Source organism: Hemicordylus capensis, chromosome 1 (assembly GCF_027244095.1).
Source record: "Hemicordylus capensis ecotype Gifberg chromosome 1, rHemCap1.1.pri, whole genome shotgun sequence".
NCBI lineage: Eukaryota > Metazoa > Chordata > Lepidosauria > Squamata > Cordylidae > Hemicordylus > Hemicordylus capensis.
The window spans coordinates 74,454,798-74,871,564 of NC_069657.1; the positions used below are offsets into that span (position 1 = coordinate 74,454,798).

At 42.9% G+C, this 416,767-nt stretch overlaps 4 protein-coding genes and 1 long non-coding RNA gene across 12 annotated transcripts; 2 read left to right on the top strand and 3 right to left on the bottom strand.

Annotated features, from left to right (window-relative positions):
- Positions 1 to 6,931: 6,931 nt before the first annotated feature.
- STARD9 (StAR related lipid transfer domain containing 9) lies at positions 6,932 to 191,788 on the top strand. Of its 3 annotated transcripts, XM_053285880.1 has the most exons (33): positions 6,933 to 7,174; positions 19,786 to 19,855; positions 32,190 to 32,306; positions 69,361 to 69,477; positions 70,539 to 70,571; positions 70,682 to 70,743; positions 73,751 to 73,863; positions 94,604 to 94,673; positions 95,402 to 95,474; positions 96,722 to 96,789; positions 98,080 to 98,177; positions 99,163 to 99,363; positions 100,093 to 100,190; positions 100,755 to 100,832; positions 102,127 to 102,201; positions 103,223 to 103,402; positions 115,277 to 115,328; positions 117,547 to 117,684; positions 119,416 to 119,498; positions 120,804 to 120,913; positions 134,444 to 134,619; positions 147,797 to 148,277; positions 149,938 to 160,143; positions 161,583 to 161,780; positions 164,071 to 164,255; positions 173,467 to 173,609; positions 179,023 to 179,131; positions 180,888 to 181,060; positions 185,175 to 185,239; positions 185,452 to 185,660; positions 186,112 to 186,191; positions 186,577 to 186,735; positions 189,089 to 191,788. In XM_053285880.1, the coding sequence occupies exons 1-33, from the start codon at positions 7,128 to 7,130 to the stop codon at positions 189,188 to 189,190; spliced, it is 14,169 nt and encodes a 4,722-aa protein (XP_053141855.1). In that variant the 5' UTR covers positions 6,933 to 7,127; the 3' UTR covers positions 189,191 to 191,788. The 3 variants fall into 3 exon arrangements, 2 of the variants coding, with proteins under 2 accessions (XP_053141855.1, XP_053141856.1); XR_008313825.1 differs by lacking the exon at positions 186,112 to 186,191 and having other exon boundaries at positions 6,932 to 7,174; XM_053285881.1 differs by lacking the exons at positions 6,933 to 7,174; positions 19,786 to 19,855 and adding an exon at positions 22,803 to 22,913.
- LOC128340605 (uncharacterized) lies at positions 120,716 to 138,683 on the bottom strand. Of its 2 annotated transcripts, none has more exons than XR_008313827.1 (3): positions 138,485 to 138,683; positions 126,934 to 127,049; positions 120,716 to 120,941 (listed from the first exon to the last, which is right to left on the bottom strand). It is a non-coding gene; the product is annotated as an uncharacterized LOC128340605 (long non-coding RNA). The 2 variants fall into 2 exon arrangements; XR_008313826.1 differs by lacking the exon at positions 138,485 to 138,683 and adding an exon at positions 127,436 to 127,488.
- On the bottom strand, positions 186,840 to 256,380 carry CDAN1 (codanin 1). 2 transcript variants are annotated; one of them, XM_053285882.1, is made up of 28 exons: positions 255,992 to 256,380; positions 242,749 to 243,446; positions 241,820 to 242,041; positions 240,704 to 240,894; positions 239,675 to 239,794; positions 237,832 to 237,910; positions 237,336 to 237,456; positions 236,779 to 236,888; positions 234,217 to 234,306; positions 233,104 to 233,179; positions 231,647 to 231,855; positions 230,652 to 230,763; positions 230,248 to 230,391; positions 227,504 to 227,670; positions 226,966 to 227,047; positions 226,004 to 226,093; positions 225,784 to 225,838; positions 222,080 to 222,213; positions 220,080 to 220,183; positions 215,418 to 215,567; positions 213,890 to 213,953; positions 213,324 to 213,402; positions 209,836 to 209,996; positions 209,201 to 209,308; positions 208,229 to 208,292; positions 205,276 to 205,478; positions 195,161 to 195,268; positions 186,840 to 193,251 (listed from the first exon to the last, which is right to left on the bottom strand). In XM_053285882.1, exons 1-28 carry the CDS (start codon positions 256,085 to 256,087, stop codon positions 193,126 to 193,128), a joined length of 3,963 nt encoding a protein of 1,320 aa, XP_053141857.1. In that variant the 5' UTR covers positions 256,088 to 256,380; the 3' UTR covers positions 186,840 to 193,125. The 2 variants fall into 2 exon arrangements, with proteins under 2 accessions (XP_053141857.1, XP_053141858.1); XM_053285883.1 differs by lacking the exon at positions 242,749 to 243,446 and having other exon boundaries at positions 255,992 to 256,096.
- On the top strand, positions 256,229 to 261,019 carry LOC128340603 (uncharacterized). Its single transcript, XM_053285884.1, has 2 exons — positions 256,229 to 257,216; positions 259,530 to 261,019. The coding sequence occupies exons 1-2, from the start codon at positions 256,769 to 256,771 to the stop codon at positions 260,183 to 260,185; spliced, it is 1,104 nt and encodes a 367-aa protein (XP_053141859.1). The 5' UTR covers positions 256,229 to 256,768; the 3' UTR covers positions 260,186 to 261,019.
- A 4,638-nt stretch (positions 261,020 to 265,657) lies between these two features.
- TTBK2 (tau tubulin kinase 2) lies at positions 265,658 to 416,032 on the bottom strand. Of its 4 annotated transcripts, none has more exons than XM_053261392.1 (17): positions 415,496 to 416,032; positions 412,450 to 412,496; positions 399,192 to 399,351; positions 383,951 to 384,098; positions 364,886 to 364,959; positions 363,494 to 363,634; positions 355,021 to 355,125; positions 352,521 to 352,586; positions 333,682 to 333,774; positions 333,331 to 333,456; positions 330,668 to 330,825; positions 328,682 to 328,898; positions 306,572 to 306,783; positions 305,631 to 306,198; positions 302,027 to 302,275; positions 278,250 to 279,526; positions 265,658 to 274,716 (listed from the first exon to the last, which is right to left on the bottom strand). In XM_053261392.1, the coding sequence occupies exons 3-17, from the start codon at positions 399,258 to 399,260 to the stop codon at positions 274,254 to 274,256; spliced, it is 3,966 nt and encodes a 1,321-aa protein (XP_053117367.1). In that variant the 5' UTR covers positions 399,261 to 399,351; positions 412,450 to 412,496; positions 415,496 to 416,032; the 3' UTR covers positions 265,658 to 274,253. The 4 variants fall into 4 exon arrangements, with proteins under 4 accessions (XP_053117367.1, XP_053117377.1, XP_053117361.1 ...); XM_053261402.1 differs by lacking the exon at positions 415,496 to 416,032 and adding an exon at positions 414,893 to 414,968; XM_053261386.1 differs by lacking the exon at positions 412,450 to 412,496.
- Between the last annotated feature and the right edge of the window lie 735 nt (positions 416,033 to 416,767).

The window sequence follows — 416,767 nt, forward strand, 5'->3', positions numbered from 1 at the left end:
TGAAAAAGATGCAACAGAAGAAAAGGCTGCTGTGCCTTTAAGAGCCAGTGTAGATTATCAGCAGGTGCAGCTGAAATTAACAAGTTGCACCTGCCAAAATTCCCACTTCTACACAGTTGTAATGGGGCAGGAGCCATATGTTCCTTATTAGCTCTTGTCACACCATAGAAAAGGAAAGGGGAAACAAGGTATAGAACACTTAAAGTAGATCTCACATTGTACATTGGGATTGAAGCTGGATCATGGGTCCGAAAAGCTTGAAGACTACTGTTCTATCTGTTCTGATCTCTGCCAAAGCCTCTTAGAGCCTGTCAACTATTTAAATGTATTATGTTACTTCAAAACCCATCTCTTGTCTTTAGAAGTTCTTTGGACATCATGTATCTGCTTAATTAAATAACAAATTTAATAACTGATCTAACAGGTTGATCCTATCAACATGTTTACTTGCAAGTTAAGTCCAGTCTGGTGGGTTTTTAACATTCAGCTTTTAAATCTGGATTTAACTGAGTCCTATATTTAGTTTACTTAATCTTTTTGTTGGGTTTTTAAAATCATGTTGTCATGTTGTCTGTGGGCCACCGCAAAGGCAGGATGCCTCTGAGTACCAGTTGCAGGGGAGTAACAGCAGGAGAGAGGGCATGCCCTCAACTCCTGCCTGTAGGCTTCCAGCGGCATCTGGTGGGCCACTGTGCGAAACAGGATGCTGGACTAGATGGGCCTTGGGCCTGATCCAGCAGGGCTGTTCTTATGTTCTACCATTGTTGTTAGCTGCCCTGAGCAGTATTGCACTGGGGGACAGGATGTAGTCTCTTAAGTCCAATTTATATTTTTATTATTTGCAGTACAGGTTGCTTTTTATACCATAAGGTACATAAAGTGGCTTACAATATTAAAGAAAACATACACAATTTCAAAACATCACAGCAAAGCAAGATACATGAAGCAGAGTCTGTTTTCTTCCAGAGACAAGGAATGTATCCTAGAAATAGGATATAGTCTTTTTTTTTTCCCCAAAGAAGGTATATTTCTACATTCTAGAATGGGATACATACCCTATCCTAGAAATAGGTTACATGCCTATGCTTGGAGTTTAGTGTGGGAAGTATATTTACATGTGTTTATCAGATTTGTATACTACCCCAAACCTATATTTATGGGTGGTTTACAACATAAAACAAGTTAAAACACAAAAATAAAAACTAAAACAATTTAAATCACAGTTATATTAAAAAGCTTGGTTGGGATAAGTCTTTAGGGACTTTTTAAAAGTTATCTCAACAGAGAGTGCTTTCCAGAGTCTTGGGGCAGCAACAGAGAAGGCCTGACTCTGAATGACCACCAGACGAACTGGTGGCAACTGCAGACAGGCCTCTCTAGATGATCTCAATGGACAATGGGGACCATGTGGAAGAAGACTGTTTATTTATTTATTTGAAACATTTTATATACCGCCCACTCAGAAGACTCTGGGTGGTGTACAAAAACATGTAAAACAAGACAGCATTAAAATTACATTCTAAATAAAACTAAAGTAACTAACGGGGGAGGGGTGGGGAATAGGTAAACTATAGGGTAAAAGCCTGGCAAAAAAGAAAAGTCTTCAATAAATGTTCTCTTAAACACCTAGGCTCTAAGCTGTTTAGGGCTTTATAGGTTATAACCAGCACCTTGTATTTTGCTGGGAAACTAGCTCTTTCAATATAGGAGTAATATGGTCTCTTTGAGATGACCTGGAGACCAACTTGGAAGTTGGGTTACATTCAAGGCAGCTCCACATAGCACGCATTGCAGTAGTCAAGTCTGGAGGTTACCAGCATATGTACCACTGTTCTACAATTGTTCATCTCAAGAAATGGACGCAGCTGGTGTATCAGCCGAAGCTGCTAGAAAGCACCTATGGCGGCTACCCCAAACTGGGACATCAGGGAAAGGTTTGGATCCAGAAGCACTCCCAGACTGCATGCCTGTTCCTTCTGGGGAAGTGTGACCTTGTCCATAACAGACATATCAAAATCTTCCAAGTTCTGCCCCACACAATAAGTACCTCAGTCTTATCTGGCTTCAGTTTCAGTTTGTTATCCCTCATCCAGCCCAATACTGTCTCCAGGCAGGCATTTAGGGAGGTTATGCCTTCTCCCAATGATGTTGACATGGAGAAATTAGATTTGGGTGTCTTCAACATACTGATAACACCCTGCACTGCATCTCCTGATGATCTCCCCCAGAGGTTTCATGAGGATGTTAAAAAGCATTGGAGACAGTATGGAGCCCTGAGGGATGCCATACAAAAGTTCGCATTTTGAAGAGCAACAGTCTCCAAGTTACACTATCTGGAATCTGCCCACAAAGCAGGAGTGGAACCACCACAAAGCAATGCTTCCCACCCCTAACCCTCTCAGATGCTCCAGAAAGATACTATGGTTGATAGTATTGAAAGCTGCTAATAGATCCAAAATAACCCACAATCACACTCCCTCTGTCAATTCCCAATTGGAGATCATCCATCAGGCTGACCAAGGCAGTCTCCACCCCATAGCCTGCCTGAAATCCAGTTTGAAATTAGTCTAGAGATAATCAGTTTCCTCCAAACTGCCTGGAGCTGGGAGACCACCACCCTCTCAATTACCTTACCCAACTATCAAAGGTTGGAGACAGGCCTATAGTTGCTTAGCTATGAGAGATCCAAGGCAGGCTTCTTTAGAAAAGGTATAATGATTGCCTCCTTAAGACAAGGAGCAATCTTTTTCTCCTCCAGACCTACAACAATCTCCCTGCCAGAAAATATAAGCCATGTTGGACATGGGTCAAGAGAACAGGTGGTAGGCTGCAACACTCAGAGTCATTTGTCCACATCCTCAGGAGTCACAAACTAGAAATGATACAGCCTATCCAGGGATGTTCACAAACCTGTTCGGAGGCCCTTTTATGGGCCTCTGAATGGGTGTGCAAACACTGGCCAGTTTGAACGTTCGGCAGGGGTGGTGGGTAGAATTTTAAGGGCGGGGGAGGGTGCACTTACCCCTCCCTTCACTTTTCCCCTGCCATCGCTGGCGTTTTGTGAAATCCCGTGGGATGGCAGCGTACCTCTCTGCCACCCCTTCTTCGTCCAGAAGTACTGGATGCACGAGTGCACATGTGATTGCCTACAAGCCCATCTGACGTGCACACGTTAACCCGGTACTTCCAGCCAAAGAAGAAGAATAGCCTTGTGGTATCCCAAAGGCTACAGGGTAGAGCAGCAACTCTTTAGGTAGGACCAGAATAATGTAATACAGTGTCCCCAAGTCCCAGCCCAGACTGAGAACCCAAAAATATACCATGGTAAATAGAAGCAAAAACTGCTGCAAGATCCAGCACAATCAATAGAGTCACATATCTGTTTTCTGGAAAGGATGACCAAGGTTGTTTCCATCCCAAACCCAGGTTGGAATCTAGATTGGAAGGAATCTAAATAATCTGTTTGATCCAAGACCACTTGGAGCTGAGACACCACCATGAACTCCAACATCTTGTTCCAAAACTGAAGATTAAACACCAGCCAGTAGTTGTCTAGTGTGGCTGGGTGCAAGGTGCAGTTTTTTAAAAATAGGGGCTTTACTACAGTCTTCAACAAGGGAGGGACTGGTCCCTGTTTCAGGGATGCATTCAGCACTCTAATATAACAGGAAAATAGTCTCAAATCCTAAGTATTGCAATTCACTTTACAAGAAATGTGTAATTTTTTTAGAAACTGTAGATTGCTATAAAAACTAAACGGAACTGGCACATGCACATTTCTGAGAAGATGGAAAAATTACTGCTTCAAACTAAAAATAAGAATAAAAACTAAATAAATCTTATTTATTACTATAATGGGAACTGCAAAACAAACATTCTGGTGGTATTATCTCATAATGTTGCTAGGAGATGTTTAAATACAATTTGTTTGTTGCATATTTTGTATAATTTAATCCAATCATTTGTTATGTGTGTAGCAAAAGGAAACTTAGTCATGTTTTATAGCAAAGATAACAAAGATCAAAGCAGACAACTTTTGACAGGTGGTGACAATCTAGAACAAATAACTGTCAGCTTAATAAAGAATACTAATCAAGAGTTTTGTTTATACAGGATGGATAATACTTTTGGAATGTTGATATGTTTGCCACTAGGGGGCATAACTACTCTGATATCAGCAAGTAACTGCTAAAATGTGTAGCCTGCAGGCATGTGAAACTTTACTTTGTCAAACTGAAAATAATAAAGGAGTGGAACTATTTAACTAATAAAGGAGTGGATCAACTATTTGAGTGGCCCTGAGCAAGTCTATATCTCTCAGCATTAATTCAATAGTGCAAAATGGAAACAGAAGCAAATTAATTAATGAGGCTGTTGTGATGATAAACAATGTAATAACTAATGTTCTTTGCAAGTGAACAAGCACTATGTAACTGATAAAGAGTAGCAGCAATACAATTGTAAAGATAATTGGGCATGATCTGGTCAGAATGAACTAAACTGATTAGGTGTCCAACTACTAGAAAAATTGGAGGAAGGAATCTTTTAAATTTAGCTGGCTAACAATGCAGGGTCTTGGCCTGGCTTTTAAGATGAGCTAGCTTAACGTTTGCTAATTAGCAAATATTCTGACTCTGTACAGTTTGAATGGCTAATATTTAAACACATGGCCAGCTATTTGTAAGTTTCCAACATTCCATCACATTCTAGCATTACCAGGAAACTAAACCTCATATGGGGATATATGAATTGGAGCTGGCGTCACCAGTAGCAGGTTTAGCTTCCGCTTCAATTGCGTGTCTGAGTGTACCCCTTTACTTTCTTTCATGTACTGTAAGTGAATGGTTGCTTTTCACTCCTATATAGAACTACCGGTAGTGCTGTTGCAGCTGGTAACATTATTGGGCTGAAGAGAGCAAAAACTGCCCTCCAGTCTAGATACTGGGCAGCACAGCCATACATTATACAGGAATCTCATAGGGATGCCATGTCTCTTTGTGCACAAAGCACACTTCATCCCCTATGAGGTCATTGCAAATACAAGCCTTCCACCTATATGTATATAAACACAGTCTGAGCAAAACTTAGATGATTTAATTCCATACCAAAGAAATATGCTATGGCTCAAAGAAACCTATTTGAAAGTGTTACTTCTATTCTTTAGCAGTGCAGGAGCAACTTTTCCCTATTCAACCCAGCACAGCTGTTGCTGAACTTGTATTTATTTTTAGATGTTGAGCCCTTTGGGAATATGGAATCATTTCTTCCTTATTATTTTTAATGCAAACCATTTTGAGAACGTTTATCTTGAAGATGGTTGCCTGTCCCCAAAGGGCTCACAATCTAAAAAGAAATGTAAGATAGATACCAGCAACAGCCACTGGAGGGATGCTGTGCTAGAGTTGGATTAGACCAGTTGCTCTGCCCCTGCTAAATATAAGAGAATAACTACTTTAAAAGGTGTAGTTTTACTGTTAGCAGGGGCTGTTAACTCCTCCCCAGTGCCTTTTTAAAGCTTTTAAGTTGTTTATTTTCAAGTTTATGTTATGTCATTGGCTGCTATGGTGTCTTAGATATATGTGATTACAGTGCTCATACCAGGTTAGTTTGCAACAACAGGGGGTGGGAAGTAGCAAACTGTCCCTTTCCCCACACAGCCCTGCCAGTTTCAGAAATGTGTATCTGTGTTTTCTTGCTGTCTGTGCAATCTCTTGAGTTCTGGATTCTCTCCTCCAGTCAGTACGCTCGTCTTATTTGGATTCAATTCAGTTTGTTATCCTTCATCCAGCCCATTACCACCTCCAGGCGGGCATTTAGGGAAGTTATGACATTATCTGATGAAACTGGTATGGAAGGAGAAATAGATTTGGATGTCATCAGCATATTGATAACACCCTGCACCAAATCTCCTGATCTCTCCCAGTGGTTTTATCTAGGTGTTAAAAAGCATTGGAGGCAGTATGGAGCTTCCCATATAGTTGCTGGGAAGTCTAAAAAGTCTGATCAAGCAAGGCATCTGCTAAAATTTTAAGCAGGGAGGTAGCTAGGGACGAGGGGCCGTGTTTACCCCTATCTCAGCAGCCCCTCGGAGTGAGGGAGTAGATAATGATGAAAATAGGAAGGGTGGAGTTGGGGGCTCCTCTGGAGCTGGGGGCCAGGTTCTTTGAACCCATCTGCTCAATTATAGCTACACCCCTGATTTTAAGTAAGACTGCATGATATGGTTAACTTAATACAAATTAGTTCTGTCTTAGCTCATATCAGTTTCTTGGTAAATGTTAACATACAGCACTGGACAAAGACAATTTGTGGACACCACTTCGGAAGACTGACGTCGGCTCACTCCAAGAGTGCAGACAGAGCCAGACGTAAAGACTGAGGAGCAAGGCCTTATACTATCTTTCTTTCTTTCCTTTTGGTGGCGTGGGGAAAGGAAAGACACTTTTTGAGGGGAGATAACAGGTTATTAGGTTTGGCGGGGGGATGAAATGTGTGTGTGTGGCGGGGGGGGAACTCCTCAAAAGCGTACATACTACTATTATAGCAAAGCTAGTCGTAAACCCAAAAGCGTTCCGGAGAGAAGACAAGTTCTGATTGTACCGTTTGCCATGCACGTGTCTGGTGTCCTCCCCAGGAGGAGATTTTTCTGAGCGTGCTTTACTCTCTGTGGACTTTCTACGGAGGTCTTACGAAGCCAACAGTGCTGAAGCAGAAAGCTGCAGGTAGGCGACCGACACGAGGCTTCCTGCTCTTCCCGTAGGTTTTGTCCTCCTCGCACTTCAACGGTAGTGGGAGTGAACGGAGGCCACATAGCCAGGCAAACGAGGACCCTTCGACAAGAGGCAGGCAGCCACCCACCTCGGAGCAAGCACAGCGAGCAGCAGCCCCTCCTTATTTCCTCTTCTCTTTCCCGGCGGACAGCCCCTCCTCTAGCCGCCGCGTTGGGCGGGGCTGGGCCGTGTGTGTCGCGGCTTCCCCTGCCCCAGCCAGGGCTCTGTGCGGAGCCTGAGCGAAGCGCTTGGGCGGCAGCGGCCAGGAAAGAGCGATGTGATGTGGAGGCAGAGCTTCGGAGACCGCGGTAGTGGGGGCGTCCTCCTGGTGTTGTCCTGGGGCGGCTCAGGCGGGATATGGCGAATGTCAAAGTGGCTGTCCGGGTCCGGCCTCTCAGCAAAAGGTGGGCTGGGGGCTGTGGGGAATTGTGGGCGCGCGGGGGGGAGCTGGGTGCCTGTGCCTGTGTCTGTGTCTGTGCCTGCTCGCGAGCGCATTTCTGTACAACGCATCTGTGCACAAAAGGCGAAAGTACATTTCCTACACGCACGCTCTGGTTTGGAGGACTGTGTCGGGGTGGAGTGAGCGCTTGCTAGACTCGTGTGGAGCGTGACTCGTGTCTTACCTCCAGAGGAGCTTCTCTGTCCTTGGGTCTGCCAGACGTACACATGCTGGCTGCCTTGCCAGCGGAACCAACGGGAAGGGAAGCCAAATTCCTCAAGTGCTGGGCAGGCTGTGGGGTGAATGGCGCCATGCCATTGGGTGGGAGTGATGGCAAAGAGCGACTTTGGTCACAGTGGAGTGCTTATCGGGTCTCTTCAGCAGCCCGATGTTAGGGGACTATTAGCCATAAAGTATATAATATAGGGGAGGGGGGTGAGGTAGACTGGGCATTGGGTAACATGGTGCAAAATGGGACAGATTTTCATTAATGGGTTGTAATAAGACTCTCTTGACAAAGATGCACTTTTTAATGTGGTGATGAAGAAATCTTCTATTTAACAGGAAGAGAGCAACTGTCTCTGTTCGTCCCAGCATAGCATCTCTTCCCCTTGCTGTTGCTCGTGTGTCCCTTGCCTCCCTTAGAATGTGGAGGCCTTTGGGACAGGGAACCATTTTCTCTTTTCTTTTGCTATGTACACTGCTTTGAGACTGGTTTTCAGCAGTGTAATAATAGTACTAGTAGTTTAAAAAGACTTGTAATAGTGCGGCATACTTCACGGGCAGTCAATTCAGGTATACTCATCGGTTAATTCAATGGGACTTATTTCCAAGAGGCATGCAGTGAATTGCTGTAGAAGCTGTGCTTTGTCTGTATGCGATAGTTATTATATGTTAATGAGCACCATATACTGAGTTCTTAAGAATCCCGGCTAAACTATATGAAGGCCTTTCCAATCGATTAACTTATAGCACAATGATGTGTGGTTGTTTCTCACTTGTAGTTTAATATCAAAGTATATTACCTCAAGTAAGCACATTTGTTGTGAAAATATTGCAGTATTTGGTCCCTGGGAAAACATGTTGTCTCCCCAGCCACATGTTCATTACTTTTGTTAGTGCTGTGTGGAATGGGATTGCAGAAGTGTAATACTGAGCAGGACCTGTAACCTCTAGAGATGAGTAGCACAATCCCCCCAATGATTTTAAAGAACATTTAAAGTTTTTTTCTTAAAATTTTTATATTATGTTAGGGATATGTGTTTACAGTGCTCATGCCTGGTTAGTTTGCAACAACCAGGGGTGGGGGATGGGGTGGAAAGCAGGCAGCAAACTATCTTTTTCCTCACACAGCCTTGCCAGTTTCAGAAATGTGTACCTGTGTTTTCTTACTGTCTGTGCAATCTCTTGCTGTGCAAATTTTAGCTCTTAGGGTTCTTAAGCATAAAAATCAGAAATGAATTTGTAAGAATATAGTAATTAGAATGTAATTTTCCCCTTTATTTTGCAAAGGAAATAACATTTGTTATAGCATATTCAGAAACACATGTTTTCATCACTTCAAAATACTTATATGGATGGTTTCCATTTAACTCTCAGAAGAGCAGTTGAATAGGGGTGTGCTGATTTGTGATTCAGCTTCCCTAACTATTGGTGCGCCGGCAGTGCTCTCCCCCAGCAGTTGCATATGACGTAAGCGTGCACATGGCTGCATGCATGTGTGGTGGCCATTTGCATGGTCAGCAATAGGGATGTGCACGGAACTGGCGGGGGCCGGTTCAAAGGTGGAGGTGGGACAACTTTAAGGGTGGGGGAGGGGCACTTACTACTCCCCCCCCGCTCCCCCCCACCGGCATTCCATTTGTAAAGACTCTGTTGGGGCGGTAGCATATCTCTCTGCTGCTCCATTCCCTCCATGGGTGGAAGTGCCAGGTGCACATGCAGGGAGGTATTCTGCCGCCCTGAGAGACTCTTTACAAATGGAACACTGGTGGGGGGGGGAGCGGAGGGAGGGGTAAGTGCACCCTCCCCCACGCTTAAAGTCCCCCCCCCACCTTTGAGCCTCCAAACTGCCTGGAGTTCGAACCTGTTTGGAGGCTCATAAAAGGGCCTCTGAACAGATTCATGCACATCCCTAATCAGTAACAATGGTCAGCATGCACGGAGCCATGTGCATGCCAGTGTCACATGTAGGCTGCTGGGGGAGAGCACTGCTGGCAACCATGCTGATTATGCAAATGGCCACCACACATTCACGGAGGCCAGGTGCATGCCAGCATCACACGCAGGCTGCTGGGGGAGAGTGCCGCTGGTGTGCAGGGATAGCTGGGGGGAGCGCTGCCAGTACGGAAGTGGGGGTGAGCAGATGAGGAGCAGGGATGGACCTGTTCTCTGTGTTAAAGGGGCTGGGGAAGCCCATGATTTTAAAGGGATTGTGCCACAATTTGTAAGCCAAATCATGTTTCAAGCACATCCCTACAATTAAACTCCTTGCTTGAAGAAGAATGTGCTTCAAGTGGCAAATCTTTCTTTTTGCACTGCAGAGATTACTTGCTCTCTTCTGTTCTTCCATGCAGTGGCGTATATATGCGCGTGTGTGATATATGTATGTATATATGTGCGTTTGTGGTTGAGTTTAAATTACTGACTTCAGTGATAAAAGCGAATACACGGACAATGATGCAATTTTCAGATCTCTCTATTTCTTGTATCCATAAGATCTTTTGTCTGTTTTAAGTGTTTATGAGACTTACAATAGACAGAACCATGTCAGTTCTAATCCTCTGTAATATTCCCACCTGCACTCCAGAGTTATTTTGATACGTCTTCCTCCCCCGCCCCACTTTGCAAGTGGGATCTAAGTATTCATTACTACCACACACCCTGGAACTGATATCTATCTCTATTGCTGAACATTAATCTTGATTTACAAAATTACAGGAGTGCAATTCAGCTCACACAAATACTGGAGAGACCATTATGTGATCATATGCGTGACTGTGTATAATGGGGGATAATTAAAACCATGTGTACTTTGGAAACTTGGGGAGGATGGGAACGAAAGTGAACTTTTGAAGCTGTGCAAAATCTTTGCGTAGCAACAACTCCTCCTCTGGAGGAAAGAGAGAATAGCAAGAAAATGTTTGAGGTAGACTGAGAAGTTCAATCTGACCTTGTCAAGATCTTTGTTGATATAACTTTTTTACTATGTTGAATCTTCCTTTGTAAACCTTACTAGTAGTGTCTTCTGATCACTGACCCTTATATAATCAGTTTATGATTGAGACAAGCTGTTTCTAGAACACTGTCTCGGCCTTTGAAGGAATTAAAATACATTTCTTACATACTTGAGTTCAGGTATGAAAGTGACTTGTTACAGGATGGCCATGACTCAGGTGACAAACCCAGAAACAAATCTTAAAGCAACTCTGATGTTGCTGTGAGGGAACTAAGCAATTCAGGGCCCAACCAGCTTCCAAGAATCAGGTGATGGTGGTGGCCTTTCAGTTCCCCTTTCAGTTAGACAGAGTGATGCGTCTGACTTCAGTAAGAAGTGAACAAACAAACAAACAAACAAAAAAAGGGGAGACCCCTGAAGTTTCTTTTCTGAAGAAGTTCTGAGACAGATTTTCTCTCTGGGCAGGCCTAATTTCAGGGGGCTGTTTTGTACCAACATTCCTTCTCTGCTTAGGCTTGTAACCTCTTGAGAGGGTTACATTTCCTTGCTCAGAAAGAGAAGGGACGTGTTAGTCATTTTAAAGGTAGAAGCCCTGCCCTTTCTTGTTATGAGCTGTGACCTCTGCATATTCCTCAGATTTCCTCTGTTGGCTCTGGCCCTATTGTTCTAAGTGAGTGTGAGGTGCTCTGATGCAGCTGGGACAAGCCAGCAGGAATTGAGTGTGGCTACTCACTACCCTGGGTTTTAAGGCTAGAGTTAGGAGTAAGTCTGGTAGCATCCTGCCTCAAGAGTGTATAAATGCCCCACAAAGAGAGAATAAAGAGTTGGTTGGGAGCTGGAAATAAATTCTGATATTTATTTTCTTCAAAACACAATTAGTAGTCTTTTAAAAAAATATTTTAATAAACATTGCACATTGTTCAGCTTAATTTATCTGTGACATCAGGAGTACTGGGTGGAAATGTTGAGCACCAACAGGATCAGAAGGCCTGTCAGGCTCTGCACACAGAGAGGTCTCCTTAAGAATTAATCCATTACAACTCCCTAGCTGACATATATCTTAGTAACACTGGGAGGGCTGTAGGTATTTATTTATTTTTATCCTGTATATCCTATCATTCTCTTCCTGTGCCCAAACAGGCCAGCTGCAGTATGAATGCTACATCCTGCAAGGGAGATTCATGTCACATGGCAGCTTCCCTTTCACTTCGAGCTGGAGGGAAGAGACTGAGTTGTAGGGAGCATACTGCATCTTTTTGTGTGCAAAGGGGAGAGTCTGGCCTTGGCTATGTGGGTATCCACATAAGTACATGTGTGTAACTGCTTCTGAGAGTAAATACATGTGTCAGAAATGTAAAGGTCCATGCCATTTATGAAGGGTTACATGTGTATTAGTTTTGCTGCAAATACTTGCTTTCAGCTTCTTAGATTCTGGTGCCAAACATATGCCAACTATTGGCTTGTCAATGGTTCCAAAGGTAGGAACATAGGAAACTGCCATATACTGAGTCAGACCATTGGTCTATCTAGCTCAGTATTGTCTTCACAGACTGGCAGCGGATTCTCCAAGGTTGCAGGCAGGAATCTCTCTCAGCCATGTACCAGACAGCGGTTTACATCTGGACTTACCTGATACCCCCAGTGCATAACCTGGAGGTAGTCTGCCCTCCTCTGCTCAATCTCCTTCAGAGAGTTGAAAGCCAGATCTTCCATCTAGTATGGCACACAGCGTCCTTCCCTTTGGCCCATGCAGTAGCATTTAAGGAGGTTGAGCAGGGAGGCCTAGCCCTACCTGCCCTGCAACCCTATTTTGTAACTGAATTCATGTCCTACAATTTTGGAAACTGGATTTTCGTGAATGTCCATAATATGTCCAACCTCCTGCAAAAAATCTGGGTTTCGCTTTTCGCTCTGCGTTGGCGAAAGTCAGCATGGGGCATAGCATGGTGGGGGAAAGGATCTTTCAACGGTAATATCACGCAAGTATTAAAAAGAGAACATCCGGACTACTTGAGAGATTTGTTATTCACACTTTAAAAATGGAAGGTTGAACCGGATCTATTTAAAGGATCCTCCTCAGTTAAGCAGCTAAGGAAAACAATTCATGGAGAGATTCTAGAAGTGGGTTTTTAAAAACCTGATGTAGAACGTAAATGCTGAAAACACTGCACTTCACAGTACTTGTTGCAACCCGATCACCCTATCGCTCTCTTTAAGGAGAAAAAGGTCCCTTTCCATTTATGGGAAACGAGGTGGCGTTTATACCACCAAATACTACCACTTGTACTTAACGCGGCTAAGCCATGGCTCCCAGAGGACCAACAAGAGTGTCCTAAAATCACCTGCAAACAGAAAGCTAGTGAGCTAGGCAAAACATTCAGGGAAACCCATTCACATTTCTTAAAAGAGTGTGTGGTAGCCAAAAGAATGTGGCAAGGAGTAAGCAAGTTGTTAGAGTGGCCTGATTTGGAAAAACAGACTTGGGAAGAACTAACCTCGGGTTTGAGCGATAGAACCTCTTTTCGAGGTCCCAGAAAGAAACCTTCAAGGAAACGAGATGGAACAGGTACCCTCATACTAGGGAATTGGAACGTTCCCCTTCTCGTAATCAGGTTAGTAAAACTATATGTCATTTATGCAATGCTCCTGCATAGGAATAGAGAGGGAAGACGCGACCAAGAGGTTCACGTGGATGCAATAGTAAATCTCTTCTGGAAAAGTTTGTATGGTTATGTGCAAAAAGACAAGTGTATCTCTTCTAAACAGCAATGAGACAAATTATGGAAATGGATGTTGGACGTAACCCCCCACCCCCCGATTACCTGATGTGCCTTGTAATCCCCCATCCATTGAGTTACAGTACTGCCTGCATATACTTTATAACCCTGTGGGTCTCCAAATCCTCGTGTGTAAAACTTTGTAGATATATGATGTACAAACAACTATATTGTATATAATTGTGCTTTGGCAATGTACTGTATGCTTTGGTAGTTTGTTGATTGAATAAAAAAATCTTGTCCTATTTAAATAATAATAATCTTGTCCTATCTTGGAGAAGCCAGGGAGGGAACTCGAAACCTTCTGCTCTTCCCAGAGTGGCTTCACTTCAGACCCTGCTTAGCTATGGGGACAAGTCATGCTTGCTACCACAAGACCAGCTCTCCTCTCCATAGACCAGCTCTCCTCTCCTCTGTAGTTAACAGCTTCTCATGGTGTGTGGTTATCTCACTGCCATTTTAGAAAAGGGCAGATTATATAAAATGAATGCAATGCAATGGATACAAATGGGATAATTTTTAAAAAATATGTTTAATCTCCAAGCTGGTATGGGTGCTGCTGTAGGACCACAACTAAGAGTTCACAGGATTTGCTCTCTGCCTGCCAGTACAGTTAATCCCTGCTAACTGAGCATAGAGGCACCATTTAAAGTGGTGTTTCTCTTGTATTTATCAGGGGGACAGCAACTCTTCCTATCCAATCTCAGGACAGCATCCCTCCAGTGGTTGTTGCTGGTGTCTACTTTGTTTCTTTTTAGACTGTGAGCCCCCTTGGGACAGAGAGCCATCTTACTTATTTGTTACATCTTACTTATTTGTAAACTGCTTTGAGAACTGTTGTTGAAAGTGTTATATACATATTCAAGAGTAGCAGCAGGAAATTCTTAAGTGAATGGTGGACGGAGGCTGGCTCAGAGCGCCTCATCTGGAAAGCGCCAAGCACTGCATTGTTGGTCAGACTAGACCAAAGGAGAAGGAGATGCAAAAATCTGTCTCTGGTCTTGTTAATTTTGTTTCAAATAGCTGGATTGGAACAGCAGTGTGTGGTTAGTCCTTTCCCCGTACTGCTTTCCTGATGAAAATTTTGCCATGGCCAACATTTTTATTTGCCCCATTAAGAAAAGGCATACAGTACATGTGCACTTAGGTTTTTCCTAATGAGGCAAGTAACTTGATGGAGACTTTAATCGGGAAAACTGTGTGGTGGAAGGGGTTAAAACAGCCTTCCTCCATGCTGCTGTGTCTGTTGAGACCAAATCCTCCCACAGACTTCAGCTGCTTTTTGCAAAAACAAAGAGACTTTAAACTTGAATTCATGCATCTCTTTCATTGTATCTAGTTTGGTCCTGAGTGAGAAAAATAGGGATCTGACTGTGTAGGTTAAAGAAAGCTGAAAGAAATTAAAAATGAGTGCATGAGGTGTTGAACTGATTTAATGAAATTAGACTGTGGTAGGTGCTATACAGATTTTAGGTTGTACCAAGAGCTTTAGGGACAATCAACAGTGACTGTTCCCCCATTATTTTGAAATATAAAAAGCCAGTAGCTGCTTGAATCTGTCTCTGGCACCATGTAGGACAGACACCTGGATCTTCCTTTAGGTGAAGAGCAATAGTAAAGAGAAATGTGGTGGTCCATGTGGTAGCACCGAATTCCCTGCAAGTTCCACGTAAAATGGGCTAGGAGATGATTAGGTAAAGGTAAAGTGTGCTGTTGAGTCGGTGTCGACTCCTGGTGACCACAGAGCCCTGTGGTTGTCTTTGGTAGAATACAGGAGGGGTTTACCATTGCCATCTCCTGTGCAGTATGAGATGATGCCTTTCAGCATCTTCCTATATCACTGCTGCCCGATATAGGTGTTTCTCATAGTATGGGAAGCATATCAGTGGGGATTCGAACCAGCAACCTTTGGCTTGCTAGTCAAGTATTTCCCCACTGTGCCATTAGGTAGCTAGGAAGGGATTGGGGATCCATAAATGAAGCGAGACAGGTACATGCTGACTGAATAGCTTTATTGGCTTTGGCTAAGAAGATATAGGAGGTTCTCTCTCTCTCTCTCTCTCACTCACACACACACACACACACACACACACACCAGGCTCCTCGTCTTGTGGAAGGGACTTGATCCATCATTGCCCCTTCCTTAGTTCATATCTCTTACTTCAGACCAACTGTCTTTTCTCTTCCTTGGGGTGCAGGGCAGGTTTCATCCAGCCCCTGCAAAAGCATCATGCCACTTCTTGTAGCAAGTGCCCAGCCTTACTTCTTCCACCCTTTGCTGTGGCCTCCATAGATTAGGGTGTGTGGTGAATGGAGTCCTAGCCAGGTGAGCTAGCTCACACATGATCTGCCAGACAACCTGCACTGCCAGCCCACACCATGTATTAGCAAAGCTGGATGATGATATTATTATTATGCTGTTTACACACAGTCTGCCAGATGTTATTGCTTGGATTTGGTACTTTAATTATCGGGCTCTTTCCAAGGGTCTAGGATAACTAAAGAAAAATTAAAGATAGTGTCATAGTATTCATGCTGTCCCAAGTAGTGTGGCCTTCTGTAGCTGATGTGTTGTAATTTTATCAATGCCCAAGGTGTCAAGATGGTATTCAAGTTCTTTTGGTATTGCACCAAGGGCAACAACAACTGTTGGCACCTCTACTGTTTTCTTTTTCCAGAGTTGCTCAGTTTTGATCTGAAGGTCCTTGTATTTAGTTATTTTCTCCAATTGTTTTTCATCGACTCGTCTATCCCCTGGGGTTGCAATATCAAGTATCAGAACTCGAGTCTTCTCGATGTCTGTCAGATCTGGCATGTTGTGTACCAAATGCCTATCAGTTTGTATTCAAAAATCCCAAAGGATTTTTGCCTCCTCATTTTCTGTGACTTTCTCAATTGGATGATTCCACCAGTTCTTGTTTGCTGGCAATTTGTAATTCTTGCAGAAGTTCCAGTGGATCATTGCAGCAACTTTATTGTGTCTTTCCTTATAATCAGTCTGTGAGATTTTCTTACAACAACATACAAGGTGCTCAACCGTCTCATCTGCTTCCTTGCATAACCAACACTTACTGTCTTTCTGGGTCTTATCAATATTTTTATTATTATTTCTTGTTTACACAGTCAGACAGGTGTTATTGATTGGTTTGTTTTATCCAGACATCGAGTCCTTCCCAAGGACCTGGGATGCCAGAATTTTATTGTCAATTGTTATAGATATCGTCGCAGAATATAGGCTGTTCCCAGTAAAGCTGCTTTTTGTAATTGGCTTATGGTGATTTCTGTGGCCCCTATGGTGTTGAGATGCTCTTCAAGGTCTTTTGGAACTGCACCCAGGGCGCCAATTATCACTGGGATTATTTTGGTCTTTTTCTGCCACAGCCTTTCTATTATTATTACTTTGGGATTTTAATAAAGAGTGGCAAAAAAGACCAGTGATACAGATTACCTCCTGAGAAACCTAGCCTAGTGGAAGGTGATTCTAAGTTATCGGGAACAGAGCTTAAATATTGCTCCAATTGAACACTGAGCCATATCAGGGCAGGCAGAGAGGCCAGCCATGGCTCTGTCCCCAACTACTGGTAGAAGGGCAGTGACCCTGCATGTAGGCGTGAAATTCTTTGGTGCTGAACAGCTCTGGTATGGATTCTGGTGTGTGTGTTTTGATCCAGGGGCGTAGCTATCATTGAACGAAAGGGTTCAAAGAACACGGGCCCCCAGCTCCAGAGGGCCGTCCAGCTGCATCCCTCCCTATTTTCTTCATTGTCTCCCTCAGTCTGGGGGGCCGCCAGAAAGAAGGATGAACACGGGCCCCCTCTCCCCTAGCTACGCCCCTGTTTTGATCTGTCAGGTAACGAATACGACAAGTATTTATATACCACTTTTCAACAAAAGTTTCCAAAGTGGTTTACATAGATATAAATAAATAAAATGGTGCCCTGTCCCCAAAGGGCTCACAATCTAAAAAGAAACACAAGATAGACACCAGCAACAGCCACTGAAGGGATGCTGTGCTGGGGATGGATAGGGGCAGTTGCTCTCCCCCTGCTAAATAAAGAGCATTACCACTTTAAAAGAGTGTCTCTTTGCTCAGTTAGCATCTCCCAGCGATGATTGGGAGAGGTATACGAGATGTTTGCAAAGGCTAGGTTCCTTCAATTATGGGCAAGGGGATGGACATCTTGGGTTGCTTAATCAGTGCAAAACAAAGCTTCTTCCAAACCTGAATGTGCTATGTCTTGGGAAATCACCGGATTTAGAATTCTGTTCTATCTTGATACACTTCTTAAGCAGCTGAACCAATGAATGATCTCTTTTTCCAATGTGGCTTGGAACTGTGGCATCCTAAAAAATATAGGAATGGGCTCTTTTTTAAGCAAAGGATGCAGTTTGTGGGGCAAATGCAGTAAAACAGGAAAGGGAGGCCATTACTGACTATTACTGACTATATCTTCCTCTGTACTTTAAGATACACTGAACAATTGTTTGGGTCATGAATATGACTATTAGCAATAATCATATTTATAACCCAAGCTATTGTTTTAGTTTATTGCATAACCTTTTTGGAGCTAGTCAAAAACATTTCTGGTGTTTCTAAATGTTTCAAAAATTTAATCAATTACTTTTTACTAGCCAACCCCGCACAGAGCATCTGTGCGGCGCTTGGGGGCCGGCTGTTTCCCCCTCCCTCTTCCTCCTGCCCCATCTCTCCTCTCTTCCCCTTCCCTCCGGTCCTGCACTCTCCAGCCCTCCTCCACTCCCGTTCCTCCCCCCACACAGAGCCACAGCGGGTGGCCAAGAAGGGCCCCACCGCCACCTTTCTCTCCCCCCTCCTCCACCGGCTGGCCACCGCCAGCACTTTCTTCCCCCACTCCTCCTCAGTCCTCACTTCAGAACTCTCGCAGCGTGTCGTAAGAGTTCTGCCGCCAAATCCTGGGCACGCATGTCCCAAGAGAATTAAATCTATAGATATGGGACATTCACTTGTATAAAAACCTGCTGTGCAATCTTTATTTAACTGTTATAGTACCATAATAACATGACTGTTGTAGCATTGTGAAAATAACAGTAGGTAATATACCAGCAGAGATATCAAGGTCTGAATGGGGCAGTGACTTCCCTCGCTGCCTCATGCAGATTCCTTGGAGTTAGTGATCATCATTGCCTTTGTTTATGGTGTGTTTATAAGTATTGTATTTTCCTGCAACAAATGCTGCACTGAAGAAAAAAGGCTGGAAATAGTTTTAAAATGATCACAAATGCTGTAGTGACAAACACCACATCTAAACCAAGCCATTTGAACCAGGGTGCAGCTTCTAAAAGAGCCGCACCGTGGGCCCAACCTGGCCACCCCCACCTGAGCAAACCCCTCTGGGGGAAGAGAGCAAGGGGCCAAAATGCCCCCCCACAGAGCCCAAAGGATCATGAAAAATTTAAAAAAAGGAAGCGGGAGAAAGCAAACCCAGGGTCAGGAAGACCCAGCTGCCCTGTCACTGATCCTGCTTACTACTCCGCATCCAGCAGCGGCTCCTTCTTGGCCAATTGGAGGGGGCCTCTTTTCTTAACCACGTGGAGCCTCTTGCCCTGCTGTGCTGTCGCAGCCAGCGCCTCCTTCTGGCCCTTTTTTTGTACGTAAGCGCTGCTTTGGCATAAATGCCACAGATGCCTTTAAACAACTTTTAAAAACGTATGTGCCACATCGTTTCTACCCCAAAATACAGTAAAGCAAAACGTTCAGCATCTTTCACAGTGCAACCATTTTTAAAAGTAGTGTTCTAATGGAACCTGTGTAGCTTATTTTGAATGTGTTGCTTAATACCAGCAGCTTATCTGTTAGAATTTGATAAGAACAATATTCTTCATTAGGAAGTTTGTCAATGTATGTACTACCTTTTTTTGCCAAGTTTTTAACAGGAAGGTGAGGGAAGCCAACAAGTAACCCTAATATGTTCTTGAGCTAAGAAACTTTGTTGATGACTAACTTTGATGGGGGGAAATAAAATGTAGAGTCATCTTAAACCCTTAGTGGATCTGGGTACACTCCACTGGCAGTAGTCAATCACCTCCTTCTGCTTGGCATAAAGGGGCCGGAATAGCACAGTGGAGGGAAAAAAGGGGTTGCCACATCTCAGTTAAGCTTTCCTGGAGATGTCTTTCCCCAATATTTTTAAAAACAATATCAAGCTATTAAAATCTCCAGGGTTGCTTTCAATAGTCACCTGGAAACTGAAGCAGATTCCTTGAGTCTTCAGGCCATTTTTGGATGTTTGGCAACCCTAAGTGGGGAAAATGTTGGGTTGGTATGAGAGAATGGTGATAAAATCTCCATTAACATTAAAACCTAAAAGAAAAGAAGAGTATTATTACTTGAAAGTTCCTGATTCTAAAGAATGTAATAGAAACATTTTATTTCTGGAAATAAAATTTTAGGTAGCAAAATGCTGCTTCCCGTTTCCCCCCTCCCCCTCAGTTGGATAGTAAAACAGTGGTCTGATATGTCTACTAAATACTATATATGTTTTGCATACAGGGCATGGCTGTTCTGCTCAAATAACTTTTGAATGTTATAAATATTTCTGCTAATTTCAGTATCACTTATGTGTGTGTTTAAAATATTTTTAGAGAGCATGCAGAAGGAGGAAGGATAATTGTAGAAGTTGAAGATAAAACGGCTAAAGTTAGACACACAAAGGTATGTGTTATTTTTATCTTTGGTTTCTGAAAGCTTGACATCTCTGATATAATTGAGTGATTCCTATATAATGGCACTTAGTGTAGTGACAGCATGGTGTCGTAGATAGTAGCTGAACTTGATGCAAAGACTTGGGTTCAGATCCTAACACAGTACCTGGCCCAAGCTCGCCCAGTGACCTTCATGGCTATCTCTCAGCCTAACCTACCTCAAAGGGGAGAGATTCTGTTCTACTTTCAGAGAGAAAAATCAAGTACATTTGTGTTCCTCTAGATTTTGGCTAGGCATGTACATGGAACTGGTGGTGGCTGGTTCTACAGTGGTGGGGGATGCCTTGAAGGGCAGGGGGAGGATGCACTTACCTCCGCCATGTTTCCCCCACCGACGCACGATTTCCAAAAAGCCCACTGGGGTGGCAGTGCACCTCCCGCCTCCCCGTTTCCAGGATATACCCAGAAGCACTAGATGTGCTTGCGCGCGTCGGCCGTGCATGCACCCAATGTGCATGCATGTGTGAGAGCATGACGTGTGTGCATGCCCAGTGCGTACAGGCGCAACTAGTACATCCGGGTATATCCAGTAAATAGGGAAATGGGGCAGCAAGGAGGTATGCTGCCATCCTGACGGGCTTTTTGGAAATCGTGCTCTGCCAGGGGAAATGCAGCGGGGGGTGGGGAGTGCTTCCTCCCCCGCCATCAAATCATCAAGCTGGCCAAGGTTCGAACCTTTTCGGAGGTCTGTAAAAGGGCCTCTGAACAGGATCGTGCACATCCCTAATCTTGACACCAGAATAAGATCTGAAGACACTATAATATAGAATAGTTGTTAGTTCCATGTTCTGCATTAAAATGTATAGATTAAAAAAACAAGGGGAAAACATCTATTCCTAGGTTTACTTTATTTAAAAACAAGTTGTTCTAGTAAAGTCTACTCTGCCTATTTTCCTTTCACTGCTCTTACAACTGGACTAAATTTGGTCCAGATTGGTTAGGCAGTTCACAAGCTAGCCCACGTGTGCCTCAGACACATGTGTCTGCCATCTTGAATTGGGGTGCATGACATCACAAACTATGTGTTTGAAGTGTCCCTACAACTTTACCAAATTTGGTCCAAATAGGTTTCCACTTGCACCTCAAACGTTCCTGTGTCCGCTATCTTGAATCAGGATGGATGATACCATCACAAACCACACTGTTGAGGTGTCCCTATGTGTCACTCACTACAGCTGTACCAAATTTGGTTCAAATTGGTTAGGCAGTCCACGTGTTAGCCCACTTGTGCCTCAAGCTTTGTTTCCTGCTAACTGAGCAAAGAGGCACCTTTTTAAAGTGGTAATTCTCTTTATTTAGCAGGGGGAGAGCAACTGGCCCTATTCATCCCTAGCACAGCATCTTTCCAGTAGCTGTTGCTGGTGTCTGTCTTATGCTTCTTTTTTAGACTGTGAGTTCTTTGGGGACAGGAAGCCTATTAATTATATTTATTTACTAGCTTAACATGTACAGAGGGGGTACTTGATTGCTCCCCTCACCCACTGCCACAGCCCCCTCACCTCAGATATCTCTCCACCCTCACCTGAGCTGCACTCCTGCTCCTCCTCCTCTGTCCCATTGCTTCCATCCTCTTCACCCTCTTGGTCACTCCTCCATCCTTTTACTGCATCCTCCTTTGCTAGCACCTCTTGGCCAAGCTGCAGCCCCCTATCCCCAGAGACCTCTTCACCCTCATCCTGCTCATGCTCCTCCTTGTAGCAGCAGCATTGGTTGACCGGGCCCTTCCTTGCTGCTGCCACCGCTATGGCCGCTCGTTCCACTCAGGCTGTTTCTTGCCTGCCTTTCTCCCTCCGCCAAAGGCCTCGGTAGCCCCAAACAGCAGCAGTGGTTGATCAGGCCCTTCTAGGGATGTGCACAGAACTGGTGGTTCCACTGGTTCAACAGTGGGGGGTTTCTCGCTTTAAGAGCGGAGGAGGGTGCACTTACCCCTTCCACTGCTTTCCCCATGCCGGTGTCTGTTTTCGTAAAAGCTCATCGGGCCAGCAGCATACCTACCTGCCGCCCCGTTGTCCCCGTTGCCCGGATATAACCAGAAGTCCCCTATGCACCTCCTCCCTCACAACCCCTCTCTTCACAGACCCCTGCCCACTATCCTTTTATCTTCCAACCAGTAACAGTTGCATTCCAACTGACCTTAACCATCACAGGCTCCTCCTTCCTATCTGCATATGAAATCCTCACTGCCCAATCACCACAGATCCACAGGCTCCTCCTCCCTATCTGCATAGGGAATCCCCCTTCCCCACTGCCCAATCACCATGGTGCTTCTGCTCACGAACTCTCAAGAGAGCTGCCACACATGGGATTAGCCACAGGTATGCCTTAGAGAATTATATATATGTTTGTGTGTGTGTAAACTGCTTTGGACACTTTTGTTGAAAAGAGGTATATAAATATTCGTCATTGTCACGTCTGCCATCTTGAATTGGGGTGGATGACATCACAAACTATGCCATTGAGGCATCCCTATGTGTTCCTGCAGCTGTAGCAAATTTGGTTCAAATCTGTTAGGCGGTTCACAAGTTAGCCCAATTCCACCTCAAATGATGTCTGCCATTTTGGATCAGGGTCAGACGCGTAACCACGGGGGGGGCAGGCAGGGCATGTGCCCTAGGTGCCACTCAAGGAGGGCGCAAAAATGCCCCTCCCCCTCCCCCACAAAATCCTAGCTTCAGGAGACCTCGGGCGGCGCCTCGCCTCTGCGCCTACCCGGCCGCCAGCATGCTGCCTGCACCCTGCTCTGCTGCCATTGGCCAAATGGATCTCCCCACCACCACCACACTCGCGCTTGCGCAAGATTTCGCAGCCGGAGCAATGTCACGTCATGTGACGTACACTGCATGCTTCACACTGTCTCAACTCCTGCTTTGCTCTGCTTTGAGCTGCGGAGGTCAGGAGGATCATCGAGCCTGGAGGATCGAGGGAGCGGTGGCGCGAGCCCGGCCTTGCTTGTCCTGCTGTCGCTTCTCACTCACAAGAGAAGACAAGCCTAAAGAAGCAATTCCAAGGTGTGCGTGCGTGTGCAGCATGAGTGTCTTCTCTTTTTAAATTTCCTTTTTACCCACCACGTGCTCGCTCCAAGCTGTGGGAGCGCGGGCACGCAACCGCTCTCAAAATGGATGTTTTCCATGATTCCTGAGAGTGAGACGGGCTGGTCAGGGGCCAGGGTGGGTAGGCAGCTGAGTAAAGAGTAATCACTGTTGGTGTGGAGGGAGTCTTCTGTGGACTGGCTTAATACTGTATGACAGTGTTTGGCGTTTGTTTTTCCCCTTTTAAAACTGGTTGGTGTTTTGCATATTTGCCCGTCCTCAGCAGTACACAAATTGCTCTCCTAACATTGCATATCCTTCCTTGGTCACTCGCAAATCCCACAGATGGCCACGATTCCCTCCTTCCCCCCCCCCATCCACCCGGCACGCACCCTTTGCACTTCTCTTCACTTAACTCTGTATTGTTGTAAAGTTGCAAAGAGGCGTGGCGGCGGCAGAGAGCCTGCCTTTCTTTTCTTCCCTCTAGCCTGAGCGTGGGTTGGCGGGCGGGCGCGCTGCCCTGGCGCGAGAGAGAGGTTCTTTTTCTCTTGGCTCGCCATGCCAGAAGAGCCAAAGCCTGCCCCCTGGCTAGGCTGAGAGGACGCACTCATAGGGAGACCTTGCTCTCTGAGTGGGAGGGGCAGCAGATTTCTGGGCTGGGGCGTGCAGCTGCGAGGAGGAAGCTCCCTTCCCCATTGTTAAGTTAGTCGCCCAACAAGTCTGTGCTGCTGCTGTGCTGTCACCGAGCTGACTGCCGAGGGAGGGGGCACAAATGCTTGCCTGCTGCTGGGCTCAGGGAGGAAGTTCGCAGCCCAGGCAAGTATATTTGCGCCCCCTCCCTCGACAAAGGGACGGGGAGCCTTTGGGTCATGTGGTGGGGAGAAGCTGGCAGGAGGTGAGGAGGGTGTGTGTTACTGTGTGTTGTCGACTTGAGAAAAAGGTTGGGGCTTCTTGGTCTCTTCTTGGGCGCTCAAGCCAAGGTGTTTCTCGGCTAGGGGGAGGGGGTGGCATCGTGGTGGGGGTGGGTGACCGCCCCCATTCCTGACGGCCGGAAGATGCAGGGCGGTGGTGCGGCAGCAGAGTCAGAGCTTTCCCTAGAGCTGGTGAGCCAGTTTTCCTAGAGCCAGTTACACAAACACAATGTTTTAAGCTGGATCTGCAGAATATGTGCTCCCATTTCCTTGCATCAAAATCTGCCCACAATGAGCAAACTTTGTGGGTGTTTCAGGTTGTCTTCACATTTAAGCCTAGCGAGGGCATGGTGGCTCTCTGCTTTAATAGCTTCAAACAAATAGATTAAACTGCAGGGATTCAATGCCAAGTGAATGTCAGTTTCATCAAGTAATGAATGCTACATTTTCTGTTGATATTCTGACGCCCTCTAAATATCATAAAGAAATCCTTGCAGCTGATTAAAAGTGTGTGTGTGTAGCAGAGAGGGAGTGATAAATAATTGGATGTCTAGTCTTTGAGGAATCAAGTTTTGATTAAAGCAAACAAAAATCAGGCAGCTGATGTAGTCCACATTAGGAACAATGGTGACCATGATTATACCATTCCCTTTGTGACTTCCTACAAAATGGTGACTTTTATTGTTTGTTGTTTTATTGTTAAATTTATATACCGCCTTTCATTAAAAACAATACCAAAGTGGTTTGTTTTTAGTCATGGATTTTAGTTTTAATTGTTCTCTTTGTCAGTGTGATTTTATTGTGATGAAGATTAGTTAAATCTGAGTGGTCTTAGGCAACCAATGTTGCATCTGAAATGCCATTTCATTTTTTATTGACATAAATAATCTCCAACCAATTTAAATAGCAAAGGTGTATATTATAGTTTTATTCAATTGCAGGGAATCTCAAAAAAGCAGGATTTGCAACTTAGGCAGTGCATATCTTCTCAAAAATGGCCCTTTTATAGTTTTTCTAACTTTGAAATCATAACATAAAACAAAGCATAAATACATGAACAAAACAAAAAATAAGTATCATGACTCAATATATATGTATGCTTGTAATCAGAAGTTAAACAATGATGTACCAGAACAAATGGGGGGACAATATTGGAGGTTTCAGTTGTTAAAATCAGACCTAGCCAACTAAGAATCCATGCTGCAGACCTTCCACTATTTCACAAAGAGCCAGCGTGGTATAGTGGTTAGAGTGCTGGACTAGGACCGGGAGACCCGAGTTCAAATCCCCATTCAGCCATGATACTAGCTGGGTGACTCTGGGCCAGTCACTTCTCTCCCAGCCTAACCTACTTCACAGGGTTGTTGTGAGGAGAAACTTAAGTATGTAGTACACCGCTCTGGGCTTCTTGGAGGAAGAGCGGGATATAAAATGTAAAAATAAATAAAAATGCTTGTAGTGAGACGTGCTTGTAACATTCTATTCTGCAAAAGCCCAGCCTTCCACTGATTTAAAAGCGAAGAGGGTGTTTACTCTTTTGGTTAAACATATATTCAACTAACATAATTGTACGATGATCTGCTATACCAGAAAAATGTAACTCTGGCTGCATCTCCACAACTGTAAGGATCCTGGTTAAATAGTCAGTCAGGATTAGTGAGCTCTATGGAGCTGATTGTGAGATCATCCTAGTCCCACATATTTATTTCCCCACTCCTCCCTCTGTCTTTAAATCGCCCAGCGCAGTTCACAATTGCACTTGGCCACCCGGCACATCATGGGCCAGTGCCATGGTGTGGCAATCACACCACTCAGGACACACTAAAGTAAATTTGGGCATCCCCAGGAGGTGTGAAAGTCCTGGACTTTGGCCCTGAAGTCCAGGGGTAAGAGTGTCTCTGCTCTGCCCCCAGTCTTGGTAGGCCCACATAGGAACATAGGACGCTGCCATATACTGGATCAGACCATAGGTACATCTAGCTCAGTATTAAAGCTCAGTATCTAGCTCAGATGACAACATTAGCATGCGGGGGGGGGGTGCAATTTCAGTGCTTGCCCTAGGCACCATTTCCCCTAGTTACGCCTCTGATCAGGGCGGATGACATCATCACACACTATGCCCTTGAGGTGACCCTATGTATCCCTACAACTGTACCTGATTTGATTCATATTGGACCAGGTATTGTGAAGTTGATGAGGACACACATGGACACGGACAAATGGACGGAGACATACATGGAATGATCTCATAAGCCTACTGGAAAGTAGGCTAAAAATAAAGAAAAAAGGTAGTTCTATGGAAAATCTGTTGAAATTGCTTGCTCTTTTCATACTCCAGAAACAAGCTTAAAAATAAAACAGGAAGGAAATGCAAAAGTGTGGAGGGGTGAGCTTAAATTGGCACAGTTTCTGAGTTCCATATAGAGCTGGAGTAAACATCTGTGTGGATCTTTAAAAATAATGTTGTTGCTATATCTATCTCTGTGTATATCAGCTGCATGTTTTCTTTCAAGGCTGTCAGTAAATTGTTAGTAACAGTAAGATAAGCATAAAATCCCAAACATCTGGAAAATTTTCTCTTATTTCCCTCTCCCCTGCCATCCTCCTAATTACAGTCTAACATGACTACAGCTAATTTCTGGGAAATAACAAATATGTGTAGAGTTACACTTAACATCCTGATGTGTGACTGGCTACACTTAGAATTGACTTTAGTTAGAGTACATCCTTTTTTGAGATTCTTGGAGGCTTACTTTATAGGGCATGGGAAACAGAACTTTTTTCCAGACATTGGGACTCCTGAATGCTACTGTACTCCTTTAGTCCAATAGTAAAGTGGGGCCAAAATCAGTTTCTGTTGGCAATGTATCTTACTACCCAGAAGGCAGATGTGAATTATAGAGTTACCATGATTACTGTGGGAATTCTGCAGGACAGATGCTTTCTATTTCTTGCTTAGTCTTTGTTTGTATCTGCATATCCGCCTGATTATTTAGGTGACTTGCTTAACATAATTAGTATTTTAAATGTCTTAGGAAGCAGTTTGGCAGAGATCAAATAACTAGATAAGTGTTTTTCTCCTTCTTTTATTTTCCTTCCGGGGGTGGTGGTGGTGTTCTTGGACCTATTCTAGGAGGACGCCTGTAGATAGTGCTCTGTGTCTTTTAGGAAATTTAGGAGATCAGTTTATTACTGCTTTATAAACTTTGTGATCTGGAAGGCATATTGCTTAAGTATAATTTTTCTTGTAATGTGTAAGACATTGCAAGTTGTTCTCCAAGAGATGCTTAACATTCATTCTGTTAATGGCATCTATGTAGAGACAGATAAATACAAATTGGACTATTTATAGATCTAGAACATATGCTTTTACAATTATTTGTAATTCGGTATGTGAATTATTTTTACCCAGCAGAACTGAAGCTAGGATAACCTCCGTTTGCTCCTCTTTTCATAGGTTAGTTTGAGGGAGACAGGGAGAAATCATGCCAATAACATACACAACTGCTTGAAGTCTTATAAAGGTAGTTTGCATTTTCCATAGATGCCAGAAAGAGATGTGCTTGCATGGGATGCACGTGTGGAATTTTCCTTTTCCATAGGGCAACTCTGAAATGTATTTACTCACAAATAGTCGCTGGAATTGCAATTTTGTTTTTGATCAGGAGAATATAATTTTGTAAATAACAAAATTCCTCACAGTTCTTTTTGATTTGAAAACATTGCTCTCCTCACCCCCAAACCACTGAAGTTTATTAGTAGACAAAGCAGGTTTACGGGCATAATATTACCAAATCTATAATTTGTTGGTAGTTTAAGGATCATTACAAGTTAAAACGTGTTTTTCCTGTTTTTTCTGGTGTTACTGAACATCTGCTAGTGTAGTATTTTCCTTATAGTTCAATATTTAAAACAGATACTTCATATGATTTGAACTGCAGGTCATCAGTAAAATAATTTATTTTGCTCAGAATACTGCTTGACATCCAGATTGATTAAGTGCTGTGCAGTGGCATTGCACACCCACTACTGGGAAGGGGTGATTTTATTTGCTCTCTGCTTCCCTGTGAAGCTGAAAGTCATGCAGCCATCAGGGGCATATTTTTGAGAGTCAAGTGGACTTTAGAGGGAAGGGGAGATTGATAAAAATCATCCCTCCTCCCTCATAGACCAGTGCAGCTTTGGCAGCCCAAGTGCTGAGTTAGTCTGTATGTTGGTCTCTGATAGTAGCTATGTGTAGTTGTATATTTTCCTGTAGACGCAATGACTGACATCTAGACTAGTGTTGCACTAGAGCAATGAGAGAAGGTTGCCCACACTTAAGTTTGTGGAACTGAATGAAGTTGTGGTGCTCTGTGATGTTGTGCAACCGTGGGACACATACAAGGTTGTGGAACATGTTAACGCCTTCCACTAGTGTAAGAACTAGTCTGGAACAGATGTTTCTTTGCATAATGTCATCTTTGTGCTAGCACAACATCATTATGTTAGCACAACCCGGTCTGGATGCAAGCCAAAAGTTTGGGGTAATATTTTAAGACTGATAAATATAACCAGTTAGAATGCTCATCTGGGATTTAGTATACATAACAATGGATTTATTTAATGTTTGGTACAGAGGATTATTGCCAGACTTAGAAAATTCACTAGTCTACTTGTCTGTGACGAGTGAAAAACAATGCCTGATGAGTAAAATAAATGGTGACGAGTAATGTACCAACATAGCTCGACAAGTAATTTATTTTTTAAGTAGTGAACAGAACCAACATTTCTTGATCCCTGATTATTGCTATGCTTGTTAGTTCCTAGAGAATGAGATGCTTGCATAGGAGGTCTGAGTATCTTTTCCTTTTGGCTCGCTCAGAGCTTGCAGAAGATTGTCTAGGTGCACAGGGCTGATGCAGGTCCTACTAAACGGGTACAAAATGGTCTGCATAACCAGAAGTTTGTGGTTGGAAGTCAGCTGGACAAGCTTAGCAGCGATCTGAAACTGTCATTGTGAGCTGTATAGGACACATGGGGTGGGGAATAAGAGGCTCCCTTCGAGTTTATATGCCAAGAAGATTGCTTTTGAGCTTGCCACTGATTTGGGTTCCTCTTGTGCAGAGGTGTGGCTATAATTGAATTGGGTCGGTGGGGATATAAATGCCCCTGGACCCATGAGAGAGGAAGGCCTGTTGGCTAGGAAACAGCCCACTCTTTACTTTTCACTCTCCTGTCCCACTTTCCTGGCTCATTGTCAAGCAGCTGATCAGAGTGTGTGATACTACTAGCAAATCAGAGTTCTCAATTACCCTTAATCTGTCATTGTAGTACATAATAATGATTGCTTCTGAATGATTGTGCAAAATACACTACTTTTAAAAAGATAATCCCCTTGAATTAACTGATCAAAAGACCAGCAAAACAAACATCAGTTCAAGTTAGTTTAACATGGCTAATTTATTCTCATGACTCTATTTCCCCGTAGATAAAGCCTTTTGTGAGGGATCAAAGCTGTGGAAGGCAGTTAAGTGGCAGTTCTCAGCCTTCTTTTTCTGGGGCAGTCACACAGACAGTGAGATTACTCTTGAACTATGTGTTTTCATTTGCTTCTTTAGGATTTAGGGTATTCCTTATCTACATGTCTTGCTGCTGACAACTAACTCTAGGTGGAATTTTAATAATACTGTATCTTGAATAGTTTACATTGCTTTTTTCACAGTTGGTCTTAAATGTGAGTCAGCATTATTAGCAACGTTTTCAAGATGAATTATTTATTTTAGTTGTTTTTAAAATTAGCATCATAGATTTGGGTATATTGTTGCATCCAGGCTATTGAATGGAATATGTAAACTTCCCAGAGACACAAGTTTTGGGCGGTATAGAAATATTTTAAATAAATAAATAAATATCTTGTCTTCAGAAACAATCACTTGTAGGACCAGTGTAGTGGATTAAAGCCTTTGTCTCAGAGCCAGCTCATGTGAGGGAAAGAAATGCTGAATCATCCCCGCTGAGCAGCCTGGCTAGGCTTCTCCTAAAACTATGCTGTATTATTGGTAGGTTCAAAATGCTGCCGCCACCCCTCTTATTGACAGAGCTTGAACCTCCCTGGACTTGGTGTGGAATCCTAGGGAAAACACTCTTTATTTTGCTATTGTATAAGTACAAAAGTCTTCCACGTGCAAGCTTACTCATGGTGAGAAAACTGATAGCTTTTGGACATTTGAGGTTGTGTTTGCACCAGAGAAATCCCCCTTCTCCCTCTCCTTTCCTGAATTAAAAACCAACTCGGAGAGGCTTGTAAAAAGAAAATAACTAAAAAACAGTTGTATTCAATTACTGCAGACTGCTTCCATCTGAGGCTTCTAGCTTTCTTAGATACACTCAAAATTACTTAGGTTACAAAAATAGTCTATCTTAGGCACGCTTAAATGTTTCTAGAGTCTTTTGCAATGCCCTAGGTAGGGTGGGCATAGGCTAGTGTTTCTTATTTCTAATTACATTGCAGGTATTTATTTATTTATTTATTTATTTATTTATTTATTTATTTATTTATTTAAAATATGTATACTCTGCCCAGTGCACTACTGCTTGGAGCGCCTCACAGCAATAAGATAGACACAAGATACAATAAAAGTAATAAAAATAACTAAATTAAACCTTAAAAAGTTGTCAGTTTAAAAACGACAATCATTATTAGGTTCAAATTAAAACTGAAAATTATAAAAAGCTAAAGAACCTACCAGATATAATAATTACTTTTTTTAAAAATGGAGCATTAAAAAGCCTCCTTAGAAAGGTGCATTTTAAGGTGTTTTTTAAAAACACTGAGGGAGGGAGCATGGTGAAGCTCTTCAGGGAGGGCTTTCCAAAGCCGAGGGGCCACAACCAAAAAGACCCTGTCTCTAGTCTCTGCCAACCGGGTCTTTGTTAGTGGTGGGGTCATGAGCAGGGCCTGAGATGATGAGTGGAGGGCCCTGTCAGATACATATGGGCAAATGCAGTCCGACAGGTACCCCAGCCCCAAGCCATGTAGGGCTTTTAAAGGTCAACACCAGCACCTTGAATCTAGCCCAGAAGCGGACCAGTAGCCAATGAAGTTGATGCAGGATGGGTGTAATACTCGTGAAGCAACTTGAACCTAGGAGCATCCTTGCGGCAGCATTCTGAACCAGTTGAAGCTTCCGAACAGTCTTCAAGGGTAGCCCCATGTAGAGCACATTGCTGTAGTTCAATCTGGATGTTACCAATGCATGAGTGATTGCAGTCAGGTCCGACTTTTCCAAGTAGGGTCGCAGCTGGCGTACCATCTGTAGTTGGTAAAAGGCGCTTCTGCACACCACCACCACCTGTACCTCCAAGAACAGTGTTGGGTCTAGAAGCACCCCCAAGCAGCAGACTTTGTCTTTCAGAGGGAGTGTGACCCCGTCCAAGACCAGATTTACCTCATTACTTAAATGATCAGTTCTACCAACCCAGAGCATGTGCGTCTTATCTGGATTGAGTTTCAGCTTGTTTGCCCCCATCCAGTCCAGAACAGCCTCCAAGCCCCGGTTCAGAGCATCCACTGCCTCCCTGTTGTCTGCTGACTTAAAAGATAGGTAGAGCTGGGTGTCATCAGCATATGGATGCCACCGCAGCATATGGATGGCACCGCCAGAGATTGTACAAGTTGCTGTGGTATCTGATACCCATAAGGTCTGTACTTGGATGTTAAGCTACTTATGTTTGTAGACCAATCTTGAGGGTGGGAGAAGTGGGTCAAAATAATGTGTGAACTGAATGGTGGAGGAGAAAATAAATATGTTAAAATAAATGTGCAATTCTCAGTACATGGTAATTTGGCATCTTTTTGAGGAATCCTGTGTTCCTTAACTTCTTTTAAATAGCACATTTCTTTCCCTTATGATTGCAGACAACCTCCTCCTTGCTCAAAACACACATCAATAGTTTCTACTGGGCTTTCAATCGGGAGCTTTGAGTAATCAGAGTTGGGACTACTACCTGGTACAGCTCTCAGTCCTTGTCTCCCAGCATTACCTTTCTATTTTCTCATAGATCTTAAGCCTCCTTTCAGGTCCTTATTTCAGTATTCACTTGATTTACAGCTGCTGGATGCATGAAGTGATCTCATTGGGAAAAAAATGTATTTCAGATGATATGAAACAATATAAAAGTTCTATCTGGGTGGTGCTTCTGGTCTTTCTATATGTTTTCTTTCCCTTATTTTAACACAGGAAAAGGAAGAAACAAACTGTATTTGGGTCTTTAAATATTTTTCTGAGGAAATACATCTACTCTGCATAAACATCCTGTTGTTGAATTCAATTAATCCCTTTCCCATTTCCTTTCCCCTCAGGTAGATAACAGGTATGAAGGTCTTTGGGACACCAGGGAGAAAGTTATGGCATTTGGCTTTGATTATTGTTATTGGTCAGTTGATCCTGAGGACACAAAATATGCATCACAGGAAGTGGTAAGTGATGACCGCTTCAATTCTTTTATATGTTTTCTTTTATAATTTATTCTTTTTTGTTTTTTTTACCTGGATATTTGTATGGAGAAATTAAGAATACATTTTGTAAAATAATAATTAGCCCTTTCTGCTCCTTCACTGTGATTTGTTATGAGTAGATCAGGACAGTGTCTACTTACCCACCCACCATAGATGTTCCTGACAATGCAAAACTTCCAGATAGTTTAGAGCAGCCTTGCAGATAAACATCCATCTGCATAGAGTTATATGACACGAGACAGTTTGAGTAGCAGATATGGCCTGCTGCTGACTCAGGATGAGAAGTGATTCTAACTGCTACAGTTACCATAGTGTGTGATTGGCCTTTATACAACTGGTTGTCTGGGGAAATGCGCACTTCTGTTCTTCCCACCAGCCCAATGTTGGTATATTTTAAAACTTAAGACAATTAAATATATAGTTTTGCCTACATTCCCCAGTCTCATTGTTCAAAAGAATATAGTCAGTGATCTGGGTTTTCTGGAAAATTATGAATCAAAATGTTTTCCAGAGTTTGCCTTATAATGTCAGCAAGAAAAACAGTAAAGTGTCCTGGGATCTATATAGACACACTGGGAAGATATATTCGACTAGGTTGTGTTTGTTTCTTATTGGTCAGTCTGGTGGGAGATCTTTTTGGTTTCTCATTGGTAATACTGAGTCAGACCATTGGTCTACTGTGGTCACTATTGTCTACAGGAGTCTTTCCCAATCGTATCTGGAGAAGCTCAGGATTGAACCTGGGACCTTCTGCATGTGAAGCATGTGCTCTGTTACTAAGCTACGGTCTCTTCCCTTATTTTTGTATGTGAGAAATGAAGGGTCAAGGTAGTACTTAAGTTGTCATGTAGTTCCTGAGTCTTTTGTTGAAACCACTAGGCCATTAGTTATTTTGCTGTTCCATTCGTACACAACTGAGTATGTAACAAATATATACACATATGTTTTATTTAAAATATTTCTACCCCACCCCTCCAGCACACTGCTGCTTGAAGTGGCTTACAGTAAAAACAAGAAAATACAATAAAAGTCAACAAAACAAAAAATGACAAATTAAAGCAACCATGCAAAGACTGAAAACGATTAAAACTGAAAACCAGATTAAAACCAGATTGAAACTGTCTCTCAAAAGAGGAGGACGTTTTCAAGCTCTTTTTAAAATTTAACATAGAGGGAGATTGGTGAAGCTCTTTTGGGAGGGTATTTCAAAGATGGGATTCTGAAAAGGCCCTGACCCTGGTGGTCCCTGCCAACCAGATCTGTGTCAGTGGTGGAACTGAGAGCAAAACATGCCCTGAATGTTCTCCAAGAACACTTGCAATTCCCCTGAATCCAATGTGAGGAAGATCAAAGGACCTTGACTCTTCCTCACATTCATATGGACAAATACAGTTCAACTGATAGCCCAGTCTTGCAATGTGTAGGACTTTGAAAGTCCAAACCAAAACTTTGAATCTAGCTCAGAAGCAAGCTAGCAGCCAATAAAACTGGTGCAGGATGGGTGTAATGTTTTTGTCATGACCAGCGCCCACAAGCACCTTTGAAGCAGTGAGCTACTTAGAGTTTTTATTTTTGTTTAAAGCTCTTTATTAATCCAGACCTATGACAAATATTTAAACAAGTTTGTTACGCCACGTGTCTTGTACTAGTCGTGCAACAAATTTAGACTTGTCGCCATTCTGTTGTTGACAGTAGAAATATGTGAAACTAAAGAGTATTCTACAAACAGTCAGTTGTACTTAAACCATTACTTATGTTCATACCAACTGATATAATAAAATATAAAGTTATCTGTCTTGTGTGTGCCTTAATAGCTCCAAGTAATGAAGACTAATGTTTGCTCAACTGCCTCTTTGTTAGCTAAGAGAGCCAAACACCTTCTTTTGCTAAAGAGCCTAGCACTTGAAATTATCACACAATGGAATTAAGCTTGATCATAAACCTGGATCACAGGTTATAATGCTAGCAAGGATAATTATAAACATTGTAAGATTGCATGCTTTCCAACAGGCACTAAAAGCTACCAATTCTAAGTTTTCTTGTGCATTTGAGGTGTTAAGATAATTTTCCTTTAAAACAACAACAACAGACTACTCTGGAAAAGATTCCAGATGGCCTTTCTTAAAGTAAGGTCATCAGCACTGGCTCTCAGACAAGAAACCCTCCATAATAGTAGCAGCAGCAGCAGCAGTGGTTTTTGAAACTTTCTATCTTCATTAGCCACCTAATGGCGCAGAGGGGAAATGACTTGAATAGCAAGTATGAGGTTGCCGGTTTGAATCGCTGCCGGTATTTTGCCCAGACTATGGAAACACCTACATCAGGCAGCAGTGATTTAGGAAGATGTTGAAAGGCATCATCTCATATTGTGTGGGAGGAGGCAATGGTAAACCCCTTCTGTATTCTCCCAAAGACAACCACAGGGCTCTGTGGTCACCAGGAGTCAACACCAACTTGACGACACATTTTACCTTCAGGGAAACCTTTCCATATCGGCTCACCCACCAAAGAACACTTGCTGGGGTTCCGTTCCTCACCTACTGCCGCAAGTAACGGAACAACTAATAATGAGGCATTAGGGCTGCAGGGAAAGGGGGGTTAGGTTCTAGGGTGGAGGGGAAAAAGTTTGAAGTGGCAAAATGGCTTCCAAATGACTCACTGTGGTGTGCTCCGCCGGTCCCCAATGTGCCCAGGAATGCCCTCCAAAGAGCAAAATGCCCCCCAACCATGAAAAATCATGGGGGAAAGTCCTTTTTTAAAAAAAAGCCACAAAATGGCTCCTCCTGGGCTCTGTGAAACAAAATGGAGGCCAGAAGTGACCTTCGTGGTCACTTCCAGTTATCTAGGAACTGCAGTTATGTGGGTTTTAATCCCTTATGTTACTATATATTTAATAATGAAATGTATTATGGCGAGTATTTTTGTAAATACAATAATAAAAACCTAGACAGAAAATAGCCAAATGTTCAGACTGATAGTATGCAATGCACTGATAGTGTGTAATGCACTCTCTGAGTGCAGCTTGTTCCGGCCATAGGGAACAATGGGAAAACTTGAGACACTCCATTGTTGCCCGTGGGTAGCTCCTAGGGACACCAAAGTGGTTTGGATGGTAGGGCATGATGGGTGCTACCTACCACCTAACCCACAAAAGAAATGGGCAAGCAGGCAATTTTCAACAAATTTTTAACTTTTCCCCCAAACCACTATAGGATCCTATGGGGGTTTGGGGAAAAGGTTTGAAATTGGTTAAAAGCTGCCCACTGCCCATTTCTTTTGTGGCTTAGGTGGTAGGTAGCGCCCATAATTCCCCACCACCCACTTTGGTGTCATTAGGAGCTATTCATGGGAACAATGGGGTGTTTCAAGTTTCCCCATTGTTCCATATGGCCAAAACACTCAAAATGATTTGAGTTTGTTCCATTGAAACAGCTGGCTTGACTGCTGTTTTTGATGAAATACTTTGGCTGTTTGCGTTTCGAGCTTGAAACAGAATGCAAACTCTGTTTCATACACATCCCTGTATAGTATTGTTCCAGGGCTACTGCTAGGGAAGGAGAAATAGGAGAACTCCCCCTTGCATGAGCAGAAGTTCTTTTCATTTCCATTAATGGCTCTTTGGATCCAAACTCTTGGTGGTAATGGGTTTCTCCACAAAATGTACTACCTAGATAAAGCATTTCAGCTGTGACATTTTGTATTTCCAAATATCACCAGTTTGCTGTAGTATGCATATAAAGTGTATTATGGCAAGTATTTTTGTAAATACAATAATAAAAACCTAGACAGAAAATAGCCAAATGTTCAGACTGATAGTGTGAATTTCCAAAAAAGATTTATTATTCTTTCTTCCTGTATAACTATATAATAGGCAACGCCCCTACATCAAGCCATCTGTTTAATAGATTACATTATTTGCATGTACTTGTGATATTTTCCATTATGAGACTTTGTTAAAACCTTTTGCTCCCTAGGGACGGAAATGGATATTGTTGAAGCCAGGCATATAGTGAGTCAATGCACATGAGATTTTAAAAACAAAGAGATTTTATAAACATTAATGAAGGCTTGCAATTAAAGTGATTTTGTTCTTTTAAAACCGCTTTGACTAAAATATCTAGATTCTGGTATTTGAAAGAAGTACAGCTGAACAAATAATTGGAGAAAGAGAGAGCATCTGTTTGAAAAGATAGTAAAAGAAAGAGAATTAAACTGAGACAGTTTGAATAAATATTAAGTTGGTTGACACGGGCACTGAAAGGTTTATGACAGCAGAATACAAGAGGTAGGAACATGTGAAAAAGTGAGAGAAGGAGAGACATAAGAAAAACTTAAATACATATAGAAAACTGTGGAAAAGTATCAATTAATATGTTAAGGATGAGGGAGCTGGGACCACCAGACTACAATTCTATACCCAATTACCAAGGTATAAGTCTTGTTGAACATGGTAGAAGTTACTACTTCTGTGTAAACATGCACAAGTTTGGGCTGTCAACAGCAAAGATTATGTCAATGATGTGACATTAAGGGCTTCTGGAAAAAGTAGAAAGACAACTTAATTATTATTTATTAACTATTCATTACATTTATATACCACCCCATCCAAATGGCTCTGGGTGGTGCACAACAATAACTTGGGAGGATGTTTAAAAAAAAAAAAACAGGCTTAAAATTTCAGCATTTAGACCCAATATATTGCTAACACTGATAGAGTGTTGCCTCTATAATAGCATGCAACCATATAGAGTATTGCCTCTATAATAGCATGCAACCACTTGATAGATATTCTTGTGCAGTTCATAAGAGGATAAAATAAGCTTTATTGAGGGAAAGTATGGAACGGAAGAATACAGAAGTTTAGCACAATGAGATAAGCTGGTTGCCTCAAATGGCAGCTTGGCAGAAATGGCAAACTGGCTGTCCCCACAGATTGACCACTGCCTGTGCCCACACCCAGACCCACCACTCCTCCTATCCCCTCAAAACATGTCTTTCTTGTGGTGCTCCTACCACTGCCCTTGTCCTTCTTCCTCTTCCCACCTTGCCCTGTGCCTTCTCAGAGGGCTAAGGCAGGGAAGTTGGAACAACAGGACGTGATTATACACACTGTCTGCTGCTCCAGCTTCTCAGTCCTCTGATTTTTGATCAGGAAGAGGGTGGGAGGATGCAGGGAGGAAGAAGGAAAGCAACAGCTATGATTGCCATTGCAGCCATTAGTAGGGGGAAGGGGAAATCCCACCACCCTGCTAAGTCTTTGGAAAGGTGCTGTCCAGGGAGGGGGCTGCTGCAAATTTTCCCTTGCTCAGTGCCCCTCCCTTTTTGTGCAAAACCCTCCTAGAGCTTGCAGAGGTTGGGTGGGGATGTTCCAATCTGATGCTTCCAAAGCATGTGGGGAGGTGCTGTACAGAGAGAAAAGGCTGCTGGCAGCTTTTCCTCTTGGTGTGACATCTTTCCCGAGTCATGTAAAGGTCAGTATGGGAATGCTCTGATCCCATCTTTGCAAAGCATTTGGAAAGGCACATCATTTCCAAAGCATTTGGAAAGGCATGTCCATCTTATTTATCTATTATTTCCCTGTGTAAACCACCCTGAGCCATTTTTGGAAGGATGGTATAGAAATCAGATGAATGAATGAATGGGGAGGGATGATCACTGACAGCTTTCCTTGCTCAGTCTCCCTCCAGGGCTTCCCATCTAAGCTTTTGGAAGGATGCCATGTGAGGGAAGGGGCACTGGTAGTCCTCCCTCCTTGTGGGGTGCCCTTTGCAGACCCTTGCAAAGGTTGGGTGGGGAATCTGATATTATTTGTTAACCAATTATGGTTGTTTTTTTAAAAAAAAATACATAATTGTAACAAGATTATAATTTAGTCCAATATACCTCCTTTAGTTCCTTATTTATACATTCCAGTTGGATTTGCAAGGTTTTATTGGATGACCAAAGAGACCAACATTTTCCTATTTGTGGATAGGAGCAATGGGGCTACATATCTTTTTGTTCTGGGTGGAATTCTAATTGCCTTGTAGCCCTCTGTAGATATTGTAACCATAATGGAAAGATTGGTGTATTTAAGTGTAGAAACTGTGACTGACCTACAGAGCAAGGATGCGCAGGGAGAGCGCAACCTAATAGAACTTCCCAACTAATTGCATTGGTGTAGCAAGGAAGCAGCAATTTTTATGTCCTCCCCTTCCCCAGAAAGCCCTCTGTGTCACTTGATGATATATTCCCAAGGGTTGTGTATCCCTCAGGGGCATATTTTCAGATGGCACAGAGGACTTCCTGGGGAAGGCATAAAAATTGCTGCTTCCCTGCTATATCTACCCAATTAGTTGGGAAATTTCAGTTAGGCTGCTCTCTCCCTGCAGCAGTGCATCCTTGCTCTGAATGTCAGCTCATATTAGCAAGCATAGTCTGAAAATGAGTTTTTAGATACATTTCTTGAGAGGAGATAACTGTGGGTGTAAATGGCATTTTGCTCATGAAACACTTGCACAGCTGTGAACATTCGACTGTTGTAATTGTTTCCCCGATCTTGAAAAGAGAGTGTGGTGTGCTATAAGAAAAAGGGGTTTTGTGTAATAATTGGATCAGTATATAATGGACTGCAGTGGGGGAGGGAAATCTTCATGAGCGTTTTAGTTATGTTACATTTCTTCTGCCAGCAACACAGCTGCTGCATTCAACAGGCATATAAATGGCTTGGATTTTACAGGAATAAGGTCACTGTTTGGCATTAAGCAAGTTTATCCCCCCTCCAGAAATCCTAACTGAGAATTGGTGAGTGTACAGAATGAATCCTGTATTAAGAGACGATATCTTGGAGTGTAGGGGGGAAATCTTCCCATTCAATATTCAGTTAATTTTTTAAACTGCATCTTGCTACTTGTTACAAATAAAAGTGAAAGATGAATTTATATGGAGGTGTCCCTGTTTTCTGCATGTGATCCAGAAACTACTTTTCCAAAACTGTTCTGATTTCAGTTACATTTTGAGGAGTAACAGTTCTTGGAAGATCTGGCAGCCTGTGAAGGAGAGGAATACTTACATAAGAAACTGGTGGTTGCTGTTCACCAACCTGCTCCTTGGACATTGGCTTAGCTGCTATAACTGTGATGGCAGTCATATTCTTGACAAACAGCCTCAGTGCGTGAATAACAGCTGAGATGAGACAAATCTCATACAAGGCTTAGAAATAGGAAGAATTCTGTCCTTGTCACCAGCAAGGAATTTGAGGACTGAAAAAGATGACTCAGTAATTAGGGAAGTGAAGACCAAAGGAAGTTCAAATGAAAGATGGCTGGAGAAAAGATTCAGAATCACTGGGCTCAGAACAGTAATCCATCTAATTTTTTTTTCTATCTTTGTGTGGAATGAGTTTTGTTCTGGGGGTGCAATATCAAGGCACTGTGTGTGCACATGCATTCAGAGTTGGGTCTTTCTAATTCAACCTGAGCAGGATCTAAAATTAACTGAGTGGACATCAGAAAACTTGTGAGCGCATGCACGTGTGCACGCCTTAGAGTGAACAGTGCTCAGAAATAGGAGCTGACCTGACCTTGAAAATGCAGCAAATTAAGGGGGAGGGGAAGTTGAGGAAAACCAATTTTGGGGGGTGGGGAAAGCAGGGGGAACCTCACATGAGATTTAGGTATAAGCAAAGCTGGATGCTGACACCAGGAAGTTAAGGGGGGAGCAGGGGATCCTATAGAGTAGAGAATCTGAAGGCTGGGAAGCCCAGAAGTGGAATGGGTTGAAGGGAAAGGAGCAGAGAAAGGATCAGAGTTAGACGAATGGTAATATGCCTAATCTGCTTGAATATTTATTTATTTATTTATTTATTTATTTATTTATTTATTTATTTTTGCATTTATATACCGCCTTTCGTTAAAAAGATAACCCCAAGGTGGTTGAATAGATGGCTTTGACTTTTTCTTCTGCAGTAAAATTCCTGCTTTCTTCCCTCTGTCCGGACATGGATATTTTTTTATGTTCACAATCTCTTTTGCTATTTTAACCTTCTTGTATAGTGTTATTACTAAATTAATGTTAAATAGTAGTAGTGTTGTATTCTGAAATGGTTTTTATTTTTATTTTATTTTGTAGAGGGAGTTTATATTTAAAACATTTGGCTTGACAGGGCTTCCATAATCATCATCTTAGGTACTCATGAACTAAAACATTTTTTTCACTTGCTCTTTGTTTCATAGTAGTCTATGACCCTTTCAGCCAAACCATTGGATTGGCCTCTTGAGTCTCTGACTTGTTGAAATAAATTAGATGGAACTTACTTGTGGTCAACCACTGTGTACCCTTACATTTGTATAAGTAGTAATAAATGTTTATGGTTAAAAGGAAAAAGTATGGGTTTCATTTTGAACTTCATTTCACAATCCCTTAAGCTTTCTTGCAGTAGAGGCAGAATGCTGTTCTGAAATAATTTTATAAATGGACAGTGCAAATTTGTAGCAATTGAAAAGAGATTGTTGGATGAGTCTGTGTAAACCTTGAGTAGTGGAACAGCAGCTGTGATCTGGCTTCCAGCTCTAAAATATGTTGTGTATTGGCATGTTCTAGATACGAGAGGCATAGACTTTTTTATTTCTGGAGTGGGGAGGGGACACTGGACCAAACTTGGAAAAAGTGAGTCTCTATTACCATGCTGTCTGTACCAACCCCAGTCAACTCCTGTACTATATACTCTGCAGACTGAAGCCCAAGAGCTACCCCTTCCCCCACCAAATCAACAAATGCTTTATTATGGAGCTTTTAAAGGGAAAGTTTGGAACTGCAAAGTGGTATGTGATTGCAATTCTCACGTGTTGCGCACACTCTGTTTATTAGAAATGAGCTCTGCTGGTATTCAAAGATCCTTTCATCCAGCAAATATCATAAGGTTAGGACACACTGACAGATATATAGATAAGGAAAATAAGTTTGCATAAGCGTCTTTAGGCATGATCTACTAACATTTAAGGTAGCCCCTCGTGAAAATACATTTGCTTGCAATATCGGTCTGAGGTTCCGCAGAGCCTGGGTTAACTGTGCTTTTCACATTGTTGTTAATCACTTTTTACCTCAGCTAACTTAATATAGCTTTTGCATGACTTAATTTATGGAACTTTACAGTCTTCTTTTGGAACAGTACATTTTGTCTGGCTGCATGTTTAAAAAGCCCTGCTTTATTACATGAATTAAAACAAACTTATTACAGCTAACCAGAGAGAGAACTGAGATAGCGCTAAAGAAAAGAATACATTTAGCATTGTGGAAGAATTATTTCAATGTGTACGTTGAATGTATTCTATGTGTACACTGAATGTCTTCTGACTGTCTAGATCAGGGATTCTCAAACTTGGGTCCTCAGGTGTTATTGGACTTCAACTCCCATAATCCCCAGCCTCAGTGGCCTTTGGTTGGGGATTATGGGAGTTGAAGTCCAATAACACCTGAGGACCCAAGTTTGAGAATCACTGATGAACTCAAATTCATAAGCCCAGTTTGCCCAAGCAGAAGAGTGCTGCTCCTCTTGCATGCAGGCCAGGTCTTCTGAGGCCCTGCTGGTGGATGGATTCCTTAGCAGTGCATGGACCAGTCCTGTCAATCTTTTCTTCCCTCACCTCAACTCCTCCTGCTGTTCTAGTGTTACTTCGTAGTCAAAGATTGGCATCTAAACAGCTTCCTTCCGTTCTTAACTTAAAACAACTACATATGAGAGCAGTATGCCTACTAGGGACTTGCTTGCTGAGTCCCTGCAAAGACAAGATAGGGACTGACTGGTGAAGCTGACAGCCTCTGAACTTGCTGATGCTAGGGATGTGCATGGAACCACGGTGGGGCGGTTCAAAGGTGGCAGGGTTTTTTTTTTCCCCTTTTAAGAGTGGGGGGAGGGTGCACTTACCTCTCCTGCTGCTTTCCCCTGCCGGTGTAAGTTTTTTTTAAAAGTCCATCAGGGCGGCAGAGTACCTCCGTGCCGCCCCATTGCCCTTGTCTTCTGGATGTGACCGGAAGTCGCTGGCGCACCTGCATGCACGCGCACTGGCAACTTCCGATCATATCCAGAAGACAAGGGCAATGGGGCGGCAGGGAGATATGCTGCCGCCCCAATGTGCTTTTTAAAAAACTGACATCAGTGGGGGGGGGGAGTGGTAGGAGAGGTAAGGGCACCCTCCCCCTGCTCTTAAAGAGAGACCCCTGCTGCTTCGAACCGGCGGAACTGCCGGTTCTTTGAACCATTTCAGAGACCCATAAAGGGTCTCCGTACTGATTCTGTGCAAATCCCTAGCTGATGCTACCTGGTAGCCTGGGTGGTATTCGAAATCTTGGAGAGGACTTCAGCCTTGCCACCAACATCACTGCTCTCCAAATAACCTCACAAGCAAGACTGGGGTGAAATCACAGTGCTTTAATTATCAGTGCATTTAAAAGTGCTTTAACTATCACCTGTAAATGTCTCCCATTTCAGTTAATTTGCACTACCATCACTCACTATGCTTTTCCTGCTCTGAAGGCTACTGCATCACTTTCAGCTAAAGCAGAAGACTTTCCCTCTCCTGACTCCCCAGCTGGTTGCCCATTTTGCCAAGCAATAGACTTGGATGTAACCCCATCGCTATCTTTTCAGTCAGCCCCAGTGCTCTCTTCAACAACCTCTCTGCTTCAGTGGAACTGACAAAGTTGGGGGAGAGCATGTCAGTTAGAATCTTATATAGCTACAATGATGGAAGGAGAAAAGTGGAAGAAGAAAGAAGTGAACAGGTACCATTTTCTCAGCATTGGTGACACTTGCTATAAATAGGACTTGCATCTTGGTAGCATGTTTAGGGTAGGGTATAAATCTGTTAACATCATGCATACACCCCTTTTCTTAACGGGCTTTTGAGATGCCTGTCAATCCAAACATTTGGAGGGAAGCCCCACATTTCTTCGGAATTTGGCAAAAAGAATTGCAGCGTACAGCAGATGTCTTTTCTTGTATCTCCTTGCTTCTGCTACCTTTGATATGATCAAGCTAGCACCCAATGTTCATGAACAATTTCAGAAAGGAGGGGAATCAAAACTGCCAAATTTTATTGATTGATTGATTGATTGAATTTCTATGCCGCCTAATATAGAAATCTCTAGGCGGTGTACAAATTAAAACACAATATAAAATATAAAATATTTAAAATTCATAAAACAGATACAAAATAACAATAGATTAAAAACACATTAAAATTAAAAAATTCAATTTTAAATACTTTTTAAAAGTGAAAAATTGGACTAGTCCTTACCACATAATATAACCTTGTCATTTTCTCTTTCCTTTCTAAAGCTCCTCCAAAAATAGGACCTGCTCTTTGTTTTTACCTCCAAAAGCCATCTGCTGTCAGATTAAACATTACACCATCATGCATTTTCCTGCTGAATACAAACAGAGCTTTAAATATATATTCTCTTGTAGTGATTCCTTTCAGTTCTGAAGTTTTGAAATGTGCTTTTAATGGCTTCCTGAGTTCTATTTATGCTTCACTTTGCTATACTTGAAAGTAATGCTACTGTGATAAGCATGTCCAAAATTGCTTTCTGATGTCACTCTGTTTTCATTTCCTGTTTTGTTCACTTAAATTAATCTTGATTATTGGAAAACTATTCCATGTGACCAGGATGCAGTTGACTTACCTGAATCAGCATGGAGTTTCCCATGATCAGTTCTCCAGTAGTGTGCTTGGAGTTCTTTGTCTTTCATAACTGTGGGACCTAACTGTAGCCATTTTGGCTCAAAGCCCAAATATTTCTATCCTGTAATAATTCAGCATTGTCTTACTAGAGCTGTGTTGTTTACTTGTGTTTAAGCTATGAATGCAAGCTGCCTTGTTTAAACTGGACTCTGCTTATTTAATATTTAAAATTAAGAAAAATAATATTAGAACCTTCAGATAATTGATTAATGACCCTTTTAAAATGTATTTTAGCTCCTTAGTCTGTCATCTCCTGGATTAAGAATGTAGTAATAGAACATAGGATTAAAGGGTTCTCTAACTCGCCTAAGGCTTTGAATTTAATTAGATTCTATCAGTCTAAAAACTCTGGATTTGTGAACAGCATGTATTTTAGGGACTCTAAATGTTCTCATATATTCTCATGTATTTCCCATTTTCATAGCCTTGGCATTTTTGTCTGTAGACTTACAAGCTCTGTCTGTACTAAGTTTTGTATAGTACAATGTACTTATTGTTTCACATCCTACTGTGTATAATAATTTGCATACATGTATTGCCTGATTACAGTAGGTGGAATTCACTGAGTGAGTGAGTGCATTTATATACCGCCCTATACAAAACGTCCCTGCGCAATTCACAATATAAAAACCATTAAAACATTAACATAATTAAAACAATTTGAAATACAATAAAAACTCTAAAAATGGAAACTTTAAAACTATAAACTAAAAGTCTGACTAAACAGGTATGTTTTTAGTTTCCTCTTAAAAACATTCAGAGAAGGGGTAACTCTAATTTCATTAGGAAGCAAGTTCCAGAGTCCCGGGGCAACTCTAGAAAAGGCCCGGTTTTGAGTCGCCACTAATTGCCCTGGTGGCAACCTCAACTGGACCTCCCCAGATGATCTTGAGAGGCGGTGGGGTTGACGAAGAAGAAGACATTTTCTTAAATACCTCGGACCCAGCCATTAAGGGCTTTATAGGTAGTGATCATCACTTTGTATTTCTTCTGGAAGCATATTGGCAGCCAATGTAGTTCTTTCAAAATTGGTGTAATATGATATCTTTGGGCAGCCCTGGAGACCACCTAGCTGCTGCATTCTGTACTAACTGCAGTCTGTGAACTATGAACAAAGGCATTCCAACATTGAACACATGGCAGTAGTTGTCTGGATGTTACCAGCATATGCACCACTGTTTTAAGGCCATTTATCTCCAGAAATGGATGTAGTTGGCGAATCAGCCGAAGCTGATAGAAAGCACTCCTCGGCACTGTCTCAACCTGAGAAATTGGGGAGAGGTTTGGGTCTAGAAGTACTCACAGACTATGTACCTGCTCTTTCTGGGGGAGTGCAACCTCATAAGAACATAAGAACAGCCCTGCTGGATCAGGCCCAAGGCCCATCTAGTCCAGCATCCTGTTTTGCACAGTGGCCCACCCAATGCCGCTGGAAGCCACAGGCAGGAGTTGAGGGCATGCCCGCTCTCCTGCCATTACTCCCCTGCAACTGGTACTCAGAGGCATCCTGCCTTTGAGGCTGGAGGTGGCCCACAGCCCTCCGACTAGTAGCCATTGATAGACCTCCATGAAGTCATCCAAACCCCTCTTAACACCATCCAGGTTGTTGGCTGTCACCACATCCTGTGGCAGAGAGTTTCACAAGTGGATCACGCATTGTGTGAAAAAGTACTTCTGTTTGTTGGTCCTAGACCTCCTGGCAATCAATTTCATGGAGTGACCCCTGGTTCTAGTGTTGTGTGAGAGGGAAAAGAATTTCTCTCTCTCTCCACTTTCTCCACCCCATGCATGATTTTTTAGACCTCTATCATGTCACTCCGTCCAGATCATGCAGACCTAATCTACTTCTTAAATCTCAATCTTCCACAATGGGTATTTTCATGTTGCTTGGATTCAGCTTCAGATTGTTCTCCCTCATCCAGCCCATTACCGCCTCCAGGAAGGCATTTAGGGAAGTTAGACCATTTCCTGATGAAGCTGACATGGAGAAATAGATTTGGGCATTCTGATAACACTGTGCATCAAATCCCCTGATGATCTCTCCCAGCAGTTACATGTAGATGTTAAAAAAGCATTGGAGACAGTATGGAGCCTTGCTCTTATTTTGAAGAGCAGCAGTCTTCAAGTGGCACCATCTGGAACCTACCCGAGAGGTAGGAGCAGAACCTCTGTAGAGCTGTGCTTCCCACTCCCAACCCATTCAGGAATCCCAGAAGGGTACCATGGTTGATGGTATCAAAAACTGTCGAAACATCCAAAAGGATCAACAGTGTCACACACTCCCTGTCAATTCCTAACTGGAGATCATCCAGCAGGCCAACCAAGGCCATCTCAACCCCACAACCTGCCAAAAGTCCGTTTGAAATGGGTCCAGATAATCTGCTTTCTCCAAGACAGCCTAGAGCTGAGACGCCACCACCCTCTCAATCACCTTGCCCAATCATGAGAGGATGGAGACAGACCTATAATTGCCTAATTCTGAGGGATCCAATGCAGGCCTCTTCAAGATTAGTCTAATAATTGTCTCCTTAAGACAAGGAGGCATCCTGCCCTTCCTCAGAGAAGCATTAATGATCTTAACAAGACCCTCTCCACTAACCTCACGACTAGATCATATAAGCCTTGTTGGGCAAGGGTCAAGAGGACAGGTGGTAAGGCTCAGTGTCCCAACTTCCAACTTGTAGTAAAGCCTTGCAGTAAACTCACGTGAAGCCTGCTGTATGAAAAACGCCTTGGTATTTGACTCCAGTTAGGCTAAAACATTTTGATAATTTGAATCAGTCAGTGCTGGAAGTGTAAGTTAGAAGGAGCTCCATTGTCCCCACTCCCTGATATAGTTCAAGCTGAAATCAGGAGTGCAGACAGAGGGAAAGTTTGAGAAGTGTCTCCTCAATTGTTTTTTGTTTGTTTGTTTGTTTTTTGAGGGAAAGAGGAAAGAATCCACTTGTTGGGGTTGAAGATGGGTTATTAGGTTTGGTGGGAGACAATTCAATAAAATGGAGGGGGAAACTCCTAAAATGCTTTGGGGGGATCCGTGTCTGTAATAGTATAAATTATTTTATATTACTGTTTGTATCTAAATTCCTTGTATCTTTTTGTAACTTTCTCATAAAAGCAGTTTTTTAAAAAATACCTATGCTTTGTGTGTCTATCTTCAATGGCTGGTTTGTGCTGCTTTCTTTAATGTTTGCTGAATGTCTTCAAAATGGAACATGAGGGCATTAACATGAAGATGAATTAGACTGTATCAGAAAGGTTAGGTAGGCATATTATAAGTTGGATTTCATATTATTAGGCATATTATGAGTAGGATTTATGAAACTTTTCTGTGAGCACCCTCCCCATCTCAAGAAAAAAATCGTTTGAGTCTACTTAAGCAGATCTCAGAGAACACAAAGAACAGCTAGCTTAGCAGCTCTTACTATGGTCTTTCCCAAAGGAAAAAGTTACATGGGCTTTCTGTATATTCAAGGGTTCTACTGCAAATACCCATGAAAATAAAACCTAGCAAAAATATATAGGGCATACTCATTGAAAGGGATTCAGAAGTACCACCTGGAAAGGGGGATAGGGATGGTCCCGGACCGGTCCGGACCTTGGTGGTCCGGATTGGGGCTGGGGGGTCGCTTTAAGAGCGGCGGGAGGGTTTACTTACTCCTCCCGCCGCTTTCCTGATCTGGCGCCGTAATTAGTAGTGTAATTGGGGCGGCAGGATATCTCCCTGCCATCCCTTCCCCACTGCGGCTCACTCGGCAAAGCTCCCAGTAATGCTTTGCGCATGCGCGCGCAAGTCAGTGACGTGAAGCACACGCACAATGTGCGCGCGCGCAAAGCATTACTGGGAGCTTTGCCAAGCGAGCCGCAGCGGGGAAGGGGCGGCAGGGAGATATCCTGCCGCCCCAATTACACTACTAATTACGGCGCCAGATCGGGAAAGCGGCGGGAGGGGTAAGTAAACCCTCCCGCCACTCTTAAAGCGACCCCCCACCCCAGTGCCGGACCGCAATGTGGCGGTTCCATGCACACCTCTAAAGGGGGACGGGAGGACACAATTCCTTTCTCTTCCTGGGAAGAAGAAGATAATTTCAGGGGTGGGGTATGTGATTTGAGAATTGTCTTTTTGTCCCAGGAAAGCCTACTTTACATATTGAGAGTGACTAGCAATAAGCAATAGCACTTACATTTATATACCGCTCTATAGCCGGGGCTCTCTAAGCCGGGGCTCTCTTACAATGATTTAGCATATTGCCCCCAACATTTTGGGTACTCATTTTACCGACCTTGGAAGGATGGAAGGCTGAGTCAACCTTGAGCCCCTGGTCAGGATCGAACTTGCAACCTTCTGGTTACAGGGCGGCAGTTTTACCACTGCGCCACCAGGGGCTAGTATATAGTTACTTATTTTGTGCTGCATGTCAATACCAGTTCTGGTTATTTTCTGCTTGGATGAAATAACTTCTTATTACATCCTTCTGCTATCCTGGTCGTACCATTGGAAGTAAGCTTTAATACAATAGACTTATGTAGCTTAAGATTTGCTAGTGAATTCATCTATGAACTATTGCTATTTTTATTTTCTCCACTGCTGCTGCCGCCACCACCTGCCTCTTGGTAGGGATGTGTATGAAGCGGGCCAGAGGCCATTGTAGAGGCCTCTGAACCAGTTCGAATGTGGTACAGTTTGGCAGTTTGGTCCCAGGGGGTGGTTCTTTAAGGGCGGGGGGTGCATTTACCCCTCCCACCGCTTTCCCTCTATTGGCACTCCTTTTAAAAAGTAATTCTTGGGGCGGCATCGTACCTCCCTGCTGCCCTGCCCCCATTTTCGGCTAGAAGTACCATGCACACATTCATGCATGTCGGCCGAAGGGGGGCATTTTGAAGGCTGGCAGGGGGAAGGGGAACCTCCACGCACCACCCCTGCCTTCTCAATGATCACTTTTAAAGTTAATTTCGCAAAAAAAAACAACCAACCATCGGGGTGGTTTGGTTGTAGGCGAAACCGAACCGAGTGTTTGGTCCAGGGGTTGAACCGCAAACCCCTGAACCTGTTTGCACATCCCTAACTGCAATACCTTTGTAGTTCAGCATGTAAGACCTGTTGCAACGTCTATGGAATCTGGACCCAGTTATGGTGTAGCAAGCTTGGTGCTACGGGCTACTCCTCCCTTCAGAGGAGGAATTAGGGCAGTTTTCTTTGGTGTTCCACACTACATGAGAAATTTTGTTGGGTTTTTTTGTTTTAAAGGCTGTTGTCTCTCTCATTAGCAGTTTGATCACACTGTTTTACAGGAGACCATTACCCAAAGCACATCAGGTTTTCATTTCACTGAGCTAAGTCAAAATGTGTTTTGCAAAATCCTGAATGGACATATCCACACTCTGTATCCAATGAACAGCTGAAATAACTTACTATATCCTTAATCTAGAAGCTTTTATTATGAAGAATTAATAAGACAAGGAGACCTTCACAAAGTGTATTTCAGGCAGTTCTTGAACACTTTCCTGATAGAATATACCTTACTAGCTGACCCGTGCGGCCGCTGCCGCCCTGCGGGGGCCGAGTGCGGCTGCCGCCGCCTCGCCTCCGCGGCAGGGCCCAGCCAGTCCTGCCGCCTCGCCTCCGCGGCCCGGCCAGTCCCGCCGCCTCGCTTCCACGGCCGGGCCCGGCCAGGCCACCTCTCTCTCTCCTCCCGCCCCCCATCTCCGGCGGGGCAGAGTGCGGCCGCCGCCACCAGCGGGCCTGGCCGGCCCCAGAGTGCCGCCGCCGATGCCGCGGCCGGCCCCAGAGTGCCGCCATCAGGCCCGCCGCCTTGCCTCCGCGGCCCGGCCAGTCCCGCCGCCTCGCTGGGCCCCGCCGCCTTGCCCCGCCTCGCTGGGCCTGCCGCTTGCTGGGCCCCGCCACCACGGCCTGGTCCACCGCCATCGCTCTGGGCCCGCCGCCTCGTCCCGTCTCACGGCCGGGGCCGCCGCCACCTTGCTGGGCCCACCGCCTCGCTGGGCTCCGCCGCCGCGGCCCTGGGCCCGCCGCCTTGCCTCCGCAGCCGCCCAGCAAGCGAATTCTCCTGGGTGTGCTGCCAGCCAATCAGGCGCTCCCTGCAGCCCAGCCAATCAGCTGGGCTGCCGGGACGCATTTCTCCTGGGCACACCCAGGAGAATTATATATATAGATTGTTAGGTATTTAAGATGTGTGTGTTTGTTTCCAAATATGAAATACTGTCACTCCTCCATCCTACTCATTTACTACTATGATTATTTATAAACTAGCCGACCCCGCACAGATGCTCTGTGCGCTCTTTGGGGTTGGCGGGTACCTCTTCCCCCCACCTTCTGCCCCAGTCTCCACTTCCAGGCCCAGCCACCTCTCCTCCCCACCGCCACTTCTGCCCTCCGTCTTTCTCCCCCTGCCCCTGGGCCTTGCCTCCGCAGCTGGGCTGGGCCCGCCGCTGCCTCTGGCCTCTGTGGCCAGGTCTGCCGCTGCCACAGCAACCAATCCTCCTGGGTGTGCCTCAGCCAATCAGGCCCGTCCGCCACCCAGCCAATCAGCTGGGTGCTGGGATGCACATTCCAAGACACATCCAAGAGAATTATATATAGAGATTGCCCTTCAGCCAAAGATCTCAAAGTGGTTTACAAAGAAAAATAGTAATAAGGAAAGATGGTTCCCTGTCCTCGAAGGGCTCACAATCTTAAAAAAGAAGAAGATGGACACCAGCAACAGCCACTGGAGGGATGCTGTGCTTGGGTTGGAGAGGTCCACTTGCTCTCCCCCTGCTAAATACAAGAGAATTACCACTTTAAAAGGTGACTCTTTTACTCAATTAGCAAGGGTAGATTATTTAATTATTTATTGTGTTATTTAATACAAGAGTCCACGTCCAGTAAAAGATGATCCTTGTAAAGTTTTCTGCATGCAAATTTCCCCCATTGCTGTTCCAAATGGCTGCGGTGCAGAATCTCCCACATTTAGTTGCTAACTTGAGCAGGCCGTTCTGGCACCGATTCAAAAATCTGCCCATGCATTCTCCACAAGCTCATAGGGTGCTCCCCCTCCTCCTTTTGATAATAGAGAATTCAGTACAAGTACTATTTCATATTTTTCTCCAGTCATATGTTGTAAGAAATTGGGGGGAGATAGATTTGTAAGCACTACAGCATCACTTATACATCTGTGGATTGAGGCATGCAGTGTCTTTGAGCATTCTTATTAGCTACATCAATTAAATGCCCTAAAAGCTGGAAGACATTGTTGGAGATGGAGTTCCAGTGCATTGATCTTTTGCACCAACTATCCTAATGACCACTAGGGGCATTGGAAGTAGAGCTGGCTAGTGAGAGTTTCCTTTACCTGTCCTTGCTTTCCTCTACTCTATGACCCCTGTTTTGTCTCCTCAAGTACTTCCTGTAGCGAAGTCAGTCCTCTTCTTATCCTCCTAAAGAAATGAAAATCTCTCTCTCTCTCTCATTATGTAGCTGATATATGGGCAGAGGTGTAACTAGGGAAAATAGCGTCTAGGGCAAGCACTGAAATTGCACCCCTGTCGAAACAGGAATGATGGGACTTGTAGTCAACAATATCTGGAAATCCCTGTTAAAAGGAACACTGTACCATCTATACATGGTTGTTGATCAAAACCTGAAAACATGAGCCATCTCTGTAAAAGACAGAACAACAGTCAGGAGTTATGCGAGGATTCCAAGTGTCATTTTCTCTGTCTCATCTCATTCTTTTTAAAAAACATGACTTTGTCCTAGAGGATCACCTGCCCAAATAGCCACTAGCAAAATAGGGGAAGAAGAAGGTGGTGGTGGGGGTCTATAAACCAGTGAATGATTCCTGCCAGCCTTTGTCTTATGATGACTGTTGGCTCATGATGGGGTATATGTGCATTCACCACACCAGTGCTTACTTTGACACCAAGAGGGAGAAGGATACATTAGTTTGCCACACTAGACAGAGGCATTTGCAACAGGAGCAGACAGCCAAGTTCTGACAGGACCAAAACCAGCCCCTGCCAGACTAAGAAATCATTGTAATTTGCCCCTTCCTGTCACAAGCAGCGTGCTGTTCTTTTATTATTGACTCTTAATTCTCAAATATCCCAGTCATGGATGGAAAATTCAGGGTCAATTTACAAGAGACACATTTTCTACATGGAAGCTTATTCTGTGCAGGTGTTGTGCAGAAACCCATGTGCAGTGACCGCCAGGGGCATAGCAAGGTTGGAATGGGCCAAGATGAGATTTTAAAATGGGCCCCCAGCCCCTCAAAGTCCAGGGCCTCCACACATCCCAGGCCCCCAAGGATTTAAGTCTGATATTTCAAAATAAGTATGCTGCCTGGAAATACATTTCACTGAATACACACACACACACACACACACACTTCACAGTATATAGTGATATACATTGAGTACTATATATTTGTGCTACTTTTAATGCCTAGAACACACTAGCAACGCTAATTATTAAAATGGCCCCCTCGCTGCAGATTAGTAAAGGAGACTTTCAACCATGCAGGGTGAGCCTATGTTTGTTTTCTCAGAATTCTGAACAAATTCAGTAAAGTTTGATTCCAGGAGGTTTTTCACAAGAGGCTTTTAAAGCGCTTTAACACACATCTCCTCTGGAATGGACCTTCACTTGTTGACATTCATCTTCACATGACCTTCACATGTTGGCCAGATTGACCCTGAAGTCCCTGCAAGTTATTGGAGAGCAGTTCACACACAAGAAAAATAAAATAAAATAAAATAAAAGCACAACACATGCTTCACAGTTCTCACTCAGACCTTCTGGGTTGCAAAACAACTTGAACATAAGTGCATTTATAAATGAATGAAAGAAAGAAAGAATAAATAATTAAATATTTGTTCCAGAAGTTTTTGTAATTTTCTGACATGAAACAAGCCACTTATAGGCCTTAAATAGTTTTTGTTTTTAAAGCCAGCACATTTTTCAGTCTGTTTTAAATTAAATATTCAGAGACTTCTCAGTCTCGCCCCACCACCCATATCAAAGCCCTATGGCAAGCAGATCCCTATATATGGGGGTAACCACAAAAAGGAATTCACAGCCTACTTTGAGATTTAAATGAGATTTTCAATGAGACACCATGAATCCACTCCAATTTGCTATCATGGAATCCACACTCAGAATACCTCAGAAACAACAGAACCCTGAACCCCATGGGTTAGAAACCCATGGGGGTCGTTGGCACCCTATGTGCACTACATCACCACTCGCTCTGGGCCACCCCATCACCCCCCAAATGCACTTATGGGGCTGCTGAAAGCTCAATTATACCTTATGAGGAAAAACCTTAAAGACATGTAAACTTCAACAATTCACCAAAAATCAGCCCTCTGCCCAAATCCTTTGAAAAAATTCAGGTAGCTTCCTTGCCCCTACCTGGCACTACCACCAACCCCACACTGCTCTAGGACACCCCTTTGCCCCTGACGTGAAGCTATACATTTGCTGACACCTCCATGCTTCTTTATGGAGAAAAACCTTAAAGATGCGTAAACTTCAAAAATCACTTAAAAATCATCCCTTTGCCCAATTCCTTTCAAATAATTCTGATAGCTTCCTTGACCACCCTAGGAACTACCACCCACCACACTCCACTCTACGACACCCTTTTCTCCCGACGTGAAGCAATACATTTGCTGCAATCCTAATTATTCTCTGAGGAATTCAAAAATACTTTAACAATTCACCAATAATCAGAGGAGTGTCCAATTGCCTTGGGGTTTTGTGGGTGGTAGGCACCCCTGTCTGTCTACCACCCACCCTGCTTTTGTGCCCCTAGGTGCTCCACAATAGGGGATATGGACTGGTTCGTGTCCCATTATACTCTATGAGAAAAATAATTAAAAATATTTCAAATATTCATTAAAAATCATAGGGGTGTCTTATTGCTTTGCGGTTTGCATGGTTGTTGGCACCCATGGGTGCTCCACAATAAGGAATAATGGGCTGGTTGGAGTCCCATTATATCCTATGAGAAAAAAATAAAAATAACTTTCAAAAATTCATAGAAAAGTACGAGTGTCCGATTGCTTTGGGGTTTGGGTGACAGGTACCTCTGGGTGCCAGCTACCATCCTACCAATTTGTGGGTGTCCGAACCAGTCCAAACCAGTTCAAATTCGAACCGAACCAGGGGGTGGTTCGAACAAAACCAAAACCGAACCACTCCCTCCTGGTTCAAGCCCGGTTCGAATTCGAACCAAACCGGGTGAACCAGTTTTGTGCACATCCCTAATCTCAAATGTATTTCACCAACAAATCAATTTAGATTAGATTCTACAGTGATCTCCATGAGTGTTACTTAAATAGATGCAACAACTAAACTCTGCACTCTGTAACTGGAGTAGTAGCTTCCTTGGTGCTTTGCTAAATAATGTCAAACCCCAACAGACATTTCAGTGTTGTGGAAATGAGGAACAGAGAATATCTTTTCTCAGTAAGCTTCTTAAGATAGCCCAAGTTACTTACTTTAGAAGCCTGAGAACCAAGGTTATTTTTCTCTGTATCTGTCCTTTGTTTCATGAGAGTAGAAAACAAAAATTGTATAGGGATGGCCTTTTATCAGCAAAGTATGAGGAAAGGAATCTGTTGTGACCTATAACCCATTTTATAGCTTGACGGTTGTCAACTTGAAAGTATGTGCAGCGAATTTGCTCTCCTAAATTACTGTGTATGATGATCTTCCTGGGAGTTATCCAGACATGGCTTCATGCTTCAGGATATCCAAAGAGCGAATCTGCTTCAGAGTAGATTTACAGTTGTTTCACCCTTCATTCTGGAAGGGATGTGAGCTAAAAGGCATGTGTGTAAAAGTCCCTGGTGTGTTGTGAATAGTATTTACAGTGTAAAATTAAAGTTTAAGTGTACTGGGTGACTAAAGAAGTGTGCAGGGGTGCAACAGGAGCCCTCACACAACTCCCCCATTCTCCTTGTACATGTGCTGATGTGCAAGAACTGTTAGAATTCCAAGTGTTCCCCGTGCTAGGGGTGGGGATAGGGGGCTCCAAAAGATTGGAAACACGTTGTTGAGTCTTCAGTCTCAACGTGTTTTTGATTTTGATGTGCAAGAATTGGTATTTGGGCTGGTTCAGCGACAAGAGGGTTTACCTTTAAGGACCCCCCCCCAGCCGTGTTTCCCCTGCCGGCATTCTCCAAAATCACTGGTGTGGGGCAACAGCATACCTCCTTGCCACCCTGGTCAGCATCGTACCAGACGTTTGCACACTCACCGGACACTTCCATTATGACGCCCCGTATGCTTCCGCCCCACACCAGTGATTTTGGAGACAGTGCTGGCAAGGGAAACGTGGTACAGGAGTAAGAGCACCCTCCCTTCTCCTTAAAAGTAATCCCCCCACCGCTGAACCATCTTATGTGCAATGTATCTGTGTCAGGCTTTGGGGCACCCCTAGAGAATGGACTTTTGCATAGGATGGCTGGATGTCTGTCTCTACCTGGAACACACACAAAGACATATCTCCTCACCTAGTTTCTCTCTGAGGGTTGCTCCTCTTTCTTACTTCCTTGCTTGTCCAGGGGTAAATTACATACAAAAGTTGGTGTCTCTGTTACTATTAGCATACATCATTTGTAGTGCCACTACTTCAAGAGAGAAATGAGGTGGGGGAATAGCTACTAGTGGCTCACTTATGGTAACTAATTCATTTAAAAAGAAATCTAAAATGTGCCATTGAGACAGGTTCCAAACAAAAAAACAAAATTATCAGGCCAGTTTATACTGGTTATTGTCGGCTATTAGACAAAACAGTAATTAGCTATAATCCACCATAGTGTTGCGTGTGTGTTAGCTCCAAGTAGGGGAACGTAATTGTAGCAATTGTCTTTTTATAAAGAATGAACCATATCAATTTTCTTATTCTCTGGAATTGATGCTCACTATTGCATTTGTTACTAGTCTTGTTTGTGTATACTGGAAACTACACTTTCATTCTGCTTCACAAAAAAGGCAGCATAGAAATAGAATAAATACAAAGGGAGGTTTTTTAAAAGATTCTTTCCCCACCCCCGTTTCTTCATTTCTCAGACCAGTACAGCAACAGCTGCCTAGTTCTTGTCATTAGAAACTATCAAGTTCTTTTCATGAGAAAGTTCACGAGAAAGCCTAGTTCTTGTCATGAGAAAATGATCAAGAGAGATGTGGTTGACAAAATGTTTCCTTGTCTACAGTTGGATGGCATAGTTACAGATATATTAATTGATTTCCCTTAGATCGACCTAAAATTCTGTAATAGGAAAGCCAAGACATTTCAAATTTTCAGAGCCCTGCTCTAGCCACACAGCCTGTGGGATGTTGTCTATAGATTTATCTGTTGGAGAGCAGCCTTCTATTCTATTTCATGACTTCCTGTTTAATTGAGCAAAAGAACTGAGGAGCTGAGGATTGGCTAGGATTCCTAGTAATGTAGCCAGTCATCTATTTACAGGAGAGAGAAAATGCTCCAAAACGTCCACAGCCACTCTTTCTTCTTCGTCATGAATAGTGTAATGTTGCTTAAATAAACCTAGTGTCATAGCAGAAGTTTCTTGCTCAATTAATGAATATAATGGAGTTCCCTGTGTTCTGGTGGCTGCTTTCTTTGAACACAGAAAGACTTCAGCTGGGATTAATTTGGTATTCCTCATGAGAGTTCACATGCAGAAAAGACCCTGTGTCAGTGCAACAAAGCTATTACATTAGTTCTTCCTTCCTGCATTAGTCTTTTACCTTTTTAATAAGAATGAACCTCATTCTTTACACCCTTTTCTATGCAGGTTACTAAGACATTTTGCCACTGGCTTTTTACTGTTTGATACAGGGGATGGATTTTTTACTGTCTGCCTTGGCAGTATGAGTTGTTTCAGAGGATGTGGTCTGATGCTAGATGGCAGATTATGTGGGTTTAGGACAGAACTACTTGTTACACATTGTTGCAGGGTTATTTTCCCCAGGGTCTGTATTTTATCAGGTACAGCAGCTGTGAGCAGCTTCACAGTGAGCAGAAAACCAGAGGTCAGAGGCTGTTTTACTAAACATTGCCCCAAGCTGCTTTTTTCTTTAAGAGAAAAAATGTACTGGGATATGTATCTTCAGTCCCTCAAAGAGAAACGCAATCGAGCAGACAAACCTCTGGGAAGGAAAGAATTACTGATCTGCCCTACTCATCCACCACTCAGCTTCAAGCCATCGGTGGCTGCTTTACCAGACAAAAGAAAACCATCCATGAAAAATAATTGTGGGATTACATGCTCTTAAGCATGAATGCTTTTTACAAGTTATATACCCTTCAAACTTCCATTAGTTATGGAAGTGGTTATGGGGAAAACTTCTAAGAGTAGGCATAATATTGTTGGATGTTTCAGTGCACAGGTCCCAAGTTGTTCGACTACAATTCCCAACCACAATGGCTGTAGAACTTTCTGTACTAAGTATGTTGCTTGTAAAGGGGATAAAAAGAAGCCCATTTACTCTCCAACTCCATAATATCCATACTAAACCTGGTAATTTTGTCAAGTGTCCATTGTCTGGTTTCTAAATTTTGGGGCTGATTCCTAAATCCAAAGAAAATTTGTCAAGACCTGATTTAGAAGCATATGTAACAAAGAGACAAGAAGTCACAGACCACAAATGGAAAGGGGGCAGTACAGGAAACATACTGAGCAAAGGCCCCTGGCAGCAAAGGAGAGGCCATCACAGACTGGAAATGAGCAAGTAGAAATAGAATGCTGACTTAAAGTCAGTTGAAGTGTCCTGAAATTGAGACACTAGGTGCAAAATGGCACATTTGGAAGCTTCCCCTTTGTAAAAGAAAATTTCCACATACATAGGAACGTAGTAGTATTGCAGAAAGAAGGCACTGCCTGGAAGAACATTTCAGCAGACAATCTTCTTCCAGTAGTTTGAAGCAGTACTAACCTTGGAGGAGTTTTGTTTGAATTAGTTCTGATTTGGGCTAGTGTAAGTGCTGATATGGCAGCATCTTGACTGATGGGATAGGAGAAAGGAGGTGACAATAGAGTGATTCTCTTGGTTGTGAGTTACTACACACACATATACACACACACGTTGAGAGAGAGGAGAGGTGGTTTTGTAGTAGCAAACATTAATTGTCCCCTTTGCTAAGCAGGCTCCACCCTGATTTTCATTTTGAATGGGGGACTACATGTGTGAACACTGTAATTTATTCCCCTTGGGGATGGGGCTGCTCTGGGAAGAGCACCTACATGCTTCTACATAGAAAGTTCCAAGTTCCCTTCCTGGAATCTCCAGGAGCTTTCCCAGACAGCAGGCTTTACCGCGGATTTACTGTGAGTTTTGAATTTGTCAAAAAAAAAAAAAAAAGATTAAAAGGTGGATTCCCCCCGCACTTTAATCCCCTGCCATAAATCGGGCTAGGCTCGAATGCGCAATGAAAAACCCAAATCATGTGTGACGTTCTCCCCGTCATCTCTCATGGACTTTGGCATGAATCCAGCCAATGTGTGAACACACACCCTCCATTCCAAGCTAAAAGCTCCATCTGGAAATGCTCCAGAATATGGCTGAGATAAACTCCTGCCTGTAACCTTGGAGAAGCTGTTGTCAGTCTCTGTAGACAATACTGAGCTAGATAGACCCATGGTCTGTCTCATTATAAAGCAGCTTCCTATGTAAGGTTATGGGCACATTGATGATCTTGAGGATTGGCAACAGACCATTCTAATAACTGCCCAGTGATGGTGACCCCTGACATTGGCCCTGTTTACTTAAGGCAGAAAGGGATATAAACATGTGACTGCAATTGTACCATTGTACCAATCTACATTTGGTACTATGAAATGGGCAGTTCCCAAGTTTCTTTACTTTCCCCCACTTCAACATGAAAGTAAACTTGGACAAAGAGCCAGTTCAAAATGATTCTTCTTTCTACATTTCTTCTGTAATTTGTGGAGACATCCTAGATGTCACTTGTGGTGAAATCTATAAATGCCAAGTTACTTTTCCTTAAGGGCCAAACTACACAGTACTTTAAGTACTTGGTGGTTTGTTTGTTTTTTAATGTTTTAATCGTGGTTGGATTGGGAGGGCACAGCTGGGGATCACAGCAGGAAACTTTAACCCTCCCCCCTGCTGTGGTCATGCTTGGAATCCCCTCCCCTGCCACCTTTTATTTCACACAATGTTTTTCTTCAACACTCATCTCTTAGACCATTTCTTAGAAACAGTTCATAAGCATTAGTATAGACCATTTCTTAGATACAGTTCATAAGCATTAGTATACAAATATTGAAAGTGTTGCTTAACTTTGCACACAGAACATTGTATATTTTAAAATGAGTGGTTATATCTGTAAGTATAGGAATACTCTTGTCAATATTATTGGTCAACAATGTTGCTATGAATAATTCTCTGTAATGACACTCAATAAACCAGCATTTCTGAATTGTAGCACAATAATACATGGTTCTCCTTTCTATAGCAGGAGCTAATAGAATTCTTTTCTACCTTTCAGCTGGAAGGAGGGGAAATGACAAGGTCCTCTCAGCTCCAGGCGGTCTTGGAGGAAACTGATTATCTTGACCCATTTCAAACTGGTTTTCGGGTGGGCTATGGGGTGGAGACTGCCTTGGTCGGCTTGATGGATGATCTCCAATTGGCAATTGACAGAGGAAGTGTGACTCTGTTGGTCCTTTTGGATCTCTCAGTGGCTTTCAATACTATTGACCATAGTATCCTTCTGGAGCGTCTGAGGGGGTTGGGAATGAGAGGCAATGCTTTGCAGTGGTTCTGCTCCTACCTCTCAGGCAGGTTCCAGATGATGTTCCTTGGAGACTGCTCTTCTTCAAAATCTGAACTTTTGTATGGCTTGCCTCAGGGCTCCATATTGTCTCCGATGTTGTTTAACGTCTACATGAAACCACTGGGAAAGATCATCAGGGGATTTGGAGCTGGGTGTTACCAGTATGCTGATGACACCCAGATCTACTTCTCCATGTCAGCTTCTTCAGGAGATGGCATATCCTCCCTAAATGCCTGCCTGGAAGCAATAATGGGCTGGATGAGGAAGAAAAAACTGAAGCTGAATCCAGATAAGGTGGAGGTACTTATTGTGCAGGGTCAGAACTCTAGAGACAATTTTGATCTGCCTGTTCTAGACAGGGTCACACTTCCCCAAAAGGAACAGGTTCGCAGTTTGGGTGTACTTCTGGATTCACACCTCTCCCTGGTTTCTCAGGTTGAGGTGATGGCCAGGGGTGCTTTCTATCAGCTCCGGCTGATACGCCAGCTGTGCCCATATCTCGAGATCAATGACCTCAAAACTGTGGTACATCTGCTGGTAACCTCCAGACTTGACTTTTGTAATGCGTTCTACGTGGGGCTGCCTTTGTATGTAGTCCAGAAACTTCAGTTGGTTCAGAACGCAGCAGCCAGGTTGGTCTCTGGATCATCTCGGAGAGACCATGTTACTCCTTTACTGATGGAGTTACACTGGCTGCCAATAGGTTTCTGGACAAAATACAAAGTGCTAGTTATAACTTACAAATCCCTAAATGGCTTAGGCCCTGGGTACCTAAGAGAGCGTTGTCTTCGTTATGAGCCCCACTGCCCATTGAGGTCTTCTGAGGAGGTCCGTCTCCAGTTACCGCCAACTTGTTTGGTGGCTACACAGAGACGGGCCTTCTCGGTCGCTCCCTCGAGATTGTGGAATGTGCTCCCTGCTGAGATACGACCCTCCCCATCTCTGGCAATTTTCAAAAAACACCTGAAAACCCTTCTTTTCACTCAAGCTTTCTCAGCTTCCTAAATTGTGTGGGGTTTAATTTCTGGTTTATTTTAAAATTCAAAACCGGATTTCGGGGTTTTTAATCACTCTAATTGTTTAATTGTTGTTTTAAAATGTTTTTAAATTGTTAATTGTTATATTGTTTTTAAATTAGTTTTAGCTCTTTACTGTTTTAGTGGTGTGTTTTAATTGTAAACTGCCCTGAGCCATTTTGGAAGGGCGGTATACAAATCAAATCAAATCAATCAATCAATCAATCAATAATAAAGGTTATTCCTTCGTTCCCTATTATCTAATTGTTTCCTGAACCACTGGGATGTGTACTCACTGTGTATAAAACACACACACACACACACCCTGTCAACTGTTGAAGGATAAATAATGTATCTGCATCAACTCCACTCAAATCCCTCAGTAGGACTCCACACTTGCTTGACAGTGTATATGGTTTTTGGAATGATCTGTAACCTAAGCATTAAATGGAATAGATGATGATTTTTTATTGATTGATTGTTAAATTTATATACCGCCTTTCATTAAAACAATTCCAGGGCGGTTTACACAGAATTTAAAAACAAGATTATTAAAAAGCCACAAGTAAAATATTAAGCTAAAATATAAAAACAAATCTGATTAAAAAGATTTAAAATACAAGCATAAAAACAGAACAAAATACAAAGAAGAAGAAACAGAGACAATAATATAAAAGCCTGGGTAAAAAGCCAAGATTTAACACGCTTTCTAAAAACTCTGATGGAGACCGAGGAGCAAATAGCCACCGGGAGAGCATTCCAGAGTCAGGGCAGCAACAGAGAAGGCCCTGTCCTGCATGCACGACAACCAAGCCTCCCTTAGTGTCGGCACCCTGAGCAGAGCCTCATCAGATGACCTCGTCAAGTGGGCAGCAACCCTTGGGAGCAGGCGGTCCCTCAGGTATCCCGGGCCCAAACCGTTAAGGGCTTTAAAGGTCAAAACCAGCACCTTGAATTGGACCCAGAAACAAACAGGTAGCCAGTGCAGCTCTTTCAAAATGGGTGTGATGTTCTCCCACCTAGCTGCCACATTTTGCACTACCTGCAGTTTCCAGATATTGTTCAAGGGCAGCTTGAAGATGATGATGATGATGATGATGATGATGATGTGTAGCATCCAGACTAGTATTGCACTAGCATAAATGCAGTTGCACTAGCGTAAGGACATAGCATGCTGTTATTGCACAAAGAAATTCATCTCCATTCCAGATGAGTCCTTGCACTAGGACAATCTCTTGCGCGAGCCTATATAGATGCAAATGGAGAGCTCTTCGCATCATGCATTCGGGTGGGTTCCTCTTCTGCTAGTAATTCATGTCTGGGTATGTAAAATGAGGAGTGCATATCCGTATGAATGCTATCTAGTTATCTATCTTGTTATCTAGGCAGAGTACAATATTTAAAACACAATATAAAACAGTAGAAACAGTTAAAATTTCACAAAAAAAGTAAAAACAATCTCATTAGATAAAAAACAAAGTTTAAAATTTATTTCAGTTGAAAGCCTGAGAAAACAGGTGCATCTTGAGGAACTTCCTAAAAGCAAACAGAGAAGGAGATACTCTTATTTCAACAGGGAGCATATTCCAAAGCCCTGGGGCAGCCACAGAGAAGACCTGGTCCTGCATTGCCACCCAACAAGCTGAATTGATGTATCAACCAAAGCTGATAAAAAGCACTTCTGACCACTGCCTCAACCTGAGAAACCAGAGAGAATTTGGGATCCAGGAGCATGTCAAAGCTAGGTACCTAATCTTTCAGGGGGAGTGTAACCCCATCCAGAACAGGCAGATGTAAATCATATCTTGGGTCCCAACCACTCACAGTCAGTGCCACCATCTTATTTGGATTCAACTTCAGTTTATCCCTCATCATCCAGCCCATTACCACTTCCAGGCAGGTGTTTAGGGAAGACATGCCATTTCCTGATGAGGTCAACATGGAGAAGTAGAACTGGGTGTATTCAGCATATTGATGGCACCCTACACTAAACCTCCTGATGATCTCTCTCAGTTGTTTCATGTAACTGTTAAAGAGCATTGGAGATAGTATGGAGCCCTGTGGAACTCCACACTTTAGTTCTCACTTTGTAGAACAGCAGTCTCCAAGCGTCAGCATCTGGAATCTACCAGAGAGGTAGGAATGGAACCACTGTAAAACAGTGCCACCCAATCCCACCTCTTTCAAGTGATCCAGAAGGATACCATGGTCAATGGTAACGAAAGCTGCTGAGAGTTCCAAAATGTAGTCTTAAAGAGAAACATAGTGAAAGCTACTCACTCTTCCAAATAAATAGGGATGTGCAGGGCCGGCTCATCCCAGCAAGCAGACCATGCACCGCATCGGGGCGTTGTCTGCTGCGGGGGTGGGGGTCGAGCTGATGATGCTCTTGACAACATGTTGTTTTGCTCACATACATATTGCAAACATATTTTGCTCACAGTCACCAGATTCAAAGATGTCCTGCCCTAATCTGCCATGAGCTACAACAAGCAGAGGGGCTGGGCAGCGGGGAGCAATGTGCAACTGCACCAGCACGCTCCAAGTTCCAATGGCAGCAGCACTGCATGGAGTCACACACACGTGGAAAGAAAACAACGCCTTCCCGCAGTGCCTAGGTGCCAGAAGTGGACCCGAGTCCCGCCCAAGTACCGGCTGCCCTCCGTTTCTCTGGTGGGCAAGAGCAAGAGAGCAGCTGCTCTTGCGCCCAGGAGTCCTCGCTGCACTGCTCCATGAACTAGAATTCACCATTGATGGGCCTGGGTGAAGCCCGAGGGTGGCCAGAGCAGCAACCTAGCCATTGTAGCCTGCGAATCGTCGCAGGTAAAGATGTAGTGAGAGAGAGGTGGGCTGGGTTGGAAGGAATGCTGGGCTGACCCCTCCTCCCTCCACAGCTGAAAACCAGGAGGAAGGAAAGATAGTTCCTTTTGCCTGCTACTTTTTCAGCAGTTTCAAAAAAATCATATTTTAGAGGGATATAGGGCTTCTTGATGCAGCAGAGAAAGCTTTAGAAAGAAACTAGCTTGGGCACTGAGCCTGTGGCATCCCCCTCCCCAACTCTCTCTCTCTCTCTCTCCCCTACACACACGACTCTCTTGCTTGCTCGCTCTCCCCCCATACACAGCTCTCTTGCTCGCACTCTCCCCTACACAGACAACTCTCTTGCTCTCTCCCCCACTACACACACAATTCTCTCGCTCTCTCTCCCCCCTACACAAACACCTCTCTCGCTCTCCCCCCACAACTCTCTCTCTCTCACCCTACACACACACAACTCTCTTCCCCCCCACAACTCTCGCTCCCCCCCACAACTCTCTCTCTCTCCCCCTCACAACTCTCTCGCTCTCTCCCCCCACACACAACTCTCTCACTCTCTCCCCCCCCCACACACAACTCTCTCGCTCACTCTCCCCTCCCCCCCACAACTCTTTTTGATCTTCTCATTTTGTGCTTGAGGGAAAAGGGAAAGCTCCCCTCCTCCACTCCCTGCTCTATTATATACAATGTTATGTACATAATTAAGTAAAATCTTTGTGTATTAAATTTTGAATACACACTAATTGTATTTATTTCAAATTTTTACTTTTTACTATAACTAAGGGGGGGGCTCAACAGAATGTTGCATTGGGGCACCAGATCCCCTAGAGCCGGCCCTGGGGATGTGCACAGAACCAATTCGATCGACCAGTGGTTCCTCTGGTTCAGAGGCAGGGGGGTTGACTTTAAGGGTGAGTTAAGGTGCACTTACCCCTCTCTCTGCTTTTCCCCCCGCTGACGTCCAACGTGACCAAGCACTCTGGGTACTTCTGGTCCGAAGAGTGGATGGGGCAGCAGGGAGGTATTCTGCCGCCTTGCTGGACTGGTTTGCAATGGAGTGATGGCGGGGGGAAAGTGGAGGGAGTGGTAAGTGTACCCTTCTCCACCCTTAAAGTCAACTCTTTTGCCTTCAAACTTCCCACACCCTGTTCCGTGCACATCCCTACAAATAAGACAGTCTGGATAAGATCTAGCACAACCAGAGATTTATTTAAATGATGGATCAAAGATCTCATTGCAAACATAACTCTTCCTCCAAGATCACTAGGTGCAAACGAAACAGAATATCCTTCCCTGTGTCAGCGATGTCATAGTTTGCTTTGTCTCTTTGGTGAATTCTGAAAAATTGAAACACTTATATTGGGAACCATGGGTTGCCATTTTAATCATATGGGTTAGTGGAGGCAGATAGTGATCTTGGTTTCCCTTTACTGCATTTTTCACCCCTGCAGAATGTGTTTGCGGATGCAGAATAGCAAGCCCGAAGCTAGTACAGCTCTAGAAGAAGAATCCAGTACTGTAAATCCATATTTACCGCCCTGAGACCTTGGGTTAGGGAGGTATAAAAATGTGCTAAATAAATAAATAAATAAATATTGTTTCTAGACTGGAACCAGTGGGATTTGCCCATCCCTCAGTGATATGTTTGCATTGCAAATATTGTGTTAATTGAAAGCTAAGAAATGAAACACTCTCATTTGTTTTGCCCCGCCAAACAGGCATCTGATCCTCTAGGATGTGGTGTGTGTCATCCAATAGCACAAAAAATGCTGACCCAGACATTATTACAATGGCATCCCATATTTAGTAACTTGTAGTTTGCCCCCATTTTTCAGGCAAATATTGTCTCCCTAAGTGACACACATTAATAAAAACATGAGAAGTGGGCTCCGTTCTCAGGCTTGCAAACTAAAAAAACATGGATTTTTTAAACCCAGACATAAATCAGGCTGCGTTCAAACATGCAATTAAAAACCTGAATTGTGTCTGGAGTGCTGCCCATTAGCTTGCAGGGACTTTGCAGTAAATCTGGCTGATACGTGAACGCACACACCCTCCATTCCAGAGGAGAAGTGAACTAAATGTTCGGTGCAGGAGAGGAGGTGAAAATGTTTTGTGCATGGCACAGTAGTTATTAATTCGTGTGTGTGAGAGAGTGAGTGAGTTATGTGCGCACACTGCCTCGATGCTGCCACCCAGGGCAAAACTTTCCACTTACTGATTATAACAGTTAGAGGGAACATTGCTACAGATCCTCAAGTACGACCCTTGGACCCCGATCCCATTTATAATTTTATAAATTATAATTTTAGAATTAAAATTCAAGAAAAAATGATATCCTTTGTTTGATCATAAACATCATTTTTTGTAAGCTACCATGTATATTTAAACATTTAAACATATAAATTTTCCATAAATCTCAGGTTTAAAACCCTTGCTCTAAAGGAAACATAGTTTAGAGGGGGGAAATGAACAAGCTGTTGACTTATATCAGAGTAGGTGAAGTTGTTGCAACTGGGAAAACAGAGTAAAAGCTACTTCCCCAAACAGTGATGCCCTCCTTCCAGTTAAGTTTGCACACTTGTTAAGCTGCCAGTGCTAGATCAGAAGTCTCTTCCACTGCAAGTCATCATTTACACGATAAATTGTAACAATTTATCTTCTCTAAATGAGAGGTAGCTGTGGAAACAAGTACTTCAAACACCATGCTTTTTCCATATGGGCCTTCAGAGACCTTAAGAAGGTTAGTTGGCAGTTATTGAGTACTTGAAGTGAGAGACTAGGTAACAGTTGAGAACTAGTCTGGTGTTTCCTAGGATTCTATATACTGAGTGAAAGAGCTGAGATTGCATTAACCATGGACCAGCAACACACATTTATTCTTCTACAGGGCATTTTCCAGATTAGCCACTCAACCCACAAAATGCTACCATTCAGGCAAATCGCATTCAAAATATAAATAGCAAAGTGCCCAGCAGTTGGAGCTGTCTCACGAAAACTAATAACCTGAAAAAACAGCAACTTTTTAACGTCGGATATACAACGTTATAGCACTATATCGCAGCAATTAAATTTGAAACAAGGCATTGGAAATATGAATGGCACCTTGCTGTCAGCATAGGGACTGCGGTGTCCCAACACAGGAAGTGTGGAAGCACACTTCAGAGATTCGTCATGATTCTTTTGCAGGGTCGAATCTGGAAAGTGCCCAGGTTGATTGCCTGAATGCTGTGCAGTCAATCAAGAATGGTGATAAGTGCATTAAGTGTATAACTTACTGTAGCTTCAAGACAACAGGGTTCTTAATAGCTAAAATAAATGCAACATTCCAGTGCAGTGAAGATGTAGTCCTTATTGTCAAAGTAACATTAAGTGCTGGCTTATGTAAAATTAAGCATAGTTTTGGGCTTTGCATGACATTAAAATTTCAAATTAATTTTGCTCTAATTTAGTACCCTGGAATTATAGTTCAGGAATCAAAAATATATTAGTCTCTCTCAAGGTAGTGACAGCACTGAGGCATGAAAACCATTCGGAAAGATGAACTCTCTGCTTGCATCAGGATTACAAACGATACTTGAATAAGGGCAGGATCCCAAGAGCTTTAGGGGGAGCATCTATGCATGTTTTAATGCTATTGAAAGCCCATTCTACTGAAACCTCTCCCCTCCCCTCCAATTTCTCATTTATTTTATTTTTCAGTGGATGTTACAAAGCCAACTCTTAGAGCCCATTTTAAAAGTTTAACTCTCTGTCACCTTGACATGGTTGGCATTTTGTTGTTGTTGTTGTTTAGGGACAGCATTGTCTCTTCGTAGAAACCAACAGTGTAAGTAAAAACAGATGTTAAAAACAGTAAGATCCAAGATTATTTCAAGCCCAAGCCATTTCCCCACTGCTGTGTTTTTCCACAGCTGAAAGAGAGCCTCAGTGGCAAAAGGTTGCCTGTGATTTCATTTTATGAGATCATATATCTCATACATGATTGCAAGGAGAGGGAAATCACTTGAAAGCTTTGCTGTTTAAGAGTATTTGGGTCTGAAATGGGAGACTGGAGGGATTTCTTCAAGATGTCCCTAAAAGCAACAAGTTTTAACCACATTCAGCTTCACAGCTTGTAAAAGGAAGGAAAAGTAGAATGCTTTTCTCCACACCCAATCCACAAAATTTTTCATATCCTCAACCTATATATTCATTCAAAAATATTACATGAAAAATATAGAATATATTTTCAGAATTCCCTGCTAAACTTTCAGAAAAGCTTAAACCTTACCAAACTAATGTAATAATATCTAAGATTAGTTGAAAATGGAGATGAAGTATGTTCAGATATTCTCAGGCTGTTCATCTTTTTTTAAAAAATAATCATTTTATGTGGATAGCAAGATCTTCATCTGAGCTTACCATGACTGAATAGCCAGTGGTGTATTCTTTGTGCAATAATTACACTAATATTTGTTTCGTAAATGTTTTCATGATTATTTTTTTGTAAACAGATGGTGCCCATGGTGCCCTCTTGCCCACAAGGCTGAAGTTTTGCTGTCCATAACAATTATGCATTTTTGAGGGCACTCTTATTCAGGTCTGTCATCTTACTTAGAGCTTAACTGTATTTAAGTATATCTTTTGACCATCTGCAGGAGAGCTGTGTAAATGCAAAATCTGATGATTGATGCAAAATCTGATGACTGAAGCAAAATTTAGACCAGATGTTAGGAAACATCTGCATTCTATTTTGTGGCACCAGCCTCCATAACCCCCTTATTCTCATTCTTTTCTCCCTTCCCTCTTTTCATATTCCTAGTGTTTGTTGAAATCCTACATATTCTTTGAATAGTTGGATCTTGGAAATAGGATTCGTTTTATAAAATAAAGCAAAACTATAGGAAAAGAATTGAAATTTGCAAATAATCTCTGTGCTTGCAAAAGGAGGACTGAAAAAACACTTCTAGTCAGCAGACCATTGCAGGGCCTTGTTAGAGCCACTGGAAAGCCCTTCTAATAGTTGTTTATAAAGCTAAGAATCAAGGGAAGCAAAACTTCAAAAAGGTGCAAAAAAGTGGTAACTTATTGGAATAAATTATCTGCTATTGAAGGAAATCCATTAAAAAGGGAAACTGTATCTTTCTGAACTACCACAATGAGCGGAGTGTGTTGTCAACATTAAAATGTTTTTGTGTGTGCCCCTGAAGAAAGCATATTGATGAAATATATTGGGCATAAGATTTCCCTCAATAACATCCCATTTTCCCCACTCTTTTGAAACTTTGCTTGTTTCCCACATTCCTTCATGGGGTTCTCCACACAGCAGGCTTTACCGCGAGGCTTTACTGCGAACTCAAAGTTATCCCAAAAACCTGATCAAAAAGTGGATTTTCCTATCCTGGATATAAATCGGGCTGCACTCTAATGTGCAGTGAAAAACCCAAATTGTGTGTGAAGTGCTCCCCAAGAGCTCACAGGGAATTCGGGGTAAATCTGGCCAAAATATGAACGCACCGAGTTAAAGGGCTTTAAAAGCCCTGTGTGAAAAACTTCCTGGTGCTGCCTTTTGTCTCCTTGCTGCTTATTTATAAAGCACCTAATGTTCCTCTAGGTGCCCTGAAAAATACCAATCAGATAATGCTTTTGTTATTATTGTTCATTACAGGTTTTCCAGGACCTTGGTACTTCAGTATTATCTGGTGCTTTTAAAGGATACAACATTTGTCTTTTTGCATATGGGCAGACAGGTTCTGGAAAAACATACACTATGATGGGAACTCCAGTAAGTTACACGATTCATTACATTCCTTGCTTTGATGTAAAAGTTTCATTTACAGTTGTATTGATAGCTAAAGCCTCAGGTACAAGAAAATGCAGAAGTGTTTGTTGAATTTTTACCACTGGTGACAGTAATGAACAATAAGCCAAAGTCCACCATAGCAATACTTTATTAGGGCCAACTGGAATATCACAAAGAGGTCAGTGGGCTTTTGAGTTCTCCAGAATTCTCCAGTCTGTAATTTGTAACTGTTTAAGATGGAATATAGGAGGTTTTATGGGGCTTTTACACATAGCAAGAAGAAGTGCTTATTTAACAACTCTGAAATATTTGAAATAGTTCTTGGAATCTATTCTATCTTGTATCCTATATTTAACAGTAGGCATTATCAAATGTTCCAGAAAAAGGCAGAAGAATTTCACATCAATATGGAGGATGAACAAATCACATGTAACTTGCATAGACATTATTATAGTCAAAGCATATCATTCCTCCAAGGCATCCTTGGATTTTGACATCTGGATTTATTTTTACTAAACATGCCTGGCACGCCTTGCTTGTTCTTCTGGTATAGTGGTAGCAGATTTCAGTCTGTATGGTGTAAATTACTCATTAAATAAATAAATAAATAAATAATTTATCAGTACAGTATTTGAATATTGAAGAGCTTTCTCCAAGGGAAAGGCATGGGCTACATGATTTTCAGTTCTCTTCAGCCTTTGTTCTTAATTTTCTAAATTGCTAATAGAAACACTTTTTGATGATATACAACAACAAACATTCCACCTCTTTTCCCTCCCCAACTCAGTCACAAACTGACCCTCCAGTTTTATGATGGGTACTAAATGATGTGTATGGAGCAACTGTTATTTGTTGAATTGCTAGTTCTACCAGTACCCAAAACAGTTTGGGTATTGTTCCCATAACCTTTTTTAGTTTTCTGTGTTATAGTCATATGTTATCATGGAGATCTTACTAGTGTGTTTCACTGCAATTACTATAGTTACTGTGTATATGCACATATGGATAGCAATCTTAAAACTTGCTTTTCTTCACTTTTCAAGGCATCAATTGGATTAACACCTCGTATATGTAAGGTATTTATTTAATTTTATACACACACACAGACACACACACACTTACTTATTTCAATTTTCTTGATTTTTTTCTCCAGAAAACAAAACTTATATATGTTTGATTTGCATAGGGTCTGTTTTCAAGGGATGATGATTATTCAAAACAGCCAGCATCATGCAGAGTGGAAGTCAGGTATGTGTGTTTCCCTCTCTTTTGTCATGTAGTTCTATAGCTCTTTAAAAATTCTGCCTCTTCCTCTAATTAAACTTCTCTTCTTTTTTTCTCTTTCTAAGGCTCTAATTTTATTGTGATTGATACACTTGTATGTAAGTGTGTTCAACTGTTTCATACTGCCTTATGGCTATGCCTTCAAAATTTGGACCATGTCCAGTTGGAATTAGATATGTTCTGCTTTCTTGTAGGCTATAGGACAGTACTCCCACTTTGGAACAAACCTTCAAATAGCGGAGCCAGTTTCCACCATGTTGACCTCTGTGCAGTGCTGTGCTTTCCCCAGTATTTGTGGGGGGGGGGGGAGGGGGAGAGTCCCTTTAAGAGAAACAGCTCTGTTGAGCCCCAGCACCAAATTGAAAGATGTGCACAGAGCTCTGGGAAGTGTAGTCCTGCTTTGAATGACTACACTTCCCAGCACTCTGTGTGCACCATCCAAGATGGTCCTGGGGCTCAAGAGGGCTTATCTTCCTTAAAGGAGCCCAACTGGTGTTTGGCAAAGCTGAGCAAAGCACAGTGCAGTGGGAATGATTGCCTCCGTGCAGTGCCAGGGGGGCTTCAGCCAGACACATAGACCTAATAAACAATTAGTCAGGGAGCCACTCTTAGGGTCGATGGGAGCCTCCACTGGCTCCTGGGCCTCACAGTGAAGGACAGTGCTATAAGTCTTCTGTTGTGGCTGCATAATACACACACAACCCTTATTTGTTTGGTTTTTTAAATACATGGTCCTATTATTCGTAAGAAATAGCACTAGTAATAGAATATGTATTGATAATACAGCTTTAGTCATGTATTAAAACTGTAATGGATTTGAGGATATGAGGTGGCAAATCACTGGCTAATAGGTCAGGAGGCCAGAGGATGTTTCTGAATGTGGCATTAATGGCTCTGAAGCAGAAGCTGTGCAAGATGGCAAGTAGTCATGTCCTCCACCTGATGGAAGGAGCAGGGGCGGATTCAGCTTTTTGCCTCCCATAGGCAAAATGGCTTTTCCCGTCCTTTTACTTTAAACCAAAAAGGTTTGCCTTTTTTTAATAAGGTAAAGCGGGGGGGCGGCGGCTTCTTCACTCCCACTCCACCCTTGCTGCAGCCGCCGTTGCCCTCAGAGAGGGGTGGCAAAATTTGAGGAGGGGCAAAATTTGCTGCTGTGCCTCTCCGTTAATCCACCACTGGGAAAGAGTTGATGTGAAAATGTGAGCTGACCCCTCACCCCACCCAGATGTGTTAGTGGTCAGTGAAAAGAAGCGGCAGTTTCATGCTAGGTGTAACATATAAACAGGATAAGCTTAGGAGACGGTGGAATGGAGAAGCTGGTCAGAGAGCAGAAGCATCTATGGGTATGAAGTTTGCTCTCCAGGGAACCTATTGTAACCTGTTGCTGGCGTGTAGAACTGTTCTATTTTTTTCAGCTTCATTTTTCAGCTGCCCCTGATGGCGCAGTGGTAAAACTGCCGCCCTGTAACCAGAAGGTTACAAGTTCAATCCTGACCAGGGGCTCAAGGTTGACTCAGCCTTCCATCCTTCCGAGGTCAGTAAAATGAGTACCCAGAATGTTGGGGGCAATATGCTAAAATCATTGTAAACCGCTTAGAGAGCTCCAGCTATAAAGCGGTATATAAATGTAAGTGCTATTGCTATTGCTATCTAATGCTCAACTTGTATATTTGTAAATAAATTAAATGTTACAAAGACACTAGAAGCCTCCAGTGACCTCCAGTCTGGTTTCTTCAAGGGAAACCAGAAGCTAAGTAGCATTGCACCCCTTGGACTTCTTCCTGCTTACAGAAGTAGGAAGTGCACATATAATAAAGCCTTTGGCTTCTCTGGTATAAGCAAAATGTGCAGAAAATATAATATCACCACTAGAAGCAGAGGTAGATCCATTTGCATGCTACTTAATAGTTGCCTTCTGTGTGTGTGTGTGTGTGTGTGTGTGTGTGTGTGTGTGTGTGTGTGTGTGTGTGAAAACACGCAGCCCCAAACAAAGAAAACATGTAGTAAAAGGGAATACTGGGATCCAAGCAAATGTTATCACCATATATGGATGTCCAGCAGGCCTGGAGGCAGGACAGGCATATCCTGGTGCACAGGTAGGCATGTGTCAGCAAGCTCAATTTGAACCGGGCTCAACATCCAACTGGCCCGTACAGGTGATTGAAGTTCGAACTGGACTGGCCCCCCCAAAAGGGGGTTTTGGTCCAAGTTTGAACTGGCCCAACCCTGGATTCTAAGAACCAGTTCATGGAACAGTTCCGGTATACTTGTAAAGGAGAATCTGGTGAGGATTTCCTTTTACAAGTAAAGGGAGATTCCCTAACATAACAGTGGGGGAGCAAAAGTACCTTTATTTTAATGCCCGCGGCAACCAAGGGTCTCTGGAGGTGGCGGTGGATGGCAGCGGGGGCTCCTCCAAGCCCCCCACTGGCCTCCTGAATGACAGCCTGAGCTGACTCTCAGCTCAGTTTGGGCCTCTGTGACCTCTGCACCACAAATGGCCTCTGCACATGCATGAAGGTTACAAAAATGGCCTCCGCATGTGTGCAGAGGCCCAGGCTATCATTTGGGAGGTCATCAGGGTGGAGGTTGGAGGAGCCCCTACCCCACTGTTGCCTCTGGAGACTCTCCACCACCGTGGGCTTTAAATTAAAGGTACTTTTGCTCAACCCCCCACCTTATGTTAGGGAATTACCCTTATCTTGTAAAGGGGAAACCTCGCTGGCTTCCTCTTTACAAATATACTTCCGAACCAGCTCACAAACTGGTTCATCCAAGCTTGAAGCAGGACCAGGCCGGGTCAGTTTGAAACTGTTCTGGATTCAAACTGGGCAAACTGGTTCCATGCACATTTCTATTAACAGGGTAGAAGGCAGAATCTTGCTTCTTTACTGTGCATAGCCTCTACTTGTGGAGAAATACATCCAAATTGGCACAGAATCCTTATCATTACGTCTTATTCTTTTTTCAGTTTCCTAGAAATCTATAATGAGCGAGTCCGGGATTTGTTAAGGCTGTCCAATAATAAAAAGCCATATACGCTTCGTGTCCGTGAGCACCCTGAAACAGGGCCATATGTACAAGGTTAGTTATTTTTAATAGCACTATGGGTTAATATTCTGTGCATGTTAATAGTTATAATTTTCTCTCTTCAGTTCACACAATCTCACTTCTCCTGAATATCTTTGCTAATTTTTAAATTTTCCTTGTAAATCTGAGAGCCTCAAATCAGTGTTAAGATATATAGTTTTAACAGGCATGATTAGCCCTCATTGAGTGTTATTCTTTGGGGTGAATACATAGATTAACATAATTGCTGCTAGGTTTAAAAGGTGTACCTGGTGTGTGTGAAAAAGCTGGAGTAATCAATTTCTGTTATAATTCACTAGTCATCATCCTCACAATGTTGAGTAAAATAACTTCAGAAATCATTGTTTCTGTGGTGGGACAGTCTTCAGTACTGGAAAGTATCATCTCTTTGTTGACAGGTGGGGTTTTAATACAAGAATTGATACCAAGATATAGGAACGTCCCTATAGCTCAGTTTTGGCAGTGCTCATATTTGCAACACAGTTACATTTTCTCTCTTCAGAGCCTTCTCCTTTCTTCCTTCTCTTCATGGGTGACCAAGGCTATTTGAGTTTCAAAAGTGAGTTGGAAACTAGGCTGAAATAAAGGAGCTGGGTCATGACCAAACGTTTGAGCCCAGGCACTCAAGCAGTACTGCCCTGTTGGGTTGAGGGAGTTCTGAATGCTTCACCAATGTAGGGGGGAGCTCTGCCATCAGGCCTAGAACCAGCAGTGATTCAGCCCCTGCTTATCCATCCTTTGACCCTGTAAATTGTGACAGCTATCAGTGATTCTTGGACAAGGTGCTCAAGTGTGTGGGGCTGACCCAGCTCTGGGGTTCCTGGATGAACCAACTATCTTGACACTTTTCAGTCTGGCTTTTATCCTGGTTTTGGGACTGAACTGCATTGCTCACTCTTGTGGGTGACTTATGCCAAGAGCTAGACATGGGGAATGTTGTTGGTCCTGTGGAACCTCTCAGCAGCTTTTGATACCATCAACTGTGATATCCTTATGGGACCGTCTTGTGAGGATGGGGTTAGGAGGCACTGTTTTGCGGAGGTTCTGCTGCTTCCTCCAGGGCAGGTTCCACAAAGTAGTCCCTGGAGACTCCTACTCACTGCCATGGCCATTGGCTATGGCATTGTGTAATGTTCCATTCTGTCCCCCATGCTATTTAACATCTGACCAGGGTGGTTATCTCTGGGCCTATAAAGGGACGCTGCTTGTGGCGGCAGGCCTACCACTGGTGGGGTTGCCACTGAAGGGGTGACACCAAATGGGGTCACCCTTTGGGGGAGCCACTTCGGGGGACAGTGAGGGCGTGGGCCAGGTTTCCTGACCCAAGAATTCACACATGGGTGGGTATATAATGTGGCTTCTGTTTTAATTAGTTCTGGGTGATTTTGTTTTAATTGTGTTTATAAATGTGTCTGAGCTTATCTGGAGATGGGGAGACATGGAGCGTATCCATTGATCATGGGGCGGCAATTCCGGTTGTGGTGGGGAACAGAAGAAGTAATGTTGGCAGGTCAGCGGGCCATTACAGGGGAAGGGGACTTTGAAACCAATAGCTGTTTCCCCTTCTGCCTGTCCTGCCAGCTCTTTGACCTTGGGGAGCAATGCCAACCAACCTTGGAACCTCACATTGTTCCTTTGTAATGCCAGGTCGGTCTAGAACAAATCAGAAACTATCCATGATTTGATTCTGGATGAAGGCGCCGACCTGGTATGTATTACAGAGACCTGGCTGGGGGAGATTGGGGGCCCAGTGTGGTCCCAGCATCTCCCTCCAGGGTACTCTGTTGAGGCGTGGGTAATCACCATGGGCGGGGGAGGTGGAGTGGCTGTGTTCTATAAGAATAACCTTTCCCTTACCAGGATCCCTGTTAAAGTGTCAGACCATATTGAATGTGTGTACCTAAGTTTGGGAACCAGGTATAGACTGGCACCCTGCTACTCAACAGAGTCCCTAACTGAGCTCACTGACTTGGTCTCGGGCTTGGTGTTGGAGTCCCCCAGGCTTGTGGTGCTGGGGGACTTCAGTGTTCATTTTGGGACCAATTTGTCTGGGGCAGCTCAGGAGTTAAGAACATAAGAACAGCCCTGCTGGATCAGGCACAAGGCCCATCTAGTCCAGCATCCTGTTTCACACAGTGGCCCACCAGATACCGCTGGAAGCCAAAGACAGGAGTTGAGGGCGTGCCCTCTCTCCTGCCATTACTCCCCTGCAACTGGTACTCAGAGGCACCCTGCCCTTGAGCCTGGAGGTGGTCCACAGCCCTCCAACTAGTAGCCATTGATAGACCTCTCCTCCATGAAGTCATCCAAACCCCTCTTAAAGCCATCCAGGTTGTTGGCTGTCACCACATCCTGTGGCAGAGAGTTCCACAAGTGGATCACGCGCTGTGTGAAAAAGTACTTCCGTTTGTTGGTCCTAGACCTCCTGGCAATCAATTTCATGGAGTGACCCCTGGTTCTAGTGTTGTGTGAGAGGGAAAAGAATCTCTCTCTCTCCACTTTCTCCACGCCATGCATGATTTTATAGACCTCTATCATGTCTCCCCGCAGTTGTCTTTTTTCTAAACTAAAAAGCCCCAGGTGTTGTAGTCTTGCCTCATAAGAAAGGTGCTCTAGGCCCCTGATCATCTTTGTTGCCCTCTTCTGTACCTTCTCCAGTTCAACAATGTCCTTTTTAAGATGTGGTGACCAGAATTGTACGCAGTACCCCAAGTGTGGTCACACCATAGTTTTGTATAAGGGCATTATAATGTTAACCGTTTTATTTTCAATCCCCTTTCTAATGATCCCTAGCATGGAATTTGCCTTTTTCACAGCTGCCTTACTTTCAACGAGCTGTCAACCACAACCCCAAGATCCCTCTCCTGGTCCAGCACCGACAGCTCGGATCCCATCAGCATATACTTGAATTTGGGGGTTTTCGTCCCAATGTGCATCACTTTACACTTGCTAACATTGAACTGCATTTGCCATTTTGTCGCCCACTCCCCCAGTTTGGAGAGATCCTTTTGGAGCTCCTCACAATCCATTTCGGATTTCACTACCCGGAAGAGTTTGGTATCATCTGCAAATTTGGCCACATCGCTGCTTACCCCTGCTTCTAGATCATTTATGAATAAATTAAAAAGCACCGGTCCCAGTACAGATCCCTGCAAGACCCCACTTCTTACTTCCCTCCATTGTGAAAACTCTCCATTGATACCTACCCTCTGTTTCCTGTCTTTCAACCAGTTAGCAATCCACACATGTACTTGTCCCTTTATCCCATGACAGCTAAGTTTCCTCAGGAGTCTTTGATGAGGAACTTTGTCAAAAGCTTTTTGGAAGTCCAGGTAGACTATGTCAACTGGATAACTTTGATCCACACACTTGTTGACACTCTCAAAGAAGTCCAAAAGGTTGGTGAGGCAAGATTTACTTTTGCGGAAGCCATGCTGGCTCACTCCCAGCAGGGACTGTTCTTCTAGGTGCTTCACAATTTTATCCTTGAGGATGCTTTCCATCAATTTGCCTGGAACGGACGTTAGGCTAACTGGCCTGTAATTTCCCGGATTGCCCCTGGATCCCTTTTTGAAAATCGGTATTACATTTGCTACTCTCCAGTCCTCTGGTACAGAGCCCTATTTCAGGGATAAGTTAAATATTTTAGCAAGGAGGTCGGCAATTTCACATTTGAGATCTTTGAGGACTCTTGGATGGATGCCATCCGGCCCTGGTGATTTGTTAGCTTTCAGTTTTTCCAGACAGTTTAGAACATTATCCCTTGTCACTTCTATCTGACTCAGCTCGCTAGCCTCCATCCCTAAAAAGCCTGGTTCAGGAACAGGTATATGCTCAGTTTCCTCTGCCGTGAAGACAGACGCAAAGAACTCATTCAGTTTCTCTGCAACCTCCTTATCCTCCTTAATAATCCCTTTCACTCCCTCATTGTCTAATGGCCCAACTGCCTCCCTGGCAGGTTTCCTGCTTCTGGTGTACTTAAAGAAGTTTTTGTTATTCCCCTTGATACTTTTGGCTAAATGTTCCTCAAACTCTCTTTTTGCCTCCCTTATTGTCACCTTGCATTTCTTTTGCCAGAGTTTGTGTTCCTTTCTGTTCTCTTTGTTTGGACAGGCCTTCCAATTTCGGAAGGAAGTCTTCTTCCCTTTTATGGCTTCCTTGACGGTACCCGTTAGCCATGCTGGCATCCTCCTGGACTTAGTGGTACCTTTCCTCCTTTTGGGTATACAATCTAACTGGGCTTCTAGTATTGTGGTTTTGAGTAAACTCCATGCACTCTGGAGCGAAGTGACTCTCTTGAGTTTCCCCCTCAGCTTTCTTTTCACCATACTCCTCATTTTGAAGAAGTTTCCTCTTCTGAAATTCAAAATGTCTGTGTTAGACATCCTTGGTGATTCTCTCCCCACATGTATGCTGAATGATGGCACTGTGGTCACTGTTCCCTAAAGGGTCGATGACACTGACATCATGCACCAGGTCCTGGGTGTCACTCAGAATTAGATCCAAGGTCGCCTTCTCTCTGGTCGGTTCCATGACCAACTGTTCTAGGGCACAGTCATTTAGCATATGTAGGAATTTGACCTCTTTGTCCTGACTTGAATGTGAATTTACCCAGTCTATGTGTGGGTAGTTGAAATCACCCATAATTACAGCCCTGCCTCTCCTTGACGCCTCCCTGATTTCCTCCTGCAACTCCCAGTCACTGTCGGCATTTTGATCTGGAGGGCGATAGCACGTCCCCAGTAGCACGATTCCTTTCCGGCCTTGTATAGTCACCCACAGGGTTTCTGTGGAGGACTCCAGTCCACTTAGGTTTTCTAGCTTGTTAGATTCTATCCCTTCTTTAACATACAGTGCTACCCCTCCTCCAAGGAGCCCCTCCCTGTCCTTTCTATAGAGTTTATACCCAGGCATAACAGTGTCCCACTGGTTTTCACTGTTCCACCATGTTTCTGTTATGTCCACTATGTCTATTTCTGCGTTAGCAACCAGCTCACCCATCTTGGCTCGGAGGCTTCTGGCATTGGCATACAAGCACCTATACACTGAATCTCTCCCCTGATGTATGCTATTCTTTTGACTCTTTGACCTGCTGGCACAGGCTCCCGTCTGCTCTTTATGTGGTTCTGCTCCGTCCCCTTATGTTTTATATGAATTCTTTGCAGCCTCACACTTTAAAGGATGGCTTTTGCCAAACGGGATACTGCCCAGCTCCCATCGGCTGTTCCCCAGGTGTCATTTTAAAAGCTGCTCTGCAACCTTTTTGATTTTAAGCGCCAGCAGTCTGGTTCCATCTTGGTTCAAGTGCAGCCCGTCCCTTTTGTACAGGCCTTGCTTGCCCCAAAATGTGTCCCAGTGCCTAACAAATCTAAACCTCTCCTCCCGGCACCAACGTCTCATCCACGCATTGAAACCCCTCAGCTCTGCCTATCTACTGTACTTGCCGTGGAACAGGTAGCATTTCTGAGAATGCTACCTTGGGGGTCCTGGACTTCAAAATGCTACCTATCAGCCTAAATTTGGCTTCCAGGACCTCCTGACTGCATTTCCCCACATCGTTGGTGCCGACGTGCACCACGACAGCTGTCTCCTCCCCAGCACTGCCTAGGAGCCTGTCTAGATGCTGCGTAATGTCCGCAACCTTTGCACCAGGCAGGCAAGTCACCGTGCGGTCAACATGCGGGTCACAAACCCATCTCTCTATCCCACTAATGATCAAATCACCAATGAGGCCCCCACCCCCCAGAGGAGTATCCCCTGTGCGAGAAGATATGGGCTCATCATCCACGGAAGGGGTCCCTTCTAAAGGAGCATTTCCCTCTTCCTCAGACCGATGTCCTCCTCGCCCATAGCAGCCACGACAATTATGGGCCTATCTCAAGTGGTCTTGGGACCAACGCACATCGCTGATCACATGCTTGATTTGGTCTTTCACTCTGATCAGGGTGGTGCTCCGTGGATGGGGAATTGTGTGATATCCCCATAGTCATGGACGGACCACCATCTGGTTAAGGTTGGACTCTCAATCACTTTCCACCTTGGCAGGGGCGAGGGACCTATTAGGATGGTCCTCCCGAGAAGGTTATTGGATCCGATAGGATTTCAAGAAGCCTTGGAAGTATTTAGTGTTGGCTCTGCCAGTGATCCTGTTGATGCCCTAGTAGAGAATTGAAACAGCAAAATCACTGTAGACATGATTGCTCCTAAGCATCCTCTCCGAACTGCTTCAAAACTGGCCCCTTGGTATACGGAAGAATTACAGGGGCTGAAGTGGCAAGGTAGATTATTAGAGTGCAAGTGGAGAAAGACTCGGCTCGAATCCAACAGATTGCAACACAGAGCTCATTTGAAGACCTATGCTCAGGCAATACGTGCGGCAAAGAAGCAATTCTTTTCTGCCCGTATTGCATCCGCAAGTTCACATCCGGCGGAGTTGTCCAGGGTTGTGAGAGGGCTAGTATGTGCCCCTCCTCCCTTCAATCAGAATCTTGAACCATTGATTACCCACTGTGATGTGTTTAATAAATTCTTTGTGAGGGAAATCTCTCGTATTCGGGCCGACTTACACTCCATCTCCACAATTACTTCAGTGTCTGATGTGGAGGTGTCCAGCGACTCCTCTTGTGTGATTAGGTTGGATCAGTTCCCGTTTGTGACTCCTGAGGATGTGGACAAGCTGATTGGAATGGTGTAGCTTATCACCTGTTCTCTTGACCCTTGTCCGACTTGAGTAATACTATCTGGCAGGTGGGTTGTTTTAGAAGGCCTGGTAGAGATTATAAATGTGTCTCTAAGGGAAGGTAGGATGCCTCCGTGTCTTAAGGAGGCAATTATTAGACCACTTCTGAAGAAGCCTACCTTGGATCCCTCAGAGTTGAGCAACTACAGGCCTGTCTCCAACCTTCCCCGGTTGGGCAAGGTAATTGAGAGGGTGATGGCTTCCCAGCTCCAAACAGTCTTGGAGGAAACTGATTATCTTGACCCATTTCAAACTGGCTTTTGGGCAGGCTATGGTGTGGAGACTGCCTTGGTTGGCCTGGTGGATGATCTCCAATTGGGAATTGACAGGGGAAGTGTGACTCTGTTGTTCCTTTTGGACTTCTTGGTGGCTTTTGATACTATTGACCATAGTATCCTTCTGGAACATCTGAGGGGGTTGGGAATGGGAGGCACTGCTTTGCAGTGGTTCTGCTCCTACCTCTCAGGCAGATTCCAGATGATGTCCCTTGGAGACTATTGTTCTTCAAAATCTGAACTTTTGTATGGCTTGCCTCAGGGCTCCATATTGTCTCTGATGTTGTTTAACGTCTACATGAAACTACTGGGAGAGATCGTCAGGAGATTTGGTGCAGGGTGCTATCAGTATGCTGATGACACCCAAATCTATTTCTCCATGTCAGCATCATAAAGAGAGGGCATAACCTCCCTTAATGCCTGCCTGGAGTTGGTGATGGGCTGGATGAGGGATAACAAACTGAGACCGAATACAGATAAGATGGAGGTACTCATTGTGTGGGGTCAAAACTCAAGAGAGAATTTTGATCTGCCTGTTCTGGATGGGGTCACACTTCTCCAGAAGGAACAGGTACGCAGTCTAGGGGCGCTGCTGGATCCAGGCCTCTCCCTGGTGTCCCACGTTGAGGCAGTGGCCAGAAGTGCCTTCTGTCAGCTTCGGCTGACTTTCCAGCTGCGTGCGTTTCTTAAGATGAACAACCTCAAAACAGTGGTCCATCTGCTGGTAACTTCCAGACTGGATTACTGCAATGTGCTGTATGTGGGGCTGCCCTTTTATGTAGTTCAGAAACTACAGTTGGTCCAGAATGCAGCAGCCAGGTTGGTCTCTGGGTCATCTTGGAGAGACCATATTACTCCTGTATTGAAGGAGCAACACTGGCTGCCGATATGTTTCCAGGCAAAATACAAGTTGTTGGTTATAACCTATAAGGCCCTAAATGGCTTGGGCCCTGGGTATTTAAGAGAACGTCTTCTTCGTCATGAACCCCACCGCCCATTGAGATCATCAGGAGAGGTCCGTCTGCAGTTGCCACCAGCTAGTCTGGTGGCTACTTAGGGACTGGCCTTCTCCACTGCTGCCCCAACGCTTTGGAATGCGCTCCTTAGTGAAATAAGAGCCTCCCTGTCTCTGACAGCTTTAAAAAAGTCTTTAAAGACACATCTGTTCACCCAGGCTTTTAACTAATATTGTTTTAATGGTTTTAATGCTGTTTTAAAATACTATTTTAAACATTTTAAATTGTTGTAATGTTTTACACTTTTTGTTTTAACTAATGTTTTACTTTTTCTGTTTTATTTTGTTGTAAACTACGCTGAGACGTACGTTTTGGGCGGTATAAAAATATGTTAAACTAGTTTTTTTTAGGCCCGTTAAATTAACGGGCGCTAGGAGAGTTGTGCGCTCCGGGACCCCCGCCGCCATTCCCCCTCCAGTCTCCATGCCGCGGCCGGTCTCCCAGGCCGGGCAAGGGCCCCCCGCCACCGCCAGCCTTGCCTTTCTGGGCCGGCCGCCGCCTGTGGCCTCCGCGGCCGGGCCGGGCCCGTCCCCGCCTCTGTCCCCCCCCCCCCGCGACCCAGTCTCTGGCCGGGCCGTCTCCAGCCGGGCCGCCACCGGCCTCCGCGGCCGGGCCGGGCCCTTTGCCATCGGCCTCCATGCCGCCGCCGGCCTCCGCTCCGCCCCCGGTCTGTCCCCCTGGTCTCCCCGCTCCGCCCCCGGTCTCCCCAACATGGCCGCCTGCTCCCAGCGGCCGTGTCTCCCTTGGCGTGTTCTGGGCATGCGCTCTGCGCATGCCCAGAACTGCCGAGGGAGACACGGACACACGCCTGGGTGACACGGACGGACAGCAAGGCTTTTATTATAGAGGATAAATAAATAAATAAATAAAAAATAAAAAAAATGACTGGGGAAGGTGATCTGAATACCTAACTTTATGTGCCATTTCCAACTGGAGATTTAGTGGATGTGATAAACCAGTATTTGGAGGCAGTGATGGGTTGAATTTAGGCTAACAAACTGAAAATTTTGTTAGGTATTTTGTTAAGAATTAAGGAAAGACAGAGACTTTTCTGACTAGGAGATTTGCTTTTTCAGGGATGGTATGTCAACCTGTTCTTGATGGGGTGACACTTCTTTTGAAGGAGCAGATTCACAGTTTGGAAATTCTCATTGACCCAGGATATTCCTGGATGCCTTGGTATCTGCTGTGACTTGGAGGACATTTGCCCTACTTCAGTTGGTGTGCCAGTTTTGCCCATTACTTGTAATGCTCTCTATATAGAGTTTCCTTTGAAGACCCTCCGGAAGGTTCAGCTGGTCCAAAATGCAACAGTGAGAATCTTGGCAGGAATTGATTGATTGATTGATTGATTAAGTGCCGTCAAGTCAGTGTCGACTCTTAGCAACCACATAGATAGATATGGTCCAAGACTCATGGGTGGGAGCTGCATTGGTTATCATTTTGTTTCTCAGCCCAATTCAGTGCTAGAAATTACCTGTAAAACCCTTCATAATTTGGAACGTGAATCTGTCTGTCCTATAAAGTATGACAGAGGACCTCCTGCATTTACCACCACCAGCTGAGGTTTGTTTGGCCACCATGAAAAGTAGGGCCTTCTCTATAGTGGCCCCCTTCTGTTGGAATGTTCTCTCAATGGAGGGGCTCCCTGTTTTACATGGTTGGTGAAGACAGTTTCATCGCCTGTTTTATTTAGGCAGGCTTTTAGATAGAATTTTTTTAAATTGTTAGTGGTTCTATTGTTTTGTTTGTTTAAACTTTTGTAAGCTGTCCTGGGACTTTTTGCGAAGGCTTGGGATATAAATGGGATATAAATATTTTAAATAAATATTATTTAATAATAAATACATAAATAAAATAGTGGGAGGTTAAGGTGATCACCTTAATTTGCAATTTCCACGCTTTTTGATAGCATGAGTAAAATTTGAAAGCACCTTAACTATCATCTTAAACCAAAGATTTCTTTATATTTTAATTAATAAGCAAAACCTGTTTTTTATTTTGGAATCATTCCATAAGAGTAGATTGTGGATGGACAGTCTGCTGAATACATAAAATCTTCCATGCAGGTGGAATTAACACAATCTGTTTGTTTAAAAATGAAAACAATTGTTGTATTCCATGCAAGTTGTATCTTGGAAGTGTGCAGACATTATTTCAGTGGCCGAGCTAACATACATAGAAATAACTAATGTCTGTCCTTAAGACATAGTGTCTGAAATGGTGTTTCTTGATTGATGGTAGTCAAATGAAAACAATTGTTGTATTCCATGCAAGTTGTATCTTGGAAGTGTGCAGACATTATTTCATTGGCCGAGCTAACATACATAGACATAACTAATGTCTGTCCTTAAGACATAGTGTCTGAAATGGTGTTTCTTGATTGATGGTAGTCGGTTGCTTTCCCTCTTTCTAACTGGAATTAGAGCAATAACATAAAAGGAATTTGGGAGGGAAAATGGCATCTGTCCTGTTTTAGGGAATCTTGATTGGGTAATCCATATAAGGTTGCTGTTGCTTAGCATCTGGATTTTATGATAGGCCTATACATAAAGCAAAGCTGTGATGAACTTTGGATCCCAACAATAAAGTATTACAGTTAAAAAGTTTAAAAGGCTTGGCTGGATGAATAAAAAATGAAATAGTGTCTTTGTTTAACAGTTGTGATAGATTCAAAATGCTGTCGCAAGAGGTCATAAACTGAATCGATCTTATACTAGTCATTTATTTTGATTAAGTTACTAGTTAGATAAAAATTGTGTGTGTGTCTCTTTCTGTCTATCTGTCTATCTATCTATCTATCTATCTATCTCTCTATCTCTCTCTCTCTCTCTCTCCCAGGTGCATATTTAAAAGCTTTAAAATACTGTTGTTGGAATATTCTCATCCCCCCCCCACTTTTCTTGTTTTAGTTATGCATTCAGAGGAACAAACAGTCAAGAAGAGCATGACCCATATACGACTGATGTCCCAAATGTCTGTGCCCTGACTATGAAGGACTGCTGCCAGAGTCATAATTTTTTTAATCACAGGATATACATGTTCTCATATGTTTACACACCCAGTTTCAGCTTCAGACATTAATTATTTTGTTTTGCTGTAGGTCCTGAAAGTTGACCATGTCCAATGAAAGCCAAAAAACTGAAAATGTGGAAATCAGGATTGTCATTAAGTACCTCCAAAAAGGGGGGGGGGGGTTACAGCCAAATGTGTTTCTGAATGCACACACATTTACTAGTTAAGCTTCTTGGAAAGTAATGAAATAGGATTGCATAAGGCAAGATGACATTAGGAATTTAAAATTCAGGCAACTTTACCTTCTTAAGTGATTGCTTAATATATTGAGGGAGCCTAGTTGCAAATAACAAGATCTGTAAGTTATCCTTATCAAGGGATGGTTCTAGACAAGGGATTGTGCCCATGGAGCCCATGTGCCCACTTCCACTGAAGTGAATAAAGAAGCCTGTTTATGTAGCAGATTCTTGTACACGTTGTAGCATACAGTGAGCTTGGGAGTGTGGAACTGTTATCTGTCTTAGGTGCAGTATGCTAGCCACAGCATTTTCAAGCATAGAAATGTTGCATAATAAGCAGAACTTTTATCAAGAGAGTCTTGAGGTAATCTCTCTTTTTTCAAGGCAATCAAGGCCAATGTTGTTTGAATAAAAAAACTAGTCAAAATGAATTTGAACTGCATTTGATACACATTCCTCTGCTGTACAATTAGTAATAAGGGTAAAATAAGCATGACTTAATGATGCAACACATGACAAAACTTGTTTTTCCATTTGTCTGTGCACTGCGCTTGTTAAATTTCAGCCAGTAATTTCTAGATAGCAGAGGAGAGAGAGAAATCACTGTTTGCAGAAGCCTTGTGAACTGTTCCAGTTTGCTTTAATTGCCAATTGTGTCCTAATGCAGGTTGCCTTTGCCACATAACACCTGTCAGTAAAAACGTAAATCAAAAAATATCCTATTTTTAGCACATCAGACACAGTATTTGTTTGAGAAATTGTTTAATCTTGAATTATAGCATGTAGTCTGATGAATTTTCAAATATAAAAAAATAGTGCACTACTGCAGGTGGTCACCATTATATACAGTTGTTATTTGTGAATATGGTCTAGGAGTCACAGAGCTGTGAAGGGACCCTGATGCCAAAGTAGGCAGGGAACACTCGTAGCTGTTAACTCTTTTAAAAAAATTGAGTTAACTGCTTATCATATTCAGAACTCCATAAGTGCAAAATGTCCAGCAATGGTTTAGGGACACAATATTCATGAATACTTGTAATGCCAGTTACACCAGACTTAGATGTTATGTACAGTGTGTGGTTGGTGGCTGCCATTGGCTGCCATCCTGACTAATACACTTGCACAATGAACAGTTCTGCTTGTGCAAGAAGATTGCACATCTGCATGGAGTCATAAGGATGCTTGAAATGCTGCTTTTGCGGAAAGGTTTCCTACGAAATTTATGAGGCATGCCACAGGTTGTACACCTTACTGTGCAAGGCAAACATGTATGTGTTAGTGCAGCAGTCATGCAAGCTTCACACTTAGTGCTAGCCAGCATTGGCCACTGCAAAAAAGCAGCCTTGCATCTCCTCCTCTTCTGTTTCCCATACCACCAAGAGAAATTAAACGTGTGAAGTGTGACATGTGAGTTCTCCCTCCCCCCCACCTGCACCCCCGCAATGCTTTGGCTGCTACCTGCAAAGGTAGATAAATTGTCAACATGATGACATCTGTCACACGTTTTGTTTTAGTAATGAGTGAGATTTTCATTATGAGTGAGAGAAGGAGAAATCAGATTTGTGGGGGACAGAGGATAAGATGTGCAGCTGCTTCATTTGGCAGCAGCTACTTATCCCTTTGGGGACTTTTGTTGAAAAAGCGATATATAAATATTCTCCGTAGTCGTAGTTTCAGCCTTAGATATAATTTAAAAACATGAATGAAGTTTGGTACTACATATGAGGCATTCATAAAGATTCAATACACCTTTAGTACTGAACAAAGTGCCCATTCCTGCTTCAGCAGCATTCTGATGCTTCGTTTGAGAAGTAGTGTATCTTCCAGTTGCAAATCTCATTATACAAAATGCTTTTGATCATTTCCAGACAACCATTATTCACTGCATTTTTAAATATATATTTTTAGATTTTAGCCTTTTAAATGCTGAAAGCCATTCCATGATCCTTATTGGAATGGTTTCAAAATTTTCTTGTACAGATGGTTCAACAGTTAAGGAATTAGTCTTTTAAAATCAGGAAATGATGCAATCAATTACAGATTTTTAACCCAGAAAGAGTGAAATCTTTCTGTGATATTTAAAAATAACCTTTCATTTTCTAAATGTAGAAAATGCAATTTCTTCTTCAACAGCAATAACACATTGAATTTTCACAATAAAATGTGCATAATGGATTCAATAAATAAGAACTATCTACTGGATCAGATACAATATCCATTTAATCTACCATCCTGTTTCCAATGGTGGCCAGTCCAGTGTTTTCAGGAAGCCCTCAAAAAAGGTGTGAAGGCAACAGCTTCCCCCCACTCTTTGTCTCCCAGCAAACTGTTGGAAGTGAAGGACTTTACGCTGTCTCTTGTCTCAATGACAGTGGAGGACAGACTAATGAGTCAGAGGGCTAGAGGGTCAAGACATTGGTCATCCCTTCTCTACTGCTCTGATGCTATCCCTTTGGAATATAGATTGCTACTCTTAGGGACACTTCCTTCCAGCCACTTCCTTCCTCTCTCCCTTCTCTTCCTGTTCCTTCTACCTTGCAACATGCAAGCTCCTCTCCCTACACCATGTGTGCAGAGATGCAGAATCTATCTGCATCCAGCTAGATAGATAGATTAGAGATCCTAACTCCTTACTTTCCTATCTAGAATGGAGTTCTCTAATAAATACAATTTATATTGATTTGAAACTATGAACTGGCTCCAAGTTACTTTACTCTCAGCATACACGCATGCCTAACCAAATTCCACTGTGTTGTGCCTCTGTGTACTCTGCTATAATGAAAAAGGGTTTCTCCTACCAGAGAGAATTCCCAACACAAACAATATTCAGAAGCATATTACCTGTGAACATGGTGATTCCATTCAGCTATTGCAGATCTGTCAGTAGCTCTCAGTTATCCCCATGAAGTCTAAATTCCTTAAAAGCGAATTAAGCCAGTGACCATCGCCACATCTTGCAGCCGTTTATTCTGCAAGTTAATTATGTGTTGTTTTACGATATACTTTACTTATCCTGAATCTTCTGTCAATTTCATTGGGTGACTCCATATTCTAGTATTATGAGAGAGAGGGAGAAATATCTCTTTCATGGTCTCCACACGACCCCACCATTCGTAATTATGTAAACGTCTATCATGTTTCCTCTAAGGAATATTTTGTGCTCCAAATTAAAAAGTCCGAAATGCTTTCCTCACTTTACAGGGAAGGCAGTTCGTACATGTTCATTTTGGTTGCCCTTTTCAGCTATACGTAAGCCCTATTCAAACATTATTAGGCAAAGCCCCGCTTATGCTTACAGCTCAGAAAGCAGGGAGGAAACAGAGGGTAGGTATAAATGGAGAGTTATCACAATGGAGGGAAGTAAGAATTGGGGGCCCCCAGGGATCTGTACTGGGACCGTTGCTTTTTCATTTATTCATAAATGATCTAGAAGTAAGGGTAAGCAGCGAGGTGGCCAAATTTGCAGATGATACCAAACTCTTTTGGGTAGTGAAATCCAAAACAGATTGTGAGGAGCTCCAAAAGGATCTCTCCAAATTGGGTGAGTGGGCAACAAAATGGCAAATGTGGTTCAATGTTGGCAAGTGCAAAGTGATGTACATTAGGATGAAAAACCCCAGCTCCAAGTATACGTTGATGGGATCTGAGCTGTCGGTGAATGACCAGGAGATGGATCTTGGGATCGTGGTGGACAGCTGAAACAGGCTGAAATTTAGGAGCTGGATCAAACCATATGTTTGAGTGGTCCAATTCCATGCTAAAAATAATTAGAAAGGGGATTGAAAATAAAACTGTTAATACTATATTGTCATACAAAACTATGGTGCGGCCACACCTGGAGTACTGCATACAGTTCTGGTCACAACATCTAAAAAAGGACATTGTAGAACTGGAAAAGGTGCAGAAGAGGCCAACCAAGATGATCAAGGGCCTAGAGCACCTTCCTTATGAGGCAAGGCTACAACACCTGGGGCTTTTTAGTTTAGAAAAAAGACAACTGTGGGGAGACATGATAGAGGTCTATAAAATCATGCATGATGTGGAGAAAGTAGATAGAGAGAAATTCTTCTCCCTCTCACATAACACTAGAACTAGGGGTCATCCCATGAAATTGATTGCCAGGAAATTTAGGACCAACAAATGGAAGTACTTTTTCACACAATGCATAATCAACTTGTGGAATTCTCTGCTACAAGATGTGGTGACAGTCAACAACCTGGATTGCTTTAAGAGGTGTTTGAATAACTTCATGGAGGAGAGGTCTATCAATGGAGGGCTATAGGCCATCTCTAGCCTCAGAGGCAGGATGCCTCTGAGTACCTGTTGCAGGGGAGTAACAGCAGGAGATAGAGCATGCCCTCAACTCCTGCCTGTAGGCTTCCAGCGGCATCTGGTGGGCCACTGTGTGAAATAGGATGCTGGACTAGATGTGCCTTGGGCCCGATCCAGCAGTGCTGTTCTTATGACTGAACCATCCACCAAGATTTCTTTCCTAGAGTCAGGTTCTGTCAGTGTATAATAGTCCCAGTAACAAACAGTGTCTGAGTCCAGACCAGTTCAAGTGACTGATCTACTTATGCAGGTGACGTTTACAATCCCTCTTCATGTCGCAGAATCCTGTGAATTGAAAAGCCCTTCCCAATATTGGGGGCCCTCTAGAGCAGCGCAAGGTATGTTGGGCTGCCATCAGAAGGAATTTTCCACATAATTTTTTCTATCTCACATCTCTGACAGACACTGTGTATATGTACATATATAAGTATGTATATGGGTTGCTGAGCTGAGATGGCAAATTGCTCCTTGGCTCAGGCAGGGTCTTTCCTTGAGCCACCTCCTGAGAAGCACTGAGACATTTCTATGCAAAGCCCCATTTTGCTAGTAAAATGCTACCTGTGACTTTTTGAATACAAGCCATAGTTTCCATACAATTTGAATTTAATTCAAAAGTTATGTGGCCACTTGTGGTTATATAAATTGATGTTAATACATCTGAAGAAATAGTTGCTGGTAGTTTGTTCTTAAGCAGAATAACTACTTTGGGTAGAGATGTGCAAACTGATTCGAGCTTGAATTGGGCCGATTTGAGTGATTCGAACTCAAATCGAATCACCCTTAGAATAAAAGGCCTGATTCAAGTTTGAATCAAACTGACCCTGATTCGAGCTCGAATTGACTTAAGTGATTTGAGTGCCATTCTGGTGGGCTCCCCCCCCCCCCACTTGCTGATTGGTTTTCTGGTTTTGGCTTCTGATTGGCTTGAGGTTTCCTTGCTTCTTGGTTGGCTTGTTATACAAATCAAGTGTTGTTGTGGGCAACTGTGCCCTCATTGGCTGGGTGGCAGGAGGGGGAACTAAAAAGGAGGGAATTTCAAAATGTGTGCATCTGAAGAGGACAAATCAGGAAAGGAGAAAGGAATGAATCAAGGAAGGTGTTAATTTGTGTTTTTCTTTTCTCAGCACTGAGTATAATATGCTGTGCATTTGCTGCTGTATTATTAACTCTCTGGTTTTGCTGGATCTCAGATTGACAGAGGCAGAACTTGGGTGCTTGCTTGCCTTCCTTGAGTTGTGGTTTGGTCTGTTTGAGAGATGGTGTTGTGGCGAGAAATGGACAGTGGCAGCTGTGTGTGTGTGTGTGTGTGTGTGTGTGTGTGTGTAATATTTCTTGATGACTGCTATGATGAGCTCCAGGTCTGGCCTTGAGACTAACTTGTGCTTCACTTACTGCTTTGGACTGCTTTTTAATCTGCATTCTGCATTGGAAGGTATACTCGGTCAGAATGTGGCTGAAGACATTGCCCTAGCTGAGCTTATGGTTATGCTTGCTGTCCACTAAGGGTGCTGCCAGTGTTCCCAGCCAGTGTTCCCTCTTACAGGGATTCCCAGATGTTGTTGATTACAACTCCCATAATCCCCAAGCCAAAGCCATTGCAGCTGGGGCCTTTCGGAGTTGTAGTCAACAACATCTGGGAATCCCTGTTAGAGGGAACACTGGTGGCAGCTGTTGCAATGCTGAAGTAAGTAGTCATAATTGTGTATGAGAGCACAACTCCTGTCAGCTCAGGCACTGTGGCTGGCAATTGATTCTGGGTCAGTGATTCTTTTTTGGCCATCTGTGGCCTGTGTGCTTGACAAAATCTTGTGTTGGGAGGGACTATGTGTTTCTGTTCTGCAGTTTTTTTCAAGGCGAAATTTCAAAATCTGTGCTCTTTGCCTGTTTCAGCCATAGGGAACAATGGAGAACACAAAACACCCCACTGTTCCCCATGGCTAGGTCCTAGAGAAACAAAAGTGTGTTGGGTGGTACAGCATGATGCTACCCACCACCCAACCCACAAGATAAATGGGCAAGTGGATGATTTTTTTAACCTTTCCGCAAAACCCCCATAGGATCCTATGGAGGTTTTTTGGAGGGGGAGGGAAGGTTAAGAATTTTTTAAAATTGCCTGATTGCCCATTTCTTTTGTGGTTTGGGTAGTAGGTAGCACCCATCGTGCCCTACCACTCAGCCCGCTTTGGTGTCCCTAGGACCTACCCATGAGGAACAATGGGGTTATTCGAGTTCCTCATTGCTTCCTATGTCCAAATCACTTGAACAACAAGAAGTATTTATACAGTCATCCCTTGCCAACTGTGGTTTTACCAACTGTGGTTCTGAACATATGTGAATGGGAAATTGTGACAGGTCTTGCCAACTGCGACCTGAGTATCCACATTTGGCAAGGGTTTTTTGTTATTTTGGAGGTGTTTCCATGATTTTGGTGGGGTTCAGAGGTTCGATCTGCTCATTCCTCTTGGTGACTCTTGCTAACCCTTGCTGAACTTGCTGTCCCTTGCTAATTTAAATTGCCTTTGAGCGATTTGGGAGGGTTCAAAAATGTCCAATCTGCTCATTCTTCTTGGTAACTCTTTTTGTTGTTCTTAATTTTTTGTTATTCTTAGCTTTAAAAAAAAAATTCCCCCTTTATTTTTAGGTCTTTTTGCAGACATGGTTCCCCTAACCCCCTGTTCCCCATAGACTTTAATGCCTCACCAGCCGTGAATTTGCCAATGGCGAGGTTTCGCCAGAATGAAATCCTAGTGCAGGCACCCCCAAACTGCAGCCCTCCAGATGTTGCTGAACTACAATTCCCATCACCCCCAGCTACAATGTATTGTGGCTGGGATGATGGGAATTGTAGTTCAGCAACATCTGGAAGGCCGCAGTTTGGGGATGCCTGTCCTAGTGGTTGGCGAGGGATGACTGTATACTGCTTTTCAACAAACGTTTCCAAAGTGGTTTACATAGAGAAATAATAAATAAATGAATAAGATGGGTCCCTGTCCCCAAAGGGCTCATAATCTAAAAAGAAACAAAAGATAGACACCAGCAACAGTCACTGGAGGTACTGTGCTGGGGGTGGATAGGGCCAGTTACTCTGCCCCTGCTAAGTAAAGTTTACCGAGCATCACAGCCACATTAAAAGGTACCTCTTTGGCCAGTTAGCAGGGGTTGAATAGTTTGTCAAAACAGCTGGCAGTGGGCGCTGTTTTGACAAATCGATTTGAGTATTTTGCTATTTGATTCGAGCTAGAATCAAATTGCAAAATCCTATATTATTATTATTATTATTATTATTAATAATAATATTAATAATAATATTATTATTATCCCGCTCTTCCTCCAAGGAGTCCAGAGCGGTGTACTACATACTTGAGTTTCTCTTTCACAACAACCCTGTGAAGTAGGTTAGGCTGAGAGAGAAGTGGCTGGCCCAGAGTCACCCAGCTAGTTTCATGGCTGAATGGGGATTTGAACCCGGGTCTCCTCAGTCCTAGTCCAGCACTCTAACCACTACACCACACTGGCTCCACCACTACACCACGCTGGCTTCGTACACATCTCTAGCTTTGGGTATCAGGGTATCCCAGAAATGTGAATTAGTTTGTATTACTATGTCAAGAACTATGTCAAAAGAAAAGAATTATTTGGCAGAACAAAGAAATAGGGCCAAAGTAATCACAGGTCCAACATTTCTCTCAATTTTCCTGCATTCCTGTGATGAGATCCATAAGCCCTCCAGAGCCCTGTGGATGGAATTCAAGACACCCTAGCAAGTGTAATCCCTGAATCTCACTTTTGATCCTTCAACAGAAGGAGACTGTAGATACTTGAATTGCTTGTACTTCTGCACATGTCATTTCTTCTGCAACATACGAATGTACTCTTAGCAGTAGTGTGCTTGTAAAGGTAAAATGTGCCGTCGAGTCAGTGTCAACTCCTGGTGACCACAGAGCCCTGAGGTTGTCTTTGGAAACGTACCAGCGGGGATTCAAACTGGCAACCTGCCAGCGTGGTGCAGTGGTTAGAGCCAGCGTGGTGCTGTGGTTAGAGTGCTGGACTAGGACTGGGGAGACCCGCGTTCAAATCTCCATTCAGCCATGATACTTGCTGGGTGACTCTGGGCCAGTCACTTCTCTCTCAGCCTAACCTACTTCACAGGGTTGTTGTCAGGAGAAACTTAAGTATGTGGTACACCGCTCAGGGCTCCTTGGAGGAACAATGGGATATAAAAAGTAAACAAAAAACAAAACCTCTGGCTTGCTAGTCAAGTCAATTGTACAGAGTAGTAAACTCAGACCCAGTGAGTCAGTATCAGGGTATCCTGTAATGAGCATTTCACATTAATGATACTGAAGAAGTTGCATTTCTGCATTATGCTGCTCTCTAGTGGAGCTGCAGAGGCTGATTTGCTATTCTGCAATGCAACATCCTATATGTTTCATTGTGTAGTTTCTTTTCCCCAGCTTCAGAATGTTCTTTATTTAAAAGGGAGTTGTAATTATTTCTTTCTCTCTCTTTTTTAGTAATAACTATTCCTATACTGCTTGTATTCAGTGGAATAGTGAAATCTCAGAAATATTGTTTGCATTGCATGATTGTCACATTGTTGTGCATTTTGTTTTCTGCAAAATGGTTAGATTGATATAGGTCAGAATCCAAAGGGCATCATGTGCGCACTGAGGCTTTCCCATCCATTTTCCCAGTGCAGTTGCTCATGCACCCCCCACCTCACACACACCAAAAGCTGTTTTTGAAGGTCAGACGGGACCCTCCAGAGCAGGATTTGATGCAGGGGAATGAGTCCAGAATGGAAAATCACCATCACCACATTCAGAGGTGTCCCTAGGTAATTCCTTTGAGCCCCTGCTCCCTCTGCAAATTAAGCATCATCATGCTTGGCTGGATGACCACACCACCCAGGACAGACTAAAGAGAGTTTGAGGGCCCCCAGGGGCCGTGGAGGTCCTGGATTTCGACCCTGAAGTCCAGGGGTAAGAACGCCTCTGGCTGCATCATATGCACACAAAAGTGGTTTTCATAGGGTTTTTTGGATTCTGACGTATTAGGCCCAAGCAATAGGAAGAATGTTGTTAACTATTGGTTCTTAATTTTTAAAATCTCTGCTAGGCCTGTCTCAGCATGTGGTTACAGACTACAAACAAGTAGTTGGACTTTTGGAAGAAGGAATTGCAAACAGGTATTTTATTTTAAAATTCTCCAAACCATGTTAGTTCCTTGTACTGGTACTCATTTTTCTGGGTTTGCTAGAATCCAATTTTCATTAAATGAGCAGAATGATTAGTACTTGCAAATACATTAATATCCTATTTGTTCTCTAGAAAAACATGTAGGTGGTGTTTTTTTTTAATAATACTGCAAAAATGAATAGACTTTATTTAAAATATTTATATACCACTTTTCAATTAAAAGTTCACAAAGGGATTTACATAGCACTGAAAAGGGGGGAAATGGTTATTTGCCCTAAAGGGGTTTGTAAAGAGGGGGAGAGAGGGAGGGGTGGTGGTGACACAAGGGAGATATCAGCAATAGTCACTGGAAAAGATGGGAAAGTTTAGAAACCCAAATGAACCAATGAAATATATCCAAACATTCAGCCACCTTTTTGAAAAGCATAAGTAACCTAAACATTAAGTACTCTTGGAAAAATTATTCAACTTTGTGTCTGTAACAAGTTAAGTGGTTGCGGAAAGCAACAGAAATGTCTTTTCACATTTGGTTCCAATGTATAGATATAGAGCCATTCAGAACTGGTAGAAGAACTGAATGGTTTCCCCATTCCAAATATTTGGATTGTGGTGTTTTAACTTAATTCTGTAGTTTTTGCATATTAGTTTTCAATCTCCTCTTATCCTTTGCCCTTCAGAAAAATGAAGTATTACCCCTTCTTTTTCATTTTGCATGTAGAATTACAGCAGCTACACATGTTCATGATGCCAGCAGCAGATCTCATGCTATCTTCACCATCCAGTATACTCAAGTTAGTCCTATTTTCTATTCAAACATGTGCTTGTTGGCTTTGATTTGAACAGTAAGGCCACAATATCAAAACTGCTTTGCACTCTAGTAAAAGCAACAGCATTGGTAAAACAGTCAGTGGCAGAAGAGGAATCAGCCCTACTTGGAGCAAATGGAAAGAATTCTGGCAGTCTTCAGCTTCTATCAAAGACTGTCCTAAAAAGTCAGATTTAAATAACATAAAACTTGAAAAATAAAATAAGTTTAAATGGTGGGGCAGTAGTCATTCCGTAATGTTGGCACCACAGCTGTGAAAAGGCCCTGCCCCATGTACTCACTTACCTTACCTTAGCTGGTGGGGAACCCAGATCAGAACCTCAGATACTGATTGAAACAAAGGGTGGGGTGGATCATATGGGAGAAATCTAGTTTATTTCAGCGAGACTTCATATGCTCTTACCAGTATAAATCCACTAGGGTTCTCTGATCTTCATCACAAAATCTCTCAGCCTCATCACTGACACAGAGTTGGTTTGTAGTGCTCAGGGACAGGATCTTCTCAATAATGCCCCCTATCTTTAGAATGCCCTCCAAGAGTTGCTGTATCAGCTTCCCTTCTTGATGAATTTTAAAAAGATCCTGAGAATTCTCCTTTTTAGAGAAGCATTTTACAATTTGTTTTGATCAGGTTCCCAGTTGCTGCTGGTTTGTTTTTATATTTGTTTTGTTATTGATCGTAAACTACCCTGAGCAACAGTGTGCTGGAGGGGCAGGATAGAAATATTTTAAATAAATACTTATTATTTTATTTAGTATATTTGTATACTCTCCAAACTCATGTATCTGGGCAATTTAGAACAAACATAAGACAAATTAAAACTGAAATTAAAAAAAATTAAAACAATTTAAAACCACTATTCAAGTTAAAAAGCTTGGATGAACAAATGCATCCTGAGAGTCTTTTTAAAAGCTGTCAGAGATGGGGAGCCTCTTATTTCATCAGGGAGCGCATTCCAAAGTCTTGGGGCAGCAACAGAGAAAGCCCATACCTAATAATGTCTGTGCAGATGCCATTCTTTGCCTAAAAATATATATATCTGATGGAAGTCTGTAATCTTTCTGCCATTTTGAAGTGCTTGTTAGTTTAGCACATTGGGGTTCAGTGTACAGTTCTTTGATAGTCCTTGAAATATCTTACATATTTAAGAATAATGTAATTTGTTTGAATTAGTATGAATTATACCAATACTTGAATGCATTTCCTTTCAGGCTATACTAGAGAACAACCTGCCCTCTGAAATTGCAAGCAAGATCAACTTAGTGGACCTTGCAGGCAGGTAATATTTTGCATTCCATAAGTCAGTTTATTTTAACTTTTAATGTTCAAGGGAAAAACTTCCACATCAACTTTTTTTGCCATGGGACTCCTGTGTAGTGCATAGGGGTGCACTACATAAAATGAACATTTTTTCTTTTTTCTTGGAGGCGATGCCAGGAGCCACCCCCAAGGAATCAGAAACTGGAACAGCTTGAATTATTTACTATTATTATTATTATTTACATTTTATATCCCGCTCTTCCTCCAAAGAGCCCAGAGCGGTGTACTACATGCTTAAGTTTCTCCTCACAACAACCCTGTGAAGTAGCTTAGGCTGAGAGAGAAGTGACTGGCCCAGAGTCACCAAGCTAGCATCATGGCTGAATGGGGATTCAAACTCGGGTCTCCCCGGTCCTAGTCCAGAACTCTAACCACTACACCATGCTGGCTCCCATGAATAGCAGCTGTTCCAGCCAGTTAACACAAAAGAGGAAGTTACAGGTATGGAAGAAGGGGGGCTGGAGGAAGCTCCCTGCCTTGAAGAATTAGCTGGGGCTACCTGTATGTTTGATCTTCTACTAGGTTGTTTGTTTCCTTTATTTGGGAGCCAAGATGCAACCTCTGCTTTCTCTCAGTTGCTTTCACCTTTCTGCCCTTCTTTCTACCTTTTGCCCCTGCTTTCTGCTTTCCCTCATTTTAATGCTTTATGCTTTACCCTGCTTTCTGTCTCCCCCATTTTTATGCTTCCCTCACATTATGCTTTCTGCTTTTCTATCTCTTCTCCTGCTTTTCTGCCTTTTGACCCTGCCTCCTGCCCTTTCTGCTCCCCTCCTGGTTTATTACTTACTGCTTTCTTGCCGCAGTTTTTCTGCTTTCACTTCTGCCTTTTGTCCAACTAAATACCAGTTGGGAGCAACAGCAGGAGAGAAGGCATGCCCTCATCTCTTGCTTGTGGTCTTCTCAGATGTATCTGGTGGGCTTTTGGGAGCTCTTTTTCAATGGTGGTGAGTGCCAACAGATATTTTAATCTTTTAAGAGTTGATTTGGTTTATATTTGGATTTGTCCAAGGATGTTTCAATCCCCCAATGAGCAGCAATTTTCACCAATCCTCCCTTCCTTCTGTTGCCCCCTGCTTGATGGAAATCACCGCCTTTATGCAAGCAGAATATTTTTTCATGAGCAGCAGTAATGGGTTAGACGCTTTCCCGTGTTTTAAATTTTGATATTTTAAAATACCTCTGGCTTTTAATTTGTGTTATCTTCTTTGGGGCTTATTAGTTATTTCCCCCTTCTATTGTGTATTTTCAGTGAAAGAGCTGATCCCAGTTACTGCAAAGATCGGATTACAGAAGGTGCCAACATTAACAAATCATTGGTCACTCTTGGAATTGTCATCTCTGCATTAGGTATTAATATCGTTACTTTTCATTTTAGCAATACCAGTACACGATGCTGGAAGATAAATTAACATACTGTATTTTAATATAAAATGTGTCAGGCAAACAATTATAATGCGTCTTTGGCATAGTAAATGGATACAGTGCTTAGAAAAATATTATATTGTACTTCAGGTGAAAACAATTTTGGCTTAGCAGATTATGACAAACAAAACATTTTGGGTGAAAAAATGTCGATGATGATAATATAAGGCTTACACACACACACACACACACACACACACACACACCCCTCTTTGTTAGATTAATTATTGAACTCAATAAAAGGACAACATTGCAGAGGATAAGACATTCCCATCTGGGCTGGCAAGAGCTAGGATTTCTCTAGATACCATGTGCCAACCACATTGTGTTGTTGTTTTTTACAGTGCAGTATTCCTGCTAGCATGCAATAGTTTGATTTCCACTTCACTTAAGTTTGGTGGAGTTAGCACTTACATGGTGATTACATCTGTGCTGTGTTTATACTCTTTTAAAGAAAAGAGTCTGCAGGGCAGGGAGCAAACAGGTGTGAGGTTAAGCTAACTGCAGATTCCAAATAACTCAATGACTGCATTGGACAACTGAGAGCTGCCTATAAGTGCTCCTTCATAGGAGCTGTAGAACACTTTTCTAGCAAATAAGTTTCTAAGTAATAGAAAGTTATCAAATATTGAAGGAGAGTTGGGTGGGTGAAGTTGTTTGTGGTGTTTGTCATCAGTCATATTCCTGGCATTGTCCAATAGATGCCTGTGCTGTGCCATTAACACAAATGTTACTAGCATGTGGAATAGGAGTTGCAGTAATAAAACTATTTGGAGGAAGCATCTTATTTGCCCAGTCACAAAATATGATTTGAGTGCAATAGAAGATATCTGGAACACCTGCAACAAATGAGTGACAATAATGTATTTAGTTTACAAGTTAGAAATTGCTGTTGTTTCCTCCCTCTTAGCACAAAACTCCCAGATGTTCAGTAGCTGCCAGAGCATAAACAGCATAGCTAGTGAAGTGGACAGCAACCACACAGACACTCACTGTGGAGCCAGTGTCGGCAACCACAGACGCCAAGCTTACATTCCATACCGTGACTCCATCCTCACTTGGCTTCTGAAAGATAGTCTGGGTGGCAATTCCAAGACCATTATGATTGCAAGTAAGTTCAAGGTGGTATTTTCCTTACATTTTCATTGAAGAACATCTCACTAGGTTTGCAAGTGGTATATTTTAAGCCTTTGAAGATTCAGTGCTTAACTTTAAAATAAAAGGTGTGTGGTTGCAGTGAGGATAGAATAATCCTTTGGATAACAGTGAGCTTTCCCTTTTCTTTTAGAAGTCTGGGAATTGATACAAATCAACGGTGCCATCTAGATATATGCACATTAGCTAGCTTTTAATATGCATAGGCTGCATTTTAGTGGTATGGCCCCATATAGACATCTAGGGACATTAGAGATTGAGCACCAAGTGGGTGGGAGGAGGTCAGACATTCCCTCACTCTCCTTCCTTATGTGGGCCAGAGATATTGTCTAATTCAACTCTCTCAGACTTTGTTCAGTGCTGGCAGCTGGTGCCTAGGTAGTACTTGCTGAATAATCAAACCCTTTTTAGCTGCGTGGGGAACATAGAGGGTTTGGGGGGGCAATAGGGGCATTCGTATAAATCTCAGTTTTTCTGAAATTCAAGATTTCTGCACTGTTCTCTGCTTTTGGTTGTCTCGTGCCCTGTTCAACGCCCCAGTTTCTGCCCTTAGTTGTCTTCATGTAGATTGCCTGAGCTTGAATATAAGATATAGATTGTCCCATATGGATCTTAACATGAACGAAAAGGAATTGTAACAGACTTTTAAAACACCTTAAATAAATTTCTTCTTTCTCCTTTGTAGCTATCTCTCCTGCAAGTTCTTGTTACAATGAGACCATTAGTACTTTGCGATATGCTTCAAATGCCAAAAACATTATTAACAAACCCCGGGTGAATGAGGTGAGTTACTTTTCTGTGGTTTTATGCTTTTTAGTAGGATGTTTGTTCACATATCAGGTAAAGTGGAGTGCCACAAAAGTGCATGAAAAAGCACAATAAATCAATTAACCTCTAAAGAACCACAGCTTATTATTTTGTTTTATTTACAGGCATCTGACATTTGATAATTATTTTATTGTGGCATTTGTTTTTCTGCCTGTTTTTAATTCTAATCCTCTGTACCTATAACTAAGTCTTCCATGATACATTTACTAGCTATGCATGCTCTCATTAGGTGTCATCATGTTTAGGATTGCAGCAGCGAGAAAAGTAAGAGATGCACTATAGATACTTTGAAGGTGAAGTATGAACTGACACGAGAGCCTTAATCTTGTTTTCCCACAGTTGATAGCATGATAAATATATGGAATAATAATGTTTGAGACATTCTAATAATTTGTTTTTATATCAGATAGCACCCATTAGATTTATTTTAGAACAGCCTTATGAAATTGGTTCTTTTCATACTGCACTGTCATATCACCATATATTTTTTAAAAGAGTGTTTGCCCCGTATTCCTTCAGGATGCAAATGTGAAACTGATTAGAGAACTGCGAGAAGAAATCGATAGATTGAAGACCATGCTGATGAGCTTTGAGCTGGTGTGTACAAATATTTATATAGATACTTTGAAGGTGAAGTATGAAGGTGAAGTATTTGTTTGTTATTTCTCTGTGTAAACCGCCCTGAGCCATTTTTGGAAGGGCGGTATAGAAATTGAATTATTATTGTTGTTGTTGTTGTTGTTGTTGTTGTTATTTTAACTGAATCAAAATGAGCCATTCATTAGTTCTGTGTATAAATATCACCTTTTTAAAAGAAGCGTTTGATCTTGTTAAGATAGGGAACAAATAATATAAGTTCTATAAGCATTATAAGTACAGTACCTCAGCATACACATTCATTTGTGTAAATGGGAAGGGGCAGTTTTTGCCAGTACCCTGGTCCCTTTGCTCTTCTCTGTTATTCCTCTGTTCCTGAAAATCTGCTTCTGAGGATTCCCCTCCTCTTAGAGATACATTTTCAGGATACATAGAAGGAGTGCAGAAGGAATGAGGAATTGACAAAAATCACCTCTCCTCGCTTGCACAAGTGGAGCATCTTCCATTTGTGGAGGTTCTAGTTTGGGATGCTGCCCATTGACTAGAAGGTGCAATTGATTTAAAACTCTCTCCCTCTCCCCTCTTCCCCCTCACTCTCCCTCCCCCGCTCTTTCTGTTGTGTGCTAAAATTCTCAAAGGATCCTACTAATTCTAGAGACTACTAATTTTCTGAGACTGCAGAATGCATATATTATGTATCCATACCTGGGTTCACATTAGCTGCATACAGAGACAGGAATCTTGAATCTTCCCTCTGATGCCTGGACAGGGATGCAGAGACATTGACAAAGGGGTCAAACTGTCCCAGGGTCCCATGAGGCTGATCCTAACCCTAACGCTATCACTGTTGTTGTCTACTGACAGCATTTGGTGGGGATGGGGGTGAGGCTAGAAGGTTATGTTTTCCCCTGGGTTACCTCTCTGTAGCTTTCTGCCTGGCACCTCCATAGCTTTGTAGTAAACATGGCAAAACAGTGCTGAGCCATCACAGATTTCATGGAATTGGCAGAACTTCTGATGTTCAAGCCCAAGGGGAGTGGGTGCAATCCAATTTGGGCCCATTTGCCTGTGGAAATAAAGGATAGCTTTATCTGTAAGTTTCAGATTTTTCCTTTTTTAAAGCCCTATCATAATATGGTTAAAAACACTTCATAAATAGATTTGGGTGCTCAAACATAGCTTCCAGTAGGATGATTTACTTTCTCCTTGTTTCACTTTCCTGAACTCATATCATTAGTCTATGTTCCACATATAGACACAGTGCAGAGATCTCTCTAATATTTTGTTTGCACAGAGAAATTCTAGTCCTTCTTGGAGTGATGATAAAGATGGGAATCTGACAGAATTAGTTCTTCAGAATGAACTTAAGGTATGTACCCTTATTGATTTTCTCAACACTTGTGTGATGGGACATTGTGACGCTCATTTTATAAATCTTTATTTTCTGTTGGAACAGTTATATAACTTTAGAAATCTTAACATCACTCTAAAATTTATCTGTAAGAAATGTTTTCATAGATGCAGCTGCATGGAGAAAGTTGTGTCTTACCACCAGGGGTCTCAAATGGGGGACTAGTGGTAGGGATCAGGCACCTTACTCTTGCACTACTTTAGAAGTGGAGGAAACTGCCAACCTGATTTCAGTTGCATTACAGTGCTACTACTACAGGTGGCCAGGAGTAGTGCTGCAGCTTCCACCTTAGCAGGGTTCAGGTAACACAGCGAATCAGCAGGGTCTTCAGCTGCCCCTATAAAGGTGTTGAATTTAGCTTGGGTCCTCAATCTGAGCAACTTGTTGCTCAGGTTCAGACCAGAATGCCTGATCACCCATTTGTCTGCCTATTTAGCTTCTGTGGAACTAGCTTGCCTCCAAGCCACAATCCTGATGGCAGCCATGCTCAGGCACTACTTGCCAGCAACATTTGGAGTAATGTGTACGAAATAGATTTAGTGTTCCTTTCTGACCTTGGAACCAAACACTAAATCTGCAGAGTGTTCTGTTGGAACAACTGGTTGTGCTGGTGGTTCCGACAGAATGACCCCGTTCTGACTCTGAACATTCTGAGCACCATTTTGGATTCCAGAATGGCACTCTTCTGGCCTCTGCGCACGCGTGGCAGGCATTTGCATGGTGGTGCTGTGCAGAGGCCAGAAGTGTGCTGCTTGGAATCCAGAATGGCACTCGGAACATTCCAACTTGAAATGGGCCATTCCATTCTGAGTTTGGAACAGGCCTTTCATATGAAAGTCATTTTGTTCTGAGCTCAGAACACTCGAAACAGCTTGTTTTGAATGTTTATCTTTGTGATATTGCACTTGCTTGTATTAAAAATTGTTTCACATTACAGTGTTGTAATCAACATGACCCCCCCCCTTTACTGTCCCCAAAGATTGAGCAACTGACCAAAGACTGGACCAATAAGTGGACTAACAGGAAAGCTATCATGGAAGAATACAGTGTGGATATCAACAAGAAAAAGTCTGGAGTGATGATAGACTCCAATTTACCTCATCTAATGGCCATGGATGATGACATCCTTAGTACTGGAGTCGTGCTCTATCATCTCAGGGTGAGATGGGATTCAAGTGTTGGTCTTTACTATCAAACATTAATGTATATACCTTTAAACTGTATTTGCTTGATAGGAATAATAGGAACCAAAATAATTTGATATGATGTAAAGATTTCCCATTGTAAAGTGGGAAAAACTGTTTTAAACTATTCTGTAAGTAGAATTTAAATAATCTGAAATCTCTGCTATTCTATCAGTATTAAATAAGATGGTACTGCTGTATTTTGCACCCCAGTTTTAATTTTTACACATATATCTGATAAACAAAAAGAAAGGCTATATTATTTGGGCTTAATGTAGATGCATGTAGACTGCATCAATATCATGCAGAAACAGAAAATAACTTTTTTAAAGGAAAAGCTCAGGAAAAGGAACATCCCTACAATATTGTTAACAAATAACAGTGATAGTAGTGAATTTGGATATTTAGCCAGACTTTTCAGTAACACTGGACTCTAATCATTTATTGTTGTACAGAACTGTAACGCACAGTGGAATTACAGTTTTATAGATCTAGTATACATGAGTTACAATTGCCTGTCATCTTTTTCTTAACCAATGCATACATTTTATTAATTATTAGAAAGTATTTTTAAGGGCTAAAAGTCAGCTGTGATTATATTATTTTAAAACATAATTTATAAAATAATTTCATTGCTGAAACACTTCAGATATTTTTCCGCATCAGTCCTTTATTTATCTGTCATATTTATATACTGCATGATATATCACTCTCTTGGTGGTATACATAATCCAAGTTACAATATAAACATAAAATAAAAAACTAAAACAGTTTCACAGAGTAATACAAAACAATTTCACAGAATAAAACTATTAAACAGTTAACATGTTTAATGTTTTAATTTTCAATATTTTGAAATATTTTGAAATTTAATTTTCAATATTTTGAAAATTAATGTTTAATCCTCCCCCACCCCCACAATATTTCAGCTGTTTAGTTAGGACTCAACTTCTCTACGTGCAACATATATTACTTTTTACCTACAGGTATGTTGTAGCCTTCTCTTCTATACAGCCTTTTGTGGCAATACACATCAGCAGGAAGGATGGTCCAGGGGCGGGGAAAGTCATAATTCTATTAGGAATTTACACAAAAAGGGGAGAAAAAGCACACCCTCCCAAAATACTTCTCACATACAATTCTCATCATTTTGATGAGATTTGTGGAGTTTATATTAATAGCATGACTACAGTACTAGGAGTTCTCTTTTTAAAAAATACCTAATAGATAGGTAAGTTAGATCACACTTACTGGGTGTAGCCCCACTGAACTTCGTAGGACTTTCTTGTAAATAAACACATCTAGGATTCAGCTGCAGGTTTATTAAGGATCTGCATGTAGCTGCCTGGAGAGAGAGGAGCTCTTGTGTATTTTCATCTTAGATAACTGAATAACTATTTAAGGTGGAGTAAGGAATGTTGATTGCCTAAGGAAGAGAAAGCAGCAATGCAAACAGTAACTTTCATGCCTTCTTAATTGTACGTCTAGTTTAAAATGTTTATTCTGTAATACACAAGTTTCATTTCCTTTTGTTTTACTTATACATCTAAAGCTAGAGTTCAACTTTTTAGACTTTCTGAAAGAAAAATTATAAGAGAGTTAGCTTACATTTTGTAATATGTTCTTTTTGTATTGAAATTATGAAGTCAATGCTAGTGGCTATCTTTGAAATTCCTGTTGGGAAATCTAGCTTAGAAGCGTGCGCAATGTATACATTAACACATAATATTCTCCTTCTTTCCTTTTTCTAAACTAACTTCCATTTTTTAAACTAGCCTGTGTATCATTTCATTTCAGCTGGCAAGTAATAGTTGTAATAACAGATAACTTTCCTGCACATATTCAGTTTACTTATCCTTGTACCTCTTAAGCTGCATTGAAGTTCCAGGAAGATTGGTTGCTTTCTCTGTTTCACATTCTTTAATCTGGATCGTGTTTCATTGCACTCATAAGAGTGGGTTCTGTGCCTGCATGGGCTCATTCAGGCAGAACTGACTAGCTCCTCGAAGCGCTTAGCCCTACCCCTTGTGTGTGGTGCATTTTCTCAGTTTGGGTGGGCTAGCGTTTTCTCCTCAGTTGTGTCGGCATCTCGGACAGTGAGCGCCTCAGACCGGAACAGTTTTCTGTGTAAAAAGTACAAAAATAGATTAGTTTTTCACGTGTTACGACTCAGACTGTATCAGAACTTTGTCACACCCAGTCACCCCAGAACTTGTAGTCCTGGAACATCCATCACCCACAGTTCAATACTGAGCTTCAACATTCACCTTGACGTCTAGAATGGTACCGATCACGGCATCATCTACTCGGTGTCAGGAGCGTTCTCTCTCACCTTCTACAACACCAATACAATCACATTCTCTGGCGGCTCCGTAGCTTTGCGTCCTTCACCAGTTTCCTTTAATATTGACATTTAAGACGATGATATGGAAGCCAGTTTGAGGCTGGGCGATGCCCAATGACTATTAAACTTGCTAGACTCTAACAAAAGTACACCTTTGAGGTCAACTTTCTGTGGCTTTTTGAGCCACAGTCTCAATACCTAGGAGGATAGCATGACCTCTATACCAGGCACTCCAACGTCTTAAGCTTTTCAGCCCTTCCATTCTGTGGATAGTCGGCTTTCGATACCGCAGCCTTCTAGTCCACACGTCTGGAGGGCTGCCAGAGTTTATGTTACCACACGAATTTTGATTCGTGAGGGGGGTTGTGGAAATGCAGCGCAAATGCACCTACATTCCCCTTCCGACTTCTCATTCTGACTTCCATTGGATTACCAAGATTACAAGCTTTGGAAAGCTTGACATCAACGGTTCCCATGGGTATTCAAGTCACTCCTCCTCCGGATCTGCCTGGCTCGACCGCATTGTTAGTTTTGACATTGACTCAGGTAACCCCGTTGCCACCACCGGCTTCTTCTGTGACTTCAGTAGCGACGCAGGTTACCCCTCCAATTATAGAGACTGTCGCAAGACCAGAGTGTCCTGTCTTACTTTCTTGCATCTCCACTCAGACCATGGAGGTTCCTTGACTTTGACCCCAAAAGAGCCAACCAACTCAAACTGTAGTTCTTAACACAACTTCCTCCACCTCGAATTGTGATACTGATGGAAGACTCTGATTCTGATTTGTCTACAACTTTGACTTTGAGTTCATCCAAACATCCTGATGAACCACCTCTCAAAGTGGTACCCTCTGATAACATTTCTCCAAATGAAGAGAAGCGTTTGTACCATTGCCAAATCTCTGAAATGGCATCGAAACTTGGACTAGAACCAAAAAAACCCAAACTCTACATGTGGAAGATCCTGTCTACAAATTTTTAAGTTCCACTGCTTCAACCCATCTTGTTCACCTTCCCATGCTGCCAGTTATATCGAAGGCGGCTAAATCTGCCTGGCAAACTCTACAAACTTCTGCTCCGACTTCCAAGCATCTGGAGAATTTATATAGAATTCAAGAAGAGAAGGATGATTTCCTTTTAAAGCAACCCCCCCCCACACACCAATTAAGTGGTTGTGGATTGCACATCCTCCTCCAAATCTGGGAGATCACACAACTCCAGGAGACAAATTGGGGTGCAAGTTGGATGTCTTAGGACTTAAAATTTATTCCACTTGGCACCTGGCAGTGAAAATTGCTAATTATACTGCCTGCTTTGCTAAATATACTTGTTCCCTCTGGTATGATCTCTTCCAGGAGCAAGCTGACCTCTCGCCGGAAGAGTTCCTAGCAAAATTTAATGATATCCACACCAAAGTGACGCTCCTCACTCGACAACAGTTATCCATTGCCAAACACTTAGCAGAGACTGAATCTTGAACCCTAGCTGGTGCTTTTGAATTGAGGAAGCACACCTGGCTATGCTCCACTGCACTGCAGCCCGACATGAGATACAGAGTAGAAAATTTTCCCTTCAATGGGAAGGGTCATTTCTGTGAGACGATGGAATCCACTATCGAGTCCATCAAGAAATCCAAATCCATGGCAAAAACATTTCCTAAGTACCGCCAATATGGCAGACGGCAGTACTCTTATAAGCAGATGGACAAGAGAGACTTCCACAAGCCTTACCAATGTTTTGGAAGGAGGCCTTTCAACCAGAAGTCTAGGGCCTTGCAAAGCCAGCGCCCTAAACCTGTGAATTCTAACAAATAGCATCTTTTGGGGGGTCAGTCCACCGATTCACCTCACCCAAGAGTTTCTACCATTGACTTCTCTCGAAACTGCCATCTTAGCCACCTCCAGCATCAGGTTGGTAAGTCGTGCCTTCACATGGCACAACATAACATCAGACCATTGGATCCTTTGCATAGTCCAAACAGGCTATGCCATAGAGTTCAAGACCCTACTGGCATTCAGTGGGATCAAGCACATGCCTGCATCCCCATTACTAATGGAGGAAGTTCAGACTTTCTTGGACAAGGGGCGATATCACCTGTTCGGTGGACAGATCAGTAGTGGGGTTTTTACTCCTGCTACTTCCAAGATGGGGAGCTAAGGCCAATCATGGACCTGCAGTGGCTAAACCATCATGTGGATGTGCACAAGTTTTGCATGGTAACATTACAGAGCATCCTTCCTCTTCTCCATGGGGAGGAATGGTTCATAATATTGGATCTCCAGGACGCATACTTCTACATCGGAATCCAACCCAACCACAGACAGTAGCACCTGGTTTACGGTGGGTCACCATGTCTACCAGTACAATGTTCTGCCATTTGGACTGGCGACGGCACCCAGTGTATTTACAGAATGCATGGCCATCATAGTGGTTCACCTTTAGGCACAGAGCCTAACTGTTTTTCCATACCTCGACTGGCTGCTGGCAGGAATTAAAAAAAGAGTTAGCTTTGCAATTCTCAATAGTCCTGAGTTTACTCAATGATCTAGGCATTCAGGTCAACTAGTCAAAGTCCAGATTAGAGCCTGTCAAGCGCATATACAACATAGGAGCAGTCCTCGATGCACAGATGTAACGTGCATTTCTACCCAAGGAATGTTTCCTCCGCATCAAGACACTAGTGGCTTCTTTTGTGATGCAACCCAGACAAAAAGCCTGCGAAGTTCAGAAACCATTGGGCCTGATGACATCGTGCAATTCCTCTGTGCACTTTGCCAAGCTATGTCTCTGGGGTCTTCAACTTTGGTTCCTGTCTATATTTTGTCTGAATGTGGATAATGCACAGATGCTCTTAACAATTCTGCCGCCAATCCTTGTGTCCCTGCAGTGGTGGATGAAACAGACCAACCTGCTGTCCGGAGTCCCCTTCCGGGTCCCCCAGCCTTCTGCCTGGTTGACGACAGAAGCATCCTTTCGAGGCTGGGGAGCCCATTGAGGGGATCTTTGAGCTCAAGACCTGTGGTCACTGAGCCAACATCAGATGCACATAAACATTTTGGAGCTCCTGGTGGTATTTCAGGTTCTCAAATTCTTCCAGCTGTCTCTAACAGGCAAGTAGGTCCAAATCAGCCTGGACAATACTATGGTGATCACTTACTTAAATCATCAAGGAGGAATGGTCTCCCACTCCCTTTGCATGCTCAGTCTACAAATTTGGAACTGCGTCATAGCACAACAGATGGGCCTGGTCATGATTCATATCAGAGGAGTGTAGAACACCTTGGTGGACCATCTCAGCAGGTCCTCACTTTATCTACAGCAATACGAATGGGAAGTCAATCTCCAGTACTGCTATCCATTGTTCCAGGCCTAGGGTACACTAGAAATCGACCTATTTGCAATGATTGCGAACAAAAAGTGCCCCCTATACTACTTGAGAGCTGGCATTGGCTGCAGCTCCAGAGGGGATGCTTTCCAATTCAATTGGGGTCGAAGGTTTCTGTACAGTTTTCTACCTTACCCTCTGTTGAACAGTTCTAACAAAAATCTTTTAGGAATCTGCAAACTGCATCTTGATTGCTCCATGTTGGCCCTGGCAGCTATGGTTTCAGCAAGCACTCAAACTGTGTCGAAAGGTTGCCACAGGTGCCTGCCTCAACACAAAGTTCTTCTCCTGCAAGAAAATGGAAGGCTTCGACATCCCAACTTAAGGACTCTGAATTTGACCGCGTGGAGGATAGGCTCCTGAGGGACATCCTCCTCAATGAAAGGAAGAAATCTACTTGTGTCAACTACAACAGCAAGTGGAAACAGTTCAGACTTTATGCTCAGGAACATGGCTTCTTGCCTCATAAGGCTACCTCCTGGGAGGTCTTGCTTTACACATTTCTGAAGCACTGTAACCTGGCCAAAGTTTCCTTCAAAGTTAACCTGGCCGCTATTTCTGCTCGCCATCCCGGATGGGATGGGAAAACTGTCTTCTCTCATCTGGACTCAAAGAGATTCCTTAAGGGGTTAAATAAGCTTTACCTGCCTATCCGGTGGCCCACTGATCAATGGACCCTATCCCTCGTCCTATCAGCTTTGACAGAGCCTCCATTTGAGCTCATGGCTATGGCACTGCCTAAGTTGGTAATGCTGAAAATAGCCTTTTTATTAGTCAAAATGTCGGGCCACTGTGTCAGCAAGCTAAATGCTCTTAGAATAGATGTTCCCTATGTTAGGTTTCATGAGGACAAAGTGGTGCTATGCTTGGACTCCGAATTCAGGCCTAAAGTAGTACCTGACTTCTATATTAATAGTGACATTGTTTTACCTACCTTCTTCCAGAACCCCACGACACTTCTCGAGCGCTTGTTGCATTCTCTGGATGTGAGACGAGCTCTCCTCTTCTACTTGAAAATGACCAAGCCCTATAGGAAAAGAAAAAGGCTTTTTGTAAGTAACAAAGGTAACGTGAAAGGTTACCAAACACCAAGACAGAGACTTCCCCACTGGATCGTGGAGTTGATATTTCTTGCTTACAAGCATGAAAAAGTGGACCCTCCTAAAACCATACAGCCCCATTTCACTAGGGCTTATGCTACTTCTGCTGCCCATATGGCAGGAATCAAGCTCAGAGACATCTGCACTGCAGCAACCTGGTCCTCTGAGCATACCTTTGTCAAGCATTACACATTGCACCTTCGCACTGCAGCTCAGGCCAATTTCGTGTGCTGAAAAGGGTCTTACCTTAGCATACTACACCCACCTCCAGACTGACAGCTTGTTAGTCACCCACTCTTATGAGTGCAACGGATCATGATCCAGATAAACAGGTTGCTCACCTGTAACTATTGATCTGGTAGTGATCCATTACAGTCATAAGACCCTCCCAATGGCCTCCACAGCAGTATGCAAAGTGACAATATGTATATTTGCAAGAATAAAAAAGACATCACTTACTTTGTGGAAATGTACACTGCTTTCATACGACGTTTGGATTCCAATGTTGGTCCTCCAGGAACTGAGGAGAAAATGCTAGCCCACCCAAACTGAGGAAACGCACCATGTGCAAGGGATGTGGCTAAGTGCTTCAAGGAGCTAGTCAATTCTGCCTGAATGGTTCCACACAGGTGCAGAACCCATTCTTATGATTGCAACTGATCACTACAGATCAATAGTTATAGGTGAGCAACCTGTTTTTATTAGAGGTTCTATTCATCTGGAATAGTGTTACCATGCCCCCCAGAATTCCAGGTATCACCCAGATTTTAAGCATCTCACCAAAATTGCTTAGCCCACCTGGATTCACCCAGATTTCAGCTTTCATTTAAAAAGAAAAAAGCTAAGCTCTAGCCCTTGTAGAAGCGGAGTTATGGAGCAAAACATGCAATCACTCTTCTGCGCAACCTCTGGACTTGGATTAAGAGCGGTAGCACAGAAGGCTAACTGGGAGGGTTTCACTTTCACAAGTATAGTAACCCCCTGAGGAATGTTGCCTTGTTTGTTATCAACAGGGGATCTCTGTCAGGCAGTTGAGAGGATAGCTTGCTTGTGATGTGAATCACTACCTGCCTACTAGGCTGTGTATTAATGCATGCCTACTTAGAAGTAAGCACCATTGTTTTCAATCAGATCTTCTCTCAAATAAGTGTGTACAGAATTGGAGCCTTAATTAAAAAGCTGTGCATTTATCTATCTATCTATCTATCTTGTTCTATTGCTGCTATTAATATGTCAAGGAAAATGGTCAGGCAGACATCTTCCTCAACTATTGTTGGTAGATATCCAGAGCAAATACAAGTCAACTGGAAAGTGCAGCTGCTAATTTGCGTATGCAAATTATTTGCAAACCAATTTACATAATATGCAAAATATGCACCTGGATTTGGAGAGCTGGAATATGGCAACCCTAATCTGGAAGGAGTGGCTTATACAAGCCCTCGTAATTGAATATAGTTTAAGTTGTTTGGAACAGATACAAGATAGTCAGGACTACCAAATGCCCATCATGGCAGGATAAGAGCTTTTGACACAGCAGAAAGAAGGAATGGCATAGCAGCACAGTAATTTTTCTGCTTGTTACTCATTCTTATCATTTCTGAGATAGATATCTTTTTTTTTTTTTTGAAGGAAGGCTTGTTTGCATGCTCACTAACAGGACTTTCATAAGGCCCTCTTAAAGTCTCTTTCATTTACACTGCCCTAACAACCTTGTCCCCTCTTTCTTTGCTTCTAGATGCTGCCTTTTCTTTTCTTTATGCTTTGCCTTTTTTAGATTCAGGTGTCTGTTACTTTCATCTGAAGACCAAGAAGGTAAAGTGCTAAAAACTTCCTTTACATATTCACAATATTGTTTTGCCAGTGCAATCTTGCATGAATGGCAAACAAGACAGCTTTAGATTATGTTGTATGAGTGATGCATTGATCTTTATATACTTCTTGTTATCTAGGATTATAGTATCTGCTGTAACCAACATTTGTGTTTATCAGCTCTTCAAGGGAGAAAGATGCAATTTAAAAAAATTGTGATAGCATCACAATTCATGGATTTATAATAGCAGAATCAAGAGAGAGGTGGTGTTTTTTTTAAACCTATGTAACCTATAGTTTATAATGTCTCACATGCCATTATGTTATGCTGTGTTTTTTATTGGTGCATGCTGCTGTGGATGTCTAAGGAAGTATCAGTGTTCTTGTGCAAGCACCTAAATACTTCAATATTACATATGTTAAAACAATGTCAGCTGCCATAGATGATGAAATGATTTTAAAAACAGCTAAAACAATATTTATTATTTAGGTTTTGTGACATCCAAGAAGGTGCTAATAGCTAAAGTTTTAAAATACTGTAGTTCTAGTAAATTGTAATGTGGGGTTGGGTGGGTGAGCAGGCTATGAAGTATTGCAGGGATAAAAGATGGGGAAAGTTTTGCTCTCCCTCCATAGCGCTGAATTCTTTAGGTTTTGTCACTCAGCCACAAACCTAACAACACAGTGGGTCAGTTATGCACAGCCACGGTTAAATCTTGGTTCTGTGTGATGTCTCCAAGCCTCAGAAGCTTGTGCTCCCTTACCTGCATGCAAGTAGAAAGAATTCAACCAACTGCAATTAGAAACAAACTAAGATTGGTTGTGATGGCAGAACCAATCAAACTTGGTTTATTCTAACCAGATTAATTAAAATAAACTAAGATCTGAACCCGAGGTTTGAAGTGGGTTCAGATCTCTGTTTATATCAAGCAATTTGGTTAGAATAAACCAAGACCAATTGATTCAGACATCATGGTTGATGAAGAAGAATGTTTCCAACTTGGACATGAGCAAGGGAGAGAGGACTGTGTGTTCTTGAGGCTTGGAGAAGCCCTATGGAACCAAGACTTAACCATGGTCAATGTGATGTCTAGCTGGTCCAGAGTAAGGAAGGGGATAGTTTCCTTCCCTCTGCTGTATATAAGAGTTGTTGTAATAGCAATAATGGTTATTAATTTAGAATATTTATATATCATTGTTCAACAAAACAAAAAAAAGTTCTCAAAGCAGTCTTTATAGCAACATCAATAAGAAGATGGCTTGCTGTTCCAAAGGCACTCACAGTCTACACAAAATAGAAGGAAAACAGCAACAGCAGCATCTGAGAGGACTATTGTGCTGTGCTGAATAGGGACAGTTGCCCTCTCCCTGCTGATTATGAGAGCCATCACAAAAAGTGCCTTTTTGCCCAACTGGAAAGGGTTAGTTAGAGGGTCAGTTAGATTGTCAGTACTCAGAAAGCAGTTCATATTGAAATTAGGGTTGGGGATGTGCATCTGGTGTATATCCCCTGGCCTCAATCTCCCTCCCCTGGGATCTTTAAGCTATTTAGGGGATCTGCCCCATGCTGGGAGCAGACCCCTAAATGCTTGGGAGAGGCTTTAGACAAATGGAGACAAGCACTCATATTACTGGTTGACAGGCCACACAGACTTACAAGGGTAGAATAAGCGCTCTGTCCTTGCAAACAGATATGAAACTAACCACATGAGACTGGCTGCGCAGCACTGGATTGGTGGAGGTGGAAGCAGTTTTTGCTCCTCTCCCCTCCCTGCAAAAGCCCCTTTTGCATCCAAAAATGTCTGTGTCTGCTGCACAGCCCCATTGGTGCCAATAGGAGCTTCCTTCTCAGAACAAGTAGCGTTTGGGGAATGGGGAATCCAGATCAGGGCCATGGTGGGGACAAAGTGTGAAAATGACCTGCATTACAGTCCTGATTCAAACCAGGGTCCACCACAGCTACTATTTAGGGAGGGGGGAAACCAAGCATATAAGGGCCTATGCATTACTGCATATTTTGATGCATGCTTGTCATAACATGCAGTAATGTGCCCACAGATATTGGTTAGTGTGGAAGATTATGATCATGCAGAAACTTACATATGAAACTGCCACTGGTCCATCTAGACCGATAGCAACTTCTCTGACTGGCAGTGGTTTTCTAGGGCTTCAGGCAGTGGTCTTCCTCAGTCCTTCCTAGAGATGCCAGGAGTTGAACCTGGTACCTTTTACATGCAAAGCAGGTGTTCTACTACTGAATTTATATCCCCATTCCCAGCTTAACTGCCAAGTATGGTTCAACCCAAAAATAATGAAGTTCTCATACATTTCTTAATATCTTCTTAGGTTTCCCCCCCTTCTTTATGTAGTCCCTTGAAGAAAGCTACATGGCACCATCACAATATGTGTTGTCTTTATAACTAAATTTTATAAACAGCAGTGTAACTTCTTTATTTTACCAGATCTTCTTCTTTTCTTCAGTATTGTTTCCTTGGTATTTTATTCAATAAAAACTATTTGCTTTTTTAAAAAACAAAGTCATAAAGGGAGATAGTGAAAGTCTCTTCCTAGAAATGGGGATCATGAGGTATACCCCCAAATAGCTGGTACTTCTGGCCCATCCAGAAAACTGAAATTTGGTAGATATATAGCCCAAGATTGGTGGATTACAAGAAAAATCTGAAGATGGGGCATTTCTGCACTTCATAAACCAAACTTGGTATAATAGAGGCCTGCATTCCAGCACAGAACAAGGCAGGATATGCTTGGGATGAAACGTTGGGCTATGGGAATTCTGTTGTCTCTTTAAACTTTGGTTTGCCCAATAGGACACACACATCCATGCTTGTATTAGAATGCAAACTTCATTTCCTAGTATCCAGTATTATTTTTGTTTTATTAATGAATAGATGCATTTGGAGAGTTTACACTGTAAATTACATTTAGATTTCCCAATGCAGTGTTCAGCTCCTACTGCTGAGAGAGTTAAACCACTCATGGGAAATTATTCAAGCAAAATCTCTGGACTCTAGCAAATAATTGCAGTGTGCTGAAATAACTGTGAGGGGATAGTGTGAAACCTTTTTCCTGTTAAGGAAAAAACTTAAGGAACTAGGTATAAACTTAATTGCATATATGTATGAGAGTATATACATGTATGAGTCTTTCAAAAAATTACTTCATATACTGTGATTATCTCAATTTTTTTTAGGAAGGATCAACCAAAATTGGAAGAAGTGATTCAAAACAAGAGCAGGATATTGGTAAGAATTATGTCAGAAACTGCCAGCCTTTTCAGAAAGATAATGAGGATTAGAATCCCTTGTATGTATCCTCCCAAAATGTGCCCCAGTAAAAGGTGTACATTCACACTTTACTCATGCCATTGGTGAATATGTAGCAGCAGAGGTGTTTATTAAAAGATGTGGGATTGTGGGTAGTGGAATATTCTCCTTTCCTGACTCAGGCCAGGTTAATGATTAACCTCTCTGACCAGTCTAAACCAGTTTACAGCACGAGGGAGACTTTAGTGCTGAGTCATCCCTTTCCTGTGCTCTGAGAAGCAGACTGACCCATTTAAAAATCTTTAGCTTTCAAGACCTGAAAGTTAAGAAAAAGATTCTGGTAAAAAGATTCTGATAAACGCAGAAGTTCTGGTAGGTTACTGCTCCTGCCAGATCTCTCCTACAGGCTACTCTGAATGGGAATTGGAGTGATCAAAGATCCCCGTTCCCCTTTTTCTCCTTGCTAACAAGCAAGTGTATAAATCCAGTTGTCCTCCCAGGCGTCTGCCTGCACATGGAGTTAATTGTTAATTTATCCAAACTCTAACTGAGACACGTTTTGCACCAGAGAAATCCCCCTTCTTCCCCCACTTTCTCCTGCTGGATTAATAACCAACTCTTGGAGGCTTGTAAAAAGTAAAGAACAAAGAAAAAAGACTTTTTATTAAAATTACTACAGACTAGTTCCGTCTGAGGCTTTTAGCTTTTTAGATACACTAAAAAAAAAAAAAAGCTTCATTGGTTACAAGAATACTTCAAAAGTGCCCAGATGGTTCTGAGGCAGCACACTTTGAAATCTTAGTTACAAAGAACAGGTACTTGGGAAAAATGCAAAGCACACACACCAAAGCAAAATAAATTCCTGACACACATTCTGTCTAAACACTCTTTTCCTAGGCTAAATTCCCAAAGCCAAAACCCTGGCTTCTTGCCCTTGAACTCACCAAGCTTCTGATGAGAATCAAGCCTCCTGCAATCCTGTCTTACAAGGATCTACAGTCATCCTGCTGCAGCAAACCCCATTGCTGCATGTCCTCCATGCTCCCTAGCACAGACATTTTCTTCTTCTTCTTCTTCCCAGAATTCCCCCTGCAGTTCTCATGTCTTACGCACCTGGTCGACTGATTGCTTGAGCCCTGGAGTTCACCAGCCTATCAGTCAAGACAAGGGTTCACTTCCTGTTAACTCTTTAGAGGGTGGGGAGACTGGTCACTACAGATAGGTATACTGCCCTTCTCCCCATATGGCTTCTCTCAACAAAAATAAAGCATTGTCCTGCCAGTTGATCACAGTATGAGTCTGACTGCCCCTATATTCTGTTGGCATACGCAGGGTATTGGTCTTCTAACTGAAGAGGATCAAATTGATCAGATTGTCCACCAGACTGCAAGTCAGTTATACATTCTTAATAAAGAGCTAGCCTATCTTCTCACAGATAATGTCAAGACTAATACTCCAGAGTATTATCTGTAACCAGATAGGCTTTTACTGCACACTTTACTGCACACTTCACAGACACCTCTTCCATGGTATATAATTCAGTGACTTGTCCAAAGCCCTCATTTAGTCTTCCAATGTAATCTGTGTCATGAACTATGCTTTAGATCAGTGATTCTCAAACTTGGGTCCTCAGGTGTTATTGGACTTCAACTCCCATAATCCCCAACCAAAGGCCACTGAGGCTGGGGATTATGGGAGTTGAAGTCCAATAACACCTGAGGACCCAAGTTTGAGAATCCCTGCTTTAGATTCACTTTCTATGAAAACATTACTGAAACATTTATTAAAATGGCATCACAAACTCCTGAATGTCAAGCAAGATTGCTATATAAAAGCTTACTGTAGCTGCTGGAAATCAGTATGAATGCCTTTAAAATGAGCATACTTTTTCAAATGCTTGCCAATATGCTTATCTGTGAAAAAGAAAATTCAAATCCTGTATGGGCTATATCTTATTCTTTAAGTGCATCACTGTGTTACTTAGATTGTGAACCTTCTTGCAAGGACTTTTCTCCTAACATTTTCTGTTAATTGTTTGGTTTATTTTGAAGATTACACAAATTAATAGTGATAACCACACACATCCTCACTGGTAGTTCTTGATATTTACACAAGCAGTTTATACCAAGAAAATGACATGTATAGGGTTTAGAATAAACCTCAACAATTAAGTGGGGGGAAATCTGTACATTTGCAGTTTTGCAGGGTCAATGGATTGAAAGGGACCATTGCGTTATAGACAACCAGCATGGAATTGTGACTCTGCGGCCTCTTCAGGGAGCACGTTGCATTGTGAATGGTTATGAAGTCACAGATACTTTCCGCTTATCACAGGGTAGGTCCTCTACTTTTGCTTTTTCATAAGTGCTTCCATCAAGAAAAACCAGCAGGTGTGATAAAACACTGTCACAATAAATATTCATTGTCTAATTTATGCAATATTATTTTAAGTGCTTTAAAACATTGAGCAGCTTCACTTTAACTATGTGTAATCAGGAGCAAATCCTGTTGATTTCAGTGGGACTTGTTTTTGCATCAGCTTGCATGACTAGGCTTCAAATCAATTATTGTTACAGTAACCTATAACTGTTTTGCAGTTTATTGTAATAATAAATGTTTTACTAAAGTGGAAAAGGGCACTAAGAAATACTGGCTGACATTCAGACTAGTGCAGCGCTGGCGCTCTTAAAACTGCACTAGTAGTTGGTGCGGTTAATTATGTTCATCTATCTCCCCTTCGTTCTGAAGCCCTCTGTGCTGTCTGAAAATATGTCCCTTAGGGCAGCACATCCCCCAGGGACATATTTTCAGTAGGAACAGTGGGTTTCAGAACAAAGGGGAGATTGATTAAAACCTCCTCTCCTCCTTGGGACCAGCACAGTGTTAGCAGCACCCAACATTGCTTTAGTCCAGATTTCTGCCACAGTCTTGCTTAAGGTCACTTTGCAAGTTAGTAACTGAACTAGGACTTAAATCCAAATTTCACTAGAACAAATAAGAACTGTGGCTAACATCCCAACCAGCACTGCGGGTGTGCTCCAAATACCAGTGAGTAAGCAGCACTGGCCGCCATGCTAATCTCCACATGTGTGAGTGCTCTTGAGCAAGCGTGTAGATACTTCAGAGTTATCCTGGAACTCTGGAAGTGCTCTGCTGGACCAGAAACACATCCCTGAGAGCCCAAGATGTGCAGTTCTATTTTCTAGACCTACCCTTTTGGTAGGTCTGAAAATAGGTCTATTTTCTAGACCTACCCTTTCCTAACCCTGTATGAAATCATGAAGGAACGTGGGCAGAGAAGCAGCCAACATTCTGCTTCCAACACAACCCACTTCACCTTGCTGCCTGTTAGAACTGACTTTGTCCCTTTAGAGACAGGGTGACCAGAACTGAACACATAATTCCAAATGTAACCATGCCATAGATTTATATGCCATAGATTTACTGTGTCGTTGGCAGTGTGCCTCTTCCTTCTGGTAACAGCCCATCTTCCTTCATAGCACTTCATGATTTCATATGCTTTAGGAAAGGGATTAAAAATAAAATTGCCAGTGACATAAAGCCTTTATATAAATATACAGCATAGCTAGATTTGGAATTATAAGTTCAGTTCTGATCACCCTATCTCCAAAAGGGTAGGTCTAGTCCTAACATGAAGCAGGGTAAAGTGGATCATTTCAGGGTCATTCCAGGGTGGGCTGCTTCTCAGATGCAGCACAACAGCCTTCCTATGTATGGCAAAAGGAAGCCAAAATGGTACCCACTCTGTGTTTCCTTTTCTCTCCCCAATAGATACTTGAAAGGAAGGAAGGAATTTGGGGTGTGATTTCAATAGAGAAAGAAAGAAAAGGGAAGGGAGAGGGCACCATTTGGTGCTTTATGACAAAATGTCATGGGCCTGCTCTGTAAAATGATATTGTAGAAAAGGACAACCTAGAAAGCTAGAAATTATGGAGCCAATGTTACTACAATTGTAGTAAAGTGTACTATTAAATACATGTGAATGGCAGAATATTTACAGAACAGTTTAAATAACTGCAGTTTTCTCATTTTGCCTGTTTGATAGGAGCCCTTGTTGTTCTTGGCAAAGCTCACAAGTTCAGGTTCAACCACCCAGCTGAGGCTGCTGTTTTAAGACAGAGACGATCAGTAAGTTTTAAGTGTGAGTGAGACTATTTGGGGGGCAGGGCATTGGGAATTAAAACAGCACCTGTAGCCATGCTGGTGCTGAGAGAAACACTGCTGTTGCTTTTGTGGCAGCTGCAGCCATCACCATCTGCTGCCCAATAAGCTCACCAGGGCTCATCCACATATGGGAGAGTGGGTACTGATATAGGAGGAGGTCCTCTTGAAGGCACTTTGCCTAGAAGCTGCTCAAACCTGGAGCCAGCCCTTTATTGTGATATCTTATGTTTTGGTTTCATATAGTGTATTCTGACCATTAGCACCATTTTGAACAATTGGACTGAAGATACAAACATCAAATAATAATATTATAATAAATTAATTGCTTGCCCTGACCAAAAGATGGATTGTAGAGAAAATGCTGTCATGCACTGTATACACATGTGTGTGTGCACTCACGCGCATGCATGCACACACAGGCATATCTAGTGCAAACCATGAACAAAATCTGAACATGGTGTGTCTGCTATATGTTAGTGGTATTGGGAAGAATTTACAGAATCTTCTCCTGCACGAGTCCTGGTGAAATGAAATACATGTTTTTGGAAAGTGATATTTTAGTATATTTTAGTACAACTCTTTGCATTCAAACTTAATTCTTTGGAATGTGTGTTGAGATTGCTTCCAGGAAATGAAGCACATTATCTTTCAAATATACTAAAAAGCCCTGACAGTAACACCCATAAGTCTTTCCTGCCTACTTATATATATAGAAATCACCAATGAAATCATTAAAGATCTTTGATTTATGACAGCCATGGAAATAAGGCTGAACCTTGGACATAAAGGTGAGATTTAAATTTGTGTTTCTACTATTCAGGCACTCGGCCCCTTAGAACAGGGACTACATGTAATGATTCACATGGATTGGCTGCTTGTGCCCAAGCCTATCTCCCTCCTCCTCTTCTCACTTGCTCCAGTTCTTCCCTTATTCATGTATGTTGTAGCTTGCCATTTGAATTGGCAAACCATAGTTTGTGCTGGTCTTGCAAACTTAAGTGGGAAACCCATTTCAAACCATGGTTTCACATTCCAGTTTGTAGGGAAGTCTAACCCATAGTTTGCCAGCTTGGATATGAGAGGGAATTGAAATGCTCAGGAGGAGGAGGAGCACATGAGCCCAGGGTTTGGGCATGAATGGACAAACCATATGTGTGAGTCAACCATATATCTTTATTTTACAGCAAATAACCAGAAGCAATATGGTTGAAAATTGGCTGAATACTCCTCTGTTGTTTTTCCTCCTTCCTCACCTCTTCCTTTTTCTAGATCAGTGAGACTTCTTCTCTTATGAGCTGCAGATCTCTCGAATGGCTAGATTTGGATGGAGACTTTACCCCCTTCTTTTCTCATAGCATTTATCCAGCTGAAGCAGAAAGGTAAGCTCAAAATAATCAGTCTGGAATCCTGTTTTATAAAAGATAGAATGTTCATTCTTCTTGTACTTTTTAACAGTATCATATCCTTCAAATAAATTCATTCTTACAATAGCATGACCATAACCTATCACAGCACTGAGTGTCTTCTTCATTATTCCTGAAGTCTTCCCACTCCTCTCAATGGTAGGAGATGAGACCTAGTCTTTAGCAATAAAGTAATAGAACAACCACTCTATGCATGTATAAACAATTTGAGAAAAGGGAAAGTAGCAAGGATGCAGGGATATGTGATTCATCTGGGAAGTGTTTTGCAGCCCAACTTCAGTGGGTAATGAATTAATGATAAAGATATTATGAAACTAAAGTATATTACATTGATTACTTTTAGGGATGTGCATGAATTGATTTTTTTCTATTTGATTTGTACCCAAACCAAATCACCCCCGATTTGTTTTGGGTCTGAGTCTCCCCCTGCCCCCCCGAATCACCTCAGATTCGATTTGTACCTGAATTATCCAAATCCGAATCGATTTGGGGCAAAAAGGGGTTCTGGGGACAAAAGAGTGGGGTGGGTGGTAGTGTCCAATGGGTGGAAGCTACCACCCAAATTTCAAAGAAATTGGCCAAAGGGGTGATTCAGTCCCCCCCCCCCCCCCCACCACCAATGTCACGTGTTTTTAAGCTTTTTCTCATAGGGAATAATGGGGATTTCATCAGCCTTAGTTATAACTCCCAGGGGGTCAGCAGGGTGGCCCAGAGTGGGTTGTGGTGTGTGGTAGTGCCCATATGGGTGCAAGGAAGCTACCACCCAGATTTAAAAGAAACTGGGCAAAAGGTTATTTATTTATTTATTTATTTATTTATTTATTTATTTATTTATTTATTTATTTAAATTGAAGTTGGCATGTCTTTGTGGCAGATTCGGGGCAGAAAAGAGGTTCTTGGGGCAGAAGAGTGGGTCAGGTGGTAGTGCCCTAATGAGTGCCTCCTACCACCCAGATTTCAAAGAAATTGGTGAAAGGGGTAGCTTAATTTTTATTTTTTTTTAGGTTGGTGCGTCTTTAAGCTTTCCCCCCATAGAGAATAATGGGGAATTTCAGCAGCCCTATGACTCAACTTGGGGGGCATCAGGGTGGCCCAGAGCAGGTTGTGGTGTAGAGCACATAGGGTGCCAATCACTCTCAAAACGATAAGCCCATGGGTCACTGGGTTTTGTTGTTTTCAATGTCTGAGGTGTTCTGAGAGTAAATTATCTGGTAGGAAATGAGAGTGGATTCTTTCTAAGTTCATTCATCATTTTGCACCAAAGAAGGTTATGAATGAACGAAGATGAGCAGTGATATCCACTATCACTACTCATCTTTGTCCCAGTGGTGGGTGGGTGTCCGACCTCAATAGCAGCCCCAGCAACAGCCAATGGACCTGGGCCAACCAATTCTGCTTGCGCGGGCCCACTGTATCTGGCGGTCACACCTACACCCCTTTCCTCCAGAATGGGCCTTGTGCACGGGAGAGGAGCAGGCCCTGCAGGCCCCAACCAGCACAGCAGGCACGACTAAGGGAAACTGTGGAGAGCCCTCGCTGCAGCACCAGGAGGGAGTGGCAACCAACAAAAAGTAGTGGCAGGGAGGTGACTGTAGCCAAAGCAGTTCACAATCCTCCAGCAGCACCACAGGGTGCAGAGATGGGCATGCCATGGATCCAACCCAAGGAAGTACAACTTGCCTTACATAGGCTTATATTGTGAACCGTCCAGGGACTTTTTTGTATGGGGCAATATGTAAATGTAGTTAAATAAATAAATAAATAAATGGTCTCAGCGTACCAGGTGGTCACCGCACTGGTGAACAATGCTACTCCTGAGGCAAAAGAACTGGTGAGACGTATGTCTTCTGGTGCTCCTCTTACTGACTTAACTGCCCTGCTGCCTTTCTCTCCCTCAGAGGGTTCTTCTCCCACTCCCATGGGGGCTGTTTCACCCAACCAATCTCCAGTCAGACTCCAGTCTGCCTATAGACTCCAATCTGCACCACACTCCAATCTGCCTTCAGCCCCAACTGCAAACCTCCTTATTGCTCTCTTAGGCCCTGATTCTAACCCTCCCCCACCTGGCATATTGTCTGGCAGACATGGTTTCAGAACATGCTGGCCAAGTCTTTGAATTAGAAGAGCACTCCAAAAGGGGGCAAACATAAATGTAGGAAGAGGGACATTTCCTTTTCATCTTCTTCCTCATCTTCTTCTGCTTCTAGCCCAGTCTCCAAAATTCCAGAGATCTGAGAAGTATAGGGATAAGTCATAGCATTCTTCTGAATTATTGGACTGTGATTCTCCAGACCTCCATCCAAACATCCCTGGGGGTCCAGAAAACCCGGAGCAGGCCTCCCCAGGTCGGGATAACCCAGAGCCTAACAACCTGGTTACCCCCCTGGAGCCCCATCCCACCCACACCACTCTCCTCTGGAAGACCCAGAGGTGGAACATGACTCCAAAGAAGATGGGGAATAGTCTGATGACCAGATGGGTGAGTCCTTTGCTTGTTCCCAGAAATTATTCATGTCAGAAGACTTCTCCCATCTGATAAATAATGCTATTTCCACCTTGGACCTAGCTCCTCCCATCTGTGGAACAACAGTCAACCCTTAAGGGAGCTCAGGTATTCCCAAAACTAAAGCCCAAGGACAGTAATATTCCTTTCCCTGAGCTTTTTGTGAACACATTGAAACAGAAATGGCTAACCCTGGCTTCTAGCAAGAAAACTAGCCCTATCACAAATACATTATATTCCATTTCTCTCGAAGCCACAAAACATCTGAAAGTTACTCCCACAGATGTATCCGTGGTAGCACTCTTGTCAGGCGCAGTTCTCCCTAAAGATGGAGATAATTCCTTTAGAGATTCATCCAACAAAAAAACTGAGGCATCGCTCTGCAGGGCACATGAGTAATCTTCTCTGTCTATTTGATCTTCTGTGGCAGCTTCCATTACAGCCAGGGCATCGTTACTATGGGTGGATGAATTCCTACAAAGTCCGCCACTGACCCAACCAGCCTCAGGCAAACTTGGTTAGAGATTCAGAAGGCCCAAGCCTCCATGGCTGATGTAATGCTAGATTCCATCCATTTTTCTGCCCCATCTACCACAGCTTCAGTGGTCACTAGAAGGAGTTTGTGGCTCAGACACTGGCATGTATATAGATGCCATATCTAGATCCAACCTTACTTCAGTCCCCGGGCTCCAAACTATTTATTTGTTGCTTTATTTATTACATTTCTATACCAACCCATCCAAAGGCTCTGGGCGGTATACAACAAATAAAATTCAAGAACAAACACCTTTTAAAACAAACAGATTAAAGCAATATAAAAATAAATTTAAAATAATTCAGAGCCATTTAAAACCAATTAAAAATACTTAAGAACAATTTAAAAACCTTGGAAGGCCAGGCCAAACAAGTCAGTCTTTAGGGCTCTCTTGCAGGCCAACAGTGAACCCAAGCGACTGATACCTGCCAGGAGTACATTCCACAGGCCAGGAGCAGCTACAGAGAAGGCCCGGTTCTGAGTCGCCACCAGACATGCTGGTGGTAACTGGAGATGGACCTATCTAGATGACTTCACTGTGCGATGGGGATTATACAGAAGAAGGTGCTCTCTGATGTAACCCGGCTTTAAAGGTGATAACCAGCACTTTTTATTTTGCCCAGAAACATATTGGCAGCCAATGCTACTGTCTGAGAACAGGCATAATATGGTCTCTACGGGTTACCCCAGAGACCAGTCTGGCTGAAGCATTTTGAACTAACTGAAGTTTCCAAATGATGTACAATGCAGCCTCACATAGAGTGCATTGCAGTAGTAAACCCTGGAAGTTACCAGCCGATGCACCACTGTTTTGAGATCGTTCTCTTCAAGGAATGGACACGGCTGTCGAATCAGTCAAAGTCTGGGCCTAATGGTGATATCTCTAGATGCAGTAAACTGGACTCGCTCCCACCTAAAGCCCCTTCAGTGGTTTCTCCTTCTGTATCAAGCAGCAGTTACTCAAAAGAGAATGCTGAAAGTACAGTTATCCCATCAGGTTCACAGGTTTCTCTTGTGGTGGACCTCCCCAGTGCGCCTCAAACAGGGCAAGCTATTCCTAGACCCACCCAGATTGATAGTCACCACGGAAGTGTCTCTCATGGGATGGGGAGCACATTGTCTCCACCTCTCAGTACAGGGCAAATGGTCACATCATGAATGCAGACACTGTATCAACTGGCTAGAGTTGCGGGCAATCCACATGGCCTTGTTAGCCTTCCAACAAATAGTCAGACACAAAGACATACTAATTCAGACTGACAATGTTACAGCTAAGGCACATGTGAACAGACAAGGGGGAACCAGGTCTCGATCTCTACATCAGGAAGCCTCCCTTCTCCTTCACTAGGCAGATTCAGACCTGTTCTCACTATGGGCCCATCATGTTAAGGGAACCCTCAACTTCACAGCGGACTGGCTCAGCCATCAGGAAGTTAACCCAGCAGAGTGGAGCCTCAACAGCCACACCTTCTCCATAATCTCAGGACAGTTTGGTCATCCACAAGTGGACCTCTTTGATTCATCGAGCAATGCCAAGACAGAAAGGTTTTACAGCAGCTAGGGAGTGGAAGCGGTGGATGCCCTCTCATCCCCATGGCCTCAGACCCTACTCTATGCCTTCGCTCCAGCACCTATGATCAGTTACCTAGGCAAGGTACACCTAGGCAAAGCAGAAGTGATCCTGGTAGCACTATACTGGCTCAGGAGGCCATGGTTTTCAGTGATTCTGCACTTAACAATAGAGGGGCCATTGTTTCTCCAGTAACTCCAGATCTGTTCCAACAAGTCCTTTCTGGTAGGGATGTACACGAACGGGTTCGGCACTCCTTTTCTGGAGTGCTGAAACTGTTGGAATGCCAGAGTTTGAGGCGGCTTGACAGGTGGGGGGTACCTTTTAAAAAACAGGCAAGGGGCTCGTTACCTGTTTGCCCCCTCCCTGCTGCTTTCCCTCCACCGGCACTCATTTTAGAAACATCTGTGCAGGGCTGCAGTGTTCCTTCCTGCAACCCCAGTCGGAGTTAGCATGCACATGGTTGGGGCGCACACGTGCCAGCTGTTTGTGTGCTTCTAAAATGAGCCCTGGTGGGAGGAAAGCGGCGGGGAGGGACAAGCAGGTAACGAGCTCCATATCTGTTTTTAAAAGGCATCCCTCCCTGCCCTGCAAGAGAGTGCACAAACAGCTCGTGCGCATCCCTACTGTCTGGCACCCCGACCCGACTTGGTTAAGTTTAGCAGCCTGGAGACTGAGCGGAGCCTCCTGAGCCTTAATGGATACCCCTCTAAGGTGCTTAACACCGTCTTGGCCTCGAGGAGGCAATCAACAAACTTCATATATCAGTACACCCAGAGAGCCTTCTTGCGATGGTGTTCTAGGCATCAGATTCAACAACATACATGTGGGATCAGAGAACTAGCTTTTCTCCAAGAGGGACTGGACAAAGGTTTAAAAGCAAATACCTTAAAAAAAAACAAGCAGCATTCACTGCCAGCATCCTGGCCATGCAGATCAAAAAGACTCTTGACACACCATCTGCATCTCAAGAGATTCCTCAGAGGGGCTATCCTCCTGTCTCTACCAAACATTCATTGTTTCCCAACTTAGAATCTGCCTATGGTACGCAAAGCGCTACAGGCACCTCCCTTTGAAGCTCTGTCTACACATCCCCTTAGGCCTGCTGTCCTTTAAATTGGCCTTTCTAATAGCCATCACATCAGCTAGGAGAGTATCTGAGCTACAGGTCCTGTCTGCTAGCAAGCATCTTTGTGTTCTAGCAGGACTCAGTCAGGCTTATTCCAGATCCATCCTTTGTTCCTAAGGTCTTGTCTGTGTTCCACCATTGTCAGGACATTGTATTGCCATCTTTCTCCCCTAACCCAGTCCACCCCTTGGAAAAGGCCTGGCACTAACTGGACATCAAACGCTGCTTAAAGACCTACCTCATGCACACTGACTCCTTCAGATCCATGGACTCATTTGTGTTGTACCTCCGCATGGGTCAGAAGATTTCCTCAGCCACCACTGCTAAATGTATTAAAACATGCATCTCCTTGGCCTATGAAACACAAGGAACAAGGTCACCACCCACCATCACTGCACATTTAATAAGAGCAGTAGCAACCTCGGCAGCGTTTTCCACTAACACTTCCATATCCAAAATCTGTAAGGTAGCCACATGGACATCTCCCTCCACGTTAACTAAACATTAGACACTGGATTTCTTCAGATCTGCTGCTGCCTCCTTTGACAGGTGGGTTTTGCAGCAGGTTCTTTCTTCCCAGTAAGCTGGGATGATTCACCTGGGTCTGTTTGGCTGTGGCATCCTCCAGCAGTAGAGAAAGGAGCATTGGCTACTTATCGTGAAGGCTTCTTCTTACTGCTGGAATGGAGGACATCATGACCCACCCTCTTGGCTTTCCTGGCCTACTGATTGGAACAAACCTTTTTTCTTTTCTGTGCAGTACTTTTACTTTCATCTCCAGCTGTTCTCTGTTCTCTCATTGCCTTGGACATTGGAAACTGGGTTGAGCTACCCTTCCCAGGCTCATGAAAGCTTTTACCTAATTTGCATAGTCCTGCCTCTGGAGCACGTGGGAATGATAACCCACATGAGATGTCCTCCATTCCAGCAGCACGAAGAAGGCTTCATGGTAAATAACCAGTACTCCTATTTGGACTCATAGGAATTATGCATTTTTCTAGCTGCTATTTTATCTATGCTTGCAGAATGCAAGCTGCATCAAGAGTGTGTGTGGGTGGTGGTGGTTGGGAGTGGAAAGGAATAACCATCAGCAATTTATTTATATAAGCTTGTTTTTATTAGCCTTCACACAAGGCTTCTCTTTTTCTTTTTATGAATTCTGGGAGATAGCAATTTCAAGTCTGTGCTGTGTTGTAGAGCTATTGGGTTGAATTTCATTTCTGGTGCTGCGCAGCTGCCGTAAGTCCTCGGCTGCTGTGTGTAATGCTGAGGTCGTGTGTGTTACTGAGAGAGAGCTTTTTGATTGGTAGATATACCAAGGAGGGGATGTATTAGAGAAAAATGCAAATTAGAGGATGGGTTTGTGTACTGTAGCTCAGACTTGTAAGTGCTTTTAAGTGGCAGCTTTCTGTGATTTGCAGGAGTGCTTACAGCTTTGTGAAATCTGTTTTCCATTCTTTATTCTATTGCCTAAATCTAAAAACTATATTAATAAAATGTACCTAAAATTTAGGGAATCAGCAAAAAAGGAAGACATTTTCTGATTTGGCTAAGCTTTTTGCTTTTTAATATAAGAAAACTGTTTTTAAGGCTTTTCATTTTCTTTTTTGCTTGAGTTTTGTGATCTGAGCCTTAATACATGTTTGCAGCAAAGCCCTCGGCTTCATTACCAGGATGTTGCTGCCATAGCTACTGAAAACTGCATTATGCTGTACAAGCCGCCAGATTCTGCATCAGCCTTAGAGGTGCTTTGGGAAGAGGGGAGGGAGTTGCACGATAGGATCCCAGGATGCTGATGACAAAACAGCCAAGAGAAATTGTGGTTCTAGAGAAGGTTGATTTAGTATGCTTACTGCAAACTTCATGCATAGCAAGGGAAGATGCAAAATAAACCAACTGATTTCATAATCCTGGAGATGTTCTTAGTCATTCTTTATTACGATTTCTTTAAGGTTAGTGGTATTTTAAAATTTGTTTTCTTATTTCTTAATGTGAATGTTAATGTTATAGTAATGCTAATAATATTAAATCTAGTGAAAATGAGTGACTCTGTTTTCCCTGTGCCTTAGTTTAAAGTGCTGTTTTTTGCCTATCTTGTTCTAAGGGGGAGTTGGAGCTGCAGAAATAAAACTGTTACCTATGTATTCCAGAGTAAAGTCATTTTATTGCATTAATTGTTTCTGGATGTGAATGGAGCAGCATTAAAGCAGCATTAATTGTTTCTGGATGTGAATGGAGAAACTGAACAGTAGAGAATAGTTTTTCATTCTTACAATATAGAGATTTAAGAAAGCCTGAAACAAGCTGAAGTTGTGCCATTAACTGGATGAGGATATTTCTGTGGACCTATAAAACAACCACCTGTGTGAATTTTTGTGTGTGCTTTTAGAATGTGAAATTGTTTTTTATTTATTTTGGACATCCTGTTTGCCTGGAATGTTTGGCAGACAGCCATCAGATATAGTAGAACATTTGACTTTGGCTTCTGTCATTCTAATGGCAAGTTCATATTATACCATCGGTGGTTATCCACAAAACCAGCAAGTATATGTCAGGGCAACTGGATATGATATATTATGTCTAAACATTGGTATTCAAATTTTTTTTCTTGCAGCACTGATTGTGGACTGAGAGATCTGAACCCAAGGTTCTGCCATGTTCAGCTTCTCTAGAGTGTTTGTGCCAGTAGAGGATCTTATGCATTCTAACCCTACCTACATGCTGTAAATGTCAGACTGGATGGATTTTCGTTACCTACCTGCTTATTGCAGGAGACTCTGTACTCTGAATATATAAAGGATGCTTTCCAATTGTTTTTATCCTGTGTGCTTTAATCCCTGTTACATTAATAAGAATAGGAAAGGCAGAAACGGAAACTTCTTATAGTATTTGCATTTTTATGTAGACCTCTCCCCCGTTTTTTCCTTATTACATGGCATTAATCATTGAGGTATCAAAAGTTGCAGGTCTGTGCCTTATTGTAATCACAAAATAGAATGGAATATATCATACTGTAAGCACTATTTTTCAAGGCCTGTCCGATTAATGGTCTACAAAACTCCGTATCCTATGTCTTGTAGTGGCCATTACAGCTGCTTTGCAGAAAAGATTGGGGTCTTCTTGAGGGTTAATCACCTCTCATTTCACAAGTATTAGAGAACCTGTTCTCCTAGAATTCGTCTCATTACTTTTGAACCTTACTGCACTTATGTAAAGGAGATGTTTAGCTTAAATGGTTGATATGTGTGTTTTGGAAAAGAGTAAAAGGAGTTTCTTGGCTAATTTAAAACAGTTTTAAGAGCAACAAAATAAGAGGATAAACTTCTTTAGATTAGGATAAAACAACTGAATGTAGATAGTATTGAGGTAAGATGACTGCAGGGTTTGTGATATGCTGGGCATAGGACCACGTATTCATCTCCCTAGTCAAAGGTTTATACTCTTGAGATCATTACAGAACTAATACTGCTGCACTTTATATTACAGTGATAACTGAAACATTTTTCACCAAATCCATCAGGACTGCTCTCTTATGACTGTTTGTAAACTTTATGTAACGTAGGAAATGCAAAGCCTGCTTCCTAACCAGATATCTCAGTCTCTTTAATAGCTTACCTATACAATTAAGAATAAGATTTTGATGTCAAACACACTTAAGTGGCAATCTCTGTCTGGCAAATTCAAACACTAGAGGCAAATGAAAGTTGCTGTAATATACTTTCCTGCAAATGTAGAACTCCTTTTTCTCTGCAGATCTTTAAAATTCCTGATATCAGTGACTGAAATACAAAGCAAGTATGTACCAATGCACTGAGCGAGCTGCCTAACAGAACTTCCCAGCTAACTGCACCATTGTGGTGGGAAAGTGGCAGTTGTTGATGGCTTCCCCTTCCCCAGGAAGCCCTCTGTGCTACCTGAAAATATGTTACTAAGGATTGTGCAGCCCTCAGGGACATATTTTTTGGTGTCATGGATAGTTTCCTGGGAAAGGGAGGGTGTCAAAAATTCACTGTCACTGGTGCAGTTGGGAAGTTCTGGTAGGCTGCTCTTTCACTGCACCAATGCATGCTTGCTCTGTATGTCAGTCAGTATCTTTTTGAGAAGAATTCTAAGATCTGTTTAGTTGTGCTGGTAGCTGAAGTGACTGTAAAACATTCTTCCTTTGTTTTTGTTTTACATTGTTTCCCATTCAAAGCTTTCAGTGGAATGGAGTGGCATAAAAGTCAATAAATTTAATATAATAATTCTAAACAAATAATTATGTGGAGAAAAACTATTATAAAAATTTCAATATCTCCCCCATCTTGGACTGCTTTTTTGTGTCTCTAGAGAACCCTAACTCATCTGTGCATTCAGCAGTGTGACCTGACAAGTACAAATGAGATCTTGCAGCTGTCAGACTCCATAGACTTGCTTCTCTGAAGGTCACTGTTTGCTTCACTTGTACAGAACCTAAGCTTAATGAGTGATGCAATCCTTTGGTCATTGGGCCTTACTGTTTTTTGCTGGATCTTTAGAAACCTGTTTGAAGCTGATTTTTCTAGAAGGTCCATAAAACTACTGATTGAATTAGCCCTGAGAATACCATAGAGAGAAAGTGAGGATTTGGGCAACAAAGACAGCTTGATAGTCTGTTGAGAGGGAGGAGTCAAGATACTTTTTCATTTAGGACAAGGGTGGGGAACCTTGGCCCTCCAGCTGTTTTTGAACTACAACTCCCACCATTGTGGCTGGGGATGGTGGGAGTTGTAGTTCAAAAACAGCTGGAGGGCCAAGGTTCCCCACCCCTGATTTAGGAGATCACTTTCCCTCATTTTAAAATTTTGGCCTACATGACAGACAGCCCTCTATCGACATTAGGGACCCACCAGGGCTTCCGTGCAACTTGAAAGGCAGTCCCAAAGGGGTAGCATGATGGACTACAACAAAATGACTTAAAACCACTTCTGGGAAGTCATGGAACATTCCTTCATTGATTCCAATTGAAGATTCACTGTGCAGAAGCAGTTTTTGATCATTCTTCTACACCTTAGGTCTGCCTTTCAAATTGTGCACCTGCCTCATTGGGTCCCTAATGTCGATGGAGGGCTGCCCGCCATGTTGGCCCTTATATTGGTACTTGTATTGAAGCTTTTCATTCATGTTTAGCTCTGTCTGATGTGGTGACCAGAACTGCACACAGTAATTAGCACATCGTATTCTTAAACCAGTTGCAGTGCTTCATCCTTATAAGAGTGGCATTATAACAGATGAATATCAAATTTTGTCCTCAGTTATCAAGAGGGCTTCATGTGTGACATAATGGAATTTAGATATCTATTTTAGTGCTGGTGTTGTGAAAATTTACATCTGCAACTGTTACGAGGGATTTACTCTCGCAGGGTTTCTTCTTCCCCATCCCTCTTGGGATTTAAAAGGACAGGCAGTTTTGTTTGAGACGATAAGATGCAGCAGAATTCCAATATAGAAATGTTATTAAAGGTGATTGGAAATGTGTGACAAGTGGGGTATGCACACATGACACAGAACATTTAAGATGAAATACATGTCTGGGTACTGTTAGTTAACCTTCAATTTTTATTTATTTTTATTTATTTTATTTTTATTTATTTATTTAATTACCTGGCTGATCAAATTAATCTGGCTAATCAAATGAACATATATAAGGTTGAATCTATATACTAGCCTCATGGGCTTATACTGTGTACCCTCTAGAGGAGGTGGAGGAGAGAAAGAGATAGGGGTTGTAACAAGGAGAAGACATGGCAAGCAATATTAAAAAAATAGAACACAGAACTAGGGATGTGCAGAACGTTCTGCAGTTGGAACATTCCGCCTCAAAAAAAGCCGTTTTGAGTGCTCTGAGCTTGAAACAGAATGCCCTTCAAATGAAGGGCCTGTTCTGCGCTCAGAATGGAATGACATCTTCTGAGTCACAATGTTCTGACTATTCTGAGGCCACTCTACTGGCCTCTGCACATGTGTTGTGGCCATTTATATGGTCAACACCACCATGCAATGGCCACCATACATGTGCAGAGGCCAGTAAAGCACCATCTTGGATTTGGAAATCCCAAATGGTGCTCTGTTTTGGCACTTGGAACATTCTGAGTGTTCCGAAATCTTTTTTTCCCTTTTTCTTTTTTTTTGACAACCAGCTTGGCCAGATCTGATGGAATGTTCCATTCATTTTGTGTTCCATTCTGAGATTAGAACAGAATGCAAAATGTGTTTTGTGCACACCCCTACACAGAACAACTAAAGAGTCCAGAGAGGATTGGGGTAGGTCAGGGGATTGGAGAGAAAAACCAAGCATGTGCAGATCGACATGAGGTAGAAGGAGACCATGGGAGGGGGCTGTTAGACTAGGGTCACATGAAGAACTGGATCAACTGGCCACACATTCCTGAATAGTCCAGGGAGCAAGAGCAAGCTGAGTCCATTTAGACTTCCAGGGGGCCAGAAAGGAGGAGGAGGAGACCGAACTAGCTTTGTGTCCCTGGTCCAGGAAGGTCCGGAGAGTGAGAGCAGGAAAGGAGGCAAAAGGAAAGACAGGGCAAACATAAGAGAAGCAGAAAGTGGCAGACTTTGAACCCGAACAAGTTACGATAGAGAAGGAGTTGGGATTGGTTTAGGGACTGGAGAGAGGGAGTAAGATAAACATGGAAACAGCATTGGGGAGTCCACAGTCCTCTGATCCGGGGGCCCATGTGGTGATTTTTACAGACCACCAAGGGAATGGAAAGCCACACCTGAGCTTTCCTCTCTGCCTCACTCCCTAAGCTACTCCTTTGCTTTAATGTAAACATGATTTTTCCCTGGACCAGAGTACATGTGGGGGCACCAACCACTCATGCCAGACAGGGGTGTATAGAAACGAACCCCCGTAGCACAACAAAAACCATCGGTTTTGTGTAAAATGTGTTTTCTTTGGTTAGAGCTTCCAATAGGTTTGGATAATACTGTGCTGCCAAGTTTGCAGTCTTGTAATCAGTAACATTATCTGGAATGCAAGACATTTTCAGGCAAAGTTATCAAAACAAATTATCTTATAAGTGAATGTACTAAATGTAGATGCAGTAAAGGAAAAGGCCAGCAAGTAAATGAATGTTTAAATTGTTATGCTTCATGCAAGTGCCTTATTGCTACTAAACATTGTTGTTGTTGTTGTTGTTAAATTTACACCCCGCCTTTCATTAAGAAAATCCCAAGGCGGCTCACAATAAAATTTAAAAACAAGATTATAAAAAAGACACATGTATATTTAAAAGAACTCATAAGGTTCTCTTTGTTCAAACAGAATTATCCATACCTATCTAAAACAAGCTACTTTATTGGATTAAAAGTGTGGCAGAGGGGAAAGCAAAATTATTAGTTCATAACTAATTGTTCTTAAACATATTTATATACTGCTTTTGAACAAACATGCTCTCAAAGTGGCTTACAGTAGTTTAATTGATCTTAAGTGACTAGTGGCAAAAATAGGTTCTGCTCCTATGTGGAGGCTATTATTAAGCTTCTTTTTAAAATAATGGTACCAAGTGAAGATTCTAATCATACTGTGACATCACACATACATATATATACACATCATATCCCTCCTTTTAGCCTCCGTGTCTTTGACATTCTATACTAACATCTGAATCTTTCTTTATACAAATAAATAAGACACTTCCTTTTTGTCTGTTATCTGTTTAATAGAAGATTATGCTTCTTTCCTGGCTTAACATCTTTGTTAAATTTTCTAGCAGAGAACAGGAAAATGCAGTGAATGAAGAATGCCAGCCAGTTTTCCACAGTAGGAAAATTCAACAGCAACAACTCTATGTTGAAGAATTACAGCAGCAGATCCTGGATGGGCAGATTCAAGCTGAACAAGAACTAGAACATGATGAGGCAGCAATCAATCAGCAGATCAGAGAAAGTGAGTTATTTTCCTTTCCATTCTTGTTTTTATTATTTGGCTTGCACCACTGGTACACACTTCGTTCAATAATTATTCTTCAATAATTATTCTTCAATAATTATTGAATTAATTTCAATAATTATTCTTCCTTGTACTGATTATTTTCACATTTTTCGTGGTGTAGTGGTTAGAGTGCTGGACTAGGACCGGGGAGACCCGAGTTCAAATCTCCATTCAGCCATAATACTAGCTGGGTGATTCTGGGCCAGTCACTTCTCTCTCAGCCTAGCCTACTTCACAGGGTTGTTGTGAAAGAGAAACTTAAGTATGTAGTACACCGCTCTGGGCTCCTTGGAGGAAGAGCGGGATATAAATGTAATAATAATGATAATGATAATGATAATGATGATGATGATGATTATTTTTAAAATGAGGTTGATGCCCATGTAGCAGATTGCATTTCATTCACATTCCTTCATTATTTTGTATTGGTCTTTTAAAAATAAGCTTTAGTTATACTCTTAACCTTCTCAAACTACTGGTTTGTTGTGCTCCTTGCTTTTAAGCTGGAAAACAGCTATAGAAAAAGTAATTAAGATATGTGAAACATCCTCTAGCTATATTTTGCTGATTAAAAAAATAGCTGTATTAGTCGGGTAATATTTTCTCTCTCTTTAAAATTGTGTTAATTGGTTTTATGTTTGTGTGTGTTAGAGTTGCCCTTGAGGAAGACCTTTTTGGCCAAAATGTGTTGCACTTTCAATAAAAAATCTATAAATCAGCATCAGCATCTTGAGACGTGGTCTCTTGTTGGCACGAGAGCAACTGTGGGCAATAAAAATAAAAAGATGAACATTATATGAGTAATGCTGTTCTTGAGAAGTTGTGACTCAGGCCAACTAGTAATGCTGCTCCTCTGTTCAATAGAAATATTCAGTTTCACCTTCTACATTTTTATTGTAATGACTTTGAGTCACATTATATAGCTAAGGATCAGTTCATATGTTTTTAACATCCTGTATTGATGACATTTCTCAGTAGGAATTGATATGCAACCTGCTTGCTGGTTGTCACTTATGATGGTCCTTGTCACTGAGGCCTAATCCCCTATTGAATTAATGGTTATTAAACAAGATGAGGAAAGTTAGAATGGCAAATCATTGATTCCAGCTCTCCAGTTGTTCTAGGTGTCCTCACCCTTACAAATTCAGGAAGCTTACTGATACCTGGTAGCCCTCAATCTAGGAATACTTTTAACCAAGCTGCTAATCTAAGCTTTATTTACTGGGCTCAGTTCTCAACTTTCCATTCCCTCAGGTTAATTCATAATTTTTAGCTTAATATTTTTATTGTATGTTTTTAACTTTTGTAAACCGCCTTGAGGTTGTTTTCAATGAAAGGCGGTATATAAATTTAACAATCAATCAACCAACCAATCAATCAATCAATAAAATAATTATTTTAGTTGCTTCAACAGGCAGTTGATACAAAGAACCGACTTAATTAATTAATTAACTGAATTAACTAATTAAGTGCTTAATTAAGCACTTTATTGTAATGGAATAGTGAGCATATACTTAAACTTCTGTTGAAATCAGTAGAATCAGGGGTCCACAAATGCATTGACTACCATCACCTTTGCCAAGCATCCCTCTTGTCTCTGGTGAACTCCAGTCCTGTTCATCAGAGATGCCTCAGAAGCACAGTGCAACTGGGGTCAATCTGCCTCCCCACCCCAAGCTTTCCCCTCAGAATCAGGGCTGGTGATTCAGTCATCTTGGGAAAATAGCACACATGGAAGAGTTCCAACTACTTCTGGGATTGGTCCCAGGGAGGGCAGTAATGGATTATCTCCAATTCCATGCTATGGTTCAGAAATTCATCCCCTGTTGGGATTCCCTGTCAGCCATAAATTTTATCTGGCTTCCAGGGCTGCTTTCAAGAGGGATACAAAAATGCTTGACTTTGCTGAATCATGCCCAGTGAAGGGTATGATTGATTGATTGATTGATTGATTTAAAATAATTCCAGATAAGAGATTTAGTTGTTCTTTAAAAATGAAACATTTATTCCAAAAACACACAGAATAGTAGGAATGTGCATGGAACTGTCTGGCTCGGTTCGGTTCGAGGCTGGAGTGGCCTCGAACGGAACTGGGCCAGTTCAGTCCGGCACCCCTCAAACCCTCCCCTGGTCTGCTCCAGTCCGGGGGGTGGATAGTTCGTGAATTTCAAACACTTAAAATTAAATTACCTTTAAAATTATTGTTGAGGTGGCGGGGGGTGGTGCCCAGAGGCTCCCCCTCCCCCCGCCAGCCTTCAAAACGCACCCCTAGGGCCTTTTAGGCCCGTTTTTCGGCCTGTTCAGGCCTTGCTAAAAACAGCTCAGTGGCCAAAATGGCTGCCACTGTGCATGTGCAAAAGGCGTCTGTGAGGCCTGGCATGACCCACGGCCTCGCAGAGGCCATTTGTTCATGTGTGGTGGTCATTTTTGTTTTGGAGGCCATTTTTTAAAAAAACCAAAAAATGGCTGCTGTGCATGTGCAAATGGCCTCTGCGAGGCCGTCGGTTATGCCAGGCCTCACAAAGGCCTTTTGCACATGCATGGCAGCCACCATTTTGGCTGCCACACCATACGGGTGGGTTTGGTTCTGGGGGCTATCGAGCCGGATGGTGTTTGGTCTGGGGGTTGAACCATCAACCCCCCGAACCAAAACCATGAACCTTGAACCCCCAAATTTGTCTGCACATTCCTACAGGATAGCATAAGGAACACAAGGAATTTAGTTACTGGAAGAAAAGAATACAAATGGCATTTCTATAACTTTACTTAGCGTAAAAGTGCAGTTTGCCTTAGTTTTAGATATCAGGTTAGTGTCCCATTTCCTCTTCTTTCTGCTTTGTTGTCTTGCAGTTTACTTGGGCTCTTTCTTTATTAACTATTCAAAGGAGTTTAAATCCATAGTGAACAGGAGGTACTGATTTTGTTAAACAGGATGGTAATTAAAATTGTAAACATTCAAGCTACAGTTTTACAAAGGAAATTGCTATTCCTTGAGCAAATATTGCTTAAGCCTTCAGAAGCATTCATCTTAACCTATTTAACACTCACTTCGTCAGTGCCTCTCATTTTGTTACTCTTACTAGTATAACAGAACTGTTGCAGTGTACTGAATTGACCTGAATTAAGTGAAATGTCAGGATCCTATTAGGTTATGATGTTCCAGATATGTTTCACACACACATTCTGCAAGAGATTCATGGTTCAGTGCCGGTATGTAGGGGTGCACACAAAACTGGCTGGCCCGGTTCAGGTTGGGTACAAATAGGGCCTGGAATGGACTGGTTCAGTTTGGTCTAGCACCCCTTCAACCCCCTCCCCCTGGTTCGATCTGGGTGGTTCGTAATCTTTAAAATTGTTTGTTTGTTTGTTTGTTTATAGCTTGCTTACCCCCTCCGGGGGACATCTCCAAGGCCAGGGGGGTCCTCTAGAGGTTCCCCCTCCCCCACCAGCCTCCATTATGTGACAAATCACCCACTTTGTGCAATCTTTGGTCCATTCCGGGCCTGACCCCCGTTGCAGTGGCCATTTTGGAGGTCACCGCGCATGCCCAATGGGTCTCTGCATGGCCAGGCTATTCCATTACCCAGGCATGCAGAGGCCAATTGGGCATGTGCGGTGGCCTCCAAAATGGCTGCCATGACAGGGGTGAGGTCTGGAATGGGCCAAAGACTGCCCAAACAGGACAATTTGACACATAATGGAGGACAGCCGGGGGGAAGAGGAACATCCTGAGAACCTTCCCGTGATCTTGGAGAGCCCCCCCGGAGGGGGTAAGTATGAAAAAAATAAAATATATTTTTTTAAAGTTCATCCCACCCACCCTGAACACTTTGCTTAGTCCTGATTCAGTGTGGCCTCTGCTTCTGGGGTCTTGTGGGTGATGGAGAGGATCCTGGAGAAGAAACTGGAGTTCCTCTGGAGTATGGTGAACTCCAGTATCCTTGGAGTTCCTGGATTCTTCCAAAGGAGCAACTGTGGGCAGGGTTAGCTCTGGCTGTTCAAATTCACTGCATCTGAGGGGTTCCTCTTCCTCCTCATGGTCTGGGTTTGGGTGGGTCTTTGGGGCAGTCATTCTCACAGCCTCACCTACTTCATAGTGTTGTTTGAAGACAGAAAAGAGAGAGGAACCCTAAGCTTCTTGAGGAAGGGATACAAACATAATAAATACACCATCATCAAGCAGCAATAGATTATAGGTGTGATGCCTCATCATGAGGTTTTAAGACATTTGTAGTTGGATAATCAGTCTGCTGCCACTACTTGAGGAAACCTTCAGAAACTGATTTCTCAAGAATATCAAGGTAGTTATGTTTTCTTGGCATGACAATCCTTATGTCTTCACATGGGAACTGACAGTAAAAGATGCCACCTAGGATAAACCACCACCAAGGACTGATTCTTATTTGAAATCAATATAGCACTTCTCTTCTTTTCTCAGAGCTACATAAAGGACATCTTCCAGCCAGTAACAATTTCATTCCAATTAACCTTAACTGTCACAGACTCCTTCTCCCAATTTGCCTCTACTACATTCAGTACAAAATCTCCAGGATAACTTTCTTACCACAAACATCAATACTCTTCTATGGTTTTTTCCATCTGAATCTCCCTGGCCTGAGCTGGGAGATTTGCTGAGCCAGCCCTGCTTCTTCCCTTGACCAGCAGAGTAGCTGACAAGAGCTTGGCAGTATCCATTTCAGCAAATGCCATCCCCTTAAGGTGCAAGATTGTAAATGCTTCAGATAAACTAGAAGGGGACAGCATAGAACCAGATAAAAAGCTGACAGAAAGATGTGCTAGCTTGTCAAAGAGATCAAATGACCACAAGAAAGACAGCACACACTAGGTAAGAGATTCAGCATATAGGTATTTATATGCCAATGCAATACATCAGTGACCTGGGCTACGCTGATGACACCACTCTGATAGCTGAGAATGTGGATGATCTGCAAGCTTTAGCACTGAAAGTCAAGGAGCACAGTGGAAAAATGGGACTACGACTAAATGTAAGGGAAACTAAACTAATGACAACGGGTACAGCAACCAGCCTCAGAATTGACAATGAAGACATTGAAGAGGTGGATAGCTTCTGCCTTTTAGGATCAACCATGAACAGTAAAGGATCCAACAGACAAGAAATACGCTGCAGTCTAGCACTTGGTAGGGTTGCAGTGAAGGCCTTGGAAAAGATATTTAGATGCCGTGATGTGTTATACCTACAAAGATTAGAATCATTCGGACAGTGGTTTTTCCCATGACACTCTATGGATGCGAAAGCTGGACTTTGAAGAAGCAAGATAGAAAAAGCATTGACGCTTTTGAACTTTTGTGCTGGAGAAGACATTTGAGGATACCATGGACAGCCAGGAAAACAGAATTTTCACTCGAGGCACAAATGACCAGGCTCAAACTATCATACTTCGGACACATTATGTGAAGATCCAGCTCCCTTGAAAAGTTAAAAATGCTGGGAAAAGTTGAAGGAAAGAGAAGAAGATGAGCAGCAGACTTGATTACGACAGCAATGAATGCACGACTGAGAGACCTTAAAGGCCAAGCTGAAGACAGATCATCCTGGAGATAATCTATCTATGTGGTCGCTAAGAGTCGACACCGACTTGACTGCACTTAATCAATCAATGCCAATGCCAGAAGCCTCCGAGCCAAGATGGGTGAGCTGGAGTGCTTGTTTGCTGATGAAAACATAGATACAGAGGGCATAACGGAAACATGGTGGAACAGTGAGAACTAATAGGACACTGTTATTCCTGGATATAAACTCTATAGAAAGGACAGGGAGGGGTGAATTGGGGGTGGAGTAGCACTTTATATTAAAGAAGGGATAGAATCTCACAAGCTAGAAAACCTGCACAGAAACTCTGTGGGTGACTAGGGATGTGCAGAACCGGTCTGGCGGTCCACGGTCCAACGGTTTGGTCTGGGGCTTCGTGGGTTCGTGATCGAACACACACACACCCCGCCTAGTTCCTACCAGAGCCGGACGACCAGGTCCAGTCCGGCAGGTCTGCAAACTTTTTTTAAAAATTAAAAATGTAAAAAGTAACTACCTGCAGCCCCTTCAGGGGGCTTGCTGTAGCCGCGGAGGGGGGGTGTCCATGTGGGTTCCCTCTCCCCCCGCTGGCCTCCCTCATCACTGCCGCGGCCAGGTAAACTTAGTCTTGGCCAGGCATGGCCTATGGCCTCACAGAGGGCATTTGCGCATGCGTGGCAGTGGCCAAAATGGCGGCCGCTCACTTTTACGGAGGGGGTTGCCAGACCGAACTGGCGCAGTTGGGTTCCAGGCCAGTTGGGCCTCGAACCAAACTGGGCCAGCTGGTTCCATGCACATCCCTAATGTGGGGCCATCGAGCTCAGTATTGTCCACACAGACTGGCAGCAGCTTCTCCAAGGTTACAGGCAGGAATATCTCCCAGGCAGCGTTACCTGTGCGCTTTCCAGATTACACCCTACAACAGCATCACTACTATCTGCTAAATGTCCTTCCGTACTTCCTATGTTTTGACACCACAATCCCTGCACTGGCAGCAAGATGCTGTTCACATTTCGGATTTTATCTTTGCATTATAGTGCTACAACATTACATGTGTATCGCAAAAATGCAGCTGTATTTTCCTGTTGTAGAAGTTTGAGATTCTGGGGATTGTTTTCAATACGATCCTGCCAAGCCAAAGCATTTTACCGCTGTTGTAGTGTGTAATCTAGAAAGCACCTTGGAGATGCCAGGGAGGGAATCTGGAACCTTCCACATGCCAAGCAGGGGCTAAGACCCTGCTTAGCAAAGGGGACAATTCCTGCTTGCTTTTTACCACAAGACCAGCACTCCTGGTAGACCAGAGAAACACTACCGATTGAGGGTGTCTTAAACATCCTAAGGAAACACTTAAAACTATGACAAAATATAAAAGAAGAAAAACTTTTTTTATCCAAACCCTAGTCTGAAAATATAAAGAAAATAATAAAATAAATCTCCACAAGTTTACAAAGTTATATTATAATTATATTGTATTGTATTATATTACCCAATATACTGTCTATATTACCCAATATATTACCCAATGTACAATCTGAACAGGAGACCTGAAGGTACAAACGCATGCACATGCACACACACAGATACTTCCCCCCTTCTTCCCCCCTTTGATCTATTAAAACTGCGATTATAGCACCCAATGCAAGATGGGATAGATCTGCCTGTTCTGGATGAGGTCACACTCTCCCAGAAACAAGAAGTTCATAGCTTGGGCGTGCTCTTGCACCCGGGTCTCACCCTGGTGCATCAGGTATATGCTCAGTATGCTCTGCCATGAAAACAGATGCAAAGAACCAGTTCAGCTTCTCTGCAATCTCCATATCCTCCTTAATAATTGCTGGTCAATGACCGAATAAACTTATAACTTTCTTTCCTCCTTAATAATCCCTTTCACTCCCTCATCATCTAACAGTCCAACTGCCACCCTGGCAGGTTTTCTTCTTCTGATATATTTAAAGAAAAATTTGTTATTCCCATTCATGCTTTTAGTGAAATGTTTCTCAAACTCTCTTTCTGCCTCCTTTATTGTCTCCTTGCATTTATTTTGCCAGAGTTTGTGTTCCTTTCTGTTATCTTCATTTGGAGAGGCCTTCCAATGTCTGAAGGAAGTCTTCTTCCCCTTTATAACTTCCTTGACTTTACTTATTAGCCATGCTGGCATCCTCCAGGACTTAGTGGTTCCTTTCCTCTTGTGCACGTTTTAACTGGGCTTATATTATTGTGGTTTTAAATAAACTCCATGTGTTCTGGAGTGAAGTGACTCTCCTGATTTTCCCTTTCAGTTTTCTTTTTACCAAACTCCTCATTTTAGAGAAGTTGCCTTTTCTTAAATTCAAAGTGTCTGTTAGACTTCTTTGGTAATTCTCTCCTTGCTGTATGCTGAATTTGATCATACTATGGTCACTGTTACCTAAAGGTTCCATGACACTGATATCTTGTACCAGGTCCTGTACACCACTTAGAATTAAGTCTAAGGTAGCCTTTTCTCTGGTTGGTTCCATGACCAACTGTTCTAGGGCACAGCCATTCAGTGTGTTTAGAAATTTGGCCTCTTTTGTCATTACCTGAATGTGAATTTGCCCAGTCTGTGTGTGGGTAACTGAAGTCACCCATTATTACAACTTTGTCTCTTTTTGATGCCTCCCTGATTTCCTTCTGCAATTCCCAGTTACTGTCAGTGTTTCGATCAGGAGGAGGAGAACACATCCCTAGTAGCACATTTCCTTTCAGGACTTGTATTGTCACCCATAGGGGTGTGCACGGAACCGTCTGGCCTGGTTGGGTTTGGTCCGGGGGGGTTCGTGAGCTTCATATTGATAAAAAAATTTAACCTTTACTCCTCTCGTGGGAGTTCCTGGAGGTGGGGGGGGCACAGAGGTTCCCCCTCCCCCTGCCGGCCTCCCTCATGCCACCGTTGGCCAGTTCTGCAGAGGCCATGTGCACAGGCACATGGGCTGCATAATGGCTGCTGGGCGAAGGCTGAAAACCAGCTGAAGAGCGACCGAACCAGCCGAGGACAGCATGAGGGAGGCCAGCGGGGGGAGGAGGAACCTCCGCAGACACACACACCCCGCCGCCTCCAGGAACTCCCCTGAGGGGAGTAAAGGGTTTTTTTGTTTTGTTTTTTGTTTTAATTAACAATATGAAGCTTGCAAACCCCCCAAACATCGGGCGGTGTTCGGTCTGGAGTTGGACCGAACGGGGTGGTTCGGTTCTACCCCGAATGGTCAAACTGAACCTGTTCGATGTCTAAGACATTCAGCGTCGAACCTGTTTGCACACCCCTACACCACATGCATATGTGTGCACACTTCCTTGATACTGCTGCCCACAACAAAACTCATTCTGCTCACTGATGAAAAAAGTTAGAGGGAACACTGCTGAGGACATACCCTCTCTCCTACTTTTACTCCCTTGCAATTGGTATTTAGAGGCATCTTGCCTCTGAAGCTGGAGGTGGCCTATAGACCCCTCACTAGTACCTATTGATAGACCTATCCTCTGTGAATTAGTCTAAGCCCCTCTTAAAGCCATCCAGGCTGTTGGCTGTCACCACATCTTGTGGCAGAGGATTCCACAAGTTGATTATGTGTTGTGTGAAAAAGAACTTCCTTTTGTTGATCCTAAATTTATTGGCAATCAATTTCATGGGATGACCCCTGGTTCTAGTGTTATGAGAAGTGAGAAAAATCTCTCTATCAATTTTCTCCACACCATGTGTGATTTTATAGACCTTTATCATGTCTCATCTCAGTCATCTTTTTTCTAAACTAAAAAGCCCCAGGTGTTGTAGCCTTGCCTCATAAGGAAGGTACTCTAGGACCCTGAAGATCTTGGTTGCCCTCTTCTGTAACTTTACCAATTCTACAATGTCCTTCTTAAGATATGGTGACCAGAACTGCATGCAGTCCTCCAAATGTGGCCACATCATACTTTTGTATAATGGCATTAAAATATTGGCAGTTTTATTTTCAAACCCTTTCTTAATGATCCCTATGATGGAATTGGCCTTTTTCACAGCTGCCACACATTGAATTGACTCTTTCAGCAAGCTCCACCATTACCCCAAGATCCCTCTCCTGGTCAATCACTGATAGCTCAGACCCCCATCAGCATATATATGAAGTTGGGGCTTTTTTACCCCAATATGCACTACTTTACACTTGTTAACACTGAACTGTATTTTCCATTTTGTTGCCCACTCCCCCAGTTTGGAGAGATCCTTTTGGAGCTCCTTGCAAAATCTTTTGGATTTCACTACCCTAAATAGTGTGGTGTCATCTGCAAATTTTGCTACCTTGCTGCTTACCCCAACTTCTAGATGCACAAGTTAAAGAGCACTAGTCCCAGTACAGATACCTGAGGGACCTCACATCTTACTTCCCTTCATTTAGAGAACTGTCCTCCTACCCTCTGTTTCCTCTCCTTCAACCAGTTACTGATTGACACATGAACCTGTCCCCTTACCCTATATGACTGCTGAGTTTTCTCAAGAGTCTTTGATGGGGAACTTTGTCAAAAGCTTTTTGTAAGTCTGGGTATACTATGTCAGCTGGATCACCTTTATCCACACACCTGTTGACATTCTCAAAGAACTCTAAAAGGTTAGTGAGGCAAGATTTACCTTTGCAGAAGCTATGCTGGTTTTCTTTTAGCAGGGCTTGTTTTTCTACAAGGTTTAACAATTTTATCCTTGAGAATACTTCCATTAATTTGCCCCCAACAGATGCCCCCAAATGCATCTCCAATACAGCATTAAGATTGGAATTGGGAGTCACGCAAGTGGAAACCCAAGTGTGGATTACTACCCTTAACTACTGGTTGAAGGTGGTATTCTTACCAATGGGCCTGGCCCTACTGAATCTTCAAGACAGTTTTCAGGTGCAGTGGAAGTCAGCTGTTAAAGAAAAGCTTGCCTCTTGTGGCTATTCTTCTGAAGTGCTGCAATCCATGGGCAATGAGCAAGCAAAAAAGGCTATTAAACAAAGAATATTGGACATGGATGGCAACAGGAGTTAAGCAAGGCCCCAAAATGACTTAAATTATGGAGACCATTCATTCATTCATTCGATTTCTATACCGCCCTTCCAAAAATGGCTCAGGGCGGTTTACGCGGAGAAACAACAAACAAATAAGATGCAACCCTGTCCCCGAAGGGCTCACAATCTAAAAAGAAACATGATAGACACCAGCAACAGTTACTGGAGGTACTGTGCTGGGGGTGGATAGTGCCTTTAGCACCAAGCCAGCTGATTACTGAAGCCCTAATGGTTTCCAAATATCGCAGAGCATTTGTGTTGGCCCGCTTTGATGTGTTGCCCTCAGCAGTGCTATATGACAGATATGGTGGGACTCACTACTCTGAATGCTACTGGCCCTGTAGTACACAGGCCATAGAGGATATGGGTCATGTTTTATTATATTGTAACTTTTACAGGGATTCGCGCGAATCATTAATTTCACCCTTGATTAAGGATCTACTAGGCAGAGGAGATGAAGCATATGTTTTATTTCTTTTATCAGATCATCAAGCCCACGTTACCCATAACATGGCTAAATTTTGTTTAATAGAAATGAATATACGACAACAACTAATGACCTCTGTAGTGGAACAATTTATCATGCCACTGTATATTCATAAAGCTATGCTGTTGTTATACTGTATGTGTATGACACTGTGTTTTTTCCTCATGCTTCTGTACTGATTAAAGACCACAATAAAGTTTTTCTATCTATCCCCAACAGATGTTAAGATAACCGGCCTGTAATTTCCCAGATCCCTATTTGAAAATTGGTGTTACATTGGCCACTTTCCTGTCCTCCAGTACAGAGCCTGCTTGTAGGGATAAGTAATATATTTTTGCAAGGACCACAGCAATCTCATATTTGAGTACGTTAAAGATTCTTGGGTAGATGCCATCTGGCCCTAGCAATTTGTTAATTTTTTATTTTTCCAGACAGTTTAGAACATCATATCTCATCACCTTTATCTGACTCAGTTATTTGGCCTCTGTCCCTGAGAAACTCAGTTCTCGGGAACCTCACTGATCCAAGGCACAGATATATGCTCAGTATGATCTGCCATGAAAACAGATGCAAAGAACTTGTTCAGCTTCTCTACAATATCCTCCTTTGCTCTCCATATCCTCCTTACCCTTTCACTCCCTCATCATTTAACAGTCCAACTGCCACCCTGGCCAGTTTCCTTCTTTTGAAATATTTAAAGAAAATTTTGTTATTTCCCTCCATACTTTTAGCAAAATGTTTCTGAAACTCTCTTTCTGCCTCCTTTATTGTCTCCTTGCGTTTCTTTTGCCAGAGTTTGTGGCAGCCGCATTTTGAAAACAGTGGTACACCAGCTGGTAATTTCCAGGTTTGAAGTAACCGAAGTTTCCAAACTATGTACAAAGGCAGCCCTTTTTACCAGCTGGTACAATGATCACCTCCATCTTGCTTGGATTCAGCTTCAGTTTATCCCTCATCCAACCCATTACTGCGTGTAGGCATGCGTTTAAGGGGCTAATGCCATTTCTTGATATTGATGACAAGGACAGGTTGGACTACAGCAATGCACTCTATGTATGGCTGCCTTTGTACGTAGTTTGGAAACTTATGTTAGTTCAAAATGCAGCAGCCAGATTGGTATCTGGGGCATCCCAGAGAGACCACATTATGCCTGTTCTTAAACAGTTGCACTGGTTACTGATATGTTTTTGGGCAAAGTACAAAGTGCTGATTATTACCTTTTAAAGCCCTGAATGGCTTAGGTCCAGGTTAACTGAGAGAGCGCCTTTCTCTACATGATCCCCACTGCTTATTATGATCATCAGGAAGGGCCCGTCTTCAGGTGCTACTTGGTGGCAACCTGGGATCAGGCCTTCTCAGTTGTCACCCCTAGGTTATGGAAAGTGCTCCTTGTGGATTATCTTCCTTGGAGGACTTCAGGAGAGCCTTAAAGACCCAACGTTTTAGCTTGGCTTTAATGATATCCAGTTCTAATTTTAAAGTTTTAATTCTGGTTTAAATGTGGTTTTTTAAAATTTAACTGTTTTATTATGTATTTTTTATTTTAATGTAAACAGTCCTGAGCCACTTTGGGAAGGGTAGAATATAAATCAAATGAATGAATGAATGAATACAAATATTTTCTAATTGAAATTCTAGAATAAGCGAAACCACCCATTTTGTCACAATAGGCAAACCTGGCCTTTCCTCTTCTCACCTTCATCCAGCTCTTGGTAATGGTAGCTGGGGAATGTAGTGTATTAGTTGTGATTAAAACCCACCCTCGCTAACTTGAAATTTGTTCCCTTCCATGAAACTTGTGTTTCATGCCATGCAAAGATTTTTAAGTCAGGAAGAGCAGTAGCTAAAGTGTCAGAATTTGTGGTTCTAGAAAGGTTAAATTTAGAATGACAAACATGAACCTGATTCTGATTAACTGATTTTTCAACACAGGTTGACAAAATAACATGCAATTTATTGTCTCTTTCAAATAGACCTTCTGTGTTGTTTCTAATTTACTAACATGCTAAAAATAAGACTTCCTGATCTTACTTCAGTTTTTCTGTTCATTCTTAGACCAGCAGTGGCTGATTAATGAAGAGAAACAATTGGCTGTCCAGCAGCAGCGGGAAACTGCTGTACAGACGGATGTCAAATCCTATGCAGAAGCTGGAGTTCAACATATACTGGAATCTAAGACTGGCCCATCTCTCACAGAGCAGAACAAGAAGAAACTGGTACAGCTAGAACTTTTACGAAAATATTCCTTGAAGAAAGCGGAAAAAAATTTAAGGAAGAAGAAGGTCAAACTGCATTTGGAGAGGATTGTGAAGAAGCAGAAATTGCTTGAGGCCAAGAAAAATCTGGAACAATTAGAAGCTAGTTGCTGGATCAGTGAGGATAATGGGAAATGTTCCCAGTCTCTGAACCAAGATACTATAGTAACATCCTGGGACTGCAAGTATCCAAGGATCAGATCAGGATCAGGTTTGGACTCCTTACAACGCAGAAGAAACTCCTTTTTAAATCTTTGCCTGCCACATGTCCCCAGTTGCAGGTGAATACCTTTTACAGTAGCTTCTTGAACTAATAATTTGGTTTGACCAAGTATGTTTTTTAATGTTCTTCATTAATTCAGGAATACACTTTTAATCATTATGGCTGCAAACTTTAATAGCTTGAACCAACAGATTTATCAACTGCAGGTTTATCACTCACAGGGCAAGTCTTAATTGGCAAGGCTGAGCATTAGACACACTGGCTTATTTTTTCAGGCTGTTTGGTTCTGATGTTCTAGTCTAGAAATCAAAATATTAAAAGTCACAATTTCTTCTAACCATGAGGTGCAGCTTTTGTTTATTAAATGCAAAGTTCAAATTCCCTCAGTATCTCAAAAATTGTACCTGTATTAAGGTTTTGGTAAAATATAGTTGTAGTTATATTTATTTATTTGATTGATTCAATCATTCATTCATTAAAGATAGATTCTTAATTTATTAAATTTACTTTGATGACAATTCTAGTAAACAGACGTGCATGGGACAGTTTTATTGTGAAATTTATACGGGGAAAATCTTCAAATCAAATTTCCTTTGCATCTGTCCATTCAGAACTTGTTGAAAAACTGCTAGGGGTGTGTGTGTGTGTGTGTGTGTGTGTGTGTGTGTGTGTGTGTGTGTGTGATGGTTTCCTGGAGTGAATGATCAAACCTGAAAGTTTTCTACAAGGAATACAAAATGCTCACAGGTTTCTTAACAGTCCTATCAACTGGCAGGAACATGAGCCTGCAGGAAATCCACATAAGACTACTAAGTAGTATTATAATAGGGAAATTTAGGGGATATTTTTTCAAGGGTAAGAACCTCAGTCCATCATGCACTGAGATCCTCTTAGCTCCAGTGTGATCTTAAATTAAACCAGGCCATCATAATATTGGCTGGTCAGCCAGTTCTCTCAATGGGGACTGACAATTTGCTGAGGGCTCCGATTTGTCTCATAGATCACGATGGACCTACCCAACTTTTTGCTAGGCATTAAATTCCCTCAGGGAGTGATTCTTAGGGCTCAGGGTGGGGGCTGCACCACACTGTTGACCTCCACTCTGGCATAGCTTGCATATTATTTTGGTCCAAGAGCAGTAGCCATATTGTAGACACCTAGCACTGATTCTCCTTGTCTCTGTCAGACCACCGACAGTGTAGCCTCTTGTCATCTAAGCAAATGTAGATGATAGGAATTCCATTTTGTACATATGATTTTTGAAAGCAGTACACGCCCCCATTATCTGTGGTCCTAGCACCTACAGTTTCACGTATCTGTGAATGGGCTATATTTCCGGCCACCATTTTGCAGCATGGAGCCATTTTGTGGCTCTTTTTAAAAAATCCCCGTGATCATTTGCCAAAAATCTGAGGACTGGGCGGGGGGGTGATTGCTGGATTGGTGGAGACCTGGAGAGCATGGTACAGTACTTTATTGCTCTTATTTCTGCCTCCTCCCTACCTTTTTAGCCCTTTTTTAGCCTCAAGGAACCTAACTCCCATTTCCCTTAGTCGCAAGGTGTTGTTCTCTGCAGTTTTGTTATCCATGGTTTTAGGTCAGAACGGAACCCCCACAGATAATGAGGGCCACCTATATTGTAAATTTCCTTTTAAAATGATTTCCCACACTAAATGTATGAGGCTGATTATTTTTGTATGACTCATTTGTTTTTACAGTCTTTTTGTGAAGAAGGATCCCTCCTCTGAATTATCTACCTCAGCACACAGCTGCTCGAACGTCAATCCACCAAGGAAATCACTGTCTGTAGAGTATCTTCCCAGAACAGTTAAAGAACAGTCTAGAAGAGATAATGTCCATAATGAAAGAGATGCCTCCTTCCTTACTCAAAGGCAGCTAACTGAAAAACAACCGTCATATTTGGGAAATAAAGGAGAAGGAGACAATAATAATACAGGGGTCATTTCTCATATCTGTAAAGATAACAACAAAATGGAAAAATTAGATAGAACAAGGCAAACTAGATCTAAAACCCAAAATTCTAAGAGTTGCTCTCCTGACCACTTTAAGAAAAAGAATGGAACTGAAATAGGGAAACAAGTGACCAAAGGAAAAATATTAGGAGATTCAAGTCAGCATACAGGAAAGCACTTAGAAAAGAATGAATCTCAGGAAGTTAGTAGAAAGGTTAGAACAGATTTTAAACCCCCTCGCCAAGGTTCACTTCCAGGAAGTTCTATTAAGAAACTAAAAAAACCAGCAGTATGTGGTAAAGCGTCAACACAACATCTAAGCCAAACTGCAAAGAACGTGAAAAGAAATTCAAAGGACAAGCAATCTGAAGAACAGCACGAACTCATAAAGACAGCAACCTTAGTAGGAAGTCTTAACAATATAAATACCCACAAACCACTCTGTCATGGTGAAAAAAGATGGCACAGTGCTGAAGTGTTGAGTACTGGAATTGCAAAAGCAGCCCCTGATCCACTGAGGGGCTGGCAAGAAGATGAAGATATAGAATTTTCTGATACAGATAGTACCTATTCAGTGGATTCTCTTTCCTGTGTTTATGCAAATGTCCCCAAAGAGCAACTGAAGGATGAGGAGTCAGCTGGAATTGAGGACACTGTTGATCCAGAAGGTTCTGAAAGTGATGACAGCCAGATGTCCCAAGATTCTCTTACAGAAAAAGTAAACAATATTGAAAGCCAAGATGAAAAGCATTTTTCTGAGGTCCATCAGGAGCTTGTTAAGTTTTGCAAAGATGACAGCTATCAGCCTCTCTCACTGTTGGGAACCATGTGTGCATCAGGCAATAATCTGACTGAGAGAAGCTTTTCTCTCGATAGTCTAGGTGATGTTGATGAAGTGTCAGGAGAAGACTTGGCAGAGGAATCTAAATTAGAATCTCTTGATGAAGTGCCTGCAGAGGTCTTTTGGAGGCTGCAAAATTCAAAGACAGAATTCATAAAGAGCAACAAACAGCATAATCCTGAAGAAACTATAAGAAGATCTGATGACTTTAATCTAAATGCTAGTTGTTTTTATCTAGATGACAGTACACAGTCTAGTTGCAGTAGCATTTATGGTCAATCAGTAAAGGAAATGAAAATTAGTTTTGTAGAACAAGGAGAGTCTCTAAATCAAAGACCACACATTTCAGATGAAAATCTTCCAATTTTGTCAGATGCTTGGTTATCCTATGACTTGAAAAATGGAAAGAGCAACCCCATCATAGCAATGCCTTCTTCCCAAGATCAATTAGAATTTCGGGTTGCTGAGCTACATCCTGTTAACAAATCAAATTTTTGGATAAAGAAAGATGACCTAAGGCAATCAGCTGCTGAATTATCTTTTGTCTCTTATTCTAAGCAGCCTCATCGGACTTCTTGTGAGCCTAATAAGATTGAAATGCTATTTGCATCTGCAGCACCATCAGTACCGTTACCAGAAACAAGGAAGCATCTTGATACAGATGTTCCAGGAACCACGTTGTCATTTTCTGATTCAACTACAAGCATTTCGTTTGGTCATGTTTCTACATTTTCTGTAAAACAGGATTACTGTGAGGTTGCCACACCACCTAAGCCTCCTGCCCAGGAACCTGATAAATTTTCTGAGGGGAGATCTACTAATGAGTGGAGGCAAAGTTCTAGCTGTTTGGAAGAAGCCTCAGGGACAGATAATTTCTCCCAAGAAAAACAAGACCTGTCTGTTTCTTCAGTTTATCCTGAGATATCCAAGGATCAGAGTTTTAAAATAACCTCAGTAATGTCTGCACCACGTACTCACCCTTTCCAGAAAGGAGAAACATATGTAAATACTAATTTTGAAGACTGTCTCTTTAGAACAATTGAAAAGGGAGACATTGACAATGACTCTGATAGCAGCATAAAGGATTCAAACTTTGAAGATAAACATACCTCCATGTTATCCAATGAATCATCTGGCCTGCCTTCAGTGTGTACAACACAAGAAAAATATGAAGACCATGAACATTTGTTTTCAAAAGAGGGAACATCATTATTAAGTGATGAAAGCTTCCATCTCTGTGACGTATCAAGCAAGACTAAAAATCTTGTTTATGTTAAGGAAGAAAAGTGTTTGGGTGATAAAATACATTTACTGAAACATAGCAGACTTAATGTTGACATTGGGCAGAAAATAAAATACCAACATTTGTCTGCAGAAGAAATTGCCATAGACAGAGATGATTCTTCTGAAAGTAAATCACATCCAACTAAGATGATTGCTTTTTGCCACAGTGGTCAATTTGCTCTACCAATACAAACCTCTGAGGAGACAGAGACAGTCAGTATGCAAGAAAATAGAGATGTCTTAACAGAATCTACTTTAGAGGTTCCTTCATTAAGAGAGGAGGAAGAAAATAAACCTCAAGATGAAGAATGGTGTTCAGAAAATCATTTTGAATTTCAGACTAAAGCCTTAATGAGTGATTCCCATTCAGGTTTAAAATTGGACTATCCTGAAAATTACTTAAGCCAAGAAATTTTGTTGACTTTGGATGCTGAAAATGTGATGGGGCAGAGCAGTGAAGGGAAATATTATAACATGATTTCTTTCTCCAGCCAGGAAACACCTTTGCTCGCTTGTATGAATTTGGTGATGGACAAATCAATATGTCCTAATGTGAACATAAATGAGGAAAACACTGAACCGTCCATTGGTTCTTGTGACCTTGACAATAAATCAGTTTCACAGACTGACCCAAATATGTATTATCAAGACACGACCAGAGTGGAAAAACACACTGAAAAACTTCAGGATTGCATGATAGTTAAGGATGTTTGTGAGACCAGATCTTGTTACATGGACAATAATTTAAAAGAGAGCTGTTCTTCTGTAACTAATTCTGGCTGTGTTAGTACTACTGATCAGAAACACACAACACACAAGGAGGTTAATGATTCTCTTATTTTTGACTCCACTGTTCACTCTGGCAGAACCAGAGCTCAACATATATCTTTACCTGCCTCCAGAGAAGAGAAAGAAGCTCCAAATTTGTGTATGGTCCTTAATAAAAATGATTGCTCAGGAGTGGAATTGAATTCTGGTTGTATCAGAAATCACACTGAAAAGGTCACGGCAAGTGGGGTTGTATCAGCCATAGCTTCCCAAGAGCAGAGCCCCTGTGTAAATAAAGAATCTGAATATTTAGAAGAAAGAATTGTCACTGGAGCTGTAACTACTTCTGAAGATAATAAAGATGAATATAACAGTAAGACAATAAACTCTGAAGAATTAACTAAATTAATAAATAGTGTCAACAAGTTAGAAAATGACATTTTAGAAATGAAATCTAGTCCGAGTAAAAGTTCACAAAATTATCTTCGAGATGAAGCTCAGAATAAAACTGCATTGAGTAAGAGCAACTCTGAAAGTTATAGTGTGATTCAGAGGCCCAGCAATGATGATGAGGAATGTTTTAAGAAGCTGCTTATTACAGTAACACACCAAGAAAGAGATAAAGAGAAGATCCAGTTGAAAGATGTGAGGAAAGAAGGACTGCATTCATCAAAATCAGCAATGAGCCATGATAGTATTATTCAGACAAATAATGTTAATGAAAATAACGTTCAAGGAAATACAAAAGAAAGCAATTATCCCACAGATATAGAAGAAAGCAAAGTACAAAATGATGCAAGAGAAAAGGAAGAATTTGTAAATACCAAGTCAGATGGACGACACACTGATGAAAACATTATATTGCTACAAGATAATCCAGCTCATGATATCATGCATTATGACAGCAACAATCATGGTACAAATATAGATAGTGAGATAACAGAAACATATTTCATTGCTTCTGAATTGGAAAAACAAGAAAATGTGCTTCAGTTATCAGAAACATGTCTTGATACAGATGAGACACATGAAGAGAGACATTCAGTAGATATTTGTAGTTGCACAAGAGTCATTAATAGAGCACTAAAAGACAACAGTACTGATGTTTCTTCAGGTGACAATGAACTTATAACTGACCAATGTGGGGTTAGTGAAGAGTTAAGACAAGACAACAATGTTGAACATATTAATGCATCAAAATGTCTTCCTTCAAGTTTTTCTGATAACAGCATCTCAGAACATTGTGATGTAAATCTTGTTGGAAACAGGCCTGATGTTTATAAATGTGTCTCAATTCACAGCCTATCTGAGGAAAAAGAGGAAGTAAATCAGATAACTCCAATCCCACTGGCTACAACTGAAGTACTGACCAAAAGTACTAATACACAAAACATGTATGTTTTAAAAACTGAAAATGAAGGAAGGAATTTTGAAGAGAACAGTGAATGCCCAGAACTGGGTGGTTCACAAAATCAAGCTGAATCTCTACCAGAGGAAAAATGTAGTTACTGGGTCTCAAATAATGACACCCTTCTAAGTGAAGTATCAGAAGAAAGTGAATGGCTACCTCACATTTTTTCAAGGACTATCGCTAATATTGTTAATGATTCAATAACTGTTAACCAAAAAGATCTACAAGAGAGTAGAAAACCAAACCAAAACTATGGAATAACTTCTGTTGCTGTTAAGGACTTTCCCCATCAGCCTGCATATAGTCCTTTGTTGTCTGGAATAAACAGAAGTGGAGAAAGTATGAAGAGTGACCCTACAGTAGCAAGCAATGCCATTAAGTATGCAGTGCCATTAAGTAAAAGTATTAGTGATGGAGTAGTTCTTCAGTACTATGAAACGCAAATGGACAGTGATTTGAAGGCTGAAATACTGTATACCTTTAACGAAGGGAGCAAAAATGAGTTGATTTCTGATGTCATGCAAAATAAATATATTACCTTTGCGCCTGATGTACAACAGCAGGATGGAGAGGTGAAAGGTGACTTCATATTCCAAAAAACATCTGATTATATGTCATCTGAGAAGATTCCTAGCGAGGATAACTCACATTCAAAATCATGTATTGCAGAATGCTACGGATTGCCGGCTTTTCTTTCTGTTAATGACACACAAAACAAAGTAATTCCTCTCCAAAAGTTGTTTTCTTCTGAAAATACAAGTCAAAGTATGGGTGGTTCTCATGGTGAATACTGTCCAAGTGAAGACATACAGTCAGAAAAAGAATTAAAACCATTAAACCTATCTCAAAAAGAGAGTGCTACATCAGGTTCTTTTGCCTCAGAAAATACAAATATGTTCCCATCTTCAATATTCAGAGGAAATGTAGAAGAAATAATGCAGTCCTTACCAGAGCTTTCTTCTCAAGAGTGTTTTAACAGTATTATCAGTCCAAAAGAATTGAATTCATTAGTGCAATATGACCAGATGAAAAAATGCCCAGAAGCCATTTGTACTGAGAGAGAATACAAAAGAAGCAGCAAAATATTTACTGGAGAATTAGAATGCCAAATAGAAACCACTGATGTTCTGGTGTACAAAACGTCTTCTGATCTTTGTGCGGGACACTCGGATAACTCTGTGGCGATAATTGAGGATGGTGTAAATCTTTTAGGGCATTCTAACCAACCCCTATGGGAGAATCCTCATTATGGGGAAGATAGTTCCACACGATACAATATTAATTCTTACATTTCTGAATACTCTGCTAGTCTCTTGAACAGTTCAGCTACACTGTCAAATGTGGTATTAGAATGTCCTATAGACAAATGCAACGCTGACCTTTTTTATTTAGAGGAAAGAAAAGTTTTTGATCTCCCTGTGTTACCTGTAGGTGATTATGCTGTACACCAACAAGATGGCAAAAGTACAAAAAATACTCAAGGAGTAGTAGAAGTGTATCAAACGGAAATACAAGGCCAAGATTCTTCCTGCAAATGTCTGTATAACCAAGATGATAATGTGTTTTTACAACCTGAGAACTTTGTGGAAAGGACAGAAATATGTTTGCAAGACAGAAGCTTGCTCGCTCATCAAAGTTCAGAAGAAATAAGCAATGATGAAGCAATACCACCTCCTTTATGCTCTATTGAAGATTTTCCCACTTGTACAGTGTTTAAAAAAGCAAGTACTCTTGACTCCCCAAGATTACCAAAAGGCTCCCTATCTTCTATATGTAGTCAGTTTGCTGATACTCAGCAAGATGCTTTTTTAACTCCTCATTTGTCTTCTGTTTTTCGAGTACAAGAAAGTCAAGGGTTTTGTCATCAAGCTGTTCTAAATGTCCCTTGCTCATCTTCAGAAACTTCTCTTAGTCTCAACGTGAGTAACAGTGAAATTGAAAGACATGGTATTCTACATGACGCAGTTACATCAAGTTGTCCCACACTTACTACCAGTCAGATAGAAGAAAGTCAGTGTGATGATACTGTGATATTTGACCAGCAGCCATGTGCTTCAGAAACCATTTCTCTTTCTTTTGCAAAAGAAAATGGATACCTTCCAATATCTGATTCTGAATCTGACTCTCAGAGAATCTCGATTGTTGATGGCAATGGATTGCATACATATACATCTGAAAAATCTCACCATGAAATGTATCAAGAGCCCAGGGATGCAGTTCCACTGAAAAAAAGATACTTAGAAGACATTGGCAAAAATTTGCATCACATTTTAAATTCAAGTATTGACCTCCAAGATCAAAATACATCATATTTAAATAGCAAGGTTGATATAACAACTGTCCCTACCACGAATACAAATAATTATAGTATAACGGAATATAAGGACATGACGAGTGAGAAAGAATTTTTGACATCAGAACAGCCAAACCTTTCCGTAATAAATGACAGCATGTCTTCTAAGTATTTATCAGGAAACAGCTCTTTATCTTTGCAAGAAGAACCTGAACTAGAGATACTGAGGAATGAAAAATTAGTTTTCACTTCACATAATACAAAGAGCAACAAAGTCGGGCAACGGCCAAGTCTGCAAAGTCATAGTTTATCAGCACCAGCTATTATTGTAATGTCTAATTTTGAATGTCCTTCAGAAACTTCTTCTAAGGTAGACATTTCTGTAAATCCTGCCTCCAAGTCATTGCAAGAGCTAAATATGAGTGTTGAGCCTCCATCTCCAACTGAAGATGACCTGCACAGAACTGGAAGCTTTTCAAAATTAAAGGCAGACAGTGTTGTGCCAGTGAAACACAAACCCAGATTTCAAAAAAAATCAGTCCAAGCCCAGAGATCTAGTACATATGATAAAAGAAACTATATGGAGAGAACTCAGGGCAGTCGCTCCTCAGAAGACTCCCCTGTTCACTATCCCATAGCTGTTGCCCACACAATGAACAATCTTGTGAATTCAGAAACAGGCAAGCACTCACAGAACATTTCTTCAATAAATGGATGCAACATGGACACAAGGTATCAAATGGAGACAACAGGTGGACTACCAAAGGACAATAAAGATGCAATCCACTTTAGTTCAAGTGATATCAACCCATATATTCGCCCATGGCAACAAGATGAACACTGCAACATTGGTTGGAAACAGTATGTTTTTGGAAGTGCAAGTGATGTCTCTAGTAACCCCCCTCCACTGAGCTTGGATCATCAAACAGTTATGAGATGCTCCAGTGTGGATAATGGTTTGAATTCTCAGAACTCCCCTTTCCATTCTCATCTCAGTTCTTATGCTAATACAAGAATTTTGTCCAGCACTATAAGTAGCACAGATGATCTCCAAGGATGGGATGTTGCAAGAGAAGGTTTTGAATCTACACATTCAGATGAAAGTGGCAAGCATTATACAAATGTTTCTCACAACGACCTTGAGACTACACCAGAAAACTGTATTTCCAGAAGCGAGAATCACTCTAAGCAATATGGGAATGCTTCCATGCAAGTTGATGAAATTGTTCTACTCTACCCATCTGAATCAGAAGTATCCTCCAGTAAATCACAGGGGCTACTCACGTGTGAACGTGAAACACAAACAGAGGCTCCAGCAAGGCATAAAAGACAGAAGCGGCATCGCCGAAGCTACACAGATATGTCTACAAGAAAACCTGAGGCTAGTAGGTCATTACAACAGCCATCGTCTTGGTCAAGTGTGCAGAATCTGTCCTTGCATCTTTCCCAGCTCCTTCACAACACTTCTGAGCTGCTAGGAAACCTGTCCCTACAGACCGTTAAAGATAATGAACCAAGTGAGCAGAAAATAATTGATGAAGAAAGAACAAGAGCTATGATGTCTGACAGCTGTACACAAACAACAGAAGACATAGGCATTCAGACAGATACTTTAGGGTCCCTGAAAAGCAAGAACAACGAAAGCCAACTCAAAACTGAGGAAAGGCATGAATTAATGAAGTCTCAGGAGGTAAATGTTATTGTAAAGGTAGTGCATTCAGATTCTGTAGCTCTGATGAAGGAGAAAATGTCAGAGAGCAAGGGAAAGAAACTGCAGAGCATGCCTAACATAAAAAACCATATTGGTGATTCTCCAGAAGATTTTTCTATATCTCAGCCTAACTTCAGTGAAGCTGCCAGTCCTTCATTAAAAGGGCACAAAACACAATTAAATGCTCCTTCAGCCCTTGCACTTGGCGCTCCCAAAGTTTCACCTGTTACATCACCTTCGTTGGGTTCTAAAGATGAGGAGTCTTCATGTACTGTAGTTAGTAGCCCTGTCTCTAGCATCTTTCTGCCTCCAGCGTGCTACTCTCAGGATAAGAAACCTGTTGGTAAAATTGGTATTCCAGAAACAAGGGAATTATATTGTAAAAACAATTTGTTAGTAGACCGAGCCTCTTCTCCAATTTTAACACTTAGTGCCAGTTCAGCCTGCCAGCAGCATGAGTTAAGCAAGTCCATTTGTTCTTTCAAAGGAACTGTTAGGCATCAGAAAGATACAACAAATTCAGTAAACAGAAAGAAAGAAGAAAAGAAGGCATCGGATCCATGGTACAACTTGGATTCTCGGGAGCTGCAAATAGACACTTCTTCACAAACTGAGATGGACAGTGAGTCTACCACATCTGGAGAATGCAAGGAAATGTGCAAAGTGGCTGGAAATGTCTCTGATCAACACACAACCAAAGAGCTTTCAGGAAAAGGTGCTTCAAAACAAGAACACAAATTTACCATTGATACACACACTGCAATTCACACCAAAAGACTCTATCACTCAAGTAGTACTTTAGAACTTTCTAGCCATGGGGAATACTTGCTTGATAATCACAGAGAGACTGTTCCACTGGAACGTTCATTTCGTCAGATGCGTGCCACCCGAAGGGCAAGAAATCTTTCAGGAGGAATCAAATATGAGAGCCCCACTGGCAATTCTGACTCCTCACCAACTAAAAAGCCCTTTCGGGCACCTTTAAATGAGCATTATAGAGCTTCGTCATTGAATTCCAATGAATCTCCAGAATGTTTGCATGGTTCTTTTTCTCCACAGTGCCACCAGGCTTGGAGAAACAAAAAGGGCTGCCCTTTTCCAGTGTCTGAAACGAGTGATGTTCAAGATGATGATGATGATGATGATGATGATGATGATGCAGTATCTGATACTGAAAGTGAGTGTAATACTGAAATTCTACTAAATGAGAATACCTCCTTAGTAAAGACTCACAGGCTTAGAAGCTATAGTCTGCGTGACCTTCCTCTGCACAATAAATTCAGCAACTGGTGTGGTGTGAAGGGTGGTCCGCACTCTTCTTTAACTAGCCTGACTCGAAGTACTGGTGATATCCATAGCCAGGCAGAAAAGAGAACTGTCAATGCAACAAGAGCATCTGAAATAGAAGAAAGATTCTTGCTTAGTGAAAGGAGAGCCAGAGAAATAGAGAGACTGCGAAGAGAGCGTGCTCAGGTTATGTCTGGCATCCATTTAGAGATGAATCAGCATCCTCTTACTGTGGAACTCACTGAGGCAAAGCTAAATTATGGCATTGGGGAAACAGATGCACAACTGAAGATTCTTCAGAGTGGAGTTGCCGAGGATTTGACAGCAGTGCCGATAAAACAACAACTCTATGAAAGGTGAATTACTTAATATTTTCTTATACTGGAGTATTTTCTAAAAGTAGAAAAGCTTTTGAAGGAAAGTCATAGATATTTGTTGTTAAACAACTGTGGAACTCTTTATGTTTCAGGACAGAACTAGACATTATGAAAGCACAAGGTCACTGGCAAAAATAGCATGTATGTGCCAGGTTCACTCTCGCTGTACGCAATGCAGTTTGCTCTGAATATTAACACTGTGATACTGGCTGACATCCTGATTATATTACTTAAAGGAAGTCCTTTTGAAATTAATAGACCTTTAGACTAACTCCCGAGTAGTAATACTGAGTAACTTAGACTGAATGTCAGTCATCTTGTTTCCCAGCTCACACCAGCTGACAGTGGCTGACATACTGTGCTGCTTTATGTTCACATTTTAGTGTTGTATTTGCATAGTTGCGCAAGAGTGCAATTTGTACAACTGCAAAAAATTGTGCTGCTGGAGTCACACAGTGATACAGGCGTTATTTCCAATGGCTGTATCTTCACACAATTCCGGTTGCACAATTTTTGCTCTTGTGCAAATTGTGCTTTTGTGCAACTGCACAAATGCAGCATTAGAAGGTGAATGTAAAGATGTGCTGTATGTCAGCCATCAGCATGAAGCAGGGGTGGGAAAACGTACAGCACAATGACATTAGGACCTGGGGGTAAGTTATGATACCTGTGACAGAGGGCTAGGGGAGAGTTTGACACACAATTGCCATTCTTGGTGACAGCCCTGTTTCTTATGTAATGTTTCATTCCAGCCTCTGAGTAACAAGAACTTCCTTGAATAGTGACAGACAATATAAACAAGCCTGCTGACCTGCAAGGGAGTAACTATTACTCAGCAGTGCAGACACCTGTTCAATACTTTGTCCCTAATAGCGGCTAAATTCATCTCTGACACAGAGTAAGGCAGCGGCAGCAGATGTTATTCTAGCTTCTTACAAAGCAGCCTGAATACACTGTAATAACAATGAGAATATACAATGTTTATACAAATGTTTCACAGATAAAGCCATAGTTCTGTGCACATTTACCTGGGACTGTATATCATTGAACACAGTGGGACTTACTTCTAAGTAAACATTCATAGGATTAACCTGCAGATCTGCAAACAAGATTTTATCACGATTACCTAAAAATTCCTGTTCCCTAAATCTAAAAAAAAGCTTTAGAAGTTGACCTGTTTCATAAATGTTTATAGAGCCTACTGTTCTTCTCAGTTACTGGATGTAGGTATATTTTATGTATCCAATTTATCCTGCAGTCCAAGTTCTTAATGAGTAAATGTACAATTTAATGGCTTACATGTGTAAAATGTAAGACATTAAATTGTAATTTTACCAAAGTTCTATGAATTACCAGCTTTGTAATTTTACCAGAGTGTTATGAATTATCAGCTTCTTTTTTCCCCATCCCCACAATAGGCACAGGAAATCAATTGAGATATTGAGAAAACAAAGGGAGGAGAGACTACAGTGTTTCAGAAGGAGCCGTAGTCTTAGTCCACAAAAGCATCTTAGTCTTTTGCAGACAGTGGACACAAATCAGAGAGAGCTGGATCTCCCCAGCAGACGACGTGAATACCTACAACGACTGAGAAGAGATGTGGTGGAAACTACCAGGTACTTTATTGATGTTCAAACTTTCATTTTGGATGACACAACTGAGGATATGCTTGGGCAGCCAGTTTTTGTTCTAAAGCAGTCAAAAGGGTTTAAGACCTGTGTTGAGCCATTTGATCTCTCTTCTTAACCATCAAAATGTAATCAGGTCTCAAGAAAGCAAGTCTTGGGTGCAGAGAGAAGTATTTAGTATTACATAGCTATCTCTCCTGCTCACTTCCTAAGGAATACCCAAACTAGGAATTGTTCACACCACTTTACATACCATGCAGTCCCACCATCATCCTAAGCAAGATGCACACATGCTGTTGCATTCCACTCAAAAACACACAGGCTCTGGATGTGGAGGTGGGGTGCCTCCATGACTACTAAGCTTAGCATCATAGCTATTCCATAGCTAAATAAAAAATCCAATGCTGTGCTCTCTTGGGGAATAATGAGAGCCGTGTTGGAACAGTGATGATACTGTGCTTAGTAGGCATGGAGGCACCCTATTGCCACAACCAGTGACTGCATGCTTTTGAGTGGAATGAATCAATGTGGATGCAACTTACTTAGAATGATGGTGTATGTAGGCCACCATCGTCAGATTTTACACACAGAGTCACGGTCCATATCACATGCCATGATCTGCCACACCAAATTCCTCTCCTCATACCCTCTCCTTACCCACTGACAATATCACTGTCTACCCTGTTGAACAGGCTCAAAGGCTTGATTTTATCTTTGAGTCCTCTCTTTTATTCCCCATATCCAGTCTGTCTCCAAATCATTTCACTTCTTCCTCTGCAATATTTCAAAAATTCAGCCTTTGCTCTCTGCCACTGAACAGAAACTTTAGTTCATGCTCCAGTCCAAGGGCTCCCAATATTGAATCCCCAGATATTGTTGGACAACAGTTCCCATTATCCCCAGTCACAGTGGCTTTCAGACCTTCCTCTGTTGTTCCTCTTTTGTCAGTTTCTTGATTGTGAGCCCTTCAGGATAGGGACCTCTTTGTTGTAAAATGTCATGTATATGGATGGTGCTACATATAAATAATAATGTGTCTGTATAGGCCTTTCCATAGTTGATCTTTGAGTCCTCTCTACAGACATACCATAGTCTCATGTTGTCCTCCTTCCCAGCCCTTGTGGCCGCCTCCTCCCTTGTTGTGGGAGGATTTTAAGAATGTTTCCTCTCTAGATTTACATTATTGCTCTCATGTACTCTAGCCATCTTTTTTTGGGGGGCGGGGGGCTAATGTATTTTATGGATAAGGTTGATATAGTAATCTCTTGATCCCTTTTCATGGTTCACACTGCACACTTTAATGCATAGGGGGTGTATTTGAACACAGAATATTACTTAAGAAATATGTTCTCCCCCCCCCCAAAGCTAAGCATACAGTTTTGGGAAGAGGATGAACAGGAACAGAGGGGGTTGGGGGGGACAAAAACACAAGAACTATGGGGCACAGCAATGCAAGGGCACTTTGCAATGAACATTCAATGAACTATGGGGCACAGCAATGAAAGAAATGCAGTGAATACTGGACTGGACATAGCTCTGGTTTAACAATAACAAATAGCTATATTAAGCATATTTAACATGCTCACACTTAGACTTTACAGCATACATGTTTCACCAAGGCGCTTTCCAGATTGCATGCTACATCCATGGTAGTTTACTTTGGATTGGCTAGATCATATTGAAACCGTAAATAAAGGGTGTTGCGCATAGCTACCAGCAGGGGGTGCAGTCTTTTCTAGCTTGCGTAAAACTCCTACAATGGGGAAATACAGCTTTGCTTTGCTTTTTTTTTTTGCAATGTTGTAGCACTGTAACACAAAGATAAAACCTGAAAGAAGGCATCAGAAATGTGAATGGCACTTGGCTGACAGCTCAGGGACTGCAATGTTGAAGCACAGGCAGTATGGAAGCACATTTAACGGACACATAGTGACACTGTTGTAATGTGTAATCTGGAAAGCACCCAAATGAAGACTTTTGAAAAAATTCAAAGGAACAAAAAAGAGAATTACAGATGAGAGCAAGGAGAAAGACATTTTAGAGTTAGTTGGCAGCATCCAGACTAAATTAGACATGACTAAGTTCCATTGAAATTAATGGGACAAGTTCCTCATGGCTAACAATGAGTTCAGTGGTGCTTACCCACTCTGGATGTTGACAAGTATCCCCATTCTTGTTTCTTCATAATTGCCAGAAAGCAGTTCTCATTGTAACTTTTACTGTCCTTAAAAGACAAGATGTCATAAACTTGCTGAGTTAGTTTCCCCATTTTCTTTAGAGTTCAAGAACCAAAAATGAGGATCCAGCATCCTTCAGAGATTGAGCTGCTGCTTCGAGATTATCAGAGGGCACGAGAGGAGACCAAAACTGAAATTGCACGAGCCAGGGACAAGCTTCGGGAAAGAGCTGAACAAGAAAAAAGACGTATTCGAGAACAAATACTCTGTCAGCTACAAAAGGCAAGTTTTGTTTTTAATTATTGAAGATGGTTTGCAGATTTGTATTTAATTTAGAGCTGCATCTTATGACCGGGACATGGTCTTCCAGTCCCCAATACATCATTGCTGAAATTGTCAGTCTTGGTGCAGACAGCATTTTATGTGGTGATACTTATCTAGGCGATGACATTAGAATAAATTTGGTGCCTATCTGTTGTACCCCAGAATTCAAATCTTGTTGTTTGCTTCTGTTATGTTGAGTTTTTAAGAAGGAATTAACTTGCCTGTGAGCTTCTCAAAGGCATCTAGTGGGTTACAGTGGGAAACAAGATGCTGGTCTAGATGGGCCTTGGGCCTGATCTAGCAGGACTGTTCTTATATACTTCAAGTGGTTTCTCCCTTTCTGTGTTGGTCACAACTGAAAATTGGATATCAAGCATAGTGAATGTGCTAACAAGGTCATGTACATATATATATTCTTTACACAGTGAGCCCGCGATGGAGCCTCATTAATTCCTTTTTGGCCAGATGTGCGACCTTACTCAGCAGAACAACCAGTTCTTCTTATTTTCAGCAGAAGCTGATCATGCAGAGTGCTGATTGGCTGATCTTTGTGACAATCACAGATCCACCTCCCTCCCTTTTTTCCAACTGACTGTGCGGAATACCGATGAGCTATTCCTCATGTTAAAGCCACTTCCCGCTACCCCTGCCCTGAGCAATGTTTCAATTTAAAAAACCCCCCACAGAGACTGGCTTTGAAAAAGGCACTAAATAAATGTTTAACTGAATAAAAATGCCAAGCACTTGATTTTTTTTTTTTTTAAATCTAAGAGTCTTCCCAAAGCATTTCAGAGGAAAGGTAGAAATCAGTGTTTGGAGCCTGGTACTTATGTCATTTTTTTTCTAAATGCAAGGGAATGAAAAAATGCACTGGCTTCTATAAGTAGACACGTTTCTATCGTAAAATATCTTAACCAATTATCAGTAGATTATGCTTTTATGCAGGTCATGATTCTTTAAGCAGACTAAGGGAGTAAGGTTGCCATCTCTCCCGGATTTCTGGGTATTTACCAGATTTTAAACATGTTCCCCGGTGCCCGGTTAGCCAACTAGTTTGCCTGCATTCCCAGCTTTTTTTGTTTTGTTTTTTAAAGCTAAGCTCTAGCCCTTGTAGAAGAAGAGTTAAGGAGTGAGACAAGGGGTCACTATTCTGTTCAACCACTAGACTTAGAGAAAGGCAGGTGACCCACAAGAGGCTGGCTAGGAGGAGTTTAACTCCCCTGCTAACTGGGCAGAGAGGAACCTTTTTAACATGGTGATTTGCCTTATTTAGCAGGGGGAGAGTAACTGGCCCTATCCACGCCCAGCACAGGACCTCCCGTGACTGTTGCTGGTGTCTAGCTTACATTTCTTTTTAGACTGTGAACCCTTTGGGGACAGGGATCCATCTGATTGATTGATTGATTGATTGTTTCTCTATGTAAACTGCTTTGGAAACCTTTGGTGAAAAGCTGTATAGAAATATTTGTCGTTGTTGTTGGTTCACTAGTAATTCCCGTGAGGAATGTTGCCTTTGTTATTTGTCAGCAGGTGTTTTTTTTTTGGTCAGTAGGGGATCTCTATAGGGCAGTTGAAAGGCAGTGATTTTGATGTAAATCATTGCCTACCTGTGTATTGTAATGTTTAAGGTTTTTAGCTTTATAGTGCAATCAATCCTGTGCATTCCTACTTAGAAGTAAGTACCATTGGTTTCATTTCTCCCAAGTAAGTATGTAAAGGATTGCAGCCTTAACTGAAAAGCTCAGTGTATTTTTTGTTCTATTGCTGCTATTAATATCTCAAACTTAGTTAAGAGTGCGTGTGTGCATGTGTGTGCGTGTGTGTGTGTGTGAGAAGAGAGAGAGAGAGAGAGAGAGCCTATTGTTGGTAGATATGCAGGGCAAATACAAGTCAACTAGACAGTGTATTAGTTAATTTGCGTAATATACAAATTATTTGCAAGCCAGTTTGCATAACATGAGAGTCTGAATACGGCAACCCTAGAAGGGCGTTCCACACACCCATAGATAAGGGGTGTGAGTGATAGATAAGTACCATCCCCTCCCCTACCATTGTGAGAACAAAGGTCTGTGGTGGATGGTGGGAGGGCTCAGCATTTACCCACTCCTCTGTGGATTCTGGATACATACAAGTAACTGTTCCACAAGCCAAATATAGATTTTGAAGTTTTGTTTATGCTTGCCAAGTGATAAGACACATAAATAACAGTTTCTCATGAGTACATTCCCATTAGTTTCCTATTTTCAACAAATGTGTGAGATTTTAGGTGGCTAGCCTGGTTTGGACTCTTATCCAAGCCCTGTTCACACAGCCAGCGTGGTGTAGTGGTTAGAGTGCTGGACTAGGACCAGGGAGACTTGAGTTCAAATCCCCACTCAGCCATGATACTAGCTGGGTGACTCTGGGCCAGTCACTTCTCTCTCAGCCTAACCTACTTCACAGAGTTGTTGTGAGGAGAAACTTCAGTATGTAGTACACTGCTCTGGGCTCCTTGGAGGAAGAGCAGGATATAAAAGTTAAAATAAAATAAAATAAAATAAAATAAATATTTTCAGCACTTGTAAAATGAGTGCACACAGTACAGAGCTATAGTAATTCACTGGTTATGCACAGGGACAGCTCCTGTCTGTGCCATGCATATGAGGGGCCTATACCCAGGTTCATTTTAAAACAGAAAGCAGGTACCATCATTCACACACAAACATGTATGAGTGTCCTGACATCTGTACACTCCTACAATAGAATCTCTGAATAGGGCTTCAGACTTTCCCAATCTTGTCCACCAATGGGTGGACAGGTCAGCATGCAGTGGAGAGGAGCCTGAGCTGTTGTGGGTCCATGCCTTTTATGTGCTCCTTTTTTGTTCTTAATTTTCTGGGACTTCCTATTCAACATAGCCCTCTCTTCCTCTTTTCCCAAAAGAAGTATTTTGAGCAGGGTGGATAAAAAAGATGATTTAAAAAAATAAAACAAATCACATTTTTATATAAAATGATTTTTAATTTTAAAAATGTAAACAATACACAAAATTTTCCATTTCAGTAATATAATGGTTAAAATTAAATCTCATCACAAACATACTATGCCTGTATTTACAGTCTTTTAACAACGAATTATTCTCACAACATTGCCTACCAATCAAACATGGACAATTTAACCTCTTGAAAATGATTCTCGTCTGCCTGGTACTGCCCAATAACTTCTAGCTCTTGCTTCTAGAAATGTTTGGGCTTTTAGTTTCTGCAGACTAAAGTCGTAGGTGCAAAGAAACAGACTGGATAGTAGGATTGTGGTGGAGCTGAGCAAAGGATGAGGAGCAGAGAGACAGTACAGGAAAGGCGGAGGAATTGAAAGAATCATTAAAACAACTTAAGAGCTTTAAGGACAGTCTAGGCAACTCAGGGCTCAGGAGACTTCTGCAATTGCAAATGTAAAATGTTTAAGATTAATTCGTTTAATTAAATATGTGATTTTTGTTTGTGTGTGAGAGTTACTTCTATTATTCCTAACGTGCTTCTGCTGCAACCTCTGTAGCATGGTAGAGGTGTCCATTATATTAAAAAAACAGGTAATAGACACTATTTCCTAAATTCGTAAAAATCCAGTTATCTAAAAAATTACACCAAGTATAACCTCCTAGATGTTGTCTTTATATTGACTGCCCCTAGATGTTGTGCATGTTCTACTGAGTTGTAAATTAAATTAACATGCTTTTAATGTTAGTCTTGCTGGTCTTGGAAAAAAAGTTTGTATTTCTCTCCTAAAGAAGACATCAAGCAAGGGAACACAGCAAGGGAATTAATTAATTAATCAATCAATCAATCAAACAAACAAACAAGCCAAGAAAACAAGAGGGGAAGGAGAAGCTAAGTCTGTTAGGACTGGCAATTTTATAGTGTTTGATTTCTGACTGGCTGGAAGTGTTTGTGTCTCTGACAGAGGAGTAGCCTGAATGAGGGATTCATTCCAGATGAGTGCCTCATCTGATGAGAGGGGTGGCATTCCTGAGGAGAGACAGTTTGACTGCTGGTCTTGAATACATGGCTCAGACAAGAGGAACTTTGCTAACAGGAGTTTGCAAACAGATCACAAAGGAGTTTTGTAGTTTGTTTGTTTGTTTAACATATTTCTGTACCACCCAAAACTCACATCTCTGGGCAGTTTACAACAAGAAAACAAACAAAAAGTTAAAACATTAGTAAAAGTTAAAACATTACAACAATTTAAATTTTAAAACAACATTTTAAAACAATGTTAAAACTGTTAAAACAATATTTAATTAAAAGCCTGGGTGGATAGGTGCATCTTTAAAGACCTTTTAACAGTTGTCAGAGATGGGGAGGCTCTTATTTCAGCAGGGTGTGCATTCCAAAGCATTGGGGCAGCAACGGAGAAGGCCCATCCCTAAGTAGCTACCAGACGAGCCAGTGGCAACTGCAGACGGACCTCTACTGATGATCTCATTGGGCGGTGGGGTTCATAACGAAGCAGACATTCTCTTAAATACCCAGGGCCCAAGCTGTTTAGGGCTTTATAGGTTATAATGAGTACCTTGTATTTTGAAATACAAGAAACTTATTGGCAACCAGTGTAGATCTTTCAATACAGGAGTAATATGGTCTCTCATGGACCCAGAGACCAACCTGGCTGCCGCATTCTGAACCAGCTGTAGTTTCCGGACTACACACAAGGGCAGCCCCACATACAGTGCATTGCAGTAATCTAGTTTAGAGGTTACCAGCATAGGTACCAATAATCTGAGGTCGTTTATCTCAAGAAACGGACGCAGCTGGCGTATCAGCCAAAGCTGATAGAAGGCACTTCTGCCTCAACCTGGGATACCAGGGAGAGGCTTGGATCCAGAAACACCCCCAGACTGCATACCTGTTCCTTCTGGGGAAGCGTGACCCCATCCAGAACAGGAAGATCAAACTCATCTCCTGAGTTTCGACCCCACACAATGAGTACCTCTGTCTTATCTGGATTCAGTCTCAGTTTGTTTTCCCTCATCCAGCCCATTACCACCTCCAGGCAGGCATTTACGAAGGTTATGCCCTTTCCCGATGATGTTGACATGGATAAGTAGATTTAGTATCATCAGCATACTGAGAACACCCTGCACCAAATCCCCTGATGATCTTTCCCAGGGTTTCATGTAGATGATAAACAACATCGGAGACAATACGGAGCCCTGAGGGACATTATACTGAAGTTCAGTTTTTGAAGAACAGTCCCCGAGGGACACCATCTGGAATCTGCCGGAGAGGTAAGAGTGGAACCAATGCATAGCAGTGCCTCCCACCCCCAATCCCCTCAGATGGTTTAGAAAGATATTATGGTCAATAGTATCAAAAGCTGCCGAGAGGTCCAAAAGGACCAACGTTGATAGAATTCACCTGCTCCACCACGGAGTAACCCACTGGGAGAATAATAGCAGCCTCCTTAAGACGATCCTTTTGGCTCTCTCAGTGGCTTCCGATACCATCGGCCATGCTATCCTTCTGGATTGCTTGAGGGAAATAGAATTGGGTGGCACTGTTTTACAGAGGTTCTGTTTCTATCTCTCTGATAGATTCCACATGGTGTCATTTGGAGACTGCTGCTCTGCAAAGCTAGAATTAAAGTATGGAGTTCCACAAGGCTCCATACTGTCTCCAATGCTCTTTAACACCTACATGAAAGCAGTGGGAGAAATAATCAGGAGATTTGGTACAGAGTGTTGTTATCAATAGGCTGATGACACCCAGATATATTTCTCCTTATCAACTTCATCAGGAAATGGCGTAACATCCCTCAATGCCTGCCTTCCAGGGGGCAATAACAGGCTGGATGAGGGATAGATGAGGCTGGATGAGGGAGAACAGAATGATGGGGAATGGACTGGGGCAGAAGGGAGTGGAGAAGCAGCGGAGAGAGGAAGTGGCGGAGCTCGGCTGGGCAAAGACAAACTAGTGGCGCAGACAAACTAACTGGGGCAGAAGGTGGAGGAGAGCAGGGAAGACTGAGGCAGAAGGAGGGGAGGGCAGGGGAGACTGGGACAGAAGGTGAGGGGAGGGCAGGGGAGACTGGGACAGAAAGTTGAGAACTAACTGGGCCTGAAGTGTGGGGGGGAAACTAACTGGGGCAGAAGGTTGGGGAGAGAACAAACTGGGACTGAAGGTGGGGGGAGTGTACTGCCACACAGATGCTCTGTGTGGGATCAGCTAGTATACTCTAAATAGCCAATACAACTAATTATGAAGGTAGAATGCCAGCAGGGGAATGCCAGCAGGGAATGCCTCCCAGTGTATTGCACAGAGTGTCACATGTATGCTTATATACCTGAGGGGAAGATGTTGTGGGTGTGCGCTCAGTGCAAAGAGCTCTTGGCTCTCAGGGAACAAGTTAGTTCCCTTGAAGCCAAGGTAGCTTCACAATGCCTCTCAATACCAGTTGCAGGGAGCAACATCAGGAGAGAGGACATGCACATACCTTTTGCCCGTGGGCTCCCCAGAGGCATCTGGTGGGCCACTGTGTGAAACAGGATGCTGGACTAGATGAGCCTTGTGCCTGATCTAGCAGAACTGCTGTTATGTTCTTATGGCTGACCAGAGGCATATCTAGGGAAAATAGTGCCTAGGACAAACACTGAAATTGCGCCCCCTGTCTGACACCTATCTTTTAGATTACTTTACCATAATATCAGCTGAAAAATACAAGTCAAGCTCGTTAATCTTTTAATATTTCAAAAACTATTTAGCAGTGGACGTAGCCAGACCAAAAAATGCTGGAAAACTACAAATTTCAGTATGCTGGGGCTCATGAAATACCCAAATACTATGTGGAAGTGTACTTGGAAAACTAAACAGAAGTGCCTGTCTAATTCTCTACTATGCATTGTAGCATCACAATTACATAAGTTTTAAAAATCAATGGAGAATTTGACTTTTCCCAGATACTCTGGAAAATAATTAAAGGATATGCAGAGTAAACTGTGTCACTGCTTGGAATATATTCTAGTCTTTCAGAAAGACAGTTAAAATGAGAGAAAGAGAGCAAGAAACTCCCGGTGGGCATTAATACCAAGGATTTCACACTGATTCAAAGACAAACTCACCATTAATAGCCATATTATTAAGACATCACATTTAACTCACTTATCACAAGAAGCAAAGTAAGAGCAAATGAATACAATCCTAGCTCATAAGCTTCAGCTCAGTATTCACAAGCCCTGATTCCCTGTACATAGTGCCAATCTGAATATGTGTACAGTGTCTTATATTATATATATATTTTAAAAAATTACCTGTAGCCCCTTCAGGGGGCTTCCTAAAAGCTGTGGGGGTGTGTGTCTGCAAAGGTCCCCCCCCCACTGGCCTCTAGGGCCTCACAGGGACCATGTGAGCATGTGCAGTGGCCATTTTTAAAAATAATCTTTTTTTAAAAAATGGCTGCTGAAAACAAAATGGCCACTGTGCATGCTCAGATGGCCTCTGCAAGGCCTGGCATGGCTGAGGGCCTCACAGAGGCCATTTGACCATGTGTGGTGGCCATTTTGTTTTCAGCAGCCATTTAAAAGGGCTTAAGACAAATTCATGATGGACAGGGCTACCAATGGCTACTAGTCTGGTGGCTGTGGGCCATCTCCAGCCTCAGAGACATGATGCCTTTCAATGCCAGTTGCAGGGGAGCAACAGCAGGAGAGAGGGCATGCTCATACCTCTTACCTGTGGGCTCCCCAGAGGCATCTGCTGGGTCACTGTGTAGAATTGAATGCTGGACTTGATGGGCCTTGTGCCTGATCCAGCAAGGCTGTTATGTTCTTATGTAGTGATCAAATCTGCACCATTTCAGAACTATGTGAAGAATTACCACATGGGAAATTGATTTAAATCAATTATTTAAATCATCTTTTTCTCTTGGTGATTTAAATCAGGTGATTTAAATGAATCTCCCCTGCATTTGAGCTTATGCAAAATTCAAGCGATGTCTCTCAAGGGATAATGGCTGACCTCACTAATGACTCTACAACCCTCAAGGACATATTCAGGGTTGTTCAAGGGCACTTCTGCGGGAAGGAAAGATCAGAACAAGTTGTCCTTCCTTGACCGTGCCGCAAGTCTCTGGAATACTAAATGTTGCAGAGGCACTTTGTGCACAGCACTGCCACACTGTAAGGGCAGCAGCCGCTGTACCTTCCCTTTTCTTCTTTTTCAGTCTCACTCAAGTCAGCCTGATGGTATCTCTTTGTGTCTGTCTCTCAATGTGTGGATTTTTGCTAAAGACATCTCTGTCAGCATCACTGTTTCTTTGTCCTTGTGGGTTTTTTGATACTGTCTGCTCTTTCTCTTTTGACCTTCCCCTTTGAAGTTTTATGCCTGCTTATTTACTGTATTTATTTACTTTATTTACTATTATTTATTTATGGAGGATATAAATGCAATAATAAATTTACTTACTTATTTTTATTTATCTTTAAATTTATATATTGCCTTTCATTAAAACAATCCCAAGGTGGTTCACATAGAAAAATTAAAACAAGGCTATAAAAATACACAATTAAAATATTGAGCTAAAATATAAAAACATGAATCTGACTAAAATGATTTAAAATACAAGCATAAAATAACCATACAAAATACAATATACAAAGAAGCAGCAGTAGAGACAATTGTATAAAAGCCTGGGTGAAAAGCCAAGATTTATCATGCTTTCTAAAACCTGTGATGGAGACTGAGGAGCAAATAGCCACTGGGAGAGCATTCCAGAGTCTGGGGGCAGCAACAGAGAAGGCCCTGTCCTGAGTGCATGACAGCCGAGCCTCCCTCATTGTCGGCACCTGGAGCAGAGCCCCCTCCGATGACCTCATCAGGCGGGAAGCAACCCTTGGGAGCAGGCGGTCCCTCAGGTATCCAGGGCCCAAACAATTAAATGAGACCAAACACTGCCATTGTATTAGCCACTGGCTTACCAGAGCCACTCGTGGCATATGTCAAAATGTTTTAACTCCATCATAATACATTACAAATGCCTGTTAAGAGACATCGTCTCCCATTACCCCATATTAATTCCAGGCTGATGAAACAAAGTGACCACAGATTGAAAATAAAGCACCTTACATGATTGTGTGAATCTACTCTAAAATGTCATGTTTTTCTAGCAATTTCTTAATACTGACCATTCATTACAGGAAGAAACTAAGCTGAAGACCCTTGTAAGCACAAGCACTTTGTGTACAGAATCCACCCTCAGTCTATCTTCAGGACCGACATCTGGATACAACAGCAGTAATACAGCTACTTACACTCCGAGTGTCCTTGGCAAACAAGGAAGTCAGGTAAAAAAACCTTCCTCTCATGTCAGAAAAACACAATAATTAGGGAAAACTTCATGCGGCAATAATATGATGCTTAGCAGTAGCTTCTCAAGATCAAAATGCAAGGGTGGATTTGTTTCCAGAGAACCTGTTTTCAGGGAGTCAAACCAAACCTAAAAATCAGACTCCCCCCCCCCCCACTGAACCAGAAGTGAACCTTAACCCAAGGGCACCCGTTAGGATAAATAACACCCCCCTACTCCTCATGTTTTTTTGCTCTCTGGCTCACTTGTATGCTCAACAAAAAGCAAGTCACCAAGCACAGGTAGGTGACCTGGGCAACCTCTCAGCTTGCCCATCCCTAATGTCAGCCCTGCCAGAACTCAAAATCTTGTTGGTTGCCTTGAACGTAAGCCGGCACCAAACCCCCAGCACAAAATTTTTCAAATTTTTCCATTTTTCAAAAAAGCTAAGCTCTAGCCCTTGTAGAATTGGAGTTATGGAGGAAAATGTGTGGTCATTATTTTTCAAGTGTTTGGATTCTTTGATGTATAATAACTTTCCCTCAATGAATCCCTATGAGGATTCATTCAGGACACCTTCATTTCTTCTATTCATTTTGACTGTCTTTTTGACAGTGCCAGCTGTCAACTGCCATGTGCCAACTACACCCCACTCCCACCCGCAAGGCAGTGGGGTACTACTCAGTTTATGTTCTAGGATTTTTTTCAAGTGTTTAGACTCTTTGATGTCTAATAACCTTTCCTCATAATGAATCCCTATGAGGATTCATTACATTACATTCATTACATTAGAGTCTAAACCCCTCAAAAATTCCTAAAATATAGTGGCTTGTGGCTTGCGGGGTAGTTGGAACATGGAATGCCACTAATTCCCCACCCCACCCCCACCTGCAAAGCAGTGGAGTAAAAATGAACAGAAAAAATGAAGGTGTGTAATGAAGACAATAAAGAATCTAAACACTTCAAAAATACCTCAAAAATAAACTGAGTACCCCAGTGTATGTGTATGTGTTTGTGTGTGTGTGTGTGTGTGTGTTGGGGGGCGGGGTGTAGTTGACACATAGCAGTTGACAGTTGGCACTGTCCAATGATAGTCAAAATAAACAGAAGAAACGAAGATGTATAATGAATCCTTATAGGGATTCATTATGAGGAAAAGTTAGATTCCAAAGAATCTAAACATTTCAATATTCCTAAGCCAATAGGGATGGAGCAGCTCTAATCTCAACAGGGACTTTTACACACAGCAGAATTTGTAAGTAAAAGTTTACTTACAGGCAGGGGCGTAGCTAGCCCACCGGCGGCCCGTGTGCGGCTGCGGCGGGCGCCCCAATAGCCCCACCCCCTGTGTCTGATGTCAGACGCAGGGGGTAGCCACGCCCCCACATCTGCCGTCAGACGTGGGGGCGTGGTCTGGCTCCCGAACGGAGCCTCAAGGCTCCGTTCGGGATCGCTGCAGCAATTCGGGATCGCATGGCCCCTTCGGCAGTTAGACGAAGCCTGGTGCTGCATTTGCAGCGCAGCCCAGGAACAGCTCTTCCCTGCAATGAAGAGCCGCTCCGCAAATGCAGCACCAGTCTTAGCTCCTGAAGGGGCTGCGTGGCCCCTGCTCGGGAGCTAAACTACCGCCCCCGTGTCTGCCGTCAGACGCGGGGGGGGTGTCGGGGCCGCTCTCGTGGCTCCTGATTGGCCACCGGCCTGGGTTCTTTGAACCCGTTGGCTCAGTGGTGGCTCCGCCCCAGGCTTTACTGTGAACTCGAAGTTGTCCCAAAAAACTGATGCAAATAGTGGATTTTTTTACCCCGGATATAAATTGGGCTGCGCTCTAACGTGCAGTAAAAAACCTGAATTGTGTGTGAAGTGCTTCCTGATAACTTGCAGGGACTTTGAGGTGGATCTGGCCAGTATGTGAACGCACCCTCTCCATTCCAGAGGAGATGCAAGTTAAAGGGCTTCAAAAACCCCATGTGAAAAACTTCCAGGAAGTGCATTCCACAGCCTTGGGGCAACTACAGAGAAGGCTCGCCTTTGAGTCATCACCAGATGAGCCCTGAAGATCTTAAGGCAGCGGGGTTCATAACCAAGGAGGTTTATTCTCTTCAATGTGCTGAAAAAGGACGGGTCACTCAGAGCAGTCCTGGATCACAAGTTTCTCAACAAATTAGTCAGGCACAAAAAATTCAAGATGGAGACTCTCAGATCAATTGTGGAATCCCTCCATCACCTCACCTCCATAGATCTGACAGAGGCCTACCGCCACATTCTAATTCACCTGAACAGTCAGACATTCCTCTGCTTCAAATATGCAGGCAGGCACTACCAATACAAAGCCTTACCTTTCAGTCTATCCTCATGACTCCAAGTCACCAGAATCTTTGCCTATCTAGACAATCTGCTCCTCAGGGCACTGGATCTACCTGCAGCCCAGTCAAACCTGAGCCTTTTGCTCCAACATTTGTCCACCCACGGGTTCCTAGTCAATTAAAGAGCCAACTTTCTCCCTCTCAGAGACTACAACATCTGGGGGTAATAATAGACACCACCCTGGATGGGTTAATCCTGCCCCAGGAACACATTCAAAAGATCCTAGCCACAATTCATTTGATCTTGCAAAGCAACAGGGTACCGTTTCTAACTATAGCTCGCCTATTGGAGTCTATGGTTACAACCCTGGAGGTTGGGCCAGGTTCCTCCTGCGCCCAACTCCAGTGGTTTTTACTCCTTTATCACAAAGCAACAGCACTAAATAATCAAATGAGAGTCTTAGTAACCCTCAATCTCTGTCAATCCCTGAATTGGTGCACAACTCTGAACTGTCTTGCCCAAAGAAAACTACCCAGAATCATCATAATAACCAATGCCATTATGCCTCTGGGGATGGGGCGCCCATAACTCCAGCATTTGACCCAGGGGAAATGGTCCCCCCAGGAAAGGGACCACAGCATCAGTTGATTAGTGCTGAGAGCCATCCGCCTGGCATTGATAGCTTTTTAATACCTGTTGAGAGGCAAACATGTCCTGGTCCACATGGACAACATCACAGCAAAAGCCTGTATCACACTCCAAGGAGGAACCAGGTCATTCTCCCTACACAAAGAAACAACACTTATCCTCCAGTGGGTGGAAACACTGTAAGCACACCACATGAGTTGAATCCTAAACACCAAAGTAGATTGGCTCAGCCAGACAGAAATTCACCTAATAGAATGGAGCTCAACCATGAGTTATTCAGTCTACTCACTTCAGATGCCCACAAGTCTACCTTTTCCTGTCACCCAACAACACCAGATTCTCAAGATCCTTTGCCCACTTCCCATGCAAGGGAACGGAAGTGGTAGATGCCCTGTTGACACCATGGCCACAGGAATTGCTGTATGCCTTTCCTCCTGTGCCTCTTATCAGGAGATTCCTTCGCAAAGTCCAACTGTCAGAGATCATCCTAGTGGTTCCATACTGGCTGAGGAGACGCTGGTTTCCAGAGATCCTCCATCTCACCATAACACGCCCATGGTTCCTGCTGGTCTCAACAGACCTCCTACAACAAGGACCCATCCTTCACCACGATCCAGTCTGATTAAAATTAGCCACCTGGAAACTAAAAGGAACTTCTTGAAACAGCATGGATATTCTAACAAGGCTTGGAACACAATATTAGCTTCCACAAAAGCTTCCAGAAATAGAACATATCAGTACACCTGCCAGGCATTTCTGCATTGGTAAATTAGGCACCACAAACATAGGGAAGTGTGTGACCTCAAGGACCTCCTTTGATTTCCTACAGGAGGGTTTGGACAAGGATTTGAAAGTGAACACATTAAAACAACAAGCATCGGCCCTTTCAGAATTTTTGGCCTCTAATACCTGTCAGCAACACAATAAACAATCTCATCTCAAATATTGCCTCATAGAAGCTTTGCTGCTTTCACCCCCTACTGTTCACCGTTTCCCAACATGGAATCGTCACACAATACTCCGGGTCCTACAAGGTCCCCCATTCAAGCCCATCCCCCATCTGCCTTCACAAGACATTACAAAATGGACACTCAAAGCTCTGCTGGAGCTGCATTTGGGAGAAGAGTGCTTCAGCAGATACTCTCAGGCTAGTGCTGCAGCAGTAATCCCGGATGCTCCCACCCAGGCTCATCAGCTGTGGCATGTCCTATGGGATGTCTTCTTTCAGCTGCAGGGAAAGGAGCTTTGGTTACTTACCATTAAGGTATCTTCCTGATGCTGGATATGAGGGCATCTCGGCCCACCTACTTGGGCTGTCAGGGTCTACTGTGGGGACTGTCTTCCTCCCCGCCCTCTACTTCCTGTTCTTTAAAATTGTTCTCCAAGTTGCTATTCTCTGTTATCTCGACTTCATTGTTCAGAAGTGGGTGGGGTTATCTTTCCCAGGCCTATTTTAGCTTTCTAAGTTAAGTTGCATAGTCCTACCTCTGGAGCAGCAGAGGAAGTATAACCTAAGAGATGTTCTCATGTCCAGCAGCAGGAAGAAGCCTCCATGGTAAGTAACCAGTGCTCCTTTTTGCTGACCATCTCAGGCATAAACAGGCCTGGGGTCTGTGCTGGGAAAGGATTTTAGACCCGCTCACAGGTTGTTGTCTAGCAACAAGGTCTCAGTGAAGAGGATTCTTAAATTAGGCTGGACGCTTGTGTTTCCATTTAAGAAGGAAACATTTTCTCTCTCAAGTGAAATGGTTATCATATTCTTTTTATATAATGGTATTGCAAGGAGAAGAGTTCTACATCACTTTGTCTGAAATGTATCTAAATTGGTCCAGAACTGGCTCAGAATATCTGAATGTGTCACCAAACCACTTTTTACAGTTGCAGTCCAACTTAGAACGGAATTGGAGAATTAACAGACGCTAATTAGCTTGAACTGGAATAGAACTCAAAATTGTAGTGGTTCAACTCCCTGTTAGTTTTTGTGTAATCTTAGTTTTGTGCACATAGCTTCCCCAAAAAATCCAACTAGGGGATGTGGCAGTAGTTGAGTGGTGGGGCATCTGCCTTGCATGCAGAAGGTCCTTATTTCAGTTCTTGACCTCTCCAGGTAGGTCTGGAAGAAACTCATGTCTGGAATCTTGGGGAAGCACTGCTAGCCAGTACTGAGCTAGATGAACCCTTGAGTCTGACTCAGTATAGAGGAGCTTCCTATTTTCCTATATGACATTCAGGTAGTAGCATGACCCATGGGTCTTATAATTTTAAATGTGCTGAAAGTAATATGTTCAATTGAGATATAATGAATGTGAGGTACTTGTAGAAAAAGAAAGCATGTGTGGTTTGAAACTTCAGTATATTTAGGCCACAAAGGGAAACATACAAAACGGTATAATGCTGTCTTGATAATGAAGGAAATTGCCTACTTCCACATAATATACACATTTATTTATTTCTACCAGACTTTTCCTGAAGATGCAGAACGTTCAAGAGGAGATGCAAGAGGCCGTACAGCTATCAGAAATAATCACCTTTATATACTTGAGCAACTGCAAAAGGGTTCTATTAGTGGTGAGGGTTGAATAAATCTGTTTATGATGAGTTCTACATGAAACATGTGCAGGATGGGTCATCTGTTTAAAAAAGGAGAACAGCAAAAATATCCATGGAGTTAAAAAAAAGTCTTTCATGGGACAGCCAGCAGTTTGATTAAGGGCAGAGGTAGGCATAAATGGCTATTGTGCTGAAGCAGAATGAGTGCCATTTCACATGTTCCACAAAGATACAGATCCCTGTTTTCACAGCATGTTGACCATGCCTTTCCTGTAACCCTTCAGTGGAAGACACATCTTTCCTGCATGCTTGAACGCACTCATCTCTCCTTCCAACATTACAGAAAAGATGTCTGTGACACATTGTGGAAATCCATCAAGGACTAGAACCAACTGAGAGGGTGAAATGATATATTGTGTCTGTACAAAGCACCGAAATAGAAGCGCACAGTTAGTGGCCTCCACTATTGCAGGTTTCCCCTGTAAATACCAGGTACTAATGATGGTGACTTCCCCTCAGCTCAATCAGACTGAGTAAGCAATTATGACCAACATTGGAGAGGAAAGAGAACTGTCTGCTGAGAGGATTTCTTGGCTTGTAAATCTTTGCACATGCATTTATTTCCAGGATATCTGTATGCTCACAATGATATTTGTGATGTATGTAGGAACCAGGGAAGGCAGTATATTGCCAATTGTGGATAATTCATTCAGCACCAAAGCTTCAAACTCTGAGGTTTACTTTTCCTATTTTCCCTCTGCACAAGGAAGCAATTAAAACACCATAAAACAAATATATATAAATCGTTCCTCCAGCAGAGCAAGAGAGGCTTTGAAATCCTACCTGGTTACAGGACTCTTCCTTAGCTAGAGCATGATCTGATTAGCCACCCATGCAACTGACCACCCTCTGCCATAATTTGGCTGCACATGGGCAATATATGCCCTTGGAGCATACTTGACTTTTTCAAACTTAGAACTTAAAACAGGCGTGCTCAACTTTGGCCCTCCTGCAAGAAAGGCCTACAACTCCCATAATCCCTGTCTATTGGCTGCTGGGGATTATGGGGAGTTGTAGTCCAAAAACAGCTGGGGTGTGTGTGCTTAAATAGAGCAGGTCTGACTTACAAGGACAGTTTATGGCTCTGGACCAAAGGGTTGGATGCCGAGTGGCTATTCTGCACACAGAAGGCACTTCCATTTGTTCAAGAGGAGGGTTTTTCCTTCCTTCCCCCTAGCCCTCTGTGCCCCCACCCCCACACCATCCTATTCCAGAAGGTCCTCCACAGGGAGGTTCTCTGTGCTTGTGCAAGCATCCTGCCACTCTTGCTGCTTACGATCCAACGCAATTTTTCAGTAAATTAGAGCCCCATCTTTAAAAGCTCTTGTCAATCAACCATCGTTTCATCAAGCGGAAGAGGCTAATCAGTTTCTCAGAATGCAGTAATGATGGCTTCTGAGTGCCTAATATAGTGATTGTAGATGACATGGGTGCAAATCAGCACATTAATTTGTAATATTCTCAAATTTTAAATTAAGAGCAGAGGAAGTAGTTTAGGACAAAAGGACCCTCCTCCTCAGACTACATCTGGGCAGTACAAGCTGGGAAAATATGTTGGTTTCAAGTGTTGGTGGCATCACTACCAGCTACAGGCTATTCTTGGTGGTAGGACACTGTACTAATTGGAGTACTGATCTAAAAGACCTACTCAGATCAAATCCAGCATCCAAGACTTGGCGTGGTATAAACTCTTTATTTGTCTCATCTGTTTCAGAGGCCTTTCCTATGACCTCTTCGTCTATGGAGAGGAGCAACATCCAGCCAACACTTCCTTCCAGCCATAATTATTGTCATAGTCTAATTGTTTCACCCAGCACCTTTTCAGTCTCTCAAGTGAAAGGCTATGAGGATTTGTCCAAACATGTCTTGGCTAGCGCTACTGCAGAGGTGAGTAGGTGAGCTTGGTGATGGTTCTGCTGAATATTTGCTAGAGGAGATGACAGATGAAATAATTCTAAAAAATAAATATGGTAGGTCAGCAGGTCACTACAAGGGAAGGGAATTAAGAAATTTAATCACTGTTTCCCCTTCCAGCAGGCCTACCACCTCTTTGACATTGAAGAGCAGTGGCAACAACCCACAGAACCTCATCTTATTATTATGTATTTTTAAAATTATTTAACATATTTGTATACTGCCCACAATGCAAGTCTCTGGGTAGTTTAAAATAAAACAATAAGAACAACAAATAAAAAGGTTAAAACATTACAACAATTTAAAATTTAAAACATCAAAACTATTAAAAATCAAACAATTAAAACAGTATCTAATTAAAAGCCTGGGTGAACAAATGTGTCTTGACTGCCTTTTAAAAAGTTATAAGAGATGGGGAGGCTCTTATTTCAGCAGGAAGTGTGTTCCAAAGCCTCGGGGCAGCAATGGAGAAGGCCCATCCCTGAGTAGCCGCCAGATGAGACTGTGGCAACTGCAGACAAACTTCTCATGATCTCAATGGGCGGTGGGGTTCATAGTGAAGAAGACATTCTCTTAAATACCCAGGGCCCAAGCTGTTTAGGACTTTATAGGTTATAACCCAAACTTTGTATTTTGCCCAGAAACTTATCAACAACCAGTGTAGATCTTTTAAGATAGGAGTGATATGGTCTCTCTGAGATGACCCAGAGACCAACCTGGCTGCCGCATTCTGGACTAACTGCAGTTTCAGGACTATGTACATAGAGTGCATTGCAGTAGTCAAGTCTGGAGGTGACCAGTGGATGTACTGCAGTTCTGAGGTAATGTATCTCAAGAAATTGATGCAGCTGGCGCATATCAGCTGAAGCTGATAAAAGGCAACTCTGGCCATTGCCTCAACCTGGGACACCAGGGAGAGGTTTGTGTCCAGAAGCACCCACAGATTGCGTACCTATTCCTTCTGTGTGACCCCATCCAGAACTGGCAGATCAAAATAATCTCCTGAGCATACTGATAACACCCTGCACCAAATCTCCTGGTGATCTCTCCGAGCAGTTTCATGTAGTTGTTAAACAACATCGGAGACAATACGGAGCCCTGAGGGACATTATACTGAAGTTCAGTTTTTGAAGAACAGTCCCCGAGGGACACCATCTGGAATCTGCCGGAGAGGTAAGAGTGGAACCAATGCATAGCAGTGCCTCCCACCCCCAATCCCCTCAGATGGTTTAGAAAGATATTATGGTCAATAGTATCAAAAGCTGCCGAGAGGTCCAAAAGGACCAACGTTGATAGAATTCACCTGCTCCACCACGGAGTAACCCACTGGGAGAATAATAGCAGCCTCCTTAAGACGATCCTTTTGGCTCTCTCAGTGGCTTCCGATACCATCGGCCATGCTATCCTTCTGGATTGCTTGAGGGAAATAGAATTGGGTGGCACTGTTTTACAGAGGTTCTGTTTCTATCTCTCTGATAGATTCCACATGGTGTCATTTGGAGACTGCTGCTCTGCAAAGCTAGAATTAAAGTATGGAGTTCCACAAGGCTCCATACTGTCTCCAATGCTCTTTAACACCTACATGAAAGCAGTGGGAGAAATAATCAGGAGATTTGGTACAGAGTGTTGTTATCAATAGGCTGATGACACCCAGATATATTTCTCCTTATCAACTTCATCAGGAAATGGCGTAACATCCCTCAATGCCTGCCTTCCAGAGGGCAATAACGGGCTGGATGAGGGATAAGAAGCTGAAGTTGAATCCAAATATGGTGGAGGTACTGATGGGGGTCAGGAGGGGGGCAGAGAGATGATTCAGATCCAACTATTATAGATGGGGTTACACTCCCCCTGAAAGATCAGGTATGTAGCTTGGGAGTGCTCCTGAATGTAAAAACTCACTCTGGCTTCTCAGACTGAGGCAGTGACCAGGAGTGCTTTTTGTCAGCTTCAGATGATATGTCAGCTATGTCCATTTCTGGAGGTAAGCGAGCCTAAAACAGTGGTGTATATGCAGTAGGGAAATGCTTGACTAACAAGCAGAAGGTTGCCAGTTCAAATTCGCACTGGTATGTTTCTTAGACTATGGGAAACATCTATATTGGGCAGCAGCGATATAGGAAGATGCTGAAAGGCATCATCTCATACTGCACGGGAAGAGGCAATGGAGAGACGTAAGTTTTGGGTGGTATAAAAATGTTTTAATAAATAAATAATAAATAAAATAAATAAAATGGTAAACCCCTCCTGTATTCTACCAAAGAAAACCACAGGACTCTGTAGGCACAGGGAGTTGAAATCGACTTGACGGCTCACTTTACCTTATGCAAGTAACCTCTAGGCTTGACTACTGTAATGCGCGCTCTGCATGGGGCTACTTTTGTACATAGTCCAGAAACTACAATTGGTACAGAATGCAGCAGCCAGTCTGGTCTCTGGGATAACACAAAGGGTCCACATAACACCGATTTTGAAAGAATTGGACTGGCTGCCAATATGTTTCGGAATGAAATACAGTGTTGTTTATTACCTATAAAGCCCTTTAACAGCTTGAGCCCAGGATACTTAAGACAGCGTCTTCTTTGTCATGAATCCTGCTGCCTATTAAGATCATCTAGAGAGGTTCTGTTACGGTTGTCTCTAGCTCATCTGGTGGTGGCTGGGCCTTCTTTGTGCCTGCCCCGAGACTTTGGAATATGCGCCCTGTTGAAAGAAGAGCATTTCCTTCTCAGTTTGCTTTTAGGAACACTCTCAAGATGCAGCTTTTCCCCCAGGCTTTTAAGTGAAAACTGTAAACTGTTCAATGTGTTTTTATCTTGTGAGAGTTTTTATTTGTTATATCATATTTAACTGTGTTTATACTGGCTTTACATTTGTTGTGTTTTTAACTTTGTACACTGCCTAGAGATCCACATACTAGGCAGTACAGAAATGCGATACATAAATAAAATGGCTGTTCCTTCTCTGTGCAGCTGTACATTGTTCTTCTCAAATGAGGGAACTAAGACCCAAAATTTGATAGTACAACTGGCCACATAATCCATACTAATCTCACTGATGGTTTTTAATCTGAAGTGGAAAATGTTTTCCTATACAACAAAAGCAGTGTATACTTCTGCAAAGGAGCTGCACTTTGCTTTGTTCAAACCTTAACATCATGTGTATGTTGCAGGACAGGGTCTGTTATACTGAAACTGCTCCTTCTGCATGATTTATGACCAATATTGCATCCAGTCTTTTGACCCGCTACTGCATTTTTGATCTAGAGGGTGGTAAACAACAACATTCTTATGATGTCATTAAAGGTGTGTCAGTTTTGCTCCAAAAGAACCACAGTTTATGATGCCCTATTAACTTGATAAGTAACACTTGTTTACTATACAAGACTTTCAAAAATAGCAAAAGTGAGACCAAGCCAAATATTATATTATTATTTCTTGTTTACACGGTCAGACAGGTGTTATTGACTGGTTTGTTTTATCCAGACATCGAGTCCTTCCCAAGAACCTGGGATGACTGAATTTTATTATCAATGTTATTGCTGTTGTTATGGATATCGTCGCAGAATATAGGCTGTTCCCAGTAAAGTTGCTTTTTTTAATTGGCCGATGGTGATTGCTGTAGCCCCTATGGTGTTGAGGTGCTCTTTATTATTATTATTTTTATTATTATTATTATTAATTAGTATTATTTATTCAATTTCTATAGTGCCCTTCAAAAATGGCTCAGGGCAGTTTACACAGAGAAATAATAAATAATTAAGATGGCTCCCTGTCCCCAAAGGGCTCACAATCTAAAAAGAAACTAAGGTAGACACCAGCAACAGTCACTGGAGGTACTGTGCTGGGGGTGGATAGGGCCAGTTACTCTCCCCTTGCTAAACAAAGAGCATCACCACATTAAAAGGTGCCTCTTTGCCAAATTAGCAGGGGTTAAGCCAGTAGAGACTTGTGGAACATCCAGAAGAGAACATTAAACAGTCCCTTATCAGACTAAAATGTCAAATCATTCAATTTAGACAAATCTGAATTAAATCTAAGGGCTTTAATAACTTTCTTAACTACAACTTTCTTTAATTACTTTAAAGGTTATGGCAGTGTGTTCAAATGATTTGAGGAATCTTTACAACGGCCAGGCAACAGCTGGTTGGAAGTAAGTTTGCCAGATGTTTATTCAGGAATATTTACTGTATAGTTCCTTTTATTTTATTCTTAGTGCAAATCTATTTGGCAGGATCCAGATTAATTTGGTTATGATTAAGCACCATTGAAATCATTACTAATTTAAGCCATGTTAAGGTAGAGTTTTGACTACCTTAGACTAGATCCCTGTTCATTCTCTTTTGTTTTGTCTTTCTCATTCAGATACCAATGTGTGGAAAGGGATGTATTAGTTTATTATAAAGCCTTCTCATCATCTGCAACTAAGCATGGGTTCCTGGGAGCAGGAGTGATCAACAAGCCACTTCCCACTGTATTGTGTATGCTGAAGGACCCTAGTAAAAGGCATCTGTATGACAAAACCATTACGCTAGCTCAAGTGCATAAGAAAATAACCAGCAGTATAGAGTTGGGTGAGTATGTTTGGGCGCAGAATGATAGAAGTAAGTTCATAGCTGACACTAAGGTGAGCAGCTTTCTTAATGTTGCTTAGTTTTTTCTAGACTGGTTGGAAAACCAAACAGGGAACCTATGTTAGTAAAACATTCCCCATCATAATCAGTAAGATGATTTGAATCCACAAAATGAACTACAAATTTATATGAACTTCCCTGAGTATGTACCTGATAGCCATCTAGGATTGTTACATGAATGGCACTACAGGCTGAAAGTCTTCCTACTGGGCTAAATTGCAAAGAAAAGAGGAAGCAAACCGAAGCACAAGGATGCTCCACAGGCCGTTCCCTCCTTCCCACTCTGTTATGCAGCTTTATTTATCCTTTTTTAAAAGAAACCAACAAATCTATAGCGTTTTGTGAATCGAGGCAAAATGGCCTTAATAATTTCTATTTGATTTAATTACAGTATATGTGGTGAGTGATGTTTCTCTGTGTTACCAAAAACAACCAAGGGATTTCTGCTGCATCTGTGTAGAAGCTAAAGAGGTAAATATCTGTGCTCTCAAAACAGCTTCAGTTAGTATACAGAAATAAAACCAAACTACTTCAGTGATTGGGCAGTTCCTCGGCATCTATTAAAATTGCTATAGTCATAAGATGTTTACACCATGCTACTCCTTGGATGTGCAGTTGTGAATCCATTCATTTCTAGTGACTTTATCCATCATGGCAAATCCTTCTTCCCAATAAGGCACAAGCCAGCTTTTTGTAATCTGCTGCTAGAGGAAAGAAAGCTACACTGCCTGCTGTGATTCCTAAATGCATAGGGGAAGAAAAGCTGGAAAAACAATCAAGGGGAGAAAAGCATCACCTTTGTTACTACTGGACTTTCCTCGAGTGACTCTTTTTGGTAATTTTTTTTTGTACACAGGAGAATGTATCCATCCTGGCTCTTCAATCTGTGTATGAAGAATCAATGCCTCGTCCATGTAAAGAAATAGTACGAGGAGAGATTTTGCCCAGTGCTTGGATATTAGAACCAGATACAGTGAATGGAAGAGACATCACTAAAGTCATCTATATGGTACAGGTAAATGTCCATGTGAACCTAGAAACAAAGATGATAAAATATATTTGCATACTGGGGAATGCACCAAAGAAAGACTGCTGTATTGTACTTTAGAAACCAACAAATTGGCATCTGTGGTAATTTTTATTGATTGATTGCTCGATCGTTCAATTTTTATACTGCCCTTCATGAGACATTCCAGGGTGGTTTACAAATGTTAAAATACAATAAAACTCCATAAAAACCACATTTTAAAACTTTAAAATCAGTTTAACAGACCATAAAATTTTAAAAAGCTGAGAAAGCTTGGGCGAAAAGATGGGTTTTCAGGTGTTTTTTAATTAGGATGCATTTATGCAGGTTAGTAAAACTGTACAAGGAATTAAGAGTATAAGCATGCTTTAGCTTGGGAGTTTTCAACCCCTTTTTAAACAACTCTCTCCCTCCCTCCACCCACCCTCTCTCATAAAGATATAACTGGGCAAAGAGTGCAACTGGCCCCATTCAACCCTTCAGGGACTTGGTGTGTGTTTCTTTTTAGACTATAAGCCCTTAAGGGACAGAGAACCATATTCTCATTCTTTTCTATTCAGCTTTCCAAAATTTGTTGGAAAGCAGTATACACACACACACACTCTTTAAGTGTTAGTTCAAAGACAGGCTACTAAAGTCAATGACTCACAGAGTAAGTTATCTGGGCGTACCCCCAAAGTAGGAGAAATAAACCTGTCCCATAAATTTCAATAGGACTACTCACGAATAACTAAAGTTTGAGTCTGTGGTTGGAAGAAGGGAAGGTACAATTAAGATCACCTCAGCTTTGCTATAAAAACCAAAACATTAATGAGATACGTCTGCTACCCTATTCTAGAAGGATTAGTTTTAGTTGTTGAATTTACTCACTCTTCTCAAGACTAAACACACTCAAATTGTTCCACCCTGCCCCCAGTAGTCCCCCATCTTGCCAAAGTTGGTGAGAAATAAAATGGAATAAGTGAGTAGGAGTGACAGAGACAGACAACTCTTGGTTGCTTACATATAATCAAAGTAAATATTGCCAAACCTGGTATGAAACTACTATGTGAAAGCAACCAAGAACTGACAAACCCACAAGTTACTTAAGCAAAAGGAAATCTGTACCTTTTTCTGTCCTCCCATGCTCTGAAGTCCTAAGACTGTAAGAACCCCCTGCTGGATCAGACCCAAGGCTTACCTAGTCCAGCAACCTGTTTCCTACCATAGCTCACCAGATGCCTCTAAACCTGGAGATAGGCTGTAGCAATCCAGACTAGTAGCTATTGATAGATCTAACCTCCATGAATTGCTCTAAGCCCCTTTTAAAGCTGACCATGCAGGTGGCTATCACCACATCCCATGGCAGGGAAATCCATAGTCCTAATCAGGAGGCACCAGTGGTGGCTTTCTAGTGAGTTGGGAGGGGTTTGTGAATCCCCAGTTGACAACCCTTTCCTTAACCAAACAATGTCAAAGATGTACAGTTGCACTGTCTGGTTTGAGCATGGATGCACATAGTAAACATACTTTTAAATAGATCTATAAAGTTTCTTACTAGCATACTCCTTGTTTGAAAGCTAAAGATGAACGAAAAACAGATTGCACATTTCTTTAGGTGAATGTACACACATTTGTAAGAAACTGAGCCACAAATGCATTTGTGGAACCAATATGTATGCTGCTTCATCAAACAACTGTGTAGAAACCTCAGAACATTATCTCTAGATAAGGTTTTGATGTTTCTGTAAGAGGAAATAATCCCTCTTTTGAGTAAGGTGTTATTTGGCTCTTGACTAGTCCCTCACCTGTAATCAGCAGTGTTTGCTTCATGAACAGCAACTCTTAAGAAATACATGTGCATCCACATACTGATAGCTACCCACCCACAGCCTTCACTCTGCCCATCTGATTAGAGCAGAGTCTAACAGTAGATACCTTGCCAGGTGGGGAAGAGTAACTTTGTATAGGACAAAGTTACCTGAGGTACAGTTTAGATTCTCCACCCCGTGGAATAGCTGTCAGCTTTCTACGTTTTTGTGATATCTAAAACTTTACAATTCTAGCAATATACAAAGTTAATTTATTTTTCCAGTGTTGATACAGAACGTGTCAGTACCACAAATGAGTATAGCAAGTTAGGCTTAAAAACCAGCAGAGATTTTTTTTTTAAAAAAAATCTCTACCTTTGTGCTATGCCTGCTATATCGTCATCTTCATTTGGAGCACCCCTTCAGAAACATTTGAATCCTGCTCTCCTCCCCCCTCCAATATTTTATAGATACAGTTATAAAAAAATAGCAGAGGCAAATGATAAACTCTGCTTGCATACTATTGATCAAGTTTTCTTGTATTGCTCCAGGTGGACCTTGGTGCCCCAGCCATCCCTACAAGGCTTCTGAGTTCTGTTGCCAAGCGACAACCTCTGGTGATTGCTAGGCTTGCTCACTTTCTCACAGGTTAAGCACTCACAGCACCTTGTTTCTGAAACAGCTTCGTTTGTGGGGAAAGTGTGAGTACCAGCAAGGTTGGTTTTCTAGCCAGCTTCAGAACTGAAGGCAAGACGTCCAAGAAACGTTAACTGGACCATCACTAAGGAACATTTGCTTTGGATCTGTCCCTTGACTAAGGTGCTTTTCTGTTCAATGTACAGAAACAGTGGTCCAGCAAGACTCCATTTTGGAAACAAACATTGATAGAAGTCTGTGTTTTAAACCATGTTTCATGCAGTCAGACAATTGGAAGACTGCTAGTGCAGTCAGATGCATAATTAGGAGTAGCTGGTTTCTGGTGGAGTTTTTTAAGAAGCCTTTAATCATTGAAGCAAAACTACTGTAATGTCCTTTCCAGAGTACCTGCTCAGAAGGGTTTTTGTAAATAAAGTAATCATTGTAATAATTGTACATAATCGACTGGCTGATTGGAGAAGCTTCCGATGCCTCTCAAGGCATTTAAAGGAGCTGCTGGAGCAATAGCTCTTGCTAATATGCATCAGCTAGTCACTACTTGACCTGAGCCAGAAACACAAACACAACTCAGGTAGAGACACAATGTTCTACTACAGAATCACTGCACCGCAGGCCTGATTGCTTGAAACGGGAAAATATGAGCAGGCAGGGACAGTAGTTTACTGCACATATTATACCACAACTGCCCTATGAATCATGGAATGGGGCTTCTAATGCTGCACGAGGTGCATCCAGTTGATTCCCCCCCCCCACCTCTCTCATTTGTTAGATAGTTGGTTTTGAAGTCTTGAATGATCAAAGTTTAAGCTTAGTAGGCACTAATGGCTTTGACCATTCCAGGCTAACGCTGGTCTACGAAGAAGAATCCCTTCTCTCACACACTCACTTAGGAGGTCCCACTCCTAACTCTTCCCCATCATGTTTAGCAGTATTCCACCTGACCCATTCCTCCTACTACACAACTGCACTTTTTGCAGTTCTATTCCTCCTTAAGGTCTGGTTTGTTGTAACCATCACATTTGATTATATCAAATACATTGCATTTTATAAATTGTAACATGTATAATATTCTGATCTTACTGAACTTGTAGAATTAGCCCTCCCACCTGCTATAAACTAGTGTCCAAAAGCATGTTTGTCATGTGGCAGGGTAGACATTTGATGAAGGTTGTTTCTAACAATAGACATACAAATACAGTAGTATAACTATAGCATTACTTATAGCTGTTGCATCATTTTCTGCCACCCTGCTCTCATTAATTACAAGCCTGCTGCTTGAACTTAGTGCCTCACCGGCAATGCTTTATTGGAGCTGTTCACTGCTTCCAGCGTATTTGCGGATTTCCATCTGAGTAATGAGAAATACCTGATCATGAGCTCCGTTTCTTCCCCTTGTTGCACTAAAGGTAATTGAGTGAGGATTACTGTGAGCTAAGGCTGTTGGAGGGCAGGGTAAAGAGTACACAACTGTTTGCAGACATTGGTGTGTGATATAAGCAAGCTTAAATAATTGCTATACCGTTAAATGGCAGCCAGAGACTGGATCAGAGGCTGTGCACTGGTATCAAGACTTTTTCATGGGTTGGATCCCAGTCCAGGTTGAGAGTCCTACACTGCTGACTTTAGTACTTCATAAATAATTTGTTTTAGCTGGAGCCTGTTCAGCACAACTAGAGCTACAATCCTATACACATTTACTTGACAGCATATTCCACTGAACTGATTAACTTGCATTAAATATGGATAGGAATTAATTGTTAAATATAATGAAGGTAGTAGCTACCAGGAAATCAAAGCACAGAAATTCCCATTGGTGATTGATAAAAGTTCAATAAAGTATGCCAATAGTTTATTGTACTACAAAAATCCTGTGAAGTGGTTAAAAAGATATTTGCAGCACCCAGAACGCAGCCTTGTATTCCTTCAAACGTATTATTAAGGAATGGGGTGGGATGTTGTAAACTACCAAATTTTATGCAATGGCATAATTTAATAGGGGTACAAGGGACCGATTTTAGGAGATATTTCCAGTGAGCATTGGCTAAATATTTGCTGAACATTAGCTTGTTTTCCCCCTTTATTTTTTGGACATGGCACTGTTAATGAACCAAATGGTTTCAGCAGGAACAACATCTAAGATGGACTTTAGTCTTAACACAGATGGTGCCTATTGAAGGATAATGTCTTATTGTACAGTGCATCAGATGTTTATTTTTATAAATGCATATAGTTGTTTTTCTATGTTTACAGATTAAGTTATTTATATATACTTGTTTTGAGGTGGTTTTATATGCTGAAGCTTATTATTTTTACAGGTATCAATTAATGTATGCTTTTTAGAAATAATTGATACTTTAAAAGTACTATTTATATAATAAACATTTTCTTTTGCACCTATAACACTATGGTACCTGTGAATGCCTAGAGCAAGAAGAATAATCTTAAAATGGGGCAAAACTATTTTCTGTGAAATGTTTTATTGAATGTGGGAAGAATACACCATTTACTGTACCATATCTTTAGCCCATATCTGCTTTTAACCAAGATTGCTATTTTCATAACTTCACAATAAATAATTTTTTACATTAAGGAAATGGCTGAAAGCTAAATTATTTTCTGGTCCATTATGAATACTTGCATGACCTCAGACTAGTTTTTTCATTAACCTTACTTACTGTATTTCTCAGTGTCACAGATACAATATGTTAACATACAAGGTACTGTAGAAAGACAAATACTTGAAACCATGTCTCTCCACCACTGCTAATAATGAACAATTAAATTCACATCGAATAGTAGTTACAGCAGGATGTATATAGATCTTACTGCATGTTGCCTTAATTTATCAATTTTTCTCAACATCTCCAGGACAATGATTCTTTAGATCAAAATTACTAACATTCAAGCAAAAACTAAACTGAGGATTCAATATATAGAAAACTAAGGTTCACCTCATCTAGAGATCTTTAATGAAGTTTTAAAGCCACTGTAAGGAAGATAAAAGACAAAACAGACCATTATGTGGCATTCATAAATTTCTCTATTTTTCAGTAAAAAAGAAAGCAGGTAACTTGAGGAAAATACTCCAAGGTGTTCAAGGAAAAAGCAGTTGAGCATGGGGAAAGGGACAGACAGAGCATGCTAATAGGAAACTCAGTGCCAAGCAAGAAACACCACTTTGGGAATCCATATTTATACTTTTTAAAAAGAAAGTCTACAAAGTTATAGACCAAATCCAGGAAACGATTGTCTGATTAAAACACGTTGGAGATAACAAGAAAAACCATCAAGTAGTTGTAACTTTAGAGCATTCTTCAGTATTTAAGGTAAATATTTTTAAAATGGCAAATACTAAACAATTAATAATTAAATGTCATTAATGACTGCCACAATACTGTCTTCTCAATAAAAGTAGGATTTCCTTCGTTAAAAAACCACAAATACAAAAAGCTATTTTTTGTAAAGGGCAAGCACCCTTTGTTTAAAAAAAAATCCAAGCCAATGCTTAATATCTGAACAATGGTGGTTTTAAAACATGATTTGAACTTTGGGAGGATGAAATAACTTTTCAAACATGAGTTCCTAATAAAAATTAAATACCAGTCTCACATGAGGGTTCTTTCCTCAAGGCCATACTTGGACATTACTAACATATTATCTGAGAGTCTTAAGAATCTACCCGCACATCTGCACAGATTCCAGTCTGTCTTCCATCGATTGAGACCCACAGGCATTCCAACAGAAGCAGACTTGTTTCTGCAGTTCCTATTAAGGTGCTTAAAAGGGCTCCCCTTGAAACAGTGTATGTTTGGCCCTTGTAACAGATGACATCATTTGTAGAGGGATGGAGCGCCCACATTTAATGCCTGAGTGCAACCACAGCCAGGGCATTAATGAACAAGTCCAGCAGCATTTGAGCTTTATGTTTGTGCTAACTCTGTGCTGCCACCGCCCCTCTAGATTGTCCCATCAATTCACAAGGCATAGTCTTTGGTTCTGCAATATAATTCTCAGAAATGAATATTTTTGATAGTGCTTCTAGTTCCTTAGAAAAGTCCTGAAACAAGCAAACAGAGCGAAATTAAATTTCTTGGTTAATGCAACTGAAATTGACAAACTTTAACAGAGGTAGTCACAATGCAAACCTTGCTTTGATAAGAGAACTGGCCAAATGCCAGAATTTTCTATAGATATTCTGTTTTGAACACCACAGAAACCAAAGCAGTCTATATCTGTTTAGGTTTCCACTAGAGACTAAAGTAACCACTTTTTGATTAATTATGGGCCACTTTTCCATCATAACTCATAAGGCTCTCAAAGTGGCTTACAAAACCAAACCAAAAACAGAAATACAGCTATGATTAGCTAACATTTGGTAACAAAAACCATTTACATAAAAACTCAGGTCTATTACAAATTGTGGCACCACTGGCAAAAGTCATATGACTTCTGCTGTCATAATGAGCACCAGAAGTCAAGCTGCCAAAACGGATTTGTCACCAGTGGAAAAGCAACAATGTGTTCTTAAACCCATGAACAACCTCACCCAAGGGTCTTCTATAAATGTCAAAAAGCCCAGGAGACAAGATGAAACCCCCACAGAGTAATTTGATAAGAGCAGTAGTTTCCCAGCACTACAGTCAAACTGTCTTGCAAGATGGGAGCAAAATTACTGCAGAGCAAAATCTCCTTGGCTGTCTCTGGAGCAGGCAGTACAGGAGAATGGATGGAATCTCTTCCACCTGGCTCTTAAAGGCTTTTGCCTCTGCAGAACATGGGCAGAAATCACCCACTCTAGATACCCTTCTCCAACAACAGAGAGTTTACCACCTTCTGAGCAAACTGAAGCAAATTATATGGAATATGCATGCTTTTTCATTCTTAATACTGGTAGTTCAAACTATCATGCCAAACAAGTGCCTCCATGCCAGGTCAGTTTCCATTTTGACTTGTACAATTATTGGGCAGGGGGTGTTCAAGTAGCAAACGGTCCTACAATGCACCTAGAACTGATATTTATTATTATTTATTACATTTTTATACCTCCCATCCAAAGGCTCTGGGCAGTACACAGCAAGTCACACACAAAAACAAACACCATGGAAAACAAACTGCTTAAAACAATATAAGCTTCAATTTGTTGTCTCTTATCCAGCCCATTACTGCCTGTAGGCAAGCATTTAGGGAATGAATGCCATTTCCTGATGATGACAAGGAGAAATAGATTTGGGTGTCATCAGTATACTGGGAACACCCTGCACTGATATGTGTGCTTACTGAGCCTACAGGATTTTAGAGCCGAAGGGAATCCTGCACACTTAGTGAACATTGCCTTCCATGATCTGGAAATGTAACATATGCCATTATTTTTTCTATCCGTTTGTTTCTGCTACTTTCAGCTCATAGGGGTAACTGGCAGGGTACAGCTGCTCTAGTGTGCTAATAAGATAATTCAAACATGATTACCTTAAGATGCTTAGACAAAGTACACGATGGAACAATAGCAGGGAATTTTGCATTTTACTGTTTCTAATATCTGTCACTGATGAAACTTTAAATTATAAATGTAATGCAAGCAGCCTTCCCATGTAGCCTTCCCTCAACCCACACAATTTTGTAGCAGCTGCTAAAAACTAAAATAAAACCTCTTGTCCAGAATAACACCTTGACTTTATTTGAAGCAGGTACCACCTTAAATGGCGCAGCAGGGAAATGCTTGGCTAACAAGCAGAAGGTTGCCGGTTTGAATCCCCGCTGGTACTATATTGGGCAGCAGCTGAAAGGCATCTTCTCATACTGCATGGGAGGAGGCAATGGTAAACCCTTCCTGTAGTCTATCAAAGACTGTGGGCGCCAGCAGTCAGAATTGACTTGACGGCACACATTCCCATTCCCACAAGAGCAGGAAATATTGTGCTAAAAATCAACATTTGTATTAGTGCCTGAACAGCAAGCCAACTACTTACTGAAGGCCATGGGTACTTCTGGAGGCCATGCAAACACTGCTGTATCTCCATATCTGTCATTAAGCCATGCTCCACAAGGCCATGAAGCATGAACAGGTACAAGTCCCACTGCAAAAGAGAAGAGGAGCATCAGGGTCCTTAAGGACAGCTCTGTCTAGCTGCCTTGTAACTGAAATCCTGCTTCAGTGGCAGGAACTGTTAACACCAGAAAATGTGCACCATTTAAAACCACCACTTTAATGCACAAGCCCCAAGTAGAAATCACAAGTAGAACTATGATATGTATCTTGTCTTTGTGCTTTGACACAGGTTCACAGGAGAAAAATCAGGAAAGCAACTGTATAAGGACCAATACCACGTCAAACACAGGGCTGAAAATAACAAAAGCCTCCTTCTGTCGCTCTGAATTAGGAGAAGAATCTCAAACCAGTTATGTTCTAGAGAAGGGAGAGATGCTGTTTGATCACAGCCACCAAGTGTTGGTGGAGTGGGGGGAAAAGAGAGAAATTAGCAAGGTGAAAACACTGTGAAAAAGTCCTGTATACTGGCCTAGAGTCGTAAACTACTTCCTTCTCTGATGCTGGGCTCCGAGGACATCTCACTAATAGGTTAACCTTCCCATGTGCTCCATAGGCAGGACTCTGCACATTTATTGTAGAGTCTTTAAGAGCCTGAGAAGGGAAATCCTACCTAGTTTTTAGTCCTACAAACTGCTCTAGGCAGAACTAATTTTCTCCCTTAATTCCTCAGCATTTCTACCTCCCAGGCTGCGTTTGTTCCTGACTTATCCTACTTTTTGAACTTATATTTCTGCCTCCTCTCCTTGCCTTCCTTACAAAACAAAACAGTCCCATTTCATTTCCCCCTTATTCTCCGGTCCCTGTTTGTGCTCTCCTGTGTCTCTGTGATCTCTCTAACCTCCTCTATGGAGCCTATGCATCTAGCAGACCGCCTTCGGACTCTCCTGATGCCAAGGGGCCAAAATCAGATTGGCTTCCCCTCAACTGGGACACTGGGGGGATCCCCGCTGACTGCACTTTTGGCCGTTTCGGCAAGGAAGGAAGAAACACTGCCAGAGCCTGCCCATAGTCTCACACACGGGCCGCGAGACTAGAAGCCAGGCAGAGCTCAGGGAAAACAGCTGAGGAGGAAGACGTGGGCCAGGATGCAACCTCGCTCCCACAACCACCAGGGGCGAAGAAAAAGGTGGCAATGGCCACAAAAGCATCCACTGCTGCTGCCGCGCCATGGGCAGGAAAGGATGCCTCAGCACCACAGAAAACTAGTTCCACTGCCACACGGAGCACCCAACAAAGGGCAGGAATTTCAGGGGTAACCCACACGACTGGCTGTGCTTCCCCCAAACCCTATCACGCAGCCACCACAAATAGCATCTGCCATGGAAGAAAATGCCAGCACCTCCCTGACCTCCACACCCACTGGAGTCATGGTGAGCTCAATGCATGCCAGGTCCCCCTCTCAGCAGGGATCCCTCCCTCCACAGCTGCCCCTAGCCCAACTGCCCAGTCAAAAACTCATTTACCAATACAGTTGGAGAGGATTCCTTCGCTGGTTGGTTAGACACTCGGTTCCACAGGGGAAAGCCACCATGAAACACCCTTCAATTTCTACAGGATGGCCTAGACAAGGGTCTAAAACCAGACACCCTAGAACAAGCAGCGTCATTGGTGGGACTGACTCATCGCAGACACTTCCACCAAGTCCGTGAGTGCGCATCTGTACCTACAACATTTCCTGAAAGGAGCAAGCCTCCCATCCCCACCTATGGTCCATTGTTTCCCATTGTGTACATACTGTCTAATGAGCCCTTCAGTCACCTCCATTTGAACCACTGGTATCTATTCCACTAAAGACACTAACGTTTGAGTTGACCTTTCTGATCACTGTCACATCAGCCAGAAGGGAAACCAAACTACGAGCACTATCAGTCCATAAAGATCTTTGTATATTGTCTGAGGACTCAGTCCGCCCAATTCCAGTTCCTTTCTTCTGTCCTAAAGTCTCTCCAGTTTTCACAAGTCTCAGAACATATTGCCATTGTTCTGTCCCAACCCAGCGTATCCGAAAGAAAAAGCCTGGCACAAGCTAGATGTACGGTGCTGCCTGGAAACATATATAAAAATATACTAAAGGTTTCCGTTCCACCGAATCCCTCTTTGTCTAATTTCTGCCTACATCCATGGGACAACTGATCATGGCTGCAACCATCGCCGGATGGATCAGGGCATGCATAGCAATGGCCTATGAGTCACTACACCTTCGACTGCCAACGAGCATACTAGCGCACTCTACTAGAGCAGCAGCAACCTCGGCAGCTTTTTCAACCAATGCCCCAGTCTACGAAATCTGCAGAGCAGCTTCTTGGAAGACACCATCCACCTTCACAAAGCACTACAAGTTGGATGCTTACACCTCTGCCCAGGGGGCGTTCGGCAGTCAGGTGTTTCAACAGGTCCTTCCACCAGAGTAGGCCCAGACTCTCCCTCCCCTTGAGAGGTGGACAAGCCTCTGGTATGTCCTGTTAGCGAGATGTCTTGGAACCCAGCATCAGAGAATGGAGCAATGGTCACTTACTGTGAAGGCTCCCTCTTGATGCTGGGTCTGAGGATATCTTGACCCACGCTTGCACCTGGGCCTGCTCCGCAGGAAGGTAACTCCTATCCTTCTTTGTTCTCACATGAGGAGGTAGTGTTCTCCTGCTTTTTATCTTAGTCTAAAAGAACTGGGCAGGGTTTCCCTTCCCAGGCTCTTAAAGACTCTACAACAAATTTGCATAGTCCTGCCTATGGAGCACGTGGGAAGGTTAACTCATTAGTGAGATGGCCTTGGACCCAGCATGAAGATGGAGGCTTCACGGTAAGTGACCAATGCTCCATTCTACTGTACCAGTCAAAAGCTCTCAACCAGATCACATCTGATCAGTTATTTTCTTACGTAGCAACAAAACTTATTTGCTGACATTTTTATCCATTCCAGCTTTCTCTGCATGTTGGCAGAGCTCTTATGTAACATACAGCCAGGTTCTTTGATGGGAGAAAGAAACTTTGGTGCTTACTGTGAAGCCAGATTCTTATTCTTAAGTGGACGCAGGTCATCAGCTTCTTAGTCTGGGTTATCAGTCTTCACATGGCTCCTGACAAGATCGGGTTAATTTTTTTAATCAAGGCATGCTCACTTCTTGTTAGTCTGCAGGAGGAGCCAGAAACCCAGTTCCGGGACTGTAGCATGAAAAACATGAGAGAAGAACAACAGGCAGATTTAAGAGGCAAAAAAAAAGGGGGCGGGGGGAGATCTCAGTGTACATAGAAAGAGTGGACAGGTGAACTACATTTCCCTGAAAGTCATCCCTTTCCACCCACAATTGGGGCCCAATTCCCTGTACACATCAGCGGGAGGTTCTGATGACCTCCGTCCACCTAAGAAAAAGAACCCTTCATGGTAAGTGCCAAGGTTTCTTTTTCGTTATGGTGGATAGAGGCCATCAGCTTCTTAGTCTGGGATGTGCCCAAGCCAGCTGAATTGAAAAATGGGGTGGGCAATGGATGACCTAAATGACCTGTTGCAGAACTGTGGATCCCATTGCTGCCTAGGCCGCACAGAAGGACAGAATCTTATAGTGTTTGATAAATGGTGTAACAGAAGCCCAAGTGATGGCTCTACAAATTTCTTGAATAGGCAATCTAGCTGAAAAAGCACCTGAAGTGGCCGCACTGTGAGTGGAAAGAGCTGAGATCCCCTTGGGAGCCACCAGATCAAGAGATTCGTAAGCCAGCCTGATGGTAGCCCTTATCCAGTGAGAGATTGTGACCTTGAACACCTTTGTTCCCAAGGAGGATGAAAGGAATGACACAGAGAGTCCATCTGCTGAAAAGTGGCAGTACACCTCAGGTAAATTTTTAAGAGCCCTGCTCTTAAATATCCAGGGTATGTCACATTTTTCCTTAGGATGTACCGGGGAGGGACAGAATGATGGTGAAATGTGGAGTTTATCTTCGGAAGGAAGACCTTGTTGAGGTCCCACGAGGGAAACCTATGAACCAGTGGTGATGTTATATTGTTGGCACCTTTCAGAAATTTCTGGAGATGGTGAATCTGGGGCTGTAAGCTTTAGTATAGATGCCAGAGCTGACATTTGGCCTTGCAATGTGCTAGGGCAGAGCTTCAAATCCAGGCCCGATTAGTAGAAAAGTCAGCACTTTCACGACACCAGCTGATGGTGGGCGAAACGTTTCCAGTGTACCCATAGCAAGAAAGCTGCCCATTTTGATAGGTATGTTCTACTAGTCAATTGTCTTCTGGATGCCAAGATGGTATCCAGCATTGCCATTGAGTATCCCACCTGTGCTAATTCGCAGCGCTCAATCTCCATGCAGAGTTGGAGCCACTGCGGATCCAGGTGTAATATGGGTCCCTGTGAAAAAAGATCCTGTCTTCAGGAAAGAGACCAAGGCAGGCAAGTAGAGAGGTTCATCAGGTTGGAGCATTATGGATGCCTTGGCCAATGAGGCTCTATTAGGATCAACGCTGCCTTTTCCATGAGAGCTTTCTGGATGACTTTCCCGATGATGGACAAGGTGGCGTACAGGTGGCCCAGTGGCCATGGTGCTGTCAGAGCATCCATGGCTTCCGCCAGATGACATCGGAACCTCTTAAAAAACCTCTGAAAATGATGATTGCTTGGCGATGCAAACAAGTCTACTACTGATTTTCCACGAATTTTGGTCAACTGGAGGGACACTTCCAGGAGGAGAGCCCATTCTGTGGGGTCTATTGTCTGCTGGCTCAGCCAATCTGCATGACTGTTTGCTGCCATGATGAGGTGTTCCACCATTATTGAGTGCAGATGTTCTTCCGCCCAAGTGAACAATATGTCTGTTTCCTTCATGAGTGCAACTGACCTTCCCCCCACCCACCCCCAGTGGCTGATGTGGGACTTTGTTGTGGTATTGTCCATCCTGATGAGGACATGTGTGTTCCTACTGTGTGACTGGAAGTGGAGCAACACTAGGTGGACCGCACAGAGCTCTAGCTAGTTGATGTGTTGAAGCTCGTGTTGGCTCCACTTGCCTGATGAGCAGATCGTCCAAAAAGGGGTGTATATGAATGGTTTGCAGGCACAGGTTTGCCACCAGCACTGCCATTAACTTCAAGAATACCCTCAGGGCTGAGGAGAGGCTGAAAAGCACTGCTCTGTATTGAAATTATAAGTTGTTGTAAGAAACCTGAAGTATCTGCAGTACTGCTTGTCTATAGGTACATGTAGGTATGTCTTCGAGAGGTCTATGGAGGTGAAGAATTCCTGAGGTCTGATTGCATCCTTGATTGACCTCAGGGGTTCCATATGGAATGGTTTCTTTTTTATATTGCAGTTGAGGCACTTGAGGTCTAGTACTGCCCTCTAGGTACCGTCCTTTTTGGGAACCAGAAACAGAATGTAGAAAACACCTTGCCATGATCCTGTTGAAGGCACTGGTTATATGGCCTTTATGTCCAGAAGAGGCAGAACTGCCATATTCATTAGAGAATGTTTGGATGGGTTCCTGGAAATAGGAAGGGGAGTGAAATGGTTGGTGGGGGGCGGGTAGCCTTGAACTCCAGGGCATATCCATTTATGATGGTGTCTAGCACCCAACAGTCTTGAGGTGGAGGCTTACCAGACTCAAGAGTGTTGCATGAGCCTGTCCCCTAACAGGGCCATGTAATTGCATGCAGGCCTGGGAGTTGGAGGAGTTTGGAAATTGCCTAGATTGTTGTGGTCTCGCTTATCTCCTGGCTCGGTGTTGCCAGTGGCAGCGCCAACCGGGTTTGTTGGACGCGGGCCTGTGATCCCTGAATCCCGAGTTGGAACTTCTGGGAAAAGATCTATGGGGCGAAAGGAAGTGGTGTTAACCTGAAAGGGCCGCTGGAAGTCCCTGCGTCCTAGGGGCATGGCTTTTTTCTTATCTCTGGTCTCAATCAAGATGGGTTCCAGAGACTTCTGGAATAGTTTGGTCCCCGTGAAGGGGATGGCTGCCAGGTTGGTTTTTGATTCTGAGTCCACTTTCCATGCTCTCAGCCACAGACTCCTACATACAGCCACGCTAGATGCCATAGTTCTGGAAGCATACTGTATGCAGTTCAGGCTGGAATCAGCCCTTAGTGCAGCAGCCTTCACGGGCTTATTCACTCCTTGGCGTAGTTTTTTGTTTTCTGGAAGAATGTATTGCACCAGCTCCTTCACCCAAAGAACAGATGCGCGTGCAAAGATACTAGTGGCTGCTTTGATTACTGTGGCTGAAGCCTCGTGAGTCCTTTTAAAGAGGGCCTCACATCTCTTGTCCTCAGTGGACTTTACTTTTTCTTCACCCTCCTTATGCATAATTGCGCCGAGACAAATTGGGCCACAGGTGCGTCCACCTTTGGTATGGCCAGCAATTCCATAATGTCAGAATGGAGATTGTACATTTTTTTAAAAGGAAAAAATGTAGAATATCTGGCTGAGACAGGACTGTTCCATTCTGCCAGCACAGCATTCTTAAAAAGTGGAGGAAAAGGTACTGTGGCCAATGATATCAGTTTGGATGGAAAAACCTGCAGGCCTAACCCAGAAGTGGCCAGTGGAATCTCCAGATATGAGACTTCTGTGATAACCCTCTTAGCTTTGGATAAAAGAATTTCAAAATCTGAGGGAATAAAGAGCTGGGTGGGGGTAGGCAGTTGCAGTGTAGAGCCTTCCTCTGATAGTTCTACCACCTCCTTCTCTGAATCAGATGATTCCTGAGAGGACTCTCCTCCTCCTCCCATCAATAGGAGCTACAGGCCCAGGAATCATTGGTGCCTGGTTGATGAGGCCGTTGTGGAGGGGGAGGGGCCGGAGGCATGGTGGGGGCAGCAAGAGTGTTGTGGGGGCATAAGGGTACGGTCACAGGTTTCTTGGGATGTGTGGGGGGATTCCTCCGAGGAAGATGATAGGTCCCAGTGCCCCCTCCGTCTTCCCCATGGGGCCCTGGGTTTGGGCCTGAATCATCCCCTTTATGCAGGTGGAATAGCTCCCCTAGCCTGACAGGTGAGGAAGAGAATGCCCCTTAGTCTTTACTCAACCTGGGTCTAGCCCTGGGTGGAGGGACTGGTTGTGGAGGCACGGGCTACACTAGAGGGGAAATTATTGCTTTGCATTCAGTAGCAATGAACCAATTTGAAATATCAGCAGTAAATGGATTTTTCGTGCCTCCAGGACATGTGCTCACAGTTGAGGAGGGCAGATTCTGTGCACTGTTGACCTCCACAGGGTAAACCCCTGGAGGTTCTAGAGCTGCGGCTGTGCCAGGGACTAGCAAGCTAGAACCCTGATCTAGCACCAAGACTGCCTGGGAGGTTGCTATCATTATTGGGGGAAGGTTGTAATCACAGCCCCTCTCCCCACTGTGCCAACAAAGCTGCGTTTGCAGTCTCCAAGATGGCACTGTTGTTTCCCACCCTGAAGAGGAAGCTGCCTTGGGGAGAGGGAGGTGGTAAATGACAAGGCTGCCGTTGCTGGCCCACAGCCTGCACTAAAACCCTTTCACTCAGCCTTACAGCAGCCGCAAGAGGTGGTTTTTTGCAGCTCCTGACTTTTTCCTTTGCCAAATGCTTGCTCTTTCTGGCTGCCTTTTTGTGCTGCCAGGGCTTCCCATTGCAGCAATCAGCTGTTAGGTGGTAGCCTGCACTGTGGCGGAAATGCTCGGGGAGATGGAGGCAGATGGGGAGCGTTTTAAGCCCTTCATGACTTGTGTCTTTGATTTTTGCTCCTTGAGATCAGTGGGGACCCTCGGAGGAAACCCACGAGCATATCCCCAACATGTGCTGCCTCCATAGCTCTGAGCTGTGAAGAGGCAGGCAGGGGAAAACTAACAACCCGGCAAAGGTGGGTGGGGGCATAGAAAGTAAATCTAAAGTCTCAATGAGCTGAATTGGAAATCAAGAAAAAAGAGCATTTAGCATTTGGTAGAAGCAACAAAATGACTCTCTTCCCACCCTTGCACAATTAAGAGAAGCAAGCAGAAAAAGGAATAGAAAAGCTACAGACTAGCCTGACATAAGATAATTGGAGAAGCAGAGCACGATCTAATCACTGCTGTTTGGAGCTAGACAGGACTGGAACTAGGTTTCTGGTTCCTCCTACAGACTAACAGTGTTAAAAAATTAACCCAATCCTGTCTGGAGCCATGTGAGGACTGATAACCCAGACTAAGAAGTTGATGATCTCCGTCCTCTGTAAGGAAAATGTGATAGTGGCGAATCCTTCATCTTCCAAAGATAGACAGCAAACATAGTGGCTGGTATGATGTACAATGGTATGGGGCTGCTGCGGACTCGTAAGGTAATCCCAATGCTGCAGAGAATCCATGGTTGCACAATTAGCACTATCCCATTGCAACCAGTCTGCAGCAGCCCCTGACATGGTGCGTAGCAGCACCATACTGGGGTGTATCAGACCAACATGCACAGAAAACTGCAGTGGATCAAAATTATACAGAGAGGAAGGTGCAGCTGCTGGCTGCCTGCCTTTCTCTGTTGGTTGGCATCTCACTGTTTCTCCTCCTCTCTCTATTTTTAGTGACTTTTCTCCCCAAACAGAAAAAGGCAACCCAAAGGCCCTTCCCCGTCCATCAATTCCTATCTCCTCCAGCATTCTATGCCTGTTGAAGGGAGAACCCTTTAGAAACATTTCAATATCACATCTTTGTTCTTAGATCTCTTCAAAAATTAGGGTATTTAAATGTAATACTGAAGTCTTCTACACTCACCTTCAACCTATGATTTTTTTAAAAAAATTCCCTTCTTCACTACTTATTTTGATTTTTGTTTGTATTTTTTCTCTGGTTTTTGTCCATATCTGTAATTCGTATCATAACAAGGCTTTGCTCTGTCAGGTTAGTAGGTATGGTGGGTGGAACCACTAACTGTGGGGAGGGAGTAGGATCAAGATTAATAGTATACATATTTTTAAATTGTTCTTAAAACTACATACATTTTAAATTTCATAAAAGGATTCTCAACAGGGATTTTAAAAAGTATTCTCAACAAGCAGAGCTTTCAAGGGACAAGTATAACATGGGGCAGTTCAGAGGGAGTCATTCAGTAAATCAGAAATCGACAAGCTTGCTTCACTTCTCAGCTGTGGCTCAGTTGTCTGGAAATGTAGCTTGACTGACTCAGGTACAACGGGTTCATAAGTATTCTCACATGTTACTTTTAAAAAGGAGGCAGTTCAGTTTCAAGACAAATGACAACTGACTAATGCTTGTGACTATGTCAATCAGCTCATTGAACTTTAAGGTTGCTTGGAACATTACAAGGAAGTAGGGCGAGGAAAGAAAACAGCCAACAAAACATGGGAGAGTGAGTGAACAAACCATGGCTGCATCTGGAATCCACACATCGCACCATGGGATGTTGTACATACTCTCCCCTGCTTTCATGAAGAGTTTTAAGTTACCCTTAAGTGCCAATCTTTACATATTCCACCTGTTTCCTATTATCTCTACTCTGACCCTCAAACAGTAACTTCTAAAGGATGCATTTGGTAGAAATGCATGTTTCTGTGAAGCAGGTCAGAGACTGATTTTAAGCAAAATCTCTACAGCACTTTTATTCCTCTGTACTATTCCCCTCCATCAAACCAGTGTGTTTTCCAGACTGAACAAGGACAACACTCACTTGTCTACAAAACCAGAAGTGAGTCTTTTACCCTTGGCAAGTGGGGGTGGGCATGAAATGCCCAATGAAGAGACCAAGAATTACTTATGCAGATACATATGTATATTGGATAGTTTAGCTTTCACACAGCTGAATTTAAGGGGCAGAAAGATGCCACTGGGTCACATATCCCCACATGCTTGTGCTCCTAGTCCTAAAATTTCTCAGTATTTGCCATGTCCTTAAACTGTATGCTTGTTTTCATACACTTCTACACACATGCCACACTGGCAGCTTTGCAGAAATACTATATAGCACCTCTGGATCTCCCCATCTTGGTGAGCAAAATGGTCCCCTCTGTGTCTGTAGTTAAGAGTAACAACTCGAGGGAGCAACTGAATTTGGCAAGTGGCTTTGAAGGAATTGAAAAGGCCCACCTTGTGCTGTTTGTTTTCTGCAAGGTAGGCAGTGTTTTTCCTACTGAAGATCAGTTGCAATGGTACAGGTGCCTCAAAGTCTTCCTTCCAAATGGAAAGCAGGGATTTCAGAAGCCTAGAAACAAGGTGGCTCTTTGCTTGCTGCTGTTCCTGCTTCTTTGGGGCTTGAAAGCTCAACCCCTGGATAGGAACGCGATCTGAAACTACAAGCAACCACGGCAAATAAGACAGAAGCGTTTGACTTAATCAGGCAAGTTCTTTCTAGTCACGAAAGCAGATCTTGTGAAGATGGGCAATTCTCCCAATTCACTTCATGGAAACAGAACTTCTAAAACAGTCACTGGGGTGAGAAGAAGCCCTCTTGCTTTTGGTGGTTCCCACAACTAAGAAACAAATTCAACACCGAATAACCTGAACACTTCAATTTTCTTCAAAAGAGAAATGGGAAGGGTGGGACAAAAGTCATCCCACATTTTAACTATGGGCAGAAAACCCCAGCCTTCCTCTGTGTGAAAAGTGTAGTCCTATTCCAGGTTAAGCCAGAATGTTATCCTGTCCATGACCAGAAATAACCCTTGCTAGCAAGTCTAACTTTTCTTCCTCAGTTCTTTCGGGAGGGTGGAATGTCAAGGGATGCTCAGAAACAGTGCCCATGTTTCACTGGTAGGGGCAACCACACTTTGCACATTACAACACTTGCTTTAGATCTCTTCACAAAAAGAATGCTTCTCAGAAGTAAAAGGTATCAATCCAGGCATGCCAGATAAAAAGCAGGTGACGTGCTCCATGTCAGTCAGTGGTCCACTCAACTAGTGCTGTGGATGTGGCCACTTCCCTGGCTGTGTGACCTACAATCACTTCTGAAGGACTAGTACCCTAAGACTAATAGACCAGTACTATACATTTTGTAACCCATCTACTCAAAAATTGTCCTGGAAATCTTTTTACCAAAGCAAGTGTCAGTAAATGAAATAAAAAGGTGAATATGAATGTCTGATAACTTTGTGTTCTCTGCAAGTATGCTGAGCTCTATGCACACCCAACGTGTGCCATTCTCTCTGGAGTGGAATGGACTGCAGCAAGAGCAGGGTCATTCCTGCAATCTGTGAAAAATAAATTTAATTTTAGGAATAAATGACAAATCAGTCTGTAACACAACAGTGCCTGGGTTGAAAGTACAAAAGTTACTTCCTGTAGGGAGTCTATGGCCTTTAAGACCAAGCCACCTGTGAAGGAGAGTCTGCAACTTGGAAGTTAGATAGGGCAGGTGGCGGGGGTGAGCCTCTGTCACTCATGGCCTGCTGGAGAGCTGGAAAAGTCTGTACCACTTAAGGCATCTCAACGTCACCTGCCTAGTCAGGTGAAACAAGGTTTGCCCACTGTTTTCCTGCTGCCTGAGGCAGCCAGAGGACACTGGTCTACTTTGAACTAAAATTGTAAACCCTTAGCTTGGATCTGTTTTGCTGGGAAGGGATGTGAGGCACTGTCATTCACACAAAGCTAGAAGTAGCTGGTGAAAAAAAATGCAGAATTCTCTCGTCTCATTTAGAACTTAGCTTTGCAAACTTCATTTTGTTGATGTGAGTGAGCGAGCACGAGAGCAAGAAACTACCCTTCCCCTATGTCTGGAGGAAAGCTCTAATTCAATTCGTGGGGGGTGGGGAGCATCTGAGAAGATCTAGAGAACATCAGGAACTCTTTGACCACAGTGGGAAAAGGGCAAAAATGGAGGGAGGGTCTGACTTTCTTGTGGATGATCCAGAAGACTCCCAAGTCCTGCCTCATTCACATGGATCAGAGGAATTTCACTTCTCATGCCTCTGCCTTATACAGAGTCAAACCATTAGTCCCATCTAGCCCAATACCAAGGTGGCCCTCTCATGAGGCAAAGTAAGGCATTCACCTCAGGCAGCAGATTACTAGGGTACCAGCAGGGCAGGGAGCTGCCATCTGATCTGACCCTTGCAAGCTTTGCAAGGAGAGTCTCCTCACAAAGCCTGCAAGAAGCATGAAGACAGAAGAGGAGGCTGCTGGCAACCCTTCCTCTGCCCCACTCCTTGCACCACTTTCAAAGCTGGCTTTTAACGGGGGCTGGCCCTGACAAGGGTTGTCTGGCAAGGTAGCATTTTATGCTTTGCCTCAGATGCCAAAATAGCTTGGGCCACCCCTGCCCAGGACTGTCGACTCTGAACGACAGGAACTTCCCAGAATCTCAGTCAGGTCTTTCCAATCACCTGACAATTAACCAGAGATGGCAGAGACTGAACCTACTGCACACAAAGCATAAGCTCTACCACTGAGCTATGGGCCCTGCCCCTCAATGTTATCTTTTCCATCACTAAGAATATGTTATTTCTTAAATGAATGCCAGTGAAATGGAAATAAATTCATACTACATATTAAATTAGTTGTGGCTAGCACAATAAGCCCCCACCAATCTAAAACAGCAAAGGATAAATTGCAGCTATCTTAAGCAATGGAAAAATCTAAGAGTATGCCTCTGAATTTAAGGCCAAAGATGAAAGGAAACATGTTCTTGAAAGAGTAGGCAATAAGCAGTCTTCAGGCGTGAAGCCACTAAAGTCTGAAGAGGGAAGACCGATTTTATTATATTCTGAACTGCATATGCATGCTTTCTTATTCTGAATACAGATGGTTTGAACAGCTCATAAATATACATACAGAGAGAAATTGTTTCTGTAACTAAGGACCTCCATTTGGTTAATCTCAAGAGCCCTTTGTTTCCCCTTACATTGAGATTACGTTCTGTGTCAATAGATTTGATCAATTAAAAAGACGAGAACTGCCACTAAACTTGTTACCACAGATTTGCACTGTGACCCTGCCCAAAGGGGTCACCGATTCAGGACAGCCATTCCTCAAGAACGAGACATCCAAACAAGGGGAAAGAAAAAAATGAACACAGGTAATAGAAAAGAATTACAGTACTTACCTAAGAGGGAGGCCAGCTCTGTAGTGCACTTGGCCAGCTGTTGCTCTGATGCTGGGCATATGAACTAGAAGACACAACATTGAAAGACAGATCACAGTGAACAACTCTTAATTAAGACTGTGCTAGTGCTGATTATTATGAAAACATTTTGTATTTTGAATAGCCACGTATGGCATCAGTTAAGAAGGGTGCACAGAACTATAAATAGTAGGTCTGGACTTTAAAAATAACTCCTTTTATCTATTTTATCATTTTTATACCACCCTATATATAAATCTCAAGGGAGTTTACAATTTAAACCAACAGCAACTAAAGCCTAACAATACAAAACAGATTAAAGTTACCATAAATAAAACTTTAACACATCATAAACTAAAAGCCTGATGAAGGTGTGTTTTCAAATATTGTTATTTTTGAAGAAAAAATATTTATATATATTTTTCTGGAAGTGGATTGAAGATATTCTGAAAGAAAAAACCACAATTAATACTAGTATTAGTTAATAATGCTAGTTAATTAACTAGTATTAGTTAATATTAATAACTAATATTAAGGGATGTGCTCCTTAATAACCAACATGGTATGCAAATATTCTGTACTTCTGATTAGAAAAAATATCCTAAGAAGTTGACCTAAAGGGGCTTTGAATTTAGAAAATGAGAAAAACAAACACAAACTCAAGCAAAAAACCAACTACCCAGGCAAGCAGCAACCACACACTAACTTTAGATGAGTGAAGAACTGATGAGCCTAATATACCTGTGTTTTGAATAGAAGGGGACTTTGAATTTAAAACTCTCCCCTTTAAAAATACAGTTTATATGTAGGTTATACCTGTATTTACCCTGTATATTCATTCTCTCTCTCTCTCTCTCTCTCTCACACACACACACACACACACAATCCTGCTGCATTCTACTACTAACAACACTGCTTCAGAAATCATTTTCCATGTTTTGCACCTATTTCTACCTTTCTGCACTGAAGTGTCTGGCTCAGCCTGTTCAACAAACTTTCCAAATGGACAAACTGGATTTCTTCATCTTCATCCCTTGGGCCCACAGCAATGCAGAGTACATCCTGGATAGAATGGAATTGGTGAGTCAGAACACACTTACACCCTGGGTTCCTAGAGTGCTCTCTTAATTGTATAGAGAAAGTAAAACTCAGAGCCCATGCCAGGGCAAGAAAGCTGGCCAGGGCCTTTAGTTCCTATCCCTCAAACAAGCCTTTTTTCAGCAAGAATGCTAAGGAGAATATGCCACAGAAAAGCTTGGGTAGCTTTAAAAGGGGCTTAGACAAATTCATGGAGGACAGGTCTATCAATGGCTACTAATCTGGTGGCTATAGGCCACCTCCAGCCTCAGAGGCACGATGCCTCTCAATACCAGCTGCAGGGAACAAGAGGGCATGCCTCACCTCTTGCCTGTGGGCTCCCCAGAGGCATCTGGTGGGTCACTGTGAAACAGGATGCTGAACCAGACAGGCCTTGGGCCTGATCCAGCAGGGCTGTTTTGTTAGTAAAGCTTGGGGTGAGACAGACAGTGGCTTTATCTAGAAACTGCTGATGGGAACAGATATTAAAGGGAAGAGTAGCAGATCTATACCTTGATTTCATGGATGATCTGGGAAGGGAACACAGTCTGATGAGAGCAGCCTTGGGGACAATCCTTCTTCCTCGGCATCTCTTCACTGGTACTGGACAGGGAAGGCACCTGAACTTTCAGCATGCGACTGAAGGTGGCTTTTACTTCTCTCTTAATCAAGGCTGTAAGGAACCATCAATAGCACTTGCTCTTTTTCACACCATGAAGCCAAGGAATAGACAACACTGAATGCAAGTGATCCATTCGTGCGTTATCTCTCCCTCCAAGGCTGCTACTATGGCCGAGGACTGCGTGGTTTTAGGCCACCACCTGGTTACCCAATAGACACCAAGATCCCAATCCTCACTAGGCATGCTCAAGAACCCTTTAAATCCCCTTTTCACTGCTGCTACCACCCACTTTCAGGCTTGCTGGACACACTGCTCAAGCTCAACACCCCTAAAATTGGGGTGGGGTGTTCATTACTTGACTGGGAGTCTCCTGGAGCTTTCAGAAAGATCCAAAACCAGCAACAGTTTATGCAGCATGTAAACAAGTAAACACAAGTATGGCTAGCAATTAAAATAAAAACTAATATACAGCAAGAGATAAGCCAAAATTTATTAACCAAGTTGTTTTTGTTTAAACATCAAATTCTCTTTTCTTATAATTAAATAAGAAAAGGGGAAAAACTGTTTGGTTCCACACCTGAGATTATATGGATGAGATTATATGGCAAGCCAGCCAATCAGCTGGTAAATCATTGAGTTTCACTCTCTATTATTGTCTCCTCTCCTGTGGGCTGACTGGGCTGGGGGACCTGGGGTCGGTCTTTGAAATGTTGGATATTAAGTTGGAGTGTTTCTGCTAGTGTGTGTGTCTGCTTAAGGAGCCTTGTATATTACATCTTTACATCCATGCCTGCAAATTCAGTTGCTTAAATATTGGATCCTGGCCTTTGGAGACAGAGGGGAAGTGTGGGGAAAGAAACTTGTGAGTGGATGCATGGGAATAGGTTAAGTTGCATGTTGTAATGCTTTTCTAATGCACATTTGCAATTGCAAAAATATATATTTTATATTCTTAACACTCTTGTGAGTTCAGTCGCTATATGTGCCATCAAGACTCTTCCTTCACAATGGGTTTTTAAACAACTTGCAAAGGGAGGGGGACTAGCACAAGCACAATCTGTAGCTGTTTGTGTTTTTTAGTCTCTTTGGGTGCTCAACCTTCTTCCCCTCTTTAGCATTCTGCTGAAACATTTGAAAAGCCCAAATGGTTTTTGAGGGGCATGCTGAGGGAGTTCAAATATAATATCACGTTGGAAGAAAAGCTGAATTTCCATGCTGCTCTGCACTACAAATGTTAAATATTTTATTGAATAATGACCAATCTGAGGGGGGGGGGACTTCCATTTCTTTTGGGCATGATGTGGTTTTGGTGTCGGTGATCTGATTGATTGGTAAACTTCTGTTGAGAACAACAACAGTTAAAATCTGATAGTTTTATTTGTGACTTTATTTTGAACAAATTATTTAAAATATGTAATAGATTAGGAACAAAGGAAGCTGCCATATGCCGAGTCAGACCATTGGTCTATCTAGCTCAGTGTTGTCTTCAGACAGTGGCTTCTCCAAGGCTGCAGGCAGGAATCTCTCTCAGCCCTATCTTGGAGAAGCCAAGGAGGGAACTTGAAACCGTCTGCTCTTCCCAGAGCAGCTCCATCCCCTAAGGGGAATATTTTACAGTGCTCACACAGCAAGTATATATTTAACTATAACCATGCACTCAGTGGCCACTCCACTCAGTGTGGAATGCTTTGTTCAAAATGATACCTGCCCTTGCAATAAATATAGTCATGTTGGGAATCCAAGTATCTTCCTTCAAAGTAAGATTTTTATTGCAAGAGAATTCAGTTTTGGAATTAAAATTATGTATGTGTTCAAAAATCTGTATGTTTGTGTGCACGTTGTACATATGATATATATTAGATCAAAATGTTAAGGGGGCCCTGCACATGCTGATTCTCCCCTAGCCCTGCAACCCCCGTGGGATGGCCCTGCCCGGGTTAAGCTCTCCTTCAGTCTATTACCGACAAGAATATATGAAGAGTGCTAGCCATCTGCATTAGATGGGCCAGGAAGGGAAGAAAAGCAAGCTCACATGGTAAAAGCCTATTGTGAACAATATAAGGTCTATATAACTCCTATATAACCCCTGCTAACTTGGCAAAGAAGCACCTATTAACGTGGTGATTCTCTATTTAGCAGGGGGAGAGTAACTGGCCCTCTCCACCCCCAGCACAGTACCTCCAGTGACTGTTGCTGGTGCCTATCTTATTTTATTTATTTATTGTTAAATTTATACCCCGCCTTTCATTAAGAAAATCCCAAGAAATCTTATGTTTCTTTTTAGAGTGTGAGCCTTTTGGGGACAGGGATCCATCTTATTTATTTATTATTTCTCTGTGTACACCGCCCTGAGCCATTTTTGGAAGGGCAGTATGGAAATTGAATGAATGAATGAATGAATGAATGAATGAATGAAAATAATAAATATATAGCAAAGACAGAGGCACTCTTACCCCTGGACTTCAAGGCCAAAGCCCAGGGTCTCCATAGCCCCTAGGGGCCCCCAAATCCTCTTTGGTCTGCCCTAGGTGGTGTGGTTGTTGCAGCCCGCCACCAGCCCACACTGTGCCAGGTGGCCAAGTGCGATTGTGACTGGTGCCAGGTGCTTTAGAGACAGGGGTGTGTGGTTGTGGGGGGAAGAAATATGTGGGATGGGAATATGTTAAATTGTGTGTTGAAATGGTTCTGCTAATGCCTATTTGCAGAAATATACCTGTTTTATATTCTTACATTCTTGTGAGATCAGTTGCTGTTTGTGCCCTCAAGAACCAGTGTTAAAAATACTGCATGTCTCACTGTGTGTGGGGGGTGGGCGGGGGGTGGTGATACTTAACTTGTGGGACAGGGGCTGCAAAGGTCTATAGGTCCAGGCTCCAAAATTACCTAGGTGCACCTCTGAGCAAAATGGTCAAAGATCTTGAGATATGCACACCAAAACCTTTGAATAAACTGAACTGCAGGACACAAAGCAGCCATGTATTTCTCTGTCCAGCTGTCATTCTTGCAGCCTTTGCTACTGCTTCTTCCCCTGGAACAGCCTTTGCTTCTCCATTCCTTTTCCCCTGAAGTGAGACGGACTGAGGCAGCTGCCTCAGGAGGCAGACTGGCAGGGATGCTGGTCACTTAGCTCGGCCCCCACTGCGGCTTAATTTTTAAAAGGTAGAGGAAGTGTGAGGATAGGACTGGTGGCCTGGAGCACCTCCTGGAAACGAGGGAACTCCCCTCTAAATAACCCCACCAGCCCAGATCTACTAGTTGCTTAGGGTTTAACTCTGCTGCCAGTCTGCCACCTGAGTATGAGCCTTAGACAGACTAGCCCTGCTTTCAGGGGAAAATCAAGCCTAGGCAAGTCTTCTGTCCAGGAGTAGGCCAGCTTACCTGTGATGTTGGTGGACAGCCATGTGCAGGCCTTCTCGGTAGCTAGTCCCACAGCAATATTGGATGCACAACTCAAAACCTTGGTGGGGGGTGCAGGGCAGAAGAGAACAGGAGAGATGTACAGTTGGTTGCATTGTCATGCTTAAGGCAGCTAACACAAGTCAATCCAGAACTGTAGCAAATGCAATCAAGTTATGGAAAAATGATTGATAGAAAACTGAAGGGACAAATAGGAGCTAGTTTCCCCCTACAATTGTTAATAGTGTTTGTTTATAGGTCTACAAATAAGGACTCTACCCAATATGTCAACTGGACAATTGTATTTTCTAGTTGTAAGAATACTGTAGAGCATTACTGGCTCCTTAATAGGGCTAGATGTTGCATTAAACAGGCTGTTGACATCAACAGCTCAGTATTCCAGCTCCTTGTTAATTTCAGAAAAATTGTGTGATTACAGAAGAACTTTTTTTTGGCTTGCAGCGAGTAAGTGACCATGTAATAAAACACACTTTTGTAGAGAAAATATAAAGACTGGAATAAAGGAAAATGCCCCAGAATATACATACAGCTGCTGATGTCTCTTCTGGCAGTAGGATTTTCACAGCCTCAGGACCCTTCCTCCTGCAAAATCTATAAATATACACAGAAGACTGGCATTAAACACTACCTAAAATGTGGTAGACACAGAATTAGGAAAGCCTCCTTGGATTCCCTGGGATCCATCCCAAAAGATGAGCTCAAACAGACTTAAGGAGCTGTGCAGAGCTGTTCCCCATGCATATTAGGAAGCCCACTTCAGAATGTCTGAGGGGAAACAGAGATCTGAGCCACAGAGAAATTGAAAAATAGTCAGCCTGATTGATGATAATGTTAGAACTGAAGTAGCCAGGTTTAGAGGAAGGAGTTTAAGAACAAGAATTTGAACAGATGTTATGTCCAAATAGGAGTGTGTCATCTAGACTCTATTGCAGGGGTAGGCAACATGCAACTCTCCAGATGTTGCTGAACTACCTCCCTCGTCACCCCCCAAACACAACTTTATAGCTGGGGATGCTGGGAGATGTAGTCCAGCAACATCTGGAGAGCCGGACATTGCCTACCCCTGCCACATGGGATGCTGACTGAATTGTCTGCTAATTAAGAAAAAGCAACTATAAAATTGAACCATGGTTTGAACAGACAAATGCTGAAGCATAGAAATTTGAGGGGCAGGGGAGAAACACCAGCCACAGCCACTGAGGTAGGTTATGCTCTCCCCCTACTAAACACAAGACACAGCACTTTAAAGGTGCCTCTTTATCCAGTTAGCTGGCACTGACTAGCCGTTATCTCGAGGTATTTGAAATATGTGAACTCTAAGCAAGTAACGGAAGTAGTGTACCCTCAGTTAACTGACACCAGGATTTTAATAGTACAGTACTGGACGAGGGCAGAAACCCCAACTACGACATTAAATGAAATCAAGTGTTAGTCTCTGCTGAACTGTATTTACATCGTGTGCATTAGATAATGAAGAAAATATGGAATGGATTTACATTCTCCCCCCCCCCCAATACTGGAATATATAAAGTGAGAAACAGTTGGTGTGTGTTTTGGGATAACTAAGGATATTTGGGAGATATTGGTTACATTTGGGAGCATGTGAGATTTCAATGGCCACCATCTTGTAAGTCATCTGATTATCTTAGCTACTGGGCCAAAAATGTTCTGTAAGGTATCAGTGGAAAGCTATCTTCAGAAGCTACAAGACAGGTCCTTCTGAAGAATATTTTCCCTTCTTTCTGCACACAGAAAAATCTGGATTATTAATATCATTTTTTAATCTACTGCGAAATGGTAACAGCACTACTCAAGTAACAATACAACATTTGCTGTACTTGGTTTCCTTTCTTTCTGCACAAGTAATTGCATGAGTAAATAGTATTCGATGCTTCAGAATCTATGAATTGACATATATACTATGAATACTTTATACTTCCTTGTTTTGATTTTTAGAAGAACAGAAACAGCCATGTGGTGGGTACAGTCCAAGTCAACAGCAAGACAACTAGGAAAGTGAAGGAAGGACTGTATCAATCCATTGTTCCTACTTACTCTTTGCCTTGGATAAGAGCCTGTGCCCCTTCTTCATACAGCTGAGAGCACACTTCATCCAGTAGCTTGTCATAGCTGGAATCTTCTGCCTTCACTTTACCCTGTAATATGACCCCAGCCTTTTTCACCAACTCTGCTACAAGGGTTGCCCTGCAAAAATCAATACGAGAAGAAATAAAAGTGGGGGGAAATGCACTCTAATTAACTCCTTAGAATATCTATTCTGCCTTTCCCCCAAAATAAAATACACATTTTTAAAAGTCACGGATTTTATATTTTACTAACATAATTGGCTCCCATTTAGGCTTCTAGTAAGATCATGGTGTTGCTGACTACGCAAATTGGGCCCGTGCATGCACAGATGCCATGTGCATTGAGCTTTTTGGGATGCGCGCTGCCCCTGCAGGAAGCTGGAAGAGCAAGTGGTGAGCAGGTAAACACCTGCTCTCCTTTTCCTTAAAGTCCCCTTTTGAATTTCCCTGCAAGTGCTTGAACCACACTTTGAACTGCCATTCAAGCATATCCCTACTCCAGGCACTCACCAATAATCTACTCCAGCACTTAGTGCTCAGTATCCTTGGCAGCAGAACACTTCCCAGCTCAGTTCCTGAATGGCTGCAGTTGGAAGAAGAATCTGGAGGAGTCATCAAAGCACAGAACATCCAAAGAACAGGGAAGCCAAGTGATTATTGTGAATGATACCAGATCACCAAAAGATTAAACGTTACAGGTGAACAATCCATTTATCTTAAAGCTGATCTGGTTTCCTTCACAATGTGGGTGATTAGCAAGCTCTCCTCAAGAGGAGGAGTCCAAAGATGTGAGTTAGAAGACTTTATAAAGTACAGCCCACCCAAAGGTCATCTCAGCTGCAGATCGAATAACCTAAGCACGGTGTTTGACAAAAGGGAAGTTCGATGAATTTCATTTCAGAAAACTCCAAACACCAGAAGTAAATGGTAGATATGGCCATGGCTCTAGTTGAGTGGGCTTTAACACTGTCTGGAGACTTCATGCTTTGTTTCTAGCAGCAGGTATGGATGAGTTGGACCAGCCATTCAGAAAGCCTGCTGGGAAATAGGCTGACTTTTTCAAAGCCCTCAAAAAGGCAAAGATCAGTCTATTAGTTAACTGAAAGGTTTTGGTCCTTTTAGGTAGAAAAGGAGTGCCCTATGTACATCCACGGAGTGGAGGGAACGTTCCAAGCATCCATGAAATATGGAGCAAGTATGATGTTCTGATTTACATGGAAGTCCGTAACCACCTTTGGGTGAATACAGAGTCGGGCCATATGGGTAAAAGATAGTAAAGGGGGCCTCAACTCTTAGAGCAGTCAGTTCAGTAACCCTGTGAGCTGTGGTAATTGTTATCAGGAAGGCTGTTCTTAGAGAGACGTTTAAGCAAGAACAATCATAATGGTTCGAAGGGGTCTTCAGTAAGGATGGTGAGCACAAGAGACACTCCAGGGCTTCCATACTGGTGGGAGAAGATAGTTAAATACCTTTTAGAAATCTTTTGCAGTCAAGATGAGAAAACAATGTTTTAGAGTTCAAATCTGAGTGCATCACAGAGAGGGATGACATCTAGACCCTTACAGACGAACTGAAAAGGCCCAAGTCTTAGAGGTTAGGTATAACAGGACCTGGAGTATGGAGGCCATGGTGGATTTGAAGCCTTTAGTCTCTGCATAGGTGACAAATCTTTTCCATTTGCAGGAATAGTTTCGCTGGTGGAAAGCTCTCTTTCGTGCAGCAAAATCTGATCTAGACGTTTACCCTCTAGGCTGTCATGACCAATGTGTGGAGATTGTTGTGAAGGACCTTGCCAGTGTTCCACGAGAGGACTGAAGGCACTGAGGTAGGCCTCCAGACAGGAAGAAGAACAGGGGGAGCCAAGGCTGTCTTGGCCACCATGGCACAGGTATTATGCATCTTTTTATTGAATCCTTATTGAAGGATTTTGCTTACAACATGGGATAGGAGAGGGAAAGGTGGGAAGAGATAATATACAGGTGCACATCCCAGGGGATCTGGAAGGCATCCCCTAGGGACCCCTTCCCCACAGCCGCCCTTGAGCAGAAGAGGACATTTTTTGTTGAGGTGAATAGTGAAGAGGTCTACTTAGGGAGCCCACCACCAACTGAAAAGAACAGAAAGTACGTTGTCTTTGACTTCTCACATGTGTTCACAGGAAAGATCCCTCTGTAGGCTGAGGTCAGAGAGTTATCAGTCCCCTTGATGTGAAGAGACAGTGGATAAATATGATATTTTATGTACCAGTCCCAGAGTTGTATTGACAGGTTTCAAAAGGACCTGGACACTGTGCCGCCCAGGCAACTGATACAAGTGTTGGTGGCAGTGTTGTCTGGCTGGACCTGGACCGTCTGGCCTCTCAGTAGTGCTAGGAAGGACTCCATGGCTAGAAGGACTGTCAGAAGCTCTAGAAAGTTTATATGGAGAAGAGAATGATGACTGTTCTAGAGTCCGATGTCCCACACAATGAGCACCCCATCCCATCAAAGAGGCATCTGCTGAGAGAGACAATGTGGCAACAGGAGAATGGAATGATATGCCCACTGTGAGGTTCTCCACCAGGGTCCACTACAGCAGGGAGTCCAGTACTGACTGTGACATCAGGAGCTGTCCACATCTGGCCTGAAATTGGAGAGCAGCCACATTTGAAGACTGTGCATGAGAATCCTGGCATGTTGGATAGTGGTTGTGCAAGAAGCCATCAGGCCTAAAAAGCACTGGATGGCCTGAACTTCATGAACTTGACTGGAATGGAAACAATGAATCATGTTTAGAAGAGAGTCTCACCTTTCCTATGGAAGGATTGCCTGTTTCAATGAAGTGTCCAACACCGAGCTGATGTAGGTATGGGTCTTTTGAGGTGTCATGACAGACTTCTTGAGATTCACTTGGATCCCGAGATCCTTCAACAGTACAAAAGGTGGTCGAAGTCGAGGCCGGCGATCAAGTACAAGGTCAAGTCGAAGACAAAGCATGGCCCAACATCGTGCTGGGTGTCAAAGTTGAAGATCGTGTCAGTGTCAGAATAGGCATCAGTGAGCCGGACTTCAATGTCATTTTGCAGTGTTTCGAAAGAGAGGAGATTCCTCTTCTTGATGTTTCCACGTCTTTCAGCATTTATGGCCACCCTTTGACAAATCACTGGCCTGTGAGGTCAGGGAAGCAGATGTGGATGGAGACAAAGTCAGCTTTGACATGGTCTATGTCGACGAATGCAGCATCTGCGTCAAGAGTCAAAGGGCCTGTTCGTAAAGGGTGGCTCGAAGACAATACTCTACAGGTCTGTTTTGAAAAAGATAGGTAAATCTTGCATGCACGGATGTTATAGTCTTCCCCAAGGCATTGGTCATAGAGCAACGTTTAAAGTTTTTTTCTAAAGAGTCAATTATCAGCCAAGTTAAAGGGGCAAGGCAGAGGATGTCAAAAAAACAGTCCAAAGTCAGATAAACAAGCCATATTTTTCACTTTCAGAACTGAGCAAGTATTCGACAGGGAACTGTCCACAATGGCAGCCGGAAGGGAACTGAGCTGGGAACCACTCTGCCACCAAGGATGACAAGTGCGCTCCATGCGTAAAAGGCAGGTAAAAGAGTGATTTAAGGAGCTTGAAATCCTTCTGTGGGGATTACTGTGCAGGTGCAGAGCCCACGCTGTGAAGGATACCAGATCACCTTTAAGATTATTTGTTCAGGATACTTTGCAAGGTAACAGAGTCTATCAATACTGCAAAATTTGCCAGCTTCCTTACTTTAAAAGGGATCAGAAGGCTCAACATCTAGGGCACTATAAATAAAGTACCTTGGGAGAAATGAGTTCCCAAAAGATGTGCAATATATTAAGGATTTTGAGCATTATCTTATGTCACATTTAGTAAAAGGAGATGCATTTTTAACATATTCTAGCATAAGTTTGTGTCAGATGCACAAGCTGTTCATATTCTGTTGTCAGATGTGGGTGTGACATAAAGTATCCACATCTGCTTTAACAGCAAGGGCGGCGGGGGGAGCACTAGATACAACATTGTATGTTTACTTTTTGTTTTTGAAATTGTATTCCTGTTTACATAGGCCTTTAGCTTATACAAAAAAAGTCTGAGTATAGCTAAGAAATCAGTACAATTCTTCTGGGAATATAGATGGTCAACCCATATGAAATCAGTTCCTTATCTTACTCAGTATTCTATTGAACTGAAATCCATTTACAGAAGTCACTATTACAACTTTCCTATTTGTTGACAGCTTTTCCATCTACAAAGGATGTACTGGTGTAAAAAACACAGGGTCAGTTTGGATGATGCACCCATCTGTAAGCCAACCACATTCGATGACGATGTGCTCTCGTGAGTGCACACATTCTTCCCCCCTCCCAACACACTGGGTTGAGGAAAAGGATGTGCATGCTCATGACACACGCACATCCTCACTTCATTTGGTGGATGAGGCAAACAAGAGTATAATCCAAATGGCCCATACTGGTTAATGCCTCAGACACATCCTCCACCAGAGGCTGCCTTCTTATCACAGTGACGTAAGGGGTGTAGGCCTGTCCTTCCATCAAGGGTGACATAATTCTCCCTGCTAGACAATTTATGCAGCCCACCAGGAACGTTGAGATGTTTTCCAGCCCTTACTTGATGTGCTTGACACAGTTGGATCCTATTCTTTCTGCCACAAATTCTACTGTTCTCCGCAGAGATGGGGGCTGATTGTGGAAGAAGGCTTGCTCCAGCTCTGCCTATTAAAAGAGGAGGAGGAAGAAGGCAGAGGAGGTGGAGAACCAGAATCCTAAAGGGACCACAATGTTCCATACAATCCAATCACAGGCTAAAGTCATTTCTATAGTATTCCTTGAACAACTTCCTTTGGTAAATGCCTTGTGTACACCTGAGCACTTTGAATTTTATTCAAGGGGGGCAATATCTAACAATTCTCAAGTCCTCCCCATCCCCAACAACAATGACAAAACTTAATACACTAGCATGCCAACCAAACAGCTGCATAATAGCTAGTGTATTGTGAAGTGGATGAACTGGGGAGTCATGGTTCAAATCCTCACTCCACAAAACCAACTGGATGAGCTTGGACCAAGTCAGCATTTCTGAACCTAACCTCTCTCACAGAGCTGCTAGACAGATAACGGGGGGTGGGGAGCATGTATGCCAGTTTGAGCAACTTGGAGGAAGGATTGAAGATAAATCAATCCATCAATGTTTGTGTTGTATTTCCTAGGCTTGGCAACAGCTTCCGTTTTTCTTAACATTGTTGACAGTTTGAACTTCTTCACCTCCATAAAGATTAATGACTGAATTAATGTTGGCAACTGATAATTAGATTTGTCCTTGGCTTTGTCTCTTCCCCACTGTTTGTTAAATGATCCTTTTTTTCTTTTTTTTTTACAGAACAAAATACATTCAGTGATATACCAAGGTCAGCCAAGGCTCCTTTAGGAGTACTTTGATACATGGGTGCCGCGTACAAGATTACATCTTTGTATTCAGCACTCATTCGTCCAGAATTGCTGTCATTCTTGGTTCTGTTCCTAGAATCATTAATATAGATTAAAGTGTTCATTTCATTTAAAAATATGGAATGAAAGCTAGAAAAGAGCGAATGCATCACCCTGCAGCCATCCTAAATGTAAGTACTAGGGATGTGCGAACAGGTTCGACCTTGAACCTGTTCTAGGTCGAACTGGTTCGGTTCCACCATTTGGGGTTGAACCGAAACACACACACCCTGCCGTTCTGTCTGACCTCGCCCCCCCCCCCATGGTTGGCGGGGGTTGCAATTTATTTATTTATTTAAACCTTGAGCCCCTTTGGGGGGCTTCCTCTAGGCCACAGAGGGTGTCCGCGAAGGTTCCGCCTCCACCCACTGGCCTCAGTCATCACTGCCACGGCCCATTTGGGCCTCCATATTTTTGTGCGGCAGCCATTTTTTTAAATGGCCACCGCGCATGTGCAAATGGCCTCTGCGAGGCCCTGGGCCATGCCAGGCCTCGCAGGGGCCGAAAAAAAGCCATAACGGGCCACAGTGTTGATGACCGAGGCCGGCAGGGGGAGGGGAAACCTTTGAAGACCACCCCTCCACAGCCTAGAGGAAGCCCACCAAAGGGGCTAAAGGTAAAACCCTTAAACCCTTAATTTTTTTTAAACCCTTAATTTTTTTAAAAAAGAAATTCATGAACCTCCCCCCGGACCGGGGGGCTTCTAAGGGGTGCCGGAACAAACTGGTCCAGTCAGGTTCGAGTCCAGTCCAGAACTGAACCGGGCCAGCCGGTTCCGTGCACATCCCTAGTAAGTACAGCCATTTCTTTCAACTTCACCTCTTTTATTAGATGAGATTTTGGAGGTCCATCATAACAGCTAAAGACTCTTGAATGCCCAAATAATCTGCTTTAATTGATCCTTTGGTATATGACCTTTTTCAAAAAGGCTTCAAGAAGATGCTTCCTGCCACACATGCATCAGTTTTTCCATTTCTTTATGATTTTCATAATCATACAAAATCATGCAAATAATACAAAACCTATTTACATTACAAGCTTTTCTGTAAAAAAACTGCATTACTTTTGCCACACATGATTATTGCTTATAAAAGATTAATAGTTCTTATGCAGGGAAGTTCTTACCTGAAGTTTTTGCTGAGTGATGGAAGGCTTCGGGGCTAACGTCTCTGCCGCTGTTGGGGTTATTTTTCTTATGTATCCACCGTTCTTTCCTCCACTACCCAACGCAAAAGATGAGAGCAGTTTTTTCAATTCACCTGGAACAAAATGGATATTTGGGCTACAAGTTGGCCTGCACAGAGAGGATATTAGACAGAACACTGCAAGAGTACATTTCACCAGGCCCCACATTTGGAGGCCTTAATCAACACTTAAAAAGGCCTTAGCCACACTTAACATTGCTGTAGGCTTCCAGTGGCATCTGGTGGGCCACTGTGTGAAACAGGAAGCTGGACTAGATGGGCCTTGGGCCCGATCCAGCAGGGCTGTTCTTATGTTCTAACATTAAAAAGCTATGTTTCAGTATTTGAAATGATCAAATCCTTTTCCTTCAAGGCAAAAATACTCATCAGTGAAAACTTAACCCTAGGATCAAGAGTTGTTTCAGCACATTGTGTCTGCCCTGTGTTCCATTTACAGAGCCATTAACTCCAAAGGAGTGGTCTGCTCTTACAGTACCAAGTTGCATGATGTGTAATCATCATGTAGACCATTTCCTCCTTTATCCCACACCATCAGCCAGACCAACAACTTGGCTAATAGCCAGATTGAGGGTGCTTTGATGGAGCCATCACCTTAGCCAGCAGCAGCAAGGAATTCTTATTGACTGTTCAAATTCCTAATAGGTAGTACAATATAGTGAATTTTCTCTCTTCAAAATCTCACTAACTTGAATTTCAAAATGCATTAAAAAAATTACTACCACTCCAGTAGTAATGTCCTTATGCCATGTAATAATTAAAATAAAACTTTATAAACACAGTTTGTGGTTCAGGGCTGCTTGCATCACCAACTAGACTAAGTTTTAGAAGTGGAAGATTCAGCTACTCCAACACCTTAGCAACAGAAATAGCAAATAGCTGCCTCTTCCTCCCCACCTCTCACCCTTGCTGCAAGATCTGGGGTAAAGCAGCTAGTTCAAAGAATCAGATATTATAATTCCACAGTCAGCTCCAATTACATCTTACTAACTTAGTTCCCAGTGATGTGGGTTATAGTCCATTAAAGCTTCTGCCTCAAATTTCTCAGTCTTCAAGAGATGCCAGAAGACATATGTTGCTGTTTTTACTGCAACAGATATATCCCTCTGGAACATCATTATAGGTCAACAGTTGCCTCTTCCTGTGAATTTAGCCCCTGAATACCCATGGTGCTTCCGTGTTGTGTTGGGTAGGAGAACCAAATGAACATCCTGTCTCTGGGCCTCTCCATCTTAAAAAGGATTTGCATTTCACTCATAAAATTGTACAGAGGTCAAGAGAAAAAGAAAAACCACCCAAACACACCTCATATTTAAGAATGCGAGGAGAGGAGGAAGACACCATCTATCCTTGTAGAGTTGGTAGCAACATTTACAGGTTTTACTGAAAGCCCTGCAAACCCTGATTTGAGCAGAGGACTTACAACAACCATGAAGACTCTCAGTTGTAAGTCAGGGTCAGTGTTGTACTACCGAAACAGTATTTCCACAAGTTGAAAAACAATCTCAAGTTAGCTTCTCTCCTCTAATTTCCAGGTGCAATTCAGTCAATCAGTTCTCAATAACTACAGAGAGCAGCTACTCATTTTCTGGGCAGGCAGGTCAAGTTTTTTCTAGAGTTTTGGTCAAATAAAGGAACTATTCAGGATTTTGCAAGACAGGTGCATTGGTTACTCACCGTGAAGGCTTCTTCTTGCTACTCGATTTGAGGACATCTAAAATGGGTTGTCCTTCCCACGCAAGGGACTATGCAAATTAAAAGCTTTAAGAGCCTGGGAAGGAGAATCTTCCCCAGTTTGTAGTAGCCAAGTCCAAGATACAGAGAGAAGTGTGAGAATAAGAAACAGATGAACACAACAGAAGGAAACACACCAGTAGATGCCGACACCCAGATGGGTGGGTCAAGATATTCTCAAATACAGCAGCAAGAAGCCTTCATGGTGAGTAACCAATGCTCTTCCCTCTGCTGCTGGATGAGGACATCTCATGTGGGTCATGACACAGCTAAGGAACCCAAGTGGGAATATCAGCATCTACTGGGGAGGAAGAACCCGTTGAACACCACATCTGCCAGAGGCTGCCTATGGAGAGTGATGGAAGTCGAGCTTGTAGTGTTGTGTGAAGGTGGAGGGTGATGCCCAGGTGGCTGCTTAGCAGATTTCCAAAAGTGGTGCATTAGTAGAGAATGCAGCTGACGTTGCTGCTGATCTCATAGAGTGCACTGTGATGTGCAGAGGTGGTTGTAGGTTCCGTATCTCATAGTCTAACATGATACAGGTCTTAATCCATCTGGCTATGGTGGTACTGGAAATCTCCTGACCCATAGAGAAAGGCAGAAATGAAACAAATAAGGTGTCCATGACAGGAAGAAGGGCAGAAAGAAAGGAAGCCATGCAGGAGAACTACTCCTTTAGTACCCACTGATCAGAAATGCTGAGTATCCACTGATTGGAAATGTTGGCTTCCCATGTGTGGAAAAAGTCTGAGAGGTGACCTCCCACACCAGGGAGTGGTGAGTCAGGATAGCTGCTTGGTTTTGGATTGGGTACTGAAGGTTTGGCACAGTTGGGTGGCTGGCCTATAGTTGTGTTTGTTCCAGAAGAGACATTGTGTCCTGGGGTCTCTATCCCAGGGACTGAAGGTGGGACAAAAAGCATGAAAGGGCTGAAATTGTGGTTGCCTTCTGTCCTCCCTGTGAGGAGTGAGGGAAATGCCTCTCTTTTGCCTTTAGTTTCTACAAGTATTTCTTCAAGGGCTTCATCGCCGAAGAGTTTGGCTGCAGTATATGGGACTGTTGCCAAGTTGGTGTGTGAAGCTGAATCTACCTACCAATAGGTTTCTCCTTGTTGGAAGCTGTGAAAACGAGGAAACTGTGAAAACGAGGAAACTGTGAAAACGAGGAAACTGTGAAAACGAGGAAACTGTGAAAACGAGGAAACTGTGAAAACGAGGAAACTGTGAAAACGAGGAAACTGTGAAAACGAGGAAACTGTGAAAACGAGGAAACTGTGAAAACGAGGAAACTGTGAAAACAAGGAAACTGTGAAAACAAGGAAACTGTGAAAACAAGGAAACTGTGAAAACAAGGAAACTGTCCCCATCTCTGAGGGAACTGTGCCCATCTCGGGGGTAAGGTAAAGTGTGCCATCAAGTCAATTTCGACTCCCGGCATGCACAAAGCCCTATGGTTTCCTTTGGTAGAATACGGGAGCGTTTACCATTGCCTCCTCCCATGCAGTATGAGATGGGTGGATGGTGCCAAAAAGTAGGGCTGCCATGCGAGTGTTGGTTGGGAGGAACCTGAAACATGTTTGAAGTCTCCTGAGTAAAGCTGTGGAATTTGTTAACAAGCGGAGTGGGCTTTCTATTTGCTGCACGGTCTGCTGGGACCAGCGGGGAGGACCAGGTTGAACCTGGGCCCAGAATGAGATTGGCTGGCCCAAGGGCCTTCCAAAGAGTCTGGGTTGCTTCCTTCAAATCAAAAGGAGAGCAAAAGGGAGGGTTCTTTTCCATGCTCTTAAAGCTTTGTCTAATTTGCATAGTCCTGCTTCTAGACCACATGGGATGTCCTGATCCAGCAGCAGAGAAGCATGCTTAAAAAAAAAAAGTATTTTAATCAATGACTCACCAAGATATGGACAACAGGTATAAAGCAGTTGTTGATCCACCAAGGGCACCGAATCCTGAGGAAAGGCAGTAAACAAATTATGACATGTCAGATGCAACCAATACTGTAAGTAAGCTGCATTCAGCCTTTTTTCATCTGCAGATTACTCTTACATTAGATCCATCTCAGACAATACAAGTAACCCCATGCACATCCCATATGCTCATCTATTCACATTTACCAGAGTTCGAACTGTTATTTCAGAGTCTGCTGTCAATTCTCTGGGTCTCACTTCACCAGCAAAGAAGTAGTTCTCTGGAACAGTGGGCATCTGGAATATAAGTCAAGAATAGTTAACCACTTTGCAGAACAAAGCAAAAACACAATCTTAGCTGCAATGATAGGGACTTGCACTCTCAATCATTTTAGATTGCAAGACCCTCTGGAATAGGGAACCACTTACTCATATCTACTGCTATGCAAAAAACACTTTGAGAGCATTTGTTGAAACCCAGTATATATTATTAATTGGGAGAAGGTAAACAGGTTCACACCACTTGAGTGGGAGCTAAATCTGACCCCTAGTATTGGGATGAAAGTCAGGTCTTGCTACCTTTCAAATATATAGGCTCCACCACAGTCTATAGTTCTCTGCTGAGTGCACACAACAGTGTTAAGAAAAAATGAGCAAGTAGTCTTTGGCTGAAATGAGTTTTGAACTAAACTCATTTGCCGGCCTTAAGCAAAAAGACGCTTCTGGTGCCAGAGCCACAAGGGGATCTGGCCCACTTCCTGAATGCCCAGCTTTCATTTTTAAAAAGAGCTGTTTTACTTATGAAGATATAAGGAAGAGTATGCAGACACAGTATTCTAACCGATTACCCATTAAAAACCAGTGTACTTAAACAACCTTTTTAAAAAAGTCAGAATACCTATGGTGGATTCTGGGGAGTGGATTCTGGGGAGATACTTTGCCCCCCTTAAGCCTCCTCATCAAAATGTGTCATGCAATTGCCCTCTGCGGCCCTCACTTTCAATATACAAAAGATAACACTGGCCTAATAGAGCACTGTTGTAAGGGATTGTATATGTGACACACTTGGAACATTTAGGAACAGTGCTATATAAAAGTTTTACATGACACTTCAAAAAGAACGCTTCACAAGTGTATGGGAAGGTGTGTAGTAAACACTCCCTACATACTTGAAAAAGCCACCCCAAAACTGCAAGAATCAGAAGTTTGTTCAGGAAACACATTTCTTTAACTTCAGAAAGTACCAGACATCTGTAAGAGGACAAAAAAGAAAGGAGAATATTAAAATCCATACTTTGCTATTAGTTTTACCATCATTTCCCCTTTCAAGGTGTAGTGTTCTTTGGCATCTCATTTCCCTTACATCTTATTCTGTAAGCTTACTCTACAAGGCCATCAGCATTTGACAGGAACTATTTGAGGGGTGGAGAAGCTTGCCATAAACTTCTTCATTGTTTCTGGTATTCTGTATTAAGGGAAGGCTCTGTAACTATTTTTATACAGAGGGATATAAAGGCTGTAGCTGGAGGAACATGATTCACTACAAGCCACCAAGTATATAGCAGTCTCAGTATACAGCAAGACAAAAGTCCTATAACCATATTCATAATAGCAGCTTTTCTAGGGAGGTCAGTATTTGGCCTCTCAGGAGTTTAACTCCTTAGTTTAACTCAAGTCAGATGCACACATCCCTCTCCAGCCTCTTACCGGTATAGCTGCAGTAGCAGGGAGAATATCTTCCCATAGTAGTCAAGAAATGGGGCAACATAATCCATAAGGGAAAGGAACTCTACAATCCAGGGTATAGTCAGAACAGTGCATTGTTTCTGAATCGATTGCCTCAACAGCTTCAGTATATCCAGTGCAGGAAGGGTCTTGAAAAAAAACCAAATATTGGGAAAATGTTATGCACACACTGAAACTAACTTCTCTATCTTGATTTTTTTTTTTAAGTGCCCCAGCTTCTCAGACTTTTTACCCCCTGCCAAACATCTGTACACTTGCACCATAACAAGTGTACAAGAGTTAACTTTGCTCTCTCCTGGAGAAGGGAACCAAACACTACCAAAACAACCCCTATTAACAATGATATTGAGCCCATAAAGACACAAAACTACTGTAAAAATATAATCATTCAGTTCTGTTGCTGTCATCACTTTGCAACCAATTCCTCTTTGATACACGTTATTTACTCAGATGGTCAACCACTACAAGATTACTATTTTTGTCATGAATGACCAAGAAGCAGGAAAGTGTGGCCTCTTCAATTCCCCTTCTTCCTGTCTGATGGGTTCTCCTTTACCAGCATGATGAGAACTCCTTTCCTTGCTAAGCAGTGTGAGAAGAACTGTAGTGACCATCCTCCCCCGCCCCCGTAAAGAGTTAACAGCGAGTGAACCCTTTTCTTGACTGACATGGTGGTGAACTACAAGCAACCAATCAGTACACCAGGTGGGTGAACCCAGAGAGCAGTCGCAGGAAATTCTGGCAACAAGAAGGGCGTGTGGAAAGGCTTAGTGAGGGACAATGGAGTTTACTCCCTCATGGTCGAAGCCAGCATGGACGTTTCTCTCATGGAATAACTCTGTAGATCCTTAAAAGAAAGGATTGCAGGAAGCTTGATTCTCCTCAGGAATTGGGTGAGTTCAAGGAAAAGGGTATTCAGCATAGCTAACAGTTTGTTAGTCAGATTGTGCATTAGAAACTTATATTTCTTTGGTGTGTGTGTTTTGCATATTCCCGATACCGTTTTATTATCGTTTACCTGCAACGTAATTGAAATAAGAAACACTAGCCTACGTCCATCCTATTTAGGGCACTGCAAAAGATTTTATAAATATTGCCTAAGACAACCTATTTTTGTAATCTATTAAGTATTCTTAATTGTTTCTAAGAAAACTAGAAAGCCTCAGACAGAAGCAGTTTACAGCAATGGATTAAAACTGTGGTTTTAAAAAAAAGTATTTTCTTTTTATAAGCTCCTCCAAGTTGGATTTTAACTCAGGAAAAGGGGGGACTGAAGGCAGATTTCATCCTCAGACGTCTAGCAGCTATCAGTTTTCTCATCCTGTGTAAGCTTACATGTGGAAGGTTTTTTTGTATTTGCCCAATACCCAGCTCTGGAGGAACCTTGGATTACAACACCCAATCCACTGGACCTGTTCTCTGCAAGTTTTAGGGTGCTCGGTGGCAGCATTTTGAACCTACTGATAATTACAAAATAGTTTTAGGAGACGCCTACCCAGGCAGCTCAGCAGGGATGATTCAGCTTTTCCTCACGTGAGCTTGCTCTGAGACAAAGGCTTTAATCCACTACAGGAACACTACCTTTTTAGAGGCAGTGATAAGACATGTGCCATGTGAGCAAAACCATCAGATGTAAAATTACCTAAGTTATTTTCTATTATTACAACTTCCCTCTTTGTGTGTAATATGCCTTTTAGAAGACACATCAAGTTTTGATTTAAAAACCCAACTATTTTTAGTAACAAAGGGGAACTCTGGGTTCTCAGTTCAATTCCTGGCTCCTAAATAAGTAGAGGGGAAATAAGTCTCCTTCAGTTTTACATTTTATGGAAAGATATTAGAGCACCCACAAAGGAACATGGTAAGAAGTATAAGATTTAGCAAGATATTTTGATACCTACAGCATAACAAACCTAGTCCAACTTAAGTTTTAAATTGCTCATCCAATCACATTTATACTATCCAGTCCATTCGTCAAGCATGTGACAGGACAGCATGACATTGAGAAAGCCAGAGCAGACTTGAACAAGGGCGCTGATCTTGGATGCAAGTGGCACAAGTTTAAAGTCATGCTCAGTCTTGAATATGATTAACTGTATGAATGTGAATAATAATAAAGACGACGACGAGAGTGGTTGTAGTGGGATTACTGAATTAGTGATGTGATTTGGCACTGTACTTTGATTTTGGAGATTACTTGTTTGAAGCACTGCATCAAAATATCAGAAGTTTGCACATCAAAAAGGACTCTTTCCGCAGATGTGCAAGCTTCTGACATGGTGATAGTTACAAAGACATGGAAGACTTCCCTTTCCCTCTCTGTCAAGATGGTACAATCATGCGAAACACAAATCATGTTTTGTGTTTTGATTTGTCTTGTTTTTATTTGACATTTAATTTTGTGAGCTGCCCAGAAAACAATTTGCTACGGGATGGCTAACAAAGATGATGATTGAGACACATCAATAACTAAGTGTTGGCCTCTACCCTCAATCTGAAGCAGCAAGCTGACAAAAAGTATCATAGAAACATTAGAGGGTGGCTAATTGGGGCATGAGTTTCAACAGTCAAATGTATACTTTAGATACAAGGGAGACCCGCATCTTATGAAATATTTCTGCCCAGAAGAATCCAAGAAAATCTCTCTCCAGTATTATGCGGATAGACGCACGCATGCACACAGAAAAATTTGACTAGTTACACACATAGTTCCTTAAAGTCACTGCAGACTCTTGCACGTCTCCTGTTGGTGGTTCTGCTGTACGATAAGGCAAGAAGACAAGGAACCCATAAAACTTTGCCAGGAGTCGGAGGCTCACAAGGACTGCAGCAAAACGCTTCTTTTCATCCTGAAATGAAAAGGATAGTTTTAACCATGTTTTATTGTTCCAAGTATTTTTTGTATGTCAGCCATGACAGCTTGTGGTGGTGGGGAGAATATCTGCAATGAAGTCCCATGAAGGTAAATATACAAATACAGCAGATAGCCCAAGTCTGCTCCCTCTACTTGTGCAATGTCATGAAGACAAAACAGGCATTGATCCTGCAAAAGGACTGGCTCAGACCAGCCAGGTTTTTAGGACTGTTATACCTTAGCTATACAAATTACCTGTTCATCCATTGCTTCTCCATCACTGGGCTCATGCTCTACCAAAGCAAGGCCGTCGAGCTCAAGTATGTGCAAGCACAGGCTGTCTATCAGGTGCTGATTAAATTGGTAACTGACAAAAGAGACGAACATAGTAAAGGCCTTTATTAGAACAACTTACATTCAATCTAAAACATATAGCTCAAGCAAATGCAACAACATCTGGGAGTGGATAATACAATACTAAAGTGTACTTAAAATCAAAGAAATCCTCTCATGCTCCTATGGTTGCAGCAACACTGACTGCCAGCCTTTCAAATACTTAGATTCTGTCTGCTTGAGAAAATCAGTGGGCCTAATGAAGCCAGTATTCATCAGCCCACACCCACAATGTTACCCTCCTCTTCTCAAAACTCCAGCCCCATCTCATCTCTCCAAGTTCCTGCAGAGGATGGGAGACTACTGGAAGCTAGCACTGGTTTCTGTCTTCTCAAACTCAATGGAAACAACCAACTAGTCTGTTCAATCTTCCCCCTTCTCAACTCACATAGGGAAGCTAAGTCCCCACCCTCTTCCTGGACTCATTACTGGACCTCCTGAAGAGGTGTGAAATCTCCCCGCCTCAACAGCTCTGTGCAGACTTTCTGCCACCTGGGAATGATTGTGTAGGTCAGCAGTTTTCAAACTTATTTTCTCACGACCAAAGTAACTTTATCCTCATGACCCAAAAGAATAATTTATCATCATCAGGGCTGTCATAAAATCATAGCAGGGCAATACATGTTATTTAAACTACTTAACGTTTAACAGATATTTAAGAAAACATTAAAATGTTAATTAGCAAGGGACCCAGTACTGGATCATGACCCATACTTTGAAAACCACTGGTGTAGGGCTTTTATACAAACCCTCTTTCATGGCTTCATCCAAGATACCGTACACCATACTTGGACACTTGGACAGTAGCCACCACTCACTGATACAGCCTAGCCACAGATAGCAACAAGCTTGCTGACCTTCCTGCACTGAGGATGAAGTCCCTGAAGAACTGCTGGCATCCAGGGAAGGAAGGGGGTGGGCAAGGTCCTCTGATGCTTTGAGGGACGACAAATCTCTCTTGCAGCCTCTTCAATCGGCTCAGATTATCTGAACCCAGCATGTTAAGGACATCTTGGTCTGGGGTGTCTCCCCAACTTGCACCACCACCATTTGGACCTTTACACATCTTTGGCAGAGATGGGGGAAAGAGCAGTGGGAAAGGCATAATTCTTTTCTCCCTCTAGTACTTTTAAGTCCACTACCATACTCTCTCCTTTGATTCTGGATCAAGCAATATTTAGCCTGTGGCTAATTTAAAAAGACACCAGTCAATAAATTATAGCACAGGGAGATTTCTCACACGAATGCTTACAATCTTAGATCTGGGGTGCACAACATATAGGCTGGGGCCACATGCAGCCTATCAAACATTTGTTGCTGTCCGCCAAGGACCTAAATGAATGCAACATCATGAATGCAACTTGCATGTGTGAAACCATTACAAGAGATCAAAAGGCAGAGACAGGATTCATAGCAGTGGAGATTACAGTTCGCATATGCTTACAATAAAGTTAACGCAAATTCTGTGGCACTATTTTAACTGCTTCAGATTTTAGTATAGAACTATAAAATGAGACTGCCAAAGGAAACAGAAAGGATGTACAATCTCAATTTGTTGAATTTAAGGATGCTTGTCAAGCATCCTTAAATCAAAAAGCACCTTCTTCAAACCTAAGGTTACCCAATTCTCCCCGGTAGCTTTGATAATTCTCAAATGTGTTTTAGTATATAAGCTATGCCAAAGTCCCACAAAGAGGAAAAAGTACCTGATTACATAAAATAAAGTTCTCTCAGCAGAAGATAGATTAACTGCAACACACACTCTTCATAATAAACAAAGGGTGCCTTTGATTTTTTAAACTTACTTGAAATAATATACTATATAATTAAAGACAGGTCAATCACGGTTCTTTCAAACCAAGTATTATGAGGAATAGGCTAAAGTAGGACCATAAGAAGCGGGACAGAAAATGTATCAAGGGCAGGAAGCAACAGGCAGGACTTAACAACTCATGCTACTTCTTCACCAAATTTCAAGTATGACCTTCAAGGCTAAAAAGAAATGCGGACCCCATCTGTAAAACGGCCACAGAGTCTTGCAGCATAAAAATAAAATACCAAAAAAAGTGCTGTGAAAGGCAAACTATAAAACAACCCAAGAAATACTGTGGATTAAACTAATGGTTTAAAAAGGTAAAATTATTCCTTATTTCCTCAATGCGAAATACTCACTGCACACAAATTATGAATTATGAATGTAAGATTTTCTTAACATCTTAGGTGTGACCTGATGAGAAGTTTAAGTTCCATGAATGTCTTGGAATATTCAGTCAGTCATAGTCTTTTGCTTATGGGAAACACCACAATTATTTACCTGAAGAAGCTGCTTCTGGAAAAGCCTAGCAAAGTGGCTGTAGTTACAAGATGTTGAAAGGTGAGCCATCATAACCCTGTAAAAACAAGATCCAAAAAACCACCAATACTGCAAATAAATCATGAAATTGGAAATCAAGATTGTAATAGCCATGGGCATATTTAGAAGTAGCAAATGTCTGAGGGAGTCAAATATTTTTAAGCTGCACATTTTTCATAATATATTTCTTCCCAATTCTACATGAAGCAAGCAGCATCCCTCAACCTCTGCAAAAATATTTAGATCATAATTTCTCCTGTAGGCACAATATAACACAGCCACAACAGACTACATGTTCTCAGTCTTCTGCTGCAACAGTATTAGCTCCTATTCTCAACAAACTAATGCACAAAAGGGGCTGCCCATAATCACGTTTTCTCTTTCTACCCTCTACATGGAATGAGAAATGCAGGCAAGGAAGCATGCATAAGACCTGCTCCTCTTTCTACATCCAGTGTGATCAGAGGGAGGGAGGGGAGGTAGGTTGCAAAAGAATAAGCAAGAAAAGAATTGGTTTACTGAACATTTATTACTAATAAGTGCTCTCTCAAGAAAAATCTGCCTTGTTTCAGAGATTAATACAGGTCTATGTGTTGACATTCATAAAGATATCTGTACCTTCCCGCTTTAATGACGGACTTCTAAATTGCAAATTTATTAAACAACTGTCTTTGAAGTTTAATATGGCAAGCAAATAAGGATTCCAAAGCTCCCACTACAAGATACATTTCCCCACTGAGTGTAGGATCTATAAAACAGTAAGTAAAATGAAGTTAATATTTTCCAAGGCTTCAAGTTTATTAGGTGGCTGTGTCATGGTCTTAGGACCAAACACAAGCCACAGTTCTGGAATATAATCCAAACTGCCAATAGAACTTGTCCATACCATGGAGGCAAGTATATCATAAGTGACAAGTCCCACAATCTACAGTTGAAAAACAATCCATATGACAAAACATAGTAGACATCTGCTCAGTAGAACACTCTAAGCATAAAGGAAAATTACAACAATCTGTTCAGCATTCTACAAGTTAAAAGGCATAAATTACATTAAGTTGTTGCAAACATTCCTACCTGATCCTGTCGCCCAGACACCTCTCAAAATCCCAGCCTGTTTTTTCATGGTTATCTTCCCATTCACGCAGCAACTCATAGAAAATATCCCTATTGAAAAAGGCAGGCATCAATTTCTATCCTTTTAACATACAAAAATCACAATAATTAGAAGTACCATCAACTCTCATCAGTGGGGTCATGGCGTTCTACCAATCTACAAGCACTTCAGCAGTGGCAAAGCAGAGCCATTTATCTTTAGTCTGCAAGAAAATACTTTTTCTTGTAGACTAAAGATAATTGTCTGCTATTATCTGTAGCCTAGAACTGGCTGACATTCTGCTAGTGACAGAATTCAGAAATAAAGGTCAAAGAACCCAGTGCACACATTTAAGCTGCTGTCCTAAGCACAGACCGGGGGGGAAAGGATGGAATCCTGTCATTCTCAGCCAAACACTTCAATATCCCTTTTTCTAAATATAATTCTACCAAGACAAAAGCAGTAAGAGATGCACTATTATGTAAATCAAAATATCAAATTCAAATTACTTAGAAGGAATATCCACTTGAAATCAGCTGGAATAATGTCCAAGTAAGTTGCCACCTTGTGTGGAAAAGTGTAGTCACTACCTTGCTTGAATTACAAGGTGAGCAGAAAGAAGCACTTCCATAGGGGAACAGGAAAGATATGGGTTACTTTTTTATTGCTTATGGATTTATTTTATGGCTTATGAAAATGTGTTATTTTTATTGCTTATATATTGTGTGGGTTGACTGTATTCACTCCAGCTGCTAGCTCATTCCTGGCTTGCTAAACTCTTCATCTGTGAATTGCACTAACAGTGGCAAGAAAATTTATTATTACTATGCCACTACTATTCTTTTTCATGAGGCCAGCCCTCATAAGCCTGCTTCCAACAGAGACTGAGCACCACATCTTTGGTGCAGTCCAGAGCCGCTCAATATTATTTTATCATCCAGCTTGCTAATAAAGACTTGGGCTTTGCTTTTTGAAAGATTGGACTGACTAGCAAACAAATCTTTTTCGGGGGAGATGATTATTTTAAAAAAAAAATTCTACAATTGAGCATTAGTTTATTTACAAATTAATGACTGTTTAAATAAACCTTCACATTTAATTAAGATGATTGATAAGTTAACTGAATATTGTATACTTTGACTTATTATTTATGGAGTAACCAGTTGATGTTATCAGCAAGTTCAACTTAAAACCACAACACACTTTTCTGTTTAAATAGAATGGTAACACTCAAGGTGAAGAGTCTAGTTCTGAACTAACATTTGGAGGAGGACAAGGACTTTTTAAAAAAAAATCCAAAACCCAATATCCTAGAACAGCTTCAGCATATTGATAAATAAATGGCCATGGGTTATTTCCATTGGAATCTCCTCAAGCAATCTGTGCTTGATTTGTTCCTTTCAGTTAAAAGAGTTAATTTAATAAAGTTTTTTAAAAATAAATAAGAATTCACCTGGTTCCATTCTAAAATTTGCCTTTGCTATATGATTTAGAGTTGAAGATCCCTGACAGGAACTACTTTTTTAAAAATCCATTTAGTGGGCAAGTCTAAAAGGCAAGCACCAAGCCTTAAAGTTTCTTGAAGAGACAATCAACTGCTTGTATATACTGCTTTTTTTTTTTAAATATACTGCTTTTTAACAAAAGTGTCCAAAGTGGTTTACATAGAGAAATAATAAATAAATAAGATGGCTCCCTGTCCCGAAAGGACTCAAAATCTAAAAAGAAACATAAGATACCAGCAACTGTCACTGGAGGAATACTGTGCTGGGGGTGGACAGGGCCAGTTGTTCTCCCCCTGCTAAATAAAGAGAATCGCCACTTTTAAAAGGTGACTCAGCCTCGTTAGCAGGAGTTAGCAGACTCCAAGTAACAATCTGTAACAAAAATAGGACTAATAAAAAAGCACAATACAGGATTAATGATAAAATAGGTCTGTGAAAAAAATTACAAATTGTAAAATACAGAAAGAAATGCAGGATAAGCAAATATTGGCCATTTATTTTACTAGAGAAGAGCAGTTAGACAATAAAGCCAAGAAAAACAGCCAAGAACTTTTCTGAAAGTTCCCAAAGTAAAACTACTTTACTTATACACACTCTCACAGTCAAAATAACTACGTGCGAGATGTAGAATGGCTTAAAAAACATTATCAAGCACTACCATACATAACTTTCCTCTTCAATTATTTTCTCCTGAGACACTTAAGAAGAGGCAGTTAAAGCCTATTACTTTGGCATTGTAAGAAGTAACCAGCTACAGGTGGGATTCCCTTTTTAACATTTGTAAAAATCATTTTTAAAACAGTTATTAAATATTTAACAAATTTATAAAACTTTAAAAAAAAAACGTTTAACACACATTTATCTTGGACCACTTCTTTGGCCCACAGAATTTGTTCCCTGTTTGTTTCACTACAGCACAGAACTATGAGCGTTGACAACTGATGGTTTTGAGAACTACTCTCCCATTTTCTGCTGGAAGTTTCATAGATGAAAGCAACTGATAAATCATAACACATCCCATGACTGCAAAAAACTCACCTTTGCTTTTTAAATATGTGAAACGCCTTATCACTGGAAAAATTAGATCTATTGTCAGTTTCTGGCTGGAATGAAACTGACCGCACACATGAAGGTAGCAGCAGGGAAATCTGTTAAATATTAAAATATATAAGCACAATATGTTTCTTATAATTTAACATGTGGTCCACCAAACGAAAGTACACACAAAAACCCCTTGCCTTCCTTTTTCTTCACTTGGGTCAGTTAGTTTAATGCCTGGACAGCTTTAGTGGTATATAATATAGCAAGTAAGTCAATTTTTTCTAACCCATGAAGTCATCTAATTATTTCATATACTGTTAATACACACAGATAGTACTTCTTCAATTGCAACTATCATTCTTGCAGAATGGGGCAAGCTTCTGTGCAAAGTCCACAAAGATGTTAAGAAACTCTCTGTTGCTATGAGGAAGAGGGATACTGGAGACACCATAAACCAGTGAACAAGGATAATGAAAAAAGAAATAGTTTTATAGTCCAAGAATAGATTAGCGAGATTATTTCACACAGTTCTTTCAGCATCCAATTGATTTTACCTTTACTGTGCTTCTTTCATAGGCTGCTGTAAGCTTCTCCTGCAAGCCAGGGGAAAAGGATGCAATCCTATCATTCTCAGCCAAAAGCTTCAATGTCCCTTTTTCTAAATGAGATATAATTCTACCAAGACAAAAGCAACAAAAGAGATGCACTATTATGTTAATCCCATTTCATTCCTAATCTCTACAGCCCACTGACAAATACAAGCCCATACAGAAAAAGCTAAAAATGGTTCTCAGATTTATTTTTGTTCTGGAGGCATGGATAGCAAAATACCAAATTCCAAACAAAACTGAATACATCATTCTACTGTAAAGCCATTGCTCAATTCTGATTAGTGAATGATAGAATCCTAGATTTCAAAGAAACAGTTTTAACATTGTGCACAGCTACGCAAAATACTCAGCTCATAAACTGATTCTGCAATTTAGCAAACACAGCAACATGGAAGTGTGAGTACAGATATACTTAACATATCCCAACCATCCAACTTACTCATACTGATAATCCAAGACCAGCACAGCAAAATAGACACAATTGTGTACACTGTGAAAGTGTTGCTTTGTTACTGCATCTGAAAACAAATTAAGAGTAAAGTGGTTTGCTATATATCAAGTAAAAAAACCTCAAGTAAGTAGATTCTGTAGGTAAGTACTGCAGAGAAAGAATTGATCCTCTGAAAACATAGGCATGAGATCATGAAACCCCATGTGAAAAAGGCAAATCAGCCACGTGTTACCAACAAATCCCAGAAGCCTACTTATAGCATTGCTAATTTATCATAAACATCTAAGAAAACTCAAACACCTAACAGCCTGTACTATTTTATCTAGCTGTTCTTGGAATCAACAGGACAAAGAAAGGCAAAATTAAAGGTTTGCACTAACCAAGACATAAGAAGCTGGAGCCAATTAGAAATCATTCCTCAAAGTTCAAATTTCATTTGGAAGTCTAACTTTATATGAACTTTATGCAATGAGGTCTTCACCCACATATCCCTAGCAAGTTTTTAAGATATAATCTGACAGCTGGTATTCTGGCAAAAAGATTAAATATCACAGCAGGTTCTGGAAAAAATGTTAAATACTATATCACATCAGGTTCCAAATGTAGAATTATATTCCCATCTTCCTAGGGATGCTGAAGAAATCCACTCCAAAAGAGCAGCACTTTTATTGCCATGAAGTGAGCCCTTTGGGGACAGGGAGCCCTTTCATTTATTTCTATATAAACCGCTTTGGGAACTTTAAAAATATTTGTTGTATTTGTACTTTATATTTGTAAATACTATAGCACTGTAAGTGAAATAAAAGCCTTTAAAACAGAATTTTAATGCTGGAAGGACCTTGGAAGTTATTCTAGTCCAGGCCTCAAGTTTTCTTTGGATCTAAAAGCCAACCAAACATTTTAGTAGCTAGGCTAGGCTCATTTTTCCACCCTTCAGGGTTTCAGAGGTCTAGCCTAAACAGAGATAAGCTCCTCTTCGCTCCTTCCTCCATAGTTTTGTGTGTGTCCATTAGTCTATAATTTTTCATTCATAATTTTGTGTGTCCATTAGTCTGATAGGTTTGTGTATGTCCATTACATCTCTATTGGGATTTTTTTTTAACGTGTGTCAATGTAGTATTTGGTCAGCCAGCAACACCCTCCACTCCATGGGGGTGAGGAGCAGACCCACTGCCCTCCTTGCTGCCTCCCCCTCCTCCAGCTCACATCCATTCATTGCCAGCCGGAGCCAAGTGATGGATGAACATGAGCAAGAGCGCAGCCAGCCCGTGCCTTGCTTGCCACCTCTTGCTTGAATTCATCCATCACCTGGCTGATACACCACACAAATTTCTAAAGGCCAAGGCAAGCTGGCTCCTGGGATTTGCTGAGCCATGCTCTAGTCCAAGACCCTGCTAATTGCAGGAAATGGTTACAGCATCTCCATCAGATAGCCTTTCAGTCTGTTTGAAAACCTCCAGCAAAAGAGAGCCCAGCACTGCACAAGGCGGACTGTTCCACAGTCAAAGAGCTCTTACAGTTAGACATTCTTCCAAATGTCTAGCCTAAATCTGCTTCCTTATAATTTCAACCAGTTGGTCCTAGTCCTGCCCTCTTTCTTCCATGTGACAGCCCTTCAGATATTTGACAGCTATCATGTCTCCCCTTAGACTTCCCTTCTACAGACTAAATATACCTTATTCCATCACCCAATCGTCATACGTTTCTACTCCTCACTATCTCTGGTGCCCTCCCCTGAATCTGTTCCAGTTTAAACTCCTCTTTCTTTAGTACGTCTTACTATCTGTATCCCACTAACAGCACAGAATGCTTATCCAACACAGCTTCTGACCTTTATGCTCTTCACTGAGATCACTATCACTCTCCCCATCTTTCACAGAGGAAGTTCCTTTAGATGTTAGCAGCTGCAACACAAAGAAAAGCTCCAGAAATATATTTGGCACCAGGTTTTCTGCAAAGAAAGTGAAGGAACAGAGCTAATCATCCAGGGCATCTTTGATTACTTGTTCGTTTAAAATCATTTCAAACCCGACCATTCTGAAGCAGATACCAAACTGAATGTTTAAAGTACATTTAAAAATTGGATAAAAATATCCACACCATAAAATAAGATGTTTGTGTTTCATTTGGAGGTCAGTACAGAATACGCTTATATAAGACACAGCAGTGAATATTTCTTGAATTTTAAGAGCTATAACATTTTCTTCTCTTTTTATATCCATAAGATCACTGATCAGTTTTTGAGGATTACAGCATGCCTGGTCTGCCTGAACTGTGGGATTCCGTGCAAGCACCAGGGAAGTATAGAATTTAACAGATGACTCCCATTCAACATCCTGTGTATGCCATTTTCTTAAGGCATGTCTCTAGTCCACATAATTGGTAAGGATTAATGGAATTTGGGTTGAAGTAATGGAATAACCAAAGCATCCCAGAAGCAGAGGAGGGACCAATCAGAATTCCAGTGATCAGGGAACTGAGCTTCAGTATCCTGAAGGTCTTTGCCTATCTCCCTCTTTGTCAGTAGACGAATCATGCAAAATCAGTGTGCATATGCAAATATGCTTAGTTGACATACATTATAAAGAATTTAGAAGAGATGGTACAGAATTTGATTCCAATTTGGTGGAGATGTAGTTGAGAGCACACCAAGCACAAGATATGCTTTGGTTTTTTTAACGTTAGGTGAGTAGCTGAATGACAGAACAAACATTGTTTTTCTCTAGGCAAGCTCCAAAAATGTTACTGCTACTGAAACTTGATTTTGAGGATATTTCTATGGGTTGCTATTTTTAGCACCCTCCCAAATTGATATGAATTTAAAACATCACACAAAGTGCTCATCTTCCCACCTCTTTACCTGCTATACAAGATGAATAAAGTTGAGCCAGTTGTTCCAGCTGCCTCCTGCAGGAAACCTTATTGAAATCTGCAGAGGTTACCAACTGGTTTTCGACAAGACTTGCATTCCGACCAAAATTAGGTTTGACAGATGTACCACAATCCAGAGATAACCCTGATAGGGAAGACGTGTGCTGCAACAGCTTGAACCTGTAATTTGAAATCAGGAACTGAACAGGGAATTCAGAACAATGGGTGAAGACACAAAAACTCCTACTCCAACATAGCGATCAGTAGGTGGTCTTCAAACATGTATCAGATAATCAAGGATGCACTTTCTTCAAATAAATGCATATTACCTAATAAAGCAGTGCCTTTTAATGCCATTTGCTACTGTATGTGCGATATTTTTTAAAAAAATACAAATTAAAGCTGTATCAGGATTATTCAGTAATATATCCATCAAACATCAGGAAACTTTTACTAATAATGCCTGTTGGCTCCAGCATAAGAAATTTCAACTAGTGAATCTAGTTGCCAAAGAATACAGTCATCCCTCACCAATTGCGTTTTTTCCAACTGCGATTTTGAGTATCTGTGACTGGGAAATTGTGACTGGTCCTGCCAACTGCAACCAGAGTATCTGCCGTTGGCAAGATTTGTTTAGTGATGGGTTTTCCCCCCATGATGTTGGGCGGTTCAGTCTGGTCATTCCTCTTGCTGACCATGCCAACTCCTCCGATTTAAAGTGCCTTTGAGCAATTTGGGGGGGGTTCAAAAGTACCTTTTAGTGATTCCCCCCCGTCCAAGTTTCCAGAGGTTCAATCTGTTCACTCCTCTTGCTGACTCTTGGCAATTTTAACGGATTTTTTTGCCAATTCTAGGTTTTTTCTCCGTATTTTAAAGTATTTTTGTGAATGAAATTTCCCTAACCCCCTTTCCCATTGGTTTTAATGCCTCGCCAATCACAAGTTTGCCAATAGCAGGGTTTCCCAGGAACGGATCCCTCGTGATTGGTGAGGGATGACTGTATATATAGGAAATAGCTATTTTAAAATTCAAATATGGTCCCCGCTTCTGATGTACTGCAGATCTGTCCCTCCCTTCAGCATCCCATCCAGATTTCATAATGTACCGTTCCTTCTTCAGCATCTCTCTCTCCTCTTGAAGGCTTCCTGGAACAGAGATCAGGTGTGCTTCCTGGGGTAATGCAAGAGCCTCAGGACTGGTTTCATACTGAAACCAAAAAGCTTGAGATTGACCAACAGGAGTGGAAGTGAAGCACCTCTTGGGCTTGGAGAGAGATCGCTCAGTACTCACTGGGGTAGGGTTGATTCTTCTTGATGGTTTGGTTTTGCTGCAATAGGAATTAAAACTGGATTTATTTTGTTGTAAGTTGCAATTAATTCATATAAAGAATGATGGTACAATCTTTTCTAAGTAATTCATACATACACACCCAAACCACCCTACATTGTAGACAATAGTCTTGCTAATAATACCTAATAATAAAAATAATAGTCTTGCTAATAATAAAAATGTGACTATTTTGGTTTGTTGAAATATGTCACAAGAGCCAACAAAAATGGAAAAGAAAAAACAAACCCCTTGAGGTAATCACAGGCTAAAGGATGCCTCTGAAACCTCCCTCAGCATTGTCTGAGATATCACATAAGGAGGTCAGTGATCTGGCTTCAATGTATTCAAATGAGTATATGATGTCAGTTTTAAGCACACTCACTTGGGGCAAAGCAAAATAATCCAAAGGGAAGAGAAAGGCAGAATAAGATTTAAAATGCTGACATTTGGAGATAAATTTAGTTGAGTCACAGTAAACCAGTCCTGGAAATCTAGGGCTCTGCACAGGGAGGGGGAGAAGAGCATATCCTGCCAATCAACTGGTCATTGTGTCAGGTTTGTTGGTAACAATTTTGCTGCGGAGAGCCTGGCAATATTTTTTTAGTAGGACTTTCTTCATTTCTTGATACATGATTACAAACTGCAAAATTGCTCTCTCTTTAGCATTACCGAAGGGAAATGAGACAGCCTTATCCCAAGACTTACTCTGTGATTCCAGCAGGACTCATAGGTGGAAATTCCTCCAAGTCATTTAAGTTAAGCTGATCAGGTGAGGAACTTGTAGAGATAAGACTCACTTCATTCTGATTCCTGTGCCCTGATGAACTCATTGATGAACTGTCATCTTTTGCTTCCTCATTCAAGATTTGCCCCAGATCATGAGCCACCAACCGGCCAGAAGCAGCTGCAGAACTGTTGCCTCTTCTTCTACCTCGCCTCACAGGGACACCACTAAGAAAACTCCCCAAGTTCGTTTTTTGGTTAGAACGTCTCTCACTGCGAGGAAACATGGGGCTTGAACCAAAGCTTGGGCTGGTGTTGGAATCCACGCTGGGGAAATCGCTGCAGGAAGCCAATATACTTGACCCAGTAAAAGGAGAAGATCCATCTAGCTCCGAAGCAGACACACTGTTACTGGGGCTGTGCAAACTGGTGGAGGTTGTGTCACAAAAAAGCTGCACTCTGCTGCAACTGGTCCCTGTCATGCTGTGTGCCTTCCTTTCACATCCTGTCCTTTGGTTCCTATAGCTACCAAGGACCTTAGAGTTCGGAGTTTTAGCTGGGGTAGATGGTCCATTGGTCAAGATCTGACTGGTCTGCTCCCTTAAGTAATTCAATAAAAAGGGCACAAAATCTTTCCGAAGCAGAGCAAGAAGTGCTAGCTTGGGGTAGATTTGGACTTCCTGCACATGATAAAACACAAACTACAATTAGTTGTTTTCTAAACCAAACTCAAAAGGTATGTGAAAACTGAGACTTTTGTTTTAAAACATGAGGACCAGAATAATAATAATTATAAACATCTATATCACAGTAACTCATTTAGAAAGACAGACCCATTCAAATGATTTTCAGCTCCTACAAGAAAAAAACTGTGGGTTTGTGAGGAGTGTTCTCTCTAATTTTGTGAGCAATGCCCTCTAATTTTTTTCTTCTGTGTGTGGAATGAGTTTTGTTCTGGGCGGCAGTATCAAGGCAGTGTGTGTGCGCACGTGCATTCAGAGTGGGGCCTTCCTGAATCAACCTGAGTGGAATCTATAATTAACTGAGCGGACATTTAAAAACTTGTGAGCACATGCTCAAGTGCATGCCTTAGATGGAACACTGTGATCAGGGAGCTCACCAGACAGAGCAAAATAAAATTATGAAGCAGAAGAATAGCCCTTTCAACAGAACTTAACTTTTTTTTTTTTTTTAAGAAAGATGAGCATCAGTACCTACCCAAGCTGAAATCTGATTCAGATGAACACATTTTAAAAGTAAAAATAATGTTACAGAATAGCAGCCAAGTTAAGCTCTACCAGCTTTTGCTTCTATTGGATTTGTAAAGAGCATGCAAACCCTACATAGACTAGAATACGAATGTTAAGAATACTTGCTTAACATCCTCTCTCCACTACTTCTTTGGCATTAACAGAAACTAGCCGACCCCACACAGATCTGTGCGCTATTTGGGTCTCCCCCCCACGCCAATATGCCCGGCTTTCTGGCTGACCCGACAGCCGGGGGGACCATGGGCCCCCCCACGCCACCCAGCCCCCCCTTGCCTCCAGCATCCTCCTCCGCTTTGCTCTCACCTCGTGCTCTTCAGGGCGCCGGGACTTTGCCCACTGCCACCACCCGCTTCTCCCCCCCAGTGCTCTTCAGGAGCCCACCACCTTGCCACCGCAGCCAGGTGCGAAACCGCTGCTGCCTCGCCACCAGAGCTGAGCATGCCGCCTCCTGACTCCTTGGCGTGGCCAGGCCCGCCACCACCTCCTCCTCGCCGCCACCATTTCCCCTGACAGCAGCCAATGGCCTCCTGCGAGCCTCTGCTGCCCAGCCAATCAGGAGAGCCTCTGACACCCAGCCAATCCGCTGGGTGCCGGAACGCATCCCCACACAGGCACATCTACAAGAATTAATAATAAGGATTAAATTGCATGAGAGGCAAAAGAGGCTCACAAAATTTAAGTATGAAGAAACAGAACTAGCTTACAACATAATCTTTCAAAGTCAATGAATAGGCTAGTGCATGAGTGACGTTAAGCAGACAGTTCAATCTTTATATATGATTCTCTTAGACATACCCGTTGCTAATCCCACGTGTGGCAGCTCTCGTGAGAGTTTGCAAGTGAGTGGAGGGGGAGAAGAATGCTGGAAAGAGGCAGCTGGCCAGCCAAGAGAAAGCAGCGGTGGCGGCAGAACTGGCTGAAGGGATAGGGTGGGGGGGAGTATGAAAGAACTGGGTGAAGGGATGTGGGGGGAGAACGGCTGAAGGGATGGAGACAAAATGAAGACAGGGCAGGGAGCTGGATCGGTTGTGGGTGGGTGGGGCGACAGGGAGAACTAGGGGCGCAGATGCTCTGCACCGGGTCAGCTAGTATTATACTAATTGTTTACTATTCTTGTTTTATGTTCCAGTGATTACTTAGATAATGCAATTATCAGCACTCCAGTTATCAGGATGGCATTCTATATATTTCTGCAGCTGCTAATTTGCACTTTGCTTAACTTTCTAATATACCATTATCCACAAATATAAACGCAACTACCATCTTCTCAGGTGGCAGTTTCTCATGCACTTGATGAAATAGGCTCTTATGTTTATCAAAACTCAGGCTGCACAGGGCACCTCCAGCTGAAGATCATAAACATATTCAGCTCACCTGGAAAAGCCCTGGGATTGTGCTGATTCCCCCAAGTCCATACAGGTAGCACAGTCCAAATAACTGATTATGTAGGAAGTATCAAGTAGTACAAGCCTATGCCCCTTTCTTGTAGTACTGCTTGTCAAAAGATTGGTGTAAAGCTAACATATACAATCAGCAATGAGGGGAGCCACCATTGGTTTATATTTGTCAAATAATGTGTCAGGGAATCGCCAAGGCAGTGCCGATCACCACAGGGAAATGCAACAAACTCCAGGGCAGGGCTTCCCCCACCCAAGTCTTGCAGGAATGTTCCGATTGGGTGGGGGAGGAAATAGACACCAAAACACCCACATGGGGCCATGGTCATTGGCCCAAGCATAGAGGTATGGTCTTGCTGCCAAAAGACAATGAGGCCTCACAGGATCGCGAGCAGCTCCCGCAAGATTTTGTGATGGAGTCTCGCAAGACTTGCCCCAGCTATCAGAGGCTATATGAGGGATGAGGGGCCAGTTCTGGAGCAGGAGGGCTCAGAGTGGAACGAGCCCTGGGATTCTGAAAGAGCTGAGGGGGTTGCTAGGCTACAGCAGGCCTGGTGAATGTAACAAGCCCTGCTCATAAGCTTGGAAAGCTTCCCCAGCAAGAAACTCTGAGGCCACCTCAAGCCCTTTGCTCAGTGGATTGAGAGCGGATGGCCATACTTAAGAGCCTGACATAACACTGCAAATCTTTCAGCATGATCCTAAGCATGTTTATTAGAGCTGAGCTTTAGAATCCCTGGAGCTGAATAATGCACATCCCCTCTTCAGAATCATGCAGAGGTTAATGGTGTGCACAGAACCGCTCCGGACAGTTTGGTTTGAATTTGAACTGAATCGCTGGTCTCCAAGGCAGTTCAGTTCATGCACTCAAACTAGATCGAACTGGTTCAGCCCAGTTCAGCTTCCTTGCAAAGGGGAATCCGGTAAGGGGTTGAAAAGGGCAAGCGGGCAGCCACCTTACATGCCGTGGTGGCTCTTCTGTGGCAGTGGCTCCCCAGGACCTGCTGGCACTCCCCACCTCAGTGCAGGCCAGCAGGGTCCCAGTTCAGACCTCCGCACATGCACGGAGACCTAAACTGGTCCCCTGCCAGTCCACACTGAGCAGGGAGTACTGGTGTTTAGGGGAGCTGCCACTAGGCCACCATGGCAGTAAGGTGACCTCCCACCTCCCCACCCTTTTCAACCCCATTTAAGTTGCTAGGATTCCCCCTTTACTTGTAAAGAAAATTGCTTACTGGATTCCCCTTTACAAGCATGCCGAATCGGTTGAACCAGACCGATCCAAACTGGGCCTGGTTTGGCTCTGACTCCCCCTCTCTTGGGGGGGGGGCGAGTCCAGTTCAAGCTCAAACCAGTTCTGCACAGCCCAAGCAGAGGTGGCCAGTCACAACCAGTGTTCCCTCTAAGGCTTGCACTCACAAAAATTTTCATGTCTGCTCAGTTAGTTTTAGATCAGGGTGGATAAAAATTTTAAAAATCAGATTTTTAAAAATTTTAAATTAGATTTTATTTAAATAAAATGCTTTTTGAGGAAAAAATCTATCTAAAGATAGTTTTCTATTTAAGATACATTATAGTCCATAGATATTCATCATGAAATAAGGATTACTTTTTAATCATGTAGCATGAGGCTGTATATATGCAATGTTTAAATATTTTGGTAAATTAATTCCATTAATCCATTCACAATGTCATGCTCTTCCAGAAGTTTCTGTAAGATTATTTTGGGCAATTTTTCTATCTAGAAGAGGACCAAAAATAAAACCTTCATCCGGTTGTAAATATTAAGATTATACCAGCAAGAATGAGTCTTTATGTTAAAAAAAACCCATGATTTAAATCTAGTCTTACTGACTAGTGATTTAAATCATGATTTAAACCAAATTCAACCTGTTTTAGACCCTCAGGTTGAATCTGGAAGGCCCCACTCTGAATGAATGTGCACACACACACAGCACCTTGATACTGCCACCCAGAACAAAAGTCATTCAGCACACAGATGGGGGAAAAATTAGAGAGAACACTGCTCACCACACATTCATCTCCACACAATACTGTATCTGTCCAGTGTGGGAGAGAGGCTTTACAGGAAGCAGAGCCCCATACTGCCCCAGCAATACCAGAGGAGGCACATGGAGAACACTGGGAGGTACAGTCCTTTCAAAAGCATTGCCCATAAAGCGCTATTGGGAAAGGGCTAGACTTCTCACCACTCCCTGCATACACTTCCCCACAAACCTTTCCAGGCATTGCGGGGGCAGTATGGGGCTCTGCTTCCTATAAAGTGCTCCCCCTGCACTGGACACATGCTGTACTGCACGGAGACAAGCAAGCTGCAACCAGTCACCTCCCTCCTTAAAATGTGATGTACATTATTCGGCTTGAATGTCCTGAAGTACAGCCCTAATATTTATTCAGGTCTGCTGAATTTTAGGGTACTTACTCCTTAGGAAGTAATAAATTGTAGCTGGGATGAACGGAGTTGTAATTTAACAGCTGGAGAATCACCGTTGCCTACACCTGCCCTAGTGGCTAGGTTCAAACAACACAAAGCCATGATTCAGTATTATGTCTGGACCCAAGCCTGATCACAAAACATGGTTTGTTGGGGGCAAACTCATATCCAGACCCAAGTTGGTTTTGAAAACCACAATTTGTGCTAACAGTGGATTTCCATTACATCTGAGTTCATTGGCCACTAAAACCAGTTAGGGTCAATGCTTGGCCTTAAGAGGCTGCAGCACCATGAAGACAGCAGTTATGAAGCCAAGTCCTAAGCAGATGGAAACCAAGAACAGACAAGCTGCTCTAAAAACCTTACACATAAAGGCCAACACCCATACCAACGCTGCACTGGCACTACAGTAGAGGAACAATCTTTGCCAATCTTTCCTTCTAAAGCAAAGTGTATCATTTGAAAGTATCTATGAGGGTCATGCGAACCTCAGGAGCATATTTTCAAAGTAACATTGCGCTTCCAAAGAAAGGAGATACTGGCAAAAACCATCCTTCCCTTGCAGCACTAATGCACTATTAGTCTGGATGTCAGCCAAATCTAATGTGCTGGCATGTTTTTTAAAGATTGCTTTTAGGTTTTTTTTGTGTGTGTAAACAAACTGTCTAAAAGCTGTGCTATCTGTCTTACCAAGAAAGGCAATAGGGTGAATTAAAAAAACAAACAAAACAAAAAAACCCCAAGGTTTCCTCTTGTATCTCTTGAAATTCCAACCACAGTATGAGTTTTTAACTATGGCTAGCACAAACCCATGGTTTCATATTACATGTGAAGCCAGCCAGTCAGTACATGCACTCAGAATTGCAATCTTAAAGCAATGCTTTTCACAAAAGCAAGCAATGAAGCAGGTGGTATATTGCCCTCTAGTGCTCCTCAGCATCATTACTTCAGTACTGAAGCAATAATGGAAGCTGAACATACTGAATCATGATTCTAGTCAAAACCATGCCATCCCTGTGTCTGTATCTCCGTCCCAGAAGGTTCTCATTAGAGCACTTAATTATGTATAATAATTTGCCGGAAAGCTAGTAAAGAATACTCCTGTATATGATGTATCTTCCATCCCTCTCATACACTTAAATCAAGATGTTGGCAACCACCTCATTCCTTAACTGGCGTTGTATTTCTACATCCTTGGGGCTTCTTATCAATTTTAACAAAAGTGACAATAATTTAGTTGCAGTAACTGGAATTCCTGCAGCAGCTATTGGCCAATATAGTCAGCATGTTGATTTTGTCACATGGAATGTGTACTATTGACCTGAAACAGGAGAACTTGCAGGTCTTCTGCTACATTAAATTTGAGGGCACTTTCACAAGCAATACTAAGACTTCAATGCTAAACACACTTACTGGGAAGTTTAATAGGATTTTAACTCGCATTAAACTTCCCAGTAAGTGTGTTTAGGATTGAGTTTAAATCCCATTAAACTCTGTGGAACTTTTAAATAAACATGCTTAGATTGCTCTGTAAGAATTAATCTTAGTCTTGGATGCACCACTTATGAAAGATATAGAAAGAAGAATACAATATTCAAACTACACACATACTAGTCAATTTAGTTTTTTCAATCTGTTTATAAAAATAAAAAATATTTTGTATAAATCTTGTATACACTTATGAAAACAGTTGGTTTACTTATCACTTGGTGCTTTGACTACATTTAGGATTGATACCGCCAGTTTCTCTTGAGATTATTCTCCAACCATACAGTACACTGATCCTTTTGCTCTAATAGGCTGCAGCATTTCCACAAATGAAATTTCAAGTTATTTAATAGCCACTTAGACATGCCTGATCCCATCACGATGGCAGAGAATTCCTTTTACCTCTCTTCATAAGCAAGGACACGCACACTCTTTCTAGCTGGTGCAAGACAAGACCTCCCGCCGTTTGCCTAGCCTATATTGTTTATTTATTTATTACATAATTATACCACCCCATCCAGAGGCTCTGGGCAGTGAACAACAGCAAAACAAAAACCAGCGAACAATCATTTAAAACTATCAACTTGAAACAATACAAAAACAAATAAGACGAGGTACTGACTGGGTGGGGTCAGGACCTGAGAGATGGTTTAGATCTGCCTGTTCTGGATGGGGTTACATTGCCCCTGAAAGATCACGTACGTAGCCTGGGAGTGCTCCTGGATCCAAAGCCCTCCCTGATTTCTCAGGTTGAGGCTGTAGCCAGGAGTGCTTTTTATCAGCTTCGGCTGATACGATAGCTATATCCATTTCTGGAGGTAAATGACCTTAGAACAGGGGTACATATGCTGGTAACTTCCAGGCTTGACTACTGTAATGCACTCTACATAGGGCTGCCTTTGTACGTAGTCCAGAAATTACAATTGGTACAGAATGTGGCAGCTAGATTGGTCTCTGGGACAACACGAAGGGACCACATAACAAAGATTTTAAATGAACTGCACTGGCTGCCAATATGTTTCTGTGTGAAATACAAAGTGTTGGTTATCACCTATAAAGCCCTTAATGGCTTGTGCTCAGGGTTTTTAAGCGAGTGCCTTCTTTGTCATGAACCCTGCCACCTGTTACGATCCTCTGAAGAGGTCCGGTTACAGTTGTCACCAGCTTATCTGGTGGCAACCCGGGACTGGGCTTTTTCTGTGGCTGCCCTGGGGCTTTGGAATATGCTCTCCACTGAAATAAGAGCATCATCTTCTCTGTGTGTTTTCAGGAAGACCCTTGAGACTCACCTGTTCTCACAGGCTAGTTTTAATAACTGTTTTATGCTATTGTTTTTATTGTGTTTTGTCAATTTTATATTTATAAAAATATAAATATAATGTATATATTTTATAAATTATAATTTATAAAATTTTATAATTTATAAAATTGGGCCTTATAAAATTATAATTTTATAATTTATAAAAATCTGTGACTTTTATATGGTTTTTAAATTTTGTACACCGCCTAGAGATGTCTATATCAGGCAGTATAAAAACATGAGAAACAAATAATAAATAAATAAAAACAGAAACATTTATGAATAATTTAAAAACCCTGGAAGGCCAGACCAAACAAACAGGTTTTAAGAGCTCTCTTGAAGGCCCACAATGATTCCAAAACATGAATTTCTGCCAAGAGTGCATTCTACAGGCCAGGAGCAGCTACAGAGAAGGCCCGGTTCCAAGTTGCTGCCAGATGTACCAGTGGTAACTAGAGATGGACCTCCTCAGATGAGCTTAATGTGTGGTGGGGATCATAGGGAAGAAGGCACTCTTTAAGGTGACCCACATGCAAGTGATTCAGAGCTTTAAAGAAGACAGCCAGCATTTTCTATTCTGTCCAGAAACACTGGCAGCCAGTGCAACTGTTTAAGAACAGGCATAATATGGTCTCTCCAGGTTATCCAAGCGTCCAATCTGGCTGCTGCATTTTGGACTAAATGAAGTTTCCGAACTTCATACAAAGGCAGCCCCACATAGAGTGCATTGCAACTGTCAAGCCTGGAGGTTACTAGTGGATGCACCATTGTTTTGAGATTATTCTCTTCTAGGAATGGATGCAGCTGTCGAATCAGCCGTTGATTGAAGGCACTCCTGGCCATAGCCTCCACCTGAGATACCAGTGAGGCCTGGATCCAAGAGCATTCCCAAGTCAGGTACATGTTCCTTCTGGGGGAGTGTAACCCCATCCAGCACAGAAAAGACTCACTCATCCTTCAAATTCCAGTCTCCTACAATGAGCACCTCCATCTTGCTTGGATTCAGCTTCAATTACTGTAGTTATCCCCCATACAGCCTATTACTGCCTGTAGGCAGGCATTTAGGGAAGGAATGCCATTTCCTGATGATGATGACAATGACGACGACAGAGAAATAGATTGGTTGTCATCAGCATATTGATAACACCCTGCACCAAAATCTCCCGATGACTTCACATTTCATGTAGATACAGCTCTACCTTTCTTACTACCACAACTACAATATTTATACACCACTCTTAAACTACTGTTCTTAAAGTGGTTTACATAGAGAAATACATACATAAATGAGTTGTTTCCCTGTCCCCAAAGGGCTCACAGTCTAAAAAGAAACATAAGGAAGACACCAGCAGCAGCCATGGAGGGATGATGTGCTGGGGCTGGACAGGGTCAGTTGCTCTCCCCCTGCTAAACAGAAGAGAATCACCACTTTAAAAGGTGTCTCTTTGCTCAGTTAGCAGGGGTATCTTAAGTAGTGCTGGACTTACACTTTCCCCCCACCTTGAGTAAAATATACCCCATCCCCTATTCTGAAGTAGGGAACTGGACACAAGAAAATAGCACTCCCTGAAGCCTGATTACAAGACTGAAGCTTGACCATGAGCATCTTGGTAGTAGCTAGACAATGCACTTCAGGTGGACCACCGCATACGTTTACAACTGAGCACAAGTAGTACATATGTTTCGATGAAGCAAACAAAGTGAAAACATGCTTTCCTTGAATGACTCAAACTATACATCAACGGAGTTATTCACGTGTGTATGAAGACAAAAATAATGGTGGCTTTAACACTGCTGCTATGCACTCTAAGGAGTAAGTTTCACTGAACTCAGTGCATTTTGTTTTCAAGTAAACAGGCACAGGATCAGACTATGGGAATGAACAACGGCAGAGGGGAACTGCCGGCGGCCTATGTGTGGCAGCCGCTGCCCCGCTGACCCCACCCCCGCGTGTGACGTCAGACGTGGGGTCATGGTCTGGCTGAATGGAGCCTTGAGGCACCGTTTGGGATGGGAGAATTGCCCTTTAACTGCCGAAAGGGCCATGTGGCCCCTTAGGCAGTTCAATGAAGGCTGGCGCTGCTTCTGCAGCACAGCCCAGGAGTGGCTCTAAGGCAAGGAAGAGCCGCTCCTGGGCTGCGCTGCAAAAGCAGCGCCAGCCTTTTAACTCCTGAAGGGGCCGCATGGCCCCTTCAGGAGCTACTTAGGTTAGCGCTGTGTTCGCAGCGCGCAATCAGGAGCAGCTCTTCCCTGCCTTTGCTCTTCCATGCCTTTGCAGGGAAGAGACGCTCCTGGCTGGCGCTGCGAACGCAGCATCAGCCTTTATTTAGCTCCCGAAGGGGCTGCGCAGCCCCCACTCAGGAGCTAAAGTAGCCTCCCCACCTCTGACGTCAGTCGCAGGGTGTGTGTGTCAGGGGCGCGAGACGCAGCCCGATTGGTCGGCAGCCCGGGTTCTTTGAACCCGTTGGCCCAACGGTGGCTCTGCCCCTGGGAATGAAGTTTCATTTCCATATGAAACTGTGTGAGTTTATCTCTTGACGGGGTTGCGCTTCCCTCGAGAGATACAGTTCGTGATCTGGGGATCCTTCTGGACTCACGGCTCCAACTTGAACAGCAGGTGGAGGCCATGGCCAGGGGTGCCTTTGCTCAGCTTCGGCTGGTTCACCAGTTACGGCATTTTTTCGACCAGCAGGCCCTGACAACAGTAACTTATGCCTTTGTTACCTCTCGTTTGGATTACTCTAATGAGCTCTACCTAGGGTTGCCTTTGAAAACAATTTGGAGGCTTCCAGAATTGTCCAGAATGCAGCTGCCCACCTCCTCATGGGTGGCCATAGATTTGATAGTGTTACAACGCTTTTACGGTCACTGCACTGGTTGCCTGTTCACTTCTGGGTCCCATTCAAAGTGCTGGTTCCCACCTATAAAACCCTTATGGGCTTAGCACCTGTATATGTCTGGGATCACCTCTCTCGGCCAGTTGTATCCGGACCTGTGAGGTCTTCTCAGCTGGCTCTCCTTAGTGTCCCAGGCCCTGGTGTAGTGCATGGTGCCTGGGCCTGTAGGAGAGCCTTCTCTATGGCCGCCCCTCTTCTCTGGAACACTCTTCCCCTACAGATTTGTTCAGCCCTTTCCCTGGCTGCTTTTAAGGCCCTTCTCAAACCCACCTGTTTGCCAGATGTTTGTCTATTATTATTATTTTAATTAATTGGTATTGTTGTTCACCGCCTAGAGTTGGAGGCGGCGGTATATAAGACATTTTTAATAAATAAAATTTCTGCCAACCTGACACTCCCAGCAGGTATTGATGGTGAGGGTGCATGTCCAGAAACTTATGCTCTGAAGTTCAAGATAAGAATCATATGTGGCACAAGTTTCATAACTCTCTTAAAGGCTACCCAGAGGTGCACTTAGGTAATTTTGGAGCCTGGACCTAAAGGCCTTTGGAGTCCCCAACCTTGCTGGAGCCCCACCCCCCCACACACTGCAAGTTAAGCATCATCCCCCTACACCAGGGCTGCTCCACTTTGGCCCTCCTGCAGATGTTGGCTTACATAATACTTGGCTATTGGCCACTGTGGCTGAGTATTATGGGAGCTGTAGTCCAAAAACAGCTGGGGGGGCTAAGTTGAGCAGGCCTGCCCTACACACACTGTGACACACACAGTATTTTTAACACATGGGTTCTTGGGGGCACAAACAGCAACTGAACTCACAAGAATCTAAGAATATAAAACAGGTATATTTATGCAAATATATAGTAGCAGAAACATTTCAACTTAACAAAGCCCCATCCCATATTCTTTCCCCACTCCCCCCTCTGTCTCTAAAGCAACCGGCACAGGTCATAATCACACTCGTCCACCCAGCACAGTGCAGGCTAGCAGGGACCACACCACCCAGGACAGATTAAAGAGGGAGCCCCAAGTGGGGGTGGAGGCTCTGGACTTCAGCTCTGAAGTCCAAGATCGCCACTGAGGCTACCCCTTGAGCACTTAGGAGCCTACATACAACACTGGTCCAAATCCTGAAACCCTTTGCAGGCTTCCTCATCCAGTTATCCCCAGTGGTGTAGTCACAGATTCAGAAGTGCATGCCTCCATCTAGCTCACTCTGACTGGCAGCAGTTCTCCAAGTTTCCAGGCAGAGGTCTCTCTCAGCCTTACCTGGAGATGCTGTCAGAGACTGAATCTGGGACCTTCTGTATGCAAGCAGGGGAGTATCTTCCGTGTTTCCCCGAAAATAAGACAGTGTCTTATATTAATTTTAGCCCCAAAAAATGCACTAGGGCAATTAGCGGTACATCAGAAATTACTGCTAGGTCTTACTTTCGGGGAAACAGGGTTACAGCACTCACATGTCTCCCCATCCCCAAATTCAAACCAAGGCAGACCTTGCTTAGCAAAGGAAATAATTCATGCTTCCTATCAGAAGACCAGCTCTCCTCCCCACAAATCAACCAAAAACCATTAATTTCCTGGTCTCTGTAATACTGCAATGTATACCAAAATCCTTAATGTATAGCAAAGCTAAATGAAATAACCTCTCTAAGCACTTAATGCATAGCACATTCCTTGCTTCCCTAAAAGCATTCTTTGCCACCCCTTTGCTCCCCCGGGAATAGCTGTTCAAGAGTCAGCCTTCTCACAGATGAAGGAACTGGGTTTCCCTGGTTGCCACCAAAAGTGCTCCCCCAGCTTCCATTTCCCTCTCAGGACCTGGCAGAGCAACTCCCTTACCAGGGGCATAGAAAGACTGGAGTGGACACTGGGACAAGACTTGCCCACGGGTCCCGCTTGTCTGCTTCAGAGAGTTGTAAGGAGAAGAGCAAACAGTAAGCTGCCAATCAGCTGGTGAGGAGCCCTCCCGCAGGGACCCGGAGACATGTCTCCCCTCGCCCTTGTTCAACCGTAACTTCGCCCCTGCCCCCACTGCCACATCCAGCACGGGGGGCACAAAAAACCCTCTGCCGGCTCCTTTGCAAGCGGGGCACACGTGGCTTAAGCCCGGGGCGCTTTACCCCACTGCACCAGACCAGCACGAACACGAAACGCTCCGGGGCTCGTACTTCGGCCAACAGGAGCGCAAGAGAGGCAACGGGACTCAGCTGGCCTCCGGCGACCCTCTGGGCCAGCTTAGCACTCCTCATTTATCCCGCTGAGGCCGGGAGCGAGAGAGGCCCGTAGTAGGCAGCGTCCAGCGACCCCCTTGTAGGGCGGGGAGCAACTTCGTTGCCCTGCAATGTAACTTCCCGCCCGAACTGGATGAAGAACTTTTTGAAGACCGAAGCTGTTACTGGGGTTGTGCGCGTTACCTCCACAGGACAGGGGCTCTGGCTTGGCTTCAGCCACCGCACCACAGCGCTGGCTGCTACCTCCTCCCGCAGCAGCAACTCCAAAACAGCCGCCATCCCCACCGCCTAGAACTGCTGTTAAGCGGCCACAAAGCGCGCGCAGCAGAAGAAGCCGCCAAGTGGCGCAAAGAGAACCCAAAAAAGAAGGGGGCGGGTCCAGACGCTTTTCTAACTCCGGGTTAGAGCGCAGCACGTGGGGGTGGGAAGAGAGAACAGATGGATGCACGGGGCAGAGGGGGGAGAGAAAAAGAGAGAGAGCGCCTCCCAGAACCCTCGCAGGCACCACCCCCACGGGGAAAGGCGGGCTTAAAACTACGCGGGAGCGCGCGTGCCGCTTTCGGCAAAAGACACATGAGGGGAGAGGGCGGGGCTAGAACGCTCGGTCTCTGGAAAGGGGCGTGGATTAGAAGCGGTCCTTCCCGGCCAGGGTTCCCATTGGAAGGCACACGCGCTGTAGTGGGCGGGGCTTGGCGTAAGGCTGGGCGGATGGGCTGAGAGGAGGAGCCGCAGTGAAAGCGCCTCTTTTCCCTCCTCCTTTCCCTCCTCCCATGTCAACAAGCGAGGCGCCTGCGCCGGAGGTTTGCGCGTCTTTTCCTCTCATGCGCGGTATTTGCTTCCCGACCACGGCCTGCGATTTGGCCTAGAGCCGGCGGGCGCATCAGGGGCGGCGGCGGCAGGAGTGGCGGGCGCAGCTCTTCCCTTCTCTGGCTCCTTGGCTAGCCCCGTTGGGCGCTCAGGATGGCGGACGACTCGCCTAAGCGGCGCAAGGCCAACTTCAACGAGGCAGAGACGGAGGTGCTGATCGAGCAGGTGCTGAAGCACGAGCAGGTGCTCTTCGCGGCAGGGCCCGGCAGGGCCTCGCCGGGCCAGAAGCGCAAAGTCTGGGAGCTGATCCGGCACAAGGTGAACCCGGTGGCTGCCTGTCCCCGCGAGGTGGAGGACCTCAAGAAGCGCTGGCGGGATCTGAAGCGCCGCGACCGGAGCAAGCTCTGCCGCATCACGCAAGGCCCCGGCGGGCCCGTCCCCCACCCCGCCTCGCTCGGCCTCCTCATGGCCCCGGAGGAGATCTCTCCGCCCGATCACCTCCGATCCTACGCTGCGGGACTGCCCGCTCCCAACGAGGCGGTGCCTATCGTCGGCGGCATAGACACGCTGGATTTGCCGGGAGCCTCTGTGGCGGACATCGGTGAGTTAGAAGAGGCGGCTAGCCGGTCCTTCTTTTCCTTCTGTGGGGGATGGATACTGCAGTGCTGTCCCTTCTCCCTGACACGGCCGGGCTTTGCATGTGCTCCGTTTTCCTTGGTTAATTAAGTGCTGTCAAGTCGGTGTCAACTCTTAGCGACCACATAGATTCTCTCCAGGATGACCTGTCTTCGGCTTGGCCTCCCAGGTCTCTCAGTGGGGCGTTCATCTGTCTTCCTTAGTCCTTGCGAAACGACCTGGAGGTCTTAGTCCCGGAGTACGAGGAGGGGTAGCTTCTTTCCTCTCCCCGCTCCCCCCTTACTTTTTGGGTGGTGTGGTGTCCCTTGTCTGGCTGTCCTGAAACAATCCGTGTGTACTTCTCTCATTCCCCAGCCTTTTAAGCCCTGCCCTGCTGCTGTTTAGCCCCTCTCTCCAGGCGGGATCCTAACCTCACGGCTGCGATCCCCATTGGAAAGAGGCTTCTCGGACGGGCCCTTCTGATGCGTTCTCAAGTGACACTCCGAATGTATTTCATGCAGGAGTGAGTCGCTTGTGGGCGTTTACGCGGGATGGAAAGTCGAAGTTAGCCTCCTTTACTTTAGTCTAAATTGTAAGGGAAGAAAACTTTTGCAGCCTAGATTTCGAGTGCCGGGATTGGAAACTGCCAGAAGCGGGGGTGGGGAATCACGCATATTTGTGAAAATGGCCAGAGGCTCAGAATGAGGGACGCGTTGCCCATCTCTGGAGCAATAAAAACAGCTTTAGTAGTCTTGCCTGTCAGCTGTCTTAGTAGTTGTTCACTCCAAATAGAGCATGTTGCAGTATTTTCCTCCTTCCTCTTCTCTACAAACTTTAGTATTTAATCGGTACTCACTTGGAACATCTTAGGGCTCCTTTGCCCTGGTGTGGCCCCTCTAGGTTTTCAATTTTGCATAGAAGTGGCAGACTTTTGTGCAGAATTGGAAATTGTGTTAACGGTACCAAAAGTGCCTCACACTTTCTCAGTTTCCCTTTTTTATTCATTGTCAGCCGTTTGATTACCCTGGAAACATTGGATTACTGGAATAATTAGCAGTTTTATTTAACGTTTGTATGGCATCCATTCACTATGCAGCTGAGGTTAGTTTATATAGGAATCTTACTTGAACCCGTATCTCTTCAAGTCTAAAACTCTAGCTTCTGCATCAATCACATTGACAAATTGTGGTTTATTAAAAGCTGTTATCTGGCTCTGTTGATGTTTATTCCCTCATTCCATTGCTAGTTTTGTGTTTTGATGCTATCATATGGGATTGATTTGTGTATTTTTAATGGAATGCAGTTGCTAAGAACAACCTTTCAAAAGAAAAAAAAAGCAGGTGGGAAACAGTCTAAGATTGCACCCAATTATTATGAGAATGGACAAAGGCCAAACCATGATCATAGCTTAGCTTTTTAAAAAATATGTTGAGTTAGACCAGTAACATTTGCCCTTCATCAAAACTGTGCAGTGTGGGTTGTGCAAATACAACTTACTGCAATCCTATGAAGGTCAGTTCACTAATGATCTAGTTTGCACTAATAAGATCTGAGCACAGCTTTAGTATATCATGTTGGGTACTCAGCAGGGAAATGACTTGACTAGCAAGCCAGAGGTTGCTGGTTCAAATCCCCACTTTTATGTTTCCCAGACTATGGAAAACACCTATATCGGGAAGCAGCGATATAGGAAGATGCTGAAAGGTATCATCTCGTACTGCGCAGGAGATGGCAATGGTAAACCCCTCCTGTATTCTACCAAAGAAAACCACAGGGCTCTGTGGTTGCCAGGAGTCGGCACTGACTCGACAGCACACTTTACTCCCATATAAAGCCACCTAATGGTGCAGTGGGGAAATGACTTGACTAGCAAGCAAGAAGTTGCTGGTTTGAATCCCCGCTGGTATGTGAAAACCACATGGCTCTGTGGTCACCAGGAGTCGACACCAACTTGACGGCACAACTTTATCTCTACTGCCTTAGTTACTGGTTTTGTGCTGTGTCGTTAGTCTCATCTCCTGGACACAGCAGTCATCTGGAGGAAGAAGAGTTTGAAAGGGTACTCTCTCTCCCCTCACTCATAGGCTTTAGTTAAAGATTACTCATTAATAACTATGTTTAATGTTTTTCTTCTCCAATTGAAGCTAGAACCAATTAGGCAATTAGGAAAGTCAGCAAATACTGTAAAGTTTAAGCAGCATGTTATGTGATATTCGCTTTGATAGCTAGAAATTAGATCCACAAATCTAACCTCTCTCTTCTCCTCCCCTATCCTGGTTTGACTCCATCCCCTTCTTAGGTTTTACTGATGATCCAGGTCCAGGTCCATCCAACCAACCATGTCTAGAGAAAATAAATCTAAAAGAAGAGATAGTGGTGAAGGTTGTGGAGCCAGAAGAAAGCTCTGAGGACATGGCTGTGGTTCCTCCTAGCCAAGAACAAGTACCTTTCCTAGATATATCAAATGGAGGCCCCTGTGGAAAAGTAAAGGCCAAAACAAAAACTCAGCCTCAGAATGACCCAAATGAAATTACAGAAGAGGATCTATTGCAGATCCAGCAGAACCAGCTGCACGTCATCCAGTCTGGCTTCGACAGTATCAACCATAACCTTCGGTTGCTGCAGCAAGGCATGCAAGACCTCAACAATAGTCTCAACATAATGGCACATACATTAGTAGCTATCAAAAATGTCTATGTGAAGAATAACACCGGCCCAACCGCTTTTGCTACTGTCGCTACTCAGACCAACACAGGGTACCTGAGTCCTGGGTCCCCTTTGGTTGAGGACAGAGTCAGAGTACCAGTGGCTGGAAGTAGTAGCAGAAGTAGCAGCTGCAGTTCCAGCTCTATATCACAAGATCCAGGCCCTTCAGAATTTCCTAGGCCCCCCCACAGACCTATTAAGAAGGAACATCCAAATGGCTGTTATTATTTCTGTTTTGCAGATGTGTAAGACTTGAGTACATGCAAGACAACTGTGGTGTTTGAGAAGGGCCATTCTGTACTCTGTTCCAATACTTCATCATGTCAGAACAGATTTGTCTTGCTGACCTTTTAAATGCTATATAAATATGCTAAATACATACAATTTCCTCTGACCCCCAGATGGGGAAACTTAACGTGTAAGAGGAATAAAACTAACTACAACTCAGAGCCCAATCTTATCTGTTTACACAGAAGTAAGTTCCACTGAGTTCAGTGGGACTCACTCCCAAACAAGCGTGCATAGGATTGCAGGTTCATTTCTGCTGTTGGTAGATGCCTCTTATGTTGTGTATCTCTTACTGTATTTCCCCCGCCCCATGGTGGTAAAGCGGGAGGTGGGGGTGGGGACTGGACTCATCTGAATCTTCCTGGTATGAATCTGACCTTTTTTTAAACAAAGCATTATGAAAAGGTAGCAGCAACTTTACTTGGTATCTGGCACATCATACAAGCTGTTTTATTTTTCTAGCAATCCAAGCTGCAGACTAGTAAGAAATTTAGTACTTTATTGTACGTTTTTAAAAAAACAAGCCACACAGATACAGCCTACTTCTACTAAAGAGATATCTGGGTTCTGTAGGAGAGCATATATTAAGTTTATTTGTTCTAGGAGTGGGGAATGAGTTGGAGTACAGAGTTATGAGCAAATGCTTGTAAGTTATCTTTGATTGCTCCTATTTGTTGTTGCTCATGTCCAGCTCTTCAGCGTGGATCTTCCCCGCAAAAATGCTCTGCTCAAAACATTCAGGGGCAGTGAGGCTGCCTTTTGTTGCATAATTAAAAAGAATTTGCCAAAAAAAGACTGATGTATGTTCCTGATATCAAGTCAATTCCTAGGTGAATAAGCTTGCTACAAGAGTATGTCTTGACACACACTGAAGGATAAGCATTCAGTTTACTACATTATATTTTATTTTGGAGACCCTCATGTGAGGTAGGATCACAGCATCTTAAATATTTTTCAAGATTCTGTAACCCACGCATCACTTGATGTTAATTGTTTATTTTGTAGCTGCAAGCTGGAGTATGGTTGAGTGGTTTGGTATAGGAAAGCAGGCATGTGAGTCCTGCATGAAAGTCCTTGAATGCATGAGGCACTTTTCGCTGTCTCTGGATACATGGACCGCTCTTCTTTGAGACTGTAGATCTAACAGAATCTTGCTTTCTACAGGCAGTGAAAATGCTATTCAAGGGAAGATTGTTCTGTGGCTTGCAATCATCATCATGTGGAAGAATAAGGAAAGCAAGATACTTGAGCAACAAGTGTAACTGATAGGACATAATTCCATGTTTTTGTTAGCAATATGCAAAACTGCCTAAGCTCAAATCTTATTTGGCTTGGAAATTGTGAAATTACACACACATAAAAGAAATTGCTTATTCCCCCCAGTAGTTTTAAAGTAACTTGTGTCCTATGTTTATGTGTCTCTGCAGTATTTTGAGAACTGTAGTGAGTAAGAAAAACATGTCCTTGACCAAAGTCACAAGCTGTGAACAGTCTATACTCATTCTGCACCCTCCCACCAAATAACCATGGAACTCAAATCTTCCTAGTAATCTTAGACAAAGTTTCCTAGAGCAGAACTAAAACCCAAACACGATGCAGCATAGATCCCCTGCGCCTCAGCCAAACACAGGGTGTGGGTGTATTCAGATGACCTGCTGCAAGCAGGAGGGAACCAGAGATTCCCTCTTACTTATTTGCAGTGGATTGTTTGAACCTGCCCTGTAGCATTCCTGAGCCATTTGGCTACGCTGCGACATCATAACTACTTGTCCTTAAGAGCTGGTTGCTGAGCATGTAGAGTGAAGTCTTCTGTAATTTGAGCAAAAATAATTATTTTGAAAAATCCAAAACATATAACTGAAACTATACAATGCACAAATGTACTATTCAAAACATATAGTACCACTGTGCAAGAGCACAGCAAAAAGGTACATGAGGATAATGTGTGTGCACCTATATGAATATGACAAATCTTTATCAATGACTTTTCAATCAAAGTTCCCAAAATGGTTAACATAAATATAAAGTGGCTCCCTGTCCCCAAAGGGCTCACAATCTAGAAAAGAAACATGAGATAGACACCAGCAACAGTCACTGGAGGGGTGCTGTGCTAGGGCTGGGTAGAGCCAGTTCGCTCCCTGCTAAATAATGAGAATCCCCACTTTAAAAAAGTGCCTCTTTGCTCAGTTAGCAGATAGGAAAAAGCTACAGAAAGCATAGATGAATTTATTTTATTTATTTATTTTTGCATTTATATACCGCCTTTCGTTAAAAAGATAACCCCATGCTGTGAGAAAAATTGTTCAGTGGGAAATCTGTGTATATACCATTTCAAAGTTAGTACAAATCTTATAAAATATCCTCCAATATTACTTTATGGATATTTTATTTTTCTTCCCCTTTTAAAATGCTCTTTGAGGCATACAGTAAACTTGATTTACAATAGTTTTAACTTAAAATGGAAGCATAGAATTTTAAAGTTTTGAGAGAAGTATCATTGGGTACATAGGAAGCTGCCTTATACCACATCACAACTGGGGACAATAACCAACCACTGTTTGCTCCTCTTCTTCTCCATACAGTTTTATTTTTTAAAGAAGGTGTGAGGGGAATAAAAAATTTCCCCCTATACTGGCATGCCATATAACAAGGTGATTTGCAGGGAGGGGAAGTACTTAATGGAGTAATGTTATATAAAAAAACTCTATATGAGTAAAAATACATATGGGTTGAAGCAAGAAATACCCATTTTAATTAAATGGAGCAAGAATTCACAGCAAGAGAGTTTTACTGACATAAAAGTGAATATTGCAAACAGGAAAAGTTTAACAGTATCACTAGTATGTGATAATTAAACCTGTAATAGAAAATCACTTGGTAGCATCCAGACAAGTACTTTTGTTAATGAAAGTGGTTTTTCTTGTGTAAAGGGACAGTTTTCTTCACTTGCCACTTCCCCTGCAGTTCCAAAATATATCGCTGAAGACCCCAGCACAGGGACATTTTTAAGGGGTACAGGGAACTGTAGAGGAAGTGGGGAATTGGTAAAAAGAAAAATCACCCCTCCCCTCTTGAATGAGTGAAAAGTTCACAAAAGTCCATATCTAGAAGTTGCCAGTTTGTCTTCAGTCAACGTATTGAGCCTGGTTGAATTAGTAGTATTCAGCCGTGACAGTTGCTCAGTACCTAGACCCAGAAAGGATGTTTACTGATTTCTGATAATTCTGTGTGGCAAAACTTTTCCTATCAAACTACATCTTAAATGAGAGAAAGTACACACGTAAGTGAAATTGAAAATGGGACTGTAGTGACAAGAGCATCTGCTTGGCATGCAGAAGATCCCAGGTTCAATCCCTATTGTCTCCAGGTAGGGCAGGGAAAGCCCTAGAGAACTACTGACTCCCAGAACAGACATTATGGAGCTAGCTGGATCAAGGGTCTGGCTCTGTATAAGGCAACTCCTATGCACTTAGGATACTCCCTTCACAACTTTTCTACTGTATGCTTCCATTTCAAGTTAAAACTATTTTAAACCATGTTCACGCTATACTTTAAAGAAGGGCATTTCCACAAAAGAAGTTTTCCAGTAAATGTTAGCTAATATGGCATTCAATTTCCCAGAGAAGGATGCAACTACTTAACTGTGACCTGTGTGCAGGTGTCCTATGGAACATTTGTTATAAAATGCTACTACAAAGGCAGTAAGAGAAAGGGGTCACCGTTAAGGGTATGAAAAAATCATCATGTAATATACAATCACTCAGAAATGTTCTACAACAGCATAGGATGTCCTTCGTTTCAGACATTTGAAGAACTGAAGGTAAGTGACCAAAAGAAAAAGCATTTACTGGTAAGAGTTATCAATAAGATTTCTTACCATATGTAGGACCATACAATGAGGAGAGCACAAATGTTTCCATTTCCTTGGGTTTGGTGTTTAAATTTTCAATTCCGTTGGATGTTTTTTTGGCCACTGAATCTATATTTTCCTTATCAGTAGCAAACAAGAGGCACCTCTTTCAAAATGTTTTCAAATACTGAATTAGGAGAACTACCCAAAATTCTTCATAGGCAGAAGTTTATTAAATATAAATACACTATGCAAACTTGTGCTAATCAAAGTGAAGCAATTAAGCCCTTTGTTTTAAAGTGATTTAATAGTATAAACAAGACTGTATTCCAAACACACCTCCCTCAAAACAGTGCCATGAGGGAAGGGTCTTCTCACCTACATGGCTTATCATCTTACTGTGTAATTTTATCTATCTTCTACCATCCAACTGTTGCAAACCTATTCAAAACTACAAAGTCCTACATATAAAGGTTGTTCATACGACCAATAAGGGTGGTGTGGAGAGTGATCAAATGAAGTCGTTAGCTCTGCCGCTTGCGCGGCACACAAACTGCACAAAGCAAAGCAGGGAGCCGGAGGAGGAAGTCCTCCAGCATCCCTCAAGGAGCACGGTGCATCAAGGCATTTACCATCGCTGAGTGTTCCTGCCATCTGGCTGTGTGTGTGCTTGGGCTGCACATCCAACCAGAGTGGAAGGGCGTTCTCATGTCCTACACCAGTAATAGCCCGGGGAAAATTCCTGAGGAAGTCTGGGTAGGGTTGCTTGTGTGAATAGCCTCATGGTATTGTATTGAGGAGAGCTGGTCTCGTGATACCAAGCATGAATTGTGCCCTTTGCTAAGCAAGGTCCAGCCTGGCTTGCATTTGGAAGCGAGACTGCACGTGTGAGCACTGTAAGATATTCCCTTTAAGTGATGAGACTGCTCTGGGAAGAGCACCTGCATACTTGCATGCAGAAGGTTCCAAATTTCCTCCCTGGCATCTCCAAAATTGGGTTGAGAGCGACTCCTGCCAGAAGCTTTGGAGAAGTTGCTTCCAGTCTGTGTAGACAATACTGAGCTAGATGGACCAATCATCTGACTCAGAATAAGGCAACTTCCTATGTTTTTTCTCCCTATGTACTCACTGTGTTTCCCATATTTGGCAGAATTTGAACATCTTTGGCATAAAGTGCACATCTCTCTAACTAGTATATTCACTGGCAACTAATACAGAATCCATTTTTTCCTATCAAGGAAGTACATCTTCCTTGTAGAAGATCCCTGAAGACAGGAATTTGATTGACTTTTCTTAAGTGGGATTTGGATGTAGCAGCAATGAGTGCAATAGCAGGAAATAAAGCAAGCAGAAAATGTCTACTTTTATTTTACCACTGTAGAAAATAGTTTTATTAAAATGATGTATTAGTCATCAACATTTCAAAACTGATCATTAATAGATCAGTGCCACTGTATTCAGCATCAAACTTCCATTTTCAAGGAAACAGATTTCATTGCTTTTTATAGCTTGCACTGAATTACAATAAAGGATAGTTATTTTTGGTTGAGTTCCATAGAATAAAGTGACAAATGTAGTCAAAATCATTGTTTGCATGCTGAATGATTTTTATTTAGAACCAGTTTATAAAAATAAAATACAAAATAATCTGAAAACAGAACTTAAAACATTTACAAAGCCTTGATATGATACAAATGGGGAAAAATAAATAACTACAACTTTATGTACAAATGACCATTACAAAGGCATCTATGCTCATATGCCAATACTTTATCTTCTTGAATGACTGAGCAAATTATAAATAAAAAGACATCTAATTTGAAATTTTCAAAACAAGAGGGAAAGAAAAAAATTGGACTATTTGACAATACAGTACTAATCTTACCTCTCCAGAACTACTTTCTAGCTAAAGTCATCATCATTACTGTTATTCTTGAGATACTAAACGTTTTCTTAGTATTTATAATGAATGTGATCCCCCCCCCCAAATAAAATATTTAATTCTTTTAATATGGTTTAGAAATTTCAGATAAGTAGTAGCTCACAGCATTAGAGGTCACTTCTTGTTTCAAAGACTTTATTTCTTTCATTTTTGAGTACTTGTACAGTAGTGAGGAAAACGAACATTACAACATGATCAGGCGTCAGTATTAAGCAAGAAAGCAGATGTTAGGAGAAAGATTTAGAAACTAGGGCTGTGTGAACCTTTGGAGGTCTATTCAGATTCAATTTGGTTTGGGGAGACCACCAAAGCGTTGCTTCAATCTATCCCCACTGCCGGTGCTCCCTCAGCTCCTGAAGGTATACTAGAGGGGTAGGAGAGTGGCAGTTTATCTTACTCCTAGGAGCAAGGGACTGGTGATTTGAGATTTAACACAACTTCTGACAGGGTTTCCCCTGCAGTTCTGGGAGTGGTGTAGCTACTTTTGGGAACTGCTGTATTTCCCAGTACTGCAGCCATGGCAACTTCCAGAAGTACCCACACCATTCCCAGGACTGCAAGGGAAATCCTGCCAGTAATTTAAAAATCTCAAGCTGCTGCTGCTCCCTCACCACCTGGAGCAAAATAAGCTGCCTCCACCCTGCCTCCTGTCTGATCAAGCAAATAACTTAATGGACCGGGGAATGGCAAAGAGGGTAGCCAAGCTTTGGCCCCAAAAGAATAAGCCCCCCTGAAACCCCAAATCAAATCAGGAGCTCCCTGAAGTACTGAGATAGACCCCAAATCTAAATGGGGCTGCTTCACACAGTTCTATTAGAAATCATCTTTCTAGCCACTGAGGAACAGCACAAAGTCTAGAGGAGGACCTAAATACACAGTGCCGTTTTTCTGGAGCACTTAAGGTGCAAAATGCATTTTTAAATGCATCCTTTTATATGCCATCAAGACAACATTAAGGTTACATAAGTACATGAGTCAGGACAGCTGAAACACATAGCCCACAGAGTTGAGAAGACCAGGGATGTCATTTTATATGTGAAACTGCCTTAGCATATTGCTTTTAGCATACTGACCAGATAATGGATTCTGAGATGAGATTATGGATGAGCTCATGCTCAATTTCAGTTCAGTGCAGGTTAGTTCCCCGGGGCATGTGTGAGAGCAGCAGAGATTAGAAGATTGGGGGGAAGGCATTTTACACTTGCATTACAAAACTCTTATATTTTAAGAATTTTTGGCAATTATACCTATGCAGTCTAGGCTCATTCTTTTTATATGCAATGTTGGCCAATGCCAAGGGTAGTTCTGCCTGCATAAAAACCTGTGCAAGATGCCCAGTAGAAAACTAAGTTAACAAGCTCCAAATAGTAGAACACCAAAGACTGGCATTTGCCTAAGTTTTGTTGAGGACACAAGAAGTGCAATTTCTAAAACTACATATATTGAAATGTTAGCAGAACATCTTTTGTTGAATGAGTTTGTCAGATGTTGCACTATCTCTAGCACTAATGACAGAGACTCTTAACCAAAACCCCAGCTCTGGGGTCTATGGAATTATGTGGAAATTTTAGACATAATGGGGTGCACCCACAAGTCAGAACTCCCATCTCTGTGTGATGTTATCATAGCCCTACTAAGAAAATAAGTTTTAGTGATCAATTACTGTAAAGGGGGCAGGGGGGATACATTCCTTTGAGTTAACTACAAGCAAGCTGAATAGAGCTTCATAAAAAGAAAGTTGCTAATCTAAAGCAGTAAAAGTTATAGTGGAACATTTTCTAGCACTAGGGGTTAGGCCAGTATTATTATTAGACAATTTGTTACCAGAGAGAGCAAAGAGACCAAAATCATTTAATGGAGCAATACCCACATTAAAACACAAGACCAACACACAGTAAATTTCTATGCACATAGGCTGCTCTGATTATCATAATATATGTATATTTGCTTAAGATTACCTTCAGTCCCACTCAATTTCCCCCACCCCACAGGCTATTTTTGAGGGGTTGTGAGCGAAAAAACCTGTAAAATGGAAGGCCAAGTTCTGGAGGAAGCTGTGTTATATATACACACACACACACACACACACACACACACACACACCTCTGTTCATATGCACATATCTTCTATACACTAATCAGTCAGCTAAAATACATGCACAACAATAAATGTACCAAATATCCAATTCAAGGCCTATGCCTACTCATCCCACTAACTAGTTGGTGAAAAGAGCAGGCAACACAAGCAAGAACAATAAGTACAAAGTTCCCCTTTCTTGCTATTTCCTTGCCTGTTTGACAAAGGAAAGGGTTAGGCACTATACTAAAAACTTAGACTGCTCTGGGCAGTCCTTAAGAACAGTTAAGGGATCATAAGTCAGACATTATAGCTTTTACAGCACAATCCTCAAAAAACAGCAGGGACAATATATCAGGAGGAGGGCCTCTCATTCATTGTATGAGCCACACCACCTCCATGTATCAATGCAACTCTCAGAACCTTCAGCTGTGAGTATTCTCCAAGCACACCCATGCAAATCTGATATACTGCCCTCCAACCCCACAACAGCATACATTTTATGTTAACATAGAGGATAAGGAGGAGCAGGCATTGCGCTGGATCCTCTGACTACTTTCCTAAGTTTAATGAAAGGAACTTTTGTGGAATTACTACATCTTATGCATAAAATCCTTGATCTTGGGACATCAGAATGTGGCCCGGGGATCCAGGACACCCATTCCTGGGTCACCCATTCCTGGGGAAAGGCTGCCATAAGAGGATCTGTGTGCCAACTGGCCTAGACGACCGAACTACCTTTACTGTAAAAACAAAAGGATCTCAACTACAGGAGAAAGTATAGCAGCATATTAATTTGGGAATATAGTATATAACTTGGATGATCATCACCTTGATTCTCCATTGGCATTACCAGGAAGGGGGGAGGGAACCAACCTGTTCCACACCTTGCAGTATTGAGTCTATAACAGCAGCAAAATAGTTTTCTCCCTCACCTATGTCAATACGAACAAGCTGGCCTTTGCCAAATATTTGTACCGCTTTTAAAAGGTTTGCTTTCTGCAAATAAATAAATAGACAATATGCAAACAATGTATTAGTTAAACTAAAGAAAGATAATAGGTTTTAAAATGCAGACACAATTATTCTTTCACCCTCCTATGGACCTTATTCACTGGCATGTGTTCATAATCTCATACTGTTATCAGAAATAGTATCCTTTGTTTTCTGGAAACAGTTACAAAGCATTATGAAAAATCACCTGTCCTATTTTGTAGGAGGATTGGTACTATAGACAAATGTTGATATTTCAAGGAGGAGGTGAGTTTGGTTCTATGCAACACTGTAGAACTGTACATTTCCAAAATTGTACAAAAAAGAAGTCATAACTAGAATTAGAACAGATGTTTATATTGGTGGTCCCCTTTAATTGGTGAAAGAGATGTTCAGCAAGGTCTGGCTGATGAATTCTATCAAATCAAGAGACAACATCCAATACACATAATGTGTAATTAAAATCAAAGGTAATGAATTTAAAAGGCCAAATTTAGAGTTCTATATTTTCTTATTGCAGTTAACAGAACTGTCAATTAAGAACAATGTTTAGTCGACAGATCTTCTCAAATGCAGATATAAAATGCTCTCAATTTCCTTTTGCATACAAAGTACATGAGCATCATGGGCATATAAAACTTGTCACTCCTACAAACAAATTACAGATGGTATAGTTTCTAGCTATCTTCCCTTTCCTTGTGGCTAGGTTACATTGCTAGCCGGTTTCCTTCCAGCCACAAAATTATGAAAGGGTCAGTGTTCCAGTTAGCATACTGCCAGACGTCCAGAAGAGCTTATTGTTTCTGAAGATTACAGTGAAGTTTGCTAACAACACATTCCTAAATTCTGTAACTTTATTTACTAATGCCATTATTTAAAGTACAAACTAAACATTGTAATAGGATGATACACTTTTTTTTTTTTAAGGTGTGCAAAAATGCGATATGGAACCGTTTGGCAAGGATTAATCTTTGCTTCTCATGCAAGTCTTCATGATGAAATGGGATCCCCAAAGCTGTAAAACAACCAGTTTTACAGACAGGAGCAACAGTTTAGAGAACCTGTGCAACAGGAATATGCTACCCCTCTCACTGCTCTCAGGTAGCATTCCCCACAGATGTGAAGAGGCTGAAGAAGGGTGGAGCATGCTCCTATAGACTAAAAGTTTATTTATGAGGAAGTACTTGCAGCATGTTCAAGAAAAGGTTGTACAACTGCTTCTTGTCCTGGCTGAAGCAGAGGAAGAAATGCATATCATGTATTCTAATTCAGCCCCAACCATGCATATTAATTCTTACCTTTAGGCTTCCCCCAAAAAACAAATAACCCCAATTAAGCACATAAAGTTATAAGAGTAGTTACTTAACAATGGCTTCATTACTATGCAGCTAGAGTTACTGTAATTAATTCACAATACCTTTTTGGTTCACTTCTTGGAGTGGTAAAAGTTATGGAGAAATCAATGTGATGGAGAAATAAAATTACCAACTAGTACAGATAAATTAAGAGACTGATAATAGTCCATATTATACTAATTTAAAGCTTCATTACTAAACCAATGGCTTTCTAACCATTATTGGAGTAGTGTTTGGCTGAATGACACAATCTAAACAATTTTACCAGTCACTGCATCAAATACACACAGGTATCATCCTATTCTTTCCATAATTACCATTGAGCCTGGACTATTTCTCTTTGCACTTTTACAACATGGAAAGAAATACAGATGTATTTCAAACATAACATACCTGCGACAATAATTTCAGAGGACACATACCATATGTCAAAGGGATGTATAACAATTTCTCTACAACATTCTTTTAAAGTCAATGCATAGGAAAGATATCATTTTGTCCCTGTCAGGAAAGCAGGAAAATAAATCTTTGGGGTAAGCATCTCCCTACATGCAAGGGGAACCATTCTTACAATACTGATACCCTGGACAGGTTTATGAAGGAGTACCTCCAGGGCTCTTCTGGAAGTATCATTCCCCTGGTTTTAGTACAAAATTATCGAAACTGCAAATATTACAGATAGCTTTTAAACAGGTCATAAGCAAAAGAGAAAAGCCAGCGTCTTTTCTCTTAATTGGACTTCAAAAGCCAGATTAATTTACATAATAAAATGTCTCAGGAAAATATCAGAATAAGCATGAAGTATTCATACAGCTTTGTAGTATCAAGGCAGATTTATTCCAAGGGAATAGAATTCTACCAAAAGTTTCATTCAAGCAAATATATGTAACCTCACAATCATTTATTCCCTGGAAGCTCTTGTACACTCTTTCAAAAAGGGACAGGTTAATATTTCAAGTTCGCTTCTGTTTTATTGAGATTATCTTGGGATAACTAGTTTGTGGATATATTCCTGTAAATTTAACAATGTGTGAAAAACAGAACATTTGGATTACAGCCTCAAGTGATTGCAGCTGAGAGTTTCAAACGGTTCTTATTAAAGTCAACACCAAATATGAATTGCCTACACCAATGCAGCAGGGGCTAAAAAGGATTAAACCAGGTGCTCTTCAGAAACCAGAAAAGAAGGGCAGGGAGAGTTGTCAAGGTCATTGACAACATTTTAAAAAGTTTAGATTTCTTTGTTCATATTATATTGATCTAATAAGAATTTGTTATCCCCTACTGGAGAGTATAAAGAGGAACAATGAACTTTCAAAGCCTCTCATAAGGGCATGGCTAAATCAAAAACATACAATCCTACCTGGCAAGCACACATACAGTTCTTCCAGTTCCTTGCATTTGGAAAATTATAAAGTGACAAAGCTGATATAAAAACACTGAATTGCTGAGCAATCACCAACCCTTCAATCCTGAACTGAGGGATGAAGAATATTCAGCATGCCAGGAAATGCAAGATACAAGGCCAAGGGTATTTAATTCAGGCACGCAACATAAAGAGTACTGCATTGTCTGTGGTCTATAACACTACAAATGGAAAACGAGAGAGTAAGGAAGTATATAGAAGCTTATGTATATATATTTATATATATTTATATATATAAATATTTATAATATATAATTTACCATGAGAACATGCAATTATTGGTATAGCACCTATTATACAATATAATACAACATAACATGTCTTTAAAATCATACAGTTTCTTGAGAAACAGTAGGTATGCTCTCCCTATTGCATTCCTCTGTAGTGTCTGAAACCTGAATGAGGCTAAGGTTCCACACTGTGCTACATTACTTATGGGAAATAATATACACATTTATGAGTAAAAAAATCGCCAACACATTCTGACAGAACAAGTGAAATTCAGTGCAGCATCGATGCAGCATTAGAAATACAATAGCTCAGAGAGAAGATATTCCCTTTTCCATCCAAATATACTATTTTGGCAGCAAATTAAGTTAAATAAAACCAAGTTAAATAAAGTATTTATGCTGGCTACAGGCATATGACTATAGCAAGCAGATCAGAAACTGTCATGGCTTCCCCCATATCCCGTATCACGTAGAACAGATACTCATTCAGACAGCTGGTTGTATTCAGTGGAGAAACATTCCTGTGCTTTACTCTTCTGATTTCACTATCAATTTCTGGATGAAGCAAAGGAAGTCATTCCTCCAAATGTCATTGTATCTACATAAAGTTTGGAAAATCTAGCTGCCCTTGACCTTATTCAAAGGGTAAAATTTCTGGGGAGTGGAAGACAATCCTTAAACTTGAGTTTTGGGTGGGTTACTTTCCACATTTACAATGTCCCCAAAAGCAAATATGAATAGGAGAATGGTTATAACTCCACCTCCACCCCAATAAACATGTATAACTTCCTGAGCAGATGCTGCGTGGTCATATTTGTATATTAGGGGAAGGGAAGGACATGTGCTCTCTATCCATACAATACAGATTTAAGGACACTGAGTTGTGAGAAATAGCCCCATGGTTTGCCCTGCAGGTCTTACTGCCAAGTATTCTTGCCCAGATTCTAAAAGAAATTGAAGGAATTGCTGCTTCTACTACATGTGCAGATTCTGCAGTAATTTTTGAGTAGAAGGTTAAAGCTTCATTTATCTTCGAGATAGAAGTTAAATTCTCAAGGAAGAAGTCCAACTATGTAAACATTTCTGTTCTTCTTCAGCACTATTAATACTGAAGGTGAACATTGTGAATAAGGTAAACGGATTACATATAATCACCCCAATGGGAAAATCCTGATCAGCTATAATAGTGACTCTCCTTTGCACCCTGCTAAAGTATTGCACTTATAGTGAACTACAGGAAAGTGCCAGGGTCGAAATTGTTCGTTCTTTTCTTTGTTAACTCAAGCTGTGACAATTATCGCCAGACTCTTTATTTATTATATGATGGGAACATAGAGGAAAATGCTACGGCTCCAGAAATTAACACACAGATAAACGATCAGAGTCTGAACAGCAGTTATCAGGGCATTACAGACCAGCAGTTATCAGTATGCAAAATTCTTTCCAGAAAATCTAAAAATTCATGCTTGCAACCCTATGCAGTTACATAAATGTTAAACACCCATTGGTTTAAATGAAAGTACATGCACTAACTTTGCACAGGGTTGCAGTCCATGATAAATATAGTGGTATAAGACACAGGGGTATTTTATTCGTTTTACAAGGAAGAAAGTGTAAACCATGAGGGAACATGGGCAGTGAGCAACTAGGAAACTGATGTGTGAAGCCCAACTTTGAATTAAATAGACACCTAGGAATATTGCTGTTTCAAATAATGTGCTTTTTAAAAACACAAGCTGAGTTGGACTCTCAGATCTAATGGTGTCATGATGAAGCTTAAGTGTTTCAGGTTTTATAATGTTTAGAATAAGCCTTAATTAGGCTATTTTCCTTACTGAATAAATAAAAAGTAAATTAAAGTCTTATTAAAAACACTCACCTCAGAGACAATGTTTGTTCTGAATATTTCACACATCTTGGGCTTTCCGGATGCTCCATCCCTGCCCTCTAGCCTCCCTGATCTGCTTGCTTGTTCATAGGCAAGGTCTTCCCACTCATATACAAAGTGGGTCATAAAGAAAGTTATCATAGTTTTCCTTTGAAAGTCAGGATGAACACTGATTTTTCAAGACTTTTTCTTTGTTTAAATACACAGTACACAGACACAACATGCATCAGATTAGGGAGGGAGCTGTGACACCTGACAAGACTCAGTTCCTATCTGCTAAGTTTACTGGTTGATTTGCTTTTCCCTGTGGGAGTTTTAATGTTAGAGTGGTGGCAGGAGCCACTAGATCCTTTCAAGCCATTCTTGCTCGTCTTGTAGCAGTGCTCTTGTTGGCAAGATCTCCTGGAAGATGAAGAGCCCGAAAGACTAGGAGGTGATTTACTCCTTCCAAGATGTGGCGATGAACTCCTCTGGTCATGGTGTGGCCGCCCACTCCGGGAAGGTGAAGAACTGGCAGTACGGGGCAAAGAAGAGCTCCGAGGGGAGGCACTAGGGCTGCGTCTGGGGATGACTGGGCTTTTGGGTGGTGTTTTGGGACTATGTGGAGATCCTGGACTCTTAGACTGGGAAGAGCTCCTTGGTTTTTGAGATCCATTCTGAAGGATTTGAGCCAGACGTGAGATCAGGTCGGAATCAGAGCTGCTGCTCCCTAGCACTCTGTACCTGCGTAACCTTGGGGGGAAAGAAACATTGGTGATTTCCACATCCCATTCTCTTGTGCCATAACAGTTTACAGATATGTAGTAGTTTGTACAAATATGTATAGCTATGCTATTAGTATATACTGGAAAGCAAGAATGGGTGCATCTTGTGTGGAATGAAGAATTTTAGCATATAGCACCAAAATTTGGCATATAACTTTTGGAATGCTAAAAGCAACTTTTTAACTCTTAGAAGATATGTCATCTGTGTCCAGATGGACACTTAAAAACCTAAGAACACTGGACAGGACATCTAGCTGTCAATGGATTATTTGTTCCCTGATCCTTGACACTATGAGAAACTTGACATAGTACAGTGTACAAATGATAATTTTTCAGAGCCTTGAAGGCAGCATGATAGATTGTTTAGGTTTTTGTATGCAGGCAACAACAGTTCTGTTTCACGACAGAAAAATAAATATGTGGGTATAGTGCAGGCAGCAGTGACTGCACTACACCAAATATCTAAAAAGCTATAATCTAAACCATAGTTTGCAGATTATTTCTTCCTCCCTACTCAGGACCAAACTGATAATGAAGTGAACTGAGCATTCACCTGAGGCAGCAAATTATCAAGGTGGCTGCCCTCCCATGACGCTGCCTTACCTGCCTGCCACTGCCACTTGCCCTCCACTCTCCTCTGCCTCACTTGCCCTCCTACCTGAAACTACAGGACTTAGCAGTAGTACAGGAAGAGCCAGTCCATTCTCTTCCTCAGCTTGCTGCATTTGAAGGACGACGACAATGGTGGCAAAATTGGAGAGAAGTGAAAAGAGGAGAGGAGAACGTTGGGGTGACATTCTAATCTACTACTCTCTTCTCCTCCATAATTCCTCTTCTGCTCCATCCTCTTTCTTCTTTTCAAATACAGTGCATAGAGGAGGAGGAGGAGGAGGAGGAGGAGGAGGATCTTTTGTATGTTGCCTCCAAGTCAGGAAGTTGTGGAGAGCAATGATCAATAAGTAACTGTCAGATGCAGATTCCAAAATGTGCTTCTTTCCTCAGTAAAGGAGAAGGCATAGATAGCTTTGATTAAAATGTCTCTTGAAAATTCACCATTACTCCAGATTATTGGCTAACATGTTTCACAGCGTAACACAGACGGTGCAGAACTGCCAGTCTGTGTGGCTCTAACACACACAACGATGCTGCTGTGCAAAAGGGCTGTTCTAGTACAGCTTACCATTGTACAATCGCAGGTCATATACTATCCGTATTTACCCAAATAGAAGGCAACTGAATTTAAGACGACACCCATAAAAATAGCGATTAAATACAGGTTATAACTCTATTTACCCAAAAGAGACGGGACTCTGAATTTAACACACATACACCCATTTCTGACATCAAGGAACTTGGAAAAAACCTAGTCTTGGTGTCAGGTAAATATGGTACTTGCATTGAGAACAATGCAAGTGACATACAACCAGCTATTGTGCTAGAGTAAGCTGTACTGGAACAGCCCTCTCGCACAGCAGTGTTGCCATCATGAGTGTTAGAAAGTTAGGTTCTACACCGCCAGCATTATGCTGTGTAACATGTCAGCCATTCTGTTTGGGTTTTTAAAAAATATAATAATAATAACTCTCCAGCGCTGATTATTGCATTACTTTAATGGACATTGCTTTCGGAAAGCACAGTGGGCTTCAGAGAGGAGAGATAGTTGAAAATCGTCCCTCCCACTTTGTGCAACAGCACAGCATTGTTCTCGATGTCAGGCATTGCTGCACTGTTGCAGTGCTAGTCTAGATGACAGCTAGTATTTACATAATCGTCAAAGCAGCATGTAAAGTTAACTTGAATTGCAAAATGAGATTATTGGAGATGTTGTTATGTTCAGGAAACATCCATAAGGGTCTGATGTAAAAAAATGAGATATTCTGAGAGAGAGAGAAAATATAACATGTATAGGTTAACATGGTAACACAAATGTAAGATAGCCATATCTGTTAACCAAAATAAATGAGTGTGTCAGATCAGGACATCAATGTAGATGAGTATGGCCATAAAATTATAAGTTGCTGCTTCAGTGATTAATCCTCCAGCAAGGATTAAATGAGTAGGCCCCAGGGCACTGCTGGAGTTATAAGACACAGAATCAAGTACTTTAGCATATATGGTGGGACTGCAAGATCATACAGAATTTCTGGGAGAAATGTGCTGCCACAATTAATCAGATTGTTATAAAGAGTATTGAATTAAGACCTCAAGTGTTACAGCTGAATGATCCGAGAAACTTTGTATGAAAAGAAAACTGAGGCATTACTTCTGACAGGGTATTATTGCGTAAATACTGGGGAACAATAACAGCACCAGAATAGTGCTGCAATAGAATAGTGTAAAAAAATCTGATGGCTCATTCTATGCATACATGAACTGCTTAAATGAATTCAGAAAAAAGAAGATGAACACAAGAACTGAGTTTATCAAGAAATGGCAGAAGTTAATAGATATTTAGAACAGTAAGTTTCCTTTCTCCTGTGAATATCTATCTATCTATCTATCTAATTCTCTTAGCCGGCATGCGTGTCCTCCTGGATATGACAGCGGAACTCTTGCGAGAGTTCCTAGCACTGGGCGAGAATTCAGGGCAAAGGAAAAATGGCGGCCGCCGGGACGACCTGGCCTGGCCATGCCTTCCTGGGTAAGGCGGGGGAGGCATCAGCAGCAAAGCCCGGCCTGCCCGTGGGAGGCAGCAGTGGGACAGCCGTCCCGGCCGACCCAGGTAAGGGGAAGGCGGCGGCAGCGTCAAAGCCTACCCTGCCCGCGGGAGGCAACGGTGGGATGGCCGCCCTGGCCATCCCAAGGGGAAGGCAGAGGCAAAGCCTGGCCTGACCGTGGGAGGCGGGGGTGGGATGCAGGGCCATCCCGGCAGTCCCAGGTAAAGGGCAGTGGCGGTGAAGCTCAGCCTGGCCGCCGGGGGTGGGAGGCGGCATGCCAGGAAAGAAAGTGGCAGGGAAGCAGCGGAGAGACTGCAAAGGGGGTGAGTAGGAAAGAGAGAGTGCAGAGTGGGGCAGGAGGGAGGGGGAGGGGGGAAAAGTGGGGCAGGAGGGAGGGAGAGTAGGGCAGAAGGGAGGGAGAGTGGGGCAGGAGGGAGGGGGGAACAGCCAGCTCCAAACAGTGCACAGATGCTCTGTGCGGGTAGGCTAGTTTTAATACAATTCACTATAATAGAATAGGAAGCAATAATTATAGGATAGATATTAATCAATTGGTCTATGTGGGAGTAAAGAGGGATGATACAATTAAGGTGTTGTGTGGGTTATGGAGGGGCATTTGTAATTAATATGGTTAGATGATGTAGTGTAAGTGCTGCCAAAGCAAGCACAATGTAGTGTATTTAGGATATATTTATAATGAAAATTTAATATACATTCCATAAACAGAACACAAAACAGTTATGGGCAATCTCAAAACAAAAAGTACTTATGTGCAAATAGAAGCCTTTCTAAAATCACTCAAATCTATTTCAAATGTGTTTTTGTTATTAAAATGGGTTATTACCTAGCTTCTACTCCAGGCCTTGTTGGTGGTCGTCCTGGTGGTGGCCGAGGAAAAAACTGAGCAGTATTTGATCTGTTAACATGCTCTGTAGTAGTCCAAGATACTGGTCTTGGAATTTTGCTTTTTCTGGACTGAGGACTGCTTGGTGACAAAACACTTTCTTCTTCTTGGCTGCTCAAATGTGTGTCCAATGTTAGCTTGGGAAAGGAGGACAAGACATCCTCAGAAAGCGGTAAAGGACCAGCAGCTACCTTTTCCTTCAAGGACTTGTCAGAGGCACTTGAGAGGTCACCAAGGAAAGTTTTGAGCTGTCTCTTTTCTACCAGTAGTCTAACCAAGTCTGTATGATGAGCCTTTTTTAGGAGCAGCTTCTCCTTTGCTGAAACGGGAGAAGATTCTGATGAGGAGTCTATCTCTTGTGCTAAAACTGGAATGCGACTCTGTCTAGATACAAATGATGACCTAACTAACTCCTTCTTGGATTCGTTAGAATTCTCATTCTCAGAAACACAGTGGAACAGTTCTCCATTTCTGGGAACATTTTGCTCTTCTTTGTCATCTTGGTGCAAAAGGGTGGCAAGGTTCACTTGTTGGTATTGCAATTCATCTGCACGTTCAATATCCTCCTCATCATGGAAGCCATTTTCTTGCACTGGTACTATTTGGCTCTCCTGTCTATGAACAAATGGGTCAGTATTTCTTGATAAAGAAATATCTGATGTTTCAGCAGCTGACGGCTTCAGTATCTCCTGTTTTACATCCTGATTTGGCAATAAGCAGGAAGTCATTGGCCTCAGTTCTTCAGGTTCTGTAGTTTCCTGAGGTCCATCCAACACAGATTCTGTGTTCCCTAGAGCAGCTGAGCATGGTCCTTTACTTTGTATTTCAACTGAATCTTCATAAGCCTTGGGAAGCAGTCCGTCTTCTGCTTCTTCAAAGAGATTTGCAAGCTCCTTCTTTTCATGCCTCCTCATGCCTTCTTCAAGTAAATCGTTTTGGTCGGGGTCTTGGATTTCAACACTTTCTCCAACACATCCTTGCTTATCATTTACCTCTAGGTTATGGTCTAACTTGAGTCCTAAATCTATTTTAATACCACTAAGAGTTAATGCATCATTTGCCACTATAAAGTCAGCTAAATTCTCCTTAGGAGAGGAAAGTTCAATAGTATGTTCCATAAGTCGAGGGTCTCGATCCTTCTTCCCTAGCTGCTGGCCATAGTGAAAGCTCTCAGAAGCAGACTGCGTGGACGCCATTGATGGCCTGGGTATTGTAACCTATACAGAGAAGAGTAAGAAAAAAATTGAAAATGATTTTCAGAAAATACTTTTCTTAAGTTTGAAACTATCACAAATTCATATTGTAAACTGTTCTTTTTTAAAACAAGAAAATGGTTTAATAGTTCATTTGCTTTTGAAGGGCCATAGAACACCACAACATCCAAGGACATATGTGGAATGTACCAACAAGCACAATCTTTACTGAACACAATATAACAAGCTAAAAGCAGGTTGCTTATCTGTAATTGGTTACCTGTGAGTGATCCGTGTGCATTCACAGTAATAGTTATTGTACCTGCGCACTAGCCTCACAGATATATATTTTTCGTTTCTCGAGGCACTCTAGCCCTGCTCATCACGCTCGGCATGTTCATTAATTCTGGCAGTTGGAGTGTCCAATGCTTATATGCTGGATGGCTGACTGCATATAAAAAGCAGCTCTGCAATATTTATTTATTTATCAATATCTAAGCAAAGTAAATATGCTGCAATGGGGTGGATGGGAGGGTCATGTAAATGTACACGGATCACAAAGATAATCATACAGGTAAGCAACCTGTTTATTTTTGATGTGATCTGCTGTACATCCACAGTAATGGGTGATTATCCAGCTTACCACTGATGACAGGTGAAGTGAAGTTGTTGCAGAATTTTCTTTAGCACTGCTCTTCCAAAATTTGCCTCCAAGGCTGAGAGTGGGTCTACGGCATAATGTTTAATGAACAGTTGGTCAGAAGCCCATGTAGCTGTTTTGCATATCTTCTCCACTGATATGCCAGACAGATTGGCTACACATGCTGGAACAGCTCTTGTGAAATGCACTTTTATAGATAGTGGGGGGCTTATCCCTGCCTCTTCTAAGCTAACCTAATCAATTCAATCAGCCAATGTGAAAGACTTTGTCTAGATCAGGCCTGCTCAACTTAGGCCCTCCTGCAGATGTTGGCCTACAACTCCCATAATCCCTGGCTATTGGCTACTGTGGCTGGGGATTATGGGAGTGGTAGTCCAAAAAACAGCTGGGGGCCTAAGTTGTACAGGCCTGATCTAGATATTGATCTGTGTATATGTTTCCCCTTATATGAGTCAAATAGCTCAGTGTCCTTTCTGAAGCTCTTTGTTCTATTTAGGTAGGAGAGTCCTCCGTACATCCAAGGAGTGTAATGACTTCTCCAGAGCTGAGGATGAATTTCTAAAGAACGCTGGTAAGATAATATATTGATTAATGTGAAAGCCTGAAACAACTTTTGGCCAGAATGCTGGATCCGGTCTTAACACCACTTTCTCTGGGTAAAACTTTGTGTGTGGGGAATCCGACTTCAGGGCCATTAAGTCAACAACTCTATGGGCTGTTGTGATTGCTACCAGAAAGACAGTCTTTAAAGATAAGATTTTCAAAGGAACAGACACCACTGGCTCGAAGGAGTCTTCCATCAAGGTCAAGAGCACTAAAGATAAACTCCAGTGTTCCAAGAGTTTCCTATATGGTGGATATAAATTGTTTGGCCCTTTCAAGAAATGTTTTGCATACAGAAGGGAGAACACTGACTTTGAATTCCACCCTGGACATCTTGGAGAAACCGCAGCCAAATGCACTCTCAAAGAAGTGTTGGAGAGGCCTGCCTGCTTTAAAGTTGTTAAGCAAAGAAAGGATAATTTGTCATATGCCTGCTGAATAAGGATCAAACTGTTTGATCTTGCATATCTGGTATATTGCATTTACAATTACAGTTTCTCCTCATGGATTCCTTTCTGTCAATCAGCAGAATCTCATCTAACAATGTATTTTCCATGCTGCCAGCTTTAGAATTGACACACTGTGATGCAGAGTCTTGCTCTGGTTCTTAGTCAGCAGGTTCCTGTCACTGTGGAAGATGCTGGCAATGGTCTTGAGAGAGATACAGCAGCATTGGGAACCATGTCTGATGGGGCCACCACAGCATCACCAGGATGCAGAGTGCATTTATCCTCTGCCAGAATGTTGTTCACTACCCTTTTCAGTATAGGAAATAGGGGAAATATGCACAACAGGTTGTCCTTCCACTGCATCTGAAAAGCATCACCCATGAAGAGATGGCCTATGCCTGCCCATTAGCACTACCGTGGGCACTTGTAGTTTCTCTGTGACACCAATAGATCTATCCATGGTTCTCCCCAAGCCCTGAAGATCTGACAAGTATTTTCAGATCAATTCCCACTTGTGGTCTATAATCTGTGAGCTTGTCCTGCTCAACCTATCTACCAGAATATTGTCCATTCCCTTTATGTGCAACTCTACTGAGTGAATTACCCTTATTATGCACCAATTCCAAATTTGAATGCTTAGACTGAATAGTGACTTTGACACTGGGTCACCTTGTTGATTTATATAAGCTATCACCGTAGTGTTGTCCATGATAAGGTGGACCCCTCTGCCATCAAGTGATGAGAGAAATGGCTTTGACCAGGTAAAATGCCATGAGCTCCAGGAAGTTTACATGCAGTTCTCTCTGCTGACTGTTCCAAACACCCTGTGCTCTTTGCTTCCCAGTGTGTCAATGACACATCCATTGTGACTGCCTGTGTTGGTAGTAGAGGCTGAAATGAGAAACATGTGTGGTTCCTTTATCGTTCCCACCACTGAATGGACAGTAAAATTCTTGGTGGCATTTCCAAGACCATGGGCTAGCCATCAATACCGTATCTGAACACACACAAAAATCACTTTTGCACTGTGCACGCAACCTCAGCCTTGCATACCATACTGTTGAACTGCAAGATGCCATCAATCTCAGTAATTTCTGCACTTTTTGTGCTGACTGCCTTGGCTGTTGATTGAAGCTCTGCACCAACTCCACTACCGTAATCCTTTCTTGCGGTAAATACACTTTCTTGAAATGAGTGTCCAGGATCGACCCTATACATTTAATTCTCTGTGTTGGAGTTAAATGTGATTTCTTCCAATTCACCAGATCCTTTAAAAGTTATAGAATGTACTGCATCTGAATGAAAAGGAGCTCCTGGGTGTCTAAAGCCACCAATCAATCATCTAAGTATGGATATAGTCTTATGTCCCTTGTTCTTAGGTATGCAACTATCACATTCATGCATTGCAAACACTCTAGGAGCTGTGTTAAGGCCAAAAGGAAGTACCTTGGATTGGCACGCTGGATTCTCCTACTGTGAATCTCAGGTACTTCTTGTGGTCCTCTCTTAACCTTACATGGAAATAATCATCTTTCAGATCCAGCATCACCAGGCACTCCACCTGCACCAATAAAGGAAGAATGCCTTACCAAGTGATCATCCTGAATTTTGTGGTTATGATGAAGTCGTTTAACCACCCAAGATCTAAAATGGGGCATATAACTCCATCCTTCTTTGGTATCTGTTTGGGTATCACTGGCTCTATTGCATCAATTTCTAGCAAAAACTTCACTTCCTCTACCAGCGTTGGAGTGGAATCGGTGTATTTTAAGCCTGTGAAGACAGGCTTTATTGTGAATTCTATCACATATCCAGATGTTGTTCTTCAGCATCCAAGCACCTTTTGTTATTCTATGATAAGCTGGTGCATAAGGTTCTAAGTAAATGGAAGTTTAGCCCTGTTTTAAGTTGCATAAACTGGTAGTGGTGTCAAAGATACTGCTTCATTGTGTCTTATTGTTTTTGTTGGTGTTGTTGCTGACCCAGTCTGCCCAAAACCCCTTCTTTGCTGTGGACTACAGGAACTACTAAAACCCCTTCTTTCTGTTTGCATAGAAGTTGTGAAAGCCTGAGTTTGCGCTAGAGGTACTTGCTGAGCCATTCAAGGTGTAGGATGTGTGACTGAATCTCCTAAAGCTCTGTGTTCCTATACAGTTATTTTCACTTTTTTGGCCTTCCAGAGATGGTATTCCTCATAGTTATACTCATAAGGCTGATCAGTTGAATACGAATGCTGCCTGTAATTGCCGAGACTGAATCCATATTCAGAAACCCCTGTAGAGCTCAAGTAAGAACATAGGAAGCTGCCATATACTGAGTCAGACCATTGATCCATCTAGCTCAATATTGTCTACACAGACTGGCAGCGGCTTCTCCAAGGTTGCAGTCAGGAATCTCTCTCAGCCCCTATCGTGGAGATGCCAGAGAGGGAACTTGGAAACATCTTCTCTTCCCAGAGCAGCTCCATCACCTAAGGGGAATATCTTACAGTGCTCACACATCAAGTCTCCCATTCATATGCAACCAGGGCAGACCCTGCTGAGCTAAAGGGACAAGTAATGCTTGCTACCACAAGACCAGCTCTCCTCCCATAAATAGACTGTGTGCTTGCAGTAAGAACTGTGCCTTGGGCTATGGAATGGTATTCTCTGTTTGTGCCAATACCCATACCAGTAATGGCACCCTGGTGAAATTGATGGTGTCACTCTGGGTGGGGACAAAGAGGGAGTCTTCAGAATGCCTAGTCTTTCATTGTCTGACTCCTCCTCTACATCTAGTCCTTGAATAAGGAAACCTTGAAATGCCATTGGTGAGCTCAGTGAGGCATCCCAAATAGAAGCTGCCATCAAAGTTGCAGAAGCCCTAGGCATTAAAACCGCTGGTAATAGGGTCTCTCTCAGTACTGGTCTTGCTAACCAATGTCAATGTTGACAGGTTCTGTAACTGAACCTCTGTCTCTGTGCCAATAGCAGTTGCATGGTTTGTCAAAGGTTGCAGAACCAAAGCAGTCAGTGTTGACATCGTTACTGACAGTGCAGCCATAGTTTCTTTCGGAACTGGGGTAGTCATCTATGTCAACGTCAGTATCACAGGCAATGCCTGGATAGAACAACCTAAGGCAGTCGATGGAGATGGAGTCTTCTCACCTTCTGTCATCCTTGATAAAGAATGTTTTGATGTCAAAGTACTCCTATTTGATGATGAAGATGGAGAAGAATGGCCAGATTCTGTATGCTCTCTATTTTTCTTATGCTTTTTTGGTTGATCTGCTGACAATGTCTTCTTTGCCACAGCTCCTGGATGCTTTAAAGTATCCGATGGGGTTATGTTGTGCTCTGCCTGTTCCATCTTGCCACTCTGTCTTGCCTCTGCTGTCGAGAGGGCAGGTATTGTTGTCAACTGCGAGGCTCCCATTGTCAATGTCAACTGACTCATGCTGACAGATTGGCAGACTCAACCAGCATAGCCTTTGTGCTAGGCACTGTTGGCAGCAGAGATCAAGGAATTGGGATTGGAGGCTTGATTTTACTATCAGTGAGGCTTTATTTTACAAAGCAGCCCTCAAAATAGAGCTCTCTGCTTTTTTTCATCTGACAATGGAAATACTTGTGTTATGGTCCTCCCACCCAATCAGATTAAGCACAAACTTTGATGACTGGTTGTGGGCAGCTTTGCCAGTCAACCCTCACATTTCTTAAACAACTTTTTAGTGTCCATCAGGAGAAAGAATTGTCTGATTAATGATCCATAGTCAAGTCATAAAATTTCCAACACTTGGAACAAATCTCTCTTCAATTTTAATACGAACCAAGTTGATCTGAGGAGGGATGCCCCGATGAGGATGGTTCTGTGGAAGACAAAAAGGAACTGAGAGTTGGGTGCTCCAACTGCCAGAGTTAATGGACATGCCAAGCGTGATGAGTGGGGCTGGAGCACCTCAAAGAGCTACAAAAAAATCTATCCGTGAGGCTACTACACAGGTGCAGTACCCATTACAATGAATGTACAGTGGATCACGTCAAAGATCTGAAGAAATGTTAGCCCAGATTGTTAATCTGGATTATTTTGCCAATAGAATTAGCACATGTGGTAACATCTTAATAGCTATTTCAGATATCAAAATAATCAATCTCCTCTTTGCTAGAAGTTCTAAAGATCTCTAACTCTGTCTTTATCCTGCTTGGTCTCTCTGCTGTCTTGGATTTAGCTGACCCCCCTCAACACCTTAGATTTTCACAATTAGCAAATGATTTTGCTCCTACCGGTTACATTCACTGCTCAGCGTCTGCATAGGAAGAAGCTCTTCTGTAGCCTTCCCCCCTGCTCCTTAGGGTTTTGCTTTTGGTTTCCTGCTATTCTTTCTGTGCAGTTTTCCTGAGTGACCTCATCAAACCACGTATCTTTCATTACCACAGAGAATGATAACATCTGGCAACATGTCAGGGGAAGAACTATTCGCCTCGATCCACTCCTGCATCTTCTATTGCCTGTCTGATATTTACTAGGATCTCTCTTTCAGTCATCTCATGTTCCACATGTCCAAGACTGAACTATCATTCCTCATAATTCTTTCTTTCCTTAATCCTTCTCTATATTAACATATATTATCATTCATCCTCTTGACCACAAAAAGCCTTGACTTTATCTTTAATTTGTCCCTCTCATTTCCTACCTATTTTGATTCTTTCACCAAGTCATGCTGCTACAATCTAGACAACACTGTAAAAATTGAGCACCCTCTCAGCCCCCTCAATTACAATATTGGTGCATATTCTGGACATCTCCCTACTTGACTACTGCAGTTTCACTTCCTGTTTTCATATTTTATTTATCATATTTTTATACCACCTGATATGTACATCTCTAGGCAGTGTACAAAGTTTACAATATAAAAAGTAACACGTTGTTCTAGGAAGAACTAATCAGCCTACTTTCCTTTCAGTCTCTACAACTGGACTAAATGTGGTTCAAATCGAGGCCCACAAGTTAGATCTCTTGTACCCCAGATGTTCAGGTGTCCCCCATATTGGATCAGGGTGGATAACATCATTACATACTACACCACTGAGGTGTCCCTGTTTGTCACTTGCTGCAACTGTACCCAATTTGGTTCAAATGGGCCAGGCAGTCCACAAATTAGCCCGCTTGTGCCTCAGATGTTCACATGGCTTCCAGCTTGAATTGGAGTGGATGACATCATCACACACCACATCATTTGGGCATCCCTATGTGTCCCTACAGCTGCAGTAAATTTGGTTCAAATCGGTTAAGCAGTTCACAAGTTAGCCCACTTGTGCCTCAAAAGTTCACGCATCAGCCATCTTGGATCAGAGTGCATGACATCATCACAAACTACACTGTTGAGGTGACTCTATGCATCCCTACAACTGTACCTGATTTGGTTCATATTCATCCAGACGTTGTGAAGTTGATAGTGGGGGAGGGGGAGACACACAGACCAACACACAGAATGCTGGGTGATCTCATAAGCCTACTGGAAAGTAGGCTAAAAAGAGATTAAAAATCTATCACAATTAAAATATTCATAACAAAATTAATGTCCAAGTCCTTTGATCTATATCCAAAACTGGTATACAGATATTCCATATACTCATTGTCAAGACAATGACACCCTACTCAAATCCCTACACTGGCTTTTCATCCCCTTCTGCACCCAGTGCAGACTTCCTGACATTCTTCAGTCATACTCACCCTCTTGATACTTTTCTCTCAATGTGTCCCTGTCCATATTTACTTCTCTAGCTCTCCCACTTTCAGCTTTCCAAGTCTTTTGTTCCTTTAAATGGCTCCATCCTGCCTTCCTTACTGTCCCTTATGCCTGAAGTTGCCTTACAGAACATCTGTGTGATGTCAGTGCCACCTGTATCTCTTCCTTCAAATTCCATCAAATCCAGCTATGTAAAACTTTTAATTTTAACCCCTTAGTCCTCACCTCCAACTGAAATAAAGCCTATGTATGTGTAAATACTACATCCCCTGCTGACTGGGCAAAGAGGCATGTTCCAAAGTGGTGTATCTCTTACTGTATATTAAATCTGTTCCTATTCAGCCCAGCATAGCATCTTTTCAGTGGCTACTGATGGAATTTCCTTTGTGTTTCTTTTTAGTTAGCCCATTTGGAGAAAGGAACATTTTTCTTATTCTCATTGTTATGTAAATTGCTTTGAGAACTTTATGTTGAAAAACTGTATATAAACAATGGCGCAGCAGGGAAATGACTTGACTAGCAAGCCAGAGGTTGCTGGTTTGAATCTCTGCTGGTATATTTCCCAGACTATGAGAAACACCTATATCTGCCAGCAGCAATATAGGAAGATGCTGAAAGGCATCATCTCATACTGCATGGGAGGAGGCAATGGTAAACCCCTCCTTTATTCTACCAAAGACAACCGCAGGGCTCTGTGGTCACCAGGAGTTGACACCGACTCAACGGCACACTTTACTTTACTACTATTACATCTGTTTAAAAAAAAAATAGGGAGCAACTTTTTATCCTTGCCATTTCCTTCCCTTCTACCATTTCCCTGCTGCTTAAAGTTTAGGTAGCAACCTGTTGGGGGAAGGAACTGGTTTTATGCATCCCAATTCTATGCATATTTATTCAGAAGCAGACCCCACAGAGTTCAATGGAGCTTACTCTAAGGTAAGTGTATAAAGACTGCAATCTTTGTAAATCACCTTGTATATTGATTGTGCTATATAAAAAGATGGGGCAGAATGTGACAGCCAAAGTGGTATCTGCCCACAGTACTCATATTATATGTATTTTGAATACATCAGACTGACTCCATTTCCAGATACAATTCAAGGTGCTCATTTTTACCTTTAAAGCCCTAAACATGTTGAGTCCCAAGTATCTTAAGGACTGCCTACTCCCAGCTGAATTTACCCACCTGACTAGGTCAGCTGGGAGGGCACTGCTCTGTGTGCTGACATGTACTGAAGCTCATTTGTTGAGAATGTGGGAAAGGGCCTTCTTGGTGGTTGCCCCCAAACTGGTGAACTCACTCTCAGATGAGACCTGCATGGTTCCCTTCACTCCTGATCTTTCAGAGGAGAATAAACACTTTTTACTTAGGCCTCAGTAAAAAGGCCTTTTTACTCAGGCCTTTTGTTAATGAGTAGCTCCCCTCTGTTTCCCTGAGGGCTGTAGATGTTTGTTCATTTTTACTGTATTTTAATACACAACAGTTGTGAATAAGGTTGCATGCCCATGAATGAGTACAGAATATAGCTCCAACAAAGACAAAAGTAGGAATTGGATAGAAATATCAGTAGAGTAGAACAATTTTTCAGATATGTCACTAGATTAAGATTCATAAGGTATTTTTGAGGTAAAGTAATCAAACTGCTTATTCAAAAGGATTGGGTATGCTGAAAACAAATATCATTTGCCAACCTGTATCTTGAAATGTTGGCAGTCAAAATCCTCAAAAATAAAATCGTCTACAACCAAAACTGACAATCGCTGTCATATATAAGGTGATAATGACATGGTTTTAGAGTCTATCATGAAATTTTCTATATCCACCAACAGTTACAACGTTCTTATAAATGCTAGGGAAAGAGTACAATAAATGTTTTTGAGTGAAAATCTTTTGAAAGACATTTTATCTGGATAAGCAGATTTGAGTAACAGAAATTGGAGAAACTGAAATCCTTTGAAAGATCAAGGGTGATTTATCTTGCACAGAATGTTATCTATAATGTGAATAGAAGGGGGAAAGAGGCTCCTAAATAGGCTGCCCTTGGGTTAAACTCTGCATCAGGCTACAAGATCTAAACAAGTTGTAGGGTTATTCCAATGTGCTAGTCACACTGGCTACAGGAACCTTCTCAAAACTGAAACAACATTGGTCTAATCAACATTCAAAAGCATGGACCATACAGTACCTCCAGGTGAACTGATACAGGCAAAATTTTTGGTACAGGGACAATGAGTTCATAAAAAGTTAACTTGGTTGAGAAGGAAGCAAATAAAAATTCAACCAAAATGATCCTGATCACAGCCTAGAGAGTAGCTAAATACAATAGGCAAAAAAATGAGGTAGTATCACAGGAATTACCAAAAAAATCCCACATAAATGTTGAGCAGATGGTCACTGTCATACCTCAAAACAACCAAAATAAGGGAACTTGTTGTATCTGGGAATTATTACAAAACTGCTTACTCCAGCTCGACTTAAATAGGATAATGAAGGCAAAAACAATACTCTGTCAGTTATGCAGAGATGGAATATGTTTGCACAACAGATTCCACGTGATGGTTTTTCAGAGCATTGGTGCTAAGCATTTGGAATCAAGAGATACTCAAGAACGTCTCCTGAATGCTAAGGCCAAACATTTGTTAAGGGCAGATTTCTCATCCCTTGGTGGTCATACAAGAATAAGTTCACAGATCAGCTCCACAAGTAATTCTGCAATTGATCCCACTACAAAAAAGGATAAAAGCCCCAAAAGGGGTGGGGGGTGGGGGGGGGAGGAATCCACATTGAAGACAGACAGGAGTACACTTTAACACCTAATCACTGCCTATAAAGCTGGCCGGAAGGTAGAGCTAGACAAGGTACTGAAATATGAGCTTATGATTATGCCAATTTCTCTTACATACAAAATTGACAACCTAAGAACAAGCAACAAATAAATTCTGGTAGTTAAGTTGACAGAAAATATAAGCTGTTCACCAGAGATTACTCTTGATGGAACATTCTGGCTCCCAACAAGTGGTCAAATACTAGTTGTGGCACTTTGAAAGCTTATTAATCTTCCACAGACTTTCTGACTCATTTCTGAAATTTGTAATGAAGATTGAATCTTCATATACAACATATGTACATTTATACACATGAATTTATATTGTTTTTGATTGGTATAGAGAAATCTAAACAAAAACTGGCAAAGGGAAGAAACATTTGAAACATTCTTGTCCAGTCAGAATAGGAAGAGATAGATACTGTTCCAGTTCCCAGCAACAGGGTTGATTTTATTATGGATGTTCCTGCAGGCAAAATAACTGTAGTTGCTAGTGGATTCCAAGGTGAAGACCAAGTACAAGCATCAAACTCTGCTTTGGATTCTCAGCAGCTAAAGGCAAACCATTCAGAAATGGATATCAGGCTTGTGTTGCACAGCAAACACACCACTGTTTAGGACTGTTTGTGGTATCATCATATAATACATTGGTGCTTTTATTAGCACATTTTGACAAAATTAAAAGTAAAAAAAGTGTGGATGAAAGCAGGCACATAAAAACACCTCAAGTGTATTTCAGCACACAAAATGAAGAAGAAACTATCCACTACCCAGTTTTAGAAGTCCTATTTCCCTTCCATGCAGTAATGAGATGTGAAAGTATCTTACCTGACTGGGCAGAGCCAAAAAGCAGCATGGAAACTGTTCAATACAGACAGCTCCAAAAACGTAGGGAAGAGAACTAATAAATGAAATAATGAGGTGTGCAGAGAAGTTTTTATTCAAGTTAAACTCTGTACTAGAAGAGAACACCTATAATGTGGTACAAGTTAAATAGTTCTGCAAATGCAAATGACAGAAATGCTCCCTCCAACAATGGATGCACTGAAATTTCACATTCAACAAACACACTACCAAACAATGGTGTGGACGGAAGCCACCAATAAAAAAAACCTGTTCTACCACCACCTGAAACAATGGACAGGGTAACTGAAGATGGATAGCTATCCCCAAAGCTTTCATTACTTGCTCCAATTATTATTTATTTACACAGACTGGTATTATTGACTGGTTTGTTTTATGCAGACATCGAGTCCTTCCCAAGGATGGCTGAATTTTATTGTCAACTAGTATATTTAAGCCCGTTTAACTAACGGGCGCCAGTAGGATTGTGTAGCAACGTTTGTTAGATTTGTATTTAGGTTGAGGGAGCAGAAGGGGTTTTCCTTTTGGGAGGACAGATGGCTTTGGGCAGGGGGGTAATCCCCCGATTGAGAAGGCGCTGTGGAGACAGAACTACAGAGCGGCTGCTTGAGTGTGCTGCACAGTTGGGAGTCTCGTGGCGGCGGCCGTTGGTGTGCTTGTTTGAGGTGCACATGCGTCAATTCTGCAACTACTTTTCCCGGTCTTGGCCATTTCGAGGGGGGTGGGGGCTTTTTTATTAATTAGGATTTGGGCTTTTGGGGTGGGGGGCCTAGTTTGTGGCCGCTCCTCCCCGCGGTCTGGTGCGTTCCACCGCCGCTGCTGCCTCTGGGCTCCTTGCGGGTGGGCTGGGCTCGTCGACGCCGGCTCTGCTGCAACCTGTTGCCGCCCGGCCCGCCGCGGCCGCAGCCGCCACCGGACCGGGCCCAGTCCTCTCGGCGCGGCCACAGCCGCCATCGGCCCCAGTCGCCCCACAGCGGCCACCGCCGCCAGCGGGGCCAGTCTCCCCGCCGGCGGACGCCAGCGGGCTCAGTTCCCCCGCCGCCAGCGGGCCCAGTCTCCCTGCCACGGCCGCGCGGCCCTCGGTCCCTGCGGCCATTCCTCCCTCATCTGGCCGCCTCTGCCCTCCCCGGTCCCCGCTTCTCCTCCCCGTAGTCCGTTTTCGGCCGCCGCTCTCCTCAACATGGCCGCCTGGTGCCTGCAGCCGTATCTCCCTCCGACGTTCTGGGCGTGCGCTCCGCACATGACCAGAACGGCCAAGGGAGACACAGGCGCAGAGACACGGGCGCACATCCAGGACTTTTATTATAGAGGATGTTGTTGCTGACAATTACAGATTTTAAAATCCATGAAACTAATGAAAAAGACATTTAAAAGCCTCTCCAAACAAGTAGGTTTTAAGAACTTTTTTAAAACCCTATGGGAGGGGGCATGAAGAAGCTCTTTTGGGAGGACATTCCAGAGCAGAGGGGCCACAACAGAAAAACACATCTTTGACACTTTTGTGTGTAAAATGTACTGCAAGTCGTTTGCTTGATTAGATATCAAAGTTTTCCCAATTTTGTAATAAGTGTTAATTGCATATTCTACTATTCTTATGATTGATTTAAAGAAACATAAAAAATTGAACGTAAGTTTTTAATTTAAACTAATATACAACATTGAACTATGACCTTCACCTGCTTTACAAAAAAGTGAGCAGATGTGGGGAAATAGTGACAGAACAACAGGTTGCTTACCTGTAGCTTTGGTTCTTCTAGTAGTCATCCGTGCTCTTACACGACTGGGCTTTGCGCAAAGACCTTGGAGTTTCTCCAAGCTGAAAATCTCTCTGCAAAGTGGTAGCCCCACCCCCTCCAATGTAGCACGCATGTGTCCTGGCAGTCCTCCTTAGTCAATGTCAGTCCTCCTTAGTCAATGTGTCAACCTAAGAAACTAGAGGAGAGGATGGGTGGGTGTGTAAGAGCACAGATGACCACTAGAAGAACCAAATTTACAGGTAAACAACGTGCTCTTTGATGTGATCTCTGCGTTCAACACAATTGGGCGCATAGCAAGCTGCACCCTGTGCAAACCTTACCTGGCGGTGGGACGTCATACGAAGAATGATTACAAAACAGCAGTGCCAAAGGCAGCATCCCAGCGAGAATGGATGTCCAAGGTGTAGTGCTGCATGAAGGAGTGAGGTGAAGCTGAAGTAGCAGTTTGGCAGATAACATCGGGATGGCCTTGTCAAATGCAGCAGAGGCCAGCACAGCCCTGTTGGAGTGAGCCTTTAGAGACAAAGGGAGTTGTTTGTTTGCAAGTTGGTAGTATATAGAGATAGTTCGCTTAACCCAATGAGAAATCGTTTGGGCAGAGGCCTGACAGCCACGGCTGGGGCCCAAGTGGTAGAGGAATAACAATGGAGAGGAATACCAGTTAGTAGTCCTATCAACATAGTATGCAAGTGCCCTCTGGACATCAAGCGTATGTAGGCCGCGTTGAGTGTCATCCGAAGGATTCGGGAAGAAAACAGGTAAAGTCAGAGGTTGGGAGAGGTGTACAGAGAAGACAACCTTGGGTAGAAAAGAAATGTCAGTATGAAGGAGCATCTACCCTGAGAGCTCGGAGTTCTATGACTCTGCGGACAGAAGTAATGGCCACTAAGAAAGCCACTTTATAGGAGAGGAGATCATCAGATGAGGAGGTCATGGGCTCGAATGGGGGGCTCATCAAACAGATGAGTATGAGGGAGAGGTCCAATAAGGGAGCCACAATCAGGGCATCTGGGTAAAGGTGAGAGGCGCCTTTTGAGAAACGTTTAATGGTAGGGTAAGTGGGAGGAGAGTGGGTAAGTGGGAAACAGGCCAGAGAAGTGGGAGGAGAGTGGGCAATGATGGCAGCCAGATGGACTCTGAAGGATGACATCTTTAGGCCCACAGATTTACATGAAGCTGTTAAGATGAGTTGGAGTTCATGTGGAAAGGCAGCTTGGTCCAGCACAATGTGAGGCGGAGGCAGAGGCCATCCAGATGTAGCAACTGGCCGGACTGTTGTGAAAGAAGGTGAGGGAGTGGAGGAAGGTGGTAGTACCTGTGGGAGAAGAAGTTCAAGTGGCGGGAGAACCATGGTCTCCTGAGCCTCCATGGGGCAGCAAGGATGCACTCTGGATGGTCCTGCAGGATCTTTAACTGGATTCTGGGTATTAAAGGAATGGGAGGGAATATGTATGCTGAGAGTTCCATCCATGAAATAGCAGAGGTGTCTCCTAGGGTGCGGAGGCCGAGGCTCGCTCTGGGGGAGTAAAGGCAGTATTGAGCATTTAGAAGGGAAGCAAAGAGGTCTATCTCTGGGTTGAACCAGAAGCGAAAGAGAGTCATGAGAGTCTGATGGTGAAGTTGCCACCACTTGTGGGAAGTGGCTCCTGTTCTGCTGAGGATGTCTACTTGAGTGTTGGTGATGCCATGGATGTGAGTCACTTCGGGTGTGATCAAGTGGTGAATGCACCAGTGCCAGAGATCCATGGCGAGGTAAAGAAGGGAGGCTGAAGTCGTGCCACCCTGTCTGTTGAGGTAGGACTTCACGGTGGTATTGTCCATTTGAATAGTGACAGTAAAATGAGTAAGAAGTGGAAGGAAACCTCAGAGGGCCTTGAAGATTGCTAGAACTTCGAGGTAGTTGATGTGGTGGGTGGTCTCGGATAAAGTCCAGAGGCCCTTTAAGTTGAGGCCTTCCATGTGAGCTCCCCAGCCGGTCTCTGACGCATCTGTAGTCAGAATGAAATCAAGGAGGTAGAGTGTGCAACGGGGTTCCAGAGTGTAGGTTGTGAGAGAATCTTGTCACCAGTGTAGGTACAGGTGGATGTGAAGGGGTACATGTAGCCAGAGGCTTTGTGGGTCGTAATGAGGATGAAAGTTGTGCAGGAACTAATGTTGTAGCGGCCTGGATTGGAGGAGAAAGTGAGGGAGTACATGAGTGGTGGAGGCCATATATATAGCCCAAAAGCTGTTCGATAACTCTAGCTCTGTGGCAGTGTTGGGCAACGACTCTGTTAGTCAGAGAGAGGATAGCCTGGATTCTGTGATTGGGCAAATAAAGTCTTGCATGTAGAGAATTGAAAAGGGGACCTAGGAACTCTATTCACTGGATCGGCCTGAGTTTGGATTTTTTGTAATTGATTTGGAGGCCGAGGTTGGTTAGGGGAGAAATGGTGGATTGGAGGGCGTTTCCGAGGTTCTGAGAGGTGTCTGCAACTAGAAGCCAGTCATCCAGAAATGAGAAGAGTTGAATGCCTTGTTGTTGTAAATGCACCACCATGGGGACAATATACTTTGTGAATACTCGTGGTGTGGAGGCAAGGCCGAAGGGCAGGGCTCAGAATTGATAGATGGTGCCCTGTACTGTGAAACACAAGTATCTTCGATGTTGTGAGTCAGGTGATAATACGCATCTTTGAAGTCCAAAGAAATGAACCACGTGGCCTGGTATAGGAGGAAGAGTAAGGTGGGTATAGTGACCATTCAAAAGTGTTTGTAAATGATGAAGTAGTTGAGTTCCCGAAGGTCTAAGATAGGGCGGAGACTGCCATCTGTTTTTGGGACTGTGAAGTATGTGGAATGGAGAGTCTGGGCTGAGAATTGACTCTATAGCTTGTTTGTCAAGCAGAGTTTTGACTTCTGATAGCAGGGTAGGAGTAGGAGTGGTAGGAATGGGGAGGTTGAAAGGCGGTATGGAAGAAAATTCCAGGGCATAGCCTATTTGGATGATAGTGAGGACCCGAGTCCGATGTTATACACTCCCAAGCTGGTAGAAAGGGGGAGAGTCAAGTTCCAATTCAGGCCCAGAGCCAAGAGTCATTGCTTTTTGGGGAAGGCCAAAGGTGACCTAGGCTTTGGGGCAGGTTGACATTAAGCAGAGGAGGGTCTCCCATACTGTTGGTATCGTGAGGGATGAAAAGAACAGCCACCCCTGACAGTAAGAATGTGGGGGCCGTTGAGGGAGGGTACGATTCCATCTATTGGGCCTATAAGGTCTGGTAAGTAGAGGGTGTGACTCATCAATCGTGCAGGATTACTAAGACATTGGACTTTATGAAGGGTTTCATCCGTCTTCTCCCCGAAGAGGGCATTTCTTTCAAAGGGCAAGTCTTTTATCCGGGTTCAGGCATCATACGCCAGGCCAGAGGAGCGGAGCCAGGCATGTCTGCAAATCACAACAGAGGTGGACATGATTTTGGTTGCACACTCAGTGGGGTGGCTAACTGCATGTAATTCTTGTTTGGCTAGCTGTACAGCTTCTTGCAAGACCACCTTGGCAGGATCCTTTTTATCAGGAGGAAGGTGGTCCAAGAAGGGCACTAAGTGTTCCCAGAGAAAGTGGTTGTAGCAGGCATTCTAGGCTTGATAATTGGCAATGCATAAGTGAAGGGCCGTCTGACAAAAGTGTCTAGCTTTCTTCCTTCTCTGTATGGTGGAGTACAAGCCAGGTGAGATCTGTATTTGGATAATGAAGACTCCACTACTACAGAGGTGGGTGTTGGAGAAAGGCTCCCATTTGTTCGTCTTCAGTATGGACCCGGTAAAAAATATGAAGACATTTAGAAGGTTGAGGTAGGGAAGATAGTTTTGTCCAGCAGGACCTTGTGATGTCTAAGACAGATGAATTCAAAGGGAGCAACACTGGAGTACAGGTATCTGCTTCAATGAGAGGAATAAAGGATCCGAATCTGTTTTATTTTGTTGTGAAAGTTGGACTCCAAGGGACAAGGCCAAGCGGGAGATGTAGTCCGCATATTGTCTATAGTCCTCTGAGGGAGATCCTGGCTTCTGGTCAGAAAGTAGATCTGGAGGAGTAGAGCCCAATTATGCCAAGTCAGAGTTGGGGGAAGGGGCATCGGGGTCCTTGTATTCCTCCTCAGGATCAAAGGATTCCACCACAGGTTACTGGTCCTGAGTTAAGTCCTCTGTAATGTCCTCAAGTTGTTGCAAAGGTTGGGTCTGTTTTAGTGGAGGTATCCTAGGTGGCGGTAGAGGAGGTTCTAAGGTATATGCTAGTTGGGTAGTAGAAGGAGGTTTGGTAGAGCAAGGTAGCAGCCTGCCTCTATTAGGGCATTTGGGAGCCATGGCAGATGGATGAAGGGGAGAGCAAGAATGATCTCTTTGGCTAGTCTCATAGTCCCACCAGTCCAGCTGCGATCTGTTCTGGGAAAAACCTCTCGGGGCGGCTGCCAGTCAGTGTCAAAGGAGTCCCATTGTCTGGGGTGGTATGAGGGCTGAGGCTGGTAAGAACGAAAAGTAGGTCTATATTGCCAGTCAGAGTAGTATTGGTCTGTGTATGCTGGTAGTTTACGGCTAGTCGAATAGAAAGTAGAGAGTCTAGCATGGACTGGAGGCCTGCAAGGCCATGGATAGAGGCTCTCGAATTCGGCCTCAAACAGTTTGTAACAGTCATGTTGGTGGTCATCCTGGATGTCTGATGGATCCTCGGGGTCGTAGGAATCGGTGTCGTAAATCTGTTAGGCTAGCCAGACAGAGCGTAAAACAGGCAGAGGTAGAAGTATAATAGCAAAGTCTTACAGGAAGAAATTCTCCAAATCAGGTTCAGTCCAAGTCAAATCCAATCAATCCAAGAGTCCAAATCGAAGTCCACGAGCAAGGTCAACACAGTCCAGGGTCCAAACACAGTCAAGGCAATACACAAACACAGCCAATTAGCTCACAGGGAATTGACGTTGCTATCAGCAGGGTAGCTGTGGTGCAGTCATCTTAAATAGGCTGACCCCCGGTGCTGTTAATCAAGAGTTCCTGAATCAGCAGCTTTGTCTGTTGTTCTACGCATGCAGTTCCTTAACTCTTGCTGTCTCTTGAACCGACGCCTCTCCACAGCTGAGACTGGTCACGCCCCCTCCACAAGAGCTGCCTCACCCGGCTCTTACTCATTTTCAACTCCCCATGTGTTGGACCCACTCTCCTTTGCAACTTCTGGTCCTTGCCCTCCCTCCTCTGCTGTAACCTCCATCCCCAATTCCAGCTCCTCCTCAAAGTCTTCCAGCATGCCCATGACACTCGGCTTCCAGATCGAAAAGGCCATACTGGGTGTAGTTGGGTTTGACGCCTTCTGTGTCAAGGTTTTGGCCAGAGTCAAAGGATTCCTCGGTATCGAGGGTGTGATCAATGTTGAGGTAATCTGCCTGATCTTCGAGTTCAAAACCCATCTCAGTATCGAGTCAGGTCCGAATGAGACAATAACGGGTCAGCCTGCAAAACAACCTTTTGCTTCTTTTGGGGTCTAGGATTGGGTTTCTGGGCTACAAGGCGTTTCTTAGTGGTTTGAGGTTCTTGCAGTTGATGAGGTTTCTTTTTCTTTAGCAAGGAAGAGGAAGTGTTCGAGCCCGAGGGGCCAGGAATCGTGGAACTCGAGGTGAGAACAGCAGAAGTCATTGGGACCAAGGCGACCATTTTAGGAGCCATAGGCTCTGCAAGCTGCTGGGGAGCAGCCACGTCCCCAATAGAGGCAGTGGAAGCTAGGGGCTGCAAGCCCAAGTCTCATTGAGGGGAATTTGATGTAATTTGCATCCCCAAGGTTTTAGGAGGGGCCTGAGCCACTTGAGGACTTAAGCGCTTGTTCCCAGAGCCAGGAGCGAAGTCGGGAGGCACAGTTCATTCTAGCTTGTTTTGTCAATTTTGCACAGTGGGAGCAAACGTCTGTCTTATGGGCCTTTGCCAAAGCAAAACAAGCAATGACTGTGTCCGTTGGTGGAGGGGAGTTTGGCACTACACTGGACACAAAACTTGAAAGTAACCTTACTGGCCATAAACAAAAATAAAAGGCCAGGAAGAAGGGGGCCCGAAAGGATGGGAGGGGAACACGGGGAAGGAAACAAAAACGCAAAAGGAAAGGCAGATAAACAGGAGAGGGGGGTAAAAATAAAGGGTAATAAAAGGTTTTCTTATTTTTTGTTTTAGGCTTAGCTTGGAGCAATTCACAGAGGTATCAATCTGTCAGCAGACGAAGAAAGACTGCTGGGACACATGCATACTACATAAGAGGGGGCGGGGCTATCGCCCTTTTCAGAGAAAAGATTTTCAGCTTGGATAAACTCTGATGAGGTCTCTGCACAGATGCAAAGCCCAAACATGTTGAGAACAGAGACCACATCAAAAAATTGCCATTCATTTCTGGTACTAAAAAGGATAATTTCAGAATTATTCCAGCAGGTATTTAAACTTGCCTGGAAAGAGACTTAGGCTGTCTCTTATTTTATCTGCTGCTTCTCCACATTCTTAATTTTAGTTTGGTTTTGACTCAATCATCATAATAGTTTAAAACGGATCTGGTAGGGCCACTGTGTGAAACAAGATGCTGGACTAGATGGGCCTTGGGCCTGATCCAGCAGGGCTGTTCTTATGAATTATATTGATAGTTTCACCTTAAATTTGTTGGCCATCTCAGACTTTTTTTTTTTTTTTGATAAAATGGAAAAACAGGATGAGAATTCTCTTATAAACATATTTACATTAAGTTTATATTAGCTACCTTATTGTTCTTAACTGTTGCTTCTTAAGACATAATAGGGCAATATATTATATTTATAGTTCTAATGCTACTCTTAGTTTTTCAATCAAAATCAAATCAAAGACACAAGCACACTTCCATCTTGCCATAGGCTTTGGCACAGTTTTTTTTCCTTTTTAATGGACATGTATGGGATGCAAACTAATTCAGGTTCTGAGAAATATATGAACTTTAAAAAAAATCATTCTGCCTTTCCTCCATGTAACTAGAAGGCAGCCTCCTATCCAGGCACTGGCCTTACCCAGACCAAGGTTGCTTCCCTATACATCCTACTATCATCAACCGCCAAGGATAAGTTTTATGAAAGGCAGTATAAAAATTGAATAAATATAAAAACAATTCTGCTCGCTCTCATCTTCTTTGAAGCAGAGAATTTAAACTCTAACAAACATTACTGCAATATTAGCATGAAATAAATGAGAAACCGAAGGGCAACCTAGAAAGTACCCAAATGTAGATAACAAAAGTCACCTGCTATTGCAGAGCAGTTCTAACAAAATATTGATACTCATACACCTCTGAGATTGCTTGTCACAGGGTGTACAATCCTCTTGATTCTCTTAAATTAACAAAATGTATGAAGAAAAATGTGAATTTATTTGTGCACTAAATTATTAGATATGCCATGTAAAATAAATGTTTTGTGCATAAAGCAATATGCAGGGCTGTGCAGAAATGTCTTTTATACATGACGATATTTATTGTGGAATGAACTAAGATGAGAGGTTAAGTCACACTGCTTAATAGTCATTGCAAGTGAAAGTTCTTCAGCTGCTATTAATTAGCTTGGATATTGTCTTAGTATTTTAAAAAGCCTTTCCTATTTAATATTACTTCCCTTAATGCTACTCATGCCTACCATTTATCTCCACTGGATATCTAATTTTGCTCAAATGGGCTGAGCTAGTGATTTAGGGTACAACTCAGTTATTAAAGTCAACATGAGCTATCTCAATCACAAATTCAATAAAAAGTGATCTGACAAGAAATAATCTAAACTATGGGTTCCTGCTCACAAGGTAAGAGTAATTCTACATTACATTACAGGGATGTTGTGAGAAATAGCTAACCAGTCATGAAGAAACAAGATTCCTATTGCTAAGACACAACAAGGTTGTTCTCATGACCAGACTCAGCAGGGTAGGAGTGGGATAACCTGGGTAGAGAGGCTCGTGAAGAGCCAGAGGAGCCATTCAGCACTTCTACCCTGCTGCTCCAGAGCAGGGCTACCCTATTTTTTTAACCTCAGCTTTTTCCAAGTTAAGAGAAAGCCACCTCTTACCTCACAGCCCCCATCGTGTGTACATTCAGGGCTCTTTGCAGCAGCTCCCAGTAGCCAGGCTTGCTTTAGAGTGCCACCTATAGAGGAGCCAGGAAGCTGGGAGCTGCTGTCTTGACATGAGCAGCCTCTCCATTGCCTGCCCAATGCATCATGGGATACTAAAGGACTTCCTCCTCCAGATCCCTGTGAGGAGATCTCTGCTGCATCAATAGTGGGCGTGCAGCAGCGCAAAGGCAAGCCCTTGGTCATGTGGGAGAAGGCAGATATAATTCTGTCTCTTCCATAACCACCACTCCGCCGACCACCCTCCCTAGGACCAGGGGTTTTGTTCATGTGAATGACCTTACTATAGAAGAACTTTGCTCTGCTTCCAGCTTTTTATAGCAGAGAAAAACAGATGTATATATACACACAGTGGTTAAATACAGATTGCATTGTGCTAAGTTAGATGATTCCTGTCTGCCACTGCAAATCCCGTCTCCAGACAAAGGCTGGTTCAAATATGGGAATACAACTCCTCCCACATCCATGCATTCTGTCACACATTAGACTTGGCTTCCTCTTGACTGGAGTGCTTACTGTTATTATGATGAAGATTGCATTTTATGCATTTCAGCTATTAAATGTTATTACGTTAACATTTAATGTAACAAAATGTTATGGTAAATGTTAAAAACAACTAAATTTTCTAGCAATTTCAGTCCCTTGGACTATGCACATACCAAAATCAAGCTTTTTGTTAAGATACCCTAACAATTTTGATAACCATATCAGTCAGAAAATGAGGTGCAAGCTTCCTTATGCATGTATGTCTCTCAAACACACTTCAATATAAAAACATATTCAAGTCAGCCAAGACTCTCTGCTCTAACCAATCAACAGCACTCCCTGAGATTAATGCTGCAAAATGTCTCATTGAACCTCTTTAAAAAAAAACACCTAACATTATCTCATTGGTGGCATAGTGTGCAAAGTGGGTTCTTCCTGTTCTGTCCTCTGAACGTTTGAGTTAGGGATATGCCCGAACTGGCTCAGGCAGCTGCAACGGGGATCAGTTCCTTTAAAAACTAGGTAAGCAGGTCCCTACCTGCTCCTCTGCTGCCCCACCGTTTTTCCAGGCAGGCTTGCTGTCCAAAAGGTCACACATGGCTGCAGTGCTACTCCCAGCAGCCTGCACGCGCATGCATGCATGACCAGCATGGTGTTGTTGACCATGCAAATGCCGACATTGAGTGCAGGCTGCTGGGAGCAGCGTTGCAGCCATACAAAGCAGTGGGGTGGTGAAGGACTTGCTTACATGGTTTTTAAAAGGAACCAATTCCCACCCTGCCGAACCAGTTTGGTGCTTTGGCCACATCCCTAGTTTGCATTAGTATTCTTGTCTCAAGTTTATATCTAGGGGGTTATCAAAAACATTATTTTCCAGCCACTTTTCCCAAAGACAATTTTTAGGTTAACAAGAAGTCTACATGTGATCAATGCAAAGTAGCTGAGAACAGTACAACTTAGCAATTGACTGACACAGTGTAGTTGTTTGATGAAGATGAAGATGCATTCACCTGTTGGAGCTGTGCTTTTGAGAGGCGAATGACAGGGGGAAACTTGTTTCCACTGGGAATGACAGGAAGTTGCCTACGGGCAGCTGACCAGGAAGAGGAAGAGTGGCTCTCTGCTGATTGACTCCTTGGAAAGCCAGCCTCTTTCTTAGGGCCCGGGTGGGAGGTGAGGAGGGTTATAGGGCTCAGGGTACGGAGGACAGGGCTTGAAATTCTTGGGGTGGAGAAATGCAGCATGTGAGGTGAGTTGAGCTGTGAGAACAACATGGCAGGGAAAAGAAAAAATGTTTCAAATATTATTTTTTATTTTAGTTGCCCTATGTAGCTTTATACTTCAGTTCTTCCAGTAGTTGATATACTGTTAATTTTAAATATCTGTAGGGGAAACCCCAACCCTCATATAATTACATAATTATGCCATCTTGACTTAGCTATGTCCACCCAAGTTTAATTCAACCCCAATGAAATTGTAAATTCACAAGTGTTTACAGAAACAAACGATCTGCTTGCAAAGGTATTTACTAGCTATTGTTTACCTTATCAACCCATGTTTGACCAACAAAAATTACACAATGGTGAAATATGTTTATACAAAGTAGTGGTTTTACCTTTATGTTGGTACAGGATTAAGACACTTTTCAAATACACAAACCCATTTAATTAAAATCATGGAATGAAATGAGATCAGATTATTAAATCTATATTGAAGATATCATTCCAATGTAAGTACTAATTACAACCACTGATTAAAAAACACTCAAAATATGTATATAACAACTTAAATATATAAAGGAGCTAAGGATCACAGTTTTCCCAGTATTAAATACAGCTTTATCTAGCATCTGTCAAATCTAGCTTCTGGCATGCACATCGGCCACTTCTGATACGACGCTGACCGGGGCTGCAGGGAAGTACACTGCAGCCCCGCACAAATGCTTTTGGGAAGAGCGCTGGCAGGGGGAAAGCAGTGGGGCAGGTAAGGGCACCCTCCCTGCCACTTAAAGGACCCCCCATCTCTGAACTGGCTCGAACACTAGCATTCCAAACCAGTTCAGCGCTTCAGAAAAGGAGCACCGAACCAGTTCATGCACATCCCTAGTGCAAAAATATTGACTCTCAAGAGGGTGAGAATTCATGCATATAATCCCATGACCCTAATAAATGTTTAAGGGACAGACCAAGGTATGGCTGAACCAGTTCTTACCCTCAATAATATTAGCTTTTACTCTGAAAATATCTACAAAGTACAGTGGATATTACATAAACACACTTTAAATAACTGGATTTAATAATAAATTGTCCAGTAGCAGCGCCATTTCTGCAAGAAAAGGGCAAATTCAGTTTGGCTGTGAGAAAAACCTCAGATGGTCCAGGAAGGCCCTGTACTGTTAGCAGGAGAAAAAGACAAAACCATGCTGCTGAAAAGACCAAGGGCTGCAACCAAGAGTTAAGTTGAAATACATGGGGTGTGGGGTGGAGAAGAAAAGACACAATGAGCAGAGAAGTTAGGCTGAGAGAGAGGACTAATTTGAGTAGTATTTTTCAGAATAAGTTCAATGGCTATGTTCTGCAGCATAACATGGGCAGAGTTAATACAACCACAGTGCTGCAGGCTCTTAACAAACCACTAATGGTCTTGTGATTTTATAAAAACTCACAAATACTTAAATTAGCACATTGCACTGCAGAAGCACTATTTGGATCGGAAACTTGTTGCTTGACTGTCAGTGCAGGTGGATCGGTAATAATTTACCGCTGACAATAAAAACTGCATTCTGGTTAAGTTAATAACATGCAATTAAATATGCCAGCTAGAATGTTCACATTTTTTGTATTTCCAAAGTGGCCCTCAGAACTGAATAAGGTGTCCACATCTGGGCTAGGGGAACAAAATATTGCATTTGTATTTTTTATTGTAGTGTGTGTGTGTGTGTGTGTGTGTGTGTGTGTGTGTGTGTATATAAATCAACTTTTCCTCTTCATTATCCTATTCCATCTCCTTCTGCTTTACTGATCATTCAATCATCATTCAATCATTCATGTACTGTCACCTCCTAACTAAACTACTGCAATGCACTTTATAGAGGATTCCGTTAAACACTGTTCACAAATTTCAGCTGACACAGAAGGCAGGTTTGCATATTACACCTATATTATACTATCTACACTGCTAACCAGTTCATTTCCAGACTCAAATGTGTCTCTAAAGCATCTGGGGCTCTTTAGTTTGGAAAAGAGGCAACAAAGGGGAGATATGATTGAGGTGTATTAAATTATGCATGGAGTAGAGAAAGTAGACAGAGAGCAATGTTTCTCCCTTTCTCACAACACTAGAACCAGGGGTCATCCCATGAAATGAAGGTCGGGAAATTTAGGACCAACAAAAGAAAGTACTACAGTGCATAATTAATCTATGGAATTCCTTGCCATGGGATGTGGCGATGGCCACCAACTTGGATGGCTTTAAAAGGGGCTTAGACAAATTATAGAGGACAGTTCTATCAATGGCTACTAGTCTGGTGGCTGTGGGCCACCGCCAACCTAAGAGCCACGATGCCTCTCAATACCAGTTACAGGGGAATAACAGCAGGAGAGAAGGCATGCCCTCACCTCCTGCCTGTGCGCTCCCCAGAGGCATCTGGTGGGCCACTGTGTGAAACAGGATGCTGGACTAGATGGGCCTTGGGCCTGATCCACTAGAGCTGTTCTTATGTATTACGGATGCTTCTCAGGCCATTCTCTCTGATCCACTGCCTACTTGGACTTAGCTGGCAGCTACCAGCGTCGGAGCCTTTTCAGTGGTGGTGCTACATCTGTGGCATTCCCTCCTGTGGGTATATACCTCAAGTCCCCACTCTGGTGAACATTAAGCAAGGTTTGAAAGCATTTTTATTTCTTCTGGCTTTTAATTTATTGACTCTACTGGTTTTTATTTACACTTGCTGTTTTATCTGTGCTCTTAATCTCAATTTGACAGATTGCATATCATTTCTATTGTTTTGTATGTATGTTCATCACCTTGTGAAGTGTTTTACCCTTAAAAGTGGTATAAATCAAACATGTATGTATTACTCCGTTAAAAATATTTCAAAATTATTTATGAATGTGTATTTAATTAAATTCAGTTTTGAGAACCATGGACATCACTGAAAGACATGCTAAATTTTGGGAAACTGTTCCAGGAAAGCTGAAATTACCAGCCTCTTTTTAAAGAAATAAATTAATCTAATTGTAAGCGGAGCACTCACTATTAATAGTATTTCACTTATACTTCAGATACAGTGGCCGACATCCAGACTAACAAAATGCTGGTGCTGCTAACACTGCTGGTGCTACAGGGTAGGGGCAATTTTCACTGATCTACTCTTTCCTTTGAAACCCATGGTGACACCCAAAAATATGTCCCTGAGGGCTGCATGACCCTCAGGGATATATTTATTGGAATCACAATTTGTTGCAAAGGGAAGGGGAGATTAGTGAAAAATCACCACTCCATGGTGGTGCAGTAGTACCAGCATTCTGTTAATCTGAATGTCAGCCTATGTTTTCTATTATTGATTTCTTACATTGCCTAAATACATTGGAGATATATTAGCAGTTCACTTACTGGAGTAAGAGCCCCTTCTGCTTGGGCTTCCATTAGACTGGTGGGTGTGACTGCAAGAAGATGGGCAGCAGTTCCAACTGGGAGTTCTAGTTGATCTGTAAACTGTTCAGAAGCTGCAATACCACAACATTCAACCACTAGATCTAGTGCTGTTTCCACTACTGTATTCTTGGCATGAACTTCATGCTTATCCTCTTGTGGGGACTCCTCAAGGACTTGAAGTACCTCAGGTTCCTCATCAGAAGGACTTCCAGTTGTTTTATGCCCTAAAACTCCATTCGTCCTGAAATCCTGCAGGTCCCGTTCCTTATCCACCATCACCCACTCCTTGGAGTCAACCTCCTGCTGGCAGGAGCTCAAATTGACAGCCACATATCCATTGCTAACAACACCATCACCCTGCTCTGGAGAGCTGCCAGAAGCAGGCTTGGAAGCTTCAGGTAGGTATTCTTCATCATAGTGCCAAACATGCTCATTGCAGGAAGTGAGTGCAGGTGCAGGTGTTTTCTGGGAAGCAGCAATAACAGATTCCTTGCCAGCATTCAACTCTCTTTTCTTCTTCTCCATACTTGGGAATACAGAGAAAAGTTAGTTACATATGATAAAACAAATTAATATTATTATCTGAACAATATCAAGCAAAGAATAAATGAATACTAGCTAATATAGATGCAGTTTTCAGGTAATCTGTTATTTTAGACAAGTACAAAATATCTCAATGTATCTGTATTCCAATTGGTCTATGAGAAATTGACCCAAATTATATTATGAAAAACAGACTCCCTCTCCCCATAAAAACCTGGGATTACTTTTCCAGTAATAGCAGGGTCAATCATATGACATGAGTAATAGAGAAATCAATGCCAAATAACTGATTGGCTAAGGATGATTCATTGTAACTACCACAAAGAAAGCTCAGCACAATATAAGTTGTCACATACCAGACTTCCAGAAATTTTTCTGTATCCGGCTTTGACTCCAAGGTCAGACGTTTCTCCAGTTCAAAACTGTGGATTGATCGTAACTTCCGTACCAGGGGGACATCCCGGTCTAACTGTGTAGTCTCTGAGCGAACTCGAATTGGAGAACCAAGGCTTGGTGCATTAAGCAAACCATTAATGGGCCCATGGCTGTTTTCCTCTTCTGTAGCAGCCTGTGATAAAGCACAGGTTAACTATAAATCAATTGAGTTAAAAGAAATAAAGAAACCATGAATAACGAAGAATGGACAACATCCCAGTTTTTCATTCTATCAATACTTCAAGGCAAGAGATTTCCATTCTTATATTTAGCAAGTTTGTAATGAATGCTATGTCACAAGTCAAGTAAGAAGTGTAGCTGATAGACTCTTGCACCCATATTGATTAAAACCATTCTCGCAGTCCCCACACTACAGCCCATATCGTTCCAAAGGGTCCCCTGGAGTGGCTTCTCAGGACAGGACATTTTCTTTTGCAAGCTTCCTTCCACTCACACTTCTCAGGAACTAACCCACTGTTTTATAGCTAAAGTATGGCTGTGTACGACTATCTAGCTTAGAAGCACTAATGAATTTTAAAGTTTTTTAACCATTCCTACAAATAATGTTTCTTAACCAATCCTACAACCGATCCTACAAATATAATCCCTACTGTCACACAAAAGAAACTGCATGTTTCATCAATGTTCTAAGGAAGGATGGCTTTACAGAAAACAGTAGTGCCTTGTGCCAACTCAATTGTGTTAGTAGAAACGGACTTTCTTCATCACAAGCTTTGGAAAACAAATAGGCAGTGTAGAGGACACAAAACAGATTAACAACTCAGACTTAGCCTTCTGCATAGAAATGAAAAGTAACCTAACCTAATTAACCTAAGTGTTCAAAAGGAATCTAAGTATTGGCAATTTCCATAGAACTACTCTTGATTGCGATTGACCCCTTTTGACTGGAAAAAAATGGTTTTTTCAGTAATATAATATAGAAAAGGTTACTCATATACTGTATACACAATCTAGGTTTCTTTTAAACACACACACACACACAATTGATCCAGCAGTGGTTTTGTTATTGTTTTAAACTTAACTCACTAAATATACCAGCTGACATCCAGCCCAAGATTGCATGTGTGGAAGACCATTTTCCATGTGCCACAGGGAGATGTAATTTTTGCAAATCATTCCACTTCCATCTATAGCTCTTAAAAATATGTCCCTGAGGCTTGTGGCAACTTCAGAGACGTATTTTCAGGATGCAGGGGTAGAAGGTGGGGGGGAGTATGGCAAAAATTAACCTTCCCTTGCAACATGTGCAAAATATTGTTCTGTGTATGTGCTATTAGTCTGGATGTGTCAGCCACTAACAACAGTTATAACCATTTCACAACTGAAAAACATTGTGAAAAGTTGCTTACTTGTAACTGATGATCTGGTAGTGATCCATTGTCATTCATAAGGATTGAGTTCTGTGCCTGCACAGGTACCTCGCGGTTGGATTAGCTAAGGGTTTCTTAACCTTGGGCCCCCAAATGTTGTTGGACTACAACTCCCAGAATCCCCAGCCACAAAGGCCATGTCTGAGGATTCTGGGAGTTGTAGTCCAACAACATCTGGGGGCACAAGGTTAAGAAACCCTGGATTACCTAGCTCCTCGCAGCACCTGCTCTGCCCTGCACGTGCTCTGTACTTCTGTTGATACTGGCAGTTGGGGGTAGGGAAGTGCACAAACCAGTTCGGTGGTCTTTAAAGGATGTTCACCTTTGAGGTAAATCCTTTTTTTCATTATTATTTTTTAAACACACTACCGCTGTGGGGAGGTTTGAGAGGATCTTATGAATGACAATGGATCACTACCAGATCTTCAGTTACAGATAAGCAACCTATTTACCTGGATTGTGATCTGTTGGCATTCATAAGGATTGGGTGATTAACCAACTTCCAAAAAGGAGGTGGGCACAGACTTAGGAGGCTGTGGGTGTTGGAGGAACATGAGTCATTTGTTGTAAGGTTGGTAGCGGCTGGTTCGAATGGGCTGGTCCCCTTGGTGAGATTGGGGAGTCAGGCGGGTCAGCTGATTGCAATTCCATCTGTTTGGTCTGTATTGCTTCACAGAGGAGGTCTGACAACTCATGGACTGTGCCGTATTGCGAAAGTGCTGGACTTTTTGTACAGTCTCATCCTTCTTTTCGAATGGCAGGTCTTCTATGAGGGAGCGGGTGTCATAGGCTAAGCCCAAGGACCATAGCCAGGCACAGCATCTAAGGGTGACCGAGGTGGCCATCACTTTGGAGGCACATTCCACAGATTGTCTGGTGGAGTAGAGTTCTTGTTTCACCAGCTGTGCAGCCTCCTGGAGAAATATCTTGGCCGGTTCCTTCTTGTTCTGTGGAAGGTGGCCCAAAAAAGGAGCCATGCTTTCCCAAAGAAAGTGATTGTATTTGGCATTATAGGCCTGGTAGTTGGCTACCTTAAGATGGAGCACTGAGATGGAAAACAGGCACCTACCGAAGGTGTCCAACTTCTTCCCTTCCTTGTCGGGTGGTGTAGAATCCGAGCGGGATCTGTACGTGGAGAGTGATGACTCCATTACCACTGAATTAGGGATCGGGTGTTAAAGAAATTTTCTGCCCTCCTCCACTTCTGTGTGGACTCTATAAAAAGTCTCTAGTCTCTTGGTATGTTGAGGGAGAGATGGAGGTTTCTTCCAGCATGTTTTAGCAATTTCCATCAGTGAACCATTCACAGGCAATGAGAAGGGAGCACATGTGTTTGCCTCTATGATCAGGCTAAAGAGCTGCTCAGGTCCAACTTATTTTGTTCTGCAAGTTTTACACCTAGGGATGTCGCCATGTGAGATAGGTAGTCTGAATATTGTCTATAGTCTTCAGATGGAGACCCTGGTTTAGCATCTGTGAAAGAGTCCAAAGGAGATCAACCTGGTGAGGCTGGCTCTGGTGGATTGGTTGTCCACATCACGGTTCCCAGACTCTTCTCCCGAGGCACTGTCCTCCTGTTGAATGTCCAATGGATGTTCCAGTGGCTGCTTATCTTGAGCCATGGGTTTTGCCAGAAGCAGATTTTCTGTGAGAGACTGTGGTGTGGGAGGTGTGTCTTTGGGGGAGCTGGGGTGGGGGGTGGGGAGTCCCTAGGTTGTTGTTTGTTGTTGTTGACTGCAGTGAGTAATACTAGAGGTCAAACATTGGCTTGTTCCAACAGAAGGTATGGCAGCCCCATATAAAGGAGATCTATCTCTAGAAAGTCTACGAGGATCCCATTGGTCCAGCTGGGGATGAAACCAGGGTGCTGATTCCCTAGAAGTGTATTGCCTAGGGAAGGCCTGAGTAGAATATGGGTCAAAGTACTGGTATGACCTGTAAGCTGGCCTCTTGTCCCAGTTTTCATAATATTGCTCGATGTATTGTGAGTGTTGGGAAGGAGGCTGGTTGGAAAATAGTCTAGAATGGCCAACATCCCTCTGATTAGGTCTAGGACAGAGTTCCTCTAACTCAGATCTGAAGTCCTCAAGACTGGAGGCAGTAACTCCTTCATAAGGTTGTTCCAAAGGGCCCTCGTGAGTTAAAGGATCTTCTTGCTCATACTGGAAGTCCTCTGCCTCTGAGGAATAATTTTGTTTGTCCCCAAATGACTGATCCACCAAATCATACTGCCTTTCCTCTTCAAATTTGTGAGGTACCTCATCTTCAAATTTGAGCGAGTCTTCAGCTTTGGGTTCAAGCTGCCCCTCTTCATGGACCAGGATGTAGTGGACCGAGGCCAGGAACTCTGCCTGATGTTCTGATTCATGGCCCAGAATAGAATCCGATGATGTTTTCTGTTTCTTTTGGGGAGCAGGTTGAAAATTGGCTGTGAAAGCTCTTATCTTGCGTTTCTACCATTTAAGATTGTGTAGCTACTTGGGCTATTGCTATATCACCTGTGGGGTGTGTCCCCACCCCCTTTTCTTCTTTTTTAGTTGAGTAGCCGAAGTGTTTGAAATGGAGGAGCCCAAGATCTTCTGAGTAGCAGTGGTGTTCTGGGCCAGACTGTTGAATCCTGAAGGCAATTAAAGGCAATGACTGTGTCCATTTGTGGAGGGAAGTATAGCCCTACAACGGACAAAAAACTTTAAAGTGACCATACCGGCCATAAGCAAAAGGGAAAAACCAGTAGAATCAGAACACACACACACACGCCAAAAAGGAGGGGGGAGAGGCCGCAATAGGAAAAAAAACGCAAATGGAAAGAGAGAGAAGATAAACTTAATCAAAGATAGGAAGGGGAAAATTGAGAGAATAAGGCTAAATAATACTTTCAAACTTGAAGGAGCTCAGAGCAATTGAGAACCAAGTTAGTCTGTTGACGAATGAAGAAAGACTGAGCAAGGGAATCAGAGGGACATGGGCTCATCACCGGAAGAAGGGAGCTACCACCCATTTAGGCTTGAGAGAAATTGAGCTTGGAGAAACTCCGATGAGCTCTTTGCGCAAGAGCAAAGCCCATTCATGTAACGCACAGAGATCACATCAAAGAACAGTTGCTCCATCTCAACCCTTGCGCCATTTGATAAGCCTGCAATCTTCAAAGATGTCATGTATAGCAGAATGTGACATAATTGTGCTCTTTGTGGTTTAAAGCCGTGCATAACCACATATGAACTAAAACTTCCACTTACACCCATAGTTTTTTCTAGTAGAGGACCTCCTGTTGTTCAACAAAAACATTCTTAGAAGACTACCTTCCTCACTGTCAATCTAGCATTTTCACATCTAGGTGTAGAATTGTCCCCTTGTCTCTCTTCAGTAATTCTGGATGTATAGGGAATTGATAATAAGTCCTTCTGAAAGTCTAGCTAGTGACACAAACTATGGCTGGTGTGACCACCATGGTGTAATCAGAATACCCTTTGTTTTGTCCCGTATTAGCCATGGGATCACATGACTGATTAACGGCTGTGGTGGAAACATGTACAGGAGGCCGGATTTCCAATGATACTGAAATGCATCCCGCAAAGATCCCTGTCCCACCCTTGCACAAGAACAGTAATGAGAGCATTTCCTGTTGATTGCAGTGGCAAACATGTCCACACTCAGAACTCCCCACATTCTGAATATTTGCTGTAAATAATTGTGGTTGAGTTCCCACTTGTGATGCTGGTACCACTGGACAGTGTGGCTGAGATGGTCTGTCAGCACATTGTCCACTCTCCTGATATGTATAATCTGTGGGGGTATCTGATGAACAATGCACCAATTCCAGAATTGGATGCTTAAGGCACAGAGAGTGTGGATCACTGTTCCTCTCTGCTTGTTGAGATATACTATCGCAGTGGTGTTGTCAATTATTATTATTACATTTATATATCCCGCTCTTCCTCCAAGGAGCCCAGAGCAGTGTACTACATACTTGAGTTTCTCTTTCACAACAACCCTGTGAAGTAGGTTAGGCTGAGAGAGAAGTGACTGGCCCAGAGTCACCCAGCTAGTTTTATGGCTGAATGGGGATTTGAACTCTGGTCTCCCCGGTCGTAGTCCAGCACTCTAACCACTACACCACGCTGGCTGTCAAGTTGGAACTGTACTACTTTGCCCTGCAGTAGAGGTCTGAATGATTTTAGGGCCATGAACGCTGCCAGTAGCTCCAAAAAACTGATGTGCAGGCAACACTGATTTTGAATCCATACGTTACGTTCCGATGCTCACCAGTGCAGAGAATGAAGGGCAGTAGGTGAAATTGTTAGGAGCTTGTGCTGACTGTCTACACTGGGGTGGGAATTTCTGAGATACCACAATTGCAGATTGCACATCCGCAATAGAGTATAACAAACTGTGGCATTGCAAGACGTCATCATTCTCATCAATTTCTGGCTTAAATATGCTCTTTGAGTTGGTGTGGCATAAAACAGACTGATCAATTCCTTGTTGATAATACTCCCTTAGAAAGTGTAGTGATCAGCCACCCCTCTCCTAAAGAGTTAACCAGAAGTGAACCCTGTCCTGACTGACAGGCTGGTGAACTCCAGGGCTCAGCCAATCAGCACAACAAGTGGGTGGGACCCTTGGGAGTCACTGGGAGGTAAGAGAGTTTCTTTGTTAGAAGAAGCTGGCTGGAGGTGCAGAGAGGAACACATGTGGCCAGGGATGATGGCTGCTGGAGGATGACTGCAGTTCTTGCAAGATAGAACTGCAGGGGCTTGAATTCTCATCCAGGATTTGGTGAGTTCAAGACAAAGGAAGCCAGGGCTTTGACTTTGGGAGTTTAGACTAGGGTAAGTTTGTTTAGTCAGATTTTGCATTAGACTTTCTATTTCTTTCATGTGTGCTTTGTATATCCCTGAAACTGTTCTATGATTGTTTACCTGTAATGTAACCAAACTAAGAAACATTAGCCTTCGCCCATCCAGCCAGGGCATTGCAAAAGGCTCTGTAAGCTTTTAAAGATGCTTTTGGTTTTTTCCTACCTACCTGTTCCTTGCAACTGGGTAACCACGATTTTTAAAGCGCACCACCCCAACATCATTCGAAGTACTTTCTGAAGTATTCTTGTAATCTACTGAGTATCTTTACCTGCAATTAAAACCTGAGAGAGCCTGAGATGGAAGCAGTCTGTAGCATTTGAATAAAAATGTTTTTCTTTTTGTTATTTTATTTTACAAGCCTCTCCAAGTGGAGTTTTTAACTCAGGAGAAAGGGGGGCAGGCTGAAAAGGGGTCTCACTCTAGCGCAAGCACGTCCTCAGACGTCCAGCAACTACCAGTTTTCTCACCACGTGTAGGCTTGCATGTGGAGAATTTTTGTGTACTTTTCCAATAGCAAAAGAGATAGTTTCCCTTGAAATCCCACTGCAAGCTGCGGGGGAGGGGGGGGGTTCAAGCTCTATTGATAAGTGGGTGGTGGTGGCAGCCTTTAGAACCTAACAAAAATTACAGGAAGGTTTTAGGAGAAGCCTAAGCCAGAAAGCTCATCAGGGATGAGTCAGTATTTTTCTTCCCCTCACGTGAGCTTTTTCTGAGACAAGGGCTATAATCCGCTAGACCAAGTATGCCCATTTTTCTTGTGCATCCAGAACAGCTCCTATATAATCTGTTTTCTTTTTTGGTCCCAGGTGCGACTTCTTCCAGTTGACTTGTATGCCCAGGTATTTCAGCAGAGTTAACACATAGTGGATCTGTAAAAATAACCTTTCTTTGTCCTGACTTACGAGAAGGCAATTGTCCAAAAATGGAAAAGCCACTATTCATCTTCTCCGAAGGTGAGCAAAAATTACTGCCATACACTTTGTGAATATCCATGGAGCACTCAACAAATCAAAGGGGAGTACAGTGTATCGGAACATTGCATCTCCCATTGTGAACCTTAGATATTTGCAATGGTTCCTCTTAATACCTATATGGAAATATGCATCTTTTAAATACATACATACATACATACATACAGTGTGTGTGTGTGTGTGTGTGTGTGTGTGTGTGTGTAAGTAAATAAATAAAATTAATTCTCCTGGGTATGCCTTGGAATGTGCATCCCAGCGCCCAGTTGATTGGCTGGGTGGCAGAAGTGCCTGATTGGCTGAGGCTCACCCAGGAGGATTGGTCACCGTGGCGGCGGCAGGCCCAGCCGAGCCGCGGAGGCAAGGCCAAGGAGGAGGGAAAGAAAGTGGGGGGGAGGGCAGAAGAGGCGGTGGGGAGGAGAGGCGGCTGGGCCCGGCACGGGCCGTCTGTGGCTAGGAAGCGGAGACTGGGGCAGAAGGTGGGGGGGGAGAGGTAACCGCCGGCCCCAAAGAGTGCACAGATGCTCTGTGCAGGGTCGGTGTGTGTGTGTGTGTGTGTGTGTGTGTGTGTGTGTGTGTGTGTATAGATATATTTGAGATCCATGATTGCTCAGATTCCTACATCCCGCTCTGGAATCTAGAAATGATAGGAGTACACGCCGGTTAGCCTCTGTCCACCGTACAGCAATGACTGCTCCCTTTTCCAACAGAACCTGCACCTCCTTAAGTAATATAGGAGTCACCATAGTAAACTTTATGCCCAAGAACAGTAGCAAAGTTTTGCACTCTAAAGCATAACCAGTCGTGATAATCCTTAGAACCCACTGATGTGTTGCCATGCAGGGGCATGGCTTGCCAGTTTGATGTATTGGCAACTACAAAGCAGGTGGTGTGAGCTTTGGCAGATTGTTGTTGTGGATGTGGTGGACGATGGAATAGATCAGAGAGACTATGTGGTCGGGTCCTTCAAACTTAATACTGCAGTAGCCATCTTCGAATGGATACTGCAGTAGCTATTGCACATGACTCTGTTCCTGCCAGATGCTTAAATGTACTTAATGTTGTCTTGTGATAGCTGTGGGTTTTGTTTAGACCTCATATCTATCCTGAAATTCTTCAGGCATCAAAGATGTGGAAGCCTGTAGCAGAGCATACCACAGATGATGGCCATATCTGGCCATGTAGGCTGCATAGTTCACAATCCTTATAGCAAAACTGGAGGCAGAATATATCTCTCTATCCAAAATGTCCATCTTCCTTCCCTCTTTATCAGAGGGTATAGTGTGTCTTCATCCTGACTTTGATAAGAATGCACAGTCAATCACTAAAAGAGTTTGGTACTGGAGGTTTCAGAAGGTAAGAATTATTCTCCTCCTGTATTCTGTAAAGGGCCTCAAGGTGTTTCAAGGTTGGCATAGATGGCTGTAGCACCTCCCATGCTGATTGGGCAGCTTTAGTGCTTACAAGCAATTTTGGGAGTGTTACTGGTTGAAATGACTGTGCAGCAACCATCATTTTGTAAACTTGGTCTTTTAAATCTGTTACAGGCATTTTAACTTCTAGCCCCAGTGCCTCAGCCATCTCCAAGATATGAGTTTGATATGCCTTCACTTCTTCTGATGGGGAGGTTGATGGCTTCAGGGGCACATCCGATGGTGCATCCGAAGGGTGCTCTGTACTATCTGAATCTGTATCTGTTGAGTCCAAGGAATCACCATCACCTCCAGAAGTTGGTGCCACACGAGTCTTTTTCTTTCGCAGCTTTACTTTTGGAGTTGGAGGCTGTAATGGCAAAGCGAAAGGTGCACTGGTTGCTACTGTCCAGAGCCAGCGTGGTGTAGTGGTTAGAGTGCTGGACTAGGACCGGGGAGACCCGAGTTCAAATCCCCATTCAGCCATGATACTAGCTGGGTGACTCTGGGCCAGTCACTTCTCTCTCAGCCTAACCTACTTCACAGGGTTGTTGTGAGGAGAAACTCAAGTATGTAGTACACCGCTCTGGGCTCCTTGGAGGAAAAGCAGGATATAAATGTAAAAAAATAAATAAAAATAAAATAAAATAAAATAAAACAAAACAAATACTGGATGCTTTGTTTTCAAATCAGCTTCACAATGTTGTGTGGATACTGCTCCCTTCTGCAGTGCCAAGGTAGTAGTGACCATAGTTTGCAGTGGCAGTGCAACTGTAGGGTTAGGGTTTGATGTCGAGGGATAACTTCCCATCAGTAGATGGAGCACTTCTTCATAGAGCACAGTGTGCAGACGAAGAACCCAATTCTTAAGCGTTTGCTTTGAAAATGAGCTTGCAAGCTGCTGGATTATGCTGCTCCCCCAGGCACATTAGGTAAGAGTCAAGATAGTCAGTAAAAGGCAACTTAGCATTACATAGCACACAACACTTAAGTCTTCTTAGTCTTCATTATCGGGATAGGCAAACAGAGTGTTGAAGCTTCCACAAAGCAGTTTAAATAATAAGGTCCGATTTTAACAATTTCAAGTCCATTAACTGAGGAAATAGCGCCCCAACTGCTAATATAAATGGAAACACAGAGCACATGCAGGGCAGAGTGGGTGCCACAAGGAGCTAGCTAATCCATCCATGAGGTCCCTGTGCAGGTGCAGAACCCAATCCTTATGAATGCCAACAGATCACGATCCAGATCTAACCAGCTAACAAATATCAATCACATAAATGTTCTTCACATCCAGAATACATAGAACAGTCCTGCTGGATCAGGCCCAAGGCCTATCTAGTCCAGCATTCTGTTTCACACAGTGGCCTATCAGATGCCTCTGAGAAGCCCATAGGCAGGAGATGAGGGCATGCCCTCTCTCCCACTGTTCCTCCCCTGCAACTGGTATTTAGAGGTACCTTGCCTATGAGGCTGGAGGTGACCTATAGCTACCAGACTAGTAGCCATTGATGGGCCTTGTCCTCCATGAATTTATCCAAGTCCCTTTTAAAGCCATCCAGGCTAGTGGCCATCACCGCATCCCACAGCAGAGAATTCTATAGATTAATTATGCGCGGTGTGAAAAAGTACTTTCTTTTGTTGGTCCTAAATGTCTTGGTCTTCATTTTCATGGGATGACCCCTGGTTCTAATGTGTTGTGTGTGTGAGAGAGAAATTTTTCTCTGTCCATTCTCTCTACTCCATGCATAATTTTAATGCACCTCTATCATGTCTCCACATGTCTCTCTCTTTTCCAAACTGAAGGAAGTTTTTCCCTTTTATAGCTTCCCTTACTCTACATTGTTAGCCATATTGGCATCTTCATGAACTTGTTGGTACCTTTCCTCCTTCTTAGAATACATTCCAACTGAGCTTCTAGTACTGTGGTTTTAAATAAGTTGCATGCTTTCTGGAGTGATTTGACCCTCCTGACTTTCCCTTTCAGCTTCCTTTTTACCAATCCCCTCATTTTTTAGAAGTTTCCTCTTCTAACATCCAACACATCTGTGTTGGACTTCCTTAGCAACGCTCCACTCGCATATAAGCTGAATTGGATCACAGTATGGTCACTGTTCCCCAGTGGTTCTACAACTCTGACATCTTGCACCAGGTCTTGAGCACCATTCAGGATGAAGTCCAAGGTTGCCTTCTCTCTATGTGGTTCCTTAACCAACTGTTCGAAGGGACAGTCATTTAGTTACAGCTCTGTCTCTCTTTGATATCTCTCTGATTTGTTTCTCCAACTCCAAGGTCACTCTCAGCATTTTGATCTGGAGGGCCACAGCACATCCCTAGTAATACATTTCCTTTCAGTCCCCATATTGTCACCCATAATGATTCTGTGGAAGACTCTGGTCCTCCTAGGTTTTCTAGCTTATTGGATTCTATCCCTTCTTTAATATACAGTACTACTCCACCCCCAATCTGCCCGCCCCCATCCTTTCTGTAGGGTTTGTATCCAGGAATAACAGTGTCTCACTGGTTCTCACCACTGCATCAGGTTTCCATTATGCCCACTATATCTATGTTTTTCATTAGTACTCCAGCTTGCTCATCTTGGCTTGGAAGCTTCTGGCATCCTATATAATAAAAGGCTAAGTGAGTGGCCGTGGCTTTGGAATGTTGGGGATCTGCGTCCCTGCCTCCCTGGGCTGTTCTGGGCCGGCGCGAAGCGCAGGCCCAGAAGAGCCCAAGGGACACAGGACCTCAGACACCAGTGTCCCACAGCCACGGGCGGCCATTAGCCGGTGTGTGGCGGCGGGGGAAAGTGGCCGAGGCGGCGGCAGAGCCGCCGCCTCAGCCATGAGCTGCGGCACGGCGAGAGGAGGCCGAGGCAACCAGAAGCGGCCGCCCTGAAAAAGGCAAGGGCAATGGCGGCGGGGGAAGACCGAGACAGGGGACAGGGAAGCTGGGCGAGGTGGCGGCGAAGCCGCCAACGAGGCCCCCGCCCGCTCACAGCCGTCGCCGCCGCCTGCTCACCCGCCCTCCCAGCTGCCCAAAATCACCTTCCCCGCTCCCCCCCCAAAAAGATTAAGGGCCAAAATGGCCCATGAGAAGGTCGCCGCCCCCGCCTATCGCCCTCCCAGCTGTTGAAGACCACCTTACCCGCTCCAGCCCGAGGGAAAAGAGAGGAGCTCACGAGCAGAGCTCCTCTCTGTGCTAAGTCACTGCTCAAACTGCCGCTATGGACGCAAAGGACGCCTATTGCGTCCATTGCGACAGTATAGGCAGCAGCTTAACACAGAGAATAGCTCTGTTTCCGAGTTCCTCTCTTCTCCTTCGGGCTGGAGCGTTTAAGGTGGGCTCCGGCAGCTGGGTGCGCGGGAGGGCGATAGGCGGGGGCGGCCACCTTCTCATGGGCCATTTTGGCCGTTATTCATCCACACACACCCCAAAAAAAGTAAAAGCAAAATAAGGAAGAACAAAAACAGAGACAACAACAAAACAAAAAACAAAAAGAGAGAGGGGACAAGGGGGGGGGGAAGAGACAGAAAGAGAGAGAGAGAGACAGAAAAGACGGGATAGAAAGCTAGCGCCCGTTATCATAACGGGCTTAAAAATACTAGTTGGTATATAAACACCTATAAGCTGAGTCTCTGACAGGACGTTGGCATGTGCTATCTCCCTTACCATCACTTGACCTTTTTGATCAGCTGCCATGCATTTCCATTGGCTCCACTCCTGGTTCAACCCTGTCCCCTTCTGGTTTATCTGAAACGTTTGCCTCCCTCACACCTTAGGGGATTTTGCTTGTTGAACCAGATACAAACAGGTTGCTTACCTGTAACAGATGATCTGGTAGTGATTTCGCAACATTCATAAATATGGGTTCTGCGCCTGCACAGACTTGCTTCGGGTAGGCATCATTAGCTCCTCGCAACGCCTTTAACCGCTACTGCACAAGCCTGCAGTACCTCTTACTGGCGGTTAGGCGTCTTACTATTCAATACATTATCCATGCACCGTTTAGCGGGGTTGGTTGGGAGGGTTTTATGAATGTCGCGGAATCACTAGCAGATCATCTGTTACAGGTAAGCAACCTGTTTATCTGGATAGTGATTCCAGCGACATGCATAAATATGAGTGACTAACAAGCTAACCTAATTGGTGGAGGGCGCTGAATGCTATTGTAACACCCTCTTCAACACCTCCCTGCCAAACTTCGCCTCCGCTGCAGACCGTAGGTCTAAGGCATAATGCTTTATAAAAGTGTGGTCTGATGACCGTGGTGTTGCAGAACATATGTCCGTCATACGAAGTCCAGCCAAGTGTGCTGCTGAAGCAGAATAAGCCCTAGTTGAATGGGCTTTAATAGACCCTGGGGCTGACTTCCCCTGGAACTCATATGCGCTCTTTATGGCCTCTACTAACCAGAAGGACAAGCGCTGTCGTGATGGCTGTTGGCCTTTACAACTGCCCTTATATGTTAAAAACAGGTGATTAGTCTTTCATAAGGGATGTGTTCTCTTTAGGTAGAAGAGAAGAGCTCTCCTGACATCCAAACTGCAACGTTTGTTCAAGTGGCGTTGTTGGGCTTCTAAATAAAGTAGGTAAGACAATATCTTGATTCACATGAAAGTCTGTTACAATTTTTGGACAGAGGTCTGGGTCTATGCACAAAACAACCTTTTCAGGATGGATTCTCATGTAAGGTTCATCTATTCTAAGCACAAGTAGTTCACTAACTCTTCTAGCAGAGGTAATGGCTATTAGAAAAAGTGTCTTCAGGGTCACTAGTTTCATTGGCGCGGTAACCATAGGCTCAAAGGGAGGCTGTGTCAATGCGGCGAGAACTAGAGAAAGACTCCATTTTTCTACTGGAGTTCTAACAGGGGGATACAAATTATTGATCCCCTTCAAGAAGTCTTTTGTCCTTGGATGTGAAAACACTGTCTTGCCATCCCAACCTTGATGGCGAGAAGAAATGGCCACTATGTGAACTCTAATAGAGACATTAGCCAATCCTTTTGCCTTAAGGGATGTAAGGTATAGAAGGACTTCCCTAAGTGTTGCGTTCCGTGGACAGAAATCTTTCCCTTTTGCATAGGCAGCAAATCTTTTCCACTTCGCCGCATAAGTCCTTCTAGTAGACTCCTTTCTGTTATTCCGAAGAATACGGGCTAGAAGCCGACTCTCCATGCCGTCAGATTGAGCATGGCAAGGTTGGAATGTAGGGCTTTCCCTTCGTCCTGGAAGATCTGGTCAGTCTTCCTTGGCAACTTCTTGTAATTCTGTCCCGCCAGGCTGAGGAGTTGTGGAAACCACAGTTGCCTTGGTCTTGTCCTGAAGCAACTTGGCCACTACCCTATTGAGCAATGGATACGGTGGGAACAAGTAAAGCACACTCTGTGTCCATTGAAACTGGAAAGCATCTCCCATGGAGTCTTTTCCCAGTCCCATCCTTGAGCAATATTGTACACATTTCTTGTTTCCGGCAGTTGCAAACAGATCTACCATTGCAGTGGTCAATATATGAAATATCTGGTCTATCAGAAGCGGGTGTAATTCCCACTCATGTTGGTGCAAGGTCTTGGACCTGCTTAGTGCATCCGCGAGGACATTGTCCTGTCCTCTGATATGAATAGCTTGAAGATGAATTCCTCTGGCAATGCACCAATTCCATACTTGGAGGCTTAGTCAACAAAGCGGCCATGATACTGTTCCTCCTTGATTGTTTATGTAAGCTATTGCCGTCGTGTTGTCTATTTGTAATAGAACAGTCCTGTTGAGGAGTATGTGTTCAAAAGCCTGGAGCGCTTTGAAGGTTGCTAGCAGTTCCAAGAAGTTTATATGTAAACGCCATTCCTGTTGAGTCCAGTGTCCTAGCCTTTGTTGACCACATAAGTGGGGCCCCCAACCGAGTTGGGAGGCATCTGTGGTCAACGTCTTGGTTGGTACCAAGAATTTGAAGGGCATACCCTTTTTGGAATTTGTAGGGCATACCCGCCAACATGTTCTTGTCTTTTTTCCACCACTGAAGGGATGACAGCACCCTTTCCAGTATGTGAAGTGTTTTGTCTTGAGAGTCTATGTTGGGCCTGAATAACGTCAGGAACCAAGTCTGTAGTTTTCTCATTCGGAGTTTTGCATACTGTACTGTCGAGGTACAGGATGCCATCAGGCCTAGTAGAACCTGAATCGATCTTGCCCGTTGTTTCGGGGCCACATGGAACTGTTCGACCAACCTGCATATCCTTTGATATCTTTCCAAGGGTAGAAAGCCTCTTTGCGCTTCCATGTCTAAGACTGCGCCTATGTAAAGCAGTCTCTTGGCTGGTTCTAGGTGAGATTTCTTCCAGTTGAGCCTCACTCCTAACTAGTCCAGCAGCGTCGTGATTGTCATGAAATGACTCTCCAGCTGTTCTTTTGTCTTCGCTGTCACGAGCCAGGAAAAATGGATATTCCTTGTATTCTGAGATGAGTAATTATTACAGCCATACATTTGGTAAATACTCTAGGTGCAGTTACTAGGCCAAAGGGTAAAACATTGTATTCATACACCTGTGTGCCTAATGTAAAACGTAAATATTTCCTGTGATTTGCTTGTATGCTGATATGGAAGTAGGCATCCTTTAAATCAAACGTTGCAATCCATCCTTCTCCATACAAAAGAGGGAGGATTGCTTGCAATGTTATCATATGGAATTTCTTTACATTGACATATTGGTTCAAATCTCTGAGGTCCATGATTGGTCTTATGCCTCCATCCCTTTTTGGAATTTGAAAATATCTAGAATAAAAACCAGATTGGCATCGCAACCAAGGCACAGGTGATACAGCATGTTTTTCTAATAAGGAGTTGACCTCCTCCTTAAGAATAGTAGTTTCTGGTGTATATTTTATACCCAAGTATTCTGGAAGGGTATGGAATTCTATGGCGTATCCCGTTTGGACTATACACATAACCCAACAGTCTGATGTTATATTGTGCCATGCTAAAGCATGGCTAGCCAGTTTGATGGAATCACTGGCTGTACACAAGGCGATAGAGAGCCTTGCGCTGACCAATGGCTGGGTCAGGATTCCATATGAGTGGGTCAGAATTTTATTTGAGTGAACATCAGGGATAGGCTGATGTCCATCCATTAGAGGTTCTTGTTCAAATCAAAGGTGTTGCTTATTTTGATGTCCTGTCTTATTTTCATTCTGTTGGTCAATCCTATTCCTGTTACCGAAAGGTTTCCTGTTATAGCGATTCAATGGCTTATGGTACTCCCTGAGGTCAAAGCATTGGTTATTGAAACGTCGTCTTTGGTAAGTTTGTTGACGGTTTGAACCATACTTTTGAGTCTGAGCCATAAAGGTTCTTGCTGTCATCTTAGACTTTTTCCATTGTTCCACTGTGTCGTCTGTGGTCTCTGCAAAAAGGCCTTTGCCATCAAACGGCAGTGATTCAATGCGATCTCACATGTCTTGCTGTAACGATGTCAAACGGAGCCAAGCGTGGTGCCACAGCACGATTGCTGAAGTCAGGGTCCTTTATTCTGATTCAGCCAGATGTTTCGCATTGGCTAACTGTTGCCGTGTAGTAGTTGTAGTTTGTGCAAAGGTGGTTTCAAACTTTTGCTTGAATTGTTCTGGGGTGAGCATTGTCCTTTGGTTATAAAGTCTCTCTCATAGACAATGTGTCTATTTTGCCAGGCAAGCCACATAATTGGTAATTTTGATAGAAAGGCAAGCTGTCGAATATGTGTGGCGACCTAGGACATCCAGCTTCCTCCCCTCTTTATCTGCCGGAGTGGTATGACGTCTCCCAGTCTTAGAAGTAGAAGCGCAGTCTATGACTAGTGAATTTGGGGTTGGATGCTTGTGTAGATACACGTTGTCGTTTTCCTGGATCCTATACAAGGTTTCCAATTTTTTTGACATAGGTGTAGAAATCTGTAGTACTTCCCTCGCTGACTGTGCAGCATTCGTGATAACCGGTAACATTGGTAGATACACCGGTTGTAACCCTGGCGTCTGTTTCATAAAATTGTAAACGGGGTCATCTACCTCATTTGTTTTGGGGCGCAATTCTAGACCAAGTACCTCTGCCATCTCCATCAGTTGCTGTTGATAGGTCTTCAACTGTTCGTTGGGGGATATTGTCAAAGGAGGAGGAACTTCCATTGGCAAGTCCGGCAAGGCTGGCTCGGAATCCCTTTTGGAAGAATGGGACACATAGCTCTCCTCATCAGAGGATTCAGAAGCATCTGGGTAGGAATCCAGTGGTTGAGAGGTTGAGCTAGAGGTTTTCTGAGCATCGGTTACTCTTGCATTTGGCACCCGGTTTGTCACAGTCTGTGTTGTGCGTGTATCTGTCCGGGCAGGCTGATGCGGGAAGCTTGCCTGTATAGACACAGTCCTTCCTGCAAGGTGCGATGCTGCCTGCACCGCTACGGACGCAGCTGCTTAGTGTGTCTGTGATTCTCAGGAATGTCTCATCGGTTTGTTCTGAGGAGTAACCTGAGTCCCTGCATCCCGGTGCTGACCTCGATGCAGGTGCCACTGTCTGAACATTATGTATTCATTTGGAGATAGCGTGACATTTGCTGCCTCCCATCCCCCATGTGGTAGCAAACCCCCTATATCAAGTGTTCTTGGGATGTTTGGAAGTGCTTGGCTATCTTCCGCTCCTTCATCATCATCAACATCGAGTCCAGAGTGTAAGAAGCCTCTAAACGTTGATGAGGAGGGGGTGGTATTCTCCGAGTAAAACAGATGCCCTGTAGGATTAGCAGGAGTAAGTAAAGGGGTGGCTGCCTCTATTCCAGCATCTTCTTCCTCCAGAGACGGTCCGGTGTCTAGAGGTGGCTCGGAGTCAAGAGGAGTCTCCTCGATCTGAATTGTCTCAACCTCCATCTCAGGCAGATCCGCCGATACCAAGGCTTGCCCTCTTTTGGAGACGTCCCTCGATGGCGAGACGTCTTTCGATGGCGAGGCTTCCTTCGATGTCGAGGAGTCCCTTGAAGTCGAAGACAAGCTGCATTTTTTACTGTGGCCAGCCCTTGTACGTTTGGGTCGATGTGTCTCTCTCTCTCTGTGTTCGGTCAGCATCGAGTTCAGCTTCGATGGCAAGAGTTGCGGTGTCGGGGCAGGAGACGATGACACTGCTCGATGTCGAGGACGTGCCGCTTGCAAACCCGAGGGCGACAGGGTGGATTCGACATTATCCATATGGTGTTCTTTCCTTTTCTTTTTTCGTGGGGCCTCCGTCAGCGGCGAGGCTTTGCAGCGGCATGGGCTAGAGGCTTGGCTTACTGGCCGCTTAAAGGTAGAGTCCTGTCTCGATGTCGAGACCGCTTTCGATACCGAGTGCATCTTCCCTGGGTGTTTAGACTGCTTTTTGAAGGCAGATCCCAGGGCTGCTTGGAAGCCCAAAGTAGAAGGGCTCAGTGCGTCCTCCATCAGGGCTACTTTAAGGCAAGCCAATCTGTTCTTTAGGGTTTGCTTTGAAAAACCCGCACAGACTTCACAAGTTGTGGTGGCATGCTCCTCTCCCAAACAGAGAAGACAGCGGTGATGACCATCTGTTGAAGGAAGCTTCCCTTGGCAACCCTGGCACCTCTTAAAGGTAGTTTTTTCACGGGTGGCACCTTTATTGCAAGGGCCATTTTGGGCATGGGGAAGGGTGGTGGTGGGTAGAGGAAATGCCAAGGTCGCTCTCGTGTTACCATTCCGTAGTCTGTTGCCATGAAATCCTTTTATTTTTATTTATTTTTTTAAAAACTGGTATATTCTTAGTAGTAAAGGGGTGTCCGAGAAGAGTAGTCAGTCAAGCCAATTCCAGTCCGATAAATCCATAGAATGAGCAAACAAATGAACTTTACTGAGTTGCTTAGAGCTTTCCGAAGTGCCTGAACGCATCGGCAGTCAGACAGAAACTGAATAGTGAGATGCCTAACCGCCAATAAGAGGTACTGCAGGCTTGTGCAGTAGCAGTTAAAGGTGTCGCGAGAAGCTAATGATGCCTACCCGAAGCAGGTCTGCGCAGGCACAGAATCCATATTTATGCATGTCGCTGGAATCACGATCCAGATCAACCAATTTCTGTCAGCAATCCCCCAGATGTCAGTTTAGAAGCTGCTCTGCAACCTTTTTGATTTTAAGCACCAGATGTCTGGTTCCATCTTGGTTCAAGTGGAGCCTGTCCCTTTTGTACAGGCTTTTCTTGCCCCAAAATGTATCCCAGTCTAACATATCTTAACCCCTCCTCCCAGCACCACCGCTTCATCCACACATTGAGACCCCACAGCTCCGCCTGTCTCACTGGCTTACATAAGGAACAGGTAGCATTTCACAGAACACTACCCTGGGGGTCCTGGACTTCAGCATGCTACCTAGCAGCCTAAATTTGGCTTCCAGGACCTCCTAACTGCATTTCCTAACATTGTTGGTGCAGACGTGCACCACGACAGCTGACTCCTCCCCAGCACTGCCTAACAGCCTACCTAGACTGTTAAGTCCACAACCTTTGCACCAGGCAGGCAAGTCACCGTGCAGTCTACACATGGGTCACAAACCCATCTCTCTATGCCCCTAATGATCGAATCACCCACTACTAGGAGACCCCTCAACCTCTGCAGGAGTATCCTCTGTGCGAGAGGATATGGGCGCATCACCGAAGGAAGGGGTCCTTTCTGAGGGAGCATTTCCCTTTTCCTCAAACTGATGTGCTCCTTCCCAGAGACCTTCATTCTCCATGACAGCAGAGGAGATGTCAGCCTGAGAGGGTCTCATCCCCTATCTCTCTGCCTCCCTGAGCTTCTCCATCTTATTCAACATGGTACGGCAGCACTGTGGCAACTATCAGTGTGCCAGACTTAGATGACAGGACAACCAAGGTCCTTCCAACTCTAAACCCTAACCCCATGCTAACTTGGCAAAGAGGCACCTTTTAACGTGGTGATTCTCTTTATTTAGCAGGGGGAGAGTAACTGGCCCTATCCACCCCCAGCACAGTACTTCCAGTGACTGTTGCTGGTGTCTATCTTATGTTTCTTTTAGATTGTGAGCCCTTTGGGGACAGGGATCCATCCATTTTATTTATTTATTATTTCTCTGTATAAACCACCCTGAGCCATTTTTGGAAGGGCGGTATAGAAATTGAATTATTATTATTATTATTATTATTATTATTATTATTATTATTAATAGCAGCAATACCAGGGGATAGCAGAATAGAAGAAAAAGAAATAGAAAAAATCACCAAATACAAAGATCTACAAATTGAAATTGAAAGGCTGTGGCAGAAAAAGACCAAAATAATCCCAATGGGAATTGGCGCCCTGGGTGCAGTTCCAAAAGACCTTGAAGAGCACCTCAACACCATAGGGGCCACAGAAATCAACATCAGCCAATTACAAAAGGCAGCTTTACTGGGAACAGCCTATATTTTGCGACGATATGTATAATAACCAACAGTATTGATGATAAAATTCAGCCATCCTAGGTCCCTGGGAATGACTCGATGGCTGGATAAAAACAAACCAGTCAATAACACCTGTCTGACTCTGTAAACAAGAAATAATAATCTTTCATTATTCTATTTATTTATTTACTTAACTTATATACTGCCCAATCGAGGCATCTCAAGGTGATTCACAATAAAAACAAACAAAATACTTAAACACAATTAGATTGTTAAAAAATCTAAAATTTCAACATTAAACATCACTAAAAGTGAAGCTTAAAAAATGTCTCTCTACAACTCTCTTAAAAGCTTCTAAGGATAAGGATGTAAGGCCTCATATTTCCATGGGGAGCATGCTTTAATATCCAAGAATGGCTAATGAGAAGGCCCAATGACTGAGAAGTCATTGCCAGATGAACTGGCGGCAACTGGAGGCAGACTTCTCATGATTATCTTAATAAGCAGTGGGGATCTTTTAGAACCAAGTGCCCTCTTAGGTAACCCAGAGACTAATTTGACTGCTGCATTTCCATACTAAGTGCAAAGGCAGAACTGCAGTAGTCAAAGCTGGAGATTACCACTGTTTTGAGATCATTTTCTTCAAGAAACAGCCAAAGCTGATTAAGTGCCCCTGGTCATAGAATCAACCTGCAGCAACAGAGTGAAACCTAGATCCAGAAATACTCCGAGACAGCATACCAGTTCTTTCTGGTGGAGTGTAACCCCATTCAGAACAGGAAGTTCTATCCTGTCTTTTAAACTGCCCAGAGACGCAAGTTTTGGGTGGTATAGAAATATTTTAAGAAAATTAAGTGAGTAAGGAAGTAAATGAGTTATCCCTCATCTAGCCCCTTACTGCCTGTGTGTAGGCATTTAGGGAGATAGTACCATTGCTTGAAGACGATGACATGGAGATAGAGATCTGGGTGTCATCAGCATATTGATAACACCTTGCACTACATATTCTGATAACCTCACCCAGCAGTTTCATGTAGATTATAAAAAGCATTGGTGAAAGAATGGAGTCCTGAGGGACTTCATACAGTAGCTCCCATTTCAAAGAGCAAGTGTCTTCAAGCACCATCTGGAATCTGGAGTCTCCTATCCCCACATCCCTCAAGCAAACAAGAAGGATACAATTGTTTATGGTATTTTAAGCCACTGAGAGCACCAAAAGAACCAGAAGAGTCACACTCCCTCTACCAATTCCCTAGATCATCTGTCAGGTTGACCAAGGCTGTCTCAATCCAAAAGCCTGCCAAAAGCCAATCTGAAATGGGTCTAGATAATCAGTTTCCTCCAGGATCACTTGAAGCTCGTTAGCCATCAACCTCTTGATCACCTTGCTCAACCAGGAGATTAGCGACCAGCCTAAAATTATTTATCTCTGAGGGATCTAGAGCAGTCTTCTTAAAGAGAGGCCTAACCATTGCCTCCTTCAAACAACAAGCATCCTGCCCTCCTGCAGTGAGACATTTATGATGCCAAATAGACGGTCTCTAATAACCTTCCTGTGAGATTAAATAAGCCATGTTGGGCAAGGATCCAGAGAACAGATGGTAGATAAATGCACAGCTCCAAGCAGCTTGTCCACATCCTCAGCAGTAACAAACTGAAACTAATCCATTCTCATTCAACACCACCCCCATAGTGACCCTTCAGAAATAATGGAGTCCAAGCTGGCCTTTGTTTACTGCCATAGTGCGCTGACCTGACACTTCAGTGAAAATTTTACTGTGACCATGAAACTGCTTCCATGTCCTGAAAATGTATATCAGATGCTAGGGATAAATGGTATGCTTGTATCTCCATCATATCCTACTTACTATTTTTTCATTGACATCTGACTGTTCATTAATGGCGATCGTTTGGTTTGATCCAGAAAGGCATATTTTATGTTGTAGAACCAATATATGTTGTGGAACCAAGTAGAATGTTATTGTCTACTCATCTACAGTACTTACTTTATGGATGCCCAGTTGTCTCTTCTTCCTGTTTGCATCCATCTCCTCCCACACATCCTTTTCCTGAGGACGATTGTGTCCAGGAGACTCTGGTAGCTTCTCTGGAGAAATTCCAGTAGGGATACCATTCTCACCATCACTGAGCTGCTCATCTGGAAACACTTCATCTGTATTCTCCCGCAACAAATCTCCTGGTATTGGTGTGGCATTGGCAATGCTATACGGAAGTGAACCAAAAAACAACAACAACACCACACACACACACAGAGTGAATGTATCCGTTTGAAAGTTGGGCTATAACAACATTTACCAACAATTAAGAAAGTACCAATGAATTGGGCACTATTTAAGGAAGGCATTTCTCATCTTGCTTCACCCCCTACTTCTAAATTGGCACCATACCTGTGAGGAACAGTTGAGAGAGTAGGCTATGTTTAGCCTGGAAAATATTAAGGGGGAAAATTATGGCTATCTTCAAATAACTGCAGGGCTGTTACACAGAACAGCATACTTGCTCTCTTTTGCTACTGAGGGCAGGACAAAAACTAATGGGATGAAATTATAAGGAAGCAGAACTAAGCTAGACATTAGAAACTGTTTCCCAACTGTTAGAACTGTTTCACAGTGGAACTGGTGCGGCAGTGGGCTCGTGAAGTGGTGGGCTCTCCTTCTCTAGAGAATTTCAAACAGAGACTGGACAACCATCTCTCACAGATGCTGAAGCAGTTTCTTCCACTGAACAGGGGATTGGACTAGAAGATCTTCAAGTTCTCTTCCAACTCTAAAATTCTATTATTCTATGAACTGTAGCTGCCCATGACTCCACATCCGCCCTGACATGCCTAACTCATACTTCTACATTTTCCTCAAGCCACAGCGCAAGATGGAGGGGAAAGAATAGGAGATTGTTATGGTTTGGTCTTGCCACCAACCCAACCACATGAAGAAACAAAATGGCTCTCTGTAACTTACATTTATAAATGAGGATTGTCACCTCTAACATGTCTGGGGGAAGGATTATAGATGCTAGATTTTAGATTAATATATATTATTGCATCTTCCAAAAGTGTATTTAGGAGAAGCCCCACCGGTAGAAAAGGAGCTCACAAAAGCCACAAGATAATCTTGCTCTTTCAAAAATACGTTAAAGTACTCATCCAGCAGGTGGTGCTATATGAACACCATGTTTGTGGTCTGGAATCACGACAGTAATATCAGTATCTTTGCAGATAGCTATGTTAAGTCATGGCCAGCTATAATTCAGCTATCACTACTGATTTTCCAGCTCTGTTAACTACGTATACTGTTCTGGGCTCCTTGGTGGAAGGAGCGGCATATAATATAAATATAATATTGATTGACTGATTAAGTGCCGTGAAGTTGATGTCAACTCTTAACGACCACAGAAATAGATTATAATATAATATAATATAATATAATATAATATAATATAATATAATATAATATAATGTAATATAATATAATATAATATAATATATTATTCATGTTGCTCTTTGGAACATGAATAGGTAAAATAGGAACTGAGCAATTTGCTTTCTTAATGCTCAGTGCTACAATACAAATCTAGAATGAGAATTCTGACAGAATTCCTTATAGGATTTGTGTTTACAACAGAAGCACAGGCTTTTTAGAAAAGAACAGAACTGAGGTCCAAAAGTATGAGAGATCTTTTCCCAACAAAATTTGTCAATACTTAATCATGAAGGCGCATCACTGGTCCTCATCACTGCAGTGCTATCATAGGTAAAGAAGCAGCTACCAACATTTAGCTGGTAGCTAAAATTATTGTAGCACAGAATTATTAAATTCTGTGTTATTATGGTAGCACAGAATTCTTAAAGAACAGAAGCCCACTTTTTAAATCAGCAGTTTACAAGCCTGGGAGCATAAATGCAAGGAGACTGGAGAGAACTTCATCTGCTACACCATCAACAGGCTAACATGAAACCAAATATTCCAACATACCCTATTGCAGCTGGGGTCAGACGAGTGTGCAGTTGAGGAGTAGTTGAAGTGGTGGTAGTAGTCAGAGAGCCGTCAGTTCCACTCTTTTCCCAGTCAAAAGGATCACTTTCAATCACCCCAAAAGTATTCATGCTGTTGTCGAAGACAGACATGAGAAGCTATAAAAGCAAAGGAAAGAGTTGATAGACCCCATTCAGTTGAGTGTGAGAATTAGCACTGTAGCTCCAGTCAATTCTCTAAAACATTTGCTCTTAGAAAATTCTACTCTGAAGTGTCGAAGGTAGGCCAGTATGCAAGACAAACCATATATTTGGAATTACATGGAACTGAGCAGAACTACAGCAAGATGCTGTGAAAGGAAGGCAAAAGTGTTATGTTCAGGAAACAGTTTTTATGTTTAGGAAACAGGAACACACACACACCACAATGTGACAGGAGCAATAGCTGAGCAAGTGAAGATTAAACATCCCATAAAGGGTTGGGAAAGAACATCTGGCTTTCATCTGAAAAGCATTTTCATCTGCACTTTACCTCTGGACCCTTGCAGAGGCAGCCACTCCCTGCACTTATATCCACAGAGAGCAGTCCTGTGCACAGTACCGGGAGCACTGTTAAGGGGATTCAGAGCCACGGGAAACTCCAGTGATGCTTGGAAGGCACATGGGAAGAATTAGGAAATGTAGTCCTTTCCCAGCACTTTCACCCATATAACTCTATGGGGAAAGCACTGGAAAGAGACATTTCCCAGGGCTCCCCATACAACTTTCAAGATGTTAATTGGGGCTTCCTGTGGCTCTGAATCCCTTTAACAGTGCTCCTGGTGCTCTGCACAGGACCACACTGCTTGGGAGGTAAGCACTGGGAGTGGTCACCTCACCATGGGGCCAGGGTGAAGTGCAGATGATTCTACTTTGACACTTCAAAGTCAAATCTTTGCACAGGCCTAATCATAATTAATCAAAAACATACTTCAGTGACATATGAAAACCATGATCCCCTTTCATTACAGCCTCTCCAGCACAGTGGCAAGCTTTTCTCATGAATGAAATGCAGCTTCACAAGCATGAAATATCATCTGTGTACAACTAAAGGTGTATTTTCTCTTACAACTGCAGAAACAGATTTGAAAAGCAGATATTCCATAAGCCTCCATCATCAGTATCTAAAATATACAGCAGACAAGATCTGCCAAGATCAATGGATTTTCACTCATCTGATTTCAGTATTTTTAAGTACACCATACAATTAGTAGTCAAATGAAGTATTTGATTAATTATAGCCAGCTTACATCAGCATCAAACAGTTTTTCATATAACTGAGATCCTAAATGAAATGTTCTTTGTTTCAGTAGCTTTGCCCCCACACAGGCTCTCACACAAAGACAAGTGATCATCTGTGCAGTCAACCCAAATTTCTTAAATAATCCTTAGTTAAAATAAATCATGGTTGTGTGTGAGATATGAGCTCACCCATGATGAAATCACTCACGTCAAGTAAGTTAGCACAGCATTTGCACAACATACAAGTTTTAATTAGTAATTTAAGGAAGTTAGTTTACATAGCTGTTCTATACGTTATTTTACTAATATCCTTTTTCTATGGCATACACTGAAGTTTGTACAAATATTTTGTGTTGGAAGAGTAGTCATGTTAAGTCACACTAGCAAAACAAGTGCAGCACACTTCAGATACTGATTTGCTCAGTCATGATCTTTTGCAGAGTGGGTAATAAAAAGAATAGTGTATGCTCTCACAAATAAATACCATAGAAAAAACAATTTTATAAAACCTCCAATTACTTCTGTAAATCTTTGCCCAAAAAATATTCAGTGACAAACCTAGTAGTATTCTGCCTAATCCAGTTATTTCTCCACTGCTCAAACATATTTTCTGCACGTACACACACACACAGGTTTTACCACAATGAGCACCACATACAAAGTGTGATGAAAGCTGGATTCCCAAACCATTCATATCCACTGTAACTGTCCCCTAACTACAACAAACAAGCAACAAACAAGATCCCCAAGAAGGAAAACAACAATTAAATAAGAAAACCACTAGCTACAGTTTTTCTGTTTGACTTTAGCTTCCCAATCAGATTACCATTGATTTGTTTGGATATGATTATAAAAAACTAAGACAACTATAAGGACAATGCATATATAAATTACATTTACTACTGACTGTGAGAAATGTATGAAAGCAAATTGAGGTTTTTAATAGAAAAAGTTGGAATCTTAACAGGACTTTACAAATTATGTGTGCAGATGCTATATTTCTGCAAGCTGCAGAATTAATATGAAGTGCTTCATGCTTGTGATTTTCAACTATTAAAAGTAACATTTGAAATGGAAATTACTAATCCAATTCAGGAATATTTTTTGACAAACACTAAACTACCATATACATGAGAAGTACTACAGAAGAGATAATACTACTACAAGGAAGCTCACACCCTTTTTAGAATCCACTTTCCATTCCTGCTGCTAAGGGAGAAATGATACTGATCTGCAAAATGGGAGCCTGACAATCACGCTAGAATAACCATGAGCCTTTTCAACAGGCCTAGAAGGAGCAGATTATTATCATCAATAAAACCAGGAATATAAACAAGGAAAGAAAATATACAATAAAATAAGATTTTATTTTTAAAAGCTTACCTGGTAGTCAGGTTTTGTAAAATAATCTAAAGTAGAAATGTGATCTAAAAAGACATTAAATTCTTGAGGGAGGTGTTTCAGCATCAATCGATGATCATATCTCTCTTTTATGGAGCCCACTTGTTCCTAGGAGTAGGAAGAATTAACACCGTATTTTCCTTATTAACAGAATATTTATACATGATACTATTACAGTATATATTGTATTTCTGTAGCTTCTTCTGCAGACAGTAACACTTTAAAGCTGACTTTCCAATTCTTTCATAAGGAAAATATTAAAAACTATCAGTAAACTTGGGATTCAAACACTTCTCCTCAATTCATCTCAACATGTACTATTTCTCAACAGACCTTGTCTTTGATTTTCCTCCAGGGCAGCTGTCCAACTACAAACTCCACCAACATGTAAAAAAGGGACCAAAGATCATCATGACGTCCCATTTCCTACAACAACAAGAAAAAGGAGGGATGACAACAATGTTTCTTCTACTATCCATTGTATTCTGCTACCAGAATTCCTAAGTGTAGATTAAAAAACAGATTGCTTTCCGTAACAAATGATCGTAGTGATCCATTGACAGACACAAAAGCGGGTTCTGCACCCGCGCATACTTCTTCAGGGTAAATTCGTTAGCTCCTCAAGGCACCCTTCCCCCATTGTATGTGCGTGCTCCGCGCCTCTTATATTTAGGGGTGTGCACAAAACCACCGGGCCCTGTTCAGTTCAAGTTCAAATCAAACCTAAACTGCACCGGGACAGTTTGGTTTTTGCACCCTTCAACACACACACACACACACACACACCCCAGTTTGGCTTGGTTCGGAGAAGGGGTTTCAGTGAACAAATGGGGGGGGGGGTAACTTACTTCCTCCAGGGAGCTTCTCCAGGGTGGCGGGGGGAGGGTTTGCTGAGGTTATCCTCCCCCGCTGCCTTCCGTTCTGTTAAAAAAATCACCCAGTTCGGGCATCTTGGACTCATTCTGAGCCTATTCCCCAGTGTGGCAGCCATTTTGGAGGCCACTGCAACTGCACAGAGGGTCCCTGCATGGACTGGACCCAGCAACTCATGGACTTAATGCGCACGCACAGCGGCCTCCAATATGGCCACCACACTGGGGAATAGGTTTGAAATTTATTTATTTATTTATTTATTTCACATTTATATCCCGCTTTTCCTCCAAGGAGCCCAGAGCGGTGTACTACATACTTGAGTTTCTTTTTCACAACAACCCTGTGAAGTAGGTTAGGCTGAGAGAGAAGTGACTGGCCCAGAGTCACCCAGCTAGTTTCATGGCTGAATGGGCATTTGAACTCAGGTCTCCCCGGTCCTAGTCCAGCACTCTAACCACTACACCACACAGGGCCTAAAATGCCCAAACCAGGTGATTTTTACAAAAAGGAAGGCCAGTGGTGGGAGGGGAAACCATTGCAGAGCCCCTCACCACCTTGGAGAAGCCTGCTGGAGAAAATAAGTTAAGGGAGGGGAATTCAAAATTGTTCAACAAACCCCCGAACTAGTGGTGGTGGTGTTCAGTACTGGTCAAGCAAAACCGGCAGTGGTACAGCTCAAACACAAACCTTCAAACCAAACCAGTTTGATATGGAACCTGTTTGCACACCCCTAGTTATAGTCGGCGGTTGGGTGCCATTTTTCTCCATTTCTTTTGGCCAACAATGTGTCATGTCCAGTCTCCTGCAGTTGACCTACATTCATATATACACACATGCATGCATGTGCACGTACATCCACAGAGCAGGTTTTGTGACTGTCAATGGATCACGACCAGATCATTTGTTACAGGTAAAAAACAGGTTGCTTACCTGTAACTTATGATCTGGATGTGATCCGTTGTATTCATAAGAACTGGGTTTCTGCGCCTGCGCAGGGACCTCCCGGGCTGACTAGCTAGCTCCTCTTCGCGCCCCGCCCGTCTGCACGTGCCTTGCAGCTTCCGTTGGAATCGACGGTTGGGGCGCCTCTCCTTCAGATTTCTCGCAGACCGCCATATAAGTGACGATCCGTACACCAGCATCCACTAGTCCAGGCATTCTGCAGCAGGGCCGGCTGGGAGGGACTTATGAATACAACGGATCACATCCAGATCATAAGTTACAGGTAAGCAACCTGTTTATCTGGATTGTGATCCATTGTATCCATAAGAACTGGGTGTTTAGCAAGCTACCCCATAAGGAGGCGGGTGCAGATGACCCCCAGCTATGCCAACACACGTTTCAACACTGATCTTCCAAAATTCGCCTCCCTAGCCATCCGCAGATCCAGAGCGTAATGCTTTACGAATGGTAGATGCGATGACCATGTCGCCGCCAGGCAGACATCTGCCATTTTAATGCCTGACAGATGTGCCGCAGACGTTGCGTAGGCCCTAGTAGAGTGAGCCCGAACCGTCTTTGGCGGTGTTATCTTCTGGCTTTTATAGGCAAGGAAAATCAGTTCCACTAGCCAGTGAGCAAGTCTCTGGCGAGAGATTGGACGGCCCTTGCTACGCCCCCAGAAGGAGAGAAAAAGCTTTTTACTCTTCCTAAAGTCATGAGTTCTCTCCAAATAGTATAGGAGTGATCTACGCACGTCCAACGTGTGGAGGGCCTTCTCTAAGTCCGTCTCCGGACTACTGAAAAAAGTTGGTAGCACTATGTCTTGATTTAAGTGGAAATCTGTTACCACCTTCGGCAGGAATCTTGGATCGAGACGCATCACAACCTTGTGTGGATAGAATTGAGTGTAGGGTCTATCCATCCGCAGGGCCGTCATCTCACTCACTCTCTTAGCCGATGTAATGGCTACCAAGAATGCCACCTTCAAGGTCAGAAACTTCAGTGGAACTGTCGCCAGTGGTTCAAAAGGTGCCTCCGTTAGGGCAGAGAGTACTAAAGACAGACTCCATTGCTCCATTGGGCTGCGCACAGGCGGGTAAAGGTTATTAACACCCTTCAGGAAACGTTTACATTCCGGGTGGGAGAAAACCGTGGACCCATCCCATCCCCTGTGCTTTGACAAGATTGCAGCCAAATGCAGCTTAATGGAGACATTCGCCAATCCACTCAGTTTGAGCGATGTCAGGTAACGTAGCACATCCCGTGGGGTCGCACGCAATGGCGTGACACTCTTCCCCCTCATATAACTCTTGAAGCGGTTCCACTTGCAGGCATAACTGCGTCTTGTCGACGCACGCCTACTGTTTAGTAAGATGTTGTTTAATAGTTGATTCTCCAAGCGGTCAGCTTGAGAGAGTGCACATCGGGGTGTAACACCTTTCCGTGTTCTCTTTGTAACAGGTTTGGAGCCTTGGGGAACTTGTGGAACACTGAATGAGACATTCCCAGAAGTGTGGCAAACCACGGCTGGCGCGGCCACCATGGAGCCAGAAGTATGCATTTCGTTTGGTCCCGCAATATCTGCGCAACCACACGGCCCATTAACGGCAGCGGGGGGAAAAGATATAACAGTCCCGTCTTCCAGGCCCGTTGAAAAGCATCCCCCAGGGATCCTTGGCCTATGCCCGCACGCGAACAATAATTGACACACTTTTTGTTGGCAACCGTGGCAAATAAGTCTATCGATGGGACCCCCCAGATCCCGAACACCCTGTCGAGATACATCGGGTTGATTTCCCACTCGTGTCTTTGGTTGAAACTGATGTCCCTGCTGAGCCTGTCGGCCAAGCAGTTGTCTACACCCTTTATGTGTATTGCCACCGGGTGAATTGAATGTTGAATGCACCAGTCCCATATTTTTCTCGCAAGTAGGCAAAGAGACAGTGACACTGTCCCCCCTTGATGGTTGAGGTAGGCAATCGCCGTCGTGTTGTCTAACTCCAGCTGTACTGCTCGTCCCCTTATCATAGGTTCGAATGCCCTTAGGCCCTGGAACACAGCCAATAGCTCCAAGTAATTTATATGCTGAAGTCTCTGCAACTGGGTCCATGTCCCCTGCACGCATATGCTGGCGCAATGCGCACCCCAGCCCGCCATCGAGGCATCTGTCGTTATCCGGGAGGTGGGCTCCTTGGACACAAACTCGACTCCTTTGCCCAAATTACCCATGTCTAGCCACCACCCCAGGCTGGCGAGGACATGTTGTGGTAATGTCAAGTGCATATTCTGGCCATCCACATTGGGTCGGAAGTTGTGGAGAAACCAATGCTGCAATGTGCGCATGCAGAGGCGCGTGTGTGACACCGTTGCGGTGCATGATGCCATCAAACCCAACATCCGCTGGATTTGAACCGCTGGCTGCCGTGGAGTCCTCTGAAAGTGACGTATGAGTTCGTGCATTTGGGTAATTCTTTCCGCAGGTAAGAACGCCCTGGCCAATTCCAAGTCCAGCACCGCTCCGATGAAGTTCACTCGAGTCATGGGTTCGAGTCTCGACTTCTTCCAATTCACATTGATGCCGAGGCACTCCAATAAGGCTAGCAGCACCTGCACTTGGCGGGTAAGTAAACTCCTGTCGTGGCTCACCACGAGCCAATCGTCTAAATACGGATACAGCCTCAAGCCCTGAGTTCGTAGGTGGGCTACAACCACCGCCATCACCTTTGTGAACACTCTGGGCGCAGTAGAAAGTCCAAATGGAAGCACCACATATTGATAGATCTGTGCCCCCACTGTAAACCGGAGGAACTTGCGGTGACTCTCCTGTATCCCGATATGAAAATAAGCGTCCTTGAGATCCAGAGTAACTGCCCACTGTTCGTTCACCAGCAGAGGCAGAATTCCCTGCAGCGTCACCATTCTGAATTTCCTGGTCCGAATGAAGAGGTTGAGCCCCCTCAGGTCCATTATGGCTCTTATTCCACCGTCTCTCTTTGGTATCTGAAAATACCGGGAATAGTAGCCGGTCAGTCTGTTCGCCCATTGCACCTGCGTGATCGCCTGTTTCTCCAGCAGCACCTTGACCTCCTCCCGCAACACCTCTGTGGCCAGCGTATAGACCAGTCCAGAGAAGGGAGGCCTTGTCTCGAACTCCAACGCATATCCAGTCTGCACTATTCTTAGTACCCACCGGTCGGATGTTATGTTGTGCCATGCTGGCGCACGGCTTGCCAGTTTGATGTTGATCCTGGCAACTACAGGGCCGATGTAGTGGGTCCTGGATTGTAGCGTTGGACTTAATTGGCTGCTGCAAAACTGATGCAGTGGACGAACAGTCCCGTCAAAAGCTCTTGCTGGAAGCGTCCTTGTCGCCTTGACGAGCTGTTTTTCCTTTTTGTTTTTGGTTAAAGCCCTTACCGCGTTGGTAAGGTCTGAATTGCTTTCGGTATTCTTTGCGGTCCCGATACCGATCACTCTTCCTCTGATAATAAGTGCGGCTCCTTGCAGTTGAGCTGGAACCGCTCGAAGGCACCATAAAGGTGCGGGCAGTGAATTTAGATTTTTTCAACGTCTCCATTGACGTGTCCGTGTCCTCATGGAATAAGCCTTTGCCGTCAAATGGCAAGGACTCGACTTTCTCCTTCATGTCTGTCTGCAGGGTTGCTGAGCGAAGCCACGCATGCCTGCGCAAGCTCACTGCCGTCACCATTGCTCTCGATTCCGTCTCCGACAAGTGTTTGAATGCGCTCAGTTGTTGGTGCGTTATTGCCGTTGTTCTTTCGTACACATCATTAAATCTCCATTGGAAGTCCTCCGGAGATAAAGAGGATGAATCCTATAAGAGCGCATCCCAAAGTAAATGGTTATAGCGTGCCATACACGCCGCATAATTAGCAATACGAATTGCTAAACTGGAGGTGCTATAGATCTTTCGACCCATAACGTCAATTTTCCTCCCCTCTTTGTCAGCAGGCATGGAATGACGGTGTCCACTCTTGGTGGATGAAGCGCAACTGACAACCAAGGAGTTCGGTATAGGATGACGTAACAGGTAAGAGTTCTCTCCTTCAGTCACCCTATACAAATTCTCAATGCGCTTGGAAGTCGGAGCCCCGACCCCCACTGAGTCCCATGCCACCTCCGCAGCCCTGTCTATCCCAGGAATCATGGTGAGGGCAACAGGATGCGAAGTCTTAGACCGCTTCATCATATTATAGACCGGGTCAGCAACGTCCGCATCCGGAGAGCTTACGTCCATGCCCAGGGCTTCAGCGATGTCCCTTATGAGGATATGGTAAGCTTTCAATTCCTCAGTTGGCGAGGTGGATAGTTTTGGTGGCACATCCGAAGGGGGGTCCGACCTACGACTGATATCATCTCTGTCAGAGGCCGGTCCCGACTCATCGTCCTCACTGTCATCAGAGGGTGAAGATGATGGTTCAGAAGGAGGAGGTGTTGCTTTCCTCTTTCTTTTCCCAGCAGGTTTCTCTAGCATCCTCGTCTGGACCACAGGTAACTGTGAATTCTCTGGAAGGTAAGTTTGAACATGCACCAATGGTGTTTGTATAGGCAAGTTCACAGACAGCCCCTGATGGTCTGCATGCTCTGACTGCAGCAGCGGCTGAGCAAGTTGTCCAGCCTGCACAAAATTCTGCAGCCCTTGCACTGGTTGCATTTCTACCTGTGCCGCTTTCCAATGCAAGAACTCTGCATAATCATCCGGCACACCATGGCGGAAACCGCAGGAATGAGTTGGCTGCAGCATCGTAGAGCATCCGACATCGGTTCTCGGATCCTGGACCACTGCTGGTGTCAGTGAGGCAACATGAGGCAGATCAGCCAGCTCTCCACCTCCAGGACCCTCGTCTAAGCCTGTCGACAGGAAGCCGCGAAACGTCGCACCCGAGGGGGTACTCGAACTCGACTCCAGCAGTTCTCTAAGTCCGTCCCCGTGTGTAGCCAGACTCGGAGTTCTCGGCGTCGAGGGGGACTGTGCCGGCGTCAATGCCGGTTACAAAAGATGAGGAATCCTCCTCAATGTCGAAGCCGTCAACACCGACGAAGGAGCAGTGCTCACATTCAATATCTGCTCCGGCACCGTGGACGCCGACAGAGGAATGGCATACACCGCCTGGGCAGTTATGGGAGGCTCCGATGCCAAGACTTGCAAATGCCTCGACGCCGATATCGATGTCGATGCCGATTCCAATGTCGATGCCTGTCCCAGACTGCCTTGGTCCAATCTCGATGTCGACGCTGGTGTCGATGTCGAAGCCTAAATCATCCTGACCGTCGATACCGAAGGTGTCGACGTCGAGGCTGTAGGGGACTCAGCCGAGTCCACGTCGTAAATCTGTGCTGCCGTTGGTGAGGGAGTTCGATGTCGAGACTCCTCACGATGGCGACCTTCTCTCTCAGAAGCATGACGATCTTTATCCTTATGCTTCCGTTTTTTTGAAACCTCCTTTGGTTTCTTAAACAGAGTGTCAACAGCGGTTTTAGACTGCGTATCAGCAGACCCACTGGAACCCAATCCCGGGGAGCTTGACGCACCGCACTCCTTCGACATCGAAGCTCCCGATGTCGATCCGGAACTCATCGACGCCGACGGACGAGGAGTTGGCGGTCGAAGTGCCTCCTCGTATAACGCAGCTCGAAGCCTGAGAGCTCTATTTTGTCTAGTTTGTTTTGAAAACGAGCAGCATATCTTACACACCGCCGTGTTATGATTCTCTCCTAAGCACATCAAACAGGCGTCGTGATAATCAGTCGAAGGCAACTTTGCTCGACACTTTTCACACCGTTTGAATGTCTTCTTAGCTTCCATTGTCCAAATGCCATTCCGAGTCAAATTCAGTAAACAATCTTAGGAACAAACAAAGCAGAGTCCGTAATCAAGTCCGTCCGCCGTTCCAAGTCAAAACCGTCCTGTACAAACTTCGTAGTTAGAATCAGAGTCCCAAAATCAAGTCCGTTGTTCGTTCTGAAGTCAAACCAATTAATCCGCTCAGTAGAGAATAGTCAAACAGTCCGAAGTCAATTTTTTGATAACAATTGAGGAGCAACAGCCAAGAGGTGTAAGCGCTTTGGCGGTCAAGAGAAAACTGAAGGAGAGGTGCCCCAACCGTCAATTCCAACGGAAGCTGCAAGGCACGTGCAGACGGGCGGGGCGCGAAGAGGAGCTAGCTAGTCAGCCCGGGAGGTCCCTGCGCAGGCGCAGAAACCCAGTTCTTATGGATACAATGGATCACAATCCAGATCAGGTTGCTTGCCTAGGTAGTGATCCCTTGACAATCACAAAAGTGGGTGACTCACGAGCTTCCCCTGTGATGGAGATGAGAGAAGCAAGCTACAGCAACACCCTTTTAAGCACCACTCATCCAAAAGATGCTACCACTGCTGAACTGAGGTCCAATGTGTAGTGCTTTACAAGCATTTGATCAGAGGCCCAAGTGGCAGCCATGCAGATTTCTTTAAACTTAATGCCAGATAGATGGGCTGCAGATGTAGTGTATGCCCGTGTAGAATGGGCCTTGGCTAAAGAATATGGGTCCACATTCTGTCTCTTATAGGCCAGAAATATCATCTCAACTACCTAATGAGCTAGTCTTTGCCTTGAAGGGGCATAGCCCTTGATTTTGCCCTTGTAGCATACAAAGAACCATTTAGTCTTGCTGAAAACAGCAGTTCTTCTCAAATAAAACAGAGCACAGTATACATCCAGGCTATGCACTGCTTTTTCTAATGGCGTAGACTGATGCCTAAAGAATGTTGAGAGCACAATATCTTGGTTCAGGTGGAACTCTGTAACTATCTTTGGTCTAAAGTCCAGGTCCACATGCATCACCACCTGGTCTGGGTGGAATTTAGTGTATGGTTCAATACAAAGCGAAGTGAGTTCACTGACTCGCTTAGCACTGGTTATTGCCATCAAGGAACTGATTGATTGATTGCCATTAAGTTGGTGTTGACTCTTAGTGACCACATAGATAGATTCTCTCCAGGATGATCTGTCTTCAACTTGGCCTTTAAGGTCTCTCAGTGGTGCATTCATTGCTGTCATAATCAAGTCCATCCACCTTGCTGCTGGTTGTCCTCTTCTCTTTCCTTCAACTTTTCCCAGAATTATGGACTTCTCAAGAGAGTTGGGTCTTCGCATTATGTGTCCAAAGTATGATAGTTTGAGCCTGCTCATTGGTGCTTCAAGTGAAAATTCTGGATTGCTTTGTTCTATGATCCACTGGTTTATTTTCCTGGCTGTCCATGGTATCCTCAAGAGTCTTCTCCAGCACCAAAGTTCAAAAGCATCAATACTTTTTCTAACTTGCTTCTTCAAAGTCCAGCTTTCACATCCATAGAGTGTCACGGGGAAAACCTTTGCCCAAAGATCCTAATCTTTGCAGGTATAGACACATCATGGCATCTAAATATCCTTTCCAAGGTCTTCATTGAACCCTACCAAGTGCTAGTCTGCGGCTTGTTTCTTGACTGCTAATTCCCTTACTGTTAATGGTCGATCCTAAAAAGGCAGAATCTATCCACCACTTCAATGTCTTCATTATCAATTCTGAGGCTGGCTGCTGTACCCGTTATTAGTTTAGTCTTCTTTACATTTAGTCATAGTCCCATTTTTACACTGTGCTGCTTGACTTTCATTACTAGAGCTTGCAGAACATCTGCATTCTCAACTATCAGAGTGGTGTCATCAGTGTAGTGCAGGTTATTGATGTTTCTTCTTCCAACTTTAAAACCACTCTCATCTTCTTCCAATCACGCTTCTCTCAGTATATGTCCAGCATACAAGTTGAATAAATAAGGAAAACCACAAAGCCTTGCCTTACTCCTTTGCCGATCTGGAACCAATCTGTTTCACCATGTTCCGTCTGGACTGTGGCTTCTTGTCCTGCGTATAGGTTTCTCATAAGAACAATGAGATGTTCTGGGACTCCCATTTTCCTAAGGATATTCCATAACTTGACATGGTCAAAGCTATAAGCAATAATGCCTTTAAAATCACCAGCCATTGTTTCAAAGCCATAGCCATTGGTTCGAAAGGTTGTTCAGTCAAGGTAGAGAGTACCAATGACAAACTCCACTTATCTGTTGGCCTTCATATTGGATGTTATAAGTTATTTATGCCCATCATAAACCTTTTGCATACTGAGTGAGAAGATACTGTCTTGCCATCCCAACCTGTATGGCAGGAAGATATAGCTGCTAAGTGAGGTCAAAGAGGGTGAAGAGAGGATGGGACTAGATTCTGTCAGCTCCCTGATCTCTTGATTCTGTCAGCTCCCTGACCTCTTGACGAGCAACAGCCGTCTCACCCTGCCTGAGCATTCCTATCTCGGCTGAGAAGGTTTGTTTTTGCAGCCCCGGACCTTCTTAAGGACCAGCTTGGGGCAGCTTGACTGCTGCCCTATTCCACCTGTGCCTTCTATCTGAGTATCTGACTTGCTCAACCTGTCCCCAAGGACCAGAGATCTCTCGTGAGAGGAGAGATTTCTGGAGTCCATGGCAGCATATATTAGAGGGAGGCACGCTGGAGGCGTAGCCGGGCCCGCCTGTAGGCGGCCACCAAAGCCAGCCAACAAAGGGGGGCGGCAGGCTTCGAAGAGGGCCAGCCTTTGGTGCCGGGCCTTCGGTGTGGGACTGGGGTCTGGGGGGAAGTTATAAGGTGGGGTTGGAGGTCTGGGTTGAATGTTGTTAGTCCTCCCTTTTACTGAGTTGTACCAGGCCTTTTGTTGTCATGTGTTTTGGCTCTCTTGGGCAGAATGATGCTGGGTGTGTGTCCAGTGGCTCTAGGGCAGCTATTACTGTTGTGGTGGGAAACAAAAGAATTGGTGTTGGCAGAGCATCTGGCCATTACAGGGGAAGGGAAACCAGTAATTTAGTAACTGTTTCTACTTCCGGCTGCCCTGTCAGCTCTCTGACCTCAGGGAGCAGTTCCAACTTCCCACAGAACCTAGTGTTGCTCCTTTGCAATGCAAGGTCAATTCAGAATAAGACCAAAATCATCCATGATTTAATCATGGATGAGGGAGCCGACCTAGCTTGTGTAACTGAGACCTTGATGGAGGAGGCTAGTGGTGCAGTTTGGGCCCAACTTCTTCCACCAGGCTACTCTGTTGTCGAGCAGGCTAGGGGATATGGGCGGGGGTGGGGGTGGTGGAGTGGCTGTGGTCTATAAGGATATAATTGCCCTTACCAGGGCCCCGTGCAACAATTTACTTACATTGAGTGTGTATTTCTGAGGCTGGCAACTAGGGATTGATTGGTGATTCTGTTGGTGTACCAACAGAACTGAGCTGACGGAGCTGGTCTTGGAGTTGGTGTTGGACTCACCCAGACTTTTGGTTCTGGGTGACTTCAATATCCATTGTGAGGCTGACTTGTCTGGTGCGGCTCAGGAGTTCATAGCGGCCATGACAACTATGGGCCTATCCCACCTAGTTTCAGGACCAACTCATGTTGCCGGCCACACACTTGATTTGGTCTTTTGTTCAGATCAGGGGAGTGTTCCATGGGTGCAGGATCCTGTGGTTTCCCCATTGTCCTGGACAGACCACTACCTGGTAAAGGCTGGCTTCACAGCCACAACCCAGCCCTGCAGGGGTGGAGGACCTATTAAGATGGTCCACCCAAGATGGCTGTTGGATCCAGTAGGATTACAAAAAGCCTTGGGGGATTTTGATGTTGGTCCTGCCAGTGATTCTGTCGATGCCCTCGTGGGAACCTGGAATAGGGAACTCACCAGGGCACTAGACACTATCGCTCCTAAGCATCTCTTCCGATCTGCTTTAAAAGTGGCCCCATGGTATACAGAGGAGTTACGGAGTCTGAAACAGCAAGGTAGGCGACTGGAGCGCAAGTGGAGGAGAACTGTGCTTGAATATGACAGGACACAGCATAAAGCCCATTTGAGGGTTTATGCGGAGGCGGTGCATGCGGCAAAAGAACAATTTTGGTCTGCGCGCATTGCTTCTGCGGGTTCGCGTCCAGCAGAGCTGTCCTGGGTTGTGAGGAGTTTGATTCAGGCTCCTTCCAATTCAAACCAATCCCCGGGGACTTTATTCTGCTGTGATGCTTTTAATGGGTTCTTTGTGGACAAAATCTCCTGTATTCGGGCTGACTTGGACTCCACTGTTTCTGCAGAGTCTATTAAGGTGTTGTCCAGCAATCCCTCTTGCAGTATTAGACTGGATCAGTTTCAATCTGTGATGCCTGATGACGTGGACAAGCTGCTTGGGGCGGTGCGGCCTACCACTTGTTCTCTGGATCCTTGCTCAACTTGGCTGCTTCTATCTAGCAGGGAGATTGTTGGAGATGGCTAGGTTAATATCATTAACTCATCGCCAAGGGAGGGTAGGATATCTCCTTGTTTGAAGGAGGCAATGATTAGACCACCTCTTAAGAAACCTTTCCTAGATCGCTCAGTGATGGATAGTTATAGGCCGGTCTACAATCTCCCATGGTTGGGCAAGGTGATTGAGAGAGTGGTGGCTAATCAGCTCCAAGCGTTTTGGGGGGAAACCGATTATCTAGACCCATTTAAAACTGGCTTTAGAGCGGGCTATGGGGTTGAGTCTGCCTTGGTCAGTCTGATGGATTACCTTTACCGGGGAATCAACAGAGGGAGTGTAACTCTGTTGGTTCTTTTGGATCTCTCGGCGGCGTACGATACCATCAACCATGGTATCCTTCTGGATCGCCTGGGGGAATTGGGGATAGGAGGCACTGCTTTGCAGTGGTTCCGCTCCTATCTCTCAGGCAGATTCCAGATGGTGGAGCTTGGTGACAGTTCCTCTTTAAAACTGGAGATATTATATGGAATCCCACAGGGCTCCATTCTGTCACCAATGCTTTTTAATATTTACATGAAACCGCTGGGTGAGATCAACAGGAGATTTGGTGCAGGGTGTTATCCGTATGCTGATGACACCCAAATATATTTCTCTTTATCTTCAGGAAATGGCATTCACTCCCTAAATGCCTGCCTACAAGCAGTAATGGGCTGGATGAGTGATAACAAATTGAAGCTGAATCCAAGCAAGACGGAAGTGCTCACTGTGGGGGATCAGAATTTAGGGGATGAGTTAGATCTTCATGTGCTGGATGGGGTTACACTCCCCCAGAAGGTACACAGCTTGGGAGTGCTCTTGGATCCAGGCCTCACCATGGTATCTCAGGGGGAGGCTATGGCCAGAAGCACTTTCTATCAGCTTCGGCTGACTCGACAGCTGCGTCCATTCCTTGAAGAAAACAATCTCAAGACAGTGGTGCATCAGCTAGTAATCTTCAGGCTCGACTACTGCAATGCGCTCTACGTGAGGCTGCCTTTGTATGTAGTTTGGAAACTTCAGTTAGTTCAAAATGCGGCAGCTAGACTCGTCTCTGGGGTGACCCGGAGAGACCATATTATGCCTTTCCTAAAACAGCCGCACTGGCTGCCGATCTATTTTCGGGCGAAATACGAAGTGCTGGTTATTACCTTTAAAGCTCTGAACAGCTTGGGTCCAGGTTACCTAAGAGAGTGCCTTCTTCAGTATGATCCCCATCACTCACTGAGGTCATCTGAAGAGGTCCATCTCCACTTACAACCGGTACGTCTGGTGGCAACTCGGAACCAGGCCTTTTCTGTAGCTGCTCCTGGTCTATAAAATGCACTCACAGCAGATATCCACAGTTTAGGCTCGCTGTCAGCCTTTAAGAGAGCCCTAAAAACTTATTTGTTTGGCCTGGCCTTCCAATGCTTGTAAAGTGTTGTTGTTTTCTAAAAGTATTTTAATTGTTTTTAAATGGTTTTAATTGTTTTTATATTGTTTTTAGCACTATGCTTTTAATTGTGTGTTTTTATGTCTTTTAAAAGTTGTACACTGTCCAGAGCCTCTGGATGGGACGGTTTATAAATGCAATAAATAAATAAATAAATAAATAAATAAATAAATAAGTAAGTAAGTAAGTAAGTAAGTAAGTAAGTAAGTAAGTAAGTAAGTGTACCATGGACACATTTGCCAATGTCAGTCTTTAACGAAGTCAGGTAAAGTAGCACTTCTCATATGGTCGCACTCTCTGGTTTAAAATGTCTCTCCTTCACTGTGCAGTATATGTCCAACTTGTGGAGGTTTTTCTATCATTCAGGAGGATAGTCCTCAGTAACCTATCCTCCAATTGACTACTTCAATTGGCGTACTGGCAGACGCCTGTGGTTTTCCCCAGACAGTCTGAGTAACCTTGGAAACCAAGTCTGTCTTGGCCACCACAGTGTTATGAGAATGCATCTCGCCCTGTCCTACAATACTTTCACCACCACTCTGTTAAGTAGTGGATATGGAGGGTACAAATACAATAAACGTGTCCACTGGAATTGGAAAGCATCTCCTCTGGAATAGCTCCCTAAGCCTGCTCTCGAACAATAACGTGCGCGTTTGCTGTTGTCCTGCGTTGCGAATAGGTCCACTGCTGCTGTTCCCCACTGCACGAATAGGTCGTTCAGGCAGTTTGCATTCAATTCCCACCCATGAGTGTCTGAGGGAAGGCAGGATGCCTCCTTGTCTTAAGGAGGCAATTATTAGACCACTTCTGTAGAAGTCTACATTGGATCCCTCAGAGTTGAGCACCTACAGTCCTGTCTCCAACTTTCCATGGCTAGGCAAGCTAATTGAGAGGGTGATGGCCTCCCAACTCCAGGCAGTCTTGGATGAAAATGATTATCTAGACCCATTTCGAACTGGCTTTTGGGTGGGCTATGGGGTGGAGACTGCCTTGGTCAGCCTGATGGATGATCTCCAATTGGGAATTGACAGAGCAAGTGTGATTCTGTCTTTTGGACCTCTTGGTGGCTTTCGATACTATCAACCATAGTATCCTTCTGGAGCATCTGAAGGGGTTGGGAGTGGGAGATACTACTTTGCCGTGGTTCTGCTCCTACATCTCGGGCAGGTTCCAGATGGTGTCCCTTGGAGACTGTTGTTCTTCAAAATCTGAACTTTTATATAGCGTCCCTCAGGGATCCGTATTGTCTCCATTGTTGTTTAACATCTACATGAAACCGCTGGGAAAGATCAGATTTGGTACAGGTTGCTATCTGTATGCTGATGACACCCAAATAAATTTATGTCAACATCATTGGAAGAGGGCATAACCTTCCTAAATGCCTGTCTGGAGGCGGTAATGGGCTGGATGAGGGATAACAAACAGAATGAATCCAGGTAAGATGGAGGTACTCATTGTGCGGGGTCGAAACCCGGAAGATGAGTTTGATCTGCCTGTTCCAGATGGGATCACACTTCCCCGGAAGGAATAGGTACGCAGTCTGGGGGTGTTTCTGGACGCAAACCTCTCCCTTGTGTCCCAGGTTGAGGCAGCGGCCAGAGGTGCCTTCTATCAGCTTTAGCTGATACGCCAGCTGTGTGCATAAATGACCTCAGAACAGTGGTACATATTCTGGTAACCTCTAGACTGGGTTACTGCAATTAGCTCTATGTGGGGCTGTCTTTGTATGTAGTCCGGAAACTACAGCTGGTTCAGAATGTGGTAGCCAGGTTGGTTTCTGGGTCATCTCGGAGAGACCATATTACTCCTGTATTGAAAGAGATACACTGGCTGCTGATAAGTTTCCGGGAAAAATACAAGGTGCTGGTTATAACCTATAAAGCCCTTAATGACTTGGGCCCTGGATATTTAAGAGAATGCCTCCTTAATCATGAACCCCACTGCCCATTGAGATCATCACGAGAGGTCCGTCTGCAGTTGCCACCGACTCGTCTGGTAGCTATTCGGGGACAGGCCTTCTCTGCTGCTGCCCCGAAAGTTTGGAACACACTCCCTGCTCAAATAAGAGCCTCCCCATCTCTGGCAACTTTTAAAGAGTCTTTAAAGACACACCTATTCATCCAGTCTTTTAATTAAATATTGTTTTAACAGTTTTAGCATTGTTTTAAAACGTTGTTTTAGAATTTGAGTTGTTTAATTATTTATTTGTTTGTTTATTATTAAAATTTTTATACCGCCCTTCCAAAAGGCTCAGGATGGTTTACATTAAAACACCATTAAAATCAATTAACAATTAAACAAAAATTATAAAACATAAAACAATGATTAACAATTAAAAACATCATAAAACAACAATTAAATAATCAGAACAATTTAAAAACAAGTTTTAAAAAGCTGAGAAAGCCTGGTTGAAGAGATATGTTTTCAGGTGTTTTCTAAAAATTGCCAGAGATGGGGAGGATTGTATCTCAGCAGGGAGCGCATTCCACAATCTCGGGGCAGCAGCTGAGAAGGCCCGTCTCTGTGTAGCCACCAAACGAGTTGGTGGCAACTGGAGACGGACCTCCTCAAGTGACCTCAGCGGCCGGTAGGAGTGTGCACGGTTCGGTCCGGCAACATTCCATAGAACGCCGGACCGATCCGGAGGTCCGGCGGTCCGGCACAGGGGGGCCCTGTTGCTTTAAGCGAGGGGGTGGTAGTACTTACCACCACCCCCCGCCGCTCTTCCCCCTCCGGCGCTGTTCCGATCAAGGAATCTTCTTGGGGCGGCAGAGTTCCTCTCTGCCGCCCCTGCCTGCCCCTGTCGTTGTCTTAAAATGCCTCCAATGCTGCCCTCGTCGTTCCTAAAGCCCACAGACGAGCGCTAGCGGCGCGCATGCGCCCTGTGCGCCGCACGCTCGTCTCTGACGCTGCCGCGCGCGCCGTGACGTATGCAGCGCCGCATACGTCACGGCGCGCGCGGCAGCGTCAGAGACAAGCGCGCGGCGCGCAGGGCGCATGCGCGCCGCTAGCGCTCGCCTGTGGGCTTTAGGAACGACGAGGGCAGCATTGGAGGCATTTTAAGACAACGACAGGGGCAGGCAGGGGCGGCAGAGAGGAACTCTGCCGCCCCAAGAAGATTCCTTGATCGGAACAGCGCCGGAGGGGGAAGAGCGGCGGGGGGGGTAAGTACTACCACCCCCCCCGCTTAAAGCGACAGGCCCCCCCTGTGCCGGTCCGGGGGGCCTCTGAATCTTGCACACCCCTAGCGGCCGGTAGGGCTCATAGCAAAGAAGAGGCTCTCTTAAATACCCAGGGCCTAAGCCGTTTAGGGCTTTATAAGTTATGACTAGCACTTTGTATTTTGCCCAGAAACCTATTGGCAGCCAGTGTAACTCCATCAACAAAGGAGTAATGTGGTCTCTCCGAGATGACCCAGAGACCAACCTGGCTGCCGCATTCTGAACCAGCTGAAGTTTCCGGACTACATACAAACACAGCCCCACGTAGAGCGCATTACAGAAGTCCAGTCTGGAGGTTACCAACAAATGTACCACTGTTTTGAGGTCATTGATCTCGAGAAACGGACGCAGCTGGCGTATCAGCCAGAGCTGATAGAAAGCACCCCTGGCCACCGCCTCAACCTGAAAAAACAAGGAGAGACGTTGATCCAGAAGTACTCCCAGACTGTGAACCTGTTGTAATGTTTTAACTTTTACAATATCATTTATTTTGTTTTAGCTACTGTTTTAAGTTTTTGTTGTCATTTGTTTTAACTAATGTTTTAACTTTTTGTCCAGCTGCACCTGTATGACTTTGACCCTTATTTGATTTTGGAATTATTTCAGAGCCAGGTATACTATCAGCAGTACTAGGACATTTATATGCAGCATCCCCTGCTGTGTAGTCCAAAGTCCCTGTACCTTGAGGCCTGACATATGCACTACTCATCTGACCAGAGAGGTGTCCGTTGTGACCATTAATGTGGGTACCAGCACCTTGAAAGGCATCCCCTGTAGGAGATACTCTCTGCGTGTCTACCAAGTCACACAATATCATATTCTGGCTGTCCACATTTGGACGGAATGTCACTAGGTACCACAACTGTGTCTTCCTCATTCTCAGCTTTGCGTATCGCACTGTTGACATGCATGAAGCTATTAGGTCTTTATAGCACCTGTATAGTTTGTGCTCTTTGAAGTGGCCTCGCTTGTATAACCTAATGGTGCTATACACGTTCATCCATTAAGCTGTATCTGGTCTGTTAAGCGTTCCAAGTCAAATTGCCGATAAATCAATTTTTCTCTTGATCCCTTCGGAAATATATGACATTTGGCTTGATTACGGACTGGTTGACTACTTTTTTTCTAACTTTGATGTATTTAGTCAACTATTCCGTAATCAAGCCAAATATCATATATTTTTGAAGGGAGCAAGAGAAAAATTGTCCCTAGAAACTTTGAGGAGTTGAAGTCACCAAAGATGCAATTGCATTGGTGGTCAGAAAGAAACTGAGGGAAATGTTGTCCAACCACTGAATATAATGGGCGTGGAGCATTCGTACACGGTGGAGGAAAGACGCCTCGAAGAGCTAACCAATTTACCCCGAAGAGGTCTGCGCAGGCGCAGAATCTACTTTTGTGATTGTCTATGGATCACTACCCAGATATTTAGAATTCTACTGATGCAGAAAAGGAGGAATAATTTTATTTTCATGTGTGAACAACCTGCCACACACAAATCTTAATACTACAATAAAAACAATAATTCTAAATGTTCAGACCAGTTGTTTCAAGTCCTTATATCTTCAAGGTTTCAGACACAGAAAGAATTCAGTCTGAAACCTGGAGAGCCACTGTCAGGTAGACCTATAGTCTAAGTAGAAGGAGGTGTCATATGTTTATTCATCTCTGCAGAATAAAGAGGCACACAGAACTAAGAGGTGGATGTAAAGTGTTGCATTTATTTTACAGTCTTCCCTGGACTAAAATTTTAGTCACATGTGATACCAAGTACCTGGCTAACTACTGGGCAGGCTTAACCTAAATGCATTGCTCACCAACCCACTGTAGGTCTTCATAAGCCTGCCCCAGACTTGCCCTGCCCTAGCAAGTGTACCCTTGCATTCACTTCTGTTATCTTAATTGTTTTACCAACCGTCTATCAAAGGCCAGGAGAGCAGCAGGAGCTGCACCATTCATGGGCAGCTTCTAGACCTTGCTAAATGCTAGTGAAGCAATCAGGATACAGCTAGTATGAATAGTTTTCTATCTATCTATTCTAATTGTTCCATCGCACACTCTTATGATAAGGGTGGTGTAAATACAATCTAATTATTTGTTTCCCCTGTACTAGTATGATGGGATGAGATTAGCACAGTAACGCTATCTTTAACACAATATTACTTCCCTAGCCAAATGACTAGTGTGGTTAAAGTAGCAAACACAGACTTATTCTTTTGCCAACATATCAGATATTTCTAGAACATTATTTCCAGTATATGAATCAGTTACAGAAACACTTAGGAAAGGCAGAAAGGAATGATAAAAACATCACTAACACAGATTACTAAGCATCAGGTTAATGTAAGTACTAATACTCACTCTATTCCTGTGAGCATTGACTGATGCATACCGCACTGTCCCTCTAAAACCAGCAACAGCTCGGGGCTATTAATATATGACAAGAAAAAACATTTTCAATATTACCGATTATGACATCCATCCATTTCAATGCATGTAAAAAGAATACAAAGAATAATGTGTGTCCTCTACTTTGGACTCTTCCTGTGCTTCTTTAGCCTGCCATCATATTGCAGCAACATCTGTAAAATATTTTAAATGGAATATATGGAAACAAGCAATATTATGCTTCATTTTTAAAAATGGGACTAGATTTTTCCAATGGATTATTCTGTCAGGAGAAAACAGACTAGGAAGGGTTCATGCTGGTTGCTGACCAAAATAAAGAGATTTGATTTGACTAGGAAGGTAATCCTCCAAGACTAAATTTATTGTATAAGGGGGGAAATCAGCATTGCTAGCACTGATTTATCTTCATCAATATGAAATTGAGGTCAGGTCACTAAATATATAAATAAGTGGAATTGCACACAAATACAGTAGCGTCAGGAAAGAGATGCAGAACTCGCTGCTTCTAACTCTATATTCTACCTTCTTTCTTTCCCCTTCCCCTTCTTGTCTTCATGACCATCACTTTCTTGCTCACCGTCTCCATCACATTTGCCCACACAGTCATCACTTGGCTTTGTGCCTACATATTATTGCCTGCACAATTTTTTTGTATTTTTGGTGCAACCAACATTACCAAATACTCCCACTTCACCAGCCTAGTCTGAGTCTGTTCCTCTAGAGGTACTCAAGCGCTGATTTTTCCCTGGGCCTAGATTTCAATCCTTTGGGATTGCACACTTGTGAATTTTATTTTCAAAATGAATTCTCCCAACTTGAGTAAAAGCATAGTTACAGACATGATTGCTGACACCTGTCTTAGCAATTGTGGTAACAAACATTCAGGACTAAAGATAGGCTTTCATGTTAAGACAGGCTTTGAAAGATCTCATGAGAATACTTTTACTATATCTGCATCTGCGTAATAGATAAAATTTGTACAGACACTAGAGTTACTTTTAAATGAATGTGTGATGGCTTGAATAGACTACATAAACAGGAAGAATGCAAAGCTGCTGGAGAATTTAGACGCCTGCATCTGTCTTCCACCCCGTCTTAGAATCCCCAATGTTTAACTAAGATCCAGTGACTAAACTCCGGAAAATGATTTTTAAAACATATTGCTGCAGATATTACTAAATTTGCCTGGTTTTCTATTTGTCAGCCACTGATTTTATAGAATTAAGAAAAACCTGTGGCATTTTTAAAAAATAAGTTTTTAAAAATAATTAAAAACCCAGTAAGGTTAACTAGTGTTTTCATTGTATGTACACACACACACACACACACACGTTTGAACAATAGCAAGGTTGTTATACTTAATACATGGAGATAGATGGAACACAGAGCTCCCTAGAAACACAAAATTATCTCATAACTAACCCAAAGGAGTTAGAAAGAGAATATACATCTGAAATACTAGAATTCCTTCCTTACATACCTAAGAGGTTGCTTAATCCAGGCCTTGACAAATGTTCTGTGGCTTTAAGAGCTAGCCTGACCTCAACTCCACGGTGGGTGGGTGTGGATTCACTGCTCGCCCCCACGAATATCCTCCATGGGGCGTAGACTCTTTGCCTTGGTTGCTCACTCCTGCTCAAGTCATGTCCATCTGGCTCAGGCAGGCAATGGACCATGTAACCAAGAGAAGGAGGGAGCAACCCGACCCCACCTTCCTTGCTCCCTCTTCCTGTCACACCTATCAGTTGCCTGGCTGAACCAGATGGACGCGATTGATGCAACTAGAAGGAAGAAGGAACAACCCATCCCCACCTTACTTGCTTGTTCCTCCTCCTGGTAACGCCCCTTCAACTTTCCAGGTGCCAGGGTGAGCTGGTGCCTGGGAACTGTCAAGTCCTAGTTTAATCAGAGGGCAACCATGTTCATTGTTCAAATATCTGTTCTATCTACCTATAATGCTCAAAGTCATCAAATCTGTCTCACATATATTCCCATCCTATAGTTTTCTATAGATTTTTCCCCATTAAAATGTATTCCTGAATGGATTTATTATACTGAAGATATTGGTGCTATTTTAATTATATAACTAGGTAATTTCTTGTGTACTAAAATCACTTATTCATCTACTTGCATATTTTAAAATGTGTTCTGCCATTGAATCCAGCATTCAGAAGCCCAGCCTTTTAGTGTTTTCCAGCTAGATATACCAGCTGATGCACCAAAGCATTCAACATTGCTCAAGGTCACACAATTTGTCAATAGCTCAGAACAAAATTAGAACATCATTGTGCCCAACTCTTCTTTACAATAACCACTGCAATCACATAAGCATCTCAGTTTGTAATGTAATGCATCAAATACTGATAACACAGTTCAGTCTGATATTCATTTTAAGAGGTAGTTCACCACATCAATTAAAAATTTATAAAAATGTTTTCTTTGAACTTCTTACTGGTCTGACATCCCCGCATGAATTGGTAAACTGACGTGCCAAGCCAAAATCCAGCATGTAACACTTCCTCCAGGTGCTAGGAAAGCGCCCCATAGCAAAGTTGGACTAGAAGGAAAAAAGAAAGAAATACATCAATTTATTACTACTTGAACAAAAAGAAACATAATCCACATCATATCACTAAAGCTGAAAATCTTCAGCACTATAATACTGCCCTCATAAATTTAGAGATCTTGTAGAAATCCATACTTTCGGATAAATAGGTTGCTTACCTGTAACTCTTGATCTGGAAGTGATCCGTTGTAGTCATAAGTAATGGGTTCTGTGCCTGCGCAGGGACCTCGCGGGCTGACTGACTAGCTCCTCAAGACGCCACGCCCCATCTGCATGTGCAGTGCAAAGTTCATTAAGATTGACAGTTGGGGCGTCTTCTACTCAGTTTCTTGCAGACCGACAGTAATGACGATCTTCCATGCCCACCATACCATATCTGATGTCATGTCTACTGCTGTGGGGTCGGCATGGGCAGGCCTTATGACTACAACGGATCACTTCCAGATCAAGAGTTACAGGTAAGCAACCTGTTTATCTGGATCGTGATCCATTGTATTCATAAGTAATGGGTGATTAGCCAGCTTCCCTCTTGGAGGTGAGTGCAGTAGACCCATAGCTCAAGGCAACACCCTTTTCAGAACATTCCTTCCAAAGTTTGCATCCCTGGCCATTCGCAGATTTTTGCATAATGTTTAATGAATGGCTGCTGAGATGACCATGTCGCTGCCATACAGATATCCACCATCTTGATGCCCGAAAGATGGGCTGCCGAAGTGGCGTACGCTCTGGTGGAGTGTACACGTACAGTCTTTGGTGGCGGCATGCCCTGGTGTTGATATGCCATGTAAATCAACTCTACTAGCCAATGCGCCATCCTCTGGCAAGAAATTGGGCGACCCTTGTTCTTCCCTTTGAATGCCACAAACAGCTTCCGCGTCTTCCTAAAAGCCAGGGTCCTCTGCAAGTAAAAAAGAAGGACCCTACGAACATCAAACAAGTTCAACGACACCTCCAGGGTCGTCTTGGGGTCCTGGAAAAAGGTAGGCAATATCTCCTGGTTAAGATGAAAATCCGACATAATCTTAGGCTTGAAACGTGGATCGAACCGCATAACTACTTTATGAGAACTGCGTATATGGCGCATCCACACGGAGAGCCGTTAATTCACTAACACTTTTTGCCGACATTATTGCCACTAGAAAGGCCAGTTTCAAGATGAGTAGATGCATCGGAACCATAGCTAGTGGCTCAAAGGGCTGTTCTGTTAAAGCCGCCAGAACTAACGACAAGCTCCACTGTTCAATTGGTTTTCTAATTGGTGGATACAAATTGCCAAGGCCTTTCATAAAACATTTACATTCAGGGTGGGAGAAAACAGTAGTGCCGTCCCAACCTCCATATTCCGAGGATATTGCCGCTAAATGGACCTTGATCGAAACATTAGCAAGGCCCTTTAACTTTAGCGAGGTGAGGTACAGGAGAACCTGCTGCACCGTGGCATGCTTTGGTAGATACCCCTTTGCACGTATATAAGATACAAAACGTTTCCATTTCCTGGCATAATTTTGCCTAGTCGAGAAACGTCTATTGTTCAATAGAATGCCTTTCAAAACCTGATTTTCCACGCTGTCATCCGAAGGGTCTGGATTTCGGGATGCAGTACGTGGCCTCGCCCCCTCTGCAGCAGATCTGGTGCCAGTGGCAATCTGCGGAAGTGTCCTCTGGACAGCTGCAAAAGTGGCGCAAACCACGGTTGGCGTGGCCACCATGGCGTCAGCAGAATACAGGTTGCCCTGTCTCTCAGAATTTGAGCCACCACCCGACCTATAACTAGGATTGGAGGAAAGAGATACAGGAGCCCAACGTTCCAAGTATATTGGAACGCATCGCCCAGGGATCCGCGACCTATGCCTGCACATGAGCAGTAGTTGGCACACTTTTTGTTGGCAACAGTGGCAAACAAGTCTATCAATGGGACACCCCAGATGTTGAATGTCCTGAACAGGTAACAGTTTTTTATCTCCCACTCGTGCCTTTGATCGTGAAAGGAGACCCGACTGAGGCTGTCTGCCAGCTGATTGTCTATTCCTCTTACGTGCAGCACTATTGGATAAACGGTATGTGCCACACACCATGTCCATATTTTCAGAGCTAGAGTACACAGCGACACGGACACTGTGTCCCCGTCTGTTGAGGTAGGCAATTGCCGTCGTATTGTCTAGCCGAATCTGCACCACCGCCCCACTGAGCATGGGCTTGAAGGCTCTGAGCGCCAGGCAAACGGCCAACAGCTCAAAGTAATTGATGTGTCTCTGAGCCTGCTGCCACGTCCAACTCCCTTGTATACAGTGGCTCCTGCAATGGGAACCCCAACCCTGCAGTGATGCATCCATCGTCACCCACTGGGTTGGGGTCAACGGGGCGAATGGGACCCCTTGAGTTAGATTGCGCTCCGTCAGCCGCCAAAGCAAGCTGTTCAGCACTGTTGGCGGAATCTTCAAACACATCCATTGGGAATCCACGTTGGGACGGAAGTTGTGCAAGTACCAACATTGCAAAGTCCGCATGCATAGCCGCGCATAGTGGACTGTCGTGGTACAGGAGGCCATTAGGCCCAGTAGACGTTGTACAAGTACCGCAGGCTGTATCGGATTGTCTGTAAACCTCTGAATTAGGAGGTACAACTGAACGATGCGTTCCCAAGGTAAGTACGCTCTCTTGCATTCTAGGTCGAGGACTGCACCGATGAAGTTCAATTGCTGTGCTGGGTCGAGCTTCTTCCAGTTGATCCTGATTCCAAGGTCCTGCAGCAACTGTACCAACATCTGTATCTGCCCGACCAGTTGTTGTTCGTCTTCGCTGACCAGGAGCCAATCGTCTAAGTAGGTATAAACTATTATCCCCTGCGTCCTGAGGTAGGCTATCACAACCGCCATCACCTTGGTAAACATCCGTGGTGTGGTCGAAAGCCTGAAAGGCAGGACTGTTTACTGGTATATTTGGCTTCCTATGGTGAATCTGAGATACCGGCGGTGACTCTCCTGAATGCCTACATGGAAACAGGCATCCTTTAGGTCTAATGTCGCACCCCATGTCACTTGTGTCAATAGAGGCAGTATTGCCTGTAAGGTTGTCATCCAGAACTTCCTGTCCACGACATAGTAATTGAGTCTTCTCAGGTCCATAATTGCCCTGATTCCACCATCCCTCTTCGGGATCTGGAAGTAGCGGGAATAAAATCCCGATAGTCTGTTCACCCACTGCACCGGTACTATCGCACCTTTCTCCAGTAAAACTTGCACTTCGTCCTGGAGTATCAATGTGGCCTTGGTAAACTTCAGGCCCAACAATGGAGGATGCGCCTTGAATTCTATCGCATAACCCATCTGTATGATCCTTAAGACCCAGCGATCTGATGTTATATTGTGCCATGCTTGGGCATGGCTTGCCAGTCTGATGGTGTTTCCGGCAACTACAGAACCGATGGTTGGGGCTCTGGCAAAAGTTGTAATTTTGTGATCATCCAAGCTGATGTTGTGGGACTTGGTTGATGTTGGTGAGTGCAGTGGGTGAACAATCCCGTCAAAAGGACTGCTTGGAATTGTCCTTGCTAGGGCGATTGTTACCCTTAGACTTTTGGTTGAATGCTTTAGATCTCTGAAAGGGTCTGTACTATTTCCTGTACTCCTTCTCTTGATAGCGGAAGGGTTTCTGTCGAGAATAAGAACGGCCCTTCGACGTTCCCCCTGGAGTTGGGACAGAGCCATAAAGGTACGTGCTGTGAACTTTGATTTCTTTAAGGATTCCATCGTGGAATCAGTATCATGATGGAAGAGGCCTTTTCCATCGAATACTAAATTCTCAATCTGGTCCATCATATCCAGTTGCAAGGTTGATGAGCGTAGCCACACATGGCGGTGCATGCTTACCGCTGTGACCATCTCACGCGACTCCGTTTCTGCTAGATGTTTAAAGGCACTTAACTGTTGCCATGTGATTATAGCGAGCCATGCATGGTGCGTAGTTCGCTATTCTAATTGCCAAACTGGACGCAGAATAGATTTTCCGCCCCATCACATCAAGCTTACAACCCTCCTTATCCCCAGGTGTTGTGTGCCGGCGTCCCCCACAAGATGTGGAAGCACAGTCTATGACCAATGAATTGGGCACAGGGTGATGCAATAGATAAGTGTTTTCCTCCTCACGGATCCTGTATAAACTCTCCAATCTCTTAGGAGTGGGAGCAGAGGCTTGCATGGCTTCCCAAGCCAACTTGGCCGCCTTGCCAATAGCCGGTATCATAAGCAAAGCAACTGGGTGTGACATTCTGGACTTTGCCATCATATTGTACACTGGATCAGCATCCTCAGTATCAGGTGAGCTGAGATCCATGCCTAGTGCTTCTGCAATTTCCCTAATTAGGGCATTATATGCCTTTAACTCCTCGGTTGGAGATCTAGAGAGCCGAGGAGGCACATCCGACGGTGAGTCAGACCTACGACTACCCATATCCGAATCTGAGACTTCCGAAGCCTCATCCTCAGTAAAGTAGGCGTCAGATGAGGAAGGCACCTCTGGAGGGGGAGGGCTAGACTTCTTCTTCCTCTTTCCCGCTGGTTTTTCTGTTGGCATTTGGACAGTCGGCTCCATTTGTGTTAAATCTTGTCTCTGCACCGATTGCAGCATCATCAGGAGTTGTTGCACTGGTTGAGCCACATGAAGCTTAATGGTTTCATGTTGGGCTGCTGGCTGCGCTAAATTGTGCTGTGGAGTAGACGGCACCTGTCGCGCCTTCCAACGTAGGTAATCAGCATAGTCACTAGGAAGTTGGTGGCGGAAGCCACAGGAATGTGCTGGTGTAAACTGTAAGGGTTGTGAATCTGAACGCTGTGACAGGGCAGCAGCAATAGGACAGGGGCTCCGTACAGCAGAGAGAGCTGACTCCCTTTCTATCCCCAACGCGACATGCAGGGTGTTTTTGGCGGTTGCATGGGCTCCTCATCTTGCTCTATGTCAAGCCCTGTACTCAAGAATCCATGGAAAGTGGAACTTGACGGAGTACTAGAGGCTGAGTCCATCAATTCCTGTAAAGCTGACGAATCTCCCAGTGCCTGGCTAGACACTCCTATTTGGACCTCAACCCGTGCCGGCATCTTAGGGGTACCTGGGGTCGAAGGGGATTGCTCTGGGGTTCTTGCTGGGGAGAGCAAATGGTAGGATCTCCCCAAGGTCGACGACCTCGATTTTGATACGGCCGCCGCTGTCAATGTCGATGTCAACGTTGATGTGAGTGTTGAAGCTGCACTCAATGTCGTTGCCAATATTGAAGCTGCACTCTATGTCGATGCTGAAGCTATAGCTATTCTCGACATTGATGTTGAAGCCACCCTCGACGTCGATGTCAATGTTGAATCTGCTCTCGACGTCGAAACAGCCTCGGCCAATGCCGATGACGCCAGCATCATAGCTGATTCATCCGAGTCGCCTTCAAATGCCTGCGCTGCCGAAGGAGATGGAGTGCGGTGCTTCTTCTTCGAAGACACCTCATTCTCCTCCGAGACATTTCCGGAGTCACGATGGCACTTGCGCTCGCCATGCCTATGTGCCTTCTTCGACACTTCCTTGGGCTTCTTAAAAAGGCCCTCTCCAGACTGCGGTTGGTCAGCACTCACGGTTTTAGACTGCGGCTGTGCAGATCCGGAAGCGACAGACCCAACTGTCGACCTTGACTGAGCACTCGACACCGACGGTGAGTGCAGCCGTGGTGTCGGCAGGCAGAGTGCCTCATCGTACAATGCTGCCCGAAGACACAGCACTCTGTTCTATCTTGTTTGTTTGGAAAATGAGCAACATATTCTGCATGCAGCTGTGTTATGCTCTTCCCCAAGGCACATTAGACAAGTATCATGAAGATCAGACAATGGGAGTTTAGCATGGCACTTTATACAGCGCTTGAAGGTCTTCTTCACCTCCATTGCTGAGGTAAAAGTCCGGGTAGAGAAAACGATCGTGGTTAATCTATTCCGTGGTCAAAAGCCAAATAGTCCGTAATATTTCAACAAACCAAATCGCAATCCAAAGAAAGTCCGACATCCGAATCCAAGTCAAATAGACCGTAATAATCAAGTAAAGAATAGTCTGTTCTTTTTAAACTGAGGAGCTACAGTACAAGGTTTGAACGCTTAGACGGTCAAAGAGAAACTGAGTAGAGGACTCCTCAACCATCAATCCTAACAAACTTTGCACTGCACGTGCAGACGGGGTGGGGCGTCTTGAGGAGCTAGTCAGTCAGCCCGCGAGGTCCCTGCGCAGGCGCAGAACCCATTACTTATTATTACAATGGATCACGATCCAGATCTAGAGCAGTTACGTGCAACACATAAAGAAAGTAGTACTGCACTATATATGCAGCTCATGAAAAAGCAGATGCAAGGACCAACTAACAGGTTATGAACATATTACAGCATTCGCATATGCCTTAAGAAAACAAAAAAGCATTAATTGTCAGAGTTCTGTAAAATCAATACTTACTTAAAAGGACAGTATGTTAGTTTCAATTTCAAATACAATAGTTCAACTTCACAATGCTTTATGGATTCAACTTTAGTGATACCAGATCTCCTCTGCTATGCTCCAAGATGGACCCCTTTAAGAAACACTCTAAATACTGATAACTTCCACTGATAACTTCCAGAGGGTACGGCATCATATTGCATTTGATGAAGTGGGCTCTATAAGTCCATGAAAGTTTATGCCACAATAAACCTTTTAGTATTTAAAAAGGTGCTACAAGACCATATTTTGAACACTGATTTAAATCTTGTCCCTCTCACCTCTTGTGAATGGCACCTGCTCATTCGTAAGAGAAAAGGCAGCAGTTTACTCATATCTAACTCACCGTGCATGTATTTTGTCCGATTCCATGGTTCTGACATTCAGTGGCTTTTTAGGTCCAAATAGAGCACTGCATTTAGTCAGACTATTTCTGAGTAAACATGGGTTAGGACTCGGCTGCATCTCTTGCAGCAAGCTCCTTTGTGGAATATAAACTATATTGTAATTAAAAATACAGATGTGTGCAAAATGCACAGGGGCAAAGGATTACAATCAGAGCCCTCAAAAAACCTTAACATCTCAAACATAACCTTGAAAAATGCATTGCCCTCCTAATCAGTATATTTTGCTAACCATCAAAAGGTGTTCTATTGCATTAATCAAATCCTACATTGACACAGCAGAGCAACACAAACAAGCTTTAACATAGCCTAAGGAAGAATTGCCCATATGCCTAATTAACTGATTATTTTTTAAAGATTGTCATTTTTGCTTCAGTAGTAGCATAGTTAAACATATCTAATGCTAAACAACTACACTGGGATCCTTTATGGGGCAGGAAAACAATATACAAGCCTAAGCATAAATAAAAATTCAGCCAGTTCTGTAAAAGGTGCAGCAAAGAAGAAAAAAGCCTTAACAATGTCAAACATCTTCTCCAACATCACCTGGAAAAATGCATTGCCTCCTCATCAATATCAATACTTAACTTAAAAAAGGTTTTTAACTGTATTAGTTAAAGTCTGTTATGATAATCCAGAATATTTGTATTTCCTTGTAAAGAACAAAGTACCAATTTTGTTTACCTCTAACAAGTCAGGATATTTCATTTTTAGCAACATGACATTCTACTTCATGACCAGGACTCAAACATCCTAATGCATGCATACTCAAACATTTCTACACATTTCTGCTCCAGAAAGGCAGGAACAGATAGAGTTGCAGAAGGACGGAAGTTCCCATATGCACACAGGTACCCCTCCTACAAATATTTGATCTCACAAAGACATTTGCACATTTAAAGTTAGAACTTGATGCAAAGGTTAGCAGATGTACTGCCTGTTTTTAGAAGTGTACTTGTTTCCACTACACTCTGCTTTTAAATGTATCAATTAAGCATTTTTTAAAGGACACCACAGGTCAAGGGCTCTACCATCTAAAGAAAACTAAAACCAGTAGTATTGCATTTAGATTTCTTCACCACTTCAAGAAGTGGGGAGTACTAAATATAGTCTCAGTGAATATCATTGTCATCTCAGGATTTCTTAGACCTTGCTTTTATGCAACAAAGCAATTGTTATTGCTACACAGGGGCATTATAGTTATGGAAATCTCCTATTAAATGGATGGCTAGATAGATAGATAGATAGATAGATAGATAGATAGATAGATAGATAGATAGATAGATAGATAGATAGATCTGAACATTAATTTTTAAATATGCACGGTCATCAGCTTAATAGTTTTATACCTAGTTTCCAGCTCTCACTGTGAGATCACCATCTAATAAACTATGATGCAATGACACCAACTGCAATTTAAATAAAGCTTACAAAACCAAGAATGAATCTATGGAGTAACTCACTGGTTTAATATCTCTGTGCAAAAACCCCACAGAATGAATACTCTCAATAGACTCCAGAATTTGCTTGCCAAGTCGCAAAGTAGTACTCATTGTGAAAGTCCCCCTCGATTGGCTTCGACGCAGATCTGCCAAGTTCCGACCCTGAGAAAGCAAAAAAGCATTTTCAGTGGAGGACTCCCACACAAGCAACAAACAAAAGAGAACAGATTAGGCCGGCACAAAGATTCAGCTTTGAAGAGTCGAAGCACTTTGCCTCTGGCCCCATAAAGAGGCAGCCACTCCCAATACTTATGCAGAGCAGACCTATGCACAGCACCAGAGAATGCCATTAAAGGGATTCAGAGTTGTGAGAAGCCCCAGTGATGTCTTGGAAGGTGAGCAGGGAACCCTGTGAAATGCAGTCCCTATCCAGCACTTTACCTAAAGAGCTCTACTTGGAAAGACTTCGTTTCTCAATGCTCCCCCCATGCTTTGCCACACAGAACATTTTTGTATAAAGAACCATCAGTCATGCTGTACATCAGTTCTAGCATAAGAGAGCCATTTCAGTTGCGGCATCTCAGACTGAATGGCCTCCCCAAAGAAGCTCACCTGGCACCAACTTGGATATCTTTTTGGCACTAGGCAAAGACTTTATTTGCCCAAGATTCCCAGCATGTTCTATAGCTGTTTTTAAGGTTCTTTTGTAATGTCTTGTGCTGGATTTCAAGGCTGCTGCTGCTTCTGTAGTTATATCATTTTCTGTTTTATTAACTTGTGATATTTTACTGTATTTGCTTTTAGAATGTATGTCACCCTGGGAGCCATTTGATGAAGGCCAGATTATATATTGCCTAAACAGGCAAATAAAACATTTTTACTTCTGTTGCAAAGTACAGTCCATTTAGTATTTCCCATTTAGGCGAAATACTTGTTTAATTATTGTATGTATTAGTTAATACTACTGTAGAGATTATAAATAAATGGTAAATGCTGAATAGACTACTGTACTCTTTCAACAAAACGTTGAGCCTAATCAAAAGAGAAATCACATCTCTAATTTTAAAAAGCACCAGTTAACTGAATAAGAGAGATAGATAGATAGATAGATAGATACACACACATACACACACACACACGTTTCTCTCACTCTTTCTCAACTATACATGAAGTACAAGTGTGTGTGCACGTGTGTGTTTCTGAAAGCACAAAATGACTAACAGAGAGTTAGTTAAGTTGCTTCTCAACTTTATCATTCACTCACTCATACACACACACAAATATCTTTTAGCATATTTTCTGCTCAAGTACAAACAGTAGTTTCCTTCAGCAATCCACCATGCTTTTCAACGTTTATTTTTCTGCACAATTTGCATACTTTAGACAATGAAGTTATGAATCTAATGAACTCACCTGCAACTGCATGACCACATAGTTAAATCTGTCATTCCTTCCACAGCCAACAAATTTACAGACATGATCTTTCCCTAAGGGGGGAAAAATACTTTTTTTTTCTTTGTTCATAATTTACATTTCTAGGAGGTGGAAAAAAGATGTTAGTTCTATGTCTATCAGACTTAGTGGGGGGGAAAGCAAGCAAATCGCACTTCCATGAAAGCAAGCATACAAACAAAACAAAACCCCATGTCCGCTTCTCTCCTCCCTGCCAAAAAAAGTAAATTTCTTGCTCCATCATGTGCAAAGACAAAAACAAATTCCAGTATCAATAATGGTTTACGGTTGCAGTCCTAAGTACATATGCAGCACAATCCTCTGCATCTTTACTTAAAGACCCATCTACATTAAACTAGAATTTTCTCTCAGGCAAGTGTGTACAGGACTGCAAAGCGACTGACTTCTGAATAAGCATGTTTCAATTGCAATGCAAATAGTTAAACTGTCTCTATCCTTTGAAACTTGCCATAATTATATGATAAAATGGTTAAGGCAAGAAAAATATCAAGCCAGTTGATCAAACGTTCTTAATTATACTGAAAACCAACTATTTTAAGTTAAAATACTTTAAATTATGACACAAAATGTATGTACCTATCAACATTTCAGAAGCCATGGGCCAAATTAGACATCATGTAAGAGAACAATTACCAGAATCTTCTGCAAACTAAAAGGTTAGTAACAGACACAGAATTAACAATCTCCTGGTGCCATTTCCCCACTGCAGTTGTCCCCTCCCAAAGCTATTATTTGCACCACAAGGTACCTGTACGTTTGCCCTTACATAGGAAATAGCAGTGGGACGGGGGGGTGGGGGTAGAATTTAATTGGGAAAACAGCTAATGGAGAAAAAAGATTAAATCCTACCTCCCCACATTTTGGCCCCATCCAATTCATGTCCTTAAGCTTTTTTTTTTTTTTTTTTTTTTAAACAACCCTAAAGGAAATCTTGATCATAGCACATCTAGTTTGACCCTAAACCACTTTAAAAAATCTCTCACTCCTGTAAAGCACCACATATGTGATGGTGCTGTAATATCATCATAAGCAAGTCTAGCATGGAATACTGTCTAGGCCCCTCATTTATGCAGCAGTTTTGAAGGCGTATGATGACTGTGAGATCACTGTACCCACTGATAGAGAATTGTTGCTGCAGGTACTGTTCAATACATTCAGCTCAACTTAACTTCAATTTGAGTTCCATGCTAGCCAAAAACTTCTGGATTAACTAAAACTAAAGTGGAAGAAATTCAGATTCCTGGAGTAATAAAGTGTACAAAACTGTCATATTTGTATCAATTTTTTTTTAAAAAAGACTGTTAGGATTGCTTTTTCTAATCCATTTCATTTCTAACATCAGTATTGTTGAACAACCACCAACCCATCCCTCCTTTCATGTGAAGTACTCCTATGGGGCAATTTAAAAGTGCCTCTGTCCAATTTCTCAGCAAGGTCAATTAAGTATTATTAACTCTGACACATCAAGTTATCTAATGAACATTTAAAACATTAGTCAGTCAGAGTACCCAGTAAAATCAATTTGTTCTAGGATCTCTCTTTTTAATAACACAAGTTTACAGAGCAACAATAAGCAGCATGTTTCCCAAGATGCACCAGTTTGCAGTTAATGAGATCTCAGCACCAACATTTATAATACATTTTACAGATGCAGCAGCATTTTGGCATAACATGTTTCTATGTGTATATATCATTGTGTTTTACTTCATTTGCCTAGTGTAATACAGGCATCTAAAATCAGAACTGCCTTAGGAAGCAATTCTTAATTAGAGCAATAATTCTCTAGCCAGTTTGCAAAACACAGCTTTTGAAATTAACTTTTTATTAAAGTTGGAAGTTCAGAGCAGAAAGGAGCCTCAGCTACATTGTTCAGTTTAGGCACAGCAGATTTTAATATTTGCTTGCAATAGCTGCTTAAACATAAATAAGTCATATTTATGCTAATACAGCCCACTTTAACACAATTTACTTCAAACGGAAAAGCAAACCTTTAAACATTGCATACATTTTTGTATAATTGGACAGACAAGCAAGAAAGTATACCAAATGCCATTTAGGTTGTAGAAGTTCTCCAACAAAGGGTAACCTCTAACCTATCACGTGCTTGGAGATAAGATTCAGGGCATTCTGACTTTTATAAGAATAATTCAATTTTGGCAATCACATTCTGAGATTTGACATGCAAAAGAAAAAGTTAGAAAGATGGGGGACAGAAACACAGAACTTGCTAAACCCAAGATCCTACCTAACTCATGCTCTAAAAATCAGTTTGGGGAAATGTAGCATTTTGGAATATACTACTTCACATTTCTCTCCTTGTTAACATCACAAGGATAGGAAGAGTGGAACTTTCTTTTCACTGTGAACAGAAATAATGCCCTGCCTAAAGCAGGCTGCATACTTGAAAACTTTCTACATCAGAGAAAGAACATGATACATGCCTAGGCTAGAATCCCTCTCCAGCATGCTAACTTTCCACAGACAAGCAGTTTTTAATATGGGAGATCATTCAACCATCTGAAGTGGTACTATCAAAAAGGCGGCTGTAGCACACAATTTTTCCAAATGTATAGGTCTTTGTAATTATCAAGTGTGCAATAAGTAAAATCTGAAGTCACTGCCTAAGCACTATGATCACATGTTTGTTTGTGAAACATTAAAAGTAAAGTGTGCCGTCGAGTCGGTGTTGACTCCCGGCAACCAGAGAGCCCTGTGGTTGTCTTTGGTAGACTACAGGAAGGGTTTACCACTGCCGCCTATTGCGCAGTATGAGAGGATGCCTTGCAGCACCTCCCTATATCACTGCTGCCCAATATAGGTGTTTACCATAGTCTGGGAAACATACCAGCGGGGATTCGAACCGGCAACCTCTGGCTTGCTAGTCAAGTCATTTCCCCACTGCACCATTAGGTGGCTTTCTTGTGAAACATTACTTCCTATTTATTCATTTTCTTTTTTCCTGCAATGATTTGATCAAGCTTTTGTTGCCTCCATTATATGAAACAAGAACTTCAGGTAGAAAATCAGGTTTACTATCATTCCTTTAAAACTACTACTAATGCAAGTGGATACAAGCCAATAATTAAAAGCAGGTTTATTTCACTGAAACACCACAAGGCAATTGTCCATTTGAAAATTGTCATATAGCTGCACTCTTATAGTATACTTCCTGACTATTACAAATAAATCTCAAGTTGTTTACAAAACTGTTCATTCTTCGAAGCATTATGAAAAAACATGATGTGAATTTGTTTACCACTGGCAAAAAGGAACAACAAAGGTAGATATCAGTAAACAAGCAACTACAGAGCTTTTTTTTAATGAGTTCTCCTATCAGAATAACAATGTTCACAATATTTTATTTATTAATTACGTTTTTATACTGCCCTATCCAGAGACTCTGGATAGAGCCACAGTCCACAGTGAACAAGGTAAAACACACTGGTTCCAGATCGGCAGAAGAGCAAGGAAAGGCTGTATATTTTCTCCTTATTTATTCAACTTAAATGCTGAACATATACTGAGAGAAGCTTGATTGGAAGAAGATGAGCATGGTTTTAAAGTTGGAGGGAGAAACATCAATAACTTGTGCTACACAGATGAAACCACTCTGGCAGCTGAGAATGCGGATCATCTGCAAGGATCAAAATCAAGGATCACAATGAAAAAGTGGGTCTACAACTAAATGTAAAGAAGACTAAACTAATGACAACGGATACAGCAACCAGTCTCAGAACTGATAATGAAGACACTGAAGTAGTGGATAGTTTCTCCCTTTTAGGATCAGCCATCAACAGTAAAGGATCCAGCAGTCAAGAAACACACCGCAGACTAGCACTTGGTAGGGTTGCAAAGGGTAGGGTTGGTAGGCCTTGGAAGGGATATTTAGATGCCGTGATATGTCTATATTGACAAAGATTAGAATTGTTCAGACAATGGTTTTTCCCATGACACTCTATGGATGCAAAAGCTGGACTCTGAAGAAGCAAGATAGAAAAAGTATTGATGCTTTTGAACTTTGGTGCTGGAGAAGACTTTTGGGGATACCATGGACAGCCAGGGAAAAAACCAATGGATCACAGAACAAATCAATCCAGCTTTTTCACTCGAGGCACAAATGACCAGGCTCAAACTATCATACTTTGGACACATTATGAGAAAACCCAGCTCCCTCGAGAAGTCCACAATGCTGAGGAAAGTTGAAGGAAAGAGAAGAAGTGGACAACCAGCAGCAAGGAGGATGGAGTCGATTACAATGGTAATGAACGCACCATTGAAAGACCTTAAAGGCCAAGCTGAAGACAGATCATTCTGGAGAGAATCTATCTATGTGATTGCTAAGAGTCGACACCGACTTGATGGCACTTAATCCAGAGTCTCTGGGCAATGCACAACAAAACAAAAAACTAGCAAACAACTGTTTAAAATAAGCAGCTTAAAACAATATAAAAACAAAATTAAAACTCATTTAAAAATGATATACAATGTACTCCAGATACAACCTTCTAATTTCTAAGTTTCCAAAGTAATTTTATTTTAAAAGATGCATAGTATGAAAATTTATCTAAAATATTATTTCAGGTCACATTGAACCAAAGTATTTTAGAACGGCTACATATCATGTAAGATGGGATCCATGGGAAGCAAGTCACCACAGCTACTGCATTTATCACACTTGTCTCTTCCCATTTAACAATTAATCTATTACATAAATATTTATACTGCACTTTTCAACAGAGCTCAAAACAATTCACATGGCAAAAAAAAATTTATAAGCATTCCCAGTTCTAAAGAGGCTCACAAGCTTAAAAAGAAAGACAGTGACACTGAAAGAGAGCGATGCTGAAATGGGCAGTTGCTATCCTCCTGCTAAATATAAGAACCACCATTTTAAAAGATGCCTCTTAACCCAGTTCGCAAGGGTGCATTTATCATATTTTTCAAAAATTTGACCTTTCAAAAGAGTGGCAACTTGAGAACAATTTCATGTTGAAATAACTTCTTCATGCATCCCACTATGGACTGGTACATCCCTAACACAGGAAACTGGTTTCAAGTCTTGGTAAAGATATTCATTCATTCATTCGATTTCTATACCGCCCTTCCAAAAATAGCTCAAGGCAGTTTACGCAGAGAAATAATAAATAAAATGGACCCCTGTTCCCGAAGGGCTCACAATCTAAAAAGAAACATAAGATAGACACCAGCAACAGTCACTGGAGGTACTGTGCTGGGGTGGATAGGGCCAGTTACTCTTCCCCTACTAAATAAAGAGAATCACCACGTTAAAAAGGTGCCTCTTTGCTAAATTAGCAGGAGTTATTCCAGGTTATGTTAACATTATTAAGGAAAAATCACATGGCAATGCTCAGCACTAATCTGAACTAAAACACTGTGTCAATACGGATCACATTTTAAACAAACACTTAGAAGTTTCTACATAAAAACTGTAATACAAAACAATATTCCTATGGTATTCTGGCCTCAGTAAAGAGCCTCTAGGGGAGGGAGGACAACACACACACACACACACACACACACAGAGTATCGTTTTCTGGCTAAAGCAGAAACTGAGTGAAACGTGCCCCAACTGCCTAGGATAACGGTAGCACGGTCATGTGTGTGGCAGTTAGGGGTGGCGCAACAAGCTAGCTAATCGATCCATGAGGTCCCTGTGCAGAACCGAATCTTTATGAATACAACGGATCACCGCCAGATCATCTGTTACAGGTGAGCAACCTGTTTTTTTCCACCTCACTCATATGAGCACTTGAGGTCACCCAAAGAAAATGAGATTTAGGTAAGGCAAAGGAAGCAACTCAAACAAGTTATGAAATTCACTGCCATAAGATGTGGCAATGTCCACAGGCCTAGACGTCTTTTAAATGACAAATTCATGTAAGTTAGTTGTTTCAAGAGATATTAGCTATGATAGCTAAATAGTACTTACATATGAATATAAGAACAGCCCTGCTGAATCACATCCAAGATCTATCTAGTCCAGCATCCTGTTTCACACAGTGGCTCACGAGATGCTTCTGAGAAGCCCACAGGCAAAAGATGATGCATTCCCCCTCTCTTGCTGTTGCTCCCTTGCAAACTGTATGGTATTTACACCACCTAGAGATATACATATCAGGCAATATAAAAATATGATAGATAGATAGATAGATAGATAGATAGATAGATAGATAGATAGATAGATAGATAGATAGATAGACTGCCTCTGAGCCCAGAGGTAGCCAATAGCCATCAAGAAATCGAAAGAAGAAGAAGAAGAAGAAGAAGAAGAAGAAGAAGAAGAGCAGCCACTGACAGACCAGACCTCCATGAATTTGCCTAAGTCACTTTGAAAGCCATCAAAACTGGTGGCCATCACCACATCCCATGGCAGAGAATTCCATAGATTAATTCTATGCCATGTGAAAAAGAACTTCTTTTTCTCAGTCTTGAATTTCCTGACAATCTGTTTCATGGGATGACCCTTGGTTTTAGTGTTGTAGCCATTTTTCTAAACTAAAAATCCCCAGATGCTGTAGCCTGCCTCATAAGGAAGGGCCTCCAGGTCCTGATCATTTTGGTTGCCCTCTTCTGCACCTTTTCCAGTTCTACAATCTACCTTTTGAGATACAGTGACCAGAACTGTACAATGTAGTCCAAATGTGGCCACACCATAGATTTGTAGAAGGGCATTATGATATTAGCTTAGACATCTAGGCTAGACAAGCCGAGACTCAATTCCAACAAGAAAAAAGTACTGCTGGTTGGTGGTTTCTCTGCCCAGGTAAATGATGTTCAGCCTGTTCTAGATGGGTTTGCACTCCCCTGAAGGACCAGGGGAGTTTGCAGTTTAGGGAGTGCTCATTGATCCAGCACAGTCACTAGAGGCTCAAGAGGCCTCTGGGGCTCAGAGCGCCTTTTATCAGCTTCAGCTGATATGCCAACTGCGACCTTACTTGGGCAGAGATAACATGGCCACAGTTACTCATGCTCTGGTAACTTCTCACTTAGTTTACTACAATGGGGCTGCCTTTGAAAATGGTCCAGAAACTGCAGCTAGTACAAAATAGGACTGCAAGATTATTAACTGGGACTGGACGTTTTGAGCATGTTATGCCAGTGCTTCGTCAGCTGCACTGGCTCCCAGTCAGTTACCTGGCCCAATTTAAAGTGCTAGTGTTAACCTTTAAAGCCCTAAATGGCTTGGGACTGGGTTACCTGAGAGAACGCCTTGTCCCATACGTCCCAACCCAGACATTAAGTTCTTCTTCACAGACTCTCATCCAAGAGCCCCTGCCAAACGAGGTGAAGTGGGTGGCTACTAGGGAAAGGGCCTTTTTGGTGGTTGCACCATTTATGGAGTAGCCTCCTCAGTGAAGTTTGCCTGGCTTCATCACTTTGTTCTCTTAGACACCAGGTAAAGATCTTTTTGTTCACTCAGGCCTTTTAAATTTTTTATTTTAAAATTTGATTTTTAACTGATTTCAAAACAGTTTTTAAATTGCTTTGTATTGTATTTTCCCCCTTTTGATCTGTTATGATTTAATGCGTTATGTGTGTTGTGAGCCACCCAGAGAACAATTTATTATGGGGCAGCTAACAAATAGCTGTTATTATTATACTATAGCTGTTATAAGTAATAATTTTTTTATTATTGTTAGCAGTTTTATTTTCAATCCCCTTCCTAATGATCCCTAGTATGGAATTTGCCATTTCCATAGCTGTGATGCATTGAGTTAAAAATTTCTATGAGCTGTCAACCATGATCCCAAGACCCCTTCCGGGTCAGTCACCCACAGCTCAGACTGCATCAGAGTATATATGAGTTTGAGGGTTTTGCCCCACTGTACATCACTTTACACTGAACCACATTTGCCATTTTGTCACCCACTCACCCAGTTTAGAGAGATCCTTTTGGAGCGCCTCACAATCTGTTTTGGATTTCACTACCCTAAATAGTTCAGTGTCATCTGCAAATTTTGCCACCTTGCTGCTTACCCCAGTACAGGTCCCTGGGGGAATCTTGTTTCCCCCACATTGTGAAAATAGTCCATTTAGTCCTACCCTCTGTTTCCCAACTTCAGCCAGTTATTAATCCCCACATGAAACCCATCTCCTTATCCCATGACTGCTCGGTTTACCCAAGAGCCTTTCATGAGAAACTTAATCAAAAGCTTTTTGGAAGTCCAAGTATATCAGTGAGATCACCTTTATCCACACGCCAGTTGACACTCTCAGAGTATCAAGGCTGGTGAAGCAAGAAAAGGGCCTTCTGCCCCCTTTGCAGAAGGCCTTCAGCAAGGCTTGTTCTTCTATATGTTTTTTTAAAAGTATTATTTATCCATGTAAACTGCTTTGGAAACCTTTGTTGAAAAGCAGTATATAGATATTGTTGTTGCTGAAATTTTATCCTTAAGTAGGCTTTCCATCAATTTACCCAGAACAGATGTTAAGCTAACCAGCCTGTAATCAGTTTTTGAAAATCAGTGTTACATTGGCTACTTCCCAGTCTTCTGGTACAGAGCCTGACTGTAGGGATAAGTTACATATTTTTGCTAGGAGATCAGCAATTTCACCTTTGAGTTCCTGAGAAACTCAGTTCAAGTGCAGATATATGCTCAGTATCCTCTAAATATACTTCAACATTCTGTGGCAATATCCAGGCTTGGGAGGTAAATGCTTATTACATTAAACATTTATTTTTTTTTAATTATTAGTCACAACCACTCCCAGTTATGCTGGAATGGTAGGAACCCCTGTGAGGAAATTCCTATTTCTCACAAGAGTGAAGGAGACACTGGCTCTGCTTCACGTCAATGGGGCCATTCCTGTTAGCAGCATATTGCTTTTAAAATTTGGAACTTATATATATATATATATATATATATATATATATATATATATATATATATATATGGTTTTAACTTGCTTAACTTAAATTTTGTTAATTTTATTAGTATTCTTTTACTTTTACATTGTATCTTTTTATGAATGTTGTGAGCCACTCTGAGCAGCAATGTACCAGAGGGGCAGGATACAAATATTTTAAATAAATAAATAAAATAAATCTCAGCTGCTTGCCAGCAGGTATCTCCAAGGCCCTACTAGCCTCATTTGCTTTCCAAATCCTTTTTCAAACCTTTGTTTAATGCAGTGACAAGTAAGACTGGTCTTAACATTTAAAATGTTTAAAAGATTAGCATTTAATATCTCTGTAATTTAATATCAATTGCTAGAGGAGTGAGGGGAGAATATTGCCCTTATGTTATGTTTGTGGGCTTTCCAGAAACATCTGGCTAGTACTGCTGGAATCAAGATGCAGGACTAGTCAAATCTATTGTGTGATCCAACAAGGCTATCATGAGTGGGCCAACTAGGCATTAGGGATGTGCAAAACGTCGAATAGGTTCAACGTCGAGCCGCTTCAGTTCAACCGTCCAGGGTCAAACCGAACCACCCCCTGTTCGGTCCGAGCCCGGACCCAACACCCCCTGACTGTTTGGGGGGTTGTGACAGTTTTTTATTTATTTATTTATTTATTTATTAAAGAAAAATAAAATAAAATTGTGCCTTTACTCCCTTTGGGGGAGTTTCTTGAGGTGGTAGTGGGGTCCACGGAGGTTCCCCCTCCCCGTCAGCCTCAATGTAGCCCACACCGGCCCCTTCGGCTGGCTCGGGCTGCACTGAGGCCGACGGGGGAGGGGGAACCTACATGGACACACACCCCGCCACCTCAAGGAACTCCCCCAAAGGGAGTAAAGGTACCAAAAAAAAAAAAGTTGATTATTTTTTTCTTGTGTGTTTTTTTTTTAAGTCAGCGAACACCCCCGCTCCCAGGACCAAACCAGGGGAGTTCCGGTCAGATTCGAGTCCCATCCAGACTTGAACTGAACCGGGCCAGCCGGTTTCGTGCACATCCCTTCTAGGTTTTTAGATGAGAACACATCTGATGAAGTCCTGTAAAATCTGACAATTCAAGTAGGTAAATAGCCAGTTGCAAGGGCTGAAGATACTGGCATAAATTTTTACACTGTTGACAGGATACTAATACATACTTGTACAGTGTCAATCGCAGAAGTGACACCAATATTATCCACAGACTACTAATGTACATAAAAAGGACAAAGATGAAGGGAAAAGGGCAGGCCTTAAGAATGATAGCACAAGAAAGTTCAGTGTAATTCAAAGCAGTAAAGTTATGCGGGTGGAGGGTGCAGTTTACAAATAAAAAATGCCAGTATTGTGCTATATTGTACACTGTCAGTGACCTTCAAAAGTCATCACTGAGCATTTTATGCAAGTCTAAACAAACTTACCTATCTTATTTGGGTTCCCACTGATCAAATGTCTGATCAGAAAGTAAAAGTATAATGGAACATTCTATTGCATAACTTAACAGAAACAATGTGGAATATCATGTGCCTGTCTCAGATGCAAAACTCATTTCATATCACCTTTTTATCACCTCCAAGAAAACTGGAGTGTAGTGCACTGGGCAAAAATCTTACACAAAATCAGTCAGTATTGTATAGGACGGGAATCCAAAGAAGAAGAGATAGATATTCATGCCACTTCTTGTCAACCAAATTAAGAATATTTATATACTGGATCTTTGTTGAAAAAGTCTCAGAGTGGTTTACACACAAAAAGGAGTAAGATAGTTCCCCATCCCAGAAGGGCCCCCAATTAAAAAAGAAAAACAAGGGAGACACCAGCAAGTGCCACTGGAGTGGCAGGGTCCTGGGGTTAGATAGAGACATTTGACGGGAAAGATGCTCGAATCAAAAGGCAGGGAAAAAAGCAGAATGGAGGCTGTACACAGAACAAAGCTTCCTAGTCCGCAGGCTGGGCAGACTAGTAAGAGTGAGGGGTTCCTCTGCCCAGAAACCAGAGATTGCCAAACCACAGTTAGTCAATCATCTGCGGCATGATTTTTGGCTTCACAGATTAACCACAGCTTTGTCTACCCAAGGTTTCACACTATGTCCGAACAGGGCCTTACTGTAGTAGAGAAATGCTGCGATATTTATTCTTCCTCTAAATTAAAATGAAAGGGGGGGGAGCAGGATAGGAGTATGTAAAAGCTTAATATTTGAGGAACAATAAGAATAGAAGCACAGTGAGACAAAGATGTCCAAAGTTAGAGGCAAACGAAAGAGGAAAGGAAAGCAAATCATAGAAGAGCAAGAAAGATGAAATTATGAGACACTGTTTGAAACTGATGTGCCCAAGGATGAGGCTTGATTTTTTTCCCCTTTCCCAGCCACATATCCCAGCCTCATCACATTTTTGCAAGACCCCTCCAATCCTTTTGAAATATCCCTCCAATTTCAAAGGCTGTTTCTTTCTCATGTAGCATAGCAGAAACAGTTTAGAGAACGCACACTCAAAAGGTCCCCGAAGTATACAACTAGTTGTGCAGTTTAGGAATGTGCACAGATCGAGGTTCATGCATAGGTTCAGTGGGGAGGGGAGCAGTGAGAAGGGTCTTTTTTTTTTTAAAAAAAAGGAGAGCAGGTCCATGGAAAGCAACACCATGCTGACCACACAAATGGTGTCCACGCATGTGTGAATGCTATATGCATGCTGGTACCGCGTGCAGATTCTGGGGGGGCAGCACCGTTGCAGCAGGAAACTATGTGTGGCAGCAAAGAGCAGGTAAGGACCAGCTCTCCTCTTTTTTAAAGATCCTGCTCACCCGCTCCCCTCTCCACTGAACCTGTGCACAAACCTCAGTTCGTGCACATCCCTAGTGTAGTATTTTGGATCTGGCCATAATTATGAAAGCTTTATGTAACTTTATGAGTTACATAAATCCAGAAGGAACACTAATATGTCTCTTGAATGAAAAATTAAAAAGATGATTATGAAGTCCAAGCAAAGTCAGAAAGATACACTGGCCAGGGTTGGGGTGGCAGGGCACAGTAAGGAAAGAACTACAAAGAGAAGCTCCTAGAGAGATGGACAACTCATTCCAAATAAGGAATACTCTCAATTAAAGAGGCTCCAAATGAATATGGTATTATATAAGACAAAGATCACCAGTATTCACATAGTCCAAGTGTGATAAAGACCAGTTCTCACAGCCTGGTAGTAACCAGCCCTGTGAATAAGGGGGTGGGAGGAGTCTAGCAAACCAACCTCTTGCTTCTCACACCTTTTGGAGTTCACTGCAGCCACCAAGTGGAAGTCTTTATTCCTTTGTGGCCTCCACCAAACAGCTCACAGTATCTCTTAGTCTCAAAAAATATTCAGGTAGAGTGGTAAGGCAAGTAAGCGTGGGGTGGGGAACAGAACTCAGAGACCAAAAGATCTTATTCAAAGTTATATCTTTACTGAAAAAACCCCAATCCATTTTACATTCTTAAAAAATAGTTTTCTGAATATTTAGAAAATATGAGCAAAGGATAACAAATTAAAGAATGGTAAACACATTCAGCTGTCCTGTCTAAACTGTCCCTAATCAGTCTCAACCAGTTCCTCAGTTTGTCCAGCAAAAGGTTCCTTCAGCTTCTTCATGCAACTCTTCTTTCTCTGGCTTTCTTCTTCCAATCTCTCTCAGATTCCCTCTGACAACACCTAGCAAAAACTAACAAAAACACCCTCTCAAACTATGCATTATATCATGGATTCTCAATGTTAGGTCCCCAGATGTTACTGGACTTCAACTCCCATAATCCCCAACCAAAGGCCACTGGGACTGGGGATTATGGGAGTTGAAGTCCAATAACATCTAGGGACCCAACATTGAGAATCTCTGCATTATATCCCCTAAAACTTTGCTCCCCCTCCTCTAAAGCAGCCAACCAGGACAGAATCTGCATTCTGGTTTCATTTTCCTCTTGGCCTTATGACTAAACTCAGGAAGCAAATCATTTGACCTCAGGGAGTGACTCATCTTCTAAGGCAAACTTTTGACCTGCCTCTAACTGATATTCTAAACTAACCTTTTGACCTAAGCCAACAACTGACCACCACCAAGAGTCGTTTATTTTCCCCAGGCAGACATTTTAAAAACATAAAATATAACTGCAACAGAACACAAAATAAAGGATTAAATCTCAATCCTTCACACAAGTGAAGAATTACCTTAGTCTACTTTACTGTTCAAAGCTTGGTAAAGGTCAAATTGCTTAAACTAAGAAATTATCTTGAGAATTAAAACCTCATAGCTAACAAGTACTCAGTTGGAATTATACAGCTATTGCTAAAACCATCTCCACATGATGGTCTATTTTGCAATATTCATGCCAGTTCCATTTTTAAACCAGAAAATGGAAAGCAACTGAATTCATAAATACAAGTGTTGCTTGAAAGTTTTTCTTACACCAATTGCACAAGCTAAATCGAGGAGGAAAAAAGGCAAGAGAGGGAGAGAAATGTTCATTGCAACAGAACAACAATGAAGAAAACTAATCTACAGGTTGAGGAGGCAATCAGAACTCCAACTGTATACACATGGTACCTGCCTGCCTGCCAAATGAGAGTTTATCCAGTCCCTGTTTCTCTCAATTCCACCTCACCTGAGATTCCTGGAATGATAACCATAAGGTTGAACATTATAGTTTCACTTTTAATTCCTTTAAATGGAAAAGTGATTCCCAGACAAGATATTTAAAAACAGACTTTGCACTATTAAGATACCCTGGCTTACCACAAGTTTACCAAGAATAAAAACAAGTCATGCTTACATTTACTTTTCTGTGCCATCTTTGCCACAGATGGAATAAAGATAACTTGGTAAACTGTACACATCTGTTTCCATGCTCTCCACAAAAGCACAACAAAAGGTCTGGAACTACAGTTAATAATGCAACATTGTTAAATAATTGTAGACAGTCTCTTATTCCAACAAACATCTAGATTATAGGTATCCACTTTATCAACAAATGTACAACTTTACTCAGAACCCATCACAAAGACTGGCTACCTCTCAAAAGATACAGTTTATAGTGTGTTTGCACACAGATAATAAAAAAGTTGATCAAACAGCATGTAAGGGAACCAACACATATACAAGAATGCCATTAAGTTGTTGCACTCTACAAGCTTCATCGTTCATATTATAGCATGTCACTTGGAAGAGGAAAATAATAATGAGAACTTAAAAGACAGCTCAGTAAAGACAGACTAAAGTGTATCTGCCTTGAAATAATAAAATAATTATAATGTATAGCCTACCACAGAATTATCAGGTTTGTCTTATACAAAATCCAAAAGTTTTCATTCTGGAAATAAAAAGCTGAAACACGATGGATTTCAAGCTTTCAGCTTTTTTTTAAAGATGCTCAGTTAAATCCATTTTGAGAATATAGAAATCACATAAATATTGACACAATATTTACACTTTCTTCAATTACAAATTCCCCCTAATTCTTTACAAGTTAACAAAACATGTGCCCCAACAAGATTCTTATTAACTACTCCTAGATTTCAGTAATACACGCTGAATTCAAGTAACAAAATTCAGCCAAAGTTTTGAATCACACTGATTTAACAGGAGAGGAACATGTGCTTAAATCTCTACCACTGAAGAAAGTGCAACTTAAAAATGGAAGTGGGGGGAAAGCAGCTAGTTTAAAGATATGAGTAGGGCCCTGTGGTGGTACAGGAAAAGGTGAGAGAAAGGAGGAGGTAAAACGAAGAGACAGAGGGGTTCAAACCTGTAGAAAAAAGAGAAATCACAGTATGAGCTGAAAGCGAAAGCGAGTTAGCAGAAGGACTAAAAAACAAAACAACTCAAATTGTAACCAAAAAATGCTTTTTTGGTCCTCAACAATGCAATCTTCTGAATTTAACAGAAAACTAGAAGTAGCCCTCAACTATACACTCCTGATGTAGAGTTATGTAGGACACAGGAAGCTACATTATACTGAGTCAGACCATTGGTCCATCTAGCTCAGTATTGTCTTCGACTGTTCACACGATGCTTACTAGGAAAGGAGATGCCTCTTACCCTAGTTCAGGAGCTGTTCACAATCCTGGTATTTCATAGTCTACAAGGGGAAGACAAGGTAGAAGACTCCTTCCATATGGAAGCAGCAGTTGGGTCAGAAGGCTTTTCCTCTTCCATCACAGGTACAGGATATTTCCTAGGAGTAATTCTCTTACTGCACTCATGTGCTGTCACCCATCCAAATGCAAATTGATGCAAACTAAACCGTGTTTAGCAAAGGGGACCAATTCATGCTCACTCCCTCAAGACCTGCTCTCCTCCACTATAGATGGATATAGATATGTAGTATCAACCCATAGCATAAACACTCAATACATTCATAAAGCTGACACCATAAACATTTCTCTTTATCATATTTTGTTTTTTTCAGTGTCATTAAAATACATCTTTATAATAAATTATTAAAACGTAGAGTAAACAATTACTATAATAAAGTGTAACCTAATGACAATTAACAACATTGCCAACTTGCAGAACTGCAGCAGAAGTGGTTCCGAAACTACACACAGCAAGTTTGAAAACAACAAGCTTATTAGCATTCAAGCCAAAATCATTTTGACCACCACAATATACCAGCAATGAAATACACAATGCACTGCTCAACTTCAAAATGAACTCTTTATTGTGTAAAAGGTATTAAGATAGCTTACAGATTTTTTACACAAAACATGTAAGCTAAAACAAAACCAAGCAAACATTTCAGTGTGATACACCATCCTCAGTGCTGCATTTAACATGCCAGGGGAAGGCACTTAAATTCAAAAGCTGAGAATGGAAAGCAGCAAACAGACAATAGATAATACATGAGGGAGGAGAGAGCAGACCTTTTGCAGAGAAGATGTTAACTCTTTCAGTGATCAATGTATCTCATGGCTTCTTTAATTTCAACGTTAATATGAGGTTTCAGTCGTTCAATGGACATTGCTTCCATGATCTTAAAGTAAAGTGTGCCGTCAAGTCAGTGTTGACTCCTGGCAACCAGGAGGTTGCCTTTTGTAGAATAAAGGAGGGGTTTACCAGTGCCATCTCCTGCGCAGAATGAGATGATGCCTTTCAGCATCTTCCTATATCACTGCTGCCCGATAATGATCTTACATCCTATTAAATTCCTTTCAACAACCAATAACAATATTTTTGTTTTGGTCACTTTATTATGTTTTTCTTTCATATGTATCACCTAAAGTTTTGTTCGACTTTTATTGTCCTGCATATCAGTCAGATGTTCCTTATATCTTTTCATTATTGGTCTTCTGGTTTCTGCAATATGGAATGCTGCACATTCACCTTACACCAATGCTCATTCTCCTCACAGATAGAACAATCTCTCCCTTCATATCTATTATCATACAACTGGGATTTAACTAAATGTTGTTATAAGGTTTTAGGTGCTGTACACACAACATTAGCTTAACTCCATGTCTACTCAAAGTTTTTTGTACCTGACATGCAAATGTGTTACAAAAAGGTATTTTTTTAAAGCTGGCCATCCTTTCACAAACTTTACACACCTACTCCTATTTAGTGGAAGTAGATAACCATTAACTTACATCAACTCTTCAGCCTTTTCCCTAGATGTCACAATGTGTTCACTAGGGCATGCCTATAGTCCTTGTGTTACATTCTTAACTATCTGCTCCTGTACAATTCTGGGATGTGATGAATTACTTACTATTCAATAAAACCTCCTTTTTCATGGGATTCCTATGCTACCTAGTTTCCACGTAGCCCCCACATAGCTTTTGAATAACTCCTTGCAAATAAGTTCAGCTTTATTCAAAGCTCCCCCTACCATGTTCCCTTCAAGCTCCCTAAGACTTACCTTCAAGCAGGAACAGCAACTAAGGAGCATGGAATGGTGCCAAGGGAGATATTGTTCTTCTGGCCTTCACAGCCAGAAAGCCTTACCAACAGGAAAGCCGCAGGGATCTTTTTTCTGGGCCTTTACCATGCAGAATGCTCTCCCTGCTGCACATATATCCTCTGGTGTCCCCGCCTCCCCAGCATTTGGTTTTCCTATTCCCCCCGAACCTGCTTCCCAAACTTATCTTGTATGGTGCAGGTGAGAAACTTACTTTCAGGAATGTTCCCTCACCCTCTTGTGAACCATTTCCTTCCACTTTCCAAGGCATCCCTTCTTCTAGCCTTGGAAAATGGATGGGAATGGCTCCCAAGAGGGTGAGGGAACCTTCCTGAAGGTCAGTTTCTCTCCTCCACCATACAAGAGAATTTTGGAAAGCGGGAGGAGTAAGAAACCCAGATTCATGGAAGGCTGAAGACAGCAGAGGATAGGGAAGCATTTGGAATGGGCCCAGTCTTTCCAAATAAGACTCTACCTTCTCCCAAGAACTCTCTGAAAATTTGGACAAGACTGGGCCCACTCCAAATGCTTCCCTAAGCTTTGCTGTCTGAGTCTATTCTGAATCTACACAAAGAATCATAGCATTTTAGAGTTGGAAGGGATCTTGTGGGTCTTCTAGTCCAACTCTCTATTAAGCGCAGAAAATCACTACAGCATCCCAAACAATTCGCTGTCAAGCCTCTGTCTAAAAACCATGAAAAAAGCAGAACCCACCACTGCATGAGACATTAACAACTTTTACATTAAAAGTTGTTGAACTGGTTAGGAAATTCTTCCAAATGTCTAGGCAAAAATCTGCTTCTTGGTAATTTCCACCCACCATTTCTAGCTCTACCCTCTGCAGCAACAGAGAAAAGTCCACTCCATCCTCCATGTGACAGAACACCCTAGAGTTTGCCAAAATATGATCTGCATACAAACCAGTAGAGTTGAGCTTTAACTGTCATATCCAAAAACTTCTACAGTTTTAGATGTCAACGTTTGTTATATTTTTGCAGTTCTTAATATTTAGGGTACAGTCACATCACTCAGCTGAACAGCCAGAAAAGCATCAACAAATATTTGGAAGGGGATGGAAGGAAATACTGGAGCAACACCACTATTCTAGTCCTTCTCACGGGAATATAAGAGGAGGCCAGGTATTCAGTAATGAGCCAGCCTACCCATAAATCTTGACTATACAGTAACTTAACTAAGCAGTTACTGTATAGTCAGGTACCAACTAAGCAGTTACTGTATAGTTAGGTACTTAACTAAGCAGGTACCAATGAGTCGGTATCGACTCCTGTCGACCACAGAGCCCTGTGGCTGTCTTTGGTAGAATACAAGAGGGATTTACCATTGCCAGCTCCCACACAGTACGAGATGATGCCTTTCAACATCTTCCTATATCACTGCTGCCCGATATAGGTGTTTCCCATAGTCTGGGAAACATACAAGAGGGGATTCGAACCGGCAACCTCTGGCTTGCTAGTCAAGTCATTTCCCCACTGCGCCATTAGGTGGCTTTCTAACTAAGCAGTAACTTGAGGTTTTTTTCTTTCAGTCCTCTGCTGAACCAAGTACTTTGCTTTCCTCTTAGTAATCTTTGGTACACTAAGACTTGTACAAAGTTTACTGCAGCACATACATTTGTCTCATCCAATGCTTTGTAAAAAAAAAAAAAACAAGCAGTAAGAGCAGTCAGGGCATCCACTAATCTCAGAAGTTGCTCAAGACTTTGGGGTGCCCGAAACATTATTTACAACCATAAGAAATACCCATTGCCAGGGTATAGATAAGAACAATAGACACCTCTCCATATGCCCTCAGTTTCACAGTTTCTCTACAAGAATCACATTCACTTTCTTTGAAATTACAACAGACTGATAGCTCATCATCAACATGAATCATATTATGAGTTAGTTAGTTGTTTATTTATGATCTTAGATCAAACAGGATATTATGAGCAAAATAATATAGTTTTCTGATTATTGTACTCAACATATAGCAACAACTAGAAACCATCCTTATATTCCTCATTTAACCACCAGTACTGATCAATATCATACGTTTGCTATTCTTGTGCCTTTTCATTCATTTCCCGTCAGGCTATAGTTAGAAAAAAGGTGGGATAATCTAATTCTCTTTATTAGGAATGTGTATATGATATTTAGCTATCTACAGAACAAAGATCTTTTATCCACCTTACCTTGCAGTTTTTTCAACACAGCTACTTCCATTTTCAGAACTTGCTTTGGTTGCTGAGCTGACTCAACCTTCAGTGCAACATTCTCTCGGGTAACCACATCCAGTGCATCGTAAATTTCTCCAAAGCCTCCACCTCCTATCTTTCTCAACTGTAGTAAAAAAGAATATTAGTTACCGTGCATTGTTTAAGAACTGCAGAACTACTGAACTGAAAAGCCCGTGCTCTGAACACTGTCTAGTCATTAAACTACTATACAGGAGGACCTCGATATTCATGGGGGTTCCATTCCACAGTTGTACCACGGATACGGAAACCACAAATATCGAGGCATTGAGTGAATAGAGAATTGGGGGTTAGGTTCCCGTTCACCAGGGAAATGAGGAAATAATACAGATTTTGGTTAAACGGGGGGGGGGGGGACACGGGGGGGAGCTCCTTACCATGCTTTGCTGCTCCCTACCCAACCCGCATCACACTGTACCCGTGGAATGCCCGAAAATGGCTGTTTGGGGATATTGTTTGGTTTTAAATGGGAGCCGTTTTGTGGCTCCAAGAAACAAAATGGCAGCCAGAACAGACCTCTGCGGTCATTTCCGGCCACCTCCAACCCGCGGATATGCGAGGTCAACGTTGTTGGTTTTTGTTTTTGTTTTGACGTATGCCAAGATCGGGTGGCTGACCACAGATATACAAATCCACGTATAACGAGCTTTCCCTGTATTAGATTTGGTCAGTGCCAATTTAACATCAAGCTGTGCGGCCAATGCCTGCTGAAGTTTCAGATATTGGCTGGATGGCTGAATAAGATTTCCAGTGGCCAGAAGCTGGGCATCAATGGCCTGAACCACACTTTTCCCTTTTCCATGACTGCGTAAATTAAAGTAATACAAATCGTAGAAAATATGAATACGTAGAACTAGCATCTGATTAAAGACATCTTCACTAATTAGTCTTATGAGTTTTAGATTGTGAGGCCTTTTGGGACAGGGAACCATCATATCTACCCCCAGCACAGTACCTCCAGTGATTGTTGCTGGTGTCTATCTTATGTTTCCTTTTAGATTGTGAGCCCTTTAGGGACAGGGAGCCATCTTATTTATTTATTATTCCTCTGTGTAAACTGCCCTGAGCCATTTTTGGAAGGGTGGTATAGAAATCTAATAAAACAAATAAATTTTTTATTTATTATTAGTAGTAGTAGTAGTAGTAGTAGTAGTATTTTACACAGTCAGACAGGTGTTATTGACTGGTTTGTTTTATCCAGACATCGAGTCCTTCCCAAGGACCTGGGATGCCAGAATTGTATTGTCAATGTTGTTGCTGCTGTTATAGATATCGTCGCAGAATATAGGCTGTTCCCAGTAAAGCTGCTTTTTGTAATTGGCTGATGGTGATTTCTGTGGCCCCTATGGTGTTGAAGTGCTCTTCAAGGTCTTTTGGAACTGCACCCAGGGTGCCAATTACCACTGGGATTATTTTGGTCTTTTTCTGCCACAGCCTTTCAATTTCAATTTGTAGATCTTTGTATTTGGTGATTTTTTCTATTTCTTTTTCTTCTATTCTGCTATCCCCTGGTGGTGTTGTTGTTAAAATAATAATAATAATAATAATAATAAATTATAATTATAATTATATTTATGGTTCTATACGAACACAAGAACAGCCCTGCTGAATTAGGCTGAAGGCCTATCTAATCCAGTATCCTGTTATACACAGTGGCCCACCTAATGCCTTTGAGAAACCCACAGCCAAGAGGGGAGGGCAATCTTGCTGTTGCCCCCTGCAAATGGTATTCAGAGGCATCTTGCCTCTGAGGCTGGAGGTGGCCTATAGCCACCAGATTAGAAGCCATTGATAAGATCTGTCCTCCATGAACGGCAGGCTTTTGTAAAATAGCCTTTTTTGTTAAAAAGTGGTATATAAATATTATTATTAATAAATATGTGAGCTGTAGATAATTAATTATATCTAAACTGATTTGCATAAGAATAAAACCACACTTCAGGGCGGGGGGGGGGAGAAGCATAGTGTGTGTGTCCCATCAACTTTGCAATGCCTGGACCAATACTGAACCAAATTGGGTACAGTTGTAGGGACACCTCAATGGCCTAATTTGTGATTATGCCATCCACTCTGTTTCAAGATGGTGGACACGTGAATGTCTGAGGCTCAAGTGAGCTAGCTTGTGAACTGCCTAAGCAATCTGGACCAAATTTAGCTCATCTGTAGTGATAGTTAAAGGAAAGTAGACAGATTAGTTCTTACCAGAACTACTTGTTTTTAAATGTTGCATGCACATATTGCATCATCTTAATCGAGGCATTTCCTCACGTATGAGAAAGAAGGGAAAGAAAGTTTAAGATGGTGGTTGCCACTATTTTTGTATGTACATCTATTGCAAGTTTATTTTTTAAATAATCTGCTGTCTAATCAATTTGTGACATTTTAATTTTAAGAGTCTCTAAATGAGGCCCTTAAAACTGAAATGTAAAAAATTGAAATGGAAAAAATACAAATCCCATCATCCCTATCTTTTTTGTGGCTGGGGATGATGAGAGTTGTAGTTCAGCAACATCTGGAGTACTGCAGGTTGGGAACCCCTGGTGTAAAGGAACAAGCAAATACAGCTCCAGTTCAGACAACCACACAAACCATAGTTTGAATGCATCCATAATCCTCATGAGCTCCCTTCTACGCTCACCTTCTCAGTCCCCATGCAGAACTGCAGTGTCAGCACCCTCATTTGCTTAAAAAGCTCGACCTGTTGTACAAACCCAGAGTTACTTGACTGTGGCTTACAAACCACAATCAAACCACAACCTGAAAATGAAATTCAACTCTGCTTTGAGACGGTGGTTTGTAAACAACAGCTCTGGTTCAGATAACACATGGGGTCATTCATACAACTGAGCCGGTGGAGGGAAGGCCTTGTCTTCCCCCCAGGCTGTTGCTTTCCTGGTGGGCACACGCTCCACACTCCCATGTGATCAACCTTGTTCCGTGTAGCACGGATCGCTCAGAGGCCAGAATTTGTCATCCTGGCCCTCAAAAATCCCACAGTGCACGACACAAGGCATTGTGGGGATCCCCCCAGTGATGGACGCCTTCCTTAGAACTCTATAGCTGGGCTCAATAAGCATTTCTCTTAAAGCATCCCCCCCACCCAGTGCTGGAAAGCGCAGCACTGTACAGAGGTCAGTGCAGTGGGAAATAGCTCTCGTACTGAATGGGTGTCCTCACCCTCCCCAGGTGGCTCTCGCTTGAAAAACAGTGAAGATCACTGAAGTGCTTCATATGTACTATCTTGTTGTAAGCCTTACAACATTCCTGTATAATAAGTATTATTATCCTCATATTGTAGCTGAGAAGCTCAGGCCAAGAGAAAGTGGGTTGTTTAAGAGTACCTAGTGGGTTCACGGCAAAGGTGAAATTTGGCACAGAAAATGTAGCTCAGTCTCTGAACCACTACACTACACCAGCCTTGTACTGGACATTTTTCTTGTACTAGACAGGTGCTTCTCAGCAGGTAACTCACAAATTTTATCTTGGCCATATCAAAGTACCTACCTCAGCTCTTCTGCAAGAGGTGGGACCTTGAGCCTTATAAGCTCAGGCTGTGTGATGCAGTAGCCAACTGCCCATGGGCCCTCTACAACACAGCAGAATCAAAGAGAAACTAGCATGGCAGAAAACAACCAATCTGCTATGCTTGAGAGTAGAAATTTGCTGTAACCTTCCCACAAAGCCTAACTGCAACTGATAAAACAGGTGGCCCTTGTTATCCACGGTCCCGGCACCTGTGGTTTCAAGTATCCATGGTTGGGCAATATAGACCTGATATTGTTATCTGTGGGATTAAAAAAAATAGACAAAATTTGCCTATTCACAGTTCCTAGGTGGCTGGAAAAGACTTCCGATGTCATTTCCGGCCACTATTTTGCAGCATGGAGCCATTTTGTTGCTTTTTCAAAGACAAAATAAAAACAAAAACCAAGAATTTTTGAAAACATTCTCATAAATCTGGAGAAATTGCAGGTTTGGTGGGGTCTTTCTGGAGAGCTGGAAGCCTGAAGAGCAAGGTACTGTGCTTTACTCCCTTTATTTCTGTTGGGGGGGTGCTTTTTTTAGGCTCAAGGAACCTAACCTTACAATTCCCATATTTTATTTTTGTTTGTTTATTCGAATTCTCTCCAAAAATAGCTCAGGGTGGTTTACACAGAGAAATAATAAATAAATAATATGGATCCCTGTCCCCAAAGGGCTCACAATCTAAAAAGAAACGTAAGATAGACACCAGCAACACTCACTGGAGGTACTGTGCTGGGGGTGGATAGGGCTCAAGATCTTGTTATTCACAGTTTCATTATCTGAAGTTGTAGGCTGGAATGGAAGCCCCATGAATAACAAAGGCCACTTGTATAGAACTGAGGTTGTCCCATGTCGTGGGCTTTCCCACTTAAGTCTTTAATAGATTTAGAACAGAATAGAATAGAATAGAACAGCACAGGAGGGAAAGCCAATTGGCTTTCTGTCCCTGCAACAGGCTATCTCCATGAGTTTACTGGGGAGTTACTTACTATAAGTTACTACTTATCTATCCCTGCAACAGGCTGCTCCATGAGTTTACTGTGGCAACACCAGGGTACATAGCCTAAGGAACATCAGGAGCCCCTGGTGGCGCAGTGGTAAAACTGCCGCCCTGTAACCAGAAGGTTACAAGTTCGATCCTGACCAGGGGCTCAAGGTTGACTCAGCCTTCCATCCTTCCGAGGTCGGTAAAATGAGTACCCAGAATGTTGGGGGCAATATGCTACATCATTGTAAACCGCTTAGAGAGCTCCGGCTATAGAGCGGTATATAAATGTAAGTGCTATTGCTATTGCTTACCTATAACTGGGGTTCTTCTGGTGGTCATCTGTCCATTCACACAGTTGGGCTTTGCACTGGCGTGAAATAGAGAATGGAATTTTTCAAGCTTCATTTTTTCCAGCTTTGTGCTGAGGCTCCTCCGTCAACATACTAGGTCATGTGCTCTAGACCAGGGATTCCCAACGTTGGGTCCTCAGATGTTATTGGACTTCAACTCCCATAATTCCCAACCAAAAGCCACTGGGGCTGGGAATTATGGGAGTTGAAGTCCAATAACATCTGGGGACCCAATGTTGAGAATCCCTGCTCTAGACCTTCCTCCTCAGTTCTGGAGTCCGTCACTACACAGCTCTGCAGAGGGTAAGGATAGGTAGATAACGGTGGACAGATGACCACCAGAAGAACCGCAGTAAGAAACCTGAAGTTTTTCTGAGTGGTCTCTGTTCATCACACAGATGGGCGCATCGTAAGCTCCTGTAGTCATTGGAGGCGGGAAGCAGAGCCCAGAGAATCAGTTGAGTAGCCCCTGCACATCAATGTTAGAGCGACTGCAGCACCAATCACCCAAAAGCAGAGTCTTTTCGTGCCCACACATCAAGGGCGTAGCGTCTAATGAATGAATGAAGTTGGCGATGACCAAGTTGCAGCTTGACAAATAGATTCCAATGGAATCTTGACAAATGTAGCTTGCATTTGTCAATCTTGCAGCTTGACAAATAGATTCCAATGGAAGACCTCTATCCAAGGCTGTGGACATAGCCTGACGGAATGGGCTTTAATCTTAGATGGGGGGCTCTAACCCCAGCACCTGATAACCTAGTTTAATGGCCTGAACTATCCAGGCTGAAATGGACTGTGCAGAGTCCAGGCTGAAATGGTCAGTGGTCCTTGCGGGGCTCTTCATAAATAACAAACAGATCAGGAGATTTTCTAAAAGGTGCTATATGCTGAATGTAAAAGGCTAATGCCCGCCTGACATCAAGCATTTGCCACCTGTATTCCTCAGATGATGCAGGATCTGGGAAGAACACAGGTAAGGAGATCAGCTGTGACCTATGGAAGGAGGAAACTATTTTAGGTAAAAAGGGAACGTCTAGCCTGAGGGTGACCTATTTCTGAAAATCAAGTAAGATGGGTCTGAGCATAGCACCTGCAGCTCTCCCACCCTACGGACCAATGTTGTAGCCCACTAAGCACACTGTCTTATGAGTTAGGAGGTGAAGGTCACATGTAGCTAAAGGTTCAAATGGCTTGCCCGTGAGAGTAGCTAAAATTCGGGGCAGATCCCACAGCAGAGCGATGGTAGGGACATCAGGATGTAAATACGGCAGGCCCTTCAAAACTGCTTGACCCATGGCACCGCAAAAAGGGAGGTATGCACAGGTGTAGTCCAAAAGGCTGCAAGGGCCGCTAGGTGTACTCATATAGACAACATCGACAACCCTGTCCTCTTTAGCTACAACTGATGAGATAGAATAAAGGTCAGTGGGGCATTAGTAGAGTCAGTCAATCTTGATAGTTTAGCATATTCTGAAAAACGTGTCCATTTTCCCCTATACGAGGCTATCATGGAAGGTTTTCAGTATCTCCTGGAGTTCAAGTGTCCAGCCTGTTGAATCCTCCATGCTGTGAGACGTAAATGTCCGATGTAGGACCTTGCCAAGTTGCTGAGACAGAAGTGTGAGGTGCACTGGAAGAGGGTGAAAGCATCACCTTGACAGATGGAGCAACGGGGGAACCAGTGGCAATGTGGCCACCATGGGGCGATGAGGATGCAGTTTGACCTGTCCTGGTTTAGAACACGGGGGATCAACAGGATCAGAGGAAACAGGTAAGTAAAACTCTCCGACCAGGTGGCAATGAAGGCATCTCCTTTGGAATTTCTCCTGAACCCTCCCCTGGCATAGAAATTCCAGCACTGGTTGTTGCTCGGGCTGGCAAACTGGTCAATCTGAGGCTTCCCCCAGATCTGGAAGACCTCCTGCAACACCCTCAGGTGCAACTGCCACTCATGAGAGATATTGTGGGTTCTGCTCAAAGTTGTCTGCTAGCATGTTACAAAGGCCATTGATAGAAAGATGAATGTGGTGCTCAAGTGCCCAATGCCAGATCTTCAGGGACAGGGCTAGAAAGAAGTGTGACCCCGTGCCTCCCTGCCCGCTGTTGTGTTGTCTGTCATTATCTGCACATGTTGACCAACTAGGTCTGGCTGAAAACCTTGAAGGGCCTTGAAAAATGCCAAATGTTCAAGGATTTAGCCGCTCAAGAGCAGATCTCCATAGTGGGCACCCCCAACTTCTTCAGAGGCATCCGTCGCAAGGTAAGCCTGAGGACCTGGCCTCTTGAAAGGTGTGGACTGACTGAGATTTGCAGCAATAGTCCACCAAGTGAAAGCAGATTGAATTGAAGGAGGCAGTTCTAGAATCATGCAAAGCCAAGCAGTTGGTAAGGTGGCAGTAGTGGATGCCATCAGGCCTAAAATTCATTGTATCTGTATTGCAGGGTGGCATGATGACCGACATAGTGAGCAAAATCCAAATTTGTCATTCAGGATCCTCTGGTAAGTACACTACTGCCATGGTGGTGAACACAATGCCTAAGAATGTTATTCTGCAAGTTGGTGTGAGCTGAGACTTCTTGTAGTTTATATTTTGTTCCATACGCTGTAGGAGAGACGTGGTCACCTGCTGATCCCTGCGAAGAGTCCCTGGACCACTGGCAACAAGGAACCAGTCATCCAAGAAAAAGAAAAAACGGTATCCCTTTTCCTGTAGTAACTGACAATGATTACCATACAGTTTGTGTATACCCTCGGGACAGAGAAGAGGCTGAAGGGCATTCCCTTGAACTGGAACGCACGTAATCCTATCTGAAAACACAAGTAATGTACTCTCTGTGCTGGGGCCAGATTGTGATATGGCAATAGGTGCCTTCAAAGTTGATGGAGGCAAACCACATGCCTTCTGAGAGTAGAGGAATGATGTCTGACACCATCAGCATTCAGAAGCACTTGTACTTCATGAAGGAGTTCAGAAACCTGAGGTCAAGAATGGGTTAAAGGCCCCATCTCTCCTCGGCACTGTGAAATATGGGGAGAACAGGCTGTCCACTCGCTGATAAGGGATGAGTTCGATCTCTCTCTTCCAAAGTAAGGCCTCAACTTCCTCAAGTAGGGCAGCCTCTGGTCTTGTGACACACTTCCTGGAGTCTGGAGGACATTCTTAGAACTGTATGGTGTAACTGATATGCATGATAGTAAGGACCTAAGCATCTGTGGGGATGTCTTCCCACATTCTTAGATAAGGTCTCAAGCATGTTCCAATCCAAGGGTAGTCAGGCCCGCTTGTATTAAGAGGCGGTCTTGGATGTATTCTGTGTTGTCTTGTTTGCAGAGAAAGATCTTTTTTTGTACTGAAGAAGAGTGTCAACAGTCACTTTGTGTCAACAGTGAGAATATCAACAAGTGTGTGGATCAAGGTGATCCATTTGACATAGTATACCTGGACTTCCAAAAAGCTTTCAACAAAAGTTCCTCATCAAAGATTCCTGAGGAAACTCAGCAGTCATGTGATAAAGGGACAAGTACATGTGCAGATTGCTAACTTGTTAAAAGACAGGAAACAGAGGGTAGGGTAAATGGAGAGTTTTCACAACGGAGAGAAGTTAGAAGTGAGGTCCCCCAGAGATCTGTACTGGGACTGGTGTTTTAAATTTATTCATAAATGATCTAGAAGTAGGGGTAAGCAGCGAGGTGGCCAAATTTGAAGATGATACCAAACTCTTTCAGGTAGTGAAATCCAAAACAGATTGTGAGGAGCTCCAAAAGGATCTCTCCAAACTGGGGGAGTGGGCGACAAAGTGGCAAATGCAGTTCAATGTTAACAAGTGTAAAGTGATCCACATTGGGACAAAGAACTCCAACTTCAAGTATATGCTGATGGGATCTCAGCTGTCAGTGACTGACCAGGAGAGGGATCTTGGGGTGGTGATGGACAGCTCGTTGAAAGTGTCGACTCAATGTGCAGCAGCTGTGGAAAAGGCCAATTCCATGCTAGGGAACATTAGGAAGGGGATTGAAAATAAAGGGGAAGGGGAAGAGGGAAGATCTTGGGCTGGCAGTGACTGTGTTTCTGCTTCTGCCCTACCTTTCTTCAGGTGTGTTCCATCTATGGGGCTGACTCTGCTGCTTTAAAGCTCAGGCTGGGCCAGGGCCTGAAGAAGGGAAGAGGGAAGATCTTGGGCTGGCAGTGACTGTGTTTCTGCTTCTGCCCTACCTTTCTTCAGGTGTGTTCCATCTATGGGGCTGACTCTGCTGCTTTAAAGCTCAGGCTGGGCCAGGGCCTGAAGAAGGGAAGAGGGAAGATCTTGGGCTGGCAGTGACTGTGTTTCTGCTTCTGCCCTACCTTTCTTCAGGTGTGTTCCATCTATGGGGCTGACTCTGCTGCTTTAAAGCTCAGGCTGGGCCAGGGCCTGAAGAAGGGAAGAGGGAAGATCTTGGGCTGGCAGTGACTGTGTTTCTGCTTCTGCCCTACCTTTCTTCAGGTGTGTTCCATCTATGGGGCTGACTCTGCTGCTTTAAAGCTCAGGCTGGGCCAGGGCCTGAAGAAGGGAAGAGGGAAGATCTTGGGCTGGCAGTGACTGTGTTTCTGCTTCTGCCCTACCTTTCTTCAGGTGTGTTCCATCTATGGGGCTGACTCTGCTGCTTTAAAGCTCAGGCTGGGCCAGGGCCTGAAGAAGGGAAGAGGGAAGATCTTGGGCTGGCAGTGACTGTGTTTCTGCTTCTGCCCTACCTTTCTTCAGGTGTGTTCCATCTATGGGGCTGACTCTGCTGCTTTAAAGCTCAGGCTGGGCCAGGGGCGTGAGCCTCTTGGCGTGAGCCGAAGGGCGAGAGCACAAGGGCTCTCATCCTTGTGGCTCTCAGCCGTGGGGTGAGCTACCTGGGGCCCTGAAGATCCTTTCCTTCTGCCCTGAAGATCTGTCTTCCCACAATCAAGAAGCTAGCAGGAGATCACGCAAGTCTGGTCTTGGTTTTTTATTAAGCCAAGAAGCCGTGGTGGTTTATTCTGGGGAGATGTGCCTGGGGGAGTGAAAAAGTGGGCCTGGAGTGGGGGCGGCAATATCACGGGTAGCGGGCAGAGGGAGGTATGGCGGTGGGAGTTCGGCAGGCCGTTACAGGGGAAAACGGTCCAGGCAATTGAGGCCTGTTCCTTTTTCCGGCCCTTCTCCCAACCCTCTGACCCTAGGGAGCTCTGGGAACACTCCTTCGAGGATTAGGGTGCTGCTGCTGAATGCCAGGTCAGTTAACGCAAAAACATCTCTCATCCACGATCTGATTGTGGATGAGCGTGCTGACCTGGTATGCGTGACGGAGACCTGGTTGGATCTGCTGGGCGGGGTTGGTCTCTCTCAGCTTTGTCCTCCAGGTTTCCAGATCGTGCAGCAGCCCCGCCTCGAGGGTCGGGGAGGAGGCGTTGCGGTCATCTTTCGAGAGACCCTCCCCGTTTCCAGGTGCCCGGTCAGGCCATCTCAGAATTTCGAGTGTTTGTCCTTGAGGGTGGGCCTCCGAGATAGGCTGGGGATTCTGTTGGTGTACCGACCACCCCGCTGCACTTCAGTCTCCCTACCTGAGCTGGCGGGGGTGGTCTCGGAGGTGGCCTTGGGTTCCCCCAGGCTTATTGTTTTGGGGGATTTCAATGTCCACGCTGAGGCCCCCCTAGTGGGTGCGGCTCAGGATTTCATGGCCTCCATGGCAACCATGGGCCTGTCTCAACTGGTATCGGGCCCTACCCACGTGGCAGGACACACTCTGGATCTGGTTTTTGCCGACCGGGAAATAAATGATCTGGAGGTGGGGGAATTTGAGACCACTCCCTTGTCATGGACAGATCATCACCTGGTGGGGTTTAGTTTGACTGCTCCGTCTGCCCTCTGCAGGGGTGGTGGGCCGATTAAGATGGTCCGCCCCCGGAGGCTTATGGATCCGCTTGGATTTCAGACGGCCCTCGGGGAGTTTCCAGTGTCCAGAGCTGGTGACCTTGTCGAGGCCTTGGTTGATCTCTGGAATGGAGAGATGGCCCGGGCTGTTGACACGGTTGCCCCCAAGCGCCCTCTCCGGCTTGGTGGAGCCCGTTCGGCTCCTTGGTTTTCCTCGGAGCTTAGGGCGATGAAGCAACTCGGGCGACGGCTGGAGCGACGCTGGAGGAAGAGTCATCACGAATCCGACCGAACACGGGCTAGAGCCCATTTTAGGGACTACGCCGTGGCGGTGGGGGCGGCGAAGAAATGCTTTTTCTCCGCCTCCATTGCGTCTGCTCAGTGCAGGCAAACAGAGCTGTTTCGTGTGGTGAAAACCTTGCTCCACACATCCCCCCGGATAATGGGGGAGGAGCCATCTACAGCTCTTTGTGATCAGTTTGCCTGTCGCTTTGCAGATAAAGTCGCTTGCATCCGTGCTGACCTGGACTCCAGAGTTTTGGCAGTTCCGGCAGACGTGCCTTTGGTACCATCTGGTTCCGTTGTGTTGGATTCTTTTCGGTTGGTGCGGCCTGAGGATGTGGACAAGATCCTGGGCAGTGTGCGGGCGACTTCGTGCGCTCTTGACCCTTGCCCTTCATGGCTAATAAAAGCTGCCAGGGAGGGGACAGGTAGATGGTTGGAGGTGATCGTTAATGCTTCATTAAGGGAGGGCAGGATGCCATCGTGCCTTAAGGAGGCGGTGGTAAGACCTCTATTAAAAAGCCCTCCCTTGATCCCTCCAACCTGGACAACTATAGACCTGTGTCTAACCTCCCCTTTTTGGGCAAGGTGATAGAGCGTGTGGTGGCGTCCCAGCTGCAGAGGGTTTTGGATGATACGGATTATCTGGACCCTTTTCAATCTGGCTTCCGCCCCGGGTATGGGACTGAGACTGCCTTGGTCGCCCTAGTGGATGACCTACGCCGGGAACTAGACAGGGGGAGTGCGTCCCTGTTGGTTCTGCTGGACCTCTCGGCGGCGTTCGATACCATCGACCATGGTATCCTTCTGGGCCGCCTCTCGAGTATGGGAATCGGAGGCACTGCGTTGCAGTGGTTTCGGTCCTTTCTTGAGGGGAGGGTTCAGAAGGTGGTGCTGGGGGACTACTGCTCGGCCCCATGGCCGTTGGCCTGTGGGGTCCCGCAGGGATCGGTCTTGTCCCCCATGCTGTTTAACATCTACATGAAGCCGCTGGGAGAGGTCATCCGGAGATTTGGACTGAGTTGTCAGCAATATGCGGATGACACTCAGCTCTATCTCTCCTTGTCATCTGATCCTAGGGAGGCAGTGGATGTCCTGAATCGGGGGCTGGAGGCCGTGATGGGGTGGATGTGGGCTAACAAACTGAAATTGAATCCGGATAAGACGGAGGTACTGTTGGTCATTAGGAGAGCCAATCGGGATGAGGAGATTTTACCGGTTCTGGATGGGGTTGCACTCCCCTTGAAGGAGCAAGTACGCAGCTTGGGGGTACTACTGGACCCGGCTCTGCTTTTGGAAGCTCAGGTGGAGGCGGTGGCCAGGGGTGCCTTTGCACGGCTTCGGCTGGTGCGCCAGCTGCGTCCCTTTCTCGAGAAGGCAGATCTGGCCAGGGTTACCCACGCCTTAGTCACGTCGCGGCTGGATTACTGTAACGCGCTCTACGTGGGGCTGCCCTTGAAGAATATCCGGAAACTGCAGCTAGTGCAAAACGCGGCAGCGAGGGTTTTATCCGGAGCTGCCCGTTGGGAACATATCACCCCCATTTTGAAAGAGCTGCACTGGCTGCCGGTTCGTTTCCGGGTCCAATTCAAGGTGCTGGTTTTGACCTTTAAAGCCCTAAACGGTTTGGGCCCGGGGTATTTGAGGGACCGCCTGCTCCCAAGGGTTGCTGCCCGCTTGACGAGGACATCTGAGGGGGCCCTGCTCCGGGTGCCGACAATGAGGGAGGCCCGGCTGTCGTGCACTCGGGACAGGGCCTTCTCTGTTGCTGCCCCCAGACTCTGGAATGCTCTCCCAGTGGCCATTCGTTCCTCGGACTCCATCACGGCTTTTAGAAAGCTTTTAAAGACTTGGCTTTTTACCCAGGCTTTTACATGATCGTTTTCTACTGCAGCATCTCTGTGTTTTTATTTGTTGTATTTGTTGTATTGTATTTATGTCTGTTTTTATATTTTTAACATGATGTTTTTATTGTCTTTATTGTATGTTTTTAACTTTTGTAAACCGCCTTGGGGTTGGCTTTTTAACGAAAGGCGGTATATAAATGCAAAAATAAATAAATAAATAAATAAATAAATAAAACTGTTAATACTATAATACCCTTATAAAAAACTATGGTGCAGCCACACCTGGAGTACTGCATACAGTTTTGGTCACCACATCTTTAAAAAGGACATTGTAGAACTGGAAAAGGTGCAGAAGAGGGCAACCAAGATGATCAGGGGCCTAGAGCACCTTTCTTATGAGGCAAGGCTACAACACTTGGGGCTATTTAGATTAGGAAAAAAGACGACTACGGGGAGACATGATAGAGGTCTATGAAATCATGCATGGTGTGGAGAAAGTCAAGAGAGAGAAATTCTTCTCCCTCTCACATAACACTAGAATCAGGGGTCATCCCATGAAATTGATTGCCGGGAAATCTAGGACCAAAAAACGGAAGTACTTTTTCACACAACGCATAATCCACTTGTGGAATTCTCTGCCACAAATGTGGTGACAGCCGACAACCTGGATGGTTTTAAGAGGGGTTTGGATAACTTCATGGAGGAGAGGTCTATCATTGGCTACTAGTTGGAGGCCTATAGGCCACCTCCAGCCTCAAAGGCAGGATGCCTCTGAGTACTAGTTGCAGGGGAGTAGCAGCAGAAGAGAAGGCATGCCCTCAATTCATGCCTGTGGCTTCCAGAGGCATCTGGTGGGCCACTGTGTGAAAGAGGATGCTGGACTAGATGGGCCTTGGGCCTGATCCAGCAGGGCTGTTCTTATGTACTGGAAGTAGCGGTGAGTACAAAAGGGCCGATTGTAACTTGACTGAGTGGAAGGTCTTGAAGTGGAGGCCTTTTGGATTCAAAAAGGTCTGTTGAATCTTGAGTGGTTTGGAGGAGGAAAGGCTCATCAGCTGTGTTCCGTAGTTTTTGAATGGTAAGAATCTCCCACCAAGTGTCCCCCATTGCCTACCAAGGGGTAGTGCTACAATTTGGACACTGAGTGATCCTTGATTGGAGAGTGTGTGGGAGGCTCCATATGAGGGACCAGGCTGCTCCAGTGATCCATAGGAGGGTGTGTCAGTGAGATTGGGCCCAAGTTTGCACTTGGCATGGCTACCACACTCCTCAATCCCAAGGGCATACAATGCTTTCAGCAGCTAATTCAGCCGGCTGTGCTGCAGTATTGATTGGCATCGACTCCGACTGGAGCTCTGAGAATGCTGAGGAGGGTGCAGAGAACATGACCTAGTAGGGTAGAGGAGAAGCCTCAGAACAAAGCTGGGGGGTGGGGGGATGATGCTTGGAAGATTCTGGTCTCTACTTCACACCAGCGCAAAGCTCATCTGTGTGATGGACAGAGGCCACAAAAGAAACTATATGCCAATGTCAAGTCATCTAGCCAAGGTCAATGTGGTGTGTGTTTGTGTGTGAATATATCCCAGATAAACCATTAACTTCCTACAGGAAGGCTACCATTCTCCCTTCCCTAACCTCACCTGCAAGGCTGCCTATCATCAATTACATGAAGACAGCATGTCTAGCAGTGCTAGACTGAAACCAGCACAAGTGTAGAGCTAACAGAAAAAAATATTTAATTATCTCAGGAAGTCTAAAGCAATTCCACAAAAACCAAACTACCCCACAGAATCTTCCTCAGAGAACTGCAGACAGAAAATACAGCCAGGTCCTCAAAAACTACTGTAACTAAGCCTAAGTGTGTGTTACTGACATAAATTGTGAATTTTACCCATTTACCTCTGCTTGTGCTGTGTCTCATGTGTCAATTTCTAGGTTGTAAGCCCCCTGGAGCAAGAACCTGTCCTCTCATACTTTGTAAAGCACCATGAATACTGATGAGCAAGAGAGAGAAAGAAGCTTTTGAAAACTGAAAGTTTATTTCTTTGAAACCATCAATGTGCCAGAAAAGACTAACATAGGTAAACTACAGGTGACTAATTTTCATGAACTTATTTACAAACTTGACTGAGACTATCATTCCAAAAAGGAACTAATATACACATCCCCTATCCCACACTGCTATATTTTCCTGTTTAGTTAGCAGGATGCAATTTGTAGCTGTGTCCTCCCTGTGTGGTCACATGAGCCTTTGTTTCTTTTTATTCTCTCTCTCCCCCCCTCTCAAACAAGCAAAGTAATATACTCACCACTTTCCATCTTTCTTTGACTACCATTCCCACACTAAGGATATCTGGCTGTTCTCCTCCTCCACTCATTGCAGCCTCCTGAGGTGATGCAGCTGCTATGCAAAGCCTACGTCAGTAGAGACCATCCAGCTCCCAGAGGAGGCTTCCATTTAAGCAGAGGCTATAGAAATAAACACCAGTACATGAGATCTTGCTAATTAAAACAGGTAAGAACACTTGCCTTCCTAACCCTATTCTGATTTAGTTATTTTTCAGTTTCACAATGCACAACTGAAAGACAACCAGAGAATTTAGTTTGTCAAGTAAATTTTAAGAACAGAAGGTCTCTTGATATATTTTATTATGGAAGTGAAATCTGTTTGCGGCTTTTTAAAATTTTCAAATATTTTCTTGAGGACAACTGAAAGAACAGTTTCTGTGAAGATCACATGAAGTATTAATTCAATTTGCAAGATAGATTAAGAATATTTATCAGCATCAGAATGACACTAAATATTTATATGCAATAAATATTTTCTATCTCACTTCCCTCCCAAGTGTTACACATACAGATTCTCAGTAATGTTTACATCCAGACCCTGCAAAGTAAGCCAATATTATTTGCATATTACAAGCAAAGGCCAAAACTGAGAAACAGTGGGTTGATTAAAAGTATGAGGTCATAGCTAAGATGATGTTCCCCATATAAACTCTATACCACAGCAAACTTTATTTTAAACTTAGCCCTCCATGCCCCCCACAACCGTATCCATCATCAAATTCTCCCAATATTAAAGTAGCAGATATACCTCTCCACAACCTCCCCACACACATATACTGGTCTGGTACAGACATTACGTAGAATCAGGATTGAATCTGATTTAGTACAATGTCTCCTACCTCAAATATGCACTCCCACCACCCTTTCATGCACAAAGGAAGAAAAGACTCTACTTCCAGTCTTGGCTTAGAACAAGCTAGGATCTCTTATCTATTTTTACATTTATATCCCGCTCTTCCTCCAAGGAGCCCAAAGCAGTGTACATGGTTATGTTTATTCTCATAACAACCTTACGAGGTACATTAGGCTGAGAGAGATATGAGTGGTCCAGAGTCACCCAGTGAGTTTCATTGCTAAATGAGGATTTGAACTCTGGTCTCTCCCAGCCTAGTCCAACCACTACACCACACTGACTCCAAACCAGTTGATCATAGCTTAACCAGAGTTTCAAAACAAACCATGATCTGAACCAACATTTACAAACTGAGAAGCAGAATCCTTCCTTCTTGCAGAAAGGGAAGAGGGGAATGTGCATGCCCAAATCTACGGAATGTCACATGAAACCAGTATTCAACACTGTCTCCATGATACATCTGAATCGGGCCACTTTGTGTAGACCCTGAAAATACCTTATTATATTCTTTAGCAAACTATACCACCACCATAGGATAGGGCAAAATAAGTCCTTTTATTAACAAGAGATACTGTTAATATCTGGGGTATTAATAGTCTGGGGGTGCTTCTGGATCCAAGCCTCTCCCTGGTGTCCCAGGTTGAGGCGGTGGACAGACGTGCCTTCTATCAGCTTTGGCTAATACTCCAACTGCGTCCATTTCTTGAGATAAATGACCTCAGAACAGTGGTACATCTGCAGGTAACCTCCAGAATAGATTACTGCAATGAGCTCTATGTGGGGCTGCCCTTGTGTGTAGTCCACAGAAACTACAGCTGGTTCTGAATGCAGCAGCCAAGTTGGTCTCTAGGTCATCTCTGAGAGACCATATTACTCCCGTACTGGAAGATCTACACTAGCTGCCGATATGTTTCCGAGCAAAATACAAGGTGCTGGTTATAACCTATAAAGCCCTAAACAGCTTGGGCCCTGCGTATTTAAGAGAACACCTTCTTTGTCATGAACCCCACCGCCCATTGAGATCATCATAGGAACATAGGAAGCTGCCATATACTGAGTTAGACCATTGGTCCATATAGCTCAGTATTGTCTTCACAGACTGGCAGCGGCTTCTCCAAGGTTGCAGGCAGGAATCTCTCTCAGCCCTATCTTGGAGAAGCCAGGGAGGTAACTTGAAACTTTCTGCTCTTCCCAGAGCAGCTCCATCCCCTGAGGGGAATATCTTACAGTGCTTACACTTCTAGTCTCCCTTTCATTCATATGCAACCAGGGCTGACCCTGCTTAGCTAAGGGGAAAAGTTATGCTTGCTACCACAAGACCAGCTCTCCTCTCCAATCAGGAGAGGTACGTCTGCAGTTGCCACCAGCTCGTCTGGGGATAATCAGGGATGGGCCTTCTCTGCCGCTGCCCCGAAGCTCTGGAACACGTTCCCTACTGAAATGAGCCTCGCCATCTCTGACAACTTTTTTAAAAAGTCTGAAAGATGCATCTGTTCACCTGGGCTTTTACTTAAATATTGTTTTAACAGTTTTAATATGTTTTAAAGTTTAAATTGTTGTAATATTTTAACTTTTACTGTATTATTTATTTTGTTTTAACTAATGTTTTAAGTTTTCTGTTGCCATTTATTTTAATTAATGTTTTACCTTTTTCTGTTTGTTTGCTTTGTTGTAACCCACCCAGAGACATGAGTTTTGGGCAGTATGGAAATATAAATAAAAAATAAAATAATAAAAATATAAAATAAAAATAAAAGATAAAATAAATACTGGAGAGATACAGGAGAAAAAACAAGACCCCAAAATTCAAGTAGCTTCAGACACACTATGGTAGCCAACCCACAGCTCAAGAGCAGCAATTTTAAATCCTGGAGGCAGTTCACCAAGCCCAGATGCTGTGATGTAAATACAAAGAGCTTTATCTATAGTTTTAGTGGTTCACAAGATGCATTTTTACAACTCTAAATTTTACTGCCACTTAGGATTTCCTGAAGACAAATATAGATCCATTCAAGGGCGACTCAAGCCTGTTCCATACACAATGCATATCCCACACAAACACTGGGAAAGCCATGTGCAGTCGCTTAAAAAGAACAGGTGTGTATTTGTCAGAATTCATGGTATCAGACTCAATGTTCACTATTGCCTCCAATGGTCATCCAGTACATTTCAGTTTCTCCCTGCCTTCAGGCTCTTTGCTGACTCCGCCCATGGAATCCTGCCATTGGATCCCGTATAGGCAGGAAGAGTATATGACAGGCTTCCTGTCAGGTATACTCACAACCTCAGTATCAAGGGTTCCTGATCTGGTGTGCATCCCTTTACTATAGTGCCTGACCTCTGTTGTGACTGTTCCCGATTTCATATCTTGTCTGCTCCGACTCCTGATGTGGATCTGCTTTGACTTTCTGATCAGATAGACCATCAATTCTGCCTGCTTGCCCGCACCTGACCCTGCCTCATGTCCTACCCTTCTGATTTTCTGATGGACCTGCTTAGCTGACCCTCTGGCATGTATTCAGACTGACTCCTACTCTGACCTTTTGCACCTGTGTTCTGATCCTCTGAGAAATGGCCTCCAGATCCTCACCTACAGATATCCATAGCCTAGTCACCATAACAGTATTTCACAATATATACATGCACTGGAAACCTATTGTCAATTGACAGACAGATGCACAATCTTCTTAAAATGACTGTAGTGTTTTGTGACACCAGCATATACATGTAGTGCTGTGGTCTTTATGGTAGTCACCCTAATGATAAAATAGGCACTGAACAGTCCATCATCTGCAAGTTGTGTTTTTATCTAGATATGTCTCTCTAGCAATGTGTTCCAGGAGCTGAACCAAAATATTGCAATGTAATAAGCCACAAACACATGGCAGAATTTAAAAGTAATGCACTGCAGAAGCTCAGATACCATACAAAACAACTTGTTGGCACAAATAAGGATCAAGAGGCAGTACAATGCAGCAGCTAGGAGACTAAGTTATGAACTAAACAGTTTAATCTCCGACATGGATTTACTACATGACTGTAAGCAAAACACTATTTCTGGTATCAGCTGTCCCGTCCTACCTTTAAGTCTCTGCTACATGAGGATAATATTGACTTGCCTTGGATGTTATAAGGATTGCCAAATGGTGTGTGAAGCACTTTTAACACTCAGGAAAAGTAGTATATAGATGCTTATTAGTAAAATGATCAAGCAAACAATATTAAGCAATCCTTTGTCAAGGAAGGTAGACTCAATTCACCAGCTACCAACTGACACTGATTAATTATCTCAGACACACACATCACTGATCAACTGAAGAGGAGGCCCAGCTCCTCTCCTTTTGGAGAAATATACAAGTTATTGAAAATGCTGACCACAACTGATATAAAAACCAGGTGAAAGGGTAACATCATTTGAAATGCTATACAATGAAAGCAAGCTGACTTTACGCCTACTATTGCCTAAGTAGAATAAAGGAGGGGTTTACCATTGCCATCTCCTGTGCAGTATGAGATGATGCCTTTCAGCATCTTCCTATATCGCTGTTGCCCAATATAGGTGTTTTCCCATAGTCTGGGAAACATACCAGCAGGGATGTGCAAAACATTTGAAAGGTAGTAAGGCCTGAATACATCTAACAATTGCCAGTCACCAACTGGCTAAACTTTCATAGGCGTATGTATGGTTCCCGCCCCCCACCTGCCCACCAACTGTTTCCCTTGCAAGTCTATAGCCAAGAATCAAACCACAGCTTCTATTTCTGATTCAGTTGTGCTTTAGACTTTGTTCCTAGGAAGCTTAGTTGCCCTAGTACCACACTACCATAAGACTGCCTGCTCACCAAACATCATTTGCTCCTGTGCAGTTATGAGCAGCAGTTTCCTCCAAAAATCCACCTCTACAAAGTTTACTGTCTGGAGCTGGAACCTGGCAAACTCCTTATAAATCAGATCTGAAATAGGCTTTGGATAAATAGTTGATATTCTGACCAGCAGGAAGTTCATTTTTTTCAGAAATAACTTGCATTCTTCCAATCCTACCTTGATTTTGCACCAAATTTAAAACATCTTAAATATGTTTCAATGGCACTCAAAACAGTTTTCTTAATCAGGATAATGTATCAAGAATGGATAGGGTAGACAAGTACACCAGCCATAGTTTTTAAATTAATAAGCAAGGAAGAAAAATATATACCTTTTATTCTGCCAGGCATTTTGCAACATTGTGGGTATTGCCCCAATTGCAATTCCAAAGAAAAAGAGTTATGTATAACTGTCACACACAGAACAAGACAACTAGAAAATACAATGAACTGTATCCGACAACATTATTCTAACCATGCATCTAATAGTGCACAAGTGTATCAGTGACAGAAAAGTGGTATAATTATTTATTATGATTATTCTGGAAATATCTCTAGCTCATGAATATGTAAGAGTTTCACAGCAAGTTAGAGAGAGAGAGATTACAATACTCACTATACAACAACCATTTAAAATCCACATACTCATATCAACTCATCCTTCACTGCATTCAAAATACAGGTGAACTCAAAAGGGCCTTTTTAGGCATGCCAACAACTTGCACAGTCCCTTTAAACAGAAGCTCTTCTAACTTTCTGAAGCTGCTCCAAACTTCAGGAGTAGATTGTCAGGCATCACAGTTGTAACACAGAAGCACCACTGTACTTGCCAAACAATTCAGGGGGGCAAACTGAAAATAAAGTGAATGGGAAGTGCCAAGTGCTGCAAGATTTAAATGCACGAACTGCTTTCCCTGACTTAAAAAACAACACAAAAGCTGCTAGTTTGGATGCAAGCAGAGGACTCTTATTTAAATAAGCTTTTAAGGATTTAATATAAACTTTAGGATTCATCTTTATAAGTGTTTTATCCTTTATTTTTGACTTTTACATATTTATATGTATTTTGTTTTTGAATCTGACTATTAAGTCATTTTAATGGTTCTCCAGAAAGATGTGATTTTTTTTTAAAAAAAGATAATTTGGGGATGGATACTGGGAGGCAGTGGGAAGGCTCACAGATGAAGTATAGCACCATCAACAGTGGGGCAAGGGGTAGAGATTTGGATTCTCTAATAAACTAGCATCATGTTACTGTACAAATAAACCATTTGTTAAGTTAGTGAATCCTGCAGGAAGTGCTTTCAGTAAAGGCAATTAAGTACAAACACAAGTTATAGCAGGACCTTTACAACACAAGTAGCAACAAGGGTACGTAACGAGCCTCTGGTGGAAATTCAGTAGTACAGCATGCTGTTCATATTCTACTCTGGGAAGAGCAGATGCAGATTCAGGAGGTGAGCAAGCTTTTCTAAACAGAACATCAAGCCTTTTTCCCCTTCAAACTAACTAACAAGAGAAGGGGAGATATTAAGGGGCTGGTTTCTGTTTAAGGGAGAAGTCCTAGTCTGTGTGTTTGCTATTTGCTAGGGCTAGCATTTGCCAGGACTAGCATTGGGGGCCATGTGGCATTCAGCTGTTGTTTCTCCCTACCTGGAGGGAGTGGAATCAGCTAGGGCTGTGGGAGGGACCACATTCCAGTGAGCTACATTCCTGTGTCTCTGTTTGAAGCCTACTCTCTACATAAGAGTTGAAGGCCCGAGAGCATAGCCAACAGAGATACTAAACAGGGCACTGGAGTTTTGCAGGCAGTGTGTGGGGGAGCCTGAAAGAAGTCCCCGTGATCACAAGGAGCCCAGTAGAGAAGAGAAGGTAAGTACTAATCCCTCCCTCATTCTTGAGAAAGGCAGTTTGGACAGTTAAATAGCTGACCAATACAGCGGAGACTTATCTTTCCAATAAACTATCTCTAAATACTGTAAACTGCCAACAAAACCAGTTATGAAGATAGAAAGCCATCAGGAGAGGGGCCACATCCCAGTGTATTGCACAGAGTGTCACATGTATGACTGTTTGCTCCATGGGCAGAAGTCATAGGTGTGTGCTCGGTGCAGGGAGCTCCTGGCTCTCAGGGGACAAGTTCATTCCCTCGAGACCAAGGTGATGGATCTGGAGAAGCTCAGAGACACAAAGAGGCATTTGGATGAGACCTTCAGGGACGTGGTAGAGGCATCCCACTCCAAGGCTGATACCTCCTGTTAGGGAGTGCTGGAGAGGAGACAGCTGTCGTGGTGCACATAAGCACCAACAATGTGGGGAAATGTAGTCAGAAGGTCCTGGAAGCCAAATTTAGGCTGACAGGTAGCATACTGAAGTCCAGGACCCCAAGGTAGCATTCTCAGAAATGCTACCTGTTCCACGCACAGGTACAGTGAGACAGGCAAAGCTGAGGTTTTTCAATGCATGGATGAGACAGACTTTGATGCCAGGAGGAGGGGTTTAAATTTGTTAGGCACTGGGATAAATTTTGGGGGAAGCAAGGCCTGTACAGAAGGGATGGGCTGCACTTGAACCAAGATGGAACCAGACTGCTGGTGCTTAAAATCAAAAAGGTTGCAGAGCAGCTTTTAAAATGACGCCTGGGGAATAGCTGACAGGAGCTGGACAGTATCCAGTTTGGCATATGCCATTCTCTAAAGTGTGAAGGTGTAAAGCAGGCATCCCCAAACTGCGGCCCTCCAGATGTTGCTGAACTACAACTCCCAGCATCCCTAGACACAATTTTTTATGGCTGGGTATGCTGGAAGTTGTAGTTCAGCAACATCTGGAGGGCTGCAGTTTGGGGATGCCTGGTGTAAAGGATTCAAATAAAACAGAAGGAGACAGAGCAGAACCACATAAAGAGGAAACAGAAGGGTTTGCCAACTGGTCAAAGAGTCAAAAGAAAGATAGGTGCTTACATGCCAATGTCAGAAGCCTCCAAGCCAAGATGGGTGAGCTGGAGTGCTTGGTTGCTAACACAGAAACTATATAGTAATATAGTGGGCATAACAGAAACATGGTGGAACAGTGAGAACCAGTGGGACACAGTCAGGTAATGACAAAGAGGTCAAATTTCTAGATATGCTGAATGACTGTGCCCTAGAACAGTAGGTCTTGGAACCAGAGAGAAGGTGACCTTGGACTTAATCCTGAGTGGCACCCAGGATCTGGGGCATGATGTTAGTGTCATCAACCCTTTAGGGAACAGTGACCATAGCGCGATCAAATTCAGCATACACGCGGGGAGAGAATCACCAAGGAAGTCTAACACAGACACTTTGAATTTCAGAAGAGGAAACTTCTCCAAAATGAGGAGTATGGTGAAAAGAAAGCTGAAAGGGAAAATCAGGAGAGTCACTTCACTCCAGAAGGCATGGAGTTTACTCAAACCACAATACTAGAAGCCCAGTTAGACTGTATACCCAAAAGGAGGAAGGATACCACTAAGTCCAGGAGGATGCCGGCATGGCTAACAGGTAAAGTCAAGAAAGACATAAAAGGGAAGACTTCCAAAACTGGAAAGCCTGTCCAAATGAAGAGAACAAAAACGAACACAAACTCTGGCAAAAGAAATGCAAGGTAACAATGAGGGAGGCGAAAAGAGAGTCTGAGGAACATTTAACTAAAAGCATCAAGGGGCATAACAAAAACCTCTTTAAATACATCAGGGAACCTGCCAGGGAGGTGGTTGGACCGTTAGACAATGAGGGAGTGAAAGGGATTATTAAGGAGGATACAGAGGTTGCAGAGAAGTTAAATGAAGGAGTAAAAGAGACCATTAAGAGGTTGCAGAGAAGCTAAATGAGTTCTTTGTGTCTGTCTTCACAGCAGAGGATACTGAGCATATATACCTGTTCTTGAACCAGGCTTTTGTGGGATGGAGGCTAAAGAACTGAGTCAGATAGAAGTGACAAGAGATGATGTTCTAAACTGTCTGGGAAAACTAAAAACTAGCAAATCTCCAGGGCCAGATGGCATCCATCCAAGAGTCCTCAGAGAACTCTAATGTGAAATTGTCAACCTCCTTGCAAAAATACATAACTTATCCCTGCAATCAGGCTCTGTACTGGAGGACTAGCAAGTAGCAAATGTAATACCCATTTTCAAAAAGGGATCCAGGGGCAATCCAGGAATTACCAGCCGTTTAACTTAATATCCATTCCAAGCAAAATGATGGAAAGCATCCTCAAGGATAAAATTGTAAAGCACATAGAACAGGCGAACCAGACATAGTCCACCTGGACTTCCAAAAAGCTTTTGACAAAGTTCCTCATCAAAAACTCTTGAGAAAACTTAGCAGTTATGGGATAAGCGGACAAGTACATGTGAGGATTGCTAACTGGTTGAATTACAGGAAACAGAGGGGAGGTATAAATGGAGAGTTTTCACAATGGAGGGAGGGAAGAAGTAAGGTCCCCCAGGGATCTGTACTAGGACCAGTGCTTTTTAATTTATTCATAAATGAGCTAGAAGCAGGGGTAAGCAGCAAGGTGGCCAAATTTGAAGATAATACCAAACTCTTTCGGGTGGTGAAATCCAAAACAGATTGTGAGGAGCTCCAAAAGGATCTCTCCAAACTGGGGGAGTGGGCAAGAAAATGGAAAATGCAGTTCAATGTTCAGTGATGCACATTAGGACGAAAAACCTCAACTTCAAGCATACGCTGATGGGATCTGAGTTGTCGGTGACTGACCAGGAGAGGCATCTTGGGGTCATGGTGGACAGCTCATTGAAAGTGTCGACTCAATGTGTGGCAGCTGTGAAAAAGGCCAATTCCATGCTAGGGAACATTAGGAAGGGGATTGAAAATAAAACTGCTAATATTATAATACCCTTATAAAAAACTATGGTGTGGCCACACCTGGAGTAATGCATACAATTCTGGTCACCACGTCTAAAAACGGACATTGTAGAACTGGAAAAGGTACAGAAGAGGGCAACCAAGATGATCATGGGCCTAGAGCACCTTTCTTATGAGGCAAGGCTACAACACCTGGGGCTATTTGGTTTAGAAAAAAAAGACTGCGGGGAGACATGATAGAGGTCTATAAAATCATGCATGGTGTGGAGAAAGTCAAGAGAGATAAATTCTTCTCCCTCTCACATAACACTAGAACCATGGGGTCATCCCATGAAATTGATTGCCAGGAAATCAAGGACCAACAAACAGAAGTACTTTTTCACACAACGCATAATCCACTTGTGGAATTCTCTGCCACAAATGTGGTGACAGCCGACAACCTGGATGGCTTTAAGAGGGGTTTGGATAACTTCATGGAGGAGAGGTCTATCATTGGCTACTAGTTGGTGGCCTATAGGCCACCTCCAGCCTCCAAGCCAGGATGCCTCTGAGTACTAGTTGCAGGGGAGTAGCAGCAGAAGAGAGGGCATACTCTCAACTCCTGCCTGTAGTTTCCAGCAGCATCTGGTGGGCCACTGTGTGAAAGAGGATGCTGGACTAGATGGGCCTTAGGCCTGATCCAGCAGGGCTGTTCTTATAAGAAAAAGGCTAAATTGCCAAACTTTTCTTTTCCAAGAGAGCTTTGGGTGTTTGAAGTGTTCTTCTTCATGGCCTGTTTGTTATTGTGATTTGTTATGTTCAAACATTTTAATGTTTGCAAACAGTATATGTTTTACTGGTGGGAAGCAGTGCTCCCTCTAACAGGGATTCCCAGATCTAGTTGAATACAACTCCCATAATCCCCATGCAAAAACCATTGCAGCTGGGGATTCTCGGAGTTGTAGTCTACAACATAAAAATAAAATAAATATTTTAAATGCATTTATAGACCAAGTCAATTATCGTAGACATGAATGTTGAGCAATGAAATCAAGTTCCTCAGTAATATCAGAGTATCTGCATGTCTTGGTTTTCCTAGGTAGGAATGTATAACAATTTTGGACTTACTTACTTACTATAAATTAGAAGCTACCTTTCAAAGGAATTTACACTAAAAAAAAAATTAGAAACAACTCAAATCCAACATGCTCATCATGTATATCCCCTCCATAAAATGAACTGGGGAGATGGCAGGAGAGTGTTTTTGGCTCTTTGTACAAGGGGGTGAATGCTTGCAGGCTGGGGAGCAGAATAAGTGGTTTTTTGAACCCCTGTCTGCAGTATCCTGGAAGGTGTCAGTCATCAGGCTTATACTGAATGTGCCACAATTATGTACATTGGTGAGGGCACTGTGATGCATTTGTGTCTGGAAGACTGTGTTTGACAATGGAATTAAATTATGTCTTAAGGGAATTCTGCCATCACCTTGTATAGATTGGCTCCTTCCACGCATGGCTAATACGAAGGCAACATGCCACATGGTGGTGGCTGTGTGTCAGTGATGTTGCCAAAGACACTTGGGATGTGTCACTATGTTCTTCATAGTCTAAAACCCTATTGTTTTGCTTTTGACTTTTGTGCACAAGAGGCTGATGTTGCAGCAGCACCACTGAAGGCTCTACTAGCACTTTGAATATCTTGATTGTGTTAACTGCTTTGCAAAAATAATTTCTGCATACTTGTTCTACTTTGGAGCCAATACCCTCCTAATTACTTCTGCTTGCCCATATTGAAGAAATTCATTCTTTGTATTCACTGACACCACAAACTCAAGGTAATGCAAGAATCACAATAATAAATGTTTCATCTTGGATTGCACTGACTTTGCTTGACCTCCACATAAGAGTGTGAAAGTGCTACAGATACTATTTATAGCCATTATTTCAGATGTCTGCAAGTGCATACTGCATTTCTGCATGACTACTCAAACCGAACGCTTAATCAGTCAAGAGTATCTTTATTTTTATATTCTCAATGTTTAATGATAGTAGAATATCTCCACCATGTTTGTAAGTGTGATGAATACTAGGGCTAGTATTCTAGACAATTCTAGACAAATAAAAATTTCCCCTACCAGTGAGGAAGATGGACATCTGCTATCTAATTCATGTATGTCTTGTTTAGATCAAAACATCAACATATTTAACTATATATATTTTGATACAAGGCAAGTTTGCTAAATACTACTGGGTGGAAACACATGTACATGCACAAGATCATTTTCAAAGATTACGCATCACAAAATTAAAAATTAGCAATGCAAGAGCAACATAGAAAATCAGTACAATGCACAGTTTATGACAAGTCAGTTTAACAGATGTAGTTCTCCATTTGCCACTTATGGTTTTACTTAAAATACAAACAAACCCTATGTCTGTATTTTGAATAAGGTACATTTGAACAGTGTATCTTGATAAAACAACAGAGCACATTAGTCAGAATAGTTTTCAACCAGTTCAGGGATACACACACAGCAGCAGAAATTCTCAATATTACAGGCCTGCTCAACTTCGGCCCTCCTGCAGATATTGACCTACAGTTCCTATGATCCCTGGCTATTGGCCACTGTGGCTGGGGATTATGGGAGTTGTAGTCCAAAAACATCTGGGGGGCCTAAGTTGAACAGGCCTGTATAACCAAGATTTAAGTGAGATGTGCTGGCCTACTAAGTACTAAATGATTGCTCCTTGTACATTTGCTGCTGGAAAAGTATATTATCTTTCTTTCCCATGTGAAGTTAGGATGCAATGTACAATCAGTTAACCCCAAACTGACAGGTCTGGAAGTATGAGCAAGGCCTTCCAAAGAAGATAGTAAGAAACAGATAAAGGTACAAGCTCTAGCCTAATCTTCACAACCACCCCATTTTTGTATGTTCTGACATGACTAAATAAGACACACAGCACTGTATTTGTTCCATCTCAGCAACAATACCCATTCCCCACCCCACAAAAAAAAAAAGCTTCTGGTAGCTAAGGGAAGCAATGCAGCACATCCCTGGTTTTCCATGGGCTTTTTTCTTCAGGCTCTCTTCCCAAGGACTTTAAAGTATATCATGGTCTGTATGGTCAGACCCTCTTGCTTTTCCCAATATACTATCCAAGGTGAAATATGGTATGCTAAAGTTAGCTATGCACACTCTCCCCCTAGTTATAAAGAAATTTCAAGTGATTTTCTTCTATTTGGGACAAGTCTGCATAGGAGCTTCCTACACTTTTCACATTAACACATAACCAGAGAATGCTATACGGAAGAGTTAGTTTGAGCCAGGGCTCAACCCACAAACATTTTAAGTCAAAATTAAGGAGTGTGCCTCTAAAAATAATATGCAGGAACAGCCACAACAATTAGTAACTGTAGTCACCCATACGCATCTATAATTGGGCGAAAGGATCTTTAGTCTGGGGACATATCTTTCAGGCAAGCTCAAGCCCTGGTATCTCTCACTTGATTTATTTAGATACTGTACCTAACACCTCACTCCACAAGGGTTCCCAGAATGACCTACAATTTAAAAAACCATACACACAATCAATAGAAACACTTTTAAAAGCAGAGCAGATAAAAGCACAGAGGTAAGACAAAACTACAATCTAGAGAGAATAAGAAAGTATTTTTACCTGCTGCCAACAAGAACCAGAATCAGTGCCAGAAAAACTTCATTTGTCTGGGGAGAGAGTTCCAGAAACAAGTCACCATGAATGAAAAGGCTTACCCCCAACAGCAGGGGGAGGGGGAAACATGGGAAAGAGCCTCCAAAGATCACTATAACACCAGCACAGATTCATGTAGGAAGATATGATCCTTAATATACCTGGGTTCCAAATTATTTAGGGCTTTAAAATATAAAACCAACCCTTTGGATTGTGCTTAAAAACAGACTGGGCCAGAATAGTAATTTCAGGAGATATGGTCTATATGACCATTCCCAGTCCAACCTGCGTATTTTGAAGCAACTGTAATTATTCAAAAAGTCTGAAAACAGGATGTAACCAGAGTATGGATAACTAATTTTAAAATTGTGTACCAAATGTCTATTCAGAGAAGGCAGGATAACGGTATGAGAGACGTTGCACACTTTCTCCCTTCCCAGTCCAGGAAGGACACTATCAGTCCTTCCCATATGGGGGAAAAAACAGTCTGGAGTAACAGAAGCTCCTTCCACATGCAGAAGGAGCTTCCACTCACAGCATGCTGCTCTGCTTAAAGTCTAAATGCCACCCATTATGTATAGTCTGCCATTTCTCACATCTGCTATTTGTATATGTGGTACAGGCACATAGGCTGTGCATAAGTGCTATATGGCTTGCAGGCCTGGCTGACCTCTCCCCACCAAAAATGAATTAACTCCTTTCAGAAATGCCAATAGGAATGCTTATGACAGCATTTGAGAACCCATGCTCCAGAATGTTAGAATAATATTTAGTCAAAGAGAGGAAAAAAACCAGACTTCAACTACAATAACTTTATTCCCAATACATAAAATTTTTAAAACTTGTTTTAATATCTATTTTTATTCTATTTTTATTGTCATGAATTTTAATTTGTAACTTTTAAATATTTTAAGTTTTGTACATAATCTAGAAATGTACATATCAGATGGTATAGAGATATGATAAAATAATAAACATTTTAAGAGAAAATGCAATACAATGCCAACAAATGCAAGTAATGCTCGAAATACTTTCACTATTTATCCACTGATGTGCTTTCCATTTGATTCTTCACTTCACAGTTTTCACTATGACAAGTTTCAACCACCAGACAAAAAAAAAATCTAGATTACACAGTTTAGAAAATATACTGGAAAAGTTAAACAAAAATTTAAGGCACAGGCTCCTCTAAATAGTTCAGCCTCATAATTTATTCTACAGTCCTCTGCAAAGGCATTGTAAAGCACTGATTTGAGAAATATTGCTGTATGTCATTTTATACAAACAAATCATTACAAGTCAAGACAACATATGTGGTGAAAATGGAAATGTATACAAATTTATTTTCATTATTATGTCAGTGTCACCAATAAAATGAAGGAAGGCATAATAGCAGGTACCAAATGGTTTCTTGTCAGTTGGTTTACCAGTGTGTTTTTTTAAATCCCACTCACAAAAGCAAGAGTTAACATATTATCTATATAGGATTTGAAAACAAAAACAGGAAAACTATGCCTAGTGCAGCAGTATACAACTAATAGAATCCTTTTCACTTCCATGATGTTTGACAAACCAAAGCTAAATCAATGTAGGGTTCATTGTTCCTCACTAGCCCCACCCCATAATCAATAAGATTATGGCTTTAAGTAACAGTTTCACTTATCAACTTCAGCATCTGAACAAGCTCACTGCTCCTTCTCCTTCTCTCTCTCTCTCTCTCTTTTGAGGAGGCATTTTAAATCAGCTAATCAACATAAAGGTAATCTCACAGATGAACTGTCTGACATGTCAGATACACATCTTGAATATTAAACTGAAAAAGCTCACCTCTAAACATCTGGATTTTATATAGTAATCCACATTTCTAAACCTAATCCTATTTGCTTGATGCCATAGCACATTTGCTTAAAATAAGTCACTAGCAGACAGCCTCTTACCCTTTTATAGAAGAAGGGCAAAAACTAAACCAATGCAATTGCCCCAGATCATATTTTTTCCTACTGTCATTGTCTGGCATAGTTTGGCATTTTATAATCCCCGATGATGTAGGAGGTGATTTCTTTCACGTGTAAGGAAGTCTATGTATCTGTATTTGTATTTTCATGCAGTTGCTGATAGCAGTAGCAATATTTAGCCTCAGCCTCCATCTGCCTCCATGCGAGAGCATATTTGTATGAATAAAGGAAACTTAGAAGCATCAACATTAACAGATTTAGTTGTCAGGAAATCTAGTGTCTTTACCCCGCCCCTTCTCCGCTTAGTGATCATTAATTAAAGAGAGGCTGAAACGATCAGACCTGCTGGCCTTAGAGCAAATACACGCACGGTTCTTCCTCTCCCGCGTTCTACCTGCAGAGCCCATAATATTTTAACAGCAGCATCGTTCTCGAAGTGCTACAGCATCGCCTACCATCTCATCGGTCCCGACGGCAAACTTCGTTTCCATTTCCACCTCGCCACTGCTCCACCACCAAACCTACTCAGCACCTACCCCTCACCCCCACGTTGCACGGCGAATGGCGGGTCAGTGAGTCGACCGGAGAGGAGCAGAGAAACCCGATAAAAGGGCAAGGCTCAGTCAAGTCAAGTCCCCTCCCGTGCAGGGCTCTTTTACGCAGCATCCCGCCCCCTTCTGTCCCTCCACGCAAAACAGGAATAACAACCAGGGGGACCGGGAGGATGATGATGGGTAGCTGCCGCTGATGCTACCCTGAAGGTTACCCGGCTTGTCTCCTCTACAGCCCTCAGGCACCAGAAGCCGCCGTCTCTCGGCCTCCCCCGGCCGGCTCCGCTCCAGATTAGGACGATGTATCCCGCGGATGGGGAGGCGAGACGAAGGAGGGCCCCATCAGCCACAAGGGACTCTCCAGCAGCAGACCCAGCTCCCCGGCCGCAGGATAAACGGCCTCCCACTTGCTGGCCGAGGGATGTGCTCCCACCTCGCCCGCCCGCCCTGCCCCCTTCTTCTTCCTCCTCCTCGCCCCCCATTCTCTCAACCTGAGAAGACCCTTACCTGGAACGCGGCCGGCCGCCGGCGGCGCCCCTTCCTCCTGCCCCTCCGAGCGGGGCCAGCGCAGGACTCGGTCTTTCTCTCGGGCGCCTCAGCGGGGCGAAGAGGAGGAAGCAGGACAGGAAATAGAATATTATCGTTCGACCCGCAGCGCCCTCCGGTTCAGCCCGGCGCAGCCCACCAGCAGGCTCCTGTCCATTGCTTGCCAGCAAGCGGCGGCGGCGCCGTCGTCGTCTCCGTCTCTATGGTGACTGCGGCGCCGGGCCGGGCCAGGCTAAGCTTAGAAGGAGCACGAGCTGACGGGTGGGGGAGCTGACGGGGAGGAAGGAAGCAGGCAATCAGTGAGCGGCTCAGCGGCAGTCGTCGAACGGCCGCTGCCTCTGTCACTGCAGGGTTAACCGCTTCGTCGCCGTTGCCGACCCTCCTTGCCGACGCTGCAGTCCCCGCAGGACGCAAATGGTCCTTTCCTACCTCCCCCACAAGCAACCTCCATCAAAGCACTATCCTCTTCGAGTATCCGCCCAACCGTCCGACACCCTGAAAAACGATAGGTTCTTTTGTGAACGTCCGCTTAGCAGATTGGGCAAAGGCCCTGCCAATCATTCTAGCGGGCGGCGGTATCTTAGAAACGCCGCTGTCTTCACGTTTGCTTATGAGGCGAACTCTGCGAGGTTGTTCGTATTGCGCTGATTTGAAAAGAATTCTGGGAATTGTAGTTTTTCCCACGTGCAATAAAGAGCAATCACTATTGTGGGTTGAATAGAAAGTAACTCTACGTTATTTTGAAGAAATGTGGACATATATAAAATAAATACATAACAGTGGGAAATTTTGCTTTAAAAATGTCTGTATGGTAATTAGGATATATTTATTTATTTAGCTCAATAGATGTGCATTTCTGACCTGTTTGCCCACCTCCATATTTAACTTTTTTAAAAATGTAATTAGGATATTAATTATTAGAGTATGATCAGACTAAACCCCTTTATGTTTTACTTGCTATGTCCCACTGAAAAATTGAATGGATAATTATATTTTGCCAGATTTTAAAAAATGACAATCTTGATTTAAAATAAAACAGTAAGCATGATCAGAGCAAAACTAGATGTTATCTTGGCAAATTAATAGTTCCAACCCTACATTTGCCAAGATAACAGGGAATGCGACGGCAGCACTAATCGGGGAACAATTAATGGGAAGAAAGCTTCATCTCATGTGCGTGCCAATTTCCCCCTGCAAATGTCCCCTCTGGAGGCTATTTTCCCTCCAACCGGG

Bases quoted from the DNA above. Each gene is read 5' to 3' on its own strand.
- STARD9 (XM_053285880.1), top strand. From the start codon at position 7,128: ATGGCGAATGTCAAAGTGGCTGTCCGGGTCCGGCCTCTCAGCAAAAG. The intron at 69,478-70,538 runs GTAAGTTACACG...TCACTTTTCAAG, and splicing joins ACACTATGATGGGAACTCCA to GCATCAATTGGATTAACACC. The intron at 161,781-164,070 runs GTACTTTATTGA...CATTTTCTTTAG, and splicing joins GATGTGGTGGAAACTACCAG to AGTTCAAGAACCAAAAATGA.
- CDAN1 (XM_053285882.1), bottom strand. From the start codon at position 256,087: ATGGCGGCTGTTTTGGAGTTGCTGCTGCGGGAGGAGGTAGCAGCCAGC. The intron at 237,911-239,674 runs GTCAGAAGCTGT...ATTTGTTTTCAG, and splicing joins TCTCAGTGAAGAGCATAAAG to ATGCAGTAACAAAGCAACAC. The intron at 220,184-222,079 runs GTAAGAACTTCC...CTCTTTTAATAG, and splicing joins TCACTCAGCAAAAACTTCAG to GCAGAGCTGGAGCAAGCCTT.
- LOC128340603 (XM_053285884.1), top strand. From the start codon at position 256,769: ATGGCGGACGACTCGCCTAAGCGGCGCAAGGCCAACTTCAACGAGGCA. The intron at 257,217-259,529 runs GTGAGTTAGAAG...TCCCCTTCTTAG, and splicing joins AGCCTCTGTGGCGGACATCG to GTTTTACTGATGATCCAGGT.
- TTBK2 (XM_053261386.1), bottom strand. From the start codon at position 399,260: ATGAGTGGAGGAGGAGAACAGCCAGATATCCTTAGTGTGGGAATGGTA. The intron at 333,775-352,520 runs GTGAGTATTAGT...TTGTTGTTGTAG, and splicing joins TCAATGCTCACAGGAATAGA to GAAATGGGACGTCATGATGA. The intron at 333,457-333,681 runs GTCTGTTGAGAA...TCCTACTCCTAG, and splicing joins GGAGGAAAATCAAAGACAAG to GAACAAGTGGGCTCCATAAA.